This window comes from Bacillus rossius, chromosome 3 (genome assembly GCF_032445375.1).
Source record: "Bacillus rossius redtenbacheri isolate Brsri chromosome 3, Brsri_v3, whole genome shotgun sequence".
Taxonomy (NCBI): Eukaryota; Metazoa; Arthropoda; class Insecta; order Phasmatodea; family Bacillidae; genus Bacillus; species Bacillus rossius.
The window spans coordinates 69,812,736-70,328,967 of record NC_086332.1 but is presented as its reverse complement, the minus strand read 5'-3'; the positions used below and the strand labels follow the sequence as shown (position 1 = coordinate 70,328,967).

Here is a 516,232-nt window from a genome sequence, read left to right as displayed (position 1 = left end):
TAAGCGAAAGAAAACCCTGAATTTCGCCCCATCGGAAAGGCCGCCTTTCAGGTTTTTTCTTTGTACGCATACAGTTCGTAAAATCCTGATGGGCTGCCTTTCCAGAGTTGGCTGTTCGCTTTCTTTTAAGCGAAAGAAAACCCTGAATTGTGCCCCATCGGAAAGGCCGCCTTTCAGGTTTTTCTTTGTACGCATACAGTTCGTAATATCCTGATGGGCTGCCTTTCCAGAGTTGGCTTGTCGCTCTGTTTTAAGCGAAAGAAAACCCTGAATTTATCCTTAATATTTCCCATATTCCCATAGTGGATTCCACTTATATTCCCAAAATAAAATAATGAAGATATGTAATGGTATTTCTCAATAATAATAATGTGACTTTAGTCCACCGCACACAGAACGACTTTCCTTGCGGGATTGTATGCATATTTGTTTGTTACACAATATTCCTTCCTTCTTCCAAAGTGACTTGCAGTGACGCGATGTAATGTTCACACTTACTTAATAGTTCATTTTCAGGAAGATTACACCCTTGTACATCCGTAGCTTGCCCTGATGAGGATCCATAGTTAACATTTGGTTTAGTCGATTGGAGTTCACGCCGTTTTAGTTTCATCCGACTATCTTCTTGGTAAGCCAGTTTACGCCGAGTTGTGCAGTGTCGAATCTTTTTACGAATGACTTTCTTGTGTATTGAACCAGGGCTCCTACCTGACATTTTTTTTAAAGGACTCTTCTCCCAAGCTAAACCTTTCTTGAATCTTGTCCTGCCATGTAACATTTACGCTGTGTCTATGTGTAGGTAATTTATTATTTTGCGTCCATTAAATTTGGCAACGAGGCTCGTATAGAATTCTACCGAATTACTGGTTTTGTTTTCTTTGAGATATCTGTCACAAAAAAATGTCTTATTAAAAAATTAAAAACCTTTATGTATACTTATAAAAAAATTACAATTCGCGGTAATAAATAATTTTAGTAATAGTGTCCATGAATAAGAACGAAATAAAAACTGCTTTCTGCGAGTGGGATTTGTTGACAATGGTTTCAAGCTCAATGCTAAACCGCCCCAGCTCACGATACTAGGCTGCTGGGTAGGGCCTACATAAGTATCACAATGGGGCATTTATCACATAGCACATAAATAAAATTTTAAGGAGTGAATTCTTTCAGCAGCATACACGAAAACACCTTTTCCATTACGTAATCGCATATAACTATAAATACGGCTGAGAAACCATACAATTACCATGTTATGTGTACTGAGGTTGTATACAAATTGATGTTTTGTTTTGATTCATTAACCATATCAAAATATGAAACTAAACTAATAAAAACTACAAGTCATTTGTACGATTTCAAAGACGACACGTAGACATGGGATACACCGCGCGCTCAAGAAAAACTGTCATTGAAATCTAGAAGTAATAGTCTTTCAGCACAGCATGTACATAGAAATGAGACAAAACAAAAATAACAAATAACGTATTTATTTATTAAACTTAGGTGATGGTGAATAGACGTCACTTGCTCCTACTAAGTTATGAAAAACATATTTTCCAGTAAATTCTGTTTGTTTAATTGTTTTGAAAATATGTTAACTAAAATTGCACTTTTTTTTTGCGAATATGCTGATTCATTAGCATATGACACAGAGTTATATTTAATGATATTTCTTTGTGTATTATACTTTTACGTAATTCATTATTGTACATTCCACGACATATCAAAATCGTTCCTAGTTTACACTCATACCTATGACATTCATTCAAATATTGTGGCAATATGGATGATATGATTAAATGCATTTTGAAAAGTTGTACATTTCATTGGCTGTCACACATTAAATCAGTCTTTTATTATACCTACTTCACTTGTTCCCATAAAACTTATTAGAGGTTAAGCTATAGATGATCTGGGCGAATTAGCAAAATATGCACTCTCTCGATGGAAGTATTTTCACCGCATTCTACAAACATATTAATAAAACGACAGATTCAGTTAGGCACATGTTATATAAAAATTGAAAATAGGCATGAAGGTCTCGGAGGCTATTTTAACAGTAACTTTTAAACACTAAAAATGTTTTTATAAATGCATATGCATAATCCTCTGCCTTAAATTATTTTAGGGTCATCGTTTTTAGGATGACTTTAAGTGAAAATTCCAGAAGGCAAGGGTAATACAATTTTGTGAGCTCCTTTTGTTAACGCTTATTTTTATATATAGCAGCAATATTAAATTAAGTTAATTCGTTCGCTAGTTAACAACCCCCCCCCCCCCCCCCCCCAACACACACACACACATGGGAAAATATTACATCATCAACCTCTCTGTTAAAAAAATGATTTAAAAAATACAATCCAGTCACTGAGATTGGCGCACCATCTGTTGTAAGGTTTAATTAACAGCTGCATTCTTAGACTTCAACGTTGGGAAAGCAAACCGTATGTGCTGCCATTTAATTTGTAAATTTTGTACTTTGTACTCATTTGGAGAATGGTTCCAACATTTGTCAACAGGGGCGACACACGTAAGGACATCTATCTTCGAAAAGGTTCGTAGGACAAACTCCTGTAGGGCAAACGACTTTAGGGCAAATGCCTTTAGGGCAAACGACTGTAGGGCAAACGCCGGCAAGCATTTATTTTCGGATTATTGAAAATTCGCAAACTTTTAGGGCAAACGCCTGTAGGGCAAACGCCTGTAGGGCAAACGACTGTCGAAAAACTTATTTTAGGGCAAACGCCTTTAGGGCAAATGCCGGAGCTTGGTCCGAATGTGATTATCAAACATTTTGTGCAAACGCCTTTAGGGCAAACGCCTGTAGGGCAAACGCCTGTAGGGCAAACGACTTTAGGACAAACGCCTTTAGGGCAAACGCTTTTAGGGCAAACGCCTGTTTGGAATGAGGACTGCGAGAATATGCTTTGAAAATGCGTTTAGGGCAAACGCCTGTAGGGCAAACGACGCACTCCCATTATGTACACTTGATAGCTTTAGAGAGAGATAGGGAACACACACATGCTCATGTGTACATGTACAATATGAGACACACTTTCCACCAATATCTATGTTGGGAGTCATTACAAAAATCAGAGCAAATGGCTGTTAAAAAATTTGGTTTTCAATGAAAAGTTATTCAGGAATTCTATCTGAAAACAAAACATAGAAAAAATTATTTCAAGGTGGCTGAATCATTGTGTCCATCATCGAAAAAAACATGGAAAACGTGGAATAGTCGGAGAGCTGAATATAAATAAAGAACTTATAAATCAATGTAATATATACGCAATGTACCTGAAACTATACTCATTTAGCTTATTTCAGTACAACCGTGAAGGTGTAGTAAATATTTATATGAGGTCGGGGGAATTCCGCATACTCACACTATCACAGCGTCCATCCATATCTTACAGTCACCAATAATAATAACATGTTACTACCCTATGCTACACAAATTAATGTCATTTTAATACCATAAAAGCATATTTAAGAGATTTTAACTTGAATATAGCTTTTATATAATGTTTGCTATGAAAGGGCTTCACAACTAAATATACAATTCAGTCCTATGTCCGCTCAACATATGACATTATATTCACTTGTAATCTCAAAATGTTAATAACCCAGTATGTGCGCAAGATTACCACCTACAGCTCTAAATCCTCAAGGTTTCCCTTTGAAAGTCCCCAATCTCAAAAACCAGACATGACTTACGAAGGTTACAACCTAGCTAAGGAAGGATTTTTTAAATCCTTACCCTCTACATTTGAAGAGCGTTAGAAACTGCAGAATGGTACCCTTTTACAAAGGGAGTGCGGCCTGTGGAAATAAACTAGGAGAAAATTGTTGACAGCTTCTAATTTTGGCACTATTTGTAGGCGTAAACCACATACTTCATGCCAAAAATTGGTGGCTACATTGTTGTATGAGGATTTCGATACAGATGCTATGATATGGGTTAGAGATCACGAAAAAGAGGTAGTGAAAAAGCTGGAAGAGACTTGTGATGTACAAGTAAAGGCATGTGGACTGTTTGTTGATGAAGAAATACAATTTCTAGGGGCCAGCCCAGATGGACTGATTGAAAGAGATTGTATCGTGGAAGTAAAATGTCCATCTTCTGGAGTAAAGCCAGAAGTTCTAAGTCCTGATGAGTTAATTCTTAAAAGGAAATGCACATTTTGGAACATATCTCGAGACAAAAAAAAACTGTTACAGACATTAATAAGAATCACTATTTTTTCTACCAAGTTCAAGGGCAACTTCATGTGACAAGGCGTAATTACTGCATCTTCGGGCTCTGGACTCCAAATGGAATTAAAACCACACGTATTGACAGAGATTATCTGTTCTGGAAGGATCAAATGGATCAGCAATTGACAAAGTTGTACTTAAACTGTATGTTGCCAGAACTTGTAGACCCGCGACGACCGCGGTCGTTGCCCATACGAGATCCTGACTATATTACAAAGGAAGGCTATGAACGAATTTGCTGCAAGACAACACAAACTTAGTGTCAAGAAACCATCAAATTCCAGAAGAAATAAAAGTGTACAAGCTATTGCCAACAATGATGAACCCGAATCAAAGAAGACAAGAAGAAATTTGTGTTTTTGAATATGATTTATCACTATTCATAATGAAATCGTCTCATGTAAGTCATTATAAATATACCACATGTTACACTCACCTGAACTTTACAAGACGTTTGCATTTGATTCTTTAGTACAAACGCATGATATAGCTGTATTGTTTTTGGGTATGTCATTTTATGCATTGTTCAGTTCTTAACTACATACATACATTTTCAGTGCGATAGTGTAACTTATTAGTTATGTGCTTACTACATTGCATGTGATAGAATTTCACTAAAGATAAAATCGTTGTATCAAGTTTTGCATAAATTATTAACATGTACATTTTGGGAAAGTGTTTCTGCTTGTAAGAAAGGTTTCATTTTGCACTAAGTATACGTTTTATGTGTTCTAACTTGCTATTTCAGCACTGTGTGGGGAGAGATTCAGTCTCAAAATTGTATATATGAAATACTTAATCCAATATTCGATAGATATGTGCGATATATTCCTTTAACATTATTCGTATTTACATTTAAATAAAAGATAATTGCAATATCAGTGTTAACTCGGCTGAGTGTATTTCAACCAGTACTTAATGTAAGAAGCCATTTTATCTAGAATGTATAAAAACAATAATTGAAAAATGAATGCTTGTATAAAGATCATGTGTTTATTTATAGGTACTAATAAGTCTGCATTTGTGTCTGTATTTGATAAACTATGTATGGTAAGTTTGAAATTGGCTGGCACATTTTGTGAGGTAATTCCTCTTGCAAATGTAATAATGTTTGGCCGATGATAAACATGATAAGATGTCGGTGTCACTGATAATCGAGACTTCAAGCGACTTCATAACAAATCAGGAACATTATGGCAATAAGCAAGAATTTACTTAAATACATTAAGTAATCAAATCAACTAGAAACATTTTAATAAATGTTCTTGTCTTCTGGGTTCTAGCGGCGTCACAATGGAAGTTATTTCTGACGTTTCGGAATGCGTTGCAGCCTCCATCTTCAGGGCAGCAGCAGAAGTTGCTTCTTACCTACTGTTACTCTCAGTAACCTACTACCTACTGTTCGTCAGTAACCTACTACTTACTGTTATTGAAACGTTTTTTGTGGAATTACTAGCTATCCTGCCCTGCTTCGCACGGGTGTAGTGATTTAATTATGTAGTGTAGGTGTATTTACCATTTATTCTTGTGTATCTACTCAAGGAAGCTTTTATCTCTATATAATATCTATAAAACAGTGTCACTGTACGCGTTTGTTTTTATTTCCGCTTACTTCTTCTGAAAAATGCAACTGATTTTAATGTGGTATTTATTATCAGTTAATTAATTTTTTGTTACAAAAGGCTATACACAACAGTACCCGAAGCAGGGTGGGGGAAGGTCGCTAGTGGGGCGACACCGCTTGACCGTATGGTCATTAGACCGTATCAGAGAAAAGTGTGTCAGAATCACTGCTAGCCCCGCCCCCTCGCTGCCATTGGCCGGTAGCTAGAGGCGAAAGGGAACGTGACCAGGAGAAGAACAACATAAGTACGCCAACTCTCAGACACAATCAGGGTGTCCCCAGCTAGTACTTTTTCGAGTTTTTTGCCTTGAATATAATATTATGTTTACACTAAATTGTTTTATTATTAAGTGTTATTCAAACACACACAGGAGTGGAAGGGAATCTAATTTTTCAGTTGACGACGACGAGTCAGGTCAGGAACTCAATTCGGTCGTTCGGCATTAATTAAGTCATATTTTTTGTTCCTGGCTTTTATTCTGTCGACAGTAATAATTAATTTAAATTTATATTATCAATGTACTAATATCGTTTTCATGTTCTGGTTTCATCGGTGGGAGAAAAAATGAAACTGACAATGAAATATTATATGTTTCAAATAATCCAATTGAAAAAGAAAATACAGCTGACAACGGCCAGTTTTAGACATAAGCAAAGTTTATCTAGGAGCGAGAGTGGAAGCTCTTTTTGATGGGATTAGATAAGAGCATAGTTAGACCAAGTGATGTAGGTTAACACTATTGAAAGTTAATTGTTTGGCCTTCTATGTTGTATTTTGGAGCCAAGTTTTAAAACAAATAAATTTTAATGACTCTGTTCTAAAAGGTTTAGCCTTACTGAGTCCAGAAAAGTATAAATCAGATGACAATCACAGTATAATGCCACTTGCCAAATGTTTTCTTAATGTTATTGAAGAAAAATATTTCGATAACCTGGATAGGGAATGGCGTTTATTAAAGACTGTTGAAGCACTGAAGAAAGACGACGAATTTATGGTGTGCGGTAACAATGACCCACACAGATTTTATTTTAAGTACTATTTATTTATTTTCTTACCATACTATTTCGTTTGATTGTTATTATTTATGCTCAGTCTAAATGCCAATTAACTACATGCATTCATGTTTAAAAGCTGTCAACAACATCTGTAATAGAAATTTGAACAAACCAAGTTAAAGCCACTTGACATAACCCAAAAATTGTATTTACCTCTGGAAATGATATATGATTAATTTAATTTATAACACTAATTTTATGTTGTGAATATTTCCTAATCGATTTCCTGTTTGTTTTCATATATTGTATTGTTGACTGGAGTTCTATCTAATAGTGCTCAACGTATTGTCCTGGGTGTACATCATCTACTTCTGACTCATCCGTGATATTATATTCATATAAATAATAATTTTAATATATAAATTTAGGAAGAAAAATTCTAATATTTTATTGTTGGAAATCCTTGTGTCATTATAGTGTACTGTGTTGTGTTGAATAAATGTTTATTGTGTTTTTTAAGTAAAATAAGGATTTGTACATACATATAGTCCTACACTTTTTACCTAACAATCAAATTAAGTTAATAATTGAATTATTAATGCAGTGTCAACACCTACACACAATATAGCTACCTATAAGTTACAGTAGAGAAGAAATATAATGGATTTTTGGAATACAGTTTTTGGAATGAAAAATGCTGTAGGAGACCAAATGTTCCCTTCTATAACAGTGTTCATTAAAGCCATGCTATGCTTGCCTCATTCATACGCAGCAACTGAAAGAATATTTTCTGCAGTAACATTGACCAAAAATAAAATTAGAAACAAAGTACAATCACCACTGGTAAATGCATTTCTTTTGGTAAAATTAAATTGATGTACACAGCTGCAGATTTTACTGTTTCAGGAGAACCCCAGGAGCATATGAATTGTCTCGCGTGACTCAAGGGAGCCAGCAATTCGAAACAGCTTTGTGCATTAGCATAGAAGAATTTTAATACCTACGAATTTTAGGTAGATTTCAAAGAAATAGGTACTACCTATTGTAGCCGTTACGAAGGTGCGACTTCCGGAATTTTTTTTACATAGTTTTTCGTTTCATGGTCCATAGACCCCAAAACCATCGTCAACTCAAAAGCTTGTATATTTATACATATGTATATATATATATATATATCACTTTCTTGTGGACGCGATAACTGTCCTAATTTTTCTCAAATCAATTCCAAACTAATATAGAAAATCTAAATGTGGAAAATCTCGATCGAGTTCTTTAATGAGCAATATCCGAAGAAAGGGGTAGAAATGGGGAAGGTTTTTTCAAAAACAGAAAAATCGTTCTAAATCACGCAATATGGAAAATATCACATCCTTTGAATTTATTAAAATTCTTAGGAGTAATGCCAAAATATTTTCTCTGAATAAGTTTTTGATACGACCGACGGTATCTCCAAGGGGTTGAAAAAACAAGGGTTGGCGGACAAAAAAAATCATAACTGTGTTCGTAGGTAAGGCATCAAATTTGTACTAATTATGTATTTTTCTTATAATTTCTATATAAACTTTTGTCTGGAACAATTTTTGATTAGACGAACCATTGCAGTAATGTAGTAAATAAAATAACGATAAAAATTAAGAAATATATATATTTCATAACTCCCTCAGTAAGTACACCATCAAAATCGTTATAATTGTTAGTAAATTTTATAATTTTTATCTAAAACTTTTGTCTGAAATTATTTTTTATATGTCGAACCATTGTTGCAGGGGGTGGAAAAAATAAAGGTGTTGAATTAAAAAAAATCATAATGTACCATGTACACTCATAAATCCCTTTATCGTGAAACCTTAAAGTATTCAGTACATCATTCATCTTAAATAAATTTTTATACGACCAACCACAACTTCAAGGGGTTGAAAAAACAAGGGTTGGTGGCAAAAATCATAACTTCCTTCGTAGGTACAACATAGAATTCGTACGAATTGTGTATCAATCATATAATTTTTATCTAAAACTTTTGTCTAAAAAATTTTCGATCGGAACATCCATTACTGCAAGGGGTTGAAAAAATAAGGGGTAGAATTAAAAAAAAACTCATAACTCTCATTAGTTACAATATAACATTCTTCAAGTTGTTGGTAAACCTTATAATTTTTATCAAAAACCTTTGTCTGAAACAATAAAATTGATTGGAAGTACTATTGCTACAAGGGGTTAAAAAAATAAGGGGCAGAATAAAAAAAATTCATAACTCCCTTAGTGGTGCACTTTCAAATCCGTTCAAATTGTTTGTTAATCATATAATGTTACTTAAAACTTTAGTTTGAAACAATTTTTGATAATACAAACCAATACTTCAAGGGCTGGAAATAACAAGGGTAGAAAAACAAAAATACATTACTTTTTTTTAAATACTTTTACTATCAAATTAAATATAATTTATTGTAAAAATTCCTAAGTTTTATCTAAAACAATTGGTTTAAATAATATTTGATGAAACTAACTATTAACATAAAAACAGGGTTCGAAATTTAAAAAGAAAGTAAATTTTTTAGTATCAATTTCGTTGGAATTTATTAATAACAATCTTAAGATTATCTTAAACCTTTGTCCGAAAAAAAATTATATGACATTAGTGTAAGATATAAAAAACAGTGTTTGAAAATCAAAAATTATTTAATGACTACCTTAGTAGACATATTATGAATATCTTTAAGACATTAAGTTAAAAACATTCAAAATATTTTCGCTTCATGTAATATGAGAATATGTTACACCAATCCTTTTTGAAGATTGGCGAACATATAGGTATTTATGTCAGCTACATTAAGTTCTTAAAATGCTCTAGGATTTTATAGAAGTTTCAAAAATATTTCCAGAAGAATAGTTACTTCGAAACTACCTACGCCTGTAGAATGTTTGTTACAAAAAGATTTTTTTTTTAAATAATTATGCATTTAACATTAGAATATGAAGCTGTTATTATGACGATATACATAATCATAACAATAATAATTTGAAGCTGTTATTAAGACTATATACGTACCTAATAATAACAACAATAACAGTCATTGTCAAGTCTCTATAACAAATTTTTACATACAGCTTTTGTTAGGCGTAATTGTAACTTTACAGAACTTAATCAACAAATCGTGTAACCATGCACCCAACGAAACATTTATCAAAAATAAATGTAAACTGTATAAACTAACGTGAATGGGTGGGCTAAGCCGCTTTAATCTGTTAAAAAGTACAACAGACATAATATGGAGCATGAAAGTCGTACTAGCTGTGCGGCACCCCCAGGGCAGGAGAGAGAAGTCTGCCGGGGAGGGAGCCCTCCTTTCCAAGTAAACAAGTCGGCCTACACTGGGTGAAAAATTGTCGCGCGAATAACTAACGCCTAGCGTTTTTCACACAATGAAATATGTATTTAAAAGTTACTTCTACATTTTATTAAATACACGAAAACTGATTGAAATAAACGTATGGGTAAAGTAACTTAAGTTACAAGTTTCAAAGATATATTATGTAAAGTGCAAAAATAAACAGAGTTAATTTTACAAGTAAAAACAAGATAGTATAATTTACCGCAAGTTAATATAGAAACGCATTCTAAATAACAGTGAATAGTAAATGAGATCTACACATGTGTAGGTTTATTTACCACCCATATTATAATGTTTAAAACTTATAGCCCAGGCATTTTAGGGGAAAAATCGAGCAAACCTAAAAAAAAAAAAAAAAAAAAAAAAAAAAAAAAAAAAAAAAGTTTGAAATTTGGCACAGACGTTCCTTTGGGTGTTAAAAATTGATCCTAAAAAGTCCCCATCTCTCAGATGCCGGCTTCATACTTTTTTAAGGCAATAAGGGCGTAAGTGCCGAAATCACAGATGGTCCCCCAGGTTCTTTGTATCAGTGTTCGAAGTCAGGCTGGATAAACGAGCAACTATTTTTAGCATGGCTAAAACATTTCAGTGCCTTTTGTAAACCAGATCCTAACAATCCAGTATTGCTTGTTCTGGACAACCATTCCAGCCACATATCTCACGAGTCATATGAATTTTGTCATCACAATGGAATAATCATGCTGTCTCTGCCTCCACAAACATCCCATTGAATGCAGCCTTTGGATGTTGCTTTCTATGCACCGCTGAAGAAGGCCTACCACGAAGCATGCAGAAGATGGATGGTAAATCATCCCCACGAAAAACTCAGTCCAGATGAACTTTCAGGACTCTTTAACATTGCGTTTATTAAGGTAGCAACAATTGAGAAGGCAGTCAATGGTTTTCGGAAAACTGAAATTTTCCCTCTAGATCCAGATATTTTTTCTGAAGAGGAATTCTTTCCCAGTAACCTGCAAGAGTGGATAGGTCTATCATAGAAGGAGGAATTGAAAATGTTACCACTGTCACTTCTCCTTTTATTTCAAGTTCAACTACTGGGAACAGAATTGTCTCGCCCAATATGGATTTTACACATTCCAGTTGTGCTGGTCCTTCGTGTTCTTTCCAGGATGTGGCTCCAGTGCCAAAAATAATTTCTCGGGTCGCAATAGAGTCAAAGACAAGGCCTAGAAGAAAAAATTGCATTCTCAGATCCTAACTTCAACTCCGCAAAATAAATGTCTTGAAGATGCTAGGGCAAAAAGGGCTGTTGCAAAAAAAAAAGTTCAAATAAGAAAGAAGAAAGGACTTCATGGAGAATTAGGCCCAGATTCCCGGCCAAAAAAGAAACAGTCATAAAAAGATACTTCCAGTTAGTTCCTCAGAAGATGATGCAGTTGCTGATCCTTGTGATGACATAGAACCAACAATAAGCAATGCCAAAGACTTTTGCATTCTTTGTGGAGATGAAGGACATGACAATGAACTTTGGTATAGGTGCACTTCGTGTTCAGAGTGGGCTCATGCAGAGTGCACTGGTTTTGATACACCAGACAATTATATTTGTGACTATTGGAAGTCATAAATACCAATCACTTAAGAGTTGATTTTATCAGCTATAATTTACATAATTTTTATTTTGTCTGAACAATTTTTTTTTTCACACAAAATATTTTAATTCATTTGCTTGTAGTGTGCTATGCATTTATTTGTGCTTTAAGTATTAGTTAAGTGACAGCCATATGTCCAAAATAATTTAAATATATTGGTGAATATAAATGATCGGAATTACCCAAACGTCAGGGTAATTCCGACCAAACATATGACTTATTAAAAAAATTTTTTTCCCAAACCAATAACAATTTCTTTATTTTTAATACCCACAAGTCAAGTCATAATATAGGAGAATATATATTCTGTTTTACACCTCCATTCCGTAACAAATTGTCATAATATGGACAATCTTGCTTAAGTGATCGGAATTCCCCCACTCTACCCTATGCGATAATAATTGACTGACATATTAGGGATTACAAGGAACTACTGCACAACAATGGGTTTTTGAGCAATTTAGGTTAATATTGACTATAACATTTTACCAGAAATAAAAATAATGCAGGTTTTAAATTTGGCACAGACGTTCCTTTGGGTGTTAAAAATTGATCCTAAAAAGTCCCCATCTCTCAGATGCCGGCTTCATACTTTTTTAAGGAAATGAGGGCGTAAGTGTCGAAATCTGCATATCACGACTGCTGTGCGAAAAATATTAATTCAGTTGTATCGTAACTTGACATAACATGACAAAACAAAACATAGTTTTTCATTTCACCAATGTCCTGCTGAATAGCTGATATACTGTAAATCTTTCCTGTTGTCTTGCTTGAGGGTGGATGGACAATTTCAATGTGTGCATCTTCTAACCTCGCAGTCAACATCGCAAGGATGTCTGTATCAGTAGCTATTACTTTTACACAACAGCTTGTTGAATACTGAAGAGCAATAGCTGCTATAGTGGTATCAGCATCTCCTGAGCACTGAATTGCGTGATGACCTGAAGTTAGAAAATAAGTTACTAATAATTTGATGAGCCCATTTTTGTTATGGCCATTCCTCAGAAAGTCCATTTGCGTCGATGTAACAACATTGTTAGCAGCTATTGAAATATCGGTGGAAGACCTCCCTGCAGAACGCCGCCTTCGCTCTTCCTCTTTAGTGGTTAACTTGTCATAACCATCAAACACTACAGTTGCTGTCACAGAAAAATGTTTTTGGACGAATGTAACATAAACCTCACATATTTGACCAAATGTAGTAGGTCTTGGCCACACAAGTACATGCAAGAGGTATCCTCCATCGATAACTACTTTGCAGTCTACACTAATGCTCTCATTGGTTACCTCACACCTTTTTAAGATCTTTGCTATGACCGGATCAGATAGAACCAGTGCTTTCTTCGGTAAGGGAAAGAAGCAAGCATGGAACATCATCAAGAACGATGTTTCCATTCGGAGAACAGTACATGTTTTTACATGTCCACATGCGGACAAGAAGATAGTTATTGCAGCTGGAGAAAAGTTTGCAATTGCAATGTATCAGGGACATGATAAGTATTCCACTTTGGATGAAATGAGAGTAGGCCTATATATGTATACCTGCAAGATAGCAAAGATGCCTGTTAGTGCTTCTTTCCAGCTAGCCTCTCTTCCACCAACCAGTGCCGCATGTGAACAGCATTCTCTTCGGGTTTACCTACAGGTGCAAGAGTGGCTGGGCCATTCATTAGATCCTGTTGAGTGGGGATGGAAAAGTGTGAGTGGCACACTTGTTCCTATAACAACATCCCTTCCTACAGCTCCAGAACAGCTCCTGAATTTGATATCATGTAACTGTAAAAGTGAATGCAGCCACAAATGCGAGTGTGTGCGGATGAAGTGTGGATTGCAGTGTGGTATTATGTGCACCAAATGTCGTGGGGCAACATGCACTAATGTTGTTTATCAATGATCGTTCTGATGAAGAGGACTTTAATGGACTGGTTATTTTTTTATTTTGTAGTTCCATTAATTGATTTTAGATCAGGTTTCTTATTTTTGCTGTGTATTATGCAACAATAATGGATGTTAAATAACTAAGTGCCTTTTACTTCACATCTTATACAAGTTACGATACAACTGAATGAAAATTTTTCGCGCAACAGTCGTGACATGCATATTTCGGCACTTACACCCTTATTGCCTTAAAAAAGTATGAATTCGGTATCTGAGAGATGGGGACTTTTTAGGATCAATTTTTAATACCCAAAGGAGCATCTGTGCCAAATTTCAAGACTACATTTTTTTTTTTCAGGTAATATGCTATAGTCAATATTGACCTAAATTGCTCAAAAACCCATTGTTGTACAGTAGTTCATTGTAATCCTTAATACGTCAGTCAATTATTATCGCATATACATGTTTGACCAACCGATTTAAAGCTAATAAAATAACGGAAATTTTTTTATATAGGTATATTTTTGCCTATCAGTGGTGAATTTGATGTAACTGGTGATTGTATAGAGCAGTGATATATTTTACTTCCATTAGTTGAGTATAAATTAGGTTATAAGATAATTTTTGCCATGTATAAAGTAATAAAAACGAATGATTAAGGACTAAGGGCCCTTAACTTTAAAATTTTGACCAAATTTTGATATATTAGAATGAGTTTTTTTCACGCAACAGTCGTGATATGCATATTTCGGCACTTACGCCCTTATTGCCTTAAAAATGTATGAAGCCAGCATCTGAGAGATGGGGACTTTTTAGGATCAATTTTTAACACCCAAAGGAACATCTGTGCCAAATTTCTAAACTGCATTATTTTTTTTCAGGTAGAACACTAAAATTCATGGGCTATTAAGCTATAAAAATTATATCGCATTTCGATATATTAAAAAAACATCACTTACCGTAACCTTTAATTAAACTATTGGCTTAAGTGACTAAACAAATGCGTTTCAACAGTTAATTAAAAATTATAATAAACTATCAATAATTTCATTAAAAACATAAACTTTGACTTGCGTGGTTGTTCTGTCAGGACTGTGAACGCAGGCGTGTTGAAGGAACAGCTAAATGACTGGCTAACTGGCGTGAGGAAAGCCTTCCCCCACCCGCATGACCCGCCGCCCCACTACCATTGGCCAGGTAGGTAGCGTACGGTCTAGTGTCGCTACGGTTTCTGGGGGCGACCCGTCGCTAGTTTCATAAAAATAGTGGTGTTGTGTAATGTTATAAAAAGATGATTTTGAATCAATTTAATTTATTTTCTTGTTTTTAGAGCATTTAAATAAAAGTTTTTTTTATTTTTTTAGAATTAATTTATTTCATAATTTTTATTTATCATTGTAAATATCGAAATGTTTCTTAAGCTGTTCATTTCATTTAGAGCGTCGATATTGACTGTTTGTTTGTCAGTCAATTTTGGTGCAGTCTAATTCATCAATAAGTAGACCTTCTTACGAATTTACTCTACTTAGGGCCACATATGGCTTGACCAGCTGCGAAGAGCTTTGAACCTTAGTATAGGTACACGACGGCGTGGTCGACAGTGCTACCTTGCATTTTGTGTACTGCGCAAGCCTAGCGTAATATAATTCATAATTTCGTTCTGCAGTGCCGTGACAAAAATTTATCGGTAATTGCACAGATTTAGGTTTAATAATGTGAACACCCAAACTACCTTGTGAATATGGGGGCTTCCGCGGTTATGAAATTCGATTCTCCGCCAGAAATATTTAATACGACCATTTAAAATTGTATGTTTGCTTAACATAAATTTCATAAGGGCGTTGTGGCGATACATGAAATGTCTGCGAACAATTACGGGATACTGTTCAATTAACCGCTGTGTTGTTACCATATCCAAATCATCCGGATATTCCATAGGTTGTCCAACGACGATGAGGAGAGCTTTTAACATATCTAGCCAATTGATGTCATTGCAACTGAATGTCAAAAAGTAAGTCTGCGGTCCTAGACACCGAATTTGTGCCAACAGTTCGTTTAATGCAGTACGCAAATATGCCGCTGAGCCTCTGAAGTTCTTAAGGTAGATGAACGTCTTCCACTTTCGCATCTTGACCTTCAACTTTTTTACAGAAAGCAGATTTTGTGTTTTTTGCCCAGTGGTACTCTAAAATTTGGTGTATATTATTTCTCTATGTAAACACTATAATATAGATGTTTAGTTTTTTTTGTTATTAATAAAACAATTTGGCTTATTGTTGAGATAGTATAAACCTAATCATTGCGCCTAATTCATTTGCTATATTTCAAATTTGTTTTTACAAACTAAGTTTTATTTCAGTGTAGATTTGAGGTTTAAAAAACATACTCCTCAAAACGATTCTATCGAGCCCAAACTCGATGGGTTTATCTTATTTAGTTCAGAAATTACTATGGCCATCTTCCGGCTTCATTATCAAAACTTCATGGTACCATATTGTTGTATTGTCACCGAAGATACATATGTGCACCAAATTTGAGCTTAATCGGACATAGGGAAGTGGTTCTAATTCTGCTTCCAAGATTAGTGTCGAACACACAGACATACATACATACAAACATTGCAAGTTAAATAAAAGCTTGTAAAAATGTTAACACTACCTGCTACGGCCATAAGAAACGATGAACATATACGTACATTTATGTAACGGAAGGCAAACGAACTTTGCATAAATTATTTATGTAGGCCTATGTATGGTCACAATATCATATCACCTAGCAAAAAGTATAGTAGAGCCTTAACAAGGATCATGTCTGATTAGTTCCCTTAGAAACCCATTTTTCGGGATAAAATAGCGTATGTTCTATTCCTGGACATAATGTTTCTCTATGCCAAATATTATACAAACCTGTTCAGGCGTGATTGAATAACAAAAATATAAACTTTCGCCATTATTATAATGGTCCTGACGCTGTCCTGACGCGACTTTACCCGCATTAAAATTGTTTAGTCTATGTTTTACTCTGAGTTTAATATACTAAGGGAAAAACGATACATGTCCAGTTGAGATTTATACCAGAGAGGATAAAGATATATGTCCAGTTTATTGCGAAAACAGGTTTACCCCAATTTCAGTCCCTACATTTCCAAATGTCTAAAAAATAAATAATTAGTTTGTAGGTATTTAAGTAAGCAGTGATTTAAAACCAAATAGTATAAATATATTTGTATATTTGTTCAGATTAGGGAGCTATTAAGTATATGGCGAAAACAGTTTTCACCACTTTTCTACCCCTTAAATTTTTAACTTCGAAAAATCCTGAAAATACTTTTTTTTTTAGGTATTTAAATCAACAATGTTTGAAACCAAAAAGCATAGCGATTTCTGCCCAAGTTATGGGGATTTAGAGGGAGATTTTAAGGAAATTGCAAAGACAGTTTGCGCCCCTTTTCACTCCCTTATTTTTATAATTTCCTAAATCCTATACCATTATATAGGTACTTTAATTTAGCAATTTTTTTGAACCAAATAGCAGTACCATATCTGCACAGGTTAGGGAGTTAAAAATAAAATGGTGTAAACATTTTTCAACCCTGTTCACCTCCTGGAGAAAATAAAGCATGCTATATCGTCACAAACCCGCTGCGAAATCTGTTCTTGGTCTGACGATTTCTATGATATAAGGTGTTATGGGAGCAGCTACAGTAGTCCACGCAGCAGCTTTTACGAAAACCTGGTACCGTGGAGTGTGTGTGTGTTTGTGTGTGTGTGTGTGTGTATATATATATATATATATATATATATATATAATACACATAAAAAGAGAGCTTAGAGCTTAGTTTATCGGTGAGTACACTTCATTTTGTATGTTATAATTACTGGCCATAATCAGGCACTCAGACGCTTTCACATAGACTTATTCATTTTGATTATTTTAAACTTTTTTCTATTACATTAACTTTACATGGCTTCACATTCATGGGTGCAAAAAACCTAGATTAGAACTATGGTCAGTAGGCCTTCTGCGTTACACAGTTTAAATCCCACTAAATGCAACACTACTTCCACAAACCCGCAAGAACATAGACAAGTTGTCACGGCAATCTTTATAAAAGCTCTCTACTATCCCTCACCGAATGTCAAAAACAAAGCTGTCTTGTGCCTGTGTGTACATCTACGGCCGTACAAGTCACTGTAATGCCCACTGGATGTCCTCACGCCCCGTGGTCTTATTCTGTAATAGTACCTAGCAATAAGTTGTATTATAATTTTATTTACGTTGCATTTCCTTCACGTATAGCTTTATGCTCTCTTGGGCGATTGTATAAGCATCGATTTTGTTTCTGATGGTAGACATCAGTCAGCAGATAACTATAATGTTTAAATAAAATATTACAAGGAAACTAAAATTGTTCGTTTTGTCGTACACCATAAGTTGAATATTAATTTGTATAGACATACATTGATTGCATTTTGAGCGTAAAAGGGTTTTATCTGCGCCGATCATTCAACAATAGGGGACAATTCAAAATTGTCTTGGAATAAAATAAAGAGTATAAACTGTCTGAGTAGCCCATCAGGAGTTTACGAGCTGATTGCGTACAAGAAAAAAACCTGAAAGGCGGCCTTTCCGATGGGGCACAATTCAGGGTTTTCTTTCGCTTAAAACAGAGCGAACAGCCAACTCTGGAAAGGCAGCCCATCAGGATTTTACGAACTGTATGCGTACAAGGAAAAACCTGAAAGGCGGCCTTTCCGATGGGGCGAAATTCAGGGTTTTCTTTCGCTTAAAACAGAGCGAACAGCCAACTCTGGAAAGGCAGCCCATGAGGATTTTACGAACTGTATGCGTACAAGGAAAAACCTGAAAGGCGGCCTTTCCGATGGGGCGAAATTCAGGGTTTTCTTTCGCTTAAAACAGAGCGAACAGCCAACTCTGGAAAGGCAGCCCATCAGGATTTTACGAACTGTATGCGTACAAAGAAAAAACCTGAAAGGCGGCCTTTCCGATGGGGCGAAATTCAGGGTTTTCTTTCGCTTAAAACAGAGCGAACAGCCAACTCTGGAAAGGCAGCCCATCAGGATTTTACGAACTGTATGCGTACAAGGAAAAACCTGAAAGGCGGCCTTTCCGATGGGGCGAAATTCAGGGTTTTCTTTCGCTTAAAACAGAGCGAACAGCCAACTCTGGAAAGGCAGCCCATCAGGATTATACAAACTGTATGCGTACAAGGAAAAAACCTGAAAGGCGGCCTTTCCGATGGGGCGAAATTCAGTGCCCACAACGATCTAACGAAAACTAAAAATTTCTGAAAGGGAGCCTTTCCGATGGGGCACAATTCAGGGTTTTCTTTCGCTTAAAACAAGGCGAACAGCCAACTCTGGAAAAGCAGCCCATCAGGATTTTACGAACTGTATGCGTACAAGGAAAAAACCTGAAAGGCGGCCTTTCCGATGGGGCACAATTCAGGGTTTTCTTTCGCTTAAAACAAGGCGAACAGCCAACTCTGGAAAGGCAGCCCATCAGGATTTTACGGACTGTATGCGTACAAGGAAAAAACCTGAAAGGCGGCCTTTCCGATGGGGCACAATTCAGGGTTTTCTTTCGCTTAAAGCAAAGCGAACAGCCAACTCTGGAAAGGCAGCCTATCAGGATTTAAATAATTGTGTGTGTGCTCGAAAAAACCTGAAAGGCGCCATTTCCAATGGGGCGCAATTCAGTCGCCCCTGGTGATATCACATCTGTTGAAATCTCCTCCAATGTTGACACCGTCGTTGTCAACAGGATCTGCACCTTCTCCATCGTAGCTGTCGTCAAAGTTCCCGTAGACGATGGTACAACCTCCGAGTTCGACGTTAAAGACGGTAAAGATGCCATCGAGGTCTCAAGAACAGCTAATTGACACGACTTATGCACCAGAAGAAACAAACTAGGTGATCCTTACACCGCCGACGTCAGTAACAAACTGAGCGTCCTGCTGTCTAGGACTCGCTTATATACATGCACCGTATGGAATAATACGCTAATCAAATCAAGAACCATTTACAATAATACTAGAGTCAAATCTACAAATAAAAAAAGAGGATCATTTGATCGAAAAAAAATTCGATCTCTCCAATATACGCCAGGCTCCAAGAGCTACAATTCACGTCATCAGATCCATCTACATTTTGCTCCTATGCTTCAATTGACCATTAGCTGCAAGTGATCCAACAGCTCCATCAGCTTCAACACGTAATGTACGCAATGTACGCGCAATACATGCAATTTACACGCAATAAATGTAATGATTACACAGTACACACAGGAAACGGAACGTACACACAGTACACACAGGAAACGGAATGTACACACAAGAAACGGAACATACACACAGTACACACAGGAAACTTAACGGACACACAGTACACACAGGAAACGGAACGTACACACAGTACACACAGGAAACTGAACGTACACACAGTACACAAAGGAAACGGAACGTACACACAGTACACACAGGAAACTAAACGTACACACAGTACACACAGGAAACGGAACGTACACACAGTACACACAGGAAACGGAACATACACACAGTACACACTGGAAACGTAACGTACACACAGTACACACAGGAAACGGAACGTACACACAGTACACACAGGAAACGGAACGTACACACAGTACACACAGAAAACGGAACGTACACACAGTACACACAGGAAACGTAATGATCGCACACATACAGTAGCGGAAACACACACAGGCTTAGTTGGAAATCAGAATACAAGAAATAAAAACATTAAATTTTTACTTTCAATATTTTATTACTTCTCAACATTACACAAATACAAGTAAAAGAAGCCATTATTGTATGTAGCCAGCTTTCCTCAGTTCTTTGAGTATGAAGGATATTTCTTTGATGCACGGATAGTTTCCTGCACAAAGCGAGCCATGTAGAAGTCTTAGCCGGTCAACCAATATGTTTGGATCTTTCCATGATGTGTAATCAATCTCTTCTACCACCATCTTACTTGCTTGTTTATTATAAATACTTTTAATATCACAATCGTCCCAGTGATCATAATAAGCATTATCAGATTTATTTATTATAACACGACGTTTCCATCGTTTCGGTCTCAGGACATCGCCACATTCTTCGATCTTGTCAGCTCTAGGTGCTTCATCACAGTCTATGCCTTTGTCAACAGCCTCAGAGTCACTGTAACAATCACTGTAGAAGACATCCTCTTCACCCAGATTACCGTATGAATTCGCTATCGATGATGTCGAAGTGTCTTCATAGTCTTCATGCTTCCTTTTTAGGAGTCCATCATTTTTACAAAGAATGGAGGATCTACTGAATATAGGCTTGAATGTATTCTCACTTTTCACGGTGTTGATACTTCCATTAGTTTCAGTCTTCCCGAAGCCATTAGCATACTTCAATTTATGTTCTTCCTCACGATCGGGTGAGCTAATACCATCACGCTCAGGACAAGGAAAATTATTGTCATAATGCAGATCACTCTTCTTTAGTCTAGTGGATCCATCGGTGTCCTCTATGCCGTAAGTAGTCTTGACTTTACATGTTCTACCATGTCTTTTTAAGCTGTCAATTCGTGTTAACAACCTGCTACAACGATTACAGCTTAACATGTTGCGTAGTGGGTTTCTAGCACAATCATTCTTCTCATGACGTCTAGCATTCCTTCTCATGACAAAATCCTTGCCACAGTATCTACAGCAGCTTCCTTCCGATTCAGCTATAGATAACAAACCACGATCCATGGTAGCTTCTGTGACTAATGTTAGATACAAACTGTCAGTTTTCTCTAATTGCAACCATTTCTTAAATAGAGTTTTTGAAATATTTCATCAGCGAGAGTTAAGTTATCTAATGCAAAGCAAATTGATGCAAGTAGTTCTGGCTGTCGTCAACAGATGGCGCCACGTGTTGCTTGCAGGTAAATAATATATATTTCATTAATGTGGGATGCGGAACGCTCACTATCGATCGCAAAGGGAGGTTGGCTTCGATAGTATCCAAGGAGAAAAAAGTTCGTCCTTCCTGCTAGTGCTTCTCAGATTTCTCACGGTCCGCCATCTTGGATTACGACGTCACGGCGGCCATCTTGGATGGGTGTGACCTTGACCTTTGACCGAAACCGCAGGAATGATCGCAAGCACACGGATTAACCATCAAAATATTGATAAGAATAATCAGGAGCACACGGAGAAAACCATCATAATATTGGCAAGAATAATCAGGAGCACACGGAGAAAACCGCCACAAGTTTTCTTTGATACCATTAAAATACAAAAAAAAATTAATAAAAAATTAAAAATAAAAACGAAAAAAAATCCAAACATTCTGGCTTGTACTAGAACTCTCTATCTTTGCTCAACAATGAGAAGTTCACAAGCTAGCAGAATGTTTGGATTTTTTTTCGTTTTTATTTTTAATTTTTTATTAATTTTTTTTTTGTATTTTAATGATATCAAAGAAAACTTGTGGCGGTTTTCTCCGTGTGCTCCTGATTATTCTTGCCAATATTATGATGGTTTTCTCCGTGTGCTCCTGATTATTCTTATCAATATTTTGATGGTTAATCCGTGTGCTTGCGATCATTCCTGCGGTTTCGGTCAAAGGTCAAGGTCACACCCATCCAAGATGGCCGCCGTGACGTCGTAATCCAAGATGGCGGACCGTGAGAAATCTGAGAAGCACTAGCAGGAAGGACGAACTTTTTTCTCCTTGGATACTATCGAAGCCAACCTCCCTTTGCGATCGATAGTGAGCGTTCCGCATCCCACATTAATGAAATATATATTAATTACCTGCAAGCAACACGTGGCGCCATCTGTTGACGACAGCCAGAACTACTTGCATCAATTTGCTTTGCATTAGATAACTTAACTCTCGCTGATGAAATATTTCAAAAACTCTATTTAAGAAATGGTTGCAATTAGAGAAAACTGACAGTTTGTATCTAACATTAGTCACAGAAGCTACCATGGATCGTGGTTTGTTATCTATAGCTGAATCGGAAGGAAGCTGCTGTAGATACTGTGGCAAGGATTTTGTCATGAGAAGGAATGCTAGACGTCATGAGAAGAATGATTGTGCTAGAAACCCACTACGCAACATGTTAAGCTGTAATCGTTGTAGCAGGTTGTTAACACGAATTGACAGCTTAAAAAGACATGGTAGAACATGTAAAGTCAAGACTACTTACGGCATAGAGGACACCGATGGATCCACTAGACTAAAGAAGAGTGATCTGCATTATGACAATAATTTTCCTTGTCCTGAGCGTGATGGTATTAGCTCACCCGATCGTGAGGAAGAACATAAATTGAAGTATGCTAATGGCTTCGGGAAGACTGAAACTAATGGAAGTATCAACACCGTGAAAAGTGAGAATACATTCAAGCCTATATTCAGTAGATCCTCCATTCTTTGTAAAAATGATGGACTCCTAAAAAGGAAGCATGAAGACTATGAAGACACTTCGACATCATCGATAGCGAATTCATACGGTAATCTGGGTGAAGAGGATGTCTTCTACAGTGATTGTTACAGTGACTCTGAGGCTGTTGACAAAGGCATAGACTGTGATGAAGCACCTAGAGCTGACAAGATCGAAGAATGTGGCGATGTCCTGAGACCGAAACGATGGAAACGTCGTGTTATAATAAATAAATCTGATAATGCTTATTATGATCACTGGGACGATTGTGATATTAAAAGTATTTATAATAAACAAGCAAGTAAGATGGTGGTAGAAGAGATTGATTACACATCATGGAAAGATCCAAACATATTGGTTGACCGGCTAAGACTTCTACATGGCTCGCTTTGTGCAGGAAACTATCCGTGCATCAAAGAAATATCCTTCATACTCAAAGAACTGAGGAAAGCTGGCTACATACAATAATGGCTTCTTTTACTTGTATTTGTGTAATGTTGAGAAGTAATAAAATATTGAAAGTAAAAATTTAATGTTTTTATTTCTTGTATTCTGATTTCCAACTAAGCCTGTGTGTGTTTCCGCTACTGTATGTGTGCGATCATTACGTTTCCTGTGTGTACTGTGTGTACGTTCCGTTTCCTGTGTGTACTGTGTGTACGTTCCGTTTTCTGTGTGTACTGTGTGTACGTTCAGTTTCCTGTGTGTACTGTGTGTACGTTCCGTTTCCTGTGTGTACTGTGTGTACGTTACGTTTCCTGTGTGTACTGTGTGTATGTTCCGTTTCCTGTGTGTACTGTGTGTACGTTCCGTTTCCTGTGTGTACTGTGTGTACGTTTAGTTTCCTGTGTGTACTGTGTGTACGTTCCGTTTCCTTTGTGTACTGTGTGTACGTTCAGTTTCCTGTGTGTACTGTGTGTACGTTCCGTTTCCTGTGTGTACTGTGTGTCCGTTAAGTTTCCTGTGTGTACTGTGTGTATGTTCCGTTTCCTGTGTGTACATTCCGTTTCCTGTGTGTACTGTGTGTACGTTCCGTTTCCTGTGTGTACTGTGTAATCATTACATTTATTGCGTGTAAATTGCATGTATTGCGCGTACATTGCGTACATTACGTGTTGAAGCTGATGGAGCTGTTGGATCACTTGCAGCTAATGGTCAATTGAAGCATAGGAGCAAAATGTAGATGGATCTGATGACGTGAATTGTAGCTCTTGGAGCCTGGCGTATATTGGAGAGATCGAATTTTTTTTCGATCAAATGATCCTCTTTTTTTATTTGTAGATTTGACTCTAGTATTATTGTAAATGGTTCTTGATTTGATTAGCGTATTATTCCATACGGTGCATGTATATAAGCGAGTCCTAGACAGCAGGACGCTCAGTTTGTTACTGACGTCGGCGGTGTAAGGATCACCTAGTTTGTTTCTTCTGGTGCATAAGTCGTGTCAATTAGCTGTTCTTGAGACCTCGATGGCATCTTTACCGTCTTTAACGTCGAACTCGGAGGTTGTACCATCGTCTACGGGAACCTTGACGACAGCTACGATGGAGAAGGTGCAGATCCCGTTGACAACGACGGTGTCAACATTGGAGGAGATTTCAACAGATGTTATACCACCATCATCCGAAGTTTCATCGTCAGCAATGGATTCTTCAACTAATGAAGAGCATACATTGCGTCAGTGCAAATACTGTGACGCATCATTTACTATCACCTCAAATGCTCGCAGACATGAAAGAAGCAGTTGTTCTAATAATGTTAAAAGAATACAATTTCAGTGCAATAAGTGCAAAAAACTAATTTCACGTCTTGATAGCTTACATCTTCATTATAAAAAATGCTCCGAGAAAGTTAAGTGTGAGTATAATGAACATGGTTCTTGTTTTGACTCATGTGTTGTACCGACTGATGAGTCTATATAAGTGAGACCCTGGTGATATGGACTTCAGTCCGTCTCTGGCTGCGGTAATAAACGGATCGGATAGTTAGACTTGATTAATAGAACAGTATCTAGCTATTCTTGAGAACTCGATGGCATCATTATCACTATATATACCAACCTGGATCGAAGGTCTACCATCATCAGTGCAGAGCACGATGACAACGACGTCTACAGCTACACCTACTCTCTCAGCACAGCAGGAGATTTCGACGCGTGCAACATCTTCCGCAGAGCAGACCTCAAAGGCTTCAGAAGTTAACATGTCAGCAGTGTTACAATGGTTGACAACAGTTCCAGTGGCATTGATGAAGGAAGGAGCATCCAGCGGTGTTCCATCACCCGACTGCACGTACTGTGAGAAGATCAAAAACTTGAAATTACGGGATTATGTAATACACATTTGTAGTACCATACAACAAGAAGACTGTTGAATCGAGAAATCCACAAAACTTTGGTAATTTGTCTGTGTATTTTTTTTGTACTTGTAGTAGTGTAGTATGTATGTAATAAAAGTTTTTTTAAAGGAACTTGCGGTGTTTTTATTTTCTCAAACCAGACACTTTTGTGGTACTTTTTTAAAATATTAAAGTTGTTTTTTTTTATCGGCCAGGGATCGAACCAAGAACCTTAGTCGATCTATTCAATCAGTATATTTATTGTCAATTTATTTAATGAATTTTGAACTTTTTCCCGCATCTCTAGCATAAAAATTACGAATTTCCAATATGGTGGTCTTGATGTCTGATAGGATGATGGTCGTAGAGGATTTAGAGCCTCTTTACGAATGTTGAACATGGTATATTGAAATTATTATTTTTTTCATAAAATTAACCATTATTGCATTGATCGGGTATCGAACCAAGGGCAGGAGCGGATCGAATCAATATGTAAATTAATGAGTGATTTATTTAATGAATTTTGGAACTTTTCCCGAATTTCTAGCTAAATAATTACGGATTTTCAAGATGGCGGCCAAATTTCAAGATGGCGGGTGTCACAGTAATAAATGATTACTGCACTCTAGCGGATAAGAACTAAACTAACATGGCGTCAGCGCACTCTCGCCGACGATACAATGATGATGGCTTCCAGCATCAAAGACAAGATGGCGGACATGACGTCATACTAGATGACGATATATATGCTTTGAAAAAAAGTGGTGGAAGTCAGTCTGCTAGCACCCACCACGGGGGAAGGATCGGTCGCCATTTTTAATTTTTTTTTGCCCTCACCGGGTTCGAACCGAGGACTCCGAACTCCGTGTCGTACATGTTTGTTTTTTTTATAAATAATTTATTAAAATTTTAATATTTAAATTTTTTTATAATTTAAAAAAAAAATTTCATTAAAATCGGATAATAAATAAAAAAGTTAAAGATGGCGGCCGTAACGAAAATTGCAACGGTGACGTCATAATCCATGATGACATCAGAGGCTTATCGTAGGCTGTAGACATGGATGCTTAAGCCTACATATGGACATTTCTAGCCGCTGGGATTTTTAAGGACTAAAAACGGGAAATTTTCCCTCGAAACGGGAATTTTTCTCTCGAAAACTGGAATTTTTGAATTGAGGAATTTTTTGAGATTTTATGGCGGAATTTTTTTTCACAGAAATGGAAATTTTGGCGAATTTTGAGGAATTTTGGGCAAATTTTGCCCAATTTTGGCGGATTTTGACACATTTTGAAGGTCAAATGTCAAGGTCAAGGTCACATCCATCCAAGATGGCCGCCGTGACGACACAATCCAATATGGCGGATCGGACACACAGCTCCACACCCAGAACCCAGTCCCAGTTCCGGCCAAACTATACTACTGTGTTCTGAAGATCCTTCAGTTCGGCTGGTCCGTGTTCCAGCCAGGTTGGGGGTAGAGGTCGCTGCGGAGTCGCGCGCGAGTTGGTTTGGTTTCGCAAGCGGCAGAGCGCCGCGGGGTGAGGTCGGGTCAGGCACGGAACGGCTCACACTCGACCGAGAAACAGCCGGCAACTGCGCAATGTTCACCTCGCTCGGCGGACGTGGCTGTCCCACGCTGCTGCGTGTTCGCGGGCGTTAGGCTGGGTTTATTAACCACACAAGGGACGCAACAGCGCAACTAACGCCAGAAAGTCGCGTTCGTTCATAAAGCACCGTCTACATTTGCAATGTCCTAAACTGTGTCCGAAGGAAACTGACCGCGGATTGGTCCACGTGACCCTCTGTGGACGATGGTCCGAATATCCCTGGTCCGAATACACAGACTTTTTTTTCCCCCTCTTTTCTAACTAGAAGTTAAAACGGATACATTCCGTTTTGATCGTCACGTGGGACCAGTGACGTCAGTAGAGGTGCGCATAGGCGGGTGGCTACGGCGCATGCGCAGTCTGGCGGACGCCGGGCCATATTGTAGCAGCAAGTAGGGGAGAAGGTGTGGCGGAGCGACGGTGGAAGGACGTAGTGGTGTGGAAGCGACATCGGGAGGTCACCGGCAGAATAGCGGTGTAGGGCTGACGAGTGATTGATGGTCAAGGGTCGGCACGCATGGACCGTCATCAGGTAATGGCTGTGACATGGCTCGTGCAGACCAGGACTGACGTCGTGCAGCATACACCGGGTGACCCGGGAACCATACAGTTCCACAGGACGGCGGGTCGTGTCGTCGGGGGAACAAGCATATGGGTATCCTGGATGTTGACCCATCATTTTCTTGTTGCATATCTACGTGAGGTGCTTCGTCCAGGACAGCACTGGAAGGAGAGACCTGCCGAGAACACACCGCCACAGCCGAGACGCCGAAGAGGAACATCGTAAAAAGCAGCAACTCGGCCGCAACGAACCCATCGTCGCGGGCGCCCGGAAAACAGCAATATTGAGGTGGGATCGACAAAATCGTCAGTAACAGTGGTGGACACTTAGGTAGGTTAGGGATTATTCTAACACGAACTAAAAACTGTAAAAGGCCCTGAACTATTTGTTTTTGTCACCGTTCTTTGTAACCTATGGTTTATAAAATCTGAGGGGCAAAATAAATTACTTATTGTTATTTTGTAAAACGCGTTTGTTATTTGTATAATAGGGCTTAACATAGGTGCGCTACTCTGCTACCTCAGAGCAGAGGCGGTGTCAAATGGAAGGGTAGAAAGGGCCACAGCAATGTTCAAAAATGTAAGGCTCAAAAATTTAAAAAGATTTCTGTACAATAGCGTGTCGCCTGCGTGTGTGTTAATAATCGTTATAGTCGTTTCATGTTACTAACATGTTCGCAGCCACGTCTTGGACGCAGAATCTCAGTAAGGCAGCGTTAGGCACTATGCTGAGTGAGGCGGGAGTCGAGTACGGCTCGGAGGATGGCATCGAGGTATTACGGGCCAAGGTTCGGGAGCTTATACGCCGGGACGGAGACAAAGATCCATCGACGGCAGGCAGCATGGGTGAGTTCGTGCCAGCGAGCTCTAATGTATATGGTAGAGTCACGCCGTTGATTGATAAAATACCAGATATACGTCACATGGATGTGGACCATGCTATACAATTTTGAGTGAGTTGAATAAAATGTTAAGGTTAGGCTTCGGAATACGTGAAATGTGGTATGGCGGAATGATCTCTAAAGTTCCGGAAAAATTTCAGGAAATATTAGCCCAAGCTACGTTAGAGGTTTGGCCCGCGGATAAGTTGTACAAAGTGTGCCTTAGTAAAGTTTGTTCAAACTGGACATTCATAAAGGTACGGTTACGGTACTTAGAAAGGGCTCAAAGAGCAAGAGAGAGTTTGTCGGATTACATAGCCGACATTATTCGCCATGTCGAAATATTAGGCATGCCGGATGTAGAGGAAAAATATACAGCAATTGTCATGAATAATTTCCGTGACGAAAACGTGCGGTATTTTATAGGAGTAGCAAGGCCGGTTACGTTGGCAGCTCTACTGCAGCTCGCGGAGGAGAAAGAAATGGAAAAATTGGACAGTGCCAAGTTGTACGCGCAGCCCAAGGTAGAAGCGGTCCATGATAACTTTAATTCACAGTGTAGCATTTGTCGACGAAGTAATCACACGACTTCAGAGTGTTACTATAGAAGCAAGGAGGAAAGGGAACGGAAACGTGGCGTAGATTTTTCGAAAACTAAAGGTCAAGAAAGTAAAAGGTTTCAATGCTGGAATTGCGGAAAATTAGGTCATCGGAAAAGTGATTGTAAATTAAAGGGAAAACCGAAGGTGGACGGCCGGGAAAACTGTGAGGAAAAACAAGAACTAGCAGTACATGAGGTAGGAAGGCTTCATAGAAGCAAGCAGAAAGTCTGTTGGGCTTGCGGGTCGGCTGATCACGCACGCTGGGACTGTGTAGTGACGTCAGTGACGAACGCTGGTGGGAGATGGGAGTGTTGGGATACGGGCCATAGGCAAGATAAGTGTTATTTAAAAAAATTCGTAGTACAAAAAGGGCCGGGATGATTGAAAATAAAATAATCATGGTTTTTTTCGCTAAGTGGGAGGAGAATAAAACAGGTACCTTCCATTTTTAACGTCACGTGGGACCAGTGACGTCAGTAGAGGTGCGCATAGGCGGGTGGCTACGGCGCATGCGCAGTCTGGCGGACGCCGGGCCATATTGTAGCGGCAAGTAGGGGAGAAGGTGTGGCGGAGCGACGGTGGAAGGACGTAGTAGTGTGGAAGCGACATCGGGAGGTCACCAGCAGAATAGCGGTGTAGGGCTGACGAGTAATGGTCAAGGGTCGGCACGCATGGACCGTCATCAGGGAATGGCTGTGACATGGCTCGTGCTGACCAGGACTGACATCGTGCAGCATACACCGGGTGACCCGGGAACCATACAGTTCCACAGGATGGCAGATCGTGTCGTCGGGGGAACAAGCATATGGGTATCCTGGTTGTTGACCCATCATTTTCTTGTTGCATATCTACGTGAGGTGCTTCGTCCAGGACAGCACTGGAAGGAGAGACCTGCCGAGAACACACCGCCACAGCCGTGACGCCGAAGAGGAACATCGTAAAAAGCAGCAATTCGGCCGCAACGAACCCATCGTCGCGGGCGCCCAGGAAAACCGCAATATTGAGGTGAGATCAACAAAATCGTCAGTAACAGTGGCGGACACTTAGTTAGGTTAGGGATTATTCTAGCACGAACTAAAAACTGTACAAGGCCCTGAACTATTTGTTTTTGTCCCCGTTCTTTGTAACCTATGGTTTATAAAATCTGAGGGGCAAAATAAATTACTTATTGTTATTTTGTAAAATGTGTTAGTTCTTTTTATAATAAGGCTTAAAGTGCATCTGCTACTGCAACATATAAAGTTTCTTCCGTATTCTACGATGAAACGATAAATTCAACAGCAACCACAAGACTGTTTGGGTGTGGGGAAGGATTCAGTTCAGTCCAAACTGTCAGTTGGACTTAGTACCTGGACTGATCACATGTGCAGCGGGCTTCTGTTCAATCCAAACTGTCAGTTCGGGCTAAGCAGTCCGAACTGGGAGCTGGACTGATCGTGACTGGGGCCCTTAACACAGATACACCTCTAACTAGGCGGACCCCTTAACGTTGGATTCGCTCTCGGGAGTACACGGGTTCGGTTTCCTGTTTAGCCACGCTGACTTCTGTTTCACTGCAGGCAAATACTGGGATCGTTCCTTACCATATAGGTCACGGGCCGATTCCTCCGCTAGTTTCCCTCAACCGTATGTTTTACGTCCTTCTGTAATGCTTCGTTGACGACGAGACCGATAGCCAAAATAAGTGAATGCTTGGAATCATCCAGAATTGCGTGAGCGACCTCACGCAGGGACACTTTTCTCCAATGTTGGACTCGGAGACGCGACTCGACCTCCCAGAGTGCCAGTCCTGCCATCTCACGGCGAGGAGACGAGGCCGCATTGCGGTCAGCCCCATGGAGGTATTAATCCATGGAGTGGGTGTCTGTTCTAACCAGTTGGAGTCAACTTGTTAGTAACTGGTTAGCAAAACAAATCATAGCTGTATAAAGACTTGCATGCTAGTAGTTTAATAGCTTGGAGGTAACTTTCCAGGAAGAATAGTAAAAAAGTCATGAAGTGAGTACATTTAAACATAACATAATATATTAGCAAGGAATCTGCATCAAACTTTCTTTTTAACTGAAAACTGGTTTAAATACTCAAATAGAAAAAGGGTGTGTTCGTTCTCGTTATGACTTAAGTATATTAACATGGCAAAAATTGCACACACCAACTCCCTTACTTTCTTACTCCATTGTAAGCCCACCGGCTGCCAGGACCACAAACTTAAAATGTCTACAGACGCCTTATGCACATGAGACCATCATGCATCATTAGTGTACGATTTGCCCATAAAACTGGCGTGTTTATGTTCGTATGTGCTCTCCCTCCATACCCGCCAACTTTGGCCAGTCCAAAAGAGGGAGGTTTTTTAGTGGAGTAAATACTTGTTCCCCCCAATAAAAAGTGGGAGCCCGGGGGCTCTCCCCCGGGAAACAATTGTTTTTAAGACGCAAAATAGTGCTTTTAAGCATATGTCTAGGTAAAAATTATAAAAAAACAGCTGGTAGAAATTGTAATATTTTTATTGGCTAGTTGCTATTTTTAAGAACTAATTGTCTGCACGTGCCTACTGTGGAGAGTTCAAAAGAGGAAAATTTTCCCATTTACAAAATATAGGGTAGGAAGAGCCACAGGAAGAGGGCATAGTACGTGCACACAATACAAAAACCAATTTAAAATTTACTCACCTTTAACATGCGTTAATTCTAGATTGTTAAACTTTTTTTTCAAATTTTCAATCAACATCTTTTTGTTTCTTGATATTTACTATGCCTAATGAAGTCCTATGTCATTATCAATATTTATAGAAATTTACCACTTAAGACAGTAGTAGTATATAATAGGGCATACTAAAACAGGCGTCAGGCTGTGGATTGATGATTGTCTGTCCGCCATCTTGGATTGTGACGTCACGGCGGCCATCTTGGACTCAAAATTCCTCAAAATTGACTCAAAATGACTCAAAATTTCCCGTTTTAAGAAAAAAATCCCCGTTTTCGAGGGAAAAATTCCCGTTTCGAGGGAAAATTTCCCGTTTTATTCCGTAAAAATCCCATCAGCTAGAAATGTCCATATGTAGGCTTAAGCATCCATGTCTACAGCCTCAGATAAACCTCATCATGGATGATGTCACCGTTGCAATTTCCGTTACGCCCGCCATCTTTATCCGGCGCCCGGCGCCGGCGCGTGGAGCCGAGAGCCAAGCTACATCTCTGACGTCACGTCTATCTGTGACGTCACAGCGGACATCTTGGATGAGCGTAACGGGACACAGCGTAACGGGACAAGTAGTACCACAACTTTGACCATGACCTTGACACCGGCGGCCATTTTGGATCCGCCATCTTGGATCACCCATTTTGGATGACGTCATTTTGTTTTCTCGAACATTCCGGCATTGTGTTTTCCGCCATATTGGATGTTGACGTCACGGTTACAATTTCCGTTACGGCCGCCATCTTTAAAATCTTTATTTATTATCCGATTTTATCAAAAAAAAATTTCAATTTCTAAAAAAAATTTAAATAACAAAATTTTAATAAATTATTTATAAAAATTACATTTATGACACGGAGCTCGGAGTCCTCGGTTCGAACACGGTAGGGCAAAAAAATTAAAAATGGCGACCGTTCCTTCCCCCGCGATGGCTGCAGGCAGACTGACTCCCACCACTTTTTTTTTTTCAAATCATATATATCGTCACCTAGTATGACGTCATGTCAGCCATCTTGTCTTCGATGCTGGAAGCCATCATCATTGTATCGTCGGCGAGAGTGCGCTGATGACATGTTAGTTTAATTCTTATCCGCTAGAGTTCAGTAATCATTTATTATTGCTGTGACACCCGACATCTTGTCATTTGGCCACCATCTTGGAAATCCGTAATTATTTAGCCAGAAAAGCGGGGAAAATTCCAAAATTCATTAAATAAATCACTCATTAATTTACATATTTATTCGATCCGCTCCTGTCCTCGGTTCGATACCCGATCGATGCAATAATGTTTTAATTTTATGTAAAAAATAATAATTTCAATATACCATGTTCAACATTCTTAAAGAGACTTTAAAACCTCTATTACCGTCATCCTATAAGCAATCAACACCACCATCTTGGAAAATTCGTAATTATATTGATAGAGATTCGGGTAAAAGTTCGAAATTCATTAAATAAATTTCCAATCAATATACTGATTAATTAGATCGACTAAGGTCCTTGGTACGATCTAAGATGTTGCAAAAAAAAATAAATATAACATCCATTTAACATAATAGTAACAGGTTCGAGGAATTAAATACCGCAAGTTCTTTTACAAACATAATATTTATTACATAATTTCTATTCTACTACAGGATCACTTACGAAAGCTAGCAAATTTATAATCAATCATTTAGTTCCGCATCGGTGTGAAATGACTAATTCTTAGCTCCAATCGGTTTATACTAGACAGAGTCCAACCAGAACCTTTACTGACATAGTTCTCCTCTTCTTGACAGAGTTTCTGGATACCGTTTTTAACAGTTTGGTTCACATCGTCAGAACTGTAAATTACTGTAGCCGATGTCTTGAATGCACACTTCTTCACTTTGTCATCTAACGGATATGGCTTTCCATATAGACAGTCCAACCACAAGTTATATTTTAATGGACCGTTTGTTGCTACGTCATCAGTAAGCTGATTGATTATGTCCTGTCTGATATCATCAAGAAAATTACAAATGTCTTTCGACTCACCGAACGTATTTAGATAATAGTAGTCTTTCAACGTTCCACGAAATGCAGACTGCGCCAAGTAGAAGCCATTATCGTTTACTTGTAATGCACCGAACACAGTCTTAGGTTTATTTTCATGTTCAGACGTCATACCAATCGGTTGCTGCACATCTGTTTTTTTGCTTGAACGCTCACGAGCCTTCAACCTAAACCGAGGAGTCGTAATTGCGGCAGGTAGTTCAGCAGTAGGCGCACGGACTTCACCTTTACAGTTTATCGCATGTCGTCGCAAATTATCGATTCGAGTAAACCATTAAAGGCACTCATCACAGCGAAACTTCATGCGAGAAGGATTCTTCTTGCATTTGCTCCGCTCATGTCTTCGTGCATCATGGAAAAAAACGAACGACGTATCACAGTAGCTGCAAGGATGCCTAGTTGAAGACAAACCCGAACCAGATGACGTTGTAACTGTGGTTGTACCATTTCCAGGCATGCTCTTATGCACATCGATGCATCGTTGTTGCACCATTACCTTTACTTTCTGCCGCTCTGCAGGGCCTTTACATGTCTCCAAGTGATGCTTCAAATTATAATTTCTTGTAAATTGCTTGCGACACTTAATACAGCCAAACATTTTTCGATAAGGGTTCTTAGCACATTCTCTCTTCTCATGTCGACGAGCATTGCTGATGTTTGAGAAAATCTTGTCACAGTAACGACATCGATGTTCGTTAGCTGTTGAGGATTCGTCATCCATTGAAGTCTCCATCGAGGGTGTAACAGCGTCCGTGAGGTTTCCTGTACAGCCCGCACTACCGGCATTAAAGTCTCTTCTGCTGGTGGTATCATGTCTGTCGAAGTCTCCTCCAGTGTTGTAGTCGTTGCCAACGGGATTTGCTCCTTCTCCGTCGTAGCTTTCGTCAAGGTTCCCGTAGACGATGGTACAACGTCCATCGAGTTCGCCGTTAAAGTCGGTAAAGATGCCATCGAGTTCGCAAAAACAGGTAATTACGCAACTTATGCACTGGAAGAAACAAACTAGGTGATCCTTACAACGTCGTCAGTAACAAACTGAGCGACCCGATGTCTAGGACTCGCTTATATACATGCACCGGATGGAATAATACGCTAGTCAAATCAAGATCAATTTACTATAATACTAGAGTCAAATCAACATTAAAAATAGAAGCACCATCAAAAAGGCAGCACATTTTGGACGCGCCGTCAATAAAAAGGAAGCACATTCTACAAAACGAAAGCTCATTTAACGAAAAGGAGGTACATTCGCACTTACATTCAACTCGATAGGATGCGATCGTCAGTGTTAAGCTAGGATATAATGTCTCCATCAGTCTATGAATCCACCAGTTAGTAGTTCCATAAGTAATTGGCTTCAACAGTCTTTAGGCTCCAATATTCGTTGGCTACAATTTTCGTAGGCTCCAATATTCGTTGGCTCCAATTTTCGTTGGCTCCAATATTCGTTGACACCAATATTCGTTGGCCCCAATAATCATTGGCTCCAATATTCATTGGCTTCAATATTCATGGGCTCCATTATCAATTGGCTCCAATTGCTCCAAATGCTCCAACAGGCTCCAAAAGGCTCCATCAGTCTTTTGGCTCCAATATTCGTTGGCACCAATATTCATTGGCTCCATTATTCATTGGCTCCAAAATTCATTGGCTCCAATATTCATTGACTCCAATATTCAATGGCTCCAATATTCATTGGCTCCAATAGTCATTGACTCCAATATTCATTGGCTCCAATAGTCATTGGCTCCAATAGACATTGACTCCAATAGACATTGACTCCAATAGTCATTGGCTCCAATATTCATTGTCTCCAACAGTATTTTGGCTCCAAAAGTCTTTTGGCTCCAATATTCGTTGTCACCAATATTCATTGGCTCCATTATTCATTGACTCCAATATTCATTGGCTCCAATATTCATCGGCTCCAATAGACATTAGCTCCAATAGACATTGACTCCAATAGACATTGACTCCAATAGTCATTGGCTCCAATATTCATTGTCTCCAACAGTCTTTTGGCTCCAAAAGTCATTGACTCCAACAGTATTTTGGCTCCAAAAGTCATTGGCTTCTAAAGTCATAGGCTCCAACTGCTTTTTGTCTCGTCAGCGTCAAATATATTTGGCTAGAATGCTATATGTCTAAGAGACTATGAACCGCAAGGCTACAAGTCTAAAAGGATCTAGCTGGTTACGAGTTATACATGCCTGCGAGGCTACAGAGCTACGAAGCTTCTAGAACTCAAGTTTAAGTGACTGCGAGGATACAGGACTACAAGTCTGCATGAGTACTTGACTACGAAGCTACTCATCTACAAGACTCCAATTGTCGCATCTGTCTTCGTCGGAAATTTCTCTTTTGCTCCATCTGCTCCAACAGCATTATGTTATAAGATTACAAAGCTACTTGATTACGTAGCTTCAAGTCTACGAGGCTCCATTGCATCATTACTACAAGCTACGAGCCATGAGGTTACGAAACTATGCGATTGCAAGTCTTAAAGGTTACGTGATCGCGAGGCTATAGGACTACGAAATTTCCAGAACGCATGGTCACGAGACTGCATAACTAATTGCCCGCGTGGCTACGAAACGTCATGTCTCTAACTGACTACAACAGCACTATTCAGTGGTGAGAGTTAATTTATCTCATGCAAAGGTACTTGGTGCAAGTAGTTCCACTTTTCAACATCAGATGTCGTCACGGGTTGCTTGCAGATAAATAATATTTATTTCCTTTATGCGGGATGCGGGATGCTCACTATCGATCGCATAAGAAGGATGGCTTCGATAGTCTCCAAGGAGAAGGAAGTTCATCCTTCCTGCTAGTGCTTCTCAGATTTATCACGGTCCGCCATCTTGGAATGCATCGTCACGGCGGACATCTTGGATGGGTGTGACCTTGACCTTTGACCGAAACCGCAGGATTGATCGCAAGCACACGGATTAACCATCATAAAATTGACATGAATAATCAGGAGCACACGGAGAAAACCACCAAAATATTGACAAGAAAAATCAGAAGCACACGGAGAAAAACGACACACGTTTTCTTTGATATCATAAAATTACAGGAAAAAAAATTTAATAAATAACAAATAAATTAATAAAAAATTTAAAATGACAAAAAAAATACAAAAAATACATAAAATTCTGGCTTGTACTAGAACTATATCTTTGCTAAACAATGAGAAGTTCACAAGCTAGCAGAATCTGTTTATGTATTTTTTGTATTTTTTTGTCATTTTAAATTTTTTATTAATTTATTTGTTTTTTTTTTCCTGTAATGTTATGATATCAAAGAAAACGTGTGTCGTTTTTCTCCGTGTGCTTCTGATTATTCTTGTCAATATTTTGGTGGTTTTCTCCGTGTGCTCCAGATTATTCATGTCAATTTTATGATGGATAATCCGTGTGCTTGCGATCAATCCTGCGGTTTCGGTCAAAGGTCAAGGTCACACCCATCTAAGATGTCCGCCGTGACGATGCATTCCAAGATGGCGGACCGTGAGAAATCTGAGAAGCACTAGCAGGAAGGATGAACTTCCTTCTCCTTGGAGACTATCGAAGCCATCCTTCTTATGCGATCGATAGTGAGCATCCCGCATCCCGCATAAAGGAAATAAATATTATTTATCTGCAAGCAACCCGTGACGACATCTGATGTTGAAAAGTGGAACTACTTGCACCAAGTACCTTTGCATGAGATAAATTAACTCTCACCACTGAATAGTGCTATTGTAGTCAGTTAGAGACATGATGTTTCGTAGCCACGCGGGCAATTAGTTATGCAGTCTCGTGACCATGCGTTCTGGAAATTTCGTAGTCCTATAGCCTCGCGATCACGTAACCTTTAAGACTTGCAATCGCATAGTCTCGTAACCTCATGGCTCGTAGCTTGTAGTAATGATGCAATGGAGCCTCGTAGACTTGAAGCTACGTAATCAAGTAGCTTTGTAATCTTATAACATAATGCTGTTGGAGCAGATGGAGCAAAAGAGAAAATTCCGACGAAGACAGATGCGACAATAGAAGCCTTGTAGATGAGTAGCTTCGTAGTCAAGTACTCATGCAGACTTGTAGTCCTGTATCCTCGCAGTCACTTAAACTTGAGTTCTAGAAGCTTCGTAGCTCTGTAGCCTCGCAGGCATGTATAACTCGTAACCAGCTAGATCCTTTTAGACTTGTAGTCTTGCGGTTCATAGTCTCTTAGACTCGTAGCATTCTAGCCAAATATATTTGACGCTGACGAGACAAAAAGCAGTTGGAGCCTATGACTTTAGAAGCCAATGACTTTTGGAGCTAAATACTGTTGGAGTCAATGACTTTTGGAGCCAAAAGACTGTAGGAGACAATGAATATTGGAGCCAATGACTATTGGAGTCAATGTCTATTGGAGCCAATGTCTATTGGAGCCGATGACTATTGGAGCCAATGAATATTGGAGTCAATGAATATTGGAGTCAATGAATAATGGAGCCAATGAATATTGGTGACAACGAATATTGGAGCCAAAAGACTTTTGGAGCCAAAAGACTGTTGGAGACAATGAATATTGGAGCCAATGACTATTGGAGTCAATGTCTATTGGAGTCAATGTCTATTGGAGCCAATGACTATTGGAGCCAATGAATATTGGAGCCAATAAATATTGGAGTCAATGACTATTGGAGCCAATGAATATTGGAGTCAATGAATATTGGTGTCAATGAATATTGGAGCCAATGAATAATGGAGCCAATGAATATTGGTGCCAACGAATATTGGAGCCAAAAGACTGTTGGAGCCAAAAGACTGATGGAGCCTTTTGGAGCCTGTTGGAGCATTTGGAGCAATTGGAGCCAATTGATAATGGAGCCCATGAATATTGAAGCCAATGAATATTGGAGCCAATGATTATTGGAGCCAACGAATATTGGTGTCAACAAATATTGGAGCCAACGAAAATTGGAGCCAACGAATATTGGAGCCTACGAAAATTGTAGCCAACGAATATTGGAGCCTAAAGACTGTTGAAGCCAATTACTTATGGAACTACTAACTGGTGGATTCATAGACTGATGGAGACATTATATCCTAGCTTAACACTGACGATCGCATCCTATCGAGTTTAAAGTAAGTGCGAATGTACCTCCTTTTCGTTAAATGAGCTTTCGTTTTGTAGAATGTGCTTCCTTTTTATTGACGGCGCGTCCAAAATGTGCTGCCTTTTTGATGGTGCTTCTATTTTTAATGTTGATTTGACTCTAGTATTATAGTAAATTGATCTTGATTTGACTAGCGTATTATTCCATCCGGTGCATGTATATAAGCGAGTCCTAGACATCGGGTCGCTCAGTTTCTTACTGACGACATTGTAAGGATCACCTAGTTTGTTTCTTCCGGTGCATAAGTTGCGTAATTACCTGTTTTTGCGAACTCGATGGCATCTTTACCGACTTTAACGGCGAACTCGATGGACGTTGTACCATCGTCTACGGGAACCTTGACGACAGCTACGACGGAGAAGGAGCAAATCCCGTTGGCAATGACTACAACACTGGAGGAGACTTCGACAGACATGATACCACCAGCAGAAGAGACTTTAATGCCGGTAGTGCGGGCTGTACAGGAAACCTCACGGACGCTGTTACACCCTCGATGGAGACTTCAATGGATGACGAATCCTCAACAGCTAACGAACATCGATGTCGTTACTGTGACAAGATTTTCTCAAACATCAGCAATGCTCGTCGACATGAGAAGAGAGAATGTGCTAAGAACCCTTATCGAAAAATGTTTGGCTGTATTAAGTGTCGCAAGCAATTTACAAGAAATTATAATTTGAAGCATCACTTGGAGACATGTAAAGGCCCTGCAGAGCGGCAGAAAGTAAAGGTAACGGTGCAACAACGATGCATCGATGTGCATAAGAGCATGCCTGGAAATGGTACAACCACAGTTACAACGTCATCTGGTTCGGGTTTGTCTTCAACTAGGCATCCTTGCAGCTACTGTGATACGTCGTTCGTTTTTTTCCATGATGCACGAAGACATGAGCGGAGCAAATGCAAGAAGAATCCTTCTCGCATGAAGTTTCGCTGTGATGAGTGCCTTTAATGGTTTACTCGAATCGATAATTTGCGACGACATGCGATAAACTGTAAAGGTGAAGTCCGTGCGCCTACTGCTGAACTACCTGCCGCAATTACGACTCCTCGGTTTAGGTTGAAGGCTCGTGAGCGTTCAAGCAAAAAAACAGATGTGCAGCAACCGATTGGTATGACGTCTGAACATGAAAATAAACCTAAGACTGTGTTCGGTGCATTACAAGTAAACGATAATGGCTTCTACTTGGCGCAGTCTGCATTTCGTGGAACGTTGAAAGACTACTATTATCTAAATACGTTCGGTGAGTCGAAAGACATTTGTAATTTTCTTGATGATATCAGACAGGACATAATCAATCAGCTTACTGATGACGTAGCAACAAATGGTCCATTAAAATATAACTTGTGGTTGGACTGTCTATATGGAAAGCCATATCCGTTAGATGACAAAGTGAAGAAGTGTGCATTCAAGACATCGGCTACAGTAATTTACAGTTCTGACGATGTGAACCAAACTGTTAAAAACGGTATCCAGAAACTCTGTCAAGAAGAGGAGAACTATGTCAGTAAAGGTTCTGGTTGGACTCTGTCTAGTATAAACCGATTGGAGCTAAGAATTAGTCATTTCACACCGATGCGGAACTAAATGATTGATTATAAATTTGCTAGCTTTCGTAAGTGATCCTGTAGTAGAATAGAAATTATGTAATAAATATTATGTTTGTAAAAGAACTTGCGGTATTTAATTCCTCGAACCTGTTACTATTATGTTAAATGGATGTTATATTTAATTTTTTTTGCAACATCTTAGATCGTACCAAGGACCTTAGTCGATCTAATTAATCAGTATATTGATTGGAAATTTATTTAATGAATTTCGAACTTTTACCCGAATCTCTATCAATATAATTACGAATTTTCCAAGATGGTGGTGTTGATTGCTTATAGGATGACGGTAATAGAGGTTTTAAAGTCTCTTTAAGAATGTTGAACATGGTATATTGAAATTATTATTTTTTACATAAAATTAAAACATTATTGCATCGATCGGGTATCGAACCGAGGACAGGAGCGCATCGAATCAATATGTAAATTAATGAGTGATTTATTTAATGAATTTTGGAATTTTCCCTGCTTTTCTGGCTAAATAATTACTGATTTTCAAGATGGTGGCCAAATGACAAGATGTCGGGTGTCACAGCAATAATAAATGATTACTGAACTCTAGCGGATAAGAATTAAACTAACATGTCATCAGCGCACTCTCGCCGACGATACAATGATGATGGCTTCCAGCATCGAAGACAAGATGGCTGACATGACGTCATACTAGGTGACGATATATATGATTTGAAAAAAAAAAAGTGGTGGGAGTCAGTCTGCCTGCAGCCACCGCGGGGGTAGGAACGGTCGCCATTTTTAATTTTTTTGCCCTCACCGGGTTCGAACCGAGGACTTCGAGCTCCGTGTCATAAATGTAATTTTTATAAATAATTTATTAAAATTTTGTTATTTAAATTTTTTTTTAGAAATTGAAATTTTTTTTTTGATAAAATCGGATAATAAATAAAGATTTTAAAGATGGCGGCCGTAACGGAAATTGTAACGGTGACGTCATCATCCAATATGGCGGAAAACAATGCCGGAATGTTCGAGAAAACAAAATGACGTCATCCAAAATAGGTGATCCAAGATGGCGGATCCAAAATGGCCGCCGGTGTCAAGGTCATGGTCAAAGTTGTGGTACTACTTGTCCCGTTACGCTGTGTCCCGTTACGCTCATCCAAGATGTCCGCCGTGACGTCACAGATAGACGTGACGTCAGAGATGTAGCTTGGCTCTCGGCTCCACGCGCCGGCGCCGGGCGCCGGATAAAGATGGCGGGCGTAACGGAAATTGCAACGGTGACATCATCCATGATGAGGCTTATCTGAGGCTGTAGACATGGATGCTTAAGCCTACATATGGACATTTCTAGCTGATGGGATTTTTACGGAATAAAACGGGAAATTTTCCCTCGAAACGGGAATTTTTCCCTCGAAAACGGGGATTTTTTTCTTAAAACGGGAAATTTTGAGTCATTTTGAGTCAATTTTGAGGAATTTTGAGTCCAAGATGGCCGCCGTGACGTCACAATCCAAGATGGCGGACAGACAATCATCAATCCACAGCCTGACACCTGTTTCAGTATGCCCTATTATATACTACTGACAGTTCTACCTGTAAATTAAATTATAAAATGTAACAAAACAGCAGTTTGTTTACAAAGCATATATTCAAAGAATTTAGGCCCTACTACAGTTTATTTAAACTCTGAGTCGTCGCAGATTTGGCTCTTTTAAGAAAATCATGATCAATATTTCTCATAACAGTTCAACCTCTGTCGAGTTTTTGCCACCATGATACTGCCCAAAGTTGCATTGGACATTGATGACCTAAATTGTGTTCTGGTCTTCTTCACCTGACTAAAAATTCTCTCACATTCAGCATTGCTGTGAGGAAGTGTTAGAAAACACTGCATGACTTTAGACAGTTTATGATACTTCACATTTCCAGTAGCACTCAATATTTTTCCTACTAAACTCCACTGCTCAGCTCTTTTATTTTATTATATCATCTCCAAGTACTTCAAGCTGAAATTCACAAAATTCAGTTTGCAATTCATCCATAGCATAATCTGCATATGTATAATCATCTGAAGCATCTAACATAATTGGGAATCTATGAACATTATAAAAAATGCCAAGCTTGAAAATGATGCATCACACACACTACTTAACTTGGCCACTTCTGCATTTTCAACCACATTAATTTTAAAGGGAAACTTGTGTAGCATATAATCACATGCTCTGACAAAATATTCCCTCATGGCAGAGAAAAAACGAGCCTTTTTTTCTGGTTTCAGATTTGCAACAGTTCTTTAAGTTGAATTCCCTATCACAAGCTCATTGTCTTGTTTCTGGTTGTTGAGATTATGATAATCCACTTCCAAAACACAAACACTGTTTTTCACTACACCAGGTTTCACAAATCGTATAATACAGTTTTTATACAGTTCTATCAGAATTGAACGCATTGTGTATTTGAGGTTTCTGAGATTGCAAAGCTTCATTTGGTTTCTCGAAAATTGGCAAAACATTTTGTAGGAACAAGCAAAATGACTTATTTAACTTAGAAGTTAAAAACACGAACAACCTCTCTTCTATTGACATGTTACCACCAGACTTAGCTCCACTGACAGCTTCCCGAATGTTTTTTCTGGATTTTTGGTTAAGGTGCAGGAAAATTACAACTTCGCTTTAGCTCAGATGTACAAGTACTATCAGAGTCCACTGCTTTAGAAACCTTGGGTATTCTGTAAGAATCCAGCATTCCCAATTTTTTATTTGGTTTCTCCTTAACCTCTGAATGGAAAAACTTACAAGTGGGTACCACTGTTCCAACATTCTTGATATGCATTTACCCAACGACAGCCAACAAGTCGACACATGCTTAAGGATTTTTTTTACATCAGTCATGAAGTTTCTATAATTCTTGTAATTTGTCCTTCCGCTTAGCACTTTTTTCCAAATAAAATTTAATATCTATCAATATTTCATCCATTTTGCATGGAAGGTCAGAAGCTGCCTTTTCTGCAGCCAAATTTATCAGATGACGAGGGCAGCCAATCACAAACATATTGTGCATCTCTTTCCTTAAGTGAGTACTAACACCAGTCTTTACCCCAACCATGATTGGAGCATTGTCAGTAGAAATGCTATGCAATTTTGGAGAGGAATGTTCCGTGACTTTAATGAATCCAATACAAGGTTGGCAATATTTACACCTGTCGAATCACCATTCAAAACAGAAATACACAACACAGAACTCACAATCATTTGTGTCTATTGTAGTGCGTAACCACCACAGGATACAGTTTGGCATCGCTATCATTGCTACCATCAGTGGCCAATGAAAATACAGTACCTTGCTGAAGTGTTAACACAAGTTTTTCTTCTTCTGATTTTGCTATTTCTGTCACAATGACGTTTTTGTGCGAGCACAACCATACTTTTTGACGATTTCACTATCTGGGAACATTTTTTTAAAGAGTAAACCAGCATGATCAGCACAAGCAATGGGCAAATTGTGTTCTAAAATAAAATACGTGAACAAACACTCTGCTTTTGTCACACTATCTTCTCTCCGACTTGTGTCACGAAAAACTTCTAATTTATAATTTGATGCTATGCATTTATCATTGTCGGCATGTTTCTTCGTATTTATATACTTCACAATGTCGCCCTTTCCAGCATGCTAGACGGAAAAATCACAACAAAACAAAGAACAAAATGCAGCATGTTCACCTTTCCTCGATTGCAATATGCACGGAAATTCGTCACTGAATGTCTTCTTGTACACAGCAAGGTACTTCACTGTAGGCTTACTTAGCGCCATTTCTATTAAATCCCTATTGCGGAGTAGGCCTACAACTAAAAAACGCGTACAAAATACTCATCACGCAACTGCTTCCACAAAATAATATTTTTATGAATACACCGTTGAATAAATTCGAAGACTGTACTATAATGCTACCTCTACTCTTCGTCTGTGAGCATAGACGCGAACAAAGGCGAATTTGTTCGGGCACGAACTAACAATTCACACATAGCCGGCTGACAAACCGAAGCGAATTTTGGCACGAATGTAAACAGTGGTATCATAAACTCATTATTAATCCAGTCCGTCTTTATTTCAAATCAACACCACCGAAAACACAGTTTACAATGTTGACAACACACGCCATCTTGGAAAACAAATGAAACCTTTTTCTTGTTGGCTAACAAACACCAATGACGAACGTGTACCAAAACAGCTCCCATAATTATCGTAAATAATTACGTTTCTTTCTTAAATGTACGCTTAACAAAGAGTTTTAGCAGACAATTGTGGGAATTTAGGCTATTAAAATAACCACAAGTTATGGTACGAACCGTAGTTACTATACGCTTGTACGGAATAATGGTACAAACATATTAATTCTATAAATTTATGGCATTAAAAACTTCAAGAGAAACAATAGCAATAGAAACAATGGCAATACCGATACGAGTGGCATGCTGCTTGCTACCGGGGGGCGCCGTTGAGTGGCACGATCGTTATAATTTACTATACTAATGTAAATACTGCCTGCTCTTCAGTTCCCTGCAATTTTAATACGCTGACAGTTCCTCTATAAGGCGATCTAGCATTACGAATTAAGCATACTCTAGTATAATATACAACTAGCCCTAAGGACCAAAAATATATAAAATACAAAAATATACAAAAATTATATAAAAATAAATCATTTAAAATTTAACTTATCTTTAAAATATTTTAAGTCATGTACCCCCATGTTTTGTTTATGTATGTGTAGTTTTAGGTTGTATTAATCTTTTCCTCTTTAGTTTTAGGTGATGTCTGGCAGCTGAGTGGGTGGCCCAGAGTGGTCACTCACTCCAGGGACGTTCGCGTCCCTGGCTTCAAAATCCAGTCCTGGATAAAAAGCAAAGCGGACCACGTGTCCAAGTGCCCAAACCCATGCATGGTAGACACTTTCTACTTTGTCCAACTCTTCATCCAGACCATACTGTCTCCTGTATTTTTCTACACTTAATGCATGCAAACTTGCTTCCCGCATGACTGTGCCCAATGTTTTCCCTGTGTCTATGCAGGTTTTACCTTTGGTAGTAGTATAGGATAGCCGGAATGGCGCCAGGCTGCAGGCTGAGGATGGATGGTTGGATCGGACATTTTGGTTTGTGATGTCACGGCGGCCATCTTGGATTACCTTGACCTTTGACCTTGACTCCGGCGGCCATATTGAATTCCACCATTTTAATTTTCACATACACCATTTGTTTTCTATAATATTCTGCCATCTTGGATTCCACCATTTTGAATTTCACATCCACCATTTTGCTTTCTAGAATATTCTGTCATCTTGGATTCCACCATTTTGAATTTCATGTCCACCATTTTGCTTTCTAGAACTTTCCGCCACTTTTAATTCCTCCATTTTTAATAATGATGTGACCACTGCATTTTCGTTACAGTCACCATCTTGAAAATCTGTAATGTTTATGCTAGAAAATCAGGAAAAAAACTTAATAAAAAGATTAATAATTACATTTTAAAAAATATTCTGCCACCACTGTTCATTTTTTTAAGGTCGCCATCTTGGATTCTAGAAATTTTGCATTTTCTATGACATCATCGTTGCACATTTAGTAATGGCCACCTCTTGGATTCTAGGACACTGAAATTTTCGTAATTGTGGCCATCTTGAAAATCTGTAATTATTGTCAGAAATATTTTGAATTTTTTTTTAATTTATAAAAAAAATTAATTAATAAAATGTTAATAAAATATTATTTTAAAATGCACTTATATCATGGAGTCATCGGTTCGAACCCAGCTATGTCATTCGATTAAAAATGGCAATGGATCCTTCCTCCACGGAAGCCACCGGCAGACTGACCTCCCACCAAAAATGCCAAGGTATATATATATCGCCAACTAGTATGATCTCATGTCCACCATCTTGTTTTCGTCTGCTGGATGCCGCCATCTTGTTTTCATATGCTAGAGTGCACTGCCACCATGTTAATTTAATTTTTACCCTCTAGTGCAGTAATCATTTATTATTACTGTGGCACCCACCATATTTAAATTTGAATGCCATCTACGAAATTTGTAATTATTTAGCTATAAATTTGGGAAAAATTCCAAATTTCATCAAAAAAAATCTGCAATTAATATACTGATTGAGTCGATCTATTCCTGTCCTAGGTTCGATACTGGATCGATTTCAAAAATGTATTTTGTATAAATAATAATTTCAATAAATATGGTGGAAAGTCCTCAAATAAGCTTAAATTCCTCTACTACCTGCCACTAGTAAGCCGAAGATTACATTTGTAAGCCGACTTGGAAATTCGTAATTATTTAGCTAGAAATTCGGGAAAAATTCAAATATTCATCAAAACAATCACTCATTAATAATGATTGATATCCGTCCTTGTTTCGATATTTGATCAATACAAAAAATACTTATTTAATAAATGATGTTCAAAATCCTACAAGCGGCCCAAGTTCCTCATATACCAGCTACCAGTACGCCGATATGACCACCATCTTGGATATGTGTACTTATTGACCTAGAAATTCGGGAATATAGTCCATAATTCATCAAAAAAAATCACCTATTAAAATAATGATTGACGCGATAGATTTCCGTCCTTTGATTCTCGGCCAGTGATAAGAGTAACTAAAGCTTAAAATAAATTTTAAATTCTGTTTCCCATTGCCTTTCATGGAGTTTATTAATCATTCACTCTACGAAAAACAAATATACACAAGATACCTGTCCGACGAATTAAATATGTTGTCACGCTGCCTATTTATTTATTTTCGATGCATGAAATACATTTAAAGCAGTTATGTACAATGCTATACGTATAGGCCCAATTGTCTTCGGACCACGAGACCAGGTCATGAACAATGTCACACGTATAAGCCAGACATTTCTGAACTTCAAGCCCTTCTTCGTCGATAGCTAATATATATTTCAAGCAGTAAAGACAAAGTCTTCGGACTGTCAGACCTAAAGTATCGATAAAATCAATTACAAGCATTTACACCAACGGAGCATGTTTAACGCTCACTAAAGGACCAATAATCCCTGACAAAGTTTGATCAAGACCAAGAGGTTTTGAACCAGTAAATATTCTGAGCTACTACAGATTTGACTACGCACATTGAACGAAACTACACATATTCAATAAAAGAAAAGAACACACAGTACACACACTGGACACAAAGTACACACGCACAGTAGAATCACATTACACACAGTACATGCAAATGGACACCCAATACACACACAGTACAAAAACTGGACACACAGCAGAAATTCACAAATTAAATGTAGGTAACTCTAAATAAATTTGTGTGACACCTTAAGTAAAAACATTTTCGTGCAGAGATCGAATTCTCAGAAATAACCAGAAGCACTCTTAGAACATCAGCAGAAGTCTCGACAGTAATAATGAGTACACAAAGAATACCATCAAAAATGTTGGCAGGAATAATCAGTAGCACGTGGAGAAAACTAACGCAAGTTTTCCTTAATATCAGCAAATCACAGAAAAATAATTAATAAAAAATATTAATTAATTAATAAAATAATATAAATCCCATCATCCATCCTCAGCCTGCAGCCTGGCGCCGGACCGGCTATCCTATACTACTCTGGGCCCAACTTAACTAGTAGTTAAGCCTCGATTTAAGAGTGAGGGTTGTTAGTCATGGCACCAATCACTTTCATGGCCGGCCAATCCCCGCACAAAGCACACGATGCATGCGTCCCTCTCCCTGCATGGCTGATACCTAGCATGACTAGGCGTATAGGCTTCGGCCTGAGACGCACCTAGGTCCCTTCCCTAACCCAGACCCCTCCAAAACACACTTAGTTTTAGTTAGGTTAGTAAACCAATTACACCATCCAACAAATGGCACATTAAGTGATGTTATGGACATAACTCTAGCTAACATTCCTAATGTACATATAGAATCAGAGACTCTAGATGAACTGGATTCAGATCACCTCCCAGTATTTATTGAAGTAACCCTAGACACACATAAAGATAACAACCCTTCAACCTCCAAAATACCAATCACGAACTGGGATTCTTTTAAACTAGACCTAATGGATAGATTTCCCCAACCCCCACTAACAGGGGATAGAGAAGTACTGAATAAAGTAGTAAAGCTCTTTACAGAACCCATAAAATAAACTATAACCCAAAATACCACCTTTATACTAAGAAGCAGTACACAGCAATAAACTACCACGACATAGATTTCTTAGTAGGCCAATCACGGCACTTCAGAAATCGCTTTCAAAGAAGTACAAACCAACACTTTAAAACAGAATTAAACAGACTACGAAATCAAATAAAACAAAAACTAAATAAAGTTAAAATACAAAACTGGAATAAAGCCACAGCAGAAGCGACACACAATCCTAGTAAAAGTATGGCGACTAACAAAAATCTGAGACGTAAAAATAAAAAAATTAACCACTCCAGCCATTGCGACACCACAAGGAATGGTATACACAAGTGAAGAAAAGGCCAAAGCAATCGCAGACATCCTAACCAAACAATTCTCGCCTAACTCGGATATTCAAGATTTAAATTTCACACGAAACACAAGAAATAATATAAACAACTATCTGGCACAACATGAACGCACAGCAGTGGAACCAATAACACTTAGAGAATTATTTGAAATAATCAAAACTCGCCCTAATAATTAATCTAGAGACCTAGACAATATTAAATATGAAATTCTTTAAAAATATCCCTTTAAATGTCTTAGAATACTTAATAGAAATATGCAAATTAATGCTAAAACTAAGAAGAGTTCCCACATTATGAAAAGAGGCAAAAATAATAACTATCCCTAAACCTGGAAAAGATCACTCACATCCCGCAAATAAACAGCCGATAACCCTACTAAATAGTATGAGTGAGGTTTTTGAAAAAAACCTCCTAACTATAATACAGTACCATGCAGATGTAAACCGCAAAAATCCTTATAAACAATACTGCTTTAGAGCACAACACAGCACTATCCACCCACTCATAAAATTAATAGAAGACATTACCGAAGGGATTTATCACAAAGTTAAACAATTTAAAGTAATCACTTTTAGACGCAGAAAAAATCTTTAATGAAGTATAGCTCCCAGGTCTCATACAAAAATTAATAACATTGAACTTTCCTCCTAACTATACACATTTTTTAGCACATTATCTAAACGAACGGACTTTCTATGTTGCACTCGATGGAGCCAAATCGTCAACCACAGATCTAACTGCGGAGGTCCCACGGGGATCGGCCCTCTCAACATTTTTATATCACATATACACAGCCGATATCCCTGAAACAGAAACTAAAATTCCAATGTATGCAGACGACACTTTAATAACTAAACAACATGGCAATCTTTGCTTCGCCATAATTGCAACGCAGCGCAAACTAAAAACACTAGAATAATGGTACACAAAATGGCGAATAAAAATAAACCCTACTAAATCTGCTGCAATAATAAACACAAAACAAAACGCACCATCCCTGAGTCTCATTGTAAACTTTTTAACCAGGATATTCCATACGAAAAAAAAACTGTTAAATACCTAGGTCTAACTCTAAACTCTGGATAAGAGGCTCAATTGGCAGCCACACATAACTAACATTAAACATTCAGCAATAGATAAACTCTGCGAATTATACCCTCTATTAAACTCATCCCATTTTCCCCGCTACAAAATAACTAATAGCATATAAACAAATCATACTTCCCGCCCTGCTATATGGTTGTGAGCTTGGGGACATGCAGCCAATCACCGCGTTAAAGCTGTGCAAGTAATCCAGAACAAATATTTCAGAATAATTGCCAACCAAGACACACACACACACACGCACACGCACACGCACACGCACACGCACACGCACACGCACACGCACACGCACACGCACACGCACACGCGCGCGCACGCACGCACGCACGCACGCACGCACGCACGCACGCACGCACGCACGCACGCACGCACGCACGCACGCACGCACGCACGCACGCACGCACGCACGCACGCACGCACGCACGCACGCACGCACGCACGCACGCACGCACGCACACACACACACACACACACACACACACAAGCCCAGCTGACATTCACCAGTTTCTACGCATCAAAAACGTCAAGGGAACTATTAAAATAAGGAATTTAAATTTGTATAATTAAATACACGCACACATAAACTTTAATATTATTTAGGCCACTACGACCCCGCAGAGCATTCGAAATTCAGAAAACCTAAACTGAAGTAACAAAAACACTCGTCAGCGCCTGCTGCGCCCTTATTGGTTTGCGCTGACTGGCTGGCTAAACCGAGCGCGGCAGCTCCGGAAAAAAATTGTTTCTACGTTAACTGCAGCAGCGCACTCGCTACACACACCGCGAAGCGCATGTAAAATCGCACACTATACTAACACAATCACCACCGGAAACGGGTTGCTGTTCCCCCTGTCAGGGGCTGGCTTGTAGGATCTCGGGCAAGAGAAACCCGGGAAACATACCAAGGGCATGCAGATCAGTCCAGGGCAGGGACATTTATATATGTAAACTAGCTGCAGTACCCGGCTTTGCCCGGGCTGAACACCGGGTGATATATTGTCCGCGAGTTACAGCACAATGGATAGCGATATGTCCAGTGTGGTGGACATTAAGAAATTACACATAATTACTGTTTGTGTATCTGTGACCTATGGTTTTCTGTTTACCCATGGCGATCGGTTGAAAGGTTTAGAAGTTGATGCGCTACAGCGCCATCTAGCGGCGAGTTACAAAAAAAATTGTTAGCATAAAAACCTTCTCCATGATAAAAACACTTCGATGTGCTAACTTTCATGGCGATCGGTCAAACGGTGTAAGAGTTTATCGACGTCATACATGCCAACATCCAATTATATATATTCTTATATTTCGAAATTTTAGGGCTTTCACTTTTGCGGAAAGTGGATGTTCAGGACCTCGAATGGTTTGGAACACTCCATCTCGAAAGAATAGATATTTGAAATTCCTGAAATTGTCGAAATTTTGGGGCAGGGGGTTCGAGGACCCTGAATGACTCGAAAACACTTAAAATCGAAAGAGATAGATTTTTAAAATTTTTTAAACTTTCGAAATTTTGGGGCTTTAAGCACCTGGGAGGGGGGTGATGTTGAGGACCCCGAATGGCTCGGAAACACTCTAAATCGAAAGAGATATAAAGGAATTTAAGAATGTAGGCATTTACTGTATACTCCTATCTACCATAACAACAATATTGACAAATAGAAAGCTTATTACCTACCTATGAATAATTATCTAAATAAATTAATAAATAACTGTATGTTTAAGAATTTACGTACATACATAATATTAAACTTCAAACTATACACACCAAAAAAAACTAAGGATGTTTGTGAAACTATTTTTTATTTGTCATAATGTTTAAAACATTTGTACGATTTGTTTATATGTAAAACTGTGGTGGCAATATTCCGCTTATCCAATGGAGTATAGAAATTAATAGAGATATCACTCCCTGTACACACCACAAATCTTTGAATTAAGTTAAAAAAAAAACATAGTCCAAAATGAAACAAAAAGTATAAATAACAACTAATTTGACAACAAAATTTATACAACTGGAATGACAATGTTAACATCCGCCTGAAATTTAATAGAAGTAGGTAGGTAAGAATATATATAAGAAATTAAATGAAATTAAAACATACATACAAAAATAAAATTATCTCACTCAACCAAACATAATGTTTAATATGAAATAAAGAAAGATGGCAATTACACGTAACTATTCTAATTAATAAAAAAAATCAACTTTCCTGAAATATTAAAATTCAAATTTTTCAACAATATATTACATAATTGATAAATATTTCTGGTCTTCGGTCTCAGCAGCCCTAAGACTCTTGACGCTCAGCAGATAAATTATAAACACTAAACCAAACTCCTTGCAAATAAGTAGATACTGTAAAAAAAATAACAATATTGACAAATAGAAAATAATAGTAGGCCCTACCAACCTATGAATAAATTTAGAAGAAATTTATAGGTTTAAGAATTTATGTACCTACATAATATTAAACTTGAAACTACCAACACAATGAAAACCTAAGAATGTTAGTGAAACTAATTTTTTTTATTTGTCATAATACCTAAAATACGTATGTTTCCAAAATGAAACAAAGTATAAATAATGACCAATTTGACAAAAAAAAAAATTGTACAACTCGAATGACATTGAAAACATACACGTGAAATTTAAAAGAATTATGAGTGCCCTAGGTAGGGAGAAAAAATATATATATAGAAGAAATTAAATTTAAAAAAATGGGTGCGTGTACTTAGGTACGCGCATTAGATTATACTTCTTTGGCATCATTAAAAAATAGTTTTTAATTGCATGCAAAAATATTGCGTGGAGTCCCTCCGCGCGGAAGAAGTGAAACTTCGTAATGTGGAAATGAAAATAGGAAGGGGTAGAAATTGATTTTTAGTGAAATCATATTGTATCAAATCAAACTAAAAAAATAAAGTAAATAAATTTGTAACGATTCATAGATTGATCTTCAGAGGGAGAGAGAGAGACCTATTGAATGTCTATAAAACTAACTTTCTTATGAGAGCAGATTTTCATGAAATAAAACATGAAATCATTCAACGATAAAAGCTGTGTATTTAATTAAGCGGACGGGTTCGCCCCAAGGAGAAAATTGACGCGGTGAGACCTCGTGGACACAAAGAAATGACACACACTCACTATTTATGTGTCTATGAAACATGATTTTTTTCTGCAATTTAAAAAACGGTATTGAAAATTGAAACAAATATGGCGACACTACAAACTGTCAAGATCTTTATTTTTTTCTTACACTCTACTTAGTTCCTTACAATGGCAAAACGTAACGTAATGGCTTGAAAGCTATTGCTCGGCAGACATAGAGGAATGACACTAACAGTTTGTATATCTATGACACACATTACATAAAATTAAGATATTTTTTTTAACACGTTTAAAATTTATTTTTTTAGAAAAAAGATAGCCTATGTCCATCCCCAGGATATAATCTATCTCAGGGCCGTTTTATGAGAATGGGAGGCCTGGGGCAACAATATTCCGAGGCCCCCCCCCCCCCTTTTTTTATTGTAGTGATAATTTTCAGATATGAAAAACTCATATTTTTGCATTGACATGTATGTATGTAATAACTAACATAAAAAAGGACAAGAAGTACCATAATGAAATGCAGCCTCTTTATGCAGAAATATGAAACATATTTATGCAGGGAAAACAAAATAATGTATAACAACAAATTTTCTAGTTGAAACGGAGTAATATTTCATAGCCAACACCCACCCCCAATATTTCTCTGCTTCATTTACGAAAGTCTTAAATCGTTCTCAAATATTTACACAATTTTATGAGTTGCAGATCCCGACCAATCAAAATTACATATTTATTAACTCACTTTGCAATAAACTTCTTCCTTGCCTTTTTAGCAGCAAACAAGTTAATGAGTCCATCAAATGAAATGCAGTTCACAAGATCATGTTCTGTAGAAATCACCGCTAACGAATTTAATCTCTCTTGTGGCATGGTATATCGGAATTGATTCTTCAGAACTGACAGTTTTGAAAATGATCTTTCACTTTCACAGTTTGTGATTGGTAGTGTCAAATACAAGCGCAGTGCTATTGCTACATTTGGAAATACATCAATTATATCACTGTTATATAAGTGCTGCAAAACCTTTTGTGGAGTGAATGATGTAACGCTGTCTTCAACTTGTTGCTCTCTGAGAAATGATAAGTGTAATAATTCATTTGTAATAACAGGCTGCAGATCCTTTCTGTATTTTCTGACCAACTCAGTAGCACTAGATTTGAGTTCATTTTCACTTGCTGTAGTTAAGTTACAAAGAAACCCAAATGTTGAGGCAATATCTTTGTAGGAATCGGCTCTCTTCTCTAGTTCCATGCGGAGCTTCTCAGCAATGCATAGAAATGTGGAAATTCTGAAATTCTCGCGGGATGTTACAACAGTTGAAAGTTCGTCTTTTCCATCCAAAAACTTTTTATTTTTGGTAGATCTAGTATCTACAAAAGTTTGTAACACATGGTTGTTTAGTTGTGTTGCTTTAACTTCAATTTCATAAAAATTATTTTGCAAATCGGAAACAAAATCTTTCAAAGAATTTATCTGTTGATGACCAGTTATGACATCGAGTCCAGGCTTCTGTAGATGCTTGGATACTGCACCGAATCTTCCATAATGTCGTACCAAAATACGGACATAAAAGCAAATTCTAAATATTGCATTTTCTTCATGAGGGAGTTCACTTCCATCCTTGTGACTTGCGTTTCATTTTTGTCGTTGAACATATCATTAAATGCACAGAAAATCTCATCATAATGAATGACGAGAGTTTTCAATGCATCTTCTCTGCATGACCACCTTGTTTCCGACAAGCTCTTGACAGTGATTTTTGGCTTTCCGCTATTTCCTGTGCTTTCCGAAATAACTCCTTCAAGAACTGACCACGTGTGAGTGGAAGCAGCGAAAAATGAGTACAGCTTTTCTAAAAACAGAAACAGTTTTGTTGCATGAATACATTCGCCAACGCTGTTTTTTCCTACTAAGTTTACTGAATGTGCTGCACATGGAACATACAGCACAGAGCTGTTTATCGATTTAATGTGCGCTTGTAGGCCCTCATATTTTCCTGACATGTTGGCTGCATTATCATAGCTCTGACCTCGGCAATCCTGGATATCATTGGTGTTGTCTTTTAGAGTACAGGTTACAACTTCACTTAAATTTCTTCCTGTGTGGCTGTAAATTGGAATGGAACACAAAAACCTTTCCTAAATTTTACCGTTAAGGCAGTATCTAAACACAAAAGATAACTGATCTGTATGGGAAACATCAGGTGTAGAATCAACTATCAGTGAATAATATTTGGCCTGTCTAATCTCATTTAGCATGTGTTTCCGAACTTCGTTGCCCATTAGCTCAATGAATTCTTCACATATATCAGAAGAAAGATACGATACATGACCTTTTCCTTTGTTCCCATGTATCCTTAAATGTTCCTGTAAAAAAGGATCAAACTGAGCAAGGCGTTCCGAAATTACCATTACGAGGTGATCCAAGCATCTGATTATCACCACGAACAGGAAGACCACGACTGCACAACAATTTTACAACTGCCACTACTCTAACAAGAACATTCTTCCAGTAATTTTTCTCAGTCACTTGTGCATCTAAATGTGATGAAATTGACATTTTCTTATTTTTTCTTGAAACTCATTTTAAAGAACATGCTTTGTGTTCAATACTGTTTTCATGTTCCCTCAATTTTTCTTCTGTTTTCTTCCAATTAGAAAAACCATTTACAAATTTTGATAGTTTTACAATTACTGAAAAGTTTGCACGCAAAGTAAAACACATTTTCCGCACATTTAGAGTACAATAACCATTTTATTTCCTGTCGCTCTCCATTTTCAAGAACTCTCACAAATGCAGATGATGTTAGTTGACGAGTACATTTTGGATATTGCCTAGCAGAAGTTGTGTAGTCTCCATCATTATTACAAAAAAAGTCCGGCCCCGTAACAACACAATAGCTAATCATTTCGTCAGTGATATTGCCAGGCCATGCCGCAGGATATTGCTGGATTTCTTCTATTAACACTGCACTATCAAACTCTACACTAATTTCAGTCCTAGCACAGTTTCTAGAAGTTATGGGAATTTTTGGAGTTGTGTTAATGATATTACAATTATCTATTTTAGTTACTTCTGTGTTTTCTTTAACTTTATCAGAGCTTGAAAGTGGTAAAGTCAAAGGCAACTTACCATCACAATCACATGGTTCTAGTGTTTGAGGAGGTTCATGGACCGGCGTCGATGTCGGTGACTTACTCAGTAGTTATAAATAAAACCATACAAGTTACAGCACGGTGTGTTTTTATTGTGGAATCATGCTTTAAAAAACTAAATAAATAGGTATCTAAATTTAAAGACAAGTTATAATCCCGCCAGATATAAAATGGAAATTCACTTTAAATAATGATATATTTTTTTGATAATATTTGAGGCCCCCTTGAATGTGAGGCCCGGGGCAAATGCCCCTTTTGCCCCCCCCCCCCCCACCCTAGACGCGGCCCTGATCTATCTCCTTGCCAAATTTCATTACAATCCGTTCAGCCGGGAAAATGTAACAAACAGACAAACAGACAAACAGACAAGCAGACAGACAGACAGACAGACAGACAGACAGACAGACAGAGTTACTTTCGCATTTATAAAAAAAAATCAATCAGAAAATGGGTTAGCAAAAAAATATAAAAATATATATTTAAAAATCGTAATAAAATTTAAAATTTAAATAGCATAAAAATAATATTACAAATAATAATATTTAAAAAAAATACACCGCAAGAAACACATACACTCACTGGCCTTCTCATGCGAGCGGGGTCCTCAGCAGGGCTGCGCGTCCATATAGGCGAACTAGGCAACCGCCTAGGGCGCCAAGTAGCTGGGGGCGGCGCAGCACGACACATAACAGCTGATATAATACGTTTAACGATTATGGAAACTAGATGAAAATTGATTTTTGTAACAGTTTGGAATGTTTATATTGATATAAGTAATTATTTAAAGTCCACGGTGACCTGTTTATGATTTGTAATAAGTAAAAAAGTAAAAAAAACACAAGCCTGCTTACATTTGATTGTTGACAAAATCTTAGGCCTACGGGATGTATTTGAAGGCAAGAAAAAAAATTTTGGTGGTGTCCGGCGAGGGGGAGGGGGGGGGGGGCATTAAGGTTTTTCGCCTAGGGTGCCAATTTACCTTGCACCGGCCCTGGTCCTCAGTATAGTTCTAGTTTAAGACAATAGAAAGTAGCTATGGGTTAGTTTTTTTCCACTCTCCTGAGCAATCTCTAATAAATCTACCTGATAGTTTCTCTGTTTCAGGTCGGGAACAGAAATCAACCATCCTGGTTTAGAGAAGGGGGGGGGGATGATGATAATCCATGCTTTTTCCTTCACATCGGACCACACTCGACACGATTATCTGCCTGTGCGTCTGTGTCCAGGTATGAGTGGGCCAGAGTCATGCTTGCATGTGTCAGCTGCGGCAGTTCGCAGAGCTTTACATTACACTTTTTCAACGAACTTAACTAGGTCGCTTTCAATACACAGCACAAGCCTATAAATCACAACAACACGAAACGTACATCACACCAGCCAGCCTGGTTTCTTTGGAGTTTAACTCCCCACCGACACAAGTAACTTCTGAAAAGAGCAACTAACCGTACTGCTCGTTCACAGCCCGTGAGCTACTAACTCCCCTCATCTAAACCGCCCTGCGCCCAAACACCCAATGATTTGTGGAAGCTCTGCTTCTGGCATCACGACACACAAAGCCTCCGGGGGTATATGAGGATTCGGCGGTGTCCAATATCAGTCTGTTTGTGCCTGATGACGGGAACAGGTGTCAGTTCCCAAAACGTCGCAACTGTTGTCATTGGAAACCACCTGTGTTCGTCAGTGCTATCGTCATTGGTTGTCCATAGTACTTGTTTATCTTCATCGTTGTGTTTATATGTTTGCTGCGTTTGTCTGCCTGCATTTAATCTGTCTCGTCGTTGTTAGCCCACTGTGTTGTTATATTATTTTTCATGTCTAAGTTCCTTCAACGGAATTCTTGTGCTGTCTGATATTTAGATGTTAAATTTTTTTTTGTCCGTGCTGTCATTGTTGTGTTGTCCATAATAATTGTTTAGTTTCAACGTTGGTTTCGTTTGTCCGACATCAGCTGATTCAGATTTGTTTTCCGTTAATTTATTTTAATTTTCTTTTCTCGGGTTTTTTTCCATGACGAACAGTGCAAAACTGCAATGGCGTATGTCCAAAAAACCTGCATTAAATCAAAATTCTTCATTGCATAAATCATTTAAAGAATGCTAGTACGTATTGTTTAAATTGTGTTAGATCTAAAACAGTTTTATCCTATTTAAAACTTTTATGGGTGAACGGATTAATGGAATCGGGTATATACATGCGGTTTGAGATCATGTTACAATGACGACCAGGCCTTCGACACCATTAGTAATCACTGCAATCAGGTATAACTAGACATAACTAATAGGAAACTAAATGGAAAATGGTTACATGGTAAATGGAAAATAGGTTAAACATGATAATGTAATTATAATAATTATAATATAGTTTTCTTTTCAATGCCTATTACTTTTAAGATCTATCATTATGATTGAAAAGTTAAATTTTGGAGTATGATATATAGGCCTACTAATCTATTGAAAACCTACCCTTGGCCGAACTGTACGTATGTGGATAAATAAATAATTAAATAGGTAACTATAACATCCAAAACCAAAGACGTGCGCAGGGGGGGAGGATAAGGGGATATATCCCTCCCTCACCGGGAAATCCTTAAATAAAAAATAAATAAAAAAAACTATCACTTCCACTAACAAATGGAAATAATTTGAAAGTAAAAAGCAGAGTAGTTATATATTCCCCTCCCCACTCAGAATTAAGGGTTAAAGAGAAACTATAAGTAACCACATAGTTTCTTCGTAGTTCTTACAGCAGCACTAAGAAACGATATTTTGCAGCCCTAATGTTTAATGAACAGTGCAAGAGTGTTCTGCCTGTAGACTTCCGTAACAAATCACAGGAATATAATCCAGCAAATATCTAATTACCACTTCCTAGAAATTTAATAGTACATTAATTGTCGCATGATCTCAGCGGTGCATAAACGCATCCATAAATTAATATAGCTTAGAGTCACATCGACTTTAAGCTATTAGAGACGATGAGGAGTAATGATGTCAAATTATTGACAGAATGTTTAGGTGAGGGCAACGGGGTAACCCCCAGAAAACCCCTACCGGCTCATGGTAACAATCTCCACGTTACCCGCTTGAAAAAAAAGAACCTGTTTTGACACCGCTGGGAGTCGAACCCACATACCCTTGATGAAAGAAAAAGCTATTTAACCATTCATATACCAATCCACACACACCTTCACAAGGGAGCCAAACGAAAATGCAGTGAGAACGAATACCTAGTTATTATAAAAAAAATAGTAAATTGAATAAAATATATTATACAAAGAAAATTTTTAATTTTTATCAGGAAAAATGCATAAACCCTACTCTACAAGGGAAGTCCTGAAATTCATCTCTATTTTTAATTTAAAATATTAATTGAAATCTTAAATAAAAATATAACCGAACACTAAACAAATTTTCATTTAAAGGAATTCGTAATATATCACTTTATTAATTGATACACCCTGACTTAGTAAAATATAACTATATGAAGTCGTGTACTAAAAGTAACCTTACCTGCAGATAAAAATTCCCGCCGTCTTACTGAAAAAGAATACGCGTTTTGACAGAACCCAGTTAATTCACTAAATATTTCCAACTGTCACTCATTTTGCTAAAAATAAAAAAAAAATAAGCAAATAAACACATCCGCGGCACACAAACTACTACCTTCCAATCACAAAAGTCAATCAAACTCTACATCCAACTGGTATGAATGTACCTGCCTGTAGTTATAACCGGCTAACGTTCTCAAACTGTAAAGCAACGCTATCTACAGAGCTGAAACTAAACAACATGTGATTTGATCTTCAGAATGTCTGGCAACACCTTCATTCTCCGTCGGCAGCTCGCGGCGAGTTGCAAAATAACGGCGCTAGTAGTAGTAAAACCCATCATTATATATTGTTTTAAATGGGAGTTTCGTATAAACTATCATATTATTCCTAATTCCGTCTCAATATTTTAATTTTTTTCCCCCAGATTATTAATTTTTCATTCCTTGGGTGCTTGGTAAATGCCTAATCTGTAGAGTCATCTGTTTACGGTGAAAAGTAAAGACAAATTTCGTCATTTTTTCTTGTTGATGAGTAATAAGTTTCAAAAATTGAAAATGCACTTTGGAAAAAAACTGTTTATATTTTTTTAATTAGAAATGCTCTGCATATAAAAAAAAGTTTAGGCTTCAGATTTTGCTAGAAATATTGACTACTGCTATCTAGCTTGATAGGAAAGCCATTGCAGCCATTAATTACATAATTTCTGCTGTGATGCGGGTTCGTTTGTCTGACATAATGTTTCCATAAGACGAGAATCCTCTTTCACAATCCACATTACTAATGGGAATCCATAAAGTTTTTACAGCACATTCAACAAAACACTGAAAATCACACTTCAATGACAACAAAATATTCAAAACATCTACATCAATCCCACCCTCAGCTTCTTTTTTAACGGTATCTCTGAACATACTGTACGCTTCAAGCTACTGGTTTGAAGCAAGTTGTTCTAAAATGGGCACACGCTTTATCAAGCAAGAAATGTCACAAGGAACACTTTGTCGTGTCCTGTAATTGGCCTCGGCCCCCTTGTGCGAGTGCTACATGCTCATTTCTGAAACAAACATGGCTGCCCCGACACTGCAGGGTATTTTTTATCTAATATCTATGCCAAAGCTAGTATCATGTAAGATGATGATGCACCCGGTGCCAATAGATGGCGCCTGCTGCAGACTGTAAATAAGTGGGATTCAGTGTGTCATTACTCAGGGAAGGAGCGAGCTTCCGCTCATGTTGGGAGCATCCCAGAAGTCATAAATTAGCACATGATCAGGACAGTCAGTGACATCTTATAAAACATGCTGCAAAGGCAGAAGGGATACCGATACGAGTGGCATGCTGTATGCTAATGGGCGGCGTCCCTCGAAAGTGGTACGCATATAAAACCCCAAATAAATAATAAAATACGAATGCTCTTTCTTCATTCGCTTTTAAACCTATACAATGACAGTTCTCCAACTATAATTTAATTACATTAGACTATATTATGTTTTATAATATATATAAAAAATGAAAAAATTAATTTAAAAAAATCAAAAACCTAAAACATAGTTGTAGTTATGCTTAATTAAAGTATCGTTAAGGCATGTTAGCCCGCGCAACATGCATTTACTAAAATTAGTTTAGTTTGTAGGATGATTAATTTTCCTTCTTTTAGTTATAGGAGCTGCTGTCTGGAGCGGATGTGAGTGGTTCGTGTTACACTCACCGCCAGGGGCGCTTGCGTCCCTGGCCATCAAATTCCAGTCCCGGAGAAGACATCAAAGCGGACCTCGAGTCCAAGTGCCCAACCCCCGCATGGTAGAATCTTTCTACTCTGGCCAACTCTTCATCCAGACCATCCTCTGTCTCCTGTACTTTCATACACTTAATGCATGCAAACTTGCATCCCGCATGAAAGTGCCCAGGGTTTTCCCTGTTTCTATGCAGGTTTTACCTGGGCCCAACTTAACTAGAGGTTTAGACTAGAGATAAGAGTGAGGGGAGTTAGTCATGGCAACAATCGCTGCCATGGCTGGCCAATCCCCTCCTAGCACATGATGCATGCGACCCTCACCCTGCATGGCTAATCCCAGCATGACTAAGGTGTGATAGGCTTCGGCCTGAGACTCACTTAGGTCCCTCCCTAACCCGGACCCCTCCCAAACACACGTAGATTTAGTTAGGTTAGGAAAAAAAATCAGTCAGAAATCCTTACCCCAGAGAAATCTGGGGAAATACAGCAGGAATATAGAATTGGGTGTATTACTTTCTGCTCTCCTCTTTTCCCCTCTCATTCTTTCCCTCTCTCCTTCCTCCGGAGCGGCCTTCGGGATTACGCTTTGGAATCCTTCGCTGGAGTGGCCTTCGGGATTATGCTTTAGCATCCCTCTTCCCCTGGAGAGGCCTTTCGAGGATTATGCTCTAGGATCCTCCTCCTGGAGCGGCCTTTCAAGGATAATGCTCTAGGACCTTTCCACTTCCTTGTTTCCCTGTCCAACAAGAGGGCAGGATGCAGGCATCTCAGACAAGTGCCAACATACCAGCAGGATTTGCAAACCACCTCAAGCCACTCCAGCACTGGACACTGTTGCCGGGACACGTCAACTTTTAATAACATTCCTTGGATCAAAAAGTGTTCTAATGGCTGAGATGAATGCTTTTGCAGTGTCATTTTCCCTGAGACCTGAAAGTTTGTTCAGGCACTTTACAAAAACAGATTTGAACTGTGATGACAAACCATCCCTGAACTTCTTGGGTATGGTCTCCAGTAGTTCTGATGTGCTTTGGGGAAAAAAAACATCAGAAAGCATAGTAAAAAGTTTGGACATTGACGCCGTCCTCGCTGCCTGTTTTGAATTTACGTTAATTAAAACCCATACAGCACACAATGTTTCAGTAACATGTCTGTGATATTGCAGTAACATTACTATGTTTCGAATAGATTACATTTCATCTGTCATGTTTCTGGAATATTTCATAAACATTTCATTGGACACATAGTACTCATGTCTATAAATGAAGTTTCAGATACATTTCAGCAATATTCCTTTGGCAATATTACATTGTGGTTGATTCTGAAATGTATCTGAGACATTATATTGAAACTTCCCATCATGCTTGTTGGCACTGAAGTTTAGAAATCTTTGTCTTTGTGTATTATTTTTTGTTTTGGCGCAGTATTTTGGAACTTGGATTTTTATATGTGGTGAATAAATTGTAAGTTTGAACATTATTTATTTCATGTTAGTTTACTATTTTTTGTTTTTACTTTCGCACTTAAGCAAGTACCGGTATAGAAACAATCTTTTATGCGTCTTCGAAATGTGTAAAGCTGTAGGTTAAGGAATGTCGGTATGCTTATTATGCTGAAACATTCCCGTGCCATATTTATATGTGCGCTGTTTTCAGTCTGATTTTTAATTTATGTGATGCATTAACAGGATATTCGCGATTTAATAAAATTGCTAAAGCATCTAACAAGTTTTCTACTTACTGTAGCTATGCCGCTATATGGTCGTTGACTGTAGAACACGAATGCTAATGTATGGGTTAGTCCCTTTAATGTTATCTTTAGTTAAAAATCACAAATATAGGCTTATAGGTTCCTAAATATTTTGGTTTTAATAGCATTTGATTAAACCAATTTATTTTATTGAGTTATCACCTTCGGGCTTTTATAATATACTTAAGTAAATATATTTCATAACCTATAATATGTAGTTAAGGGTAATTTATGTTTATTTACTGTGCACAACACATAAATTAATTATGTTGTGTTTATTTTAATATAAATATTGAAGTGTTTAATTTGAAATAATTTACAATTCTACTAGTTAAGTAATTATTTTTATTATGTTCCGCACTCTGTAGTACTTACATCGTATGTTGTAGGCCTACGTATTACTATTAACGGAAATTTAATAAAGCCTGCTATTATATCTGGCTTGTCATAAATGTAATTTATTGTAAGTGAATGCACTAGGCCTACACATATAATTAGACAGCGGTTTCATTAATTGCCATTTCGCTTAACTAAGTTATTTCTGCAATCTGGCCTTCATTTTATTGGTGGGCTGGAATTTCAGTGCAAAATAATTGAAATAAATTTTGTCCTTTACCGCAGAGAAGGTACAAGTCTTCGAGTTGTGTTGTACTAAGCATAAGCATTATTGGTATTTCTATTTAAATTAGTTTTTCTTATGCTAAATTATGGTAGTAACCAAGTATGTTTGATTTGGAGAGTTTGACAAAACCTAATTCCATCCATTATAATTATGACAATAAAGGAAACACATTTAATGATGATTTATTAGATTACATGTGTATAGTTATGTAGTGGTAGCAATTTAAATAATGGAAATAAACATAAAATGTGCACTACAAAGGATAATATTGAGAATCTGCTCAAAAAATTACTAGAAATTTTAGAGTATTATTGCACAAAAATATGGGCACTGTTCACACAGACACTTATTAGGAAATCATTAGGATTTAAATTTAAGTTTTCTTTTAAAACTTTGCTTAAAATGTGTTATTATACAATGTCATGGGCCTCTTTGCATTAACCAGACACCATTAAATTGATTATTAGGAATGTAAATAGCATGTTAAGAAATTCCCAGTGAAGAAGTATTCCTGCTTAATAAGTTTGAAAAAAAATGCATAGGTTGCAATACCAATTTGTCCCTTTTAAGATGCTTTCAGTTTTGAAATTTATCATTGGCATCAGAAACTTTTTTTTTCTGTTTGCATGGTAATTTAAAAATAAATAATGTAACAACTTAGTGTCTACATGTTTAAAAATCTCACATACATGTCATAATTGACCTGAAACAAGTTAAAAATAATAGTTTTTTCTTCTTCTCTTTTTTTTCAGCAAAAATCTCCAAGAACATCTGCATAGAGAGTCAGTTAAAAATTTCATGTATTGTATATATAATATATAAATATAGTTTTTTTTATTAAAGTCTACTTCTCAGACTACGTTGTTATTTGTTATTGAAAATACCCCTTTTCATCTTTGCCTCTATTGTTAAGTATTCAAATGGAAAGAACCTGGTTTGACCTGGTGTGGCTTTCTGATTATGGTTATATTGACGCGATCCCCACTGCCTGTTTAAGTTTTATAATTAAATATGAATGTTTGTAAAGATCTCAGGGTTTTTAACGGGGGTTCGGCCTCGTAGCTGCAGGCAGGAGTGCGTCTCGGAGTTTGAAAATTACGTTCATAAATTACCTGGGCTGTTTAGGCCACCCAGGACGCCTTGTAAATGACTAATAAACAGATTACCGAAACACTGCACTTTATTCAACGTTGATACACTGATTGGTCCTGTTACTGGCCGCGTCCGTTGTCGAACCGCTGTGACACACGTATACACGTGGGCGAACAAATACGCGCGACCAGGGTAGATTGCAAAGTGAAATCAACGGGTTGAAGCGGTGGCTACGTGTCCCTGAGTAAGATTCAGCATACAGTCACGGAATTATGGTTGCAACAAATTATGTAGAAAAGTAAACGTATAGCGGAAACCCTGTGATTAGGGCGGTTTGCAGTCTAGCCTGCGACAAAAACTAAAGTCTAGAAAAGTTATGCAATCACGTCAGTGAGCGACGTACGCGTAAAGTCTCAATGCGTGGCAAGATAGTCCCTTAAAACACACGTTACCAATTACACTAAAACACGAAGAAAGTTACAATATGAAAGTTATTCAGTCTTTCACAAGATTCTCGACGATAACAATTAATTGGCTACTGAAGCCGAAAACTGCGTGCCAATATTACGCTGTCCTTCAACTGGACATGGCCTTACATATTAAGTTAAAGATCCCTGTAGGGAATAATTATTAAGTTAAGAATCGCACGAAGTATCGTGCGATTGAAGTGGGGTCGGCGCCGAGCTGATTGAAAGGTTTGTAGAAACTTACACTATTGCTGAAATGTTGAAGAGAAACTAGAAGTGCTGGCCCGACGTTCGCGGAGCGTCCGACCCCTGAGAGCCCCCGACGAAGACTCAGCGCGAGACCGCCCGGCGGCCTCGCGCCTAAACGCGTGGAACGCGGGAAAACCGACCCGACCAGTTTTGGACTTAGAAACAAATTACACAACATATGCTTATAAGACAATTAGACATAATTTCCCTTACATGAACCCTTCTTTTAAATTGTTATTAATTTGGTTGTTCTAATTAACAAAATAATCAAGTGTTTAATTAGGCGCATTGCCACACCCGGCCGGGCGCTGTCGTCGTCGCGGCGTTCGTTGCGGTGCACTTTCTTACACTTTGTGAAGATCACGCTCGGGCGTGTTCGATGCACTTAGGAGCAAGTGTTGTTGTGGCATAACGACCTTTGCGGACCAGAGGGAGCACCGGCGGTTGGCGTCAATATATGGTTCTTAACTTACTTCAGGTACATTCTTGGCTGGTTTCATAACATAGTTCATAGAAGTTACAATCCAAAACCCTATTGTCTGTTTGAATAAGTTTCTCTATCTCTAATGACTTCATTGTTGACGAGTTAGGCCAAACTAGCTACCTTCTAATTTGTACAAAGCATAATTCGCCATGCATATTATTTTAAAATTTTGTACTGCATATTACAAAATTATTTATATTATTTGTTTACAATAAATTTGTGATCTCATTTGAATATAGTTTGTGTGGAAGTACTGTTGTGTTAATATTATTTTGTGTATTTACTTTGAAATTTTGGATTTTAGAGACCCTATACTATTGCCATATTGTATTTGTTGTTTTATCCTTAGGCTATTTAGTCAATTTTGTAGTATTAAAATACAAATATAAAACCTAGCTTAATCCACGAACTTTAGGTAGATTAACATGCTTTCTATAGATTTTTTATGGACTGCCACTATTGTATCTTCAGCAAGTCACTGGCCACTCAATGTTAGGGAAGCTGGATCAATTTGATCTCTTGTCTGATACAATAAGTCTTTCAATTAGGGAAAGTGACATTGCAATGTTAAAGAGTATTTCTCATTGCACATTTGTTTCATTCCCATTTATATTCCACTACTACACCACCATCTCACTTCATTTAGGCTGGTCAGACAAGTTTTTCGTTTAGTGAGGACAGCCGATTCCAGTCCAGTCTCATTTATGTTGAGCTTGTGTGAAATGGAAAACAATATGTCGATTATAAAGCTATATGATGAATTTGTATTAAGACTGCATTGTTTCATATTTAGACCCTCTGTAAATTAGTATATGTGTGTTTAAGAAGAAAAAGACATTAATTATAACTGCCATCAGCCGGGGTTTCGGGTGCGATTCCCGCGGCGAGTCTAAGGAGCTGTACGAGAAAATTGGGGTGTGTTCCGGGAGGGCGCCAGGCTAGCTCTGTCGTCTAACCGTGAGTGGGTCGATCGGCCCCAGCGTGTCCCCTAGACTCGGTGGCTTGACTTGGAAAGTAGCGACGGCCGGGTTAATCCCTGCACCGTAGAAAAAGAAAACCGACCCGGAGTCGCGTGGGGAGTTGCGTTGAAAAAGGTATTCGGTGATGACTATAGTTACCAGTCGTGAGGAATCAGAGACAAAACTTGAAGGCTCCCCATGGTACGCGCACGTCTGCTCCGGGCCGCAAGCTGATCAGAACTGCCTCAGGGGTTGGCGTGCGGAGGGGGGGGACACTCCCTCCATGCACCAAGGTTATGCCGCTCGTCTCATTTGGGTGAAGACTTGGCGAGGGGTGCGTTCCACCAGCAGGAGCCAGTACTGCGGGCTGAGGCCGGGCTAATGGCCTTCGGTCGGTACGACGTCATAACATAAAATTGTTACATGTATTTGAAGGTTTTCAAGCATAAATTTTTTTCTTGCAAATGTCCAAATCACAAGCACCAGCCATATATACTTACTATAGCATTAAATAAGGAGAAAAGTACATCACAATACGAGCACAGGTCAAGTCTCATGGCTGTTCATTATGTTAATACCGGTTTCCTGTGCAACATACAAGTAGGAATTTTCTATTATAATATGTTAGTGTATTGTATATACGTTAGGTATATTAGTGATGTAGATGCATGCCTGCCTGCCACTATATCACATTAAAATTCCCCATTAAAATAAAATGCAATGGACAGGAACCATGGACACCAGTGCTGGGCTTCCTATGACATTCATGTAAATTTCATTCACTTTGCAAGCATACTGAAGACTTATTTAAATTTTACTTTCATGACCATAATTTGTTTTTAGAATAATAAAATAGTTTGTAAAATTACTGTTAGGCAAGTCTGGTACGCTGACCTGGGAACACATCTGATGTCTAATTAGATTAATTAAATTATTTCTTTAACTTGGTTCATATATATAAATTTAGCTCAGTAGGGTGGAGAATATGGTTTCATTAATTTACATGAATTGTTGGATTTTGTCGGCAGGCCTTTTTAATCTTACATTAGAAATTATAAGTAGATTTTTAATTGGTTTTTCAGAAATTGTACAAGCCAAATTATTAAGTAATATAATCAATTATCATTACATTAAAAACGACAAAAATTTACATTCTATGCCCTACCAGAGCACATCTTTAAAATAATTTCAAACAAAATAATATTACAATATATATTTTTTTAACACATTACTAAGGACAAGCAGAACTTGACGAAAACAAGAAGATACGAACAAGATCATATCAATCCACCGATTAACACTTTCTAAGGGAGTGTTCAAGGGGCATTATGCAAAGAGTGATCAAGAGGAAGTGTACGAGGGCATGCTGTGATGAATTGGAACACAGTAACTGCACTTCACTGCAACTAGCTGACCAATGCAGCTGTAACATTATGGTATCTGAAAAAGTGCAATACTCTTTTAAATTATAAATATACCCTCAGTCATCCTAATTTCCAGAGGTATTTTAGGTCACATGAAACATTTTAAATGTATTTCAGAACATTTATGGAAATATTTCGGTTAAATGTTTCAGAAATATTGATGGGACATTAGTGGAAACATTTCAGAAAATTTACCATTTGATGTTGCAGGGAGGTTTCATTGAAATATTTCACAGGGCGGACATTTTGACGTTTCTGAAATATATCCGAGATGTTTCAGGTAGGTTGCGAAATGTTTTAAACATGTTACAATGTTTCAAAAGTTATATTTCTGAAACATATCTGTAACATTTTGTGCTGTATGGGAAGGGTTTTGATTAATTTTGATCTCAAGGGCGGGGTTCCTGGCCTCGTGGCTGCAGGCAGGGACGCGTCGGCAAAGGGCTCCCCGGGCTGTTAAGGCCTCCCATGATACCACGTTTTAGAGAAAACACACACGTACGTTTAACAGATTTATTGCGTCGCACAAAATACACTTCAATACGTCACATATGACACTCTCACGCGACTGGCCGCTTCATCGTCGACCTATGCTCAGCCTACACCACCCTCACTTGACGGTACTCATTACGGTCGCTCGGTAGCCCGGCGGCTAGTACGTTAAGAGGGGTAGTTACCCGGCGAGTTGCGAGATTAATGCTCAGGTGAGCGGCGAGCCTGGTTCTGCGCACGGGAAAGTTTGTGCAGGCGTGATATGAAATATGCTTACGGCGGGTTACACAAGGTTACTAAACACAGAAACAATACACTATAGTCACTAGGTTAGTCCCGGGTTTGGACCAAGTTCGAGTGTCCCAATCAGGTGGTCACACAATAGCGGCTACTCCGCGTGGTGGCGAGGGCCACGTTATGCTGGGTACGGGCACGGCGGAATCCGGCGGGATATCACGTCCGTGACCGTCGCACGTCCCAGTTGATGAATCGTCCGTAAACTTAGTCTCGCGTTTGGCGCAGTGCCGCCCCGCGTGGGCGATGAACTAATTCCCCGTGGGTTTTTTTTGATAGCGTGAGGCGCAGGCGCCACGGCGGGTCGCCTATGTAACTTACGTAGCACAAGAAAGACTCGATGGCGAGTCACACATTATATTTAAAGACTGTACGAAATCTCATACGGCCGGTTAGGGCCGACCGGGAAGCTGTTGAAACGGTTTGACTATAATTACCTATTGTAGTTAATGATGAATTGGCGCGAAAGGTGAGTGCTTCCCGTGCGCGGGGCTGCCGGCCCTGGCGAGTCCTCGATGACCACTGACTAACCTCCCTGGCCACCGGGGCCAGGGAGGGGGGAAATTCCGCGGGAAACTGCGGAGCGGGGGAAGATGATTCCGGCCAGTTTTGTGAACGATATTGGTTAACAAAAAGATTATTCAATTAACATTAATTATTAGTTATTTTACAAGTATTACTTTTTGTTTGTTTTATCGAATGCATGAACAAATTATTTAGTTGCGCAGTGCCCAACCCGGCCGGGCGCTTTGCACACGTAGGAGGCCATGACTGACGTCACGCCGATCGGGGCACTGCACTACGTTGCACGCACGGGTGTGTTCGAGGCACGGCACTGATCAGGTGTTAGGACACATAACGGCCTGTGCTCTCAGAGGGAGCACTGACGGCATCGTCAAATGCCCCCCCTTCGACGAGGCCGTTCTGTGCCTCAACACCTCTACACACGGTGGATCGCAGCACTCTGACGTTGCACTGGTTCGCACACGGGTATGATTAAGTTGTGAGTAGTGTACTGGGTTGAGGTGTGGTCCCTCCAGGTGAATAGGGGCCCCCTTGTTTTGGGTTGTACCGTGTCCCGGGTGGTGTTGGGTCCCTAGGGTGGTCCCCCCCCCCCCTTGTGGATGCTGGAAACTCCTGGCTGTGTGCCCCCGATGAGTGTTGTGATTGTCCCCAAAAAGTAGTCCCGGAGGTGGGTTGGGGCATGGCGAGTGCAGCCTAGTCGGCCGCGGGGACCTGGAGGCTCAGTTTCGGACAGGTGGGCACGAGTGGGGACCCCGGCCTCCCTGTTGCCACTTGTCTCCCTGTCGGCTTGGTTGCTAGTGATGTAGTAGTCCAGGTGCGAAGGGGCCCGCCGGTCCCTACGGGGTCGGACCGTCCCTGTGTCGGCCTGTTCGTCTAGGTCCCCCATGCTCCTGACTGCCCTAGCCTGCGGGCAAACTGCCCCGTCTACTCTTCCAGCTGCCGACGGCTCTTCCGTACAGCATGTGGGTCGTACTAGACGCCACCTCTGGCGTGGATACCTCCTATTGGCTATCTCCTCGTTCCCCGATTCGGTGGCTGGTTCATCAATGACTACTCGAAATGTTGACGTGCTCAGATTGAGGTCTAGTGGCCACCACGGCTCGTCCTCCTCGTCCGCCCCCGGCATGTGTGTCTCGTCGTCCTGGTAAATAATTATGGGTGTGGTCTCGCCCGTGTCGGGAGGGATAGTAGCGGGATGGCTACGGGAGGGCGTCGTTTCCCCTGCCTCGTCAGGCTGGTCGTCAGTGGGGCGATGTCTGGCCTCGTCGGGAGGTTGACGTCAGTGGGTTCAGGAGAGTCGGAGTCCCTCGTACGTCTTTCCCTTGCCTCGCCGATCGGTGTGTCGGGGTTTGGCCCCGGTCCTGGTGTTGCGTCGTCGCTTCGCGACGAGTTTCCCGCGCACTGGGTCGTGTCCCCGCTGAGTCCGGTGTCGTGGGGGATTGGTGCGTTTGGGGGGGTAGTTACTAGCCGATGTACCTTTGCCGGGCGCCAGCTCAAGGTACACATGGCGTAGGTGGACGGCCCCGTCTTCCACAGTATCTGCCGCGGCGGGGACCACTTAGGGGCCAGCCCGGCGCAGAAGTTCTTTGCCCCTGCCGAGAGGTGGTGTAGGCGGACTTAGACCCACTGTCCGGGTGTGAGGGGGACAGGGGCGTGTGTGGTGGTGGGCGTTTTGTGGGCGAGGAACTAGGCCTGTCTCTCCCTCGCCTGCTCCCGCATGGCCTCGATTTGGGGCCGCAACTCCTCCCCCCACCAGTCCTCGGTAGCTGTGTTGACTACGCGGCACTCCCCCGGGAGTGTCAGGTTTTGTCCCTGCACGAGCTCCGCGGGAGAGTGGCCGGTAACGGCATTGACGCGCCTCCTCAGGCAATACAAAATCTTTGGTAAGTGAACGTCCCATTTTGTGTGGTTATTCCCCAGGCGTAGCTGGAGCTGGGCCTTGATGACATGATTCCTCCTCTCTGTAGGGTTGGCGCGAGGATGGTACGTAGGTGTAGTGTGGTGGGCGATGCCCCAACGGCGACAGTCCGCCCGCCATTGTTTGCCCATGAACTGACCTCCATTGTCCATCAGGAAGACCTTCGGGAAGCTGTAACGGGAGTAGACCTCTCCCTCCAACAGGTTGGTGATCGTCCGAGCCAGGACGTTAGACACCGAAAACGCCTCCACCCATCGCGTGAAGAGGTCGGTGACGACCACGAGGAAGCGTTTCCCCCTAGGTGTCCTCGGGTACGGGCCTATGACGTCTAACGCCATAGTGTAGTAGGGTGCGTGCGGCCTACCGGGCTGTTGCTGTTCGACCCCGTCGGCCCTCCGGGCCTTGCGTTGTTGGCACAGCTGACAGCCTCTGACGTACTCCCGTACGTCCTGCGCTACCCCGGGCCAGTGAAAGGTGTGCCACAGTGCCTCTTGTGTTTGTTTCGTCCCTGGGTGCCGCGCCAAGTTATGGCCGTGATAGAAGTGCATTACCGCCAGACGGGCGGCGGCGGGCATGTATGTGCGCCAGCACTCCATATCGCCGGGGGCGCGTGTCTGTAGCTCGCCGTCCAGACACCGCTGGAAGGAGCAGTGCCCGGCGAGCGCCGTCGCGTCCGTCTGTTGTGCGCGATGCACGACCTGGACGAGGCTGGCCAGATTGTCGGGCCGGGGGTTTGCGGGGTTTTGGGTGGCGTACAGGGTGGCTGGTTCCTCCCCCTCGTGATGGTCATGAGAAGTTCCTGGTGGTGGCAACAACTCATCCCACGTCCCCTCGTTTTCGAACTCGGTGCCCGGGTTGGGGTGGCGTGACAACTCGTCGGCCAGCAGATTCTCCCAACCCGGCACGTGCTCTACGTGGAAAAAAAAGGTCTGTAAGGTGAGCGCCCACCGGGTGAATTTTTATTTCCGCCCCTGTACCGAATCCAGCCACTTCAGGCACTGGCTGTCAGTCCGGAGTGTGAATGGCCGACCCTCGAGGTGATGCCGGTAGCGTCCCACGGCCCACATGACCGCCAGACACTCCTGCTCGTTCACGTGGTAGCGGCGTGCCGCCGGCCCAAACTTGGCACTGACGTATGCTACGACGCGCCGCTCCCCGTCGGGACCCAGCTGATACAGGACCGCGCCCATGCCCTCCTGGCTGGTGTCGGTCTGCAGGTATATGTGTTCTGCGGGTTGTAGACGAGCAAGGGTGTGACACTCTCGGAACAGGCGTTAGACGGCGTTCAGGGCGTGGTCGGCCTCCGGGGTCCACCGAAACCGGAACTTTGGTGACAGAAGGTCGGTCAGGGGGGCAGTGACGACGGCGAAATTGGGTATGAAGCTCCTGAGCCAGTTGAGCAGCCCCACCAGCTGTTGCAACTGCTTCCGGGTACGTGGGGGAGGCTTGGACTCAATCAGATCGAGCTGGGCTGGCAGAGGCCGGTACCCGTCCGCGCTTACCATGTGCCCCAGGTAGGCTAGCTCCACCGCACCGACATGGCACTTGTGGGGCGCGCAGGTTAGGCCGTGGCAGGCCAGCCGTTCGAGGACCGTGGCGAGGTGGTGTGCATGGTCCTCCCACATTCGCGACCAGATGATGACGACATCCAGGTAGGCCGCGGCAAACTTGCCCACGAACCCGTCCAGGACTCGCACCATCATGGTCTGAAAGGTCGCGGGGGCGTCCATCAGCCCGAACGGCATGGCGCAGAACTGGAACCTGCGGCGGTCGGGCGCAGTGAAGTCCGTCTTCGGCCGATCCTCAGGGCAGTCGGGTACCTGCCAGTACCCTGACTTGAGGTCCAGTGAGGTGAATATGCCTGCCTCCCCCAACCCGGCTAGGGCATCTGTGATGTTGATGATCGGTGGTGGGGTGGGGATGGTGACTGCGTTAATGGGCTTGAAGATTACGCAGAACCGGAGTGAGCCGTCCTTCTTCTTGGCCATCACTACCAAGCAATTGTACGGCGACTCACTCGGTTCGATTACCCCGTCCTGCAACATCTCCGCGATCTGTGTTTGAATCGCCTCTCGCTCCCTTGGTCCAAAACCGAAAGGCTTGACAAAGCGGGACTCGTGGGGTCGTGTCGAGATGGTGTGTTGGGTGACTGTGGTCAGCCGCAACATGTCCTCGTCGGCGAACACCTGCGCTTGTTGGGCCAGTGCCTCGTTGAACATGTTCCTGTACTCAGGGGGCACCTCATTTTGCAGGTCCACTACGGTGATGGCGGGGGTTGGCGGGGTTGTCCCCCTCTGGTTGACGCTGTAGAGTGTCCTCCGCCCCTGACGCCCGACGTGTATTCTACCCTCACCTACGTCGATGGCGGCGTCCTCCTGTACGAGCCACGGTTGTCCCAGGATCAGGTCGTCCCTCAGCTCAGGCACCACCAAGGCTGTTGTCTGACTACATATATCCCTGACAGCGATCCTTACCTGGGCGCGCCCCGTCGTGAGCGCACTAGCTCCCCAGGTGGCCAGCTGGATGCCTCCCTCCTGCTGCTCCAGGTCCACCTCGGGCACCAAGTGGGTCGTGACGTAGGTGTGGCTCGCCGTGGTGTCCACCAGGGGGTGGACGGGCTGGTCATTTAGTAGGACGGGCACCCGCATCAGCTTGTCCGCGTTGTTTCCCGCTCGCCCCAGTCGCGGCGATGGTGCCCGGTCAGGCCCCGCAGGTGGTGCTGGGTACGTCGGGGGCGCCAGTAACGCAGCGCCGCTCGCCGACGACCTGGTGCGGGGTGCTGACGGGTGCTGGAGGACACCACCGCCCGGTCTGACGGGTGGCGATGGTACCCGGTCAGGCCCTGCAGGTGGTGCTGGCTGCGTCGGGGGTGCCAGTGACGCAGCGCCGCTCACCGACGACCCGGTGTGGGGCGCTGAAGGGTGCTGGGGGACACCACCGCCTGGTCTGACGGGCGGCGATGGTGCCCGGTCAGGCCCCGCAGGTGGTGCTGGGTGCGTCGGGGGTGCCAGTGACGCGGCGCCGCTCGCCGCTGCCTGTTTTGAATTTACGTAAACTCGCCAGCATCTCCTCGAATTACGCCTGTGTGAAATCCTGTTCATGGGGTCTGAACCCGAACACTTTCTGGTATGGAGTGGTATGGGGCACCAGGGGTATGCAATGCTCTGTAATTGTATTCCTCTGTAACTGGTCCGCAGCTGCAAACACTTGCGAATGAGCCCTTATCACCTCGTGGATGTCGACGTGGTGCTTGGCTGGAACGTCGTGGTGCAGCGCATCCAAACCTAAAACTGTGCTAGGTGGGGATGGAATAGGCCGGTGGATACTGTAGACAGTCCAGCGGCCACAGGTACCAAGGTGCAAGCGCTCGGCACGGACTTCGATTGTAGCATTGTCCTGGGCCAGCCAGGGGGCTCCCAGGATCAGCTCCTCTCGTAGCTCATGCAGCACTATGGCGTCCGTTTGTCTAACATGGTCCGTTATGTGGATTTTTACCTGGGCGTGCCCAGATGTGTTCGTGCATGCTCACAAGGGGGCCAGCAGGAATGTCCCCGCCTCAGCCATCACGTCCGCACTGGCGACAAGGTGGGCGGCAATATAGCTGTGGCTGGCGGCTGTGTCTAAAAGTACCTCCAGTTCCTGGCCATCCACCCGGACTGGTATGCACAGCAGACTGCCTTCCTCGGGACCCATGGGCCCGAGCCGGGACAGCGTATTCTCTAGCCCAGCAGCTACTGTTGAGGCCCCCAGCGATGTAGGGCGAGCGGCAGAGCTCGCTGGAGACTCGGGGCATGAACAGTCGGGCCGGCGCAGACTGCCCCCACCGACGTCAGGTAGGCAGGGCGTTAGCTAACTGGCGCCCACAGCTGTTGGCGGGGACACGGACGATGTGAGGCGAGCGGCAGAGCTCGCCAGAGACTCAGTGCACGGCCCGTCGGGCTGGCGCGGACCTCCCCCACCGACGTCAGGTAGCAGGGCGGCGTGGCTGGTTGGATTTTCGGAGAGAGGGGCCCAGCTGTCTCATCACCCTCACCTAGGCATTTCCCGATGGTGTTGTGTCACCTCCGCTTCTCCTTTCTCCAGCGGCCTTGACGGGGCATTCGCGGTGCCAGTGGTATATTTCTGTTGGACAGTACCTGCAGCTGGGAGGCAGCTCTTTGTGGGCTGTCGGGTCTCTGCGTCCCTCCCCTCGGTCAGCCTGCCACCAGGTCAGCCGCGACTGGCCCAGTGGCTCAAGGTTACGTCCCTGCTAGCCCGGCGACTGGGTGGATCTTTCCTGCAGAGCTGGCGGGCCAGTGTACTACACCACCACTCCAGCATCTTCTGGTGACAGCACCGCCGGGGTGGGGTTGGCCCTCCACCGCATCGTGGTCTCCGTTGCACTTTGTATGGCCTGGATGTCTCTCTCTGTTTCCCTTGCCATGGCTAGGTAATCGTCCACGCTTCTCCCCGCGGCGTTATGCATGAAAAGTCGTAATTCCAGTGACAGTAGCTCCATGATCACTGGCAGTATCTCGGCGACGGATCCGCTTGTTGTCAGATGTCGGTGGAGGCATAGCTTTTGATAAATAAGCCTTCCACGCTTTCCCCGGCCCGCTGTGGTTGACAGTACAGCTGGTACCGACAGCTGGCACAGGAACAAGCGCTATCAAAACGGGATTCGAACAGGGTATCGAATTCTGTCCAAGTAATCTGGTATTCGCCTGCCATCGTCCACCAGGCTTGAGCACTGTCTCGGAGATGTCCACTAACTCTATCCGTGAACTCGTCCTCGGGAACTGCGTGTCTTGATAGTCTGTCCCAGCATACTTGCAGAAATGCATGCGTATCTTCATATGCTCGCCCCGTGAATACAGGCAGTGACACTGCCACGCTTGCATTTCGCTGTATCGGTTCCGGTTGTGCCTCACCATAGTGCCACACACCGTCGTTACAGGCTACGCATAGGAATAGTCCGTCCCTGAAATTACCGAATTCACATGCAGTCGTGCAAATCCTGTGTCTGCCAGTGCCGCACACAAAGCACCGCGCCGTCTCGCCTGGTCGCCCGGGACAGCCTACCATCGCACACATCACATGCTCCCTTATCACGGACCGCTCAGTGTCATGGTTATATATTTCCTTTTTTACAGTATTTTCCTTAGGGGTACATGAGCACCATAGCATAGTGTCCTCCCCTCGAAAGCTGCCCGCCCCATGTGGCTTATGACACCTTGCAGACCCCGTCCATATTCACACACACAGGTGTGTAGCATTCCACGTCCTGCGCGGCTGACCAGAACGAGCGGCGGACCAGGACGTCGGGTGGCCGGGAACAGACAGGCAGGGGTCCCGCCTCCCCTTCTCCACAGCCAGAGGTCCTGTTTCTGCATGCTCTTTGTCCCGCGGAAGTTGACCCAGTGGCGCGGTGATCCTGAATGATCCGACTCGGTTGTACCCGTCGTTGCTCGGCTGGACTCAGCAACGCAAGGCCCGGAGGGCCGACGGGGTCGAACAGCAACAGCCCGGTAGGCCGCACGCACCCTTCCACACTCTGGCGTTAGAAGTCATGGGCCCGTACCCGAGGACACCTAGGGGGAAACGCATCCTCGTGGTCGTCACCGACCTCTTCACGCGATGGGTGGAGGCGTTTCCGGTGTCTAACGTCCGTGCTCGGACGATCACCAACCTGTTGGAGGGAGAGGTCTACTCCCGTTACGGCTTCCCGAAGGTCCACCTGACGGACAATGGAAGTCAGTTCATGGGCAAACAATGGCGGGCGGACTGTCGCCGTTAGGGCATCGCCCACCACACTAAACCCACGTACCATCCCTGCGCCAACCCTACAGAGAGGAGGAATCAGGACATCAAGGCCCAGCTCCGGCTACGCCTGGGGGATGACCACACAAAATGGGACGTTCACTTACCAAAGATTTTGTATTGCCTGAGGAGGCGCGTCAATGCCGTTACCGGCCACTCTCCCGCGGAGCTCGTGCAGGGACAAAACCTGGCACTCCCGGGGGAGTGCCGCGTAGTCAACACAGCTACCGAGGACTGGTGGGGGGAGGAGTTGCGGCCCCAAATCGAGGCCATGCGGGAGCAGGCGAGGCAGAGACAGGCCCAGTTCCTCGCCCACAAAACGCCCACCACCACACATGCCCCTGTCCCCCTCACACCCTGACAGTGGGTCTACGTCCGCCAACACCACCTCTCGGCAGGGGCAAAGAACTTCTGCGCCGGGCTGGCCCTTTAAGTGGTCCCTGCCGCGGCAGATACTGTGGAAGACGGGGCCGTCCACCTACGCCGTGCGCACCCTGAGCGGGCGCTCGGCCAAGGTACATATGGACGATTTACGGCTAGTAACTACCCCCCCAAACGCACCAAACCCCCACGACCCCGGACTCAGCGGGGACACGACCCGGGGCGCGGGAAACTCGTCGCGAGGCGACGATGCAACACCAGGACCGGGGCCAAACCCCGACACACCGAACGGCGAGGCAAGGGAAAGACGTATGAGGGACTCCGACTCTCCTGAACCCACTGACGTCAATTTCCCGACGAGGCCAGACATCGCCCCCACTGACGACCAGCCTGACGAGGCAGGGGAAACGATGCCCTCCCATAGCCATTCCGCTACTATCCCTCCCGACACCGGTGAGACCACACCCATCATTAGTCACCAGGACGAGACACACGTGTCAGAGGCGGACGAGGAGGACGAGCCGTGGTGGCCACTAGACCTCAATCTGAGCACGTCAACGTTCCGAGTAGTCATTAAGGAACCGGCGGCCGAATCAGGGAGCGAGGAGATAGCTGATAGGAGGTATCCACGCCAGAGGCAGCGTCTAGTACGACCTACATGCTGTACGGGAGAGCCGTCGGCAGCGGGAGGAGGAGACGGGGCAGTTGGCCCGCAGGCTAGGGCAGTCAGGAGCATGGGGGACCTAGACGAACAGGCCGACCCATGGACGGTCCGACCCCGTAGGGACCGGCGGGCCCCTTCGCACCTGGACTACTACATCACTAGCAACCAAGCCGACAGGGAGACAAGTGGCAACAGGGAGGCCGGGGTCCCCACTCGTGCCCACCTGTCCGAAACTGAGCCTCCAGGTCCCCGCGGCCGACTAGGCTGCACTCGCCATGCCCCAACCCACCTCCGGGACTACTTTTTGGGGACAATCACAACACTCATCGGGGGCACACAGCCAGGAGCTTCCAGCATCCACAAGAGGGGGGGGGGGACCACCCTAGGGACCCAACACCGCCCGGGACACGGTACAACCCACAACAAGGGGGCCCCTATTCACCTGGAGGGACCACACCTCAACCCAGTACACTACTCACAACTTAATCATACCCGTGTGCGAACCAGTGCAACGTCAGAGTGCTGCGATCCACCGTGTGTAGAGGTGTTGAGGCACAGAACGGCCTCGTCGAAGGGGGGGCATTTGACGATGCCGTCAGTGCTCCCTCTGAGAGCACAGGCCGTTATGTGTCCTAACACCTGATCAGTGCCGTGCCTCGAACACACCCGTGCGTGCAACGTAGTGCAGTGCCCCGATCGGCGTGACGTCAGTCACGGCCTCCTACGTGTGCAAAGCGCCCGGCCGGGTTGGGCACTGCGCAACTAAATAATTTGTTCATGCATTCGATAAAACAAACAAAAAGTAATACTTGTAAAATAACTAATAATTAATGTTAATTGAATAATCTTTTTGTTAACCAATATCGTTCACAAAACTGGCCGGAATCATCTTCCCCCGCTCCGCAGTTTCCCGCGGAATTTCCCCCCTCCCTGGCCCCGGTGGCCAGGGAGGTTAGTCAGTGGTCATCGAGGACTCGCCAGGGCCGGCAGCCCCGCGCACGGGAAGCACTCACCTTTCGCGCCAATTCATCATTAACTACAATAGGTAATTATAGTCAAACCGTTTCAACAGCTTCCCGGTCGGCCCTAACCGGCCGTATGAGATTTCGTACGGTCTTTAAATATAATGTGTGACTCGCCATCGAGTCTTTCTTGTGCTACGTAAGTTACATAGGCGACCCGCCGTGGCGCCTGCGCCTCACGCTATCAAAAAAAACCCACGGGGAATTAGTTCATCGCCCACGCGGGGCGGCACTGCGCCAAACGCGAGACTAAGTTTACGGACGATTCATCAACTGGGACGTGCGACGGTCACGGACGTGATATCCCGCCGGATTCCGCCGTGCCCGTACCCAGCATAACGTGGCCCTCGCCACCACGCGGAGTAGCCGCTATTGTGTGACCACCTGATTGGGACACTCGAACTTGGTCCAAACCCGGGACTAACCTAGTGACTATAGTGTATTGTTTCTGTGTTTAGTAACCTTGTGTAACCCGCCGTAAGCGTATTTCATATCACGCCTGCACAAACTTTCCCGTGCGCAGAACCAGGCTTGCCGCTCACCTGAGCATTAATCTCGCAACTCGCCGGGTAACTACCCCTCTTAACGTACTAGCCGCCGGGCTACCGAGCGACCGTAATGAGTACCGTCAAGTGAGGGTGGTGTAGGCTGAGCATAGGTCGACGATGAAGCGGCCAGTCGCGTGAGAGTGTCATATGTGACGTAGTGAAGTGTAATGTGTGCGACGCAATAAATCTGTTAAACGTATATGTGTGTTTTCTCTAAAACGTGGTATCATGGGAGGCCTTAACAGCCCGGGTAGCCCTTTGCCTACGCGTCCCTGCCTGCAGCAATGAGGCCAGGAACCCCGCCCTTGAGATCAAAATTAATCAAAACCCTTTTAATTAACGTAAATTCAAAACAGGCAGCGGGGACGGTATCAAATTAATAATGATAATTATGATTGTAAAATTGGAATAACAGCACATTAAAAAGTGTGGCGCGTCATGATGCTTCCTCCCTTCCCAAGCCGGCCAAAGCAGCAGTAGAGTTTTACTCACGGGCTGGGGCGGACGTGTGATCCCGCGGGGAGACTTCAACACTTGTACTTTTGATTCATCATTCTGGTAACTATTGTAAATCACTAAAACCTTTTCCTTTTCTTCTCTCCCCGCGTGCCCCTGTACCATTTCCAGTGCAGGCCTTATCCCGGCCACTTTAATTTTTGCTCGTCGTGGAACAAAGGTTAGCGACGCTGTCATATTACGGTCCGGGACTACTCCTGCGAACTTAACTTTATGTAATTAATCGAGCATACACCTGCCGACTGCAACCCTAAAGACTTTGCCAATTAATATTATCTTCGTGGCCCCGCGACTCACACAGGTGAACTCAGGCACGAAGCTATCTACATTTCATTATGGGAGTGGCCGTTAATCCACCAAAACTATTCGTCGACCCACAGATCAATGTAGGGACCTTGTTTGCAAGTGCTGCATCATAACATTCTTGTAACACGTAATTAGTTATCAGTGCGAGTGTATATAGTGCCAACGTATTTTGTGTCCAGGGTAATTGTGTAACTTGTGCCGCCATCCACACTATGTGAGATGCGAGATTAAAAAACCAGCACCTAAATACCGTTTATTTATTTCGGAAGCACCTCCTGAGCAATTAGGAAACAGTCCTCTATAGTGTCTAGGGCCAGTGTTTGTTATAAGTATGGACTCCCTCCCACCATCAACAGCCTTCGGTCCTAGTGGAACACGCAGGGGCAAAAACCTACTACCACCTCGTTTAATTCTCAAACTAACCTGGCGTCTGCCGGAGATTTCCTTTAGAGCCACTGAAAACCACTAGGACCGCCCAGGGTCTCGATCCCGAGACCGCGGGTGTCGGCATTTGGTGTCCGTTGCGTGTGGCGAAAAATGGAAATTTTCAACTGTTTCCAACAATTTTCTACGAACGGACCACAGCGTGGGCAAGAAGTAACCATTTTGAGAGCGAGAAGTGATTGGGGTCAGACAAGCAGGCGCGGCCAGAGTAGCGGACTAAGAGTCCCTATCCTAATCCTGGACAAAGGCTATCCGGCGGAACAAGGGACGCGCTGACACTTGACGTCACAGCCCAGCGGCCACCCCCAACACCTCTCTACTTTCGCATCCTCCCGCTCTCCCTTTTGTGCAGCTGTCCGGGCGCTCTTCCCCCACCTCTCCACCCACCCCTCCGCTCTCCCTTTTGCGTGGCTGTCCGGGTGCTCTTCCCCCACCTCTCCACCCTTCTCGCCGCTCTCGCTTCGCAAGGTCTTCTGGGCGGCGCTCTCCTCCCCAATCCTTCACAGTCCTTTTTGTGCGGCATTCGGGGTGCCTCTCACTCGTCACTGCCACGCCCAATCACGGGCTTAAGCTCGGAACACCGCTGTAACGCCCCTCGTGCCCTAAAATTGTATTATTTTAATTTAATAAGAAGGCCTTGGAAACTGCTGGGTTCACAAAAATTAAGAAAATTAAAATTTTTTTTACCATAGGGGGCACGAGGCGGTGAACAAGACAAATTTCATACTCCCTGCACACAACCAACTTGGGAGTTCGTGGATCGTCAAATAGAAGAAGGTATATTATAAATAAATACACTACATCAGTTTCTTGGTCTATAGGTTTTCCTGGTTTATTATGACGAGGTTTTGTTCTCGCATTATTTCGACATGATAATAAAGATCTTAGTAAGTAACAAAGTTAAGAAGGCGCCCCGAAATTATTTAAAACAATACATATTACACATTAACAAACAAATTATTACACAAACAAAAATTTGAAGTATTACACCAAAATTTGATTCGCCCAATGATTACATAGATTATTACTTGATTATTCATGTTCTTGATGATTAAGTTCTTTAATCACTGCTCGCTGGTGGGCTACTCATTCTTTTAATGTAGTTCGTAGATAGAAATGGGGGGGGGGTGTTTATTTTACATTACCACCCGGGTCTTCAAAGGATGAAATCGGACCGGGAGGAAAACTCTTCTTAGGGGGGAAATCAGCTGGAGGTCCCGAAGAACATGCGGGGAGCAATTTGTCTCCCCAGCACTGGGACCCTGTCTGAAACACAAGTCAAATTCAAAACAAATTAGACCTGCTTCCAGACAGTCATACACAGTCGGCGCGAAAGGCCAACAAACGGCAATTTGGGGAAAAAAAAACAGGCCGGATTTCTCACCAAACAGAGTGTAGATTTCGGGGCTCACGAGGTGTCTCGCGCTGACATCAGGAAGGCGCGCACCGAGAAATCGCGGATGCGCGAAAGAAACAAATTTTTAGAGAAATAAAAAAAATAATAAAATTTAACTTCCCATGAGTTTTTCTAAAGACTACATCTGACTGGCTACTGTACCACTGGGATCACATCCTTAAAGACAGCTGACTACATTCTTGTACACACGATTTCACTGTTGCCGCGAAAAGCCTCTTAGCACAGAGGACGCCGAGAAGACGTGGTAAGTAGCAGAGTACAGAGAACTAAGTCCAGGCGATTGCGGACCAAGCTCCTAATTAAATCGGGCGGTCGGCCCTAGGAAAAAGGAGGGGGAAGGTTCGGCTCAGGGCCGAAAACATGCGGAGGTGCCCGAGTGGTCGTGACAACAACACGACATGCGCACTCTCTACCGGCGGTAACAGGAAGCTACAAAGAATCGACTTTAACAGGACACGACTAGAAAGCATTGTGCTTTATGGCGCCGTGGCGCTGCTTTCTAGCAGCATAAAGGGGAACTAACTGAGTCGGTGAGCTGACTTGCCACCAGGTGTCACAAGCGTGTGCTCTGCACGCTGGCGAGCAGGCCCGAAGTTAATTTTTCTGCCGTTAGAGGTTGTGGACGTCTCTGTAGGACCAGGGAGAATGTCCTTGAAGCAGGCCATCGTCTTGGCTAGGTTCACGTCAGGTCACTGCACCTAGCATAATTTCTCAGAACTATGGTAGGGGGAAGAGAGGGGATAGTGGACAGAATATCGCCACTAAGCTGGGAACGGAGGTCCACTGGAGACCCGTTCGTGACGAGACTTGCTATTCTCAGCAGGCCTCTAAGAAGTTGCAGCATACAGCCCAGAAGCTGCTCTATGCAATTTTGGTCGTGCAGGGAATTAATATTACAAACCCGGGATGTGACTGCAGACAAGAGAAATTTCAACTGGGCTGTCCACGTCCACATTAGACTGGCAAAATATCAGCTAGGCCCCTGAGAAAGGTGCTTCAGACCACTGGCACAAAGTTTAAACACAAGGCATACACCGGCCTAACAAAGAGTAAATCACTCCCTTAACAACCAGAGAAATTTAAAAAAATTAAATTTCAAAAAAAAAATTAAAAATATAAAAACATAATTTAAAAAGGTGTCGAGATGCCTAATTTCCGGCACACCGCACACTCCCCCGGCAGCAAATAAACAACGTACAGCCTCCGCCATCGACTACCGTGTGCGCATACTGCTTCCTTCCCAGGGAAATAGACCTGTTGACAGGGACACTACTATGGTAAAGCATGTGCCAATGCACACCGACAGGGAAAGTGACCAGTTGCCCTTGCGGCGAGTGGAAGCAAGAGGTAGGGTCTAACGAACTGCCATGGCTGTGGCAACACACCAAGATGCCCACATCACCCACCACAGCGAAAACCGAGACTAGCACGGGGCTGATCGACACGAAGACAACAGTGTACCCGACATATGTACATGCCGCAACACACCCAACACCAGCTAGACTGTTGGCTTCATTAACCGAACCAAGCTCCTGGACGTCCACGAAACCATCGTGGAACCAGAGCAAATTAGTGCTGCCAGAGTTCAGTGGGATTGCGCACTAAGACCCTACCACATTCCTGCAGCATTGTGAAGAGCGACTGGTGAGGTCTGGGATACCCACGGACGAATGGGCGGAACACACCAGCGAGCAGCTAAAAGGCACCGCCAGCCAATGGTGGAACTTGTGGGGGCAATTCAGCATGCCCTCGGAGTACTTAACAGCCATTTTAGTACACTGCTTCGATACTGATCAAGCCATCGTGCAGTGTACATCCAAGTTATACTGCGAACGACAACGGGACGGCGAGCCAGTCGAGCAATTCATCGCACAGAAAATACAAATCATTAGGCAAGTGTCGCCCAGCAGGGAGCAAACACAGAAAATGACTACTGTGACAGCCCTATTATGTAACGAGTTACAACCCTTCTCGAGGTGCCAGCAGGCACGAATCCATCGAAGACTATGTCCAACAGGCGATAGACACCGAGCGCAACCTGCAGGGGCTATGGCGCCGGAGCACACCGAGTACCGACAGAGGGCAAATTAATTTCACAGCGAGTCGAGGTCTACCCTAGCGAACCTACCAGAGAGGGCCGATGGACAACAACAACCGCTCACATGGAGTTGTGCCATCGAGAAGGCACCTAGGCACAAAGGATGAGACGCACGGGAAGGCCACGACAGCCCACCAATACAGACCGATGCATCACTACCCCGATGTCAACGAGATTGCCAGTGGCACGTCGACTGCCCCCTACCACCACCACAGCGGCAGAAACTAACAACCCTGCCGGGAAACAGACCCCCGGGGGCGCGGAACTAAGTGCTCCGCCCCCGACAACTGCAACTCGAGACGTGCGGGACCGGTATGGCACCACACCCATCCTGAACCAACTGTCCCGCTCCCGGGATGGTCTGATACACATCCCGGTGGAGGTGGAAGGGCAGCCTGCAGCCGCCCTGGTGGACATGGGCGCAAGCCACGTGTTTGTGTCCCCGAGCCTGGTGCCAGCTGGCGTGCTCTAACCACACCAGGCCGGGCTACGGTTGGCAACCAGCACCCAACCAGGTGTGATGGTGGGACAGGCGGAGAATAAGGTAAGCCTTCGGGACCTATCAACAACAGTGACAGCCCTTGTCGTCGAATATTTACACGAAGAAATTGTATTGGGTCATCCCTGGGTAGCTGAGCATGATGCAGTGGTAGAGACAAGACCTGCGCAAGTTCACATAGGCACCCAGGAACGTTTCACTGTGTACGCGACCGGTACCACACCTGAGGTCCCCGCAGAACTGTTGACATTAGAACAATTGTGCCATGATGTACCACTCATGTATCAGGAAAGGGTTAACCGTGTGCTAGCAGAGAGGCAGGACATGTTCGCAACAGCCGACCCCCTCAAATGCACCACAGTGGCGGAACACCGCATACCCACCCTTCATAACAACCCCGTGCACGAGACAACTAGAGGCTACGGCTTCCGGGAACAGCGTGCCATTAGGGAGCAAGTATCAGAAATGCTGAGGGACGGAGTAGTAGAACCATCTAACAGCTACTACAATGCATATGTTGTGTTAGCTCCTAAAATAGACGGCTCCCTACGCTTCTGCGTAGATTTTCGCCCGCTGAATGCAATTACGGTCAGTTCCCCCCCACCACAGATCAGTGTCGAAGCCGCCATAGCGGGGCTAGACCAAGCCAGGATATTCAGCACCCTCGACTTGAAAGCCGGCTATTGGCAAGTGCCAATACGTCCTGAGGACAGGGAAAAACCGCCTTCACGATCCCGGACGGGCGCAGGTTTCAGTTTAGGGCCATGCCATTTGGCCTGAAATGCATCCTGCCACTTTTCAGGAGATGATGACGAGGGTACTGGAAGGTTATGTGGGTCAATTCGCTATCGCCTACCTGGACAATGTTAAAGTCAACTCGGAAACGTGGGAGGACCACGTCCTACAACTGGCATTAGTACTGGAGCGCTTAGCGACACACCACCTGACAGCCGCCCACCACAAGTTCCACATCGAGACGTTGTGAGCACCGAGGGTAACTACCCCCAGCCCGGCCACCTGCGGAAGATCACAGAGGCAGAGGTGCCGCGGACCTCAAAGCAACTACAATGTTTCATCGGCTTCGTGAATTGGCTCAGGTGCTACATTCCTGAGTTCTCTCGAACAATAGTGCCGCTAACTGACCTCCTGTCACCGCAATCCCGGTACCACTGGAACAATGCAACCCAACACTTGTTTGACAAAATCAAAACCACATTCACACGGTGCCACACGCTGGCACCAGTGAACCCCGAGCGCCGCCTGTACCTGCAAACGGACGCAAACGCCCTCGGGGTGGGGGCTGTACTGTTCCACGTGAACCCGAACTGCGACAAGGAGGTAGTGGACTACGCTACTGCCAAGTTCAGTCCGGCCGAATGCCGGTACCATAGTAATAAGCAAGAGTGCCTAGCGGTAGTGTGGGCGATGAAAAAGTACTGCCCCCACTTAGAGGGGAGAAACTTCACGCTGCGGACGGACAACAGGTGCCTCATGTGGCTACATACAATGCAAAGGAGGAAAAGGAAATTGATAAGGTGGGCGCTGTTCCTTCAGTCCTTCGATTTCGAAGTAGAACACATCCCTGGCACCGAGAATCAGCTACCCGATCTAGTGTCATGAGAACCTGACACCCAGACCCAGCTGATGGACGTCAAGGACTGGGAAGGGATACTGCCCCCTAGCCCGCAATATTAACGGACACACCCTTACTCGACGTGCACGCGCATCACCGCCGACGTGTACGGCGACGAAGGTCCACCGAGTACAGTGGCTGACGTCCACAATCGCGTCCTCAGAGCTCAGGAGATGTCGTAGGATGCCGACCGGTGCCATCGGCAGCAACAGCCAGAGACCAGGAGGCGTGGAGCGTTCCAGACCGGACGGTGATGACCCGGATACCCGGAAGCCGTCGCGACTGGAGGGTCTACGTACCGCCTGAGGCTCGGGAGTTGACCCCAAGGTACTTCCACGACCACAAACTCGCAGGCCACCCAGGGACAGACCAGACGCGACGACCCATAGGCAAACACTACCACTGGCCTGGCATCACCCACGACATGCGAGAGTACGTTCGGGAGTGCGAGACCTGTCAAGTGAAGAAGGCGCAGAGACGAGACTGCGAATAGCAGCAGCGGCCATGGGAACACACCGCCGCATTCCAGACCATTGCATTGGACGTAATGGGCCCGTACCCCCGCACAACCTACGACAGAAGTTTTCTACTGGTAATCACAGACCTATTAACGAGGTGGACAGAGGCATACCCGTAAGAACATCTACCATCACCGAGATCCTGTCTAGCGAGTTCCTTCCATGCTGGGGCTACCCACAGTCCATCCTCATGGACAACGGCAGTCAATTCCTGGGGCACCAGTGGAAAGCCTGGTGCAACGACCAGCACATCGAACACCACACCATGCCCGCCTATTATCCGAGGGTGAACCCTACTGAATGGTGTAACCAGGAGCTGAAGGCCCAATTGGGCATAGGACCTGCACATGGCAGACACACTGTTCTGTATCCGACACCGAACAAACGCCGCGACCGTCATGATGACAGCTGAGATGGTACAGGGGCACAACCTGCCACTACCAGGCGAGTGGGCAACTCACGGGGTGCCACACCCCACAGAAAGTGCAGAGGAGCACAATCAGCACCGCACAAAAGCCCAGGAGGACGCCCACCGCCGCCAAAGGGCCTACACCGAGGATATAACCCCCGTGATGCAGGTCCTGCCGCCCGAATGTGCAGGCCGGGGACCAAGTGTTCGCGCGGGTACACCTGCTGTCAGCTGCACCCCCCAACTACTGTACCGGTCTGGCACCATGATGGGGAGGTCCCTACACCGTGCAGTGCTGACTGGGTAGGTCAATGTACCTGGTAAACCTCGGAGGGCAGAAGGTGAAGAAGGTACACCAGGACGACCTTCGACTCGCCAGTCTGCCAGGAGAAAGGCTCCCGGATGAAGGGACACCACCCACCCCCAAGGCTGAGACAGCATGCGAGGGAGAGGGGGCAGACCCATACCAGACACCCCACCAATGCCGACGCAAACAAGGACGGCCACGGCAACTGACCTTCCGAGAACTTCCAGTAACCGCGGTAGAGCCTGGTACCGACAGAACCATAACAGTGGCAGTAGAGCGCCGAGAGACGGGTGTGTTGGCACCTGGGGACCTGGTGGACGAAATCGAAGGCCACCACAACCCGCCAGCCAGCACCACCAACCAGAGCCACAGGGAGGTTCCTGAGGAGAGGCCCAGGCCATGCCCCAGTCGTCTCCGATGCCAGCCGCAGCACTTAGGGGAATACACCCTGGAACCCACATCAACCCGACGGTGTCCTCGCCTAAGATGGTCAGGGACACTGACAATAACCGACGTCTCACACACCTTGGACAGGTCCGAGGTGGAGCAGGGCTCAAGCCCAACCCCACTTATCTCAGAACCGGAAGAGGAGCATGCAACGACACCCGAATCCCCAACACGTGGCGCACGGGGACACCTCGCCTCGCTCGCCGACTCTACCTTCCGCATGCGTATCGATCTGCCCGGGGAGAAGTCACGGGAAAGGTCATGGCGATGACCGAACCAGTCTCACCAATACGAGGACCCATACATGGGGAGCCCACGGGAAGACGGAGGGGCGGAGATGCACTACCCACCCGGCATCCCAGAGCAAGAGAGGAGGCCCTACAAGCCACGTCACGCAAATCAACAACAGGGGGAGCGGATCCATACATTGAGAGCCCAATGGAAGGCAAGGGGGCGGAGACGCACAACCCGCCCGGCATCCCAGAGCGAGAGTGGAGTCTGTACCAGTCCACGGCATGCAAATCAACAACAGGGAGGGAAAATCCATACATTGAGAGCCCACTGGAAGGCCAGGGGGCGAAGGCGCACGACCACCCGGCATACTGGAACGGGAAAGGAAGCCCTACCGATCAATAACCCGCCAACCAACCACAGAAGGACAGGCCCCCACAGCTCAAAGCTACGCAGGACCCTACAACCTGGAAGATGCCCCCAATGGGCGCCCCCGACCATTCTTAAGGCATCAGTGATGCTGTATCACAATCATTAAATACACTGGTACAAATACAGGTCCCTAACACACAGCACGGAGAACTTACTTAGTTGGGGATACATTAACTAACCTGACTCGTGCAGACATGATGCAAGGATGCATTTCGCCAATGGAGACTGATACTGGCCGGGTGGAGACCTATCGTAGGAGGTACATGTCAGAGCCTGGTGGGTTTTTAGGTGTCGATATGTTGAAATCTATCCGGTAGGGTGCCAGGCTATTCTGCAATCTAACTGCTGCTGTTGCATGGGTCGTCGGCCGAAGTGTGGTACATTTTACCCTCAGGCTGCTGGTTGGTGTTGGGTGAAAGGAGTAAATATATAACTACGAACATGATTCACAGACACTACACAGCTTAACATGCTGATCCCTGACTGATTAGACTGCGAACAACGAAATAAGAGCAAGTGGTTAGAGAACAAAGTTTTATTTCACACCTGGCAAAGGCGAGAACTAAATCGTTGGCACTGATAAATTATTCTTACACCAAAACACTGGTCACATTATGCTAGTTATTATATAAAACAGTTAGGCCTAATGGTAGTCTTGCTGTATGGGTTATTTGTGATTGGAGGAAACCAATCCCGTAAGTATACTGGTTAATCTTGACGCCGTCCCCGTTGCCTGATCTGAATTTTCTCTGAATTAGGAATGTTTTGATTAATTTTGATCTCAAGGGCGGGGTTCCTGGCCTCGTGGCTGCAGGCAGGGACGCGTCGACAAAGGACTCCCCGGGCTGTTATGGCCTCCCAGGACGCCTTATTAATAAAACACACACGTACTTTTAGCTGGTTTATTCCGTCGCACACTTTACACGTTACACGCTCACGTAACTGGCCGCTTCATCGTCGACCTAAGCTCCACGCACGCCACCCTCTATTGGCGGACTTGTTACGGCCACATGGTAACCCGGTGGCAAGTATGTTGATAGGGGTTGTTCCCGGCGAGTTGCGAGTGGGATTCTCGGGCGAACGGTAAGTCTGTCCCTACCTATATGAAAGTCTGCGGAACGACACATGAAATGCGTGGGCGACTGGTCATACAAAATTACTTAATACAAAACTCTTTATTACAGTCACTGTGGTTAGTCCCGGGTTCGGACCAGGTTTGGGTGTCCCACACAGGTGGTTATACAATGGCGGCTACTCCGCGTGGTGGCTGGGGCCACGTTACGCTGGGTACGGACGCGGCGGAATCCGGCAGGATAACGCACTCGCGACCGTGGCACGTCCCAGTTAATGACTCGTCTTAACACTTAGGTTCGCGTTTGGCGCAGTGCCGCCCCGCGTGGGCGAAGAACTATTTCCCGAAGTGGGATTTCACAAGCGTGAGGCGCAGGTGCCACAAGGGGTCACCTAATTGATTACGTAGCACACGAAAAGCCCGGTATCGGGCTACACATAATATTAAAGGACCGTGCGAAATCTCGAACGGCCGATTCGGGCCGACCGGGGAGCTGAATGAAATGGTTTGACTATATTTACCTATTGTAGTGACTGGTGAAGTTGGCGCGAAAGTTGAGAGCTCCCCGTGCGTGGGCTGCCGGCCCTGGCGAGTGCTGGATGGCGACTGACTAAACTCCCTGGCCGCCGGGGCCAGGGAAGAGGGAAATTCCGCGGGAAACTGCCAGTTTTGTGAATGATCCCAGTTTACAAAATGATTATTAAATTAACATTAATTATTAGTTATTTTACAAGTATTAGTTTTTGTTTGTCTTATCAAATGCATGAACAAATTATTCAGTTGCGCAGTGCCACACCCGGCCGGGCGCTTTGCACACGTAGGGGGCCGTGACTGACGTCACGCCGTTCGGGGCACTGCACTATGTTGCACGCACGGGCGCGTTCGAGGCGCGGCACTGATCAGGTGTTGAGGACACATAACGGCCTGTGCTCTCAGAGGGAGCACTGACGGCGGCGTCAATCTGCAACTCGAACTTGGCTACACGAGCAGTGAATCTGCTGTAAAATAAATAAACATTTGTGAGTCCGGCAGATGTATGCTTGACATTCTTAATTAAAACAATTCTCTGGGGTCATCCAGTCCCCTAAAAATTTACCCAGAGGAGTGATCACATGGTGGGGTGCAGTTTAAGGCAGGTGGGGTAGGTCCCGCACTGCAGAATGACCCGGGGATGCATGGAGACCTACTGAAGTAAAGGTTTCAAAGTTAGAATTGTATTTACCAAGAATTACGAATCAGTGTTGTAAAGTTGAAGGCTCCTCATGGAACGACGCATCTGACCCGGGGTGTGAGCTGATGTAAACTGCTATAAGGGGGAAGCATGAGGGAGGGAGACACCGTCACTTCTTGCCAAAACCCACAAAAAAGAGGTTAATTTGAATAGGCTAAAATTTTCGTACTATTACATGGCACTTCTGACTTATTAAAATATTGCTTATTTATAGTTACAATTTTAGTCCTTATAATCATTTAAGGGTCCAAGTTGGCGATTGTAAGGAGGTGTTGTTTATTATCAAATAGCAGATGTTACCTACGAATACAAAAATTAAACTTATTTAACATGGCTTCTTTCTCGCTGGGTTTTAATGGTTGGAATTATCACCACTAATTCAATAATATACGGAATATTACTTATCCATGTGCTCGATTATTCCTAATTATTTTAACCGTAGAGGAGCCTCCCTGTCATTAAATGGGAAATGTCTTGTTGGTTTGGTTAAACTTTTGCTCGCGCATGCTCTATCTGGACTCTTCGTTGCTATGTTAGATGTTTTTGGTAAAAGTAATATAAATTATATGCGAACTCCTTGAAATACAACAACTGTGCTTTTTGGATTTTTATTTCACACTATACTTTGATACTTCGGGCGCGGTTACACGGGACCCTGAACTACTTCAGGTGAACATGTTTAAGTAAACACGTTTACAAACGCGAAAGTGTACGGTTTCACTGTAGTTACTGAAAAGTGTGTTCAGCTCTAAAACAGATTGTCTACTGTCAACGAATGACGGTTGTTGATCTTCTCTATTTTGTATCCAGAAAATGCGAGATTTTCTCACTTGTTTATACAGTATTATCAGTACAAATGGAATGTGTTTTCATATTGCTCAATATATTTTTACAAATCGGGAATTCAAACAACATGCACAGTAAAATTTCTTAAAACTTATTTTTTATTATTTTTTGAGCGAGAATACCTAGCACAGTTTTCAGAAAATTAAGGACAGGATCAATTAAAAAATATATATGTACATATAATTACCTGTTGATTTTTTTGTTGCATTCGGTAAAATATTACTCGAACTTGTGCCAGGAACACTTTCCATCTTGAATTTCTGCAAAGGACTGTTTATATTCTAAACAGCCAATCAGAGGCTAATGTAGAAGATATGTCGATCTGAACTACTTTGCCAACCTGTTTAAGTTAAATGGGAAATGTCCTCGAACGAAACATGTTCAGACTGTGTGTAACCGCACTCAACAGCTGAAAATGTTCACCTAAAGTAGTTCAGACTCCCGTGTAACCGCGCCCATAATCTATGGTTTGGTTTGTGTGTCCATTCCACGGTCATCTAGGGCGCGGTTACACGGGACCCTGAACCACTTCAGGTGAACATGTTTAAGTAAACACGTTTACAAACGCGAAAGTGTACGGTTACACGGTAGTTGCTGAAAAGTGTGTTTAGCTCTAAAACCGATTGTCTACTGTCAACGAATGACTGTGTTGTTGATCTCTATTTTGTAATTGTATCCAGAAAACGCGGGATTTTCTCACTTGTTTATACAGCATTTTCAGCAGAAATGGAATGTGTTTTCATATTGCTCAATATTGTTTTTTACAAATCGGGAATTCAAACAACATGCACAGTAAAATTTTTAAACGTATTTATTATTATTTTTGAGCGAGAGTACCTATCTCAGTTTTAAGAAAATTAAGGTCAGGAACAATTAATATATATATATATATATATAATTATCTGTTGAATTTTTTTGTTGCATTCGGTAAAATATTACTCGAACTTGTGCCAGAAACACTTTCCATCTTGAATTTCTGCAAAAGACTGTTTATATTCTAAACAGCCAATCAGAGGCTAATGTAGAAGATATGTCGATCTGAACTACTTTGCCAACCTGTTTAAGTTAAATGGGAAATGGCCTCGAACGAAACATGTTCAGACTGTGTGTAACCGCACTCAACAGCTTAACATGTTCACCTGAAGTAGTTCAGACTCCCGTGTAACCGCGCCCCTAGACAGGTCTGGCAAGTTGCTATCCTTTGCCTTAGAGTGTCTTGTCGGCTTAGAGAAGCTCGTGGTCACCTGTGAACTATCGGTGCTAGTAGTAGTTGAACCCATCATTAACATTGTGTGAATGGGAGTTCCGTATACAAAATGATATTATTCCTAATTCCATCTCAATTTTTGAAATTTCTTCCCAGATGAATATTTTCTCATTATTTTGGGTGTTTGGTAAATGCCCAATCTGTCCAAATGCCTTAAAATTTGTCCGAATTTGTTAGTGAAGTTGAAGTGATATTTCAGAAATATGTTTAAAATTATTGACTTGAATTTATTGTGTAGCTCGCAATTGGGCTTTTGCCCTGTGGCAAGGAGTCCTCCCCTTACACTCACTTCTCCCACCAACCCCTTTAGTTTTCTCCTCAGATTCAATTGCATCTTTCAACCGTAGCATCTATTCATCCAGCCCATTCCACTCACTTCCTGTCCTCCAAGGAAAGTGTTTCCACCCCTTTTCATTCACTTCACTTCCATTCCCTCTGGAGCTTCCAAATGTGCCCCTTAAGCACACATATGTGTGACCTAGTCCCCAGCTGCCCAAGTTTGTTTATTACCTTATACACACTAACCTTTCCATCCTTCTACTCCCCTGTAAAGCTTTCCATCCAAGCTCCTCAATCATCTCAGTCTTGCACTTTTCTTCTCCTCCACATACTCGTCACCCACTTCGCTGCTCTTCGCTGCACATTTTCCAGCTCTGTCACCTTAGTATCTCTATAGGGGTCCCAAAACACAGCCACATACTCCACCACTGACCTGACCAATGTGGAGTATACCTTCTCCATTACCCTCCTTCCTGCACCATGTAAGGTCCTGCCAAGCACCTTTCTGCCCTTTCTGACCACCCATCGAACCTGCTTTGCCCATCCCAGAGTCATTCCCATGTACCTATACTCTTCAGCCTCCTTTATCAACTGCCCCTTACATTTGTATACTTACCTCATTACCTTACTCTTCCTCGTGAATCTAAAAACCTTCATCTTTTCAACATTCTGCGACATCCCATTCTCCTCCATCTATCATTCCAGTCTGGTCAAGTCACCTTGCAGTTGTATCCCACCAATGCATACCTACACTACGCAATCATCCGCAAATACTCTCATTCTGGCTTCCATCCCCTTTCCGATATCGTTCATCATTATTGTGAACAACACACTCCCCTGCAGAACTAGTGTCAATTCCCCTCTCTGCTATACATTTCCTCACCCACTCTCACCCTCTTCCTTCTATCCCTCAGGAAATCTCCTACCCAACTAACCACCCTCTCATACTCCACCAACCTCTCTATCTTCTCCATTAGCCGCTTATGTGGTATTCTATCGAATGCTTTTTCAATGTCTATGAAGATTGCATCTGCTTCCTCCTGTACACTGCTTCACCAGATCCTTCAGAAACCCCACCATCTGTGTTTCACACAAGAACCCTCTCCTGAAACCATGCTGTCTATCGTCCACTCAACCTAGATCATTCATTGTCTCTACCACATGACTGCCCACCAGCCTTTCCATCACTTTTCATATATAGGACATCAGGTTCCATGTCTGTAAATCGCTGGTTTTGTCTTATCCATACCTCCCTTGTAAAATGGTATCACTACTGCTTCTTTGTATTGATTTGGCAACTTCCCCCATTTCAGGACTTGTTTGAAAATCATCATTAAGTATCTACATACCTCCTCACCCCCCAACTTGAGATGACTGATCCCTTTCCCATCCGGCCCAGATGCCTTCCTCACCTTCAAACTCCTAACGCCCTCTCGCATCTCGTCCATCCTTTTCTGTAAACCTCTAGGTTCTAGCATGTTTGCTACTTTCCGATACCCTTACCTCTCCCATAAAAATACAGTTAGGTACTGCTCCTGTAGCAAATTTGCCTTCTCCTTGACCACTGTACATTCTTGCCCCTCTCTTCCCCTGAGCCCCTATATTCCTTTCTCTTCCTTCAACCTTCGCACATAATTGTAAAAATCTGCACCATTTTATTTCCCCCCTTCTCTCATTAGCCTTTCCATGTATGCATCCTTGCCTCCCTTGTTTTCCTTCCCAGTTCCTTACTCAGCATCTTCATCTCTGCCTTTATTTCTCTCCCTCCTGTTTTCCTGCTCTTTGCTTGTAGCCTCATACACTTTTATTTTAAGGCCATTATCTCCCTCCCATAGTATGGGTAATCACCCCTTTTCCTACCCTCCATTCAGGCACAATAAGCTCCACCATCTGTTCCAGTAATCTCTCGAAGCAGCCCCTTTCTTTGTCAAGTCCCCCAATATTTACCGATTTACATTACTCAATCTTCAAATATGGTTCTGCTCCCAATTTATCCACCCTAACCCATATTTTAAGCATTTCTCTCTCCTTCCCTTATCTTTTCGCTGCCTCATTTCAATCTTCACCACCGGAACCCTGTGGTCACTGATTCCCTCCATCCCCATACTGCAAACAAACACAACCACTAATCTCACCAGCATCACATCTAGCAGAGTTCTATCTTCCTCCTCCCTACTTCAATGTCCCATTCTGGTGTTCTACTCCATCATCAGCTTCAGTCCTCTATTTACCAATTGAGCTGCCCATCTTTGCTCCCTTGCTCCCATATCCTCCGGACCCTGGTCATACACTACCCCTGGCAAGTTTAGGTCTTCAGCTACCATCACCCAACTCTCCTCTCCTTGTCTGTCAATTCTATTCCTAAGCTCTAGGATGGTTTCTTCCCCTTGCCCTGATGGCCTATACACTGCCAGCAGCCTTATCTGCCCTCCTTATCCTCAAACTCTCCTCTCTACCACTACTCACCCATTCAACCCTACCATTAAGTCCCTCTCGCAAGCATACTATCACCCCCCTCCTTTTCTGTTCCAGTCCCTTCTAAACACTCCATAGTTAGCCCTCAGTTCCACATACAAAATTTACTGAACTAACCATGTCTCTACTACTACAACAATAGCTGTTCCATATGCTTCAACTATGCTCCAGAACATGTCTAACTTCCTATACACACTTCTACAGTTTATCACTACCGCCCTCACATGTTAATTGTCTTGCTGTACGTTTGCTCTTTCGTTTCCACCTCTCTTCCTTCTCCAAGATGTCTAACTCCTCTGCATCCTGTCCTTTCTCCTCCCCTTCTCCTACCTGTCTTTCTTCCTGTCCCCTACTAACATTTAACGAATGGTATTCCCAACTTCCCACCACTCTACATGATTTCGTGATGTACTCCTTCAGAAATCTTAACAGCTTGTCCTGCCCTTTTAGAGTTAGGTGCGCTCCATCCTCACTGGCATCATCTTTCTCCAGCTGGCTCCTGTTCTTTACATATCTAACCCCCAGCTTTCCACATACTACCCTCATCACCCTGTTTCCTCCTCCATGCATCTCGTGGTGACTTTTTTTCTCGGGAGAACTCTGTGTATTATTAGGTCCATCCTCTGCCTCAATTTCCTTCTCACTTCCTTCACAAGTTTTCCCAGTTCGTCTTTCATATTTCCCACCCCCTCTGTATAATTATTACTATCTCACTCTTCTCTCACTCCTCATGTTTCTGATTACATCTGTCAACCCTGCCATTCTTCTGCCACCCTTGAACGTACGGTACACATCATCCCCATTTCTCCTCATCAAAGAATCATAAAAATCTTTCGTCATTCTCTCATTTCTGCCCTTTCTAATGGAGAATCCCTTCGCTTGAGCTGTATGTATCTCCTTTCTGTTGGTGACCGTCGAATAACCCTCATCTCCAGCTATGTTGCTGCATTTCCCCTTAAATATCACCCCTAACCCATTTGTCTCCCCCACCCCCCAGTATTCCTATTTATTTTCACTAACTATGATCCAATACTACTCCTCTCCTCTATTTCTGCTCTGTCTCTTTCCTTCTTCCCCATCTCTACCCCACCATGATGTTTACCCCTTATTTTTGATTCACTATCCCTCTTCTCCACTTCAGGTTCCTTTGCTATTTTTTCCCATGTTTCTCACCCTTTCTCAGGTCCTATACTCCTTGCAATAAAACCTGTCTTTAGCTTTTCTTTATTCCTCCATCAATATCAGTTTTTACCCAATTTCCAACCATTCATGACTTTCCCTATCTCTATATAATTCTGTCTGCAATCTCTTTCATCTTTCCTCCTTTACGTTCTACTGCAGCTGGTCTAACACTGCGGTTAATGCTCGATTGCCATTCTTCCACTATTTTTCTTGTTTCTTTGCTCCATTGACACCCCGAAATTTATTTTGGATCTCAGCCAAGTTAACCTCCAGCAATTTCACCATTTGCCCTTCCTTTCTCACCTCCTGCACCATTTTTCCTATATTGTTCCCTTCCTTCCTTCAATAAGTCCACGTTATTTCGTTGCTATTACCGTTACCCGCGGTCTCGGGATCGAGACCCAGGGCGGTCCTAGTGGTTTTCAGTGGCTCTAAATGAAGTCTCCAGCGGGCGCCAGGTTAATTTGAGAATTAACCGAAATGGTCGTGGGTTTTTGCCCCTGCATGTTCCACTAGGATCGAAGGCTGTTGATGGTGGGAGGGAGTCCCTACTTCTAACAAGCACTGGCCCTAGACAGTATAGAGGACTGTTTCCTAATTGCTCAGAAGGTGTTTGCGAAATAAACAGTATTTAGTTGCTGGTTTTTAATCTCGCATCTCACATAGTGTGGATAGCGGCACAAGTTACACAATTACCCTGGACAAAAAATACGTTGGCACTACATACACTCGCACTGATAACTAATTATGTGTTACATGGATGTTATGTTGCGGCACTTGCAAACAAGGTCCCTACATTGATCTGTGGGTCGACGAATAGTTTAAGTGGATTAACTGCCACTTCCAAGATAATCTGTATAGATATTCGTGCCCGAGCTCACCTGTGTGAGTCGCGGGGCCACGAAGATAATATTAATTGGCAAAGTCTTTAGGATTGTAGTCGGCAGGCATATGCTCGACGAATTACGCGAAGTTCTGTTCGCAGGAGTCGGTCCGGACCGTAAGATGACTGCGTCGTGAACCTTTGTTCCGCGACGAGCAAAAATTAAAGCGGCCGGTATATGCCCTGCACCGGAAAAGGGTGCGGGGACACTGGGGAGAGAAAAGAGGAAAAGGTTTAAGCGAATTAAAATAGTTACCAGCATGACGAATCAGAAGCACAAATGTTGAAGTCTCCCCGCGGGATCACATGTCCGCCCCAGCCCGTGAGAAAAACTCTACTACTGCTTTTTGCCGGCACGGCGTGGGAGGGGAGGAAGCGTCATGACGCGCAAAAATTTTTAATGTGCCGTTATTCCAATTTTATAATCATAATTAGTCATTATTATTTATAGAATACTCGTATCTTAATGACATCTGTCAGAATTAGTTAGCGGAAGGCATATAATAACAATACATAACAAAATTTAGATTAATTATATTTTAAAATAGAAAGTCAAGCTGGAGACTGTCTGTCACTTGTTGCCTACTCCAGTGGCTATTTGCAAGTAAAAACAGGGAGGTAAATTAGGTTGCTTAAAACTGTGGTTCATTATTGGCGGAAGGCCGCAAGGGATGTTCCGGACGTTTATTAATTACGGTTTCCCACGGGGGAAACCGCTGCACCCCTACGGTGCGTTAACTAATAAGTGTTGTTCTGCTAATTAAAAACCACTTAATTAATCACAGCAATTAATGATGCATGAGAACTTTTTGGTGGTGTTGACATATGGACGTATCTGAGAAGGCACTCACTGGTGTCGGCGGCTCGCTTGACTCACGTGAAATGTGCTGGGGGTGCGTTCCGTTAGCTGGGTTTAATACTGTTGGGTGGAGGCTGAGATTTATGACCTTCGGAGGGATGACGATAACACAAAGGTCTAACAAAGTTTATGTTGGAGAATTTAAGTGAAAAATAAATTTGTGCCAAATACTTCAATTCTATGTCACAAATGTTTTGAACAATGTTCTTCTAAGTATATAATCATTTCTTAACATATCACCATTAGCAGATTCGAGGCTGAAATCCAGGGTTAGTCTAGTGGTGGCCGAAGTAAAAATATTGTTATTTGAGGGTGGGGGTGCAAAGATAGTCTGCACACTTACCACTGTTTCTGCCACTGTTTCTGCATGGGTCGTCGACCCCAGCATGTCCCACTATAGGCACTAGGCTGTCGGATACTAATAAATGACTAACTGTTAAAGCATTGGAACACTTCCTTGACAGTCTAAGTCGCTGTTTCCTGCTTAGGTTAGGCGTTGAACTACTAAATAATTTTATACATTTTGGCAAGCTTGCTCCTACTCATGCATTGCGTGGTTTGGTTACAAGGCTCGTGCCGACAAATTAACAAATTTTGTTACTCTTGCGACACTAAATAAATATGTTGCACTCTATGTTATGTTGTAAACGATCTTCCCCAAATGTATGTTAACTCTTGACTCGGCCCGACTTTTCCAGCCACGAATGTACATTATAAAAAGCTATTTGTTGTGGCCAGCAGGCATATGCGCGACTGAGTTAGGTAACTACATAAAACGTTAAACTGTAGTCGGCCAGTCCCATAAGTATTTGACCTCTTGGCATGGTCATGCGGCGGGATTAAATTGAAGATGTTCGGGATAGGCCTGGCTCTGCAGAAATTATTCAGAAATATGTGGGGAGTTAAAATAAGTATTAGGTGAGACGACTATTATTACCAGATCGAAGAATCAGTGGATTACAAAAATTGCAGACTCCCCATGGGACCCCGGGCTTGTGGCCTGAAGAAGATTGCTGGATGATGCTGGCCTGGCGAAAGGGGGGTGGGGGATTACACTTCATACCAGCCCATGCCAAGAAGGATAAAATAAATTTGAGGTAAAACCTACAAGATAAACATCTTACAAATCTCTTAAATAAAAACTTATGTGCGAACATGCTTTGCTGAGGGTGTACCATTTTGTAGCTGCTCTCAACCTAAATAATAATTGTGAAATTATGACTCAAACTGAAGATTGCCGGTTGCTGGTTACCACTATTCTATTTGTTGTTAAGGTACTTACTTAAATTTAATTTGAACCACTCAGACAACAGAACTAATTAATTAATGCTTAGAACCATAATGTGGTTTAAGGGCATTAACTACATGCTGCGGCCGCACAAGGACTGCACTCACATCCTAAGACATACTTACCTTATGGGCCTAACCTAACTGAACCATAATTATCCTTAGTACACATTGAATTATTTGTTATTTCTTGATCCAAAAACTATTCACACAAAATTAGTCATCATAACCTAATTTATTAATTAAACATTATTTTGTGCCAACAACACATTTTAGTGAGCATACTCCTCATTACTGTGCTCTGATTAGCACTTCCCTTAATTTTAAAGGAAAAATATAAAGTATAACCATCACTCTTAAGTCTAAAGTTAGCATATGATTCGCATACAACCACTCAAAAATTCCTATACAACAATCATAAACCATTAATTACTTGACTAATTCTAAACTCTTAATTCTTAATTTTCACTCTTAACCCCACGTTTAGACAGTACATTTTAAAGGAGGAAAATTATTAAATAACCTAATATTACGTAAATAAAATTTTTGACATTACAACGTCTAATAAATCGATGAACGCCGGCTGCACGCACGAAAAAGTGTCCAGTTACGCACATTTTTCTGTTACGCTGTGTCCCATTAGGCTCATTGTTCCGTTACGCTGTGTTGCGTTATGCTGTCGGTGAGTGCAGTAATAATAGGTTATGTTACAATTGAATAAAAAATGATGGTGATTCATATATTTGATGATAGATATTTGATTACAGTTTATTTATATGAAAACTTGTTCATAATTATATTTAAACTTTATAGCTAAATGCAAATTTTTAAAATTAATTACAAGTCATCTACACGTGAACTGTTTCGTCGACTGCTTATAAAGTGAAGTGAAAAGTTAATGTGGTTTTCATTATTTATTACAACAACAATTTCGGCAATAAAGGTTAATACATTATTCTTGCATTTTAAAAATCTGATTACTAGTATAATTTCAAGTATTTATTATTTTATTATTAAAATAAAAATGATTCAATTTTATTCATAAAAGTATGCAATCATTTCATCAATGTTTTGTTATGACGTCACGTTAAACTATCGTCCGTAAACCGACTTTACAGACAACCAATTTATTTTCAACAATTTAAAGAACTACATACTTCAAAAAACCACTTAAATTTTCAATTTATACATTTTAATAAAAAACCTTGAATACAATACAAGTTCAATGTTTATAAAATTAGTTAGTAAACTTCATACGTATCTTGTTCCTAACTTTATATCGTCGTATTACTTTTTACTTTTAAATGTGTTTATTCATATATATTTTTTATTACAAAATAGCTATATAAATTTGTCACTGTATTTCTGTTTACATATTTTCGGCATACTTTTTTATTTTTTTCTCGATTGGCTATTATTGTACTTGTACTACTGTTTTATAAACATTTTTGTATATTTTGTTGCTGTATGGGCTGTTTCTTGGTTGAAGTACCGATAGTTCATGCCTGTGAGCTCTCAAGGGGGTTCCTGGCCACGTGGCGGGAGACACCAGTGATCTAAAGAAAGAAGGAAACAACAAAACGATGTGATTGATTTTGTAGAAAGTATCCGTACATAGTCTACCACAGCACTCAGCATGTATTGTTTCGGTATCAGAGCACGTCGCTGTGTACTTACAAGACGCTACTGTTGCCGTCGTCCGGGGTCTCGGGCCCGAGTCCCGGTGTGGCTCCTAGTGGGAAAAGGCGGTTCTTGATCTGTGTTGTCCGGGTGGGCGCCAGACTAGCTCGTTTCTAGTCGTGAATTTGGGGTCGTGGATGTATGTGCCCCTGCGTGGCCCACTAGGGCCGGCGGCGGTGTTGCGTAAGATGATTTTAAATAAGAGACGTGGAGTTGAGGTGGCGGTGTCGTACCTTTTATTCAGAGGAGCGAGTCGTACACAATACAACACTCTACAAAGGTCCCCGGGGGGTTTTACTTGTTATTCCGTGGCGCCGTATTGTTTGTGTTCCGCGTTACGTGGCCTCGGATGCTGTTATGTCTCAGACGTCTCACTGGGTACGCAGGAAACGTAATTTCGTAACACAAAGGCGGGACACAAAATACACTGAATTAAGGGGGCGCGTACAGGTTACGTGGCACTCGTTACTCGGGTAACGTAAGTTAGCAATACAAAATACGGGATACAAAATTACACTGAATTAAGGGGGTGCGCACAAGTTACGTGGCACTCGTTACTCGGGTAACGTAAGTTAGCAATACAAAACACGGGATACAAAAATACACTGGATTAAGGGGGCGCGCACAAGTTACGTGGCACTCGTTACTCGGGTAACGTAAGTTAGCAGTACAAAATACGGGATACAAAAATACACTGAATTAAGGGGCGGGCGATTGGAGACGGCCAATCCCGTATGCAAATGTCTCGGCGCGGGTATTGTGCCCACTGTGGTGAAACACGCACCGCAATTAAGTTTGTCCAAGTTCCCTTGCGGGTTTGTGGTCAGCGCCGTGCGAGTGACCTTAAACAAAGTTCTGTACGTTGTGGGAGACGGCCCGTGCCGTATGCTGAAGAGCAGCCCCGCTGACCAAGTGTGGTGCGGGGTGTCCTTAAGTTGATGCGGCCGGATTAGGTCCGGGACCGAAAAAAGGGACCGGGTACTCACGGAGAGGTTAAGTAATAAAAGGGGTTTGGTTAATGAGTGACTATATTTACCGGACGTTACTTTCAATGTAGACAAAGGATGTTGCCTCTCCGTGGGACGTAGGTCCGCCCCGGCCCGTGAGCTGCGTTGAACTGCCGAACTGGCATGGCGTCCTAGGGAGGCTCGGCCTCTCTCGCGCCAGGCGTGACCTCATTACGCTAGACTCCAAACGGGTGTCTCTGGAAGAGATTTTATTGTCGCTAAAATCCTCATTTAATGTTTCAGGAGGAATGGGTACGGTTCTTCTCTTGTCTACTCAGGTTTCCGCGGCTTTGTCTTTAATTGCTGTTCGGGTCGCCTGACTCGGGTGGGCCATGGCCAGGGGTGTGTTCCGTTAGCGGGAGCGTATACTGGCGGGTACAGGTCGGGCTCTGGGGTGGTCGTCGGCCAGACGACGTCACTGTTACGGCTACAAAATAAGCTGGGATGTGGCTATGATAACAAGTGTTCCTCTTTTATGTAGCACAGAGGTTCGTGGGCTATGATACGAGGGTACAGTCTGTCGTCGTCCCTCCGAAGGCCATAAAACCCGGCCTCCACCTGCCAGTATTAAACCCCGCTAACGGAACGGACCCCTTGCACATTTCATGTGAGTCAAGCGAGCCGCCGACGCCGGTGAGTGCCTTCACAGATTACGTCTATATGCCAACACCACCAAACAGTTCTCATGCACCATAAATTACTGTCATTAATTGATTTCTAATTAGCAGAACAACCCTTAATAGTGAAAGTGCGTCGTAGGGGTGCAGCGGTTTCCCCCGTGGGAAACCGCAATTAAAAAACATCCGGAATGCCCCTTGCGACCTTCCGCCAATAATTAACAACAGTGTTAATCAACCTAATTTACCTCCCTGTTTTTACTTGTAAATAGCCACTGGAGTAGTCAACAAATATAATTAATCTAAATTTTGTTATGTATTATTATTATAGGCCTTCCACCAACTAATTCAGACAGATGTCATTAAGATACGAGTGTCCTCTAAATCATAATTACTAATTATGATTATAAAAATGGAATAACGGCACATTAGAAAGTTTGTCGCGTCATGATACTTCCTCCCCTCCCAAGCCGGCACAAAGCGGCAGTAGAGTTTTACTCACGGGCCGGGGCGGACGTGTTATCCCGCGGGGAGACTTCAACTGTTGTGATTCTGATATTCGTCATTCTGGTAACTATTATAATTCACTAAAACCTCTTTCCTCTCCCCACGTTTTCCTGTGCCCTTTTTCCGGTGCATTGCTCGTCGCGGAACAAAGGTTCGCTATGCAGTCACCTTACAGTCCGGGCCGACTCCTGCGAACAGAACTCCACGTAATTCGTCGAGCATATGCCTGCCGACTGCAATCTTAAAGACTTTGCCACTTAATATTATCTTCGTGGTCCCGCGACTCACACAGGTGAGCCCGCGCACAAATCTATCTACAGCTCATCATGGGAGTGGCTGTCAATCCACCCAAACTCTTCATCAACCCACAAATCAATGTAGGGACCTTGTTTGCAAGTGCCGCAATGTAACATCAATGTAATACATAATTAATTATCAGTGCGAGTGTATGTAGTGCCAACATATTTTTTGTCCAGTGTAATTGTGTACCTTGTGCCGCTATCCACACTATGTGAGATGCGAGATTAAAAAACCAGCACCTAAATACAGTTTCTTTATTTTGTAAACACCTCCTGAGCAATTAGGAAACAGTCCTCTATACTGTCTAGGGCCAGTGCTTGTTAGAAGTAGGGACTCCCTCCCACCATCAACAGCCTTCGATCCTAGTGGAACACGCAGGGGCAAAAACCCACGACCACCTCGGTTAATTCTCAAATTAACCTGGCGCCCGCCGGAGACTTCATTTAGAGCCACTGAAAACCACTAGGACCGCCCCGGGTCTCAATCCCGAGACTGCGGGTGACGGCAAGTCGTATTGATAAGTCATGTCCATAATGTAAAACACAGAAAACCCTACATGAGCGATAGAATACAATAGCTGTATATTACACAATTACATAAATATGACACATGCAGCTGATAGAGTGTTTATCCGTGGCGCTGCTGAGCGAGGATGTCGGTCACCTGACACGACTCGCGAGGAGTTAGATTTAATTCAATTACATTATATGTCGGAATGATGGTGACACTACACAGGAGATGAGATGAGTCTGACTTTAAGCATGGGCGGTGGGTTCTCAAAAGCATGTTTCTCATGTTGGCGAACGTGGCCTATAGCAGATTACTATGGTTAATTTATTAATTCAATAATTATGCAAAAGGTTAACACATTTAATCTGTAGACGGCCCAGTGCAGGCGATGTTGGAAAGTTCATGAGTAAACCCTCCTACCTGATGATAGGTGTATGTATGTGGTCCATCAACTACTAATTAAGGAATCGTTAAACTCGCGAAAGTGTTACTGCAAACGATAGAATTATGTTAAGTGGCAGGTTATGTCGAACTGCACCGAAGGCGGTGCTGGCCGTGGCTTATGAAAAAATATTCCGAAACCTACACTATGGTGGTTACAGATGGGGAAAGCAAGATATTGTAGACCCCATGGTGCGCGGACACGTTCGACTTCTGAACCCCGGCTAGCAACGACTGGTGCGGTATTGGCACCTCTGAGCCACCAAGGGCCATGTTTCCCGTACGAAGTAAGTGGCGTGCGGGAACGACAGGGGCTGATATTTGTAAAGTATTTGCACAGTAAACAATATTCTTTTAAATATGAAAGACAAATTATGACAATATTATGATTAAAAATTTAATAATAATTACATCCGGCTGACTTATACACACACTGCATCGGTGTATGAACACATCAACACTTAATAGTCATGTGGGCGGCCATCGACCCATTGACCTCGGGCTGGTTCCTTTCACTGCACTCACACTAACATGGCATTTGTGATACACACATGCTACCGGGGCGGGCGTCGATGTGGCATAATGGCCTGTGCATACAGAGGAACACCAATGGTTAGCATCAACTTGTATCTACTTTTATCTTTAGAGGCTATAGTTGTACATGTAAAGCTGTTTTTTATGCATTTATCTTCATTTCCCTCTCTGAACTTTTGAATATTTAACTTGCATTTTGAAGTATCCTATACTATTGTGTGAAAACATTTGTATGGTCAGCTAGGACGAAAATAAAATAAATAAAAATCTATCATCTAAGGGGGCTGGGGCTGTAAGTTTGAGAGATTGGCAGACCAAAACCAGTGACATCGTCCCAAGTGCTCCTCTGGCTCGCTGAGGCCATTATTGCCCGTTGTTGCTTCAGGCTTGCGTTTGCACCGGCGCCCGTGCGTGAAAATGTAACAAACGGCCTTGGCTGAGAGGCAGTGGCGTCTCGTCAGGGCAAGCAAGGCAAGCAGTGCTTGCCCAGGCAGTTTCCAGACATTGTTTTTTTTAAATAAATATTTTATTCAGAATAGTATTTTACTTTGGCTCGTGCAGTTAGGTGTATGTATTTTTTACACTATCTTCTTGGGACCCAATACTGTGCGCTGTGCGCTATAAAAAAAGAACTCGTTGACACAAAAACATGCTGTTTTAGAAGCGTTGCTAGGTTTAGAAGCGCTGGTAGGATCGCTTTCAGCAGGAAGGCTGCCGCAGTAGTTTCCTTTCGGAAGGGGGGTGGCATGGTACAATGGTTCAGGGAGGGGATTGGCTGGAAAAATACGTGGTAAAAGCTACGAAGGTAACGCTTTCTTGCCGAACTGGAGCGAACATGGCCGAAGCAGACAGTGGAATTCTTCCGCCGACTGCTTCGGCTATGTCCGGTACAGTTCGGCACGGCAGGTGGCGATGTCGCGTTTCAGTCGGCGGTCGTCTCTCGGGGCGCGCGCATCTCTCCCGCGGGCTGTTGGCTGGCAGTGCGTGGGGGATTTGTGGGCGTACGATGATACTACACTCCCACTTAGTATATAAGTAATGTAGAGTAGGTATTTTACTATCAGAATAATGTAAGTCAATCATTATTTTTCAAAAATAATGTATTTAAAAAAAATGTCAATTTTTCTACCTGTGGAATAGTCAATGTTCAGTTAAGAAAACTACTTAAATAGCACCATTTTGTACCTTGAAATCCATATTTTCTCGGCGGAGGGCCCCCAGACCCCCCCCCCCCAACCTCATCATGTTTTGGTGTGAACGGAGTTATTGCTTCCCCTCATGTAAACCTCACGCCTCGCCACTGCTGAGAGGGGAATGCCCTGCAGAGGCGCCACCATAACAGCGATGTGTCTTTTCATAAGGGTTTTGTTTATGTAATTATGTGAGTGTGTGAATATCTATTTGTGTTGTTGTGTACCTGTAGATGTGTTTCCCGGGCTACTGAGTCGCGTCTGCCCGCCTGTGACCATGTGGGCTCCACGCACTCGCACACGAAGGGAAGGGGGGGATTCATGTGCGTGCGGCAAGGGGGGAGGCCGCTGAGACGTCGTGGAGCGTGGGTCGAGTTAGTCGCCTGAGTGAGATAGGGAGTGTGGTCGCGGAGTTGTGAGCGAAAGCAGAACGGACACTGTCAGTCGCGTCACCATTGTCATGTCACCGTCATTTGTGTCTTCATCGGTCACATCACCATCATTCGCGTCGTCAGTTACATCACAGTCATTCGTGTCTTTGTCAGTCACGTCACCATCAGTCACGTCACCGTCGTTCGCGTCGGCAGTCACGTCACAGTCTTTCATGTCATCGTCATTCACGTCACTGCCAGTCACGTCACCGTCATTCAAACCACTGCCAGTCGCGTCACTGTCGTGTAAACGCCAGTCAGTTCACTGGTAGTGTCGTGTCACACTCAAAGTGCGTGGAGCCGGGCCTAGCCCTGATGGACTGTCACAGGTGGGGGCAGTGACAGCCCATGTGCAGTGTGTTACGTGTGCAGTAAACACAACTTAACGTCATAAACTTTTTTATTTCACCTGAGTTAGGGTAGTTCCCTTGCCACGTGGCACGTACCTTCTCTGCCGGAGCAGCTGGGCAGCGACTCCGAACCACGGGAACGGCCCTAACGTCGACACCAGTTTAGAGTATACCCGAGGTACAGGGTTTGACATCAAGTTTAGTGAACAAAATAAACTGAATCTGAATCATAACTTGAAGCAGTGCACTCGTTTAGTATTGCTTATCCCTATTCGACAAGTTATATTGGTTTTTTGTTACTTTAAACTTAGTGCTGACATACCAACTCAGTGCTTACATATTGTTGACCACCTGTAACACTCCTGTTGTATTGAAATGCTTTTATTTGTTATGATATTATAATTAATAAAGCAGTTTGTAGAATAATAACTAGAAATAGATTCTGGGAGTGTGAATAAAGATAATAAATGACTGTAATGGCAAAAGGCAAAACCCCACTCCAAATTTGTCATTATTTTGGACTTTAATAACGTTTTAAGAGACTTCATTATTTGTGGATCGAGTCTGAAAAATTTTAAAAATATCTCTTTTTCGCATTCAGCAGAACTTACTTTCAAATCGTGTTTAGACAATTTAACATTTTTTCCTCGGTTTTTCCAACTCCAAGAAAATTGACTTCTGTCGAACTCTGTTTGTTTAGTTTTACTTTTCAAACATCGAAATTTTTTAAAAATATTTTTTGGTTTACATCTTAGTAATGGAAAAGGACTAAAGCTTTTTTAAAGGTAATTTTAGTGGTACGTAGTGTGTTAAGCGTCTCTAAATTTCTCGAGCCACTTTTCACGATAGCTTTGAAATGATGTGATTGGTTGTTGTCATGAGAATATTTGTGATCTCGCGCACGTATGACTTAGCTCGTGTTGTTTTCGTGTTTACTATGTTTTATTTTAAAAAAAGTTGTTTGATAGATAAAAAGTGTAGAAACATGCAAAAACCCTTATATATGTTTTTCTGGTTCCTTTCATTTATCAAAAAATACAAAAACCATTTGAAGTTGTTAATGGAATTCATCTTCATCCTTATTTTAAGGTACTGTATGGATTTTATAAAATCTTTTTTTTTTGGCGCAGTTTTGAATAAATAGTTCATTATTATTAGTTTCAGTTATCATTTTAATTACTTAAAGATTATATTTGAATGCGAATTTTTATTTGCTTTGTTTTAGGTTGAGGTTCACCGCAACATTTTTCTTTCTCCATCTGTCATTTATTCCCTTCTTGTTGAAAATACTTAAGTCCTTTAACATGTTGATAACGTTCTTAAGTTACTAATTTCTTCAGTGTTTGTTCTATTTCAGTTTTTGTGTCATGATTTCTTAGTTTTTTTTTTCTTTTCAGTTAAGCCATTTTTTTTTTCATTAACAGCATTTTTCACAAAAAATATGTGTTAACCATTAACTTTGTTTTAACATAAGTTTTAGTTTTATTTCTATGTGCCATTGTTAATTTCACCTTTATTATTGAATGAACTTTCAGTTTGTGTATATTGAAAATTTTTTATTTATATTTTTTATTTAAAAGAAAACTAGTTAAATATCTTGGGTCGTGGCTTTTCCACAAAGTTATAATAAAATTATGAAAATAACATTTTCCAACACTTGATATGTTCCTTTATTTACCCTGAAAACTAGTGTTAATAATTAGGTAATAGTTAATGAGAAATCACACTTTCAACTTACCTTACAATACCTACCTGTGCATGGATAGATGGTGCCGTCACATTTTTTTTTTTTTTGAGATTTCATTAAAAGTAACGTTTTGAATCACGTAGTAACGAACAATTCATAGGTTAAGTTACCGACATAAAAAATACTTAAAAAATATTGTGGAATGTTGTTTGGGTTAGTTACATTAAAAATTCTGTGAAATCATGTGAATGGTTGGTTAGGTCAGGATAGCCACATATTAAATTGGTAATTCCTAAGCAACCATAAGAAATATTTTTTGGTTTTTTTAATGTAGTTATACCAACCCAACCAACTAACCACATTCGTTGAAAGTATTTTTAATGTAGCTAATAATCGACCATTCACAAAATTTGAATAAAGTTCATCAAAACAAACACACAAACCGACATGGGTAAACAATTAATAGTGATGGCAGTAGCAATGCACAGGCATTGAAATGTGAGATAAAAACTGTAATTTCTCAGAAATTAGTACAAATTTATTAATGCTGTTTTCACGGTAAATACAGGAATGAATGTGTCTAGTATTGCAAATTTGTATTTTTGTAATTTTATTTTTACTTCGTGGAAAAGCCATGATGTTGAATATTACCCGAAACCAAAAATTGTATTTTTGAATACCACTAATGTTGCTTGATTGCTCTGCAAAGAGGCAATTTGAATCCCCACTTGATTATCTCAGGTCTACAAACCAAATTTTGATTTGATAAAAGTGGCTAATCTGTATGTTTTTGGGTGTGCTGAAACCGAAAATGATGTCCGTTTTTCTCCATCACATACAGTTTTTTTTCAACACCATATAACATAATAGCAGGTGTGTAGCATACCTCTCTCTCTCTCTCTCTCTCTATCTCTCTCTCTCTATATCTCTCTCTCTCTATATCTCTCTCTCTCTCTCTCTCTCTCTCTCTCTCTCTATATATATATATATATATATATATATATATATATATATATATATATATATATGGGTGAATATTTGCAAAGTGACACATTTGAGACTTGCATTTGTCCGAGATAAAAAAAATTAAAAAAATAGTTTTTTTATGCATTTATTGTGGAAAGATAAAACTGATCATTTTGTAGCTTGAAGTAACCAACATAATATTGATTTCCTTGGTTTTCTTAAATTAAAAACAAAAATACTGAGCCATGGGACTGACAGGTTGGCACGGGACTGACATCTAACTTTGAAAATATAGACAGTAATGGCTCAATGTCTCCAAAGTAGTTGTTTACTAAATTATATGCTAACATATTACATTTAATTACTTCTATGCAACAAGAACAAGCAAAAAAACCTTTTCTTTTATGAATTTAAAAGAAAATCAAGTAAAATTGACTGTCTGATGTACAAAGATGTGGCACAAACCTTCGAAAATACATAGCAAATGACACCAAACTTGGAAAACTCATATTCATTATTATGCAGGTGACAAAGAAATAATAAACCTACCCGTTGCAATATGAATAATATGAATACAAACTTGATAACTCACCTATTAAAAAATCTCAACATGTCAAAGACCTAGAAATTTTACTGGATCAAAAACTTTTTTTTCATCTTCACATTGAAAACAAATCAAATAAATAAATAAATAAATAAAATATCCAAACAAACAAAAAAAAATTGTCAAAAAAAATTGTGTCAAACAAAAAAAAATTGTGTCAAACAATGAATAACGTAGCCAATGTGATAAAAAAAAATGTTAAAAGAAGTTTGAGATCATCTTAGCTTAAAATATATCAAAGGCCAATTAAAGCCTACATTATATTTTATAGTTCTCATTGTTGCCACATAAGAATCTTGAAATGTACAAATAAAGCATTATTTTAAACATCATGCTCACATCATAATAAAACAAATTAATCTGTCATTATATTTAAGGTTATGTTATCCACCCAGTGTGGCTTTAATTGAATTTTTGATGGAAAATGTCAGTCCCATGGAAAATATGTCAGTTCCGTGTCGTCTTGCTAGGCACGGGACTGACACCACGGGACTGACAAATTTGAGGTTAAATTGGCACAGTTAATCAGAGAAATGGAATACCTAGGATATTCTTGGGTCATCTGTAGGTGTACTTACCTGGAAAGTAAAATAAATAAAACCGTGAAGTTATCTTTCCGTAAAAAAATTTCACAGCCAGCTTGGGACTGACCACCTTGTTGGTTACAACACAAATTCCACACACAATACCACTAACATACACACACAGGTACTCACTGAAAGAGAAATAACAACATGACTTCCAACAAATATTTGTGGTACAAGCCTGAGCATATGCAGATGGCTTTTAACTGCCATATATTATTAATAACTGTAACTAAATGATTAGCCATGGGACTGACACAAAACACTTGGGGACAAGATTTAACTAATTAGGAAAAAAAAAATTAAACATGCAGGTTTTTTTTATAGTATGGTTTGTAAAATTGTAAATATTATAAAATCAGACTAAAATTTGTAAATTTGTATCATGAATATATATACAATAAGATGAATTTAAATAAAACCACTTGCAGAAGGGACATACCACGGAACTGACATTTTGACATAAAAACATTATTTTTTATTTAAAAAAATGTACTTATAAAATAAATTTAATAATGACAAGATTAATCATGATTCCAAATACAAATCAAAATTGGAAGAATGTTTTAGTACTTATAACAAGCACAGTATTCACCTAGGGACATTATATGTGTCACTTTGCAAATATTCACCCATATATATATATATATATATATATATATATATATATATATATATATATATATATATATATATATATATATAAATACACGTGGAAAGTGGAGTGTTTGTTCTCCCTTGAATGTTTGGTAATATATTAAACAATAAATACAATAACATAAAATAATGTAAAATACAATACAAATACAAAATACAATATACTAAAATAAACCATAAGTGATAAATTCTAATATCCGCTAGCATATTCACATTCCACCTACCTTGATACCTACTTTCCATGTCCTTGATGTCTTGTGGAACCGTTCGCCTTGTTCTTCACTGACATTGATTTGAGTCATATTGGACACCAAATTGGCCCATCAGTCTAGGAATATCTTAACAGTACACAAGATTCTTATCGTGTGCAAAGTAAGGCACAAAAATGTTTCGCGATGTCGATACCATGTAAAAGATGTGCCTGGTTGTAATAAATTTTTGTTTTTAAGGCGGGAGCCAAGTAACTGAGCAGCATCTTTCGAAAGTCTAAGGTCTTGTACTAAGTCATAAGGGGTGATGAACTGGCAATCCCGGACCGTGTGGTACCGGACAACTAGCAGATTCTAGATTAGGGTAGTTAATAAGCTTCTGGTTTTTTTGCTCCCCGCACATCATTGGGATAGCAAATCTAAATGATTTTGCTTCTCGTTTGTAACATAAGCACAGTTTTTCTATGCAGCTATGGCATACTTTGTGAGGAGCCCACACTTTATCTTTATCACCTATTCTTAACCAGAAATATGCATAATATACCTTCTTGAATAAATTGTTAAATTTTGTTGGTATTTCTTGATTGTGTACTTACCACAGATTAAACAGTAGTAGTCTGGACTGGTAACACAACGAGATGAAACATCTTTGACAATTCTAGTTTGAAACGCACAAACTTTTGTAACCACTGGCACGCAACTATGTGTATTCACTTCACTAACACAACTAGACTGGCTGACTGCGAGAATGAGCAGCCATATGGGCTCCCAAAGTCCAGATATAACAAGTTTAAACCCTTTTAGCTTCCAACACTGACTAATGAGGAAAGACAAGAAGTACGTTCCTGTCTGTACAGGTTGTGCCTGGAGCTTCATGCCTGCACCACCCACTGCGGGAGAGTAATGCAATATAGAAAACCTTAATGGAAAAACAAATACTAGCAGTTACAAGTGTAATAACTACATTTTATACTTATTTATATATATATTTTTTTAATTCATTTTAATTAGCAGCGTTTACGAAAAAAAACTTAACTACTGGTGACAAGTCTACGAAATACACCATATTATTTTTTTTTATTTAAGTTTATTTAGGTATTTATTTATTTAATTATTCACTTATTTATCAATTAATTTATCAATTAAATTAATTATAATTATAAACAAACAATCTGTTACAATTGTAATTTATTCCTGTATGTATGCATGTATGTATGCATGCATGCATGCATGCATGCATGCATGCATGCATGCTATACACCTGCTATTATGTTATATGGCTTAAAAAAAAAAATGTATGTGATGGAGAAAAATGGACATCATTTTTGGTTTCAGCACACCCAAAAACATAAAGATAGCCACTTTCATGAAATCAAATTTCAATTTTTGTTTTTGTAACCTGTGTTATGAAGCACTCAGTACTGGAGTGGTTAATGAAGTTCAGAAATATTTGAATTCAAGGCCCTTTGCAACTACTAAGCTTTCAGAATTCAATCATAATAAAACTAATTTTATGAGGATTCATGCATTTTCCAGAATCTAGTCTCAATTAAAAACACTACAATTTTGCAATGATTGCTGCCCCAACTTAAACCACATTTAACTTTAGTTGCAATCACCTAAACATACAAAAACCTAACTTCCCAAAAAAAATGAATTTTCTATATACCTAACTATTACACTTTAACAGTGATTTGACATATTATATACATAACTGACCTAAACAAACTTTCACATTAGCTATAATCACCTAGAAGTACAAATACCTAGCCACCTTTAAAAAAGGGGGAAAAAAACAGACCAAAAAATCATACTTTATTCAAAAAATAAACACAACCAACTGTAATGTTAAATGCCTATAAAATACATAACTCATAAAAAATTATTTTTTTTGTAGTCACTATCAGTGTTAAGTATTGCTTGTGCTGATGTTTACATTCATTGAGAAATATAATATATTATGGTGGGTTTATACTAATAAAAAAAAAAAGATAATGTTGTTTGCAAGCAATACAGATGAAAACAGCATTTTCATATTCCTACTAGATTCTGAGAAACTCGCTGATGGTCAGGGCCATGAAGTTGAGGGAATTTGAGAGGTGAAAGCCATTGAAACGAGAAAAAAAAGTTGTGATGGGAAAATTATTAAATAAAGATAAAACCACCAATTGCTGAAACATATGATTCTTCCAGACTTGTAGGCTGTTTCCACTACACCAAGTTTCTTAAAATATCATGCTATCAGGATCAAATACGTAGGATGTTTCGACATACTAAATTAAAACAAGCATCATGTACTACAGGATCAAAGTAAACAGGATCATCCATGAGGTTCAAATGCACAATATCTGAGTATTTCATAAAATAAAAACAAGTATACAACTTCTTTATTGTGAGCAGAAAATGGAGACATTTGCAGTTGTCTAGAACAGGATGGCTAGCCAGAGGGAAAACTGTGAAACCTGGAAAAGTCGGGATTTTTGCAACAGGTAAAGGGAATGTTTAGGTGGTCAGGTAATTTTTTGACAAGGTTACTGAAAAAAAAAGTTGTACTAAAGGACTTATATTTATTTCACGTACAAATACTTTCTCCCCCATTTACAAGTATCTTCAAGTGTTAAAATAAGTTTTTCTCTTCTTTTTTGACTTAAGTGCTATAAACAGTAGTTTTGATAAAATAATGTATAGTTGCCTGTTGCAATAGTGAAGTGTTGTATGCCTATGAGTGGCAATTTTAAATTTGAATTTTTGATAGTTTTTGGCAACTAATAGGGAATATTTTATTTAGGTTTGCTAGCCGCCGTGTAGAACTTTGACGAAACATGAATTCAGTGAAGTAACCAACGTAAAAATCAAATATGTATGTTATCTTAATAGTCTTAACCAAAATCTGGAATTTTGAAAACCCAGTGCTGTTTTGAAAATACATTTTGATGTTACAATTCACCCTTTTAACTGTCTTGGCGACATGTGTAGTAGTTGTACATTGACCATGAAACTATTTGCTATTCTTGGCCAACTCAATAACCGGCCCACATTTTTCACATTTCACCTCACAAGACAGCTTCATAAGGTACTAAAAATTAAAAAAAAATTTAAAACATTAATCCATTAATCATGCAAATTGAAATATATCTGGGTTACATACACTCTGACACTCTGAAATACTCCTATGTTAATCAGCTAGCCTATATAAGAAAAGACAATGGATGGCATTTAACCAACAAATCCACTTGGACAACCAAAATTTCTGCTCCCAGCTAACTAATGCTTTCACTTAGCAATCATTATACGTAATGATCAATGAATAACAAATTAAATTTGAAGATTCTTGTCTTCATCTCACTATATGAGCCCTTTAAAATAGAAATAACACAAATCTGCAATACATGGTATTTTACAATAAAAAAATAATTTTAATGCAACTTTTCTTTATAGTTGCAATGATGTAGCCCTACACATTCGTAAAACTATGTATAAAACTATTTCCACTTGACACAACTAGTATGAAAACTAAAACACACTCTGAGTTAGCATGGTGCTAATCTGAAGTGTCACTTAACCATGAACCTTTTGCAGGTAGTTAAAATCTTACCAAACTTGCACTCCTGCCTCAACACTTTCACCACAATAATTAGTAGAACTGAAATATAAAATATTTGAAATGCCTTTTTTTATTTACAAAGATACAGGCTAATCTAGATAATCTCTATACTATGCATTTTCTCACAAATTCACACAATAATAACTACTTTGAAAAATCATTAAAAATGCACCACTGTCTACCACCACCTCTCCTACGACCATCAAAAGATGAAAAGAATTTAAAGTGTCTGGGACAGTATCATTTTGATGGTCTACACTATAATGGTTCTAATAAACTTGTCACTTTCATTAACACAAATAAACTAATAAATAAAAACTACATGAATAAACAATATATGGAAATATTTGAAACATCTTCACTATCATACATAAAATACTTATAAGCTAATAAATACATAGTAATGATTGAGTATTATTTTATAATTTCAGTTATGTGAAAAATTATGTCTAGCCAGGTGATATAGCTGGTAATTTTTTCCCGATCCCACGACACAAATGAAGTACGACATAAACCATTTACCGTATTCAACATGGAGTTAGTGGTAAAAACTGAATTATTAGTCATATTTAGTATTATTTTGAAATATTATACCTTTTTTAGAAAAGCCACTCTGTTCAAGAAAAACTTTTTGTATCTGGTTCATTTGTGTTCTTATTCGTCTAAATGTGATCTTGTTAGTTCTTAACACTATAAAAAGTACCTATACCGTTGTTTGGCTTTCAATAAATCTAGAGATTATCTGTATCTTAATATATATTTATATAGTGCATTAGTTAGTCTCGAAGGAAAACATTGAAGACATGTTTTAACACAGTTTTATTTAGGCCATGTCTAAACTTGCAGTGAGAACACACTCATTCTTGCTCAGTCTCTAACATCAGATAGAGCACTTTCTTGCTGTACAAACTCGAGAGAGAGAAGGTGAAAGGGAGTGTGAGTGACTGTACACTAATTCTCTTTTTGGTTTTATCTTGGTTTTGAAAGCAGTCAAAATTGGTTTATTGTAAAGATGTCTTCATTTTTTAGTATTAAAACAATTTTTTGGACTCAAATATCTGTGACAAGATGTTTTTAAATATATATTGTGGGAAAACAAACACTTTTTCACATTTTTTTTTTTAAAATTTCCTCCCTCTGAATCAGTGGCGTAGCCAGGATTTGTGTATGGGGGGTGTTAAGAAACATGCCCCCCCCCGTATTAAAACGAGGGGTCCGGGGGTCCTCCCCCGGGAAAATTTGGATTTTAAGGTGTAAAATAGTGCCATTTTAGCAGTTTTCAGTACTTGAATTTAAATATTGTATTGGTAAATATTTTATTAATTTTATTATGAAATTTGTTTGAGTGATGAATAAGAAATTAATTAAAGATTTGGTGCTAAGGGGGGGGGGGGGGGTTGAACCCCTAACCCCCCCCCCCCCTGGCTATGCCCCTGCTCTGAATGCATTAAATCTAAAAGGTTTGTATGTGGTAATTTTTTTATTTTCTTTTCATATTTCTTCTGCAAGAATGCATAAATAAATGGGTGGTGTGTCAAAGATACACTTGAGGTTAAACATAAAAATTCAGTGAGAGACTGCAAGAAAGAGAGTTTAGTATATCAGTGAGCACTCTGTAGCATTCAGACACAGTCTTAAAATAAGAGCTCTGTCAGTATTTTCTTCAGCCATGTAAGTTGTGGTTATCATAGAAATCTGTAGGATTTCATTGTATAAAAATAAAATAAAACCGTTCAGCATCAAAATGTGATTTAAGAATAGTAAACACAGGCCTATTTTTTGACTGCAAAGGTGAACAAGAAAGTAAGCACTGATTCCAGTCTTAGCTAGTCTGCAAGAAAGAGTGGACAATACACACAGCACACATTGTTCTTGTTCATTTTGGCAGTATGTCCAATATCTACTATGGTCATTCTAAAAGTAAAGAACTTTGTTTCTCTAGATATTTTTATTTAAGACAATGAAAAAATACTTATTTTACAACATACATGATATCTTAGCTATTTTTCTATGTAGTCACCATACAAAATTAAACATTTGTATTAGCGTATCACCAGCTTTTCTATACCTTCTGCATTCTCAGTTACCACCAAGATGTTGGACAAATCATTAACGTCCTCTTTTAGTTTGTTATCACTTCCATAGAGTCCATCTATAGTGAAAATTCTATCCTGTTGAATTTTTTCCTTAATCCTTGATTTGTGTTAGTCATTACAACTAAGGTTGGCCTGAGCGTTTTTCATTATGAATATTCATTTGCCATCATTAAACATGATGCACCATTTTCAAACTGAATCTTTATTCATTACCATAAACCTAGATTATCTTTCTGTAAATTTTGATAGGGAAGACTTTTTTAGCATTCAAAATGTGTATTACACTATGAACTTGACACTTGTCAGGATCTTTAATTTTGTCTCACATTTCAAAGTCACACTATAAACAGTAGAATACTGTTGTGGCTCACTGTTAGTGTCGGACTGGTGTGGAGGATTGGATTGGTGATGGCATGGGGGATGGGAGAACTGCATGGCTCGTCAGATCAAAGCGTTCTTTACTTTTAGAATGACCATTGTGCTTATATCTATCTATACGTATGTGTGTGTATCCTGGGCTTTAGGAAGCAGTGAAGGAATACGAGACATGCAGTGATATAGAAGGGTTCATCAATGCCCATTTTATGAATTTGGACTTCAATATTGTGACGTTACAAATACAACTCATTATTCAAGGAGCAATGTTAGCTAGGGATCCTTGGATGTTAATGCAATTATTTCACTCATTTACATATATGTATAATGTGAAATTAAGTAAATACCTACATTACATTTATGTGTTAAGTTAGTATGAGATCATTTTTATGTATAATATACACCTTTCACCAGCTATGCAGTATGCTCAGGAATTGGCTATTGTAGATGAAGTTATTACTTTTGAATTAGGCATGCTATGTTATTTGTAGTTAGCTTCAAAGTGCTCTATAGAATCCACTCCTATATTTCTACATGTGACATATCTATATTATATACAAAATCATATTTTAAATTGTTAATTAAATAATTCATAACCAAATCACCTTATATGTTCAATTGTTTTACCACCCCACTTCTGTTTTTAAACCATTGCTCTAAATAACAATTATTTTCGTTAGGTAGGCTACTCAGTTTATTGTGGTGAAAATATTTTGTAGGTGTAAGACAACGTTCACTTGTTGAAACCGAAGGTTTCACCAAATACACATATAAAATCAGAAAAGCAACCAAGTTTTTTGTAATGAATAAAATGCAACATTATGAGGGTAATGTCCAATGTGCTAATGAAGCATGCCACGTGCATGCTTTGTTAGATTTAGAATGTCACTTACTGTACCAATTTACTCTAATATTCCCTACATTTAAAAAAAATCATCAATTTTCCCTATTACACCTGTTCCAGGTTTCTTCAGTACAAGTCTTATCACCCAGTGTCAGAAAAAGTTTAATAGGGCTACACAGCATGGGCGGACCCAGCTTTGAATTTTGGGAGGGACAATTTGGAGGGGGAAGGGGGGGGGGGTAGTGGGGAAGCAGATGACGTGAGATTTGCGGGTGGTAGGTATGGAAGTATGGAATATTTCCCAGTTAAATGGTGAGTCAGAAATTTCAAAAAAGTACTAACCCCTTAGGCTATTTTAATGCAGTTATGATGTCTTGAAAAGCCATTTTTTTTATTTCTTCAGTTATATTTGGTTATGGATGTTGGGGTGGGGGGGGGAGGCAATCACCCCTCCCATAAGATCACCACTGACAGGTGATTCTGTGAGAGGAGCTAGTAATTCACACAACTATTTTCAGTGGCTGTAGAAAAACTCTATTTTTTGTTCATGAAATACACGTAGTAAAATAACCAGGACCCACTGATTTTTTCCCATTTCTAGAAAAACCAGTTTTTTTAAAAATATGTGGTAAGAATTTGTTTCTTTATAAGTTACTTAAAGTCTACCACAAACAACTCATTTTTATAAATAATACTGTAAAAGATAAATTATAATGGATAAATATAAAAAATTAGCACTTTATCAAAACTGATAATTCATCATTTTCGTCAGGTTTTCTGATGATGGCCTCCTAATGACAGGTATTACCCCCTCTTGCATGGGGAAGGGCCCTAACCCTGTTAGGCATAGAAGAAATTACATTTTGAACGTACTACTCCGGCACAGCAACTCATTCTTCACAAAGAATAATTTGAAGCTGACTTAAGTTGTAGAATATAATTCAATTTAATATAATCCAGATGCTCAGTGCTGCATCTTAAAAAAATACTTTCCCCATTATTCACAATAAATACCAGCCTTGGGAAGCACTTAACACCGTAGTCATATGGATGTTTTCAACTTATTTTGTAGCGATCAGTCTGCAGCCAAAATTTGTCTGTCAAATTCAGACTCATTCTGTTTATATTACAGTATTACTACTCTCTCTCCCTCATCAGAATAACGTAGCTGACAGACTGCTGTGCACAATGTCTCAGGTGGTGCTGCAGGGGGATGAGCCTCGCCGGTCCAGGGGAGGCCACTCCTCTGTGGTGGGACAACCGATGAAGACAGTGAAGTGTTTGTGAAGTGTGAAAGTGTAGTGCTAGTGTTTGTGTGCCCTTTGGTGAAGTGTTTCTCTGTGGATCACAACCGGAGCACCGTTCCAACCAAGTTGGTGAGTACTGTCTACTTTCTTTTTGGATCCTGGGTTCGCCCTTCCCAAATATAGTTGTTTCTTTAAGAAGAAACACTTTTATCTGGTATTAATACTATCCCATGCTATATTTGTAAGGCTTGCACAGACTTAATTAATTTGGGAAATAGCACTGCAGTAATTATAGTCTGGTGACATCTTTGTAACTGAAATGCTAACCTGTTGTAGAACATTTGATTATAGATAATACTGTATAAAACAAAAATGTTTTGCAACATTCATCACTTATTCACAAAAGATTCTGTCAGATAATTATATATATTCTGGAAAAGAATTAAAGCAATACATATATCTTATACTATAAGGATTTAATCATTTTTAAGTATGGTATTTTGTATGACTACTAATAATTAAAAATTAAAGCCTCATAGAAAACAGCAAAAACAAAGATTGGGGGTATGTAATTACATTTATATTATATTTCACCTACAGAACTGTCAAAATCTTGTCATGGTGGCACGTTGTTTAGTTATTAAATTTAATTGCACGGTGTATGTCCACATTTAAATGCAGTAAATGTTTGGTATTACTTTAATGGTATATTATAATATGTTATTCATCAAATTTCTACTTTACATTGATTAGTTTTTAAAAAAAATGTCTCTGAGTGCCATTTGTAAACAAGGTGTATGGCCTTGTTGAGATCAGATGATTTTGTCAGTTCTGAGGGCAAATCGTAAGCTATTTAGCCGTATGTGCAGAAGGTAAGCAGTATCTTTCATACCTGAAGTCTATGATACCAACCGATAACTTTCAAATTCACACTGGTATACTTAAACTAATGTTTTATACAAATTAATGTTCTACTTATAGCTTCAAAATATGTTTTATTAGAGACTATTCAATAGCCTTACTATCCAGGGCCCTATTTCATAAACACAGTAATAATATTAGTTCCTAAATAGTAGTGAAATAAAAACTAGCTATTAGTGTAGAAATTTGTGTTTCATAAACAAAGTTGAAGGACTGCTGACATAGTTCACTAATTTTATTAGTTTAATAGTCAGCTGATGTTGGTGGGTAATATTTTGATGTTTACATTTTTGAACATTGTGTAAAAATGGCTAAAAGAGAACTTAAAAAAAGGAAATATTAAAATTTTCCAGAATAAAGATGTTCTGTTTGGTGCATTTTCTGGCACTTTAACAAAAGATGTGAAGAAGTTGTGTTGGACAGAAATACGTGATTATGCAGTAGCAATCGGTTTAGTCATAAACGACAAAGACTATGCCAATTGCCCCACAGACAGTAGCTTTAGAAACATTGTGCATGTCTGCTATGCAGTGGTATTGCACACCACTGCCAAGCCAGTGAAGTGCTATTTGCAGTGGTTGCTTAGGTGAAAGTGCCTGGTTCCGTGCTGTTGGATGGAATAAAAAGGTTCAATGCTTGTGAGCACATAATTAAAAACACCACATGTTAACCTAACACGTTCATTGTACTCATATGTTTCCTCTAACAACGTATAGGTTTTCCTTTCTTGAAAATGTCTCGGACGTCTTACTATTACATCATCATCTTCACTTCCACTAGAATCTGAAGATTCCATTTTCTTTGTTAAATTTTTGTACTACACAAACAGATACCATTGCTGTTCTCTAAAAAATTGATGACTCTTAAAATGATTTATTATAGAGCCAAGATTGATAAATTTCAGTGCTAATAATCAGTGCAATATATTTGTGTTTGAAGTTTATGAAACACTCTTGATTTTGATCTCATTTTATCACTGATTATTAGGAGTCCTACACTACTAGCTACTTTTTTACACTACTAGTTTTATGAAACCAAACTTATAATTAGCAGCTACTTCCATGACTCCTGACTCCTAATTATGAGACTAATAAGTTTTATGAAATAGGGCCCGGGTCTCTTATAATAATTGTTTCTGACCAAAACATGTTATATTCTATAGAAACCAACCAAAATAATTCTTTTTGCTACTTTGTAAAGCTGACATAGATTGTTGTACAGATTTATGCTCACACAGTATAGTCAAAAACCTGGAAAGTAATATGCATAGGTGGCCTAATATTATGTGTCTATTAAACCTGTTGAATCCAAAGTAGTGTGTACTAGCTTACCAGTGCAAGTAGTTCGCACAGTATAGTGATCAAACACAGAATAGTAATATTATAATGTGGAAATAAGTAAATGCAAGTATTTATTATCGAAAGATATTTAATTTTGAAGAAAAGTAATATTTATAAGTCTTATTTTAAAATGTCGTTATCTATGCTTACAATATGTTTAATTGTAAAACATTATAAAGTAGACATTTAAAAAATAGATACCTATTGGCTTTGACAGATGTGATATTTTTTTGAACTTTTCATTTCACAAAACTTCTTTGAAAACAATGTTCGCAGTTATTATATGATCATTGTTGACTTTTCGACAGTATGTATCTTTTTTACAAACATAAATATCACATGAATTTATGAACTCGTACAAAAATCCAGGTTCTGGTAAATTATGTTTATTTAATTACATTGATTTGTATGGTAGAATACACAGATACAATCAACAGATGGCATTCCTAATGAAAATATGCTTTTTATAAAAAGGTTTTTTAATTATTTAAAAAAACACATTAATTTTAAACTATTTATTTTTCGTCAATAGCGAAGAAAACAAACTTTAAAATGATGTTTGAATCATTAATTTTGATGAATGAAATGAGATAAGAGTGGTGCCACAAAAAAATACCTTTGAGAAATAATATATATGATGAGTTATGTTTGTGATACAAAATATCAATAGTAATTTAAAAAGTATTTACTTACGTATAAGAAAAGTCATACGTGCCAGAAGTTTTGGTTATGTGGTTTTTTGGTGAATTCTTTTGGTTAAGTTGAAGAATCCTCTAAGTTTTCTTTATCATAAGTTCTGTTTATTATGATGGAAGTGCAATTTAAAAAGGAAATATGTAAACACTGTCAATATCTATCGAAAAATCAATGCATCCATTAAAGGACCTCTTCTTAGATGACTTTAAATTACAAATTTAAGAGAAGGGGCGCATTTGTAAAACGTGGGTCTATCTTTCGTCATTAGCCAGCACAATAAGCTTTAAAATGAGGGGTAAATCATGGAATTTGATAAAGGAATAAGGAAGATCTCACGGACCGACTGAAAAACAGGCTAGAGAAATAATATATAAAATTTACAAACCAAGATTTTCATACAAGAACAATTACTTGTGTCACTAAGTTACAATTTACTAGACGTGTATAGTCAGGTCTACTTCTGGGTAGAACCTAGATCCTTAATCTGCACCTTGGTGATCCCAATTTTGAACCTTGATGTCGCTCTATTCCGGAACTCTGTTAGGGCCCTCTGCGATGTCGTCGGACTGCTTTCAGTAGTCCTACTTCAGAGACTATTTGTAGTTTCTGGTGAAGTAGAACTTTGTTGATTTACCCATGTTACTTTTCAGTCAGTTTGCTGGTATAAAAATATTATACCAGTTATTCTTCTAATGTCACTTTCCTGCTTATGATTTAGCAATGTTCGTTAGCGTATTCTTCTTCGTCATATACATTTTGGCTTCTTTAATTGCTCAATCCAGTTCGGTACCTCAAGTACCAGTTATATAATTTAAATATAGATCTTCTTCCAATGATCTATTCTACCATAAATATTACGATTTACCAATATGAATTGTCAAGACACACTTATAACTTATAGCTTCCAAGTCTTGTTCTGACTAAACTTTCCAATAGCATTTCTAGCTGTTGATTAAGTCACGATGACGGAATTCCTATCTAAAGCCTAATCGCAAACTACTCCTTGAAAATTGCATTTAGTCACCTATGTGGTGACCGTGTATAACTGCCGACCAAACACAGCCTTTGTTACTTACTAAAATCAATTATCCTACTGCCATGCAAAACACAAATAACCTAATTTTCATGTACCTTTACAGCAATAACATTTTTTTTTTGTTAAAATGGATCTATTATGAAGGTTCACTCCCGTAAATACCACACATCACAAATAAAAATCTTCATTTCTGAATTTATGCTCAAAAGAAATGAGAACTATCTATTGGTCTCCTAGTGTAACAGCAAATATGTGACATGCAAAGTGTAAACATGAAGTTTACATAAGCTATACCTACCAAGCGAAATAGTAAAGTATAGAGAATAAAACACTTAAAAAACATAAAATGCTTCAAAGATATAATAAATCATATTAAATTGGTGCCATAAATAGTTGTTCTTTGATAAAGTATTTTACCCTTCTCAGAATGTTTAAAGTTATTTTTCTTAGTTGCACTTCAGGGCACCATCACAGACTGATTTTAGCCTCACATTACATATAATACAACTATTCAATATTACTTGGTACATCAGCATTGCAACATAAAAATTCTGAAACAAAATAAAATACTGGAGTCGCCAAAGTCATAAAGGGCCGCCTCCCTAATGCTTGGCTTCCCTCTCTTGCCGCACAGCATGACGAACCACCCCACTGCGCTACTCATGTACCTATGCAGTCAAAGGCCAGCAGGATACTAGCTAACTTCTATCTAAAATAAAGTCATTGTAAGTGAAATAACATGATGATTTTATAAAAGATAATTTACATTAGTAAGTTGAATTAGTTTTCTTTAAATCAGGTTCAAATAATATTAATATTGATCGACGTAAGACTTACTTAAACTTGTATATTACGCAGCTGTCTCAGTTACCCTGTTTTCTAGTAAAGGTGAACACTTATTTTTGACATCTTCATAGCAAGTTTCTATTAGACTTTTCACTCCTTAATGTGTATAACTTAGTTGTTAAGCTGGGTGCACATTTGTAAAACATAATTGAGTGCGAAGCAGGATGGCAGGCCATGCACACACTGTGTAACACATGTGCATAATTGATCCACAATTGTATTATTATGCATTAATTTAAAGCAAGTGAAATTATGCATTGAATCTAACATTTCTTGGTACTGTTAATAAGAATTTTAAGTTCTGATTCTCCTGTGACAGCTGACTTGTAGCTTGTAAATATTTTTCTACTCAGAAAATATTTGAGAGCACGATAGTGTATGCAAATATTTTAGTGAACAATATTTAAGGAACATTAACTAACATAACCTAACACAACACATGGCAATTTTTAGGTGTAATCCCAACTGCCAGTAAAGGTATGTGGTTTCTTCACAATGTGGTTTTCCACATCTCATCCCAAGACAGTACTCTATGAAGCAGCACCTAACTTAATTACTGCAGTAGCAATATTATGAAGTATAAGCTGCTCTTACAGGATTCAGTGTTTAAAGAGAAACTACAAGTCTTGATTTTCTTTGCTTCAATTTGTCTGGGACAAGGGTGGTTTAAAAATAAATTAAGAGATAAGACTTAAGCTATCAAGTACCTAATAACCAAGAACATCTACTAGGTTCCATTTTAATGCATATAAGGCAGATTATCAGAATTAGCATAATGTAAGTACTTGGCTAGGCATACATTTTGCTGATGTATTGGATTTTGATATTTTTTAACTTTTTTTTGGTAGTTTTTGTTATACTTTCTAAATGTGTACCGATTCAGAGATACAAATGAAAAAGTTTTATGTGGTTAAGTTCAGTCAAATGTTTATAATACAGAAAAGATGTATGAGTTAATGCACAAAAAGGTTGCGGGTCATTTTGAGAATGCTTATTTTCATTAATGTGAAAAAATTTGTACACTTTTGTGAAGGATATAGGTACTCAGGTGAAGTTAGATGTAGTTGTGATTTGTGAATGTAAGTAGATATGTAAAATAAAATTTTTTATATATATTTTTTAAGTTGTGCAAGTATAAATGTTAATCTACTTAGTGGAAATAATTTTACTTAAAATGTATGGTTAACTTACACAAAAATACTGTCAGATGAAGATTCTAGTGGTAGGTAAGTAGGCCTTAAACATGCCTGATTTGTGACTATTTTAGTTTAGTTGATCACCACAAAAAATATAAATTTGAGGTTTAATTTCTTTCAAATTGCAACTGGAAGTTTCATAACTTTTTCAGTGTTTCTCAAATGTATGAAGTTGGGTTAGTGTAATTTGTCCAGCTCAAAAGTAAACTAGGTTAAAGGAGTAGCAAGGGAAGTGTAGAGCAGTACATGATTGAGTTTGGGAGTGAAAATGGGGTGCAGTTTTGGAGGGTGACTACATAAATTGAGTTTTTTTTGTGTTTACGTATAAATATTAAGAGCTTTAAGTTGCATGCATTGTATTTGTATTAGACAGGATTAAATAAAAAAAATATATTTGCTTTGTTGTTGAACACGTCTGGAATAGGTTATGTTTATTGTTAGCGTGATTATGGTTTTAATTATTGTTGGTTAGCAATTATGCATGACACACTTGATTACCTTAATACTGTGAGCTTATAGGATCCACCTTTGATAAAAAAAAATCCAAACAAATTGTTTACCAACGTATAAGTTGACGGAAAACTTGAAGTAAACATCACGTAACATGTGCTACATATTTTATTTCTTAGGGCCACGTTCAACCAATTCATATGGATGTTTTGGCATCTATACACGTTGAAATTTCATATTTGACTGACCTGCAACATTACGAATTAGCAACTAAAACAAATTACTAGTTTTAACATTTTCTTTAGCATTAACCAACAATATTTAACTTTACGTAATGTAACAACCAATATTTATTACGGGCACATTTATTATACGAACTGTTATTAAAAGGTGTATGGTCTCGAATTCGCTGCACAACAGACGGTTAAATGACTGGCCAATAGCAGACTAACCAAGTCATCACTGGAAGAGCGCGCAGGCGCAATGAAACGCGCCAAACAAAAGATCTTTGTTGGCTCGGTTGGCTGTTTCCTCTGTAGAACGCGCCCCCTTTAACATGATAGTAAATTTTGTAATATCCTCCAATATTTTACGAATTTGTTGTTTATTTTATGTCGTTTATCATCAAATATAACATTCCTCTTATACCTGTGGCCATGTGTGTGTCCGCGAGCGCTATATTTATCATAAAACTTATTTATGTAGTATTCCGTGGAAGGGTAATGTTGCAAAATGCTACACACTCCTTTTGAACCAATCGCCATTGCTGTGTAGAGGGGTCCATCTATTGATGAAATGGTTGGTATACGTTAAGCAAGAGAACAACTTAGTTATTTCAGTTCTAAAAACTGTGAATGGATTAATTTAAGTTTATTTAAATGTCACAGAACTATTAACAGTTCATTATTTTTTTTAGTATACATTTATTTGTATGTGTGAGTTCGTGTATGATATTAGCTCTCTGTTTTTGTGTGTATGTGGTGTGCCCCGGTAGTAGTTCAGCCTTGGCCGGTCGTTCCCTGTAGAAGCTCGTCGTTTGCAGCGTTTCGATGTGCGCACTTATTCGTGTTCCGCCATTATCGGTTTACTATTTCGCTGCGCTGTTATACGTGTGAACACTTAAAATTATGTGTTTCGGGCAATGATAGCATATGTTGTGTGTTACTGACGATCTTAAGAAGAATGTGTATAAATGAAATGTGATGTAGTGTCATTTAACACTGAACGATGTCGCAGTATTGTGTTCCTGTGTGGTACCACCACCTACCACTGTTTCGTAAGCAGGCGTCGAGAGGCCTAGTCACGTGGGTGTATGTTTAGGGGGAGGCAGTCTGGCAGGATTTATCATTTCTCTGGTGATGAGTGCGTGGATGGTGCTATGTTATTTTGCACCTCCGTTTTTGTTGTTTTATTAGTACCGGCATCAATACAGCCATGCTTGCATAATTCGACGTGTGTCGGATTGGTTATAAGAGAACGTTGGCATGTGACATTTTTTGCGAGTGATTATCCGTATGAGGAGTTGATAAAATAATGCTATTATACTTCGTAAATACTGTATTATTTTTCTCTGTGCTTAGTGTAAGCCTACTGTAAGTGCAGTGAAAACAAAAAAAAAGAAGCAAAACGTAACAACAGTTTCTATTAGGAATGTTTTAATTAAGTTCATTATGAATCCTGTTGACAGCTCTGTAGAAGTGTAAAAATTTTACAGACTTCTTTGTTTTTGTGCTATAATGTGTTTGACGTTTATTCGCAAGACCCATGGATGAATGGGATTAAAACTTGCCTCGAGGAGGCATCCAGATGTGTTTGTCATGGCCCCAGCTTTGACGGAAGCTGGTCAGTCTCAGAACTTTAAGTTGCCGTCTTCACATTCCTCTCCGACTTGTCCGATTAACGTTTCGTTGAATGGATTCAACAGCATTCCAGCATCCCAGTTGTATTCCGACGAGCGCGCATCCTGCAGGGATGCGCTCGCCCCTAAGCTGAAGAAAAACTATGGTTTCGAAGATCGCCGTTTCGTGTACACCGCGAAGCGTATAGTGAAAGACACTATCAAGCCGGTTTCGAACAGTTTCGCCGCCGCTCTCGCTTCGCAGTTCCTGAAGGGCGAGGAGGCATCGGAGGCGGACGTAGACTCGAACGGTGGTAACTCTATGATGAGTTCTTGTGACCCATCTATGGGGGACGACGACAACACAATGGGTCTACAGAAGGCGAGCCTGGAGGCGGGGGGCCTGTTTAAGGAGAAGTTGCTCTCGAACGACGTGGATCAGCTGCTGAGGAACTTGGGGGCGGCGATCTCTCAAGACGCCGGCTCGGAGATGTCGCCGAACGTGGAGGAGCTGTTACAGGTGATGAAGAGTCTAGAGGGAGGTGGGGGTGACGCGCCGCTGCACGGGGACGCCGACGCCGAGGGTATGTTTGGTGCGGACCTGGCGGGTGGGCTGTCGACCTTTGAGCGCGAACTGCTGAGCGGCGTGGACGTGATGGACATGTGTGAGGAGGCGGACGACGCTAAGGAGGCGCCCACGACGGAGCACGTGGACGCGGCGCGCCGCCGCCTGCACGACCTGGAGCGCGAGTGTGAGCGCTCGTTGCGCCGCCTCCGCAAGCTGCAGGCGAGAGTTCTGGGTACGCACGCGGCGGGTGAGGCGGCAGCTCTGCTGGCGCGCGCGGAGACGGCGGGGGGCGCAGCTCGGGGCAGGCCGCCGGGGCTCGCCCAGCGCCTCGACATGCTGTCCCAGCAGCAGGCGGCGCGCCACCACGTGACCCCAGCGGGGCGCTACTTTGGTTCGGGGTCTGCGGAGCGCGCGGCGGCAGCAGGCGTGAGGCTGGGAACGGAATCCCGGCGCGAGCTGGCAGCAGTCTCGGGACAGTTGCGCGCGCAGTTGGGATTCGTGGAGGCGGCGCTTGACTCTGACGCGACGGCCAGCAGCTCGGGCGGCGAGAGCTGCGACGAGATGCAGTCCTTCAACAACCCGCACCAGCTGCCTGTGCCCATGTGAGTACCACCACCACCACCACGCTGTAGTGGTCATATGCCCTTAAATAATGTTTTTAATTGGCGAGGAAGTTTTAGTAATATATAACAGGGGAATACTCATATATAGGGGCTTTTTTGAATGGAAAGAGAAAAATAAAGAAAAAAAAAAATGGTTTTCACATACTGCACACGGCCCAAAATTTACCCTGAAGGGGTGGTTTCTTAATTCCTACCGGTTCGTGAAAAATAACAATTTAAAGCTTACATTACAATACCTGTGTTTTCACACTGTCTCTGCCATTCATTGTGTACCTGCTCGTATCTCTCGTTTCAACACTACTGTGGCCAATATATTTCATATATTGAAGTTTATCCCTGGTTCCTAAAGGCTTCATCCTGATGGCATGATCCTGTTGGCTCCTGTTGGCTTGATCCTGTGGTACATGAAGCTTACTGTTTTAATTCAGTATGTTGGAAGATCCTGATGGCAATGCACATATATTGAAATGTTAGCTAAAACTGGGATTTCTCAGAAACTAGTTGGAATTTATTATCATTGTTTTCACGGTTAATACAGCAACGTCTCTAGTGTTGGAAAATTGTATTTTCGTAATTTTATTTTTACTTTGCAGAAAAGTTGTGACAAGATATTTACTGAAATACCCTTTCTGTGGTTGTTCAAGTCAGATGTGCAAATTTGCTGGACTGCATTTCTTTGATGTTATAACTTCTCTGGTTCAAAATGAGTGGCAGAAAGTGGGATGTTGTATGGCTTTCATTTGAACGTGCTGAGAACCAAAATAACTAATTTAATAACAAAAAAAGTGGTTTAAACAAAAAAAGTGGTGGTTTGGTTAGTAAAAAAATTATTTTTTTGAACCCTGATTTACAGTTACTTGGGAAGAAGTTTTTCAGGATTGCAATGCAGTGATATATAAAGACTAACAAAACACTAACACAATACTACATAAGAAATATGTACATGATATAGAAACAGTACATGATAAAAAGTGAGTTAATTAATTAATTGATTTATTGGTGAAGTTAAAGCTTTTAGCCTTCTCATACACTTAACCATAGTACTACATAACTATACAAATATAATACTTCATAATCTTATTATACTAAAACTAATCTCAATATATAGCTTAGGAAATAAAATCGAGACATTTGCACTAGTTAAGAACATTAACAAACAAAAGTTTATAACATTAAAAATTAAAAGAATTTAAAATAGGAATACTGCAGATATACAAGTGGTTACAAACATTACGCTACACATAAGCGGAGGTGGTTGTGGAATCACTGGCGACATTGAACAAACAGTATTTAGTAACCTCATGTTTAAACTTCGTGAGTGTTACTGAGCCTCGCAACCCTGCAAGGAGCCTTATGTATCATCAATCTAGTTAAAGCAGTTATTTCACTTTTCACTATACTTTGATTTTCTTAACTAGCATCGGTACTTAATTCAGAAGACATAGTAATGAGAGGAATGTGTGTTATTCCATATACAGCAGTTGGTGTCAACATAAGTTGATAAATTAACATTTTGATAGCTTTATTTTGTAGAATTTCTAAATGTTTGTCTGTGAAATGCTACACTGTGTCCATAATAATGTATTTAGGTAAGTTAATTGACTGAACTAGTCTTATGGTAGATTATGGTATTTTATCTCTTAAGATATTTTACTACACTAATTATGGGAGAGACACAACCAGTCCATGTTAGATATTTGTTGTATGGTTCTCATAATTAACATTATTACTAAGATTATTTATGCTTAAGATATTAAATTTTATATTTTCTCTGTGTGAGGTTCCATGAAAATTTTTGTTAATTATTTATGACTATTTCTTAGTACAGTAAACCTTGTTTATCCAGACTAATTGGGACCAAATACAATCTGGCAAATCAAAAATCCAGATGGTCCATGTGAAATGGGTAATAAGCGAGATTAAATTTTTAAGTAAGCTCACTTACCATTAACTACAATAAAAAACAAATGTTTTGAAACAAAATTACATAGTATTTTTTCCTATGTCATTAAAAGTCATTAAAATAATAACTTTTGACTTCCTTTCTTAACAAAGAATTCATCAACTTTCTGCTGTTGCAAAATGATGGCGTTTGAATGACGCATGGTTAAGTACATTGTATGCTACCTTCTTTCTTTGCATAGATGTAGAATACAGTTGTTTGTTTTAGATTTGTTATTTTATTCCTACATAATACAAGCTCTTCTTTAAGAACAGTATTTACATTTGATTGGTTTTTTATTTTCTATTTAGTCTGTCATGATATGTATGAGATCTACCAGCTAATTTGTTATGCATGGTTTGTGTTTTGGGTTTTATATTTATGACTTTGCTTTCAGTTTGTTTATTTGTTTTGCAGTGCTCTAGTCATAGGCTCTTAAAATGATTATATGCATCATTAAAATTATGGAAATTCTCTAGCAAAAGCAGTTTTAGATTTTCATTTAGTTAGAAATTTATTTTAGCTAGTTTTGGTTTAAGATTATTTTTCCCTTACTGTGTTTATTAGAGCCATTTGCTTCTGCCTAACTTTTTTCTGCAGCACATGAGTTAACAAAATAAATGCTCATAATATACTATTAACTATGTTATTAACAATTACTTTACATGTTTTATAATATTTGTTAGCATGTGGTCAATTAGCATTGTGTTTACATCTGTAACCCTAGTTGGGAAAGAAGCATTACACAGTGTATAGTCATAGATAGTGTATAGATGGGATATATTATCTGTTTTCAAGACATCAATATCAAAGTCCAAAAATTATACTTACTTCTATGCTGTTTGTAATGTTAAGGTGTTTTAGATATTTTATAAGTATATGAATTTTCTCTTTTGGATCATACAAGGCAGTAATACATATTTCAGACTGTTTGCATGTTGTTAGTTCTATTGTGACTAAACTATGACAGTCTACTGTTTTAGCTGTTATGTGACAATACATAGACTAATTTAGAAAGACAACACAGCCACCACCGGCTTTGTTTCTACTCATGCATAAACTATGAAAGGTCATAAAATTATTTACTTTCATTTGCTTGCACCCATGTTTCGAATACACATATATCTATACAATGGAGGATAATATCTATATAGTGTATTTTATTCTTAAAGGACCCAGACGGTTGTCTGGCGAATTTTATATATTCACCAAGTGTATCTAACCTTTATTTGTTAGTTTTGTTAACCTACAGTGCACACAAGTTTTTCTAGTTAACATGCTCATTAGGCATGTGTAAGAGCTTTGTATTGTTCTTCCTCTTTTTTTAGCTTCAAAGAGTTCGTTCTACTTATTCCTGCGGACAAAATTCACAACTATTGGTGGAGGAATTTCTGGGTTGCTTGTGAATAACCTATGACTGGCATCATTGTCAGTGGTTGTCATTAGAACATTAAATTCTTTCACAATTCTTTTTACTATTTCAGCTGTATTCTCATTTTGGAGCTTTCGGATATCATGAATCTCCTAGTTGTTGGTTTGCATATATTGCTTGGGATTTTCATTTTACACCTTTAGGAATTAAATATATTTGTTAGCCTCAGTCTTGTTTGGCCAGATTGGCAACCTTTGCAGTGAGTTCATTATTGGTCCCACTTATTTTAACAGTTAGGTCTTTCAAAAGGTGCTGCTCATCCTTGATGGCATTGACACTATTTTTGTAAGTTTTCCATGTCAATTGCTGTTCAACAATATGGTTCTGTTTTCCCAGTTTTTTTTTTTTTTGGGGATTGACACTGCAGTTGTCATCACAAGTGGTGTTTGTTGTTGTTTGAGGAGTCACTTTCATAGTTATTTTACAATACCATGTTTCGGATTTATTTTTGCGTAAATTCTTAAAAAAAAGTGTTTCTTACTGATTGTAACACACTATAAAAAAACATTTTTTGCATTTTATTTTGCATGCTATGCTATCTGACCCTTTTCAATATTTTTGTAGTATTCACCACATTCCGTACTCACTTAGCCGCCCATCATATTTTTTTTCGTTAATTTTTATTTACTAATACTTAATAACAAAAATTTGCCAATTAGATAATTTTTGCAGATGCTTATTTCTTAAATTTCTTTGGTTATTGTGTAGCAAACAAACAATCCTGCTTATTGTACTTTTGATGCTTCGTGTTCCAGCTTTTAGTGCAACAACAAATAATAGGTACTATTTTAATGCAGTAATGTGATAGTTACTCTTTCAGGGTTTTTAGTGCTCACTGAGTTCAATGGGCTGGAAGGCACTATAAATATTTTTTTTGTATTATGAATTAATAACTGATTGCTCCTACATACATGCCCAGATACATGATAAGCACATACATAATTATGTAAAAACTCAAGACACAATATACCTTTCCTATCTTCATTTCTCCACTATAAATGTTTATTATGGTAACTACTCAAATCTCCTAGTTGACTGTGCGCCATTCGTGCATTTATAGGAGAAATTAAGGTAAAGGTATATTTTGTGTCTTGAGTGTTTTCAAGAATCTGTACCAGTTTTACATCCCTAAAGATCATTCTTAAAACATGAGTTTTAGCCATTTACAATCTTCAAAAATGTAGTTTAAAATGAAATATGGAAACAGAACTACCCATCTGCCCTCAGCTTTGTCTTAGTTGCTTTTTGTATACAGATACCAATCGGATATATTGAGCAGTTTTGAAATTGCAGGTTTTTTTTTTCTAATGCTCTGCACATTGTATGTGTGCCTAGGTAGGCGGCACGGCCCTTAGTATGTGTAATTAACATCAAACCCAATTTTTCTTTTTTTACCTAAATATCTCCAATATTGTGTATAAGTACATATAACTTGGATTATTTGCAAGTATTTCTCCTGCTATTACAAAATTTTTTAATATATGTTGAAAAATCTTTTCTTATTTGCCTTTTTGGGTAAAAGAGTACCTAGGATCAGGGGCGAAGCCAGGGGGGGGGGGTGTTTAGGGGTTCAACCACCCCCCCCCCCCTTAGCACCAAATCTTCAATTAATTTCTTATTCATCACTCAAAACAAATTTCATATTAAAATTAATAAAATTTTTACCATTACAATATTTAAATTTAAGAACCAAAAACTGTTAAAATAGCACTATTTTACACCTCAAAATCCAAATTTTCCCGGGGGAGGGCCCCCTGACCCCCCCGCTTTAATACGGGGGGGGGGGGGGAGGGAGCATGCTTCATAACACCCCCCATACACAAATCCTGGCTACGCCACTGCCTAGGATGCATGCAAATTGCATATTAAATTTGGCCCAAAATAGTAAAAAATATTTTTGAGATTGCTTTTGCATATTTAAGACTCAGCATCACCCACCAGTCAATCTTTTTTTGCTAATTGCAGATTTGTATTAAGAATTGTACAAAAATTATTTTCTAGAAGCAATATATTACTTATATGTCGCTCAGCTGTGGAAAAAAGAATTTCATGAGCAACCATGATGTGATTTGCCAGCTGGATGTATACAGGTCATGAAAGTCCTAAAAAAAAAAAGTTAAAGTCTAGAAAATACTAAAGGACTGCTCATGAAGTATCAAAAAATCTCAAAATAACAGCAATGGTGATGAATGTCACAAAACTATTTCCAGTAGCATTTGCCAACCTAATTTTTTTTTAAATGACTCTCTCCAGTTTACATTCTCACATGTCTATGGAGAGTGTTAACATAAAGCATATAGCAATTGAGGCGCTGGGTGCAGTAACAGCTTAAGTCAGAAATAATAGTTTTGAGTAAAATAGGCTCAAAGATTTGAAACATTGTAGAATGAAACAAACAAACATTACAACCATCCAAATTCTTGTGGGCATTCCAGGTATTATATCTTATCTCCCTCCAGCATAATTGCAGTTTTTAATTTAAGTAATAATTTAATATAGTTAAATAAAAGACAGGTAAGTTAAGTCTTTATTGCATATAACACTAAATACTTGCATTATGTGTGTGTCATTTTGCTAATAATTAATTAAAATAAGAACATTTAATATTTAAATGGTCATAAACATAGTTGTAACATCTACATAAATATTTTATGTAATAAATCCATAACATACAAATGATATAATATATGGGTTTTAGAATGAAAAACAAAAAAAAATTTTGAGATTGGGTTTTTGCACTGATTAAATATATCGTAGCTAAATAACATATAAACTAGCTGTTCTTATATATTAGTGATGAATGTCAAACATCATTCTCACTTTCACCACTTTTTTCACTTTCACTTCCTATGTCTTCTTCCGGCACAGTCGTGTACTCTAGTAGACCTTTGAGGCTTTCAGCATTTTCTGGTTTCAAGAATTTCAAGAGAGAAAGAACATCATTTTTCTTGGACTCCTTCAAACCAGGGCGTGCCGGTTTTTTGAGGTAAAGCTCTTCTTTTGACTTCATACCAAAACCGACTGAGAAAATGAACGGCTCAAAAATAGCATTGTAGGAAGCCGATACTGCCAGTGCCCCTGTAGTAGGAAAGGTAAGGATCACATACTTCTGTATTGAAAATTTGCTACGTTTTGATTTCGGAACTTTGTGAAACAAAGGCTCTAACGCTGTCGACCAGTCTTCAACAAGATGAGCAGCCATGAGAACCTGAAAAGGTGACGGGCTATTTCGAGCAGACTTTATGATCGTTAGATAATCCTCTACTGTTTCAATACTTTCCAGTCTCTTTAAAAGTGTGCCATAAAGTCCAAAATTCCGATCGCACTGGCAATACGAGTGTCCGCGTACAGGAAACATGTGAGTTACTTTCACTTTGGTTATTTGGGACAACCAAGAACAAAATCTCAAAACTAATATTTTTATTCTGGCCTCCTGCAGCATCCGATAAAAATATTATATTCTTAATATTTTTGTAAGATTTCATTTTTTCACAGGTGAAGTGGTAGACAAAGCTACAAACTGAGTTGGCATTTTTCTTTGCGTCACACTCTGGAAAACAATAAAAGGTACTGGCTGAATCATTATGGCAGTGAACGTTGAACACATTCAACCACAATAACCTTTTGTAGAATTGGGATGTAACATTAAGTTTAGGGATTGGTAGATTTTGTCCATAGTCAAACTCTATTACTAATGTGTCATCTTGCATTGTATTGCCTTTTACTTTTGCTAAGTACTCTTGTTTTAAGGTTTTGTATTTTTCAACCTTGGCTGAATGTAACCTATATGTGGTTTTACGCGGATCATTCGGATTAATATCCAACAGAGTTTTAGATTCAGTACAAAAGTCACACACGTCGGTCCTTGGCTGTCTAAAACAATATGGACTATTTTCTCTGAAGTATCTGTGATATGTGGAGTATTTCATAGTAAGTGTCTTACCTGTACTATCAAAATAGTATTGCTGGAAGGCAATGAACATTTTCTTCACATTTAAATCAGGATTCTCAAAATACTTGCGTTCTGTGTGGCCCCTGCTATAATGTGATTGCTTGCTTGGAAATTTGGCCCAATGTTCTTCTACTTTAGTCCACACATCACGAGATAATTTGTTTGGACGTTCAGTATGCTTTCCTCTATTTTCCTTAAATACCGGATTCCCTGTTGAAAATAAAGCACAGATTTTGTTGACATTGCACATCAGCCAATGCACACTTCATTCAAAAGGAAACTGCTATATAAATATTTTGTTTTCATTATATTTTAAGAAACTAGAACAATACTGTCCAAATTTTTTAATGTGAAATGATGTAAACACTCACCTACAATACTAATAATTTTTGAATAATATTTCCAAAAAAATAACAATATTAGCTATGTCACTAAGCAAATTATTTACTCTTTGCGGCAATCTTCCATATCGCACAATAACTAAACATATAAAAAATAATTTAAAATGCACAAGGATTAAAAACACAACCACCTACCTGAAGAACAAGCACGTAGAGCAGTTTTCATTCGTGATTCGGACACCTGTAGCACTTTAAGAACAAAAGCTTTGCAGACATCTTTCCTATCAATGCCATTTTGTAGGTGATACCGCCATGAATACCCTCTGTTCTTTCCAATGGGATAACTCTTCTTTAACATTATTTCTTTTTTCTCAATGCAACCATAAAGATAAGTATCTTGAACTATTTTGTCTCCTAGTTTCCAAAACGAACTAAACAACCATTCTTGCTGTTCATCTGGGAATAACGAAAAACACTTTTTCCTACAGCATTCATTGATAAATTTGAAAAATTTTTTAGGAACTGTCTTACCAGAACAACCCTTGTAGCTATCCCCACTGTTTCGTTTGACTTTATTTTCCACACGTCGCCAAGAGTCTCTTTGAAGCAATCTCTTCTTTCCTTTGTTTCTTATTTTTACACTTACTTCCATATTTTCACTCTCACTCTCACTTGTCTCCATGTTAATAACGTCCAATTTTCAAAACAAATATACCCTTAACACATACGTAGCAGTATTACAATAAAGGTATTAGGCCTATACCAATAACGAGCCTGCGTTCGACAAAATGGGTCGAGACACATGTTGTTTTCTCGGGTGTGTTAGCCGTTCGCCGGATGAACGACTTAGCACGCAGCGCTACATTCTTCATTCTCCTGCCATCTGTATATTCTGGAGCGAACTAATATTTATGTGCCACATAGAGGACATATCTAGGATTGCAAATATGCATTGGCCGGAAAAACGACTTAAGTTGGTTTAAGCTGTTATTGCACCCAGCGCCTCAATTATCTTTTAAAATGTTTTATCTTTTCTAACTTAAAAATTGGTGTGTTCCTGCAAATAGTAGCTTTTATGTTCCGTTATGGTTATAAAGGTATTAAAAATAAAAACCATTTGATGTACCAAAGTTTAATGAATATTATATTAAAAGTTCCTGATACTGGTTCACTGGGTATTTATAGACAACCTGGTCAAGCACAAATGTAATCATGTATATTTGCCTGACTTTACAACTACATAGTATATCTGGCAACACAATTTACCACAAGGCACAAATTGTAATGCTTATATAGTGGACCAACCAAAAATGAGGGCCTGAATATGCATTGAAAGACCATCAAATTGTATAGTTATTGCATGAAAAAATGTTAGTAGCTTAATGGATTATTAGGTAAGTATAGCGATTTTGTGGTGTCTTTTAGACAAACGCAATAGTTCTTCAATATATTCTGTTAGGACATATAACACACAGTATCTGTAGAATTACTAAGGTAGCTACACAAGTTTCCATTGCCATTTAAATACTCTTCTTTCATTAGATGTATCAACAATTTATGTTTTTGCTTTTTTTTTTGCATCACTAATAGTATAGAGATCTGACTGGGCTTGTATTTTAATTTTTTTTATCTCCTTAAATAGGTAAGTGTAAAATAAATTACATTATAAATTCTAAATAATGTGGGGTAGTGACATTTTTCAGGTTTGTTTATAAGTGACTCCTCTGGTTTCCAATATAGTATGATCTAGTATTATAGCCCACTAGTAATATAATTTAACATTGATAAGCAGTAAGTCAGTTGTGATATTACCTTGTTTGTGTACTTTTGTGTCTATTATTAATGTAAAAAACGATTCTTCATATGGGAGATTATTTGCTTGAAAATAAAAAAAAATCTATTGGTCTTTTTTGCCAAGTTTAAACTATTTTTTGATCACTGCCAGTTAAGCGTCGATTGCAAAGGTTGAAATTGCAATGTCTGTGCCGCATCAATTTTAGTGATATACGCACTATTAAATTATTATGGAGACAGCTGCCTCTGCCTCTAGAGTTATCTATATAGCAAATTATATGAGGTAGAAAGTTGAAACTGTAATAAAAAAATGTAAGTTTATTAAAGGGGGCTTAATATATGAACATCATTTTATTTTAAAGGCATCGCGGTTATTTTTAGAGTTACTTAAGTATAACATGACCAATATTTTTTTTAATGAAATTTAATGACCTAAGAATCATATGTCGGCATCAATATTAAGGTTTGTTGACACGGCGCGAGTGGACACTCGCACTCGCCAGGTTATTATTTCTGCCGCCTGAAATTTGTGTTTGAATAGAATTGACTGATTCAAGGGCTCTGTTCAAGGCCACGGTATTTGATTCTGCCCCGCTGGAGAGCGCTAGTAAGTCGTGTGTGGTCGAACATTCATTATCACAGACATCATCTTCCCGGGTGTCGCTTTCGTCTGGTGTGTGGAAGGAGAGAGACGATACGATAAGCGACGTTGCCATGCGTTATCTACAGCATTGAATATATATAATGTATAGAAGTCGCGAGCCCAGGTTAAATTTTCTGTCCAGTTTCGCAGAAGAATTGTTGTAGTTCCAAGCTCCGCCGCTGCGATCGCTTCAATCGCTGGGTATCGACAGCGCACGCCCCTAGCGGTCTTAGGGCGTACTAGGTTAACCAGCCAGTCACCCTCCCATATACGGGAAGCTGGTATCAGCACCGTTCGGCGACCTTGACGATAAGTATTCCTTACCACTGCCTTTGAGAGCCACGAAACCCCGGGAGAAGACAGTTACTGGGATCACTGTATCGAGGGATTGTGTACCCTAGTAACGTGAAAATTAGCTCCTAAGAACTTTGGTTCAGGCCTTCAGTCCGTGTTGAGTTTAAAATATGATTTAATTTAAAAGTTAAATACCTACTTATTTTAACTTTATTTCGCATTGATAATTTTATAATTTCAGACATGCTGAAGGGTAATAAATGTGCGTACACGGGTTGTCAGAATACGAGGATCGGTTCACAAGGCACATCAATGTTCCGTTTTCCAGTTAAAAATAATGACAGGGAAGTTGTGAATTATAACTTGCCAATTTTGTTTTACATTATTTATCAGTTATATACTGTGTAAAAAAAAGTTGACGCAAGTATGCGAGGAAAGTCCTAATTATTTAATATGAATTAGTAAAGAATTCTTTTCTATTATATTTAAAATATCCACGTTTTAATTACTTTAAAAAACTAATTATATTACAGCAACCACATATTTTTAATTTCATCATTTTGACTAAAACCGAGTGAACGCTAGTTAATTTTCGATGTAAATTTTAATAAACGCAAAGTTTTAGCCAAGTATTACCCACGTCGTCTGTCATAAAATGAATTTGTTTGGCAAGCGTTTCAACAAAATTTTAAGATGGATTGCAAAATGTGCTTAAGAAATAACTAAATTATTATTTATTTGTGAGTAGATAGACTGCAGCTGCATTAGTATTTTTTTGTTTATTACTTTACAATATTAAGATGTTAGTAGCTTAATGATCGCTGTCAAAAAACGTCATGTGAAAAATTTTGCGTTTATTTACCAGAGAACATACTTTTTAAGTGGATTAGTGTAAGAAAAACATAAGTTCGAACTTTTGTTTTATACAAAAATAAAAACAAAAACGTGGTAAACATTGGTCCACACAACCACCTCCGTACTTTTTTTAAGTAGATAAAACTGTTTAAAATACTTTGAATTCTACCGTTATTACTTAAGTTATGAACAATTTAAATTCAAAAATATTTTATTATGTATCCAGAAAAAAAATTCACCTGGAAGACACTTACATTGAGATTCTAAAAATTAGGTACGCATTTAAACACGAGGTGTTATAGACTTCTAGCCCAGTCAAAGTATATTTTGTGCTCAAATTCAATCCGATGTTTATGATTTTGTGTTTCAATTGTTCAGTGGTCTGCACGGAACGTCACATCAACAGTCATGATAAATAGGAAATGATAATGTAATTGACATATTTTGGGCAAATAGAGGAATCAGTACCTCTTATCGGCTATATGACTGTGTAGTAAGAATCCACCATTAAGAACAAAGTCAGGGTTCTCCAAGTCCAAATTCTCCCTCGTTACATAAAACATGTACAGGGTTGCTTTCTTGGTTTTGCGTATCCCAGCTTCGTCAAAGAGAGCTAAATGAAATGGAGCCAACTCATACTGCATATTAATGATCAAGTTATCCTATTTTTCTTCACTTATCGTTATCCTCTGGAAAACTAACAAATGATAAATGAGCTATTACAATTGAATGTAATAGTGTAGCTAATATTCGCCCGAGGGAGAGCTTGATCTTTTCGTGACAATGCTTGATTAGAATTTTTCCAACATTACTTTGTATTGATTGCTCGCCAATTACTATAGCATTGAAAAAGGTAACTGTGGCATCCCCTACTAGTCCAGTTGCTATATAGATGATTTGTTGTGTTCCAGGAAATGGTGGGTGATTGTTTAGCTAAGCAAAGATCTTATATTAATCTGTGGCATCCCTACTTCTTCGATATTGTCAGAAATCTAGTTGTTCAAAGATATAAAATGAGTAGCGCATAAATCTTCAATGATGAGCAGATGCAAATGCAGTCATTCCCAAGGTCCACTCGCTCAAGAACTTGTCAGTGAATCCTCGTCCTCGTGTGAGGCTTCCAACAATTTTCATGTTACGCATTTAAGTCTGTTCTGTGGTCTGTCTGACCAAACGCTATCAGTTCTTTTCTTTGAGAAGTAACCCTGACATGTAAAAATGTTTAATTCTGGGGTCATCATGGACTCTATCTTAAACATGTCTTGTAAAGTCAAGTGACAGCATTTGGCATACAAGAGGCACGGTTCACAAATATATAGGTCAGTTGCTATAGGAAAAAGGTTTGAGATAAATAAAAAAACTATCTCAAACAATATTAGAGAAATGAAAAAGTGAAAATAATTTTTTATAGGATTTTTAATACTCTTTCATTTTTTTATTAAAACCTTTTTTCTTTTAAGGTTACTCATTTACGAGATATTGTTTTAAAAATAAAAAACAAATGCCTTTTTTATAATCCTTTCTAGTTTCTGACTACCTCACTTCCTATTCATCATGACATTTGATTTTAATTCCCCTGGACACTACTGAATACGTGCAAAGTGTAACGAAAATATCGGATTTAATTCGAGTACAAGCGAAATGTTAGCATATTTTGACTGGGCTATTTATTCCCTCATTAGAACTATTGCTAGTTTGAAAGCTTTCAACAAACGTTTCTGACAAATAATCTCAGTCCTGACATATGACAGTTGATTATTCCTCTGCGTTTTACACGATCATATTTTTACATATTTCACAGATGATGAAACAAACACGTACATTTTCTAACGAGTCATTGATTTATAAACTTTCCTCTATATGTGTCAGTGATTGCACGTGTGTAAGACGTTTGCTAAAGCTCGACAATGAAATATTTTACATTAGTTAATGTTGTAAAAAATAGTACTTACTAATGAGATTATTTTACTTAACGTATAAAACGTATACGTAACGAATACCTAGGGACAATAACACAATAGTTTTGTTAAATGTCATTAGATGGCATTGTGCATGTTTCGTATCGTTAAGAATGTACGGAAGTAAAAGTTAAAAAAATTTATACGCAATGGAAGAGTTTTATATACTGATATTTAGAATGAAATAATTCTTTGAAATTTATATTGTACTTTGTTTTATTTTGTTTTAAGTTGTTAAGTGATATTTAAATTTATTATGCATATACATATAATATAAGGTAAATACAGCTGTGGTACATGGGAACTTGCACGATTACAATTTCGCTCAAAATTACTGGGCCTCATTTAGCCACAGTTTGTTTCACTTAAGATGGCTTTAGATTATATTTATTGCAACGGATTAAGTCTTTGGCCGCTGAATATTTTACTGTAAAATAAACAAAAGTTATTAATACATGATTAGCTAGTCTTGCACTACATGAATATGTGTTAGTTTTGTTTATTGCTTCACAAATTCTTAATGCTTCATATAATTCATATGTCAAAGTCACAAATTTCGTTGTACGAACTGTCAAAAATGTCACCTACTATGGTAGGATGATTATGTGGCTTTTTTTACATTGAAAGTTTTTGTGCATGTAAATAAACTCTTCAAACAACTCTAGAATACAGAGAACTGTTTTTCGCTAGAGTTTTATACACCAACTTAACTCAAAGTTACTGGGCCCTCATTATTTGTAAATTATAAAGATGATAAAATAGTACGTATAATCATTTGTTTGTGGTATTTTTATTTTACTTCCACCCATTTTTAATTTTTTTCTATTTGACTTGAAACGCAATTTAATGCACTGTGTTGTATAATGCTCCTGAAGGAGAATTTACAAACCAACTTTACTTCTGAAAAGTATAGGTAGTAAATATTTTTAAAATTTTGTATAAACTTTTTTTAGATCTAGCCATGTTAATAAAATATTAATTTATCACTGCAAAATAATATTCACTGCACGTATGCGAACATAAATATTATATATGTACATGTTTACTGTTTAGTTATTTCTTTGACATACAATATTTTTCCCCGATAAAAACGAGTTTCTTGTGTTAGAGCTTACTAAAGTTTTTATTAATGCATGACTAAGTTCGTGCACAGATTTACACTGATCAACTATTTATATAACAGTGTCTGGTATTTTATAATTTCCTCTTTGCATACATTTGGTTGAATTTATATTAAAGTGGATTCTATGAGGCACTTTAATTAATTTGGTGAATAAAATATTTATTTTATTTCCAATTGGACCGATTTTTATTCAAATACAATATTTATTACACCATCTGGAATCCAACACCAATGAAGTACTGATATATGTGGCTCTTTTTAAATAATTGTGTAATATTTCAAGGAATATTTTTTTGCTTTCGGTTCTTTAAACAAAATACATTTGTGTTCAATATATTTACGTATCGTTTTGACGAGCATAACCTCCCGCCTTGTCAATGCGCTGGCCCTCCACACAGCAACGGAAACAAAATACAAAAGATAGAGAGAGAGAGAGAGAGAGAGAGAGAGAGAGAGAGAGAGATAATACGCGCGCGACCTTGAGACAAGCGATACTATAGCGCTCTAGCGTGGGAGACACTAACCACGAGTGCCTTCTTTTCGAAAGCAGAGCTGTCTGGCGGGGGAGCTTGCAACTACCTCAGTTTTGATTCCAAAACTGGCAGAATAAATCGTATCCCCTCGCGACTTCTATAAGTTATATATATTCAATGTCTACAGGTGACGCTCGCACTTTGGACTGTAGCATTGAATATATATAATGTATAGAAGTCGCGAACCCAGGTTAAATTTTCTGTCCGGTTTCTCAGAAGAATTGTTGTAGTTCCAAGCTCCGCCGCTGCGATCGCTTTCATCGCTGGGTATCGGCCGTATACGCCCCTGGTGGTATTTGGCAGAACTTGGTTAACCAGCCCAGTCGTGACATCATCCTTCACCCCCCCCCCCCCCAGTCACCCTCCGAAAATCCAAGACCAACGATTCAAATTACCCTGCAGGTCTTATCAGCATCGTTAGGCGACCTTGAAGAGGAGCTTCCCTTACCGTCGCTTTGAGAATGATGAAATCCCAAAAGAAGCTAGCCACGGAAATCACTGAATGATGGGATTCTGTACCCGAGTGAAGTGAAAATTAGCTATTAAAACTTTGTATTGGGCCAATAGTCAGTGTTCCGTTCAAAATATGGTTTTATTTTAAAAGTAAAATACTTATTTAAACTATATTTCGCGTTTGTACAAATTTACTTTTATATATTGGCAAGGAAAATCAACATACCTTAAACAACCTTCTTTTATTCAACGTTATCTATTAAGTAGTAAAAGGGGTAGATATTATTTTAAAAAATAAAACAAATGGAACCCACTAAATCAGTATTGGCAAGATATATATAAATTCAATAATAAAATACGCATATTAAATTTTTTTTGTATTTAACTTTTTTCGTTAATAAAAATTCAGGATTTTGGTTTAATTGGTTTACGTATATTGCTATATTTTCTAAATCACATAGAAAAGGGAAAAGAGTACATCAGTGAAAATTCAAAAATTTAGTTTAAGTAATACTAGCCATACCAAAAAATCAATATGCGAGATAAAAAAATTTGGTAACCGCTCTACATTTCAAATAAAAATGCATTGGTTTCATGAATACTGAAATATATGCGTAATAAGGCATATTATGTTATTATCCTAAGCATGACTATAACTAAAAAAATTACAGTAATTTAAAACGATGGCAGTCTTAACATACAATAAGTGCGCGAGTCTTAGTTTATATTTTAATTGGCTTCTTCGTCAGATGGAAAAGAGTTAAGATTTCATCAAGGAAAAATATATTCTCAAAGTCACTAAACCGGGAGATAGAAAATAAGGTAGGTACTTCATTTTAAATAAAAGTTAAAATAGGCTTACGCTAAACCAATTAAAAATAAGTCGTAAAAATATTTTTATTTATTAAATATGTTCTATACTTGACAGTTCTTTGTGTATAATTCTTCAAAAATCTTTGGAATTTAATACATACTTTTCTTAAAATGGTAGAATATCAGCAATACCCGGAAATTACGTGAGCAAAGCCACGGGTTATTAGATATACTTTTACTATAAAATAAAAACAACTATACATTTGTAGTTAACGAATGTGATATTTTGTTTATTGCTTCACAACATTCATTTGCCAGTCTCAAATTTCATCGTACCACTTGTCAGAAATGTCACCAAAAATGAGAGATAGATTTTTTTTGACGAATTTCAATTACGAGGAAACCTTTCGCAAGATTTTTTTCTTCGCAGTAGTCACTGGGACACCATTAATTTAAATCCACTAAGATAATAAAATTGTATGTATAATGATTTGTTTTTGTATATTTATATAACTTCCCAACCAATTTTTAATGATTTTCATGCGAATAAAAACTTGTAAAGCAATTTAATTAACTGTGTCATAATTCTTCTGATTAGATGGAAATACAAACTTTTCATCCGTAATATATGATGATAAAATATATTTATTATTGCAAAATAGTATTCACTGTTCAAATGCAAATTTAAATAGATTATTCATACATGTTTCCTGCTAATTAATGGTTTAACATAATAATTTTTAGTATAAAATCCTTTTTCTCTTGTGTTAAAATGGGTTGCTAAAATGAGGAATTATAAATATATCACTTACTAAGTCCGTGCACAGATTTACACAAAACAGCAATGTGGATAATCTTTTTTGGTAGTTTATAATTTTCTGCCCTGAATAACATGAATTTGGTTGAATTCATACCAAAGTGAATTTTTTGAACAACTTAAATTGATGTCATTAATAAATATTTATTTTATATTAAAAATCCACAAACTGTTTTTAAAATATAATATTTATCACGCCAGATGGAATAATAAATACAAATAGCTCTTATATGTTGTCTATGTTTAAATAATAGTATTATATTTCATGGAAATAATATTTACCTTTCGGTTATTAAAAGAAAATATATTTGTATTCAAAATACTTGCGCATCGTTTTTACGAGCATAACTTGTGTATCTAACCTCAAAGCAAGGAATATAAAGAGTGGCAACTCAATGCTATAACAAAAACTCTTATTTTCTTTGGAGATCCGGAAAATGTGAGTTATTTATAAGCAACTTAACATAGTAAATCGTTAACTTTTCAGATCTATGTTGGCAAAATTGATTTTTTTAGTGGTCATTCCTTACTGGGAATATTCACCATATAACGTTTAAGATTATTTATTTTGAATTACGAAACAACCAAAACATTATGTAAAAATGCTTCATCTTATGTTAAAAGAAAATATAAACTGCATAGCCACAAAGTATGACATCATACCATTAGTTTCAGTTACTAATGGTATGACATCATACCATTAGTTTCAGTTACTAATAACATTACGTGCACGCGTTTGAACAGTCATCGCAGCCATAGTTGTTTCATAGCTACCAAAATCATTCAACGTTGTCAAGAATTATTCCAAATTATGTTTTGCCATTTTACTCAATGCGCCACTCCGTTAACACAACATTTTATAAATTCTGAACTACGAATATGTCAGTAATTTTTTTTTACATTATTACGTTTAAGAAATTTCTGTTGTTTTCTTATAATTAAAACTTAAATTTTGATGTTGGCATCTTTTAACCGCACTTTTTTTTTCGGTGGCCGTACTCCTCCAATTCAGTTGCGCTCGCCCGTATCTAAGCGCTCGGATTTCAACAAAAGGGCACCGCCTCTCGATAGAGTGAGACAGAGAATTACGCGCATGACCTTGAAAAAAGCGACGCTACAGCGCTCTGGCGTGGCTGGTAACTACGAGTACCTTCTTGTGGAAAGAAGAGCTGTCTAGCGGCGGAGCTAACAACTACCACAGTTTTGGATCCGAAAATTGGAATAATAAATCCTATCCCCTCGCGACTTCTATAAGTTATATATATTCAATGACTGTAGTTCCACGAGCAGTAAAAAACCGCTCTCGTGGGCTGTCGGGATGTGCCTGGCGCCTGTGGGCTACTAGAGGCCGGCAGTTCACCGGCTGCTGGGAGAGCTCTCTTTGAGGACAGCTGAGCCAGTGCCTTCTGCGACCGAGCTCGTCCCACTCGGGTGGTGGATGCTGTGTACTTTGCTGGGTTCACCATGAAGATATTGAATAGCAGTCTGTGACTATCTGGCAATCTGAGGGGGAGGGCAATGTGGTATGATTGGAAATAAAACTTAAAAACATCGTTAAATACCAAATTATATTCACATAAAAAAAGTAGAACCCAAGAAAAATCCAATTATAGTTATTCACGAACTAAAACAGAATCTAATGTGAAATCTCTACTAAATAAACAAAATTACTGTGATAAACGTTTTCGAAGTGTTACAGCATCATCGGCATAAGAATGATTACAAAACCTAAATTCAATTACATAATTTGATATAATATTAACTTAGTCTCACTTTATAAGAAATCCAGTTAGAGCGTCTTGAAAAAAAAATTGTAGTAGTAATACGAATTGTTATCTAAGCGTTGTATGAAGTTCTGAATTGGTCTGCACTTTAGTATAAACAGGAAGCTGCTATCCGTGTTGCTATAGGTTGTTATATCGGGGGCTGAAAGTCGGCGCCTGAATAATAAATACCCGATTTTCCCTAAACGCATGTAGTGCCACAAATAGGAGCACGGCTGTGATAACTTAATTACACAATAACTGTAGTAGTCCTTTCTTTACTCTTTAGTTTTGGATTCATTTCAAAATCATAAAATATGGTAGCAACCTAATAAAAATAAAAGGAAATAAATATTTTTAAGATTAATGTGCAATTAATGTATGAAAATGTAAAATTATTATTAAACCACAATACACATTTTCAACTTTACAGGGCACTCAATATTAATTTCGGTATCAATTGATCACTAATAATCATTTTTATCATAAATTATTACGTTAATCACTTATACAAATTTAAACAATTACTTACTAGTTCGATAAGTTAGTTTACGTGAGAATTGCTGTAGCTAATGCTAGAGACATCTTAGGGTAGTAAAACTTCCAAATCTCAAGACTACTGGTTGTCGTTAGGCATAAAAAAAAGTCATTTTTTTACGGTTACATTGCAAGCAAAAATATCTCTGAAAAATAGTAAGACTAATATTATGAGAAAAATATCTCAGAACGAATAATTCAAACACCTTAGCTCTCAAAGTAAATTATTGGCCAAATCTATAAATACACAAACAACAAAAGACTCTATCGTTAATTTAAAATTTCCTTGAATATGGAGAACACGAATAGTTCCTTTATTTATGGAACGTCGAATACAGTTCGGTGCAAGACTTGACGGCACAATGACGTCATGAGTAATAGTTTGCTGTATCGCTGGGATAAAATCTGTAGGAAACGATGACACTTAACTGGAAAATATCGTCACAGTTCGTGTTGACGAACACTATCGTAGTCAGTCTTTTGAAACCACAAATATTCATTTACGCCTGTGTTTGAGAATGACCATGCAGAAACCTAGCTGTATATAAACTTAAATTCTTCATAAAACGTTGATTATCACTTGCGACAAAAATGCTTCATTCTTAGAGGATTAAAATTAAATTTCAACTTCCGCAACGTATTGATGGGGAAGATGTAAACAAATGCGTTAAAAAATTCCATAGCATGTTTCCTTTAAAAAAAACTAAACTGTCTTAGTTAAATATTTATAGTTATAATTATTTTATCGATTTAACAATAGCAAGACGGGTAGTGGAACAAGAAAACGCAGTGGCAATCTGTTCTGTTTTAACACTAACTTCTAACAAGTATTAAACTTATGTTTATATTTTTACTTAATGATGGACAGCGTGCCTTATGAACGTAATAAACATTTATTAACATATTCAATAGTCTGAAAAGAAAAATTGAATTGTTCAGTTTACCTATCTATTTACATACTAGTTCAATTTGTCTCGTTTTGCATTTCGTTTGGATGTTGGGGATTTATAATATAAATTCATTAATAAAGAGCCAAATGTCATGGCGACTCGCCCATCTAGTTGCTCACTCATTTGTAATCAGAAAAGCATGGATCATAGTATCTGAAATTGTTAACAGCTCGGCTGTAAGCAGACCGTTACCAAAATAGCGACTGGACGTTGAGTCAAGTTCTCTGATGTGGCAATGCCCCGCCTCGTGAAGTTTCACCCACCAAGAAGTTTGGCGCAAACTATACTGTGGATTCTGAATAACTTTTGTAGTGACTAAGTGACCAGTTCAGAAATGTAGTCGTAGGTGAGTCTCTAGTCACTATTTTATAAACAAAACAATTTTAGACTTTATCAAACCGTGACGTTTATTCTATATTCCAGTTTCATTAGCCATCTAATGGTGTGAACTCATTTTCCTATCACTGGCTACGCACTAACTTGCCAGACGCTAGCTGAACCGATAAATAAAATAACTTACAGTGTATTTTTTTAAGTAGGCATTAGGTCGACCATATCAAAGTAATTTTTGAGGTATTATCGAATTACCTCGCTTTCGTAAATTTAATTTGCATAGTGAACAGGAAATATTTTCTGTTGTGGTTCGAGCCAAATATAACTATTTTTTTTTATAAAAAGAGCGGCATAGTAACGTTCCGCGTATCATAATTGCAGCGATTGGCATGTCATTCTCTTGTAAATAGATATTTAACGTTTATTACAATGAATTAATATTCTGACTTGATGTAGGCTTTTGGACATACGCCATTGCTTAGCACATGTATGTCTGCAGAAGAAAACTACAAAAAAACACAAATGACAAAAAACACAATCTAAGCAAAAATTGCTGTTAGGATTTAACGCCACACAATATTCCACAACAGGAATATGGTCAACAAACAAGGAAAAAACAAAGAAAAATGTACTAACAGAACGAAAAAACCCCCACAAATGATGACAGCACAAAAATTCCGAACAAAAAAAAATCAACACAACAGTTGAAACGAGACAAAAAACACAGCAAAACGAAAAGACGAAACAAACACAACTTATCTAAAACAGAAGCCTACATCAAGTCATGCACTCCCATTGCACAAATCTTTCAAAGATAATTAATATTCTACCAAGTAGTATCAATTTTAAAACACGCAAAAAATCATCTTCATTAATTACAGCGCTGACTTTGTTTCAAATTTATAGATACATGTTATATACATGTTATTTTATTTTATAGGTTATTAACGTTCTCTCCTTGTGCCGGCGAGCTTATTGGGGCTCGGCGTATAAAAATATCGTAGGAACACCAGTGCCTTAAGTTTGACTCATACCCTTAAGTCCAGAGATCGAAGTCTATCGGTTTTTGACAATTTAAATAGTTTAATTGCATTTCTACTTTTAGCATTATTTAGGCTTAGCCAGCTTGTTATGAAATTGTTGCTTTTCAACGCTCCCGCTGCACGCCTGCAAGTCCGGGGCGGGCGACCTACGAAACATACAAAACATGAAACAGGCACCCAATTTATGGCATACCTCAAATTCTGACCCGAGTCCGTCCAAAGGCACTTGGTAACTTAAGCTACGCCACTTGAAACGGTTCTGGTAAATATCGCACATGAGTGGTCAATTCATGTTGCACATTTGGATTCCATTGTCTGCAGTCTTTTACAAAAGCTTTCTGTAATTATAGGCAGGCAAAATAATTAACCCCTAAAATATGGACGGCACATTTGGATTACATTGTCTGCATTATTTTAAAAAGGTTTTCCGTATTTATAGTCAGGCAAAATAATTAACGCCTAAAATATGGACGCCATTTTTTTAAGACTACATGTACCGCACACGTTTAGGCCAATAAAAATATTTTATGAACGAAATAAAACATTTATTTCCCAATAAAAATATTTAGCCATAAGCCGGTTATTGACTATCGAGTTTAATTGTACTGGCCTTTTTACATACGAAAGCATACCCTCGCCGTAAAACCCATAAAAACCCCAATCGGCGCGTGGCCGCCATGCGCGTTAGAAGTAACATATAAACACATGTAAGTGATAGAGGAATAAGAATCTGTGCAATAATGCAAATGAGAGTTTAAAAGTGAGCAAATGTGCAAGTATACAAGTGCGCAAGTATTCATGTAAGCCTCAGCCTCATTCTCCTATCCTCCTCCGAGTGCTACCTACACCCCTGATTAATGCACTTTTCGTCACCCTCTTCTGAGCATTATACTAACTGTAACGCTGATTACGTCATCGCCTCGACTTACTCGCAGTAAAAAAGTTCCAACTCAAAAAGTTTAAATAATTATTACTTATTATAAATATATACCGTTCATTTTGACGTTTAGATGCCATTAAAAGTTTCAATCGTTTCTTAATGGGCTTTCTACGATGAGAAAGGTTCTTGGAACACTTAACACCGATTTCTTCAAATAGCTGTAGCGTAGCAACTAGAAAATTGATTCGAAGAACACAATTACAATGCAGTAAGGAGTATCAGGCCAGTCTACAATTGCATCGACTTAAACTGTGTCCGATGGACCCTGATCGCTAATTGTTTCACGTGTGTGTCTGGCGTCATGGGTGGTGTAGGCGATGGTCCGAATCTATGTCCTGTAGTAGCATAGAACACACGTGATATTTGCTGTTTCCGATTCCTGTTTCAAAAAGTTAAGTCGAAAATAACGAACAATGTAATAGGACAGTAAACCAAGAAGACCAAGACGAAATATTGATTAGTGCTGCCCGTTTTCGACTGGCATTTTTCAAAGATCAAAAACCCATATTCATTTTTGGCAGTGTGATTACAATTCATTTATTAACATTTACTTTCGCATTAGCGAGTAAATAAATATTATTGAATTCCCACAATATTCACAACTCAAGTCTATATTCAAAAAAGCTGCAATCGAATAAACACTTATTTAGGCACTATATATTTACTGTGCTCGGATAACTACTTTATAAATCAGGATAATCAGACATCGCAGTTGTAGACAGGACATTTTTCCGTGCGACAATGTGAGGTCATTCACTTCAGGATGTAGACACGGGCTGCCCACAGGCGAGTAGACGGGCTTTCACTGTTTTATACCCCGTCGCCTGGCGGGTGGGTGGATGAGGGACGGGCGATGTGGCAACAGGGCAGTTCCTTTCCGCCGCCTCCACGCGGTTATCGCTCCTGTCCCGGCTGCTGGAGATTATCATATTATCAGCGTGCGATGCAACCTATACACCAGGCGCTTCAAAAATATACATTTTAAATTTTAATTTTTGCTTGTATATTTTAAGTGGCGTCGCCCCGGCCTTTTCTTAAGATTACGGCATGGCCAAGGTTTGCTGTGTAATGTTTTAGGTGGTAGCACATACTGCCTGAAAATTGTGACGAAACATAAACTAAACATGGCAATATAAATTATAAAAAAAAAATTAAAATTTGTTCACGAAGCGAACTGTGTGCTCACTGTATCTACAGTATCTATAATAAAAACTGACTGATTCGCGTGTATTTAAGTTTAACATGTAAATCCTTATCCCGCCATTTGGCTGGTGCGAGCGTGAACCGAGCCCTCAATCACGTCTGGACATGTTGGCCCAGTGACGGCCAATGGGTAGCTTATTTCGACAATCTTCTGTAGAATCCTCCTGCGTTGAACTACATTTGGCTGCTTCAACTTTCAAGTGCTGATTTGCCCAAGAGTCCCAAATATGAATTATGCCGTTGAAGCTTTCGGCTTGTTAACTAGTGAGCGCAGCCATATTTGAGACAAAACATCTTGCTATGAATTTGCTAATATGGAAGCAGTAGTGAAATGGCAACGAGTCTAGGCTCAGAAGTGCTATTTGGCAAAATAAATCTCCTTTAAGTAACAGCAGTATTCAGTGCGGAGAGGAGTAAGTCCTTTATTTTCGATGGATCCTTGGACGATATAATAAATTGAGTATGAACACTTACCAACAAGTTCGAATCAACATTGACAATTCAGATTTTTTATCTGAGGTTGCATCCGCATAAAACTTATGCCTATTGTATCGTGCAAATAAATATAACGTGATTCACAAAAAGGTTTTGAAGTATATCTCGGAACTACCCCGCACAAGAATTCTCCATTTTCCAAGCAACAGCATATAGATAATATTTTGTTTTGACAGTAGGAAGTAAAGGTGATTATGTTTGTAGTGTATGACTTTCGTAGACTAGGGCCGTGTTCTCATTCCCATGATGTATATATACTTATTACTTAAGACTCATAAATAATTCTCAATATATTTTACAATGATTTGAATATTAAATAAACAAATTAATTTTCTAACAGGTTTTTTCGAATGTTTTATTTAACAAATTAATTCATACGGTCTACTGATCGTAACTTTCATAAAAAATGTAGGAACTTAATAAATTGTCATAGATTCATGTTTTTTAATCAAATGCAAAAATCTACTATTATCAGATTACAATTTTTCTGCTAGTATGAAATTGATATATTGAAAAATAAAACAAATTTTAACCTATTTAGCTGCCTAAAATCCATGTACAGAGGCCGAAAATTATGTCTGTCTGAATTGCTCTCGTACACCTTAAGGGAAAGTGAAGAATGCATAGCTGTGTACTTGAATCCTTGGGCATGGATCCGGGGAGACAGGGGGCTCGGGTCCCCAGGAATTAAGAAGCCTCCCACTGAGGGGCCGTTTGCAAAATCGTGACTTTGAAACGGGATTGATAAACCTAAACGTCAAAACTTCTATATATTATAAAGTTTTTTCCGCTTATTGCGTGCACATAGGCCAACATATGGACATTGTACAACACACAAGCACCTAATCCAGAGACGACTTGTCGGTTAAAATCCATGCGCCCTTTCGGATCAATCAGATTTGCGCCCCTGTTCTAATCCGCACAGACACTTACTTGTCTTGTGCGGACGGGGCCAACGTTGGCGTAAGATTTGCCAACCGAACGGTGTTAAAAAGCTGGTGTTAAAAATATTAATGTGAGTTTATTAAAATGATAGGTACTAGAACATACGTTATTGTTCGCGCTATTCAATGCGATTTAGTAGTTTAGCACAATAAATACAACTGCACTAGAAATTACAACATAAAATACTCAAATGGATTTAAACTCGGACTAAACAAAGAGCTACTAGCAAATACACCGAGACAGCTCTTATGCTTGAAAAATAACCTAGTGGCAAGAGGCGTGACTACATAAATAGTTGAATATGTTAAATTATATATTATGTGGCGTCAAAAATTATCTCATTTTGACGTGACAACGTCTAATAAATCGATGAAAGCTGGCTGCACGCACGAAAAACTGTCCCGTTACGCACATTGTCCCGTTACGTACATTGTCCCGTTACGCTCATTGTACGCTTGCGCCGTATCTATCTCTCTTCCACTCGATTGGAACAACCATCAATTTGACTTTTTCGAGGCACATTAAACTTGAAACACTCCCATTCGTTTCCTAATTTTTCTATCATCGTCCTATCCTTAACAGAACAACACAGATTGGAAGAAGTTAAATAGAAAACATGTATAAAAGTTTATAACTTGATGTAAGTTTTTGGACATACGCCATTGCTAAGAACTTTTTCTGTTGAAGAAAAACTAATAAATAAAATAAATAAAAATAAAAATACTCAAAAAAAGATACAAAAACACACAAAATTAAGCAAACAATTGCTGTTGTCAACAAGGATATGAACACCACAAAATATTCCGAAACAGGAATATGGTCAGCAAACAAAGAAAAAACAAAGAAAAATGTACTAAGAGAACGAAAAAATCCCCACAAATGATGACAACACAAAAATATTGAAACCCAAAATAATTCAGCACAACAGTTGAAGCGAGACAAAAAACATGACAAAACGAAAAAACAAACAAATACAATAGTTTTACCTAAACAGAAACAAGCGACGTTTCGGGAACTGCTATCTGCTCCCGTCCGTTGAGTCGCACCTGTGTTTCCGTACCATGTGCGTCTCTGCCTGAGGACGGGAGCAGATAGCAGTTCCCGAAACGTCGCTTGTTTCTGTTTAGGTAAAACTATTGTATTTGTTTGTTTTTTCGTTTTGTCATGTTTTTTGTCTCGCTTCAACTGTTGTGCTGAATTATTTTGGGTTTCAATATTTTTGTGTTGTCATCATTTGTGGGGATTTTTTCGTTCTCTTAGTACATTTTTCTTTGTTTTTTCTTTGTTTGCTGACCATATTCCTGTTTCGGAATATTTTGTGGTGTTCATATCCTTGTTGACAACAGCAATTGTTTGCTTAATTTTGTGTGTTTTTGTATCTTTTTTTGAGTATTTTTATTTTTATTTTTATTTATTTATTTTATTTATTAGTTTTTCTTCAACAGAAAAAGTTCTTAGCAATGGCGTATGTCCAAAAACTTACATCAAGTCATGCACTCCCATTGCACAAATCTTTTAAAGATAACATAAAAGTTTATAGTTAAAAAAAATAATCTCTTCGCTAAAGTAATAAACATGAGTGCAAATAAAAGTAAATTTATCAATTAAATTGTAGATTTCATTTCACTCCTTCTTTGTATCCATACAAAATAGTGATAATTCAATAAAAATTGATTCAATTTTTTTCATAAAACTATGCAATTATTTCATCAATGTTTTGTTATGACGTCAAGTTAAACTATCGTCCGTAAACCGACTTTACAAACAACCAATTTTTTATGTAAACTTCTTGCACATAACCATAGCATCCGAGGATAAATTTATATGTCGAGTATACAATGAGATTAATTTTTTAAGAAATTTTATAATATTAAGGGAAGTTATTTTCGTTGTCATAATGATGGTTTACTATGATTTTAACATATATTGTTAATACTGGGCATACCGTCGGCCTGACGTTACACCATCAGGTTTTTACACACAAATCTTGGACCTGTTTGGTATTAGTCTCTAGCGTATTTTTCTATTAGTTTACAATATAAATTTGACAATGCACCTGCGTATTCTATAAATCGCGTCTTTGGCGGGCGAGTCCGCAAGTAGTTAAACTGCGTGGCTTGCGCGCGTGGTCGGTAGTTCTCGATCGATGCTCGCCGCGAGGCATGGCTTCTCGCGGGCCGAGCCGCGCACGGCCGGCTTCGGCGCTTTCTGCACAGGTCGTCCACCCGGCGGCGCCTTGCTCTCAAGTACCGAGGGCCGTGTGTTCGATCCCAACACCGTTGAGTAGCTACCCAGACGTACACCGATCTCATAACGTGCTCTGTAAGACAGGATGGTTTTAGTACACATTTTGTGCAGTTGAACAGCCAGAAACAGATAAAAAAAAAAGTTGGGATTAGCTGAAAAAGTTATTTTTCTGTTAAAGTTCATAAAACAGAAGCTTTTGCCTCGTATACTTTAATTTGTACGATACCTTGGGGATGAGAAAAAAAATTTTTTTTTTTTAAATTTCTGTTTAGCTTACGTCCTGACGATAGGGCAACAGTAATAAGTGTTAATCGATAATTAAACTGCTGAGGTGATATAGTGGTAACGATGTTATCGCTGAAATGGCGTTGCAATAAAAACAAAAAAAAAGTGTGTTGGCTTTTGGTCCATGTAGCAAAAGAAGATTACTTGATGAATCGTGTAAAAGTTGCGGCAGGACTTCTCAAATTGTATGATAAAAGGAAGCGGCGAGAGTTTGTCACGCGGTTCCGGCCGGCCGATTCTAGCCGCGAGCGCCCGGTTGCGCGTTCACTTGGCAACGCTGCAGCGCGGGGAACGAGCCGGCAACGTCGCCAGGGGTGACCAGCGCCGCGCGTCGTGCCGAACTCCTTCCTCCGGGTCACAACGCGCCACGCCGCGCTCCACGCGCGCGTTCTGCAGTCGCTAGAATTATGGCTATATTTAATTCGCTTTTAAATTAACGAAACTTTTTCTTACGCGTGTTTGAATGTACCATGTTTATTATATAGATATAATACAACAGTTGACGGAAGTACGATTTCGGTTCAATATGTAAATATGACCCGTTTCCCGTTTGTGTGATCAGCTTGTAAATTTCATTCTCGTTAGTGTGGAATCCCAATCAAATCTCGTTTGAAATTAACTACTTTGAATTTTTCGGGATCGTGTTTAACTCTTTAATATCCACATTTCCAACGCAATTTTCGTCTCCTTTAGCCTATTGTAGCTTAATGTTGAATTTTCGTTTTATTATTTTCCTTGGGGTTATGTAATTTGCTGGAAAAATTTCACATAAGCGCCGGTTTATCTACATGTTTTTGTTTTATGCCTCCTTTGATACGTGATCCTGAGACCGGAAACCCGAGAAGGAATCAGCCATAGTTTATGGTAAGATATCATCCCAGTAATTGCCAGGACTGTCGTGACCGGGATTTGTACCATGGTCTCGGAGGCATGTATTATGCCATTGTGTCACCTCGTCTTAAGATAAGGAGACCGCCTAGTAGTGGACCAGTCAATAGGGTCCCAATTATTTTGAGCGAATATTTTAGGGTACTCACCTTCGTTTTCTTTCGTTGCGAACTAACTCGCGCATGTAATCACGTCTACTCGTTAACTCGCCGCTCGCTATCATCCAGTGAATAAAGTTGAAGTGTTTATATGGATCGTCGAATTATCTGTAAACGTGCGAAATCGTTAAAAAATAGCTTACTACCAAATAGGCCTATGTATGTACGAAGAGTCCAGATGGAGCATGTGGTAGCTAAAGTGAAGCCAAACTACAACCGGACAGATTATCTACCCTTTATGGTGGTCTTAATATCCACTTTAAAGCGCTCTATGGACCAAAAAACTAACCCCCAAATATTCGGCTTAATACTACCTCTGGTTTTAGCCAGGGGTTTAGTGGTCAGGTAATTCGCCTGCCATCAAGGCGATCTGAGTTCAAAATTAAATTATAATCATCCAACAAAAAAAAAAGGATTCAAAAATAAAAATTATCCTCACGGCAAAAGCGAGTAAATTAGTTGATTAGTCCAGTGTAATCAAATCGACGCTCGCTGATATAACGAAAGACATGTTCAGACGCTCGCGCGAGTTGTTTTTTCCGACGAGATGTTTAAAATAGAAGCGTGGTTATCGCAGTTCTCTCTCTCTCTCTCCCCCCCCCCCCCCCCGGTTTTGCCATTTTCCTTGCCGGTCACTCCCACCGCGCCGGAACGGAACTGCGATCGCAGCCAACTTTTGACGCGAGCGGCCCTGGCGCGGACAGTCGACGTTGGCAAACGAATGCATGTCATATTCACTTCTATTTTATAGTTATGTGCGGTGCGAATGAAATATTTAAGCACTTAACAAAAAATACGTCACGAGGGACGTGACACCAGGCGGAAGAATAAACGACGCGCAGGGATAATATAGGCAAATACGTTACGTGTTAATCAAACGCAGTAAATAACATTCTTTAGTCCCAAGTCACGACTATGTAAGCCGCTCTAGTTGAATTGTTAAATTTTGTTTAAAGTGGAGAAAGTATTGGAAATTAAAGCTAAAGTAGCAACTTAAACGTAATAGCTGCCAGCACGGCGGTGAAGAGCTAAAAGTATGGAAGTCTATCCTGAATACTTCGATCCATTGTTAAATGTGTTTGCGTTGACTGAATTAGCCTGGCTGTTTGAATGTAATGATAGAATCATATTGATTAGCCTGTTGAAAAAAAAAATCCGCGATAAACTGAAACAAGTGGGCATTACTAAGCAAACGGATCGAGAGCTTATGTTTTTATTTTTTTGTAACAAGAGTTGAAACGTCTTTACCGTTAGTGCCTGTCATGAACGTGCCATACCTTGCAGACTGTTCGCTGCCGCACTGCAGGGAGCTGACATTCAGACTTCTGGTTCACTATTTATATGTTAATCGAAATATGTCTAAGAATTACGTGATCGTGTATGTAGGACCTTGAAGTGCTTCGAAACAGTTTTCCTGTGCGATGTATTGATCGGAACGTCGCGTCAGGTATACTATCAACATTTCCTGATTTGTAATGCTGTTGATTGTACAAATGTTTCATAAATCAATCTGAGGCATGAACAAGTAATATGGAATTTTACAGAGTATTCTTGAACTTATGCGCATTTAGTTCTGTACAAGACGTTAAAAGCGCGGTGTCAACGAAACAGCTCGTAGTGCTTGTACGCGCTGTAATTTTCCATGCGGAAGTTTTTCTGTATTCTTTCTCTTCTCGCCGCAGCACTCCAAGCGGGCACGACAAAAACTGGTCGAGCAATTTGTCCCAGGACTTGTCCATGTGTATTTTCATATCCCCTAATTGTATTATAAATATTTGGCAACAGCAAGGTGACCTGCTAAAAAAAGGTTTTAACCTTAAATGTTAATGAATTTATTAGTCTGTATGGACTGCCTTCAGTGCCGTAGCCAGGATTTGGTGTCTATTACAACCATTAAAACATTTTTTAATGAGTTTTCTTTTTAATTGAGTTTTAAAAGAAAAACAACAAACTAAAATCTCAGGGCACAATATATTTTTAGAAGTCCAACGTTTACACACAGAAATTTAAGTAATGATTTTTTTGAGAAAAGAAAACTGAACCTTTTAAGTATTTTGGTTATTAAATTTTTTTAAGTACTTTTATTAAGTGCATTATTAGAACTTTTCGTTAAATTAAGTCATTACATATATATAAATGTATGAAAGACATGCTTACAACTAACACATGTGCAAACCGGCATTAAGTATACCTAGACTAATTGAAAAAAAAAAACAATTCTTGCAGTTTCTATGTACACCTATCCTTCACTTAGCACGTCTTCAGAGTGCGTGGATTCATTTAGCCCGATGTTAATTTTACTACCACAGTCTTGAATAGCACGTCTGTAAATTTCAGTTAGCACAAAATCTCGGCAGGCAAAAAAGAAGTCGAGCACGACGCCACGAAGATTGTTTCAACTTCTGTAAACAACAAATGTGCCTTGGGATATAGTTAGCCAAACAAGGAGGGAAGAGATGCGCGCGCAAGTCTGTCTGCGCTATCAGCTATGGCAAGTTAAATTGCGGCTATGGAGTGTAAAGGACCAAATGTTTTTTACGTCCGCGCGTATGCCGCCGTGCCGTACCGTTGTTGCCTGGCAAACCGTGCCGTGAAAGTCTAGCCAGTGGCAGGGAATTCACTCAAACAAAAGCAACGTCTGCCCATTTAGCTGACGGTAACTGTACGTGCTTGATCACTCATAATGCATCGTGTTCAAGTATTAGAGACAAAACTAGAAGTATCACGACGCGCAGATTGTCATGAAGGCCACGCTATGTTGGTCGCACATTAGTTTTAACAAGTCCACTGTGCGCACAATCGTACGAAATAAGTACTCTTACCAAAAGTTTATATAAGTCTGATGCTTTTGGTTGTACTAGCGGGAATATATTTGACATTAGATACCGGAACAGAAATGAACAAACAGATGATTTAAGTGGAAAATGTTGTTAAATGAATGTTGCAATGAAAAAAAATCATTGGCCTGGCAGGATTGGTGTGAACCAGGTGGTGATACGTGAAAAAGCACTTTAATTTTGAAAAATTAAAATGTAAGTATCCGAACAGTAATATCGGTTTCACTGTCAGTAAAGGATGGTTTGGAAAGGTATGCGACGTTATTTGAAGGTGTAAAGTCAAAGTCAGCCACCCGACTGACGATAAAGTACATAACGAGGTATCTCCCATTAGGTGGTGTTGTAATTGTCATTTAAACTGCAATGTGAGGTATATAAAGATAAATCGTGTGACATATTTATAGTTGAGTGTTATTCACGCATTTATATTACGTAAAGTATATTCCTGCACAATATTGGAACACATTAAATAAATTAGCCTTGCTATTTATGGAAACTAATGCTTCAGAATACGCGATTTCGAGTAACACGAGCATATTTAGGAACGAATTAGTCGTGCTAAGTGAGGATAGGTTATTAGGTATGTTGGACTAGATGGAAGAGGAAATTAGTTTATTGTAGATAAGTTGCTATAATTTTCTTATTCTGCCTTCACAATTTTTTCCCCCCATTAAAATCCTTGAATAGAGTGCTTCGGACCCCTCGGACCTCCCCTCTGGTTATGACCTTGCTGCCGTGTTGGTAGCTATCTTTACTCCCATAAAAAATGTAAGTGCCCGGTAAAAAAATAAAATAGCATCTGTTTTTGCGTGTTAATTCAACATTCTGAAAAAACGCACGCTGTCGACTAATGCCAAATTGAAGATTGAGTGAACTTCAATGTCCCTGAAATGACTTCAGTTATGCTTATGGAAATGTTCGAGGTACTAAAAATGCGATAAAAGATAATTTTATGCAACGGTTAAAATCACGGACCAAGCTACATTAGAATTTACACATAAATAAGTTAACTAGGTGCCAACTGCTGTCTGATGAGATGCGAACCATTAATTCTTTTGAGATGATAGTCGGGACTTTATGCCGTTATTTTTGGAGTACTAAGAGCGGATCATCGCAAGCAGCTGGTGTTCCTCGCAGTCAGTGTCACTGCGATCGCCCCGCGTACTGCACGCCGTGCCTGGCCGCGTGTTTTTGCTGGCTTCATTTCCGCGCTGCCAGTCGGCTCTCAAGGCCAACAGAGCAGCTTGTTGGCTTTTTGTAATGTAGTGGGCGTGGGTTTTCATTGAATGAGTTTTATCAACGTTCTGTCTTTTGTGTATGTTAAAGAACCTCACTCCCATCAGTTTATATATAGTATTGTTACGATTTACTGCGGGTTCGTAAAGTATAGCCCAATTAAAGATTTTATCACACACAGTTTTATTTATTGTCACTATTTACATTACTAGCTAATAATCTAAAAATGCCAATTAATCAATTGTACTTAAAAGGTGTTGCTTCCTCGTTTCTCACAATCCACACGCCTCGCTGGGCCGCACCTCTGGCGCAACTCTCGCCGTAGCACCCCTCTTGGTCCTCCGTCGCAGGACTCCGCCGCGCGCGCACTCCGCCGCCGCACTCCGCCGCCGCACAGTGTGCAATATGAGCATTCTGGAGGAACAAAATTCGAAACTCAAGCCAATTATGTTTCCTTTTGCTTTTATTTGCTGTTTTAATGATTTTTTAGTTAACTTAATGATTTCTGACAATTTTGGCAGCAAAATTTATAATATTTATAGAAGACCATACAGGGTTACATTACTGAAATTCATTTACTTTGCAAAACATCTTATAATTTTTTTTTCTAACCAGCCTTTACCTGTTAATGAAAATTCTTTAGTTAATGTTTTTATAGAAGTACAAAGTTTTTAATTTTTATAAAATTAAATTTATTACTATAGAAGCGTTTTTCTGCCATCCTGTGAAGTTAACAAGGTTTTTACATAAAATATTTAAATATGCAAATATCAGCAAACAACAGTTATAGGTTTTAAGTGACACTGATCTTAATTATAGAGCAGGTGTATTTTTTCATGCAGTTTGAAAATTAATATATAAATACTTCAAGAAATATTTCTCATCATCCACTGATGAATACAACACAACACAACAAATTTTAAAGCATGCTAAACTTAAATCAATATTCAAATAAAGCTATTAAGTGTCATCAATATGACTACACACAATTTTAAGTGCTTAACTAAAAAATATAAAATCAAATTAACACAAACCTTTCTTACAGTTTCTAGAGGAAATATTTTAGTAACAGTAAGGCGAATTGGAGCAAAGGCAGGGTGTAAAACATCACATGTGTAAACACTTATTACATAAAAAGTTTAAATTAAATTATACAGATGTTTTACACAGAATTAATGTCATATCCTTGTAATATGTAGGCTACCTAAAAATAGTTTTTGATTTAAGTAAGCTATCAAATAACTGACTAGTTTCAACACACTATTCTGATGTCCTCTTCAATATCATTTGTATCACTTGCACTTCGCGATCTTGCACTAACTGTGGTGATGTGCGGAAGTGGATTTGCTAACAAGCGCAATACTTCAGAAGATAATCTTCCTGTTCTCCTTGGTGGACGTTTTCTCAGAGCAGAAATAACTGGATCTGAAGAAATCAGCAGGCGATTAAACAGATCCTTGTTTTTTGCTGATCTCGATGTTTTTCTTGTATACCCTACCCTGAATCGCCTGCATTATTTATTCCGCGCTTCTTGGGCTTCTTCAGACAGCTGTCCAATGGGCAATAAACATGATTCGATTATGGCAGGACCATGTACCAAGAGTTTGTGAATCGTGACAGGCATATAGAACCACGAATACAAATCCAAGTAAATTTTTCGGGCCTGTTCAGTATTTTTTTCAAACGCCTCAACATTAATACTGTAACCACTTGATATGGATTCCAGGATAACACGGGAAGTGATTAATAAGGGTTTCATTAATTCCAGTTATAGATGCGACTTAACGTGCATTTTTTAAGAATCTCCTGGCAGTATTTCCATCATTTGTGTTTCCACTACCGGGTATTGGCGTGTAAACCACTAGACCCAACTCATCTCTAATTTTTTTCTTCATTTCATTTTTTCTCGCTTCATACTTTGATCTATCACTTGCTCCTCGGACCTGCCACTATTATATATCCAACCTGTAAGATATATGCAGCAAGCATTCGAAGCACCGAATCCAGGCATGGAGTGTAGACAGACCAAATGCATATGTTGATGGATCTACATTTGTTTTATGTGATATTTCGTTTTTATTCATTTGTTTAGGAGATGCTCCACACATATATAACACTTTTGTGATGACCGATTATTGGACAAGGCGTTGTAAATTTTTCCGTCAACCATAGTCATCAACATTATTTTACGAATATCTCTTTCATTGCCACTAAATAGTCACTCTGGTTGGTGACAGTTCATTTATTTGTTAATTTTATTGGTCGACAATATCTAGTAGAGGAAGGTCTTGGATTCTGCGAAATAATTCGTTTATGATCTTCATTTGTGTGGAACTGCAGAGGAACAAATGATATAACGAAAATATTTTCGTCATAGGGAACCTTGCCTGTTTTTTTTCTCAAACCTCTGTTTAAATATACTGTGGCCTGAACTTCCATCACAACCCCACTTGCATATTAACGAAATGTCATTGATATCAGATTCAGACAGCATCTGGTTTACTACTTCATTTTGCACTAGTAAAATGTGTTCAATGGTGTGGTTAAGATGGGCTTGTAGATTTATTTCTGCGCTCAGTTCAGTGATCAAAATAGCTTCTTTAAGTGGGTAACACATTTGCTTGGCTTCCTGTAACATGTAATATGGTGGATATATATTACAGCTTCTTTCTTTGGCTTGAGACTGCAGAAGCTTGTATTGGTAGGTTGTTAGTTGTGCGTCAAGAAAAAAAACCAATGCCTCTCATTTGTGTACAATATAGGTTCTTTATCAGATATTCTTGCTTTCTTTATTTTTGTCGCTCTTTGTGGCGATGCTGTAGATAATTCTTTAATAATATATGCTACAATCTTTGAAACGCTTCTTAGGGCGTCCAGCATCAGTTGCAGGCGATGTGCTTGGCCCAGGTGCATTCCAGGGTTGTGTAGCAGCAGACGAAAACATTGCAAACAGTTCATTTCCTAGTCTAAATTCCCCCCGAAGCCACTGTGTGTTTTGCTGTACAAATCTTATCATATTGCCTTCCGCTTTGCGCCCAAAGTTTATTCAGTTTAATTAAAAACAATCTCACTCTATTTTTTAAGAGAGTTTGAATGTTTTCTGGCACTTCTTCAAAGACAAAGAAACTCACTACGTATTTACATACTTCGTGCCTTTTTGTTTTCTCACTACGCAACCAAATGTTAAAAGGATTGCCACGTGACATGCGCAGTACCTCTGAAAAAAATTAAAAACCATCAATCGCTCAAATATGCGCAGAATATTAAAGCGAAAACATTTAATATAAATATGGAGCTTTGCACTGCAGAAGTTTCGTGAGGGTATATTGAGGACATTTTTTTATAACTAATTGAAATTTATGAAGTTTACATTTTATTGTTATTTTTCGTCAGTTGATAAAATATAAATGTATGGATAAATATTCACAATTAAGTATGTGTTACTCATACAAATTAAAGAACATACCTTTATGAACATCTTCCATGATCATAAAACAAGAAAATACCACTCGCACTAACTGTAACAGATCTTGAAAGAGCGCACTCCGCACCAATACTGCCCCGGCCGGGAGCGCTCCTCCGATACAGCTCTTTTATCAGCTCTCCAGAAGGCACACAGTTTTTTTTAAAAACGGTCAACCAAGCACATTACAGAATGGTCTGAAGTCTGTATGATAACATTTCAATAACCACAACCCATAATTAAAAAGTCGAAAAAAATAGTTATGTCCCTCTAGATTGGTCATATTGCACACTGTGCGCCGCCGTCGTCGCACTTCCCCTTCGCCGAGATCCCACTCGATGCCTCGCTCGGAACTTCACTCGGAACTCCGCCGCGCCCGAGACACTATCGCACGGAACTCAACTCTTCGCCCTGGAACCTTTGTCCAGTGACTTCGCCGCTCTATCGCCCGGAAACTCCGCCGCGGGAAAACTCCAGACTTCACTCTGAACTCACTCACTCCTTGCCCTGGAACCTTCGTCCAAGGACTTCGCCACTCTGCCGCACCCGAGGCACTATCGCCCCGGAAGCTCAGCTGCGGTAAGGCTCTCGCCTGAACTCTCTCTCCAACTCTGACTCTCTCTGCCCTGACGTCCTCGGGCATATATATAGGCCCCGGCGCAATTCCAGAACTCTCAAGAGCGGCCGGGGCCAGTCGCGTCATTTCGAGCCGTCCCGATGGCAGAAATCTCTCGAAAACACGTGTCGGCGGCTGGGGTAACTCCGCAGCTGGCAGGTTTCGGATGTCAAACTAACACCGCCGCGCGGGGCGCTGAGGGTTGGAGGGAGGGGAAGCGGCGACCCAGGTGAGCACTGCACATCTCATGTTACGGCGGCATGTGATGCAGCTCAGCTAACTCTGCACCTGCGCGTGACGTGGCCTTGTTCACGTTCGTAACAGTATACTGCTATACTGGTCCAAGTACATGGTAGTGAGGTGTGTCTGGAATTCATAATAAGAATGCCAGCTGCCTATGATTATTTAGGTGTTTTTAATGTCTTGATGACTGACGAATGAACGACTTCATGACGTTCAGTGTCAAGACAACTGCTTCTAATTTTCGTCCATTACAGTTATCCCTGAATTATTTATGGGGGATGGGGGAAATATTTTAATGTGCGCTAGAGTGTTTCGGGCTGAATAAGTTACCAGAGGTTTTTTTTGGAGAGTACTTAGTATTTAATTTAGGAGTTAGTCTGAAATCCGTACGGCGTCGTGGAAAAATGTACTTGGACATGGTTTCTGAGGGCGGCTTACATAGTCATGACTTGGGACTAAGGAATGTTATTTACTGCATTTGTTAAGTGCTTGAATATTTAGTTCACACATAACTATAAAATACGTAAAATTTGCTCTGTCAACTTTTACACAACACTGTTCACGTTAAACATTATTTACGACGATTAGCGTGAATCTTCCTACCCTAACTGAGAATTCGTAGGCTTGCCCAAAACATATAAAATCAGAACTTAATATTGTTACGAGTATAATGTGGGGGAACTGGGATCTTAAAAACTAATGAACTCTAAATATAGAGTAATTGATGTATTGCAAAGCCACCCGGCCGCCGAAATGCAGATATCCTGCGCGTGGCGTGGCGAGGCAGCCCTTGTCCGGAACACACGTGTAGCGCGCGAGCTGGCTGCTCCCTCCAGCAGGGGGGTGGGCGGCGTGGCGGTCCAGCCCACGAGGGAGACGGAGAGAGCTGAGTCTGTGCGCGCCCGCGGTGGTGTAGGTCACGGCCGCACCGTCAATCAGCTGGCGCCTCGGCCGCCGAATCGATCACAACTCCCTTTACTCCGGTTGCGCTTTCCTTCATCCTTTCCAAGCCTGGACTGCGCATTTATGCCTTCAAATAATCTCGACACTTTTGGTGCCATGCTTTCGACGACAAACAGCACGCCTAGCCATGCCGGAGCGCCGTTCTGTCGAAACCGGGCAGGCAAACATCATTCCTGTTTTAGTGTGGAAAATTTTTTTTCTCCTAAAGAAGGGGGTGACCAGCCTGTAATAGTGATACGTAAATTGTGTGATGGAACAGAATTAAAAAGCAAATGATTTGTCGGGCCAAATTTGGCCGCCTCGTGTCGTAGCGCATTGCCAGTTAACAGTGCGATGGTGCCACTTGTTAAATCATTCCACACATCACGCCATACTACAAGGTGGTCAGCCTCCTGCCCCCCCCCCCCCCCCTACCTCCTTCAATGGTTTTATGCTGTGGCGGTTGTATATTTGCTTATTAACTTCCACACTGACTTAACGTTTGCGTCACGTCATAGTAAATATGAATTAATCTCGCGTTTTTAAACGGTCCACTCGCAACATTAATTTCTTCTGTCCGGATAACTCTTAGTTTTTGAAATATTTAAATTTTATTCGGGACCATCTATTGACTTCAAAATGCAGCGAATACGGATTTTCCTAGTTAACGGTCAGTACCTGGAAAAACTATAGTTTTGTCTTGCTGATATCATTTTAGATTTACTCAATCCTTTAAAGCTGTCTAATTTTGCAAGAATAGAGGTGATGAAAGACTGTAAAGTTATTGTATTATATAGAACGGTAGCATAGCATACATTCGTGTACCATAATCGCAGTTGTGTGATAGAACTAATTACACCGCTGTCGTATACTGCGTGTTTGTTTAGTGACTCATTTGATACGCATGTCATTTTCTATCATTGCGCCCTTGTGTATTCCCGGTCTAAATCACTGATCACTTTGATTTAAATGCCACGTGGCCTTCTAATCTAATTGAACTTTTTACCACTCACTTTTATTGCAGTTAAAATTGATTTTAATCATGTTATCATAAATTGGCTTTCAAGTAAATTTGACTTTGTCATGCTCGAAAACCACCTATTTAAATCATATTGTAGTAAATGTGTTTTGGCCCATCAATAATTTGCACAATAAATCAAAGGCTTAGCGGCCTACCTGTAGTTGTGGCACACCTGTAGTTGTGGCACCTCCTCGCATTTGTATTCTCTTGACAGCGGATATTTAGGGTATCGCTGCTTGTTTAATGGTCGGGACGTGTTTTTTACCTTCGCCTAGTGCAAATATTAGTAGTCTTTTCTGATAACTAATCTCCATCTTCTTTCTGCAACTGTGCGCTTTGAAGTTTGAGATCTCTCCTTTGTCTGTTTTTATAACTGCTAGTTTATCTTTAGAAGTTTTGTATTCTCGGCGTACTGTGATTTTCATGTAGTGTATTACTTAAATTTTGGGTGCACCTAGTTAGGCAGTATCTGTTGGAGAGTTAGCTGACAAATTATTTATTTCGCAGTAAAAGTCAATAAATTCAGAAACGCAGCAAGTGCGATCTCTTTTGCTGTTGGCCACGCCTTGTAGACTTGTTTCCCTGGACGAACCCGGTGGGTGTTCCTGGTGTAGGAAGGGGGGAGGGGAAGAACGCGGAGCGGGAGAAGGCGGATCGATGCTGGCGGGGAGCGGCCTCGTGCCTGCCCGGATGACTTCATCCGCCTCGTCATGTCGTGGCGTGACGTGGCGGCGCGCTGCCTACTGCGCCGCGGGCGAGTCTTCGATCCCCGCTCGCACCGAGGTATTGGTCTTTGGAATGGGTGCATGGAGTTAGGAATTGTTAGGAGACGGCATACTGTGACGCATCGCCATATTGTTCCGCCCAAAACATTACGGAAATAATGCTTAACCACGTCTGATTGTAATTGGTAAGTATGAATTAGAACCTCGGTCGGCAAGCAGTCACGTCCATAGAAAAAAGTCAATCAGAACTGTTTTCACAATGCAGACTTCAGTCAATGTTTTGAGCGTCTAACCAACATGGCGCCATCATCGGGCAGAAAAATTGCTTCACCCGGTTACAAACGTAATCATGCAGACGTTGCCACTCCCTGAGTGTCTCTTCTAAAAAAATCGTTGCAGTTGTTTGTCTAATAGCTTAGAAGGAACTTGTGTGGAAGAATCGTGAAAATGCACGAATGTGAGAAGAAGGTAGTTGGCGTGTGAAATCTATGCCATGTTAATAATTTGTCAATCAGAACGACCCCCACTCCCTTTCGTATCTGGAAAGCAAAACAATTTTTAGTGTTAATGAAGTCACATTAATGTCTTCCATATTTGATGTTTGCATGTTTGTTTAACAATACTCACTTTATGATGGCGTTTTTACTATTCTTCCAAGCTCTTTTGGCATATTAGCATTTATACAGTTATGATTTGTTTTGCTATTCAATTGCTAACCAGTTGACTTCTATAGAGCATCCCCACTCTTAGATTGCAGTGTGGAAGTAAATGGGCGCATTCTCTCTCTCTCTCTCTCTCTCTCTCTCTCTCTCTCTCTCTCTCTCTCTCTCTCTCTCTCTATAACACACGCTGATTGCCGTTAGCGCTGTACTTGTTTCTTCGTGCGTTGTTGCCAAATATCAAACGAAATCAAAATTTTAATTTTTGGACCAAGCTTTTTTTCATATTGTATAGCATCGAAATACGCATCAGTCAATGCTTATTTTGAATACTTAATAATATTTTAAGTGTCCGAAAAAATTAAAAAACATAACTTATTCACTGCGAACTGTTTTGAAGTATTCCGAGATGTTTCACATAAAAAAAAACTTACATGTGTATTTCATTCAGATTTTTTCATTAATAAATTAATGCCTTAGGACGCCACCGAACAAATGTTAAGACAAAAACTGTACAGGTTCCACTTAAATAATTTTTTTAATATATTGAAATGCATTTTCTCACAAACTGACACATCAAAAAGTTGACCAGCGGAAAACTATTTTTCTATTAAAGATAGATGGGGGACGAAAGCGTGAAAAATGTTCACAATGAATTGAATTAGTTTTCAAAAGCAGCTCCATCTCAATTGCTTCTACAGTTTCCGTGGAAATAGCTGTTAAAGATGTGTCTTGTCAGTATAAGGGTGCGCTGCAATAGAGGTTTCTCTCACAAGCTGCCGTCGTAAGAAGAAACAGGGTAGTGTGTTTAGATAAGTGGGGTTCTGTCCTGCAAGCAATTTCAAATACATGGCTTCCTTAGTCAACGATGTATTTCCTTAGACACGCATTTCTGAAAACCAGCCTGCCAGTTAGTATCGCGTCTCGCGACGAAGCAACGCGTTGTGTCCGGTGACTCGTTACAGTTATAATTTTGACAAATTATGTATATTAACATACGTGATTTTATTTTCTACATTTATTTTTATTACCTACATATAAAATATGGAAGATGGAACACCGAAAAGAAATTATATCTGTAGGCTACGCGGGAGGTAGCGCAAGATTGTGTTGAATGTATTTGAGTATTTTTCAAAAAATATGTGTGTGCAATGCAATTAAGGAAGCTTCCAAAGCAACCATTTACAACATAAGGACGGAACTGCAGCGACATGGTACCCTAAGTACGCCTGGTAAGGTAAAACCAAAAAGGAAAGACAAACAAAAATTGCCAAAAACAAACTTACGATGGCATTGTGCAGAGTGGGCTACGGCGGATCGTTCACACTTTTTTGTTTGCTAACATTCCTCCCACTTTAAATGTCATTTTAGCAAAAGTGAATAGTGACGAATCACTACCAGATTTCTCTCGTACCACCCTGTATAGGTTCCTTCACGACATTGGGTTTGAGTATTTAATAAGAGGAAACAAGGCAGCATTCATAGAACGTGATGACATAATTAGGTGGCGGCATACCTACTTGAGAGAAGTAAAAAGATTTAGGGATTTAGTAAAACCAGTTATCTATACAGATGAATCTTGGGTAAATGTGGGGCTCAGTGTGGAAAAGGCATGGAAAGATACAACAGTGAAGAGCGCTCGGCAGGCAGCCAATGAAGGCCTTAGTTCAGGCCTTAAACCTCCTACAGGACGAGGTGCACGTTTTGCATTAGTGCATGCAGGTAATGAGGACGGTTTTGTTCAAAATGCTGCCCTTACTTTCTTGTGCAAAAAGAACACAGCTGACGCTCATGATGAAATGACTGCAGATGGGTATGAAAAGTGGTTTGCCGAACAACTTTTGCCAAAACTCCAGAGGGATCTGTTATTGTTTTGGATAATGCGTCATACCATAGCAGGATGTGTGAACCGATTCCCGTGCAACGTTGGCGTGTGGGGGATATAAGACAGTGGCTCACGGAGAAAAGCATTCCTTATGATGCCAGTATGATTAAGCGGGAATTGCTACACATAGTAGGACGAGAAAGGCACAAGTACAAGAAATACAAACTTGAAGAAATAGCCAAATGCGTAGGTCGAACTGTACTTCGCTTGCCCCCGTATCATTGCGAGCTAAACCCTATTGAAATGGTATGGGCCCAAGTGAAATCGTTCGTAAAACTGCATAACACAACTTTCAAGGCACATTATATGGAGTCCTTAATAACAAAGGGTTATGACCACGCATCAAAAGAAAACTGAAAAAAAATATGTACAAACTGTTGTTGTGGAGAGCTGACGAACTTCAAGATGACGAGGAAAGATTTTTGATAAGTTTAGCCTCGTCCAATTCATCCCAGTCATCTCCATCGCCCCAACCCCATTCTTCTGGTCAGCTCTGTGCTACTCTTATGGAAGGGGTATCAACATTGCTCAGCGGTAGCGATAGTGATTAAAAGGTATGTGATGTTATTAATTTCTTAAGTTAACGTTACATTTATCGTATAAATTCCTATGAATGAAATTTGTGTGAACAGATTCTTGTTGTAAGTTAAAGTTAAAAAAAAATTCCTTATCGGCACAGCCTAAAGGTGCAGGAAGATTTTGATGATTATATTTCTTTACATTAGAAAAAAAAAAAGGGATTTTTATATCCTTAAACCCATATTTTTTTCTTCCCCTTGCAGTAATGGTTGCTACAAAAATATTTTAATCGAATCTTGAACATAATATGTAAAACTAGCTGCAATACCCGGCGTTGCCCGGGCTGAACACAGGGTGTAGTTTGTAATTGTCTTAATTTGAATGTCAAGTGTGAAAATTAATTTATATCACTTTCAGATCCCGAAAGACGTTCTGCCAGTTATTTACCTGGTCTGTATGCAATTTAGACTTTATAAAGCAATATAGAAAAAAGCTGAAAAATAAGAGATTACTAATATTGAAAAGATTCCATTATCTTGCTAATGCTCGGCCTGCATTGCAATGCCTCATTCAGTTTTATTTTGTAATATGTATGAAGTAGTTCCACATATACAAATCATCTATCCATCTCTCTATATTTATCTCTATCTACATCTATAATATACATCTATGTATCTCTCTCTATTTATCTCTATATCTACATATATACTTCCCACTATCTCTATCTTCTATATACGTCTCTATATAGCTCTATACATCTATAGGTATATTTCTTTAACCCATTTCATCCTCTATACCTCGCTTTATCTCAACTTATCTCTCCGTCTCTATCTCACTCTATATATATATATATCACTCTATCTCTGTCTCTCTTTTATATTTAAATAAATTGTCATACGTGCGACAAAAACAGATGAAGTGCCGCTATATAAAATGAAATAAACACATTTTTTGACACGATTCGTGCTCCAACTATTGAAAAATAGTTATACCGTCTCAGTAATCTTCATGGGCATGCACATAACAAATCACCAAAATTTCATCGCAATCGGATGAATGGTATAGGAACGCATACGGCACAAACAAACGTAAATTAAAGACATGACAAACACATCAAACGATGGTGCGTTTAAAATTCAAAGCAACTCTATCTATTGACGAAGTTAAGAACAAAACTGTTATTAGCGCCTTTATTTTGCTAGCCGCTGCGATCTTCACTAAGCGGACTGGTCTCACCAAGGAGAAAAATATTAATTTGCCAGACCTTACTATGTGTATGATCGTGTGTCAGACATAGAGAAATGACACTCACTCACTATTTGTATGTCTAATACCTATGATTTTTTCTGTTATAAAATGAAATTATCACTTTTTCACTTCCTCAGGGATGGAATTTCATATTACTATGGGGTCTATGTGTTAATCCAGGTTATAAGCTAGCTGTAGGCCAAATTTAATTCAAATCCATTCAGTAGTTTTTACGTGAAAGAGTAACAAACATCCATTTATCCATACTTACAAACTTTCGCGTTTATAATATTAGTAGGATGTATGAAACAAATACAAAGGAATTTAATAGCGATCATGGTACAACATTTTGAATTATTTTTCTATCCTTCTCAACACCAAGCATCTTATCAAACATTGTTTTAGAGAAAGTTTTGGAAAATAATTATGATATTTACAAACAATTTAAACAGATTTGATAAGGTGTCTACCTAGTCAGTTACGTTTTTTTTGTCCGGTGAAATTTTTTTCGAACCCATTTAGTTATGGCTGGTCGTATCAAAAATTTATTTAGAAAACATTTTTTTGGCATTAGGTACTCCGAGTTATCATACGTTAAAACGGATGCGATATTATTCATATTATGGGAGTTGTTGCGATTTTTCTGTTTTTCAAAAATCTTCCCCATTTCGACCCAATTGTTCGGATTTTTCCCATAACTTACTCGACCGAGAATTTCCATTACCGTATTTTATTTATCATTTTGGACATGACTTGTCCAAAAATACGGCATTTATCGGGTCCACGAAAATGTGATATATATAATATATATGGGATTTTTAGAACATATAGAATACTATAAGAAATTTTCGTCTACAACAGGTAGTTTTTATTTGAAATTTACATAAAAGTGGCATTATTACAAATTTATATGTGTAATAATATAATATATTATAAATTACGATATGATTTCTTAAAATGCTTCTTGTTCATTCCGAATTACAAAAACACACATCTCCTGAAATTCATAATGTGTTAAGAGATTTGGCAACAGCGCGCGCCATAAGCCGTGTACTGCAATCTAAGAGTGGGACGGTCTATACTTTAGAACAGAAACCCACTCCACTCCATAGACGATACCTCCATGTGAAAATGCCATCATACAGTAAATATTGTTAAACAAAAATGCAAACAAGATACATCAAGTAATTAGCGCTAAACTTATTGCAACCACAAATGTTTGCTACCAAAGGGAATGTGGTCGTTCTCAGTTTGACTTAAAAATATAACTTGACAAAGTGTGCGCACACACCAACTCCTTTTTTTCTTACCTCCACGAGTTAAGTTCTAGGTGGTGTTATGTAACCACTCAGGGTTCGTGAACATTCTTATATTATATTGAGAATAGGAAATTTGGACGTAAAGTTTGTACTCTAGCCATCGATTTGAACGTTTCGGAATCATTGCCACTATTGATAGTACTTCTTAATGTCATTTGAAATATTTGTTTGTAAGCCACATTATGTTAAAGTTCAGTTTTGGGTAGTTGTGGACAGATATAAGCTTATAAGGATTCTTTATAAGAGTTAGTTTTTTTTTTTTACCGCGTTTTGGTAATAGCGATACTTAAAACTAGATGCAAGATGCAAATGGGGACTTAATAAAAATTTTCAACTTTTTGATTTGCATTTAGCCTGAGGTTTCTGGAATGACAAAACCTAATAGCTGCGCCGAAAAAGGGGGGGGGGAAACGCTTATGGCATAGCTTACAGTGGTCGACAGTCAACTGGAAACTTAATCACGTAATTACCAAAAGGAAGGTCGGTTTCCCCCGTAATGAATTACAAAGTACTCGTGCCGAGAAATTATTTTAAACGTAAGTGTTGATGTATGAGAAATGATAATGATGTGGTTAATGATATATGCAATTTATTTGTACTTAGAGCGTTCCGCTTAAATATGTTTTGTTTAATTTTCCCACATTCTATAAAACTGACAGTAGACATAAATAGTATCAGCTATCCTCCATGGTGTGTTTGTATTGACAGTGTTGGAGGGTTGTGGTTTGTGTGTATATAATATTTCTATAGCCAAAAACCTTTTTGTTGATGTGTATTCGTATTGCTTTAAGCTTATTACATTTTTAGTTGAGTGAACTTGGATCGTAACTTGTGGACAACTCTCGTGTCCTTATGGAATCCATTAAAATGTCGAGTTTTAGAATACATCATCTGTTACCCACTCCTCCGACCTGGGGTTAGTTTTTGTATTTACTTTTATCTTTTGTAATAGAAAACTTAACAGCATATTCTTGTATCGATAGTTTATACTGATTGCTTTCTAAATTGAACATATCTTCTGGGCGTACATGTTTAGTTTGTGTGTAACGAGGTTGGATAGGCCCTTCGCTAATTAACTCGTTCATGGTTTACATTGGTTCACAGATAGGAATACACGTGATGTAGGTCACGATGACGTGGTTAAACACTCAATTTTCACCCACGTGAAGAGTCTGTTTCGATTCCTGGATTTCCGCGCGCCGGGAAACGTGCCGGACTTTGCAACGAGCCGGTGGGCGCTGGAATCCTCAGTGCAAGTTACGAAAGTTCGCTGGTTGTTTTTTGGTTATGCGCAGTTTTGTGTGGAAGTTTTCGTGCAATGTTAAGGTTTTTAGTTGACCAGGTGACATATGATGCTTCTGTAATACGTAATTCCATAGAAACTACTATAGCTGCTTGAAATCAGGAGGCTTGGGTGTAGTCTTGTACACCTTTCATTGAGGCATGCTGGCTTCGGTTGCTTCCGTTTATCCAAGTACTAGTAGTTTCACTCCAGCATTCTGTCGCTGCTTCATGCATGCATCCATCTCACCTCGTTTGCTTTTCTGGCAGTCCCGATAACATGGCAGCCGAGTCCTCTCATTTAGAGTAAGTTTTGTATGGTTTACGCAAAGAACACAATGTATGACGTGGTAAACAGACTACCTTTTATAAAATACTCTGTTTTACCATTGTGCCATGTACGTTTTTCCAGGAAATTTCATTTATTATTTCCCAAGGAATTGTATGAGCCATTATTATTTCAACTACTTACATTTGCATGCATATACTACTGTAGGTATTCTAGGCCAAGTCAGTCAGCCACACAGCCGGTGCTGTCCGCGAAGCGAGAACGCTTTGTGGTGGGAATGGTGAAGGGGGGCGGGAAAGCAGCGTGACTCGACGCCGCGGGGCGTTGTCTGCGTGACCTTGAACTTGAGCCGGCAGCGCGCGGACGTGGCATCGTGGCCACGCGGTTGGAACTGCATCGTAAAAAAAAACTTTTTTAACGCATTACTCATGAAACACTCATTTTACGGACTTGGTGATGGCTGGGATTCTGCGATATAGCGGTTACGATTCGAAATGTTCAAATATATATAATGTAATATTTTAGTGTTATCACACATGTGCTTTATTTTCTATATGGGTCATTCTCATTGAAAGGGATTATTTTCAAGCTAAAATTTTTTTATTTTAAAATTCATGAAATATAATTAAAAATGATCACATCAGATTTCTCACAGTAATAAAGCAAATGGTCAAGATGATTCCATTAAATTAATGAAGTAAAAAAGTATTTAAAAATTGAACTGTCCACGGAGGAGACATCAGTGTCCACGGAGGAGATTTTTAAGAAAACTTGTGGTCAAGACCAGTGGCGTAGCCAGGATTTGTGTATGGGGGGTGTTAAGAAGCATGGCCCCCCCCCCCCTGTAATAAAGCGGGGGGTCCGGGGGTCCTCTCCCGGGAAAATTAGGATTTTAAGGTGTAAAGTAGTGCTATTTTAGCAGTTTTCGGTACTTAAATTTAAATATTGTAATGGTAAAATTTTATTAATTTTAATCTAAAATTTGTTTGAGTGATGAATAAGAAATTAATTAAAGATTTGGAGCTGGGGGGGGGATGGTTGAACCCCTAACCCCCCCCCCCCCCCTGGCTACGCCCCTGGTCAAGACTAATACAATGGCAGAGGAAGAAAACATTTAAGGACTGTAGCTAGACTAAACTTAAAAAAGGCAAAATATTTTTATTAGGTACCAATCATATCTGTTTTTAACTTTCCATGTTGAAATAAACTTCACAGATTAACAAATATCCCCTAACATACATTATCATAATGGGATACATCATCATTGAATACATACTGATCCCGATTATTTACAATTCGGTAACTTAAAATACTCTTAATATCACTTCCCTCTACAACAGCTATGTCGTCAGCATCTGGAAAAACAAATTTACATCTGCCAGATTTCCTCATGAATCTTACTGTAAATTCATTTAATCACTTGTCTTCAGAAACTATTATACCAATGTAATGTCGCAGGTTTTTTCTTTTTTAAATTGTCCATTTTTCCTATAAACAAATACAAATAATGTAAAATGTACACTATGGCTTTATTTTTAGTTTCAAAGCTACAAAACAACCTTACAAATAGCTGCATGATATTCTGAGTTAGGCACCGTAGAACGGTAACTTGAATCAGGTGGAGACACGAGAAGACATTAATTATATATATATTAGTTTTTTTGTCGAAGGAACTGAATATTGAAAACAAAGTTGCGGAATATTTTGAGAGAAAAAATTGCCTACAAATTGACCATGTTTTACAGTAACATTAATATCTTGTTTTTTTTTTTTTTTTACACAAATTGTACTTAAGGCTGCATTGCAGCTAGTGAAAGTGAGAAAAACTTGGGATCTCCTCCCAATTAATTTTTATGGTGAGGAGACCTCAAGATTTTCTCTCTTCAGCTCTCCAATCCAGCCTAATTCTGTCCGACTTTTAAATCAAACAGAATGAGTTATTTTTTAATACAGTATTTGTGAGAAGATCTAGGTGCATTACAAATTCACAACCATAATGTTTTCCTTTTTTAAAAATAAACTGATACCCTTACGCTTACAAGAATGTGTTGATTGACATGTTAATGTTATTAATAAAAACAAATGCTACAAAACAGTTTAAAATGTTTGTCAAATAATAGGCCTTTGTTTATTTTGGTCTCTTCCGTGGACAGCAAGTGTCCACGGAGATGTCCACGGAGGATACAAAAAGTCATAAATTTTATTTCTTAGCTATTAATTTTAAGGTTAGAAAACTTAGTAAACAGTTGGTAAAATTCAACCAAAAAATAACTTGCCAAGTGAAGACAACTATGAAAAATATCCTTTTCTTTTCATATTACAGTGGTCACGGAGGAGACACATTCATCTCAACACAAAACATTCATCAAACTTTACTGAATGATCTTGAAAAAATGGTCACATTTACTATTCAATCAGCAGTGATATCACAAAATGTCTACTTTTGACATTCCATTTTCCTTAAAACCAAAGATATTGTAGCACTAGAGAGTTAATTTTTTTTTACTTTAGGTTGTGTCCACGCAGGAGATGCGCAGTCTGAAGGACAAAATGTAAACAATTTTAAGAAAGGTTCTGCTTCATTGTTCATTGATGCTTTTGAGTAGAATTTATAACAGTAATATCTAATTAATTTTAACAATAATACATTTATTATTTAAAATTAAAATATACTTGAAACAACAGAAAATGTTAACTAAAATGACTTGGGGGACAGTCCACGGAGGTAGACATAGCTATACTGTGAACCAGTTATCTATAATAAAAAAAAATTATATTTTTTTGGCTGGACATAGAAATGTCACTCTAATTTTACTTGTTATATTAAGTTAATACCAATATGTAGAAAACATTTTATTAATTTTTAAATGTTAAGGGACGTCAAATAATCCCTTTCAATGAGAATGACCCATATATTGCATATGAACATACATGCGATACATCATATTTGCGTAAGTGGTATACAGTGCATGTCTGATATCCTTCCTGTTCTAAGAAAGTTTAAATATGTCGGTAGTTTGTGCATGTTGCTTTTGCGGTCGATATTTACGTTACATATAGCAATGCATATATGGCCATCAATCGTCTATATATATATATATATGAACAATACTTCATATATATATATATATATATATGAACAATACTTCTTATAGGGCTTTTACAGATCGCAACCACGCTGAAAATGTATCACTCAGACCTAGTAATGGAGTAATGGCTGGACGCGTTGAAATTTTCCGCCCACATCTAATTTATGATGTCAAATACAATCATGTCGTGTCGAAATTGATTCAATTTAAGTTATACAAAATCGACGCCCTTTCATTGTATAAACTTACTAAGACGTGTCTATTGCGCTAGTTTCGTCCTATGTTTTAGTGTATAAACTCAAGAATTCTCACTGGTTTGTATGTACTTATTTTAACCTTTTTAATATAAATATTCCTATCTTTTCAATCCAGATGAGAAATTAGGTAGTTTAATACGCACCATTAACAAATGTGTATAACCTATGCCACCAAAGCCCAAAAAATATGTGGTTCTCTCACAGAATACACGTGAGCGTTTTCTGTTTTGAGTTTTAGTTTTTTTAGTTTTAAATCCATTTATTTCAGCAGTAAAATACATAGTTATAAAAGAACACAGCAGCCAAGAAAATAGCACGCTCCAGCAGACTTAGCTCTTTCGTGCTCAAAAATAAATACGTGATACAATAGAAACAACACAAAAGTACAAGAAATATCATCATTACTAATTCCAGGAAAAATATTTGAGTGAACGCACTAGAAGAAGTACGTCTTGACCTATTTCATTTTTTTCTTCTATATGCACGCGCAAGGTTAATCACTAAACGCAGTTTACTTGTATTTTTTAAATAAATGCTCTGGCTTAATTAGTATGAATTCTAATTTCATCCCGTTTGCTTGATTGTTTGCCAGGCATTTTGCCAGTTGACTGACGAACGGGTGGACCTGAACTTGAGTTCTAGTTCGTAGCGGGGCTGGGGGGCATTTCCGCGCGAGATATCTTATCTCATTCAGGGGTTACCAGCACATTCACACTGTCGCAACTTGCACGTCGCGGATCGGAGAGCAAGCCGAGGTTCACCGCGCGCTGGAGCTCGGCAAAACCGGACACTGCTGCCTGAGTTCACCCCGATAGGACAAAATTTTCAAGTCTATTGCTGATGGTATTAAGTGAAAACTTGTACATGTTATGCGATATGACTATGGTAACGATTATAGTCTTTAGTTTTTTTAATTGTGTAAAATGGAGCGGGGCTCGGACAATACTGTTTTCCCCCAGCCGCGCCCCAAAGTTTCTGTTTACGAACCTGGTTGTCGTACTTTAAAGTAGTGAAGGCCAATTACAACAACAACAAACTGGACCAATTTTTGTCTATGGTATGTTTTTCTTAGTGTCATCACCTTTCTCCTCCTGATACTATGAAATTTTGGTTTGTGACAACGTAAGCACTAGAAACCAGGGTTGTAAAAAACTTAGTTTTTTTTTGGGGTTGAACCAGTTTCTTTATTACGTTAGTTATTTTGGTTCACAGCATGTTCAAATGAAAGCCATACGACATCCCGCTTTCTGCCCTCTTGTTTAACCAGAAAAGAACTGAAGTCCAGCAAATTTGTATATTTGAATGGGACCACAGAAACTGTATTTTCCCAGTGGAAGAGTATTTCCATAGAATGCGTGTTTCCAACAGAATATGGATTTACAGTACAGTTAGGGATTTCCCACAGAATAGGAATTTTAAAAAAAAAATAAAACCACTTGGTTTAAACCATTGTTTAACCATTCGATTTGTAGAAAATAGAGGCTCAATTTTGGTTCTGAAATACTTCAAAATCGGGTGGATCGTTGGTTAAGTTAGGCTTAGCTTGGTTTTTATTTGTAAAATAGTGCGGATGGCTGGTTATATTACCTTAGCTACATTTAAAACCAGCTATAACTTATTCATCTCGTTATGTTCTTATGTGTATTAAGATAAAAATACGCAGCGTGATACCGTAGGTAGAGGTGTATTTCAGAGTCGTTGGTTATTTAATTAAAATTTAATTTAATCCTAAAGTAAACAAATTGTAATCTTTCTTTTCTTAACATTTTAATTACTGTAAATAAAAAATATGAATATTTTCACTGTGTAGAAAATTGATACGTGTTTGTTGTGATTTGGCGGTAAGTACAGTTAGATAATTACTGCATAACGTAATTCGTTTTTCACAATACACGTTGCAAAAATGTTTCATGTTTTGATTGGATCAGAACTAAAGGGGTAGGCTTATATAGGCCATGCACATTTATTCGTAAAATAAGTAAATCTATTCCGGGATTATTCTTTTTAACCCTCCATATCTTGCAAACACAGCCAACACTCCTGCCATGCAGGTACACATGTAGAAAATATCGTTGAAGACTACATACATCAACGAAAACGAATACAAATATTATTAAATAAATAATTATAGGAAAGATAGTCGCTGAAAGATTTTTTTGATAAATACTTATATTGTTTCCCCCTCCACTCCCTATTCCAAACAATCAGAAAAATCCTTATAATTTTGTAATGCCTTGCAGTGATTATATAAATCTTAATATACAAATTTATAAATGATTGGTGAACCAACAAACACTGCATAAAAATTTATCTTCCCCTTAAAGTATACAGACAAATGGCTAAAAGAACTCAGGAGGTTTTGATGAAATTAGTTGTATATTATTAAAAAAAATGTATTAATTTAATTAGTTTACCACTTTGTCATATTTTTAATTATTCTTTGAATTCTGGTGTTTTTCCCGATCGTTTGAAATTTGCTCTTATTAAACCACCTTTTAAAAAGGGCAGTAAGAATCTTATAGATAATTATAGACCAATTGCACTTCTTTCTTCTTTTGCGAAGTTGTTTGAAAAATTAATGTATAGAAGAATTATGGCCCACTTTAATATTAATAATATTTTTACAAACATGCAATGTGGTTTTAGATCTGGTTTATCTACAAATAAGGCAATTTTCGATTTAACATCTTCTATATTGAAATCTCTTAACAATAAAAAACACGTAATTGGAATATTTTGCGACTTGACTAAAGCATTTGATTGTGTTAATCATGCAATTCTTTTAGAGAAGATGAGGTTTTATGGCATCATAAATAATGCATATAATTGGTTTAATTCATATCTTAATAATAGATATCAAAAAGTTAATATTAATGATTCAAAATCGGGATCTCCAATATATTCAGATATAGGTTTTGTATATAATGGTGTGCCCCAAGGGTCTATTTTAGGACCTTTTCTTTTTCTAGTTTTTATAAATGATTTACCTTTAAATCTTAATAGTGAGGCTATCCCTTTTCTTTTTGCTGACGACACCAGTATTTTGGTAACGAGTAAAAATGTAGATGAATTTCTAATTTAGGTAATAAGACTTTTAATGAACTTTTATATTGGTTTAATTCTAATAAGTTAATATTAAACTTCAGCAAGACACATTTTCTTAAATTTCATACAAAAAATAAACCTAGTTATTCTTTATGTATTGGTAATGATACCAATAAGCTGTCTAATAATAAATCAATTAAATTTTTAGGTATAATCCTGGATGAGGATATTAGTTTGAAAGAACATATTAATAATCTTTATAAAAAACTTAGTGCTGCATGTTTCACTTTTCGTTACTTATTTTCCATTTTATCCACTCAAGTGCTTATTCAGGTATATTATGGATATTTTCATTCATTGATATCATATGGTATTATTTATTGGGCAGTACCAGCTAATAGTAAAATAATTTTTTTACTTCAAAAAAGAGCCGTTAGAATAATTACCAAAACCAAACCACGAGGGTCTTGTCGTCGTTTGTTTTCTAATTTAGGAATATTAACTGTTACTTCACAGTACATTTTTCTTCATTAATTTTTGTTTCAAATAATCCTAATATTTTTCTTAAAAATAATATGGTACATACATATTTTACTAGAAGTGATATAAATTTACATCAACCTAATTGTAACATAAAATTTTTCCAGAAAAATGCTTATAATTAATGTATTATGTTGTTTAATAAATTGCCTTCACAATTAAAAAATCTTTGTTTTGCAAAACCTAAAGAATTTAAATATAAACTTAAGGAATTATTAAAACCTCATGCTTTTTATTCTTTAGAAGAATTTTATGCCAGTAAATTTACATAGATTATAAGATGATTTTATACATTTTAGCAAAATGTGTTTTAAATAATAGTACTTTTGTGTTATTTTATAAATTGGTTATAAATTTGTTATAGATTTGTTATTTATAATGTTAATTTGTAATTTGTTTTTAAAATGTGAAAATTAATTATTTGTTGTAAATAAATTGTAAAATAATTGTATAGACATGTCCAATACGGTGATGTGCAAACATATATACTGTATTTACTGGACAAAATAAAATGAAATCAAATGAAACGAAACAAGTTGGAGCCAATTAGTAGAAACTGTAGATTAAAAATGGTGTATTTTTAAAAGAACAGAATTTTTTTAGATACTAAAAAAACACATGAAACTGTAAACATTAGTGTTTGTGTAGTACTTTTTACACAACAAATTAATCAATACTATTTTTCCCTGCTCCAAACATTTTGTTTTTCATGTCATATGATTTTCTGTTTCTCAGGCGTAACTTTACAACTCATTTTTAATTATTACTTAAGTATTTACACCTACATAACTTCCACGTCCATTAACGGGGGGGGGGGGGGGGGAAATGAACATAATACACTTTCATGAGAAATGGTCCTTCCTGCATACCTCCCTTCAACCAGTGACGTCAACACTAAAATATTGACACACTTCCATAGAGACTTTTCGTTAACCCGACAATGTTGATTCCGACACCCACTAAAACAGTTTCGAGAATATGTTTTTAGCTCACTACCGGAATGAAAATATTGTATCATTCCTCTACCGGAATTATTCCGACAGCGTCAAGAATATGGCCCCAGGTACTTCGAGAAAGCATATTTTGTGCTGCAAGACGGGAAGCCTACAACTCACGTAGTTTCGGTTCCCTACCACGTTCGTGCAACTTCGGATTTCTCTCAAAAATTGAAATTAAAAAAATGGAAGCGTTAGGTTAGGTCAGTCACAACATGCTTGTTTTCATTGGAAACTTCTGATTTAGCGGCTGAAGTGGCGTTAATACCAAAACGCAAAACTTCGAAAAATTTCGGAAATTCTTGCAGGGAACCGAAACTACGTGAGTTGTAGGCTTCCCCTGCAAGACAGTAGAATTATTGATAGTCGATATTAGCTCTGTTGGGTTAATTCAACGATTCTACAGATAACTTTTTCTTTTTACATCGTCAAACGAATTCCTAGCTTGATCTCGTGATTGCATTATTACCACGTTTTTATTAACGCGTCTTCTTTCTGTCTATGTTCGGTACAAATTTTGCAATCTATTTTAAACTAACTTCCCGATGAGCTAGAGATTTGAAACTTCAAACATAGCTCAGAACTGGATGTCAGTACAATATAAATAATAAACAAATAAAAATATTTGACATATTGTTGGTAGGTAGGTATAGCAATTTTATATTTCAGATAGTTCACCTAAAAACTGTTGTTCGAGTTTTCTGAACGACAGCAACTTCCTACCGCCCCATTATCTAATGCATGCGCCCCATGTTTTCGTTTTAAATCGTACAAATATTTCGTAAGTATTAAAAATTATGAATCACAAATTTTGAGGACAATCTGTATGGGGTTAGGAGAAATTATTTTATACCATTTAGTCAGTTTAAAAACGTGGTATATTAATTTTTTTATTTAAGTAAATTTTTTTATTTAACTGGATCTAAGAATGTTGGACGAGCAACAAATAATTCACCGATTTTCAGCAGGCATGTTTACTGCCCTACTTCGCTTATTTTTGGTGAAAGATCCTGTTATTTGCGAAAGGGCCTTCCTTACAATACATTTATGAGTTACGTATACTTAATTTTTTGATATTTTTTTCGCTCCTGTTTTTTATGTTTCGTAGAAAAAATGTGTATACAAGCTCGGTCATATTCATAAAATCACTACAATTCATCCAATTATACGTGTGTCCCGCAGACATGACGCAGACCATCAGCTGGACAAAAAGTGGTTTCTCGCAGTATCCGTGTTAATACATGCATGGCGTTCTGGACAGTCATGCGCAAATAATATTTTTCTTACCGCACAGAAACCGTAAGCTTAGGTGGTACGTCATATCGCTTATCGTGTGTGTTAAGATAAGATAGTTCGCTTTCCGTAGCGTTGCAAAATTATTCTGGCGGAAGATATTTACACAGTTCATGTTTAGTGGGTGGGACCAGGTTTCTGGTACATGTACTGGCAGACGTTTGTGCATGCGAGTTTCCTTCTACTTGCTAGACTGAAGTTCATTACGGCCCAGTCTGTGACCGGGTGACAACGGTACGGTCCGGCGGCATACGCGCGGTCCTAAAAACATTTGGTATTTGTTCTTGAGCAACAAACAACAACAAACATTAGAGAACGGTACGGGCACAGATGCATTTATTAGCAACAACATATAACAAGAGTTTTGGTTTTGTATAGAGTAAGTTATATATAATTTTCCATTAAGTGAATGCTCAAAACCCCGAAACATTATGCACGTATAATTTACCATTTTATAAGAAAGAACAAACGCATTTATGGGAAAGTTTGTACAGTGTCCAAATATAATGTAATTACATTTAAGAATAATGGTTTTGAATATTAGATACTGTAGGGCCACGACGTCTTGGGTCGACTCACTAGAGCTCAGCGACCTTGTAATCGACACTTCCCGCCTTGCCTGCTCCGCAGATAGCAACGGCCTGGAAGTCTTCATGCCGTTCCGAAAACATTGGTCGAGAACAAACTTACGTACGGTGCAACACAGCGCAGATCTTAATGATACAAAGATGCGATAATGCTTTATGGTAATTTATTATTTAAATGTGCACTATTTGCTCGACTGGGGAGCTTAGTTAAACATAGTTAAACATAGCTATACAATACTTTAAAGTTAAGAACTAAATTTGTAATTTTGGGTTGCTGTAGGAAACACAATTAATTAAGACTTGCAGGTAACTCCCTCGCTGATGCTTTCTTTTCCGTTTGGTTTGGCTGAAACGTGGAGACGATCGACATGACACTTTCACGCACTTCAAGAACCTTACCACTTTTATGCACTCGGGTTGGTATTTTTTCCATAACAGCACTCTGAAAGAACCATTTTAGTCATTTCGAGGGGGCCGAAAACCATATTTCTAACAAACCATCCTCGGGTATTTTATAAAACATTGACCCATAGATAAACGTATATTCTGTTCATGTACAATCCTACTGACAAAACGTTTAGTACTTTGACTCAGAAAATAACACGAATTATATGCTATTATAACACCATTTAGCAGCCAGTAGAGATTTATGTTGAGATGAATATCAGTGTGAAATAATGTTAACATTAAAAACACGATAATAGTAACAATGTTTGGCAACAATAGTATTAAAACAGAAAAAATAACACAGTCATAACACGATAGTAACATAATATAATAGTTACAGCATATCCGAGCAAAAAAAAGCCGAATTACTCTGAAAAAACACTTTTTTGACAAATAAGTTTTAAAACATTTGTATTTAGATTAATAGAACTCTCTCAAACATAAAAGTATGAATTTTGGCCGTTAAGAAAATCTGAAATAAACAGTGTTGCATAGCAGCATGTAAATGAATGTCACAATGGAACAGCAAGAACAGATTCATCACTACTGTCAGTAGTTGCGTCACTATGTTTAGATGCACTGTCATCGCTGTCATTACACACATTTATTATAAAACCTTCCAAAACATCCGCCATGACCCAGTCCTTTTTCCAATACTCGTCCTCTTTACTGACAACGTGTTGACAGTAACCTTCCCAGTCGATGCTTGTGATGGAATCTAAGGCCCGTGGTGGTTTGCGACTGCAACGCTTGCAACGAAAGTTCACCAGAAGTATTTATCTCACGAATTGAACGCTTCATTTTAGCCCACGCGAGCTCAATATAATTTAATTCACAATTATAGGGAGGCAAACGAATTACACGATGACCATGTAGCTCAGCTAACCTGTCTACTCTGAAACGTTTTTCTCTCGGTCGATGTTTTTCAACAAGTTCGGTAAGTGTTGTTTTCCGCATTTTATTGTCACATTCTATACCTTTTCTTTGCAAGCAAGCTATCATTGCACATTTACTGTCGTACTTGGATGGCGGTTTGTCTTCCTGCTTGCAATGGTATGGTGCATTATCCATAACCAAGACTGAAGCGGGTGGCAAATTTTGAATCACTTTTTCCGTAATCCATTTTTAAAAGTTTCCAGAGTTCATCTGGCCGTGGTAGTCTCCTGTTGTGCCTGCTTTATAAACAAGAGAGGCTCCGGGAAGGAAGCCCTGCCTAGAACCAACGCTTACAACTATCAGTCTGTGCGTTGCATTTCCTGTTGCCATTACACCTTCAACGTCACGTTTATTTTGCCAACATTTCTTAAAGGTTAAATTAGTGTCAACCAAGGATACATCCATGTAAAATATCTTCTCCCCAGCCTCCCTGCACTGTTTCATCTGAGGCAACAACGTCAGATCTTTCGAGAAGAAGCATTCGCTTATTTTGGCTTCTTCTCCACATAAAACCCATTTCTTTGAGTATTTTACGCAGCGATGTCTTTCCCCAACTCCATCCGATCTTTTCTTTCAAAACTGGCAGTAGTTTCCGTGTTGTGGGAACCACTTTTTTTTTACTGCATAAAATTCGTGGATAGTGTCTCTGATCATTCTTCTATCAAAGTTATCAACTGACAACAAACGTTTCCCAGTTTTTTTTTTGGCCTGAAATGAATAATTAAACATGAGAGGCTGTTTCACGGTCAAATAAAGGAGTGTTATATATATGTAAATAGAAACATATAAATTGTAAATAATATATTAATATAATATACATTAATATATATCATAAAATATATAATGCAATATATAATGTATATGTATAATGTATGTAATGTAATATAATATAAAATAATGCAATATAATGTGTAGCAATATCGGCTACACTTGTAGCTAACAAATATTCTAACAAACGGTGCAGAAAGTCTGGAAAATTGCCAAGTGCAAAACAAACAAACCGCGGGTGAAATTACGGGGAATGCGTTGAAAAACTTATAATGTATTATTATTTTTTTAAGATATAATTACCTTTTTTGCCTGGTGTTGTTTGTTTTTTATTTGGCGTCTCTGTTGAGTTTTCGGATGCGCGAAACTGATCTTTGGCTTATACCTGTGTATCGCGCAGCTCTTTCGATTGCTTTTGCAAGAGGTACTAGAAGACATTTGTTGGCAGCTTCTTCATCACAACACTGGATTACATACGCATAATTCCCCTCTCCCCACTTTGTATTACTTTATTATATCTTGAATGTCTTGCGTCGGGCTCCATTGTTCACTTCAGACTGAGAGCGTGGCGCCTGATGGTTTTGCTATGAACCGCATAGCGGCTGATGTGCGCGCGCAGCTGCTTCCCCTCTCATTTTCTCTTCCTCGCTTCCCCGCAAAACGACACGCCAAGACGTCGCGGCCCTTCATTACATGCATATAATTTTCTTTGAACATAAACAATATTAAAATTTTTTCTCTTGTAACAGTGAAGCTCGATGACAATTTAACGTTTTATGTCTACTAATAAAATTGTTCTCGTTTAATAAAACGCAACCAGGAAAATAAATACCGTCGAAATTAAATCATATGCAGTTATGAAGTATCTTAGAAAGGCGTAAAGGACAACTCAACATTTGTGTCAACAACCTTGCTCGTAATAACTGCATAACAACTAGGTTATTTCAACAAATTTGGTAACGAGTCACTTTAGAAATTTTGAACAATGTAATTAATTTTAGTACAAATATTTTTTTGCACATTTGAAACATTATTCATAATCTCATGCTTTACCCTGGGGTTGTTTAGGACTCGTTTGACCGTTCTCTGCTAGCTTTACGAATACTGTGTATGGATCTTTTCACTAACACCAGTATATTTCGCAGCTTTTGCTGTTGCCCTCTGAAGCGGCTCGCGAATACCTCTTTTAGCCTCTTCATTGCAACACTGAATCACTGACTTCATTATTACCTACGCTTTCATTGCTGTGGATATCTTTCCCGTACCTCTGTAACGGTCCTTTACACTTCATAGCCTTCCAAGCAACTGACCGCGTCATAGCTGAGGTTTGTGGAACAGCTGAGAGCATAGTCTGACGTGCGCGCGTATATCTTGTAGCTTACCCCTTCCCCCCGCCATAATTAACCAAGCACGCACAAACGTCTGCCGGTATGTACCAGTACACAATTTGTGCCTATGGGTCTAATCTTAACGCTGTCGGAATAATTCCTCTGTCGAAATAATCCGCTAGCGGAGTGATCTGCTAATTTCATTCCGATAATCAGCTAAATGACTACTTTTGAAACTGCTGTTGCGGCTATTGGAATCAACATTGTCGGGTTGAAGAAAAGTCTGTGTAAGTGTGGCAACGTTGCTTTTAGTGTTGATGTCACTGGTAGAAGGTCAATAACAAACCATTTCTCATGAAAATGTGTTAATTTTTTAAAAATTATTTTCGTCTCTTTTCTCTAGTAGATGAACGTAAAGTTGCGTAAAATACACAAGTAATAATTAAAATTGGGTTTTAAACGTTACGCCCGAGAAACGGAAAATTTTATGACTTTATAAAACAAAAGTAGTTTTAAGCATTGGAAAATAATATTGTGTAGAGCAAATGATAGTTAATTTCTTTTGGGAAAAAGTACTACATAAAACAAAAATATTTAAGAAAATGTTAACACATTCATCTGTTTTGTTTTTTAGTATTAAAAAAATTCTTATCTCTTAAGACATTTTTTTAAATCTATTGTTTCTGCTTAATTGACTCCCAACTCATAGACCTGTCATATTTTGGCGTATACTTTTGAAGTGACAATAAATTTGATCCAGTGTTTTTGGTTTAGCAAATGGTTATGTGTACATTGAGATTTATATAATGACTGCAAGTCATTACAAAATTATAACTTTAATGGAACATTTCTTGTCAACTATTTCGGGAGAGAATTTTGTAATCGTTAGGAGTAGGAGCTACTTGGAAACTATCAATGTATTTATTAACAAATCTTTTATCAACTATCTTTCTGTCATTTATTTAACAATATTTGTGTGGGTTTTTATTGGTGTATTTTGTTTTAAACGATATTTTCTACACGTGTTTACCCGCATGCAGGAATTGTGGCTAGGTTTGCAAGATAGGTAGGGGTAAAAGGATGACCTTTATTTTCACAATCAATTGTAATTGAGCGAAATTCAGATATAAATAGACTCAATTTCGATTGCATTTCAATCGCAGAATAGATATTCTTTATTTCAAATAAATGTGCATATACTATATACATACACACACACACATATGTATATATATAAGCCTACCACTTTAGTTCTTATCCAATCAAAACATAACACATTTTTGTAACATGTAGTGTGAAAAACGAATTACGTTATACGTAATCTATGTAATTGTACTTATCACAAAACAAATACGTATCAAATTTCTACACAGCGACTATTTCCATATTTTTCAGTACAGTACATTAGCATCGACACTAAGATGAATGTTATGCTGAGCTTGCAGAGCTAGTGGGATGCATATATCTGAAGAAGCCCTTTATAAGCAAAGCAAACAAGAAAAAGAGGCTTATTTTTGTGAAACAATGTTAGCAAGCAACCGGAGGTTTGGAGGCGGGTGAATTTTGCTGATGACTGCAAATTCTGTTAGATTCATCATACAAAAGACTTTATGTGGAGAAAGAAGTACGAATAGGTTCTAGTGTAAGTACGTACAGCCTACAGTCAAGTATGACTGCGGAACCATAATGGTATGAGAATGTATGTCGGCAGCTGAGACTTTGTAGGCTATTATGTAATACTCGGAACAATGAATAAGATGGTGTATCTGAATATATTAAAGCAAAATCTGAGGCCTAGCGTACAGATTCTAGGCATTGATAGCGCCTATTACTTTCAGCAAGACGATGGTCCTAAGCATACTACTGGGGTCGTCAATTAATGACTGTTGCACACTACACCTCACGTCCCGCAAACACCATCACAGTCGCCAGACTTGAACCTCATTGAGCAACTATGGGGTATAATAAATCAGGTACTGAAAAAAACTCGGTTTACTAGTAAAGAATATCTGTAAGAGTGTTTTGCTAAAGAATGGAGCAAAAGAGGCCTAACCAATACTTAAAAACTTGTAGAAATAATGCTAAGAATTTCAAGGTCGGTATTCCAAAACACAAAAATAAGGGTTTAGGTGTTGAATATGCTCCACCTGTACCATAATCATATTTCTAATGCACGATAGGACACGGCCAGTCCCAAATTTTTAGGCAACCGATTTTGGTGTTCTATATGTTACCATTCTGTTGCCAAAATTATGCGCATACGTAGAGCTCTCTCGCTCTTTGATTTCTTCCAGATGGCTGAATCGCATTTGGCGCCATTTACACGTATATATTCAATTTTATGATCATTAGGGGACGTACCAAGTTTATTATGATACAAAACTATTCTGGAATACATTTTGTACACTTTAATGGTCATAACAATAAATATTCATAACTTTAAAAGTACTTGAAAACATTATTTACACATATTAATTCGCACGAGAGTATTGCTATCTGTAGGATATTTGGCGTAGCAAATGTATCGATGGTTGCTAAACGTCGCTAGAATGCATTGAAATCAGTTTCTAGCCTCGTGCAGGGCACAGTTTATTAAAACGGCTGTTTTTTTTTGTTATCGAATAGGGATTATACGGTCTGCGAGTTAGGTTACAGTTGTATCCCAACAAGGTAGTGCTTATTCGTTACCTTTCCCAAATATCTTGGAATACCGCCCTAAAAACAGTGATCACTTCAAAAGGAAATGCTACCAAGTACTGAATTTGCTGTGAACTGTTTTTGTTATTGTGCTGAACAAATACTTTTATCATCGTCCATTTCTGCACACGTTCCTGGCTCATTCTGAAAAAATACATAAAGACTTTGATTATAATTAAAAAACAAACTTCTGAATGTATTGATTTTTTAAAATATACATATTAATATATAATAATAACCATTTAATTGAAACATACTAAAAGTATTTATTCAATACAGGTATATGTGTATTTATAATTAGTCTTAGTTAATTAAATAAAGTTTCAGTACTACTATTAATCTTAAAATCTGCTAACGCTTTTTAAAGATATGACGGACAAATAATCTTTATTTAATAGTCAAGCACTAAAAAACATGCAAAGGCACTTATACCAAACTAATAAGATTTATCGGTCTCCCAGTTTCAGACTTTTTATCTTGCAAGGACATAGTCAACTTTATATTTGAAAAATATCATTTGCTAAAGTCATTTTTCGAAATTTGTACCTTACGGGCTATTTCAGGATTTTTTTTTAGGTAGATAAAAATACTACCTATTGTAGCCGATACCATGGTAAGACGCTCGGAAAATTACTATACAGTTTTTCGTTTCATGATTCATAGACCCCAAAACCGTCGTCAACTCAAAAGTTTATTTATGTATTTATACATACATATCACAATTTTGTGGGCACGATAATTGTCGCAATTTTTTACAAATCACTTCCAAATTGATACATAAAATCTAGTCGAGTCGGTCGAGTTCGTTAATGAGCAATATTCGACCAAAGGTGTAGAAAAGGGGAAGATTAAAAAAAAAAAAAAAACAGAAAAATGTCGAACTTCCATAATATAGAAAATATCACATCCGTTTGAACGTATTATAACTCGTAGGAATAATAAGTTTTTGATACGACCGAAGTGAAACAGTTGTAACAAAAAATCTGATCACTCACAGTCCAATCTGCCATTTTTTTTAAATATCAGTATTACCAACTTTTAAAAACAGTAAGGCTGCGTTCAATATGATTCATAGTTATCTTCTAATCCCACCATTACACAACTTTGAGGACGAATTAAAATTATGTTTGGTGATTTTTACTTTGGCCGTTTTTGAACTATAGGACATTTACGTACATCTAGTACTGTTACATATGAGTAGAAAATAATATATAAAAGTTCATAAGAAACTATTCTAATTAAAATTTTTAATCTTTTTTAATTTGGCGGTTTGAATACAATGAGTGCATGCTTTTTAGGGTATTTACTTTAACACACAATTTTTTTTTTATTTGTGATAAAACTGATAAATGTTTCATAATTCGGTACGCGTAGTTATGAAAATTCATAAAAAATCTAACTTGACGATAACTCACGATTCCATTTCACAGTAATCAGCAAGGATATAAATTCCGATTTTTGTTTAGAATGATCCTATTTTATTTGTTTGCTTTCAGAGCTTTTGAGAGATATATTTTTGACGTGACGTCTAATAAATCGATGAACGCCGGCTGCACGCACGAAAAGTGTCCCGTTACACACATTGTCCTGTTTCGCTGTGTCCCGTTACACTAATTTTATATTGCTCTTTGCTAACCTGAACCTCCTAGCATTGCGACTGAGCCCGTGGCGGCGTAATTCTTTCATTAATTTCAATGTAACATTTTCATTGCTCTTTGCTAACCCGTTACTCCTAGCATTTCTGGAGAGTCCGTGGCGCAAACATATTATTTTTGACTGCATTTTCGTGTTGGGTAAGCCATTTTCCTTCACATCATCCTTGAAACTCCCATTTGTTTCCTACTTTTCCTATCATCGTCCTATCCTTAACAGAATAACACAGATTGGAAGAAGTTAAATAGCAAACATGTATAAAAGTTATAGTTAAAATAATCTCTTCGTTAAAGTAATAAATATATTTGAATTAATGAGTGCAAATAAAAGTAAATTTATCAATTAAATTGTAGATTTCATTTCACTCCTTCTTTGTATCCATACAAAATAGTGATAATTCAATAAAAATGATTCAATTTTATTCATAAAACTATGCAATTATTTCATCAATGTTTTGTTATGACGTCACGTTAAACTATCGTCCGTAAACCGACTTTACAGACAACCAATTTTTTTTAATAGTATCATAATCTACAATGTCAATTAAACCAGATATTGTGCATAAAATGACTACCTTTTTGTTTTCCCGTTATTCAATATTCGTTTCATTGCCAATTTTCAGTGAACTACTAACTGTATTTAATGCAGCAATAACATACGTGTTCATAATTGGTTTAAATTTTGTTTTTAAAATCATTAACGCATTTTTTCTTTAGCGTACAAAGTATTTAATCTAGTATATTTAAATGGTACTAATAAGCTCAAATATTACGTTTGCTCTAAAGATAGGGTGTTTTTAGTTGCCTTTGCAGGAATCTTGGGACAGTTGCCGCAATCGGTTTCACACTTTAATTACTTGTGTCCGTCGGCACTTGTGGTTTGCCATTTCATTTTGACCAGTGACGCATAACTACCGCGAGTCGCAACTAGCGTCTAAACTATTGTGTACTACTGGTGTTAACTCTTTACACTGTGTTCGGAAGGCAGATGGATTAGCGATTCATGACAAAAATAGAAATATACATTTAGCTGTTGGGTACAAAATAAAGCAATAAGCTTACGTTTTAATTTTGGAAAAAGGTCTGCGATTATCTTATTCTAACATCTAAAACCAATAAAATTTTATAACTGTCAACAATATATTTATATATTTTTTTCGGAGCGATTTTGCTCAGTATGCTTAACTACGAGGTTGCCAGTTGGCGTGCCATGTCTTCTTGACAGGTGGGATCCCGCAGTTCATGCAAGTCATTATTTGTTTCGGTTCAGGCCTTGGCTATGTATTATATGAACACTAAGAATTATTTCTGTGTGTTGAAATCAGCGAATACATTTCGCTACTAGTTCAGAAAGTAGAAAGTGTGGGAAACAAATAATTAGAGAACCTGGTTGCCATCGACAAGCGTGTGGAGGACTTAGATTCTCGAATTCGTGACATGATTGAAGTATCGAATGCACAAAGACATGATTCGAGGGCCACTCTACCCGTGTCTATATTTACAATAATAATAATAATAATATGTATGTATTTTAATATTTCTGTTTGCCAAATACATTGATACAGGGGAAATATGGAAAACTCAGGTTAAATTGGTTGAAGGAAGAGAGTGTTACGTGCATAGTTCCCTTCATTCACACCTAGCAGGAGCGTGTTGTGATCATTGAGGGTCCTCTCGGCCGGTCACGTGCGCGCCGGTGGATGGACTGTTTTTTATGGCGTGCACGGGCGCATCTCCTGGCAGCCACACCCTGGTGAACTGCCTCTCCCACCTCTCCCTTCACTCCAGCCTCTACGGAAATAGCTTATCGATCAGCCGGCCTCTCGCTTCTGCGCGGCCCTGAGCGGCCGAGCGTGCGAGAATTGTTGTCTGCCATGTACCACAAACATAGAATAATATCATCCCGCTTTTTAAACAGATTTTCTGCTCATTAGTAAACGAATAAATGTTACAACGAGTATTCGAGTGTTCACAAACACGAAGTCCCATAATTGGTTTTGCATAATTTCCGACAAAACGGAAACAGTTCAGACGAACAGGATTTAAGAACGGGTAATACAGCATACTTCTAATAACGAAATAGTGACGAAGTTTCAGTTACTGCTATCTGTTGCCATCGCGCGTACAGTTAAATAGTTTTGACCCCCCTCGCCGGCGTCTGCGAGTGGAGGTTTCCTGTTTCAATAAGTGTATTGTTATTAAAGAATAAAACAGTATTTTGAATTTAATGCTTAGTGAACTAAATTTAGCAAATATAGAATTTTCTGTTTAGCAGTTCTTGGTCGTCTTTGTATACTTTTTAATTCTTTTGAATTTTTTTTTACATCGGTATCTAGTTCGATTTTCTTCGGAGAGACAACGGACATGTTTTTGTGACTGATTTGGGATTTATTTTAATACCTATGCTCTTTACGATACCAGCATTTATGGATGTAAATTTAGATGGGAGGGGTAGGGGGCAGGCCTCCCGGGGATTAAATAAAGCTCTTTACTGTGGAGGAAGTCGTAACTGAAACAAGGATGATAAAACGTACCATCAAAGCTTTGTTAAAGGAAAACCTTTATATATTATAAAATTTTCCGCTTATTGCATGATTTAGACCTAGACAGTCTAGTAAGATGACCGGTGTCGGTTATCCCCACGCAAATAAAACCCGGGGGGAAAAAATCCCCCCCCCCCCCATCCCATTACGGCCACTCATTCGCGCATCTTACAGATTTGCGCCTTTGACAGCAGGATACCCATTTTCAAGGATATATTTTCCGTTAGTTGATTTTGTATATGGTTATTAGTTTTTTCGTTTAACAGTAAATAACTGTTGGTTGGCTGAGTATGGATTATACCAGTTTTTTATTGGTGAATATGAGTTCGTTTTTTTTCCGTTGGCGATTAGAAATCTAAGAAAAACATGCTTCCATTAATTTTTTTATCTAAGATTTTTCACCTTCCTCCTCCCTCCCCCTCACTTTTTGTTTCACGTTTTCAGACGAAAAAAAGTGTCAACATAACTTAGTGAAGTGCTGATTTTGTTCAGAAGTGCTTGTAAAAATTTTCCATGAAATAATTGACCACGAAATGTGAAAATAAAGATTTCACAGATATGCCTTCTGTTCGTAGAATTAATCTTTAAACTGGACAATAGTTATGGTTTACACAGTACAACGAGTTCCACGTTTGAAGTGTTGTCATTTTACAGTGTTGTCTTTATTATAGTGAATAAACATCGAAGATCACTAGGGTGTCTTATGTATTTGCTATCATAGTTGGTTCTGTCTAGGAATACTGTAGCAAGACCCTGTGTTTTGTATGTATGAATTTGTACATTATATTTGTCAGATATGTTTCCTATGACGATGAATGGTTTGCAGTTGCTTAACGTTCTTAATTTTTCACCGAATTAAATGCAGTAGGTACGTTGCATTGAAAACACTAAATGTTATGTTGTTTGACATGTTGTTAATGCATACCAACTGACGAGGAAAGGGCTCAAACTTCGGGTTGCCAATGTTGACGCCCCTTTGCGAGAGTAAAGTACTTTCCACTAGCAATTTACAATCTAAAGGAGAAAGCCCAACTCTAAATTCTAGGCTGTCTGGGGAAAAAAAATTGGTTGTCTGTAAAGTCGGTTTACGGACGATAGTTTAACGTGACGTCATAACAAAACATTGATGAAATGATTGCATAGTTTTATGAATAAAATTGAATCATTTTTATTGAATTATCACTATTTTGTATGGATACAAAGAAGGAGTGAAATGAAATCTACAATTTAATTGATAAATTTACTTTTATTTGCACTCATTAATTCAAATATTTTTATTACTTTAACGAAGAGATTATTCTAACTATAACTTTTATACATGTTTGCTATTTAACTTCTTCCAATCTGTGTTATTCTGTTAAGGATAGGACGATGATAGAAAAAGTAGGAAACGAATGGGAGTGTTTCAAGTTTAATGTGCCTCGAAAAAGTCAAATCGATGGTTGTTCCAATCGAGTGGAAGAGATAGATGCGGCGCAAGCGTACAATGAGTGTAACGGGACACAGCGTAACGGGACAATGCGTAACGGGACCGTTTTTCGTGCGTGCAGCCTGCGTTCATCGATTTATCAGACGTTGTCACGTCAAAAACATAAGTCAATTTTCGACTGGTATTCCTTTTCCCTGGGGGGTTGGAAAATTTTATATATTAAAACCCAATATAATGTTTAAAATGTTTACTGTTGATTTATGCTAATAAGTCTACATGAACAAGCTCTTCCTCTTAGCAGATGGTTGACTTAATACAATTTTGTCAATTCTGACTCTTTACCAAACAGTCAAGAGTTTTTCTCGAGAAATAGCCAATCAAAAAGCGAGGCAATACTTATGTACCTGTAACGTTTGATTCGAAGTCGCTAAGGCAGTGTGGGCCAATGCGCTGGCGACTCGGGTTCAATTCCACATTGGCTACATATTTTATGTGTAAACATATGAGCTTTCGGTATACGACATTTTGTAGGAGTAATTTCTTGAATGGAACGGAAGTCATTTTGTCCGGAAATGTGTCTAAACATGGTGCAGCCATCTATGAGAATCTCAGAAATCTTAAAAAGATGGTGTACCCGCGTATCTCATCCGTATATACTGCTTTCGTTAACATCGCTTTACTTTACACCGCGCATAGATATTATAAAATAAAGCTTAATAATAGTGAAAATATCCTGTAATTCTTGTTACTGAGGCTTGTCATCCGTCGACCCACAAGCCTTTTGATGTCCTAGCTTTAAGGCGGGTTTATAAACTACGTAAGCAACCCAAGACGTAAAAAGTTAGCAGCTACATTTTAGAGTAGGTACCGATTTATAAACTACGTAAGGCGTAATAAAAGCGACGCAGACGTTATGTGCATAGAAGACAATAATGTTTTACTATAAACATTACTTTTTTTGGGTTTCGCTTTCCCACAGTGAAAGACACTTTTAAATCATATTGAAGATTTCATATGTTTTCATGATAACCTATATTAAACAAAAGAAGCACAGAGAAGAACTTTGTTTTCAAGTGTTTTACAGTTTCAAATTGTCAGGACGACTTGCGACCTGCGTGCTTATAAACGACCGTAATTTTCTGGCATTGATTGCGTGTTGACTTATTGCGTCGTTGCATTCTACATCCCACGGGATAGGTGGAGCCATCTCGAGCAGTCGCGAGGTACGACGAACTGGAGACCGGGCTAGACAAGACCGTGGGAACACTGCCGTTGTAGGGCGTGGCTGTGTCATTGCACGCAGCTTTTGTGCCGCAGAGAAAGTCGGCCTGGGAACATTATCAGCGAGTCGTTGAGTCATGGCCTGTCTTGCTGCATTGGCTTATCTTACTTGGTGTAAGATACTATACTACACTAACGGATCAAGAGTACAAGAGTAAAGCAGCGTGTACATTAATTTAGTAATGCGCAAGATTACATGGTTATTCCTTATAGCCTCCTCCTACCCATGGAGGTTACATGTATTATTATATGGCGTAGTTGTCTGTTCTTAACTTGATGTTCAGATTAGCCGTATAAGAACTAATGCTAGAATTTCGTCCAAGAGCTTAGAAAGAACTGGCTAGCAAGTAGCGTGAAAATGCCATTAAGAAGTAAGTATTGTTAAACAAATTTATTTACATGAATTAGCTTTAAACTTAATCATTGCCAACACGTTTCGCTAGTCACATCCTCATTTTGACCATTTATTATTAACATGACTTTGTTTGCACACATACACCCCCCAACTTCCACATCCATGCTGCTGCCGGGGTTTACTTTGAGCATGACATGGTGTGGGGCGGTGCATGGCGGTATTTTTGCCCTGGCAGCGACGTGGGAAACGTGGACGTGTCTTTTGGCCGTACGAACTGCCGGCGACCGAAAACCTTTGCAAAATGCTATTCTTGGCCAGGGTATACCCGCCGCGTCTTTCACTTCCTTGGTAGGGGAATAGTTTCGCATCTCAAGTGTTGGTTTAATTTATTTTTTGTATCTTAACTTCGTTACGTATGTTATGTTTTCCGCAGTTTCAATCATCTATTGTCCTTTTTAATGCTTTTGAAGGTTCTTGCGTGGCGGGTATTTGAAAGTTAGTTATTGTAGTTAATGCACAGAAAAAGGCTATGTATGAATATGAGTATCTAAGGTCATGATTTGCGAACGTACACGTACAATTATTATTTATGCACATTGACAACTGTTTGTCAAATAGCATACGCAGGTACATTTGAAGAACTTCATTCTCGACGGGTATCCCGTGGGTGCCCGTATTGGTTTGAGAAATCTGCAGTACTCGTTGGCAGTCGGTTATTTTCCATTTTATTTTTAATTCGTGCCAACTATTTGCGTCCTCTTACCAACTGGGCCAGACCCAACCTCGTTTATGCCGATCCTGCTTCTGGATACACGCGCCAGCAGGCTACCTATACTGTAATTTTTTTGGAAACATTCCTAAAAATGTAACAAATGATATTTGTATGGTAAATTATATAGTTGTATAGGAAAAAAATTAATTGCATATAAAATGTACCATATTTATATGATAAATTTACCATACAAACATATAGGTTTTCCATAATATGTTTGGAATCGTAGCCAAAAATCTCGTACTTGTAAATGATCATGGAATCGATTTTCGAGGAAGGAATTTTTTTTATAATTGCCGCAGCGCATTTAAAAACATTTTTATTCCTGTGTGAAATTAACTTAGTGGAATATTTAGTAGTGTATTCAGGGAAGTAAATTCGTCTATATATGCGTGTAGGGCGAGACGAGATAAGAAGCGGATATATATATATATATATATATATATATATATATATATATATATATATATATGCAATGGCCCGCCTGACAAACGCTTCATTATCGGTACGTGCAGTAGATGATGTTATCTTTTATAAGGAATGTTCCAATAAGCAAGTTATTTCAGTATGTATTTCCAACATGTTGTGGAAAACTTTAATGTTAATATTGAAACATAACTGTAATATTTTCATTGGTTTGATGTTTTTACTTAGTTTTTTTTTAAAACCCGAATATAGAATACTTGACATCAGTCAATATAAGTTTGATCAAACAACATATTTATTCCTGTAAACATCAATCTCAGTAGCCCATGTTGTCTTTTTTAATCACGTATCCCAATTATTTTCCAACTACATTCATATTATCTCATTACCTACTTCAGAATTCCGCTTCAAAAATAAAGAATTCCTCAAAAGAAAATAATATGCACTAATAAAATTTTCGTTTTCACCGTCCGCACGAGGGACAACAGATAAGAGCGAGACGGAAGTAATGGCACGACCTCCTACGCCGATGAATGTTCGTTACAAGAACGTATCAAATAAAAGTGACTAGTACTAGGCTGTTCGACTTGCTCGAGTCACTTTTTTAATGGTTGCAACACAGGATAGTTATTTTTAATAATTGGCGATTTCATATTTTATCAAGGCTTGCACTTAGCAGTACAATTCATTAAAATTTATTTAAAAAAATGATGCATTTGAAACGCTTTACATGAAGTATTTCTGCGATGGTGTCCGTTGCCTTTCGTAGCGTCCGTTGCCTTTCGTAGCGTGAGGACAAAGGCCTTGAGTCTAGTAATCAATTATTAAAATGTTAACGATTTCAATTAATAATTTTACGTATGGTCTATATTAATTTATTCTAATTATAAGTATAGTCTAAATGGTAATCAAGAAATAGAGAGCAAAGAATTTAGAAGAAAAAAATAAACGATTTCTCAAAACAATTTGGGCCGGTCGGGCAGCTCAGCACTGGTAATTTGTTGTTTCTAATAAAATAACTTAGAATGCCAAACTTAAATCTGAAGCTCTTTTATTCCCTTAAAATTAAACTATGCGGAGCGTGTCCGAATCCTAGAGGTTCCATTCCCACTCCAGGCGAATGCTGGTGCAAGTTCTTCATCCCTACCCTTCGCGGTGTTGGCCAGGAAGTCGCGACTGCTGTCGGCTAGCACACATCACATTTAAATAAAACATATATGTGGTGATTAATTTTTTTTAAACCACCAAATATATACATTGTTACGTAATTTTACAGTAAGTAATTAACGATTCGGCATAAATGAAATTGTACCTCTCAACCCTCACAACTAAACACAAATACGTGGATGAGAAAACGAAGCAGCAAACATACGGAACACAAGTTTGTATCATTCTTAATGTAAACATGATATATTTGATTAAAAAGAGAAGCTAACCTTCATGTCGAAGCAAAAGCCTTGAATGCTGCGCCAGGAGTGTAAGTATGCAGAATTTCAATTTATTAAGGGGGAGGGGGCAGATATAACCACTATTCCCGCTGTTTTATCTCAAATTATATCCTTTTGTTGGTGGAAATGATATATTTTTTATAATTTTTTTTTGTTTTTCCGGGGAGGTTGGGGGTTGGAGATATTTCCCCACTCCTTCCTCCCGGACGCCCCTGCACTCGCAAATACGAACAAACACAAATCCGAGCGTACATCTCTCGGAAAAAAATATATATATCTGATGCAGAATAAACTCATTTTGCTTCTAAAAGCAATTTAGCTACCGCGTTACAGAACAAGCCTACAGGCCTACATTTTTGTTTGGAAACATGAAGCGGCACATAAAGGGATGTTTACTAACATGGTTTCATTGATATAACAGCTTTAGTAGAAATATATATATATATAATACTGAGTAAACCTTGCGTTATTGTGCCTTTATGCATAGTAACGTAAACACGTTTTTTTTCCATGCCATTGACCTGAAGGTTTATGAACTGCGAACTGCGAGTTAGGTGTATCAATCTTAGCGAATTGATAAGATCCGCTATCTGAATCATTATGAAACCTGTACTTGAATGTTTAATCGTTTTATTTTGACGGGTGGAGGTGGCTTCAAGGGAGTATTTTAATTTCTTAATGTATACACCTCTTTTTGTTTTACTGTGAAAAACCTACGTTATAATTTTTTAAAGTATTTTAACGTTTCCTTTATATGTCGGAATGTTAAGACCCTGTCACACTATTAAATTTTCGTCTCCATCATAACAGTTGGAAAGGAAATATTGAAAGAATATGACTTCCAATTTTCTCCATCGAATAAAGTTTGACAGAATATCAAACATGTTTATTGTAACACTATAAAAGTGAATTGGTCTGAGATAGATAAAACATTTCCATTTTAATATAATTTTGAAATTTAAACAATGCAATACATTGCTGGATGAAAATTTTGAATGTGTTTCTTAATTTTTAAATTTAAAAACATGGATAAATTTAAATCACATTGATACTGGTTACATAAAACAGTGTTCTGTGTTTTTTAAAGTTATGGACACATAATTTGATTGATTTTTACATATAAAGTTGCTGGCACACGACATTCATATTAACATTATTTTATTTTCACCTTTATAACATCTTTAATCCCCTATGTGTTTATCATTTAAATAATTCTTTGTGCCAAACACGTTTTCGTTTGGTACTATTCTGATTGGCCGATTTAGTCCAACATCAAACATTTTATAATCAGTCCTATATACTAAATATTTGTTGTTAACTCATCAAACTTGTCCATCAAACATCGCTGCGCTAACGACTTCTTCGGTGACGTCATAATCCAACATTTATTGTACTAACTTTATTGGAAGGTGTTGGCGAAACGTTGACAGCGTGATAGGGCATTTAGTTGTAGTAGTAGATTATTTCTAAAAACTAACACTCTAGGCGAGACTAGAACCTACGACAGCAAGGTTAAAATCTAGAAATGATACCTATTCGATGGCGATTTGACGTGTTGAACTGGAGAAAATTGAAGTTCACGGAGTAAAATTCATTGTTTTTGTGTTAACCTCATTATATTTGTAGTCCATGTCCGTCTTCCGTAGTTATTGCTTCGTAAACCTCGGTGTCCGACTGAGCTCTGCCCATTGTACATACTCCTGCTTCATTTTATTGATTGTAACTTTTTAAATGTGAAATCGATATTAATTATATTGTAAAATATTAGCGAAAAAAGAAAACATATTGGTCATTAGTTTTACCAACATTTAATTATAAATTTTGGAAATACTTTCATTTTTAATTTTATAACCCACGCCATTTAATACATTTTGATAAACTTACCAACGTATTTAAACTTAAATGGTTTTGTAGTAAATTTACAAACCTCCCCCTCCCTTCTCTCCCGTAACTTCTTCCAACTTATATTCTTACAAATGTGTGGAGTGGTAGCATAATAGTTTTACAAAGCAAAGCGTGCAAATAAGATAGTTGTTGAGACGGGGTAATCGGATCGCAGCTGGCTGATGGCACGGGGTGGCGGGCGAACTGCTGTTATTGACCTCAGCAACGGCGATAACAGCCCACGTGACGTGCGCCCGTGCTGGTGTCTGCTCGCGCGGCGATGTTACGCATGTGGGTCAAGACTGCTGAGAACCACTTTACCACAGCACTGCCTTCTGTTGTGTATTCAGGTCCTGCATTTTTTTTGCAAGCAGTACTAGCAAATTATGTATGCACGATAATATATGGTCATTGAAGACGTTTGCTAGAATTTGGGCGTCATACGTGTCTGGTGTGGTACTTACGAGCCTCCTGACGGCACACGAGCAGTTATAAGCGCGTGATCGCTTAGGGTCACACTGGCTCGCGTATCACACGTTTCTTCGCATCTACGCGCTAGGCACCGAACGGTCGAGGCGTGAAGTCTTCGCGCCTGTAACGCACCTCTTGAACTTTCAAGCGGTGAGTCTGTCATTGTATAGTTAAATATTAAAGATAAAGGCTCTCGACATTTCGTTACCACTATCAATACTGTGTGTAAGGAATTTTTTATAGTAAAAAACATGTGTGAAAAAATTTATTTTAGTAACATTTTCTGTCCCAAATGTGTTAGAAACTAAATTTTTTTTTAACTAAACTTGCACAGGTAACTTGTATAGTTCAATAGTTCTGATAGTTTTTGTAATCGGACACCTTTAACAAATTTTGAACGGCTTGAGTTAACACCACCGTTAGTGAGTCTTCTGGAGCAATTAGGGGGGGGGGGGGGGGGTTGATATTTGTTTTATTGACATTGCTATCGTAAAATATTTAAAATTATGTATTTTAGCAAGGACCATACACAAAATATAATTATTGATAAAATATACACAATTTTTAAAATTAAAGTTTATATTCATAAATATTTTTAGCATGCTGTTTCTATTCACACCGTTTTACGGCCATTTATAAACGGTTAGTTAAACGTCTTTATTGAAGATTTTGCGTCTTGCGTTCATTCCGTACACCGGCCTTTATGACAAGGCGTACACACACATGGCACGCATTGTACGTTATGTGCTGCCGAATTTAACATGTATTTTATTTTGTGTTTAAACGTCTCTCGTGGACCATCATGCATAATTTAAAAGGAAGGAAAAGGAACTCACCTTTTTATGAACGTATTAATATTAACTCCGGTTAATCTTAAAATATTTTTCATTTATCCAGTGTAATTAAATATTTGCTTTTATTTAATACATTTAATTTCAAACGGGACAGTGAAATGAGAAGTACGAGGCGTATGGTTTGCAAATCGGGTCTTCATTGTTCGAGTTGATTTCAACCATCCTAGACTCTGTACTGGTTGAAGTAATCTGTGGCTCTACAACAGTGCCCAACGCTTCAAGTCTACGGCGCTCGCGAAGGCGCCTCACTCGTTGTGATGGTAAGTTCTGGCATTCTTTTGTTTTGGTACGAACCGGGCTGAGAGCTCGATCCTTTTCCGCTGCCTCTGGCGCTGAATGCTTCTGTAATTGCGCGGCATTACGTTAGACAAGCAATTTTAGAACGTTTGTAAACTGGCACAACTTATCCCTCAACTTTTTTTTTGCTTAGTTAATCTTTTAGAGCATCTCAATATACACTCGACGACGTACAAATAACTCGTGTAACCCTTTCCCTTACGAAGTTATGGCTAATTGAATTTGGAGGCTCTCTTTCAATCTCCCCTCCCCCCAATGACGTTGGCGCACGATGGCTTAAGTGTACTACCAGGCAAAGTACAGTGGTCTATTTTCAGAATATAATCAACACTTGCCGTTACAACCCTTGAGTCACGAGATAAATTAAAAATTTGGCGACAACAAAAGTGGTTCATCACTAACCCTTTATAAAAACGTTTTCACGTTAAAAAGTGGAAAGCTGATATGCCAGGAAAATTTAGAGTTTAAATTTTACTATGAAGCGGGTCGGAATCTGGGCTCACCATTTGGATTAATTTGTGCGATTAGAAGTCCCCTTCAACGTCCTAAAATATCTTGCTTTTTAAAGTAGAGTTCGAGGGATTTTTTTTCACGGTTATATGTCAGCGGCTTGGCGTAGTGTTCAAAAGCATGGTCTGGCAATCTGAGGGCTCGGGTTTGATACGTACTGGTACCATTTTTTTATAATTTAATTTTTTTATTCCTAGAAATGTTAAACTATAAATTACCAAAATGAAATATATCAGATCTTAAATTCTCGTCAAAATCTTTAAATAGATGATTTATTCTCGCTTCCTAGGACCCACAGAGGCGAGATAATTTAGGAAGTTGAAAGGGGCATCTATCTGTTTTTACTCTCACAGGTTAGGTCAAACCGTTCAAATTGTTTATAAATGTTATAATTTTTATCTAAAACTTTTGTCTGAAACAATTTTTGATAATAGAAACCATTATTACAAGGTTTAGAAAAAACCTGGGGTTGGAATGAGGAAATAAATAAAACTTCCCCACCCGGTACACTACCGAATCCATTATTATTTTGGTTTAACTGTCTAAATATTGACTAAAACTATTAAAATAATTTTTTGTTTACCCAACCATTACTGCAAAGGTTGGAAATAACGTTTGGAAGTAAAAAGATTTTTTTTTAAAATGGATATACTAGCATATCCGTTATAATGTATTATAACGAATTATTACCGTAAACACATGGTTTGTAATCTTAAAAAATTAATAACTTTCTTAGTATAAAATTTGTTTGAATTTATTTTAAACCATCTTAATATTATCTTAAAAATGTAGCAAAGCAAATGTTTATACGACCAAGTTATTAGTTCAAGGGTTTGAAGGTCAAAACAATTAAATAATTACTTTAGTTGGCATATGTGATATTCATTCTTAGCTATTCAATGCTGCATTGTAAACTATTCTATGCTGGATACATTGAGGTTTTTTTTTTCAGCATGGAAAATGAGCATATATTTAAATGATCATTTTGTAGTATTGGAGAACATAAATATGTCATGTACATTATTTTCTTAAAATGTTCCAGAAGTTATTTTTCCAAAATAAATAGGTACTTCGAAATCTACCTACGCCTGTAGGCAGTGCCGACATTGATTATTTTCTATTATAAAACTTTTTTTTCCCCCTTTTTCGCTTCCTCAGGGATGGAATGTCATAATTACATGTAGTCTACGTCACTCCGGCCCATAAACTATCCATATACAAAAAAAAATCACGTTGGTCCGTTGCTCCTTTGCTGCGTGAAAGGTCAAACAGACATATACATTCGAATTTATAATATTAGTAGGGATTTTATGTTACGTTTTTATAATGGGTCTAGAAAACTGTAAAATGAAGGTCTACATTTTTAGAGGAGTTTTCAGGCCATGGAAAGTATTTAGATCAAATCAGTCCAAAATCAATGTTCTCATTTTTGTTGTTGCAAATTTTGAGGCAACCATTGGATCACAGGCGTCATGTACTTAAATTAAAGCTGAATAGATTTACTACAACTTAACTTATAATAATTTTCATCATATTATCAGTATTTTCCCCAATATTTGGTTTTAACGTCGCCCCAAAAATTAAAATTTCACTTTTTGGGAAAACAATTGTACAATTTTTGAAGATCTGTATCGCAGGATTATTGGGCCTACGAGGCTGCGGTTGAAATCCAATTGTGCAAAAGTAGTCTACATACTTTAAAAAAATGTAGGAGTAATGTTTTCGCTACCACACATACGTTCGAAATTATATGCGAAAAATAAAAAGTGCAAAAAATTAGCGTTTTTTTTGGCGAATATCAATCGCACCAGGAAATTTTGTCGGATAACTCCAGATTCGGATTCAACACCTCAAAAAAACGTAGGGAACGTTAATAAAACTGACAACGGAATTTTTTGCAACGAGATTTTTTTTATGACACCGCAGACTTGCCAACCTTTACGATTTTTTCGTAAAATGTACGAAAATCACGTCCGTTTTACGATTGTACGAGGATGTCTGCTTTTTTTACGAATTTTAAGTACGATACGTTTATTAAAACATGTATTTACCTCCGCCTTAAATGTTTTATTGTATGGTTTGTAAAAGCTGTTGCCATGTATTGTTGCTGTAGAAACGAGTGCGGTAATTGAGCTATATTATTGGTCGAAGGCCAGCGAACCACGTAATTTGTTGTTCGATTGTATATCTTTTCTTATTGGCCGCCTGAGTTACATTGATGCGCTTACAACCAATCACGAACCAGTTTAAATAGCATTTTTAGTTTGGCAAAATGGTGTGCATTAGCGTATGTTGTGATTCTTCAGTTTAAGTTGAGCCAATTTTGATTTTGTTTATTACAGGTTAGGAAACAAATTTATTGCATGTTTTTAATAAAAACGTGTTATGTGCACAATTAACGGAAGTGGAATCAAGTGAAGAAGAAAATGCCCCCGAAACGTGATACGCATTATTCTCAGGCATTTCGCTATACATTTTCCGTGTATTCTTAAATCAAGCAAGGGAAAACAGTTCGCATTTTTTTCAGTGTGTAGATGCGACATCAACATGGGGCACGGCGGAATATATGACATCAATCTCCACGTGAACTGTTCAAAACATCTCGCAAATGTTAAAAGTGTCGCAGTCAGTTCAAAGGTTAGTGATTTTTTCGCTAAAAATAACAGCACAGACAATGCTGTAATACGTGCAGAATGTATGTTTACAAACTTTTTGGTTGAACATAATATCCTTTAAATGTTTCGGATCACGCCAGCCCGTATTCAGAAAACTGTTTTTAAATTCTGAAGTAGCAAACAAATTTGGTTGCGCAAGAACAAAGTCGACGGCTATCGTGAAAGAAATGGCAACAGATGCAACTATAAAATTGTTTGTAATTTACAAACTGTGGCATTTTCAGTTGCGACCGACGGCAGCAATGACTCTGAATCCAAATTATATCCACTAGTAGAAACATTTTGTGATGCAAGTTTGAAAATGATAGTGTCAAGGTTGCTTTCATTACCAGTACTCCAGGGAGATTCTACTGGAAGTTAACTGATAGCAGTGTATATTGTAACAAAGGTACACTCGGTTGATTTTTAGGGTACCACAAGGAACGAAGTTTTTTCTTTGATGTGATACTAAGCAAAATTGTTTCCATAATGGTAAATTATGAGAATGATTGTTGGTCTGCAATGATGTTAATGTATGTTAAAACGATTACATAATTTTGATTACTAGAAAAAATGTGATATCATGAAAGTTTATTAATTTTTCAATTGCCGCGAGCAGTTTACGCGTGTTATATTATTTTTTATGTATTTTACTAATTGAGGGTTTCAAAAGTTGGCAAGTCTGACACCGTTTGCGTGGGTAAACACACTGAAAAAGAAGTATATATTGTTTTGTAAGAAAATGAATGCGTAGTAATTGCAGCGAGAAAAGCCTAAAGAAAAGTTGGTTCTTATATTTATAATTTTCACCATGCATTATTCTATGTCAAAACTGCCCATTCCTAGCAGCAACATCTGTTCTTTCGGTGAGCTGATTACGATTTTATTTTTAGCAAATTGTAATTAATTTGTTATAACCTGTGTTTGGTATCTTTATGCAACCATTATGTTTTCTAAATCGACTTTAAGTTTCAAAAGAAAGGATTTTTATACATCAGCATTGCAATATTATGTTGCCTTTTTTTAGTGAGTGTAATTTATCCTGAGAGAAAACTGTGTGCTTAAATAAATAAAAGTTATGTTGTATAATGCGGTGCTTTAATAATAGTCTTGCTTTTACAGCTACAAAACAATTCTTTGTAATTGGAAATACGTTTATGGACGAACATCACATTGTTAATTGACGAAGTACTTACCAATCTTTTGAATAATAATTACCTGATTGGTATTAACGCATAAAATTTAATGCCACCCGCACTTTATCTCGTCTAAATTTATCAAAAACATATTTATCCTTGTAACGGCATGATATTCGTTAGGAATTAGTTATGGTCTCAATTTTCGACTTGTTGCGTTTTGTATTTGAGCATGATATATTTACGGTACAAATTCGTAGTCAGCCCGCAGGACTGCTTTTTTTTTATTATTATACTACTCGTTACTATCGGTTTCTCGGGTGGTCTACTAGCTTTCATTAAGTTAAATGAACAAAATTGGGTGTTTTTGTTCAACCTTTTGAGTCACTGTAAACAGAACTGAAAGGCATTTTGCAACTTGCTGGGAGCATGAAACATAAAACGCTTGGTTTCCTGGATTCCTGTGCAAGATACCTGATATGCGGCGAGCACTGAGCACAAGCTTTTGGTGCGATAATCATACTCGGCTACGAATACTCATTTGCCTATTTATTTGCATTGTGTAAACGCCGAAATAAATAGCGTAACAAGTTACGAACTCTCTTAACAAAATAAAAACAAGTCGTAATTGATTCGTTCTTTTGAATGACAAACAATTTTAATAACGTACGCCATTGTTGGTTCACACTGATTGTCATGAGAAAAAAAAACAATGACAAAAAAATGTGAGCTAGTCTTTCAGTGCTCACCAGAGAGGTGTTATGTCTAACATGGGCAATGAGAAAATTCGTGTGTTCTCATATTGCAAATAAGCGTATAATACGAAACCAGGACACGAACTTTAACGTAGTATTCTTTAAGAAAATAATGCCGAGCGTGATAAATTTACGAAAAGTGTGTTTTAAACTACATATCTTGACGCGATAGTTTCCTCACCCGCCGCTATAATTCGCTGCCGGAGCAACTTCGTCGACTATTGAAAGTTTGCAGAGCAAACCTGTATAATGAAACGGCTCCGATAAAAGCGAAAATGAATTGAAAAATAATAAATCCGGACTATGGAGCTGAATTTCGACAAGGACTTTTATTAGAATATTTTCCATCTTATTAAAATTTACTAAACAATTAATTGTACAAAGTTTCTCTGTGTCTTAATGTAGTTTGTTTTGCGCCATCCGCCACAGATGGCAGCGCTATTGGTTCCATTCACGAAAAATACTCCTACCAAATGCAGTTTACCGAGAGCTAAGATATTACACATCAAAAAGATAAATACACTGAGAAAATTTGCAGATATAGCCTCTAAGAGTAAAATGTCATAACAATGAAATCATCGATTTAAGACCAAGTCTTAATAGCAACAAAAATAGCCCATATTTGCAATGGAATGCAGCAACTCCGTGTATTGTAACTGTCAATTTTCTTAAATTAGGAGAGGAATTCATTTCGTGTGAATGTGACCATTTGGGCGATACAGTCATAGCTCATAGCCCATAGCTCCTTCACAGTCAGAAACATGCGCCTCAACACAGCTGGTGTGTAATCGCAGCAGCTGCGGCTGTGCTTTGTTATTCCCCGCGTACATATGAGACTTGATGAGCCTCCATACAAAGAAAGACAAAGGTTGTGTTCTGGTGATTGGAGGCTCTCAAGATTTGGCGAGACATTACTCGTACATTTACCCTGAAAGGATTCAAATATATTCGAACATGTCAGCTAAATGGGATTGTGCCCATATAATTAATTTTGTTATTCTCAGCCGTCGATAGTCATAAGCTTTAAGATTTTACGCAGTCTGTTTGCGGTATGCATGTTATTTGCAACGTCTGGTACCTTTTTTGTAGCTTGACATATAAATGACGGAGAAAATTATTGGGCAAATGACGTTAGAGTAGAGTTGTTAGTCATATTTAAGTTAATCTTTTATCACAATTGTGAAATGGCTTTTAAAAATATGACACTAAATCCAGAATGCCAAATAAGAGATTCCATACAGAAACGCCGCAAGAGCCTGAAAGAGTATGTATGTTGGACGTTTTTATGGAAGGGAATAAATAATCTATAAGACATTACTTTACGTCAGGGTTGGCTGGTTTAAACCATGGATTAATTCAAGTGGTTTTATTTAAAATAATTTTTTAAAAGTTTTTTTGGATAGAATATCTTAATAAATTTTAGTTAAAGGTCTAATTCCACTGTAATAAAACATATTTTGCTCATTAATGTTACTTGTGATTTACGGGAACAAATAATTATATACTAATCAAGATCTTGTTATTTAAATTATCGGAATAAGTTGTAAATTGTACCCAGCTAAATACTCCTCTAAAATTAAATTAATTAGTTAATTGTAGTGAAAAGTGTAAAAAAAAAAGGGGGAAATAAATAAATTTATTACTAAAAAAATTCCTATTTTGTGGAAAATCCCTGACTAATGTAAAACCCATTCTATGGAGAATCCTCCTGTGGGGAAAATACCCTTTCTGTGGTTGTCCCAATCAGATGTGCAGATTTGCTGTTATAACGTTTGTTATAACTTTTCTGGTTCAACATGAGTGGCAGCAGGGTATTGTATGGCTTTCATTTGAACATACTGAGAACCAAAATAACTAATGTAATAAAACAACCTGGTTCAAACAAAATAAAGTGAATTTTTCCAACACTGCTTTACGTTCAGTTTTAGCAAGTTGTATGGGCTCTACTTGGATCATTAACCAGGAAGAGAAAAGGCAATGAAATTGAGACGTTTTGAATTGGTTGAACCGCATACTTCTGAATTTTGGATTTAAATTAATTTTACAGATCTGTTTATATGTATCTAATTTTATTTGAAGAAATTTGCTTCAATTAAACTTATTTTATGTGTATTAGAATGTGAAATCCATTTAAATGTTACGGGGAGCTCAAATTCTAACTTCCTTTGCTTTTTATATTATTTGGTTCTATCCTATATCCGAGTACGTTGAAGTAGGTAATGTACTTATGTTAGTAAACTGTTCAACTTATTCCGACTATTTGCGCTTTTTTTTTGTGAATAGGTAACGTGCGCTTGCGAACTAGCTCTTCATTTACATTTTGGTGGGTAGGGCACGTGAAAACAGGAATTGCACTTGATTATATATTATTACTACTATTAAAAAGGTTTTGATATTCATTTTATCAACTTTTGTGTCACTAATTTTATAATTATTTTAGGAAAAGGGAGGGGGCGATTTATTTGGTACTGTTGCGTAGCGGGGCGATTAGTATGGGAGTGACGAAGTGTTGGTGTAGCGTCGTGCGCTCCGGCATCGCGCCGCAGGCCTTGTGTGCGCATGCGCCGTGCCCTGGGTCGATACAGGGCGTCTCGCGTGCACCGGGGGTGCGGCGAGCAGTAACCTCCGCCACCCGCCACCATACTTCTGCTTGTTTCTCCTCCGGTGTTACATTCTCATGTTCATACTAACGCGAATACGTCATGTTGGAATCTCGATTAATGCCCGTATTGTGAAATAAACCCAATAATCAAAGGTAGCTAACGGAAAGAACCTGCGGAGCTACGAGGATCTAATTAGCGCCTTTGAGGTCAAGAGGCGGGGACGCACCACAATGCCGAAATAACACAACGCCGAACGTACAATAACGCCGAAAACCATAACGCCGAATGCCAAATTGACTACAACGCCGACAGCTAGAAAACTTCTGTGTACCACAACGCCGAATTACCACAACGCCGAAATACATTAACGCCGAAAAATGTAATTGCAGGACTGCCACAAAGGTTAGGTTAGGCTAGGCTAGGTTAAGCGAGGTACACAAATTCATTCAGTTGTTTTTCATTTTGCTCCTGTGGCGCCCCCCCCCCCCCCACCCCTTAGCAACATTTTTCGGCGTTACTGTATTTCGGCGTTGTGGTACACAGCAGTTTTCTAGCTGTCGGCGTTGCGGTCAATTTGGCATTCGGCGTTATGGTATTCGGCGTTATTGTACGTTCGGCGTTGTGGTAACGACCCTCAAGAGGCAAGCTGATAAGGGCGACATTGGCACGCGAATCTTTCTGTCGTGCTGCGGTCAGCTTTGGGACTTGAAGCGGTGACTCTTTACAATTGGGTTCCATTTCAAACCAACCAAAATTTTGTAATGTTCAACCTGACCATTTTAAATTTTTGTGTAGTTAATTTTCAAAGTTTTGATAAATCATTTTGTGGCTCGTCTATACACTTTCAATCTCAAAATCTCAAATTGTATAATTCTTAGAAAGTTTAAAGTGCATCTTACAAGGTTTAATTTGATACGATACTCGCCTATGTTCGGTGAAAATATTTAAAAAAAAATTAAAAAAATTGAAGACGGTTTTGAGATGGTGTTTTTTAATTATGAGAAAATATCATGTTTTTTGAGATACTATAAAAAATGAATCCTGAACATTTTAGAGTGGGATATTAATGGGACCAGGAGTTAAAAGTAAAACCTTAGAGGTTATGTTCAAGTAATACTTTATTACAATTCTTGATTTTGTGTTTAACAGGTAAATAAGTAGGTTCTGAGTTTAAATCCAATTATATACATAAAAATAATATATAGTCAAACTAAAGAAGGAAAGATAAGTATCAGGGTGTTGCCTTGTCAGTGTCATAAATCTGTACTAAAACTTCCAGAGATTGTAACCAATTCAGAAGACTATGATTCTGATAACTCTAAACCACAAGATTTTTTGTTTGTTTCTGAGGAAGTAGTTCAAAATACATTGCTATTTCCAGAGAAATAAGAGGCAATTGATGCTCTGAACAAAAGTCTGAATGCTAGAGAAGAAACTCATTAAAAAACGTTTGTATGAGAAAACATATCAAGAAGAGAAAATTAAAAAAACAATTGATTAAAGCATTTTGAACCAAAGTATTTAAGTCCAGGTAACCTTGATTATATAAAAAATTGACAGTGAAATAATTAAACAATTAAAAAATTAAAAGAAAAGTTCATGCTACTATAGACAGAAGCATTAACAACACTTCCAAAAAGTTGGACTCTAAAAAAATTGAATTTGGATTCTCAAACTTTATAGCAAGAAAAGCAAAAAAAAGCAATGGGCTGAAAAAAATATGTAATGCCATCTCCAGATCCAAGGCCTGGCAGAACATTAGACTCAACAGAAGCTTTAGTTAAAATTATATGAAAATAATGTTATTCGTCAAATGCCTGGTAAAAAAAGGTTTGTTTATGCAAAGTAAATGGTAAATGTGTACATGTTTAGAAGTTCTCAATTCTGTGTACTTTAAAAATAATTGTATGTCTTATTTAAGTAGGGTTTCCATGACCAAATAATTGGATTCACAACATTTTGTAAGCTTCGCCCTAAGCATTGTGTTCTTCTGGGGTTCAGTTGGACACATTCTGTGTGTGTATGTACCACACATCAAAATTTAAAATTAACAATGACCCAATGCAAACTACTTGAATTGGCACATGGCGAACTCTTGAAACAAAGATGTAATAAACAATACAATTTGCAAATCCCCAACTGCTAAATGTTATTTATCACATAGTGTTGCTTACCCAGATAGTGATGTTTTGAAGACTAAATTTGAAGAAACTTTTGAGTTAAATAATATTGAAAATGTTGCTTTCAATCAGTGGATGCAAATTGATAATAAATGTGTCCTGGAAACTGTTACACAATCCACAAACAAGTTTTTAGATTATTTTTTTTCCAGAGTTTGCCAAAACTTATAATGCACTTTTTCATTGCTGTTAAGTCTTCCTACTTATGTCATTTGAAAGAAACCATTCGTGAAAACCAATGCATTGTTCTTTGCGATTTTGCAGAAAATTAATCATTTGTATTATAAGATGTTGCTCAGGGCTTCCACGGAACGATGCTCAAACAACAATTCATCAATTTGTCATATAATATCTCTATTAAGAAAAGAAGGTTGAGCACCCAAGTTTAGTTATTATTTCTTATTTGCATTATACAGTTGTTGTCCATTTATTTCAAAGGCTGATTATTGATTTTTTTTAAAGGGAAACTGTCGAATAAATTTCGACAAGATCATGTATTTTTCAGATGGAGCAGCATCACAGTTCAAAAATAAATCAAACTTTCTAAATCTATATGTAATAATGAGAAAGATTTTGGCATGACGGTCGAATGGAACTTCTTTGCAGCGTCACAGGGAAAAATGCATGTGGCAGTGTTGGAGGAACCGTAAAAATATTAGCTGAATTGGGCAGTTTGCGAATGATCTAAATTTAACAGGTAACGACTCCTCGCCAACTGTATGACTAGGCCAATGGTAATATGGTTAACATAAAGTTTGTGTATACTACTAACAAAGAGCATGAGGCAGAAGAAAGAATCTTGAAGAGCAGACTTGAAACAGGAAAAATAATAAAAGGCAGACAAAAGTTTACTGTTACATTTTACAAAATGAAACTAGGATCCTGGTTAAAAACTACTCTTTTTCAGAAGAATCCAGAATAGAAATAGTTTCATCTAAGGAATCTTAAAGATCTGGATATCTATGACATTGTAGGCTTTGTTACATGCCAGTACTCATGAGAAGTTGTGTTGAAGTTGTGTGCTAGCAACAGAAGAGGATCATGTGAGAATAAGCTTCTTGATACCATATGTCCCTTCTCCATTATTCAAATACCCCTAATTACCAAATATATTAACTGTTAATAAAAGGGAGGTGTGTTGGCAAAAGTTGATTCTATAACAGCTACAGAAAGAGTGTATCGATTAAGACATGATGAAACCAACAAGGCCAATAAGAAATTATCTATTAAATTAAAAAGTATTATTTTTGAACAACATATTATAAAATTCTTACTAAAGAAGATTTTAATTTACAATGTAAAACATTAAGGCTTATCTTTCCTTCTTTTACGTTTTTGATAATTTATATAAGTGGATTTACAACTCGGAACCTACTCTTATTTACCTGTAGTAACACAAAATCAAGTATTATAATCCATTATTACTTTAACATAACCTCTTAGGTTTTACTGTAAAATTAAAATCCCATTATAATTTCACTCAAAAATTTTCAGGATTACTTTTATATATAATCTCAAATATAAAACGCAATTTTTTGTCATATTTTTTTTTTAAAAAAAAGTATCAAAAATTTGTTCAAAAATATTTTTTTTGTATTAATTTTTTCCTCCACCCAAAATAGGCCAGTAGCGTATCAAATTAAACCTTGTGAGTTGCTCTTTTAAATAAGAGGTCTTAACAGCTCTCTGAGCCTGTACAACTTGAGATATTTCAGATTAAAAATGTATAGGCAAGCCACAAAATGATGATTTTTCAAAACTTTGGAAATTAATTACTAAAAATGCAATGAGATAAAAGATTTTTGAAAATTCTTTCTGATTTGTGTAATAATGGAGAATGATTCCTGTAAGTTCCATTAAAAACTAAAATGGTCTGGTTGACCTCTCGTGAGTATGCTACTGTCCTTCCTCGTGAGTACACCATTAACCTTGCTCTGGGTACGCCACTGCCCTTGCTCGTGGCACGTAATTCCATGCTTCATGGCTTTTATGCTCTGAATAAAAAATAATAAAAAAACTTTAAATCTGCATGCAAATAGTTAATAGTAATAATAAAAATACAATTGATATTATAAATATGGTTAGTAAAGTTTAAATTTAATAAAATTAAAAATTATTAAATACACATTATTAAATGTTAGTATAAATTCGTGTATAATTATTCAATATAATTAAATAATGAGAAATTTCCATTATTTATGAAAAATAATACGCACAGAATATAAATAATTATGTAATAATTTATAATGCAGTTATATAATTCTTACAGGAACATAACCTGACATAAATAAATTTGAAAATAAACATGAAAAAAATTATAAACACAATTTCTGTCACTAATATTCGCTATAATTAAATGTTCATAATTATATGGACCAGTATTCAATATCATTCACTAAAATAGGTATATTAATAAAAAAAAATCATTTTATTTATGTAGCCTTTTTCATCTTATCAATTATTCGTTGCATGCTGCGGGCGCATCGTCTGAATTCACTTAAAATTTTTTTTTCATAACTTGTATAAACAAGTATTACATCATTTTTTTTGCATGCTGCACGTGCATCATAAAAATTCACTCATTTGTAAATAACGTGCCCAAAGAAGTGTAACTTAAAAAAAATCATTAAATTTGAATTCGATATTTAATTCCTTGCGTAATTTTAGTTTGCTGTAAGGTGCCCAAGGCACCCGTTGAAAAATGATTAATGTAACAAGCACTTAAATATACACGATATATTTATTAAATATTCAATTAATTTTAAAATATTGCAAATGAAAATTTATTTTATATTTTATTATAATATATTATATTTTTTATTTCTTATATATAATATGATAAACAAATATTTACAAAAACTGTTTTTAATGAAGAACCTCTTGAAAAACCAAATTGTGCATTAATTATCTCAGGTGATTCAATAATCTCTGTGCTGTTGATTGATTCAGTATACACTTTCACTTAACTTGCAACTCTTGATCGTGACAAAGCCATGTACAGACTTGATGTAAGTTTTTGGACATACGCCATTGCTAAGGAATTTTTCTGTTGAAGAAAAACTAAAAATAAATAAATAAATAAAAATACCCAAAAAAGACAAAAAAACACGCAAAAAATTGATGTTGTCAACAAGGATATGAACACCACAAAATATTCCGTAACAGGAATATGGTCAACAAACAAAGAAAAACAAAGAAAAATGTACTAAGAGAATGAAAAAAAAAACCCACAAATGATGGCGACGCAGAAATATTGAACCCAAAAAAATTCAGCACAACCGTTGAAACGAAACAAAAACACTACAAAACCAAAAGACGAAACAAACACAAGAGTTTTCCAAAACAGAATAGAACGATAAAAAAAAAAACCCACAATGATGACAACACAAAAATATTGAACTCAAAATAATTCAGCACAACAGTTGAAACGAGACAAAAACACGACAAAACGAAAATACAAACGAACAGAATAGTTTTACCAAAACAGAAACAAGCGACGTTTCGGGAACTGCTATCTGCTCCCGTCATCAGGCAGAGACGCACATGGTACTGAAACACAGGTGCGACTGAGTAGGGGCTGGAAAATGAGGGTATTTATCAGAGAAAGGGCTACATCTTGCTCAGCCAATGGCAGACGAGCTGTCTCCCCATTGGCTGTGCACCATGGAGTTAAAGCGGATTGGTTATGGTGGGTTGAGTATTGGCTATTGTTTTGTGCTGCAGGGATGTTTCTCTCTTTATCAAAGAGATCCACATATTTTTTAATTCAATGCTCTGCTGGCTGAAAATGTTTTTATTGCTAATAATGAAGGCTGATTCTTTGATTTTCCTTTTTATTTTATCGGATTCCTGTATGAGTGGTTGTGGAGTCTTCCCAGAGAATTTTGTGGCTATTTTCCCATGTATGTTCAGCAAGTCTGGACTTAAGGGTTTCACCCTTCTTGCAGTTGTTTTTGTGTTTTTTGATTCGGGTGGATAGAGCTCTGCCAGTTTCACCTATGTACATGTGGCCACATTCAATGGCGTATGTCCAAAAACTTACATCAAGTCATGCACTCCCATTGCACAAATCTTTTAAAGATAACAAAGCCATGTACAGTTGATCTTGTGAAGCTATATTGAACAATAAAAATTATGAATTTCGTATTTCATTGCATATAAAGGTGATACCAACAAAAAATAAAGATCATTAATCTACCTTGTAACAATCATTTAAACACAGGACGACTAATGGGCATACATATGGAAAGATAATGGTAATGAATATGGGAAGATAATTGTCAAATACATAATCATTCACTCACAGAATTATACAAATGAATTAACACACAGAACCATACATTTAAGATACTTAATTCACCGATGATGTGCAGGAAAATGGCTTACTCAACACCAAAATGAGGTCAAAATATTCAAAATAATATATTTGCGCCACGGACTCTGCAGCAATGCTAGAAGGAACAGGTTAGCAAAGAGCAATGAAAATGTTACACTGTAAGCGCATGAAAACAGAATTGCGCCATGGACTCGGTCGCAATGCTAGGAGGTACAGGTTAGCAAAGAGCAATAAAAATGATATTATAGCCTACAGCGAAACGCGATCATTAAGTCGGTGATGAGCGTAACTATATATAGGATACTACCTATGTATTCTCTCTGCGTCAATAACCTCTCGTCCAGGTACAAGTCCACCAACTTCTTTGTCATTTTAAAGCGCGTCTTCGACCATTCTTCAATATGCCTTGCGTGATATGCGACGCTGCTTCCTGACGCCTTTGCCCAAAAAAAGTCACGTTCTCAGTTTGATTGAGATCGGGTATTTTGGGTGGGGTTGTAAGCCTATTTTAGGTACTACGAAGCAACCACATCATCGTTACCACGCAGTGTGTCTTTAGTCGTGCCGTTGTAAGTATTAATACTAATGTCTAATCTCAGCGCTAGGTGGAATATTCTACTTATTTCGTGGCATTACTAGGTTCATCAATGAGTGCAAAGGTCCCCCCCCCTCCCCCACCCCAGTTGACACCATGACCGTGTATTTCACAGTTTTTTTTTGTCTCTGTTCTTAGCCAGACCTCCGCCGTCTGTCACAGCAATGTATATATTTTTGTTACCAGAAAACCCGACTTAAATCTCAAAATTACATCGGCTAATCTTTGCAGGCTCTGGTAAATACTAAGCTTTTCTTCCTACTTGCCTTTCTTATGTACGGCTTTCTATGTGACGTGTTTACTTGGCTTGCGGGTTCCAGCCGCGTCGAAGGGGTAAGGTTCGTGGACATTTCGGTTGACATTGCAGTGGCCTGAAGATGGCAACTGCAATGTCAACTGAAACTTATATGGACCATTCAACTTCGACGCGGCTAGAACCCGCAAGCCAAGTAACTCATGGCATTGGCTGCGAAAGCCTACGATCCTACTTCTGTAGTGTTCGGCCTCCGTAGTAGCAAAGGATGCAGCATTCTAGAGTTTGACACCACTCTCTGTATTTCAAATCCTTAAGTCTCTCAGTTTGTTTGTAATTTCGGTCTCGCACATGATAATAAATGTACTGTAGACAATTCAAGGAGAAAGGAGATATCATGTCCAATCTGACGTTAGCTCTTCTTACCTTGAGAAATATTTACTCAGTACTTATTGTGGCAACTCCTGTCACACACACATGTTTCAGTGACTAGGCGTTGTATTCACGAAGAAATAATAGATTTGAAATGGCGGAGCTAAGTAGTTCAAGTAACGGCCGGTGGAAGCTCCTTTGTCATCTGTGGGTCACAGAATGTAAACAGTTACTGATAATAGCACAAGCTACATTGAAAGAGTTGACGTGGACAAAATTAATATTAATTTGAATTCATTGGAAGTTGGTTATGGGTTTAGCTTTGTGGAAGACTTTGGTAGCAATTCTTAAAAAAGGTTAAATTTTTATTTCTTTGTATTATAATAACTATGTGTGGATAGTGACACGCTGTGAAGACTTGTTTGTGAAAGTCTTTTGCTTTCCACGGCAAAGAAAACGAAATGGCCTGATTTATTTATTTTCGTGGAGAGGTAAAATCTGATTGTATTTTGAAATCTCTTACACTATGCGTTAAAGCAGGGCAATTACTTTTGATTTAGTGGTGTAGAAATGTTGTGTTTACCTGATGATTATATAAAAACTGTTGGCTGATTACTAAAAAAAAAAAAATAGTTTACTGCAAAATTCGCCAGTAAATAATTCAGAAAACCCGCATGCCTTCTGCAACTAAATTATTTTTAAAAACTAGTATACACTTTATTTTATTCTAAAACACATATTATTGAAGCCGAAATCTACTTATAAGGGCTAAAACTCCCGTTCCAAGTAGGTATTTAAATGTAATTTTGATTCGCATATCTTGAATGTGGGTACATATTTCCTTCTTCACTTTTATAGCGTTAACTTCTGGTATCTTAAAAATGTTGTTTACTGAGAAACGCATGTTAAATACAAAATACAGATTTTTTTTACTACCTGTCCATTGTGAATTTGCGGATCTCGCATAATTAAAAAAAGGTAATTCAGGAGAGTTACGGTCTTTTCATAAAAAAAATTAAAAAGGAACATTAGAGTACTTTCAATGTTCTTTGATTTCCTCCAAAATAGGCATTTCAAAATTCTTACTGAATTCTGAAATATTACTTGGTAGTTGGGAGGGCAATTATGTCCAGCGAAATGGTGAGGTAAAAAAAAAAAATTAAAAACTAGAAAAAATATCGAAAAAGAAAATGACTATAATAATGCTTGTAACATCGAACTCAGAAATACCATTTTCAGACATCTCTATTTTTATGGAAAAGCCGCTCTATAATTAACACACCTAGGCCGTGCTGCATGTGTTGACGTCTGCAATATTCACGATTTAGCTGTGTTTAATAAGGCTTATGCATGTATAATTATAGGATCTAGAAAAATGAATACATACAAACCTTGCAGACTTGTTTGCTTCACTTGTTTTGTCTATTGCCGAGTTGTATTATTATATCTAATTAGATAGTAGTCACAGACGCGAATACGCGAGTGTGCATGCCCTTTGTGCTGCCCATATAAATACATGTGTTAATCTTACTTGTATGGTTTAATTTTCATAGATCTGAACGTTAATATCCCATTAACACATGAAACTGTCTTTGTCTATAGCCCGTCCCACTCTTAGATTGCAGTACACGGCTTATGGCGCGCGCTGTTGCCAAATCTCTTAACACATTACGAATTTTAGGAGATGTGTGTTTTTGTAATTCGGATCGAACAAGAAGCATTTTAAGAAATCATATCGTAATTTATAATATTTTATACTATTACACATATAAATTTGTAATAATGCCACTTTTATGTAAATTTCAAATAAATACTACCTATTGTAGACGGAAATTTCTTATAGTTTTCTTTTATGTTCTAAAAATCCCATATATATATATATATATATATCACATTTTCATGGGCACGATAAATGCCGTATTTTTGGACAAGTCATTTTCAAAATGATAAATAAAATACGGTAATGGAAATTCTCGGTCGAGTAGTTATGGGAAAAATTCGAACAATTGGGTCGAAATGGGGAAGATTTTTCGAAAAACAGAAAAATCGCAACAACTCCCATAATATGAATAATATCGCATCCGTTTTAACGTATGATAACTCGGAGTACCTAATGCCAAAAAATGTTTTATAAATAAATTTTTGATACGACCAGCCATAACTGCATGGGTTCGAAAAATATTTTCACCGGACAAAAAAAAACGTAACTGCCTTAGTAGACACATCAAATCTGTTTAAACTGTTTGTATATATCATAATTATTTTCCAAAACTTTGTCAAAAACAATGTTTGATAAGATGCTTGGTGTTGAGAAGGATAGAAAAATAATTCAAAATGTTGTACCATGATCGCTATTAAATTCCTTCGTATTTATTTCATACATTTTACATATTATGTTCAAGATTCGATTAAAATATATTTTTTAACAACCATTACTGCAAGGGGAAGAAAAAAATATGGGTTTAAGGATATAAAAATCCCCCTGTGTTCTAATGTAAAGAAATATAATCATCAAAATCTTCCTGCGCCTTTAGGCTGTGCCGATAAGGAATTTTTTTTTAACTTTAACTTACAACAAGAATCTGTTCACACACATTTCATTCATAGGAATTTATACGAAAAATGTAACGTTAACTTGATTAGAAATTAATAACATCACATACCTTTTAATCACTATCGCTACCGCTGACCAATGTTGATACCCCTTCCATAAGAGTAGCACAGATCTGACCAGAAGAATGGTAAGCTTCCTTAATTGCATTGCACACACTCATATTTTTTGAAAAATACTCAAATACATTCAACACAATCTTGCGCTCCCTCCCGCGTAGCCTACCGATATAATTTCTTTTCGGTGTTCTAACTTCCATATTTTATATGTACGTAATAAAAATAAATGTAGAAAATAAAGCCACGTATGTTAATATATAATTTGTTTGTCAAAATTATAACTGTAACGAGTCACCGGACACAACGCGTTGCTTCGTCGCGAGACGCGATACTAACTGGCAGGCTGGTTTTCAGAAATGCGTGTCTAAGGAAATACATGGTTGACTAAGGAAACCATGCATTTGAAATTGCTTGCAGGACAGAACCCCACTTATCTAAACACACGACCCTGTTTCCTCTTACGACGGCAGCTTGTGAGAGAAACCTCTATTGCAGCGCGCTCTTATACTGATAAGACACATCTTTAACAGCTATTTCCACGGAAACTGTAGAAGCAATTGAGATGGAGCTGCTTTTAAAAACTAATTAAATTCATTGTGAACATTTTTCACGCTTTCGTCCCCCATCTATCTTTAATAGAAAAATAGTTTTCCGCTGGTCAACTTTTTGATGTGTCAGTTTGTGAGAAAATGCATTTAAATATATTAAAAAATATATTTAAGTGAAACCTGTACAGTTTTTGTCTTAACATTTGTTCGGTGGCGTCTTAGGGCATTAATTTATTAATAAAAAAAAAATCTGAATGAAATACACGTGTAGGTTTTTTTTTATGTGAAACATCTCGGAATATTTCTAAACAGTGCGCAGTGAATAAGTTATGTTTTTTAATTTTTTCGGACACTTAAAATATTATTAAGTATTCAAAATAAGCATTGACTGATGCGTATTTCGATGCTATACAATATGAAAAAAAGCTTGGTCCAAAAATTAAAATTTTAACTTCGTTTGATATTTGGCAACAATGCAAGAAGAAACAAGGACAGCGCTAACGTCAATCGGCGTGTGTTAGAGAGAGAGAGAATGCGCCCATTTACTTCCACACAAGAGTGGGATGCTCTATAGTAAATAGTTCTCGGACATCGTGTCCTAGACCTACTCACATTTTATATGTAACGAGTTTTTCGTAGAGAGGGTTAGTTTCCTAGGCGACTTTATTGTAACAGTACTGGAAACGTTATTCTTTTTTTTTTTTTTTAAATTTAATGCCGGAATCAAACTTTTCTGTAATCTGCAGCTATGAAGTGTTAAGTACATACGTTCGTGCTCTGAGAATTGTACTTGAGCGATCGTCCCTGCAAAACTTGAATTTTCATTATTTAAAACTTTCGTTTTTTAAGACATGATTTTCTATTTCAGGCGTAAAACATGAAATCTTACAATGATGGGTAAAACAACATTGTACCATTATTTAAACTATTGAACGGAAAAATGTTTCCTTGCGGCCAATATGCAGCATTAGGCAGCGACTGCTTTTTGACCCACAGTTCTCATTAATCCGGAACGTCAGAGGGCGGGTAGGGTACCTCAAGTCGTCCATTAAAGTTAAGGAGGAGTATGCTTCTGGAAAATATTTTTTTAACGTAATTTTCTTTGTTCGTTCCCTGGACACATTCTGATTGTATTCCTTTGATGCAGAGAACAGTTACAGGCCTATTCGAAATATTTTGCCTTGTCATAACTAGCTACCCCAGAAATGGTGAAGCGTAAAATACGAGAAATTTTTTTCAACATTTATAGGAAACACGAAATTTGCACGAAATAAGACTATTTATTCCAATTTTGATCGATGCCATTATTTATAAAAAAAATTACGTAATACGTCATAGATGGATAGCACAATTCCCAGATTTACTACGTTAGTCGAAAGTATTAATTTATGGATGGCACAAACGCGATACGGTGATCTATGTGCTGTGCGTAGAAACACAGTTTGTTGCTTCATATCTTTGGTTATTTTTGTGGAAGAGTTTACAAGTAAAAAAAAAACTACGTCTTTTATATTTGCACCTGGTTATTCACTATTTTTTTTGGCACTTGACGTAACACTTTAAAATGCTGTAGTTTTTCTAGCTAAGAAAATTTTTGTGTCCCGGAAAAGATTTAAATGAAGTGAAACATAGTACGGAAATATAATCTATCATCTCATTTTACACTTTGCTTTTTAATAATTTTATAGTTAAGGTAAAATGTTATCTTAACCGGTGTTTTATATTTGTTCCATCATATCCCTTTGTTTACATTCAATTTTGTTTATTACACACTTTATATTAGCTTCACCTGTGTGTTTGTAACCGACTCCTTTGGGTGCGATTTTGACCTTCTTTAAACGGCCAGATTTCATTCAAACTTTGTAGATTCATCGAGGACCGATGACAATAAACTAATTTGATAAGATTATTTCATTATTCAATTTGCGAAATAAGATTATTGTCAATTTATATAATTTCACAATATTTAATAGGCTTTGGCGCGATATAAACAAAGCCTACTAAATATTGTGACATTTAATTAAATGAAAAGTGAGAGTGGGTTATGATTATTGTGAACAATATACTTTCTTGAAGAGAATATTATCTATATTTGTAAAAAAATATGGAAAAAAACAACCCTGAAATAAGGGCTTTAAATGTTGTTTCTTTCGTTAAATAGAGAAACACAATTACATCTTTGTTTCATTTTACCAATTAACCAAGAGTGAAACATTATTATAAAACAACATTTTCTGCATATATTTATCGAAACATGGAAAAATCGAGGTTTGATTTTGTTGTGAAACCAACAGCAGATGGGAAATCAAATACCATAAGCATAACCTCAATAGCTACACCTGATGGGCAGATTTTTGAAATTCCACTCGAACACCAACCTGCAAATCTACACCAAGCAGTTACAAATACTCCAAACTATGCCAAGGTCAGTAAATTATTAAATAAAATACATCAAACACGGAAAATATGGATAAGTTTGACAGATGGTATATCAAAAACATATCTGGATAGAGAGCAAAACTTACAGTTTAAGGATTTTTACCTGGAAGAAATTGAGGAAAAAACAAAAAGTGCTGAATCTATACCTAGTGGAACAAATAAAAAATTGGAAAAACTGTTAAAAATAAATTTCTTGAAGAAAAAAAAACTATATCTGAAACTCAACATTTAGGGAAAATTGCAAAAGATTTCATGATTGAGAAATTCACGGGCAGAAACTCAAATGCTTACCAGTGGATTAAAGATTTCAACAAAGAATGTGATCGGTTCCTAATCAAAGAAGACAAAAAGAAAATAGAAATTTTAAAACATTTCTTAGAATACTCCAGTGTAGTTTGGTACAATTGCATGCAAATGAAACTTACAGTGGAATCGGACTGGAACAAACGGGAGAAAAGTTTTTGTGAGACATTTGCAAACAAAGGATCGTCACACATCAGTAATGCTGACTTAGAATAAACATCAATGACTTCCCGAATATATTGATTTTCATAGCAGGATATTGAAATTATTGAGTACTATAGTTCTTCAACATGCTATATTGGATATATATTTTAGAAGCAGCTAATATCTACTAAAATTCACATTAGTAGTAAAGTCATGTAATAAATAAAAAATTGAGCCACATCTAGAGACACTTCTGAGATAAAACAATATTTATCGATTTTATTTTAACTGCAGACAATATCTATTCAAAATCTACTTTAATAGTAAATTGATGTAATAACTATCAAGTTTTTTTACATTGTTATAAAATTTCTTTCATACGTCGATAAAGAAGTATCACTTTAAATTATAAATAAACCAAACAAAAAAGTATAAAATAAATAATAATTTAAAAAACTAAAAAAACATGCTTTATATAGAAAACCAATCCAAAAAATAGAAAATAAATTTAATAAATTTAATAAATTTAAATTAAGATTGTGTAAAAAAATTTAATAAATATAAATTAATAATAGTATATATAAGAAAAAAATGTATTTTAATTAAAAAAAAGCGTGGGGTGCAGGGTGTCAATAGTTATAAATATTTTATTGACATATATGAGTAGAAAGATTATCATTTTGATATCTTAAAAAGCACCCACGTTTTTTTTAAATAAAATACATTTTGTCTTATATATATTATTAATTTATATTAATTAAATTTTTTTACGCTATTCTTAATTCAAATTTATTAAAATTTATTTTCTATTTTTTAGTTTGGTTTTCTATATAAAGCGTGTTTTTTAGTTTTTTAAAACTATTATTTATTTTATAACATCTAAAAACATAACATTGTTTATGTTTTTTCCTGTTTATGCCATGTAGGATTTGGCGCGTTTCTTTAATACTTGCCACGTGACTGAATGTTAAACAGTATTTATGTTAGTTTGGTTGTATTTTGAGGGTGATAAGAGGTGCAGATCTAAATTCAAGTGAATTTTGGGGATGTTTTCTGTTGATTGCTAATAAAAATAAGCTTTAATACGTAAGCTATAGAAAACAAATTTTAAGAAATAAAGGCAATTGTGAACATTGGCACCAACTTTTAGAAATAACATTAACTTAACACTTTCTTTTTCGCATAGCTTTAATATTTTAAATTGTTTTTTCGTACCGCATTTATATATTTACATCGAATTTGCACCACTTTGCCTTTTGGTCAGTTTTATTAATTTTTTTTTGGGGGGGGGGGGGGGTTCTTAGTCATAACAAATATTCTTGACTGTGTGCTGTGCAATTATGTATTGAAGTGAAACTTCTATACAGCCATTTGGCCAAGTCCAGGCAGTGACTTTTTAACAGAGCTTAACGAAAAACGCAACGCTGAGGAGTGGGGCGATCGATGGAATAGGGTTTTGGTGTGGTGAGAGGGGAGTAATGGATAAGTAAAGACAGACGACTATAAGATCTTTGCAGGTTTTTCGTTGCTATGCATGTATATTTTAAATATCAAATTATTTTCCGTAAACACAGATGGCAGCAGCAGAATATCGAGTAGTATTTCAAAATGGTAAGATTTATACAATTCTGCATTCCATACGAATGAAACCTTTGGTATTAAGTGGTTAGTTAGTGCCAAAAATTATTTTTAATTTAGCTTCCCAAAAGGCGGAAATAATGCGTTTCTGGGCGAAGTACGTATATACAAAAGTAATACAAATGGGTAGTTATGCATGTTGTGTGTCGCGAAATACAAATGGGTAGGTACTCGTGTCGCCAAGCGAGCACGAGATGAAAAATTTATTTTCCGTCTGCGGTGGTTTAATCGAAATGCGTTGTCTGAAATATGTTTTTTAATTTCAATGCTTCAACTGACTGGGGTACTTTATTCACTCAGTTAAGCTGACTCTAGACAAGCAATGTGCAGTTTACTATCCTCCCAAGATTATGTGCCGTACGTACGAAATGGTCACTTTCTCTCATCTCCTTATTGATTGTGATGCTAGCCGAATCAATGCGTGAGCGGGAACTGTTATATCATCTCTATATAAACCACGTGTTCAAGGCCACGGAGCCGGTTGCATGACTGTGCGAGTTTACTAGTTACTCGCTCGCAAATACATTCGTTGCAATCACGCTGTTTCGCCAACTCGCCGGCCGCTTAGGTTCAGCGAGTAAAGTTGAATACTGGTCTACTTAACTTGCTGTTCGCTTTTCTTTACCGCGTCTAAACAATAAATAATAGTGTCGCCTGTAAATTGGAAAAAAAAAGTTCACAACATAAAATAATACCTAGTGAGATTGTGAGGCCACAAGTTTTATTCAGTGATGAGTTGCTAGCAAATTTGCCCTACGCAATCGACCAACGTTTTAGTTTTCGCTTGCACTATTTTGCTTGCCACGCCGGGTAAAGAGTCACCAATTGTGTTACATTTCAGTTTGTTAGTAAATGAAGCACTTGAAATGGCTCGTAACTATTGTTATTGTGCCACTGTTAATGTGGTGGAACGACTAGTGCATGCCAGGCTCGTGGCTATCTTCGACATGAACATGACTTAGTTTGGGTAGCTTATCAGTAAACAAAATAAAATTTTGAACTTCCAGAAAATGTTACGAAAATACTGCTGCGATCTATGAACTAAAGAAAATATTGGGTATTATCGCTGGTGTAAAGTATAAAGTAGTCTTTCTTCTAAACATACTTTAAAAATATCTTCAGTATTTTTGTCACGGGGCCTGCTAGCATCTTAATTATATGAGAGATTTTTTGTTTGCGTAATTTTTCTTTTAAAATTGCAAAGTTTCGAAAACATTGAGAGAACTGGTCATGGAACGGGTCATGAAATGGATTGACGTGGGCTCCAACTGTAGTCAATATCGATTTATTGCCCAATGAAAAATTTATAACAACATGGATTCAAAATATTACTAGTCAAAAACTGATTTCTTTTTATAAGAGACTTTGTAGTCTCGTCAAAGATATAAAAAGTAATCAGTAAATAGAACAGGAAATATTTTTGCTCTAATATCAAGTAATGCAGGACACAGTCAAAATAGCATCAGTTAAAAAAAATTGTAATTAATGAAGAACTATAAAGTAAAGCGGAATTTTGAGTAGATTATTATATGCACTTAGTAAGTTTTTTTCGTTTGCATCTTCCGTGCAAAGTTTCGATTCCGAAATAATTATGTAGTGTTTACCTCGTTCATGTTGATGCTAAGTATGCAGACATATTGGTATTGTGGTCTATTGATAGTTGCTTGCGATTTAGGCGGCCGCGATGGGCAGCTGTTGCTGACTTTTATTAATAATGCCACTCTTCTTGAACAAGCATTAGTAATATTGTCTATCGCACCCTACGTTTATTACTGAGAATTCATAGCAAAAGTGAGAGATGGAAACTCGCTGAAGCTTCTTATTTGAATGCACACACCATACATTGACATGCGTTAATGAGCAAACATAAATTTAAAATAAATATATTTTAGTCTTACTGTATCCATCTTACTTCTCTCATTGACTATTTTTGTTAGTAGGGTTATTATTTGTTCCAAGGGCTGTATATGATTTAACAATTATCTTTTAAATAAACGTTTTGAAACATTTACATACATTATTACAATTTACATGCAATATTACTTTGCTTGAGTTTGTGTTTAATAATCGGCGTGGAACTGTTGCAACGATCAAAGTAAATAATTGATATATTCTCATATGACTGCAAGATGTTATATTTAATCGTAACTTATTTCTCAAAACTATTATAGTTCAAGATACATTTTATGTTAACCTTATAAAGTTCTACAGGAGTCTGTGCCACATAACTTGTCTTTGACAATTCTTAAAATTTGTACCTATTTCCTACACACCCTTTTGCGCGCAGGGTTTTGATGAGGAAACTAACATTTTAAGTATAAAAAAAATTGTGTATTGGTAAATGCTCTTATAATCTTCTTATGAGTCTCGGTGTAAGAAAAAGACAAAATACAATGGGTCGCGACAGTTAAAAGCAGCATGCAGAATGTTGTCTCATAAATTTAAAGCTGGTTTATTTTCAAGTTAGTAATGATACTTAAATCTATTTGTATAACATTAAGAATATGATTCAGGAGCAGTGGCGTAGCGTGCCATCTCGGCGCCTGGGGCGGGAGACCCATTTTGCCGCCCCCATTCTATAGGTGCTTAGTTAAAATTAAATTTCACATGCAATGAGGTACCTTTTATTGAAGTTAAAATAGGATGAGTGGTTTTACAAGCGGATTCTACGGGCCTTATGAGCAGCGAAGTCAGAAATAACTTTGTCAAAATCAATATTAGCAGCCAATTCTTGTTCAATCGACAATATAGCCAAGTTTATAGTCTAGCGGAGCTCATAGTAGATCTGAGGTAATTGTGCCACTGCCCCGTTGACCCTTTAGACCCCTGGTGCGAAACTATAATTTGTGGATTTTTGGGATTTAAATTAACGGACTAATAAAACTGAAACTGGGATTTTACGTTCAGCGTGTTTCATCCAATCCCTGCCAGACCTAGAAGAAAAAAGGCGTCGACCGTTAGAAAATGATTTAACTGAGAAGGGCTTGTAAACCCATAATTTGTAATTTGCTAAATTTTTGGTATATTTATTTGCATGTTAAGGTGTGTCAATTTTTTTGCTAGATTTCGCCTATGTTAATTAGTATTTACAGCGGTGATACGCCCGGTGCGTATCTATATTTGTATTTGTATTTGTATTAATATGTTCTTATATATTTTTAATGCCTTTTTGGTAATTATATTTAATTTTTGGAGCTCCGAAGTATATGATCAAATTATATTTTTTTCGGGGAATTGTTAAAGTATTTTTTTAGTATTATTATATAGCTATTTTTTTTATAAGTAGTAATAGGGTAGGTATTTTATGATGGATGCGCCGATTTGTGATTAAACGATTTTATGATATATATATATTTATTAAATGTTGTCATATAAATTTTGCGTCTTTTTAACTTGCTGCCTCCTCTCACTGTTCGCAACCTTATTAGTATTTTTTAAGCCTGCTATTAGTTTGGGTTTTAATATTTTTTTGGGTTTACCTGCGCTCGCGGTACGGGGCAATATAGGAGTTTTACTGTGTCCCGGTTCGCGGAAGTTGTTTGGTTTGCCCTGGGTTAAGGTCAAACTTTACAGTACAATGCGTAGTACTAAATTCAATGAGTGCGAAAGAGAGGCATCGACACGGGCCGACGCGTGAAACAAAAGATTTTGTATGAGTAATTAACATAATAAGGAGTGCCGCTCAACTCGGCTCGCGCGCGCCGGGCGGCGCGGCGTGATGCGATGTTGCCGTTCGTATGTAAACAAACAAACGTTATAAAGAGCTCTGTCAGTGATTTCGCAGTTTTTCTTTTAAATAAATATTAAAAAATAGTTGGTGCGCAAAATTTTAGATAAAAATGGAACATTATAGTGTGTCTGACACATGTAATGAATGAATCATAGATCAGATCTCAACCCGCTTCACCGGCGACCCGCCCCCGCGGGCTGCCGCCCGGGGCGGGCCGCCCCCTCCGCCCCACCCACGCTACGCCACTGTTCAGGAGGCATAAAATAGCCTTTCAAAGTAGGGGAACCGACTAATGTTGTTCTATAAAGTAAACATGTGATTCTTAAACAAAATATCAATGTCACTTCAAACGCAGGGAAATAAATGCCTACGATATAAAGTGAGAAAATTATATCTGTAGATGTGAGTGAGAAACTTTTCTGTAAAAAATACAACCACGAGGTTTTCCCGACCCCCCCCCCCCCCAATTTCCAAAATAGATATACATTGATTGGTTGATATACTAAGACACAGTATAATCTTTCTATACTGTAGTCTGTGCGCGTGTATAGGATTTAGTATCTATGGGTGATTGCCAAAATAAGGTACCTAAACTATGTATGGTTTGAAAAAAAAAATTATTATATTTTATACACCTGTAAAATTTCTTAAATATTCCCCTGGTTGCGCCAAATTCAGTACAATAAGTGGTCAAGATCGATACATTAAATTGAATTAATAAAATGTAAATAGAATTTTGGGGCTGTCCACGGAGTGGACTCTACTGTCCACCTAACCTTACCATTGATTTTGCTACTTTTTTTAGTGCGTGATTATGTACACAAGAGTCTGTACTTCTTGATAATTTTTACAGTTAAAACTCGTAAAGATTTCTCAGTTTTAAAACTGTCTTTTATTTGGTCACGGATAACTTCAGCAAACAAAACTTTCTTTTTAACTTCTTCTGAATTAGTGTTGTTATTACTAAATAACTTTTCCACTCTCTTCCTAGGGGTTAAGAGTATCTGCATTAGGTTGTAATGAATCTCGTATTCTCTTTATTCTTTTTTTTGTATCTTTCAAGTTTTCTTCGTAGTCTCTCATTGTCCTTTTCCAACTTCCGTTTTTCTTCTTACATTTTCTTCCATTTTTTCCTTGGACGCTTTTTTCCACATTAAACTCTGCAAGTTGAGGGTACTACAGCATCTGAAATTTCTGGTGGTGTTTCAGGAGAATTAATTTTTAATTCTTCAGTTTCTTTCGGTTTTTTTTTTCTCTTTTCGTTGATGTCGTTTCAGGTCTCTCCATTCTTTCCTGACTGATCGTTCATCCCTTTCACTCATATTCAAAATTAATTTTTTCCTCATGTGGTATCTTTCCCTTTCTTTAGCTTTTTCTTCTTCATACGTTCTTGGGTTGTTAGTTAACCTTTCTATAGCCTTTCTCATGCTGATCTTTTTCTGTTCCCTTCGTTTTTTGATCTTATCAGCGAAATTTGAAGTTTTCTTTTTTATGGGAGCCATTATTCTGCAAGATAAATACAAAATCTACCAGAACGTTTATTGGGCTCTGTTGTAATGATAACACATCTGAAAGAGTAAAATTAATGTTTTTTTTTTTAAATGAGGATAGACAGACCACAACCGTGCTGCACGAACATTTGTCAAAGCAGAAAATAATCAATTCAGCAGATTTCAAGGTAAATTATTATTAACATTTAAGGTATTACAAAATCATGTACCTGTGACAATATTTAAATTGTCAAATATCTTTCTACACAAGTATACTGGATCTAATGAATGTAACAAACACAGTACTTAGTGCAGCTGTATGATAATTTTCATAATATATAAATTTCATCAATGATTAAGTACATACATATGTTATGGTCTGTTAATAGGCCTATGCTGCAATGTCAGCAGTTCTGGTACTCGAAATAGCACTAACACTTCCATACAGTTCTCATTAATTCAACTCTGGAAATATTTCACTACGTGTACAATGAATGATGTCCGTTCCGTAGCCTGTGAATTCCACGGAGGGGACGTCCACGTAGGGGACAGAAACTGTACTTTTGTTTTCTAGTCCTTTAATTTTTAAGGTTAGAATATCACTGCATTTGTAAAAGAAATTTGTACGTAGTACTTTTTATCTATTCATCTATTAGAAGTGACAGATATCATTTCTCACCTTCAATAAGCGATCTTGACCAACCGTTAAATCACATGGATCAACTAATGTAAGTACCAATAAATCACCAATCATCCACTTATGACTTGATAAAAAACAAGATAGATTCTTTTCCCTCCTTTTTTGTAGGGTTCAGTGGCCAGTGCTGCACCCTGGAGGTTTATATTGAAACTATTTTGTATGTCCACACAAAGGACCCATTTCCTGGGGACAATTAATAAACATTAATCTTACTTGAAAATTCAAACCTTTGCAGTCCAGCAATTTTATGATTTCTTTTTTAATCTTTGGACATTACAATTTAAAGAATTAATATTAAATAACATACAATTATATTGTCGTGGATAATTAAAATGTTATCAAATTGTACTTGGGGACAGTCCACGGAGGGGACATTTAGCACTTTCCTGATCTCACATCTTAAATACAAAAACATTTATTTAAGAAATAATATAATAATAGGCTTCTATTACATTCAAGCATATATCTTATTGTAAAAATTACCATTAAGTAATACAAATGTATAACATTTTTAAGGCCTAGGGACATGCTTTAGGTACCTTATTTTGGCAAACACCCCTATCATCTATTGCGAACATTTTATACCACTCTTTATGTTACCATACTGCTATACGTAATTTACGTGCAGGCACAACTGTAGAGTATGCCCGTATGTACAGTAGTACACCGCCCGCAGAATAAGATGATGCCTGAGTGACCGTTACGGTATCCTTGCTTGGGAGGGGCAGGTAGGTTGTATAGGGGAGGGAGGCCCAGCGCGCATGCGCAGAGAACGTATTCCGAGACACTCACTTCGCATACCACCCTGAATGAAAACATTGACCAGTCCGCTACGTGCTATCGTGACGTGTTTCATGTTTATAGCTAAACAGAGAATAGTAAACTGAATACGTATTAAACGTAAGCTATCAACAAGTTCGCAGTAGTGGTTCTTTGCTGTAATGTATAAAATACTAGTTAGTTTTTGTAAAGTGTTCTCTCGCAACTTTTTTTACCCCACGTGCTGACTATAAAAATGCCGCCTACGTTATCTAAAATTAAACAGAAAAAACTTCATTCGCAGGCGCGAGAGGTAATGTTTAATGTGTTAAATTTTATGGAAAATGAAGCTCGGAATGGTGTGATGTCGTTATCTATTCCTCTTGAACGTGTGCAACTGCGCACGGCGCAAGCAACGGGAGTTTCTCGTGCTACTGTACAACGTATAAAGAAAGAAGGTCAAAACATTAACGAAGATGGTGAAGGATTGTTCGAGACGCCTAACAAGAAAAGAAAAAAGTCTTCAAAATACGAACTGGATGGGTTTGACGAAGGAGTAGTTTGTAGGATAATTTATAACTTTTATATCACAGAAAAATGTGCGCCAACAGTGTCAAAGCTTAGGGAGAAGTTGAATATTGAGATAGGGTTTCAAGGTTGCGATAGCACCCTTCGTAAAATTTTGAAAATTTTGAAAAAGTTAGGCTTTCAGTGGCGTAAAACGAAATCTCACCGCCTCGTTCTTATCGAAAAGCATGATTTCAGGCAGAAAAGAATTAACTATATACAGAGCATTATGAATTTCAGAAATAAAAACAGGAATATAATCTATGTAGATGAATCGTATGTTATCCTCGCATGTGCAACAAAAGAGCTGGGCAGATGAAACATTAAACGGTGTTCTTCGGCCAGTAGCGAAAGGGCAACGCCTTATTATGATACATGCTGGCGGTAAAGATGGATTCGTGCCAAATGCCCACGTCATGTGGAAATCACATCAAGCTACTGATGACTACCACCACTAAATGAACCAGACCAATTATGAGAAGTGGATTAGGGAAAAACTCGTACCAAACATGCCAACAAACAGCGTCGTGGTATTGGATAATGCACCCTATCACAATGTCCGCGTAAACAAACCGCCAACATCATCGTCAACAAAAGATGATATGAAAAAATGGCTGCAAGAAAACAAAATTTCATTTACTGAAGACATGCTGAAGCCAACATTGTACGAACTTATTAAGATAAATAAGCCACGGCACATAGTGTATTCCGTCGACCAGATTCAAGAAAGTTTCGGTCACACACCGGTCCGACTTCCACCCTACCATCCTGACTTGAATCCCATTGAAGGTATATGGGGTAAAGTTAAGGGTATTGTTGCATCAAAAAATGTCCTTCAAAATAGATAACGTGAAAAGACTTTGCGAAGAACAATTTGAGAGCATGGGAAAAGAAGATTGGGTTCCATTTTGTAATCATGTTGAAACATTAGAGCAGGAGTATTACAGCCGGGATGTTCGTTTTGACATTTAAATCGACAAAATAAGTATTACACCTGGCGGTGTAGACAGTAGCAGTGAAGATTCGAACCCCGAAGATGAAATTGAAGGAATTGGAATTCTTGAGGAGAGCGAGTAAATTGGTGACTTTAATATTATTAATCAATAATAGACTGTAAGTTAATGTTTTTTGGTTGCGTACACTACTCTTTTTTTTTTTCAATCGAAGAACTTGGAATTTCTCAATTTTTTAAAGTGATTTTATTAATCTATAATATAGACTGAATGTTTTTGGTTTGTGTATACTACGCCAGCTTGCTCCCCTTCCCCATACAAGCTTTCTGAACGTTTGTGACGTCACCCAAGCATCAAGTTATCCTGCGGGCAGTGTACATTGTCTCTCTCTCTCTTAGCCACCTGGTGGCTCACTACTTTGTTATTATATGTTTTTATAAAACTGTAAATAAAATTTGTGTATTCTGGAAAAATATATAACTTATTAGAAAATTATCCCTACACACACACACACACTCACACACAGACCACACACACACCCACACCACACACACACCACACCACACACACACAAACCACACACACACACACACACACACCACACCACACACACCACACCACACACACAGAGGAAAAAATATTTCTAATAATATATAGACTATGTGTTTACCGGTATGGTATTGCAACATCAATTTTATGGATACACATTTAATTTATAAAAGCGAAATGAAATCACTTTTAGGCGCTTTCAGACTGTTTGATTAATTAATTGATTGCTTGTTACATTTGCGATTGGGCTTCCGTCCGGTGACAGACAAGTCTCTCTCTCTCTCTCTCCCCCCCCCCCCCCCCTCCCGAATCCCGTTTACTCGTCCAATCTCTGAAGTCTCTTTCTTCCTCAATAAATTCTTCTTCTCATACAGTATCTTTCCCTCAATCCTATTCCACTCCCTCCCCGTTCTCACCAGGAATACTTGCCTTCATCTTTCCGTTCTTCTCCACTCTCTGAATCTTCCACCCATGATCCCTCCTCCCTTTATACACACCTTTGTTCAACCTGTACTGTAAAACTGACGTTGCACTATCCGTATCGCTTTGAAGTGAAAGTGATTCAGCCAATGTCATATTTTGATTATTGAGAAAGTAGTTCTACAGATTATTTTACATTAAAAATGAATGACCAAACTGAATTTTATGCATTCAAAGAAAAAGAAAATGGAAAAAAAATGTGTAACTGCAAGCCGTGAAACCTATCGCATAGCCTTAAGATGGTAGAGGCGGTAGGTGACACATCGTGCCCAGTGTCTATAGAGCATCCCACTCTTAGATTGAAGTGTTTAACACACTTCCACCGCCGTTAGCGCTGTACTTGTTTATTCGTGCGCTGTTGCCATGTATCATAAAACGTTTTTAGACAAAGCGTTTTTTCATAATGTAAAGCATCAAAAAACGCATCAGGCGTTGTGTATTTTCCATACTTAATTACATTTTAAGGAGCCAGAAAAATTAAAAATTAAACTTTTCACTGGTATCTGTTTTGAAGCTTCCAAAATGTATCACATCAAAAATAATTAACCAACAGGTTGTATTTAATCCAGATTTTTTTGTTAGTAAATTCATGTTTTACCACGCCACCAAATCTCAAGACAAAACTGTTTTATGTTTCAGTTATATAATTTCTTTGTCCTGAAATGAATTTCTTTAAAAACTGACAATCAAAAGCTGATATGCGACAATGTTTTTGCTGACAATGATAGATTGTGGTCGAAAGAATGAAAGATGTTTAAAATGATGGAATTTTTTTTTTAAAAGCAACATCATCTCAATTTCACTTACAGTTTTTTGTGTCCAGTTGTGAAGATTTGTAGCGAGGCTCGCTCCAATGCTGTTTCGTAAGAGGAAACAGCCGTGTGTTTGGAGTAGTTGGGTTCTGTCTTACAAGCAAGTTCGAAGATAATGGCTTCCTTAGTTCAGCTATTTCCTTCGATATGTATTTCTGGAGACCAGCCTGTGATGTCTCGCGGCCAAGCGACGCGTTATGTTCGGCGAAACGTTATATATACACTTTTGACGGGTTATAGGTATATTCACAAATGTGATTTTATTTTCTGCCTTGATGTGGACTACTTAAATGTGAACTATGGAAGGCGGAACACTAAAAATAAATTACATTGGCTGACTACGGGGGAGGGAACGCAATTTAGTATTAAAAGTATTAAGAGTTTTTTTTTAAAAAAAGTGAGAAAACAAAACAATTAAGAAACTTTGGTCTGCGGTAACGATAGTGAATAAAAGGTATGGGTTATTATTAACTTATTTACCAAGTTAATTTTACGATTACCACATTAATTCGTACCAATGAGTGTGTGTGGACAGTTTCTTTTTGTAAGTTAGAAAAAAAAGTGGCATTTTAATAAATATTTACAAGCGTGATAGCATAAAATATTATAAATTACGTATTAGCTCTTAAAATGCTTCTCGTGCAATCATAAATTCAAAGATAAACTTGTAATCTAATATATAAAATTCTCGTGTCACAGTTTTCGTTGCCATACTCCTCCGAAACGGCTTGACCGATTTTGATGAAATTTTTGTGCTTATCCGGTATCTATGAGAATCGGCCAACATCTATTTTTCATCCCCCTAAATGTTAGGGGTAGTCCACCCCTAACATTTATTTTTTTATTTTTTGGACAAAATTTTTATTTTTATTTTTTTTTATAATGTGCCATCAAAAATACATACAACCCTAAATTTTCACTCTTATATCACCAACCCCTAATTTTTAATAGAATTTTATATTTTTCAACCCCGGTCGATAGCTGATCAATTAACACTTGATCAACCTTCCCCGCCTACAGCGAGCTCATTACCTGGATTAACACATAGACCACATATTAATATGAAATTCCATTCCTAAGGGAGTGGAAAAGTGATAATTTCATTTTATAACAGAAAAAATCATAGGTCAAAGACATACAAATAGTGAGTGAGTGTCATTTCTCTGTGTCTGCCACATGATCATACACATAGTAAGGTCTGGCAAATTCGTATTTTTCTCCTTGGTGAGACCAGCCCGCTTAGTGGAGCTCGCAGCGGCTAGCAAAATAAAGGTGCTAATAACAGTTTTGTTCTTAACTTCGTCAATAGATAGAGTTGCCTTGAATTTTAAACGCACCATCGTTTGATGCGTTTGTCATGTCTTTAATTTTCGTTTGTTTGTGCCGTATGCGTTCCTATACCATTCATCCGATTGCGATGAAATTTTTGTGAGTTGTTATGCACATGCCCGTGAAGGTTTCTGAGACGGTATAACTATTTTGCAATAGTTGGAGCACAAATCGTTTCAAAAAATTAGTTTATTTCATATTATATAGCGGCACTTTGTCTGTTTTTGTTGTATAAGTGCGCACGCATGACACAATTGATTTAAATATAAAAGAGAGACAGAGATAGTGTGATATATAGAGAGTGAGATAAAGAGAGACAGAGAGATAAGTTGAGATAGAGCGAGGTATAGAGAATGAAATGGGTTAGATAAACAGATATACATGAATAGAGCTATATAGAAATTTATATATAGAAGATATAGAGATAGTGGGAGTTATATATATGTAGATATAAAGAGATAAATATAGATAGATACATATATAGATGTATATAGAGATAAATACACATTTGGAGAGATTGATATATGATTTTTATATGTGGAACTACTTCAAACATATTACAAAACAAAACTGAATGAGGCATTGCAATGCATGCCGAGCATTAGCTAGATATGGAATCTTTTCAATATTAGTAATCTCTTATTTTTAAGCTTTTATTGTTATAGAGTCTAGACTACATACAGATCACCAATTTTTAGATATATACAGGTAAATAACTATACACTGGCAGAACAACGTCTGTCGGGAACTGAAAGTGATATAAATTATTTTGCACACTTGACATTCAAATTAAGAAGACAATTACTAACTGCATCTGATTTCGAAAAATGTCACATTCACCCTGTGTTCAGCCCGGGCAACGCCGGGTACTGTAGCTAGAAATTCCCTAGAAATAATTTATATGGCAAAACAACGTTTGCCGGGTAAGCTAGTGTGTTATAAAGATTTCGCAAAAGCGCGCGCAATAAGCCGTGTACGGTTTATAGTAGCGCTTGTGCGCGCTCCCGGGGTAGCGTGGCGACAAGAACACAATCACGTCCTCCAACGGCCAGCGCAGCACTGAGCTGTGTCGACGTGATGCAACCTGCTGGCGCTGCCTCTCCCACTCCCAGCTCCGACCGGTCTTTCCCTCTTCCCTCCCGGTGCTGACGTGGCGGGACTGCGCGCGCATCGCCTGACACGCGAGGGGTGGGGTCGGTTTCCCGCCCGTGCAACAATGGCGCAACTCACATAACGTGTTTGATTTTATCGCTCATCGTGATGACGTTGCGTTAGTGTTAATATGCTAAGATTGGTTAAGGAAAGTTGTGCGTCGTTTATTCAAATGGTGGTAGGCATGTAAATATTTATTCCTAAGATGTATTTAAATAAATGTGTTACAGTTTTCAGTTACTTATTTAACTGGAGGGCATTTGACTGTAATTATTATAGTTAAATGTTAATGGTTGACACAAATCTTTAATGTTTAATACACATTTTTGTCAAATTCTCTTAACTATACCAAGTTAGTAATGAGTGAAGTGCTGTACTTACATGTATATTAATTCTTTGTTGTACAATTAATGTATTTATTAATATCTAATTGCAACTGGTCGCGGTAACTTAATTGGTTTTGGGTAAAAAAATATTGTTTTTGTGTTAAAATTTGTAACATGTTGGGATTTATAGATTTCAACAACCCATAAAACCTTTTGAAAAAATACTTTTGGAAGTTCTTTGTGGTAATAATTTTAATATATTGTGTGTAGTTGCTTACAACAATAAAAAAATATTCAGGTTTTTATTAGTCCCTTACAAGAGTTTTTAAATTAACTGCCTGTTTCACTATCTCAATCTGCATTCCTTTAATTCATCAGAAAAAGGCAAATTTTAATAACACAAACGTTGTTTCATGCTAAGCATGTTAATTATATCCGGGGGGGGGGGGGGGGGGCTGTCTAGTCAGGAGTGTATTTGTGTTAATGAGGTGGTATGATATTAGGATGTTCGCCATGCTTAGCGTGGTATTTACTCTATAGTGCAAGGCTCTAAACTATTGCATAGTCTCCCCGGCGTGCATAGGGCAACTATGGAATGTGAGCTGCAACCGTAACATTGTATGGTGGAGAAACTAAGGTAAAGGTAAAAGGCAAGTCCCTTCACTGCTTTCAAGAATCTAACCTGGTGTTTCATGCCTAAAAATCTTTTTGAAAACACACTTTTTAGCTGTTACTACACTTTAAAAATACAGTTTTAAAACAAAATACAGAAACATAACTATTTATCTGCCTCAGCATATTCTTAAATGATGTCATAAACAGACACCACTTAAATATTTTGTGTAGTTTTCAAATTGTGTAGATTTTCCTGAAGCTCTACACACAATAGGTATGCCCAGTTAGGCAGGGCCTTAGTACAGATGCCTAAATTAATTCACACTAAGTTATATCTTATTGTAGCTTGTTAATCCTAATTTGTCCCCGATAACTTTTCATGGCCAAAAAGAAGCTTCATTGCCATGTGATGTGAAGGAAGTTGTATTTGTTGTTGGATGTTTCTTCATGACGACTGATGGTAGTGTGTGGTGTTTTAGCGCCAAGCGGTCGGCGTGGCGATGGGCACAAGACAGAGCAATGGTGGCCAGTCGCTGGACCTGGCTGCAGGCACAGATATCCGACCTGGAGTACCGTATCCGCCAGCACAACGACATTGCCAGGTATTCTATGCTGCCCAATTATTTGCATAAGTTAACATGAACTATATTTTCCTTAAATTTTTTTTTTAAACAATACAGTGTTTTAGAGATACTAAAGTAAAAAAAACACAAGTTAATAGTGTTTGAGTTAGTGTGTTGAATTTATTTGGTTGTATAATGTCATTTAGACCCCTAAATACAACTTTAAATTGAGCACTGCTCAAAGGAATGTCTTCACTTAAAGCATTATTTTCAAATTTATCATCTATAATGGAGTTATTTTCCACAAGATCTGCTTGAAACAATAGGCCATTCTTGTGCACCACAATACATTAGAGAAACAAACGTAGAATACATTCAATATTATTGTTAAAATAAACTTGTCTATGTTTTATAAAATGTTTATTAACTGATGCAACAAAACATTTTACTAATTTATATAGATGAGTTTTAAATCAGTTTTTAAAAAGTAAATATAGTTTAAAACATTTATATATTTTTGAGATGAAAATAGCAGCACTGCAAAGTATCATATAAGTAGTATTAAATATATGGAAATTTGGGCTAGATCCTGACCCCCCTGCACTTATACCAGTTTCCTCCTTGAATTTTATGAACCTCCATTCCAGGCAACTGATCTTACTTTCTTCAATCCTAACCTAAATACTGATTGGTAAATGGTGTAAACAGGTTAGCTATCACATAAAGTGGAAGTAAATAAAAATTGAATTGAAAATATTTTGTGAAAAAATGATGTAATTTGTAATAGGTGGGGGCCTATTAGGGATTGAAGGAAAACCAGAGCCTGGCTAGGACTGCGGATTACGTGATTGGAGCAGTTGGGTAATCAAGGTTAAAGGTTTCAGGTACACAGACATTTTATTCAAATTCAATATTAATTCAAAATTAATATAACGTCAACATTTCACACAATGTTGGATACAAAAAGCATGAACAATTTCAATATTAATTCATAATTAATATTACGTTAATATTCAGATACAGTTACGTTTAACCAATGCAAGGTTAAATACAAAAAGCAAGAACAAATTCAATATTAATACATAATAAATATTACATTAACATTTCTGACAAAACGAGTTAGTTGACAATTATAATTTGCATGGGTAAGCCGGCTACACAGTGAACGATCCAATCAACGATCGTCAAAAAGGGACATAATTTCCTTGTCTGAAGTTATATTACAAAAAAGTTACATTTACAAAAGTACTGCAAAGTGCAGGTACACGAAAGAAAGAAGTTACATTATTCTTTAAAAAGCAGTACCAAACAAATACGTGCGACGACGTCTCAGGGGGAGACAGGTAGAAACAGAAAAACGGAAGCGAAGGTTAAGTTAAATTTAAATTTAAAGCAGAAATCCAAACAATTTTTGATGGTGGCGGCCGAAAAGGAATTTAGACAGAACAAATTTAAACAATACTGATTCTACATTAGGGTGAGGGCCACCGCCTCACTGACGACTCGATTCAACTTACATTTCTCCCCTGAGGTCGCACACGCACGAAGACTAAGTCGAAGCTCTCGGACTACATGCTAGTGAAATTAACAACTGGTCAGCTACTGCTGACAACCAAGCCTCACAAAGGCTACCAGTAGAAGAAGGCCCTCATCATGTCTGCAGCAGATTTTATAAACTCGCGCCGCAGCGCGCGCATGCGCATATTGAAAGGGTGGGGGAAACGAGTACAAATTGAACAAACGCTAGGAGGGGGAGAAAAGGAGGGAGAAGGATGAGGGGAGCGAAGTGCCGGAGGCCCGCGAAGACGCGCGCATTTCAAATCGCTACAAATTTAAAAAAAATTAAATCTACTTAGTATTTTTCCAAGTAAAGACATAAAAATGTAGGCGTATGCCTAGAATGAAAATCGGCCTGTTTTACAGTGAATGTGCATAGTAATGTAAAGTTAGAAGAGAAAAAAATATTATGTTTTGAAATTTAAGGTGGAAATGATAAGCCATTATTAGTTGGCAGGACTCTCTTCCACATGTCTATAGTAGGTATTTAACTCACAAAATTTACCACAGTTAGTTAACTGTTTGTGATTGTAAAATATTACTTTTTGTGTGCAAAGTTTGTAGTGAGACCAAGTTGTTTTTATATTCCTGAATGCCATTTTGTCATAACAAAGAAAGGAGTTCTTTACAGTTGAAGTTAGATGCAAGGCTTTGGTTTGCGGTTATAGTTGACATTTCTGCACGAACTCAGCACATACCAAGTTTGTGTCACGCAACTTGTTTCAAAGTCAACAGTTTTCAAAATTAGTATACTAATGGTTTAGGTATCATGCCACTATTTTGTAAACAGCTTAAACAACTTTATATGGTTGTCAGTTTTAGCAAACAACAAACCATCATTTGATGCTTTGCAAGTGACTGTTGGGAAATATATACCAATGATACTACTATTGAGAACTGTGAAATTTGAGTCCAAGTTACATTATGCAGACTATATCAGTGCCCTAAAATGAAATAGAAAATATTTACTTCGCAATTTTGATTTTTAGACCAATTCAATTAATATTTCTTTGAATAATTCTTGCAATGTGGAATAGTGATTTAAAATAATTTCATGGACATAAGCCATCACAGATTTACATCAGTTTTCATAGAGAAACGTAAGAATGCACAACAAAGATACAAAAAAAAACTGTTTATAAATACTGATAGCAACTCATTAAGATTTTTATTTCCTTTGACAGTTCTGTGGAATGAATTGTCAGAAAAAATACAACACAGATGAACACAGTGGACTGACATCGATGAGAAGTTGCAACAGAAACAGTAAATACAGAAAAAATACAACTACATTAGACAACACAGCAACGTACAGATGACCACAATGTCACTAAACTAGTACCTAATCTGTAAAACACAACAGCAACACAGCGATGCACAGAGGAACCCAGTGATGAAACTTAACTGATGGTCAGCACATATGCACACAGTAGGATTTCTATGACAAAACATTTGCAAAGCGATGACAAGCAGATTTCATTTCCTAAAAAAATTGCAAATTTTGTGTCATACAAGTGTAGTGTTCTTCCCTAATAAGGAGGAAAATTGCACATTAGAGGAGATTGAGTTAAAATTATCACTTAGTATAAACTACATGAATATTTTTTAGGGAAAAAGAAGTGTGGTCTTTCTTACACATTTCAAGGGGGATTTTGCTTTTCAATTTTGGACTTTCAAATAGTTTTCCATAGCTTGCAATACAATTTCCTTTTCAAGTCAGGACCTGGCTTGAGCACTTTTAAAGTAACATTGGCCAGTTGAAATTTGAATGAAATAATCAGTTTTATCCTCTTGATAATTACATATTCATTGGAGCTTGATACTAAACATTGGACTGTAACAAGTTGTGGAAATTTGTAAAAATATGAATTGTGACATTAATTTGTGGGGAGGGGGGGGGGGGATGGTTTAAAATGGAAATTATAGCAAAAATATGTGCCTATATGAATTTTTTTCAGTACCAAAATTTTGTTAAGTTTTTATGGGAAATTAATATGGGTAGCAATACTGTAATCATTTCCTGCCCCATTTTTCTCACATTCTATTCAGACTTGCCAGAGGCTTTGTAAACAATGTCACAGGAGAAGCTATTAAACTTTCCATTTATTTTCTATGGAAGATTATATATCAAATTTGACATGTTGAGGTACCTTCATGCTGAAACGGCAGAAAATTTTTATATGGCATGAGGGTAATAATAAATAAAACATTGCTTGTCAGTGCTCTTATGTAAACTTATCAAGAAGTGATGAAGTTCAATTTTTTTCTGGTACAAATTTGTGTTTGAAATATTCTAAATGAAATTATGTAAGGGAAAAAAAATTGGTTGTCTGTAAAGTCGGTTTACGGACAATAGTTTAACATGACAACGTCATAACAAAACATTGATGAAATGATTGCATACTTTTATGAATAAAATTGAATCATTTTTATTTTAATAATAAAAGAATAAATACTTGAAATTATACTAGTAATCAGATTTTTAAAATGCAAGAATAATTAACCTTTATTGCCGAAATTGTTGTTGTAATAAGCAATGAAAACCGCATTTTTTCACTTCACTTTATAAACAGTCGACGAAACAGTTCACGTCTAGATGACTATTAATTAATTTTAAAAACTGGTGTTTAGCTATAAAGTTTAAATATATTTATGAACAAGTTTTCATATAAATAAACTATACTCAAATATCATAAATTATATGAATCACCATAATTCTTTAGTCAATTGTAACATAACCTATTATTACTGCACTCGCCGTGCCTGGTTCCACCGATAGCGGATAGATAACACGTTTCATTCGGTTTGCGTCCGTCACCGTGGATAGCAGCACCGTAGGGAAATAATATTTCGTTTTTATAACACTATTTAATAACAAATACGCATCCCAAATACACCAAACTTATTTATAATGTGTTATAATAGTTTTTAAAACATTGTGCAAAAGATCCCGGGTGTAATTTGAATTATGTCAGGGTGGCGACCAACCGGGAAAACCGGGAATAGTCTGGGAATTTTGCCAGCAGGGAAAAGTCATGGAAAACTCAGGAAATGTTTCAAATAGTCAGGGAAAAAATTAAATCTTGTCTGAAGTTCCTGCTGCAGCATTTTACAGCTTAATATTATTCATAGTATTTGTTAATTGTATGTAGCGAATTATTAACTGAAATTCTGAATACTATAATTTATACGAAGTTTGACATTTTAATGAAGCCATTTTTGATGTCGCGGGTCCATGAAAAACTCTTTGCTGCGTTTGTGTTGCTGTTAACAACTGGATGGCGCGCGGGGGCAAGCATTGTATTGCCACCATAGTCATGGTACGTGTACCAAATAGTTTTATAGCTCATAGTACACCGAGATGACCGAGATAGTTTTATTTTTGTTTCTCGTATTATTGGTAACTGTGGTACAAGTACACGAACATTTTGGGAGAAAACGTGTGTGTTTTTTTTATTGTTCCCAATCGTGTAGTGCTTCTCTACGTTTTACTTTTCAGATGTACTATTTATTTTATTTTGCTATCCTCTTTGTGTAAAAATTTTCAATAGTGGCGTGTACAGGTTTTCAGTATTATTTAGTAAACTAGTCGGGCTTTGTTCTGAAGATAAAAAGGAGAAAATAGAAGTAAAAGACAAAGAAGAAGAAAAAAATGTGCGTGGGATCAGATATGAACGTGTGGGCTTGGGAAGAATATTGCCGTTGCTGAAAGCTAAGAGTAAATGTGAGTAATGGGTTAAAGTGTTTATTCGGTTATATTCAAATTTTTAGCCCTTTACTTTTATGGAGTAAACCATTTTTTTAATGAATTCCAATACAGGATAAGAAAAGTGAAAGGTAAATATTAAGAGTAGCTAATCATTAGACTTGCGCATAATAGTTCGCGACCGGGAGCGCTCCTTTTATGCTGGAATCACAATGTCCCGACGGCCCCGACACTGCCCAACAAGTTCAATAGCCAATGAAATACAAGCTCGCCGTGACGTCAGCCCGACAAAATACGCACCCCTACGGCCCGCAAGGAATATATTCTATTACTAATTTTGTCGTGTCGGGCTGCCCGACAGAAAAGAAAACGGCAACGGAAAGGAAACAGTACAGAACTGAATTTCAAAAATATTTACCTACTTGGTAAATCTTTTTGCTGAAAAGTGAAATTTCGTTTTACGTGTGGGTGAATTGAAAAAATTTGTAGCTTGCCTTAGTCTGTTTGTATAAACATAAACAGATATAATCTTGTTTATGGTTTAAAACGTTATTTTAGAATCCATCTTTTAACATTTCGTTTCTTTTTAATTATTCGCACAGCTAACATCAGGAGTATTTTTCTGTCCCTCACTGACATATCATTATCTTGTTTCCTTGTAACTATAATAAACTACTCTTTGTTTTACGAATCAACTTAACCTTACTGCGTATCGCAGACAACTAAATGTTTTTCTGCACTTCAACTGTCAATAATAAATAAAAGAGCCTACTTTGTTTTTAGTGCATTCTATAATGCATTTTAATTGAAGTATTTAGCTTGGCACAATTTGCCGAAGGCCAAATTGAAAATCTTCTGGTTATTTTTGTCGTGGTATTGTGACCCTACGCTTTTAAATCTGTCGGTCGGGCCTGTAGGGTCGGACCCGTTGGGGCATTGTGATTCCAGCTTTAGTTCGCAGCTCCTTGGCGAACTAGGTCGCTCATTTAGTTCGTCCGCTCCCATCTCGAATTCAAAGAAGACAGGTCACAGATAGTTTGTTCGCTTTGCTACCGCTACTGCAGGCGATCTTCTTTGTATGTTATAGTAATTTTTTATAATGATCAGTGTTGTGAACACCTAGATTATTATCCTTTTTGGGTTATTATACATAAAATGAGTAAATAAAACCATAATTTTTACATAATTGGGTAAAATGGCATATATAACAGTTCTGTTTTTAATCTTCACTTAACATACACTATAATCGAAAAATTTTAATTTCTAAAAGCTATTATTGTTTGTCTGATTTTGGTTTGACATATATTTGTGTATGTTATCTGATAAGTTAGTTAATATGCAAAAATAAGAAGGGTTTACTCTTAAAAAAATTGATGAGATTGTTAGAAATGGTCAGGGAATAAAAATGATTGTCCTGGAAAAGTCAGTGAATTTATTCTTTACAGTTTGGTAGCCACCCTGTATGTGTAACTGTAAAACACCATTGTTCGTTAAAAACGTAGTATTTGAATATTCAACATTACCTTTAAATAACCGTACCGATTGTGCTGAAAATCTGTGGACGATCGTTAAATTACATAATATTAATAATTCAAACAACGAAAATATGATTGAAAAGTCAAATCGATGGTTGTTCCAATCGAGTGAAAGAGAGATGCCACGCATGCGTACAATGAGCACAACAGGACACATCCGTAGTGGGACAATGTGCGTTACGGGACACTTTTTTGTGCGTGCAGCCGGCGTTCATCGATTTATTAGACGTCGTTACGTCAAAAATGTCTAATCAATAAAATCTGAGAGTTAAATAAAAGTGTTTGAGATGAGTTTAGAATTTGTGGGAATGTTGAGTTTGGAGTGACTGACAAGGCAGTGTTGTGGTTTTGCTGTCAAGGTCTCTCTTAAAGCAGGGTGCAAATTGTGATGTGTGTTTTGTGCAGGGAGGTGCGGAGTAAAAAGGGGCCAGTGGAGTTTGAGGATTCAGCCTCCCCACGCACCAACCACGTGGTGGTGAATGGCTTCCACGGAACGATGAAAGCGCGTGGGACTGACGAGAGTGCAACATGCGGCAGCTGCAGTCGTGTGCGACCGCTCGTGTGCGAGACGTTCCGCAAGCGAACCCTGATAAACGTTGCGGACCACAAAGTGGCCGTGGGGTCGAAGCGGGCTGCACGGCCCACCAGTATGCTTTGTTGGTGCACGCCGTCTCGGCCGCTGTGTGCTCTCTGCGCGTCGCGGCCGGAATCCCAGTGTCTGGAGCAGCTTGTCGTGCCAGAGAAGGTGGCGTTGCACGACCCCTACTTCCACCCCGTGCTCTCCTTCCCATCTGGTGAGCTGGCCAGCTTGTTCAGAGATTGTGTCTGTGTGTGTCTTCAATGTAGTAGCATTCAAAATTATATTTCTCTTGACACCTCAATACATAATCCAGTTGAATTATTTTTTATTAAAGTCTGTCAATGCTGGGTTTTATTTGGCAGTGAAAGTTATTTAAACCATACATAGATTTGTAAAAGAAACTAAAGCTGTTAATTATTTTCCACACATATAAATAGCTTAAAATATTTGTGTTAATTCACGTATGGTATTATTTAATGCTTTATTGGTGTTTTCTAGGTAGTCTGTTAACCTAACGTTATTTCTCCTGATAAATTTCACAGCCAACTTTAGTTTTGGTGCTGGGGTATTTGGAGTTGATTTCATATGAATTTGGTGTCCTGAATTCCAATATAGCATTAGGTTTTGCCTATGAGGTCAAATTTCTAAGATAAAACATTTTAGTGAAATGTACGTTACATTATTTTAAGTTAAACCAAGAATCAGATCTAAAAATTGCACATGAAATTCTTATTATTAAATAACACAAATATAATTTTACAGTAATATTATATTATACAAAAATTATTAGTATATACTAAGATTATTATATATACAAAGATAGTACCAAGTGATCAATGGAACCAACTATTCACCCAACACTTCAGAAGCTTCTTTTTTGTGAGATTCTTGAATATAACTTGGAACAGTACCTTTTTAATTCCAGCAATAATCTACCATCATGTGCACATCCCATCTTCCTTGATAGCGGTCCTCCATAATTTTAATATCTTGATGAAAATTTTCATCTTGTCCCTCACTGCTGTCTCCTAAATTTTCAGGAAAACAGTCCAGGGGGCTGTGTAAATAGTGCACCTTAATACTCATGTTGCACCCAAGGGATTTGAAATTTTTAAGCATATCATTCATACTAGTTCAACATAGTTTTCTGCTTTTCGTTGGCCCAGAAAATTTCCGACAACTGCAACAAATGAAGTCCAGCCTCATTCATGGCAATTACGAAGGCTTTGTCCTTCGTAATTTCTTATTTCTGGGTCATTAACTATTCCTGTTTTAATTTTTTCCTTACTCAATTGAGGCATTTTCCCCCCTAAAAATGCAGAGCATAATCGTCCGTATCAAGAGCCTGTACAAACTGCTTCATAAGGCCCAGCTTGATATGCGGTGGAGGAAAGATGATTTCCTCTTTTTCAACTAAGGGTTCATTAATAAATTTTTTTCTCCAACGACCATGTCTTCTTTCTTAAGCCACTCTTGTCTAACCCAGTGGTGTGTTTTGTCTCTGCTATCCCAGAGGCACAAGAAACAAGAATATTTTGTGTGGTCACTTTGCTGTCGGAGGAGAAAGTTTACCATTTTAAAGTCCGCACAAATCACCAATTGATGTTCATGATACCTTATCTTCTCACCAAAGCTATGGTGCTATATGTTTCTTTAATTGTCATTGAGTGAAAAATTGATATTAAACTATATTTGTTCCCATTGTGTAGAAGAACATTTCAGGCTTTGCTTTGAGCTATCAATAAATAGGTGACAATCGTCTGGAAAGTATTCAGGAAGACTCGTTATTTCCAGTAGTCCTCTAATATCTTGACAAAATACAAGATTTTCTTCTTGAGAGAAGAATAGTAGCAGACCCTATTCTTTTGTACGGTAAAAAGTAATTTTGGTTTCTTGTTCCAGTAAATTTTTTTTTTCTTCAACCTGGAAGCCATTAATTGAGAATCTTCTTTTGATGGGTTAAGATCTCTGATGAGGTCATTTAACTCATCCTGGTTGAAACATTGAGGAATTGTTGACATCCTCTCATAATCTCTGTCACCTTCATTAATATCAGAAGGGTGGTTATATGGACAACACTCATCCTCAGAAAGCTCTGGAAGCTGGTGAAATCCTGGGTACTTCCTCAGAGTGAGGGACCGGGTATCTTGCAGAGACTAAATCAGGATAAGTCCACTTGCTACGGTTGTTTCGATTGATTCCAATAATATTTACTATACAGAAATTACAGTCATCAATGTGGTTTTTGGGTGCTCTCAAACCATCGGTTCCCCGAATGTCAAACTTTTTCTTTTCCTGCTAGTCCACTGGCGTAAATGTTCTGTAAAATCTTTACAAACCTTTTATCCTGATCACCGATCTTAACACCAAAGTATCCATGATAAGCTCTCTTTACAAGGTTACTAACAGTCTTTTTTGATGTGTATTTTCCACATAATGTAACAACACACATCAGGATGATTTACATAACTTATTCTACTGGAACTAATTTTTTATCAACTTTGATCTATCCTGCACGGTTGAAACTCACACACACAGACCTCAAATTTAGTTGAAGCATTGAAATGAAGGATGAGATTCACATCCTGGGGTATCCCAATGTTGGAAGTGGTGATTCCCAGCCCGGGGTATCCCTGTGACGAAGTGGCTTGAGTCAAGCAGCCGGTTTCACTTATTTTTTCACACTTAACTCAAAAAGTAGAGCTCATATAAAAAAAAACTAATTTCATCTTTAGATTTAGCACCCCAAATACAGTGGAAATCAGTTCCTATATCCTAGGCACCAAAATTTTTTTTTTCTAGTTGGCCCATGTTATATTTAATTTAAAAAAGAAACTTGTTTCGTAGCATCTTGGAAATTATTATTTCAGCATAATTAAAGAAATTAATATTAAGTGTTGTAAAGTTACAGCATCATACCATGACAGCACATTTCTCTAATGCAAGTGTTTTGATCATGTGAAGCACATTACCACCTTTTATTTTATTAAGTTTGAGAGAGATTATGTTGTGGGAGTCCATGTTGTGGGAATCCAATTGGAACCTGGGCTACACTAAAAATCTTTGGTGTCTGCAGAATGTCAAAGATAACAAATTATCAGGTAGGGGCATTCCATGCCAGATCATGCAGGAGTGTCCACCCTACCATCTCAGATTTGGAATAAATTTGGCACATGGTATCTTCAAATAAATATAAGAACAAGTATTTTTCAATTTTGGAATATTGGCTCTAGTTTGGAATTTAACACCCTTTAAAGTTTGGTGGAATTTTTTTAAATCAGCAATTAAAGTCAAGTGACCCATTTTGCTTCATTTTACATTTGTAATAACAGTTATTAATTTAGAATCGTGAAATTCACCATACTTATTCATAATCTTACATAGATTTCAAATATCACTTGTAAAATGCAATTAAATGCCCATAAGTACATGCAATATATGTTAGAAGTGGAAAAAATGAATTTCCAAAAATTGTGTACATCAGTTCAGTAATCCTGTTACCTATACCTTTTTCCTATTAATCTATACACTCTTGGGTTTGCTACAAAATTGTGAAATAAAATTTGTGGTTATTTACCTTCCTTCTTTATAAAAGCAAGTTCTTTGTAAAGAAGTAGTTAAGATGATTATAAATCATTTTTAAGTTTACAAAATAATTTGTACATGTAAAAGCAAATATGTAGTAAAATTTTTATGGCAAAAATGTTTTAAATAATGATATAGCCTTGTTGGAAATGCACATTTAAGATACTGTAGACCAAACATGAAAAAATTCAAACAAAAAGAGAAGAAAAGTTTTGGTTCAATTAATGTTTGGTCACTCAATCAGTTAACATAGTATTGCATCTTCTTGCTTAAATGTAGATGGTGTAATATATTGCATCATTTGTATGTTTACTGTAGGGTGATGTCATAGAAGATATTAGTCAGTCACAGGTTGTTCAGTGTGTGGGAAGTCTTGGGAGCTGCTATTTTTCTGTGCACTTTAACAAGTTGTCTGGGATTGTTTAATCTATGACTGATAATGTTTGTGTGTCGACTTGTAGGGGGCTTTATTTATTTATTTTTGATGAGTTACAGATTTATATTTTCTGACTGAAGTGTATAAAACAGAGAGTTTTTTTTTACAATCCACCAATTTATATGAAAAGTGTAGTGTAGGTTGTTTTATTAATTCTGTGTGTGATATAAATACATACAGACAAGAAGATAATTCTTAATATTGCTGAACTTCCTAATGAAGAAAAAGAAATTCTGCTTTGGAGGATAGATGGATTCACACTGCATTCAAATTCAAGTATATGTTCACACCACTATGCATCACTCATTAAATATTACGGGGAAGCTTTAAAAAAAACAAAAGGTCTATAAAAAGTGGCATAAGACCTAAATCTCTTCAAATGGACAAAGATGTATAAAAAGGAAACCTGGTGTTTTGTTAGTTTCTGGACAAAAGCTGTGTTCCAACTGTAGGCTGAAGTTATTTCAAGAACAAGAGTTTGAAAATTCCCAGAATAATTCTAACGAAGAACCCAGACCCTTACAGGCTTACACCTACGAAGGAAGACCTTAGTGGCACTACACCATTTAAAAAGGAAGATTTGAATTTAAGCATGAGTTCTCTTAATTAACACCCTTATAATTAAAAGGACTCTCAAAGCATTCATAATTAGTGTAGGCCTAGGTTAAAGAAAGATAGCTGAACTAAAAAATGAAGTGAAATCCAAAGGATCAGCAGTTTTGAAGCTACCAGAAGATGAATTGTAGTCTGAAGGAAGTACTGAGAAAGACTCAACTAAAGAATCAGTTATTTAGAGGAATGAAATATTACGTAAATTTTCTAATCAGTCAGATAGAAAAATTGAAATATGCAATATCCATAAGGGAGAAGTTACACATTTAATCAGTTGCACATAATACCTGGGAAAGAAAGAAAATTTCGACAGAATTCAATATTTCTAAGTACATAACAAGAAAATCATGCCAGTTGGTGAAAGAAAAAAAGAATTCTTTCATATCCTGAGGCTTTGGAAGGTTGAAAAATTTCTGCTGAAGTTCAAAAATTCAACCAGTTTTTATCAAGGCTAAATGTACGTAAACAGGGAAGGTTATTATAAAAACAAAAAATATGACCGAGATTTTTCACTTTTAGTTTGGAATTGATTGTGAAAAATTGTGACTTTTATGTCCACAAAGGTGATATATGTGTGTGTACACACACACACACACATTTATACACACATTTACACACACATTCACTTTTGATTTGACTATGGTTTTGGGATCAATAGACCATGAAACCAAAAACTACTTAAAATTTTCTCAATGTTGCGCCGTGATAACGGCTACAAATTTCTTTAAAATCTACGTAAAATGCCAAAATTTTTTAAGTTGCTGTACACATTGTAAGTAAAATAATATATTTTTGAGAAATTATTTTGTGTAATAGCAAAAATTAATTTGAATGTTCATTTTTTGTTTATGACTAGGCATTTCAAAATGGTAAAACCCAAAATTAAAAAAAGTTCTGTTAATATTCCTGGTGTTTGCAAAAATGTTTTCTACCGTAAAGGCAGAGTCTCAGGAGAAAAAGGTTTTCCAGATATTTACACGTAGGATGGTAGCCTTCATTCAATAGTTTTAGACCATATGTATCAATATTAAACAGGGTTAATTTTGCTACCTGATCAGTTTTTTCGGCATACCTGCAACACATGATCACAATGCTAGCAGACTAGGGCATTTTTCATTTTTGTGTCTTGTTTGACAAAAAATGTTATTCAAACAAAATGGAAAATAACAATATTTCTTGCACTAAAGTGTTAACCAAATTAATTTTTTTTGTTAGGTAAAGTCATTCATATAAACCAAACCCATTCATGGAAAGTATGTTTATTTAATAAGTAGAGTATACAAAAGCACGCCAAACAATTTAAATTAGTAAGTCATGCAACAAAAACCTTTCTTCAACATTAAATATAAAAACATGATCTTTGACCCAAATACAAGCCTGAACTAACACATAACTATCGTCGTAGTACACACTTACCACCACGAAAGAGTGCAGGCCATCAAATGTAGTTAACTCTGCACTCATAAGAGAGCACGCGTTGCATGTAGTGGTGAGATAATGATATTCAACTACGTGTGCACACACTATACGGGAAGCAATATAACCAAACATGAATGATGCCAACTAGCGCTGGCTACATTTTCATAAGCGGTACACCGCAGCGATGCAGAAAAACAGGTAAACAGGGTGGCGACCAACCGGGAAAACCGGGAAAAGTCAGGGAATTTTGCCAGCAGGGAAAAGTCATGGAAAAGTCAGGAAATGTTTCAAATAGTCAGGGAAAAAATTAAATCTTGTCTGAAGTTCCTGCTGCAGCTTTTTACAGCTTAATATTATTCATAGTCTTTGTTAATTGTATGTAGCGAATTATTAACTGAAATTCTGAATACTAAAATTTATACGAAGTTTGACATTTTAATGAAGCAATTTTTGATGACGCGGGTCTATGAAAAACTCATTGCTGTGTTTGCGTTGCTGATAACTGGCTGGCGCGCGCGCGCGCGCAAGCATTGTATTGCCACCATAGTAATGGTACGTGTACCAAATTATTCTATGCTTACTAGTTTTATAGCTCATACATATACCACCGATATGACTGAGATAGTTTTATTTTTTTTTTCTCGTATTATTGGCAACTGTGGTACAAGTACACACACGTTTTGGGATGAAAACGTGTGTGTTTTTGTTTGTTCTCAGTCGTGTAGTGCTTCTCTACGTTTTACTTTTCAGATGTACTATTTATTTTATTTTGCTGTCCTCTTTGTGTAAACGTTTTGAATAGTGGTGTGTACAGGTTTTCAGTATTATTTAGTAAGCTAGTCGGGCTTTGTTCTGAAGATAAAAAGGAGACAATAGAAGTAGAAGACAAAGATGGAAAAAAAAATGTGCGCGGGATCAGATATGAACGTGTGGGCTTGGGAAGAATATTGCCGTTGCTGAAAGCTAAGAGTAAATGTGAGTAATGAGTTAAAATGTTTATTCGGTTATATTCAAATTTTTAGCCCTTTACTTTTATGGAGTATACCATTTTTTTAATGAATTCCAATACAGGATAAGAAAAGTGAAAGGTAAATATTAAGAGTAGCTAATCATTAGACTTGCGCACAATAGTTAGCGACCGGGAGCGCTCCTTTTATGCTGGAATCACAATGTCCCGACGGCCCCGACACTGCCCAACAAGTTCAATAGCCAATGAAATACAAGCTCGCCGTGACGTCAGCCCGACAAAATACGCACCCTGACGGCCCGCAAGGAATATGTTCTATTTCTAATTTCGTCGTGTCGGGCTGCCCGACAGAAAAGAAAACTGCAACGGAAAGGAAACAGTACAGAACTAAATTTCAAAAATATTTACCTACTTGGTAATTCTTTTTGCTGAAAAGTGAAATTTCGTTTTACGTGTGGGTGAATTGAAAAAATTTGTAGCTTGCCTTAGTCTGTCTGTATAAACATAAACAGTTATAATCGTGTTTATGGTTAATGACGTTATTTTAGAATCCATATTTTAACATTTCGTTTCTTTATAATTCTTCGCACAGCTAACATCAGGAGTATTTTTCTGTCCCTATCTTTATCTTTTTTCTTTGTAACTATAATAAACTACTCTTTGTTTTACGAATCAACTTAACCTTACTTCGTATCGCAGACGACTAAATGTTTTTTTGCACTTCAACTGTCAATAATAAATAAAAGAGCCTACTTTGTTTTTAGTGCATTCTATAGTGCATTTTAATTGAAGTATTTAGCTTGGCACAATTTGCCGAAGGCCAAATTGAAAATCGTCGGGTTATTTTTGTCATGGTATTGTGTGTGACCCTACGCTTTTAAATCTGTCGTGCTGAGATGCTGCACGACAGTTTGTCAGCCTGTAGGGTCGGACCCGTTGGGGCATTGTGATTCCAGCTTTAGTTCGCAGCTCCTTGGCGAACTAGGTCGCTCATTTAGTTCGTCCGCTCCCATCTCAAATTCAAAGAAGACAGGTCACAGATAGTTTGTTCGCTTTGCTACCGCTACTGCAGGCGATCTTCTTTGTATGTTATAGTAGTTATTTTTTATAATGATCAGTGTTGTGAACGCCTAGATTATTATCCCTTTTTTGGTTATGTTACATCAAATGAGTAAATAAAACAACAATTTTTACATAATTGGGTAAAATGGCATATATAACAGTTCTGTTTTTAATCTTCACTTAACATACACTATAATCGAAAAAATTTAAATTTATAAAAGTATTTATTTTATAGCTAGTTAAAGAAATATTATTAATGAAATGTATTTATTTTAGTGAATGAAATACTGTTTTATAAATATACAAATTTTAATTTTTTTTTTAAGTTTTAGAAATATTCAACAAAAAATGTGTTATTATTTACAGGCAACAAAATAACGTACATTATTATGAAAAAAGACCCATTACTCTTTTAATTTGTTATCTTACAATTAGACATAGAAAAACTAATCAAAACTCTTAAGTAAGATTGTTTGCTAATATTGCTTAAGAATGTGTAGGTATGTTCATTAGGACCTATACATAATTCACTAAATATTAGCAAGTTCATCATCACTTAACATACACTATAATCGAGAAATTTTAATTTCTAAAATCTATTATTGTTTGTCTGATTTTGGTTTGACATATATTTGTGTATGTTATCCGATAAGTTAGTTAATATGCAAAAATAAGAAGATTTTACGCTTAAAAAAATTGATGAGATTGTTAGGCATGGTCAGGGAATAAAAATGATTGTCCTGGAAAAGTCAGGGAAAAGTCAGGGAATTTATTCTTTACAGTTTGATAGCCACCCTGGTAAAGGTTATAACTTTTAAAATGTAAAAATGTCGGAAAACCAGTAAAATAACAGATATGGCTGTACAATTGTACAACAACATGATTTCCCGTACATTTTACGGGTAAATCGTAGAAGTTTGCAAGTATGCTGTTGTAGCATCTTTGGCATGTGGGACTTTTACTGTGTGTAGTGCTCTTGAAGTTTGTGTCCCCTTGGAAAATCTGGGAATGTGCTTAAATTTTGGTATGAATCATTGAGTTTTTATGTTTTATAAAGTAATATCCCTAGAGGGATAGAATATTATACTAAACTAGCTGCAGTACCCGGCGTTGCCCGGGCTGAAAACAGGGTGAAGGGGACCTTTTTCGAAATCAGATGTAGTTAGTAATTGTATTCTTAATTTGAATGTCAAGTGTGCAAAATAATTTATATCACTTTCAGATCCCGAAAGACATTCTGTGAGTGTATAGTTATTTACCGGTATATATCGAAAAATTGGTGGTCTGTATGTAATCTAGACTTTATAAAGCACTATAGAAAAAAGCTGAAAAATAAGAGATTACTATTATTGAAATGATTCCATTATCTAGCTAATGCTCAGCATGCATTGCAATGCCTCATTCAGTTTTGTTTTGTAATATTTTTAAAGTAGTTACACATATACAAATCATCCATCCCTATCTCTAAATATATATTTATCTCTGTTTACATCTCTCTCTCTATATATATATATATCTTTATATCTACATGTATACATATATTATATATACCTCCCACTATCTCTATCTCTTCTATATATAAATATCTATATAGCGCTATACATCTCCTTACCTAACCCATTTAATTCTCTATATCTTGCTCTATCTCAACTTATCTCTCTGTCTCTCTTTTATATTTAAATAAATTGTGTAAGAACCAAACTGTTATTAGCACCTTTATTTTGCTAGCTGCTGCGAACTCCACTAAGCGGGCTGGTCTCACCAAGGAGAAAAATATGAATTTGCAAGACCTTACTATGTGTATGATCGTGTGGCAGACATAGAGTAATGACACTCGCTCACTATTTGTATGTCTATGACCTATGATTTTTTCAGTTATAAAATGAAATTTTCACTTTTTCACTCCCTTAAGGATGGAATTTCATATTAATATGTAGCCTATGTGTTATTCTGATGTATAAGCTATATTATCGTAAAGTTTCATTAAAATCCATTCAGTAGTTTTTACATGAAAGAGTAACAAACATCCATCCATACTTACAAACTTTTACATTTATAATATTAGTAGCACTACATTTTGGTTTGAGCCACACTTCCGTATTAAACAAAAATTTAACATTTTTTGCAATTGTGTTTCTTTGTTAAATTATGAAAACTTGTGTGGGTACATATTGCTGTGTTCACAACAATTTTAAAGTTAATTTTTTTTAATGGTTGTTAACATTTTTATCGATTGTGGTGATATCAAATTAAGGTTCAATTTTACCAGATTATCTATTTTTGTAAATTTCAACAAAATGCACACAATTGTTGACATCCTGACAAGTTTTTTTTTTCTTTTTGAATTTATGACTTTTCCTGAATTGAGCTAGACTTCTCAACCAAGACATTTCCGTTCCCCTCTTTTTAAAAACTTACCTCGAGTTCTCCCTCCTACTTCTAGGCTTTTCCTTCGCAACTTGTTGCCCCAGCTTCCCTCATCTTCCCACTCCATTCAGTACTGAGTGTAGTTTACCATCTTGTAGAGTCCCACCCATGGAAGTGTGTGTTTAACAACTACACGTGAGAAGTAGTAAACTATGTCTCTGATTAAGATATAGTAATACCAGCTAAACACACTGAAAAATGTTTATCTCTTTAGTGATTGAAAGTAGTAGTCACGTTATCGGAAATTGGGCGCCATTGCAGACCCTTCAAAGTATTTAATATAAACAGAGTTACTTTACTCAGAAGGAAATGAATTTAACATCCGTTCAGTAAACAACAGCTTTATGATTTTCCATCTCAATTTGCACAGAACTTGACATTATTGTCTACAAAAGAAACTATAGTTATAAATTACTTATTTAAAATATGTAATTATATACTTAGTTAAATATAGCTAACATTCAAATTCTATACTAGTGTAGTGCAATTGATGAGACAGTTACCAATACAAGAGTGTTGAAATATTTACATTAAATATCAGCTAGTCTACAAAATCCTGTACTTCAAACACTTGAATATCAACATTTCAAAAGTTACTAGGCTTAGCAAAGTCGATTATTCTATAATGACGTTACAAGAATATCTCTGGTATCCTCTGAAAAAATGCAAGGTTATATCAAAGCACTTAAATAGGCTGTAAAACAAATGAGAATCTACTATGAAGAATTAAAACAGAATTTAAAATGATACTTCATTTGAATGTTAACTAATGAACTGTATCATTACTCAAAATTATATACAACACATAACCCTACACAAATAGCAATATAACTAATTTTACATACCACATTTACAATTGGGTTTCATGGTATTTCCTACAACGTCTCAAATAGGGTTTCCCCCCCCCTTTTCTTTCTTGACCCAGCGCTCTTAGCCGTGAGGCCCTACCGCCCTGGGGCCCCCATGGGCATGGATGCGGATACGCCGCATACGCAACCGGTAAGAGCGTTAGAGCTTTTGGCTATGCAAAGAGACTGAGGCTACCCATCTCAGCTTATGCACCACCTCCGGCCCCCTACTCCACTCAGCTCACCAGCAAGTTGGATGCTCCCTTAGCCCTCTGGAGTTGTCATCACTTCTGGCACCTACCCCAGTCTCCCGCATCACACTGGGACTCCTCAATCACCCAGCGAACCCGTGGTCCGGTGGAGGCCTTCCCAACCTCTTCCAGCTGTCCAGGTTGGTAACCGGAGCTGTCCTCGTCGCTCACGTCAGTACTTCAAAGGGCTAGGGAACCCTGATACCTGCCCCTAAAGCACTCGGGCACCACTCCTTAGTACGAGTCATACCCAACAAGAATCATGGGCCTTTGAGGAAACCTCAGAGGGGCACCATTCAAACATGGTGGATTCTTCCCGTACTACGACCAACTTTTGGTCTACTCGGCAGACTGTTCGCCGGTAGCATGACCAGACCATCACGCTTCAAAGTGCAGCCACGGGGTGTCCTCGTCGCCTCGGAAAACCCTCCGACCCGCCGTACCTCGGCCCGACGGGTTTACAGCCGGTTAAGGCCCGGATGCGACTGCACTCGTCGGGCGTTGACCGCCGTCAGCCCCAGCTGGAAAATGGCAAATACAGTTCCCGAGCTGAAGGCACCTGGGGGTTGCCTCAGTACCTCCACCGACTACAATGCTAAAGGGGAAACCTCGCCGTGCAGTTTACAGCCCGTTTTTAGGCCCGGTCGCCCAAAACCATAACCACCATACCCAGTCCTTCCTTTACCATGGGGCCTAATCCATTCACTATGGGGCCCTTTGGGGACCGATGCACCGAGGCTCGGCCGTCGAACCCCCCGGAAAGGTTTCTATCGCATCTGCTGTTGCCCGCAGATTCAGCCCTTTCACCATTTCCGGTCTCATACATGCAATTGAGGATGCAACTGAGGCAGAGTTGGTATTTCCTACATTAGGAAATTATAGTTTTTGTCTAGGGTTGATTACTGTGATATGGGTCCTTCTTTACACCACCACGGTAATAGTATTGGAATCCGCCGAAGTTTTTGTAACTGGACACGACTCTCAGAGTGCCGAAATCCTTTTACAGCAGCGGTGGACTACTGCGACATCGGAACACTATTCTGAGGTTGTCTATGATCAGGGTGTCTACTGACCCTGGAAAACCTGGAAAAATCAGGGAATAATCAGGGAAAAATCAGGGAATTTTTTTAAAAATCAGGGAATTTTTGTTTGGTAGGTTGTAGTTGGCAATATGTTTTTTGTTTATTGATCTGCTTGCATTGACGTAGCATCAAGTGTATCGCGTCCCTTTTTTTAAATTTTTGAATGGAAAAAAACGAACAGTTCCCACGTCCATTTTCTTTTATTTACCATCGGATTCGGAAGTGGTGTTAAATCACGTGATACAAACTGGTTCAAGCTGGTCTGTTATCCTGCTGACGTACGTACTGCAGCATGTGCTTCCCACGTTCGGATTATACAGACAGGTGCATTTAATTTTAAGTATCTATGGATGCCCTCAACGTAAACTGGGCATGTTTGTTACTTAGCTTTGAAAATACATATCACAGACACTTTTGGTGAAGATTCGCCATCGTTGCTAGAAATTGGTAGCTGTGGGCTTCATACGGTCCATGGTGCTTTCAAAACTGGAATTTATGCTATACAATTGGACGTTGTTAGTTTTTTGAGGCACAGTTACTATTTGTTTATGCATGTATCTACCTGCAAGGAGGGCAGATTACATTAGAATAACTGGATCAGAGCTTTTTTCAAAGAAATTTTTTGCAATCAGATGGAATACTGCAGTTGCTGAGCGTGCCATGAAAACGTTACCCCACCTAAAGAAATTTGTTAGTGAAGTTTCTATTTCATCTGTGTCTTTCAGTGTAGTGAAAAGTGCTCTTGAAGATAATCTTCTAGAAGTAAAATTGACATTCTTCTACTCTGGCATCAGAGCTGGAATTGTTTCTCACAATGTTCTAAAGTGAAGCACCCATGGCACCTTTTCTCTATGATTCACTGGTAGACATTTTATTAGCTTTGGCAGGAAAGTTTTTGAAATCAGAGGTACTGAAGAGCTTTAGGTCGAAAACCAATGTATCTCGATTGGATGTAGATAACCAGGAAAATCTATTGACTGCTAACAATATCAAGTTGGGTTATGCAGTACGCCATGCCATCAAGAAAGAGAAAGTACCAGTAAAGTCTGTCCTGTTACTGAAAAATGATGTTAGGACTTGTCTAAAGGTTATGGTAAAAAAACTTCAAGACAAAAGTCCCCTGAAGTAAAAACTTACCAAGGGAATTTCCTGCTTATGTCCGTCTGTGGCTTTAAATTCGGGTGTGAGGAAACAGCGTGTGAATTACATTTTAGAATGTTGTCTTCAAATCAAGTGGCTATAAGGACAAGAAGCTGATAACATTGAGTGATCATATCAGTTGGTATGTTCCTCGCAAAATTCTGAAGCACTGTTCTCGTCTTTTTCTCGAGAAGACTGGCGCCTTGATCACTTGTGGATGCTCATTCTTAAGGCACATACAGTACCTAGCTGCCAAAACAGGACTTCTAAAGTCTGTGAGGATGATGTTGGTACTTAAGTGAGTTGTAATACTTTGAAACCTGTCAGTGCACGTTATGCAGTTTTTTCAGTTTTGTGGAATGTCGTAATTGTGTTACAGAAAACCTGGAAAAGTTCAGTTTTAGACCTGGAAAACCTGGAAAAATCAGGGAATTTCATCTTCTAGATCTGGTAGACATCCTGTATGATTCACCAAAGTAACACTGCCTTCCTTGTTCACTAGTAGAAGTCGGTAATTAAATCTTATAGCAAACCCGTAACAGCTTGGTTTTCGACCTGGTCCATATTGATCTTGATGATGAAAATAGTACACAAAACCAGTTGTCATAAATTTGTCCAAATATATTTCTTATGTAACTTTTTTCCACTTCTAATGAAATTAATGGTACACACTCAACACGGTTCTGATCAATTTAAGTTAAAATAGTTCACTTAGTGTGACTCAAAGTTCATTTCCCCAAATATATTCTGGCACATAACATAAAATATATCTTCCAGCAACACACAATTCTTAATTATAATTTCTGTAGTTTCATAGACAGCTTCTTAATAGTTCAATTGAATATATTGTATTAGTGAAGCTCATTCAAGACAAAATGCTTCCGCTTATGTCAAATGCTAAAGCAAGACCCTCTGTTCCAAATAAAAATCTTTCAGTCAGTCATCTTTTTTCCATGCTAATATTTTCGTAACATAATAACGCTCATAGAACAATACATTACACAACCAAGATTTATCATTTTGCAAAGACAAAATGCCTTATGAGTAAAGTATTTACATACTATGGTTGTAGTTAAATAAAAAATAAAAATTTATAATTTTTCTGTGCAGAAATTTCTCCACAATCTTCAGAATTGGACCATATATCTCAGACACTTTGTGTGGAGAGTGATGTGAAGAACGGTACATCAGCAATAATTATTATTCACACATAGCATGCACATTGCAATAATGTTTACGCTTTGAATAGTTTTCATCACTTCTCTTTCAGTTACTGAACCTCGAAAACATCATTTTGGCCCTTTAAATCCCTGTCTCAGGTCATTCAAAGGTCACATTGAAAACTGTTGACATAGATGTTGTAGTTATTGCTATTTATGTTTTCTGTAGTCTCCGAAACTAGAATAATTGTTGGTTGAGTATGCAAGTGGAAAAATCTTCAGTACTTCCCATCCAAAAGTTGCACAGCAAAGATCCACAAGGAGGTTAGATATTTTGCCTTTCTTCCATGCCTTTACAGGAGCACATTCAGTGTCTAGTTTTGCTGGTATTGGTTCAGTTAGTCTTTCTTACTCGTTCAGCGCTTTTTAGTCGTTGCCTACCATTCTAGTTCAGCTGGTACCGTTACAAAATGAGGTGGGCGAATTCTCTTCACTCAGTCGAATAGACCCATCAAAATATTTTTCCCGTCAGCAACACTCTGCTGCATCACCTGAAGAGGGCCATAATGCAATGTTCTTTGTGGACAAACTGTTTTAAATTGAATTTTCAGCCCCAGGAGCTATGTTAGTAAGAAGGTGGAATAACTACGAACCCCTTTGTTGACATTCTAAATAGCAATGGAGGTGTTAAAGGAACGAATAGCGTGCAAGTGCACAGAAATATGAACATGTTTTCAATGCATAAAAAAGGGCTTAAGTTGTACTCTACTTGTAGCTGTATGAGTCAAGTGATAAAAGTTCTTATATTTTGAAAATGTGTAAAGTGTTATGTTGTAACAATTACTTTATTTTGATGTTAAATGTGTACATTTAATGTACATGAAATGTACAAATTTGGCAACATTTTTAACAAAATAAATAAACAAAAGGGTTATTAAGTTATATTTAATATAAGTTAGTTATGTGTAAAATAAGTTGGCGGTAATAACACCTTTGGGGAAGTTCCACGAGTAACGGAATGACAGTTTTGAATTATCTTTACATTGTAAACACTGATTTGAACCACTAGAAAATTAAAGTGAGGATAGTTACAGTAGAGCTTATTTATAAAGAACATGAACGGACCAAAATTATGGCAGTTTGTTATAATGAAGTTCTTTATACCGAAATCACAATGATTGCCTGATTTGGGGTTTTTAACATAACTCTATCTTGTTAAATTAACAAAATAGAAAATCTAATACCAATATGAGTGGTACAAGCATCAATTACTTTAACAGCTATACTTTGGGATCAAGATACATACTACATACATACATACATACTAGTATGTATATGTAGTATACAGAAATACGTAAGTTGTTTGCCAAAACAGTAAGCCTACCTTTGGAATCAAGACAAGCTGTTTGCAATAATGCTGTAATAAATCAAAAATAAAAAATTTAAAAGTTAGGAAAAAAATTTTACATTTTTAAATTGTTGAGAAAAAATCCTGTATACGTGACTGATTTTTAATGTTGTTAAGTTCATTGGCCACATCTGTTTCAATGTTTCTTAAGACGGGCAGGTGATGTACAAGCTTTTCAGTTGTCATAAAGAGTCTTTCCAACACATTTAGTGCATTACAGACTTCTTCCCGCCGAGGACGTTTAACTTCGGTTTCACTGTCACAGTCATCAGCATCTTCATTTGGCGGGCAGCTCTACTATTCCGGTTGGCCAACCTCCTCTGACACTGCAGGGCAAGTGGCTATGTGATTATCTATGCCAACAAAATCACCGAAAGAAGACTGAGGAACATCAAACCTTTTCTGAACTTCAGTCCAACTAGGTTCATCACAGTAATCTGATTCTTCATCGTGAGGATGTTCATTCTTGATAGGAAATCCTGCCTTCCTATAACAATTTGCAATTGTGGAAGGCTTGACTCTATCCCAGGCCAAACACAGCCTGTGCATGGCCTGAAGAATGTTCCACTTCAATTCACTGGAGTCTTTCCCACTCTCCACCTTCCATAGAAGGTATTGCACAAGTTGCTTCTTGTAGTCCCTTCTAACTTGTGCAATAATCCCTTGATATAGGGGCTGCAAAGCACTGGTACAGTTAGATGGGGAAAAAGAGCACTTTAACATTTCTGAGTGAAAGGTTAACATTGTGGGCAGGACAGTGGTCAATAAACAACAGAACTTTTCTGTTCTGTACCCCCATCTTGGCATCAAAACTTTGTATCCATTCTTGAAAAAGGGATGCTGTCATCCATAAGTTTTTGTTGTTTTTATACTTGCAAGGAAGTTGTTTAATGTTTTTGAAGCATTTGGGTTTTCTATATTTACCAATAATAAGTGGCGTCAGCTTTTCGGAACCATTACTGTTAACACACAGCAGCACAGTAAAGTGTTCCTTGCTCTTTTTGCCTCCGTGGCATGTTTCACCTTTCACCTCCAGTGTTCTGTCAGGAAGCAGATTGTAAAAAATGCCTGCTTCGTCGGCATTGAAAATGTATTTTTCATCATATCCTGATATCAGCAATTCAAGTTCTTCCTTCCACTTGTCTTGAACTTCAACATTTACTGCTGCAGCTTCTCCACACACTTTAAGCGTACTTAAATTCCAACGTGCCTTGAATCGGTGAAGCCAGCCACCAGAAGCTTTAAAGTCGGTAATTTGTAATTTTAGGGCCTCTTCCTGTGCCTTTTGTTGGAGAATGTCCCCACCAATGGGAATGTTTGATGCCCGTGAATGCATCAACCAATCAAACGTCTTTTCAAGAGCATCATAGCGGGCGGTACGCAAACGTTTTCGATCTTGTGACATTAAATGTTTATTGTCTTCCAAACTGGATCGCTGTGTGAGAATTGTCGATAATGTTGATTTTGAGATACCGAACTTTTTAGCCACATCAGTCTTTTTATTTCCTTCATCTACTGCTTTTAACATTTCAAGTTTCATTTTCACATCAATCACCTTTCGTTTCCTAGAAGACTTGTTCAGTCGTACTGTTTTTTAAACTATAAAAACAAATGGACCCGACACCTGTAAAAATAAGTTATACTCGTAGTATAGCCACGTTTCTCAAACAAAAAACAAGGAAACGACCAGAGATGTGTGTGTAGCAATACTGTATGATGTAGAACTTTGCATCGGTTAAAACACGTCGTGCAAGCATAGAACATAGAGTAATGTCAGCGAACACCACAATGCAGCGCTTAAGTTGCTACACCAGTTTTGTGCATTAATTTCAACACTAGTCCATTGCAGTCATCTATGGCGCGTATTAAAATTAATAAGATGGCAGTTTGTGGGTGAATGGCGACGATTTTATCTGTTTGTCGTTTACCGTGCCGGGCAGAAAAGTGTTCGTTCAAATGAATATTTATAGAATATTTTAAAAATTTGAGCGAGAAAATTCTTACTAGTGAAATTTTTTTACGTTATGTTATATGGACATCTGACGGGACCAAAGGCATAGTTCGTAGTAATGAATTGTTCACTCTAATGAAGTTCATTAAAACTGTGTTTTACTGTACTTACTAGTTTCTCAACAGAAGTGGAAAACTTAATTTTTAAGCATTTTACAAATTATTAGTTATTAGCAGAACTGTGGCTATGTACAAAACAGTTGCAGGTAACGGAATGACATCATTTTGGACATGCGTTTTGTTCTCCCTTACAATACAATAATAATTCAGCTCACTAACTAGATACAAACTCATACAAAAATTAAATAATAGAAAGGAAAGAAAGAGGAACAAATAACATATTCATTAAATTTTTCACACCCTTATTGACAGTATACAAAAAATAAACAAAACAGTAATGGAATGACACTAATTGGTAACGGAATGACAACTTCATTGTGCTGTAATGACAGGGCAAGCAAAATGGTATTTATTCCTCTGATTGATAGTAGGTGACAGAAGTTTTTTTAACAATTTGGTCTGCTTCTACCCAACATTTCGTACACCGAGAATAATAGGGCCACATCTCAAAAAATTTTTTTTACATTTTTGTATATTTGTAATGTCTATGGCCATATCTATTCGGTATAACAAGGCCATATAGGTAGTACAATAAATATTCACCTGAGATGAGATGTGTCCTTATTACATTTTAAATTTGTAAAACAGAAATCAGAATAATACAGCCACATGTTGACATGCGGCCTTATTATTTGTACAGCTGAGGGTGGGTTGGAATACACTATGGCCATATTTTGACTTGTGCCATAGAAACAGTGCCGACATTATTCACTTCCTGATTGCTGAGGCTAAGAATAAACTTTCAATTATTCACTCTCCTGTAAAATTTACTTTTTTTGAGATGTGGCCCTATTATTCTCGGTGTGCGATTTATCTTCTTTAGCTGGAAATGCAAATATGTTCCTGAATTCATCACTTTTTCTTAGAAATGAGATTTCTAATGTTTCTGTATCAGTATCAGTAACCTTGCCCACAAAAAAATGAGTGCTTCTTTTTCCAGCATAGGATACCAAAGAAAAACCTCCTTGAAATAGCTTTGGATGTTTTTCAGGTTCCTGTTCAATATTACGATTTGTTAAAGATTGCTTTTTGAAATGATGAATCAATTTCTGGGATGATAATGAATAGTGCCGATGTGCAATTATGTATGGAGCAATTGGTATCACAGCATGGATATTTTTGATCTGTCCAACTGGAATTATTTTAGTTCACATATGATCCAAGTCATTCTTTTGCTCAGATATTTGAAGGCTAGAAACATACAAAATATGTATTCCATGGCATCGTTCATGTGTAATGTTTGCAAAGTACTCTGCATTCTTGACTGCATGTTGACCAGCTTTGCAGGCTGTCCATACTGCACGTTTAATGGTTCCACAAATCCCATCTACAACTCCTTTACCATGGGAGGTGGCAAAAAAGTGCCAAGAGACTGTTACCCCATAGCGTTCTTTAAAAAATGTCAAATTGCAAAATAGGAAACGCTGCTTAAATTGACTGGCAGCTCCATCACTCATGGGTTAGCAGAAATAATGTACTTAATTATTTAATCTAAGAAAGCATGCACAGAATACTTAAGAGTGATCAAGGTCATCACTAACAACAATGGAGTATCCACTATTTTCTGATTTCCAAGCATATGCTGTAAAGATTGTGATTTGTGCCTTTGACCAATGAGCACTCAGAACTTCATTCTGCTGCTGAACAGTGTAGTTTTCTGCAAAGTCCACTTGCACTAAAATGTCCTTTTCACTTCCCGAATTCTTCTTTTGTTCAAAATATTTTGACTGCTGTCGTTTAATGAACATATGTTGTAAGAAATGGGGTAGCAAATTGGATAGAACAAGACACTGATCAACCGTTCTAGTTCTTCAATCAAAATTACGCGTTGATTCATTGTCTTCCATTGATCCCACCGAACCACTTGCTGTAGCAATTCTTCATCTAAAGAGCACTTACCTTTAAGAAGTATATTTGCACATTTCTCACACTTGGACAACATACACTCTTCATTCTCCTAACTACACACTATAGTGTTAATTAAATCATGATATGTAATACCAACTTGTAGACTTTTTTCTCTTATTGCTCGTAAAAGCAACTTCACATTCTCGTGATAACGGCACAGACAAACATTGTGTGGTGTTTCTTGTACGGTACACACAAACTGGGGTCGCAAAGCACAAAACTTGGCCAGTTACACTGGAATGTTTGGAAACTCTCCTTCATATAAGGCATAAGCTTATGATCATGAACCTCTTCTGAACTTTACTTTTTTCACCAGTTTTAGCTTTAACAATCACCATCATCTTTCATTCCTGGAGATTGCCATGAAATGTCATCTCGAACATAAAATGCACAGATTATTTTGTACCCGGTTGTAAACACTAAATTTTATTTCTCCTGTAAGATGTGTTAGTCAAAAGTCCATGAGCAACTGCAAGCTCGGAGAAAACTTTTTTGCACTTACTTGGACTATTTGGTAAATGAGTAGATGCACGTTTAAAAGCTTTTTGTAATGTGTCCCGTGATTTATAAGGACTGGTAGCACTACTGTTGTGGGGATCATTAATAATTTCTACAACTATGTTTCCCAGTTTACTTCTACATTTCTTCTGATTAATTCTCTCTTTTTTTCTCAGCACCTTCAGCTGAGCAGAAGTCAAACTTCTGCGCTTTTGTTTTTTTCTTTCCTTATCTTTTTTCTTCATTTCATCACCTAAGCTTTTCTCCTTCAATCGTTGCCGGTACCGCTTCATCCTCTCAGCTACTGTGAGAGGCATGGCACCTTCCTTTCTCTGAATTCTCTCTAGGTCCTAAGTGCCAAGTACCTAGCTAATTGTCTGTAAAGTTTTCTTGTTAAAACTGTTTTCCCGCCTTTTCTTTGATCTATTAGGTACATTTACCGTATCTAACATTGCTACCAGTAGAGCAAACAAATATGTCTCAAACAATTAACTATAAAGCAAACAACAAAATAAAATTGTAACAAAGTAGTAGGCGTATGGTCATTCCGTTACCTTTTTGTGTCATTCTGTTACCATTTTATGTAATTCCGTTACCATATTAAAAATTTGCTTTTGAAATTAATATTTAAGTATTTGCTATAGGTATATTTCTTTATACACTAAACTATATTTACTTGCCTGTTTTTAACTTTGCATAAAATTTCTGTAGGTTTTCATAGGAAAAAATATGTTTTTCCTGGTAACGGAATGACAGAATGCAGTCATTTGAACATAAGTATTTTAGAAACATTATTTATTAAAAAAATTAGTTTTCACCCATTGGGTTTTGATGAATAAAGATAATTGTAATGTTTCTCATAACTATTTAATCTTTGTATTTACCTTTAATGAATTATATTTAATAGTTAAAAAATCTGCATTTTTCAAACCTTAAAATAATTTTGTTTATGTAATTTTATATGCATTTTTTAAATTTTAAATTCCAGCATTTTTCTAAAAATGAAAGTGATATTGAATTTAAAAGTACAGACTTCTAGCTTTCATAATTGGTTATAAGTTTGTTAATAACTAGGTACACTTTTAATTTTTTTTCCACCATGTCCACATTCTCATGGAACTTTCCTTTGTTTCACTTGGGAAATAGTTCCTTTTTTATTTTGACCTTTTTTTCAGTAATTTTATGGGAAGTTAGGAATTCCCAGGATGTTACACATCTGGCAGGGATGTGCAGACGTATCATTCTAAGTACAGTGATAATGAGTAATGAATTGGATTATCAGTGAATCTTAATTAAAAGCATGTTTTGGTAAATATATCTATTGTAAATACACATATAACTGATAACAAAATATTTGTGTAGTGATTTTTTGTTCTGATTATTTAATCTAATAGCTAATTTAACTGAAATTAGTAATCTTTGATATGATACTGATGTATTTATTATGAGTTTTACCTAGGAACCCATAATCAATCTTATATAAATCTCTCAAAATTATTTTGGCTGTGTGTTGTATTATTTTGCATTTGTGCATTTTTTGTTTCTAATGCTACATTTGCCTCAATTTATTACAAAAAGGTGTGGAATGTTAAAGAGTCACAAATTTTTTTATATTTTTATCCTAGTAAACCTTTTTTAGGACTAAACCAAATTATAACATTTGAATGCTATAAGCTGAGGAAGTTGCTTGATTTAAACCACAATGTTTTAAACTAAGCATTATATATATAAAAAAAATTTTTGTAATCTATTTTTAAATAGAATATCTTAATAATTTTTAATGAAAGGTCTATTGCCTTGCTAAAATAACAACAAAATTGCTCATCGATGTTTCTTGTGATTTATAGAAACAAAAAAATTATATAATAATCAAGATCTTATCATGTTACCATCTGAATCAGTAGTAAATCATACCCAGCTAAATACTGCTCTCAAATTAAATATATTAAATAGTTCATTCCTATTCTGTGGGAAATACCAGACTGTAAATCCCCTTGATGTGAGAAACACTTATTCTATAGAGAATCCTCTTACTGTAGTGATATACACTTTCTGTGGTTGTCCCAGTCAGATAGATTTGCTGATGTTAAGTGCCTTAATTTAATAACTTTTCTGGTTCAACGTGAGTGGCAAAGAGCAGGATTTTGTATGGCTTAAATTTGAACATGCTGAGAACCAAAATAGGTAACACATTTTTTAAAAAACGGTTTTAAATCTAAAAACATGGTTTAAACCATCAAAACCAAGTGCTTTGATTGTAAAAAAAATTCAGTTTTTTTCCAACCCTGTAAACTGAAGAGGTGAGTTTTTTGGGGAAGGGATGGAGAGGAGTTTATTTTGTTCTTGTGAAAGATTTGTGTGTATTAGTAATTGAAATAATCTAAAATAGATCATATATTACTGTAACAAAATATTTTACATTACTGGTTCACTTAACTTTTCACCTTTATTTTTATATTTTTATCTTCCCCCATCCCTCTGTTTGGGCGTTTGATGATTGAGTAGCGTGTTACATTACCTGTAAAAGATGTGTTTTTATTTAGCTGAATAAAATGGAGCTGTGATGTGAATGTTGCAGACACAAGTGCGAGCGCACACTACAGCTGCATAATGCACGGAGCGGAGTGGCAGCAGCGCATCCTGCGCACGAGCGTGCGCATGGTGAGGGTGTGCCCTAGCGGTGCGAGCAAGGACTCGATGGGCAACCGCGAGCGCCTGGCCAGGAAGCAGGAGCATCAGCGTCGCAAGTACACCAGCCGACTGAAGAGGGCTGCAGCGAGCATGCTGTCCGCCAGTGAGTCCTCACCTACGGACAGGGAATAATTGACATTACTTTTATTGCATACAGCTAAAGTGTTTAACGTCACAGGAGTATGGAAAGATCTATTTTTTTTAAACTTCATGGTTTGTCTCCTGACGCTTGTGTACAAACATAATAAAATCGTGAATAAAGCTGGGTTCTGCAAAAGTGTCTCTTACAATTACAAGTAATTCTTCAATAATGGATTTTAAACTTTTTCTGGACCCAAAACTATAATTTTGTGTGTGTTAGTCATAAGATACTGCAGTGTAAATATTATAGCAATTATTTTCTGTATTTTCTGAAAGAAAAAAAATAATTTTTACATTTATTGTTGTGTAAGTCAATAACCCGGAGCTTCGCTAAAGCAATTTCAGGTATTACTGATATTTTGTCATTGTGAGAAAGGTATGTGATTAATTACAAACATTTTTACTGAATAGACACACTAAACTGTCAGGTGTATAATAGATTTAATTTATATAGGAAAACTATTTGAGAATTTTAACCTCATTTCATTTTGAGATTATACCACTGTTTTCACTTAAACAATTTATTTTGGTTATAGCTGTGCTTAGAATAATTCAATAATTTCATCTTATTACAGATACCTACATTATTTTAAAAGTTGTGAAACAATGCATATGTTTGGTATTACTTAAATAAAATTCTAAATTTTTCTCCCCTCTCCTCTATTTCAACAGGTGAGCCTATGTAAAAATTCAGAACTACAGATTTAGTAAATGTGGCACTATCTATTAACCAAATAAAACCAATTTTACCACAGATGTGAAATCTAAAATATTTATTATGTAAACTTACATTTATTTGGATTTAAGACTATCTTGCTAATGCTGATTTAGTGGATTCCATTTTTTTTAATTTTTAAAATAATATTCACCCATGTTCAAATTAAAAGGTGAGATTTCAGAGAAAGTTGAATAAGATGGGTAGTTTAAGATGGGTATGTTTATTAATCACTGCCTATGAGAAGATTATATTTTTCAATGTTAAAAATCATATTTACAACATTTCACCTCTTACAAAGTAGACTCAGCAAGTAGTAAAAAAGAGTAGATAGATTTTACATCTTTATACTGAATATATATATATATATATATATATATATATATATATATATATTCATTTCTATAGAATTGAACTTTTATAGTTTGTTTGTTTAATCCGAAGATGGTCTTTCCAAAATAAAGAATTTTAATGAAGGTAGGTAATTTATTTTCCTCACATAGTCAAAACTTACATGTCCTACACAAAGTAGGGCCGAAAGAAACTTAACCCATGTGATCGCTACTAACAGTTTTGTACCTTCACAAAATATTGTCCCTAGCAACTCCGTAGTCTAGGTACGAAGATATAAGGGAAATAAGTCCCAGTGGACTAGCGAACCCCCTGGCCAAATGCTGCACGTCTGGGGCCTTCGAATTCAAGTTAAATAGTCTGAAGGATTCTCCTACAAAGGTTCATACTTACTGCAGCATGGCCCCGGCACCCAGATGTGAAATTATCCGCCTTGATTCACATTTACTGTTATTTGTGAGCAGCTACCCCCGCATGTCCTTTCGGCACAGTACTTGAATGACTAATGAGGCTGTGTACAACTGCGTGGCAGGTGCACGACCTCCCCAACCAGTCACAGCACAGCACTCACAAAACATAGCAGTATGCAAATTTCTGATCCCTCGCAACAAAGCTTTTTCTACAAGAAAAAGTTACCCACTCTTTTTGTATTGGCCGGCATAATTACGTGATAGATAATTGTTTCTCTTGGAAAGGACACCTGCTGATTTTTCCATCAAAAAAATACATACAGAAACGGCCAGAAAGCCTTTGCAGCTGAAAAATCATTCAGAAATATGCCTGTCCATCATTCTTCCTTATATCAGCACTATACACAAATGTCCCAGAATTTCAATAAATATCAATGTAAAATATAGGCATGAAAAGAATATTGAAAGCAAATAAAATACTGAAAAAAATTACAAAAACAAGCAATTACTTAGCAAACAAAGTGAGAACCAGTAAAATTACAGTTAAACAAGCTTTTCCAAATAAAACAATTACATATCAAAATTATAAGAATATTAAAATAAATAATAAAATCACGTATGAAAAACTAGGCCCCTATGACTTTGGCTTTTATCAGCGAATATTAGTGCATTACTTAAAACTAGTGGTGCACCGATATGACTTTACCGATTACCGATTATGAGAGCAATAATCGGCAGATACCGATTCAGTTACAGATTTTAATGAACAAATTTTTTTAAGTGTAATAATGCACACAAAAATTTTTATTCCCATGTGAATTTAATAACAAGATTAGGTAAAACGGAGAATACATTTATGTATAAAAATATATAAAATACACTATTATGTCATTGTAAAGTGTAAATTAAATTAACTTCTATTTATATTTGTTATTGTAAACAACATGAACTACAGTCTAATAAGTAATAACTGTAATTTACAATGGGTAAGTTTTTGTTGAGGAAAACTAGCATTATTATCGACTATCGCATAAGGTTGCATATCTTCACAAATCATTTCAGCTATTAACTGTGTCAGTTCTAATGCTCTCGGGTCATTCACATCATACAGTATTTTCTTTTCCATGATGTTTATTTTTGTTTGAGTCAATTTCATTACAGTAGAGCTTCATTATAAAGAACATGAAGGGACCAAAATTATGGCAGTTTGTCATAATGAAGTTCTTTATGCCGAAATCACAATGATTGCCTGATTTGGTTTTTTTAACATACAGTAAAACCTCGTATTTACGTTCTCGTTATTTACGTTTTCCCGCAAATAACGTCATTTTATGTAGGTCCGTTTTATTGTACATTAACTTTCGTGTTGCATTTTCCCTGAAATTACACCGCTACGTAACCAAAAAACCCGGAATGTACGTTTCAAAACACGGTAAAAATGTAAATACTCGTCACGTTAGTCATAGATGTGAAAAGTTTGAAGTAGTTCGCCTATTGTCTGTAACCTTTCGTTTTGATGTATCGACAAGTTCTATGGTGCCTCTCCTCTACTAACGTTTTAATCTTTGCTGCCATAGAGAACTTTCGTAGCAGAACCACAAACGGTTTTATTTATGGTGTCATAGAGCACTCTCGTAGCAGAGCATAGTCCGAAGCGCTGAGCTATCGATACTACCGGAAAGCGCTCATACACAGTACGTATATTTAGTAGTGCTGCATTATGTACAGTACATATCTATGATGGCTTTCATTTTTTACATTAGTCAACGTCCGTTTTGGTTAGCACGTGTTTTTTTATCGTTCACAATATTATTTATGGCAAGATTTTGATTGAAGATGGATAGGTATAAAGTTCCACGAAATACTTTATCTATTGAAGATAAAATTAAAATTATTGAGAAGTTTGACAAGCATGTGGGTACCCGAGTGGTTTTGGCCAAGGAACTGAATATTCCTGTTAGTACTTTAAACACAATAATTAAAAATAGGTGTTCTATTGAAGCAAATGCTGCCCAATGCGGGCCTAGTGCGAAGAAGCGCAAGTACGTGAAAGACTCTACATTTAAAGAACTTGAAAGTTTGTTGTATGAGTGGTTCATTTGTGCTCGCTCTTCAAATCTTCCAATCAATGGCAACGTACTACGCGAGAAAGCAAAAGTCATTGCTTTGAGGCTTGGAATTGATGATTTTTCAGCTTCTAATGGATGGATAGACAGATTTCGCCAGCGCCATAATGTTGTTTATAAGGTTGTGTGTGGTGAAAGCAAGAGTGTGGACGAGGAAACTGCTGATGTTTGGAAAAACACGTCGCTCAAGGAACAGTTGGAGGGGTACTCAGCTAAAGATGTTTTCAATGCTGATGAGACAGGTTTGTTTTACTGTGTATTGCCTAATAAAACATTATGCTTTAAAGGGGAAAAATGCCATGGTGGCAAGCTGAGCAAAAATCGCATTACCATTCTCTTACTTACAAATGCTGATGGTTCTGAAAAATTTCCGTTGTTTGTAATCGGCAAATCAAAAAAACCACGTTGTTTTAAAAACATTAAAACTTTGCCAACTTTGTATGAAGCAAACAATAAATCCTGGATGACAGGGTCTCTTTTTCAGCAACAGATCCAAGCTTTTGACAGAAAAATGGCGCTGCGTAACCGAAATGTCTTGCTATTCATTGATCAGTGCCCTGCCCACAAAATAAACATAGAGCTGAGGAATGTGAAGATTGTGTATTTCCCTGCGAATTGCACAAGCACACTCCAGCCCCTAGATCTGGGCATCATCAACTCTTTCAAGTGCTATTACCGCAAATGCATTGTATCCAGAGCAGTTGCCATGCTGGACAATGGCAAGGACCCAACACAAATGAAAATAAATCTACTAACTGCACTACATTTCGCAGCAAGAGCATGGAAGGAAGTTACACCAGAAACTATAACCAACTGTTTCCAGAAAGCTGGTTTCTTTGTTGACAGTGGACAGAGTGCTGGATCCAGTGAAAACTTGCCTGGAGCAGATAAAGTGAAAGAAGAATATCTGCAACTTTCACAAAATGGAGACTTCACTGACTATGTACAACTGGATGATAATGTTGTAACTTGTGAAGTCCAGACTGTGGAGGACATTGTTGATAGTCATCTGGCAGAAAAACAAGAAAGTAGTGAAGATGATGATTCGGAAGTGGAAACTCCCATACCGACGACGATCGATGCACTTCAAGCCCTACAGACTCTAAGGAATTATATTCTCAGTGCACCAAACAGTGAAAATGCAGTTGATGCACTTCATTCCTTGGAAAAAGAAATTCAGACCATACAAACTGAACAAAAGAAAAGTCAAACAAAAATTTCAGATTTCTTTAAAAAGTGTTGAATTTATACTAGTATGTACCTATAAAACTGTACTAGAGAAAATTTAATGTAGGCTTTATGTTGCATTGTTTTTTATATTTAAGAAAATTATATTTTTGCAGTGCCCTAAATGTGTTGTAAACAACTATTGTTTGTCTTGTAGCACCAGTAAATGCTGATACATTTTTTTAAGCTAAAATTTAGCATTAACTGCCAATAAAAGTGCTTTCCCACAATTTACACTTTCCCGCAATTTACACTTTTTCCTTGGGGTTCCTTGAAAAGTGCAAATAAGGGGTTTTACTGTAACTCAATCTTGTTAAAAAACAAAGTAGAAAATCTAATACCAATATGAGTGGTACAAGCATCAATTACTTTAACAGCTATACTTTGGGATCAAGATACATACATACTACATACATACTAGTATGTATATGTACAATACAGAAATACTACGTAGGTAAGTTGTTTGCCAAAACAGTAAGCCTACCTTTGGAATCAAGACAAGCTGTTTGCAAAAATGCTGTAATAAATCAAAAATATAAAATTTAAAAGTTAGGAAAAAAAATTTTCATTTAATTGTCTCCCAAACTGGATCGCTTGGTGAGAATTGTGGATAATGTTGATTTGGAGATACCGAAATTTTTAGCCACATCAGTCTTTATTTATTTTATCTACTGCTTTTAACATTTCAAGTTTCACATCAATCGCCTTTAGTTTCCTAGAAGACATGTTCAGAAGTACGGTTTTTTAAACTATAAAAACTAATGGACCTGACACATGAAAAAATAAGTTATACTCGTAGTATAGCCACGTTTCTCAAACAATAAACAAGGAAACTACCAGAGATGTGTGTGTAGCTATACATTATGATGTAGAACTTCGCATCTGTTAAACACGTCGTAGGAGCATAGAACAAAGAGTAATGTCAGCGAACACCACACGCAGCGCTTTAGTCGCTACACCAGTTTTGTGCATTAATTTCGACACTAGTCCATTGCAGTCATCTATGGCGCGTATCAAAATAAATAAGATGGCAGTTTGTGGGTGAATGACGACGATTTTATCCGTTTGTCGTTTGCCGTGCCGGGCAGAAAAGTGTTCGTTCAAATGAATATTTATAGAATATTTTAAAAATTTGAGTGAGAAAATTCTTACTAGTGAAATTTTTTTACGTTATGTTGTATGGACATGTGACGGGACCAAAGGCATAGTTCGTAGTAATGAATTGTTCGCTTTAATGAAGTTCGTTAAAACGTTTTACTGTACTTTTCTTGGAATCCCATCTGTATCACAATCATCGGTGGTTACATTAGCACACTTCTCCACTAATTTATCAGTATGCATTCACTTGATGTGGTTCCATAGGTTAATAGTATTGTATTGGTCAGTCCACTACAACCACCACGTGAAATTACCGTTTTACAATGTTATCATGTTGCTTTATTTTGTTCACTTAGGTTTATAGAAAAATGTTTCCACTCTTCACTTTTTTTCTTCTTACTCACCATCTCACTATAATATTATATAAATTATACAAAACCAATTCTAGCACATGTGATTTTATTTATGTGGACTGAATTTGTAAAATTATTAGGGACTAACTGCAATACCCGGCGTTGCCCGGGCTGAACACAGGGTGAGGGTGACCTTTTTCGAAATCAGATGTAGTAAGTAATGGTCTTCTTAATTTGAATGTCAAGTGTGCAAAATAATTTATATCACTTTCAGATCCTGACATGTTCTGACAGTGTATAGTTATTTACCAGTATATATATAAAAATTGGTGGTCTGTATGTAATCTAGACTATATAAAGCACTGTAGAAAAAAGCTGAAAAATATGAGATTAATAATATTGAAAAGATTCCATTATCTAGCTAATGCTCGGAATGCATTGCAATGCCTCATTCAGTTTTGTTTTGTAATATGTTTGAAGTAGTCACACATATACAAATCATCTATCCATCTCTATAAATATATTTATTTATCTCTATCTATATATATATATATATATATATCTATGTATCTCTCTCTCGAAAGAGAACAGATATTCGAAATTTCTGAAATTTTCGAAATTTTGTGGCTTTTTCCTTAGAGGACCCTGAATGGCTCGGAAACACTCAAAATCTTGAGAGAATAGATTTTTGAAATTTTGGGGCTTTGACTCCTTGTGGGGGAGGGTAGTTTGAGGACCCCAAATGGCTCGGAAACACTCTAAATAGTAAAAACGTTTTTTTAAATTTAAGAAATTTTTGAAAATTTTTGAAATTTTGGGGTTTTGCATTTCCCCCTCCCCTTCCTAAATTTGATGGGGAAGTCGACTTTGGGTAAAAGTTCCACTTTGCCCCAGACACTTTAGTTCGTAATGACTTAATTTTAATATAATTTCCTCCAAATTTTCGAAATTTTGAAGCCTTTACTTTTGTGGAAAAAAAAAGGGGGGGGGGGGAGGTGGAGGTTCAGGACCTCGAATGTTTCAGAACACTCCATCTTGAAAGAATAGATATTTTAAATTCCTGAAATTTTAGAAATTTTGGGGTTTTGCCCGCAGAGGGGGGTGGGGGATTTAAGGACTCTGAATGGCTTGAAAACACTTAAAATTGAAAGAGAAAGATTTTTAAAATTTTTTAAACTTTCGAAATTTTGGGGCTTTGACCTTTGGGAAAGGGGGGGGGGGGGTGAGGTTGAGGTCACCGAATGGCTCGGAAACACTCCAAACCGAAAGAGATATAAAGGAATATAAGAATGTAGGCATTTACTGTACTCCTATCTACCATAATAACAATATTGACAAATAGAAAAAACTTATTACCTACCTATGAATAATTTTCTAAATAAATTAATAAATAACTCTATGTTTAAGAATTTACGTACATACATAATATTAAACTTCAAGCTATACACACAAAAAAAAACTAAGGATGTTTGTGAAACTATTTTTTATTTAAGTCATAATGTTTAAAACATTTGTAGGATTTGTTTATATGTAAAACTGTGGTGGCCATATTCCGCTTATCCAAAGGAGTATAGAAATTAATATTGATTTCACTCCCTGCACACACCACAAATCTTTGAATTAAGTTAAAAAAAAAAAACATAGTCCAAAATTAAACAAAAAGTATAAATAACGACCAATTTGACAAAGAAATTTGTACTACTCGAATGACAATGTTAACATCCACCTGAAATTTAATAGAAGTAGGTAGGTAAGAATATATATAAGAAATTAAATGAAATTAAAACATACATAAATAAAAATATCAGACACTCAACTAAACTTAATGTTTAATATGAAATAAAGGAAGAAGGCAATTACACGTAACTACTTTAATTAATAAAAAAAAAATCAACCTACCTGAAATAGTAAAATTCCATTTTTTTAAATTTTTTTTTTATATACATAATTGACAAATATTTCTGGTCTTCGGTCTCGGCAGCCTAAGAGACACTTGATGCTCAGCAGATAAATTATAAACACTAAACCAAACTCCTTGCAAATAAGTAGGTACTGTAAAAAAATAACAAAATTGACAAATAGAAAATATTAGTAGGCCCTACCAACCTATAAATAAATTTAGAAGAAATTTATAAGTTTAAGAATTTATGTACCTATATAATATTAAACTTGAAACTATCCACACAATAAAAACTTAAGAATTTTAGTGAAACTAATTTATTTTATTTGTCATAATACCTAAAAAAAAACGTGTTTCCAAAATGAAACAAGTATAAATAATGACCTATTTGACAAAAAAAAATTGTACTTCTCGAATGACATCGAAAACATACTCGTGAAATTTAAAAGAACTATGGGTGCCCTAGGTAGGGAGAAAATATAGGCCTATATAGAAGAAATTAAATAAAAAAAAACATATGTAAATAAATTTATCTTGCGATCAACCAAACAAAATGTAACAATAGAAAATTACGTAATTTTAGAGGTATTTACAAAATTCCACTGGAACCGTACATAAAAATGAGCCTATGTCACTTTCCAGCCCATGAAATTATCTCTCTGCAAAATTTCATGGCGTAGCAAACAAACACTCGCTTTTATAATATTAGTTAGGATGTGCAAATTATAAAACGATTAATAAAAAAACTAAGTGTCATCTACTGGTGTATTGAGGTACTACGATCCAGATCTTTAATTTTTCTTACTCTGCTCAATTCCTTACAATAGCAAAACGTAACGTAATGGCTTGAAAGCTATTGCTGGGCAGACATAGAGGAATGACACTAACAATTTGTATATCAATGACACACATTAAATAAAATTAAGATATATTTTTTGAACCCATTTAAAGATTATTTTTTTAGACAAAATATAGCCTATGTCCATCCCCAGGATATAATCTATCTCCTTGCCAAATTTCATTACGATCCGTTCAGCCGGGAAAAGGTAACGGACAGACAGACATACAGACAGACAGAATTGCTTTCGCATTTATAATATTAGTATTGATGTGTGAGTACCCGATATTTTCGGGTACGGTTCAAATCCACAATTACCCAAACGCGGAATCGTTGTACGTACATGGATTTGAACAGTATTACGAATATTCACAAAAGTTATAAATTAATTTAATACGACTCAAAAATACTAGCAGTGAAAAATAAAATTAGACTACTATTACATAAGTATTTATAATATGTATCGAAGAAAGATATGTAAATTAAATAATTAACACAGTTACATTAAAAGAATTTCGAGATTTCGAGAGCTTAAACCATAATTACGAATTTCGTCGTATAGCAAACTTTAAACTTAAAACAATTAGTACATACCTACAAAAAAAAAGTCTTGGCTATTTATTGGAGAAAAAATGGTTTCCTTGCTGAAACGTTTATAAAACTGAGATTTCACTGTAGCGTGCAGTTTATTACGGTTGAGTTGGAGAATCGAATATGTTTTGGTTTTCATATTTGAAAGTGTTTATTATTAATCATGTTTACATAATTATAAACAGTTCAATCTCAGTGTAATAAATAATTGCCGGTAGTTACAGTTAGAAAAAAGAGAACAAACATTATTTTTAAAATAATCGGTTATTTTTAATTATTCTGTGCTTAATATTCGGAATCGGATTCATATCTCAAATATTGCCAGGGATTCGAATCGGTTTCGAACCAAACTGAAAATCAAGGATTCGCACATCCCTAAAAATTATAAATACTTTTTCACTTTTCATGTCACACACAAATAGCACAACTGATAATGTTGCCAAAGACGCCCATAAGTAGGTAAAACGCAGTGATAAACTCTATAATGTATCAGGACTGCGATTATGAACAGCTACTACGACTTGAAAAGATCGATTGTCATAGAATCCACTGTAATTGCTTGTGGTATTTCGATTGCGTGCCATATATTTTACGTCTCTGGCTGTAGGTAATGTACAAGGCCACTAAACAAGAGACAGAACAAAAGACGAAACGTAAACAAACGGTAGGAAAAATGTATTTTTTATTGTTTGAGGCAAAGAGAATTATTAAACTTAACGAAATATCTATAATCATGATCTGATGGAGTTAGATGAATTTTGTAATATATAAAAATATTACAGTATTTTGTCCTAAAATATCTAACAAAATATTACACGGTAAAAACCTACTTAATTATGCCGGGCTGAGTATAGTTAACACTTTGCACAAATGCGGTATGTATTGTATTATTAAAAACGTTTCACTTCATTTCAGATAATTTATCTGAATCGCAAAAAATGGTAATATAATATCCTTTTTAGTTAACACTTAAGATTAAATGAAACACGTAGATAATCTGCAAAGTAATCGTTAAGGTAATCGCCGATAACGATTAATCGGAAAGTACCCATAATCACCGATTATGATAAATCGGTATCCGCGTCGGTGCACCACTACTTAAAACAATAATGCCACGAAATTACTTTGCAAAGCTGGGTTGGGCAGGGATCTGCAACTCTACATACTATAAAAACTAACATACCACTGTTTCACTGCCTACAGGGTTGAATTTCGAAAAATGGTACACGCACTATCTTGTTGTTTATTTAATTTAATCATTCTCGGTTTCTGACTTCTAACTTTAATTACTTTGCAGATATAATTATTTCATGATAAAACTAATCTTACCCATGTACACTCCAAGGGGCAGAATCCTCCAAAGTGATAAAATAAGTGTGTGCAGATAATAATTGTTATTATTCTTACCAAAAATTAGTCTCAATTAATTTCAGAGATTCAATTATTTAAAATAAATCTAATTAACACCTTTTCACTCCCTTATAAGATAAGTTTTGATAAATGGAAAAAAAAGAATAAAAAGAAGAAGAAACACAATGCTACATACATGCAAGTTGTTCTTAGTTATTACCTCTAGTTCTAATTAAATCTGAGGTGTTCATTTTTCATTTTAAAACTATACTAACCCCTTCCTATCCAGGGTAAATTTCGTAAAAGGAATTTCTAGTTTATTTGTTATTAGATGCCGAGACATAATTATTCATCTTAAAACCAAATTTACCCCCTTTTCACCCCTTTAGGGATGTAATTATGTAATTATATAAAGTCTAGTGTTTAAGTTAGCCAAAGGCTGTACTAATAAAAAAGTTTCATCAAAATCCATCATGTAATTCTAGATTGATGCTGAAACAAACAGACACAAATTTTATTAAATACTAGCTGCCCGACCCGGCTTCGCACGGCTATACTAATGGAAAAAAATGAAGCCACATCTCCCATTTACAGTAATGGTAAAAAAAAACTCAGTGAAAATTTATTACAATGCTGTATAATGCACCAGAGAGAAAATAAATAGCACCGATGGTTTCCCAACTCGTGCACGCAACGTACAACTGATGGACCCGTACTTCGCTACGACAGTATACAGGCAGATCACTCTTGCACCGCTCATTATACATGCCACTCCTTGTGGGTACGCCACTGCCGCGCGATGCCCGTTGCCATGGAGACGCAGAAGGCATGAACAATGCAAAATACTGTTCTCATGCAGACAAAGTACCCACTGTTGCCTGGTTTTAACCACCTATGCTATGGGATCTAATTTTCGGAAAATGTCATCCTGCGTAACATAAGGAACATTACTGTGAAGTTTCAAGTCTGTAAAATATATATACTTGAAAAAAAAGGGCAATTTTTGATATTTAAAGTACTTGCAAAATTTCAACGGTGATGAGGACTGCACTAACAATGAAATAGCCGTTGCCATAGAGACGAATGAAGCATCAACAAAGCAGCAGCCGTTGCCATGGTGATTTCCTACCAAAAACTGGAAATAAAAAAAAAATTAGGGGTGGACTACCCCTAACATTTAGGGGGATGAAAAATAGATGTTGGCCGATTCTCATAGATACCGGATAAGCACAAAAAATTTCATCAAAATCGGTCAAGCCGTTTCGGAGGAGTATGGCAACGAAAACTGTGACACGAGAATTTTATATATAAGATATTTCCTAGTTCTAAATATTTATAGCCATTTCCAGTGGTTTTTTCATAATATAATTCTTGTATCAACATTTATCTGGAACAGTTTATTATTAGTATAGATTTGATTCATATTGGAGATGCACCAAACTCCCAAATGCCATTTAATAGATGACTTGAAATAGGGTGGAGCCAAGCAGGTCAAGTAACGGCCGTTTGAAGCTCCACTAGCAACTGTGGGATACACAATGTAAACAGTCACTGCTAATGGAATAAGCTGTGTTGAAATGGTTTTCACAAAATCATTATTAATTTGAATGAATTTTAAGTTGGTTAAAGGAATTAGCATTGTCGAGGATTTGGGAAGCCAGAGGCTTAAATAAAGAGAAAAGTTTTTATACTTCCACATATTATGTGAATGATGACACGCAGTAAGGATGTGTTTTTGATAACCTGTTGCTATCCACGCAAAGAAAAGGAAAATTTTAGATTTATTTGTTATCGTGGGGAGGAAATAACTCATGGTTTTGAAATCTCTTGCAGTGCACATAGTTTTGAATTATGTTTTGTGTGGAAATTTTGCAGTGCTTATGTGTTGACTATATGGAAATTGTTGGCTGATTAATAAAAAAATAGTTTACTGCAAAATAAATCACCAGTAAATAACTCAGAAAATCCATATGCCTTCTAGAACCAAGATATCCTTACTTAAAAAAAACTAGTATACACTTTTTTATTCTAAAGCACATATTTTTGAAGTCAAAATTGACTTTTAATGGCTAAGAACTCCAATCACACATAAGTATTTGAATATAATTTTGATTCAAATATCTTTTATATAGGTAACTCAAAAATGTTAATTGTTTTTTTTTTTTTTTAACTGAGATACATATGTTACTACAACAAAATTTTTTTTGGCCCCCTGTTCATTGTGATTGTGATTACTCAGGAGTGTCACCACTTTTTGATGGGGAAAGAAAATACAAAAAGGGGACTCTATTTTGGTACTTCTAATGTTCATTGAGTTCCCCCCCCCCCCCCCCCCCCCCCCCCCCCCCTCCAATTCACCAAGTCATTTAAAAATTCCTGCTGCATTCTGAAATACCTAATAGTGTGGAGGGAAATAAAGTCCAAGGAAATGGTTAGGTAAAAACATAAAAAATTTTTTTTGAACAAGTATGTAATAATTATAATCGTAACATTGAACTCGGAAATACCATTTTTAGACATCTCTATTTTTACGGAAAAGCCTATTCATAATTACCACTCCTAGGCCATGCTGCAGGTGTTGACCTCTTCAATCTTCATGATTTAGCTGTGTATAAGCTATAAGACTTATGCAATGTATAATTGTAGGATCTAGAAAAATGAATACTTATAAACCTTGCCAACTTGTTTGCTACACTTGTTTTGTCTATTACTGAGTTGTATTACTACATCTAATTAGATAGTAGTCATAGATTCGAATGTGGCATGCCCTTTGTACTGTCAACATAAGTACATGTTTTAATCTTACTTGTAGTGTTTAATTTTCATTGATCTAAATGTTAATATCCCGTAAAAACATGTAACTGTCTTTTAGTAAATAGTTCTCAGACATGAGCACATTTATTTTTGTGTTCTAGCCTACTTACATTTGATTGGTAACAAAGTTTTCTGCTTGCGGAGATTTAATATCCTAGGCGATGTGAATATAAAATTAAAGGGAACGGTATTCCTTAAAATATTTAACTCCACAATTAAGGTTTTTGTAATCTGCAGTGACAAAGTGTTTACAGCACACATACACGTTTGCTGACAGTTGTACTGTGGCGATCGTTCCTGAAAATTTTCATTTACTCAAAACGTTCATTTTTTAAAAGTGTGGAATACTTTTCAGGTATAAAAAAAGAATTCTTACAGTCAGAGAAAAACAAAATTGTACAATTATTCTAACACTTTAACAAAAAGATATTAAGACTTCCTTGTGGCCATATGCAGCATTAGGCAGCGAAGTGACAGCTTTGTGCGCAATGAATTATTTTATTTTACTGTCATTACTATTCATTGAGAGGTTTTTTTGTAGCTTTATTCAGAAGCTCTTGTGCATTAGTTGTCTCACAAAATTTTTATCATATATTTTCTAATCATTTTTTTTAATTTGAGCTATATGCTAGTTATCGTAATTGTTATGATTACTTGTGGATATACTGCTATTCAATAATATTTAATAAATATATTTTGAAATTTGTATGCAATTCATAAAGCAGTACATGCTTTGTGATAATTTGTTTCAGAAATAAAGCGCAAGTTGACACGAGGTCGCAAGTCAAAGAATGTGGATCGTATCAACCATCCTTTACAAAGACTGAGGCAGAAGAGGCATAGCCCGAAGCTGTCTATTGGTTTGTGTTGTATTGATGTGATTTATTCAATGTTTTTTTATTCTATTCAGATCTTTGCTGCTATTCTCTTTACTTGTACAAGCTTGCATTTTGGGTTGTGGAAATGGCATGTGGTTTATTTAAATAATACTGGAATTTGTGTTAGAATAATCATATTTTTCTGAGCTTCTATTCACATATAAACAAAGAAGGATTGCACCTTGATTCTTAAAATTATCTTGCATTTTAACATAATTAAAAAAATTACACGAAAAATCCATTAACAAAAAATGTTTTACAAAATAGCTGCATGAATAATGTTAACTTAGATAATCGTATTCAACAAAAAAATAATTTCAAGCAAAATTTGATCTGATATTTTTTTCAGTCCAAGTATTATTGTTAGGGATTACAAATTTTTAAGAAATTTCTTAGAAATGTTTTGGTTCAAATCTTTTAACAAAGTAGACGGATGTTGTTTACTCAGCTGTTACCACAGTGGTTTTATGTGTCGTTAAGTTTTATAATTAATAAATAATTTGCCACAAAAAAAATAATTACATTTCTAGATGAACAGGCAATTTTCACAGTACTTCAATAGTGACAATAAATTGAGACTATATTTTAGCATTAAGAAGAAAATTGGATTTATTTAGTTATGAAATACAGTATTTTAAATATTATGCTTCTCAATGTAAAAAAACAGTATTCCAGAAAAGAAGATAAACGCAGTTTTAATGTAAAAGACGAATATAGTAAAAAACTCTTAAGAAAATTTCTTTCCTATTAAATTTCAAAAATTCGGCATTTGACCTATAAACACACATAATTTTACCCTTTTAATAAGTTTTTCCTGTAAAAAAATCTAAATTGCCAGGTTTCTTGAGAAACTTCTTATAAGATTTTTCTCTAAAACGAGTAATATTCAATAATAAATATACTAGTATAGCTGTTTAGTATCTATATCTAATGATACTCCCAATTTTCTGCTTTTTGTTATACTCGTTTCCAACCAATTATTTCTGCTCAAAACAACCAATACACATGAGAAAAAGTAAAAGTTCATCCACTCAGAGAGTCACCAATTTTATTTTAAATCTATTTAATATTAGTTTTATTGATGTGTTTTACTACAGTAATCATTTTATAATTTATTGCTTTAGAAATAGTAAACATTATCATTTTGGTAAACCTAAATTTGTTTGAAAGTCATTGTGTGTGCTGTAATAAACCTAAGTGTCTTAGTGCAATTATAATGAAAGAAAGAGGCAGAATTTTAGAATTACATGAAAAGAGAATGTCCACAAATGAATTTTTATTTCTACTGTACCACGGCTGAAGATAACAGAAAAATTTCAAAATATGAGAGGACTAACAACAGAAAAAAAAAAAAAAACCAGTAAAAGTCCGTTATAATGTAAATTTATAACGGCGCCAAAAGTTTGTTATACAGCAAAACCCCTTATTTGCACTTTTCATGGGGACAAAGTAAAAAAGTGTAAAAAGCGGTAAAGTGTAAATAAAGGGAAAAGTAAGAATTACATTAAAGTTAATTAAAATACAGTCGTATTCTGCAGCGTTCAGAACAAATACTGGCTACATTACACATACACATTGCACCACAGTAAAAAAAAATAAAAAAAAGGGCCGCAAATTGATGGAAATTTACCGTCAATAGCGTACCGTACGCGGAGAAAGGTCATTGTACTTGATCAGCTGTTGTTACGGCGCGGCGTAGCCGCTGGCTGGCTCTCTCTGTTCTCTGAGCTGCGCATGCGCAGTATAACTCACTCAACGCTCCGCCCAGACTCATGACCTTCCATCAGCAGCCAGCCAATAGATGCAAACTTAGCGGAAAAAAATATAAGCTCCACCTCCCGTGTACCAGTTTTGTCCAGTTATAATACCAGTTTATTGGTATATGCACCAGTTTTCTCGCTGCTGTGACATGTTCAAGTTTACGTTCATCTTGATGTCTTGATACCAATAATTAATTATTTACGATCCCCAGACATAAATTGTTAGTGTAAAAAATATGCGTCAACTGTACAATACTTCCGAAATTATAAAATACGTATAAAACAGTTCAAGACTTCACTCATTTTATCTTTGAAGTTGGTCTCGTACCAGTATTTCGGCTAAGTTGTGACAAATACAGTATCAGAACTTAACAATCAGCCACGTTTATACATTTGTGAGTTTACATTTTTCCCTCGTTCATTTTAGATTGTCTCCTGCTATAATTACTCTGACTTTTACACGCCTAGGCTGAAATTATTACATGTTTAGAAATAAAAGCAAATTTTAATGTTATAAAATATGTATATTTTGCGATTTAAAATGTTCATTGCCGACTATAAACGTTACGTTTTTCATGATGTTTTTAGGCCTACTAGCTAATCTTATCTACTCTTAAAGTAACCACGGTATAGACGTGACGTAAATAGCGGGATGGATTCAATTTTTGAGACGTAATTCACGTGAAAGTATTGTAATGGACTAAATGGGATCTAAACGGGACCTGAAGAATATGGTGCAAATAACGGGAAAACGTAAATAATGGTAATGTAATAAGGGGTTTCACTGTAGCGAATTTTCGTTATAGCCAAAATTAAAAAAAAAAAATCTTATTTTTGTAGCATTTTTAAAATATATTATTTTCTCGCTTGTTTTTGCTATGGAAATTCACAAAAAATGTAAAGGAAATATACATAAAACTTACTTAAATAACATTTTTAAGCTATATCAGCACTTGTCGTCTGCGAAATATGGGACCGCGTGGCCGTGATAGGGCCATCACGCACATCGTGGCTAAGCGCACAGCTGTTTGTTTACATGGAGACGGTCAGGCCGGGTCATACAAGTTCATGCCGGCCGCTTCCTGTCGCTTTGATCCTTTGACCGCAGCTGGTTTGCTGGAGACGTGCTCTAAGCTGATGATATTGGGTGCATATTTGCGGAGTTTTGAATACTTACTAACAATATGCAAACTCAAAGATGTAGTGAATTTTATTTTAAAATTTGTCACATTATTACTCACGTTGACACCTATAAAAATGTCAAACAAAAAAAAATTAAAAAAATATCTAATTACATTGGACAGCCATACAAATTATATAAAATAATTTTTCCGACAAATGGTCAGTAACACAAAAATAATCACTCGTACAGACATTTGGAAAATAACACAAAATTAAAAATCACTTTTTAAAAAATGAATCAATTTTTGTTTTCCTTGATTTCACTAGACTTTCGTACAAAATAAACGACTGGACCACTTGGAAGTTCATCAAATCTTAAGTCGAAGCATTTGTATGCTGATAAAAACGACTGATTGTGTCAAGTGCCTCCATCATTGATGTTTTCGATAGAACAGATACGTCACTTGGTTCGTCGTCATTATTGTCATCATCTTCAGACGCCACTTCGTTTTGATTAGAAGACACGAGCTCAACAAGTTCTGTGTCCGTCAACTCCCCGCACACGTCAACATTATTATCAGCCATGGCAAATTCGTGGAACGTGCATGACACATGCAGTTGTTCAGCAACGGTAGGCCAAACATCGGGCTCATCTGCTGAACCATCCGGCAATCCATTGTCAGGTGTAGAAGCATCAGTTTCACATTCACGGAAACCTGCATGCCTGAAACACACAGCTATCACTGCTGGCGTGATCTTCTCCCACGAAACTGCCATAGCCTGAATAGTTTCCAATACGTTCCACTTGCAGACAGTTTTCCCAGCAGCAAGTTTCCTCATCACCGCGTTCACAAGCATCTTGCGAAATTCCCGTTTCAATAAATTAAACACACCCTGATCCAGGGGTTGCAAGATGCTAGTACAGTTAGCTGGCAAGAACACCAACTCCACATTTTTCAGCTGAATGTCTGGATGTGCAGGACAACGATCGATAAACAAAACAACTTTACGATTTTTCATTCCCATTCTGGCGTCAAAGCTGTGAAGCCACTGCGCGAGGAGCTGCAATGTCATCCATGCTTTTTTGTTTGCTTCGTAAACACATGGAATGTTGTGTGCACCTTTAAAAGCCCTTGGATTCTTTGACTTTCCAACAACAAAGGGCTTTAACTTGTCACTTCTGTCCATGTTTGCGCACACAAAAGTATTGTCAGTCGTTCCTTGCTTCGTTTTCCCCCTTTGCAAGGATCATTCCTTACTGCCAAAGTCTTGTCAGGCAGTAAATTATAAAAAAGCCCAGACTCATCGACGTTATAAACCTCGGAGGGTTTGTACCTATCCAGTATCGATGCAAGAATAGGTTGCCAATTGTTGACTGCTTCTTTGTTAACACTTTCCGACTCCCCAGCAATTTTGTGCAGTGTTATTCCTCTTCTTGCCTTAAATCTGTTCAGCCAACCATCACTGCATTTGAAGTCTTCGTCAATGTTCAGTTTTAAGGCTAGTTGCACAGCTTTAGTCTTTAACATAGCACCGGCAACCGGAATACCTCGTGCGCAATTTTGGGAAAACCATGTAAACAAGGCTTCCTCAAGATCAATATGTTTTGCAGCACGTAATTTTTTGTTATACCTGGTGCGCAATCTTTTAAAGCTGCCGACTGGATTTTTTCCTTATTTTTCAAAATAGTGAATAAAGTAGATGGAGTCAAACCGTAGCGTCTACCAATTTCACTTCTGCTGACGGACGGATTTTTACACTCTTGTAAAATTTTCAATTTAGTAGATAGTTCGAGAGATTTTCTTTTTTTATCTATGTCTGAAGCTAAGTACGTAGTTACACGTGTCGCGTATAACTAGACATAAACAACAATGCGTGTAGCGAGTACACTGAAACTACACCGTACGCAACACTTGCGATGCAAGTGTGAGACGAGTTATGCTCATTTACGTGCTACAGTCGGCGTGATTCTAAATAAGTAATGCTCGCAGCGGGGCCCTGTCGCAGTGGGTTAACGACACTTGCTTTCGTCGCCGCGAGGCAAGCTATGCTCGCTGTGGGGCCCCACCTTGTGCGGTGTTGCCAAGACGGCCACATCATGCGCATTGTTTCATTTGCCGGACGCGTGGAATTGTGCGAAGCTGTTTCTCATTTATTAAGGAAATTGTAGATGTTTTCTCATTGTTTTAGAGCAAAATTACAGATGTGTAATCTATCGCTATAGCGAAAATGAGCCCACGCTGCATTCGTTATTTCCGACATTTTTAACCTACGCAGCATATGCAAAACTGACGGTGCCGATGGCAGAGAGAGGCTCCACAAACTTGCAATAAGATTCAGTTTGTGCGTCCAGCACTGAATATGAACCATTTTTTACAAAATACAACTTTTAAAGATTCTACACATTTTGTCATGTATCGTGCAGTCACAACAGCAACTATATTTTCGAACTTGATGTTGAGTTGTGCAACAATTGATAAAATTGCACAGGAGCATTCTGTGCCATTTGCACTGTCCAGTTCTTTTACACCACCCACAAACAACTTTTGGGCACTGGTATTAGCAAGAACACAAATTAAAATAATGAAAACACATCGTCCCTTCTTGTCGGTCGTTTCATCAAATAGAAGCGCAACTTTCTGGTTCTCTACTTCTTTCTTCACCATGTCACAACTGGCCTCACCAATCTTGAGCAGATAAGTGTCTCTTAATGCCCGAGCTGTTGGAATATCTCCAGCACCTGTAATTATGAAGGAATAAATCTAATGATGCAACAATTAAATTAAAATAAGCACATTTTTATGGTATGAACAGTTTGACCTAAGGCAAACATTTTAAGAATCTGAGTCTTTTACCAACGTTAAACACATTATGCATAACTAGGCCTACTTACCAGGTACATATTTTTGAAGCCAAGCACGGACAGAGTCATTATATGCCTTTTATAATGGTATGTTGGCATCTAACAACATTTTCGTGAAGTCCACAATGAATTCCTCTTTTCGCACCCACTCCACACGACTGTCGCAATACTTGCACATCATAATTTTTAGGGGTGGGCGAATATAGATATTTTCGTTTCGAAGCGAATTCAAAGCAAATTTTTATAAATATTCCCGAATTAAAATTGAATATGGAATACTAGGCCAAATCAAAGAATTTCTTAAATGCAAACACCAAACAATGCAACGATCTTATTTATAATAAATGTACAAATCTTAAAACCTACAAGCTAGGTTGAATATAAAAAATAAATGTATTTCACAGATGCACAAAATAATATGCACATTTAAATGCAAGAAATTCAAAATGTTAAAGTACATAATAAACTTCAAGTTTGGTGTCAGAAAATATTTTTCAAAACTTATTTAAATTGTCATGCAAAAATGTTAGTTCCTGCACATGTTGAGGTGTCCGGGATTGACGACATGCTGTCACCACATTTCCGGAGGAAGAAAATACCCGCTCACTTGATACACTTGTGGCAGGAATACTTAAATACTTAAGAGCAACATTTGCCAGTTTAGGATATTTTAAGTTTTCCTTCATCTCTCCACCAAATGTAAGGATTGCTTTCTCTTGGTATCCTTGGTTCCTTCAGGTAACAATCTACCTCATTATCGTTTGTTGATTGTTTATTTGGTATCTGATCACAAGTCCAGAACTTGAAGGTTTGATTTCCTCAGAAGATCTCTCAGGTTCATTCAGAGGAAGGTTTTTTAACTTCTTTAGAAAGGGTAAGTGAAGCAAGTACAGTGTTGAGAAATGCACTTTTGAATCTAGGATCGAAAATCATTGCTGTGCAATATACAGCATCTGACTGAAACAGGCCGAACCTAGATTTGAGAGACTTCTTTAAACACCGAGCAAATGAAATGGCATCTTTCTTGGCTGCAATGTAGTCAACTAGATGTGTGTTTAAACAATGGAGAATTGGAATTACAAGTGATGATGTTGGATAATTTTCCCCGCTGATATCACTTGTAGCTTCAGCAAGTGGTCCAAGAATTTCAATAATTCCTGCCACTTGTTTCATTTCCAACTGAGTCAACATGTCAATATTGTTGTCAGAGTTTGCAAGTTCTGCTGCAACAGCCTTCCTAACTTCATAGAGACGTGACAACATTTGGTATTCACTGCACCATCTGGTATCAACATACTGAATTAATTCCAGCACAGGGAGCTTCATTTCTTCCATCTGGGCATGAAGTCTTTTTCTTGCTTGCGTGCTGCGACTATAATGTCCAACTATTGCTTTGGATTTGCCCAGAAGAATGTTTACACTAGGACATTCAGTTTTGGCATCACTTATAGCCAACTGCAATGAATGGCGTAACACTGTTGTGAGATGAATAAAGATCCAGCTGCTGCACGGAAATTAGCAACATTGTCTGTGATGCAGTATATAGGTATACTGCCTTCAAGACTGATACCCCATTCAGAAATACCATGTTGCAAGGTTTTCTTCAGATTTTCAGCACAGTGAGCATCATTGAGTGGCAAAGTGTTCATTGTAAATTACACATTCTCGAAATTGAGTCTCAGGTATTGGCATGTCAGACTAATATAGCCATCATGTGCCCTTGATGTCCATGCATCGGTAGTTAGTGACAAGGAAGCAATCTCCGCAAGATCAGAATTTAAACGTGTCTGTAATGTGCCCTTGATGTCTGTGTCGGTATGTGGTTCCTTGAAAATGCATTTTGACTTGGAACTTTATAGTTGGGCACAGCTACTTTCATTAAATTTAAAAATCCTTTGTTTTCCACAAATTCATAGGGTAAGTAACACATGGGTATCATCTCGGCAATTGCCTTAGTTATCTTCTTCGCTGTTGGATTGTCTGGACTCATTGGCAAATGCTTCTGGAAAGCACATTTCAGGGACAACTGTTTTTCTTCTTTTATTACTGTGACAGATTTTTCATGACTTTTTAGTTCATTTAATTGCACAGGGTGCTGTTTCAGATGATTTTGTAGAGTTGTAGTAGTACCTGTTGGAATTTTATATGTTTTTTGACATGCTTTGCAAGTTGCTTCTTTCCCATTGGCACTCTTGGTAAAAAAAACAACCAAATAGGACTTCTTGGATTTTTGGCAGGCGGCCCCCAATTTAAACCAGAAGTGCTTTCTTCCGTTATTTGAATATCAACTACAAGTAAAGTAAACTGCTAAAAATCATTCACACACGTTTGCTAAACATAACTTAACTTAACCATTAACGCAACATTCTCCATTAACTTAGGCCTTTTGAACCATTACCAAAAACTTAGTCAAATAACATTTGCTATTTGTATACAACTAAATACTGTATGGTAATATTTTATACGGCCGGCTGAACTTTCTGCGATTGACGGTAAATATAAACTTTTTTTTTACTTTTGGCCTTCAGCTTACGCGCACAGCCATTTAGAGACAAACTACTTATTGTTTATTACATTCCTTCCAACGTAAAAAAAAATATCTTTACTCTTTGCACAAAAGCAGGCCCGGCCTAAGAAGTGTAGAAAGTGTGTGGGTGAAAAACGGAGTGGTTGTATTGTCGCCATCTTTGTTTACGATTATTCAAGAAACTCATTTTTTCTACTGTTCCATCCATGGAATATTTTCCCCGTTTATTTATAAATTAATTTTATTCAATAATCTTATTTCATTTGATTCAGTGCCGTAACTGCTGTTTTATAAGTCCATTGGTGATATTGTATCACGTTTAATCATTATTTATGTAATTTATGCATGGAAAAATATAACATAACATAAAAATGGCAGGACTGAAACATAAAATAATATAACATAACATAATATGTTTCAGTCCTGCCATTTTTTTCATAAGATGTACAATGTACATAATTTTTTCTTGTTTTGTAATTGCCCAATAACTTGTTTTCCAGTTTAAAACTCTTTTTTACATTGATATCTGTTATTCATTAGGAAATTATAGTTTACCTAGCTAATTAACAAGAATACGAAGTTGTCTGATGTGTTAATTCTCTTTCAGACACGTTCAATTATCTCTTCTGTTGCCGCTTTTTAGTGCGTATGAAATTGTAGCCAGCACTGGTGGTCATTATGTTTAGGTTTGTTTGGTTACCTATGTTGATGTCTGCATAGTGTGTGCATAGTCCGTAGTCTAGTATTGTCGATTGAATTTAAAGTGCACATTTGCTCTTGTGTCGAGTAAATTATATTTGCTAGCCTGCACTCTTCCACGGTTAGTGTTTACTATGACAAAAATTGTAGGTACGCGGCATTAGTTTCATTTCGCATTTGGGTCACGTTTTTTTGTTGTCAAATTATTTTAAGTTGTTACGAAATAATGTTTTATTTTCGTAATATTTATTTACGAGTATGTGGGGTCTTCTGAAATTGATATTAAATGCAAAATTAGTATATTTGTTTGATATGGAAATTTTTTCAGAAACCTTTTAAACGACAAATTTTTTTTTGTTTTTATTTGACATATTTTGGCCAGGGATTCTGTATTGGTGGTAGGTATATCAGTAGCTAGTATACATTAAATTGTTCTTTAATGTAAAGTTCAAGTATTTTTTGAAGGAATGCATACAGGAAATCAGGTAGATATCCATTATTTGATGAGTTTTAAATTTTTTCCCCCCTCAATCTTGCCTGCAATTCACCCTTTTTTATTGTTCTCTCTGAAAAGTGAATACAGGGTTTTGTTCTGTATCAGTAAATTTGTAGTTAGGATTATAAAAAGGAATAAATTGCTTACTTTATAGAATTGTGTGGAATATTATTAATTTTGTTTTACAAATATGAAAACATCTAATACCTTTATGAATTAGTGGCTTCTATTTTTTCTAGTATGATTTACTTTGTAGTTCAGAGTTTATTTTCAGTTGTCAGTTTTAAAATGTTGATAATACGCAGGTGGAACCCAATTCCACAAATGAAACAAATGGACAAAAATATGTCCTTGCAATCAAACTAATTATTAAACAAGATAACTACAAGTGCTTTTCTGAGTTTTGTAGGTAAACAACCCTAAAACATTGAAAACAACTCGACCAACCGGAGCCTATACCATTCACAAAATATTTGGAGTTTTTAGTAAATTCTCAGAAATAGTATTTTAGAATGTTACTTTTTATTCAAAAATATGGTAAGTAATTTGTAAGATGAAGTGAAAAATTATACTGTGCAAAAACCTTACTGTGAATTTTTTTATCAGTGTTTGTTCAAATGGGTATTGTAGAGAACTTAAAACAGTTCTAAGAAAAAGATTACAATGTCCAAAATACAAGCATACATTTTATTGTAAATATATCTCAAATGTTAAATAAGATTTAATACTGATTATGAATGGGTTCTCTGTGCCAATTGAGTTATCATTTTGTAGAACAGAAATTGTCATGAACAAGAAGTATACAGGATGAGTCTGAATTCGACCGAATAACTTGGGCTGCAGGTTCATCACTACAAAATAAGTTGAAAACATATGTACAGTCAAACCTCTATCTATCGAACTTGCATGTATCGATTGTCCGTGTTTATCGTATACTTTCTACGGTCCCGGCAAAATTGCCATACAACTAAGGTTAAAAAAGTCTGCTTGTACCGATGTTCGAATTATCGTTTTGTCCGCATTGATCGTACAAAATATGTGGTCCCGTCACTATAAATTATAATAGATGATCGTTTAACCATAAAGATTTTGCAGAAATAACCATTTCTTAGAAAGAAACCGTCATAACAACAGTAACGATAGTATACAGTAGTAAATATCACCTTAAATATGCAGCCAAGTAATGGAGCACGTAAATATGAAGAACAGACAAATGAACAACAACTTACGAAGAAATATGGATGATGTACCATAACTACAGTACAAACCCAATTGTTATCCTAAGATAATTACCATAAAAAGAACTAAAGATTCTTTGTCGATACCATAATTACTACAGAAGCACGATAGCTACCACATTTGCACTACAGTTACCGTAACAACCGAGACGTCTATTTACCGTGACGGTAATGTATTTATTTATGACATATTAAAATTAAAGAACATTATTGAAAAAAAGGATGTTAAATTTTTATATGTACGTTTGGCACATGTTGCGAAGAAATAATGCTATCTGAAAGAATGCAGTTCTACTACGAAAACTGAAAAGTGTACTGGTTGGATTTTTAGGTTATGGCAGTCTCTTTTGTTTTTCAGTAATATCGGCCGAAAATTAACAAGCGTATCGGAAGTCTGCAGAAATGCTGATTCAATTAAATATTGGCAAAATCGGCTTCTTCAGTACAGCTCTACATTTGATGACATGAGTAAACATATTTCAGACTTCAGGATATTGAAAACGACTTTAATTTCCATGTAGATTTATTGTGCTTATGTTTTTTTTTTTTTGCAAGTGTAAATTGAATTAAGTAAAATACTTCCATTTTTATTTATTTTTCAACTAATTTAACTTTAATGACAAGTAACTGATATATTTCTGACACTAATTTTGAGGTTGAAATATTTTTTTAAAATTCTTAGAGTGAAGTCCTCATCTATTGAATGTCCGCATCTACTGAATTTTTTTGTTGGTCCCTTGAAAAACGATAGATAGAGGTTTGACTGTATAAGGTATGGTTTAAAGTTCTTTGTGTGATCGTTATATGTCTTTGAAAATGAAGCGGAATCACATTTTTATTTTAAGTAATAAGAGTATTAATGAAGTGAACTGAACGTTGTAGAACTTAATTCTTTTAAACATAATCGAGACATTCAATGTTCCATCTTAAATATTTTCTCAATTATGTACAAAAAATGTGGTTCAGCTCCAGCTTTGAAGGTGTATACCAGCTTTGGGTAGCACTTAATATAAGTCGTATAGATGTTTCAAACTTAATTTGTCATGGTGAACCGTCAGCCAAAGTTAGTGTATGGAATTAAACTCACTTGATATAATTTAGAACTTAATGTCATTTTTGATATCTCTTTTTTGCACAAACTGTTAAAAATTGAAATTAACATATTGTTACCACATTTACATATTTTATTTACAAGTTTCATATCAGTGCCAATTAGTTTCTAGTGTCCCTATCTCTAATAAAAACTGTATGGTGGAAGGTAGCGGGGTGGTACTGTTAGCAGGAGACCCACCACCGGTGGAGCTGCCTGAAGACCCAGAGGATGAGCTTGGGTTGGAGAGCGCACCGAGTGGCTGCCCCAGCAAGCAGTCCTCCCCCGTTCCCTCCCCATGCCCCCCAGGACTGGGGCCCGTCAAGGAGAGGTCAGTACCTCACCAGTGTGCTGTTGCATTAGTGGGATTATAGCCTCTTAAACTGGTGCCTGTGTGCTCCTTAGAAAGGTCATTTCATTAAAAACTGAACAATGTTTTATTAGAAGCATTTGTGCAAAAACATATAAAAATGTTGATAACAGATTTGAACTAAATTAATAATCACATCTAAATAATTTATTTGTACACCCGCCCCTCGAAGTAATACTCTTAATTCGTACCAGAACAGAGCGCTAATCAAAACAGCGCTGAACGTTTAAGTTTTTCTATTAGTGTACTGTATTTTATCACATAATCTTCGCATGCCCTTAATCGTTGCACCATTATTTTAAGGTGTCAAAATTCAGAGAAAAATGTTTTTTCGCGTAAACGTCGCATGATGTTTTTGGTCCTGAGTGCGTTGTGTAGGTTGGTGTATTTTAAATTTGAAATCTTAATATTCATTCGGATATTACAGCTTACTTATTTAATTAACAGAAATACAAAGTTGTCTGATGTGAAAATGTTCTTTTAAAGGCTTTTTCAAACGTTAATACCTTTATCTGTTCGTCTTCGTCGCCAATGTGTACTGCTCATAAAAATTTAGCCAGCGCTAGTTGGCATCATTCATGTTCGGTTATATTGATTCCCGAATAGAGTGCACACACTCAGTCGAATATCAATATCTATAACTCGTTGATTGCATGCAATGCGTGCACTCTTGTCTAGTGCCGCATTAACTACATTTGATAGCCCGCACTCTTCATGGTGTGTACGATGATGATAGTTATGCGTTAGTTCTGGCTCACGTTAGAGTTACTGTTTTTGTTTTTCTATTTAAAGTTGAACAAAATGTTTTTGTTGCATGACTTGATAATTTAAATTTTTGGCCTGCTTTTGTATACTCTACTTTTTAAATAAACATAGTTTCCATGAATAGGTGTGGTTTTTATACTTTTTTCACATAAAAGTTGCACCCCTACCTTTCAAACTCATTTTCAGTATGTGGGACGATTATGCGATAAAACACGGTATGTTAATTGAAATAATTTGTATTCCAATCGGGTAAGCGTGCTTACTGACTACCATTTTAATCAAAATAATTCTTCCGCTAAAATAAATTTACATTACTTATATTTTTCCAAATACATTTGAAATACATTTAAATACACATTTGAATAACATTTTGAGATTAAACAAACTAAAATTGAATTACAGTGTAAAAAAAGTTCACACTGCATTGTTTACATAACAGGGCATGGGCATAAACATCCCTAAGTAGGCGCTAAGAACATTTCCGACTTAAAAAATGTTATTGATGTATAGTGAAACAGGGTGGCCAGCCAACCGGGAAATCGGGAAATACGGGAAATAGCCAGGATTTCTTAAAAAAAACCAGGAATACCTGGAATCAACCAGAAATTTTTATTAGAACCGGGAATTTTTTTTATGAAGTAACGATAGCAATAACATATGCTGTTAAATGAGCACGTTCACCACCCATCGAAGCACGACAGTATGCTCGTGAGCTATATTTTGTGAAAGTTAATTTGTTCATATTGCATTTAAAAACTTTTGTAGTACGTAAGAAACCGTTAACAATTCAGACTTCCATACTTATTATGTTTCTGTATTCAAAAGCAACAGCATTTTGGCTGAAAATGTTGTTGTAGTGTGGTAGTAATTTCTCGCACGGCATGTTGGTATCACTAGTTTTGTATGTACAGTAGAACCCTGTTATAACGAATATGAAGGGAGTAGTTTATATGTTCAATATAGAGGGGAAACTTTATATCTGGGAAAACTTTTATATTGGCAATTAATACTCAAAAGCAAAATCTTAACTACACATAGGCCTAAGCCAAGAAAAGAATGAATGAAAATACTCATAGCAACAGTTTTATGAGCAAATGCAGATATTATTTTTAATGAACTACACATGTACAAACTTTCTATTACCTAATGGTTCTTGGACATTGGCGTATTATCCTTTTTTCAGGCATTTAATACTCTGTGACGTTTTCGCAGCTTGTGAAAGAAGATTGTTCATCTTGTTTAATATTGTACTTAATGTGGATGTTGCAATTCCCAGTTCCTTTGCTGTTAACACGTGCGGGACAGTAATGTCCAGTTTATCTCGCACAGATAATGCCTTACGTTTTTTACCGCGTTTTTCACCCTTTTTTATGTACGTATTTCTTATTGAAGCACATTTGCAGCTTAATAACACAAAAAAATTTTACCGTCAAAAGTAAATAAACGAAAAATAAAAAGTCTGGCGCATCAAAGATCACTACGCATCATTTAGTATCGCAGTTGCTAAAGCTGGAACAAAATTTTCTTACATTCTATGGAAAAATTTAGTCCACAGAGTTCTATCTAGTGGTAGTCTTACGAACCTTACTCGATAAAAATGTCCGTAACGTGAACGATAAAAATGAGACGTAAAAATATTCAATTTGCTGCTATAATGTACATACGTATTTGTGTGGCTGTAATTTATGTTTAATTTTGATAACATATTAAATGTTAACGCGTTCCCCATTCTTTAACTATGCAGGGAAAACTATTTTTTATTTTCACCAAACTGATCACCATTTTTGGCTACACGTAGCCTACCGAGGCCACTCCAATACGACTTGTTTATAATATGAACAGTGGACAATCGAGTAGCGTATTGCTGAGAAAAACTTCAATGTGATCCAGAATAGACGTTTTGTGAAAAAACTTGTAGTTATATGAAAATATTTGAGATAAATGTGCATTATGCCTGCAAAATTTGTTCGTGGTACAAGGGAAAACGTATCAACATTGACAAAAGTTGTGCGCTATATCCAATAAGTTAATACATAACCTCACATCATTTTGCCGGGACTGAGACGGAAATTCACAATAAACGGGAATCCATTATAGGCGGGTTCACTATAAATGGGTTCTACTGTATATATTTTTTTTACTTTGTGCTCATGTTGTTGCGTCACGGTATCACGGATACTTTTCTCGAGTTTTATTAAAAGTTTAGTTGTGCGGGACGTTGTTTTGAATTTTTTAATCCAACATGTAATTTGCGCAGACTATCAAAATGTCAACGAGTTCGGTCACCACATACAATGACAAATATACGGAAGAGTTATGGGTGGAGTAAGATCCAAAGTGCAGGACAAGCGCCATTTGCAATTTGTGTAATGTTAATATCAATATCGGTAGCATGGGAAGAACAGAATTAGCCAGCCACGCAAGAGGGGCAAAACACGTGCGTTTGGTGTCAAGTAATTTTGGTGATGTGAGATTAGAAATTTTTTTGTCGGTGGTAGGTTTTGTTTTAAGCAAGTTCATTGATTTAATTTTTAAGCCTATAGTTAAGTTGTCTATTGTTTAACGCTAATAAAACATCATATTGTGTGTGCTTTGTGTAACAAAAATGCAAATTGTATGCAAATATTGATAAAAACCTGGAAAAAACCAGGAATTTTGTTATCCCAGAAGAGTGGCCACCCTGTGAAACATCATTATTAAGTATGTAACTTAAAAAGATTTCGCACTTTAAAGTATGAATTTTCAGGACCAAACAAGTTTTTTTTTCTTCTTCCCCCCCCCCCCCCCCCCCCCCCCCCCAAATTTAGTGACAGTTCAGTATGAAGTACTTTCGTTAAGAACCAAAAATGGTGTTTTTTTTTGTTACATTTTAATAAGATTTCACTGTAGGAGGTATTTTTCAGTTCAAATAAGATTTTAAAAAGCATATACTTAACATTTTCTATTATTAGAAAGAATTTTTAACCTGTTAATGTAATCTCAGTCTCTGGTATTATTAAATTTATGTCTGCTATGATTTTGCATTAGTACTTGTTGGTAAATGCAAGATGAACTAGCCCTGAAAGCTACTGATTTTTCTCACCAGAGCTGTTGCTGACATGCGATATGGCATAATGTAAATATTGGCTTGGCTGTACACTCAGTCATCGGAGATATTTCTACGTGATGCAAACCACTGAACTATATTAAATAGGCTAAAGTAAATATGCAATGAAGGAAGCGAATAACTATTAAGAAAAGAGCAAAATACTGTTTGGTGTTTCATCACATTATTAATTCATTGCATTGTATTTAATACTAAGCAAGTACCGTAGCTATTGTTAGTGCACATTAGTGATGGGATTTTCGATACTTCGATACCTCGATACCTTCGATACTTGGCGGTATCGCAAAGTATCGAGTATCGAAACTGTAAGTTCGATACATTTTTTCGATACCGGAATGCTTGTTCATTTGTATTGAATTATATTTTGAGTCGCCATCGTACAAAATTTAACTATGTACTGGAACAGCTTATTAGCCGTAATTATGATAACCAATAGGCTTACATCAGAATATTTTATAATTATATAAGTCGTTACTGCAACTTGCCAATAGTAAACAAACGGTAAAGTAAGGTTAAGTTGTTTTTGTTTCGTGTTCAAGATATGTTTTTCGTACGTAACACTCATTGAATTCACAGGATATTTGAAAAAAAAATTAATTGTGGAAATATTGAGCACTTAAAATTCACATTTAAGTTGTTTGCAGTTTGTATTTTTGTAGTAAAGAGGGAATTTATATATTTAAAACTAATTTATGTTGTTGGTAATAATTGTTACTTAATGGGAAAATAATTTTCCCTGGAGTATCGAAAGTATCAAAAGTATCGAACTAAAAAAAAATACAGAATCGAGTATCGAAAGTGTGGTATCGTCCCACCTCTAGTGCACATAAATAAAATTTCACATATTAGAAAAGCTCTACTTGAAATTGTGCACCATTAAATTGGTGTCATTACTACAAAACCAAGCAAATCAAATAGTGTTACTTGGAAAGGTGGGTGTGTGTCAATTTCATTCCTGTTTGAAAAACCTATTTTTTAATTTAATTATTTGCATATATGTTGTAATAGTCACTATAAAATCTTTAATCCATGGCCATTATTGTTGATAGAGTTCTGTATCCTACAGTCTTGTACCACACAGACTTTGACATTGTGCTCCGGAAATCAGACTGGTTTTAAACCAGAAAAGTAACAGCTCCAAAAATAAAATAATATTCATAACCTACTACTGAAGTAAGTTGGAAAATGGTGTCATATTTAATAACTTTGTTTATAAAAGCGATAAAACTTATTTAGAATGACAAGCTCAGGAATGTTTTCAGATAAAATTCTATTTTTCTTGTGGTGTAGAATGTTTTCAGCTGTGTTACAGTGGAAATAAAAAAAAATTAATTTTCTCTGGTATTTTGTAAACATGCCTGTTCATAATTTTTCCCATAAATATGACAAATAAGTTTGTTACCACACAACATAGTCTATAATTTTCAAGCTTATCTAGAGTTTACATAATGTTTGTGACTACAATTTCATAAGCATTCAATAATAGAAAATATTGTAGTGATAGTTGCTAATGGAACTACATATAAATGGATAAATAGAAAATAAAATTTTCAGTGGGTGAACTTTTACTTATTTCATGTGTATCAGTGGGTTACGTATTGCTTGGAAAAAGAGTTCATCGTAGATACAAAATATTTGGAATATTGACCAATACTATACTAAAACATTTATACTTCCTTACATCACAAATGGAAAATACCTCATATTATGACCAGTGTTAGCTGCACAGTAATAATCACCATTAAGGGGGATTAAGTCTCACCATCTTGAAATTTAAATATTTTTATACCGCTTCCAATAAAGCTTTCGTGCTAAATGTTTTGGGTCAATATGGCACAGGACTTAGCTTTGGCTATTTGTTGAAGTCAACACTTGTGAACTGGTGTGATTATCTTGTCAGCTATAGTTGCCTGCATGAAATAATAAGTTCTTTTCTTGGGGTACTTACAGCATGTCAATAAATATGTGATTGCAATAAGGTATAGAAGGTTGGGAGATGTAATTTATGTCTAGACATGCCAAAAAAAATTGTATAATAAGTTCAAAATTAGAAATATAGTAAAAATATTCCAAATTAAAAAATGGCAGGGGCTAATGCCTTATAAAGGAATAACCTCAAGGGAGTTATGAACATCTGAGATGAACCAACATAATGATCTGGGATGCTAATGAAATTGTTAATCTATGTGAATGGTTCACATGTTTCTGTTGTGATTCCTACCCTATCAATTTGTAATTTTTTTTTTTAATCTATTGTGTAATGTTTTCATACAAGTCTGATATTACTGTCTCTCTAGCATGTTTCTGAGCAGAACTTTAAATACAGAGGGGCAGTCTTGGCCATGCAACATTTAAAACCATTATGGTAGACAGTAATATAGCTGTATTTCTTAACATATTTTATCAATATATTTAGTCAGTTTCAGCACTATAGAATTCTGGGTGGTATAGTGCTTTATTTTCAATTGGGTACAGCTGTTATTTTTAATTGTGCCAACTTGAACTTTAATTTAAAGTGTCACAAGCCTCGCAGTCTTTGTCTTTACATATTTTTTCAATTTACTATTTCTTTAGGCTTTCATTTAGAGTCATTTAATTAATACTTTTCTTTACTTATTAATTCTTGAGTCTGTTGCATCTTAATTATTGTTGTAACATTCTTCCTAAAATACCATTAAATTTGAATAATTCAATATTTGAGGGAAAATATTTCAAGAAAAATGTTTGAGAAAGGGAAATTAACCAGTGGCATCTGTGTAGTTAAAAATTACTACATAATTGATTCCTCAGAAAGCTACGCTATCAAAAAAAATAATTATTTTCCACCATCTACAATGCTCTGTTTTGTACTAATTCTATAAATAATAGTGAATTTTGTAAGTTCAAAACATTAAATTGTTCTGGTTAGCATTAATTTTGGTTGGAATGCTGCTTAAATTCATGATTGCATTTTTGTGCTGGATGGTATTTTAACCTGCATACAAGTGTTTCATGGTGTATTATGACATGCTTTACAGTGTTATTCGGGTCATAACTGTTCACCATGTAATATTTTGTTGTATTAAGTTGTGTTTGGAATTGTTACATGATTAAAGTTGCAATATTTTCACTTCACTCAGTTCAGGTTGATAATCATAGTTATTTTTGTCATAAAAGAATAGACTCACATAAAATTGAAGTAATGAATTTTAAATAGATGTTAAATATTTTTTTTAATGTTATGACACATATACATACTCTTAGTTGGTTCACTAATAAAACTCACAGAAATTGTAGGTTAGGTTACAAAAAGCAAGTATTAAATGAAAACTTTCTCCCGGAGGTTTGCCTTTGTCAAATTTAAACATCAGTTACTATAAAATTGTACGACTTCAACAACAACGAAATAATAATAGTATAATTTTTATTACATGGACATTTATTTACTGATGTTCATGTGTTTGCCATTTTGAATTCTCCATTGCAAATCAAATTTCAGATATTATGACAACAGTGTCATAAGGGTTTATGTTAGTTGTGTTAAAATAATTTTGATGCTTACACCAAAAGATTAGTCAACATTACTTTGCAGATGAATGCAGTTTGTTATTAATTCAATGCTGTAGGGCCATTCATTAGGCCCATGCAATAATTTGAAATTTCATATATCAAAACAAGTAATTTGCCACCAATGTTTGATTTAATTCCAAATACTTAACACTTCAAAAAACAAATATTTGAATGTATATGAAGTGTAGGGAAGTTGTTGGGTATCGCTAGGAGACACTATCAACATTGAAATTACCCAGTTCAAATATATTAACGGGCCTGATAAAAAATAACTATACTTAAGTTCAACATTAGCATAGTGAAATCAGAATGGTTAAGTTCAGACATCTGGAAAATCTGCAATCAGGAAGTTTTTTTAAGGTGAAATTAAATTACCAAACAGTAGTTTTGAACTGTGAAAAGGTGTTTAAAAATTGGAAAGAATATTTACATAATTTATAGTTTTTTAGTATTTATAACAATTAACTTGAATTATGTTGCCATTGCTCCTACTACGACAAGTATTTGTTTAAATATGACTTAATATATCACAAAAAATGTTTAAAAAAATTATTCACTCAATCTTGTTATTAAATACAATTTTTGTATTCAAGAATATTTGGATATTTGTGTTCAAATCTTATTCAATCGAACTGACTTGCACAGGCCTAGTGGTCCTACCATTCTAGATATCAACCATAATGATTTTTTTTATCAAAACTTATTTTTGGCACTGCTGTTATCTTGTTTTTCATATGAACATCACCATTGTTTAGAAATACATCAATTATGAAAAAAACATATGTTTAAATGCATTGCACATTCCAAATCATTAGCAATGTGGCTAATATCACGTAATTGGTATCACATGTAGGCAATTATGTAATGATCACAACTAGAAAAGTTGTGAATTAGATGAAAAAAGATACTAAATAACTATTGGAAACAGTGCACCTAATTTTGAATCTCGTATAAGTATTCTGCTCAAAAATTCTATGAATGACAAATTTTTTATATTTAAAATTGATTTATAAGTATTTCATTAGTATTTAGTGCCAAAAATGTATTTGCTTTGGAAATTCTGAAAATGAGTTATAGTATTATTACAAATTTGTAGGGATGGTGATTTTTCGTTTTCACGAAATAGATGCGAAAATATGCTAAATTATATTTTTTCCGCTATAAAATGTGAAATCTAGACTATTCCGAGATAAATGTGAAATCAAGGTAAAAAACGTAGATTCGTCTTCACTCTACACAATTTATTTACCAAATGTATTTCGTTTCAGTTCAGTATCAAAAGAACCATCATTTTATGGCGTATTCAGCACAAGTATCTTATTGTCACGTCATTCACAACAACTATTGTTCGTAAATATTGAATGAAGAATGGCCATCCGTGCCTCGCGATTGTAAACAAAGCAAAAAACAACTAGCTGGAAGAGTGTCCGTCATCTTGCAGAGTACAGGTTTTTAGGCCACCATATTGCGACATCTCTGCTTCGCCGCGCTAACATTTGTAAGTCCCATTTTCTGGCTGTGTTTCTCGTGAAAGCCGTGTTCTTGTGTAGTCTGTGGAAGGTGGTATGTTTACAAATACGTGCATACTCGTGAATGTGTTGTATACTGTTATTTCTTGTGGTAAAAATGGGACTAAACGTATTTTCCATTCGCGATCGCATAAATGAATACAAAAGTGAACAGATACAAGTGAACAGTTCTACGAAAGTGATAGGAATATTTTAATGTGCAATTTATGTAATCGCCGTCTGGAGGAAAAAAAAAAAGATGTCTTGAAAAGCACATTAAATCTGAGAGACATCAGGCTGAAAAAAAAAAAGATTCACCGAGAAACCGGATGAAGAAAAAAAGTTGGTAAAACGGCAAGCAACGGTTTCTGGCATGATCGAAAACCAAAAGAAAGTGAAAATTGAAAAAACGAAAAAAAAATTTTTTTGATAAAACGAGTTTCAATAACATTATTTGTGCACTCTACATCAACTATGGCCGTGAACACAGCAAAAAAATAATTGTTGTAATTTTAAGTATTCAATTGTGCTAGATCTTTATTTCTGTGGTTGTTAATAATTAATATGTGTATTATTTAATGCTTTTTAAAAATATGCTTTTCTTCAGTAATGTAAAATGAGAGAATTGGCTAAATCTGGTTTTTAAAAGTGCTACAAAATGCTAAATTTCAAATTCAAAATGCTAAATGTTATTATTTTAAATGCTATAAATCACCATCTCTACTAATTTGGTATCAAGACATAACAGGTATAGGTTAATAGCTACAGTGATAACGGATAATATTTTTTGCAGGCGGAAGCGAGAAAATTCCTACGACATTGACAACATAGTGATACCACACAGCATTGCATCCTCGACGCGGGTGGAAAGGCTACCTTACAAGGAGATACCTACACCCATGTAAGTGGAGGTAGTTAGTTTCATAAGTGAATAGGTCATTCATTTTTTTACTTACCTTAATTTCTTGAGTATTTAGTTTAATTATTTTTAAAATGGAGACTCACAGTATCCAACAAGACTTTTAACGACAATATAATGAGAATATATCTTAAAATGAATAGACGTGCTTTTTAATTCTACTCAGAATGTTAACAGCAACAAAGCTTTACAATGACAACTTAAATGAATCAAAATAATTTTGTGTGTTTTGGATTAAGTTTTTATACTGAATTTGTTTATAAGTTTAAGAGAAATTTTCAGTTCACAGTACCTACCGTATTTGTCCGAAAATAGGCCGACCTTTTTTGCCAGTTTTGTCAACCTTGAAATCTAGAGTCGGCCAATAATGGGGCACTAGCCAAAATAGTATAATTAAATACATACATTTCAAGGAGAATCACTTATGGCATAAAAATGTTATCAGATATACAATTCATTGACCTAAAATTACGCCGTACTTATGTGGAATTAGTAATTTTTCCAACTTAGAAATTTAGTAAACACACTTAACCCCAATAACGTATCATATTTTAAGTTAAGTACACAAATGTGGTCACTTGTAGCGCATAGCTTTTAAAAGCTCGGTCGGGTTATTTTTGAACTGTATTTAACAGGCTGCGGTAATTTTATTTGCTTGTAAAATGTGGTATTTACAGTTAACAATTATTAAAAACAGCAATTTTGCCGTAAGGTTATTTACCGTAGTGTGCTTTATTTACTCTTCTACCACAGAAAAATCAAAATAGGTTAATGGCACCAGTATTGGCAACTTGTAGTTGCGACACGAATAAACAAATACCGGTACATACCAACAGTAACAAGAACAATAAAACCTATTTGCAATATTGGCTGTTTTATGGTTGATTCATACACGTTTTACATGAAACCATTTTGGGTTTTTTACGTAAAAATTAAACGTAGCAGTAAATATTTTTGTCACAATCTATGAACTTAGAAAATGTAGCCATTGCCGTATAAAATGTTGGCACCACTACAAAATGCCTATGTAAATATGAACTCTCAAATATTTTGGTTCGAACACATTTTGTCAGTTCAATAAATACTAACTTTGTTGAAGTGTTACTGTGGTAATATGCTGCTGATAATCATTTTAGTTAGTTAAAATTTATTTTCCCCTGATTTTGAGTTTGCTGTAGAAGGGGTCGGCCTATTTTCGAGGTCGGCCTATTTTCGGACCAATACAGTGTTTTTTAAATTAACAAGTGGTTGGCAAGGTGTTACTGAGAATTATGGGTGTGCAGAACAATTTTTTGTAGTTGACTATGAAATTTGAAGGAGATAATCAGAAATGTTCTCAAATTTTAATTGAAGTTAATATAAAAATAACAGCTTGATTAAAGTGACTTAATGCAAACATGAATTCACTTCACGTGAGACAACTGTTTGTTGTCTACCTTTTTTTTAGTACTAATCATACTAACCAATCACAAGTTTATTTATTACAGAATTACATACATAAAAAAGTCCATTGGATTTCAATGAAATTTGGAACAAAAATATGTGAAAGTCTTTAAATTGGAGACGGACGAGTCTGCAAATCTGTGTGTTGAGCCAAATTCAGTAATATCTTTGAATCGAGTCTAGTCCATACTTGATAAATTTTTTGGTCGGGTCATTAATAATTGAGCTGTGCCTGAGTAATTACAGCAATTTTTAAGAATAATTTTTATTTTCCATGTGTTAATTTTGTGTATTGTTAGCATCATATAAAAGTTTATACCGTGTTTTATAGCAAATTTTATTTCAAAATCAAGTTTTTAAATTGGGGGAGCGATTTTCATGCGAGAAAAGCATTTTTGTTGAGGTTAATTTTTTCATAACAACAAAACTGTTGCATGGACATTATGTTTAATGAAAAACTGGAGTGTACAAGGGCATGCCAAACAATTAAAATTATTTAATCATTCAACAAACATATTTTGTATCAACTTAATTGATATCAGAAACCTTGACTTAAACGTGAGGAGAACTAATGTAGCATGTCCATAACTATCGTCGTCGTTGTTCATATTAACCACGAAAGAGTGCAAGGCAAGCTATCAATTGTAGTTTACTCTGCATGAAACAGAGTGTATTCATTGCATGCAATCTGCGAGATATTGATGTTTGACTACGTGCGCGCACTCTATGCAGGCATCAGCGTAACCAAAAATGTATGTTACCACTTATTGCTTGACTACATTTTCATTTTCATAAGTTCTTCACAGATGCAATAGAACTGTTATAGGTTTTTGTAGGAGAATTAATACTTTGAAAATTTTTTATTTCTGTATTAAATAAGCAAATTTTAACATTCTATAATGTACAGTGGAATGAAATCATGGTTTCATAGGGGAAGGTTTTTGGGCAACGTCTTACTTGGAATAAAAATTACGTACATCTTGCAGAGAAAATGGTAGGACCTAAACATTTGACTTTATTGTATGGGAGTGTCTTAACAGTTTTTTACTGTAATACAGTATTTTTCTATAATTACCATACGTGACTGCAACTGGAAAACTGTTATGTGATCTTTAGTAAGATCATGTTCACTATAGTGGAACCTTGTAATTAACAGTACGGGATACTAAGATATCTTCGAAGTTACGAAGTTATGACAGTTTTGTAGTGCACAGTCAGTTTGACTACGTAAATAATACTAATTTAAACTGGTTATTACAAGTGCTTCCTTGTTGGAACTTTCCTAAGTACGAGTAATTTGAATGGCATCTTCAAGCAATGAAAAAGACCTTCGGGAAAAAAAGTTCACGTAATAAATACAGACTGCTTGTCAAGAGAGCACATGCTGCGTGGCTAGGCCAGCGGACTATCACTAGCGGTAGCAGCCGGTCAGAGTAGGGGTAGGAAGTGGACGGAACTCTGGTGATATGTTCTTTCCCTTCTCTCTCCGACTCTTTGCCCTTCCCCTCCCGATGCTGTTACTGGCTGCTACACTGGCTTTCGGTAGAGGGGGAGAGGTAAAATTAAACCCGCCTTTCTCTCTCTCTCTCTCTCTCTCTCTCTCTCTCTCTCTCTCTCTCTCTCTCTCCTCTCCCTCTCCCTCTCTCTCACACACACACACAGAGAGAGAGGGGCAGAGAGGGGGAGAGAGGGAGATGGAGATGGACATGGATGGGGAGAGATGGACATGGACATGGATGGGGAGAGATGGAGATGGACATGGATGGGGAGAGATGGACATGGATGGGGAGAGATGGACATGGATGGGGAGAGATGGACATGGATGGGGAGAGATGGAGAGAGAGGGAGAGATGGAGAGAGAGAGATGGAGATATGGAGAGAGATGGAGATATGGAGAGAGATGGAGATGTAGAGAGAGAGAGATGGAGATGTAGAGAGAGAGAGATGGAGATGTAGAGAGAGATGGAGATGTAGAGAGAGATGGAGATATAGAGATAGATATAGAGAGAGATATAGAGAGAGATGTATAGATAGAGAGAGAGATTTATAGATAGAGAGAGAGATGTATAGATAGAGAGAGAGATGTATAGATAGAGAGAGAGATGTATAGATAGAGAGAGAGATGTATAGATATAGAGAGAGATGTATAGATATAGAGAGAGATGTATAGATATAGAGAGAGATGTATAGATAGAGAGAGATGTATAGATATAGAGAGAGATGTATAGATATAGAGAGAGATGTATAGATATAGAGAGATGTATAGATATAGAGAGATGTATAGATATAGAGAGATGTATAGATATAGAGAGATGTATAGATATAGAGATATATATAGATATAGAGATATATATAGAGATATAGAGAGATATATAGATAGATAGATAGAGAGACAGGCCCCCCCCCCTTATATTCCCCTCCGTCTTACACCCCTATAATGTCCGAGGACTGGCAACAGAAGCTATCTTGACGGGTTTTTGTGATACAGTTGGCGTGTATTCCAAATACTGCTTGTTTTGAACTGTGCCCCAACAAATTTGTTTTTGCTTGCATATTCCTACGTTATTAATGGCAACATTTCATCCCTAACATTGTAGCCAATTCTCGGCCATTTGTGAAAGGATTGTAGCAATCCATTTTTTTGTGGAAATTTTCTGGTTTTATCGTTATAGCTTCTGAGCTTTTCCTCAAAATCTCCTTTGTCTTGTAGTAGTTTGGGGTGTTTTGCTTGAGAAAAAAAGGGGGTGGGGGGAGTAGTAAACTGCCGCTCCTTACTCCTGTAAAGTGAAACCAAGGGGTACCTTCGCTATGTTAAGATGCGCCACACAAAGACTTCACTTTTATTAGTGGAATATTATTAAAGGTGTGAACCTTGCTGTAATAATGTTAACAAATCGAAATCATGTCTATATTTACCAAATATGTGTTATAAATTTACGTGTGCCTATGGATTGAAGACAAATGAAAACCCCTCACAGTAACTTATCTGTAGCATGAGGCACTCTGGGATTTCTTATCAGAAACAGCATCAGCTTATGCAGGAAGGATGGCAGACGCCCTTCCCTTCTTCCCTCCCACCGTTATTTTTCTTTCTCCACTCCACTTACCTCCTCTTTTTACTTTCTATGGCGACGGTGATAGCTGTTATCTTTGCTGCATCTCGGAGCGCGGTCATGAGTCAGCCCATTTAATTCGCAATTAGAAAAAAACTGTTGCAGATACAAAAAAAATCATAGTGACCTTTTTTATTCAAAATTTAATTTGCTACTACTTTTCTTCTGTGTGTTTTTTCGCTACAGTGCACTGTTTTCGAAATATGGTGTGAAACTGACATATTAGAGAGGTTCAGGTTTTTAACTTACCGTGTTTTATTGCATAATCCTCGCACATTTTATACTAAAATCAAGTTTGAAAACAAGGGGTGTGATGTTTATGCAAGAGAAAAAAATTTTGTTAGGTAAAGTTATTCATAAAAACAAAACCCATTCATAGAAAGTATGTTTGTTTAAAAAGTGAAGTATATAAGAGCACGCCAAACAATTTAAATTAATAAGTTGTGCAACAAAAACCTTTCTTTAACTTTAAATAGAAAGCAAAATCTGTGACCCGAATGCGAGCCTGAACGGCAATCGGCGAGATATCGATATTCGGTTGTGTGCGCGCTCTATACGGGAAGCAACATAACCAAACATGAATTATGCCAACTAGCACTGGCTACATTTTATTAAGCGGTACACCGCAGCAACGCAGACGATCAGATAAAGGTTATAATGTTTAAAAACATCTTTAAAAGAAAATTTACATATCAGACAACTTAGTATTTCCATTAATTAAATAAATAAGTGGTCATGTCCGAATAAATATTAGATTTTTACTTTAAAATACATTATTTATACGGAAAAAATACATTGTTTTATACGGAAAAAATACCTACACAAAGAGCTTGGAATCTATTAGCGGGACCAAAAACATAATGCAACGATTACGATAGAGGTTTTTTTATTCCAAATTTTGACGCCATAAAATACAGGTGCGATGATTATGCACGTCGACGATTATGTGATAAAAGATTGTAGTTCCACTGTACCTACAAAAAGTGCTTGGATACTAACAGAGGGATCAAAAATATCATGTGATTTTTGTATAATATTATTTTCCCCCAAATTTTGATTGTCGCTCTTAAAATAACAGTGCTACGATTATGGAATGAAACACAGTATATATCTTCAGCGAGTGAATAATTTGTCTCATGTGAACAAGTTATATAACTCTTTCAGTCATTATTATTTATGATTGCTTTTAAGTTGAGTATTTTATTCCCACAGGATTCTTTAAAACTCAGTAGATAAGAAGGCCTTTTAAGTCTAGAAAAATTTATGTTTATGAATGAAAAAAATATTAACACCTTGAAGAATGTTTTATTTGTTTTAAATTATTTTAACCTTACAATTCCCGTGCATGTAATTCTGAAAAGAATGTTTTTTTTAGAAAAAATAAATAAATTGTCTTCTGAATCTTAGTAACATGTTTTTGAATGGTGTTTTACAAGTATTTAGGTTAGCTACATTCAAATTGTAAATTGATGTATTGGGTAGTATTAGCTATGTTTAAAATACTGTAAAAACTGTAAAACCTGTTGGGTTAGGTAGAGTAAGCTACATAAAAATAACTGTAAAATTGTTAGCTACATAAAGTTTACTCTAAAATAGTATGGACAGTTGGTCAGGATAAAATCACTGGATTTTAAATTCATTTTTAATAGTATTCTTAAAGTAGCTGCCCTAACCTAATTTACATTTCTTACAATTTGTTGCTATTTTAATGTAGTACCTTATTGAACCACACGTTAAAATTGTAAATTATTTGAAGTATCGCAGCACCCTCTTAGAGAAGGATTCAAAATATGTTTAGGAAGTTAAAAATAATTTTGAAATTTTATTTTTTCAAGAACTAGTGAAGTTTAAAAAAAAACTTTCTTTGCAGCATAATTGAGACTTTAGTACTCAAACACAAATGAGGTTTTTTATTCCTCCCTCCTCCTTCTGCTCCCTTTCCCCAAAATAACCTTATCTTCTTTGAGTAATTTTTTTAAATGTCATTAAATGGATGTACCAAAATCATGTACATAAACTAACCTTACCAAAAAATGAAACCTAACCAAAAATTACTCACGTTTGTCATTTTTGTTGCCATTGTCGGGTTATAAACAATGTCCTAACTTGAAATATGACATTAATCTACTTTTAAAGTACTAGTGATGTGAAATATTTGGAAATTACCATGTTGACAGAAATAATTTTTACGAGACAGTCAAAGATATGAAGATAAACTAAAGCGGCAATAAATAGTATTGTGCCGGAAATTAGGCATTTTGCACGTTATTTTTTTATTGTTATTATAATTTTTAATTTTTTTTTGGAAAATTTATTTTTCTTTATAATTAGTTACAAAAGGATGATTTACACTTTTGTTAGGCTGGTGTACCCTACGTAGTTAAACTTTGTGCCAGTGGACCGAAGTACCTTTCTCAGGGACCTATCTGATATTTTGCTAGTCTAATGTGGACGTTAGCAGCCCGGTTGAAATTTCTCTCGCTTGCAGTCACGTCCCGGGTTTGTAATATTAATTCCCTGCAGGACTAAAATCACATAGAGCAGCTTCTGGCCGCAAGCTGTATTTCTTAGAGGCCTGCTGAGACTAGCTAGTCTCGGCACGAACAAGTCTCACGTGGACCTCCGTTCCCAGCCTGGTGGCGTTTTCTGTCCACCGTCCCCTCTCTCTCCAAACCCCCCTCCCCCTCGGTTCTAAGAATTTAGCCTAGGACCATTGACCGTACGTGAACTCGCCAAGACGATGGCCTACTCCATGGACATTCTCCCTTGCCCTAAAGAACCACCCACGACATCTAGCGGCAGAAACTTTAACGTCTTCTCTTGGCGCCAGCTCGTGGAGCTGACGCCCGCGACACCTGTGGGCGATCTTAATAACTCCCCCCTTTATGTCCCCTTTAGGCCACCAGAGTGCACCACCAGCTACGCCATAAGGCCCTATGCTTCCTCCTCGCGGCCTTAAATAGTCGATTGTATGTTGCTTTCTGTACCTGCCGGTAGAGACCGCAGCAGTCGCCCTTTGGCGCAAACAACTGAAGTCGTGGCTATGACCACTCCGGGCACCTCCGGATATGTTCGGTCCAGAGCCGAACCTTCCTCCTCTTTTTCCTTAGGGCCTAACGCCCGTTTTAATTAAGAGCTTTGTCCGCCATCTCCGCACTTGGTACTCTGACTTCGGCTACTTACCGCGTCATCTCGGCGTCCTCTGTGTTAAGAGGCTGGTCTTCGGCAACGACGTACTCGTTCGAATCAAGAATGTAGTCATCTGTCTTAAGGGATGTGATCCCAGCTAAAAATTCAGATGCCAGTCAGTAGGAACATTTAGAACAAGTCATGTCTTAGTTAAAATTTTATTAATTTTTTTTATTTCACTTATCAATGATTTCGGTCGCGTCATCCGCGCTATTCTCGGTCCGCGCCATTTGGATGTCGGCGCGAGACATCTCCTGAGCCCTGGAGCTACACCCTGTTTGGGTCCAACAGTTGGGTGCCGAAATTACACCCATCATGTTGTGCAGGACCTCCAGCTGCTTTTCCCCCTAAGAAGAGCTTTCCTCCCGGCCCGACGTCATCCTTTGAAGACCCGGGTGATATTAAAAATATATTTCCCCCTTACATACAATGAACTAAGTGAATAAATTGCATACCAGCGACCAGTGACTTAAGAACTTAATCGACGAGAATATGTAAAATCAATGAGAATATTATCTTTGTAATCAACTAAAGGATCTAATAGGGTGGAATATTTCAATTTTTTTTTATTCTGTAATGAGGTGTAATCAATATAACATAACGTGTTATTAATAATAAGGGGCCGGCCCTCCTACATGCTATGTGTTAATATCTTTAATTCTAATACCAAAACAAAGAAAAAAAATATTTAATTTACCATTCTAAATAAAACAGGGAACCTATAGACCAAGCTACTTATGTAATGTTAATTTATTATATACCTTATTCTATTTTCTTGTTCACCACCTCGTGCCCCCTCTGGTAAATAACTTTATTCTTCTTAATATTTTTCCCAGCTGTTTCCAAGGTTTTTTTCTTATTAAATTAAAAAAAATTTAATTTTGAGGCACGAGGGGCGTTACAGTATGGCTGAGACTTGAAAACTTTAGTAATTAAAAACTTAAGATCCGTATATTAGTGTGCATTTTTACATACCTATGACGTACAACAGGTCATTCAAAAACTGAGTCTTTTCAAGTATATTTGTGGCTACCATGGCAGACATTTTAAAACGTCATGTCAAGAATTTCTTTGTAAAAAAAAGCATTAAATACATATAAACAAATATTAACTTTGGTTTTTAACAAAAAAAAAAGCTCTCCGCAATTATTTTACTTGATGGTCAACAAAGATCTGAAGATATGTGGTACAGCACTTAGGTTTTCATGCCAAACAGTGATGCTATTGATTGTTACTGCATTAGGGAAAAATTGTAAATTCTTGTCAATATTATCTTTTTTAATTTTTTTGCTACGTTACAAATCTGTGATTTACATACAGTGGGCGATTCCATAATGTCATCTTTTTGAGTGTCCTGAAGCGGAATTAATGTGAATTTTTTTTTCTGGCATTGTAATTGTGTAAAATTAACCATACTTGAAGACAGCTGTGATAATGTAAATATGTGGTTATACTGCAAAAACTGTGATTGCAAATGCTTTTTGCAAATGTCAAATGTGTATTGAGTAATAAGAAAATAAAAAGATGCTGAGTCTCGTCCTGTCAAATACAATGAACTCGACTGTCGAGTTGAGCTTTATTAATCTCTTGACTCGGTTTGAGTTTTCATGTCTCGTCCCATCTCTACTAAAAATCAGTTTTCATTTTCTGAAATGGTAATTCTATAATCTTGAAATATTTAGAAATTACATTTGTTTTTTTTTTATTGTGGATTTAGTAAAAACTGAATATTCATTTGCACAGATATTTTCATTTGCAAATATTAACAAACTTGAAATAGTTATAACTACATCTTACCGTTTATATTGTTTAAACAAAATCCTGAGTTTTTGATTTAGGATTGTGCTGAGCGTTATCTGTGTATAAAAGCAGTATAGTTCAATTGTTTCTACTAGAAGTTTCATTTTATTTTTTATTTTTTTTAGATACACTTATTGTAAAAATTTTAATTAATTCATGGCAACATTATCTTTGATTTAAGAATTTTTTATAATTAAGTGCTATAAAATTTTCTGTAAATTCATATATAGCTTGTAAAGAGTATTTCATTTACGTGGCAGCATGCAATTTTGTGGTTGGCAGGTGGCGAGTTGCAGAACTACATGAGCTGCCTGCTAAACTGGACGTGAAGAACAATGGAGTGGTTCAGAGATCTAGTCAAGACTGCGACAGAAACGTAGGTTTAGTCAATGCTGGAATCCTCTTTTTGCATGTTTAGTAGTTCACTTCGTTTCTGTGCTGCTAGGTTAGAAAGAATTTAAAGTTTTTGTTTTGTATTAATGTAACTTTTATTACTTTAAAATACTTTCATTGAAAGAGCAGTTTATACCCACATAAAAGGTCCTCAAAAATCAGTGAATCACTCAGTTAGTTAAATACTGCCACAATTGATGGTTTCCAGAGTAATCTGCGAAATTTCCAATTTTTTTGAAAATTTTAGTTGGTTTGGAAATACCACTATTTGACTTTTAAGGTAATGTGTGTCAGAAACTCAATGCATGTCAGGTTTTTAACAATGTGAACAAATTTTGATGGCAAATTGTATTGATATCTTGGGTATGGCATTTTTTCTGCACACAATAAAACCTGGGAACCCCATTGTACCTCTCATAGTTCACGGAAATAGGGTAGAAATATTTTGTGGTTGGGAGGTGGGGATAAACATTTTGGCCCTATTAATTTGACATCTGTACGTCAAAATAATAATTGTTTTCTTTGGTGTGAAAATGATAACTAGTTATATGTAAATACAGTAAAACCCTGTTAAGATGTTTTTCAAGGGACTGGATGATAAAAACTTATTAAAAGGGAAATAGTACGAATCAGTTGTTACATAAAAAAAAATTATTCAAGTGACATACTTAGGTTATACACTGTTTGTTCAGCTTTCGTTTTTAAAATTTGGCCATTTGTGGGGATTCCATTACCACAAATATTTGTAGTTGGTTAAAATCCATTACTTTAAATTAGGGGTGAGCCGATCACCACATTTGCCGATCATGCCGATGCCAGAAATATGGTACCGATCATGCCAATTTTTTTTGACCGATTAGTGCTTTTTTATGTTGGTTGTAAAATATGCTCCAAATTACTTAAGTTAAATAATTTTACTTGAACCTACTCATTACTGAATACCCTAAACAAATATGTTACATATATTTATATGACAAACTTTTGATTTAGACACTGATTATTAGTTGTTCCCATAAACTAATCTGGAAATCTATTAATCCATTTAACAAAATCCATAACACACTGTTGACCAACTAATCATCATAGTCACACCATTCGAAAATGAATGTTTGTTTACATTTTACCACGATTTTAAATGCTTTCTGCTTGATATTAAGACGCTGTTCTAACTACATGCCAGCGCCCCCGGCTGACGTGGTATGGCAACTTCGCCTGTTTGTCTTATCTATCCAAACATTATTGCGGAAAGGAAAATAAACGCCGTAGTTTTACGTATTTTTAAATTATATTTTTGAATTTAACATTATAACTTGAGCGTGTGTAAGCTTTTGTTTGCTTTAGTGCATTTATGACTAATGTTCAGTGGCGGCCATGTTGCGGTGTTTGTTTACCAGCGACGAGACAAGTCTTTTATCCAGTAATTAAATTTTGCTTAAAAACACTGCGATTTCGCGTTATAATACTAAATTTAGTGTAAAAATGCTGTGTTATGGCAATTTCGCGTAAAAACTGTATTTTACGGTGATTTCGCGTTTATCGTCGTTTAATCGCGATCACGAAAAGAACAGGCCCCTATGCATGACTTATTAAATGGTTTGGTGTGCTTTTGTTTACTCTTTTTTAACAAACGTACTTTTCATGAATATGTTTATTTTTTAAGAATAACTTTACTTAATTTTTTTTTCTGCAGAAAAGATTAAAACATGTAAGTAACGTAAATGTTACTTAAAAACATCAAGCAACAGTTCTGAAGCAAAAAATATGTCGGCGCTTTTGTGTTACGTAGAGATTTTTTTTGTCTTCAGAAAGCGGTAATCTGCAAAAAGGATCGGCATACATGAAGCCGATCATTCAAATGACAAAAATGACCAAAATCGGCCGATCTTGATAATCGGCAATTGGCATCGGCACGCCCCTACTTTAAATGTTTATTATTGAATTAATTTATTCAAAATATTGAATTACCTTTTACCTTTACCATGAAAACCACACATTGGAGACCCTTAAAAGCCCTGGCGCAACCTTTACTTTATTTGCCTCTCTAATTTTATTTTTCATTGGTAGTAGACACCTGTAGGAAGGCCCTTATGTATTAGCTCTATCGTTACCAATGGCCAAAGTGGGTGGGGAAAAATTAATGTTTGTGACAAATACCTTGAAAACCAACACATTGGAGGCTCACCGAGCATGCTACTACCTGTATTGTGGTTGATTCTTTTATGCTAGTAGATACCTGGAGGAAAGTCCTTAATTCTATCAGCATCATTGCACATTTTTATGTAAAAAAAATAAAAACCGCTACAGAAATTGCCATAGTTGCGTGGAATGGTGTAGGCTGTTGTCCCAAGCTCTCTTTACAATGATGCACTGGGCAGTAAATAAATCCAGAAGATAGAGTTAACTACAGAGCAGTTAGCACTCATGGTACTGGTGATAACCTCTGATGTTACGTTTTCCAGCATTCTTTAATTTTGCTTCAAGGATATTACCAAATTTATAAATATTTTCAGGGCAATTCTTTGTCATAAATACACGTATCTAAATATACTGGGTAATAAATATTTTATTTGCGGATTAACTCTGAATAATATGTTTACCATGACAGGTCAGAAAAAAATCTTTAATGTAATGGCTACCGATTGCAACTGTTTTGTTTACACGAGTGAAGTGCCATAAATATCGCGGTCATGGACGACTGAAATTAATGCCATGTTAGAAAGATTATAAACAAAATATTAAAAATTGCTGAGGAACCACACGCTACAAATTCTCACCTTTTAAATAACCGTTTTATTGCAAAAACGCCATGTCTAAAAACTGATTTCCCCGCAATTTTCTGCGATGTTTTTTTCTACCCAGGCACATTTTTTCATATCTTGAGCTTTTTTAAAAAAAAATTCTTTTTTTTTCCGTTATGCGTAGATGATCGCTACCGTAAACCTTCAGCAATCATTGCAACGTCTTACAGAAAAACAAAATCACAAAGGATAATCAACATGCAAGATGTCCGTCGTTCCTTTAAGCAGTAGCAGGTTAACCAACCTTGCAGCTGGAAGAAACGTGTGCATTATGCAGCCTTGTCATGTAACGTCAACTTTTGAATAAACTTCGTACAATGATTTTTAACACAATTTTTACGAAAACGTAAGCTCTGCCAGAAACGGAAAAATATATTCATTTATACATATTAAATGTAGTAAATATTTCCGTGAATTAAATTTTCTGAAAGTTTCAATGCAAAGTTTACATAAAATTAACTTATAGTCGCAAATAAATTCTTAAACTATTTCACAGTAAGAGTCAAATTGCAATTGTTCAGAAAGTTTGTGTAAAATACTGATAAGATTTTTTAAAAATAGTCTAGAATGTACACTAGAGTCTCGTTATAGCGAGGTGTCACGGTTCCGGGTTTGATCTTCGCTATAACCGTGTCCTCGCTATAACCGATTTGGACAGATTTTGGCCCCCAAAAAATAAAAATAAACCGAAAATAGCATAAAAATTGTGTTTAAACCTGTATAATTGGAAAATAACAGGTTATATTAACGAAATCTTAATTTCTGTGAGCAGATGTGTGAATTCTCTTTAAAACGATACCCCACAAGTACGGATGCGATCACCGATTGCGTCAAAATAACCAGAATACCCTACCATGCCACGTAAGTATAGCATCTCAGCCCGCGGCCGACGCAGCATTGTCCTGCTATCTATTGTCGACGCGGGCTGTCTGCTGGCGGCCATGTTGGTTCGGGATGTTGCTAACAGGCGGCGCTAGTGTAGCGCAACGATTTAATTCCTTACAAAAAAGCAGGAGTGTGGCAACGCACGTACGCCTCAAACGAAATAGTCGCTGGAAAACTATACTTTTTTCATTTAAAGAAACCTGTAAACTTTTTTAGAAAATAAATTTGGGATTAAACTCAAACCATCACCACCCCCTTCCCGGTCAGATACCCCAACAACTGACCGAAACAGAAGTTACAAGAAAACTGTCTGAGCGATTCGGAAATAAATACTGTAGTGCCTACTATTTGTCAGATAGTAAAATAAATAACGTGACGTGTTTGTAAACGTGTCATGACTGAAATAATTCCAAGCAAGTTTATAAATATTTGTGTATTATTAACGCAATCAATTAGCAACAAGTATAAAGACAGCTCAGACTTTTTTGGCCTAAAATACCGTATTTACTCGCATAATCCTCGCAGCAATTTTACCAAATTTTATGGAAAAAAAGTGAGGTGCGACCATTATGTGAGGAAAATTTGAAAAAAAAAAAAAATTAAGTAAAATTTTTTAGTAAATCGCTTGAAAATGCTAAATTAAAGAAGTTAATATCTAGGTACATGTTACCTATACGTAATATTTATTTACAATACGTGCAAAATAAACAAAACAACTTTTGGTTACAAGAAGTTTGGCAAAATAAAAATATAGTAATAACACAACATTGCCAAAAAATCAATAAACAAAAAACATTTATAAAACACATTCAGTCTGAACACACACCAAGTTTATCTATTCATTGTCTGAGCTAAATTCTGATGCATCAGATTCATTTTCCGGGACGTCAACGTCATCTTAGTCGCCGCTGTACAAGAGTCTAGCGGCAGCAACGCTACTTCCTGCAACTGGCTGCAAATGCCGCACCGCTCACGCTCGTTCCGGGGCCGGCGGCGCGATCCCGCAACGGGAAGCCTTCTTTTCACTGACGAGAGAGCAAAACGTCCGTTCGTGCATCTTCGGATTTTTTTTTTCATTGTAAATAAATATGGAGTTGTTGTTAAAAGGAAAGACCATAAACAAGGCAACGGTATTTATTTGTAATTATTTTTAGAGGAAAATACCTAATTGAAGAATTGTACTTCGTGGATTTGTATATTTTTTATACCGTATAAAATCGAGGAAGTCTTTGTCTTCCACAAATATTCTCGGGACGCCCCATATTCCCTTGCAATTTTACGCAACTTGTAATTTTCAGGTAAGGACATGATAACTATTGGTCAATTAGGTTAGGTTAGCTACATTATAAATACTTTAAAACATTGTGGACGGTGATTTAATGTAAACGGTTTCCTAGCTGGATAGCTACATATTAAAAAGTTATTTGCAAAGCAACCATAAAATGATTTTACAGTATCTTTAATGTAGCTATACTTACCTAATATAACCAACCATCCACTAAACAGTCTGTGTGGCTTTTTTATACTGGAGAAAAAAACTGTGCGCGTAAAAATAAGAAAAAACATCCAGGGGGTAGGCGCTCCCGATCGGCCAACTTCGGAAAGGCTCGGGATTTGCAGCCAGTTGCAGGAAGTAGCGATGCTGCCGCTAGACTCTTGAGCCGCTGTCGTCACGTGTTATTCAAATTGTCTTTTTGTTTTCGCCAGTCATGAACAAGTTTTTCACTTACTGAAAATTCTCTTTCCGTGGCCCGATTTCCGTGCTCTTCTGCAAATGCGATTATACACAACTTGAAAGCGGCAGTATACGAATTGTATTTACCCATATTTTCACAAAATGAACTTTCTCAAACTCTGCAATTACCGGTACTTTCCACTCCAATGCAAACGAGATAAAACAATGGCATCACAGCATCTTATCTTCCATACACATTCCTTCCTCCCACACGGCCAATTAGGGCATGCCGCTCAAGGTTGGACCAATAATAAGCGCCACACGCCACGTGAAAGCAGGCTGTTCCATTGTGTTTACGGGTGTTCCGATCGCGCCACACGCCACATGAAAGCAGGCTGTTCCATTGTGTTTACGGCTGTTCCATTCGCGCCTCGCGCCTCAGTCGCCGTCAATAAATTAGGGTGCGACTATTATGGGGAGAATCTTAAATACCAAATTCATTACCTCAAACAATAGGTGCGACGATTAAGCAATGGCGACGATTATTCGAGTAAATACGGTAGTTATAAACAATGTTATTATTCGTTAATGAAAATGTCCCAACAAATTAATTAAGAGCATTTATATGTAAAAAAAAGTGCACATTGTTATGTTTAATGGCGAAAAAAAATAGATTTTGTCTATTTTCTAAATAATAAGAAATGCATACAAGTATATGTATATTCAAAGGCTTGGTTTATTCGAGTCGGGTATACCTTGGCCTTGAAGCCAGCCAGTAATGCTGTGACTGTGAAGTCCCGGAAACGATCTGAGTATGGGCGTTTGGATGAAAGCCGGCTTATCTTGTAGCGACATAGTCAGAAACGAAACAAAGGGACTGCATTCTTTGTAGCCTAGCGGTTGCATTACACACGCACATATGCCCAGCACGTTCAGCATTTATTATACTGAGTTCACAGGAATAGAATAATATTAATGAACAGAAAACTAACGGAAGTTTGATGAAAGAAAGGACGGGATTCTATTTTTAAAGCCACGCACTTAGGTGGCGACGGCAAAGCTGAAGAATGTGACAGGTGTCAACGGCAAGATGTCTGGTGGCGAGTGAAAGGGGTGGAGGGAGATAAAGCAGACAAATAACCAAAACGCGCTTCACGCGTTCACGCCGTAAATTCCTCAAAAAGACCTCGTTATAGCAGTGTTCTCGCTATTACCGTGCTCGCTATAACGGGATTCTCCTGTAGTTTCAACTCTGTGCTGTGAGATATTCATAATATTGTTTTATTTTGCGTTAAAATTTGTTTTTTATACACGATGCACTTAGACTTGTATTTAGTCCAAGATTGTGCTTTTAGCTCACTGCTGTAAGACTGGATTTTCATACTGACTGGTAGACCCTTATGAATTTAGTGAATTATTGTTTCTCCAGAGAGATTTGATCATCATGCCTTTTGGTATTGTTATTGCACAAATCATTATTTATTTATTGTGGGGGTCCATGCTAAAGATTATTACAACTTGTCATTTATATTATGTTTTTTAACAGCTCAGATTGGCTCAGCTGATCCGAATGATCCGAAACTAATACACACTTGAGACTTAAGTACTGTAGATAAATGGTGCCAAGATTGTAATTTTTTTTGTTAGTTCATATAACTGATTTAGGCTGAGAGACTAATTGAACAAAGAAGTAAGTTTTGACATCTTCTGAATTTTATTCGCTCATTGAAAATGCATACCAAGACAATGTTAAACATTAAACAGGCTTCACAGAATTATGACTCGAATGCCTTCAGTAATCCAGTATTGCCAAAAGCAAAAACGCATCATTCATATAATGATATGTCCCTAGTCCAGATTGTTTACTAGGTACAGGCAGAGATATTGTATCCCTTTTAAAACGACAGTGTTGCTTCGGGACTATGCTGACTTTTGGGTCATCTGTAATTTCTAGTAAACTGTACAAAACTAGTTTAATTGCGGCCTGGCCCTGACCAGCAGGTATGAATTTATCTGCCTTATATTTACTTCATTTCACATATGTTGTGTGCTCCTGACGACTTGACCAGATTATATGATGATTGAGTGACATCTAAATGAACAGTGTCATGACTTCTGTTTACAAAAGGTCACGTAGCGCAACCGACCATTTGCAACATACAGCGAAATCCCTTATTTACGTTACCGTTATTTACGTTTTCCCGTTATTTGCACTATATTGTTCAGGTCCCGTTTAGTTTCCATTTAGTCCAATACAATACTTTCATGTGAATTACATCTCAAAAATTGAATCCATCCCGCTATTTACGTCACGTAACAACCATAAACAACTTGGTGCATTCGCCATAGATGATGAAACTGTAAAAGAATTGTCTGAGAATAAACATGTGAAACGCGTCAAATATTGCATTCATATTGAAAACCACAACAAACACATTACAAGATGGCGATGAAGTTGTGCTGGCTCTATTTGCGCTGCGAGCGCTGTCGAGTTTCTGGACGATATTTTAATCACATACAGTGAAACCTCTATTCTACGTACACTCACGGTTCTCCAAAATATGTCCTTATGACCGAGTTGTACATACGAAAAAGCGAGGCCAAATTACGTCCATTTGTAGCTATCCCCCCCCCCCCCCCCCACACACACACACACCATTTTTCCCACCGCTGCCACGGGAAATGAATTGCAGTTGCCGTGTCCTGCTTCCACGAGAAATGACCTGCCGTGTCTATATATTATGCTGATGTATTTTCGATCGAAATTATATCCTATTCGTGCAGAAACAACATTTGAGCTAATCAAACGTAAAAATAAAAATAAAAACTGGACACTGTCTTAAGCCCCGTTTTACATTTTTTTTATATTTTATATCAATAAAATAATAATGAACACACAATAGATTTGCTCCAAAAAAATACAGTGGGTACTTTAAGTGTATGTAAGATTTGCTAGTTGGCCTAAAAGCATCGTGAAAAACGTAACGTTTATAGTCGGCAATGAACATTTTAAATAGCAAAATATACATATTTTATTACATGAAAAGTTGCTTTTATTTCTAAACATGTAATAATTTAAGCCTAGGCGTGTAAAAGTACGAGTAATTATAGCAGGAGACAATCTAAAATGAAAATTTACTAGGGCCGAAATACTGGTACGAGACATAAACTTCACAAGATAAAACTAGCGGAGTCTTGGTAACTGTTTTATACTCATTTTATAATTTTGGAAGTATTGTACAGTTGACGCATATTTTTTAAACTAACCATTTATTTCTGGGGATCGTTAATAATTAATTATTGGTATCAAGACATCAAGATGAACGTAAACGTGAACTTGTAACGGCAGCGAGAAAACTGGTACGTATACCAATAAACTGGTATTAGAACTGGACAAAACTGGTACACGGGAGGTGGAGCTTATATTTTTTTCCGCTAAGCTCGCATCTATTGGCTGGCTGCTGATGGAAGGTCACGAGCGTTGAGCGAGTTATACTGTGCATGCACAGAACAGAGAACAGAGAGAGCCAGCCGGCGGCTACGCCGCGCCGTAACAACAGCTGATAGAGTACAATGACCTTTCTCTGCGCACGGCGCACTATTGACAGTAAATTTCCATCAATTTGCGGCCCTTTTTTTAAAAAATTTTTACTGTGGCACAATGCGTATGTGTAATGTAGCCCATATTTGTTCTGAACGCTGCAGAATGCGACTGTATTTTAATTAACTTTAACTTATTTCTTACTTTTCCCTTTATTTACACTTTCCCGCTTTTTACACTTTTTTACTTTGTCCCCATGAAAAGTGCAAATAAGGGGTTTTGCTGTAGCATTTTTTTCAAGGTTGGCTTCGCAAGGCTGGTAAATACAACCAATGTTCTATTGAGTTTCTGAAGTTAAAATTTTACACAAAAGCTTGGTGCTTTCCACCCACCCCCGGGTAAGACCCGCACCCTTATTTTTAGAATGCAGTGGTGGGAAAAAAATGTTTTTATTGCAAATCTGCATGGGAAAAAAATAGTTTAGTCGTGATTTATTTTCCTTTCAAACAGTAACAAATTGTAAAGAATTACCAAAAAAGTGCTATGTTACTTATTACAGCATCAGCATTTGTGTTAAAAGTGTACAGAAGGCAGGCAACTGCAATGTGGCAACATCGCACGAGTAGAATGTGGCATCGGCGCACGCGATCGATAACAACACGCCGTGTGCGCGTGACCTTGCCCAGCTCCCAGCTGTTTACAGTTACAATCTTCCACGTCCATTATCGTGCACTGGGCAATGACCTCGTTCAAACAAATAAATGATAAAAGCACGCCAGTTCTAGCCACGTATAATAAAAACTATTTTTATTACATGCATAATAAAAAACCTTGTGCCTAAATGTGGAATATTCTGCATAAAAATATAAATTAGGTTAACACAAATACGGCATTTATTCAGGCTTAAATAAAAGTGATGTACAAAATCACACTGATAGTAAAATTAACAAAAGAATAATAACATGATGTCACAGCCGGCGGCCAAGAACGAACTTAAACTTTCTCACAGCTGTTGTCCACAGTGCTGCCAGTGTCAGAGAACTCATCATCGGAGCTCAAGCAATCATCTTCCGTGCTGTCGAGCGCATTTGGAATGCAGCACTTGTTAAAACTCTTTACGACTAATGTTTCTGGGATCGCAGACTAGGCATTGAGAATCCACTGATACACAAGATACAAGTTTGGTAGCCTTATTCTCCCGGTCGGTGTCATTTCGTTCTTTTCGCTCGCCATCCGTTTGGAGTATTGCCGCTTCAGATGCTTTTTAAACGGCCTATTGATACAGACGTCAAGGGGCTACAAAACTGAAGTTAATCCTCCAGGTATTATGACCTGATCTGTTCGCCCACCTTTCAGACGATTCTTCGTTTCTTCTGTTAAATGACCACGAAAGCAGTCCAACACCAGCATGCTTCGTAATTTCAACAAACCAACGGGTCGTCGATTTCACACACATTTAATCCATTCCACAACCATTGCATGGTCCATCCATCCCTTCTCTTGAGCCCTCACAATAATACCATTAGGGAATTTTTCATTTTTTGGGAGCGATTTCCTTTTAAAAATTTTGTGTTGGGCGAAGTTCGAAAATTTCGAACCGAACCAAACCGAACCCTTACGTTCGGTTCGAAAAACCGAACGTTCGTTTAAAAAAACTTAACGTTTTTCTAATTTTCTAACCCCCATTTGAGACCATCCACAAAACAGCACAACAAAATTCCATTACTTGTAATATTCTGGCTTTTATCGCATAATAGTCGCATCAACAGTTTCAAGCGCAGACAAAATAAAATAAAAAATCCTTATTAGTCGTCACATAACTCGCATAGCATTTTTTCATATAGGCGTGCTTTGTTTTATGTTTACTGTAGAGAATTATGTATGCGTTTCTCGTACTACGTAATATAAACTATCGTACAAATGCCAAAGGTCTTGTATATTATACCTTTAACTTTAGTGCGTGTACGAGAAGTGTTGTAAAATCACCAAAGATTGCGTACCCCATACAGTAAACTAAAGCGCATGTACGAGAACTCTCGTATTTGGGAAAAACTGACGTGATCAAGTTAACACAAGACAAATGCGGTAGGAAATGATTACGTAAATTACGTATTAGAAATTACTGGTTGTATTTATTATTCTTTGGCCTTTTTGGTTATAACAGTCAGGTACTGAAAATATTAATTTAATCTTGTGTATTAAAAGTACTGGTCCAGTAAATTTTACAGTACGGTACTAAGTTGACTAGCGTAGTCGCGGCAGCCATCATTATTTCTATAACCACACTTCTTACGTTACGTTTACAATATTATTGTTTTTTAAGTGATTTGCAATGAGCAGGCTTAAGTCGGTTAAGTTTTCCAAATGGAGAAAAGATAATGACGACCCAGATGACCCAGAACCACCCCAAAAAATGTCTAAAGTTTCTTCTGACGAGCAGCATTCTTCCAAGAAAACAGCAACTACAGTCAGTGGGTTTTGTAATGTAGATAGGTAACTTAATTCACATTAGACTTTTTTTTAATACAGTAGAACCTCGATGATACGTTCCCGTTTCATACATTTTCCCGTGTCATACGCCGATTAATTTTGGTCCCGCCAAAAGTACTATATTTACAATGGTTTACTTTCCCGGAACATACACTTATAATATCCCGAATTTCCCGTTTCATACGTTTTTACAAAGCCGAAAAGTCTTAAAATTCACAAATTTTTTTGTTATATTCCTCCTGAAAAAATACGTTTTAATGCTTTTATTTTGAAAAACGTTCATTGTTTACCTTTCCAAACGTAAGAAAATAACTTTATCGCACCATAGATATGGATGGTATCAGGAAGACTGTGCACCTTGCTACTAGCATATATGGCCAGCACCAAGCGAGACTAGTGGCGCAAACTAGCAATGATTATGAAAATGGTCAACGCGCTTTACAAAGGCACGGATCTCATATTTTGTGCATTCATTAATCTTTGAACTGAATATAGCCGTTTACGATTGAATTGTTTTGTATTGTACGTTTCTCAAGTTAACATTTTATTGAAAATTGTTCTGTTGCATAAAGTTGTTTGTAAAATGAAACAAACAAGCAAAAATTTCTGATTTTCTTTTTACAATAGCCTAATTTTTTTAATTTCTAATTTAGACTTGGTGACCTTTCCCCCCCTCCAAGAAAGGACTGCTTTACTTGGTTATGGACTGTATTTTACATTTCTGGTGGTTTTATTATTTGTATATATAATGATGAATTCATATCTTTCATTAATATAATGCAATTATTTACACATTATGTATTTAAGTTTAATCAGACATTGTGCTGGTATGCTAGATTCAAAAAAAATGTTATTATTGCCATTCCCTTTTCATACACTTTCCCGCATCATACACCATTTTTGTGCCCTCCGTTGAAAAGTGTATGATAGGGGTTCTACTGTATCCTATTAAAAAGTTTTACTTATTAAAAATGTTAGGTTATGTCTACCACAAAAATATGTTATGTGGCCTTATGCTGAATGTTCATCATCTTTATAATATTACAGTAAACTCCCGGTATACCGCGCCCCGATAGATCGCGGAATCGGGTATATCGCGGGTCAAACCATGTCCCCCAATCAGAAATTAATAATAATACTAATAACACAGTAGAACCTCGTTAATTCGTGATGTTTGGGACCGAGATAATCACGGATTACCGAATTTCACGGACTAGCGATTAAAAGCCCGGAAGGTCTTGTCAAGCTTCTCAGACACCGGCGTGCAGCTGGGTTGAGGCCAAGGTCATGTGACGTAACGTCTACCGAGGCTTACTGCGCAGCAGATGGATAAAAAATAGAAACTCTCCATTATTCGTGTTAATTGGGACCCGCCGATGCCCGGATAGTTAAAATCCTGTTAAAAAAAAAAAGTAATAAACCCGGATAATCCGTTCAAGGTAAGGACCGTCTTCGAATTAGTCTCGGCTTAAAAAAATACCTCACTGCCTAGCCATTAGTTCACAGTCATTTGCAACAGCCGAAAAGAGAAAGATAAGATTGTGCTGAACTTGCACACATCAATTTTTGGTAGCCCCCCCCCCCCTCCCCAACTCATCCCACTTCGTCCAGCCGAATGCCAGCCAGACACGTCACTCGCCAGGCACCTGCCGTCCCCCTCAAGTTTAAAGAGTGACAAATGTGACAGCTGAAAGGGGGACGACACAAAGGGTCGGTACAAACAGCGTTGGTTGCAGAGTTTGGCGGCCCATGCGAAGGCTTGCAGTGTTTGCCGGCCGCCGGCCCGCGTGACGTTAATTTTAAGCGCTGACAAATTTTTACTTCTCTTTTTTTTCTGCACTTTTAAATCGTCACGGATTAACGAGTTTCTACTGTAATAATAATGGAATAAATGGTTGACAGCAGATTAGGATAATTTTGCTTTGTAACTCACAAACTAAGCATCGGGAAGAAAAAAGCCTAGGCGTAGAAAATGTCCGCAGTGAAATTCTAAACAAGATATCTCCGTACATTATTCCTCTATCTTGTAGTGTTTTCAAATTATGGTCCAATCCAGCCCAGTGTTATTTTCTGAAACACTAGTTCTTAACATTTTTTTTAACCCACAAATAAAGCATCGGAAAGGGGACCCGATAAAGCCCACCGTCCAGCGACATTATCCAGCGTGACTCGGCTGGGGATTGATTTTGGATAGGTTTGGTTGACGGCAAGCGCTGGGAGGGGAGAGGCGAGCCGAGAATATGCGACCAAGACACCCGGGTAGACGGGAGGAGTGGAATATAAGCGCCAGTGATGAGAGGGGCGATTAAGCCGAAAGGGGGGAAGTATGGTGACCTTGAGTAGTTCACTCATTTCCGTCTGCACACTTCTCGTGGTCACGTGTGTTGACAAGCGGAGGCATATAAATGGTTTGTTACAACTTGAACCTACAGACGTAATATTATTCGTTGTATTATACACGTTCATCTTTTTACTTTGGTATAATGTTTTAACATTAAATAGTAAAGTAAATCAGCTAGCGTTTTTTTAATCTTTGCCGAGGAATTCCCAGTGGTTCAATACTTACGTGAACCATACTGTACCACTTTTGCCGTGAGGCGGAAATGTTTATGTGTAGCGGCCTCCCGACCTTTAACCAGAGGCTGGGGAATATAACACTTGCCGATCCGAGCCACACACACTCAGCAACTCGACACAGCGTTTGATGGAATAAGTAAAGACAACGTTTAACAGACTTTTTAATACGGCGCCACTGATTGCGCTAAAATTATTTTGGCGCAATTTTTGTATCCCACATGTGACCATTTATAATTTACTGTAAGCATGGATAACAAAGTTTAACCACTTTAGACGATAGACGATTCTTTATTTTATATTGTACGAATGCTAGAATCGTTTTTCACGTATCTGCTGCATACTTCTGCAAAAGACACGCTATCTGTAAGTACGTAAATCTAGAATTTTTATTTTGTTAATCAAACTCGGTACTTTGCGATTCATATTCGGTTTGAAGTATTACTATGGCCTTTCTATTTAGAAGACTTTGACCACAGAATCTTGTGTAATCGCACACACTGCACTTACTTTGTTACGGACACTTAGACGAAGCAGATACTGTGGCTGACACCACGAGACTGGCAGCAGCTTGTGTGCCGCACGTGTGTATGGCGGCGTGTGGCGCGCTCGTAGGCCGTGCGACAAACTGTGCGCGGCATGCGGAAAAATAAAAAATAAAATTCAACATTTAATATTTATCTTTAAAATTTATTATTTTTATTTTTTCACCCGCGTTTAGTGAAAACTGCGGATGCAAAGTTCGCACAAAGGCGGGCCGTCTATACTGTGCGTGCTTGCCGACCTATTAGAACACAGGCGGTGTTTTATGCCTTTTGACCTTGGTCACATCGAAACATCGCGGTTATGCAACAACGCGGGTAAAAGTTATGTCCCCCGACAACCGCGTTAAATAGGGAGTGTACTGTATATATTTTTTTAATGAAGGTTAGTGTAGTCTTTTTGAAATTTAGATGGAACTTTTTCATGAATTAAAAGTTGGTATATAATATATAAAGAAATTAAATGCAAAATGATTTTCTCTAAACTGTTTTATTTTCTTCATTATTTATTGTATAAACTTTACTTATAAAATGTTATGCAATGTTTTAATAAAGCTAAGCTATATAATGTTTTAATTTTACATATGGCTGGAGAACCTTTCTTTCTCACCATTCAGTTCAAAAGACCAAAATGTTGGTCATCGGTTCATTTTAATTCAAAACAATTATTTCTGTATGATGTTCTGTTCGGCTCGGTTCAAAATTTTTTTTCTATGGTTTGATTCAGTTCGGTTCGAAACCAGAGAACTGAGGTTCTCCCAGCTCATGTCCCTTGGAGAATATCCATCTAATAACTGTGGAAGTTGTTCCAGCCACTGCTCAGTAGTATCTTTATTTACTACAGCACTTTCTCCAGACAATTGTTTGTAGGCAAGCCCATGTCGTTCCTTGAATCTACAAATCCACCCATTGGAAGCTGTGAAGTTTTCAACTCCAAGTCGTAAAGCTATTTGAAGAGCTTTTTCTTTGATCAGTGTGCCATCCACTGGTATGTTTGATGCCCGAACTTGCTGGAACCAAGAAAACAAAACTTTCTCAAGCTCACTGTATTTCGACTGTCTTGCCATTTTCCGTTTTTTTGAAGACTGGCCGAACTGACTTGCTTGTTTCCGAATATCATTTCTTATAGCGAAGATAGAATTAAGAGTCGATGGAGGAATACCATAGCACTTTGCCAAATCAACCCGTTTTTCGCATGGATTTTTTTCAACTGCATTTATAATTTCTAAACGCTCTTTAATGGTTTTAACCTCTTTTATAGGCCGATACATATCAATGAACCTTTACAAATTTCACACGTGCATTAGAGCAGGGCTGCCACCACTTTGAAAACAATATCCTTGATTAAAATGTGAAATATCCTGTAATATCCTTGTTTTGAATATAAAATATCCTGTAAAATCCTGTACATTAAAAAATACAAAAAAATATGCAATATTTATGAAAATTACTTGATTATAATGTACGTAACTATACTTCAATCAAAACAATTCAATTTTTAACACTTTATACAAGTATTTACACACACACGTAGCCTACACTTCACCACTGGCAGTATTTAAATATCACTTTTTCAGATTTTTTTCCCTATTCCTCATTTCTTCTGTTGGCTGGAATTCTGCCATATTCTTCCTAGAAGAGATATGCAACAAAGTATTTAGCATTGGCGATTCAAGACATGACCTGTACGCTGTCTTGATAAGGTTGAGCTTACTAAATATCCTTTCCACCCCTGCATTGCTATGTGGAAGAATAAGCATTGCCTTTGCAAGTTTACAAAGCAGTGGAAAACATGTTTTCCCATTAATTTCATACTGTGACACTATATGCCAGGCCTGCCACCAATTTAGGTTCCTAAATCCTCTTTACAGCATTTAAAAATCCTGTAAAATTTATAGCCATAATTGACATAATTTATTTTCCGCAGTAATTTTAAATATACATTGCATTCCAAAACATAATTTAAAAAAAATCAAATGAATGTAAATTTTTTTTTAAGGTTTGCCACTTACATTACAAAACTAATAGTTGGTATCACAATAAAATGAAAAGTAATTTAAAAATTTCTCTTCAGTATAGGCTTTGGTGCTTTTATTTACAAACTATAAGTACATCCATACAACTGAAGTTATTTACAAGTTTAAAAAAACAAATGTATTTCACATCATTAACTAGCTACTTTTTTATGTTATGTGCTCTTTTCCGCATCTCGTCAGTGTGCTTGAAAGCCAGACCTGCAGATGTTCTCATTCTGCAATGCAACAGCGCATTTAACATTGGTGGTTCCATTGACGATCTGTGAACAGTTTTAACCATCTTGAGATTGCTGAAAAAAAACCTTTCCACAGCAGATTTTTTCCAGTTGCAGCACCACTCAAAGCCATTACTTTGTACAGTTGAGTTTCAACAATCTCAGATGGAAAGAACCTTGCTAACACTACAACCTGCCTAGTGACTGTAACATCAGTTGATTCATCAATTATCAGTGTGAAAAATTGTGTTTTCATTGCATAGGTAACATAATCTGCAGCTGATGTACCCAAAGATTGAATAATTATCTGGCTAGTTTTAGTGCGAGGACAAGGAAAGTTTCTTGCAATTCCCATATCTGGAAACATTTGCGGGACAAGTTTCGTGAAATTATCACCGAGTTTCACAGATAAATTGTTTTCACAAATGAAGTTCGCCCATAACAGTTCCGCATCAATTATTTTGTTTGGTTTGGTTACAAAACTCGTCAAACAACAACTCTGATCAGCAGCTCGTTGGTTTTTCGCATGAACGTACGTCTTCAAGCCGCCCTTTGTCACGTTCAGTTCCGAGTTGCAAGTCGAACAAACGGCGGAAAATTCCGTTTTGCCACGCCTAAACCATTTCAATTCTTGCTCCCATTCTTTACGTTAACGCTGTTTATAAAGTGACCTGTCCGGCGAAGCCTTTAGTTTTTTCTCCATCACAATCAGCTAAGACCAAAACTACTACTTAAATCACGTAAGAAGTTTGTAAACAAATGCCGCACCTAAAACATTGTAACGGCAAAAAATACCAGTGTTTACTGACGCCATGACACTTCTAAGCGTTTAACTCAACAAACAAAAAACATTTCCCCCCAAACCATAGATATTGTACTTCATGAAACGCTATTTGGGAGTAAATGTTTTTGGTTTGTGGTTAAACGATTGGAAGTTCCATGGTGCTACACGTAATGTGAGTGTTTGATTTACTGTTGGATGCTTGTATGGTTTGACAACTTCAAATAGGTAGTTGAATGTAAATATTTACACGAACGAAATTCAAAAATGAAAATATCGGCGAAGCGTCGTAAATATCCGTGAATGTCGCCGTTTATCCGTTAGTACATTTTAAGCTTCAAATATCCGTGAAAACGGATAAAATCCGTAAAAACGTCAGGCCTGCATTAGAGTTAAATGCGTAAAGCTAATTTACCGTAAACAAAGAAAATCTCGCGCATATACGGCCGGCCACAGAAACGCTAGGATGAACAATTTCGTCTATGTTTCTTGCAGGATTTCACTGTCGCTAAATAGAAACGTGTTTACGTTGGGCTAGTATGTACAGTATATCGACCATGGTTATATTGTTGTGTCGATTATCGCACAAAGCAAGAACTATCGTGCGAGCGTTAGCTTTCGTCTGTTGTTTTATCGAAGTTGGTGAACCTGTTAGCAACAGCGTCATGCTCACTTTATTCGTTTTCTTTTAGTAATGGCCGCCATATGTAAATATTGGTATTGCGTGTCATGTAGACACGCGTAAACTGGAATATTTCTCGGGAATTTGAATGTGAAATCGGTAAAAAGCCTGTAAAGTTCAACCCGTTAAACCGGGTTAAAAAATATTCATATACGATGGAAACGGGAATTTTTTTAACATTGTTCTTGCGGGATTTTTTCAGGACCACGGACATTGAACAATAAAACCGGGAAATTCTACAATGCGGGAACGAATAAACGAGGTTTCACTGTATTATGAAGGGAAAAAAAGTTATTATCTTAATCCTTCCAACACACAAATGAATAAATATTAATAATTGTTATTCATAACACATTTTTTTTGTACAAAATATCTATAATGATTATATTAAATGAAACATTAATATCAAAATAAACTACCGTGTTTTCTCATATAATCGCGGCACATTTCATTCTAAAATCAAGTTAGAAAAGTAGGGGTGCGGCGAATATTCGGGGAAAATTTTATTTTTAGGTATAGTTATTCATAAAAACAAAATCCGTTCATGGAAAGTACGTTTATTTAAAAAAAAAGGTGGAGTATATAAGAGCACGCCAAAAAAATGTATATTAATAATTCCTTAAACAAAAGCCTTTCTTCAACTTTAAATAGAAAAACCAAAACTCTAACGCGAACACAAGCCACTTGAATCTGACATGAACTAACGTGCCGTAGTACACATTTGCCACGAAAGAATGTGGGCTATCAATTGTAGTTAACTTGCCACGTGACAGAGAGTGAGCGTTGTATGCACTTGGCGAGATATCAATATTCAACTACGTGCGCACTCTATACGGAAAGCAGCATAACCAAACATGAATGATGCGCTGGCTACATTTTTATAAGCAGTACGCCGCGTCAACGCAGACAATCAGATAAAGGAAATAACGTTTAAAAACTTCTTTATAAAAAAATTCACACGTCAAACAACTTTGTATTTTCGTTAATGAAATAAGTGGTAATGACCAAAAAAATATTTGATTTATACTTTAAAATACATCGTTTTGTACTGAAAAGATACCTACACAAAGCGCTCAGCATCTACTAGCGGGACCAAAAACATCATGCGACGTTAACGCGAGAAGTTTTTTTATCCCAATTTTGACCCCCTAAAATATGGTTGCGATGAATACGCGCGTGCAACCATTATACGATAAAACACGGTATAACCTTCCAATAGAATACCTGACTAACAATCTTATATACATTACAGTTGATGTAGCCAGAACTATCTGTGATGAAAACTAGTGGTTGAAAATTCATGATATGCAATTTGAAAGTTTCGTCACTACCACTGAGATAGTTTTAGCATTCATTTGGACCGTCCATCACTGGTTGAACAAGAATCTCTATTTTCTATAATCTCTTATTGTGGTTTACTTGTAAAAGATGATTGCAGGGTTGTTACAGTCATGGAAAACCTGGAAAAGTTGGTAAATTCCATATACCCTGGAAAAATCACGGAAATCCAAATAATTTCTGGAATTAAAACTATACATACTATTGTAAAGTGTTTGCACTCCCGAACTAAGGTTTTTCTTTATGTGTTTTTTTGTACCTGGAAGGTGTTTTTATTTGTGTTGGGAAATTTGGCAGAGAAAGATATGGTGCAAAAGAATTTATATTGAGAAGGTTGGTGTGGCCAGTTTTTTTTTTTTTCTTCTTTTGGAAAAGGATATAACAATGGTGGTGGAGGGTGATGAAGAAGCTTGGGTTTGTGTTCCGTTGTGAATAAAATTAAAAAAGGTCTTTGGAATTTAAAACCTGAGCATTTTGTTATTTGTGAGTGGTATCGTAAGGTGTTACTAAGAGCAACGAAATAACAAAAAGGAGGAAAAGAAAACGGCGTCAAGGAGCTGGTACTATAGCGATGCTAGGAATCGCAAATGTTTCTTTGTTTGCGTTTGCAGTCGGGCTGAAACAAAGAACACCACCAACCCAAGGCTCGACTTGAACGATCCCGAAGCATTACACTATGAACAAAAACACTTTTTCTTATGCTGTTAAATAATAATTTTTTAAATTTATTGAAGGAAATACAAGGTATGGCTATTAAGAGGCCACTCCAGTGTTTCAGGGGCACTACGCAACCCGCGTTAACCTCATAAGATTCAATGCTATTTTCATTTTTCTTATAACTAATTAACTAATATAGATTTTGAAATGATGCTTGCTTGATATGTAAGACAACAATGCTCTTATCAAAGCCCCTTTCTTCAAAAATGTGCATAAATTATGGTTCAAACCTAGACAATACACTTATGCATATTAGTAAAGATTAGTATAAAACCATAATTTACGCACGTTTTTGAAGAATGGGGCTTTGATAAGAGCATCGTTGTCTTGCATATCAAGCAAGCATCATTTCGAAATCTATATTAGTTAATTTGTTATAAGCAAAATGAAAATAGCATTGAATCTTATGAGGTTAACGTGGGTTGCGTAGTGCCCCTGAAACACTGGAGTGGCCTCTTAAATAATTGGACTGAAGTCATAACACTTTTTATTCTTCATCAAATACAGCATAAGTTTTATCGCCTTCAATGTACTCCCCTTGGCGATCCCTACACCGCTCCATACAATGTTTCCATTGTTTAAAGCAGTGCTGGAAGTCCTCTTCTGTCAGCTGGTTAAGAACCTCCGTCGCTTTTGCTTTAACCGCTTCCACACTTTCAAATCTTGTCCCCTTCAGCGCCGACTTGACCTTGGGAAATAGAAAAATGTCACGGGGCAAGGTCGGGCGAGTACAGTGGATGTTCCAACATGGTGATGCTGTATTTTGCGTGGAACTCTTTCACAGACAAGGCAGAATGGGCTGGTGCATTGGCTTGGTGAAGGATCCAGGACTTGGTCTTCCACAAATCGGGTCTTCGTCTTCTCACATGCTCATGTAGGGCCGTCAGAACCTCGATGTAGAAATGTTGATTGACCGCCTGACCCTCGGGTACCCAGTGAACGTAGACAATGCCATGAATGTCGAAAAAGAGAATCATTGCTTTGAATTCGGATTTCCTCATCCTGGCTTTTTTTGGCCTTGGCGAGCTTGGGCTCTTCCAATGCATGGATTGCTTCTTTGTTTCGGGATCGTAAGTAAAAAAACCACGATTCATCACAAGTAATCACCTTGTCTAACAAATCTGGATTTGTGGCGATGTTGTTTAGGATGTCAGTACAAATGTTCTGTCTTGGATCCTTTTGCTCGGGAGTGAGAGAGTTTCAGCACCATTTTTGTGCAAGCCTTCCGCATGTTAAATGACATGCAGAATCTGACGAACACTTTCTTTGTCGATTCCTGTCATTTCAGCAAGCACTCGGATGCTCAGACGACGATCAGCGTGGATTAATTTACCAATTTGTTCAATGATTTTCATCCATTTTTAACATTGAGGGCCGTCCTGGGTGCCGATCGTCTTCGGTCGTTTCTCACCCTTCTTTAAACCATTCAAAAGTTTGTGTGCAGGATAAACATTCATTCCCGTTGACTAATTTCAACATTGCATAAGCTTCTGTGGCAGTTTTCCCTAGTTTAACAAGAAACTTGAGGTTAAAACGTTGCTCCGTCTGCGTAGACTAATTCAATCAACTGCTACCAGCAACCTGCTGGCTTATCTAGCGAGCTCAGGGTGGGGAAGGATCATCAGACAGTCATGTTCAAACCTGTCGCGGCACGCTCACAGTTTGCTCGGAGCAGCATCAGTCTGGTTATTTAATAGCCACACCTCATATGCATGTTTCATATGTAATATTTATTGTCATGTCGCAAACATGACAAACAAAATGCCATTTAATAAATCACAACAGACTTTATTGTGTGTCCCGCAATTTCAACTAATCTATAGGGCTTGATCTTGGAATATCCGGACGCTGTGATGTATATTGTGATGGATGCTTTGGCGATTTCAACAAATTGATGTAATCAGTAGATGTAAATATTCTTTACTTCCATGGTTTGCTGTGATCATTTTGTCACGGGTTTTACTAAGGACATAGGAAAACCCTAACAAGAAGGAAAAAGGTTTGCGGATGGTTCTGAAATTAGTTGCTAAGTTAAGTTCATTCCAATAACAATTTATTGACAAACTCAATAACTCAAACAAGTACTTCATTGATTCTCAAACTGACATAAAAAGTAAATAAGTCGGGTTCTTGCGGAGTCGAACTGCCGATGCAAGTTCCCACTATAACACAAGACATATGAATTAACTTTCGGTGATGGATAGCAGAACAATTAAAAAAAACAATACCCTTAATTCTGGGAAGCCGTGAGCTCGTCACCGCCTACGACTGATACGCCGTCAAGCTAAACTACTAAGACTAGAAAACATACAAAGTCACACTGAACATTCAAAATCTTAATATTACTCAATATTACTCGTGACATAAATCAGATCATTAATACAAGTGGTTACAATTATTCACACACAACCATTCGTTTAACATAGTCTCTGTTTATGCGGTTTGTTTTTCTGTTACTCTTCCGCCGCTACCAAGTAAAGCTCGCTACACATCGCCTCAGTAACGCACAAGTTCTTATCCCGCTCGCTGTTTCTGGTGTCTACAATTCTTCGTTACCGGCGGTAGAGTTAAAGTCCGTACTGTGTTGTAATCTGGTGGTGATTGTGTCGTGATAGTGTCGGGATTGTGCCAAGACACCCGCTCGCTCGGCCCTCACGGAAGTTGGTAACGCACACCCTCTTGCCCTTGTGGCTGGACCTTCGTTTTTAGTTAATGTCAGTTCGGAAAGATTTTATGCCTAATCCAGCTACGCTTCCACATGAACTGTCAATATCCTGGGTTACAACTCGGAGAGGTCTCACCCAGTCGAACTCTTCTCGGTCCTCGGGCGGCAGCAACTCCGCGGTTGATGACGGTGTAGGCCGGCAAGCGGTGTCAGAGCAGAGTGGCAGCCTGCCCGCTTGATGTCCCAGTTCTGCTCATCGGTTGACTTGGCGCATGCCCTTTTATACTCGTTGGCTTCCTTGACGAGCTGGAAGAAGAATAGTCTCGTCTATTCGGGGGAAGCCTGCCCAGCTCACTGTTGCGCGGGTGGTATGCAGTGAAAAGTCAAAGGTACTATTCTCTGCCTGTGTACGCAGGTACACACGTTACAATTTCTTTATGATTTTATAGTAAGTTAAATACTGTTCATATTTTTAACTAACAAGGGGACCACCAAGTATGGTATGAACAGATTTTAATAGGTCTTACATATGTTGTGGAGGGACGCCCCCAGAGTACTAAGCTAAAAGGGTTTTGTCCAATGTGCCTTAGTTTTCTCGAAAATGGTGGTTAAAGTTTTAAACGAAAGTTTTACACCGGTACATTTTCCGTGGCGCCAGGCGAGCCAGCTTAGCCTAGTTGGTAAGGCTCTTGCCTATAAGCCGGCCAGTCAGGGTTCGCTTCCTGCTCATAGAAATTTTTTTTATTTCATAATTTTTTAATAATTCTTATTTTAATGCTGAAATAAATAGTCAAAAAATATTTTATTATTGTGTGATGTATTTTTTTCAATCATACTTGGGAAACGATTGCTACCTGATTTTGCCGTTCCCAACCTTTCTTTTAATAATCGCTCTTATGCTGTAGTTACGGTAGGCATGTCCCAATGGGATTCTAATCTTTTAAAGGGGAAATAAATGGTCAGGAAGTGATGAACTATAACACATCATTCACACATTGTTATATTTAATGCTATTCAATGTGATTTTAATACACTTCTAGTACGAATTTAATACATTGTCGCTAGCGTTAAAATAAGAATTATTATAAAGTTATGAAATATTAAAAAAATAAAATTTCTATAAGCAGGAAGCGAACCCTGACCGGCCGGCTGCTAGGCAAGTGCCTTACCAACTAGGCTAGGCTGGCTCGCCTGGCGCGACGGAAAATGTACCAGTGTGAAACGTTCGTTTAAAACTTTAACCACCATTTTCGCGAAAACTAAGGCACATTGGACAAAACCCTTTTAACTTAGTACTCTGGGGGCCCATGAGTAGGTTAATATGGAAATGGAAAGGCAGCTGCAATAAATGTGAGCACCAGATGGGTTAATGTTTGTTATAATGAATGAGTTAAACGATTTAATTACATTATAAATACTGAAAATACTTTTTGAATTTAATATTTTTATAATTGTGTGTCAGTTCAAGTTCATACGTGGGCCTACACATTTGAATATTATTTTTTATATTTTTTTGGTGAATTTTTGATGATTAAAGATGACAGGCGTGTTTCCATAATTCAAAATAGCTAACATTATGTCATCCAAGATGGTGGTGTGATTATGGTCAAAGGTCAGAGTCCTTTCTAGAGGCTTACTGGAGGCTGGTAAATGGGGAATTTAAAAGTCTCTTTGACATGAACTTGTCTTAGGCGTTCATACTAAGGCTATATAAGATAACAAGATAATCGATATATCATGAATGATATATGGTACGCTACATGCAGACAGATACTTGAATTCTAAAGGAAGTGATAAAAGGTTCACAGTCGTGCGATTGCACAAAATATCGCAAGTGATATATCTCTCGAAGCACCACTTGCATACTTGCCAACTTTTACGATTTTTCCATAAAATGTACGGATACGCAGTGTCTTTTACGGTTGTACAGGAGCGTGTAATTTCTTACAATTTTTTTGTTTCACCCGACTTCAAAATAATAACCATTTATAAAAAAGTGATGTTTAAATTAATTTACAATTCCATAAAAGCATGCAATTATTTTGCCAAATTTACAATATATCTACTACTTAAATAATATAAACATGAGTTTTTTTGCATTGCATAACTTGATGTCGCCACTCTCCATGCTTCGGCAATCGGCAGTCATTGGCCATGTAGCACGTCACTTGTCTAACGGCAAGAATTCCGAAGATATACGAGTAAGTAGTTGGGTTTCTTCGGTCAAGTGACTCCGCTTCCTGTAGTTTTCCATCGTGGCCACGCGGTGACAAAGTAGTTTGTAAAAATAGCGATTATGTTTTAGATGTTGCACGTGGTTATCAATGTTTGTAAAGTGTGAAGCTATAATCTTATGTTTTGCGTGTATATTTTTGTGTTTGTTTTGTTTTTAATGGTGTAATGGTATAAAAACATTACTGAAATGAGTTGCGCAGGAAAAAAAAAAACAGTATTAGCAATCTTTTCATGAAGATTATAGAAAGGAATTTCCATTTTTTCTTAAGTCTGTAAAGGGCAGCAAGTTTGCCTTCTGTAGCATTTGCAGGTGCGACTTGAATGTGTCGCATGGTGGTAAAAATGACATTTCAAATTACGTGAAGTCTATCAAACATACAAGCTATGTAAAAAATATTGATTCTAGCAGTAAAATACAGTTTTTTTGTCTGCCGGGCACGGAGCCGATAACGTTATTAGAGCAGAGTGTTTGTTTACATCGTTCTTGCTTGAGCACAATATCCCGCTTAGCGTATCTGATCATGCGGGACCGCTGTTTTGCAAAATGTTTCCCGATTCAGAAATAGTGAAAAAATATGCTTGTGGAAGAACCAAGACAACAGCGGTTGTGGGAGAAATGGCTAGAGAAACAAGAGAAGGTATTATACAACAGTTACAGAGAGTACCATATTCCGTGGCAACAGGCGGAACTAACGATACCGACTCAAAAATATATCCTATTGCAGTGATGTATTTTGACAAAGATGTTCAAAATGTTGTTACAACTGTTCTATCTTTACCAGAATTACAGGGCAATGCAACTGGCAGAAATATTGGAAATCTAGTTGTCAGTGATCTAGAAAGTTTGAATGTACCTCTAAGTTATATGGTGGGATTTTCTTCAGACAACGTGGCAGTTATGCTAGGTAATAAAAATGGCGCAGTTCAAGTTTTGGTAGAGAAACAGAAGGGGCTCATTGTAATGGTCTGTTTGTATCATTTAATTAATTTGGCTGGAGAAAAAGGCACTGCTTGTCTACCGGTTAAAATCGATGAACTGTTGATAGATATATACTATTATCTACAAAAAAGTTCCAAACGAAAAGACAGCTTAAAAAAATTTCAAGCACTCCATGGTGAAGAAACAAAGAAAATAATAAAAATGTAAGTACCAGATGGTTGTCTCTTGGCAAATGTTTGAAGAGACTTGTTGAAGAATGGGATCCATTATTGAGTTTTTTCAAGAACCAACTGAGTGCACAAAAACCACATTCTTCTAACCTGTCATGTTTTGTGATTCCAAAAAAACTCGATGGTGAAACGAGTTTCAGCTTGGAAGTAAAGAATGTTTCTCAGAAATCTAGTAACAAACACAACATACATTTCACTGAAAAGACAGAAGGTACCTCTAAGAAAAAAAAGTCAAGTGCAGATGGTGAGTCAGTTTCAGCTGGGTCAAATAAGAAAGTGCTTATAAATTCTGAGAGTAAAAATGTGTCAAAGCCTGCAGTAAGTTCATTGCAAAATGCATCTCGTGAGGAAATGCTGTTCATGACTTTGTCATCCCCTGTAAACAAGGCTGTCTGTTTATTTTTATTAAGTGTGATCCCAGTATTTGATAAATTTAATACAATATTGCAGTCATCATCTCCACTAGTTCATAAATTGGACACTGTTGCATGATTTCTTGAAGGAACTGATGTTAAGGTTTTTTCAACCAAGTGCTATGAAGAACTGTTCAGTGCTTGAAGTCAAGTACTATTCTGTTGAAATTCAGCGTCTTGATGCAGATATGTTAATCAGCAATGCAGCATCACAGATTGTTTGTTCATTGAAAGAAGCTGATAAGATGATGTTCTACTCATCTGTGAGGAATTACTTTGTAACTTCATGTGACTATATAGTACTGTTACAAACTAGAGCAAGGCCGGGACATGTGCAGGTGAAGAGCTGGCTGGCGACTGCCGCAACATGATATGCGCCGCGCGCGCCTGGAAGATAACAAGGATTGTCGCTTCCCCTCCCCCCCCCCCCTCCTTCACAACACTCCCCGCGTGGCACCCTGCCTTTGACACGTAACTGACACCGGACAGCTGGGAGTTGCGCGAGCCGCCGACACGTGTTTCGAGAGATTTCTACCGTCGTGTCGGCGCGGATTGACGCGACTGGCCTCGGCCGCTCTCGTGAGTTCTGGAATTGCGCCAGGGCCTATATATATGCCCGAGGACGCCGGTCAGGAGTCAGTTCGGAGTGTTCAGTCGGGAGTTCTCCCGCGGAGGAGTTTCCGGGCGATAGTGCCGCGGGTGCGGCAGAGTGGCGGAGTCCTGAGCGAAGTTATGAGCGAGGAGTCGAGCGGATCCTCGGCGAAGGAGAAGTGCGTCGGCGGCGGCGGAGTGTGGCGACGGAGTCCCGCGGTGGAGACCCACGAGGGGTGCTGCGGCGAGAGTTGCGCCAGAGGTGCGGCCCAGCGAGGTTGGTTGAAAAGAGTAACTGGCGAATAGACCTTTCTGTAAGTGTAATTAATTATTTGCCATCTTAGAATATTTTTGTAAGTGACATATAAGTAGTGGCAATAAATAAAACTGTGTAGTGTAATAAAATCTTTAATTGGGCTATCCTTTACGAACCCGCGGAAAATTGTAACAGTACATAAATTTCCTTTCAAAAATGAAGTCCTGAAGAAAGCAAGTGTTGCGGACCTTGAAAACATTGTTAGTTCAGTTTTAGCAATGTCAAGTTTTTCATTGCAAAATGTCCATTTATTTTACCTGTTGGTGAGAATGAAACTAAATACCAGGCATTGGACGAGCTTCAGAGTCAGTTTTCAGGTCTTCAGGTTGAAGATATCTCTTCATTTGTCAAGATGGAAGAGTCGGTAGTTGCTAAGTGGGTCAAAATATCTTTTATTGTAGATATCGCAGGGAAACAAAAATTTGACAGGGTATTCGGTGTCATACAGTCAATTTTAACTCTTCCGCACAGCAACGCTGAGTGTAAGCGTGTCTTTAGCCTTGTAAAGAAAAACAGGATTGAGTTTCGGTCGCATTGTCTGCTAAAGTTCTTGTAAACATGTCTGTTGTTAAATGCAAGCCACATGGTTGCTACAGGACTAGAAAACTGGGAAATGTCAGGGAAATTAAAATGGTCAGGGAATTCCGGGAAATGTCAGGGAAAATTCTACGAATTCTGGAAATTTTAAAGTTGCTTTTAATTCAAACAAAGCTTTGTTTTGATGAGCTCGTACTGCTACTGAACGACTCCGCTAAAAGGCTGCTGCTTAAGGCACACGGCAACTGCAGCGTTTTTTTTTTTTTTTTTTTTTTTTACTTGGTCTACGATTGTCCGTTGCAATAGGCTGTTACAACCACACACCATAACTTCTGGCCAATCCAGGCACTCGTTTGTTCACTAGCGAACCCGGCCTTCATTTGTTCCGTTCCATGCAAGAACTACAGAATGGGCATGGCGTCATTTATCTTTTGAAGGCCATTTTCACGTGGAATAAGATGAGTACAAAGCTTATGACGTGAATTTAAAGGCGTTGTTTCAGGTGAAGTTAGTTTTTGATGCGATCATAAGAAAATAAAGTGCATTTTGATAAAGAAGCAATACCAATTCTCATTTTGAAATCTACCAAGCTGATACGAAAACATGTCGCATTTGTGTGCAGTTATGTTTTTGCATTTTTTCTAACTATTTTTTTAATTACTTTTTTTTTTCAACCGTAATAATCCGTGAATTCTGTTGCGTGACACTTACATTGTGTATAAATAAATATGCATAACTGAACATGTTTTTCCCCAGAATCGTTAGTTAACATTGTAAGAATGTAAGAGTATTGCATGTTGTAATGCTGCTATTGTAATTATCTAAGTAGGCCCGTTATATTGCTAGGTGTGAATTTGTAATAGTTTTTGTATTTGTGTAGTAATATTTTTTTAAGAATTCATAAACAATAATTTTTCAACCTAACCTGAAAATATTAATATGTACTTTTTTTTTAGCTTAGAGATGTCGAAGAAAACTACTTTTAAGGAGAATTGGCTCAAGTAGTCATAGTTTCATAAATTCTGCGTACTGCACTTTGTGCTACAAAAGTATTCAACTCAGCAATATGGGCCGAAGAGCTCTCACCAGCCATGTCGAAGGAAAAAAACACATTCGCAATTTTGCAGTCAAAATAACACAATAAAAAACTTATTTTACCTCATGTTGAAATTTTTATATTACATTTAATCATATGCACGTTAATATTTATGGTATGTACTTCATAAGAAAGTCAGGGAATTATTCTCTTAAATTTCTGGAAAACAGGGAAAAGTCAGGGAATTCTAAGATTCTATTTCTGTAGCAACCATGAAGCCATCAGGGGGAAAGTGCTATGAGCAGAACTCAGTGACAATTTTTTGAATAATGCAAAGCATGCAACTGTACAAACTCTTATGAAGAAGAATTAAATCAGTGCAGCTGTGTTAAAGAAAAGCTGTAACTGTTAGTTACCATGTGTGTAAATAATTGAAGTGTAATACAAGTTACAAGACAGTCCAAATGAGCTGAATTTATGAAATACAGAGGTAAACAAAGAGTATTAATCATATTTTCGTATGTGTTTCGGGATTTTTTTTTCTACATTAAAATTTAAATCTTATTCCAGGTGTATGTATGTATGAACTTTTTTAAAGTAATCTAAAATGTTGCGCATATTTTGTTTCCCATGAAAATTTGCCGTGCCTAATTTACGCAGAAGATGAGTTTTTAAATGATTTACTAATTTAAATTTGGAAAAATTGGCAAGTATGCACTTGCCGGTCGCTTCAGCAATTAGTATCGTATAATATTTCGAGCTGTGAACATGACGGGAAGAAGAGAAGACAATTCTGTTATTTCGTTTATTAATTTAGTGACGGCTCATCAGTGCATCTGGAACTATTCCATTGCCACATGCAGTAAGACAGGTGTGACGAGTGCTGCATGGAGGGAAATTGCATCAGAAATAAGATGCAGGTAAATACATAGTTTATTTATTTATTTATTTATGATGTAAGATAAGTAAGTAATCAAATTGGTATATGTATTAGGAACTCATTATATAAATATTTTTAAACTCTTGACACACAAAATAAGTAATTCAATTATAATTCAGAGATTAAGTATAATTTATTGTGACAGAACTAACAATTACAAAAATGTAGCTTTAAGTATATACAGGTATATAAAGAATTTGTTGTACTAAGTGGCTGGGTCTTGTAAACCAACACATCTCCATTGTATAGGGACTGCACCAGATGGTTTCAGGAATTATTCATACAATTTATTTCTTAAGCGGTTTGCTGTGTTCAAATTGTTGTTTTCACTGAACGTACTGTGATCTGATAATGCTGGTACCACAGAACCCTTATTAAATTGTTGTGGAACATAAGTTTGTCCTTGTCTGTGTATAAAATTATGAAGCACACATGCTGTCTTAATAGTAAGCACAGCATTACTTATGTTGGTATAAATTGGTCGGTCAAATAGAAAATATTTTGACGTTAGCATTCCAAAACTGCATTCCACACTTTTGCTTCTTGAGAGGCTAAAATTGAATATTGCATCATTTAATACTCTTATTTGGAAAGGGCCGGTATTATATTATGCTGGAGAGGTAATCTTAATCTGCTATAAAGTAGAATGGTAAAGGATTTTCATTTGCCTTACCTGGCAAGGGAGTTGCTTCTGTTATTTTCAATTTATTATCCTGCAATGATTTGCAGATTGTTGTTTTACAAAAATCAGCACTATCAGTTGTTTTACAAAAATCAGCGCTATCAGTTGATTTACAAAAATCAGCACTATCGCTATTCTCTCCATAGTCTCCAACATCTATTGCAGTGAACATTCCATCTGCGTCTAAAGCCATTAAAATTACAGTATAATACGGGTACACCTATCCCTCACTTAGCACATCTTCAGATTGCGCAGATTCATTTAGTGCCCCGGTCTTGAATAACACTTCTGTAAATTTGAGCACGAAATCTCGGCAGGCAACAAAAAAAGGTCAAGCTCTATGCCACGAAGTCTATTTTAACTTCTGTTAACAACAGATGTGCCGTGGTATACAGTTAGCCAAACAAGGAGGGGAAGAGATGCGGGCCGCGTTGGTCGGTCCACGCTATCGGCTGTTGTACAAACATTAGCTATGGCAACTTACATTGCAGCTATGGAGTGTAAAGGACCAAATGTTTTACGTCCACGCGTATGCCGCCGTGCCATACCGTTGTCGCTTGGCCACAAACCGGGCCATAAACTCAGTCTAGCCAGTGACAGGGAATTCAAACAAACAAAAGCAACGCCTGCTCATTCAGCTGCCCGTAACTGTACGTGCTTGATCACTCAGTTCATTGTGTTCAAGTATTTGAGACAAAACTAGAAGTATTACGGCATGGAGATTGTCATGAAGGCCACACTTATGTTGGTCGCACTTTAGTTTTAAGCAAGTCATCTGTGTGCACAATCGTACAAAATGACTTACCAAAAGTTTATATAAGTCTGATGCTGTTGGTTGTACTAGCGGGAATATATTTGACATTAGATACCGGAACAGAAATGAACTGATGATTCACGTGGAAAAGGTGGTTAAATGAATGTTGCAATGAAAAAAAAACAATCATTGGCCTGGCAGGATTGGTGTGAACCAGGTGGTGATACATGAATAAGCACTTTATTTTTGAAAAATTAAAGTGTAATTATTCAGACAGTATCAGTTTCACTGTCAGTAAGGATGGTTTGGAAAGGTATACGACGTGATTTGAAGGTCACGCCCGGGCGGTAAAGTCAGCCAGCCCACTGACGATAAAGTACATAATGACGTATCTCCCATTACATGGTGTTGTAATTGTCATTTAAACTGCAATGGGAGGTATATAAAGATAAATGGTGACATATTTATAGTTGAGTGTTATTCACGCATTTATATTACGTAAAGTATATTTTCCTACATAATTTTGGAACACATTAAATAAATTAGCCATGTTATTTATGGAAACTAATGCTTCAGAATACGCAATTCCGAATAACGCGAGCATATTTAGAAACAAATTAGTCCTGCTAAGTGAGGGCTAGGTGTACAGTGTTCCTCACTATAACGTATTTTTCACTTTGAAATATATTTTTTTTTTAAATCCCTGCTGAAATCTTATATTTAAATGCAAAATTGTTTAAGTTTAAAGTATTCCAAAATTTACTTAAACTGGTAAATAAATTTCCAACTAAATTATTAACGTTATTGATCAAACAAACTTTGCGCGCACTACCATAGTTTAACATACTTAATATGCGACATGAATAAAACACCATTTGATACATCAAAACACTGAAATTTGAGAGAAAAGTCTATTAATTTAGATGAAAGTGTCATGCTAATGTATTGTTTGAAGTCTGTGCCGTAATTGTTATTGTTTTGAATTTATTTTCACATTAGGTTTTTAATAAACCTCATTGTATTTGTGCCACAAAAATGAGTGATTCTGGAGATAAAAAGAAATGAAAGCAATTCATGCTTAACAAAAAAGTGGGAATGTTCAGAGAACTGGACAAAGGGAAAAAACAGGTCGCAGTTGCGAAGACATATGGCATTGCGGCAACAACCGTAAGTACGTTTGTTGAAGACCGAGCAAAAAGTGTAAAAATGTATGAAGAATCTTTGTTTGGTTGTGACCGATGAAGGCTTTGTTCCAGAGATCGCCAAAGTCTGGAAGAGAGCTGTGAACAAATGGTTGAAAGAAGTATGATCAAAAAATGTTCCAGTAACTGGCCCAATGTTACAAGCTAAAGTTTGCAATTCTTATGGACTCAAATACTTCCAAGTTACTTCAGGATGGTTGCATCGCTTCTGGGAACGACATGGTATATCATGGAAGGTTGTGTGTGGGAGGATAAAGATGCAGACACAGAGGCAGCAAACCAGTGGAAGGAAGAAAAGCTGGAGAGTATTTTTAAGTCTTACTCATTAAACAATATTTTCAATGTTGATGAAACTGCCTTTTTTTTTTTACAAGCTTCTGCCTAACAGGACATTGGCATATAGTAAATTTGAAAAATGCATTGGAGGGAAAAACAACAAAGGAAAGGTTGTCTGTGTTGTTTTGTTGCAATGCCACAGGAACAAAAAAATTAAGGCTATTAATCATTGGTAATCACAAGACTCCCAGGTGCTTCAAGGGAGTTTCTTATCTTCCTGCAGATTATGCTAGTAACACCCGTGCATGGATAATGAGAAAAAACTTCTCAAATTGGCTGGTGAAAACTGATAAGGATATGAAAAAATAAGGAAGAAAAATTCTTTTGTTAATATACAACTGCACAGCACACAGTGTTGATGTTCAACTGGAAAACATCAAACTGAGGTTTCTGCCACTGAATTGCACATCTCAGTTGCAGCCTCTTGATCAAGGTATTGTTCAGAATGCCAAGGTACATTTTTGGAAATGTCTTGTTGAGAGGTTGCTCATCAACATTAGGTTTAAAGTGCCCACCAATATCAATGTTCGTCAGGCAGTTGAGATGATCACAGGTGAATGGTGGAATCTTCAACAAGAAACTATTGCCAACTGCTGGAGAAAGTCTGGCATTGTAAACTGTAATGCAGATGAGCTCACTGCAACTTCATCAGACCAAGATGCAAGCCACAGTACAGTACAAACATGCAAACGCAATAACATTGACCCTGAAGTATGGCAAGAAGTGTCAACCTCCATGCAGTTTGATGCTGTTTCATTCACAGACTATGTCTCTGTGGATAATGAAATAGAAACAACACCAGTGTTGACTGACAGTGACATCGTTAGTCGTCATTCGATCAAAGTCATCAAAAGCTGAATCAGATGATAATTCTGACTGTGGAGCTGCCTGTGAAAGCGACGGTAGCTATTCTGAGCTTAGAAAAACTGAACAAATTCATCTCTAGAAAAGGTTCCAGAAGAAATCAGGAAATCTTTCTAAGACATAGAACACTTTGTTAAACAGATCATCATTCAAACTCAAAAACAAACTGAAATTACAGATATTTTTTTATAAAAAATAAATGTAAGTTTTGTTGAGACACCAATATTTATACTCTTGTCAGATGTTTGCCAAATGATGATGATGTATCTTATAATAACACTATTTTTTCTTTATTTTATGATATTCTCTTTGTAATGATATGCAAGTATTTTTCAGTACTAAGTACAAAAACTTAGTAATGAGATTCTACTGTATTGAAAAGAACCCCCTTTTTTTTAATTATAATCTGTAGATCCTGTATTAGGGGAACACTGAATGTGGAAATATTTGCCGTCAAAAGAACCAATACAGTTATGTAAATTCCATAACTCATAATATTTCGATATTTGCTTCCAAGTTTCCTCTGTTGGTTGTGGCATATACAGCGGTTTTAAGTGGTACCATAGCAGCACAAGTCGAATGAACAATATAACTGATATTTGAAATACCTCTGTAAAATTGCAAGGAAATATCTTGAAAACTACTTCCAGTAACTAGATACTTACCTGAAAAAAAATTATACATACTATAAATTGAGGGTTTTAATTTAATTCATAAATAGTTGTGTAATACATGTATTTTAATTTTAATGAACAACATTTTGAAATAAATTGTATTGAAGTCTACTATTTTTTATTTTGTTTCAGAAAAGTACTGTCAAGAGTGATGGAAGAACATCAGAACATCATGTGTGTTCGCTGAAACCTTCAAAGTCTGGGGCTAGCCAGAATTCAAAGAAAAGTTATTATTTGACTGAGCATTTAGCTTTTCTGCAACCATATTTGAAAGGAGGAGATACGTTCTGCAATCTCCACATTGAAGATACTGCAGTAGAGGAGTCTAATACTAATCAAAATGACTCAAGTGAGACATTTGTTGAAGAGGAAATGCCTGATGAAGCTTCTTCTGTGCAATTAATCAAAAAATCAGCACTTAAAAGTTCAAGTCAGAACACACAAAAATGAAAGGGAAAAGACCAAATGATGCTTTTATAGAATGGATGAAAATGAAAAATCTGTTAATAAAAGTGACCAAGATGCTGAACAGCATTTCCTTCTTTCTCTGGAAAAAGAAAAACCTTAACTTGCGTCATTGTAAGAGGACTTTCAAAATATAAACAATGTCTCTCTTACATAAGTTATTAGAGGAGGACGAACGAGAGAATGTGTAATCCAGTATTTCAGTTTCTTCCAGCCTTTATGTATGGAGTTCGTCATGCCAGCAATACACCTTACCTACTCAATCTCACATGAGCAATATTGCAACGACTTCGGAATTCAGTTCAATTACCCCACTGCTGCAAGAAAGTGGAACTGATTGGTACAATTTGTAAAACATTATACAAATAAAACTGCTAAATTCTATATAACTGCTGTGTTTATATTCTTATCTACTTACCTTATAGTAATTAGAATAGAGCTGGGCGAACCTCAGTTATCTGGTTTCGAACCGAACCGAATCGAACCATAGCAAAATAATTTCGAACCGAGCCGAACCGAACCTCATACAGAAATAATTGTTTTGAATTAAAATTACCGATGACCAACATTTTGGTCTTTAACTGAATGGTGAGAAAGATAGGTTCTCCAGCCATATGTAAAATTAAAACATTATATAGCTTAGCTTTATTAAAACATTGCAAAACATTTTATAAGTAAAGTTTATGCAATAAATAATGAAGAAAAGAAAACAGTTTACAGAAAATCATTTTGCATTTATTTCTTTTTATATATATATATACACACACACACACACACACTTTTAATTCATGAAGAATTTACATCTAAATTTCAAAAAGACTATCTTCCTTTTTCAGTGTACACTAATCTTCATTAAAAAAAATATAATATTATAAAGATGACGAACATTCAGCATAAGGCCACATAACATATTTTTGTGGTAGACATAACCTAACATTTTTAATAAGTAAAACTTTTTAATAGGACATTAAAGAAAGTCGAATGTGAATTAAGTTACCTATCTACATTACAAAACCCGCTGACTGTAGTTGCTGTTTTCTTGGAAGAATACTGCTCGTCAGAAGAAACTTTAGACATTTTTTGGGGTGGTTCTGGGTCATCTGAGTCGTCATTATCTTTTCTCCATTTGGAAAACTTAAACGACATAAGCCTGCTCATCGCAAATCACCTCAAGACCAATAATATTGTAAACGTAGTGTAAAAAATGTGGTTATAGAAAATTGCGTCGTAAAAAAGAAAACACGAGAAATAATGATGGCTGCCGCGACTACGCTAGTCAACTTAGTAGCGTACAGTAAAATTTACTGGAGCAGTACAGTTGAAGCATTAGGATCGCCGCTTCCTTCAAACACCGCGCGTCTGCGCGGGCGGCGGCTAGTCGTCCCCTCCTTCCTTCCCCCTCCTAGTGTGTGCCTGCTTGCTTCTCCCCTCTCCTCCGTTCGGCGCATGCGCGCTGCACGGCACATATGTTATAAAAACAGACGTTTTCGATTTATTCAGTCTTGTTCTTCGTGTATCAACTAGCATGTCTGATCTCGTTTAGTCTCTTTTGAGAGCTTGAGTAATTGTTAGCCAGCATGTAGTCAGTCAGTCAGTTAGACTTTAACTTTGTACGATGTGCGCGACATCTGGGGGGGGGGGGAATGTAAGTTGGAGTGAGTCTGTGGGTGGACCTTGCCATAATGTAAACGTTTGTTGAATTTTGTGTGTTTTGTCTAAATTCCCTTTCGATCGCCACCTGGAAAATTTCTTTTGGATTTCATGTAACTTGATTTAATTTAACTTCATTGGTTTGTAACTGTTCTCCCCTGAGTCGTCGACGTACATAAAACATATAGTAAATTTTCATTTTTAGATAATGTAACTTATTTTTGTAACGCACGTAATGCGCATAAGGCAGTGGGTTTTCCCTGCATTTTGGCAATCTTGTAATTTGGCAGTTTTAATGCGTTTACCTTAATTGGACAGCGCATGTTTTGTACTACGTTGCGCCGGCGTAAAATCTCACCTTTTGTAGCCTTGATAATGGCTCGTTCACTGTTGCTGTGTGTGTTAAACTTTTAAAAATCATATTGGTTTTTTTTGTTACGTAAATAATCACCTTGTTATTTGTTTGGATTAAAACTTTATTTCTGTTTAATGTTGTTGTAGTGTTACAAATACCCGTTCTCAATCCTTGCCATGCTATGGTGTTCCACCCCGTCCTTATGCCTGTACACATTACACTTTTAATACACAAGATTAAATTAATATTTTCAGTACCTGACTGTTATAACCAAAAAGGCCAAAGAAAATAAATACATCCCAGTAATTTAAAATATGTAATTTACGTAATCATTTCCTACCACATTTGTCTTGTGTTAACTTGATCATCACGTTAGTTTTGCTCAAATACGAGAGTTCTTACATGTGCTTTAGTTTAACGTATTTGGTACGCAATCTTTGGTGATTTTACAACACTTCTCGTACACGCACTATAGTTAAAGGTATAATATACAAGACCTTTGGCATTTGTACGATAGTTTATATTACGTAGTACGAGAAATACATACAAAATTCTCTACAGTAAACAAAAAACAAAGCGCGCCTATAATTAATAAGAATTTTTTTTATTTTGTCTGCGCTTGAAACTGTTGATGCGACGATTATGCGATATAAGTCGTAATATTACAAGTAATGGGATTTTGTTTTGCTGTTTTGTGGATGGTCTCAAATGGGGGTTAGAAAATTAGAAAAATGTAATTTTTGTAAACAAACATTTGGTTTTTAGAATATATTTTAAGAGGTTCGAACCGAACGTAAGGGTTCGGTTCGGTTCGAAATTTTCGAACTTCGCCCAGCACTAAATTAGAAGTTTTTCATCTGGATAAATAGCCTTCCTGAATTGTGTCTTTTTTTTTTTCAACGGTTTTTTAACACTAGGCTTTTAAGAAAATGGATGTTTTGAGGATTCATTCTATAAAACTCCCTGAATTTTGATTCATGTTGAGACAGCTCTCGAGAAACAACTGCCAAGCTATGGTGCATGTTGGTAAGATTGTTAGGATGTACCCAGGCTTTTCTTTTTCTTCTCATTTTATGCCTGAACCAATAAGCCTCTACCAATGTCTTCCTCACTTGAGCTTATATTTGTTACTGAAGTAGTGAGAATTGTGTTCCCTTCACACTTTTATCTCCCAGGTCATGCCAATTTTTTGCCTGCTTTCATGAACCTTCCTAGCAATATATTGTTGCAATATATTATTGCAATATATTGCTTACTGTATATTGTTTATCTTATATCGTCTTAGTATGAAACAACACCTAATACCAATTATCAGATAGTCTTGCTGCATATATGCTGAACAGAAATTACAGTTTACTGACTTTCAAAAATACGTTACAAAGTACAATTACAATCATAATGTAATGAATGGTCTGTAAAATTGTCTAGTCTGGAAAACCTGGAAAATTCAGGGAATTTCATATTCAAAAATGTATAGCAACTCTGGATTGGCACTTGTCATTTATATTATGTAGGTGTAGCCTAAACTATCTATGATGAAAACTAGTGGTTGAAAATCTGTGATATGTAATCAAAATGTTTCGTCACTACCACTGAGATAGTTTTAGCTCATTTTGGTCTCTCCTATCACTGGTCAAAATGTATCACAATTTTTCATTTCTCTAATTGTGGTGTACATGTAAAATATGTTTGGCACTTGAGTCATTTATATTATGTAGGTGTAGCTAGAATTATCTGTGATATAAACTTGTGGTTGAAAATCTGTGGTATGTAATTACAATTTTCATTACTACCACTGAGATAATTTTTACCCTTCATTTTGGACTGTACATCACTGGTCAAGCTACAAGAATGTTATAGTAGTATAGGTGTGGTAATACAGTAGAAACTCGACATTAAATTACCACATTTTACGTTTTCCCGTTATTTGCACCAGTTAATTGCAGGCCCGTTTTACCCTCATTTAATGCAATGCAATGCAATGCAATAGATTCCCGTTGATTACAACGTGCCTATAATATGCTGCTCGCAATATACGTTGTTTGTTTATGCTATAACTACATAAAATTGTTATTCCCATGTTTGTCATGGACATCTTACCTATTAAGATATCACTATCGTGTGAAATACCAAATAAAAAGTGGTGTTGGGAACACCAGCGCTGTAGCTCGAGAAATTTTCGAAGTGCTTTTTCATTAAAAATGGTACTGACAGGCTACCAACACTGGCCTAATAAAGGCAGACTTTGAGAAAATGTTAGCACGCGGCACGGGTGCTACAGTTTATAGGAATTCCTATTGAAGTGAAACTTCTAATGCGACCTCTAATAACGTTTAACGTTTAATGCTATCATGGAGGGGGTATGAAAGCACTGTTGCGTTAAACGTTCAACGCTCCTGGGGAGGGGGAATAGAAAGAGACAGAGCGAGAGTGAATGCATGGCACTCGAACGCATGCGCGTAGTATACCTGTTACAGGCCAGCGCGAGCGTTAGCAACGAGTAGCTTCCAATATTCCAAGCACATGCGTATGGTATTCTTACTATGCAGCGAAGTAAACAGTGTGAGCGTCGTGAAATTAGCTGAAATACGTACTTGTTCTATTTTATTGTTCTATTTTAATTTATAATATTTATTATTTCATTTACTTGTTTTTTTAGTTTGATTTGATACAAGATGATTTCACAAAAAATCAATTTCTACCCCTTCCTATTTTCATTTCCACATTTCGAAGTTTCACTTCTTCCGCGCGGAGGGACTCCACGCACAGGGTGGCGACCAACCGGGAAAACCGGGAAAAGTCAGGGAATTTTGCCAGCAGGGAAAAGTCATGGAAAAGTCAGGAAATTTTTCAAATAGTCAGGGAAAAAATTAAATCTTGTCTAAAGTTCCTGCTGCAGCATTTTACAGCTTAATATTCATAGTCTTTTTTAATTGTATGTATCGAATTATTAACTGAAATTCTGAATACTATAATTTATACGAAGTTTGACATTTTAATGAAGCCATTTTTGATGACGCGGGTCCATGAAAAACACTTTGCTGTGTTTGCGTTGCTGATAACAACTGGCTGGCGCGCACGCGCAAGCATTGTATTGCCACCATAGTAATTGTACGTGTACCAAATTATTCTATGCTTACTAGTTTTATAACTCATAGTACACCGATATGACAGAGATAGTTTTATTTTTGTTTCTCGTATTATTGGCAACTGTGGTACAAGTACACGAATGTTTTGGGATGAAAACGTGTGTGTTTTTTTTGTTCCCAGTCATGTAGTGCTTCTCTACGTTTTATTTTTCAGATGTACTATTTATTTTATTATGCTGTCCTCTTTGTGTAAACGTTTTGATTAGTGGTGTGTACAGGTTTTCAGTATTATTTATTAAACTAGTCGGGCTTTGTTCTGAATATAAAAAGGAGAGAATAGAAGTAGAAGACAAAAAGAAAAAAAACATGTGCGCGGGATCAGATATGAATGTGTGGGCTTGGGAAGAATATTGCCGTTGCTGAAAGCTAAGAGTAAAGGTGAATAATAAGTTAAAATGTTTATTTGGTTATATTAAAATTTTTAGCCCTTTACTTTTATGGAGTAAACCATTTTTTAAATGAATTCCAATACAGGATAAGAAAAGTGAAAGGTAAATATTAAGAGTAGCTAATCATTAGACTTGCGCATAATAGTTCGCGACCGGGAGCGCTCCTTTAATGCTGGAATCACAATGTCCCGACGGCCCCGACACGACAGGCCCGACAAGTTCAATAGCCAATGAAATACAAGCTCGCCGTGACATCAGCCCGACAAAATACGCACCCCGACGGCCCGCAAGGATTAGATTCTATTTCTAATTTTGTCGTGTCGGGCTGCCCGACAGAAAAGAAAACTGCAACGGAAAGGAAACAGTACAGAACTAAATTTCAAAAATATTTACCTACTTGGTAAATCTTTTTGCTGAAAAGTGAAATTTCGTTTTACGTGTGGGTGAATTGAAAAATTTGTAGCTTGCCTTAAGGCCTTTTCACAATGTACCGCGATGCGACACGATCTGGCGACGCGATGTAGCGAAGGCAGCGACGTAAATATATGTCGCCAGCTAGTGCACTTCATAATAGCGCGACACGATCGCCATGCAGCTGGCGAAAAAAACCGAACCAGCCTGCACTCTGCTGGGGATATTTTACAACATGGTTGTAAACAAAAGTTTTTGGCGGTAATATTCAGATTGTTGTTATTATATTTGTACACTGACTGACTGGTAGAAGCATTTAATTATGGATAGGATCGCGAAGCCCATAATATATTTCTAACCAAGCTTTATTTTTCTCCGTCTTATAACAATATTAGTTACTAGAAACATCGTACAAACACGGCTTTTTCTGAACTTCATCAATCAGACGCTCTTCAAAACTCATTTAAATTGAACAAAATCCACGTGTTGTTTAGTAACATTACTTAGATGCATCAATACATCGTTTCTTAACTCTTGTTTTCAGTTCTTCTTCTTCTTTACCACAATCTTGTTTCTGATTGGCTGTTATTTCTGACGTCATTAGCGACATCACCGAAGCGACGAAACAGCCTCGTCGCCAAGTGAGCTGTCGCCCATCGCGGGCGATGTAGTTGTGATTGGCTGGTTTGGTATGACGTCACGTCATATCGCGTCGCGGTATTGTGAAAAGAGCTTTAGTCTGTTTGTATAAACATAAACAGTTATAATCGTGTTTATGGTTAAAGACGTTAGTTTAGAATCCATCTTTTAACATTTCGTTTCTTTTTAATTCTTCGCACAGCTAACATCAGGAGTATTTTTCTTCCCCTCACTGACATATCTTTATCTTGTTTCCTTGTAACTATAATAAACTACTCTTTGTTTTACGAATCAACTTAACCTTACTTCGTATCGCAAACGACTAAATGTTTTTTTGCACTTCAACTGTCAATAATAAATAAAAGAGCCTACTTTGTTTTTAGTGCATTCTATAATGCATTTTAATTGAAGTATTTAGCTTGGCACGATTTGCCGAAGGCTAAATTGAAAATCGTCGGGTTATTTTTGTCGTGGTATTGTGACCCTACGCTTTTAAATCTGTCGTGCTGAGATGCTGCACGACAGTTTGTCGGGCCTGTCGTGTCTGACCCGTCGGGGCATTGTAATTCCAGCTTTAGTTCGCAGCTCTTTGGCGAACTAGGTCGCTCTTTTAGTTCGTCCGCTCCCATCTCGAATTCAAAGAAGACAGGTCACAGATAGTTCGTTCGCTTTGCTACCGCTACTGCAGGCGATCTTCTTTGTATGTTATAGTAGTTATTTTTTATAATGATCAGTGTTGTGAACGCTTAGATTATTATCCTTTTTTGGGTTATTATACATCAAATGAGTAAATAAAACAATAATTTTTACATAATTGGGTAAAATGGCGTATATAACAGTTCTGTTTTTAATCTTCATTTAACATACACTATAATCAAAATTTTTTTTAAGTGCTAAAAATATTCAACAAAAAATGTGTTATTATTTACAGGCAACAAAATTACGTACATTATTAAGAAAAAAGACCCATTACTCTTCTAATTTGTTACCTTACAATTAGACATAGAAAAACTAATCAAAACTCTTAAGTAAGATTGTTTGCTAATATTGCTTAAGAATGTGTATGTTAATTAGGACCTATATATAATTCACTAAATATTAGCAATTTCATCATCACTTAACATACACTATAATCAAAAAATTTTAATTTCTTAAAGCTATTATAGTCTGATTTTGGTTTGACATATATTTGTGTATGTTATCTGATAAGTTAATTAAAATGCAAAAATAAGAAGGTTTTACGCTTAAAAAAAATTTGATGAAATTGTTAGGCATGGTCAGGGAATAAAAATAATTGTCCTGGAAAAGTCAGGGAAAAGTCAGGGAATTTATTCTTTACAGTTTGGTAGCCACCCTGCACGCACTATTTTTTGTTCATCTCTAACTTAACATTCGGGATTACGTATTGTATACATTTCCGGTATTAAATCTTTGTCAACTTCGGTTAAGAATAACATGGTCGACAACAAATAATATTGTGAATAAGGGAAAACGTTGATTTTTTTTGTGAGCGATTGTGTTTTTATCTGTACATTTTAGGCATGGGTCGGTATCGGTTCTTGGTTCCTATGGTTCTCAGCATTTTAACCGGCACCGAGAACTGCAGCTAAAATGTCGGTGCCGGTACCGGTACCGGCAGTATAGCAAAACCCTTTACGAAAATAGTCCTTCACTACAACTTAACTGCAGCATGAAATGGTTCAACTCACGTCCAATCCACATATGAATTATTTTTTTGGACTTCTGTGGAATAATATTCATCTCTAACTATAAAATAAATTGCACGTGAAAATATTCAATGTTCTCGTCACATCTGTAAACAAAGTACGTTTTACAATCAAAACATAACAGTTGAAGGTGCCATAGATGTCATTCATAGATGTGTGCAACTCTATAACATGCCTCAGCAGAGATGTGAGAACAGAAAGATGCCATGTTTGTTTCAATTTGTAATTAAAAATAAGCAGTTAATTGAGTCGTTGACACGTAAGTAAGGGTTACTGGTGTATAAAGAACAATTTAAAGTGCAAATTCCACAGAATATTTGTTTAATAGAATTAATGCTTGATTTAAGATTTTCTGTAAAAATTTTTGGCATTTTAAAATTTTATGCATTATTTGTGCAGTGCTTTGGAGTGTAAGTTCACTGCATCTGCAGCCATCTAGCGTAATGGCTAGTAACTTTCTGTTTTAGGTAAACGGGATTGCTTTGAAGGGGGAAGGTGTTTTTTTTTTTAGTAAAGTGGTGTATGGTTTTGTAAATGTATTTTACTATTGGCTGGTCAAACGAATGCTTGTTGATACTTGTCAAGTATAATTATTCTGGCCAAATAGAGCAAATTGTGTAAGAAATGGCATCATAAGTGTGGCAGTAATTTACTGTTGACTGTGCAAACAAACTGAATTCAATGTAGGCAGTAATTTTGATGGACAATTTAATATTTTAATTCTTTGAAAGTTCGCCATCATTGTATTTATTTCCATTATTGTAACATTTTCTTTTTATTCCTATGTTTTAAAGGAGGGTGTATGTAGATTTCTTGAAGTACCTAATTACTAGATTAACATAGTAAATTTTAGTGTTATTAATATAGTAAATTATAGTTTTATTAAGTGTTTTCTATATTATTTTGAATTATTTTTTTTATTAATATATATTACATTTTTAATAGGTTGGTGTGTTTAATGTAGCTTGAAAACTATTCTAAACCTTTTAATTTGCTTTGATAGCCTCTTTAAAGACTGAAGCATTATGCCAATGCATTTCTTTGTGTACTATCAGGTCACAGTTGGCAACACTGAACCAGGTAGCGCCTAACTCTCTTGGCAATGGCCGACATGCTAACATCTATTTATCGTACATGGTGGCAGCGGTAAACAGCGTTAATGTTTCCGTTGTGTTTCGAGGCGCTCGGAGTTTATTCATTGTACCTGTTACTACATAATAAATCAGTATGGATAGCGACGCGTCAGAGGCGGCCTCGCCGCCTGGGCGAGTAAACAATCTTCAACCACCACAGCCAATGGACTTCACTCAGCCGGCAGCATGGCCAGCTTGGGAAAGAAGATTTTTGCGGTATATGTCCGTGTCGGGGCATGGTTCTAAACCGGGTAAAGATAAGGTTGATCTATTGCTGTACGTGTTGGGAGAACGTGCGGAGGAAATATGGACACAGTTTCACCCGACGCCGAACACATTGGAAAAAGCGTTGAAAGAGTTTCGTGAGTACTTCACACCCAGAACAAATACAATTTTTGAAAGATACAAATTTAATTCTCGAGTTCAGATTCAAGGTGAATCGGTTGGTGAATTCGTAACGGCGTTGCACACCTTGGCTGCAAGCTGTAATTATGGCGACCTTAAAAATGAACTTATTCGGGACAGGTTAGTGGTTGGCATGGCGGACAAGAAGACTAGCGAGCAGTTACAACTACGTTCAAAACTGACATTAGAAGAGGCGGTTTTGGCAGCTAAACAAGCAGAGCTTCAGTCACAGCAGTCATCAGTGCTTCATCGGGAGAAGCAATACAGTGGTGATGTCAACAGGATCCATAAGGGAATTCGTTCGTCGAATCAACGCAGTGTTTCTCCTCAACAAGGCTCGTCTCGGTCCAGATTTCCGACACATCCAGAAGAAACTCGGTGCCAGTTCTGTGGATTACCTGCACACGAGAGGATGAAGTGTCCAGCACGTAAAGCTAAGTGTTTCAATTGTGATAAATTAGGGCATTGGGCTTCTGTATGCAAAGCCGGGGTGAAGCCAGCACGGGGTAAAGTCTTTACAGTTTCAGACAGGGATAGAGATGAGAATGAGAGGCAAGAGGGTACATTTATAGGAGGATTATGGCTAAATTCACTAGGTCGAGTGATAGACAAGTGGACCACTAAAGTGAAAATAGTTGATTTCGAAATGTCAGTAGACTTTCTTATAGATACAGGCGCAGACATTAGTTGTGTTCCTACTTCAGTTGTGCCAGAGAATTTCTTAAAGGTTGTTAAAACGAGTAGGGTGAAAATTTCTGGTCCAGATGGCCACCAGTTAAATGTTCTTGGCTTTCTGGATTTGCTCTTGCAAACAAAGGGTCAAGAAAGTAGATGTAAGGTGTTTGTTATTTCAGGGCTGCAAACTGCAATATTGGGTAGAGCTTGTCTGCAAAGGTTGGGTATTGTATACTTCAGAGGTGATTGTTGTGAGGTTTCTAACGTAAATGATGAAGGTTATGTAGACCCAAATTCGGAACACACAAAGGTTAAAATCCCGATAGAGTTCCCAGGGTTACTTAAGGGATTAGGCAAAATGAAAGGAGAGGTAAAAATTGTGATGAAAGAGGGGGCAAAACCATTTGTTCAGTCCGTTCCAAGGGTAGTAGCCATACCATTGCAAGGTAAATTGAAAGGGGAATTGGACAGGCTGATAGCAATGGATATTATTGAGCCAGTTACTCAACCGACAGATTGGGTAGCACCCATAGTAGTAGTCCCTAAAGGGGATACAGTTCGCTTATGTGGTGACTACACAGAGTTAAATCGCAGTGTTTGTAGACCTCATTTCCCAATTTCTAGCGTAGAAACTAAACTAGCAATGCTAAAAGAAGCAAAATACTTCTCTAAAGTGGATGCCAATTCAGGATTCTACCAAATGGTCTTAGATAAGGATAGTCAGCTTCTCACAACCTTTATTACACCGTTTGGTAGATATTTCTTTAAAAGACTGCCATTTGGCGTTGCATGTGCTCCGGAGTATTTTTCAAGCAAAATTGCACAGCTTCTGGAAAACATTCAAGGCGTTTTATTCCACATGGATGATATTCTTGTCTATGCTTCTACTATTTCCGAACATGATGCTACATTGAGAGAGGTTTTACGTAGACTGGAAACTGAGGGGATAACCATAAATAAAGAGAAAAGTGAGTTTGGGGTAACAGCAGTCAAATACCTGGGATACGTGTTGACATCCAAAGGGATTTCGGTGGACCCAGAAAGAGTTCAGTCGTTGTTAGAGTTTCCTCAGCCTACTAACACAAGTGAATTACAACGATTTCTGGGGTTGGTGAATTTTTCATCTCAGTTCCTCCCAAACAAATCTGAAACACTTGAACCATTGTCTTCGCTTCTTAAGAAAAACACTTCATTTATTTGGGGACCGTCGCAGGCAAAGGCTTTTGCTGAGATTAAAAGACTTTTTTGAGAAACGCCTACACTTGCATTTTTTAACCCAGAGCAGCAAATAATACTGAGTGCAGATGCCAGCTCTTTTGGGTTAGGTTGTTGTATTAGGCAGTCAAAAGAGGGAGTTCGACAAGTAGTGGCATATGGTTCTCGAACGCTTACACCCACTGAGAAGCGTTACTCTCAGATTGAACGAGAAACTTTAGCCCTAGCCTGGGGCGCTGAGAAATTCCAACAATACATCCTTGGTTTGCATGTAATCTTGGAAACTGATCATAAACCCTTACTACAAATTTTACAGACCAAACCTATAGATGAACTTACTCCTCGTCTTCAGAGGTTCCGTATCCGACTCATGAGGTATGACTACACGGTCCTGTACGTCCCAGGGAAGGAGTTAGTAGTGGCTGATGCATTGTCTAGAAATCCTTTAGAAGAGTTTGCTAGCAAGAATGATCCAGAACTAACCCGGGAGGTTGAAGCCTTTGTGCATCAAACCCTAACAACATATCCTATTACAGATAAATTTCTTTCTCTCATACAGACCGAACAAGAGCAAGACCCTATTTGTAAAAAATTGAAAGAATTTTCCTTGGGGACTTGGCCTTAAAAGTGCGAGATTCCAGAAAACTTGCAGCCATATTATCAGTTCAGGTATGAAATTTCTTTTGGAGAGGGCCTTTTACTGAAAGGAACAAGAATTGTCATTCCACCCAGCCTACAACTGAAATGCATAAATTTCATTCACATGGGGCATCAAGGGATTGTGAAGTGTCGAGCAAGGGCCAAGCTTTCAGTCTGGTGGATAGGTTTGTCATCTCAGCTTGAAAACTTGATCCGCAATTGTCCACGCTGTGTTGAAGAAAGAGTAAATCACAAAGAGCCATTACTGAAAGAAAAATTTCCAAGGCGCCCTTGGGAAAAAGTAGGGGTAGATTTTTTCAAATATCAAACTTGGTATATTATCATAACGGACTACTACTCACGATTTTTTGAGGTCTTTCCCATAACATCTTTATCAGAGGAAGTGGTAATAAGAAAACTCAAAGAAGTCTTTGCGCGCTTCGGTACTCCTGAACAGTTGAGGGCAGACAGTGGCTCTCAATTTCTGTCACATCGCTTTAAGCAGTTTGCAGATGAAAATAACTTTCAAACAGTGACCTCCTCACCGCACTACCACCAGTCAAATGGAGGGGTTGAAGCAGCGGTCAAGGTAGCGAAACAACTCATTAAAAAAAACGAGGATATATTTTCTGCACTCCTAGCTTATCGAAGTACTCCCTTGGAGAATGGGTTTAGTCCGGCAGAACTGCTCATGAATCGAAGGCTTCGATCCAACCTTCCTTTGCTACCATCCCAACTTTCTCAGCAGGTTAGTCCCCGGGAGGTTCAGAGAAGGGAGGAGCGAAGAGCAGACAAGCAGGCTAAGCAGTATGACAAAAGACATAATGTCAAAAACCTAGAAAATTTGAAGAAGGGTGATTCGGTATGGATAACTGATTTACGTAGATATGGTCGAATCCAACAGGTTGGGCCGGAGCCTAGATCATACATAATCGACACAGACAGGGGATGTTACAGGAGGAATCGGTGGTTCCTTATACCTGCCCCTTACCGGCAGGTACTCGGATGTTCCGAAATACCTCCAAAGATTTTAGATAAACCAGGTAATCACATTCAGCCTACAGAAAAAGTCTTGGAAAGTATCAGTGATGCAGAGGATAGTGAGAGTACAGAAGGGTTTAGGGGTTTTGATAACCAGGAAACAGAAATAGCCACTAATTCTAAGGGAGGGTCCAAAGAACTAGAGAGGCAGAGCTTAAAAAGGAACATTAACAGACCAAGGTGGTTGAAAGACTACATAGAGTAACCGTAGAGAATCTTGTATATCTGACTTTGTGTAAAATGTATGTTTATTGGGTAACGTAGTAATGTAATGCAAATGCAAAATCAGACAATATTCACTGCATTTGGGTCGCTGTATTTCTAACTTTAAGTTAAACCTGTGTTTCATGTAATAGTTTGGTCGCTGTATTTCTAACTTTAAGTTAAACCTGCGTTTCATGTAATAGTTATTTATGGCTCAAGACTGTTTCAATCAGTTAACTTTATATAACTGTTTGTAGTAATGAAAACTATGAAGTTCTTTGTAATCTGTGTTCGTTGCTTTGGTGGATTAACTAAGAAACGTCTCAACAGTATCAACTGTATGTAAATGTAGGAAGCTTCTTAAATGGATGTAAATTGATGTATACATTGATCAATAAATAAGGGAAGGAGGATGTACTATCAGGTCACAGTTGGCAACACTGAACCAGGTAGCGCCTAACTCTCTTGGCAATGGCTGACATGCTAACATCTATTTATCGTACACTTTGTATGCATACAAAAAAAACATTGAGGACAGAACAATACAAACAAATTATTATTTTCAGTGTTATAAACAGTAAATTGTTGAAAATGTAAGTCTGGATACAGGCTTTTTAGTGCTTTTTTGTAACCAAAACAATAAATAGGTTATTACTTAAAACACCTCATAAATAATGTGTGAATAATATTTATTTTATTGTTTTAAGTCAGAACCGAGAACTGAGAACCGATTTTTAAGAACCGATACCGAACCGAAAACCGGGAAAAAACAGGAATTGACCCATCACTAGTACGTATCTTAACAAGATGGCATCGTGTAAAAAAATGGAAAACATTATTGATTGATGAAAAACTCAACTTTTTAAGTGCGTGAACGAGCACAAAGGTACTCGTGTTTCATACGTTGAGAGGTTAGGCATGCCGATTTCAACTCTGAACACAATTGTGATAAATCGCGAAATGATTGAAGAAAATGCATCTCAGTGTGGTAGTTTTTCTAAGAAAAGAAAATACATTCATGCGTCAAAAGTTGAGGAAAATATAAGTACTTTTGAAGGAATAGTTTGTGGGTGCAAGGGTGTCGAATGTACCCATAAACCGTGTTTTGTTGAGAGAAAAGGCGCAATTTATAGCTATGTGGCTAGGAAATAATGAGTTTCATGCATCCAATGGTTGGATTGACCATTTTCAAACAACATAACCTTGTATATAAAGCAGTATGTGGAGAAAGTAGAAGTGTAGACTCTATGACCGTAGAAGTGTGGAAACAAGAGCAGTTGCACAAATGCATTCAAGGATATGACCCGAAGGACATTTTTTATGCAGATGAAACTGTCTTGTTTTATTCTCTTCTCCCAGACAAAACACAGGGGAGAAATGTCATGGTGGTAAACTTAGTAAACAAAGGCTCACAGTTTTGCTAATGAGCAACTCAGATGAAGTGAGAAACTTCAACCATTGGTGTTAAGGGAAGGCACAGAATCCAAGGTGTTTTAAAAACATAAAAACTTTACCAACAAAATATTTGGCAAATCAGAAGGCCTGGACAACGTCAAAAATCTTTGAACAGCATCTGCGTGCTCTGGATGCAGCATTGCATGTTAAGGGGAGAAAAAGTTTGCTGTTTCTTGACCAGTGCCCAGCTTACCCTCAGGATTTGAATTTAAGGAATGTAAAGCTTGTTTTTTTCCCTGCCAACTACACCAGTGAGTTTGTCTTTGGACTTAGGCATCATACATGTCTTAAGTTGAAGTACAGGAAAAGGATTGTCCAAAAAATGTTGAATCTCTTGGATGCTGGCAAAAATCCACAAGAAAAAAAAGTCAATGTTCTTGATGCAGTGCGTGAAATTGCCTGTGCATGGACACAAGTTACATCAACAGCAATTTTAAATTGTTTCAGAAAGGCAGGTTTTGCAATTTCAGGAACAGTGTGCAAATGAGAACAGTGAACCAGGTGACAGTGTAGAGGAAGAAGACTGGAAGAAAATTCAGTCGGACAGTTTGTTCAGAAACTTTGTCGACATTGACAGTCATGTGCAAACTACAGAAGAACAATCTCTTGATGATATTGTCAGTTTGCACATGAAGGAAATCAACCTGACAGAGATTATGGTTATAAAATGAAGATGAAGGAATCCTTATGCCTCACAAGCATGAAGCTCTAGAAGCAGTTCCTGTTTTGAGGAATTACTTTTCTGGGTTTAACTATCCAGTCAGTTTGACCAGTTGAATCATATAGACAAAAAAATAGAGGAACCGAGCAGCCAGCAATTAAAGCAAACCAAAATTTCAGATTTCTTCACGCAGTAAGTTGTAAGTTGCTTTTTGTAACTATACTTGATCGTTATTACTGAAATTAATTTTACATCTTTTTCACAATCTTTATTGTAATAATTGGAAACTGGAAATTTAACATTTGTATGTAGTAGTGACTTAACCTAGTATGTATATTTGTGTAGATCAGTGGTTCCCAACTTTTTTTTGATCAGGGACCACTTTAATTTTATTATTATTAGCAGGGACCACAAGGTTAAAAAATAATCTGTATCAATCTAAAAATAAACTTTAAGCCTAATCGTTCAATGTTAATCGAAATGTTTAACATAAGCAATCTAAAAAACCAAAATAAACATTTATTAACAGTGTTATGATTGAAAACTTATATTTTTAGTACACAATTCAGTTTGCATCAATGAAGTTTTTGAGCTTGCATCTTCTGTACAAGATCTTGAATTCTTGGGGTGATTTTTTTGCTCAAAGCTACACGCATATCATCACTTACTTTCAGTCGATTCCTGGATTTGATTTTAATGATCAGTAATGCAGAAAATCCTTGTTCGCATAAATAAGTTGTTGAGAAAAGCATAAGATTGCGCAAAGCGATTTCTCGAATTTTAGTACATGACATTGCTTTCTTACACCAAAACGTCTCCAAAAGCGTCCTTACAGTTCCTGTCATTTTGTAATTCAATAAGTTCTTCTTGGATTTCTTCTGCAACTTCTTTAGCGTTAGTGCCAAAAGGTTTGCGTATCAGTTTTTGTTCCACATTAGCTTCTGTATTGATATATTCTGGGAAGTAACGGTTGAATTCATCAACCCACGTTTCCAATGACATTTGCTGTTTTTTGTATGCTTTCCCTAAACATGACATACTTTTTTGTCGTCAAGGAGTGCCTTCAATGTTGCAAACGCACTGTAATTGCCCTCGCCAACTTGACTAATCCATAACTTAAGTTTGCAAATAAAAACACGAAGTTTATCTTCAAAGTTAAAAATATTTGCAACGCCTTCTAATTGTCGGTTTCCTGAACCTTGCATTTGAAAGTTCAACTTATTTAAGTGTGTAAAAATATCCACAAGATATGCCAAATGCATCTGGGATGTCAAATCAGAAAACTGTACTAGTAAGTCTTCCATTTTTTTCTCACCTAGAAACAACTCAACCTCTCCTCTCAGCTCGTATAATCTTTCCAGCATATTGCCTTTCGACAACCAACCAACGTCTGTGTGAAAGAGGAGGTTCTCATGGTTGAAGTCCATTTCAGTGCAAAGTTTTTTTAAAAAGGCGTGAATTTAAGGCACTAATTTTAATGACACTTACTACTTTTATGGCCAGTTTCATTGTATCATTAAGGCATTTAGGAAGAGTCTTGGAAGCTAAAGCCTGGCGATGAAAGATGCGATGTTAATGTTGAAGGATTCCTCTGTTTGATTAACGTTGCTAGACCGGAATGTGATCCTAACATCGCAGGAGCACCATCCGTACAGAAACCGACTAGCTTTTCCCACATAATGCCATATTTATGGAAATATCCAGTTATATTCATGACGTCGATACCTCTTGATGTAATTTCCAGTTCCTGAGAAAACAACAGTTCTTCTTTTATTATGTTGTCGTCGTCTAAAAAGCGAACAAAAACAAATAACTGAGCACAATTAGAAATGTCAGTGGATTCATCGCACTGCAAAGCGAAGAATGGTGACATTTTAATTCTTGAAACAAGTTGCTTCTCGATATCATTTGACATGAGTTCAATTCTAGCTGTCACCGTGTTGTTCGACAAAGGTATATCTTAAATTATTATTTTTTTGCTTCTAACCCTAAAACTTCTTCCGACGTATTTAATTAAACAATGTTTCACAAGATTTTCTCCTATTGTGTGAGGCTTTTTTGATTGTGCTATTAATTTCGATACCTCAAACGATGCTACTAATGTTTTTTCAGAAGATGCATATCTTGTAACACTAGGCCCGAGTTACATTTTTTTTTTAAATTCTCCAATTTTCTTTGAAAGAACTCTGGTGGTCGGTCAGAAAAATTTGGATGAATCGTTTCTAGGTAACGTTTTAATTTCACTGGCTTCAATGCTTCGTTCGCGAGAACAGTTGCGCATATAACACATTGAGGTTTTATTTCTCCATTACTTTATATCGAAGTAAATCCAAATTTAATGTAACTTTTATCATATTTTCTCTTAGGCAGCATTTTTGAAAAGAAAACCAAAATGCAATAGAATGTACACTGTTATGCTTATATATTATGTTTTATGCCAAGTAAAAGAATAAAAAATAATATAGCTAAATTGTTTCATAATTCATTAAATAAATCATTAAATAAATAAATAAATAAATAAATATATACTGTTTCCAAAAAATTCTAACCTCGCTATATTTTTTTACAAACTTACAACTTTACTTTACAATTTAAAAAATAATGTTGTCTTATCGTTAAAAACAAGGGTCTTGGTGGGTAGGTAACTTAAATTTCCCTTAACCCTCTTGGCGCCAGTCTCAAATTTACTAATTCTATGACGGTTATACTAAAAGTGCCAAGTCATTTTTAAATGAATTACATATCTGGAGTTAAATATTTAATAACTTTTTTCCTTTAATAACTTTTTACATTTAATTACTTTTTTTACCTTTAAAACTTTTTGTAGGTATAAATTTTTTACATCTTATAAATAAATGATTCTTGGTCATTATTTAAGATTAAATAAAAACATATAATGCATTTTTTATTCATTTTATTTTAAAGTTCTCGTGAAAAAGTTGTATTATTTTTAATGGATTGGCATGCGATTAGGGCATGGTTATCAAAGTAATATTCTTGGCACTAAGAATTTCGTGGGAAAATATAATCACTACAAATATTACAAAAATGAGTTTCAACGCACAAACAACAATAAAGAATAACTGGCAGTTTATAATATACACAAAACTGCTTATTATTTTTTGATAAAGCAAATTAATAGTTTGTTTGCCAGAAATATATTTATATTTGTAATATTTGCAAAATAAATTTTTATAAGCAGGAACACATACTTATGTAGAAAATAATTAACACTTATAATTTACAAAATAATCAAAATATTATTTTTTAAAAAATTAAAGTTGAATTTCTCACAACGGAAAGTTAAATTCCAAACGAAGAAATGCGGACAAACACAGTACCAATCGGTTTCACAAGCGGTTCGAAAACAACATGAGAACCCTGCTCTCTATCAGAGAAGGAAGACAGAAGCGTGACAGCTCTGATCTCTTTTTTGAGAAAAAGCAACTCAATAGTAGGGCGAGTCAAACCGACAAAGGAAGAGTGCGCTGCTAGTGTCGTAAATGCGTCTTTGAAAGAAAAAAAATATTCAGGCCGATTTTTCGATCCTCCAATTTTTCGTACGACACAGAAAAATTGTTTTATCCGACTTTGGCATTAAAATAGTTTACGGTGTTTTTATTTCGTTATGAAACACCTAAAACAGCATAACAACAATTCAACAATTTTATGATAGCATATTTTTAACAATGTTTGTGGCTGGCTCCACTTTTTAATTTGGGAGGCCAGTGTTCTTTTACTATCATAAATTTTAATTTCATATCGCTTTATTTGATATATAATTAGGTTTTCAACTAACTGTACCTAACTGTAGTGAAAATTTGTAATACGCAAACACAAGAATCATACGTAAAGTAACGTCCACATTCTGTTTTGTAATTGCATGTTTTTATTAAAAAAAATTCACAGAGAAAAATGCGTAGCCGACTTACCCTGTTCATATTTTATCAAAATATCCATAAGAATATTGAGGAGTTACAGATGTTGACCCACTAAACCGCTAAACAGAATCACTAACACAACACTGCTGAGCAAAACAAAAGAAAACGTACGACTGACTGACCGGCTTGCGCCATAATGTTTAGTCAGTTGTTTGCCCTTCCCCCGGTCGCCTGCGCACCGCGCTCGCTTTTGTTCACCGACGCGAGTTCAAAGTTTAAAATCTTTCACGGACCATATTTTAGCTCTCGCGGACCACTGATGGTCCGCGGACCACTGGTTGGGAACCACTGGTGCAGATAGACTGAATATGCTTTTTTAATTTTATTGAGAAACCTGCTGTGTTTGTTTTTCTTTAAAAAATATAACTTTTGCTTTAGTACATTATGTTTTGTGACATTTTTGGTAATATTCTTAACCTGTAAATGTAATTGTTAATTTAAGTATGAAAATGTACATAGGCTGTATGTTTACCTATACACTCTACAGACTTGTGTATAATTACCTATTCTTTTTTGATATGCTTCAGACACTCATAATGAATAATTATGTGTATATCAGATTACAATATGTTTAGGTCATATAATATAGTTCTCTCTCTGAAAAAAAAAAATTTTTTTTCTTCTTACATTTCCCTTATTTATCACTTTTCCACATTTTACAACATTTTCAGACACCCCCTTCAATAGTATCAAAAAGGGGTTCTACTGTAGTAATAATTGAAGGGCAGTGCTGTTATTTTGTGAACTTGTTTATCAATAATGGATAAACTCAATTATACAATATAATTGTGACATAATCTTTCTAAGCGATTAAAAATAATTCATCATTTGATGGTGATACTTTGTATAGCAATGAGGAGTCTAATGATTAACTGATTCATTTAAAAGATAACTTAAAAAGTAAAATAACAGTGTTTGTATTTTCCCTGTGGGGTAGACCAAGAGAGCTTGGGCATAGGGCAGGGCACCAGTCAATTTATTTAAATTCCTGTACACAGCTTTCACTTGGTATACTATGTTGCATGTTTTACTAGTGCCCACATACCTAGCATGTTTATTTACTGGTAGATTGCTTCAAAATATTTTTAAATTAAGATGATACCATCTGCTTTTAGTTTAATTTTGATAGGAGTTTAGGGACTTTTTAAACTTTTATTTGGAGCCAAATAATACATTTCTTTATGTGCCTAAGAGGGTAGTATTTTTTTTAGATACAGTTAAGAGTTTTTTTTTCCTTCATTAGACATATGCATGTTAAATCTAAAGCAGCATATAAAGCTAATTATTGATTCTGAATTATTTTATAGAGTCTTGTCACCACAATAAGTTATATATGTTCTATGTTATATAGCTTGTATTCTCCCAGTGGTTTAGCATTGAACTTTTAGCACCAGAAGGTTAGGGAGGAATTAACTGTTTGGTGCCTAGTTTCAGGAGGAAGACTTGAGAGATGAGGTGTATGCGGCGAGGCACGACCGCTGCGAGGTGGACGAGAAGAAGAAGTTCATGAGCTACTTGAAGCTGCCCAACCACGGCCGGTCCCGAATGCACCGCAGGACAGACAGTCGGGCAGAGAGCAGTGGTGCAAACACTCCAGGTAGGTGATTAATTACTGAACTGTTCTGCAAAGTCATGGAAGTTGGAAATAGATTGGCAAACCTTTTGAAATCCTGGAAATTTTCTGGTGGATGGTAATAAGATGGGATTTTAAGTTATTGCTAGGCTTGTGCAAATATATGCAAATACAGATAATAAATTTTAATTCAACCTTGAATACTTCACATAGCATACCTCGTGAGTTGGTCATATACCAATGTTCTCTGCTGAGATTGTCATTGCTGGATACTTTTTTTTATGTTTAATGGGACTTCATAATCATAAACATGAATGTTTTAAACATGCAACAAATATTCAAAGTTTTTTTTTGCTACTGTTTTGCTAAACAGTAACTTAAATTGTGTAAACAATTCAAAACATTGAATATTTGTTTTTACAAAGTTGAAACCAAAATATTATTTCTATTCGTTTAGTCACACGCACCAGAAGTGGGAAAAAAACAAAGCAAGGAAGCTAAGAGTCGCAAATTAATGCTATAACTAACTCTCTTACTTTCTTTAGAAATCAGTGAATTGTGTGAGATTTTTCAGCAACGTTACAACCTAAAAGTTGTTAATTTTATGAAATAATTATTTTTTTTTTTGTTCGTTGCTGGGATAGTTTATTCACTATAAATGTCTTAGATTATCTATTTTCTATGGATGGGCCAGTCGAATCCCTCGAATCCAAGGGATTCAAGGGATTCGATGAATCTGCAAAGATTCGGCGAATCTGCGAGGATTCAAGTAACTAATTGGCGAAAACCACACACATTAGTAAACATTCAGCCAATAGATATAACCGTATTTACCCGAATATAATGCTATGATTTTTATCAAAATATCCAAAACTGAAAGTAGGGATCGCAGTATAACCGCAAACCTACATCTTTGCTGCTCGAAGAATGTTTTGAAATGACGCGGCGTGGCGAGACAACTGTGTCAAGGTCAGGGCCGGCGCCAGCAATGCGGGTAAAACGTGAAGTATGTGTTTTAAGGGATGATAGTCGCACATTTTATAATCAAACTGTGCATCAAAAACACATTTCGTTCAAATTAAAACAGAAAAACGGAACTCGGACGAAAGACGGAATTAACGCATAATTATCTTCGTAGTACATACTAACGAAAAAATAGGCAGTTTACTCAGTACTTGATAGAGTGCGCGCGGGGCATTCAATCATGGGCGATTTATTGATAGCCCAATACGTGCGCGCACTCTATACGGCAATAAACGTAACCAAATGTGAATGATGCTAAGATGCAACGACATAATTCAACACGTTTGAAAATATCTTTAAAAAATTTCCGCATGAAATCAGTAAGTGGTAGTATTCAAACTAATAATAAATTTAACTTGTAAAATACATAAAACATTTGATATGGGAAAATACTTTATTGACATCCTGGAGAAAAATAGCGTGTATCTTAATGAGAAAAATGGCAGGACCAAAACCTTTTTCCTGTGTTTGCGATATGATCTGTGGTGGTGACTGTTAATTAGAGGTGGGACGATTCCACACTTTCGATACTCGATTCTGTATTGTTTTTTCAGTTCGATACTTTCGATACTTCGATACTTTCGATACTCCAGGGAAAAATATTTTCCCAATAAGTAACAATTATTACAAATAACATAAATTAGTTTTAAACTATATAAATTCAATCTATCATACCAGCACAATGTCAGATTAAACATAAATACTTAATGTGTAAATAATTGCATTATATTAATGAAAGATATGAATTCATCATTATATATACCTATAATAAAACCACCAGAAATGTAAAATACAGTCCATAATCAAGTAAAGCTGACATGAGAAACAGTGGCCCTACAAAATATTTGAAGTCCTTTCTTGGAGGGGGGGGGGGGGGGGGGGAAGTCACCAAGCCTAAATTAGAAATAAAAAAATTAGGCTATTGTAAAAAGAAAACCAGAAATTTTTGCTTGTTTGTTTCATTTTACTAACAACTTTATGCAACAGAACAATTTATAATAAAATTTTAACTTGAGAAACGTAAAATACAAAACATTCCGATCGTAAGAATACAATAAAAAACGGATATATTCAGTTCAAAGATTAATGAATGCACAAAATATGAGATCCGTGCCTTAGTAAAGCGCGTGCACCATTGTCATAATCATTGCTAGTTTGCGCCACTAGTCTCGCTTGGTGTTGGCCATAGATGCTAGTAGCGAAGTGCACAGTCTTCCTGATACTATCCATATCTATGGTGAAATAAAGTTACTTTCTTACGTTTGCAAAGGTAAACAATGAACGTTTTTCAAAATAGAAGCATTAATTAAAACGTAATTTATCAGGAGGAATATATCTAACAAAAAATTTGTGAATTTTAGGACTTTTCCGCTTCGTAAAAACGTATGACACGGGAAATTAATGATTTTATATGTGTATGTTCCGGGAAAGTAAACCATTGTAAATATAGTACTTTCGGTGGGACCAAAATTAATCGGAGTATGACACGGGAAAATGTATGAAACGGGAACGTATCATCGAGGTTCTACTGTAGTTGTATTTTGTACGATGGCGACTCAAAACTTAATTCAATAAAAATGAACAAGCATTCCGGTATCGAAAAAATGTATCGAACTTACAGTTTCGATACTCGATACTTTGCGATACCGTCAAGTATCGAAGGTATCGAGGAATCGAAGTATCGAAAATCCCATCACTACTGTTAATTGTCGCGATTTGGGGTTATGTTACGAGGGGAAAAAACGTAAATAGCGGAATTGATCGTTACATATTTTACCTGTAATAGGCCTACTAAGTGTACATCAAGCATGTTCCATTAAGCAGCCACAGTCTCAGCACAAGATGCCATTTTGTAGCTTATTGTGCATGAACATTTGGAACACGCCCTACGAAATGCAGATGTTTGTAGTAGTGCAGGGTAATGATCATTTTACTGGTTTTTCAGCCGGTTCTTTGTAATCGTAAGTGAATTTCAATAATGTCAGACATTTGGAGCTACAGTAGAACCCTGTTATAATGTTCCTGCATATAATGTTTTTCTGCTTATAATGTCATATTTTTAAAGTTTCAATATTTCCCCCATAAGGACAATGCATTTATTTCCTGCATATAACGTTCATAAATAGTGTAATTTCCTGCTTATGATGTTTGCTATCTAACATTCAATAAATGGGGAAAAAATGTTTTAAAACCAAATTATTCCAACACTTACGATAAAAAGTTTCCTTTATGTATGTTTATGTTTACAATCGCTGCCATACAATACATGAAGTTTTTTAAAATACAATTTTATGCAATATACTGAAGGTACACAATGTTCATAGTTACGTATCAGTTGGCACCCTTAGTCAACTCTTCTCTTGCCATTCCAGTGGGTATTCAGATGCACGTACATAGTCCTACGATATTTAAGTTGCCAACCATTGAGCGAGGGCATAACTAAAGGTGTTTTCTATTGCTTGCAAATAATTTTTTTTTTCATTCCTACGTAGGAATCCCAAAATTAAACATTTTCAGGTGGCGAAGGAGTAGACGTTCTCACTCTTAATGTCGTCATCATGAATCATGAGACAATTTTACAAAAAATGTGGCAGTGTATCTTTAAAGACAAACATAATTTTACCAGAGAACAAGATGAAGTTGAAAAATTGTTGGCTTGTTTCAGAAAATTCATGTATCAAGTATACTATCTTTGGTTTTAACATTAAAGTTGTTTACATAGCTTGGTGAGTCCATTGGCACAAAGCTCGAACATTGTTAAGTGCTAAATTGAGATTTTCTGCTTATAATGTTTTTTTCTTGTGCTCCCTTGAAAAACATTATAACAGGGTTCTACTGTATTTTGATTTAGATCCCGACTCATCAGCAAAAGCAATCTGCGTGTTTTGTAGGTGTAAAATTTTGCGTGGCGGAAAATAAAGTACAAGTGCTTTACACAAACATTTAAAATTGCATGCTGCGGAAATTGCTGTTGCAAAAAAAAAGAACATCTGAAAAACAAATTTTATCGGACATTGATGACGTCGACTTAACACAGTCAAGAACATCCACGACACAGATCGTCCCCAGCAGCAGACAACAAATGCTAAAGGAAATGATGAACAAAAAAGCGAAGTTTCCTCCAGGTGACCAAAGGAGCAAGATAATAACAAGATTGATTGCAGGCATGATCTGTGTGGACAACCAGTCAATTTCTATTGTGGAAGACAGGGGTTTTAGAAAACTTGTGAGACATTTGGAACCACGGTACACAATTCCTGGTCGGAAACACTTGGCAAACAATGTTATACCAGAAATGTACAACGAAACTGTTGAAAAGGTAAGAAATCTTCTTGACAGAGCAGAGTACATTTCTCTGACTATGGACATGTGGACTTCTACTGCGAATGACGATTTTTTAGGCATTACTGCACATTTCATTGATGATGATTATGTACTACATCACATTTGCCTAGAAGTAAAGCCTTTTCTAGAGATATCTCACACAGCTCATAACATCATTAAGTTCATCACAGACACTTTAGAATCGTGGAAAATCAGTGAGAACATATTTTGTGTTGTTAGGGACAATGCTAGGAACATAACCGCAGCTCTGAACGAATCCTCTTTCCAGCACATACCATGTCTGGCGCACACATTTCAACTGGTAATCAAGGCTGCAATTTTTGATTCCAAAATACTTTCAGGTTTGTTTTCTACTTGCTGTCGCTTGGTTGGTCACTTCAAACACTCGGCATCTGCATGTAAAGTTTTGAAGGAAGCACAGATCACAGTTGGCTCAAGCCTGCACTGGCTAATTCAGGATGAGCCAACAAGGTGGAATTCTGCACTACATATGGAAAAAAGACTTCTAGAGCAGAAGCAGGCAATTGCGTTGGCAGTGACGAATCTAACTGTTCCAGAAACATTAACTTCAAGTCAGTGGGGCTACTGCCGTCATTCTGGACCCAAGAATTAAGGGAAAAGCATTTACTGACGTACAAAACTTTGAAGAAGCCAAACGTGCACTAATAAACACAATGCAACAGCTCGGTGTCAGAGTTCCTGCCCATGAAGTTCAGGAGGATCCAGAGGTATGAAGATAATTTAAACTTTTATATTGTAAGGGGTTTTATATTGTCACGTCACAACTTATTATATTTTGCATGAACTTTTGTCTTTTAGGAGCCGGAAATCATACCCCCACTACATGGAATGTGTACATATTACTCACAATTGGTTGATTCTGGAAAAACAACAAACACAACTACGGAAACTGTAACAGCTGAAGATGAACTAAAGATGTATTTGCAGGAAGGGCCAATAAAACCCGATGAAGATATACTCAAATGCTGGAAGTCACGCAAAACTTTGTTCCCAAGATTGGCAAAGCTGTCAAAAAATACCATTGTTGTCCACCTGCCTCAGTTTTTGCTGAAAGATTGTTTAGTTCAGCTGGCATTATAGTGGACCAAAAACGAAGCAGGCTGGACCCTGAGAGACTCAAAATGCTTGTGTTTTTAAACAAAAACTTGGACATATGAAACAGCATTTTCGTACATTGCAGATTTTGTGATCTTGGTTGCTGATTCTACTTATTTTTAAAAGGGTCTTTCATGTGTGCAGAGGATATGTAATTTTAATTTTGTAAAGAACTACAATCTACGACAGCTTTGTTTTTTATGTCTTTTCAGTTTATTATTATGGTTTTTAAATTAGGCTTCTGTGCTCATTGAATGTAACTATCTTAAGTACCTGACGTTCATATTACTTAAATTAACTCATGAGTAGTGCTAAAGTAGGTTTTTTTTTTTTTTTTTTAATTTTTTTAGGTCATATTAACTAGCATCGCATGCCCATATTTCATCAAGTAAGTTCTTTGTATTTGTTTTATGCCTTTTTTAATGGAATAATCTCAGTGTTTTAGATTAATTTGTACTAGAAAACAACAATTTGAATGAAAAAAAAAATTTAAATTTTTTAATAATTTTTTTCATGGATTTAGATTCAATATTCGACAAATCTTTGAAGGATTTGACTAAGTATTGCGGATTCAGCCAAAAATAGGATTTGACCCATCCCTACTATTTTCCTATACGAAACAACCAAAACAGTTTGTTAAAGTGTTTTATCTTTGATTTCTAAACTTAAAAACTGCATAGATGCAAAGTATGAGTGATTAATATCATAACTTCAGTTTCATTTGCAAAAGATACACACGAGCACACACATGCACATTGCTACCAAGTTAATTCAACATTGTTAAATAAATTTCCAAAGTACAATAGTTTGCAATTATACTCAATACGTAAAATACCGATATAACGAACTTCACATTAATGAAAATTTCACTTTAACGAATGATTTGAAATTCCCCTCCAATGACTGTACACATACAAGGTTAAAATATTTCAAATTTACGAAATAGATTTTCGTTACAACGAAAGCATTTTACCGGTTTTCTTCGTCTATATCATTCGCATTTACCGAATATTTCGTCTATGCGTCAAAATATTTACTTACTGTCGTTCTCTTGGCATAATTTTAATGATTCAAGCATTTAACGGATTTATTTTGTTGTCTATTTACATTGAAAACGGCATTGCAAAGTTTTATGTGCATTTGTTTTCTTTTTTTTTTCTACCCAAGGTATGGCCAACTGCTTTTACTCACTGCCATAGACTTAAAAAATACGTTACTACGTAGTCGTAGGAACTGTTTGTTTAGATGTGCGCACTTCACTTATTTTATTTGTGGCGAGATATGGCCAACGACTTTTCCGTAGCGGCAACTTTTATGAAAAACTTACACAAAGTTAACTCACTGGAAAACTAGATGCCGCTAAAACTGGCATTATCAGCGACTCAATGGTTTCCATCTTCTGCACATATCGTTCAATCTTTGGCCTGTTCGGTTTCCGTTTTCATTATTGATTGTTTACATTTTGTTACCATCAGTGATTTTCAGTGACGTGCGGTATTTATTTATGCATTTTTTTTATTTTTCTAACCAAGTTTTAGTTTAATTTTTATCATCATGGACGATAAAAAAAAACGGAAACAGTATTCTTTAAAAGAAAAAATGGAAATCTTGAAGGAAGTAAACAAAGGCACAAAAAAATCGCACGTGGCCAAGCAGTTTGGTTTGGCACCCTCTACACTCTCTACAATACTGAAAGAACGGGGGAAGATTGTGAAGATGTATGAACAATCATCGCTCAGTTCCAACCGCAAAAGACTGCGGCAAGGCACAAATAAAGATCTGGAAGAGGCGTTAAACAATTGGTTAACTGACACTAGAGTGAAAAACATCCCATTTACAGGCCCAATGCTACAGGCCAAAGCCAAACAGTTTGCTTCTTTGATGGATGTTCCCAACTTTCAGGCAAGTTCTGGATGGCTGCATCATTTTCGGGAACGTTACGGGATATCTTGGAATGTTGTATCAGGTGAGGAACGAGATGCAAACCAATCAGCTGCAGAAAAATGGAAACTAGAAAAACTAGATGGAATTTTGGAAGCATACTCTCCTGAAGACATCTTTAATGCAGATGAAACTGCTTACTTTTACAAACTTCTTCCCAACAAAACAATGTCGCACAAAGGAGAAAAATGCTCTGGTGGCAAACGAGCTAAAGATAGGTTATCAGTAGAGACATGCAAAAGGTGTGTTTATTTTGTGATGAAAAGTGGTGTTATTTTCCCTTAAAATCGGTAGGGATGTGCGAAAGTGACTTTATCCACACGAAATGAAAGTGAAAGAAAATTTATCAAGTTTCGCGAAAGTGAAACGAAAATGAATTTTTCTATGAGATAAATATATTCTTAACGAAAGTTAAGCGAAATTTTTTAATTAACAAAGAAAAAAAGTGCCCCAAAATTTGCTCTTCAGTAATAAATTCTATTACATAAATCATTTTGGTACCTTTTGATGTATATATAAATATTACTATTTAATAAAATCAACATCCGCCCTAGACCACACAACACAGCCCCATGTCACTCGTAAATTTCAAGAATCAATCCAGATCTTTCAGCGCACAGACTATTTCCTTTACAGTCGTAATGTCGGTCTATGATAATATATTTATCACGTGCATGGTACTGATGAAAAAATACGTGAATACTGCGGAACGGCAGCCATCTTGCACCACTGTCACACATGGCTAGCTCAGGAAGCTGTAAATCAGGCAAGGGACATGGTCAAAACAAAACATAGCAAATGGTTGCTGCCAAGTGGTCATTACATGCAGTGACTTGTTGACCTTTTTGTCTAATTGGCTGTATATTATGAGGATTATATATGCCAGTCAGAGTATCTAAAATTTAAATAAAGCAGACGACAATGTTTTTGTTTGGCTGTGCGCAAATAAAAGTAGGTACGTTCTTTGTTTATGTGTATACGGTAAATACTAAATAGTGTACTAACAGTTCTGGAATGTATGTTTTACGAATATAGTACCTACACTACTGTTTGAAAGCAAATGAATCAGGTAATTTTTCAAATATTGCATGATTTTGTTTTGATACCTAGACCTACTGTAATCACGGTTGAATTTTGTTTACTTTATCTGCCATGTTTGTTCAAATTATGATTTTACCGTATTTTCATTAACGTGAGTTTTTTTCATCACCACGTAAATTAATCTTAATGGAAATCTTTTTTCTAATTAATGTCTTTATATGATTTGCATATGTTATTACATTATTAGTAATAACAAGCAAATCATATAAAGACATTACAGTAGAATCTCAGTGCTAAGTACTTACAGGTACCTCAAGTTTTTGTACTTAGCACTGAAACATGCATACATATCTTTACAAAGAGAAAAAAATATATTAAAAAAATAGCTACAGGAGAGCCGCAATGCCATATGTATTCGCAACTGCGACTTGCTTTTTTCCCCGTGTCTAGTTCTCTGAGTATATCCACTTTTTCCTTAAGCGTGAATTGCTTTCGTTTCTTTTTATCTCCAGGATCATTCATATTGTAGCACAAATACAATGCGGTGTCTAAATAACGTAACCTGAAAATAAACTCAACAATAACAATAAACAATCCCGGCACAGACATCAAACAGTATTTTTAGCGTAGCGTAACACTTTTGTCTAAATAATTAATACTTCTCTCAAACCTCCGTCTTTCGATGTATCGAATGGTGTTGTGTTGCTCACGTCGCATACTACGTACGGTATAATCTATGGTTGTGCGCGCAACTGTTTGTTAACTTTGTTTTGAGAATTTAGAGGTTAGAAAATACGTTGCGGTGGTATTTGTGTATCTTTGTTCCACTACATTAATCATTTAGCTGGAAATTTATTTACCAGTTTAAGTAAATTTTGGTGTAGTAATGCCACGCTACTAGTAGAATTTATACGTTATAGTGAAAATGATACTTTAAAATGAAACCGTTTTGCATGGCGAAGATACGATTTTTGGCAGGGACTTAAAAAAAATTCGTTAAGTAAAATATACTTTATAATAAGAAACGTTATTGTACCGGTATTATACTGTTCATTTTTATTAAATTACGATTTCTTTTTCAACTAGAACAAACGAACTTCGGTAAGCTATTGAACTTTCGTTTGGCTCGAAATATTTCGCTAAAAATGAACTTCGACAGATGAAATTCTTACCGAAATCGAAAATGAAAGTAGCAAAATTTCGATTTCGGTATCAGTATACCGAACATTCGCACAACCCTAAAAATCGGTGTTATTTTTACCTAAAAGTTTTTTTTTTTTTTTTTTTTTTTTTTTAATTTTTGCGATTTCAAGTGTAATAAATATGAAGAGAACATTGTAATATAATTGCACCATCAGTTGAAACATTATAAATTAAAATTACACAAATATAGGTTAAAAAGACACAAGTTTAAGAACTCAGATTCTAAATTAAGTCAACCCAATAATTTCAGAAGCAAAGTACTTTGACACAACGTTTAACTTTCAAATGAAATAATAGCCATTGTAGCTAAATTTTCTTATTTCAAATTAGTTCTCTTGTCAGTGAGAACATTATTGTATTGTAACAAGAAGCGTTCCAAATCAACGTTTGCACACAACATCCACACTGCTTCCAGGCACCTGTCAGAAAATTCAGGTTGTGAAAGTTTTACAACTTGAAGTGCCTTCACTACATCCACACTACTTTCCTTCATTTGTTTCTCATCTATCTGTTTCAACTCTCCAAAACCGGAGATCAGCTCCTGGTGGTCCATTTCTTTCAGAGTAGAAACGTTACACAACTTATCAAGCAAAATAGGGATCATGTCTGTAATCAAAATATTTTTTTGGATCAAAGGCAGTTAAGGGTTTTCAAAGTCAAGTCTGCTTGGATCTGTAGCCATCAAGCTGGTAAGCTTCACCAGAGATTTTGTAGACACTTGCACTACACTTATTTTCACAGCAGCTGATTTCGTGGTGTTCATGTGGTCCAAAACTGGTTTTGTTTTGTTTTTAAAAAAAATGCACTGCTTCATGTTTTCAAAGTTGCATTCCATCTTGGTGAGCTCGCCATGCAAAATATTAGCATTTGGGTATTTCCAGCCTTCTAGCCTCGTTATTAAAGTATTTTCGGATTTAAAAAAAGTTTTTTTAACACATATCGCCCAACTACATATTTACCCTCGCATATAACCCACGATCACAAAATTCGTGCTCACGAAGTTTGGTGATTGCTTGAGGTTTCGGCATATTTTACACTTTCGAACTTCTGCTGAGAAATATGAAGACGTTTTCTATCACAAACTACAGTTTTTATAAAATAGTTGCACTGTATACAACATTTTAAAACGAAAATTATCATTCTTAAAATAAAACGTAATTGTTAAGTCTGTTTACAGTATAAGAGAACAAATTAAAACAGTTTGCATAGTCCATAGTGGATAGATGCAAGATGAACAGTTGAGCGTAATTTATAATTTGCTTCGCGACACAAGCGCTGTAATGCACAAAATATCCAACAAAATGGCCGTACATTACTTTTTGACTCTGTAAACGTGCCTTCGAGAGAACGTGAGCGTATTAGTGCACGAGTGCAGTTCGCCAAGAACGCGTCGTATCAAATAAATAATAAAACGTAAACATTGGCAAGTGTAGTCTTTACGTAGATGGTGTTATCAGTGGTGACAACGGCTGTTTATTTACCTTTTTTAAGTTACCAAACGGCGGGAAAGTGTGGTTATTCGTGGTAAACAGACGTATTTCGTACAAAAAATTCGCGGTATCAGAAATTATGTAAAAGTGAGGTTATTAGTGTTAAACTTACAAATTTCGCGTAAAAATTCGTTTTATCGTAAATACGAAATTTGCATGTCTCTAGTTATCAGTAATGTTTTGTTGTAATGCTACTGGTACTACAAAGTTACGGCCCTTAATTATAGGAAAGTACAAAAATCCTAGATGCTTAAAAGGTGTGGCATCTCTTCCTGCTGACTATGTCAGTAACAGCCGTGCATGGATGTCGAAAGATGTATTTTCCAACTGGCTAATTAAAACTGATAAAGAAATGCAAAAGCAGAATAGAAATATTATTATTTTGGTGGACAACTGTGCTGCTCACATTGTTGATGTACGGCTTGAGAACATCAAACTGGAATTTCTGCCTCCAAATTGCACATCAGTGTCGCAACCATTAGACCAAGGCATAATTCAGAATGCCAAAGTCCACTTTCGAAAACGTCTTGTCGAGAGGATACTAATCAACATTAAATTGAAGCTGTCCACCAACATCGATGTCCGCCAAGCAATTCAACTGATAACTGGTGGTTGGTGGAATGTGAAGAAAGAAACCATCGTAAACTGTTGGCGGAAATCAGGAATAACACGGGTGAGTGGCAGCATTACCCAGGGCGAAACAAGTGAACCAAATTCTAGTGAAGAGAGCATTCCTGCAGAACTTTGGCAAGAAGCTGCTGAAACTTTGCAGTTTAACGTTTCCTTTGAAGAGTATGTGTCCGTTGACAATGAAGTTGAAACAACACCACATTTGACTGACAGTGAAATAGTTAACCAAGTAACCCAAAAGGAGGCAGCAGACAGTGAATCTTCTGATGATGAAAATGAAGAAGAGCCAATCACCTCAAAAGAAGCTGTAGTTTCTTTTGAAAAGTTGTCGAAGTTTATTTCCAAAACTGAAAGTGTACCAAATAATGTGTTGCAGTCATTACATATTATGGAACAATTTTTACAGCAAACTTTTATAAGTAAGAACAGGCAGACAAAAATTTTTCAATTTTTTGACCAGTCAAAGTCTGTGTCTGAATAGTTATTTAAATTCACAGGATTTATTATTTCATTAAGTATGAATGTTGATTCTTTAGGTACTCGTTTCTTTTTTATTAAACTAGCAATTTTTTTTTAAATTAGTGATTAGATATGTCATTATACATATTTGCAAGATCATATGAATGTAGCTTATGTACACAATGTTGTTTTAAAAAAATGTGGTATCATACATAATATATTCTTTTACAGAGATTGAAATTATTTAATGTTTTTCTCAAAATAAACCACTAACCCTGTAGCATAATGCAGCTCAAATAATTGACGATTATAGGGTAGGTACGTACATAGTTCCATTTTGTTTTGCCATTGCATTCTGTGGTATGGAAATAGTATATGTACGTTGGGATATTTCAGTTTAAAGAAATTTCAGTATAAAGAACAAAATCTCTTGCTTTATAAGACTTTGTTATAACGAGATTTTACTTACGTCAACCTGTTTGTATACCATTCCATAAATTCTGAACTTATAATGTTTGTAAAATTACTTTTTTATTTAAGTCATTATGTTTATGTTTTCATTATGTTTAAAACTTTATTTTTGATGTCATTTCTCAACCTCTCCATTTTTTTTAGTGGCCGTATTCCGCCCATTCTTAAGATAGGAAGAGCTGTTTGAAAGTTTTTGTAGGTTTAACAGGATGTCTACAACTGTGAAACCCAGGAAAACCGGGAAAATGGCAGGGATTTGATGTGATCAGGAACTAACTAGGAAAAAGTCATGAATTTCTAAGCAGTTCTGGGAATGTTTTGTTGTGTTTGGTAATACTTTCCTCGTAAAGACTGGTAAGATTTAGTCTTTTAATTTTCTTTGCCGTTCACGTCACCAGGCTGATGTTAAACATCTTTATGTTGAACGCATGTTGGAATCACAAGCATAACGGTGCGATGCAACAGAAAAATATCTGAGTACAAGCCTGCCCCTTCCACCTGACTGTTTTTTCTTCTGCCGATGATACTTATCTTGACAGTTCAGTTCTTTCACCCATGGTTTGACAAAAAAAACCGTTGCTTCACATTGCAAAAAAAATGTTCACTCATTGCAACATAATCTAGCAAAATTATTACTGGCTGGAAAAATGAGCATATGTACACCCGTAATTTTTATAGTTAATTTTACATTGCAGGCATATAGGAGTTGTCCGTGTAGATGCAATACAGTACCAAGTGAGCATTGTGACTGTTGCAGACCCGATGTCTCCACCTAGCATGCAGGACCCACCCAGCTCTCCCTTGCCAGTGGGATCGCCTCCTGCCACGCCACTCTCGCTGTCCATTCTCCTGGAGGGCGAGGGTGGGAGCATTGTGGGGCGGCGACGCACCGTGTCGTCCTCCCAGGGCAACACACGTCCTTCCACGCCCACTGACCACCCCTACGTTGAAGTGAGTGTCGTATTATTGTAGTGTTTGTTAACATTTTTACTATTAACGCTGTATGCACTATGTTCACACTCATGTATTGAGTCATACTTTAGAACCTTGTTATAACATTCCCTTTATAAACTTTTTCTTGTTTACAGTAAATGTTCTTTAATGTGGCACATTCGGGACCATGGTGTTGCCAGACTATATAGTTTTAATAGGCATGTTAAGGATAATACAAAATTGTGGATAATGTTGAGGTTCAGAAGCTGAAAATTTTTGGTTTCACATTTATTGCTAGCTTTTTCTTTTGCCTTTAGTGTGTTTTGAACATTTTTTTGCAGAAAAAAGTGTTATTACTGATGTCTCTAGGTGCTCCCGTATGATCCTCGGATCTTCCCGCTGTCTGCGGACATGTATGACAAGATGATGAAGCAGATGCCTGACGGCCACTCCTTCCCACCTGTACCTATACCACCAAAGAAAATCTTCACCAAAAATAACTACTATGTAAGTGTTACAGCAGATAAAATATTTCTCTTTCAGAAAGACACACATGTCAACAGTGAATCGCTACCATTTAGTAGAGAAATTATATGATTTTTCAGATAAGTCTAGAAAAATTGAAAATAATAGTGAATTAGGGAATTATTAATATTTCTTCTCTTTACATTTTGGTAATTTTTATATTTAGGCCAAGAAATAATTTATCATTGTACATAAAGATATTCTAAACTGTGTTATATTAACAGGTTTTGTCTATCCTTTTGTTTACATTTGATTTAGTTGATTATCTAACATCTGGAGATATACACATTGTGTAAGTTTATGCCAGATGATATGATGTGGTGTGCAGCTTAATTTAGTACTTACCTCATGTCTGCATGATTGAGTAGTACCATATTTACCTGCAGATGGTCATTCTTGTGTATGGGTTGCTTCTATAATTTTGGGCATAAATATCTTACATTTTCGTTGTAAGGGTCGCCCTTGAATATGCGTCGCACCACACATGTCTTCAGTAGAATACAAGTGAAGTATTTACTGTGTTTTCTTGCATAATCGTCGCACATTTTATTCTAAAATCAAGTTTGAAAAGTTGGGGTGCGACGATTATACGAGAAAAAAAATTTTGTTAAATAAAGTTATTTATGAAAACAATACCCATTCATTGAAAGTACGTTTATTTAAAAAGTGAATATTAAAAGAGCACGCCAAGCAATTTAAATTAATAAGTCGTGCAACAAAAACCTTTCTTCGACTTTCAATAGAAAAACCAAAACTGTGACGCGAACACAAGCCACTTGAATCTGTGACTTGAACTAACGTGTAACTATTGTTGTAGTACATACTTGCCACGAAAGAGTGCGGGCCATCAAATGTAGTTAACTCGGCAGAGAGCGCGTGTTGCATGCAATCGACGAGATATCGATATTCGACTACGTGTGCGCGCTCTATACGGGAAGTAACATAACCAAACACAAATGATGCCAACTAGCACTTTCTACATTATTGTAAATGGTACATTGCAACAACGCAAACGAACAGATAAAGATAATAACGTTTAAAAATGTCTTTAAAAGAAAATTTACACGTCAGACAACTTTGTATTTTCGTTAATTAAATAAGTAAATGGTAATGTCTGAATAAATATTAGATTTCTACTTTAATAAAATACATAGTTTTATATGGAAAAGATAACTACACAAAGCGCTTGGCATCTAATAGCGGGACCAAAAACAACATGCGACGTTTACGCGAGAAGTTTTTTTTATCACAGTTTCAACGGCCTAAAATATAGGTGTGACAATTATGCGAGTGCGACGATTATGCAATTAAAGAGGGTATGTTTCGTGTCTCAGCTTATATCCGATTAAAATGGCACTTAGCCTATGTTGTCCCTTAGTCCTTTATCTATCCCCTCCCTCCCCCCCTTTTCCCCCACGTACTAACAAAAAAAATACAAAGGAAAAGAATACTACAGCAAAACCCCTTATTTGCACTTTTCATGGGGACAAAGTAAAAAAGTGTAAAAAGCGGGAAAGTGTAAATAAAGGGAAACGTATAAAAAGGAGTACAGTTTACCTTATTTAGAATTTTTTTCCTTTTGTTTAATAGCACATACTACAATGCAGGTACAAACACACTAACAACAAATTTTACTTTAGTATTTAATCAATTATTAATTTACCACATTTGACAAAAATAAAAAAAGAATGAAAGCCAAAATGTTTTTCTGATTACTTCCTAAAAAATAAATTTGAAATTTTCTTCTGTTTGCTTTTTTGGCTGTTCAAGGAGATTATTTGCCTCTCCAAATTATAAATACAGTTGCAACCGGCAGGGTTTATAACAAATACGGGCTACATACACATTGCTCACAGTAAAAAAATTTTTAAGAAAAGGCCGCAAATTGATGAATATTTACCGTCAATAGCGCGCCAAACGCGGAGAAAGGTCATTGTACTCGGTCAGCTGCTGTAACGACGCGGCGGCGCATGCGCACTCTATGCTCCGCCCAGACTCATGACGCCATCAGCCGCCAACCAATAGATGCGAGCTTAGCGGAAAAAAATATAAGCTCCACCTCCCGTGTACCAATTTTATCCAGTTCTAATACCAGTTTATTGGTATACGCACCAGTTTTCTCGCTGCCGTGACATGTTCAAGTTTACGTTTATCATGATGTCTTGATACCAATAATTAATTATTTACGATCCCCAGAAATAAATGGTTAGTTTAAAAAATATGGCGTCAACTGTACAATACTTCCCAAATTATAAAAGACGTATAAAACAGTTACCAAGACACCGCTCATTTTATCTTGTGAAGTTTATGTCTCGTACCAGTATTTCGGCTAAGTTGTGACATAAATACAGTATCAGAACTTACAAGCAGCCATGTTTGTACATTAATGAGTTTACGTTTTTCCCTCGTGCATTTTAGATTGTCTCCTGCTATAATTACTCGTACTTTTACACGCCTAGGCTTAAATTATTACATGTTTAGAAATAAAAGCAACTTTTCATGTTATAAAATATGTATATTTTGCTATTTAAAATGTTCATTGCCTACTAACTCCACGGTATTTTCTGGTTGTTTATGGTTGTTACGTGACGTAAATAGCGGGATTGATTCGATTTTTGAGACGTAATTCGCGGGAAAGTATTGTATTGGACTATATGGGAACCAAACGGGACCTGAAGAATATAGTGCAAATAACGGGAAAACGTAAATAACGGTAACGTAAATAAGGGGTTTCGCTGTATTTTTATACCCGTGTTTTCCTTTCCTGGGGAAAGAAAGTTTGTCATGTTACCATTTCTCATCAATTTTTTTTGTCAGTTCAAAACGTGCATCCACATTACAGCAGTTTTGTCATGGAATGTTACTGTCGAAAGCATGGGAAATCTCATCCAAAAACAATTTTTGGACACAGTTGCATCACGAAAACCTGTCTAGATAGACATTTGATAATTGTGTATGGTGACAGTGGAGAACCATAAACACTGCTGCATGGTCACCCGCACTCACACATGGACGCAATCCCCTCCATCCCACCCCCATTCCACCCCCTTCTCACCCCCTTTTCATCTCACTCTGGCTGATTTATTTTTAGATAGTCCCCCATTGGCCAAACGCTAGATTGGTGGCCAGGTAACCAGCAGATGCTGCGAAACTGCGCAGTTCATGATGCCCTACATGCGCTGCTGACATTTTTTAGTTAAACAATTTTTGCTTCCTCATAACATTATTTAAGCACATATTCAACCATTTAATTCAGTGTTTTTTTTTCGCTACGTGTTTAAAAAAAAAAGTTTAAAATGTACGATCCATACGCAGGTAAACATGGTACATGACGGTAATTTACCTTAAAAGGGGATGACATTAACTTTCGTTCGCCGCTTTTGACGTCCCTTTGCAAGACTAAAGTACTTCCCAATAGCAATCTACCCTGAAAAGGAGAAAACTCAACTCTCAATTGTTCTTGAAAAATAGATGCTTGAAAAAAAAAAAAATTACAATCTGTGTACTTGCAATGTTGCACTCAGACTTGATAAGGCAGTGTGGTCCAGTGGTTAGTGTCTCTTGACAATGCTAGCGACTCAGGATACTTTCCCAATATTTGATCAATTTTTCATCCTTAATTATCAAAAAATATAAGAAATGAAAACTTAACTTACCACAGTACAGACCATCAGTTTGAATTTTTGTGTGTTGTAATTTTTTTCTTGTACGTTGTTTAAAAAGGATATTTCTCTAAGTTCTCTGTGTATTAAATTATAATTTATCAGGTTAAAATCTGCTTGTATACAGCAAAACTAAAAAAAAACACTGAATAGTGAATACTTTCTCAATGAACACTTAAACAGCTTTAAAAATTCTTGAGTTTGATACTGCTTGAAGAGTGGCCACCCTGTTTCACAGAAATTTGATAATCATTTTGAACTTTATCTGAAGTAATGTTTAGTAGTTATTAACAATTTGTTTTTAAAATTTATGGAATCCATTTACTGTAGGGACCACGAAAGTAGCGAGCTACATCCCACAGTTCTGACAACAAACATTGCTCGGCACGGATCGGCAGAACGAAGCGGCGGCGGGGCGGCGCGCACGGAACTAGGCACGGCCCGGCTATATATTAGGCATTATAAAAACATGCAGCGCAGTAATGAAAGCGCAACATTTGTGTATCTGTAAAAACATAATGGCATTTTGTTACACTGAACACATATAAATAGACACTTATAATTCTAACATGTGACTGTAAAAAAAATTTGACCAAAGTTTCGAAACTCACCACAGTGAAGGCAGTGTTGGTTAGATCCGCATGTAAGCCAAGAGTGGCAGAATTGCACCTCTTAGTTATGTGGAGCGAGGCGATATGGAAACATTAAAATATTACCAGAGCTCTATAAATCAAATAATAAATACAGTAAAACCTCGCTTGTACGGCTCCCGGTTTGTACGTACACCTCGGTCGTACGTACAGATTTTTAGAAACCGTGAGGCAAAAAAATTTTTTTAAAATATATATAAAAAGTGTAAGAAATACGTTAAAGTTTATTAAAATACAGTTACAACCTTCAGCATTTATAACAAATACGGGCTACGTACACATTGCGTCACAGTAAAAAATTAAAAAAAAAAAAGGCCACAAATTAATGGAAATTTACTATCAATAGCGCGCAGTACGTGGAGAAAGGTCATCAAACTCGGTCAGCTGCTGTTACGGCGCGGCGTAGCCGCCGGCTGGCTCTCTTTGTTCGCTGAGCTGCGCATGCACTCCGCCCAGACTCATGACCTTCCATGAGCAGCCAGCCAATAGAAGCGAGCGTAGCGGAAAAAAATAAAAGCTCCACCTCCCATGTACCAGTTTATTGGTATACGCACCAGTTTTCTCGCTGCCGTGACATTTTCAAGTTTACATTCGCCTTGATACCAATAATTAATTATTTACGATCCCTAGAAATAAATGGTTAGTTTAAAAAATATGCGTCAACTGTACAATACTTCCGAAATTATAAAATACGTATAAAAGTGTTACCAAGACTCCGCACATTTTATATTGTGAAGTTTATGTCTCATACCATTATTTCGGCTAAATTGTGACATAAATACAGTATCAGAACTTACCAGCAGCCACGTAATATTCCCGACATTCCCGTTACGTTTATACATTCGTGATTTACTTTTTCCCTCGTGCATTTTAGATTGTCTCCTGCTATAATTACTCTGACTTTTACACGCCTAGGCTTAAATTATTACATGTTTAGAAATAAAAGCAACTTTTCATGTTATAAAATATGTATATTTTGTGATTTAAAATGTTCATTGCCGACTATAAACGTTACATTTTTCACGATGTTTTTAGGCCTGCTAGCTAATCTTATCTACACTTAAAGTACCCACGGTATTTTTTTTGGAACAAATATATTGTGTGTTCATTATTATTTTATTGATATATAATATTTAAAAAATGTAAAACGGGGCTTACAACAGTGTCGAGTTTTTATTTTTATTTTTACGTTTGATTAGCTCAAATGTTGTTTCTGCACGAATAGGATATAATTTCGATCAAAAATACATCAGCATAATATATAGACACGGCAGGTCATTTCCCGTAGCATTTCCCGTAGCATTTCCCGCGGCAGTGGTGGGAAAAATGGTGGGGGGGGGGGGAGGGGTATAGCCACAAATGGACGTACAGTAAAACCCCTTATTTGCACTTTTCAGGGAACCCCAAGGAAAAAGTGTAAATTGCGGGAAAGTGTAAATTGTGGGAAAGCACTTTTATTGGCAGTTAATGCTAAATTTTAGCTTAAAAAAATGTATCAGCATTTACTGGTGCTACAAGACAAACAATAGTTGTTTACAACACATTTAGGGCACTGCAAAAATATAATTTTCTTAAATATAAAAAACAATGCAACATAAAGCCTACATTAAATTTTCTCTAGTACTGTTTTATAGGTATAGTATAAATTCAACGCATTGGGCAGCATTTGCTTCAATAGAACACCTATTTTTAATTATTGTGTTTAAAGTACTAACAGGAATATTCAGTTCCTTGGCCAAAACCACTCGGGTACCCACATGCTTGTCAAACTTCTCAATAATTTTAATTTTATCTTCAATAGATAAAGTATTTCGTGGAACTTTATACCTATCCATCTTCAATCAAAATCTTGCCATAAATAATATTGTGAACGATAAAAAAACACGTGCTAACCAAAACGGACGTTGACTAATGTAAACAATGAAAGCCATCATAGATATGTACTGTACATAATGCAGCACTACTAAATATACGTACTGTGTATGAGCGCTTTCCGGTAGTATCGATAGCTCAGCGCTTCGGACTATGCTCTGCTACGAGAGTGCTCTATGACACCATAAATAAAACCGTTTGTGGATCTGCTACGAAAGTTCTCTATGGCAGCAAAGATTAAAACGTTAGTAGAGGAGAGGCACCATAGAACTTGTCGATACATCAAAACGAAAGATTACAAACAATAGGCGAACTACTTCAAACTTTTCACATCTATGACTAACGTGACGAGTATTTACATTTTTACCGTGTTTTGAAACGTACATTCCGGGTTTTTTGGTTACGTAGCGGTGTAATTTCAGGGAAAATGCAACACGAAAGTTAATGTACAATAAAACGGACCTACATAAAATGACGTTATTTGCGGGAAAACGTAAATAACGAGAACGTAAATACGAGGTTTTACTGTAATTTGGCCTCGCTGGTTCGTATGTACAACTCTGTCGTAAGGACTAATTTTGGAGAACCGTGAGTGTACGTAGAATCAAGGTTTCCCTTTACCAGTTCCCTGTACCAGTTCTTACAAAGGCTGAGCTAAACACGATGTAGCACTGTCAGTATCACTATTTTCATCACTGTTGTCCAGTACACTGTTTCTTGTTGATGAAAGGAATTCGTCATCGTCACTGTCATGTAAATTTATGAAGAACTGGCGCATTGCCATGTCTATGATGCAGTCAGTCCCTCTTCCAGTATTCGTCTTCTAATTTTTGAACATGATTGCAGTTGCCTACCCAGTCATCCTTTGTTACAGAGTTAACAACATCCAGTGTGTGCATCTGAAGTGCTTGCGCAGAGAACTCTCCCACGGTATTACATTCCCGAATGCACCTCTTTATCTTTGCCCACGCTAATTCAATAGCGTTGAACTCACACATGTATGGTGGGAGTCGAATGACATGATGTCCTGCCTTTTTTAAAATTTGATCAACTCGAAATATTTTCTTCTTTGGTTTGTGTTTTTCTACTAGTTCCATCAACATACATTTCAGCATTTTTTCATCACACTCTACACTTCTGCGTTTTAGCCATATAATCATTTCGTTTTTTGTACTCTATTTCGAAGGAGTCTTATCCTCTTGTTTGGAGTGATATGGCGCATTGTCCATTACTACAGCAGAAGATGGCGGCAAGTTTGGTAGAACACGTTCGGACAGCCATTTTTCAAAATTAGCAGCATTCATTTCCCCGTGATAATCTCCGACTGTCGTACCTGACTTGTATATCAATAATCTAGTGTTGGGCCGATTCCTAAAATATACCGATTCCGATTCCATTTTTGATTCTTAAATTAAAGGGTCGATTCTTCGAATCCGATTCCGATTCCTTAATTTTTAGCTGACAATGTTCAACAGAGTAATATACTCAGAAAAAAAAAGGTTGTTTATGATTTTAAAAATATAATTGCATAATTATATATAATATATATATTGTTTATAATTGCATAATTATATATAATATATATATTATTGATATAATTGTGTTTCATTTTCTGTGCAGAAATTAACATTATATACAGCTTATATAATGTTAAAAAGTATGTTCATTACCATCAAGTTATGCTACCTTGAATTTCTAGCACAATTTGGCCTTTTAACCTTGCATATAGTTAGACGAAACACTGCCAATAATCAAAGATGTCTTATGACGTATTTTGTAAATAATGTTATAACTTAACCAACTTTTGATACCTTACATTATCAACTCAATTAATTAATTTTAAAAAAAGAGGTTTGTACGTTTAGGTTAAGAATTTTATTTTCAAGCGCAAGTAAATAATGATCCAAATAAAATGACAATATAACCTCGTTGATACATATTTCAAGGGACCTGGGCGAAAAAAAATAAAAAGAGGGAAATGTAAAAATAAAACTTTATTATCTCATTATGATGGAAATGACAAGAAACAAATATGCACCACAGTAAAATAAAATGTCAGAGATGCTTAAGTTTTAATATATTATCAAGAACTTAATTATCTCACTTGGTGAAAAGAATAAATCCATCCAGTCTTGCAGTTCTTCACAACCGTAAAGAGAAAATAAATTTTCGGTTCTTGACTAAGAACATTCTGTGCATGTTTTAGCATCTCAAAATTTCCACATTTTATGATGAGATTTTCTTACACAAAATAATTAAACTCTTCAAAAAATTGCGTGTTAACATTTAATTCATTTCAAAAATTTATCGGAAACAATTCTGTTAAACACAACTACTTTCAAAAGATTGTTTGTTTGGTAATAAAAATTTACGAACGTTTCAGCAGCAATGTTTGGAAATTCAGATTAGCCAACTGCCTTTCCAAAATATATCTAATGTAAAAAGAGCATCGCTGAACACGCACAAGAACGCCGATTTACAGCAATTTGGTTATGTTGCTTTTAAACTTATTTTAATATGGTCGCAGTAATCCACTGTAAATTTGGGTAAAATCTCGTTCAAAAATTATTTCATTTAATTCTTTAAAGTTTAAAGTGCAGAGATGTGAAACATCTTAATTTTCACGTTCACGTCACCAAAGATTTGGTTCATGGCCGTATGGTTTACCATGGCCGGTAGCACAAACAAAAAAATAGGTTGTTACAATGGCAAAATATCTGCCATGATCAAATAGTTAACGTTTACATTATTTTACTTGCCGTTTACATTTACATAATTTTCTTTCAACATTTATGGTTTTGTCTAGTTATTTTTGAAGGTTTGCTATTAAATGCAGTACTGCTGCAACGTAATTTCCGAAAAATGCTTTTGTTTAAAGCGGGAAAGTAGATACTGCATTTGTACTATAGGGAAAATGGCGGTGCAAGTAAATAAATACGTTAATTACCGTAATTCGTAAATCAGTTCCGTAAAAAGGATTGTATTATGTAGTTTAAAAATTATATTTGCATTCATTTTAGTATTTTCTTACGTTGCGTAGGAGATGTATTTTGTAAACTTAAAACTAATGCAGGAATCGGTCATGGTCGATTCCAAAACCATTGTATTCTGAATCCCACGATTATACTGGAATCGGTGGGACCAACCGATTCCGGAATCGGAATCGACCCATCACTACAATAATCCTCCTGGGAGAAATCCACATTTTGAACCAAAATGAACCAATATTAGCCTCTTGGTTTCATTTCCTTTAGTTACTCCCGTTACGTCATTTTTGCATTGCCAACATTTCTGGAATGTGAGATTAGTATCCTCCCATGACTCATCAAGGTAAAACACTTCCTTACCTTCAGACCTACACATTTGAGTGAGGTACTTGGAGCGCCACGTCACTATGTCAGCTCGTTCGATTAACAAATGCCGCCTGTCTTCGTACCGTTTCCAGACAAAGCCCATACTTCGCACTAATCTCTTGAGCGACAAAGGGCTCCACTGCCAAACCTATCTTTTCCTTTAATACGTAAATCAATTTGCATACTGTGGGGACAACTTTTTTAACCACATAGAATTCCTGGATTGTGTCTCTTATGACACGTTTATCGAAGCTGTCAATCTCAATCTTGCATTTTTTTCGTGGCCTGCACATAAAAAAAATTATGCTGTAGTAATCTTAATAAAAAAATCATATGCACTTCTGATATATTTTGTATAACTAACATAACCAATGGTAAATACTAGTGATGGGTCGATTCCGATTCCAGAATCGGTCGGTTCCACCAATTCCACCATAATCGCGGGATTCAGAATACAGTGGTTTTGGAATCAACCATGACCGATTCCTGCATTGTTTTTGTAAGTTTGCAAAATACATCTCCTACTCAACGTAAGAAAATATTAAAATGTATGCAAATTTAATTTTTAAACTACATAATTAAATCTTTTTTACGGAACTGAGATTTACAAATTTGGGTGATTAACGTATTTATTTACTTGCATTGCCATTTTCCCCACAGTACAAATGCAGTATCTACTTTCCCGCTTTAAACGAAATTTTTTTTGGAAATTACGTTGCAGCAGCACTGCATTTAATAGGTAACCTTAAAAAAAATTAGACAAAACCATCAATGTTTAAAGAAAATAATGTAAATTTTATTTACTAAACGTTAACTATTTGATCATGGCAGCTACGTTTGCCATTGTAAACAACCTTATTTTTTGTTTATACTACCTACCATGGTAAACCATACGGCCATGAACCAAATCTTTGGTGACGTGAACGTGAAAATTAAGATGTTTCACATCTCTGCACTTTAAACTTTAAAGAATTAAATGAAATAATTTTTAACGAGATATTTCTAATATTCACAGTGGATTACTGCGACCATATTAAAGTAAGTTTAAAAGCAACATAACTTAATTCCTTTAAATCGGCGTTCCTGCGCGTGTTTAGCGATGCTCGTTTTACATTAGAAATATTTTGGAAAGGCAGTTGGCAAATCTGAATTTCCAAACATTTCTGCTGAAACGTTCGTAAATGTTTATTACTAAACACAAACAATCTTTTGAAAGTAGTTGTGTTTGTTCAACAGAATTGTTTCCGATAAATTTCTGAAATGAATTAAGTTAAATGTTTAACATGCAATTATTTGAAGAGTTTAAATATTTTATGTAAAAAAATTTCACCATAAAATGTGGAAATTTTGAGATGCTTAAACATGCACAGATCTTTCTTACTCAAGAACAGAAAATTTATTTTCTCTTTACGGTTGTGAAGAACTGCAAGACTGGATGGATTTATTCTTTTGACCAAGTGAGATAATTAAGTTCTAGTTAATATATTAAAGTAAGCATCTATGTTATTTTATTTTAGTGTGGTGCATATTTGTTTCCATCATAATGAGATAATAAAGTTTTATTTTTACATTTCCCACTTTTTATTTTTTTTGGCCCTGGTCCCTTGAAATATATCAAAGCGAGGTTATATTGTCTTTTTATTTGGATCATTGTTTAGTTGTGCTTGAAAATAAAATTCTTAACATCTTAACCTAACCGTACAAACCCTATTTTTTCACAATAAATAAATTGAGTTGATAATGTAAGGTATCTAAAGTTGGTTAAGTTATAACATTATTTACAATTTACTAGGGTTGTGCGATTCCATGATTTTCAGTTCAATTCGATTCCGATTTCGATTCTTTGGGTAACTTTATCTACATTCATAGTCATTAGTCTGGTAGGACTAACTAAAAAAAATTGCATTTATTTTGAACCATATGTATTTAACTTAAATGAATAAGAAATACAATTCTAGAAGATGACTGCGGCCCTTAAACTTGCCACAATTTTCATCCATTACTTATTTAATCACTTCACCACTGTTTAAAGATGTCAAATGTTACCAACGGTAAAGTCAGCTGCCTCACTGGAGTCACCGAGATAGTGCTATGCGTGCTGCGCTAAGAAGTATAATTTATTAATTAACCTACATTTGCACATATGACGTATGCAGCATGGCCTAGCCAGTAGGTTTATTTAAATTAAAACCAATAAGTAACATATATTTCTTTGTTTTTTTTTTTCAACAAGATCTGTTCCCCTAAAAACGGAAAAAAATACGTAAATATGATGATTATTATTAACTTCACGAAGTTAAACCACACAACAATGATCATCTTTAATTAAGTTTTGTAAAAGGCAAAAGCATAAACAGTAAACACTACTTCGATACTGACAGAATGTTACGATTCAGTGATTCGATTCCTTTGTGTCTGCACGCGCGATCTATGATAAATGCTGGCCTGTCACGGTAGCCTACAACTCACATAGTTTCGGTTCCCTACCATGTTCGTGCAACTTCGGATATCTCTCAAAAATTGAAATTATTTAAAAAAAATCGAAGGGTTAGGTTAGGTTAGTCACAACATGCTTGTTTTCATTGGAAACTTCAGATGTAGCGGCTGAAGTGGCGTTAATACCAAAACGCAAAACATCGGAAATTCTTGCAGGGAACCAAAACTACGTGAGTTGTAGGCTTCCCGGCATGTCAACTGGTCTACACGTCCGGCATCGCCAAAATATTTTTATGTCGTGAATATTTTAATGTTGGTTATTCTGTTAACAGAAGACTGTCACAGAATGGCGATCTTTGTAAATGTATGGTTGCACAAGGAACTATTTTAACTGTTAACAGACAATTGTGCGTTTATGGTTGTAATATTCATTTTTAATATGTGTTATTTATTTTTCAAAACAAATAAACCAACAATATTTTTTCCCCGTGCAACGTGAGAAATGGTAATGAGTAATATGCCATAAGTAGGCAGAAATAAAATTGTTTGAGCAGATTGTTAAACTATTTCATAAACAAGCAGTTTCCGTAAGGTATTTATCTTTGCAAGCCTAAACAGTAAGTGGTTCTGAACGTGTAAATTATATCATACACGATCTTTGAAAAAAATTTAATGTTCGGCCTAACCTATATTTCATAACGTTATGAAATTTGCTTGAGTGAAAGTGCGCGGCAATTTTACTAGTTACATTAATGATAATTGACGAATAAATTTATTTCTAGCAATCAGTTAAACGGTAACCGTCAATTTCTTTCTTCTGGTTTTTTCACTTTTGAAAAATTTGCCAGAATTTTTTGATTCCAAATTTTAGTTTCGGTTCCGGGTTCAAATAGTTGAGGAATCGAATCGAAGTTGAAATTATCGAGTACCCGCACATCCCTACAATTTACATCATAAGACATCTTTGATTATTGGCAGTATTTGAACATGTGTTTCGTCTAACTATATGCTAGGTTAAAAGGCCAAATTGTTCTAGAAATTCAAGGTAGCGTAACTTGAGGGTAATGAAAATGCTTTTTAACATTATATAAGGTGTATATAATGTTAGTTTATGCACAGAAAATTAAACACAATGCAATTCCTTTTTTAAAATCATAAACAACCTTTCTTTCCGAGTATATTACTCTGTTGAACATTGTCAGATAAAAATTAAGGAATCTGAATCAGGATTCGAAGAATCGACCCTTTAATTTAAGAATCAAAAATGGAATCGGAATCGGTATATTTTAGGAATCGGCCCAACACGAATAACTACCCTTTGTTTAATATCACTAATACACATTACACATGTTTAAAATGCATGGCTTACCTCTTTTTCCTTGGTGTTGTATGCGGTTCATTTGGCATTGCAATTTCTTTCTTTCGAATACGCATAGCTGTTGCTTTGCTTACATCTGTATAATTTGCAGCACGTTCGGTTGCTTTGTGAATAGGAATCGAAAGGCATTTTTCACGAGCTTCTTGATCACAAATTGATATTACTTTGCTAATAATTTCTCTCTCTTTGCTGTAAATCACTTTATTACTTTTCTTACGCTTTACATTCGCCTCCATTACTCGTCGCACACTACCTGCCAATATACTTCACACGGTTAGTAACGCAGGAAGGGAGACACAATTTTCTATTGCATGACACTCCCTACTTCTCCTGTCGGCCTTGAACCACTCTTTCCCCTTCACCCCCGCGCAGACAGCTCGCAAGATTCCTGGCCCATACAGTAGCTGAATGTGGCTCTAAGTTCTTTAAAATTGTCTTATGTATTTTAGGTTACAATTAGTGGTGCACCGATGCGGATGCTGATTAATCGTAATCGGCGATTATGGGTATTTTCCAATTAATCGTAATCGGCGATTATCTTAACTATTACTTTGCAGATTATATACGCGTTTCATTTTATTTTAAGTATTAACTAAAAAAGAATTTGATACCATTTTTTTCGACTAATAAATTATTTGGATTGAAGTAAAACATTTTTAATATGTAATACGATACATAGATACCGCATTTGTGCAAAGTGTTATCTTTATTCAGCCCGGCGTAATTAAGTAGGTTTTTACTGTGTAATATTTTGTTAGACATTTTATGACAAAATACGGTAATACAGTAGAACCCGTTTATAGTGAACCCGCCTATTATGAATTCCCGTTTATTGTGAATTTCCGTCTCGGTCCCGGCAAAATGATGTGAGGTTATGTATTAATTTATTGGATATAGCGCACAACTTTTGTCAATGTTGATACGTTTTCCCGTGTACCACGAACAAATTTTGCCAACATAATGTACATTTATCTCAAATATTTTCATATACAGTAAGTCCTCGGTTTACGTCGGGGTTACGTTCCTGAAAACCGCGACGTAAATAGAAACGACGCAAAATGAGCCATGTTTCATGCCACCGGCCGGCCACGGCCCAAGGTCGGCCGGAAGCGCTGGCATACAGACGTGACAACGGGCAATTTTATCAGCAAATGACAACCGACAGCGTGGGAAACAAGTCCAACTAGTACTTCTCAGCTTTATAGAATTGTACGAACTGTGGTAGGTGGCAGACCTAACACTTTACTAATCTCAACAGCCCTCTCGCCCGAATCGAAACGTCTCAAAACTTCCATTTTCGTGGCTAATGAAACATGTGTTCTGTTCTTATTTTTTGAAATTACGTTTGAAGATAAATTTAGTCGTTTGGAAGACATCTTATGAAGAAAAAATCATAAATTGCAGTGAGCTGATACTGTAGGCCTACTACAAACGCATTTAATCACGATAAAGTTAACAACGGCACGTTTAAAACTCCGGCCAACTCAATGATATCATAGCGACTGAAGTGCCAAGGAGTTGGACAAAAAGGGGTAGGAGAAAATGCTGTGTCGTTGCGAGAAGTAGATAACACTTCTACGTGCGAGATAGCGAGATACGTGGGTGGCCGAGCGGGCGGGCTGGTAGTATTGCATCACCGCGCGGAGAGCAGGAAGCGTCCCTCATGATGTATGATAAGATAAGGCGGTGAACGTGTAGCTTACGCTACATAGCATAAATTAACTACCGAAGGAAACAAAGAATTATAAACGAATTATATACGGTGTTTTGGTTAAAATAAAGATTTACGGTCATTGTAAACGACGTTATTGTGAATCGGCGACAACTTAAATTGAAACATGAGTACTCAAACATTAGCGACGTTAATCCGAAACGACGTAAATCGGTACGACGTAAATAGAGGACTTACTGTAATTACAAGTATTTTCACGAAACGTCTATTCTGGATCACATTAATGTTTTTCTCCGCAATATGCTACTCGATTGTCCACTGTTCATATTATAAACAAGTCGTAAACGAGTGGCCTCTGTAGGCTACGTGTAGCCAAAAATGGTGCTCAGTTAGGTGAAAATAAAAAATAGTTTTCCCTGCACAGTTACAAAGAATGGGCGAACGCGTGTACATTTAATAAGTTATCAAAATTAAACATAAATTACCGCCACACAAATACGTATGTACATTATACAGTAGAACTTGGATAATTCGAACCTCAAGGGACCAGTCAAAAACTTCGAATTATCCAAAAATTCGAATTAAGGAAGTTCGTAATATAAATAGGGCCAAAACAATAAAAAATCATATTTTCTATTAAAACTCTTTATTGGTTGACATTTTTTGAATAAATACATCGATTAATGCCTAAACGATACATACATATTAAAATGACCTTAAAACTATTGAACTGAAACATAAAAACAACCTATTGTTTTTGAAAAAAAGATGATATTTTGGCATGTTTTCTCGAATTAAGGCTCTCGGCCATTACAAAAGATTCTAACTTATTCAAAGAGATGAAGTATGAATCACTTACATTAATTCGGCTCTCAAAAAAACGTCTAAGTTCTTTTATGTGATTCATGGCGTCAGCTGCACTCGGCACCGGTTCTTCTTCTACTCCAGCGATCTCTTCTTCCGAACCTTCCCCGTCATCGTCTTGCTTCTCACTGCCGAGCACCTCTGCGATGATTTCGGTGTCAGTGACGTCACCGCACACCGCAACATCTTCATCGACATTGAGAAAGTCTTCGTACGAGATGGTCGGGTCGGCTCCCACATTCTCCCAGCCATCGACTGCTGCTGGAATGGCTTCCGCTTCAGTGGCTTCCACAGTTTCGTCCTCGGTTTTAACAAAACCTGCCTTTTTAAAACAGTTTTTGATTGTTTCTGGCTTCACTCTGTCCCACGCTTGCTTACACATTCTGGAAGCTTGCAGAATATCGAGCTTTATTTTCAGGGCGTTTCCATCTCCGGACAGTATGTTTTCTACCAGCAAGGTTCTGTAGAAATGTTTCAAATTTTTTATTATCCCTTGGTCCATTGGCTGGACAACAGATGTCATATTGGCTGGGAAAAAAACCACTTTAACACATTTCAACACTGGTATGGTGTTATGCGCAGTACAGTTGTCGATGAAGAGGACCACCTGACGCTTTTCTTTAATAAACTTCTTGTCCAACTTTATTAGCCACTTTGAAAACAGGTCGCCTGTCATCCAAGCGTTTGAGCTGTTAACATAATCCACCGGTTTCGACTTGACATTCTTAAAACAACGGGGATTAGCCGATTTTCCAATCATCAACGAGGGCAGCTTTCTGAGCCGTCCATGTTTGCTCCGACTAAAAGCGTCACTCTTTCTTTGCTTAGTTTTCCACCATGACATTTTTCGCTTTTAAATGCCAATGTTTTGTCCGGTGTGCATTTAAAAAAAAAACCAGTCTCATCAACATTGAAAATATTGTTTGGGTCTCTATCTTGGATCATCTCTTCTAAATCTCGCTTCCACTGGCCGGCTTCTTGCTGGTTCACTGCCCCACTTTCGCCACAGACTGCTTTGAACGTAATTTTATTACGTTCTTTGAAACCATCCAGCCATCCAGTGCTAGCTTTGAAATTTTGTTTGCCCAATTCTTTAGCAAATTGCTCGGCCTTTACCCTTATTAGGGGACCACTCAACGGAATTTTTTTGTCTCTGGCTTGCTTGAACCACTTAAGAACACAATTGTCGACGTCTGGGTTATCTGGTTCTCGTAGTCGTTTTCGGTCTTTATCAAATTCCTCTGCACTGCTGAGAATTTTATCTCTATTCTTCAAGAAAGTGGATAGAGTGTTGGGTGGAATCCCAAAGTCCTTCGCGATTTCCAATTTCTTTTTCACGCCTTTGTCCACTTCCCTAATCGCCACTACTTTTTCAGCTAGAGTCAAAGTTTTATAAGCACGGGATTTTGTAGACGAGGTCGACGCCATGGTTGCTACTCTCACACTTCACTCACTAAACGTCACTGTACGTAAAAACTACACGTAATCACACATCAAAAGACAATTTTAAATAAGCTACAGTACACTGTATGTTACAAAACAGACGATACACAGAACGATGCACAGTTGTACAGTACGGAGTGGAGAGGGGTGAGTGTGGGGAGGGGTGACCTTGGAGACACTACTGCTGCGTGTTGTTGCTACGCGCAGGCGGTCGGCACTCGGCACAAGTGTGCGGGAGGGGAAGGGCGAGTCATCACACTACAAGCTACCGCGCATTTGGTCAAACGCTTAACTTTTGCCGAGTATTGTTTGTAAAACGTATTTCCCGATAAATTTACAATTTTTTGAGCCGTAGTTTATAATTTATTCACTAAATTAGACGCACCAAAAATTCGAATTATCCAAAATAAAATTCGAATTATCCACGATTTTTAGCATTGTTTAGATACAAAATGCTAGGGACCAAGAGGAAAATTCGAATTAAAGAATATTTCGAATTAAAGAAGTTCGAATTATCCAGGTTCCACTGTAGCAGCAAATTCAATATTTTTACGTCTCATTTTTATCGTTCACGTTTCGGACATTTTTATCGACTGATAAACTGGACATTATTAAAAAGGTAGACTCCAACCCCACTGTCCCGCACGTGTTAATATCAAAGGAACTGGGAATTGCAACATCCACATTAAATACAATATTAAACAAGCTGAACAATCTTCTTTCTCAAGCTTCGAATACATCACAGAGTATTAAACGCCTGAAAAAAGGAAAATACGCCGATGTCGAAGAACCATTAATAGAAAGTTTGTACATGTGTAGTGTATTAAAAATAATACATCTGCATTTGCTCATAAAACTGTTGCTTTGAGTATTTTCATTCGTTATTTTCTTGGCTTGAGTATGTATTGCCAATTTAAAAGTTTTCCCAGATATAAAGTTTCCCCTCTATAGTGAACATATAAACTACTCCCTTCAGATTCATTATAACAGGGTTCTACTGTATATATATTTATTTATTTATTTATTACGAAATTCATCATAACTGCGTTAGATCTTGATTACAGATACTTCATAAAGTTTAATAAATCTCATTGCCTCGAACAATAAAAAATACATTTTTCCGACATGTTTGTTTACGTTGCGTCTATTGTTCTCTCTCTTGTTTAGTGGCCTTGTACATTACTAGAGCCACTATTATATGGTAATGCGCGATAAAACGAAATAACACCGAAAACCGCTTGAAAACACAAAATAAAACGAAATTGTGCGAAATCCGCGATATGTCACGAAATTTCGTCTATCCTGAATATTTTTTTTTCCTTTTTTTTCTTTCTTTTTCTTTCTTTCTCCTCCCCGTTTGTGTAAAGTGTGGAAATACTGACTTTTCCTTTACACTTGTCATTATTGTATTTATCTGTGTATGTATTACACATTTTATGCTGATTTTTAGTTTAAAGAAACAAAGTAAGTTTCTTGTGTAAGTTTTTCACTTTAGGGGAAATGTAAATAATATTTAACAATGCACTATGGTTTAATGGTTTAATGTACGTAAATAACTAGCCTATGTTGGTGTTTAATAAATATAACTCTAGTAAGAATAAACTGTTAAGTTAAAATATCTTGGCAGTTTATGTGAAGCTCTGTGAACTGCACCCTTTAGCTGTGTCTTGTCACCCGGCTGGCCAGGCTCCAGGCAAGTGACATGGCTGACGTTTGACTGGAGGAGAGTAATGAGTGAAAGAATGAGTGAGTGCCCCTTATAGCAGAATTTTGGTACTACAGTACAACCCTGTTATAACATTCTCCAAGGGACCAACATAAAAAAATGTTATAAGCAGGAAAATGTTATAAGCAGGAAATCATCTTCACTTTGTAAAAATTACGCGTGGATTGATTAAATTAAAAAGTATAGGTAAAACAACACAAAATACAGGAGTAATACACTAAGTACAGCAATAGAGTGGAAAATTGGTTAATTTTATTTATAGATAATACCTAATAATATGCTAAAGAAAAAAAAATGTTTTGTACGATACAGTTCAGAGTCGAAACAGAAATATTCAACTCTTTTGCAATCACAACACGCGTTTTGTTGGGGTTCCTGTCCACTTGGTTAATAAACTGAATTTTTTTCAGCTACAGAATATATTATCGCTTATATTTATCGGCCATCATAGCCGTACAAAAACCTGAATAAAATTTCAATACGGCAAATTTTAATTAAATAACACCGTGACTACAATAAGTAAAAAAAAAAAAAAAATTATTACGGTAAAGGTTAACCACAAACAAAAGCCGTGAATATATCCATAGAACAGTTAACCATCTCAAGGTGTTAAACCTTTGAAACAAAAACCAGCACCATAGACTACAGTAGCACTGTTTCTGACCATGTATCAGTGCACAAAATGCGCAACATAAGTATAAAGGAACAAGTCATAGGCTAACAAGCGCGAACAGGACGCCATATTGATAGTCAATCCGGTGCAAGTTGTGGAGTGCGTGTGTACCACGTCTATGGTGAACTACACAAATGTAAACATCTGATGTTTGTATATGCGTGCTGTATTTTCTAGCTATGGTTTCGCTCTAAATTATGACTTTGAAGGAAGGGATACTGCAAATTGTGGCAGTTATCAAAGCAAATTTTGTAATAATAAATTCTTAACGTTAAAGGCGGGAATGTAGAAATTTTAATATTGTTACAGGCGGGAAATTAAAGCATTGTGATAAATGGAGAAATGACGGGACCATGAAATTATGGTGTTATAGGCGGGAAAATGTTAAAAACGGGAATGTTATAACCGGGTTGTACTGTACTTGATAAAATTTTGCACACAACATTTAAAATAAGAGAAAAAACTATCATCCGTAAACAGAGCTTTCCACTGTGCCTAAACCCCAGGCAATGTCAGGTTATTCAGTTAGTATTAAATAAAGGTGACTCAAAATTTAAGTATTTGTATTTTGCTCTATTTTTAGTAATCAAATATATTTACTTTAGTTTACTTTAATTTTTTTGTGTTTTTGAACTATTCACTGTGAATGAACCAAATATTTTTTTATAGTTTCTGTATGCATGCATTTAAATTTCTGTTGCGGATTTCTTATATTTTATATTAAATAAATTATCTAACGGACAAAAATCTTGGTTTCATAATGTTAATATAAATAACTTATGGTTTGTGCACACCTGAATTTTAACACACTTTCAATTACAAAATCCCAGTGTATTCTAAATTATTGAATTGTGAGGCATCTTGTAGAGAGCTTGATTGGTACAAGATTAACATTTGCATGTGTGAAGGTGAAATTTCAGTCTTGCTGTGAAGCTTACTCCAAAAAGATGATGTGTTTGTTTCAGGGCGAAGTAGGCAGCCGACCACCGACACCCAGTTCGGACTCAACGGAAAGTGCGGTGGCCGAGGGAGAGCTTGAGGATCCAAATGACCCAGAGTGGACCATCAGATAAGGGCTGGCATGACATGGCACCCTTTCCTCTCCTCTGCCTGGGCCTCGATTCCACACCACTCACGCAGCCGTCTGCTCAACTTATTTATTCGATTGTACTAGGCCCGCGCTCGGCCTTGTGGCAACGCATGCCATCTCGAATGTCGGCACAAAAAGTTGTCGAAGCGTGTAAAAAGTGTACAGTTTTAGATTTTGTTTTGTAGTGAGGTGTCTCATTTTGTTGTCTAAAGCTTGAGATTCGTAAATCTAGCTCTGTAGACATGAACACTTTGAGCCAACTACAGTTTTATCTTGCACTTGAAATGTAAGTTGAATGTATTGATAAATATTGTTATTTAATAAAATGTGTGAGTAATTGTTACGGTAATAATTCACATTGTATAATATGTAAAGTTTTTTTATAGAGCCCTGAAGAGCTAAGACTGCTATTATCAAAACAATTTTTTTTAAAATGAAATCTTATGCAATAAAATTTTTTTTGTCACCTATATTATCAATTATTGTTTCCAGCAGACAGTTGGTGGAGGAATCTGTTAGATGTGTGGATGGCAACTTGTAACCCAAAGCTAAATATTATATCATCTGATGGTGTGTAAAGTGATAATTTGACTGATTTTAATGAATGAAAAAGAGTTGTTCCATAATCTGAGTAGCTGATTAATTGTTTTTAACACCAGCTTTATATATTGTGTTCGAAATACCTTTGACATTTTACTTTCAGTGTAGGGAAACATAAGTATCTGAATTGCTTTAATGAATGTTAGGTTTCTAATATTGGCAGTTGTTTGCACACTGTAATTTCAATTTTCTGTGATTTTTTCCTTAGAATACATTTTATAAAAAAAATTAACTGTAGCTTATTATGTTCTCCTTGGTCTGTAATTGCTGGTGTTTCAACAATTTGACGACCCAAGGCTCATGTCATTCTATCGGTAATTTATTATTAAGACAAGGTTATATGAATTGCAATAAAACCCAAAAAAAAAAAACCCTCACTGCACCATATAACATCAAAATGCAGTGAAATTCCACTAAAACCATGAAATAAATCAGTATTTTATCAAAACTTTACTAAATCTCAAAAATTTAAATGTAAATATGTTAAATATTGTCAGCATGAAGTTTTTACCAAAATGTGACCTCCAAATATATTTTACTTTGAGCTTGCATCTCTTATTTGTAACTCATTTTTACATTCCTGGCATCTGTACATTTTCCAAATTCTCAACCATTGCAAGATTTATTTTTATTCAAAATATTTCTGCCCTAAATATACTATTACAAATTATTTTATGGTAACATTCAAAATGGCACAAGTTTGGTGAAAATTGTTGTAAGAAATACAGTAGAACCTCATTTTTATATATTTCAAGGGACCAGGAAAAAAATATGTAAAAACCGGGAAAACGCCAAATGAGGGAAATGTTAAAACATTTTTTTATCATCACACTATATGGGAAACAATAAGAAAATATATACCACACTAAATAATATGTCAGAGACGGTTACGTTTTTATATATTAACTAGAACTTCACTATAATTAAAATTATAAATATATCCAATATCACCGTTCTTCATTATTGCCGAAAGTTAAAAATGAAATTTGCTGTTCTTGTGTAAGATGAGAATGTTGAAGCATCTTGATATAGCCACTTGGTGCTGAAATTTTGTAACACAATTGATTTTTGAACTTTGTATTTAATTACGTGTTAAAGTTTTATTAATTTCAGATTTTTTGAGAAATAATACTATAAAACGATAGCTACCACCATCAATATAATTGTTTACATTGAGGAATAGAAGTTAAATTGCCATTGCATTGTTTGGATATTCATTGCAGACTTTTCAGAATGTTTGTAATGTTTTAAAATGAACATCACCGAATATGCACGAAGACGCCATATTTATAGGAAACTCATACGTTGCTTAAAACGTATTTTAATAATGGAACAGTAATCCGCTCTTTTGTGTATTTAAAATGTGAGTTTTCACCTTTATTTTCATGCATAATACATTTAAGATTAAAGGGGAACGCTAAGAAAATTATTAATTTTAATTAGTGGTGCACCGATATGACTTTACCGATTATGAGAGCAATAATCGGCAGATACCGATTCAGTTACCGATTATAATGAACAAATTTTTTTAAGTGTAATAATGCACACAAAAAATTTTATTCCCATGTGAATTTAATTACAAGAGTAGGTAAAATTGAGAATACAGTTATAATAACAGTATAAAAATATATAAAATACACTATTAAGTCATTGCAAAGTGTAAATTAAATTAACTTCTATTTATATTTGTTATTGTAAACAACTTGAACTACAGTCTAATAATTGTAATTTACAGTGGGTAAGTTTTTGTTGCGGAAAACTAGCATTATTATCGACTATCACATAAGGTTGCATCGAGAAATTACCGTTTAACAATGTAAACATGTTGCTATATTTTGTTCACTTGAGTTTATAGAAAAATGTTTCCACACTTCACTTTTTTTCTCCCTAGTCGCCATCTCACTATAATTATATAAAAATGACTCAAAACCAATTCTAGCACATGTGATTTTATAAATGTTGACTGAATATATAAAATTATAAATACTTTTTCACTTTTCACGTCACATACCTACAAATAACACAACGGATAATGTTACCAAAGATACCCATAACGAGTTTGTAAAACGCAGTGATAAACTCTAGAAGGTATCGGGACCACAATTTTGAACCGCTACTATGACTCGAAAAGATCGATTCTCATAGAATCCACTGCAACTGCTTGTGGTATTTGATTGTGTGCCATCTATTTTACATCTCTGGCTATAGGTAATGTACAAGGCCACTAAACAAAAGACAGAACAAAAGACGAAACGTAAATAAACGTGTAGGAAAAATGTATTTTTTATTGTTAGAGGCAATGAGATTTATTAAACTTAACGAAATATCTGTAATCTTGATATGACGGAGTTCGATGAATTTAGTAATATATACAAATATTACCGTATTTCGTCCTAAAATGTGTAACAAAATATTACACGGTAAAAACCTACTTAATTACGCCGGGACGTAGATAATCGGCAAAGTAATCGTTAAGATAATCGCCGATTACGATTAATTGGTAAGTACCCATAATTGCCGATTACGATTCATCGGTATCCGCATCGGTGCACCACTAATTTTAATGTTTATGTCACCATACGTTTGGTTCATGGCCGTATGGTGTACAATAGCACGTGGCACAAAAAAAAAGTAAGTTGTTTACAATGGCAAACGAAGCTGTGGTGACCATACATTCATGCAGTAACGCTTAATAATTAAACAGCGCTATTCATTTTGAGAATTTATTGTTTTCTCTAAATTTTCCGATGGTTTGCTACAAAATACAGCACTAATTCTACGTAAACAGTGGGAAATGCTTTTGCACAAGGCGGGAAAAGAATGCATTATTAGTAGAGATGGGGCGAATCCTGATTTCCTCGAATCCGAATCCTAACTCAAATCCTCGACTGGAATTGCCGAATCTCGAACCCGAATCCGAATCTTTTAACAGATGATGTCCACATATCTAATGTAAGTGAGATGTATTCTGCTTGCACTAAAAGTCCCTTGACTTTATCACATGTAGTTTGGTACATTTCTGGTATAGCCTAAGTGTATATAAAGACAAAAAATTTTTCTTGAGAAATTTCAGTTTTAGTACAGATTAGCGGTTAGGATTTTTTCTATAAATAAGCTAGAGGTCCGCGAGCCTAAGAATTTTACTTCGAGCCGAGCTCGAGCTTTTGTGGTACAGTTACACTTTTGGGAAATTATTTTTATCTTAAACTTAGTATAATGTTTGAATAAAGTATTAAAATGAAGTGGGCTTATTAATTTTGGGTAAGTATTGACAGTGTGTGTTTACATTTTGCACTGCTAGAAAAAAATAACATTTTTTTTCCCATTGAATCTTACCTGTTTCCATTGGTTCATTAGTAACTGATATCATCCAACTAACATAACCAAGTATATGTTTGTGTAAATGTAACATATCTTTGGGAAAATTTCATCCTTGTCAATTTTTCTGGAGTCCTTACTGAGCTTCAACAAACTTAGAACCAAAAATCATGTTGTTTGAAAAGTACATTCACATTGTTTCAACATTTCCACTTTTCAGCACAATAATTCTGAGAGAGATTGTCACAGAGTATTAAATTCTGTTCTTTAATCTATCATGCAGAACAATAATTTGTTCTGCACGTTCAGGAGTTAAATTAGCTCTAATATTGGCGATAGTGTTTCCAGCAGAAGAGAAGCGTCTCTCGCTGGCAACCTGCTTGGCTGGAATGCTTGAGTAAAATTGCTTAACCTCAAAATTAGTGTCATAAATATCTGTAACTGGTCATTAAAGTTTAATCAATTGAAAGTAATAAAAATAAAAGCATTTTACTTCATTGAATTTACACTTGCAAAAAAAACATACACACATAAACCTACATGGAAATTAAAGTCTTTTTCAATATCCTGAAATCTGAAATATGTTTACTCATGTCATTAAATGTAGAGCTGTATTGAAGAAGCCGATTTTGCCAATATTTAGTTGAATCGGCATTTCTGCCGACTTCCGATACAGTACGCTTGTTAATTTTCGGCCGATATTACTGAAAAACGAAAGAGACTGACATAACCTAAAAATCCACGCGTACCATTTTCACTTTTCGTAGTAGTACTGCATTCTTTCACATCACAAAATGTGCCAACCGTACATATCAAAGTTTAACATCCTTTTTTTTTTCAACAATGTTCTTTAATTTAATATGTCATAAATAAATAATACATTACTATCACAGTAAATATACATCTCGGTTGTTACGGTAAATATAGTGCAAATATGGTAGCCATCATGCTTCTGTAGTAATTATGGTATTCTACAAAGAATCTTTAGTTCTTATTATGGTAATTATCTTAAAATATCTATTGGGTTTGTACTGTAGTTATGGTACATCATCCATATTTCTTCGTATGTTGTTGTTCATTTGTCTTTTCTTCATATTTACGTGCGCCATTATTTGAGACAGAAAGTTTCAGAAAAAATTTTAACGGACTTTATATCACACATTTAATGGCGTAAATGATGAGACCTCTGGCAATTTAAACGCTTTATACGGAAAAACCTACCATGCTGGACCTCGTAAGTGAGTTTTACTGTATTTTTTCCCCCGTAAATAGTAAAAAACCGAATCCTTTGACGAATCCTATATCAGACCCGCCGAATCTTCGAATCCCTAGGATTCGGCGGATTCGGCGGATATTGGATTCGGTCGCCCCATCCCTAATTATTAGTATAGGGAAATTGACAGTGCATGTAAAAAAATACGTTAATCGCGGGAATTTGTATATCGCGGGTACTTAAAAATGAGGTTCTACTGTATCTGAGTGTATTATTTGTTGAAAAACACTATTTTTATGAATAAAACAAATTTAAAAAATGTCAACATAAAATCTTGTCCCTATTGTTTATTAATAATAGCACCAGTTGCAATAATATAACATTGGTTCTGTTAGAGCTGAAGATATTTGCAACTTGCAACACATGTGATTTTTTTAATTATTCTAATAAAGTGAAAATAATATTTCTAATGTTTTGTGCAATAAGCATAAAATTACATACAATTATTTTGCAAACTCTTCCCAATGCAATCTCATATTTATATTTGCGTGGTTACTTTTGCATGTTACACTGCCCAAAAAATGTACAAAGTTTCTTCCGCTATTTACGTTTCAAAACATTGTAAAAGACACCATTTTGGAATTGCATGCTGAACTTAAAGGTTTGTAATACAGCATAAAAACTATTAAAACAAAACATTTTTTTGTCTCTGCTAAGCATTTTTCTACTGCAGCAGCAATCTATAGTATCGCTGTTCGCTACTAACACAAAAGTGTAACACCATGCCTCTTCATAACTTTGACTATCTTGTAACCAGTATTAATGGGTGGATGTAATTATTTTGTCAAAAACAAAAGTTATACTACAAATTTCTGTTGTATCAAGTTTTATCGCATAATCGTCGCACATTTTATACTAAAATAAAATTTGAAAAGTAGGGGTGTGACTTATGAGGGAAAAAATTTTTTGTTAGGTAAAGTTATTCATTAAACTAAACCCCTTCATGGAAAGTTTGTTTATTTAAAACGTAGAGTATACAAAAGCACGCCAAACAATTTAAATTATTAAGTCATGCAACAAAAATCTTTCTTCAACTTTAAATATAAAAACATAATCTGTGACCCAAATGCGAGCCTGAACTAACGTAAAACTATTGTCGTAGTAGACACATTCCACGAAAGAGTGCGGGCTATCAAATGTAGTTAACTCAGCACTCAACAGAGAGCGCGTGTTACACGCAATAGGCGAGATATCGATATTTGACAACGTGTGCGCTCTATACAGCAAGCAACTTAACCAAACATGAACATCATGCAACGTTTACACAAGTTTTTTTATCCCAATTTTGACTCCTTAAAATATGGGAGCGACGATAATGCGGTAAAACAGGGTAATTATTTTAAAACATGGTATGAATTATCAACAGCTGCCAAGCATACGTGCATTAGCCAGCCATCTGCTGTGAGAAACAAGACTTCTACCTTGTTCCTTCATGATTATAAACATATTTCAGAGATTATAACTTAAATTTAAATGTGTAATTAGTAATAGATTAAAAGTTATCAGAATTTTCTGAATTGTTGCTAACAATTGTATGTCTACATGTGAAACACATTTAATAATGTTTATAAATTGAATGCTGCTATTTGAAGTGAACTTACTACTGTAAAAGTCCGTTATAACGTAAATTTATAACGGCGCCAAAAGTTAATGTTATAGCGAATTTTCATTATAGCCAAAATTTTAAAAAAATCTTATTTTTGTAGCATTTTTAAAATATATTATTTTCTCACTTGTTTTTACTATGGAAATTCACAACATAAGTAAAGGAATTATACATAAAACTTACTAAAATAACATTTTTAAGCTATATCAGCACCTGCCGACTGCGAAATATGAGACTACGTGGCCGTGATAAGGCCGTCACGCACATCGTGGCTAAGCGCACAGCTGTTTGTTTACATGGAGATGGGCGCGCGGGGTCACGCAAGTTCATGCCAGTTGCTTCCTGTCGCTTTGTAATACTGGAGACGTGCGCTAAGCTGATGATATCGGGTGCATATTTGCGGTGTTTTGAATACTTACTAACAATATGTAATCTCAAAGTTGTAGTGAAATTTATTTTTAAATTTGTCTCAATATTATTCACGTTGACACCTATGAAAAATGTCAAACACAAAAAAAAAATTTTAAAATCACTAATTACGTTGGACAACCATACAAATTATATAAAATAATTTCTCCGACAATTGGTCAGTAACACAAAAATAATCACTTGTACAGACCCTTGGAAAATAACACAAAATTAAAAATCACTTTTTAAAAAACCAATCAATTTTCGTTTGCCTTGATTTCACTAGACTTTCGGATAAAATAAACGACTGGACCTCTTGGAAGTTCATCAAATCTTTCTTCGAAGCATTTGTATGCTGATAAAAACGACTGATTGTGTCAAGTGCCTCCATCATTGACATTTTCGACGGAACAGATACGTCACTTGGTTCGTCGTCATTATTGTCATCATCTTCAGACGCCGCTTCGTTTTGATTAGAAGAGACGAGCTTGACAAGTTCCATGTTCGTCAACTCCCCGCACACGTCAACATTATCATCAGCGCATAGTGCCGTACACTAGAGCTGTAGCAAACCGTATGTATTCGGTACTGAGTAACGGGTGTACCATCTAGTAACGAGTAACGAAACGTTACACACGAATGCATTTTGTTATTCACATTTTTAGTATGTTGTACGCATGCGCGCGCATATTCTATGAATTTACGTTACAAAGAACGATGTTTGTTTATTTAAGTAAAAATTAATTTGGAAATTCGTCGTCCCAAGTTTTTTTACTGTTTATTAAAAATTTAAAGGTATTGTGTGTGTAGACAAAGTTTGAGATTGGAACAGAAACAACGTAAGAAATTATTTTTTACAAATTAGAAATATGTATGTTTTAGTTTTTTATTATCACGTATTTTCACTTTTTTTTGTTCTTATTTTATAAAAGATAATATAATAAAGCCGCTCTAATGAGATTTAATTGTTTCTTGGTTAACAAAAACTGTTAATTATCAAATATTGTTGATTGTTTATATTCTATTTATTATTATTTACGCGACGTCATACTGTATGCGTACGCAATACGACTCGATTCGTTGCTCCAACATAACATAGTATGTTATGCGGTATCAGAAGTAACGAGTAACGTAACAATACGATAGTAACGAGTACTAATTGTTATAGTAACGAATACATACGGGTACACTTTTTTTGTTACTTTTACACCTCTACCAACACTGAAACTACACCGTACGCAACGCTTAAGATGCAAGTTTGAGACGAGTTATGCTCATTTACGGGCTACAGTCGGCGTGATTCTAAATAAGTAATGCTCGCAGCGGAGCCCTGTTTCACTTGCTTTCGTCGCCGCGAGGCAAGCTATGCTCGCTGTGGGGCCCCACCTTGTGCGGTGTTGCTAAGACGGCCACATCATGCGTGTTGTCACATTTGCCGGACGCGTGGAATTGTGCGAAGCTGTTTCTCATTTATTAAGGAAATTGTAGATGTTTTCTCATTGTTTTAGAGCAAAATTACAGGTGTGTAATCTATCGCTATAGCGAAAATGAGCCCACGCTGCATTCGTTATTTCTGAAATTTTTTCCTACGCAGCATATGCAAAACTGACAGTGCCGATGGCAATTATCGTTATAGCGGACTTTACGTTATAGACCGTATTCGCTACAACGGACTTTCACTGTAATTTATCGTATGCCATAAGTTTTTGGGCGGTGGCAGGCCAAACCAATACTGAGTGGTTATGCAGTGTAATAAAATAACACTTTTGATTTTCTAGGTATTTTGCAGTAACTAGAGCATAAATATTGACTGTGTTAACTGTTCAGAATTCTTAGTCTATTTCATAAAACTTAACAAATGTGAAATAATGTAAAAATTAACACTGGTCAGTATGCCACCTCCATGTGTGTCATAAATAATACAAATTCTAAATACATGACAAGAGAAGTACACCAATCCCTCATTTAGCACAACGACTGTGTTTTATCGCATAATGGTCGCACACGCGTAATCGTCGCAACCATATTTTAGGCTGTCAAAATTGGGATAAAAAACTTCTCGCGTAAACGTCGCATGATGTTTTTGGTCCCGCTAGTAGATGCCGAGCGCTTTGTGTAGGTATCTTTTCCGTATAAAACGATGTATTTTAAAGTATAAATCTAATATTTATTCGGTCATTACCACTTAATAAATTAAAGGAAAAATACGAAGTTGTTTAACGTGTTAAATTTTCTTATAAAGATGTTTTTAAACGTTATTTCCTTTATCTGATCGTCTGCATCGCTGCAGTTTAGGTATAATCTAAAATTTCGGTCATTACCACTTATTTATTTAATTAACGGAAATACAAAGTTGTCTGACGTGTAAATTTTCTTTTAAAGACTTTTTAAACTGTATTTCCTTTATCTGATTGTCTGCGTTGCCGCGGCGTACCGCTTATAAAAATGTAGCCAGCGCATCATTCATGTTTGGTTGTGTTGCTTCCCGTATAGAGTGCGCGCACGTAGTCGAATATCGATATCTCGCCGAATGGATGCAACGCGCGCTCTCTGTCAGGTGCCGAGTTAACTACATTTGATAGCCCGCATTCTTTCGTGGCAAGTGTGTACTACGACACGTTAGTTCACGTCAGATTTAAGTGGCTTGCGTTCGCGTTAGTTTTGGTTTTTATATTTAAAGTTAAAGAAAGGTTTTTGTTTAAGGAATTATTAATATGGATTGTTTGGCGTGCTCTCGTATACTCCACCTTTTTTTAAATAAACTTACTTTCCATGAACGGGTTTTGTCTTTATGAATAACTTTACCTAACAAAAAAAAATTTTCCGCATAATCGTTGCACCCCTACTTTTCAAACTTGACTTTGGAATAAAATGTGCGACGATTATACGAGAAAACACGGTGATGCCCTCTGATGCGTTCCTAAAACTCTCTTGTTATCCGAAATCACGTATTCGAAGCATTGGTCACCGTAAATAGTAAGGCTTATTTACTTTATGTGTTCCAAAATGTGTAGGAAAATACAATTCTTTACGTAATAGAAATGCTTAGAATAACACTCAATGATAAAATATGTCACATCATTTATCTTTATAAGCCTACTATTGAATTCTTTTATGACAAGTACGACACTGCGTAACGGGAGATTATCGTCTTGTCGGCTAGTTGACTTGCTCGTCCAGGCGTGACCTTCAGCTCACGTCACGTAACTTTCCGCAAACTTTCCAAACCATCTTTTCCTGGATGTAAAACTGATATTACTGTCTGGATATTTAAGTTTTAATTTTTTTAAATTAATGCTTGTACGTGTGTCACCGCTTGGTACACATCAATCCTGTCAGGCACATGATTTTTTTTCATTGCACCATTCATTTAACGACCTTTTCCATGTGTATCATCTGTTCATTTCTGTTCCGGTATCTAATGTTAAATAAATACCTACTAGTACAACCAACAGCATCAGACTTACATAAACATTTGATAGAGTCCTTATTTTGTGCGATTGTGCGTACAATTGACTTGTGACTAAGTGTGGCCTTCATGACATTCTGCACGCCGTAATACTTCTAGTTTTGTCTCAAATACTTGAAAATGATGTATTATGCTCTCACTTGGAAGCCATTATTCATCTATGATTCCAACTGCAGGTGCTTACGCATGTAAAGTTACAGTTAGAGGAATGGGCAGACTTTTCTTGTGTTTTTGCGAGTTCCCTGCCACTGGCTAGACTAAGTTCATCATTGGTCTGCCGGTTCATGCCATGTCAGGCAGGGCGACAACGGTAGGGCACAGTCGCATACTCATGGACGTAAAAACATTTGGTCCTTCACACTCCATAGCCGCAAACTTAACTTGCCATGGCTGTTGTTTGTACAACAGCCAATAGTGTAGTCAAACCGCCCATGCATCTCTTCCTCCCTTGTATGGCTTTCTATGTCACGGTAAATCTGTGTTTACAGAGTTGAAACATACTTTGTGGCGTCATGCCCGAATTTTTATTTTTATTTTTTGCTTGTGGCCATTTGGTGCTAACTGAAATTTACATACGTGCTATTCAAGATTGGGGCAGTAAAATTAACATCACACTAAATGAATTTGCGCGATCTGAAAACATGCTAAGTGAGGGATTAGTGTACTGTAAATTGTCAGACTTACAGAAACCATTTCAAAGTCTAATGAGAATCAGTTAAGATTATATACCATGTTTTCTCGCATAATCGTTGCACTTTATATTCTAAAATCAAGCTTGAAAAGTAGGCGTGCAACTATTATGCAGAAAATTTTTTTTAGTTAGATAAAGTTACTAATAAAAACAAAACCAATTCATGGAAAGTACGTTTATTTAAAAAGTTAAGTATAAAAGAGCACGCTAAACTGTTTAAATTAATAAGTCATGCAACAAAAAATCATTCAACTTTAAATAGAAAAACAAAATCTGTGATCCAAATGCAAGCTGAACGAACGCTTAACTATCGCCGCAGTAAGTATACACTCCACAAAAGAGAGCGGGCCATCAGATGTAGTTAACTCGGCACTCGACAGAGAGCGCGCGTTGTATGCACTGGACGAGATATCGATATTTAGCTACATGTGTGCGCTCTATACAGGAAGCAACTTAACCAAACAGAGAGCATGCGTTGCATGAACTCTGCGAGATATCGATTTTCGGCTACGTGTGCGCGCTCTATACGGGAAGCAACATAACCAAACATTAATGATTGCAACGAGCACTGGCTACATTTTTGTAAGCGGTACACCGCGGCGAGACGAAAAGATGAAAGTTATAAAGTTTAAAAACGTTTTTAAAAGAAAATTTACACATCAGACAACTTAAGTGGAACCTCGTTACTACGAGAGCTGACAATGGTGGCAAAAATTATCCTAATAACCGAATATAAAAAATTAAAAGTCAAGTTAGATTCTGGACCGTCCAAACAGTCTTAATTTCACACCGCAACTTGAAAACTGTGCACTAGTGAAAAAACGTGTCGAATAAAAGTTGTAGCAAATTAAATTACGAATAGAAAGTGTCCATATGGAATTTTTTGTATCTACAATGGTTTTTGATTTAATCGCGAATGAAATGGCCTGATACAAAGACTGGTGCCATTCAAGATCACGGAGGGAAGGTATATGAAGTGGTGAAAAAAAAAAAGGGTGCAAAGGAAGGAAGAAAGGAAGGGTGTCCGCTGGTCTATTTTTAGATTTACCCCTCTGCCGACTTAGGATGGGAAGCAACTGGTGCCGTCAAGAGAAAAAGAGGGTGGGAAAGAGAGCGAGCGCATGTTGTTTGTCACCAGTGTGTGTTATACCGACGTACTTTGAACTTATGAAGTAAATGTTATTGATCAAATTAAATACTATATGTTGCAGAGATGAGTGTGAACGAAGGGCCTTATTTGTAAGAATTACATTAACAAACAAAATTATTATTTCTGCAATAACTACACAGGTCTGCGATGAAAAAGTTTTTTAAATAAATTTAGCACAAACATGTAGATTTCAAAAACAAGACGACACTGTGAGGCATTTAGTTTTAATTTTACGTTAATATGCTTCTTTCTTGTGTAGTGTTGTGTGACAGACTGAAACTGAAACCCTTTGCCAACATTAACAGAAACACAGCATACAATACAATAAAGTTCATCTTTAATTTTCTTTTTGTGTCCATTCGAAAATCTTGTGCCCTATAGTATCAGTTTTTTCCAACCACTCTGCTCGAAAATGACACTTCCCCATTTTCAATCAATTTGTACCAAAACTAACACCATGTAAAATTAATTAAAAAAAAAAAAAAACACCATAGTGATTTTGCCATTAAATATTTTAGTAAGTTTTGTTAATGTGGTCATTGCAAACAGAAAATTTTAATTATTATAATAAACAATAGTGAAATTGCAAAAATGCCACAAATTGTTAGAAAAGTTACCGAAACACATATCTCAATTCTGTTTCACACCGAACATAACCACGACACTAACGAAGTTACAGCACATTATGCACTAATATGTTATATGTCACTGTGATCCCGCACGTTTTCATCTAAATGTAGTTCCTAACAAGTGGTTTTGCGCTCGCCTGTAAACACAAACACTTTCGTAGTACACGAATTTAATCTCAAACATACGCCTCACTATCGTTTATTGTGTTGTTATTTACAACCGAAAAGCCGAAGCCGAGACAAGTGACATATGCTATCGATTATAGAAGCCATACGATCACAATACGATAATCGAATCGCTGTTACACTGGCCTTTATCTATGGACGACTGGCCGCGCTGCTGCACAGCAAAGTAACGCCGGCATGCAGAAGGGAAATATGGCTGGCGTTTTTAATGCACAGTGTGTACCGATCATTACGGCATTTCTGGTAGTACCAAAAGATACGTTTACATGTTGTAAAAAGGTAGTCGATGTAAAAGTGAAGAAAATAGTGACTTTTAATAATAAAAAAAAATGGACCTTAGTGACTTTGCAAAAAAAGTAACTTTTAGTGACTCTCCGAGCCCTGCATATACAATAATTCAGCTTTTTAACATGGCTGCATTCTCGCGAGTTTTCATTGGCTGGAATTAACGAACAGTGAATACTGTTACGATTTACCGCGGGTTCGTAAAGGATAGCCCAATTAAAGATTTTATTTCACACACAGTTTTATGGCCACTACCTAGATCACTTACAAATAATCTAAAATGGCAAATAATCAATTGCACTTAAAAATGTTGCTTCTCCAGTCACTGGCTTCTCACACACCGCACACCTCACTCACGCCGCAGCGCCCCGCGTGGGCCTCCGCCACTGCCGACACTTGCCTTCGCCGAGGATCCGCTCGACGCCTCGCTCAGAACTTCGCTCGGGACTCTGCCTCGCCCTAGACACTACCGCCCCGGAAGCTCCGCTGCGGGAAGGCTCCCGCCTGAACTCTCTCTCTGAACTCCACTGACTGACTCGGCCGGCGTCCTCGGGCATATATGTAGGCCCCGGCGCAATTCCAGAACTCACGAGAGCGGCCGAGACCTGTCGCGTCATTCCGCGCTGACACGACGGTAGAAATCTCTCGAAACACATGTCAACGGCTCGTGTAACTTTCAGCTGTCTGGTGTCAGTTACGTGTCAAAGGCAGGGTGCCGCACGGGGAATGGTTGGAAGGAAAGGGGAAAGTGACAATCCTTGTTATCTTCCCGGCGCGCGCGGTGCATATCATGTTGCGGCAGTCACCAGCCAGCTCTGCACCTGCACGCGTCCCGGCTGTGCTCTAGTTCGTAACAATACCATAAACTGGAAATTTATAGTATTATTTAACCATGTGCTCATTGGTGTAAACAAATACACTAGAGACTAATACCGGACAGCTCTAAACAAACTACACAGACAAGTGTGTGAAAAGTAGCAGCAGCGATCCTAGCGGCATGAGGTGACAAACGCCCGCGAATTTCAAATCTCGCTATATTTAAAATGGGTCTTTTATAGTGTGTAACGTCGTTTTCTACATCATTTATGTGGCAAATATTATCTGGTTTAATATTTAGTTATTCCCAATATAGCATACTGATATAAAATAGTAATTGTGAAGGAGAAAATGAACCCGAATCACAAATATGGCACTAAGAAAAAAGTAAGGTTATAGAAAAGTAAGAAATATTAAAATATGTTAAGCTTGGCATTTTAACATAATTTGTTTAAGTTAATTTAGCATACTAGATAATAATTTTTGTTGCAGCATCAGTGAAGTACCGTATGAGGTATGATGTCTGCAAATAAAAATTAATGTTTCAGTAACTTGCACCTATTTAATGTTTCTAAATAACCATTTTCTTTTCATGGGAAAATGATATATTTGCATAAATAATTCATAAAGATAATCCTGAGCCATTCATTTTAGCTTTATATTATTTTTGTATTTATGTTAAATATGTCTATTTAATTTAAAATAATTCTTAAAGAAAGCCTATACATGGTTTTAAATTTGTATCCCTAGAATAAACATTTAATTCAATTAGGGACGTCACAAGATTTTTTAGAATTTTTGGTACTTTTTTCTCAATTTTTAGTCTGCCTCCCCCCTCCCTCAAACTATCATATGGGCACCCTTGGCATTGAGGGTGGCAATAACTTGTTATATCAGCAGGAAATCTAGTTATTCATGAAGGCAGTTATTATTTTTGTTCAAGGAAGTAGCACTGGTGAAGGTGGGAATACAAAAATTCTAATTTAAGCATTTCCAGCTAATAGTTTGTAGACATTGTTCATCATGAGCCACCCTGTAACAGTATATTTTGTTTGTTATCCAGTTTCCTCACAGAAAACAGAAATTTTGAGTTTTTAAGTGCACCAGATCATTGCCAGATTTAGGAGGGAAGGGGACACGTGCCCCCCCCCCCCCCTTCTCCTTTCCGAACCTTAAAAATTGTAAGGAGTTTAATACAGTCCCACTAATTATGTTTGTTTCGACCCTTGTGCCCTCCCAGAAACATTATTGGGCACCCCTCCCCCCTCCAGAAAAAAATCCTGGGTCCACCACTGCACCAGATTACACTTATTCACAAACTACTATAAGCTGGATTTATCCATTCTATTTTATGGCGAGTACTATATTGGCATTAATGAATGGGTCTTAATTCTTGCAACATTGAGACCATTAGAGAAATATCAAGGCAAATAAATGTTTTCCTAATTATTCTAGTAATTTTTTTTTGGGCAAATACAGATTTAAACAAGTTAATAACCCATGGCTTAGCTAGCTGAAATTCATGATATTGCTGATATTTTAACATATTAAATTTGTATGAATGGGATTATCCCAAACATTTTACTAAAGAAATAAACATAATACAATGTCAGGTGGTTGATTTATTTTTCTAGAGGGTTAAAATCACACTATTCCTTTTCATTTCATGAGGAAATCCCACAGGAATGCTCATTTGAAAATTCAGGATTATCTATTTAGTTAATATTTTGATATACGTTACCTAACAAAACTCATCCTGTTTTTACTACCGCAGGTGTAAAATCCAAAATATTTAAAATAAGCTTAACTTTACATTGGGTTTCTGTAGAAACTTGATAGAAAATGATCAGAGCAAACTTTGTAATTTTTGTACAAGTGTTCCGGTCCTTGTTTTTTTAAGATTTTATCCAAATCATCTCGTTTGCATTTAAGCGCCCATTTTTGGCAGCTGCAAAGACAAATCAAATAAATTTCTTACTCTCGTACCTGTAATAATCATTATAGTTTCTAATTATTTCAATAAATAATTTAAATATGTAAAGAGTAACTCACGTGTCACGATCCTTTGGAAAACGGAAATACGACTTAGTACAGTTTGTAACCGTATAACTGAAGCAGTTGTACACAGCACAATACAGCCTGAGATTGTATTTTAACTAACAGAATTTTCCATTACCATTACAAACATAATCAGCAAGTAATTCGTCTAGAAAACGCGCACCAACAAAGGTAAAGAAACGTGTCATCTCCTCAAGCCGGCAGAGCGCAGGACAATCGACTTTTCACATCTAAAAGCGCCAGCTGTACGGTATTAGTCTTTATGGTATTTGGTGTAAGTACATGATACCTAATTTTTATGAGTCTGAACTGTCTACTGCCAGTGTTCTAGCAGGAGTACCTGTTCATGTTAATTAAATTATTTCTCCTCATAAATAAGTTAGTATTGTTAATTCTTGATATTTTTATCTTTTTATTGTGATGCTAAGCGTAGATTTATATGGTATAGGTAGGGTTTACGATAGAATAACCATGGTTATCACAACCGGGGGGGACAGGGGGGGAAATGTCCCCCCCAATCATAATAATCTTCAATTTCGTCTCCTCCAATAATATATTTAGTTTTGTAGTTTCGTAGTTTCTCCTGATGTTTAAATTAATGATTTTGTGTGGATATAACACCAGCAGATATGTTAACTGTGTTTTTACAAGTTTGTTCTCTGAAAATATTTTTTATAAAAAATAAATTATATAGTGCAACCAACTATAATTAGAATATTTAGGAAATAAAAATGCCTAAAAACCACCTTTTTGCACCTTCAAACCCCAAATTTTCCTGGGGGAGGACCCCCGGACCCCCCGCTTTTTTTCCAGGGGATGGATATTCCTCAAACAACTAAATCAATTAAAGTCCCCCCCTAAAAATATATCCTTGCGATGCCCATGGAATAACTTAGGAATTATCAACTTAACCTGTAAGTACAGGTAAGTTCTCATTGAGAAAAGTTATACACAGACTTTTCACATTTTAAATGTTTTAATATGAAATACTTTGCTTTTAAAAAGTTGCATTATTAAGAATTTATATTAACAAGTACCATGAGTCGCTCTTGTTTCACTATTAATGGTGTTAATGAATGCATAATTTTATGTTTTGTTTGCAAAATTTAATCTCATGGTATCTAAGTACTAAAAATGTTAATATAATTACACCATTATTTTCAAAATATTTTGTGCTGGAACAGGAGAAAAATATGAGGGATTAATTTCTTTTTGCAATAAACAAATTGGTCAGAAGTTTATTTCTCTTTTGCAATCTTATGCTCTTTCATTTTACTTGTCCAGCATTTCCATTCATTGTATATTTCCCAATAGTTCAGATTTATTCCACAGTTTCAAGTTACACCTACAAGGACTTATTGAAACAAATGTAAGTTTTGAATACTGGATTGTGCATTACCTGGTATACCTACATGGTGGAATGTTAACTTTCTGTGTATGAATTCCAACTTTAGTACATAGTTTTTTGTCCATGTAACATCTAACGGCTACTACTGTTAGCATGTCTCCAACTTAATACTAGTATGCTTTATTTGGGATATAACTAATATTTACTATTTTATCTTTTGCTTCTATGTGTAAGCATCTGTTAAAATTGTGAAGAGAGCTACATACGTTTTGTTGTGAAATTATTATTCTTTTGCCATGTTTCACATATTGTAATTGACTCTCTTCATATAGTTTAATGTACACACAAACTTTATTTACTCTAATCTGACATCTTTGATTTTGAAATGCATTCTCTTGTAGGGATACTAATCAAAAGAAAAAGATTACATTGTAATGTAAGCAACTTAATATATGATAAGTGAATGATGACTGCATTAGTTATTAAAAATAATTCACTAATACAACACTGCCCGGCCAGTTTTGTGTGCTCAAGGTGTACTGAGTGATCATTCATTTATTTAGTTGTTCTTAATTTTAAGGAACTGGTTCTTTGACAAGTTAATAGCTGATTGTCTTTTATTTAAGTTAACAGGAACCTCACAACAGTGCCCATGATATCAGAATGTTATCTTTATACGACTATTGACTTGCTGATCACCCCCTGAATTACTATTGTCACTTAACAAGCTACACTATTTTTTATTATCAAAGTTGATGATTTTGCTTGCAAATATTGGGATCCATTAGTTTTGCAAACTGCACTTTTTTTTTTTTTTCAAATCTCAAAAATTCAACAAAATTGAATACATTTGGTGAATGTAAGATGCACCCTGTTTAGAAAGTTCAAAATGTCACAAAAATGTGCATGCTATAATTGAGTAAATTCTGTATATCTTGTCATGCAGTATGTGATGATACGAGACATGCGACGAGTGGCTGTGTGCGAGGAACTGGCAGTCTCCTGGTATCCTCTCCCAGTTCTCTCAACCTTCATCCATGCCTGTGCATGGAACAAAGACTCAGTTGCAGTGATGCTATGTGCTTTTAGAACTAGAAAGTGAAGTGGTGACCGGTTTATTAGGTGGAAGAGTGTTGGGGTTCATATGAAGTACTATATGTATTAATCAGCATTAATACGCTTACCAAGAACATTTTAACAGTGTCAGACGGCAATAGATTTATATTGTATTCACAGGAGTTAGTGATGTCAAGTGGATTTTATCGAACTTCAGGAAAATAAAAATAAGCATTTGTGTTGCATAAACAGTGTTCTAATTTTTACCACTTAAAGGTTTGTATATCCGGTGTCTTCTGCACAAAATGTTTTTGAAATTAAGAATTTTCTTGAGTTCTTTGTTAATTTACTTGTGGGTTTTGCCTGAATTATTACCAATTCTAATTGGTAGTCACTCTTACGCATGTAAAAAATTTTAATTGCTGTACAGAAGGAAGCCATTTAAAATTTAAAGAATTGCAAATAATGTTAATGTGCCTACAAGTTATGACAAGAATTGAAATCATTTTCACCAATTTAGGGCCAATTTCACCAAACTATCGTTAACGGTTGTTTAACTAACGGCAGCTTAAAGTTATCTGACGTTTAAAAACTTTGGTTAAGCATTTACATTTCACCATGCATTTCTGGTGTTTTACTAACTTTGTGTAGTTACTCGCAGTATAACTTTTTTTCACTTTGAAGATTTATAATTACAAGGCGGTGGTGATGCTATTTTGTTACAGATTTGTGGCGACTTGAAATAATCAGAGAGAAGTAAATAGACTATTTACTTATCTCTGGAAATAATAGTTAATTGCGGTGTTTTCGTTTTGAATATAAAATGACAGATAAACGAAAGTGTGCAGTTAATTTTACCACATTTGAAAAAGAATTGCTTGTAGATTTAGTTCGAGAACACGCAAGTGTACTTGAAAATAAAAAAAAACTAATGCTGTAAGTAACAATGAATAAATAAAGTCTTGGGAAACTTTCACGAAAATATTTAATGCGACAAACAATACAAATAACCCATCTAGGCCTTCTTCGCACATTTTCATCCTCTTCGATAATTATATCGTACATGCGTGTGGCTTATTTCGATTATCAAGCTAATATATTTTATTTTAACCAAAAACCAATAGAACCTTAAATCGTTAGAAAATCTTTAATTTCATAATCGATTTTTTAAAAGCACATACAATGTTAATTTAGGTTAGGTTATAACATAAATTAAGTTAAACTTTTAACTTATATTTTTATAACATTCACATTAAATATAGGTATCTGTAAATATTTATTTTATGTAACATTTGTTTAATTGAAACACAAGCAGAATATCACTTTCCTTAAGTGTATGTATTCTTTATTTTTTTAAAAACACACATTGAAAATAGTTATCATCACAATCATATTTAAATAATTTGTTTTTGCTTACAAATTTGTGGTTAAATGTGTGTTTTCTTTTCGACATCAAAAATCAGCTGACAATTGTACGGCCATTTTTCTGTCCGCTAAACAACTGTTACGATGTTAAACGGCCGAATATGGGCGTTTAAAGTTAAGCGATGGTTATCTTTCTTAAACTCCAGAAATTATTTGGTGAAATGCATTTCACTACTAAACGGAGCTTGTTAAGCAAGGTTCAAAACATTAAACTAGCGTGGTGAAATTGGCCCTTAGAGTGAGAAATGTTAATGATGTTACTAACTTGACCATTGCTTTGTAAAATCATGTCAGCTTAGGAGATGATCATAGATTTTTTTTGTGCATGACCATCTATACTTTTTTTATCCCCATGGAGTGATCAACTCTCCTATGAATAACTCACTTAACTGGCACGCTAAAAGATTTACAATGTACACCCTCAAATATCAACACTACTTCATGCAGATGGATGGCATAGAATTATTAGGATTATTTGAAAAGTCAGCAAATCCAGTTTCTAAAATCTAGTGTCCTGTAATATAACAGAAAAAATAAGTTTATTTATCCAGGAATCAGGAAGTACATAGCATATTTTTAAGCTTTGTTCCAGTCATTAAAGATTTTTTTTTTGCATATACAATTGTGTTTCATTGTTCACAGCAAAATACTTGAACCTGTTTTTATTATCTTACAAATTTTCCCAGTAACCCCACAATATTTTGAAATCTTTTAAAAAATATTCACTGAAACAATGGAATTTTCTTTACAAAATGTGCTCCAAAGTAAGCATTTCATTTTTTAGTAACTAAAAGTATTGTCACAGTGAACTGTGATCTCATCTCAACATTTTATGTCTTATTCAATGAATTTCTAGTCAAGTTCAAATGAACATAAAACCAGGATGTCTTTCATTTTTCATGATTATTATATTACTAGCGGCCCGTCCCGGCTTCGCACGTGTGGACATGATTTTTTTTATATTTTTACCTTTTATTTATATTTTTTTTAAACACAGTAACACATTATCTATCTAAACTTACAATCCAAATTTGTTCATCTTTTTTTTTATTAAAGTAACTTATTTAATCTTAAGGGAGACATATTACTTAGTATTTTTTATTTACATTTCACATTTTTATCTAATTCTTCCTAATTAAATTTCCTAAGTTTTTTATTAAAATTTTTTGTTGTTTTTTTATTTATTTTTTTTTGTTTTACGTGTGTGTATTTATTTTAAAGAGTTTTTCTAAGTCATTGTAATTTTTACATTTCTGTATTTACATTTTTATTTTAAAGCTTTATTTAATTAATTCTATTGGTTCTTACTTTTATTTTACAAAACTTTTACCTTAAAGCTTCACTGTACACTATGTTGGCAGTGGTATTTGTAGGTGATAACAAAACATTGATTTTCAGGAGATCCTACTCGAGAAAGGACAACATATAATTGCCCATGAGAGAAGCACTCTTTTCTTAGGTCGATGCCAAAAAAGTTTGTCCCTGTGATTTATTTATCATAAGGGCAAACAATATAATCACAGGAAACTGTAACCTTTTAAAGGATATAGGCAAATCTGTCGGAATCATTGGGATTCGCGGAATGTGAGCGAGCTGTCCGGCCGCGGACCCAGTGATGATTGTTGCTACAATCACATTGTCTCGTAATTCCTTTATCAAAAGTCTTGTGCCATTACACATACTGGGAGGGCTTAAATTTCTCAATAGCATAATGGGAGTACTACCTCCTTTTAATTTTAGTTTGTGGGGTGGCAAGCCGGCAGGATTAAGGGAATTTAAAAATTCTTGTGGGTAGTGTACTGTATCTTCGATGTTGCACACGGTGTTAATAGATTTGTAACATTTAAAATCACCCAGTACTTTTTCCATAATCATTCTATTAATCTCGTTTACTGAGTCGTTTCTCTGTGACACTATCGCCCTCGAACAGAGCCAATTGGAATTTCTTTCTGTGAGATTTTCGATGTCGGGATAGATTGTGTCTATCAGAATTTCTAGACTGTTAACAGTTTGAGCTAACTCATTGTCCAACAATACTTGGGGGCTATGTAAAATGTTGAAAAAATGTAAATAAAAAAATACTAAGTAATATATCTCCCTTAAGATTAAATAAGTTACTTTAGTAAAAATAATAATAACAAATTCGGATTGTAAGTATATATAGATAATGTGATACTGTGTTTAAAAAAATAAAGAAATGAAACAACAAAAAACATAAATAAAAGGTAAAAACATTAAAAAAATCATGTCCACCCGTGCGAAGCCGGGACGGGCCGCTAGTGACTTATTAAATTTGTAATATCTATTGATTGGAATAGCTGATTTGAACAATTCAAAAAGTAATCTACATGAATTGAAACAGTCTTGAAAACAATATGATTTATTTGGATAAGGATTTAAACAGAAGTATGAATAACATGGTCTAATTTTAATCGGTATTTCTATCAACTTTTAAATTGTAAAAAGTGGTTATTGTGACATAATGATAATAGTTGGACATATAGTATCGTGAAGTTTTTGATAGATATTGATATGTTCTTTAACATTGTAGAACATACTTTTGTTCTATCATCAATAGTTTCCGCAGCGCATGCGATGTAAGATGTTTTATGGCATTTTTTTACACCTTGGGTTACGTTACTCTAGTTTTAGTGAGGATTTCTTATCTTTTCTAGCAATAAATATAGCCTATGACACTCAGGGTGAATGTAGCTTTCTAATGGTGAAAACATTTTTAAAATCGGCACAGTAGTTTTTGAGTTTATTCATTACAAACATACACACAAAAATACAAATCTTTCCTCTTTATAATATTATTGTAGATATTGATGAAATTTAAATAACTTTGCGTGTAACCATAACTTGTTACATACACAGTGGATGAAAGCAATTTCTTATGAACTTTTTGCTCTAATGAATTCTACATTTCTGTACTGACATTGTCCCAAGTGCTCCCTTTGCTCGCACAGGTCGTTATGGCCCCTCGTCGCCTCACCAGGGTGGGGGTGTAGTTCGCGGCTTGAGGAGTCCTTCCGCGCTTGGGACGTTTTTGCGAGAAGCCGACTCCGGGTGACGCGCAGCAATGAGGAACGCGGCAGTCGAGCTTCAGACCTGGACCAGGCAAGTTGTGTGTCGCGCCTCGCAAGTGAACAGTTCCGCCGGTAATTGAGCAGCTCCGCCTGCACGGGCCACCATCTTTACTGATCCAGCTCCCTGCTCACCACGTGGTGACATCACGACCCCGAGGATCTCCGCTCTACCTGTGAACTGGCCCGCAGGGTCTAAACTTAGGCTAGTTGGCGCCCTCAGCGACGGAAACATCGTAGCAGGGACCGATAGGGCGACAAATGGCGCCCAGCTTGTGTGGCTACCAAATTTTCAGGCAAATCCGTTAAAAATTCAGCTTGCTAGAGACGTACAGTGCAAACCAGTGAAAAACACGGGCGAGAACGACATAACTCGCAGTTGTAGGGACAAAGGACTTCAGGCGTGCGGCACTAGACAGGCAGGCACCGGGTGACGGGACACGCCAGAGAAATAAGGTCACGGCACCCCCCACCCCAGCAGCGCGCAGGCTCCAGGACACCACGCCTCCACACGCGCGCCGAGCGCGCGCGAGAACGCCCGAGGATCACTGTGGCAACACATTCCACCACCGACCTCGACCGCGCAAACATCCGCGAGGCGAGGACGTGCGGACAAGACTGCTCGGATGATAGCGAAGGGAGCGCCCTCCCGGATCTGTCCGCGCCCGCCACCGACGCCGCGACCCGTCGTCCGGGTCTGACAGCCACGAACCATGCCATGAACACGGGAGCTGACGTAACCATCACCATGGAGGAGTCCTGCAAACGCTGCGGAAAACCATACACCAACAACAGCTGCGCTGGTGAGTACCCTCATATGTGCTGCACATGTCAGTTTCCGCACTTAAGGGCAGAGAGCAATCTCAGAGCCCCGACAGGCCCTCTGTGCGCCGCGAACAGGTGTCTGGGCTGCCATGATGAAGTAGCACATTGTCAACAGTGTGGGACTATCAGGAACTGCGCATGCGCGGACGCACTCAAGTTTGTAAACTTCCGCGACATACTTTACCTATGTATCGAGTGCGAAGGACGCACATGTAGGCGACAGAGTGGTTCCCTGGCGTTAGTGCACCGCCCCCCTAGCGTACCTGCCACTCTCCCAGAGTTAACAGGCCACGCCCACGACGACCCGCGTTTATTTCTAAGTACCTGTGAAGAGAAACTAACCCGGCACAACACAGCGCCCGAAGACTGGACAGAGCGGGTTAGCGGACAGCTGCGAGGGGAAGCGCGTACTTGGTGGTCTCAGGCGGGAGGATACAATGTGGGCTGGGAAGACTTCTCACGCCGGTTGGAGGCTCGGTTCAACGAAGCGCGCACCCAGAACAAATGCCTCAGAGAACTGTTCAGCCGCGCGCAAGAGAGTGGGGAGAGCGTGGAGGCGTTTGTTTATGACAAAATCCAGCTTTACCGCCGCCTTTCACTCGGGGCCGCGCCGACGACGTGCTCCCTTTCATCGTAGAGTTGGTGTCTCCCGAACTACGCCCATTCTTGCGCGGGGTAGTTCCGCACGGACTTGAAAACTTCCTCGCCCGAGCCAGGGACATCGAACACGATCTGAGGGCGCACTGACGTACCAAAGGCATCGCGAAGCCACGCCCAACCCCGCAAACTCAGGAGGCAGTGCAACCAGAGGACGCACAAGCAGTTGTTCCGTATGTAGAACAGCCGCCTTTGAGAGATAACTACCGGCCTTACACTCCACCCCAGGGGAGGGGGGAGCGTCACAAACCAGGCCGCCCAGCAAGGCTGTGCAACAACCGCGCCGCGGCGGATCACAGGATGCCCAAGACAGTCGCCTGCCTTGCTGTCGCTACTGCCCCACGGCAGAAAACCACTGGCACAATGTGTGCCCGACACGCGAGGCCATATGGCAGGGACGAGGGGGGGAGGCCGCACCTCCGGGAAACTCTGTCTAGGGAGCAGTGACATCGCTGGCCACTGCCCCCTACCCTTCGCCCAGCCCCGCACACACTTGCGCCACCATGGCCACCAGGCCGCGGTGATGCCCCAACCGAGCGCACCACATTTCAGGACATCTGGGAGCAACGCCTCCCTCCAAGAAGCGACGCCGCTCATCGGGCGTCGGTTTCACCCCCGCCCACATCTGCAGCAGTCCAACTGCCATCTCATCCGCCTAGCACTAGTGGGGATGGCCCACCTCATCCATTCGGGGTCCGCCCCAGGTCACTGGCGAGCGACGCTGCCCACCAGGCATCGATGCCGCCCCCACCCGCAGCTGCAGAGCCCGATGAGGCATCGCCCTGTCCATCAGGGACCACTGGAGATGGTCCACTTCATCCATTTGTGGCCCGCCCCAGGTCGCCGGCGAGCGATGCCGCCCACCAGGCATCTGCGCCGCACCTGCCCGCAGCTGCAGGGCCGAGTCGGGCCAAAACCCGCCTAGGCCGAATGGGGCCAGAGGCCGCAGAGCTGATCTGGATCCTAGTGGAGCTGAATGGGCAGTCCATAGCTGCACTAGTGGACTCCGCAGCCACACACACTTATGTCGCGGCCATGGTGCTGGAGGTCGACACCATCCAGCTGGCCACTACTGGGACTAGCACGCTAACGACTAGGCATGCCCAGGTAAGGATTGGCATTAGAGACATTTTGGGCTGGACCAGTGCCCTGGTTGTGCGGGACCTTCGCGATAACCTCATCCTGGGGCTACCCTGGCATGTTCCCCCTGAGTACCACAGATTGTTAGAGACAGTCCTGGAGCAGCAGCCCCAGGTGTTCTCCACGGCAGACCAACTACGCCGCACCAATGTTACAGAGCATTGCATCCCACCATCCCTCAATTACCTCCTTATGAGAAACCATTTGGTTTGGACCCTGCGAACTACTTGCCATCAGGGAGCAAATCGCAGAGATGATGTGCGATGGCATCATAGAGCCTAGCGAGTCCCCATACAACTGTATGATCGTAATGGCAGACAAAAAGACAGCTCACTTAGATTTTCTGTTAATTTCAAGCCAATCATTAACCTCACCATTCCCGCACCGCTACCCCTCATCATCTCAGAGGTCCTCACGGGGTTAGGAGACACCCACATATTTTCGACACTTGACCTGAAGTCGGGGTACTGGCAAGTCCCAGTAAGCCCCAAGGATCGCCCCAAGACCGCGTTCACGGCGGCCGATGGGCAGCGCTTTCAGTTCTACGCGATGCCATTCGGGCTGCAGCGCTTTCAGTTCTGCGCGATGCCATTCGGGCTGCAGGATGCCCCCGCGACATTCCAGACCATGATGGTCCACATCCTGGACGGGTACATTGGCGATTTTGGATGACGTGATCATCAGGTCTCGGACATGGGAGGACCATGCCCACCATCTCTCGCTGGTACTTGAACGACTCGCCATGCACAGACTCACATGTGCGCCACACAAGTGTTACATCGGCACCCATGAGCTAAAGTTATTGGGGCACATCGTCAGCACCGAGGGCTACCACCCCATCCCCGATAAGCTAATCCTCATTGACAGGAAACAGGCGCACCGCACCAGGAAGCAGCTCCAGAAGCTAATGGGGCTGTTAAACTAGTTACGTTCATTCATTCATTCCCAATTTCGCCACAATCATCAGACCCATGATGGACCTTCTCTCCCCGAAAACAAAGTTCCGGTGGATGCCTGGTCCCAGACGAGCCCATCTTTGTCCAGATGGATGCCATCCAGGACGGTATGGGGGCGGTTCTCTACCAGGTGGGTGATGATGGGGAGCAGCGGGTAGCAGAGTATGCAAGTGCAAAGTTCGGCCCTGCAGAACGACGCTAAAACGTGAACGAGATGGAGTGTTTCGCAGTGGTGTTGGTCCTCAAACGCTACCGGCACCATCTTGAGGGGACACCATTCACCCTGCGCACGGATAGTCAGTGTCTCCGGTGGCTGGACTCCGCCCAGGGACGAAAATCGAAGTTCACTCGCTGGGCACTCATGCTCCAGGGCTTCACATTCCATGTCGAACAGAACCAGCTGGCAGATGAGCTGTCCCATCACCCAGACCCCGATACCATCTTTCAAGACACTCAAGGGTGGGGTGACCTGTTGCCACCGTCCCACCAGCCAGCTACCGGTCTAGCAGCATCACCTCCAGCGGCACTTTTTGTTGCTGATAATCACGGATCAGGTAATTCTAGGAGTGGACATAATGAATCATTGTGGATTTGTTATTGATACGGAAGAAAAGGTACTGTGCATAAGAGGGAAAGATATAGCTGTGTTCACCCCCAACCAATCGGAAGTTCCTGTGATGCAAGTGGTAGTTAGCAAATCTGTTTCAATTCCAGCAAACCATGCGCAGATAATAACAACTTGGATAATGGGAGTCCCTAGGGGCAACATGAGTTACCTGATTAATCAGATATGACATTAGGATTGGAGAAGCTCCTGGTCGCTCTAAGCATTGCAAAGGTTGGCGGGGTGTATTGGTCAGGTGGCCAACATCCATTCGCGAACAAGGGTCCCGAAACAGGGACACCCAATAGCTTCTGTGAACCACTTTCTTGGGTAGGTCAGTGTGAGTCTTCTTCACATATTAGACCTACCGAGCAGTCACTGAATCTAAATCTACAACAGTTATTAAGGCGATGCTAAAATAACTCGCAGATGAATAAATACACTGGTCTACCATCGCATCAACACAGGTGATGCGGAACCAATCCGACAAGCACCACGGTGGCTGCCTCTAGCAAAACAGGAAGAAGCAGAGAAATTGTTTGCAGGTATGATGGAGTGCGGTGTAAGAGAACCATAAACGAGCCTTGGGTTTCCCCAGTCATTTTAGTATCGAAAAAGGATGACTACTGAGGTTCTGTGGGGACTACCGGAAACTGAATGACATCACCAAAAAAGACAGCCACCCCCTCTCACGTTTTGATGACACATTGATGCGCTCTCTGGCACCAGATTGTTCTTTATACTGGACCTGAAGAAAGGTTACTGGCAAGTGGATCTGCACCCCGAGGATAAAGAGATGACTGCTTTCTCATCAGGGAGTGGGTTGTTCAAGTTCACTATGTTACCATTCGGGTTATGTAATGCTCCTGAAACTTTTGAGAGATTGGTGGAACTTCTGCTGCAGGGCTTGTCTTGGAAAATATGCCTATTATACCTGGATGACATTATTGTGGTAGTAAATACAGTAAAGGAACATTTGCGAAATTTCCAGGATGTGTTTGACAGACTCCGCCATGCAAAACTTATGTCTTAAGAGGTGCTTCTTGTTCCAGCATGAGGTAACATTCCTGAGACATATTGTATCGGAGGATGGAGTATGAACTGATCCTGAGAAGATCCATTCTGTTAAGGAGTGGCCTCAACCTAAGAATAAGCATGATGTAAGTAGTTTCTTGGGACTGTGTGCCTTCTAAAGACATCAGCTGACCAAGGACAAGAGACAATTTCTATGAACTTCAGCACGTGAAATTGCCTATCAAGACATCAAGGAATCCCTGTGTACTAGCCCCATACTTGCCTACCCCCTGTCAACAGGGAGAGTGTATACTCGACACAGATGCATGCGGAGATGGGTTGAGTGCTGTACCTACTTTCCCAGGTTCATGATGGAAATGAATGAGTAATAGCATACTACAGCAAATTTTTGTCTAAGCCTGAATGCAAATATTGTGGCACAATAGGAGAAACTCCTGGCTGTAGTGAATTATCTGCAACATTTCCACAAATATTTATTTGGGAGAGAATTCATTTTACGCACTGACCATGCCACACTTAAGTAGCTGTTACAGTTCAAGAATCCTGAGTGACAATTTGCTTGTTGGATTTATCAGATACATACCTGCCACTTTTACAGTTATTAAGGTTGACGTCGTCCGACCGAAGGCCACCCTAAAGCCCGACCTGCAACCGCCAGTATTCACCCCGCTAACGGAACGCGCCCCTAGCCATGACCCACCCGAGTCAGGCGAGCCACCAACAACTAAGGTAGAACCCGGCCTTCCCCAAATAAACAGACCGTCACTTCAATCAACCACGTATAAAAACAAACACTAATTATTAAACTATATTACGTAGTAATTTAAAGTCGATTGACAGAAGCGCGACGTAGGAGTGCCCGGGCACTCACGTGTGCAACTACATAAATACACGTGTGAGTGTTCCCCTGGCGGCCTTCTGCCTGAATCAATCAATCAGACCTTATGACATAATTATTCAAACCTTGTGTTGCATCATTAACCACACCAAAACAATCTGACAAGAAACGAACAGTCGCTGGTGTGACGTAAGAATTCAAACACAATAATTCTTAAATATAATAACTTTCAATTCATAGAAGGGGCAAATGACCTTAATTCAGCCTTTATAATTTATATAAGAATTTAACATCATTAAATTCTCTTATTAACTTATCAGATCAGAAATTAACGTAATGAGGTCAACCCTGGCGCGAGGGCCACCGAGCCTCGGCCGGACGCCATGACATGACGCCAGTACAGCGCGACTCGTGGACCGGGGCGGACGCACGTCCCACGGAGAGACATCATCCTTTGTCCACACCGAGTTCACTTCTGGTAACTATAGTCATTCTTCAAAACCTTTTTAATAATCTCTCCGTGTGTACCCGGTCCAGCTTTACGGTCCAGGACCTAGCCCGGCCGCATAAATATCACACCCCCCCCTGCACCACACTTGGTCCGCGGGGTAGGTGCATTATTCGGTACGGGCCGACTCCCGAGGACAGAACTTTTGTTAATCTCAGTCGCTCCGGCGCTGACACTCCCCGTAAGGGAACTCTTGAGCGAATTTAGCTGCGGTCCGCGCTCCACTGCCGTGGACGCGAGCACCGCCTCAATACGCAGATTTACGGGATTGGCCGCCTCCAATCGCCCTCACCCCTCGTTGAGTAACCAGGCTCAGAAACGCCTAGGGACACGATAATACGGAATAATTAGTGACTTTGTAACATTTCTTTGTAACTTTGTGCAACGCACCCTCGTGTAACATTTTCTTTTGTAAACTTGTGCCACGTAACCTCGTGTAACAATTCCTTTGTAAACTTGTGCAACGCAACCTCGTGTAACAATTCTTTTGTAAACTTGTGCAACGCAACCTCGTGTAACAATTCTTTTGTAAACTTGTTCGACGCATCTCTCCACGTAACATTCGTAAACTTGTCTAACGCCACCTCGTGCAACATTCCTTTTGTAAACTTGTGCTACGGTAATTCAGTAACTCTCAGACTCAGTTGCGTGTAATTGTGTAATTTGTATCTTGTAACGTCAACCCTTGTACGACGTGGCGTGTAACCAGCAACGTTACACCAGAGCCACTGTCGACCGAATAAATGACGCACGTCATTTATTACCTCACTTCAGCGTACGCTTCTTTCAACCTGCTATTCCCAACCCCCGCCGAGTAGGGAAGTCCTCAAACCCACGCAACACCGCCGACGGTCCTAGTGGGCCACGCAGGGCAATCGACCCCACGACCCAACTACCGACTAGCACCAGAACTAGTCTGGCGCCCACCCGGAATCATTACATTTGCGACCGCCACTCCCGCTAGGAACCGCACCGGGACTCGAGCCCGAGACCCCGGACGACGGCAAGGTTGTACGGAAAAATATCGTCAACTTTTTGAGGTTACGAATTTTTTAGGTATTTTTTTTCCGGTAGTGGAAATGTTTTTATTATTTGCATTTCATTTCTGTTACAGTATGGCAGCTCAACTTGATGTATTTTGTAACAACGTAAACAAGATATGGTGAAAAATATTGAACGGTATTAAATCAAGGTGACTAACAGTACAATTTCCCCCCCCCCCTTCACCAAGCACCATCCTTTTAACTCCGTTTAATCTAAAGAAAAACTTATTTACATGACTTCAAGTTCTGTGGCAGGAATGACGGTGTGTGCTGTTAGGTTGTATTGTTCTGTGTGTTTTGGGAAGTTTAATGCTTGTGTATGAAGATAATATCTTAGCATTCAGTGAGGTTGCTTGTGCCCTCATAATGTTTACGAACACTAAAAAACAGTACCAGTGACACGAATGTGAATCAAATGGAATGCTATTCCACCAGTTTTTTTTAAATAGAACTAAACATTTTGTTTAGTGTAGCAGCTTACAGTGGAAATTTGTTCTGCATAATTTCCTGACTTCAGACAGAGCATAAAATTACAGTTGCGGGCGCAGGACCACTATTATATTAAAAGAAATGAATAGAGGAAAATCTTTAATGTTAAAAAAAATATATTTTTTGGAATTTTATTATTTTATTTATAGAAGAGTCGCGATGTAAGAATATTATTTGCCTCTAGTCTTCATTGGTTTTGGTTTACTAATACCTATGTACTTTAATTAGGTAGTCATTTAGGTATTAAGTAGATTTTATACAGATATGCATCCATTAAACTATTGATGTGTTTAAAATGTTGCTGTACTCACTGTGCATGTTTTGCTAACACTGATTGAATCATCACGTATGATTTACGCAAAAATTTAGTGTTTTTCTTTCTTCAAATCTTACTGATGATTGCCTTGACAAATTAGCAGGTATGCAGGTACAGCAGTATGATTGTCGGATAGAACACCAGAGAGTCCGAATTCACAGCAATGCCGAAGCTCTCTCCCGAAGACCTTGCAAGGTAGACTGCAACCATTGCAAAAGGGCAGAGAAAAATGAGGGAATCGAAGATATTCGGCGAACAACCATAACCAACGGAGAAGATAAACGGGATAATGTCAGCTTGGAAACAGCACATTAACAAGATCCTGATGTGGGAACCATTATAAGCTGGCTAGAGAATGGTACGGGACATCATCATGTCATGAGATATCCAGTGACCAAGGGGTTGGGAAAGCTTACTGGGCACAGTGGAATTCTGTAAGGATGGTGAATGGGCTGTTAATGAGGGCATGGAAGAGTCCAAATGGAAAATTAGTTACCATGCAACTACTCCTTCCGAAGAGTCTAGTAGCATACCTATGTGTAGAAGGAAATTCATGATGGTACATTTGGCGGTCACCTGGGGGCGAACAAAACTGTAGCCAAGATCCATCAATGCTATTATTGGCTGAAGTGTTGACCGGATGTGGAGGCTTGGTGTAGAAAATGCGAAGTATGCTTGGCCACAACACTGGAGTCGTGGAAAAATGAGGGCTTACAAAGCGGGAGCTCCCTTTGAGGGTATAGCCATTGACATTTTCCAAGAATAAAGATGGTAACTGGTATATTTAGGTAGCAATGGATTACTTCAGTAAGTGTCAAGAGGCTTATGCACTTCCTAAGAAGCCCTTACCATTGCAGATGCACTAATCCACATCTTCATTTACAGATTTGGGTTACCAATGGAGCACCACTCGGACCAAGGCCGCAATTTCATGTCGACAGTAATTCAGGATGTGTGTCAGTTACTGGGAATAAATAAAACCAGGACTATAGCCCTACATCCTCAGTCCGATGGCATGGTGGAGAGGTTCAAGAGAACTCTCGAGGAACACTTTTCTAAGGTTGTGGCTGACCATCAACAGAATTGGGATCAACAGATCCAGATTTTTCCTGATGGCATATAGGGCTGCCGTTCATGACCCAAATGGACAGACCCCTGCGAGTATTGTGTTTGGACAGTTGAGGCTGCCCCCTGTGACATCAAGTTCGGTCGTCCTCGCCTAGATCTGACCAGCACCACTATGTCAATCATCTGGAGGAGCGCATGACACTCATACCCATTCAAACTCGTAAGAACCTCCAATTAGCGACAAACTGAGTGAAGATTGGGTATGACCTGAAGGCTAAATCGACTGGTTACCAGGAAAGAGAGGACGAATTAAAGGGTATATTTGGACCGCTGGTGAGAATATGCCAGAAGAGATGAGTAATCTATTCGGGACGAACAGGTTTAAGGAAGGGGCAGTGTTACAAATATGGGAGACAAGGGCGTGGCGTGCTTCAGGTGCCTGGCGGCCCTGCACGGTACTGACGTCACATGTGTATTCCTTCAAGGATTTCAGTGGCCTGGCCCCAACACCACCCTCGCACACTCATTCCTTGGCACTGTTGTCAATCCCCTGGCCACCTGGGAATTCCGCTTGGAGTGGCGTGAGTAAGCATCGTTATTCTGGATGTTTCGAGCAATGGGTTGAGCCGGGGTCATGTGACATGTCACAACCACTCCAGTTGATTCCAGAATGACTGCCAAAGGTATAAAAGTGGCGACGCCAGGCTCCTCGGAAGTTCCGAAAGTGCGAGTTGAGTGAAGTGCGAATTCGGCGAGGACGAGAGGCACCCCGTTGCGAGCAGAGCGATGGGACCGCACGAGTGCGACTGAGTGGTGCGAGACTGTGTGTACTGACAGGTGCGAGGTAAGGAGGCGAACCACTGTTGAGTCTAGCTCCAGTGAGGAGTGTGGACTGAACTGGACAGATATCTAGTGATTAATGAACAGACATTAAGTCCGGTGATTTGATTAGTACTGTAAATATTAGTAGTAAATAAAACTGTATATAATTTAATTGGGCCATTCTTACGAACCTGTTTTCTTCACCATAACAGTATTATTACAGTTGCAAACTTTCTTAAAATATATATATATATATTCTTAACACCCAAATAAATTAATTGTAGCCTTAGGTCACTATTAATAACAAGTCATACCATTTATAATGCCATATGGTCAAACAGAGCCCAAATGTTTTATATTAAATGATATAAAATTTGAGAAACTGTAAAAAAAAAACAAGATGGCATATTTCAGTTATGCCTCCTTAAAATAAAAATACAATCTCAGATGAGAGATTTTAATGATATAAAATAAGAAAATTTATTTTCAAAATACTTACTCATTCCAAATTTTGCTTCACCAAATAGGTACAGTGTTTCAGATAAATTATTTTTTTTAATTACATTATAAAGATGTTTATAAAACTGTTGTGCTCTATCGGGTGTATCTGGTCCCATAGCACATCACTGAACCAAGGATATCACTAATAGCAGATATTGTGCATTAGAAAGAGTACCATATTTTTGAGCCCCTTCGTATGGATCACATCGTTAATTTTGGGCAAAACATTTTTAACATTTTCACCACAAGGGTCGCCCTCGAATATGAGCCGCGCCATATATGTTTCCAGTAGAATACAAGTGAAGTCTTTATGGTCCATGTCTTAGCTTATTGCTGCGTAAACACAGCACTCATTCCTCTGTCTTTCTCCTCTTCATCCTTTATGGTCCTTCCTCCCCACTCCCCCTACCCTAAGGGCGCCACACACGATCAGTCGACTTTACAATCGAACTGAACAGCCAGAACTGCCGTGTGTGTGCAAGGACGTTGGACTGAACAGTTTGAACTGATGGACTGACCGACTGATAACTTTCCATCAAATCGGACTGTGGGCTCGAAAGCCCACAGTCAGAACTGCCGTGTGAGGGTATAGACATTCCATCAGTCCAAACTGTCAGTCCAAGCAATCAGTCCATTTAATCAACAGCTGAGCTTCATAGCAGACGTCTTTGTTTATATAATCTTTGTTTGTTTTATTTCTAGGTTTGTGTCATAGAAAAGGGAGAGATATAGTTTGTGTTTATTGTGAAATTGATTTATTCCTCTGAGATGGCTTCGTGGTCGAAAGATTTTCTTGCTAATTTTATAGAGTTGTGGCGTGAACATGAATGTTTGTGGAACATCAAAAGTAAAGACTACCACAACAACATTAAAAAGAATACTGCTTATGCAATTCTCGTCGAGCGAGTAAAAACCATCGAGCCCGAGGCAAGCAAGGAAACTGTAACAAAAAAAAATCAACTCTTTAAAGAGCACATTTCGCAAATCCCACAAAAAGGTTGTACAATCCAAAAAAAGTGGTTCAGGAAGTGACGATGTTTTTGTACCTAAGTTGTGGTACTATGATCTTTTGATCTTTTTGACTGACCAAGAAATTCCATTGGATGCTTCTTCAAATCTGAATGATAGTGATTGTGAGGTAAGGAAGCACAAGTATTTTTTTTTATGTGACAACGTCTAATAAATCGATGAACGCCGGCTGCACGAACGAAAATGTCCCATTACCTACACACATTGTCCCATTACTATAAAAACAAACAGTTGTTATTTTTGGATATTTAACTTAATTGCTTGATATTAAATTAAAACTTGTAAATCCAAGTAACTATTTTTATTATTAATAATAGAATTAAGAAAATACAAATATATTTTGAAATAGACTATGAAATAGTAACTTTGTAAAATATCATTGTGTAACATAACAAAATATTTTTTTGATACAAATCAGAGACATTTTCGCAATTTTTACGAAAAAATATTATCACACAACAAATTTGTTTTATCATGTTAGTAAAATAACTCCTAAATTACTATCAAATATGCATTGCATAGTAATTGAAGGTATTAAAAAAATAAACAATGGTGTTCTTAATTTTTAGGTTATATTGCTACAAAGACTCCATTTTCTTTGTTATTCAAACTATATATATCTATATGAGAATATTAACATATTTTATACTCACTTTTTACTGCACAGTAATCGTATACATAAGATTTAAAATAGAAATTGAACAAAAACAAGCAGATAGGTATAGTATTAAAATATACTGCGTGAACACACACACTCAAACACACACCACATACTCCTTTCTCTTCTTTCACTCTGGCAGGTTTATTTTTAGCTTCCTCCTCTTGCCGAGCGCCACAGTCCGGTGGAAGACAGCCATATCACTTACAGGCACCGGCTGGGTAGCCACACAACAGGTGGCAGGCATAGCCTAATGGCACAGTTCATGATGCTTTACTCTCATTATTGAGATGTTTTAAATAAACAAATTGTATTTACTTGACGTCGTACCGACCGGAGGCCATTAAGCCCGGCCTCGATCCGCCAGTATGGGCTCCCGCTGGGGGAACGCACCCCTCGCAAATGCAACCCGGGTCAAACGCAGAGTAAATACGCAAGTACTCCCAGTGTATAAATTTTGTCACGGAACTGCACCTGATGCAAACAACCGATAATAATTCACGGAGTAAGCTCAAGCCATCCCCTTAAATTTACACGTGATAAGAAATGTGTGTCGTAGAGCACGAGTGTTAGCCCCCTCCATGCACAGTGTTTAATGAATGCCCTTAATTCTCATCGCGGCCTATAGCCTTATTTTAAGTAAGAAACAAAGTGCTGAAGCAATATCCAGAACAAACCCACAAACATAAACATAACCAGTGGTTCTTAACAACTAGTCAGTAGTCTTTAAGTTTACTCATCTTTATAATAATATTTTGACGCCGACCGCCAATGCTCCTCTATGTCGCATAGACCGCTATGCCTCATCAACGTCTCGCAAAAGCGTGTGCACCGAACGCGCTCGTGCGCGCAGCAAAGTGTAGTTCGTGCGACGAGGCGAACGCCATGCAACGAGTGCTGCGCCGGCGGAAGGATCCGGCCGGGTGTGGCATATCCCTCCGCTGCACTACAACAAATTCATTTATGTATATTTTTCCACAGATTTTTATTAAACATTATTTTTCATCAATTAATATTCAGTCCTGTCAAAATTATGTCTCACTGTGCGTTTTGTCCCGAACCTGGCCGGTTCAGTTTCCCGCGAAATTCACACGTTTCCGCGGGAGGGCTGGCGGGGGAGGGGGGTCGCGCGCGGTGACACCGGAGTGTCCTTCAGGAGCTCCGACAGGCCGGCAGCCTGCGCGCAACGCGGAACCATCAACCTTTGCTTTCACCGACATGTAGTTTCAATAGTTTAATATTTTCATAATCGTTTACGTACAGTTTCGCGGCCGGCCTCAATCTACCATGAGGTATTTCACTTAATTAAATCAGTGCTCCAAGATGAGTGTTCTAGATAATACATAAGTACTGTGGGGAGTCTACGAGACTTTACATCGGCGCTTCACGCCCAACTTAGCTTACCAGCTACTTAGTTTTGGCCCGCACGGGGCAGCCAGAAGGCGACACGTGCCACCGAACGTACTAACGAATCAGTCCCTGGGACACATCTAGGTATCACGTAGAGTCGCCGGAGACACGGGCCTACGTGCCACTAGCCCAATTTATTAAGTGTTATGTAGTAGTGAAATGTTTGCTCGTCAAAGTGTAATCTGTCATGTTAGAGTTTAGGTATCACCGCGACACGGTATCGTGCCACCAAATGTACTAACGAATCAGTCCCTGGGACACATCTAGGTATCACGTAGAGTCGCCGGAGACACGGGCCTACGTGCCTCTAGCCCAGTTTATTAAGTGTTAGGTAATAGTGAAGTGTATTTTTCGTCAAGATATCGTTCGTCATGTTAGAGTGTATTTTTGTAACTGTCGCATCACGTGTACAAGTCCGTCCCTCACGCGCATTAAAATCGTGAGCCGCCACTGAGGAAGTGAGCTGCGCGTGTGACTAGTCGCGTCGGGAAAACCGTTACGGCCAGAACGGGCAGCACTCTGTATAGGGCTGTGCCGTAATAAATTTACCAAATATCTTCCAGAAACTTTGTGTTATTCTTCAGGCGTCCCGAGTGGCCATAACAGCTCGGGGGGCCCTACTGCGTTAACCCCTACCTCTAGCCACAAGGCCGAACCCTCCCTGAGATCTCGAACCCAAGCAAAAATCACGTAAAAATCATAGGAGGTAGCGGGGACGGCGTCAATTTGTTCAATTTCTTAAACTCAAGCTTTAATAAATATTTCATAATACATTGACGTCGTCCGAACGAAGGCCACCCTAAAGCCCGACCTGCAACCGCCAGTATCCGACTCCGCTAATGGAACGCACCCCTAGCCATGGCCCACCCGAGTCAGGCGAGCACCGGAACAAAAGGTAGTATTAAAGACCATGCCCTAATGAACCAGCCACCGCGATCCCTGTGAATTATAAATTAAACATAATTTAATGGTAACATCACTTTTAATTAAAAACCCCGTGCAAGGGAAGTGCAACATAGTAGTGCCCGGGTCACTCTCGTGTGAATTTTTATTAATACATTTGTGAGTACTCCCCTTGCAGCCTTCAGCCTAAATTAAATAAAGTAGTGTGTGATGTAATTATAACCTCCCCAATTTTTGTGTATCACTCGCCACTGGAGCAGTCAACAAGTGACGAACAGTCTCCAGTGTGACTCACATTATTCAAACTTAATTAATGTAAACTTGTTGAATCCAATTCCTAAAACGTATCTGTGTATTAGGTTAATTTTTATTCTTCAATGTGTGAATTTAGAGCCACTTTCAATCTCTTATTAATTTAATAATTTCCGAATAACTGAACTTTAGAAACTTTGGCGTGAGAGGACGCTGAGCCCTCCCCTCGCGCCAGGGCCAGATGCCAGTACCGAGCGACTCGCGGACTGGGACGGACGTGCGTCCCACGGGGAGTCTTCAACCTTTGTCTTCACCAAATTCACTCCTGGTAATTATAGTCACTCTACAAAACCTTTTCGTATTTAACTCCCCGTGTGCACCCGGTCATTTTACAGTGTAGGGCCTATCCCAGCCGCTTAAACTTAAACTCCACACACAAAGCATTACGCTGGGCAGTGCAGCATAATCGCCGAGTGCACAGGCACCGGCTTAAAGGCTTTTAACGAATTTCATAGCGAGCCGCGGTCCACACAGGTGGGCCCGGGCGTCGCCATTCGCAATTTTCGAGATTGGCTGCCTCCAATTGAACCCCCTCCCTCAACCTCAATTGGCTTGAGGACTTAATATTAGTGACGGCGCATCAGAGCGCCCAGTGTAAACCTAGTGTAACACGGGGAAAATTAATGTGTATAGTGTAACTGCAACTGCAAGTGTAACCGCTGATTTCAATTAAAAGACCACTCTGCACACTCCGTGCACGACGTGTATACGACAGTGCAAAACCAAACCCGTGTATGTTATTTTGTGAACTTCCCTAATCCAGTCAGGAATCAGCGTGCTATGCTGTGTAGGGCCAGTAGCGTATAAATAACCAGGGATCCCTCCCACCACGACCACCGCCGCCGTTCCTAGCGGGCCACACAGGGGCATTCGCACCCAACGACCCAACAGCTAGCCCGGCGCCGTCCCGGACACATTTTCAGTAAAAAACCAGCCTTCCCGCTAGGAACCACGCCGGATCTCGAACACGATAACCCGGACGACAGCAACATTTAATGTCAGCATTAATATTCAAACAAGGGTCATGTACAATTAACAAGTAAGTTTTCAATTAAAACCGAATAACAGTAATTTCTTTTCTTCACTCGTGGTTTGAAACGCGGCAGAACTGTTTCCCCCCGCGAGACAGCCCCCTTCGTCAGTCTAGATCAGCTCGCGGCCCGGAGTGGATGTGTTCGTGTGTTCGTTCCGTGAGGAACCTTCAATTTAGTAACTCACCGATTCTTCACTCTGGTAAATATATTCATTAACCAAATCCTTAGTAACGTCAATTCCCCATGCGACCCCGGGTCGGTTTTTACAGTGCAGGGCTTAACCCGGCCATCGTAATTCCTGCCTTAAGGCCACGGACCACAGGGCCGCCTTAAGGTCCGTCACTTTAAGCACCTGGCCGACTACAGGACAACCAACGAACTCCCCCCTCTAACGGACTGCCTTAGGGAGAGACAATCATAATTAATCAAGAGTAGTGTCGTGTAATATCGTGTATCAATTATGTCCAAATTATCAACCAAGAGTAATGTCGTGCAATATCGTGTACCCAAATATATATGTTAATAAATACGTGTACCACACATTTTCAGTTCCAGTGCGTGTATTACATATGTAGTTAGGCACCAGCCATTATGCTGAGTTGGGAGTGTCACCATAGTCTACTAGCAATTAATACCACCCTTAAGAAACACCCACCGAGTCTAGAGAAGCACGCTGGGGCCAATCGACCCACCCCATTGGTTAGGCGTACAAGCTAACCTGGTGCCCTCCCAGAAAAACACACCATAAAACACCACCAGCCCCTTAGACTCTCTGTGGGACTCGAACCCGAGATCCCGTCTGACGGCATACTTGTAACATTTATTAAAAACCAACACAGGTTAGTTATTTAAGCATACAGTCAACCACAACAGTGCGTTATTTTTTTTCCAAAATAGAAAATTTTGCATATGGATCGCAGATACATTTTATCAAACAAAATATCTGCATAATATCTGTGACCCAAACATGGATAAATACGGTAAATGCTCACTAAAGTGACACTGCAATCTAAGGATGATAGATGCTGTAGTAGTGACAATGATGAACTGTAGAAACAAAGGAAAAACTTCCAAATTACTCACTTCCATTTTACTCACTTTAAAAAATTGAGCTGCCTGTCCACATGTTAACAAAATGGTTGCACTACCACCATCCGTGTGGGCTCCTGCAATGTCAAGAAATTCCAGAGGGGAGAAAAAATTGCAAAAAAATGTAGTTTAAAACATTATCTTGGGGGTATGTGTTGGAATGCTATCCAAATTCCACTCATAAGAAAAAAATCAGGGATGTCCAAAATTAAACATGTAATGTGTGCCGCCAAGAGCGATTTTCAGCACAATTTTAAATTTTAATTTTGAACCATCATTTTAGCAGGAATTTTATAACTAAAATTTAAACATGATCAGCCCACTATACACTCCCCCTTATTTTTTGTTCGTCTAGTCCAGTCGTTCGCAGTGCTTTATCTGCGACTCAGCCGATCCTCTTTGCGAGGCTAGCTTTCACCTCGTATTTTTCCCGCCCCAGTGCACGAACATCGATTGATATTCAACCAGCTTTCGTGACCAGGACTGCTTGTGGCTGCAGTTTCTCAGGGCAGCCAGTTTCTCAGAGCTCCCCTGAGGTGAGCACTATTATTACTTATTAACCTGCAATTGGGCTTTCACCCGGTGGCAAGAACTCCCACTCACTCCCCTCTCCACCCCCCCCCCCTCCATCAGCTTTCTCCTCAGCTCCCTCCCATCCCTGACCTCCACCATTTCCTCCCCCAGCCCATTCCACTCCCTCCCCGTCCTCACCAGGAAGGTGTTCCGCCCTCTCTCTGTCCGCCTCCACACCCTCTGGAGCTTACATCTGTGGTCTCTTCGTCCTCTGTACTCCCCTCTATGTACTTTGCTTCCCAATTGCCCCCATCCCCCTTCCCCCTTCAGCACCTTGAACATCCTGACCAACCTTTCCACTCTTCTTCTCCTCTGTAACGTTTCCCACCCCAACTCCTTAATCATTTCCGTTGGGCTATGCAGTTTCCCATCCTGCCCCTCCCTCCTTCTCCACATTCCCATCACCCACCTAGCCGCTCTGCGCTGCACCCCTTCCAGCTCCTTCACCTCAGTCACCAGGTAGGGGTCATACCCTATTCTAATGTTCCAGGGCTCTCGAGCACATACAGACATTCCTAGTAAGTCATTTCTCACGAGCCAGCATCCCCCCTACCCTCTTTTCCATGAATGACCGCCCAGTGCATTGACTAGTGCTTAACCCCGGCCATCGACGGCCTGTCTCAAGGTCTGGACACTAGTTTTCAAAAGTACCGCCTCTTACCTCTAGCAGTGGAGTTATCAACTACTCCGAGTATTGGCCAAACACACCGTGCCCCCTAGCAACTCACGCCATCCACATTCACCTGTCGTTCTTTCAAGGTCTGGACACTAGTTTTCGAAAGTACCGCCTCTGACCTCTAGCGGTGGAGTTATCAACTACTCCGAGTCTTGGCCAAACACATCGTGCCCCCTAGCGCTCACGCCATCCACATTCACCTGTCGTTTTCCGAGCCATCAGAGAGCACCACCAGTCTCCTCCATAAGCCCCATGCTTGTGAAGTAGTCTCGTGCCATATGTGCGAGTCGACTTCTCTGTTTCGGCCACGGCCAGTAGATCGCATTGCGATCGGGCAAGAAACACCAACGTCGAGATATCGAAGTCAGTATTTCTCGATCCTTCCTTCGGACATCTTCATAACTTTTCGGCCCTGTAGCCGAAATACCCCTTCCTTCTTCCATGGCGAAGCGCTGATTTAATTAAGCGTCACAGGTGCCATACCAGGGATTATTCGCGCAACTTCACACTGACTGTATCGTTTCTCGTCCAGCCCTCAGCACGATTCAACTTCGATACTACTACAAAGATGCAAGGGATGCTTTACTTAAGCTTCTAGAAAGCTATCAGTTAGACTGTGTTTTAGTGTATAGAATTTTATTATTTGCTAAATTTTGGTTAAATTTAAATTACGAGTGCTTCAGCGTTCACCGCTCCAGTTTCGGTCCGAATTTCGCGGGCACTTCGGTAAGTCTTCTCCTGAGTCCCAGCTACAACACCCTGTTTTGGTGAGTTTTCGACACCCATTTCTTCTCCGACCATTTCCCTTTTTGAGGGCATTTACGACTATTTAACGATTGGATGTGAAGCAGGTCTAATCATTTGGATTTGGCTTGTTCACAGACAGGTTCCAATAATTGGTATCCCAGATATTGCCGAGATTGCCATTTTCCCTGGTTCTCGGTACCCGAAGGCTACTAAGATGCCACCTGGTAGCCCGGCTCCATCATAAATTATCATTCCCAATAATACCACTTCCAAATTCTCCGCAAAACCCACAGCAGGGCAGTTGGCCAGGGGATGCCAGCCATTGATAAAATATGTGATAGCTAAAGTTGTATAATTGTCGGACTAAGTGTTAATGATTATAATTCTGGTATTGTCAATAACTATACGTACTAACTGTATGCAACACAAGAAAGTGTGAATATGTAAAATAGCTATTTGTTTAATATTTAGAATGGCTTTGTATTTTATATCATTGTGTATATATTTATGGGCTGGCCCATATTATACAATTTTTACTCGTTAAGATGAACCCATATTATAAATTGTAATTTATTCATGTATTATTATAAATTTTAAGTAATTAACTTCTTTATCAAACCAACTGGTGATAATAAAAATTGTGTTTGTTTTCTCCTGTTATAATTAATTGTAGTAGGCTGGTCGACTAGTCCCTGAAATGTTATGGTATTGCTGGCTACTCAGGGGTTCGGTAAAGGGGGGTTCAGGCCGCATGACCGAGGGATCTAGTCTCCAGAATTAAAATTAAAACAAATCAAATAAAGTTTCCAGGTCCTTTATGCACAGTAGGATGAATACTTTACATGGGACTGCCGCGCGTCCGCCTGTGACTATCTCTAAAGGGCGTAGCACAGTTCCGCGCACTTTTATTGTACTGAAATACGGAACGTTGTGGCATGTGCCATTTTTTATCCCGTTTTTTCTTTAGTCCTTTTTGTTATTGCTCTTATTTTTATTTAGTCTATATGCCCATAGTTTTATTTATTTTTTAGAAATTATTTTTTAACTCACTTATGTAATTTATTTTAGCCCTTTATAGTTGTTTGCCTTTTTAATTGAGTTTAGTTTATGCCTATCAATATTGGCCGTCAGAAGCTTGCCGAAGGCCTTTAGTTTTCCAGAACATTCCAATATATGTGAGAGTTGAGAAATAATTTATCCTAGGGTATTTTAATTATTAAGGTTATTTTATGTTAAGATGTTTAATAAGTAATGTATATTTCAAAGTGGGCAGAGAGACTAATATATTTGTGGGCGAGCCTACGAGGGGGTTGATTAAATAAACTTTTGAAGTGACGAACTACTTCTATGATGCCACATTGGCGGTGCTGTACAGCGCCGCGCCGTGCGCACAGTTTATCGGCGCGGAAGAAAAAAGGGAGTCGTGAACCGGCCCCGGGGCTGGGAGGTTGTGTGTGCGTTTTCCCGCGGGACAAATATACTAGTTGGCGGAACGTAATGTGGAGTCTCCAGGGATTTTGGTTTTGGTTTGATTTAGCCTGAATGGGAGGCTGGTTTTCGAACGGTAAGCGGTAAACTGGTGAAGGTTTACCAAGAAGCCTACATCGCTGAAGAATTTACACACCTGTGTTACAAGTGTTTTCTGCTTCGCTGATTTATTCCGCTACAACTTTTGCTACCAGAACATCAACTTTAAGCAGCGGCCAATGTCAATGTCCGCTCACCTGTATGAGGTATTGCGCCTAACAGCTTTAAGGGCGTTCGAGAAGTGCGGCAGGCATCGCGGCTAGTAAAATTGTGATGTCGCAATTTTTGCCCTCAATCCCGGCCGCAAATCAAGACACCGCAACGTAAGTACTAAATCACTCGATGTTCATCGTACTAACTGACTTGTGATTAAGTGAGAAGCCTTTTTGTACAACCAAAACTGTGTTTACGATTTTTTTTTTACGTTAATGTCGCGGTGATCTCGGTGATAGCACGTGCAATATTTCTTTAATGGCTGGCGTTGACAATTTATTTGATTCTGAGATTCTAGAAGGAGTTTAACCAGCAAGAGTTAGAATTTTAATTCCTAGTGGGCAGCCCAGATAAACAACACCCGGACTTGAACAACGATACCCCCAGAGACTGTTGGTTGTAATATTTAAAGCATTGTTTTAATTATAGCTTAAGATTCTTTGTGTGTTAATTACTAATTTAACCAAAATTTTTGTTAACTATTTTTTTTTAGCTCGGCCGGGCGACGTGCGTATGCTAAAGGAATTGTAATATTATTGGAATGTTGTTTCACCGTTATATAAATTTATAAATTAATTTACCATATATATGTAACTAGTGTACCTACATCAGACTTGTTTTCTTTACTAGTAAAAATATGTACCAAGCTGCCGAAATAGTTTTGTTTATTAATCACCTTTTTCTTTATAAATGCTGGGGTTTTCCGTTATTGATTTTATTAATTTTTACTAAATTATTTGGCTCCACATCTTAAAGATTTTAGGATAAGTTAGATGTGCCTCGAGGAGACCTTGGTTATGGAGAAAGTTTATTTAAACAGTAATGTGGTTTCCGTCTCCGAGGGGCCTGACTGTTCCTGGTGGATGTGGGGGACTCTGGTTGGACTTGGGTGCAAAAATATAGCAAGTCACAACTCACAACGTCCCGCCCGTGACGATGATTACCCACGCAGCAAAGACTCGAATTCGCTATGACTCGCGAGCAATAAGATGGCTGTCTGACTGTACAACAAAATGACCGGGAAGACATGTAAAAACACAGTACATGCGACAGCGAACGTCCAGTTTACAAAAATACCCTGTGACACGCAAACTTATGATGAAAACACGCAAGAGAGAATGACAATGTGAAAAACGCGACTGAATGACTAGGCGACTGAAAACTGTGATTACTCCCGCACGGCACAGTCCGAAGCTACTGCGAATACTGCGCCCGTTCGAATCCACTCTCACCGTCCTGGAGCGACGTCGCTCATGCGTCCGTTACCTCTCGTGCCGGGTTCACGACTGACTTTCCACTAGCGCGGAGCGACCCGCTTCCGTGACCACTGTCTCTCGCATCCAGCTGACGACTACTCCTCTCCTCCGCCTGGCGCGCCCGAGCGCCTGCGTCTCTCCCCTCTCCCACGAGCCCACGAAACACGCTGATTGGTCACAGGCAGAGACCACAGCCCGGTGAACAATTAACTCAGATAATACATAAAACTTCAAATGAAAAATTAAATTAAATAAAGTTAAAACAAAATATTATCCAAAAAATAAAAACAAAAAATATATAAAATAATAAAAATAAATGTCAAATCCAGTAAAGAGAATAACACATCGCACAGCACCACTTCCGTTGCACTAATAATGCAAGAGAGGGTGCTGACGAGGCATAACTGCCTGAAGGAGCCGGGGAGACACTTGGGTCGACGTCAAATCCCTCCCTCCGACGAGGCTGTTATGTCCGTCAGCGCCTCTCATTTACCCCCATGGACGTGATGCACTGGGCCGCTGCACTGGAGCACTAACCTGGTGTGTCTGGCGACGTCGTGGTGTCCGTGTGGACTGTACCTGATTGCCATGGGGGCGGCCGAGGTGGGCGGTGGTGTCCGCGCCGCAGCGACTTCAGCGGCAGGCGACGGCACGCCCAAGGTGGCACGCGTGGCGGGCGGAGAAGGCGTGGTGCTTTCAGCAGCAAGTGTGGCGGGCGGCAGTGGCGTACCCTCAGTGGTGGGCGGTTGCGTAGTGCCTTCAGCGGCGCGTGTGACGTGCATAGGTTGCACGCCCACAAAGGTGTGCGTGGTGGTAGTGGCATGGTGTCGGCAACCTGGTGGTCTGCCGGACTGGGTCGCGATGTGGCTGTTTTCAGACGCGCGGCTGCGCCAGTCGCTCTCTCAGTGGTTGGGTGCAGCAATGTCGGTGGCGGTGTGATGTTCATGGCATAGTAAGGAACTGCTTCGGCGGCCTGCTGGCTATCTGGAAAATGCGGCGATGTTGCCCAGGTGAGACGCGGCACCGCACCAGAAGCGTTCTCGGCAGGCGGTGGCGGTGGCGGAGACGTAAGGGGTGGCATGTGGGGTGGCATCTCAGCCGCGACATGCAATGGCGTTGCATCAGCAGTCTTGAAGTGCGTTGTCTTGATAACGATGCTGCCTGGCATCGCACCAGCAATCCACTGGTCAGCTGGAGGCGGCGTCTGGGGTGGTGGCGTCGGTTGCAGCGGCATTGGGAGTATTGTCGTCTCAAGCAGAGACATTGTGAGCAACGTGTCGGCGTCCACACAGTGTGACCACTCGTCTTTCGTGGTCGTTTGGCCCCCAGGTGTTGTGGATTTGTGAACTTCCTGGGGCGGTGTCGTGACGATTGCGGCAACGTTATGCCGTTTCAGTGCTAATTTCAGGCACAAATGTACGATTTACTTAATTTTACGAAATTTTTAATTTTTTTTACTTTATCTTCCATATGATGTCCCTCTGCTTTTTTTCTCATCGAGATTTGTTCGTTCGAGTGTACCGAAAGGTTAGTTTGTTTAGCAGTCCAGTGCTCCCAACGCCGTTCACAGCAATTAAGGCTGAGGTTTGCTGGCGACATGCTGGGCCAGCGATCGTCTCGTCTGGACCCTGCTAGGCATCACGCGTAGAGCTGTTCACCCTAGATGGTAGCGTGACTAGAAAAGCTGTTCTCTGCTCCCAAAGATGCTAACTCCTCTTCTTGGAGTTGTGCTGAAGTTAGCTGCCTCTCTCACGAAACGGTGTTCCGTTCATCAGCCCAACAACACGTATCATCGTGTCAGACCAGCCTGTTCCCAGGCCGGATCAGTCACAGGTCGTAACCCCCCGGTTTCTTCTGGTCCACACAGGTCATTACCCACAGCCGCGCCAATGCCCGGGATGAAGGCCACAGCCCCTCGCGCCCCAGATGGACCACACACGACATCTCGCGGGAGTTTCGCCAACTACCGGGCATGCTCCCTCACCTCTCCGCCAGAGGACAGCATAGTCCCCTCCTATCCAAGCCAGGCCTTAAGGATCGACTTGCATCCAAGTAGAGAGGTCGTTTAGGGCTTTTAGTTCTGTGCGCACTCGCCAGGACGCGCTAGAGTGCGGCTACTCCAATCGAAACCATTCGGGTTCCCTTCGGGTTTTCCGAAGCCCCTCCCCTGGACATGCGACCAAAGACAGTTTTAATTAGGTGAGCCGGCACCATTTTTGACGATTTGGCGGGCAGCATGCGGTACGGGCGGATCTCTCTTCACAGCCCGAGACAACGCGCTTCTGAAAAGTCGTGAACGGCTTTCTCTAAAGAATGTAGTTGGTTATCGACAAGGCCATCTGCCTTAACACTAAATTTTTAATTTTTTAGCTGCCCGAAAGAGTTTAGTTTTTGAAATAGTTTTTTGTCTTAACTTATTATTTCTTCATGGCGACCGCGAACTTCCGCATTGCGTATCACCTGGCCATCTCCAGGGACCGATCAGATCTACTCCACCCCGCAGCTTAGGTAAGTTGTTTCGTCGCCCCACACACACTTTTCCTTTTGCTGTTCTCCTGGGCTTAACTTCGCCCAACATCAGCCACCTGTTAACCAACCTAATTTGATGGGAATACTGATTACAGGCGGGGATCAAGAATTAGGACGAGAAATTCCGCTCCAAATTCAACTCCCGAATGTGCAGTTCATGAGTTAGTTCACCGAAATTCATCGCCTCCTGCAACCGGAGAATTTCTCAAGAGTTCCAGCTTTCAACGTCTTTTCCCCTGAGTGGAAAATCCACAAAATAATTTATAATTCTAAACAACCAGTTTCAGGACACTTTTTATTTATTTAATGAGTAAATGTATTTTTTTATAATTTGTATTATGAAGAGCCTGCGCACTCAACATTCAATGGCCTGTAAAGTTAAGAGACCAAATGACCTAAGATTTAGTCAAGTATAACCATTGTTACTTATTATAATATCTCGCCCCAGGGCCTCCCCATTTGGTTTATTGTTTAACAAGATTTAATGTATTAAGTATAGCAAATAAGGTCAACAATTTTCTTGGTATTTTGTTTCGGCTGTAATGCCATGAGTCATCTTCAGTGGGATAATGTTTGTAAAGTCAAAAACTACAGCAACAAAATCATTAAGTAAGATTTAGTAAATGCCTATATAAACCAAACCATATCTTATTATTTTCTTATCCTGTGATCACGATCCACATAACCTTACCAAGTTATTTAGATTCAGATTGTATGACATATTATTGTAAGTCCTAAAAATGGCACCCCCCTTCTTTATTATTAAATTCATTTAAGTTAAAATTCTGTTTTCCCTTTGATTGACGGACGCATATTTTTCTCCACGCGGCCCAAGGCGGGCACCCGGCCGCTACACCCAGCTGATGGTCTTATCTGTAGGACGTGCCCACCCGGCGCAACCAACACCCTCCCCCCCACTGCCCCTTATTGCTCACGGCGCGCGTAGTCGCGTCGGGTTCAGTTCACCGCCCTGGGCGACCTTCACACATCTGTACTGCCCCAGCGGCCTGCTGGGCACGCAACTTGACGAACGTCCTTCGTTCCCCGAGTCAAGCAGTAATAATTAGTTTTCATTACCGGCTAAGTCGCATGTGTTTGACCCATCCTAGGTATAAAGTTAAAGTATTCTAAACAAAGATTTTTCGTTATTTTGGGCACATACTTCCCGACCTGCTGGAGTAACGATGATATTATTAAACTAAGTTAAGTTAAAGTGTCTTATGTATAGAGTTTTAGGTACCTTTTAAACAATAGTTAAAGTTCTTTTTTGGTATTTTTTTTTTAGACCAACCAATGTCAAAATTTAGTGTATTTTTTTGTCTTTGTAAGATTGGACCAAAGTCCAACAATAAAATTAAAATTTTGCTCACCCCGGAGTATCTCCTCCGTGACGAGCTAATGTATGAACTACAGTTTCGAGGCTTATCAGACCTCGGCGACGTGGCCACACTTCGGAAGAGACTCCGAGCTGCGTGTGCCGAAGAAATACAACCACAAATAGCTAATCTCGCAAACTTGGACCCATTGAATGAATTTAATTGTGTTTGTAACAAATTTCATGATCTCTACAGCTATACTAATTCTGTAGGAGATGAAACAAATAAAAGCAACATCCTCCGTGCGCTAACTCGCTTGAATCATATCGCCACGAGGTTTACTAACCTCAAGATAGTAGCCGCAAACAAATTGAATGGGATTTACCAAACAGAGATCGACAAATGTAGGCAGTAGATCCCTGGCTTACACTTCAAATTGCGGAGCAAATTGGCCGCACTAGATCAAACATTGCTTGAACCTGTGGCCGCAGCTGCAGGAGGATCACTTAAAACCCAAGTACAGCAACCCCCAAAACAAATGCAAACCGGAGGTAGCTCAGTCCCTACCCCCCTCCCTTACTCTCCCCCCTCCATCACCCTCCGTAACACCACGCCGTCAGGCATTCCCTGTCACCACCCCTACATTCATTAAGTTGCAGTTTCCCTCCGCGATTGTCATGGCGACATGTACTCACCTGAGCACCAATGTCACTTATACTCATCCCATTCAATCGTTCACAGATCACCCTTTCCACCGGCCCTAACCCATGTACCTCCCCTCCACCTCACCCACCATTTTCAACACCTATCGTGAATTCAGGTCCACCTTTTCATCCCTTCAGTCCTCCCCGGAAGCCCACCCCACCTCCTCGGGCATTGGAAGGTCAGCTTCGCCACTTATAGCCTTTCCTTCCGCCCTGGCAGCTACGCTGCCACATGCAGCATCTGTGCCACCCGGTGGCAGAGTAGAGTCGCAACTTCCATATATCAGCCCCGCCTCCACATACCTGCTATTGGCTCCGCAGGTATATCAACCTCAAAATCAACCACAACCTCAACCAGCCCCACCTACATCCTCTACCCTAGCACCGAACCCAGTACCTGTATTTTCTACCTCCAATCAAGCAGCTGGAGGCAATTTCTATGCTAAGATTCCACATCCCGTGGAGAGGCTTTTAGTCAATTTCAAGGAAACCACAGGATTGGAGCCCAGGAGCCTAATCGAGTTCCTCAAGAATTTATTCAGAATCAAACAAAAGGCTAATATTCCAGACAGGGAACTGCTGGAAATCATTTTCCCCTTCACACAACCACCTTTGAGCTAACGAGTTACGCTCACCATTGAGCAAAATTATTCATTTGACCAATTTCACGAAGACATACTAAATTTTTTTATTCCAGCCCATTTGATGACCAACATCAGGCTGGAATGGTACAACAGGCTACAACAAAGAAGTGAAGACTTACCAAATTTCATAGCAGACATCAAACTAGCTGCACAAATTCTTCGGTTGCGAGTGTCTGAGAACGAGATAGTTTCAAACATCCTTGATGGAATTAATCCGCAGGAAAGATCGCGGGCAGTTTTCCAGTCTCGACCTCAAAACTTTGCCGAGCTTGACCGCCTGTGTATCTCCAACCAGGGCCGGAACTAACAGATTCGTTAGGGGGGAGGGGGGCAAAGCTTAATTTGCCGCCCCCTCCTTAACAACATTATAAAATACCCTTTTTCGTTAGAAGCGGTGGTTGAAATGATACCATTCACTTATACATAATTGAGAACTTTTATTTATCAAGTACACTAATTGGAAAACTAATACAATTACATTTTTTATTATAATGAAGTAGACTGTTATCAAACTATTGTTTATTGTTTGCACAACAGTGAAAATTAATGTCTTACCAATAAGTTTATTAAGTACTAAAATTACATAAGGAACATGTCATTCTGAATTAAGTATAATATTGTATTGATAACCATACAAAGAAATTAAGTTCAAAATTTAATTTTTCGAGCATGATAAGCTGCAAAAGTGTTAATAATATCATCAAAATTGATCAAAGCAGCTCGTTTGTGTTCAATAGACATAAATAATACAGATTTGTTAATCTCTGCTGGTCCATCGTGCTTCTCAAATAGCTTTTGATAAGTTTAAATTTACTAAAACTTCTTTCACCTGACGCAATTGTAACTGGATGGGTGAAAAACATTCTCAGAGCAGTAGTATAATGTTAGGATGTGCCTCCTCCAATTTAATTTTGTAGTGACGTCGACCCAAGTGTCTCCTCGGCTCCTTCAGGCCGTTATGCCTCGTCAACGTCCTCCATTATGTCCCCAGTGGAGTGCGACGGCCAGGGACGCACCCGCGTGCGCCCTAGCGGGCTAATGAGCAAATTGTGCAAGAGTTGATTTTGTGTTTTTGTATATATTTATTGTGTATAATTTATTAACTCTGTAAACTTGTTGTAATTAATGTTTCGTGTTCGTTAACTGTGATTATCCTGTGTGTCTGCAAGGATGTAGTATGTAATTGCAGCCTGGCGCGCCGCGAGACGGAGCTCTCTCCCACGCCGGCCGATTTCCCCTCCCCTCCCCGCAACCCGCGGGCGCCGGCCCGCGGGCTAGTGGGGAGAGTCAGTCGTGTCCTGGTCTCGAGCGGAGACAGATGTGTTCGCCGCTCCGCGAGCCGCGTACCTTGCGCTCGTGGCTAGTCGTTCGTTCAGTTCACAGATTGCCGCGGCAGCTGAGCTGCCACCGCGAACCAGCAACGTGCTTAATTTACGAGTTTTCGGGAGACGTGTCCAGCTGAGAGTTTCTGGAACGCAAACGTGTTGTTACAGGTTTCTGAACATTCGCCGCCTTAAGGGACATTACGTAACGGGCCGCGTACGCACAGCGCTTCGTCGCCGGGTCATCTTTAACGGAGTCAGTTTTGCATTGAGAACTTTACGATTCGTGTTGAAACGTATTCGCGAACAGTACGGTCTTCAGGGAGTCCGGGTCGCCGCGGTAGGGCACTTGTTCCGCGACGGTTCCGCCAGGCTGCGGCAGGTCTTTAGACGTTAATAAAAATAGGCTCGTGAATTCGTTAATGCCGTGTTCTCCTTGCGACAGCCTACCAACATTCCTCACCACTTAACTCTCCCTCCAGGTCCCGCATTTCCCGGTCCCGGCCACGTTGGCCTGGACCCACACCTCTCCGACGAGAGCAGTACGGGCATAGCAGGACAATTACATCAACGGGAAAACGGGGACCTGAAGCCGAGGGACGTCATTTGGCGCCCAACTAGTGTGGCCGTAAGCATACGCAAGCGCACGCAAGCGCACGCAAGCGCGCAGGTGCAGGACAGGACGGAAGCAGGTGCGACCGCGCGGCGTGGGAGCGGCGCGAACTCGAGACGGCGCGCCGGCTCGCCGGCGGGAGATAACGCAGCGCGGGAACGGCGCGAACACGAGACGTTTCGGCGAGAGATAACGCGGCGTGAGAGCGACGCGAACTCGAGACGTCGGTGTAAGATAACGTGACGTGGGAGCGGTGTGAACCGGAGACGGCGGGCGACGCGACAAGGATCGGTGGCGCGACAGATAACGCGTCGTGGGAGCGCCACGAACCTGAGATCGCGACGCAGCAGGGATCTTCGGTACAAGAGAACGCCGCGAGAGGAAGACACGGACTGAATTACCGAGCAGCGAGACACTCCCGATAAACATGGACGATTTCCAGGAAGCGTACGAGACATGGGCGGAAGCAGACTTTCCAGAGCCCGGCGAGTGCTGCGAGCACTTCGCAGATTACGAGTGCGGTTTTTGCTTTGAGTACCGGGCGTATGGTAGGACAATGTGCGGTGCGGACTCGTGCCCCGGCGGGACATCGGATGGGCGGATCTGGGGGACGTGCGGGAATCTGTGGCACAGGGAGTGTTCACAACTGGTCGCGCGAGAAGAGGAATGGATGTCCTGCTTTACGTGTGACCAGTGCCGAGCGAAACTGGGTGTGGGTGGTGCCGCAAGTGTCTCGACCGCGAAGGTCGAGTGGTTACACTGGGCAGGCACCGGCACGCTGCAGGAGTCGGCGATACTTCCAATGCCACTGCAACCGACGCCGCCGCCGACGCTGCCCACGACACCGCCGCCGACGCTGCCTCCGACACCGCCTCCAACACAGCCCCCGCCCTATGGGGTGGAGACGCCGAGCAGGACATCGCTGAAGACGGAGGAAGCCGCGCCCGTCCAGCCCCTGAGGTACGACTGGCACGCGACATCCGGGTGGATACGGCAGGCCGACTCAGACACGCCGCCCCTGACGCCGCCGCCCCCAACTGCCGTAGGGGCTCATGAGGGGCCTACGCGGTGCGAACCGGCTGTGCTGACGCAATCGCCCTGCACGCACAACGAGAGCGTGCCACGACCGCTCTGCACACGCAACGAGGGCGTGCCGCAATCGCCCTGCACGCACAACGAGGGCGTGCCGCAATCGCCCTGCACGCACAACGAGAGCGTGCCACGACCGCTCTGCACATGCAACAAGGGCGTGCCGCAATCGCCCTGCACGCACAACGAGGGTGTGCCGCAATCGCCCTGCACGCATAACGAGGGCGTGCCGCAATCACCCTGCACGCACAACGAGAGCGTGCCACGACCGTTCTGCACACGCAAGGAGGGCGTGCCGCAATCGCCATGCACGCACAACGAGGGCGTGCCACAATCGCTCTACACGCACAACTAGGGCGTGCCGCAAACGCTCTGCACGCACAAGGGCGTGCCACGACCGCCATCACGCGGGCCACCTTAGACGCGACGCCGCCGCCAGCTGCCGCGCACGACGCGAAAGGTGCCACGCCCCTTCGGACTGTCACGTGGGCCACCTTTGACGCGACGCCGCCGCCAGCTGCCGCGCGCGACGCGAAAGGTGCTACGCCCCCTCGGACTGTCACGTGGGCCACCTTTGACGCGACGCCGCCGCCTGCTGCCGCAAGCGATGCGAAAGGTGCCACGCCCCCACCACCTGTCACGTGGGCCGCCTTTGACGCGATGCCGCCGCCTGCTGCCGCGCGCGACTCGAAAGGTGCCACGCCCCTTCGAACTGTCACGTGGGCCACCTTTGACGCTAAAACCGCCGCCTGCTGCCGCGCGCGACGCGAAAGGTTCCACGCCCCTTCGGACTGTCACGTGGGCCACCTTTGACGCGACGCCGCCATCAGCTGCCGCGCGCGATGCGAAAGGTGCCACGCCCCCTCGGACTGTCTCGTGGGCCACCTTTGACGCGACGCCGCCGCCTGCTGCCGCGCGCGACGCGAAAGGTGCCACGCCCCCACCACCTGTCACGTGGGCCGCCTTTGACGCGATGCCGCCGCCTGCTGCCGCGCGCGAAGCGAAAGGTGCCACGCCCCTTCGAACTGTCACGTGGGCCACCTTTGACGCGACGCCGCCGCCTGCTGCCGCGCGCGACGCGAAAGGTGCCACGCCCCCTCGGACTGTCACGTGGGCCGCCTTTGACGCGACGCCGCCATCAGCTGCCGCGCGCGATGCGTAAGGTGCCACGCCCCCTCGGACTGTCTCGTGGGCCACCTTTGACGCTAAAACCGCCGCCTGCTGCCGCGCGCGACGCGAAAGGTTCCACGCCCCTTCGGACTGTCACGTGGGCCACCTTTGACGCGACGCCGCCATCAGCTGCCGCGCGCGATGCGAAAGGTGCCACGCCCCCTCGGACTGTCACGTGGGCCACCTTTGACGCTAAAACCGCCGCCTGCTGCCGCGCGCGACGCGAAAGGTTCCACGCCCCTTCGGACTGTCACGTGGGCCACCTTTGACGCGACGCCGCCATCAGCTGCCGCGCGCGATGCGAAAGGTGCCACGCCCCCTCGGACTGTCACGTGGGCCACCTTTGACGCTAAAACCGCCGCCTGCTGCCGCGCGCGACGCGAAAGGTTCCACGCCCCTTCGGACTGTCACGTGGGCCACCTTTGACGCGACGCCGCCATCAGCTGCCGCGCGCGATGCGAAAGGTGCCACGCCCCCTCGGACTGTCTCGTGGGCCACCTTTGACGCGACGCCGCCGCCTGCTGCCGCGCGCGACGCGAAAGGTGCCACGCCCCCACCACCTGTCACGTGGGCCGCCTTTGACGCGATGCCGCCGCCTGCTGCCGCGCGCGAAGCGAAAGGTGCCACGCCCCTTCGAACTGTCACGTGGGCCACCTTTGACGCGACGCCGCCGCCTGCTGCCGCGCGCGACGCGAAAGGTGCCACGCCCCCTCGGACTGTCACGTGGGCCGCCTTTGACGCGACGCCGCCATCAGCTGCCGCGCGCGATGCGTAAGGTGCCACGCCCCCTCGGACTGTCTCGTGGGCCACCTTTGACGCTAAAACCGCCGCCTGCTGCCGCGCGCGACGCGAAAGGTTCCACGCCCCTTCGGACTGTCACGTGGGCCACCTTTGACGCGACGCCGCCATCAGCTGCCGCGCGCGATGCGAAAGGTGCCACGCCCCCTCGGACTGTCACGTGGGCCACCTTTGACGCTAAAACCGCCGCCTGCTGCCGCGCGCGACGCGAAAGGTTCCACGCCCCTTCGGACTGTCACGTGGGCCACCTTTGACGCGACGCCGCCATCAGCTGCCGCGCGCGATGCGAAAGGTGCCACGCCCCCTCGGACTGTCACGTGGGCCACCTTTGACGCTAAAACCGCCGCCTGCTGCCGCGCGCGACGCGAAAGGTTCCACGCCCCTTCGGACTGTCACGTGGGCCACCTTTGACGCGACGCCGCCATCAGCTGCCGCGCGCGATGCGAAAGGTGCCACGCCCCCTCGGACTGTCTCGTGGGCCACCTTTGACGCGACGCCGCCGCCTGCTGCCGCGCGCGACGCGAAAGGTGCCACGCCCCCACCACCTGTCACGTGGGCCGCCTTTGACGCGATGCCGCCGCCTGCTGCCGCGCGCGAAGCGAAAGGTGCCACGCCCCTTCGAACTGTCACGTGGGCCACCTTTGACGCGACGCCGCCGCCTGCTGCCGCGCGCGACGCGAAAGGTGCCACGCCCCCTCGGACTGTCACGTGGGCCGCCTTTGACGCGACGCCGCCGACTGCTGCCGCGCACGACGCGAAAGGTGCCACGCCTCGGACTGTCACGTGGGCCACCTTTGACGCGACGCCGCCGCCGCCTGCTGCCGCGCGCGACTCGAAAGGTGCCACGCCCCTTCGAATTGTCACGCGGGCCACCTTGGACGCGACGCCGCCGCCTGCCGCCGCGCTCGTCGCTGAAGGTGCCACGCCCCTTCCACCTGTCATGCGGGCCACCCTGGACGCGACGCCGCCGCCTGCTGCCGCGCGCGTCGCTGAAGGTGCCACGCCCCTTCCATCTGTCACGAGGGTCCCGGACTCAGCAGGTCAGTTCTCCAGTGCCACGGCCCTGTGCTTCATGTCCATTTGAATAAATGAGAGGCGTTGACGGAATTAACGGCCTCGTCGGAGGGGGGGCATTTGACGTCGACCCAAGTGTCTCCTCGGCTCCTTCAGGCCGTTATGCCTCGTCAACGTCCTCCATTATGTCCCCAGTGGAGTGCGACGGCCAGGGACGCACCCGCGTGCGCCCTAGCGGGCTAATGAGCAAATTGTGCAAGAGTTGATTTTGTGTTTTTGTATATATTTATTGTGTATAATTTATTAACTCTGTAAACTTGTTGTAATTAATGTTTCGTGTTCGTTAACTGTGATTATCCTGTGTGTCTGCAAGGATGTAGTATGTAATTGCAGCCTGGCGCGCCGCGAGACGGAGCTCTCTCCCACGCCGGCCGATTTCCCCTCCCCACCCCGCAACCCGCGGGCGCCGGCCCGCGGGCTAGCGGGGAGAGTCAGTCGTGTCCTGGTCTCGAGCGGAGACAGATGTGTTCGCCGCTCCGCGAGCCGCGTACCTTGCGCTCGTGGCTAGTCGTTCGTTCAGTTCACAGATTGCCGCGGCAGCTGAGCTGCCACCGCGAACCAGCAACGTGCTTAATTTACGAGTTTTCGGGAGACGTGTCCAGCTGAGAGTTTCTGGAACGCAAACGTTTTGTTACAGGTTTCTGAACATTCGCCGCCTTAAGGGACATTACGTAACGGGCCGCGTACGCACAGCGCTTCGTCGCCGGGTCATCTCTAATGGAGTCAGTTTTGCATTGAGAACTTTACGATTCGTGTTGAAACGTATTCGCGAACAGTACGGTCTTCAGGGAGTCCGGGTCGCCGCGGTAGGGCACTTGTTCCGCGACGGTTCCGCCAGGCTGCGGCAGGTATTTAGACGTTAATAAAAATAGGCTCGTGAATTCGTTAATGCCGTGTTCTCCTTGCGACAGCCTACCAACATTCCTCACCACTTCACTCTCCCTCCAGGTCCCGCATTTCCCGGTCCCGGCCACGTTGGCCTGGACCCACACCTCTCCGACGAGAGCAGTACGGGCATAGCAGGACAATTACATCAACGGGAAAACGGGGACCTGAAGCCCAGGGACGTCAGTAGATAAGGCTCAACATTGTTGATGCTGTAGCATCTTTTAATTCATAGTCTACTGTTAATGCATGGTGCTTAAAACTTTCAATTTCAAATACGAATTCTTCTTTGTTAATCTCGGCCCTGTGTTTCCTAATTCCGCTGCTTTGACTTTTAAATCTTCTACTTCCATTTTATGAATTTGAACACCACTAAAAAATTCAAACTTATTGTTAATGTTCTCCAAAGCCTTAAAACTGTTACTCAGTTCTATAATTTATCTGTCAATGACTTTCAACATTACTTGATGTAAGTTTTTTGGACATACGCCATCGCTAAGCACTTTTTCTGTAGAAGAAAACTAAAAACTAAAACAAATAAATAAGTAAAAATAACCAAAAGACAAAAAGCACAAATTTAGCAAAAAAATTGCTGTTGTCAACAGAATATAAACACCACAAAATATTCCGTAACAAGAATATGGTCAACAAACAAAGAAAAACAAAGAAAAATGTACTAAGAGAACGAAAAAAAAAACCCACAAATCATGATGACACAAAAATATTGAACCAAAAAAAAAAATTAGTACAATGGTTGAAACGAGACAAAAACACGACAAAACGAAAAGACGAAACAAACACAATAGTTTATCCAAAACAGAAACAAGCGACGTTTCGGGAACTACTATCTGCTCCCGTCCTCAGGCAGAGACGCACATGGTACGAAAACACAGGTGCGACTGAGTAGGGGCTGGAAAAATGAGGGTATTTATCAGAGAAAGGGCTAGGTACATCTTGCTCAGCCAAGTGATCACCCGCGCAACGGGTCCTTGAGATACCAGCTCACATTGCTGTGGTTTTACTCACTCCAGACCACGAATTATGGTAATACTTGTTTCTTAGAGTGAAGTAACGCATTTGAAGTACGAATATATTTACAAATTATGCACAATAAAGTTAAATAGAATTTCTTAATTTCTTGGCTAACTTATTGGTTGCGATATGTACACTTTCAAAACTTTTTTTAATGACTAGTATCATTTTGTTTTAGTGAACCACTTTTCATATTTTGCCGCCCCCTGATATTTGCCGCCCGGGGCACATGCTCCCCATGCCCCCCCTTACTTCCGGCCCTGTCTCCAACACAAACGTAGAATACGCTGACCACCAGCGAAACCGAGAAGCTAATTCCTACGCCCACAACAACGCACGGACAGCAACAGAAAATAAACAGCAATTTTCTAATAAACAATTCCAACAAAGGCACAACTCTGAACACTTTGCTAAGCCCCAGTACAAAGGTGAGAGCATACCCGTTTGTAGATACTGTAAAAAGTCTGGGCACTACATTGAACAGTGTCGTGCAAAAAACTATCGGCCAAATTTTCACTATTCCAAAAATTCAAAAAAACGTGTAAATCGTTGGCCAGAAAGAATCCTTTCTGAGCCAGCACACCAAACAACTGTAAGAAATATTTGTTTCCACACAAACGTAAATCATAAATCTGACAGCAACCAATCACAACAACAAAACACAGCTTCCCCAAATCGGTGGAATAATAAACAAAGAAAACAAAAACACAAAACAAACAAGAAAGTCAGAATTAACAAAAGAAAACAAACTTATCATAGCAACACTGTTACGTTCAGGTGTAAGAAATGTAACTGTCCTCGCACGACTGACAAACGAACATGTCATAACATTTTCGCCAACCTACCCACAGTTTTGCCCTATGCAAACACAACAATTGGAAAACAGGAAGTCTCAGGTCTAATTGATACTGGATCCGTGCGATCATTTGTGTCAGGCCAGCTGTTCAGGAAATTACAACAGGACCGTTTGACTCAAAAGGTGGAGCCAATAGAAATACAGTGTTTTACAGCTGCTGAACAGCCTTTGAAAGTAAATCGCATTGTCCTTGTTAAAGTAAAATCGACTTGTTTTCTTGGACTTTCCCATTCTTAGTAGCAGATGATTTAGCCACATATTTAATTTTTTGTTAAGATTTCATTGTTAAAGCAGGCATGATAATTCATTTGAAAGCACAAAAATATAACTTCAAATTTAACAACCAAATTTTTGTTTCTTTTGTGTCACCTGACACAAAATGTCAGAGCAATGTAAATGCCATTCATGCAGACGCTAAAGATGAAAACAACATTTCGCTAACCCACCTTAACTCCGAACATAGACAAGAAATAGAAAAGTTATGCAGGAACTTTCCCGACGTTTTGAGTGAAAAATTAGGATGCACACATCTCACACAATATGAAATTAAGCTATTGGACAAAACCCCAGTTAGGTGTCATCCTTATCAATTATTAGGACCTAAGATGCAGATAATGCGGGATCACATACAGAATTTGTTAGACAAAGATGTCGTCGAACCTTCAACCTCCAGTTTCGCCTCCCCGGCATTTTTGGTACCCAAAGATCAAGGTTAAGGTCACCGCATGGTGGTCGATTTTCGCCGTGTCAAGCGTCAAATTGAAGTAGAAATGACACCATTACCAGATCTAAATTCGGCATGTCACTGGTTCAGTAAAGCCAAATTTTTCATTGTGTTTGCCCTAAACTCGGCCTATCATCAAATACCACTAACTCCAGAGTCAAAACACGTCACAGGTTTCTGCGTTCCGTGGAATCTCTACCAATACAAAGTAGTACCTTTCGGTCTAGCCACAGGCACGCAAGTGTTAACACGCCTTCTAGACCAAATTTTCGGCAACCTGAAATTCAAATTCGTTTTTAATTATCTTGATGACGTTGTTGTTTATTCAGAAACTTCTGAAGAGCATATTGCTCATTTGCAAGAAGTTCTTGAGCGACTACGTAAAGCCGGCCTAATGGTCAAAACAAAGAAGGTAAAATTTGCAGTGCAGGAAATCTCTTTCTTCGGACACCTGATTTCAAGTAGAGGAGTAACCATAGACCCAAGTCGCACACAAGCGATAAAGGATTTCCAACCCCCTAAAGATGCTAAAGGAATTTCCAGATTTATCGGCATGGCAAACTTCTACGCTAAATTCATACCTAATTTTGCTGAGCATGCAGCACCACTGAATGTTCTATGTAAGAAAAATTCAGTTTTCAATTGGGGTCCAGAACAGGACAAAGCCTTTGATTTCCTAAAACAGGCAATAGCTAGCCCTCCAGTGCTCCGAATGGCTGATTTCAGTAAGCCTTTCATTCTGCAAACCGATGCATCCAGTGTGGCCATTGGTGCAGTGTTATCCCAAGAGTTCGATGGTTGCAAGCAACCTATAGCTTTTGCCTCCCGCACCCTAACACACCAGGAGAGAAAAGCCTCTTCGGTATACGAACTTGAGTGCCTTGCTGTAGTTTTCGGCATAGGTAAGTTTCGGCTATATTTAGAACATAAAGAATTTCTACTAGAAACAGACAACCAGGCCCTTGCTTGGCTTTTAGCCCATCCTAAGCAATTAGGTAAATTAGGTCACTGGATTGTAAAAATTGCTTCCCTCAAATTCAACATCCAACATATTCGTGGTTCACAAATCATCGTGGCAGACACTCTTTCTCGAATGTTCGAGAACCCTTCCAACTCCGATATTCAGAAAATATATCTCATTGCCTGCCACACATTGTTAACAGATTTTCCAGGGACATGGCTTTTCAGTATAACCACTCGTCACCTTTAGGCGCACATTTAGGAATTTTCAAAACTATTGAAAACATTCGCAGGAATTTTATCTGGGACGGGATGCACAAGGATATTACACAAAGGATAAAACTGAGCAAATTATGTGCATTGAGTAAACCTGCGCAGCAGACCCAGTTCTGCTATTTAAGTTCTGACGTGGCCGAAAGGCCCATGCAAAAGCTTTTCATAGATTTTGTGGGACACTTCCTAAGATCAAAGGACAGAAATACAATGCTTTTGGTATGTGTAGACGCCTCTTCAAAATTCGTGTGGCTAATTCCAGTCAGGACAGCTACGGCCGAAATTACCATTCGAGCCCTACAAAACAACATTTTCAAAATTTCTGGAGTTCCTTCCATCATCGTTTCCGATAATGCCACAAACTTTAAATCGACTCTTTTCAAAAACATGTGTTTTTCACACGGAATACAGCACGTAACCACTACACCATACTATCCCCAGCCTTCGCATGCGGAGCGTTTCAACAGAATCCTCCGATCTGCTCTCATAGCATTTCATGCGAACACGCAGGATAAATGGGACTCTAACCTCGTGTGGTTACAGATGGCTTTCAATTTGGCCAGACACGAAGGTCACAAAACAACACCGTTTGAACTCATGTTTACCTACCAGCCCAACACCCCACTCTCTAATCAATGGTATTTGAAAGAGTTACCACCAGACGACCCGAGGAACATTAAGGAAGTCTGGAGTAGAGCTCGTAGAAACCTGCACTTAGCCCATCAGGCAAGTAGACAGAAATATAACAGAAAACGTTCTCCCAATCCCTACAGACTAGGTGATTTGGTGCTGTGCAAGGCACACACCTTAAGCAAGGCTATCGACAAGCGATCAGCCAAGCTTTCGCATCGTTGGAATGGCCCCTGGCAGATACAACGATTCCTCACGCCAGTAACCGTCGCTCTAGCCGACCCGAGTTCTGGCGAATTTCGCGCGCGCGCCCACATCTCCCAAGTGAAGAAGGTGCACCCTGACATGAAGTACTACTCTTCACTACTTTCCTTACACAAGGAACAGCGCTAATACTCCGGCATGCCATACTCAACACACAGTGTTGATATTTCAAGAAAAAATCCTAGGTCCTAATTATAAGTAAAAAAAAAACCCATGGTACCAGTTCATAAGATATTTAAGTTAAGAAGTGTTATATTTAGATGTTTAGTTTTAAGTGGCACCACTTAGTCAATAAGTTATCTGTAAGTTTTAGCTCTTATTTAAATGTGTAAGAATTTTTATCGGTTGTAAGTAGTTTACCACAGCAGATCCTGGTACAGGGTAAGTCACTTAGGTTTTTGGTGGCTCAAGTTGGCCACCCTGACTCCGTCATTCAGGGGGGGAGTATGTGCCATTTCACTGCTAATTTCAGGCACAAATGTACGATTTACTTAATTTTACGAAATATATATATTTTTTTACTTTATCTTCCATATGATGTCCCTCTGCTTTTTTTTCTCTTCGAGATTTGTTCAGTCGAGTGTACCGACAGGTTAGTTTGTTTAGCAGTCCAGTGCTCCCAACGCCGTTCCCAGCGATTAAGGCTGAGGTTTGCTGGCGACATGCTGGGCCAGCGATCGTCTCGTCTGGACCCTGCTAGGCGTCACGCGTCGAGATGTTCACCCTAGACGGTAGTGTGACTAGAAAAGCTGTTCTCTGCTCCCAAAGATGCTAAATCCTCTTCTTGGAGTATAGGTATTCCGTGTATGTCTTCGAAAACATATTCTAAAATACATAACAAAGTTTGTGATGGGTGGGAGGAAGCTGCCATGGATAACATGAAGGATGCAGTGAAGGCAGAATCTGAATTAGCCATGAAAAGAGATGTTGATGAAAATGGTATTCCTCTTTTGACTGTTGTTGCTGATGGATGTTGGTCAAAACGATCCTACCGAACTCAATATAATGCTCTTTCCGGTGTGGCAGCAATAGGAGGATTCCATACATGAAAAGTTTTGTTTATGTCCGTATGAAACAAATTTTGTTTCGTTTGTGCAAGAGTTTCGAATCAAAATGAAATTCCTGTGCATACTTGTTATAAAAATTGGACTGGAATCTCTAGCAGCATGGAGGCTAGTATTATTGTTGAATGTTTTCAACACAGTGAAGCAGTTTACAATGTAAAATATAGCAAAATTATTGCCGATGGTGACAGTAGCTGTTATAAGAAAATCTTGGAAGCAAGACCATACAAGGAGACAACAGTTGAAAAGATTGAGTGCCGAAATCATCTATTACGTAACTACTGTACTAAACTGATAAATCTTTCAGAACAAAGCTGAATAAGGTCTCCCGCTCTAAGGAAACTGCTATCTCAACAAATATTGAAATTGCGAAGGGTTTTAACAGAGGCTATCAAACATCGAAATAAAAAATAAGTAATAACTGCTAGAAAAATAGCATCTCTTCATGATGATATTTTGAATGAATCAGCCATGTATTCGGAGAGCACAAAAAATGTTCCGGTCCTAAGGATGAAGAAAGAAATCTTGTGCTGGAACTTACAAGTTGCAGGTTATACAATCTCATAATGAAAGCTGTTCGATATTTGGCCCAGAATTCACGAAGCTTAATACACGACGTTGACAGCAATGTTGTAGAACAGTTCAACTCAATCATTTCAAAATTCGTCGGTGGCAAACAGATCAACTATGCTCTAAAGAGATCTTACCAAGCACGATGTTCTGCCGCAATTGTTTCACACAACACCAGGAAACCTCACTATGTACTCCCTAAGACATTGTGTGATGGCTCAGTCCAAACAAATTTGTTGTGAAGAGACTAGAAATTTCTCGGTCAAAAAAAAAGAGACAAAGCAGCAGCAAAACGAAAGAGCGTTAAGCGAGCTCTAATTTCAATAAAAAGCACACATCAAAAACATTCCTGTCAAGGAGATACTGACTATGGCTGAACTGCGAAAAACCTGATGTGACTCCTGAAGAGTTTCTTTTACAAAAAGAAAATCTGTTTAAGTCATTAGAAAAAACAGACGAGGAGCGCAAATAAATAGAGAGAGGGACAATTATTCAGGCCGGCAGCGGCGAATGGCTGGAACGTAGGCGCAAAATGCTCACAGCTTTCAAATTTGACAGAATGTCGGCGAGCTAGCACAAGCTGAAAAAATTTGGTCAAAAGTATCATATACTCACCCGATATTCTCAATATCCCAGCACTTGCATACGGCAGAAATAATGAATCAGTTGCTATTCAGCAACTCGCAAAACAAGAGAATATTATCATACAACCCTGTGGTCTCTTCATAGACAAGCATTTACCATATCTTGGAGCAACTCCAGATGGCTGGGTCAGGGAACATGGTCTGGTTGAAATCAAACCTCCGTTATCTACGGCAGGCATTGAAATTGACAAAGCGGTGTTGGATAGTAAACTTTGTTATCTTGCATGTAACAGTGACAAAAGTATAATTACTGGCCTGAATAAAAATCATGAATATTATTATCAAATCCAGGGGCTACTGCATATGACCAACCGAGAATTTTGTTTACTGGCTATCTGGACTTCTAAAGAACATCCCATCAAGGTTATAAAAATCCAAAGAAACGACACTTTCTGGAAAGATAAAATTGAGACTAAACTAGTACAGTTTTATAATGACTGCATGGTACCTGAACTTGTTGACCCTCTCTACACCATAAGTATGGAGATAAGAGATGTAAAGTAAGTAAAACGAGGAAGTACCTAATAATCACCAGTGTAAAGATAAATTGTTAAGCATTGTAACTTTTTAACCTGTTATAACCAATATACGAGTGTACATAATTTTAAAACAAATGGATGTGATTTTTATAGAGACTAAATGTTATTTTTACTAATATTCTTGAAATTGAAGAATATGTAGTAGCAATAATTGATTAATATATAGATGTATGAGAATCTATTGAACATGAAGTATATAAAATTGATTTCAGTAGTAATTTATACTTTGAGGTTTTGTATAAGTGGGTTTTAAGACCTAGCTCATGAAGTTGTACCCTATTTTCAAACTTTGTCAACACTTATCATTAATCTTGCTAGTATTTCCTATAGGTCTATTGAGTAGAATTAATGTGTTCGTGATAGTAGGTTGGAAAGGTAATACATTACAAGGAGAACAGTTGTCTGCGTAGTGTATTAGATTTTAATTTGTCATAATAACATCGCCACATTTGATCCAATGTAGTTTTCGTGGCTAATAAATTAGAGTTTTTTTAACGTTGTAGTGGGAAAACACGATTTCTGTACCTATATTTATCACATTCGGCATTATCTTAAAGAATTCTGTTAAATTTCGTGTCCGAGTTGAGTATTATAAATTTATTTGTCCATTACCGAGGTTAGATGTTTACACACACCTGGCGAGTACTGAAAGAATCACTTTCATTTTTTTCCCCATTTAAAATAGGTATTTTTACACTCGTGGAGAGAGCATTTCACAAGTTAATTCTATCATTTATTTCCCAAAGTTCTAAATATATTGTTATAAGTGAATATGTTCATTATATTCTTAACTCATACATTAATCTCGTGTGTCTTTCATGAAATTTTATTCCATCATGATATGTGTATTTAGAAATTTAATATGATCGTATAGCCTATCTATAATGTATTTGTTTACAGTTGTGTTTAAAATGTTTAAATATAATTTAACTATTTTCTTTTTTTAAAATTAATGCAACGCTTTTTGTTCAGCGAGTATAGTATATTATTAATTAACAAACACAGATATACACAAAATGTAAGAGATGTTCATACAATATTATTGAAAATATCCTTCGCTATTTTTCGTTTTGGTAAATAAAAATATTTAAACATATTTAAATGCTTTTTTTTAATCTCTATTTGTGTTAAATACACCACCTACAATAAAAAATCCGTAGCTAGTTGGACGCATGCCGACTCTCGGGTGCGAGGGTGTAGGTTTCAGAATACTCTGACACCACGCAAACTAGAATGTCTCATTGGAAAGGGGGGGGGGGGGGGGGGGGAATAAAGATTTAGGTCTACAATAAAAATAGATATACAATGGTTTAAAAATATGTGTAAGTCAATGACCTTGCATTCCGAAGGATTCGAGATTGAATCCCGGTCTGGTAATTCTAATTGAGGTTTTGTTGACGGCCCTAAAAATATGGTCAGAGTAGATAATTTATACAATTTAGCGAGTTTGGATTCTTTTTGAAAAACTTTCTTGAATAAGTCTTTATAAAAACATTAATACAGCTCATAGATAACATTGTTTATAATGAAAATAACCATAAATAATTACATTTATGAATATGTTATACTTGTAATTCTTTGCCTAAAAACAATTTAATTGCAGGCATTATAGTGGACGTGATGCCTTCAAAGACATAAACTTCCATATAAGAGTTATTCAGACAGGTAAGAGCCACCTGCAAGCGAGTGTCGCCGAGGCCTGTGGACGAGCGCTCCCAGCGCAGCACGCAAGATCATTCCTCCACGGCTAAGGAATGCACAGTGAAGGAAAGGAGGGGTGGAAACCCTGAGACTCTCCCCACCCCGGCAGCCGGCTGCACGTACGTCACGGTCGCGTCTGCCCGTCTGACTCAGCCCCTGGCTGTAAACCACGCCTCCCGGAGGGCAGAAACATGTGGCCGGCTCGGCTCATCGCTGTGAGGGCTCCGCTCACAGCGCTTTCAAGAATGTGTACCGGTTTATTTACGCCTAAAAAATACTCTGAAACACACCTTTTAGATTTTAACTCTTCTAAAAATAGAGTTTAAAAACTTAATCCGAAATCAAAAGTAAATTTTTGCCCTCAACAAATTCTTAAATGTTTTTCATAAACAGACTTCACTTGGATATCTTAAGTAGTTTTGAAATTGCGTTTTCCTGAAGCTCTGCACACTGTATGTGTGTACAGGTAGGTGGGGCCCTTAATTAGAAGCTGGAAAAAAGAAGAAACATCTTGATGTTTTGAATTTTTTTCTTTAAATGATTCTTTCAATGGGGAATTTTCATGTAATACAATTCTTTGGACATACACCACTGCAGTTGTGCACTGTTTATCACCAAAAAACTTAACGAATGCAATTTTGGTTAACTAGTTGAGAAGGTCCCTTAATATACATAAATTCTGGGTGGTCAGGATCACTACTACATCATGGTATCTTGCTAATGAGGCACAGGTTTGATCCCAATCCTAAGCACAACCAGAATGAGCAATGTGTCAGTAGACATGTTGTTTGGCAGGAGCCACCTTTTTCATCTTGGAGGTTTTCATGTGGTGTGCTATGGTTGTGTGTTTTAAGCAAACCAACATTTTAAAAAGTTTCAATATATTTTCCAAATAAAAAAATAATCATTACAATAATCATTGGAACTCAACATGAATCTTTACGACACTTATTTGTGTTAATACCTCTTGCATTCTACTTGTCTGCTAAAAAAAATTATATAAAAAAAAATACAAACTCATTTTGAATGGAACGGGTTATATCCCTTGAAAAATTAATTGATCTAATAAATCTAATAATAGATTGAACATACATATTTAGTGCTACTATATCGGAGCAGCCAATGTAACCTGGTAGAGGTTACACAATATTTAAGCATAGCTGCTTTGCAGCTTAGCAGTTCAATAATACATAATCAAAACATTGTTTAAGCATCACCATAGGCTGCCTTGCAAAAAAAAAAATATATGAAAATGGAAAATTTTCACAAAGTAAATTGTAGCTGTGGCAGCACTGCTTTTGTGAGTGCCTTCTCTGGAGAGTCAGTGGATTCTCATTAGGAAGTAACTCATTTCCAAGTTCATACGTAAAAACCTTTTGTAGTGATGTGACAATACAAAGTAACATAGTAGATTTTTTTTCTGATACATTCTAATGAGATTTCAAACGAACTGCTTGGAAGGCCTCAAGATGACAAGACACATGGCTGGAGCGAGACGGCAGGAGGACTCAGAAGAGGTCATCGTGCGTGAGGTCGGGCAGGTAGGTGAGGCCGCGCTCCTTGAGGGCCTTGGCCAGGCGCTTCTCCCGCTCCTGCCGCGCCTCCTGCTCGCGGCGCTGAGCGTCCAGGATGTCCTCCACGGACACCTCCACCAGCCGCGAGCCCGCGTCCCGCTCGTCGTCCTGCAACACCAACCCGGCTGGTCGGGCACCCGCGATGTGCAGGTCTGCACCTGGACGCGACTCCTTTCACACACACATCATGTCTCTAATGACTGCATGTTTTCAGAAACACATCATTCTGCAAATTAATCGAGAGAATTACAGTAGAGTATCTTTTACCTGCACTCGTTCGGACCTAGTCTAGTCGAAGAATTCCGGATTTCAGAACATGTAATGTATTCTACTTGGTGATAATCACTAGGCATAAAATAAATTGCATTCCTAATAATAATAAAAAAAAAAAAAAAAAAAAAAAAAAAATCAAATTAGTTGCCTTAACTAGGATCCAGGGTTGGCACGTTTAAAACAAAATGTTTAAAACAATATGTTCAAAATTGTTTAAAACAATACACTCTGAATAAAACATGTTTAAAACACAATGTTTAAAACATTCTGTTCTAAACATGTTTTTTATATGTATTTTAAAAATGTTTTATTTCTTACGAAAACAAAAACTGCTTATTGACATTTTCATCGCAAGCATCACTGTCTCATTGTAAGTCACCAATTGTGATATATATCCAGGGTGCCAGTTCCACTAAGTTCATCTAACCTAATTAAAATTTGTTTTTGTTAGTTAAGTGCACGGAAAACAGTTACAAGTTTGGCAGCCTTCTCTGTTCCTAGCCGGTTCCTTGCAGTACTATGCACAAACCCGAATGTGGAGAAAAGACGTTCAATACCAGCTGACGAAGCTACTGCACTGTGTAACTGATGTGCCAGGTGCAGAGTTGGATGATGAGTACTTTTCTCCAAAGCCATCCACCATACTAAAGGTTTAATCTCTTTTAGTGTTACAGGACTGAATAAGTATTATCTTTGAAAGATTTGTGCAATGGGAGTGCATGACTTGATGTAAGCTTTTGGACATACGCCATTGCTAAGCACAAGTATGTCTGTAGAAGAAAACTACAAAAGACATAAATGACAAAAACACAAATAAAGCAAAAAATTGCTATTGTCAGGATATAAACACCACACAATAATCCACAACAGGAGTTTGGTCACACCTGTGTTTTCGTACCATGTGTGTCTCTGCCTCAGGACGGGAGCAGATTGCAGTTCCCGAAACATCGCTTGTTTCTGTTTTAGAAAACTGTCATGTTTGTTTCGTCTTTTCGTTTTGTCGTGTTTTTGTCTCATTTTGACTGTTGTGCTGAATTTTTTTGGGTTCAATAATTTTGTGCCGTCATCATTTGTGGGTTTTTTTTCCTTCGTTCTTTTTTGAAAAAAAACTATTGTATTTGTTTCATCTTTTCGTTTTGCTGTGTTTTTGTCTCGTTTCAACTGTTGTGCTGAATGTTTTGATTTCAGTATTTTTGTGCTGTCATCATTTGTGGGGTTTTTTCGTTCTGTTAGTCCATTTTTCTTTGTTTCGCAGACCATATTCCTGTTGTGGAGTATTGTGTGGTGTTTATATCCTGACAAAAGCAATTTTTTGCTTTATTTGTTTTTTTGTCATTTGTTTTTTTTTTGTAGTTTTCTTCTACAGACATACTTGTGCTTAGCAATGGCGTATGTCCAAAAGCTTACATAAATTCAGGACTGAATAAGTACTCCTTGAAAGGTGAACTTTTTGCCTTGTACTTAATAATATCCGGAATGGCTACAGTCAGGGAAAAACGGAAAATGCCAGGGAATTCCATATTCAAAAATGTGTGGCAATATACCTTACACCTGATGGGACTTCTGCTGAAACCATATGTGCAAAACATATTGTGGTGGTTTTGATTAAAATTAATATTAAAAACAAAACAAAAAGTTTAAACTTAAAAACACTCTTTAAAACATGACAAACTGTTTAAAACAAAAACAAAAAAAAACAGTTTAAAACAATAAAAAACATGTTTTCTGATTTTTTTTAAAAAAACTGTTTTTTCCCCAACCCTGCTAGGATCTCTATAAAGTAATATTGATTCTGAACAGCAAGTATGTATGAGCCAACATTACGAACAAAATTGCTGAATCCATAACTAAACATCTGGCTCGGGCATACATGACAAACGCAATGTCAACTAGTAAAAAAAAACAGCTCAAACAAAATGTATTACATAACTACGTACATACTTAATTATCTTTCATTGATGGTTTTTACAACATACACACAGCAGTTTCACATTATGATACTTTCTATTCACTAACAAAGATTATTATTCCATAAAATCAATGAGTTTTTTGCAGCATGAAATCATTCTACAATATATACGTAGCTTTTTTTCCTGTTACGTACAGAGTCATCGGTGCTGTCATCACTTTTCCTTTATCTCAATTACCAAATTTATTGATTTTCATACACACACTAGTAAATTTTTTAGGAAATGTACATGGGAATTCCTTGAATATTGGTGATGGAAATTTTATAATAGTGCTACCGATTACTAGTGTCAGTATTTAGAACTAAATCGCTTGTGGCCTTTGGCATAATGCATTGCACCAAGTGCTGGTATTGCATGATAAAATATAATAAAAATAAATTCTTAGCTAAAATTATTTTAAAAATGAGACATTTCTTAAATAGTTCCGCTATTTATAATAGTCTGGTGTTTGGATGTCCAGATAAACAATACTCTACTGTAATTTTTATGCTAGGGTATACTTCTGAAGGAAAGGCTTTTCTGCACTTGGCAGCTGAAGAGTGTGCAATACTCTGCTAATGTTTTTCATGGGCCATTAAATCTATCTGAAAGTCCGGGCTCGGCTTTGATGTATAAACAATAATCTGTGCGACTAGCTGAGCCACATTGTATTCATAAGTTGCAAAATATTAATTCCTCGTAGCCTCAGTTTCACACACTGAGTTGGGTTATATTATTTTCTCGTCATTACTATTATTAATAAAGGAATTTTCCTTGTAAATTAATTCCAATAGCTTTTTTGTATTTGTTTTTGGGTCATAAATGTTCTCACCAGATATTTATCTTGGTGTCCACAAAGTAAAGACAAAAATCCACGACTTTCCCATGTTTTCCAGTTGAAAAAAAATTCCAGGCAAATAGGGACAACTGACTATACAAAATACCTATAAAAAATGCTCTTAACATTTCCCAATATTATGTATTAAAAATAATTCCACCAGATAATTCAGATAACCAATGAAAAACGTCAAATGCCCAAAGATATTTTCTTAAAGTTATTTTCAGCATTGCAGCATTATTATTTAAGCTTAGGATGGTACTGAAGACCCATAAGCATGAAAACAAATAATATATTTACAAACTTCTATACTACAGGGATAAATGCTAATTATAACAATAATGACTAAGATAATTAATTATAATGTTAAAAGGATTTTTCCTTCCATTCTTTGGCCTTCATCAATATACAAAAATGATCTAAACATTAAAGAAAAAATACACAATAGTAAAAGTATAAAAGATAAATGAAAATTACCTTGACGTCAGCCGGGGCTACGCCCCATGAGCCTAGTCAGTCTCCGTTTCCTCAACATTCCTCTCCCCTTCCCCGGCATTTGTACCGCCATGTACGTAGTCGTGTGTTTGAATTGCGCGCCACGAACTACCACAAGAGGGCGCTTAGAAGCAGTGCGGCGATCCCTAAAATTGCTATGTTAATATTAATTGTAAGCCTTTTTGTTGTTTTCATCCATCTTCGCCACAGTGCTGTGTAGTTTACTTGTGTTTCTTTAATTTAAATAAGTTACCTTAAATAACTATAGACGTTGCCCGGGCGGACCCGAACAGGCACGGACTTGGACGAGGATAGGAATGCTTTTATATGAATTATCATTAAATAAGTAAATAGTAACAAACTTTCCATTGTCAGTAATTTTTATATATTTTTAATGTTTATCTGTAATTTACTCAACTTTCGCCGGGGCACGGAATCGTAGAATATAGTAACGGTAATTGTGTTGGCGCGAAGGGCGCCATGTTGCCACCTGCGAGCGATGAGCTCAGCCCAGTCCATCTTCATCACTGACCGAGAGCAGACGCGCCAGCACCCCGGGGACCTCAACCTTTGTTCATCACTGACCAAGTAATTTCTGTATCGTTAATTCTTTTTTAAATCGCTTTCGTTCGTCATCCTCGGGGCAGCTCTCGGTCAGCGGGCTGTTTAATTAATTAATTGTCTCAGTCGAGTTTTTTTTCATCACCGTGTAATAAGTATACTTTGCAGCATGGCCACGTGTGTGGACCATGCCCTCACCTAAACCGATTCGTGCCTCAGGCTTTTTAACCGTGTAATGTGTAACGTGTAACGGGCGTGTAGAGAGACGTGTTAGTGAAATTAAATCTGGAGAATAAATATAAAGTGAGTACTTATTTAATCACGTGGTGAGTGAGTCTAGGAGTGTGGCGTGCCCGACGCCTAGAGCGGGCCAGGTCTGGGTAGCTAGGATAGAAAGGGCTGGTAACTCGTCCCCACTTGGGCTACGTCACGCCCTGAGTGAGAGACTCCGCCGGGTCCACGTGCCCTTCCACGTGGTGGCGCCCATAGTTAACATCTCGAAATCACCGGCAATGCGCGATCAGCCCTCAAATGGCGCCCAAGAGCGTGGGGCGAGTTACATCTTCCGCGAAAACCAGACCTGTACGAGCGTGTGAGATAGGCGGTTGTTACGCGGAGCGCGCGGAACTAAAGTTCGCGCTGGAACTATTGTTCGCGCGGAGCGCATAGCGGGACTCTGGCGCGCCGGCCACGTGACCAGCCGGGCGCGCGCTTCCAGGAATTCGCTGCGAGCAGCCAGGTGGCCGCATTCCTCGCGACAACAGCAGCCGGGCCAGGTCAGTGTGTGTGTGTACCGCCATCCGCGTCGCGTCGCGTAGCGAAGGGAAGAGGGGCAATCGACCGGCCTCACCACCACACGACCATGTCGGACAACCACGGACTTGACAAAAATCCGGGCGCGATTAAGGCAAGTGAGTTGTTTCAAAAGAATAGCTTATATTGTGTTATGTGCGCGCGACCGCGCCAGGTGAGCGGGACGGCGATTTCTTCGTGGACGGACACGTGCGTGTGCGTAGGACAGTATGAAGCGCAGCCGAACCACGAGCAGGCAGAACGGGCGGATCAGTTTGAGGCGGGACACGGGAAGTGCACGGATGCGGAGTGTGAGGGCAAGACGCGGGAGGGAGGCTGGTGCCGGAACTGTCGCGCGTTCAAGCACACGGCGTGTTTCGCGAAGTCCGAAATAATCTCCTTTCAAGACGGGTGGTACACGTGCCAGTGGTGCCACCACGTGAGAATAGCGGGCCCGTCAGGCCGCAGCCCGGTGAGAGACGCCGCCGACACACCACGGAGCAGGGTACCTCTCATAGGACACGTGGAGCTACCGGAATTTGCGGGCAGAACCAGCGACGATCCGCGGAGATTTGTACACGCGTGTCGGGAACGCCTGAATCGCTACGGAGTGCCGGAGTGTGAGTGGGCGAACAGGGTGAGCACCGCGCTCAAAGGCGACGCCAAGACGTGGTGGCAGATCGTCCAGGAGTATGACATGCCGTGGACCGAGTTCGCGAGATTGTTCGAGGCCAGATTCGCGGACGTGAAGACAGAGATGAGAGTGCGGACGGAGCTGTATTGTCTCGAGCAAGGCGCGACGGAGGCGGCGGAGGCGTTTATCATGAAAAAAATACGTCTGTACAAGCGGCTGTTTCCCGGAGAAGAACCTACCGGAGTGCTGGAGCGGGTAGTTGAGCTGATGCGCCCGGAATTTCGCCCGTATTTACGCCCGATGACGCGGCGTCCGGCAGAGGAGTTCGTCCAACAGGCGCGCGTCTTAGAGCAGGACCTACGAGCTGTCAGACCGACCAGGATCCACGCCACCCTGAGCACCAAGCAGGAAGACACGACGCCCGCCGACACCAAGGCGCTGGTGCCCTACACGGCGCCCACCCGAGACCAAGCTAGGCGCGACGAACCCGGACCGAGCGGCCACGCGCAGCTGACATGGCGGAGACGGACTACCGGCGGCAGCCCACCACCTCAGTGCCACACGTGTCCACCAGGCACGTTCCATTGGCACGAGAACTGCCCGGTGAGGAACAAGTTCCGGCCTGACTTCGCGGCGCAGCAGCCGTCGGGAAACGGACGGCAGGGGGCGGCGCGCTAAGACAGCCCACCTCCCCCGCCTCACCTAACAACAACAGACCTACGGCGGCGAGGCCTCTCCTGGGTCACGTGGGAGCGGCGGAGGCCGACCTGTTGCGCATTCCGGTGGTTGTCAACGGGCGCGCAGTCCACGGGCTTGTTGACACCGCCGCCAGCCACAACTGTGTGGCGGCACGCGTGATTGGCCGTGACAACTTCGAGTACCACCCGGGCCAACTCCAGCTGGCTACCACGGGGGACGCCTGCTACACCCAGGGCGTCGCGACGCTGGAGGTGGACGTGCGGGACCAACGGTCCGTCACGACGGCGCTGGTGGTGGAGCAGTTACGTGATGACGTCATTCTGGGGCTACCCTGGCTCTACGAGCAGCACGCAGCCATCGACATCTGGGCCGGCTGCGTCCACGTCGGCACCCAGGGGCGGCGGACCATCCACGGGCTGGGTAAGCCTACTCCACCAGCAGTAAACCAGGTCAGTCTCGACGAGTTCCAGCACGGAGTTCCCCCCGAGTTTCGTGCTACCATCCAGCAGGTCCTCGATCATCAGTGTAATGTGTTTGCGTCCGCGGACCCGCTGAAACGTACCACCATAGCTGAGCATGCCATCCCGACCCATCCTCACGAGCCAATGTTTATCCCACCCGGTAGCTACGGCCACGTTGGTAAACAGACCATCCTAGACCAGGTTCAGGACATGTTGCATGACGGGATAATTGAGCCTAGCGAAAGTCCGTATAATTTCCAGGTCGTGTTGGCAGAAAAAAAAGACGGGAAACTACGCTTCTGTGTCAATTTCAAACCTATCAATAGAGTGACAATTAATGCCCCACCCCCCCTGCTGAACATAGCCGACACACTTTCAGGCCTGGGTAACGCCAAGATATTTTCTTCCCTCGACCTAAAATCTGGGTATTGGCAGGTGCCGATACGTCCGGCGGACCGACCCAAGACGGCGTTCACAGCCCCAGACGGGCGGAGATTTCAGTTTTGCGCGATGCCATTCGGCCTACAGGACGCCCCCGCTACCTTCCAAGGGATGATGACACGGGTCTTAGACAACTACTCGGGCAAGTTTGCGGCCGCGTATCTGGACGACATAATTGTTTGGTCTCAGACGTGGGAAGAACATGCGCATCATTTAGCATTAGTCTTGGAACGCCTGGCGAGCCATGGTCTGACATGCAATCGCGAAAAATGCCACCTGGGGACCACAGAACTAGATTTCCTGGGCTTAGTGGTTAACGCGGACGGAAACCGACCCACGGAAAAACAGCTGAGTGTAATTATCAACAAGGAGCCCCCACGCACGCGCAAGCAACTGCAAAAGTTCTTGGGGCTAGCTAACTGGCTGCGAGCCTTCGTCCCAGAGTTCTCGGTAGTAGCGGCGCCGATGACAGAACAGCTGTCACCCAAACGTCCGTTCAGGTGGACCGTGGAAGCCCAGAACGCTTTTGACGAGCTAAAACGCAGATTTCAACAGTGCCACTTACTCGCGCGGCTGGACCCAGGCAGACCCCTGATCGTACAAACAGACGCGAGCGAGAAGGGCATCGGGGCCATCCTGTTACAACTCGGCGACGACGGCGAGCCTCGGGTGATTGAATATGCAAGCGCCAAGTTCGGCGACGTCGAGCAGCGGTATAGCGTGAACGAGCGTGAGTGTCTAGGCGTAGTTTGGGCCCTCAGACGCTACCGCCCACACCTGGAGGGGCAGAAATTCGTACTGAGAACTGACAGCCAATGTCTCAAATGGCTGGCCACGATGCAGGGGCGACGTTCGAAGCTGACGCGTTGGGCCATGCTTCTACAGGCCTTAGATTTCGAAGTCGAGCATGTACCGGGAAAACAGAACGAACTAGCGGACGAGCTGTCGCGAGATCCGGACGTCACCGTCACAGCCTGTGACGATGCGGAGTGGGAGGAGCTTTTGCCACCACCCAGCGGGCGCATACCCAGGACCCCGCGCACCCCGACAACCCAAGCCGCATTGTGTGCCCTAAACCTTAACGTCACACCGACATTACCGCCAGGCGCGGAGCTTGATGACTTAGACGCCTACGTGCGAGCGGCCCAACTCACGGACACAGACACACAGGAGATCGTGCGCCGTTGCGGGAGCGGAGAATGTGAAGGCTACCGTGTATTGGACGGGACACTGCAGGCGCGACCTAAGGGGACAGCTGGCCAATGGCGGACGTTCGCGCCAGCCGCCACCCGCCGGGAGGTGTTTGACATGTATCACGTGAACAGGCTAGCCGGACACCCCGGCGCAGACCAGACGCGACGCGATCTGCGGGAACAGTTCTACTGGCCAGGGGTAAACAAGTTTGTACGGGACTGCGTGAGGAGATGTAAACATTGCCAGAGGCACAAGGCGCGCCGCACCGACGGGACAGCCCAGCAGGTACCCAGGCAGCCCACCGAGCCATTCCATACAGTCGCCATAGACCTAATGGGACCATATCCCCGCACGCCCCGAGGGAAAAGATTTTTGTTGGTGGTGACAGACTGCTACACGCGTTGGGTGGAGGCCTACCCCCTGGCGAACATCCGCGCCGGCACCATTGCACGCAGCCTGGAAACGGAGTTTTTTCCTAGGTGGGGGTACCCCCGGGTCCTGTTGTCGGACAATGCCACCCAATTTGTCGGGCGCCGGTGGGCGCAGCTGGGGAGAAAATGGCGGGTAATCCTACACACCACCCCCGTGTACCACCCCCGCGCGAACCCCACGGAACGACGCAACCAAGAGGTGAAGGTTCAACTGCGGTTGAGGCTCGCGGATGACCACGCCCAATGGGACACGCACATCCCGGACGTTCTGTACTGCATCCGGCGACGGGTGAACGCGGCAACCGGCGAAACACCAGCCACCATGGTCCAGGGGCGGAACCTCACCCTCCCCGGGGAATATCACGTGCGGCAACAACAAACGGACCCGGACGTAGAGAGCCCCGAAGGACGCCTGAGGCGATTGGCCGAGACGCACGATAGGGCGCGACGTAACCAGGCAGCTTACCAAGCACAACGCACACCCGAGACGACCCGCCCGCCCCCTGAACTGAAACCAGGCCAGCTGGTTTACGCGAGGCTCCACCCCCTCTCCTCCGGCCGACGCAACTTCTGCGCCGGCCTGGCGCCAAAGTGGTTTGGCCCGGTGGCGGTGGTCAAGGCGGGGCCCACGGCGGTCGTGATAAAGTTACCCTCAGGCCGGGCCGCGAAATATCACCGGGACGATGTGCGCTTGGCACAGGAAGAGACGGAGGCGGCGGACGAGGCGGAGACGGGGCAGGAAGAGACGGAGGCGGCGGACGAGGCGGAGACGGGGCAGGAAGAGACGGAGGCGGCGGACGGGGCGGAAGAGACGGAAACGAGACGTGACGGAGCAGGGACGCGGCAGGAAGAGACGGAGGTGGCGGGCGGGGCGGAAGAGACGGGAACGAGACGTGACGGAGCAGGGACGCGGCAGAGAGAGACGGAGGCGGCGGACGAGACAGACGGGAGGGCGGCCGCACAGCTGGTCACGTCCACCCCAACAGACGGGGGCGGGTTCAGAGGCTTCCCGGACCTGGGGGCGGGACAGGCGACGCCCCTCGCAGTCACAGATGTCCGGCCGAGGCGGCTGTTCGAAGACTCGGGGAGTGACGTCTCGCCTTTCAGGGGATTTCTCAGGGACACGCCCGGAGTGACGGAGGGCCAGTCGACATCCCAACCACTGATAAGGTGGCCGGAGGAAGTAGAGAGTAGGCCGGGTTCGCCGGACGAGCCATTATGGCCGCTGCATTACTCGTTGGCAGACTCCACGTTCAGGGTGACAGTAACCGAACCGCAGGAAGACGAAACACCGCGGGAAGAGAGGGGAGACCGGGCGTCACAAGACCCAGTTCCGGCTCCGCGATACACGCTACGACCCCGAGGGATCGCGAGGAAGCACAGCTGTTGTTGATAAGGGGGCGACCACGCCCACAGGCGACCCAGCGGAAACGTCGACATGACCGGCTATTCGAGGGGGGGGCAATTGACGTCAGCCGGGGCTACGCCCCATGAGCCTAGTCAGTCTCCGTTTCCTCAACATTCCTCTCCCCTTCCCCGGCATTTGTACCGCCATGTACGTAGTCGTGTGTTTGAATTGCGCGCCACGAACTACCACAAGAGGGCGCTTAGAAGCAGTGCGGCGATCCCTAAAATTGCTATGTTAATATTAATTGTAAGCCTTTTTGTTGTTTTCATCCATCTTCGCCACAGTGCTGTGTAGTTTACTTGTGTTTCTTTAATTTAAATAAGTTACCTTAAATAACTATAGACGTTGCCCGGGCGGACCCGAACAGGCACGGACTTGGACGAGGATAGGAATGCTTTTATATGAATTATCATTAAATAAGTAAATAGTAACAAACTTTCCATTGTCAGTAATTTTTATATATTTTTAATGTTTATCTGTAATTTACTCAACTTTCGCCGGGGCACGGAATCGTAGAATATAGTAACGGTAATTGTGTTGGCGCGAAGGGCGCCATGTTGCCACCTGCGAGCGATGAGCTCAGCCCAGTCCATCTTCATCACTGACCGAGAGCAGACGCGCCAGCACCCCGGGGACCTCAACCTTTGTTCATCACTGACCAAGTAATTTCTGTATCGTTAATTCTTTTTTAAATCGCTTTCGTTCGTCATCCTCGGGGCAGCTCTCGGTCAGCGGGCTGTTTAATTAATTAATTGTCTCAGTCGAGTTTTTTTTCATCACCGTGTAATAAGTATACTTTGCAGCATGGCCACGTGTGTGGACCATGCCCTCACCTAAACCGATTCGTGCCTCAGGCTTTTTAACCGTGTAATGTGTAACGTGTAACGGGCGTGTAGAGAGACGTGTTAGTGAAATTAAATCTGGAGAATAAATATAAAGTGAGTACTTATTTAATCACGTGGTGAGTGAGTCTAGGAGTGTGGCGTGCCCGACGCCTAGAGCGGGCCAGGTCTGGGTAGCTAGGATAGAAAGGGCTGGTAACTCGTCCCCACTTGGGCTACGTCACGCCCTGAGTGAGAGACTCCGCCGGGTCCACGTGCCCTTCCACGTGGTGGCGCCCATAGTTAACATCTCGAAATCACCGGCAATGCGCGATCAGCCCTCAACCTATTACACTAAAACATTTAATTCACTCTTTTTTATATCTATCACAGCTGCTTCCTTAACCTTTAAAGTTTAAAGTACTAATGCTTCAACATTTTACTGCACAATAATAAATTTTTTTTTTTACAAATGTCTTGCATGCTTATGGTTGAATGTGAACATGTCTGAAAATATTGTGTTTCAAAATTAGAAAAATGTTTGCTATAATATTACGTTAACACTGTGCCATTAAAATAATTAATTAAAATCCATAATAACTAATCTACTAAAATCGTAAAACAAAATACGATCCTTCAACGAGCCACAGTACTTTTTTAGCGGAGAATTATTGGCTCTTTCATTCAACATTACAATTATAAAATATTGAAAAGAATATAATAAACATCCATTCAAAAGTAAACACAAAAGTTTCAAGAAGAAGTTGATTCAGCAAAATGTATAGAACATTATGTATGCTGCTGCTGTGCTTTACTGAGTGTGCCTCACAAAACTGTGCAGGAAGAATTTTTTTAACATTTTAAACATTTTGTAAAAATGTCCAAACCAATCATTATTAAGTCACACAATAAAAACACTAATTATGCATCAGCTTGAGCATTTTAGGAGAAGTACTGTGACTATATCTACTTAACTTCATATTGTTTCTGGTACTTTCTTGTATTATATAAACTAACCATATAAACATATAAAATTAATCTTAAAAACAAACAACATAGCCTCCGCTATCCCCCAGGAATCGCTACAAACAATCAAACAACATTAGGAATACTGCCTTAAATATGCTACTTGACAACTCCTGGGTCAGTATTTATGACGAAGTGCAGCATTGAAAAACAACAAAAATAAACACATGCTGCAATAACGCAAGTTTTAGAAAGTATAGTATACTTTAGTTATTGCTTTTAAAATGAATATATATAACTTTTCAACCACATAAGTACTGACAAATACCACGTCTTGCCCTAAAATTATAGTACATGCATGTGAGGGCATAGCTGCTCATACGAGGCTGTTTATAGTGAGTGCCACCACGTGGTGGGCACGTGGACCCGGCTGAGACTCCCGATCAGGGCGTTATGTGGCCCGTGTGGGGTGAGATATTAGCCCTCTAATTAACTAAGCTTGTTAAACAAGACCTGGCCTGCTCTAGGCGTCAGGTACGCCACACTGATTAACACACGCGGGTTAGCGACACGTGGTCAATAGTTGAGGGCCCCAGGCATGGATCGATTTAGGTGCATGGTGGTCCACGCACGTGGTCAAACGTCTCTGTTGTCTGCGCCAACGTTCTGATCTCAGCTGATGACGAAGATGAACTGGGCGAGCAGTGCTTGCGTGCGAACAACAGGCAGCTTCTCGCTGGACCAAAACCGTTACTTGATTCTGCGATTCCGTACCAAGGGTTAATTTAAGAAAGACACAAAACACTCTTATAGTTTATACTATGCCTCATCCGGGCTCAAAACCTTAAAACATCAGTTACTTTTAGTATGAACATTTAAATCAGGCCTAGCTTCGGCCTAGTTCGGGTCCGCCTGGCAACGTCTTTGTTAACTAAACCTAATAACTTAAAAACTAATTATATACAGCACTAATTAGGTCTGATGGAACACATAGCACTTGGGACTCATGAGAAAAGGTTTACAATAATTATTGCCATTGATTTATGGGAGATGTCTCACTGCCTCTAAGCGCTCTCTTGCGGTAGTCCGTGGTGCGCAATTTAAACATGCGCAGGTCTACGTATGGGGGCAGTAAAAATACCGGGAAGGGGAGGGAAAGGGACAGCAGGCTTATGGGGTGAAGCCCTGGCTAACGTCAATTGCCCCCCTCTGAAGTAGCCAGGGATGACGATGCTTCCGCTGTCAAAGGCGTGGGCGTGGCTACTCCCGTCACACGCCCGGAGTCTACTGTTTGTACCGTACAACAGATAGGGGGTCTGGCGGCTAAACTGTGCTGGAGATGGTATCACGGTGCCGGTGTTGGTGCCTCTGACGCCAAGTCTGCTGGTTCATCTCGCTCCGACTTGTCTCCCACAGGCTCTTCTACTCTCATACTAAACGTGGAGTCTGCCAACGAATAGTGTAGGGGCCACAGTGGCTCTTCAGGTGATTCGGGCCGCCCCTCTACATCTCCTGGCTCCCATGCGAGCAGTCGGGGTTCAATATTATTCCCCAATGGGTCGTCTATGTCCCCGTCTAACCCCCGGAAGGGTATGTCCCCGCCCGCCGAATCTTTAAACAGTCGTCTTGGCCGCACTTCCGTTATAGAGACACTCGTTTCCGGTCCTGCCGCTGCATCCAGGGAGCATAGGAACTCTGTCACGTTGGTGTCTATCGGGGTTGATGTAGTCAGTCCGCCTGCTCCCTCTCCCGCCGCTTGTGTGGGCGTGACTGGTCTGTTGTCTGGCGGTTCCGCCGCCCCCTCCCCCACTGCTCTCCCTCTCCTTATTCATATGTGATCCGGATGTCGTCTCTGTGATACTTCGCAGCTCGGCCAGAAGGCAGTTATATGGCGACCGTCGTGGGGCCCACTCGGATCACGGACACAGGCCCCAGCCACTTGGGTGCAAGCCCCGCGCAAAAGCTGCGATGGCAGGAGTAGAGTAGGTGAAGTCAGGCATAAACCAACTGTCCGGGGGTTCAGATCCGGGGGCGGGCGCGTCATCTCGGGTGTGCATTGCACCTGGTATGTCACCTGGTTGCGTCACGCTGTGTCGTGTGTCTCGGCCAGCCATCTCAGTTCTAATAAGTTTGGTTTGTTCCATAATTTTATTTTCAAAATTTTATTTTTTTTTACTTTCATTTGAGGCACAAAAGTGGCATACCCACGAGGAGGGGCATGTATAATGAGTAGTACCAGTGTTTTCCCTGTAGACTTCCTGATTTGCACTTGAATTTTTTAATGAATGTCGACAAGACTATCTGCACCAAGACACATTGAGATGGTAGCAACGTGTAAAACAAAACTACTCTTATCTTATGCAGTATAGTATGTCAAAAAATAAACTGAACACCTTGAACCCTCTGTGGTACAAGTGCCTAACATACCATGAGTATGAAACCAAAGCGTGGAAGTCATTTAAAATATTACAGTGTAAGGAGTTTAATCCAGTTTCTGTGGTTTGGCGCATTCTGTAAAACTGAGCTGTTCAATTTCAGATTTTTCGGGTGGATTCCACCTGTTTATTTTTTACAGCCAGATTGCATTTTTGCGGTGCCGGCATTTGAAGGCTCCAAGTTTGTTACTGTCACTATGTATTTATTTTTGCATGTTTCCTGTTTTCTAGCAGGTTACATTTAAAGTTCAAATTTTAAATGCCATTTAAAACTATATCAATGTTGCCAACTTCCAGTCATACTCATTAGTAATTACATTTATGCAAGCAATAATGCACATGCAAAGCAAACGTTATAAAGGTTACACCTAATACTAGACTTTACAAAATCATTGACAAGCTTATACCTCAATGAGCTGAACCAAGGAGCATAGAAGTAAACAGATATTTCACTCCCAGGCTAATATCAATACCTTATTTTTCTTCTCTAAAATTAGGCACACATTACTACCTACAAATGACAGCACGAAACCAAAGAAATTTAGTTTTGTCCCTAATGACATCAGAATCTAGGTATATTTCTGAATTCCTTGGGTTCACGATCTAGGTCATTTTTAATTCATTTACACAATTAAAAAAAATCATCTATTTTTCAATTTTGTGTCTTTATATACTACATAACAAAAATTAATAATTTTCTTAAGATTTTATTAGACTAATTGTGGTGTTCCTTTAAGGTCTTTAATCTAAGAATGTTAGGTTAACATAGTTGTTTCACATTACATAACCATATTTTGCTCCTTGAATTGGGATATTAATTTACATAAATTCCCACCTAGTTCGAATTATTTTAAGTTGTAGCTATTAATACTGCAAATACGAAATATGAATGTACAATCAACTAGTAACTTCAAAGTATTAACTGTTACATTAAAACACAAATAAAAATTACGTAACATAAATGTTAGTATTTAAACATAATTGTTTACTGAGGTCTCCCAATACTTTGTTACGGGGACCGTAGTCTCTGATATTTAATGACTGAATTTTAATGCGTGCTCGGGTTTTATGGGCGCCACCGTGCCACGTGCACGGACCGATGTGAGACTCTTTCCCAGGGTCGTGACGTCGCCCATGTGAGGTGTGATTTTAATTTCCCCCTGAATACACCTAGCACGAATCCCTGCCTGCTCTCAGCGTCGGGCACGCTATTATCTATGCAGTGGGCTCTCAGGCGTCCCACACGCCGTCACACTACACCTGGTCGAACAGATTTAAATAACAAAATAATACGTCGGATTTACACACCTGATTTATTCGGTTACTGCAACTTACACACGTACATGGTTGAAACTGTTTAAAACGCCCGCGGCACGAATCGGTTTAGGAGCTAGGACCCACCACGTGGTCACATCTCAAATTACGTAGTAAACAGAAGAAAAGACAGTTACTGGTCGTAATACAATTAATTATGCAGTCCCCCGACCGAGAGGAGCTCCGAGGATGAAAAGAAAACGATTTAGAAAGAATTAAATCTAAACAGAATTACTTGGCGGTGAAAACAAGCGGTGAGGTCCCCGGAGTGCTGGCGCGTCTACTCTCGGTCGTTGATGGCGGCGGACTGGGCTGAGATCATGGCTCGGCTCGACTAACATGGCGTCCTCCCGCCGAAACAATTGCCGTTAAAGATATTTGTGAATTCGTGCCACGGGAAACTAAAGTAACATGACAAGAATGATTTAAAAATTATGTGACATTTTCTGAATACTGCAAAAGAATACTACAAATTACAATTAATAAGGAGAACATTTAATTATTGTCTGGCTTCGGGTTTCCTCGGGAATGTCCGGAAACGCTATTATATTTTGTTACCTTATTTTAATTAAAAGTACATAAAACCCTCCCTGCCGATCTGCCATCACGTTGCACTTAGGGAACATAAAAACAAATTACACAATTATATTTAATTATGTTTTAGGGGTGCGGCGCACTGACTCGACAGTGCCCTCTTGCCGGGCGAACACACACGCACGCACACGTACGCACGGGTAGGCAGGAGGTTTTGAATGGAGGGTGGGTGGTGTTTGGGCGGTGGCATATCGGACTTAAAAGGGGCCGCAGGCCCGGACGATGTCAACTTTAACAGATGAGTGGCTACACATTAATTAACCCTCTGACTGGGTATCCCGCAATTTTCGCGTGCAGCAATTACTGGTACAATTTACGCATCCCGCGATTTCCGCTGGCATGAACATTTATGTGCTGTATTACATTGCTATCCCGCGATTTTCCCGTCCAAGCAATCTGTGCTGCTTCCGTGACTTAGTTGAATATTTTCCCACTAGATGTCGCACAGATCTTCGCCTATAGTTGTTCATTTCCTCGCTAGATTGGATTGTGTATTCAGGTTTTATAGACAACTCGGGAAGAAATTAACATGCCAAAATTTTGTCTATTATTTCATGTGTACAGGTGCTTTATTTTCAAGTGAACCGTGAATAATTTTTCATGATTTTCATCGTATTGAATCCTATTTGTGTTATGAAATGCTAACAAAATTCACAAATTTTCATTTTGAGGTAAGTTTTATGCTTTTTAGTTACTTACAAGTGCTGTAATACTTGCAAATTATAATCTTCGGGCACCATTACCTTAGTAAAAAAAAAAAAAAGATTCGCTCCGATTGGAAATTACAATTAGCAAATTCCTAATTCCTAATTCAATTGGAACACGACCAGTGCATTTAAAGTATGAATTTTCATATAAATCTTCTAAAAATATTTATTGATGCATCTGGTGCTACATGAATCTGTGGCCTATTCAAATTAGCACTTTGTCACTCTGGGCATAAAAAAATGACAAACAAATGGTTCAGATTGTAAGTGTGTGATTTATTTATACTCTTTTCATGTAGTATGAAATTTTTGACATGTGCTGAAACAAACATAATAGATACTTGAACATAGGAAAATTCTTCGAAACATCATTGTTTTATTATTTTTTGTTCATTACTTCATGATATTCACCTTCAATACTGTAAATGTTTGTTGCAGAAATTGTGCAAAATGTGCTTCATTATCTGAAATAGACTATAATATATCACAATAATCAGCTATCAAAGGCAAGATGTTCTTTGCAGCATATATCAAAAAAACCTTTTCCCCTGTGTGAAACAAATTGCATGTTTATGTTTTTCTTTAGTAAATTTTCATTTCTAGAGTATTATGTCTGGATTTATTTCCAGAAATCATGCCGTGAGATGGCTTCGAGTAGCAGAAAAAATTTGAAGGACAGAAATGAAACTGATGGTGAATCTGACGACGATAGTGATTATGTGCCTTGCTCTTATGAAAATGATTCAGATGCGGATTCTGTCGACTTGGGTAGTGGTAGTGATAGTAGTGATGATTCATCTAACATTACGGTTTTAAGTGCAGATTTACTACTTCAAGAGCGTAGAGTGTGGTGTGATGTGGACATGCAGAACATCCCTCCAGCACCACCAAGATTTCCTTTTACAGGAAATCCAGGTGTAGTTGTAGACATAGATTCCACATGTAAACCATTGGAATGTTTCGAACTATACTTTTATCAGGTAATGATTGACATTGTTGATAGGGAAACAAATATATATGCAGAACAATTCATTATCAAAAATCCCCCGAAAAGAGAGATCAGTTTATAAAACATGGACCCCAACTACTGAAAATGAAATTAGGCTGTTTTTAGGAATCCTTATTCTTCAAGGAATTGTGAAGTTGCCACAGCAAGAATGGTACAGGTCCAAAAGAAAGGTCATTCAGTCTTCAATATTTCCTGAACTCATGTCCAGAAACAGGTTTCTTCTACTGATGAAATTTTTGCACTTTGCAAACAATGATAGCACTGACCTTCGCAACCATCTCAATCCAAAGTTGTGGAAATTTTTTGAAATAATGGAACAGTTGCGTAAAAGATTTAGTGAAGTCTATCTTCTAGCAGACTCTCTCAGCTTGGATGAGAGTCTAATGCTTTACAAAGGCTGTCTTGGATGGAAAATGTTCAATGCAAAAAGAGCTTGTTTTGGACTGAAATTTTTTGTGTTGTGCGAGACTGACTCAGGATACATTTGCGACTTTCTTTTATACACTGGAAAGAGCACAGTCTATAACGAGAAGTATGACACATATCCCATTTCTACCAAAGTAGTCCTGCATCTGATGGATCAGTTCTTGAAAATGGGCTACTGTGTAACTGTAGACAATTAGTACATTTCTCCAGAACTTGCAGATGTGCTTATAAAACAGAGGACGGACGTATATGGGACTGTAAACAGCAGAAGAAAGGAGCTGCCTCAAGGTTTCTCAAAGGGAAAATTACAAAAGGGTGAGATCCAAGCTTTCCAGCGTGGTAAGGTCATGGCCCTCAAGTGGCAGGATAAGAAAACTGTTTGCCTCTTGAGTACAGTGCACAATGCTACCACAAAAGTAGTAAAAAACAGAAGTGGGACAGAAGTTGCGAAGCCGAAAGTAGTGTGCGACTATAATGACACTATGGGTGGAGTAGACCGTTCTGATCAAGAAATGTCATATTACCCTTCATCTAGGAAACAACAACACAAGTAATACAAGAAAATTTTTCGGCATTTCATAGACCAAGCTGTTTGTAACTCGTACATCATATTCACCAAAATTTCTTCTGGAAAGAAGATTGGTTTTGTAGAATACCGTCTCCAACTTGTTGAGAACCACATTGAAAAATATTCAGCTCCAAACAACCAATCTCCAAAAGGAAGACCAAGTGCTACACCTAACCTACTGAGGCTAACAGCCCGCCATTTCGCTAGTCATATTCCACCGAATACTATCAAAAAAGAGCCATGACGACAGTTTGCAATTTGCTGTGCTAAGAAGAATGAGAATGGCAAACGTATAAGAAAAGAAACCAGAATCTGGTGTAAGGACTTTGTTTAGAGCCTTTTTTTTTCTGATTTATCATACTAAAAAGAACTTTTAAAAATTATTATTATATTTTTTGATGTAAATTTATATAATCATTCTTTCAAGAAAAAAAATAAATGCAATATTTTTTTAAATTTTGAAGAAAAAACATTACGTGGTCAGAGGGTTAATAGTAATGCATCCTATTTATAATAATTTTAAATACACTAGACAGGCATTGCAAAACACAAAAATAATTTTATGAGAATGATTTAAAAAAACAAGGACTCTAACATGTGTAACATTTGTTGATTTGCACCTTTATTTAAAAACATTTTTGAAATGCTTTCCTCAACACTATAATGCTGTATGCATAAAAAATATCATATAAGAAAATAAAATTCCAGTTTGTTCACAAGTCACATTAAAAAATATAATTTATCTCTGAATGTGATTGACATTCTGATGTTGGTACAGTCGAATAGTTTTGTGTTCAATAAGCACATAATAGGTCCTATCTAGTGATGACTCCCTGAGCTAAACTATCCATTACATAGCTATAAAAATTACATAGGTCTAAAATCAATTTAATTAAAAAAAAATAAAATAAGAAACAGTATATATATTTTTGATAATCCATACTTTGTATGATTAGATTCTCAACCATCCAGGGGGTGAATTTGAATTAGATCAAACTGAACGGATTTCATTGAAATTATTCTGCCGAGTATATGCAGCTAACATGTCATTAAGTTTTAATGTTTCCGTAATTTATAAACTACCTGGACACCTACATCAATAATAAACATCAATAATAATTACTGAAAATCCATAATACGTGGTAGCACTGCTATATTATGTTCAATAATCCAGAAAAATGGCTGATCCGGCAAGGCCCTGAACCTCAACGTGCTGATTACAGACCTTTCCAGACCTTTCACAGTACAAATAAACACCTTCCCCGCAGTTGCAACAAACGGCTGCTGTCGAGAAGCACAGGAAGGTACTTACGATTTCCCCCAGCAGCACAACGTTCTCGCCACGCACGATGAACACTCCGCGCTGGATGTCGCCAAACTCATTGCCCACGTGGATCCGCTCTATGGTGCGGTGCAGCACGAGGTTGGCAAACTGGTCCACGCTGCGCAGGTAGCCAATGAGGGTTCGGCCATCTCGCAGCAACACCATAAGCTTCTCTGGGGGCATAAGACACAACCTGGCTCAAACAGACTGACAGGGACTGCCAATTATTGCCTTCAGAGATTTGTGAGTGTTGTATAATAGCAACTATTTAAATATTATTTTAAATTTATATTTAATTTTTTTTTTTACTTCAGTATTACTTGATTTTGTATGTTTCTCTACTAATGTGCATGCTTCATGGCAGATTGTCAAAATGGGCCAACTGCTATTATAATAACCAGTGAAATGTAGAAAATTGATAGTCAACAATATATAAACAAATAGCAACAAAATTTTACAATTAGGGATATCCTTGCAAGAACGGTAAAAATATTATACCAAAAGTCAAATTAATATCAAATACATGAAATATTCTTTACTGCTGATCATCAAAATACAGATTCTATCACAATTATTAATTTATATTGGTCGTGAACAATATGGATGCCTAAGGTGCAAGATAAACCAACTTTCAAATGACCAAAAATAATTAGTAACTTAATTTTGGCTGCAGTAAAAAATACTTACATGGATTACTTAGGAAACTACTGAACCAATCTCACACATAATCACACTTGATCGTAACTACGATGGTTGGTGATTATGGGACTCAGCAGCACAGATATTTGATACCACCTAAAGTTTCAGTTTTCGAATTTCATTTTTAAACTGTATTTTTAGGTTGAAAATAACTAAAACATGTTTTTTTCATATTAATTTTTAGGCATGAAACACCCGGTACAGATTCATTAAGGAACCAAGGGACTTGCATTACATCTTTATCTTTATTTCTCTGCCATATAATGTTACGGTTAGCATTCAAATATCATATTTGTCCTATGCACGACGCCTTTCTCTTAGAGGCGATACTGCGTTAGCCTCACGAACACAAATACACTCTACACTAGGCAGGCCTCATAAGTATTAATACCTATTATTTACAACGGTAAATGCTGTTCAAGTTTTAAGATATACTTTATTGTTTGTTAAACTATTATGCTTCTTTATATACTAATTTATGAACATGCAGAAGTGAAATTTTTTAAGTTAAGTATTGAACTTATATACACAATAATAAACTTTTTAATACCCAACTCATTACATCATTAATCCACGTCCTCTCCTCATTAGTGCAACAAACAGAAAGCCCACGCAATAAAACATATTTTGTTCTCAAATGTAAGGTTTTTGTGCAAGCTGTAAAATCTTATTAAAAAATTATTTTTTTAATCCTCTGATTTAGTAAACATTTCCTCATGTCAAGAGCTGGTCTTACACTTAAAATTAAAGAATTTTCATCTTCAAATGTCTTGTGACCATAAGATTTAAAGAGCAACATTTGAAAAAGACAGTCACAGCTCACTGACCGAATGTATTTGTCTAGAGATGTTTGTCTCTGTCCCTTCCCTCCTGCCCGCACTACTCCTATTATTCCCTTCCTGACTTACCCCCCCCCCCCCCCTCAGCCTGCTGGGATGGCCGGGCCAGTACTCACTTCCCTTGAACTGTGTAACTCACAAGGCCTGGACCTGCCGAGGGACAAGTTTACATTTTTCACTACTTTACAACAGAACATTTTATATACTGATGATCTTAAACATGCTTGCTACAGTAAGTTCTTATAGAGTAGGCTTAATGTTTTTTACAACACGCCATCTTTATTTAACAACCGATCTATTCGTAGTACACACGTGTTTACGGATGGCGCAAGGGAAGCGGAGTGCTGGTCTGGCCCTGTTTACAACGAAACCTTGCATATGCCATTTTATTGTTGAGTACAACTATGCACTAAAACATGATCTTGAAAAAAATGGCATGGCAGACTAGCGCATGACATTCTTCCTCAAAATAACTATCAATGGGAAATTTTCATGAATTTTTAAAGAAAATTCAAGTAAGTTCCCTGACTTAATAATGTGGATATCATGATCTTGGAAATGCCATGTCTTCAGAGGTGCATGTATAGTAGGTAATTAAAACATGGCACATTGCTGATAGAATGAAGATCTTAACAAAAAATACTTGTAGCTCTGCTGATTGGATATTAAAACCAGGGTAAACCTAAGCTATGATACAGATGTACCAAGTAAATGCAGCTGCCTTCAGTCCATCCGTGTAAAATCACATTAAAACTAATAAAAAAAAAAGAAAAAAAGAAACACAGTGTTACCTAATGGTAAATCTGACAACTGTCAGTACTGAAAACATTTAAAGTGATTTGTTCTAGAGATTACAGTAGTGACTCTACTAATTGGGCAAATATTATATCATGGTAACATAAACTGTACCTCTGACATAATTATCTTAAATGTTATGCTTTTTTAAATTATTCTACTCTATACAAAGCATAGGTAAAACCAAAAGCAGCAAAATTTATCGTGGTAAAATTCTGTAGGCCTACTGTGTATGTATTTTTTGCAAGCTCTTTTTGACATATTCAAAACATTGTTGATTGATTTATTGATACATTTCACGTTTATCATCTATCAGATGTTGTTCAAGATTTACAAAACAAAATAAATATTAAAGCCATTTAAACATTAGTGTCACCAGCCAGCAACTGCATACGCCACAAGGGAAGGAATAGCCAATAAGAATTCACCAGCAACATGCAGTCCCATCATAGGCGTACCCGGGGGGGGGGGGGGGGGGGGGGTGTTTTGGGGGTTCAACCTCCCCCCCCCCCCCCCCAGAAATAAGGCAAGAAAATTATGAATAATCATGTCATTCGAGCTCAATTTCTAAACACAGAGCAATGAGAGAAATAACGTCACCAAGCAGCCCAATTGGTAAGTAAACGTAAACAAATTTGAATTGCAGTGGTTGGTTCATGATAGGTAAGTCTAAATTCTCAAATCGCGTTGATTGGTCTATGGAATAATCAGTTCAACTGTACTTTGATTATGTTTTAGTTTTGCTTAGTAGAATTGGGCATTGAGTAACAGTAGTGATTGCGACCTAATTTCATACAAAACTCTATAAAACTATTAAAACATGGGGGGGGGGGGGGGGGATGGTACGTTTTTTGATCGTTTTGTCGTCAGGTACTTTCATTTAAATACTGTACATCTGTATGTATAACACGAAGAAAAAAATTTGATTATCGCAAGGTGCGTAATTTTAAACTATTAAAAACATTGAAAAGCTGAAATGTAAATTTCTCGCCTTAGATGAAAGGGACCTCGTTGAGTGCAACGTGGTGTGAAGTTGTGTTTGAGTCAGAAGCTTAATGGCCTCAACTCAATGTGTAGGTGTTTTTAGCGAATATTGTAATAGAACAACATAACTTTGAAGATCTCGAAAAAAAATTTGCAAATTGTTTAGATAACGTTATTATACTGGGTGATTTCAATGTGTCTGGTATACATTGGCTAAATTCTCAGTCTGATAGTATAAATTATAAAGGCTTATCAGCCAAAGCTATGGCTATATATGCGATTTCACAACAGGTTTAGGCTTGTCTCAATTCAATTATACTCAGCAGCCCATCCATCTTTTAGATCTTTGTTTCTCTAATTTACAATATTGTTTGGTCAGCAAATCATTAAATCCTCTTGTTACGGAAGATATTTATCATCCTGCTATCATAATTAATATCAAAATGGATATATTAACAAGGGATGTTAATACGTCTTCTTATCTGGACTACAAAAAAGGTGATTATTTAAGTCTATTTATGGCAATTAAAGAACATGACTGGTCTACACTGTACAATTCTGATGATGTTAATCTAATGGTTGATTTTCTCACTACTACTTTGATTAACTACATCAAGAACTATATCCCGAATAAAATAAATAAAAAATCCAGTTACCCGCATTGGTATTCCAAACAACTTATAGAAACATTAAAATCCAAAAAAACATTTCCATAAGTTATATAAAAGAAATATGAACCCCTATTATTATGATTTATTTTCTCAATATCGTAGAGAGGCCAAAAGTCTCATTTCTCGGGACAAAAATTTTTGGCTACAAAATCTTAATAATAAAGTTAAAAAAAAATACAAAAACATTTTGGCGCTATGTAAAAATTATGAAAGAAGGATACAGACAGAAATTATATCTTAAAATCAATGATAACGTTACCAATGACCCAGTACTTATTGCTAACAGTTTTGCACATCATTTTTCTAGTATTTATGTAACTCCTACAAATAATTTAAATTACTCAATTTCTCAAAACAGTAAGTGCTCTATTCCTATGACTACCATATCTGAGAGCCTTGTACTTTGGGGAATTAAATCATTGAAATCCATTATGTCAACTGGGCCTGATGGTATTCCAAATTTTATTATAAAAGGATGTGCTGTTATTCTGGCCCCTATACTTAACTTTATTTTCAATACTAGTATAAATAGCGGAATTTACCCCAAAAAATGGAAAATTGCAAAGGTAATACCTGTACATAAGAAAAAGAGTAAACTTAATGTTGCAAACTACACACCGATATCACTTTTAAATGGATTTGCTAAAGTATTTGACAAAATTATATGTAAGGATCTTGAATTCAATCTTAAAAATAGACTCTCTGACTGTTAACATGGGTTTAGAAAGGGGAAATCTACTACTACTAATTTAATTAGTTTTGTTAAACCAATTTATTCAGAAGTAATAACGCGGGGTCAAGTTGACGCATGTTACTTTGACTTAGCCAAGGCTTTTGACACGGTTAACCACTGTATTTTACTAACAAAATTATCAAATATAGGATTAAGCAATAAATATCTAAAGTGGTTCAATAGCTATTTATTAGATAGAATCTTTTATGTTTCAATTAATAATATTAAATCTGATCTACATATAGTTAGTTCTGATGTACCCCAGGATGGAACATTATCCCCTCTTCTCTTTAACATTTTTATAGATGACATTACCAAAGTATTACAATTCTCTAACTGCCTACTTTTTGCTGATGATCTTAAGATTTACAGAAAAATATCTCTTCATCTAGACTGTAAACTTCTTCAAAATGACATCTCATCAGTTTTCGATTGGTGTAAAAGAAATCTTGTTGACCTTAATTATGAGAATACATCTATAACCTTCTACAGAAAACATCATATCATTGCTTCTGATTATAAACTTGGTAATCATGTTATCTTGAAGTCAGTTTGTGTTAGAGATTTAGGTGTCTTACTTGATAATAAATTGTACTTTCATAACCATATTGAATCTCTTAGATCGCAATGTAATAGATTGTTAGCGTTGATTAAATACCTATATTACTTTCAATGCCACTAATTTAGATTCTATTGTTAGTTTATATTTAGCTTTAGTAAGATCCAAGATTGAGTATGCCTCCGTGGTCTGTAACAATATCACAAAAACAGATAGTGACAAACTAACTAATTACAAAAAAAATTAATCAATATCATTAATCAAAAGACCAACATTACCAACCATTCTAATAGTCTATCCTCTCTCAGATCTTTAGCTCTAAGAAGAGAGCTATTAGATGCCCTTTTTATCTATAACTGTTATACTAATAAAACAAAATGCAATTATATTCTAGATAATACTGGGATTAAAGTACCCACCTATAACAGTCGACAGACACCTTTATTATGCTCCTTAGGCAAATCAAATGATATATTATACAGAATTATATCAAATTTTAATAAACATGGTTGCTATGTCTCTCTATCAAAAAATAATTTAAATATAAAACAATTTTTCTTATCTTAATTTAATTTGAATATGTTTAAGGATAATGAGGCTACCATATTTAATTTTTTTTTTATAATCAGGTTCTGGATTATCATTACTGTTGTTATAGAATTATGAAACTTGTTCTTGTTTATCTGTTGGTTGCTTGCTGTATTGTCTTGTGTATGTGTTATTATAGTATTGTCCTCAATGTTATTAATTTTGTTTCATGTATTTGTTTTGTCTATGTATTTTTTTATGTTTATCGTGCCTACCACCCATGGCCTTATGCCATTGGTAGGCATGTAACAAATTGATAAAATAAAATAAAAATAAATAAATAAAATAAATATATGTATTATACTAGCTGCCCGACCCAGCTTCGCACGGCTATACTAATGGGGAAAAAATGAGACTAAATATCCCATTTACAGTAATAATAATTAAAATAAAATGCAATTAATTTAGACAAAAATTTATTACAATGCTTTTTAATGTACCGGAGAGAAAACGAGTAGCACCGATGGTTTCTCGATTCTCGAGCACGCAACGTACAACTGATGTACCCGTACTTCGCTATGGCAGTCTACAGGCAGAATACTTGCGCCGCTCATTATACATGCCCCTCCTTGTGGGTACGCCCCTGCCACACCTCAAATGAAAAAAAAAATCAAAGCAATGCTCGTTGCCATGGAGCCGCAGAAGGCATAAACAATGCACAATCCCGCTGTCCCACTGTTGCCCGGGCTTAACCACCCTTGGGAGTTGATTTTCGGAAAACGTCATCCTGCATAACATGAGGAACATTACTGTCAAGTTCAAGTCTGTAGGATATAAAATTGAAAAAAAGAGCAATTTTTGATATTTAAAGTCCCCGTAAAATTTCAACGGTGATGAGGCCTGCACTAACAGTGAATTAGTTGTTGCCATAGAGACGAATGAAGCATTAACAAAGCAACAGCCGTTGCCATGGTGATTTTCTACCAAAAACTGGAATTTTGATATTTTACACCCCCAAAACTCCCTTTTGAAGCTGATTTTCGGAAAATCATATCTTAGTGAGCATCTACATACATCACAAAATGAGTAACTATGCTAAGTTTCAATCGGTTGAAAGATTTCCAGTCAATCGTAATGAGTCAGTCAGTGGTATTTCGCACAGTTATATTTTTAAATTTAAATAATTTTAAATAAAATAATAATTAAATCTATACAGATATATGCCCCGAATTGAAAAAAAAATCGATCTAAGCGATGCCCGTTGCCTTGAAGATGCAGAAGGCATAAACAATGAAAAATCCCGTTGTCATGGAGATGGAGTACCCACTGTTGCCAGTGCTTAACCACCCTTGGCAGGGGCGCAACAACTAAATTTCCAAAGGGGGGGCAATATACCTTTTTATAAAGAATCATCAATCGCCCCCTATTGAAGCAGGAGGTCCGGGGGTTCTCCCCCGGGAAAATTTATATTTCAAGGTGGAAAATGGTGCTATTTAAGCAGATTTATTATCTAAAAATTGATTACACAGCACTTTTTTGCCCCCGTTTGCCCCCACTTCAAGGTTTCAGGGGGGGCGGGGGGGGGGGCCAAATACCCATGCCCCCCCCCCCCCCCCCCCCCTGTTGCTGCGCCCGACCCTTGGGAGCTGATTTTCGGAAAACGCTGTCATTAATCGAAATAAAATGTAGCCTATATGTAAAGTTGGACAAAGTTACAAATATTTGTGAGAAATTTAATTAAAATCAATGCAGTAGTTTCGGAAATTAGCTCGGACAAACATCGTGATACGAGATCTTTATTTATAAAGATTTAATTCTGTTTTGCTACACTTGAATTGTAAAGCCTGAATTACAACAGCCCGTCGCATCCGTCCGTCCGTCAGCCGCCAAGCGATGTACAACTTCACTTCACTTCACTGCTTGGATTTTGGCCTTGAGCGGTATCCGTTTAGCCAGAAATGTCAATTTCATTATTGTTTTTCATCATATTTTATCACAAGTGTATATTTTGAATAAGTCTCAGTTTTACTCCCATGCCTTACCCGGGACTCGAACCCAGAACCTCTCCCACGATAAGCCAGTGTGCATCCGACTACGCTACGGAGGTCGGCTGGCGATTTACAACACTTCGCTCGTACGTCATAATATTTCTCCGTTTCAATGCTGACAACTGTTGAGAAAACTTAACAATTTGGGGAAAAAATTATCATATGTAATTATATTACTTAAACAATTAAGTAAAGTAAGTACTTGAAACTCATTAAACTCAGAGTGTTTTTTTTTCCGGTATGTATTTTCACATTTCCAGTTACCATACGTAATTATAATACTTCCGTGACTTAGACCATTTTTTCTTCAAAAAAGAGCTTTCGAAATGTGTCTAAATGTAAGCTAAGAAATGATTTTGGAATCAGCTAAACAATTAAACAAACTTTGATACATTTTAATATAATATTTTATATGCAAACACCTAGAAGACATTAGGAGGTTATAGTTTCATCCATTCACCCGTCAAAAGTATCAAGTTACCAAGCTTTAGACGGATGAGTGGATGACATTTTTCAGTCCATCTTATTGGGTGCAGGTCACGTAATTGACAGACGGATGACGTATGGACGGGCTATTGTAATTCCAGCCTTAATTGCTAACACCCTTACAATCAAATTATACAGCAATTATTCTATTGTCATGCCGTCAACTTATTAGGAATAAGTTTGTAAAGTGCGTACGTAAAATCGTTAAGTTAACTAATTATTTTTATCTTTTTTTTATATATATATCATTTTGGGGTTTTTTGTAGGTATTTTAATATTGTAATGTGAACTTACTTAAGTTAATTGAAAGAAAAATTACGTAAAAATTACATATCAACAATAGCTCAGGTTAAAAAATGAAATTTGAGACTATTCTATTTATTTACTCAAGAAATAATAAATTTTTGGTGTTTATGCAGTTGTTCTTAAAAATCTGGAAGAACACCCCCCGAAAAAAATTCCTGGGTACGCCTATGAGTCCCATGAGGACTAACTGCATTATTCACACCAAAGTCTTGGTAATGAAGTAAAATAATGGACTCGCCTTCGAGAGGATCAGAGTTCAAATTCAAGTCCAACTACCCTGAATTCTGATTTGGTACCAACAAAATCAAAATTAGTTACAAGTTTCAGTTACTTACTCCAAGTGGTACCTGAAAAAAGCCAAAGAAAATCTGAAAATCAAAATTTTTTACTTTCTGACATTTTTCCTAATTATTCTGTAAAATGGCAAAAATAAGAAAGTATTATTTAATTACATGAAATTTAATTATTTTCCAGTAGCATATTCACAGAAGTATATGATTTTGCCATGATCAATATTTGAAACAAGACATGTGCAAGTTATAAGAGGTAAGGCGAATTATTTTTAATGTTTTTTTCATATTTCGTAGTATTTGATTTAATTAATGTACCTGATGTTAGATTTTAGCACGAATTGATGATTCTTTAAAAAAAAGAAAAGTTAGATCAGATAATTTTTTTTAAATATATTCTGAATACGCAATCAGTATACGTGACCAAAGCAACCATTTACAAGTTTATTACAGTATTTTAAATGTAGCTTAACTTTCTTAAATGACCTTTCACATAAATTTTTAAGTTTTCTATCCAATTCCTCCACACTATCATTCATCATGATTAAGAACAGCAGGGGCCCGTAACGCTCCCCTGCGGTATTCCTGTGTCACATCCCCCTCTTCTGACCATTCCATTCCCACCTTCACCCGCTGTTTCCTATCCCTCAGGAAGTCCCCTGTCCAATTCACCACCCTACTGTCCTCTATCATACTATTAACCTTCTCCATCACTATCTTGTGTGGCACCTTATCGAATGCCTCCTCAAAATCAATAAAGATTGTGTCTACCTGTTTGCACTCATTCACTGACTCCACAAAGTCTTACAGCAGTCCAACCATCTGCGTCTCACAGGAGAAACCCTGTCTAAAGCTGTGTTGCCTCTCATTCATCCATTCCAGCTCACCAATTTTTCCTAACATATACCTCACTATCAGTTTATCCATCACCTTCCCTGCACATGATATTAGGCTGACAGGCCTATAATTGTCAGGTTTGGCCTTGTCTCCACCTCCCTTGAATATAGGCACCACCATTGCTGCCTTCCATTGCCTTGGAAGCTGTCCCTCCTCCAATGACTGCGTGTATAGTACTTGCAAGCATCTACAGACCTCCTTCCCTTCTAACTCGAGGTGGCTGTTTCCTATCCCATTGGGACTAGCCACCTTCCTCCCCTTTAGCCTACCCACTTACCTTATCACCTCCTCTATATTTATTTCCAGCCCTCTCTCCCCCCCTGACTTCTCACCCTGTGCTCCATACCATACCTCCTTCTCCACCAAAAATGACAGGTTTTGCTCCTGCAGTAATTTTGCCTTTTCCAGATCCCCCACTCTCCTGTCCATCTCTCACCCTCATTATGCTCATTACTTATAGCCCTTCCTCCCCCTTTACTCTTCTGACATAGCGATACAGATCCGCCCAATTCCCCCTACCCCTTTCATCCATCAGCCTTTCCATGTAGGCATCCCTTGACTTCTCGTTTTCCCCAGTTCCTTCATCTCTGCTTTGAGCCCTTCCCCTCATATTTTTATCAACTGTGTTGCATTCATAAAGCATCGAAATAAGAGCAACAGTGTGGGGTAATTCCGTTTCAATTTGCAATGTTGTTCGGCAATTACATAACCTAATAAAGTGACAGTAAATGAGAAGAAATTTTTTAAAAAACTATTAAATAATCACGTACTGTCCAATTCGTCCAACAAGGAAGCAGTTCCTGGCAAGAAGCTCATTTCTTATATTTGTGTATCAGTCCAATGTTTTGAGGTTATGTTTAAACAAATCACGTTAAAACACATTAATCTAAGTTAACACTAAGAAGTTTCTATAACTAGTGAAGCATGTAAAATAAACATCTTTAGGGAAGTTTTGACGAAATATGTTGCCAAACTAATATAAAAGCCTGTCAAAAGCAAACAAGCAGGTAGCTATATTAATAATTTTTGAGTAAACCACTCTTTTTTTTTCTTCTATGGAGCAAACCAATTTAAATATCACAGTATTCAACACTGGACACTAGACACTAGAGACTAGAAACATGGCAACCATAGACACTAGCGCTACCTTGCGAAAGTGGTAGAGAACTTTGTTTATAAAAGTGGATGGAAATTATATAATTAATTATGACTAGGGGGAATAATTTTGGTAAAGGCGTGGGTAGGAATAAAAAAAAGTTGTCTTTATTTTGTTTTCAGCCAAACTATTCATAACCTCTTTGAATTAATTCTAAATAGAAACAATAGTACTTGAAAAATAAACCTAATCTTTATTTTCAAATTCATTGTATATAGTGACACGAACCCCGCTACCTCTATGTGAATTTAATTGACTAAAGTATTGTTCGGAATCTCAGGGTAGGTTCGGCCTTGTGGCTAGAGGCAGTGGTTCGACACAGTAGGGCCCCCCGAGCTGTTTAGGCCACTCGGGACGCCTGAAAAGAACAAGAAAATACCGGCTGATTTCTTTTTAGTTTATTCCGGCACAGCCCTTTACATAGTGCTGCCCATCCTGGCCGTAACGGTTGTCCCGAAACGAATCGTCACACGCGCGACCACTCACTCAGTGGCGGCTCACGATTTTACAACCCGGTAAGGTCATTCACTTTGGTAACGATGCGATGATTACATAAACAAACCCTAACATAACACACTATAATCCTGAGCAAGATTACACTTCACAATTATAATTACATAGTACACTGGGCTAAGAACGCGTAGGCCCGTAACTCCGGCGACGCTACATGAATCTTAGGACTGTCCCAGAAATTGACGCATTATTAAGATTGTTTGTTACGTTTTGCCTACTGGTTTCCCCGTGCGGGCTAAAACTAATAAGCCGACTGGCTAGGATATCGCGTGAAGCGCCGATGTACTATCTCGCAGTTCGTACATAGTACTTACGTATCACATCGAACGCTCGTCTTGGAGCACTGAATAATTAGGTTACATACCACTCGGTAAGTCGAGGCCGAGTACGGGACTGGAAGAAAAGGTTTACGGAATTATACAACTATTGAGAACTACATATCAGTGAAAATAAGAAATGCTGGTCCTGTGTCGCGCGGAGGCTGCCGGCCTCTGTGAGCTCCGGAAGGATACTGCCGCTCTCACCGCGCGCGACCCCCCTCCCCGCCAGCCCTTCCGGGAAAAACGTGTGATTTTCGCGGGAAACTGAACCGGCCAGGTTCGGGACAAGGCGCATGGTGAAACATAATTTTGAAAGAAATAAAGTGTTAAACAATGAAAATAAAGTCTAATAAGTTCCTGTGGAAAAATACATAAACATTTGTTGTAGTTCGGCGGAGGGATAGACCACACCCGGCCGGATCCTTCCGCCGACGTGGCACTTGTTACATGGCGTTCGCCCCATTGCACTTTCTACACTCCGGTGCGCGCCCGAGCGTGTTCGGTGCACACGCCTTCGTGAGATGTTGATGAGGCATAGTGGTCTATGCGACATAGAGGAGCATTGGCGGTCGGCGTCAATAGCTCCTAATAATTATTTAAAATTTATATGATCAACAAGGCAAGCTCTCAAACTTGCTTAGTATTACTTTCTATACAATCAATTATTTTTCATGAACCAAACCTTCCATTTCCCATAACCAACCTGCCTGCATAATGCATGCTCATAAAAAAGCCTAGGTTTTTCCCTGTCTCAATGGTTTTACCTGGGCCCAACTTACCTAGTTTTTGTCTACAGTTAAGGGGGAAGGGAGATAGCCATGGCACGAATCACTGCCATGGTTGGCCAATCCCCTCCTAGCACATGATGCATGCTACTCCTCCGGCATAGCTAAAATCCTGCATGATTAGGCCAGAGATTAGGGAAGGTACGAATTATTGCCACCTGTCATAATCATAACAGTCCAGTAAGGTTTGACATCAGGAAATGCCCAAATAAGCTAGGCCATATGCTATGTCGAGTCATATTATTAAAATAAATAGAGTGGCAGGGAATTATCTTCCTTGAATTCCCTGCGCTAAACAGTTACAGTATTACGTGACTAAATACCAGGCGCGCAACAACTAAATTTACAAAAGGGGGGGGGGGAATATTCCTTTTTATAAAGAATCATCGATACCCCCTATTGAAGTTCTCCCCCGAGAAAATTTGTATTTCAAGGTGGGAAATGGTGCTATTTAAGCAGTTTTATTATCTAAAAATTGATTACCCAGCACTTTCTTTGCCCCCGTTTGTCCCTACTCCAAGGTTTCAGAGGGGGGGAAAATACCCTGCCCCCCCCCCTGTTGTTGCGCCCTTGACTAAAACCAACAATGTTATTTTTCCAGATAAAAGACTAATATTATTCAATAGATTGACGTCGTCCCGACCACGGCCTCTAAGCCCGTGCTCCACACCGCTAGTACCAGATCTCGTTTTCGGAGCGCACCCCTAGCCCAGCGGGAATGAGTCAGGCGAGCGCCTCGGACGTGACCCCACTAGACTCAAATAAACTTCAGGGCACGAAACCCCGTGGGCTCCACCCCAAAAAACAA

General features: G+C 38.2%; 3 protein-coding genes and 1 non-coding gene across 5 annotated transcripts; 2 read left to right on the top strand and 2 right to left on the bottom strand.

The window, feature by feature from the left end:
• Positions 1-127,603: 127,603 nt before the first annotated feature.
• LOC134530869 (KAT8 regulatory NSL complex subunit 1) lies at positions 127,604-414,219 on the top strand. 2 transcript variants are annotated; one of them, XM_063366135.1, is made up of 12 exons: positions 127,604-131,115; positions 244,628-244,750; positions 251,915-252,303; positions 275,601-275,816; positions 290,380-290,487; positions 302,490-302,631; positions 312,392-312,499; positions 322,345-322,438; positions 378,727-378,895; positions 392,348-392,541; positions 392,893-393,030; positions 413,743-414,219. In XM_063366135.1, the coding sequence occupies exons 1-12, from the start codon at positions 129,881-129,883 to the stop codon at positions 413,848-413,850; spliced, it is 3,024 nt and encodes a 1,007-aa protein (XP_063222205.1). In that variant the 5' UTR covers positions 127,604-129,880; the 3' UTR covers positions 413,851-414,219. The 2 variants fall into 2 exon arrangements, with proteins under 2 accessions (XP_063222205.1, XP_063222203.1); XM_063366133.1 differs by having other exon boundaries at positions 127,605-131,115; positions 302,493-302,631.
• On the top strand, positions 361,134-361,222 carry LOC134531502 (small nucleolar RNA SNORD70). Its single transcript, XR_010075017.1, has one exon. It is a non-coding gene; the product is annotated as a small nucleolar RNA SNORD70 (small nucleolar RNA).
• A 45,305-nt stretch (positions 414,220-459,524) lies between the features above and the next one.
• Positions 459,525-460,734, bottom strand: LOC134531316 (WAS/WASL-interacting protein family member 3-like). The gene is made up of 2 exons (XM_063367010.1): positions 460,038-460,734; positions 459,525-459,667 (listed from the first exon to the last, which is right to left on the bottom strand). Exons 1-2 carry the CDS (start codon positions 460,732-460,734, stop codon positions 459,525-459,527), a joined length of 840 nt encoding a protein of 279 aa, XP_063223080.1.
• Positions 460,735-481,765: 21,031 nt separating this feature from the next.
• Positions 481,766-513,773, bottom strand: LOC134530868 (U6 snRNA-associated Sm-like protein LSm1). Its single transcript, XM_063366132.1, has 3 exons — positions 513,421-513,773; positions 502,804-502,988; positions 481,766-482,583 (listed from the first exon to the last, which is right to left on the bottom strand). The coding sequence occupies exons 1-3, from the start codon at positions 513,464-513,466 to the stop codon at positions 482,410-482,412; spliced, it is 405 nt and encodes a 134-aa protein (XP_063222202.1). The 5' UTR covers positions 513,467-513,773; the 3' UTR covers positions 481,766-482,409.
• Between the last annotated feature and the right edge of the window lie 2,459 nt (positions 513,774-516,232).

Excerpts from the sequence above, each read along its gene's own strand:
- LOC134530869 (XM_063366135.1), top strand. The coding sequence starts at position 129,881 with ATGGGATTAAAACTTGCCTCGAGGAGGCATCCAGATGTGTTTGTCATG. Across the intron at positions 244,751-251,914 it reads CAGCACAACGACATTGCCAG|GGAGGTGCGGAGTAAAAAGG; the intron begins GTATTCTATGCT and ends TGTTTTGTGCAG. Across the intron at positions 312,500-322,344 it reads AAGGAGATACCTACACCCAT|GTGGCGAGTTGCAGAACTAC; the intron begins GTAAGTGGAGGT and ends TGTGGTTGGCAG.
- LOC134530868 (XM_063366132.1), bottom strand. The coding sequence starts at position 513,466 with ATGAGCTTCTTGCCAGGAACTGCTTCCTTGTTGGACGAATTGGACA. Across the intron at positions 502,989-513,420 it reads CTTGTTGGACGAATTGGACA|AGAAGCTTATGGTGTTGCTG; the intron begins GTACGTGATTAT and ends TTATGCCCCCAG. Across the intron at positions 482,584-502,803 it reads TTGTGCTGCTGGGGGAAATC|GACGACGAGCGGGACGCGGG; the intron begins GTAAGTACCTTC and ends TTGGTGTTGCAG.
- LOC134531316 (XM_063367010.1), bottom strand. The coding sequence starts at position 460,734 with ATGCCGCTGCAACCGACGCCACCACCCCAGACGCCGCCTCCAGCTGAC. Across the intron at positions 459,668-460,037 it reads GACGTCGCCAGACACACCAG|CGTGTTTCGTGGGCTCGTGG; the intron begins GTTAGTGCTCCA and ends GTGACCAATCAG.